Raw genomic sequence first — 502,490 nt, 5'->3', positions numbered from 1 at the left:
AAAGGAGCTCAATAAATGCCTTTGCCCTTCACCTGTCGTCTCTCCCACATTCAAGGTCAGGGGAGACCCGCTGTCTTTGCTCTAGGGCTGAGCACAGCTGAGGCAGGCATCACTCTCGTATGGTGACTCACACTCGTCTTACTCGAGCCTGGAGGAGCACGTTCATCTCCATCCTTTTATCATTCTGGATAGTCCACAAATTAGCCTGTCTCCCCTCACTGTTAAACTAGATTAAACAAAATTGTCACACTAAAGTGCTCTTGAAATGGCATAATCCAAACAAACATTTACCTAGAAACCTCTAGAAATGCCTCCTAGATTGCTCATGACCAGATGTAGGATGGGTGTTTTCACATTTTCAGTTCCAGTTTGGACACAGGTGCCAGCCCTGATCTGTGACCTGTGCCCACTCTGCCCGTGGCAAGGAACACAGGGGTGTGGTGAGAGAGAAGCACTTTGCCAACTCAAAGGCAATATACAAATGATGGGGGCTCTCAAGCCCATCTTCCTCAAAACCATCACTGAATCCCCCAAATCAACATTAAAGTCCAAGCTGCGCTAACTTGGCACTTACAAAACCAATCTGCAGCCCATGGAGGGCTGGGCGTACACAGTGGCTGATGGTGCTGTTGGGGTCCATGCTGCAGGGGTGGGTGAAGACCCTCGGAGGGCAGAGGTGGCGGGCAATGTGTGAGGTGGGGCTAGCAGAGAGAACAGGCTGGATTTGATCTCCTTAAACAAGTTACGTAATTGCTCTGAGACTCTGTTTTCTCATCTGTAGAATGGGGATCATAATTTATTAATATCCACTGCATAAGGTTGTTTGAGTGTTTGACTGTGTAAAACATTACACCCTTGACCTCTTTCCTGACGCAACTGGAGTTCTCCCCGCCCCGCCATGTCTCAGGTAGCCGGGCCGGGGCTGGAAATGCAAAAAAGGAAACCTAGTGAGGGAATGATGGAAAACCATAGAGGACAGTAGTGTCCTCACACTCATTTTGACCAAGACACAGAGCACGCGCTCTGCTGTCAGACCGTCCTGTGTGCACTCCGGTTGTCATTGGCCCAAACATAAGGCCCCATCTCATCACCGTCCCAAAGGAGGTGGTTGACCTGAACTTTGACACGATTGACTGGGGTAGTTAATCATTTGTAAACAAGCAGAAAATTACATTTCAAGAAAGCTCTGTGTCTTCTCTCATGTCTGCCTGCATTTAGGAGAAACCAAATCCTTACGAGATAAGGAAGGCTCCTCTCCTACCTCCTCAGCCCGATGTACTCAAGGAGGAACCCGCAAACCTTACAGGGGGCAGTTACAGGAATGAACCACATGCTCTCTGCCCTCCAGATTATTGTGCATGATGTTCCCTCTCCCGGGACAGGCACCACTTGGTTAAAAACAACTCATTATTTAGGTTTTATACTGAAGTCACTTGCTCAAGAAAGCCTTCCCGATTGCCTCCCCTGGGTTCTTTGGTGCCAGGCTCCAACAGGCCTCCTGAAATTCCAACCTCATAGCGCCTCCTAGTGTTTCAGGTGCTGCTCACCTGAAGCCAGGCCAGGAGCATGGCAGCCTCAGACTGCAGTGAGAATAATACACATATTTTTCATGGTCATTTCTTAGTAATTTAGCAATTTTCCCATTCATCGTCTTGCTTGATCTTGACAATAAGCCACCAAACTAAGTATCATCCTCCGTGCCTCTGAGATGGGGTTGCACAGGTGGTCCCACGGCCGGTCACAAGCAAATCTATGGTTAGATACAAGTTTTTTTTTTTTTTCTGCCTTCCAAACTCTGCTTTTTCTAATTTTGAAGATTGGCCCTGCCCTTCGGAAATGCCAGCACTAATTTAGGTCTAGAATGATTATTACAGCTCATCACTCCTCTGGCGTAGCGGCTCTGATCGCTCTTGTCTCTGACCATGAGAGAGGTTTTTAAACTGATTATAGGTCTCTAGGCCTTTAAACCATATGTAGGAATTTGTAACTTTAGGTCTATAGATCACTAACAGTTTTTTGTTTTTCCAACATTTGATGACTGATTTTCCAGCCTCCACCTGGTTCCACAGCCAATGCCAGGGTTTAGGTTTGGACTAGAGCAGCACTCCACTCCTAGCACCTATTTTTGTATTAGTTAGATTTTGCTGCATAACAAATAATCCCAAGATGTGGTAGCTTAAAACAATAATTATTTAGCAGCTCATAATCCTTTGGGTCATCAAATAGGTCTAGGCTAAGCTGGGTGGTTCTGCTGATCTTGCCTGGGTTCGGTCAGTGGGTAGTCAGCCGGGGCCTGGTTGATCGAGGATGGCCTTACTCACTTGTTTGATGATCCATTCTGTCAGTTGGGCTGGCTGTTGGCTGAAGTGATGAGGTGACTGGGGTACATGTCCCCAAGTAGACAAACTCAGGCTTGATCTCACAGTGAACTCATGGTTTTAAAAAGCAGCAAGAAAGGGCAAGCCTCAATGCACAAGTGCTTTCCAAGCCTCTCTTGCATTATGTTTCTTGATGTCCCATTGGCCGAAGCAATGCCATGCCTGTATTCGAAAGACGGAGAAATAGCTTATTCCCGTTGATGGGAGGACCACCAGCGTCACATTACAAAGAGCATACGTACAGGGTTGGAAGGAATTTGTAGACACTTTGCAATTTACCACAGACATGCATCAACTTCACACTGAGGCAGTTAAGAGCCAGTGTGCCTTCTCCATTTCCCTCTTCTCTGTCCTGTTGATTTGGAAGCATGTGTTGAGATAACACTGTCTTATGGTGGAAGGAGTCTCTACCCTGAGTCACAGGTGGAGGAGAGCTTCTACTGACCCACAAAGGGCTTTATCAAGTGAGAATTAAACATCTGTTGTGCTTGTCATTGAGATCTTGTGGTTCGTGTGTTACTGCAGCAATAGTTACCATATCATGACAAATATACTCCCACATTGCAGACAAAATTTGGTGTGTGTGTACATTTTTCTGGTGAAAAAACCAATAGCTTTCCTCGGGTTCTCAAAAGGATCTGTGATTCAAAAGAAGTAAAAACAAAACGAAATATTTCCCCAAGAGAAATAAACTTTTCAGCTCACGGAATTACCTGTTGTCCCTTTGAAGGGAGTGTGGTGTAGTCTGAAGTATTTGGGGAGTAAGAAAGACCTAGATTAGCATCTCATTTCTCTTATTTATTAGTTTATATTCTGAACAAATCCCTTAACCCCTCTGAACAGTAGTCTTCTGGGTTTAAAATCCAGGCTTGTTGAAATAATGCTTCAACAATCATTTATTGAGCATCTACTGGATGCCAGGTATAATACTAAGTGACGAATGTGTAATAAGCCTTCCCTATGAGAGCTGACAGCTTAATGAGAGGACAGGCACAGTAATACATAATGGTGTGCAGTGTGATAAGTACAGTGAGAGAGGTGTGAACAGCGACATGTGTGTGTGTGTGCATGTGATCACTAGGAAAGCTTTTTCAGGAGTCAGCTGACTCTTACAAGTTAAAGAGAAGTTAGCAAACTAAAGGGAGGGCATCCAGCATTACAGGGAGAGGGGTTAGCAAAATCAAGATACAAAGGTGAGAAATTTCACAGGGTCGATGGAAGCCATACGCCATTCCGTGTTGCTGGGACACAGCGTTCAGCATGAGCAATAGAGAGAAATGAAACGGGAGAGGCAGGCAGGAACCAAACCAGGTAGGCAATGCTAAAGATGTGGATTTTATCCTAAGTGGGAGGGGGGCTACTGAGGGTTGTTAGGAGGGAAAAAAAGCAGACTGCTTTCTTTGTGCGAGAGATTACTCTTGCTGCAGTGTAGATTAGAGGGAGGCAAATTGGAGGAGAGAGACCTGTTAGGAAGCTGGTCTAATGGTCCACTGAGAGATGCTGAAGGCCTGAATTAGCGCGGTGGTAGCAGAGAAGAGACGGAGAGGAGGCATAAACATAATATCTGTCTTACATTGTTGAGAGAAGCGAATAATACACTATCTGTGAAGGGCTTTGCAAACTATGCAGCTCTGCACAAAGGTGGGATTATTATGACTGAGATTAGGGTTCTCTGTTAAGGAAAGCATACGAAGTCCCCTGGGCTGAGCTTGGCAGCTGTTCAGAGCAACCCCGCCCTGCACAGCACCCATGTCCTTCTGTGTCACCCACAGTCCTGTGGATTATAGCACGGGCTCTTCCACATTCAGGTGAGCGCCTTGTCTTCCCCTGGATCCTGGGGGGCAGCATCTACTCCTCTCCTATTATCCCAGAGTCTTAATCAGTGTCTCAGAACCCCTGATCTCTACTGTTTTCACTGTAGGTTTTTCCTCATAGCCTGGGGAACCTGATTTAAAAGAGCCCTTAAAAGACTGCTGTGATAACTACATCACAAAAGGTGGTTCTGAATATTAGAATGTCTTATCCATGGCATGGTTATTATCACCCTGGTGGTTCAAAATTGTCCCAGAAAGAAATGTGGGTTGGCTGAATGGGCAGTGAGGTCGCTGGAGGACTATCTGGGGAAAATAAGACCCAAATGAGAAAACGAGGTAGCTCTATTCCCAACTGGAAAAATAAGACAGAAAAAAAATTAAAGGAAAAATAACGATAGCCAGTAAAATTAATGCAGAATCTCATCTTCCTGTGGGAAAGAGAGTGGCTGTTTGTGGAGCCCACATCCCCTGCCTGTTAGGCTGCACTATATGCGCCAACTTCCCTTGCCATTATACTTAGCCGTGCAACTAAAGTCTGGCTGATGGACTACAGGGAGAAGCCATGTGTGCTGTTTTACGCCTGGCCCACATAAACCTTCCCACGTGCAATCCTACACCTTTTCTTCTCCCCTCTGCCAGCTAGATGTGTATATGCAGGGCGACCTTGGAAGCTAGTGGTGAAGAGGGAAGAGCCTCTGGCAGCCCGGGTTCCTGCGAGACTGCGTGGAGCAGCACTTTCCCCACCCCCTGCTGCTGAGGCTGTGTTAAGGCACTGAGATTGCAGTGTCTTTCTGTTATAGTCCATAGCATCCCCTAAACGGATACATCCTCCTTCCCACAGTTCTCATTCCCCACCTCACAGAAGTGGCAAGCACTGACTGAAAAGGAGTCATGGGTTGAAAACAGCATCTAAGTGGCCAATGTCTATGACACTGCTCTGGTGGTGACAGAAAGGCAGCATCTATTTAGCAGAGGAGGCTCACCGTCTATTCCAGGGTTTTGTTTGCCCTTTGTGTTGATATATGGGAATTCTGTGTCCTCTGTTGTGTATATCTCTGTGTATAAAGAATGGCTATCTATTTCTCTGTAGACATGCACAGGCGCCCTGTTTCTTCTATGTGCATGGTCTACAGGGTATAGGTAAGTATATCTTTCTGGCTGTATGTAGGGAGGGATGGACATAGGACACTGTGTGTGAGCCACATAGCTCGGGAAACAATAGGAAGCATGCCAAGAACAGTTGAACAGCAATGATGATGATGATGGGCCCCATAATAACCAGGTAGACACAAAGGCCAACAGCATGTTCCAAGGCAAGGGGTTCCCCAGGTGCTGAGAGGAGAGATGACTTTGCGGCCATCATTTGAGATGCGCTTGCCAAATACAATTGGGAAGACTGGGGAGATAGCCCTTTAGTCACAGTTTGATTTGGTGCTAGTGACTTAGGGCCTGGAGTGGGCACACTCCTTGGATCCTCATCATTGGCCAGAGTGCAAATCATTGGCCAGAGAGGACTCAACAGTACATATGAGGAGAAAGGGTCAAGAAGAAACACCAGAAGAAGACAGACGGGCCCTGACAGTGATGACAATTATGTTTTCAGGGGAGCCCGTAAAGCAACGTAAGCCCATAGACATTGGTCATGGAGCAGTAGTGTCTCCAGGGTTCACATATGGATATTGGAAGGCTCATAAGTCACCCAGTGGTTCTCAGTGTCTGTGTATAATTGCGTGCTTAATACTGGAGGTGTAGTACATCATATTTTCTATTAAACACTTCTTTTTGCTCCCCCAAATCTTTGAATATTTTACTGACCTCAGGAAAAATGAGGCATTGATACCATTGGCATAGACAATGAAATATCTCAAGTTCAACTAGGGAAACTCATTTTTTTAAAAATTTCTTTATATGTAAGTACAGACAATTGGGTTTTAAAAAATTAAATAGTGAGAGTACTAATTTTTTATTTCAGATATTTCCAGGAATAATAGAGATGTGTAAGGAGAGAAAATGGGATTCTACCTGGCAATGTGCCATGCAACTAATTACCTGGAGGACTCTAAACAATTGGATGGATTATGTGGTTGTATCGATTTTGTGAATTAACGGTGGCAAATGGTGAAATTTAAGCCATCTTGTTCATCTGTTCATTCACTCACTACAGGGTCCAGTTCAAACTTTTAGCATAGCAAATGAATGAGTTCTCAATCTGTTTGCTATTCCGAACTTCACACCAATCTGAACTTCACACCAATTCATTTATTCACTCAAAATATATATTTGCAATGTCCACTGTGCACTGGACCCTGTGCTAAGTGGAGGATTCAGCAGCAAATATCACTGTTGGTTCCCTGCCCTCATGGAGCTTCCAGTTTCATAGAGGAAATAAACTCAAGTCACTGCATCCATCTATCATTATAATTTGGGTAACTGTAAGTAGAGAGCCATATACTTTCCTGATTTCACTGGAGGGGGTGGCTGGGTAGGGAAGTTGGGGAAACTTATCTGTGCTTGTGAAGCCCCAAACCAAAGAGCAAAGCAGTTGAATAGTCAGGCTTTTGAATTAAGCGATTACCGATGTTGTATAATGTCACACAGGGTTTCTGTTATCTGGTATTGCCATAAGAAACTACCCCAAGGCTTAGTGGCTTAAAACATCAATTATGTTACTATTACTCACAGTCCTGCAAGTCAGGAATTCAGGCTAGCACAGCAGGAATGGTCATTTCTGTTCAGTGTGATGTCTGTCCAGGTGGTTTCTCCATTCCCAGGTCTGCTGACTCAGCTCAGATGCTCAGTGGCTGAGGGCTGGCTGGGACAGCTCAGCTGGGGCTTGGGTTCTCCCCGGGCAACTATTCCTCTCCGGGTGACCACTCCACAAGCCTCTCCAAAGGGGAGCTGGACTTCTTACATGGCAGCTCAGGGATCCCAAAAGCAAAAGTTGCCAGATCTTCCTAAGGCTAACCTAGAACTGGCATAGAGTTGCTTCTACCATGCTCTAATGGTTAAAGTGAGCCATGAGGCCAGCCCAGACTCTATGTTTGCGAGAGTAACGCAGCACAGGGTGGTGTGGTTCATTGGGAGCAATCCTTGAAGTTCAGTGACCACATGCAGGAAGTGGAATTGCTTAGTGAGGGATTTTTCATAAAAAAAATAGGCCTTAATCAAAAGAACCTTTTTCTCCCCAAGAGAGCCCAAAGGTTCCTTTCCTTAGCTGCTGTTGATAGAGAATATGTCTCACAGAAGGAGGCCGAACTTTTTGATTAGAGACAAGCAGGCCACTGCAGCACCCACCCACAGGGAAACATTCCCAGACTCACAACTGAAGCAATTCTCTGATCAGGACTCAAGACTTACAATGAACGGACTTTGAGAATTGGCAGATATAAAGACCAAGATATTTCTTCAAGAGATTTTAAGACTCTCAATGCATGGAACTGATGTAATCCAGGGACAGAGCATGACAGAGAAGAGCAGGGACCCTCCTAAGACAATCAGCAGATCTCACAAGCAAACCAAAACAAGGACAACCTCATCCTGCCTGATCAGAGGCCATTCCCTTAGCTAAAGACAACAAATCTGACATCAGAACTCCAGTGTAGCATTTCCGTGGTTTGTTGTATGTTTCTGCTTAAGTGTGCAGTAAATCAGACATATGAAATCAGGAAAGCATTGCATACACGTTAAGAGAGCAGGCTCTGCAGTCAGAACTTCTGGCTGTAAAGCCTTCTCTGCTACTTGTTGGATGTGTGACCTTGTGTCAAGTTACTTTTCTGTTCAGGATTGTGAAAGTGCTTAGCATAGTGCCATACGTGGCAAAATTTCAATAAATGCTAACTATTAATATCATCATGTGGTGATGTTCTGGTTGTTAATTTCATAATGTCCAACAGCCCTTCAGTTAAACATCCAACTCAATGAGCTCCTGTGTATATCCAAGGATGTGAAAAGTTTAGTGACCAGAGTGGCCAAAGCCAGAATAGCAGCCTTCTTTTCAGAAGGGAACATTAATATCTGTCTAGATGCAGCCAGCATCCAACTGTGCAGAATTTTCTAGAGAGGAAAAGCTTGGCTACTTGCACATCATTGACAAATAGCAAAGTCAAAGTCAAATTCAAGGGTGAATCTGGGACACCTAAATCACACTGACTGACGAACGTAAGTAATTTTGTTGTTGTTTGATGATATCAAAATATTTTAGGAGTCTTCTATGAATATAAACATGATTTTAATTTTTATTCAAAATACTACTTTGCAAGTTTCTATTTACCCTGAATGCATTAGTCTATTAACTGTGGATCCATGTTTGGATAACTGCATTTGTCAGGGAGCAGCTGCTCTTCCTCAGAAGCTCTCTCTACCCTGGCAATTGACGTCGGAGTCCCCATATGTGAGCCAGGGTGGGCGAATGCCCTGTCTCCTTGAGGGGTGACGTGGGAGAGGCTGCATGAGCAGACTCTGCACCCTGCTGCATGGTGCAGAGGTGGGCTGCTGCACATACCTGCCTGAAAAATGAAGCTAATCGTCCCCATGTCATAGGGCTCCTGTGAGGATTAAATGAGTTGCCACACACAAAGGTTTAGAACAACTCATGGCACACGATGAGCACATTATAAAAGCACTAGCTACTATCATTAATCAGCTTCTACCTCAGATGTGGGAGTTTGGCCCTGTCCTCAGGCCACCCTTGTCTGCACTCTGATTCCGACCCCCAAGGACTTCCTTAAACAAGTGTGGAAAAGAGGCAGCGAGGTGGCCCTCCCAGCAGCAGAGTTCTGCCCGATACCTAGAACCTGCCCCAGATTTTAGATTCTTCTGTGAGGCAGAAGAGAATGGGAGAAAAGGCCCTGAGGCTCACACCAGAAAACAGGGTTCAGGCCCATTTCTGCCGCTTGGATATCACCTGTGCGTGTCCTTGGGCACGTTGCATCTCCTTTCTGAATCTTGGGTTCTCACCTGCACAATAAGATGGCTCCTGCAGGAAGGAGCACCTGGGCATTTCAGATCCAGGCAGACTCGCTGAGGCAGGGCAAGCCTAACGGCCCAGGCATCCAAGCCAGAGTCACCTGGATTCCCTTAGGGACTGGAAAGTAGATGAGGACCAGAGCCCTGCTGCTAGAAATGGGGCACAAGGACCGAAAGAGCCAGGCAGCTGAGCTGCCTTGTGTTCCGATGCTTGCAGGGCAAGTGGCTAGCACCCCCAGCACCTCCCGACCTGTGCCCTAAGAGGCTGGGAGGACAGCCCGTGAATGGGCTCTGAGGGCACCACATGCCCCTGAGGCTGGCTCGTGCTTCCCACACACGCCCATGCTGGCTTCTTCTCGAGCCCTCTAGAAGGATCCAGGCCTCTCCAGTCTGGCCCAGCGTCTGCTCTGACCCTCTGCTCCTTTAGGTACCTTCTCCTGTTGCTCCCACCATCTGTGAGTTCAGACATTTGGCTGTCCCTTGGCAGGAGGGCAGTTCCACCATATGTTCATGACCCAGTCGCGGCACCTGCTTCTTGTTTGGGGCTGTGTCCTTTTGAGAGGCAGTGCCAATGGAGGACGGAGTGTGAAGATCAAAGGAACAACGGGCTGCGTTTGAATCTAAGTTCTGCCATTCTTTAGCTACAAATGACTTTGGGCAAGTTACTTTGCCTCTCCAATTCTCAGTTTATCCACTATAAAATAGAGAGTATAGTTCTTGTATGGGAGTTATAAAGATTAGAGGCAATGGATGTAAATTTCCTGTGCAGTCTTGACACAAAGCAGGTGTCACTATGTGGCAGCTGCTGCTTCTATTGTAACTATTACTGTTACTGTCTCTGATGCCCATCCATGTCTAGGACTGCAGGAGGAGGGTCAGGAGATACAGAATCAGGCAACCATGAAGGTTAATGCAAAGGTCATTTTATCTTACCATACTCTAGGGTCAAATTTTAATTTCTCATCTAGCCAAATCTCAGAATTTTGACCTAAAAGCCTGACCAGAACCCTCACCAGAATTCTGCCCTCCTCTGAGATCTCCAAGTGTCCCTTTCAGATAGGTGGGAAAAATGAACTCTCTGAGCCGAACTCACTGCTCTGAGTCTTCAGCCTCGGCTACCAATCCTACAAGTGTTCACGAAGATAGCTGGCATTTTCTAAATACTTAATAATTTTCAACGACAGTGATAATGACCATCATAGCATAAGGATAATAACAGCAGGTGTTTTTAAAAGGACCTCATATTGACCACAAATAGGTGTAATCACAAACTCTCCATGGTGCTGTGCAGACTGTCATTTTTCCCAAAGCAGCTCTGACCCAATTACAGGAACAGAAATTCTCCAGAACTTTGAGAGAATGAAAAGCGCCCCTCTCCTGGGCTTCCTCCCTTTTCTGAGCTCTCAGAATATGAGCTCTGCTCTCGAGGAGGGCACTGGGGTGCGGGAAGCAGTGGCCCAGCCTCTGCCATGGCTGCCTTGCCAGGTTTCTTGTCAATACCTGTTGACATTTCCCTGAGTAATCATTCCAGGCACTTCAGTATATTTCTTCATATCACCAGATAGATTACGGGGGCTCTATTGATTTTGTGGTTTCATGTGTGAAAGATCTAATCTTAATCCTCGGTTGTTCATTTCCCTTAACCTTTTAATAACATGATAGGAAAGAAACCTGTCAGAATGAAAATTGTTTCTGAGGCATGTTGTCATAAATATATGCCACAGACTGTTTTGTTTTATGGGAACAGCTGTATTTTTTGAAATAATAATAATGATAAAATTTGGATGGTGTAGTGCAGTTTACAAAGCACTTTTCCTTATCAACTCATTTAATCCCGATGGCAATCCTGACAGGTAGGAGTTATTTTATTTATTTTGATTTATTTATTTTCTGAGTCTTTTCACAACATGAATTTTTATTATTCTTCTCTGTGTCACGGATGAGAAACCTGCATTGCCCAAGGTCACGGAACTCTTAAAAATAAGGTTTGGAGTCAGGGAGATCTGCACTCACCTCCTGACGCTGCCAGGGTGTCATCCTATAACCTTGAACGTGGGACTTAGACTCTCCATGATTCATTTCTTTATCTACAAAGCAGGGATGATGCCACCTTTCAGCGATTTTGTAAGGATTAAAGATGAGGTGGGTAAACCACCTGTACCATATCTAGCACCTAGGAGAGGATTGAGAAAAGTTAGCTATTAAAATTGAAATAATAATAATAATTTGATAAAGGTAGGATTTGGGCCAAGGACTTAATGCCAAACCTGTTCTTTATTCTCTTTGTTGGAGAGAAATTAGAATCTGGTCTCTCTGTCTCTTTCTCTCTCTTTTCCTTCGTTAATTTGTAAAACCCCAGTGAATGACAATAAACAAAGGAGTGGACACATGGACGTCTCTGCTGATGCTGGGGGTGAAGTGCAAGGTCCACCTGGCTCAGCAGTACGCTCCAGTCTTCCTCTCTGGGGCGGGGCTCCAGCCGCTGGTCTGGAAATCGGCAGGCAGAGGTGCAGCTCCCAGCCCTGGAGGCAGGATGTCTGCAGCTGTGCCCTGCACTGAGAAAGGCTGATGGGGACATGTGGATGTTCTCACCATAGCTTAAAGAACTTACATACAGAAAAGTTACAGTGATTGAGTACTTGAGCCAAAACAAACAGGAGGAACTGGGGCTTTATTCCCAGCCTGAGGCTTTGAGAAAGTCATTTCCTTCCCCTAAGCCTCCACTTGCACATCTTTAAAATGAGCAAGTTCACCTGTAATTTGTGCTTCCCTGCCAAAATTTAGCTGGAGACCAAAAGACTATTAATATTAATATTTAAATCCACTCCCACCCCACCCCACCCAATTTCTAGTCCCAGCAAGGAGGGTGGAGAAGAAAAAGAGGTGGGAGGATAGGAATGTATAAAAGAAGAAAGAAGTGTTCCTGTTAGGAAACTTGAGCTTGGATGACTTCTCAATTTCTTTTGGGACTCACATTCTATGGCTTTAGCTTTCCAGAATTAAAGCCCATTGCCATGCGACCTGTTTCCCAGCTTTCTCTGTTAGCTCTTGAATATTACTCACCAATGTAGATAAGATGGAAACAAACGTATCCCTCACAGTAAATGGCATTTTCTTCCTCTTTCATCCCCTCTTCTCCCCTCCCCTCCCCCTCCGCCTCTCCTTTCCTTTCCTTGCCTTCTCTTCTGAGTTAAATCCTGGGTTTCCATTGATAAAGCCCAAATTTCCCGACTTGTGCAACTTGTATGTGTTGTTCTCCGTGTCGGGGGGACTTTCTACTGAGACTCCCGTTCTCCATTTGGTGAACTCACGCTCATCTTCTCAAGATCTGTCTCAAATGTCATCTCTCGTCTGAGAAGCCTCCCCTGACTATCCCAAGGAAAGGAATGTCCTGTTTTGGCCCCGCACTGTCTCTAGGACAGTATTTGCTAGTATTTGTGACTCTGCATTGTGATTCCATGGCCCCCTGTCCTTCCTTCCCCCTCCCCCTGTGCGCTCCTTCAAGGAGAGAACCACGTCCTCCTCCGTCTTGATATCCCTAGGCCTTGTGGGGATGTCCTATTGTGCTCCTGCTTTGCTAGGAGGAATGTTAATAACCCTATGAGCATGGCTTTTATTATTCACGGACTCATTTACTCCTAGACTCAGAGTATTTATAACATTGCAAAGGGCATTGCATTTCTCACCCGAGCTTTTCATTATTTAAAAATTGAGGCTCAGAGAGGTAAAGTGACTTACGCAGGGCTGCCCAGCTATGCAGACGCGGAGCTGCAAGTCAACTGCAGGAACTTTTATTCCTCCCAGTGTCTTTTTCCCAGTCTCACACGTTCAGTAACCCTTTGTAGCTTACCTACTATGTTCCAGGCACTGTGCTACATGTAGGAAAATGGAATTAATATGATATGGTTCCTGCTCACGAGGGGTCTACAGTCTAGTAGGGAAGCAGAAGGCTTTATCCACATACTCTAAACCACCTGTGAAGATTTATGCCCAACGATCCACTGAGATACTGTCTCATAAGAGTGGGTCGCAGATGCCAGCTGATGTCCTTTCAGAAACTCTGCTCTGCCTCTCTTGCCCCGAGCTGCCTCATGTCCCTGGCTCTGAACCCTTCCGTCTGTATCTGACTTTAACAGCTGCTTCTGTCCACATTCTGCCCCCTGCTTGGCTCTGTTTTGGGGTTTATCTGACTCTTCCTCTTGGCATTTTAGACCCAGCCTCTCTTTCATGACCTTGAGTCTCTTCTCAAAGTCCTGAAAGGCTCCCTGCTCCAGTTTCCAGCCCCACAAAACCCCACTGCCACCCTCCCCACCATCCCTCAGGCTAGTCCCAGCACCCACCGTGAATTGAACTCGAACCTGGCACAACTATAGAGATACTTCCATGGGCCAACATTCTTTGTGCCTCTGGCACGTCGGTTTTCTTTCAGTGGAGAATGAATCTGCTAAAGCACATCTTTCTTGAGATGACGGTTTCCTGTGCTGCACAATTGTAGCATCATTCACAAGATCCAATTCTTCCTCTACCTAAAATGCCATTAGCACAAAGCATGGATGGCTTTGTAGATTGTTATTTTTTGAGTAAATTCATGTGTAGTTTGATAAAACCTCTTCCCCAGGATCCATAAACCAGATGTTTCTACTGAGATAACACAGTATTATTAGTAGTGAATCTCAGCCATTAACATAATAGATATTAGCTAAGCTTTTTCTGTCCTCTGGTCAGGTAAATCTGGAAAGAGCTGGGGAAAGATATCATAGCAGACCATGACTCAGGAGCTTCCGAAAGCCTGGTGGATCCCAGGTGGAAATGGGAGGACAGTTTCCTCGCCTTTACTTTTTTTTTTTTTTTTTACACAGACACAGTCTTGCTCTTTCACCCAGGCTGGAGTGCAGTGGTGCAGTCATAGCTCACTGCCGCAACCCTGAAATCCTGGGCTCAAGTGATCCTCCTGGCTCAGCCTCAAGAGTAGCTGAGACTATAGGGGTGCTCCACCGTGCCCAATTAATTTTTTTTTTGTACAGACAGGGTCTCATTGTGTTGCCCAGGCTGGTCTTGAACTCCTGGCCTCAAGTGATCTTCCTTCCTCAGCCTCCCAAAGTGCTGGGACAACAGGTGTGAGCCACCACGCCTGGCCTTTACCCTCACTTTCTCCAGGAAGCATGGAATAATGAAATAGCAGGGAATTTGGAACCTGGGAGTTAGGGTTCAAATGCTGGCTATCCCATTTACCTGGAGGGAATTTAACTGCTCTGAAGTTTCAGTTTCTTCCTTTATACAATGGAGATGAGAGGAACCATATCATGGGGCTGCTGTGAGAAGAAAAAAAAAAAAACAAGAATATAGATATGCTACCAGTACCATTGTCTATTAAAAGAGTCCAGTGAGAGGAGGAAGTGGAAAGGAGAGGCCTGGAGGGAGAGGAAATGTGAGTGGCAGAGATAACGCTGCACTGGCCATGTGGCAGACTCCTGGACAGCTGTGTGGGGATCAGGACGTAGAAGGTGCTGGTGACAGACCAAATAACCATGGCTAAGGGGACAACTAGGACTAGCTCATACAGCAAGGAGTTAGGGTTGATTTATGGGACTCTAAGAACTGATTTGGAGCAAGACTGTCACCTGATAAGACAGGGAGATGATGCAGTTTTCCAGAGAGGAGCGGCTTGGCCCAAGAAAGCTTGCCAGAACCCCACATAGACATGTTGGCACCCTGGGGAGGACTCCAGTCTCCTGCAGCACTGGAATGGACATCGTATATTGGAATTAAAACCTGATTACTGGGAATGGGCTGTCATGGCCAGGATCCAAAGAGAAGGCTGTGGTTCCATGCAGAGACCCGTTCTGAGCTGGGATAACAAAGCTATCTCCAAACCCACCCACTGATGGGGATGGGATTGGTAATAAGCACCTCCGTGGTGAGACCTGGCTCAGCACTGCACAGGGTAGTGTTGTTGCTGCTGAACACAGGGTGGGGAAGAAGAGACTTATAAAGTGTCCTCAAACCCCTCTATAACTACCAGTTTGGATGAGAAGAGAGCCCATCAAGGCCTCTGGGACAGCTTTTTTTTTTTTCTAGCATATTACAGGGGTACAAATGTTTAGGTTACATATGTTGCCTCTGCCCCACCTGAGTCAGAGCTTCAAGCATGTCCATCCCCTAGATGGTGCGCACCGCACCCATTACATGTGAATATACCCATCCCCCCCATTTGCCTGACACCCGATGAATGTTAACTACTAAATGTGCACATAAGTGTTGAGCAGTTAATATCAATTTGATAGTGAGTACATGTGGTGCTTGTTTTTGCATTCTTGGAATACTTAGTAGAATGGGCTCCAGCTCTATCCAGGATAATACAAGAGGTGCTAAATCACCATTGTTTTTTGTGGCTAAGTAGAACTCCATGGTATCCAAAAACCACATTTTATTAATCCACTCATGTATTGATGGGCACTTGGGTTGTTTCCACATCTTTGCAATTGTGAATTGTGCTGCTATAAACATTCTAGTGCAGACGTCTTTTTTATAGAATATCTTTTTCCCTTTGTGTAGATGCCCAGTGATGGGATTGCTGGATCAAATGGTAGTTCTACGTGCGGCTCTTTGAGGTATCCCCATATTGCTTTCTACAGTTTGCAGTCCCACCAGCAGTGTATGAGTGTTCCTATCTCTCTGCATCCATGCCAATATTTTTTGTTTTGGGACTTTTTGATAAAAGCCATTCTCACTGGAGTTAAGTGATATCTCATTGTGGTTTTGATTTGCATTTCCCTGATGATTAGAGATGTTGAGCATTTTTTCATATATTTGTTGGCCATTAGTCTGTCTTCTTTTGAAAAGTATCTGTTCATGTCCTTTTCCCACTTTTTAATGGGGTTGTTTGATTTTTTCTTGCTGATTTTCCTGAGTTCTTTGTAGATTGTAGTTATCAGCCCTTTATCAGATGTGTAGCATGCAAATATTTTCTCCCATTCTGTAGGTTGTCTGTTTGCTCTCATGATAGTTTCCTTGGCTGTGCAGAAGCTTTTTACTTTGATCAGGTCCCATTTATTTCTTTTTGCTGTTGCTGTGATTGCCTTTGGGGTCTTCTTCATAAATTCTTTCCCTAGGCCAATGTCTATAAGAGTTTTTCCAAAATTTTCTTCTAGAATTCTTATAGTTCCATGCCTCAGATTTAAGTCTGTTATCCACCATGAGTTGATTTTTGTGAGAAGAGGTGTAGATCCTGTTTCAGTCTTCTACATGTGGCTATCCAATTTTCTCAGCACCATTTATTGAATAGGGATTCTCTTCCCCAGTGTATGTTTTCGTCTGCTTTGTCAAAGATGAGATGGCTATATGAGGATGGTTTTATATCTGGGTTCTCTGTCCTGTTCCATTGGTCTATTTCTCTGTTCTTGTGCCAGTACCATGCTGTTTTAGTTACTATAGCCTTGTAGTATAGCTTGAAGTCTGGTTGGTCAATTAATTAATGCCTCCTAGTTTGTTCTTTTTGCTTAAGTTTGCTTTTGCTATTTTTGCTATACAGGAATCTTCTCTGGTTCCATAGGAAGAGTAGAATTATTTTTTCTAGATCTGTGAAAAAAGATGTTGGTATTTTAATAGGGATTGCATTGAATCTGAAGATCACTTTTTGGGTAGTATGGACATTTGAACAATGTTGATTCTGCTGACCCATGAGCATGGTATGGTTTTCCACCTGTTTACTTCCTCTGCTATTTCCTTCCTCAGTGTTTCATAATTCTCCCTATAGAGGTCTTTCACCTCCTTATTGAAATATATGCCTAGGTATTTCATTTTCTTTGTTGCTATTGTGAAGGGTATTGAGTCTTTGATTTGGTTCTCAGTTTGACAGTTGTTGGCACATAGGAATGCTACTGATTTGTGCACATTGATTTTGTAACCTGAGACTTTGCTGAATTTGTTTATCAATTCCAGTAGTCTCATGGCAGAATCTTTGGGGTTTGCTAGATAGATATAAGATCATATCATCAGCAAACAGTGATAGTTTGACCTCTTCTGCCCCCATGTGGATGCCTTTGGTTTCCTTCCCTTGTCTGATTGCTCTGGCTAGGACTTCCAGCACTATGTTGAACAGAAGTGGTGATAGAGGGCAACCTTGTCTGGTTCCAGTTCTAAGTGGGAATGCTTTCAATTTTTCCCCATTCAGTATGATTTTGGCTGTGGGTTTGTTCTATATGGCTTGTATCATTTTTTAGGTAAGTCCCATCTATGCCTATTTTGTTAAGCATTCTTATCATAAAAGGGTGTTAAATTTTGTTGAATGCTTTTTCTGCATCTATTGAGAGGATCATATGGTCTTTGTTTTTGCTTATAGTATTTATGTGGTGAATTACATTTTTGGATTTGCATATGTTGAACCATCCCTGTATCTCTGGGATGAGGCCCACTTGGTTATGATGGATTATTTTTTTGATAAGCACCTGAATTTGGTTTGCTAGGATTTTCTTGAGAGTTTTTGCATCTATATTCATAAGGGATATTGGTCCATAGTTTTGTTTTTTTGTTGTATCCTTTCCTGGTTTTGATATCAGGGTGATGTTGGCTTCATAAAACATGTTGGGGAGGATTCCTTGTTTTTCAATGTTGTGGAATAATTTCTGCAGGATAGGCACCAATTCTTCTTTCCAGGTATGGTAAAATTCGGGTGTGAAACCATCTGGTCCGGGACTTTTCTTTTTAGAAAGGTTTCTTGTTGCTGCTTCAATTTTGGTACTTGATATTGGTCTATTCAGGAATTTTATTTCTTACTGACTGAGCCGAGGGAGGTTGCGTGTTTCTAAGAATTTGTCCATTTCCTCCATATTTTCAAGTTTATGTATAGAGACTTTTTTATAGTATTCATAGATGATATTTTATATTTCTGTGGTATCAGTTGTAATTTTTCCTTTTTCATTCCTGATTGAACTTATTAGAGTCCTTTCTTTTCTGCTTCTTGTTAATCTAACAACAGGCAGGTCAATTTTTTTTTAAATTTTTTCAAAGAACCAACTTTTGGTTTCATTAATCTTTGTACAGTTTTTTTATTATATATTTCATTTAGTTCTGCTCTGATCTTTGTTAATTCTTTTTTTCCTGCTGGGTTTGGGGTTGTTTTGCTCATCCTTTTACAGTTATTTCAGATGATTCATCAGATTGTTTATTTGTAATCTTTCTGTCTTTTGAATGTAGGCATTTATGGATATAAATTTTCCTCTCAGGACTGCTTTATCTGTGTCCCACAGATTTTGATAATTTATGTCTCTTTTATGATTTAGTTCAAAGAATCTTTTTATTTCCATCTTAATTTCCTCCTTAACCCAATAATCATTCAGCAGAAGATTGTTTAGTTTCCATGACTTTGTGTAGAGATGAGACTTTCTGTTGGAGTTGATTTCTAGTTTTATTCCACTGTGGTCTGAGAAGATACATGGTATAATTTCTACTCTTTTAAATTTGTTAAGACATGCTTTGTGGCCTAGGATATGGTCAATCTTAGAGAATGTCCCATAAGCTGATGAGAAAAATGTATATTCAGTGGTTTTTGGGTAGAATGTTCTGTAAATGTCAGTCAGACCCATTTGTTCTAAAGTTCTGTTTGAGTCCATTGTTTCTTGGTTTATTTTCTGTTTGGAGGATCTGTCCTCTTCCGTCAGAGGGATGTTGAAGTCCCCTGCTATTACAGTGCTGCTTTTGATAATTTTGTTTACATCAAGTAGGATTTGCTTTATGAATCTGGGTGCACCTGAGTCAGGTGCATAAATATTTAGAATTGTTATGTCTTCTTGTTGAATTGTACCCTTCACCATTATATAATGACCATCTTTTTCTTTCATTACTTGTGTTGATTTGAAGACTAAGTTATCTGAAATCAAAAACGCTAAGCCAGCTTTCTTTTGGCTTCCATTTGCATGAAACATTTTTTTCCTTACCTTCACCTTGAGTCTGAATGCATCCCTGTGGGTTAGATGTGTTTCCTGAAGACAGCATATGCTTGGCTTGTGTATATTTATCCATTCAGCCAGCCTATGTCTCTTTAGTGGGCAGTTCAAGCCATTCACATTTATTGAAAGAATTTATAAGTGGGGCAGATTTCTGTTCATCCTGTTGAGTTGAACTTTGTTGCTTTGTTTTCTCTCTTGAGCCATTGTGGTATCTGGCCTTTGATGTTTAGCTTTTGGGTGACTCTACATTGGTGAGTCTTTATTGTGCTGATCTGTGTGTAACACTTTTTTGAATATTTCCTGGAGGGCAGGTCTTGTCTTGATGAATTCCCTCAGTCTTTGCTTGTCTGACAAGGTCTTTATTTATCCTTCATATACAAAACTTAATTTTGCAGGATACAAGATTCTAGGCTGGGCATTATTCTGTTTGAGAAGAGTGAGAATGGGGCCCCAGTCTCTTCTGGCTTGTAATGTCTCAGTTGAGAAGTCTGCAGTTACTCTGATGGGTTTTCTTTTGTAAGTTACCTGCTTCTTTCACCTTACATCGTGTAGGACGGCCTCTTTCATGTTTATTTTGGCCAGTCTGATGACTATGTGTCATGGTGTCTTCCTGTTTGTGATGAATCTCCCAGTAGTCCTTTGAGCTTCTTGTACCTGGATATCTAGATTTCTAGCAAGGCTAGTGAAATATTCCTCCATTATATCCTTAAATAGCTTATCCAACCCTGGTATATTTTCTTCTTTACCTTTAGGGCTGACTATGATTCTCACATTAGACCTCTTCACATAATCCCACATTTCTTGTAGGCTTTGCTCTTTTCTCTTATTTCTCTGCTCCATCTCTGTGACTGACTTGTTTAATTGAAAGGTGTTATCTTCAATCCCTGAAATGATTTCTTTTGTTTCATCTACCCTATTTTTGAGTCTTTCCACTGTGTTTTGTAATTCCTTGAATAAATTCTTCATTTCCAGAAGTTCTGTTTGATTTTTCTTTAATATTTCAACTTCTTTCATGAATTTTTCTTCCAAGTCCTGGATTTATTTTTTTGTGGTTTGTGTTGGGTATCCATTTTCTTTTGCATATCATTGGGTTTTCTTACAATCCATGTTCAAAATTCTTCTTCTGTCATTTCAGTGTTCTGAATTTTGTTGAAATCCATTGCTAGAGAGCTGGTGTTTCCCTTCAGGGGTGTCCTTTCAGTTTGATTCTTCATATTTCCAGAGTTCTTTTGCTGATTCCTTCCCATCTGGAGCAGCTGTTGCTTCTTACTTTTGGATTTTTGTTTAGATAGTGATATGCCCAGTTTTGTCTCTTAGCCAGTAGGTGTGCCTGTAGGTGAGATTCGACCACACCGTATGTGATGAGTCAGTAAATGCAGTAAACGGGTGTGCAAATTGACCTCCCTGTCAATAGGAGGCACTTGCTGGGAGGAGCAGGCTGTAGTGTTGTTTTGGGGTCCTATAACCAGATCTTATTTCTCTGGAGAGGCACTCTAGTGCCTCAGGTGGTGGGTGGGGCCCTGGGACTTCCAGGTGTGTCCTTATTCTCTACCTCAGCAGGTGCAGGTAGGTGAGTGAGGCTGGGCAGGGCTGGGTGGCGTGAGCCTGCCCTCAAGCTCCACAAACGCTGTTAGCAGGAGACAAAGGTTGTTCTCTGCTTCTGGGCAAAGCTGCCAGGGAGGGGCTGGAATGGCCCCACTCAGCCCAAAAGTCTGCATGTGGAGGTGGGGTTGCCTGAGATCCACAGCCTGTAGCAGGCTTCACTCCTTTCCACCTTCCTGTATTGCATGGTTTCTTCTGGGCCTCTGCTGGCAGGCAGGACCTCAAGCCAGCATAGCTCCCCTGACTATGATGTGAGCCAGGAGGTTCCATGCCCAGGATCACGGCCTCAGCTGGGAGCATGGCCCTCCCATGAAGGGGGCATTGGCCCTCGAACACGCTGCAGCTAGGACCCACTTTGATCTGCCCCTGAAGGCATACACACCTCAGTAGACTAGTTCACAAATATCCCTTCTGTGTCCCCTGGCAATGCAATTGAGACCTGGGTGTACGGGATCTGGCCTGAAGACCTGTACCCTGGGCCCTGGAGATCAAACCCTGATTCTGCCAGGGAGGGGAATGCTGGTCTCAAGTCACCCATGGGGTGCCCAAGCTGGATCAATGTCTCTCTGTCTCAGGGTTTGCACCGCTCTGCTGGAGTCACCAGGCAAGCGGCACCTGGGAGGGCCGGCGAATAGGGAGCTCACAGTCCAAGTACCCCTCAGTCCACTGCAGGGCTGCCTCTGGGACATCTAGGGAGGAGAATCAATAACTGCTCAGAGTATAACTTTATGATGAAATTCCAGAAACTTTGCTACTTGTGTAATGTTAATTCCTCCTTGTCTGTTTGAAGACCGGGGTAGAGATATCAGACTGGTAGACTCAGTTATGCAGGTAACATGGAGGCAGGGAAGGTCTTAGAAGAGCAGATTAAACGAGCAAGCTGTGTGCAGGAATATTTACCAGACATTGTTTAAGATGGATTTCTAAGGGGAAAGGCTAAGTGACCATTTTGGAGGCTGGCCCTGCAGTGGCAGTGGGGATGGAGAAGCGAGGCTGGCTGGACAAGCAGGCTCAAGGTAGAATCGACAGAATGCACCTGTAAAAGCTGAGGGAGGAGGCTCGCCTGCTGAGGGGCCCATCAGAAGAGAACTCGCTGGAGGGCAGACCCTGTCTTCACAGGAAGAAGGCTGGAGCGCTTCACCCACCTTCTCTCCCTTGCAACGGAGAAGCCCAGAGACTTTGGGAGTGTGAGAAAGGGTGAGGACTGAGAATCCAGCCATGTGGGGTGGCCCAGACAGAGCCTTGTAAAGGAGGGGAGGAGAGAGTCACAGCAGCTCATGCCGTACCTACATTTCCAGTCAATTCTGCGCTGCGCCCCTGCTTCCCCATGTGAAGGGTGGGATCAGTGATCACTGCTGCTTCTGAGCGAGGATCCCAGTGGAATGGAAGGTGCGCCGGCAGCTGGGTGGGCCAGAGTGGGAGCAAGTCTACCCTGCTCCCCACCACCTGTGGAGGCACTTTATTAATATTGAACAAACACAAATGTAGAGTTTACCACACGCTAGGCAGTTTACAAATGCTAGCTCATTTATTCCTCATTTCCATGCTATCCTGTCTCTGTTTTATAGAGGAGGCTATGGTAGCTCAGAGAAGTAAACTCACCCACTGTCACAGAGCAACTAAGTGACGGAAGTGAGGAGGTAGGATTTGCATTGTACACTTAAGATCTGTGGACTTTACTGTAGGAACTCTGTACCTCAATTTTATATGCACGCATGTGCACATACATTTATCTTTGCTGATCAATGTTTACGTGAAAGACATTCCTCTAAATCTATGGTTCAGTGAAAAAAGCCAAGTATGTATTGCATGATAATATTTACCTATTTTTTAAAAAGAAAACACCTGTAAAATAAAATGATGTATTTCTGTGGTAAACATTTGTGACTGTAAACACCTAGAAGAAGCTGGAAAGGCAGGCTGAAGGGGTAACTGGTTTTCTCTGGGAAAAGAAGTAGATGGAAGAGCATAGTCAAGAGTTAGCTTTCTGTGTAATATTAAGATTATTGTTATATTAAGAATGTATTTAGAATTACCGTGTAATTAAAAATACCTTTTAAAAAAATGAATGAAAAATAGGCAGTAAGGCTGGGGCAGACTTATGAAAGTTTTAGATTTATACATTTTATATTTTCTAAATTTTTATATTTACTAAAATAAACAAAGGGTGCATGCTAAATAAAGATAATGCTGTTGTGCTTTTATGAGCTGTAAATTATAAACAATACGTGTCCAAGATGGACCTAGATAGGTTCCTTTGATCACAGCAAGGCTTTCTGAGGTGAGGGGTGGCTGGCGGTGATGGTGCTATGGTGGTGGGGAGAGGAAAGGCAGACTGAGCCGTGGGAGTAGGAACCTCTGGGCCCTTTTCCTTCTCCAGCTCACTGATGGCCATGATCTCTGAAATGCCTTTGGTCTTCAGAGTTGAGTTTTGTGCCTGCTGAGTTAGCAGATTCATTGGCTGGGCAAGGTATATAATAGTCCAGAATTCCCCAAACCGTTTTCTTACCTCTTTCGAAGAATGCATGAACTGCAGGGTGCTTTGTCTTTTTTTGTGGTCTCTTTGTACTTGTTTGAGGCTGACAGTAAGTCATTCAAGCCTTGTCCAAAGATCAAGCTTCCTTTGAGGAGGGGATTGATGCATTTCCATTGACTGCTATTTGGGTGGTTTCAAGCTTAGAGTGAGAAATTGCTTAAGTGTTGGTTTTCTTTTTGATCCCAAATCCTCTTCTTTTCCTTTAGCATATATTGCCCACCATCACCAAACAACCTCTTCTAGTTTAGTGGCTACTTTCTGTCCTGGTCCTAATCAAGGAATCAATCTGGAGTATTTATTAAGAACATGAGTTCTGGAGTCAGACTCTGAGTGTGAATTGCAGCCCTTCCAGCTGCTACTCCTGTGACCTGGGTACTTTAAGTCTCGGTGTCATTTTTTTTTTTTTTTTGAGACAGAGTCTCACTCTGTTGCCCGGGCTAGAGTGAGTGCCATGGCATCAGCCTACCTCACAGCAACCTCAAACTCCTGGGCTTAAGCGATCCTACTGCCTCAGCCTCCCGGGTAGCTGGGACTACAGGCATGAGCCACCATGCCCGGCTAATTTTTTCTATATGTATTTTTAGCTGTCCAAATCATTTCTTTCTATTTTTAGTAGAGACGGGGTCTCGCTCTTGCTCAGGCTGGTCTCGAACTCCTGAGCTCAAACGATCCGCCCGCCTCGGCCTCCCATAGTGCTAGGATTACAGGCGTGAGCCACCGCGCCCGGCCCTTGGTGTCATTTTTTATAAAGTGGAAACAATAATAGTTTAAACCTTGCAGGACTATTGTGAGGATGAACTGAGATAATCTAAGTAAGCATTTCACACAGTGTCTGGCACAAATTAAAATATCAACAAATATTAATATTACCTATTATTAAGATATCTGCATAGTATTTAACAGCTTTGTCTCATAGGTCCTTCCTTTTTAAAATAATGTTTATTTTTTCTGATAAAAGTGATAGATATTCATTATAGGGAAATGGGAAAACAAAACAAAAAATTTCAGCACAAAGAATAAAATGGGAGTCATATGTAATCCTACTACCTAGATTTTTGCATTTTTTCCTATGCGTATATGTGAATACATACATTTACACAATCAAATTAGGATCACAATGTATACATGATTTTACACTCTGCTACACTGAATGATTACTAAAAAAGTGGCATGGGAAACAATGGGATAAAATATAGGTTCTACAACATGACTTTAATGGCTGCACAGTCCACACCCATAAACTTCTACTGATTGATGCAGAAGATAAATGTAAGAGACATGGTCCCTGTCCTATATTAAGAATCATGAAATTATAGCATCCTATTCTATGGATATAACATTTAGCCAGTCTCATATTATCAGAAATTTAGATTTCTAGTTTTTCTCTATTATACATAACAAGTGAAGGACATCTTAATATGTATTTGTTCACTACCACAGAAACTCCCATGTTTTAAATTCCAGTCTTATATATGGAATTGCTATGTTGAAGATTATGTACCTTTTTAAGTATTTTGATTAAAAAAAAAAAATCTTTGCATGCTGTCTGGGGGATGGGCACGCTTGTAGCTTTGACTCTGGTTGTGCTAAAGCAATTTATGTAACCAAAGCGTTTGTAGCCCCGTAATACTCTGAAATAAAAGGAAAAAAATCTTTGAATCAAATACTCAAAGTGTTTGAATGTCTGTTTCCTCATATCCTCACCAACATAGATAATCACCTTTTTAATTACTGTTAATCTGATGGGCAAAGGCTATCTTGTTTTAACTTGAATTTCTTTGATAATAAAAATTTGTGCACTTATAAAAATGCTTTGGGGCCATTAAAAATATTAGAAACATAAAGTATGTAGTACCATAAAATTTCAAATAGTATAATAATGAGAAGTTTGTTTTCTCCCACCCAAGGCTCCCAAACCCCATTTCTGGGGTTGAGCTCTCTAGGGTTAGCATTTGCTTAACATTACTGCATGAGAGTGAGAGTTTTGTTTTCCCAGCATATGGAACAAGCCTGGCACACAGCAGGCACTCAATAGATACTTATTAAATGAATAAGCAGTTTCCTGAATATCATAATAAAAAATTTCTATGCATATACAAACACATGCATATTTTTATATTAATATAAACGGGAACTTACAAACCCATTATTCTTAAATACCCTTGACATTGTTTTATATAAGCAAAATTAGACTCATTTCATTTTTTATAAAATGCTACATAGTATCATAATTTAGCTAATGTGCTCTCTATTGGTGGAACATTTAGCTGCTTTCCATCTCTAGCTATTATTTATGGACCTTTTGTATTTCTTCTTTGGGACTTGTTTGTTCATGTCTTTCACCAAATTTTTAAAAACTTTTTGTATAAACTTTCAGGAACTTTCTGTACATTCAGGATAATAAAGCCCTGTTTATACTGTATCCTTTAAATATTTTCCTAATTTTCCATGGCCTTTTAATGTTGCTTATGACATTTTTGACATAAATTTTTGTGAAGTCTACCCATATTTTTATAAATGCATATTTTCTGCATTTGGTGTTATGAGTCTTTTTTAGCCATATACATTAATATTTTTTCATATACTTTCATGTTTACATATATTTAATATTTAATTTATATGAAATTTAATTAACTATATGGTTTGAGGTAGGGATCTAACATTTTCTAATAGTTTTTATTATCCCAATTCCATTTATTGAATAGTCTATTTTATCCCTACTGATTTGAATATTCAATCATACATTAATTTCTTAGGCTTATTTCTGTATTCTGTTTCACTGATCATTCTATTCTTTGTCCTATGCCCAAATTTTTAAATTATTTTGGCTTTATTTTTGAGATCTAGTAGTGTAGGCTTATTCTCATGACATTAAATTTTTTCCCAAATATTCTCACATGCTCTTCCATTTCAGATATGCTTTAGAATATGACTGCATATGAATAGATGATTGAAGATATAAAACAGATTATAACTGGAATTGCACTAAATTATAAATTGATTAGGGAGAATTGACATTTTTATAATGTTGGGACTTCTTCTCCGTTTGTTCTGTTATGTTATTCCCTTTGAAAAGGTTTTGTAGTTTTGTTTTGTTGGGTTTTCTTCATCTACATCTCACATTGTCAGTATTAAGTTTATTCTTGGGTATTTTATTTTTGTTGCTATCATTAGTAGACTCTATTTTCCCAGTAAGTTTTTTAAAAGGCTTTTTCTAGCAATAGAGAAAATATTGATTTTTATATATTTAAACTAACCACCTACTTCTCTTATTAGTTCTTATAGCTTCTGATAGATATTTCCTATTAGAAAATATTATCCGCAAACATTGATAATGTTCTCTACACTGAAACACCTGATTTCTTTTTCTTATGTTAATACATTCCATTGCCTCAGATTTCAGAGCAATGTTAAATGATGGAGGGAACAGGTGGCAGTCTCGATCTCCATCTGATTTTAGTGGGGCTACCGTCAAGTTTCACTGCTAAATTTCATATTGGCTATTGGTTTGAGATATATGTGTTTTTTTTTTTTATCATGTGAAGGGACTATTACTAAAATTCTAGTTTCCCATTTTTTTCTTGGAGAAGATAATGAATTTCAGGCCGGGCACAGTGGCTCATGCCTGTAATCCTAGCACTCTGGGAGGCCAAGGTGGGTGGATTGCTTGAGGTCAGGAGTTCGAGACCAGGCTGAGCAAGAGTGAGACCCCCGTCTCTACTAAAAATAGAAAGAAATGCTCTAGACAGCTAAAAATATATATAGAAAAAAAATTAGCTGGGCATGGTGGCACATGCCTGTAGTCCCAACTACTCGGGAGGCTGAGGCAGGAGGATTGCTTGAGCCCAGGAGTTTGAGGTTGCTGTGAGTGAGGCTGACACCATGGCACTCTAGCCCGGGGAACAGAGTGAGACTCTGTCTCAAAAAAAAAAAAAAAAAAAAAAAAAGAAGATAATGAATTTCATCAGGTGCCTTTTTGGCATCCACTAAGACAAGACAGTATCTCTTGACCTATTAATTACATGACAAGAATCAATCTTATTTAGTCATGGTTTACAGCTATGTTTGATTTGCTAATATTTAATTTAGGCATTTCTGATTATCCATTAGAAAGATTAGGCTATACTTTTTGCTATTTTTTGATGTTTCATTATCCTAGTTGTGAAGTATGAATTGAGAAATTGGCTTCTCTGTGTCATTCAACAACTTAAACAGTGCATCATTCTCTGCCTTCTTTTACAGCCACTCTAGGCTGCCACACTCACTGGTCATCCCAGTTCCCCTAGTGCTCTGCCCTTCACTGCCACCACCTCACGGTGCACTGCTACTCATGTCTTAACTCCCAGTTCAACCATCAAGGCTTCTACGTAGCCTTCTCCCACCACTCTCATAGTATCAGCATGTGCAGCAGTAATCCTACTCTAGTTCACTTGTCTATTCATCTGTTTTCCCCACTAAAAGCTGAGCTTCTTGAAGTGGGGACAGTCATGTATGCATTTAAAAAATTTCTGGATCGCCAGTGCTTGTCAGAAGACCTGGTACATATATGTTTAATAACTCTTTGTTACATGACTAAATCTGTGATGCATTCTTGCTTTAAACTTTGCCAGTGAAAAACATTTCAAAGATGGCCAGCCACAGTGGCTCATGCCTATAATCCAACACTTTGGGAGGCTGAGACAGAAGGATTGCTTGAGGCTAAGAGTTCGAGACCAGCCTGGGCAACATAAGTGAGATCCCTGTCTCTACAAAAATTTTTTAAAGAAAATTAGCCAGGCATGGTGGCACATGCCTATAGCTACCGGGGAGGCTGAGGCAGGAGGATCACTTGAGCCCAGGAGTTCCAGGTTGCAGTGAAATGTGATTGGGCCACTGTATGCTAGTCGGGGTGACAGAGCGAGATCCTGTCTCAAAAATTTCTTTTTCAAAGATATGTATACTTTGCCTTTCTTTGACCACAAAACAGAGATAATAATCATTCATTGCCATTCTGTACACTTCATACTGAGCTGGGATAATAGATGTGTAAGGATAAAGTGTAAAATGAAAGAATTAAGTACAAAAATACATAAGTATCAGACTTTCTTTGATATTAACAATAGTTAATGTGCATTGAGTATTTAGTATGCTCCAGGTATGGAATTATCAAATTTATTACTCTGAGGGCTGTTAAGCGCTCAATTTTACATGTGAGTAAGGTGAATTTCAGAAAGCCCAAGTGACCTGTCTGAGGTCAGACGACTGGCAAGACAACCAAGACTTTCTAAATTCAGAGTCCACCATCTGGAAATGACTCTCTATTGATGGCCCCATAAAGACAGTGTGCTCCACTTACATGAGAAAAGAGACAAATGATAAGCAGAGGGTGAAGCTTTCGTCAAATACTTTACTTCCCAGGTTTTGCCTATGTTGGGTGCCCAACAGGAAGAAACAACAGTATCTAACTACCTCTTTGACTTTTGCACCATTTGTCTTTCTCCCCATTAAAGTGTGACTAATCATTGCATAAGACCTCCTTTATTTTCAGTTCAGGCTGTGATGTTGCTTTATCCCAGAAGGATGAACATGGGCCATGCGATGTCTGGCCACATTTCTTGGTCCTTCTATGGAGTTCTGAAAGGGCACAAGAGAGGTGCAAGGAAACAACTTTCCTTTAGTAACTAAATTCCTAGATTACTGAGCCCGTGGCCCTGATCTACGGTTGAGTGACCTTGACCTGTATTCTGCAATGAGACAGACTTCAGGGTTCTCCCCACCTCTACCCCAAAGCTGAGATGCAGTGGAATTGCTGAAAGTACAGCACGAAGGACACTTTGGCATTTTACTCTTGACAATATGCCAGCTCTAAGACTTGCTTTTTCCACCTTCAACTATTCCTGCCTGTGCCCCACTCCAGGCTATGACCCCAGAGTGAGTGATAGAAGTGGCAAGAGGTTGTTCAGAAGATTAAAGACCCAAGTCACCAGAGGCTGCCATCTCTCACGAATATTTAGACATTTTCCGCTTGATGGCCATTAATATTCTTCAACTAAGAGTCAACAGAAAGCCTGTTCAAAAAGGCTCCCTCTTCAGATCTCTGTACCTTGGAAGATAGAGTGAATGTGAAGGTTTTGTTTTGAAATTAAATATTCATTGGATTGGGTTAGAACTATTACTGTTCCTGAGAATAAAACTGGATTTTTTTCCCCTTTGTTTTAAAATAACTACAGCCATTTTACTTAAGAATCAATTTCTGCACTGAATCAGTCAGGGTAACACGTGGAGTGATTTTTCTAATATAATAGACACAATGTGGAATTGAATATAGAGGGGCTCAAAATATTTTTTAAGAGGGTGCATGAGCAATCTGACATCACAGAAACCCTGTCAGAGAGAAGCAGGTGGAATGGAGGAGAGGCTTGGGAATCAGAGCCTAGGAACTCCGACATCCTCTGGGTGAGCTCTTTGGCTCTGTTATGTCTCTGAGTTTCCCTTTCCTAAGCTGTAAAATGGGGAGCATATTTCCTTCCTCTCAGGGTTTGCATAAGGATCTGGAAATGAGGAAGCAGGAGCACAACAGTGGCAGCTACTATTCATATTTTAACATACATCCTGAGACTGGCCACTAAATGGCTTGAAAGCCATTTACATCTGTTTACTCTCTCTCTCTCTCTCTCTTTTTAATCTTCCAGGCACCACTGCTCACATTTCCCTTGAATTTAAACATCTTTTAAAAGCTTTCAAAGCTTTGAAGGTTGATTTCAATGAAACCTGTTTTTATTCTAGGCATTTTTTCCTACTGTCATGCTGAGTAAAACAAAAAACATTTACTGTCAAAACAACAAGGGTTTGCTCTCGAGCACAAAATGAAAGCAGATATGTCTGCCTGATTTATTTTGGCATCCGCCTAGCAGTTAAATAGGACACCTTTTAATTTGTCACTTCTTTAAGATTCATTTAGGTTGGCAAAGTAAATCCCCATTTCTTGGTTTCTGCTAAACTTCAACTAGTTGGGCAAAAAGGTTTATCCTTTATCACTCGGACACACACCTTTTCAAAGTTACCAATTAAAGAAGTAACTATATTCAGCAACATAAAATAGTAACATCTCATGGATTTTTATTTTAAACTGAAGGAACTTATAAATCTAATATATTACCGAAGATCAACTAAAAGTTTGGGAAGAGGCATAGGAAGCCAAAGCTTTTCAACAAACCTATGTAGAACTATTTAAAACAGTGAATATTCAACTATTTTTAAAATTAGAATTGACCATGAGTAAAGACACTAATAATTCAAATCTCAACTCTGCCATTTGCTAGGTGGAGAAGTTATTTAATCTCTCTCAATCTCACTTTCTTTATCTATAAATTGGGGATAATATCTACCCTTCTCCAGGTTGTTTAGAAAATTATCTGAAGCAATGGACACAAAGCACCTAGCACCTATCTGGCACAAACTAGCTGTTCAACAAGTGAGACCCACTGACATTAAAAGCTTCTGTAACATCTCCTAACAATTCAATTCAGGATGTAGCATTTCCTCCTGTATAGAAGTTGTTTCTTCTACCTGCTCCAAATTTATTTTGTTGGAATCTAAGCTGGTTCTCTTGTCTTCTCAAAGTTGACGATAACATCTGTTTAACACCTCCTCTGCAACAAGGCGTATTGAGGGCTTGTATTTATGCAATCATTAACAAAACTATTCTTAAACAGAGGTGACTTTGGCATCTCAATGGCCTGATTGTACTCTATAAGCCGGCTATATCATTTAGTTACAAAAGGAAATAAAAATGACACACACACACGCATATGCATACACACACACATACACACGTATACATTTTTTCTTTAGTACATACAGAAATCAAAATCTTGTATGGCAGTTTAAAATCTTTTTTATTTTGGTGTGGTGTGTGAGGGGAATATGAAGAGAAGAAAGATAAATGCTTCCTTCTTTGAGTTCCTTAAAACGGATGACCTTAAAATGAAGGAAGGGGAACTCTTTGACAGTCTAGATTAATCTTGGCTTTCCAATCAATAGTTTAGCAGGTTTCTTTTATTTTTTTTTTGGAGAAGACGTACTCCACAGGGCTAGTCCCAGGGTCTTCCTCATTTTTGAAAGTTCCATCCTGTGTGTGGTCCAAATACCACAACCACACAGGGTTTCCTTTTCCTGACATCCTCCTCACTGTGCCTGTTTTTCCAAGCATAGCATGCACTGGATTCAAGTGCGGACTGTGGACCAACTGTCCTAACTCTTCCATGAAGCCTGCTCTTTCTAGCCCAAAGCCAGGAAAGCAGAGGCTGTCACTGGTCAGACGGAGGCATAGATAGAAGCGTTTTCCTCTTCCAGTGCACCAGCTGTTGATCTATCCAGCAGAAACTTGTGGAATAAAGCCAGGCTAAGGTGTTGTTCTCAAACATGTTTATTTGTAACAGTTTTACATGGTGTGTTACAGAAATTAATGGAAAATTTCTAAAAATTTCGCTGTTCTGTTGAATGCATTGTACATAAAGTTAAAAATAATGTGTCCATATATGTTAACAAACTGGCATCTGAGGTAAAGTTAAAGTAGGTCTAGAAATGTACTGCAACAGTCATTTTCTCTTTCTCATCTTTATTAAAAAAATATGTGTCAGAACGCAGAAATTGAAATGAACCAAACCCACAGAGTAAACATTTTTTGAAAAGAAGGTGCCCGGTACATTACATGATGGGGTTTCAGCAGACACTGGGATGAGTACGAGCTATCAAAAAAGTCTTGCGGCATGTGAAGATTGAAGAGCTACGGAGAATGGGGACAGAATGACAGGTGGCGTTTCCCTGGTTTCAAAATTTAAAGTGACAAATTTAGTGCTAGTGAAGGATGAGGAATTAACAGTTGTACACATAGATTTTTCTATTGATCTAACCAGAACTGTGCAGATTCCCCCATGGTCTTTTGGTATTGGCACCTCAGCTCTTGCTTGGAAATGTCACTGTATTCCTGGGGTAGGATACGGTGGTTCTTTCTGGGCTCACCAAACAGTGCTTGGAAAAAAAAATCACAATTCTGCCAATGGGAACATGGATGGCAGTTTAAAATCTTGACTTTAGTTCTCTCACTTGGGCAACTTCTTCAGAGCCAGTTACATTTTCAATCATATTCAATGAAGGACCAGTCCCCTGGGCTGTCACCTTCTGCTATGAAATTTACTTCAGACCGTGTACCTGAAACAGCAACATCGGCCAGAGTTCACTCCGAATGTGTCAGAAGCAACCCAAAGAATCGGCATAACGGTGTGATACTGCAAGACAAACTCAAGACAGCCGTGTTGAGGGAGAAGATAGCACCACTTGTTTTGAATCAGAATCATGGACAACAGAACCAGTTAAGCAAGTTCCCCATGGGAATTGCCTATCTTGCCAAATACCCAGAAAACATAATTGAGCTGGTTTCAGGACAACTCTCATGGTCATCACACCCTTCCCTGCTTCCCCTTCATGGCAAAGGGTTCCCTAATCTTAACCTGTTTGCATATTCCTGCAGAAATCATGTGGACCCACAGGTGATAGCCACAGAGGGAGGTAAATGGCCCTTCTCACTTTTCTGGTTCTTCAGACCTTCCACATCGGGATGACATTTACATATATTCTCTAATAGACATTTGGCCAGTTTCTCCAACTGGAAAAAAATCAGATTTCAGTGACCTGATAGTGTAAAATGTGGGCTTTAAATGAGAACAGTCACCTCGATGTATCACTTTTCTCTTTGTCAACAAGTATACGATCATTTTAAAATCAGTCTTTCAAATCACTTTAGTTTCTATTGATATCAAGAACCCAATCCAGGCCTGTTAAAATCAATCATATCAATGTAAATTCTAATTTTTCAAATTTTAAAACCAAGTCATAATAACTACCCCCAAATCCAATGAACCACATGAATCCTCAAAGTCTTCTTCTTAGTGTTAAAACACTAAATTCAACATACTGCAACTGCATAGGAACATCAGGAAAACACATTTGGCCTGTATAACAATTCTCTGTAGGGCAAAAATATATAGATTCTTTATGAAAATCATGTGCTAAACATACGAACTGAAACTGCACTTTTTGTCTCATAAATGTAAAAAAAAGGAAGCTTAAACTCTTCTGTTCCACATCCAGACAGTCCAGTGAGTTATAGGGGGGGTAGGTAGGAGTGGAGAGGTGAAAGAGTTTCAGGTCTGAAGGACAGGCCTCCAAAACATGAACTGTCTTTTTCTTACTTTACGCATAGGGTGAGTGCTCTCGTGGGGAGGCCAGACTGTGGACTCCCGCACTCCCTTCCTGTTCACTAGCTGCCGACCGGCCAACTGCTCCGCCAGCTGTCCCTGAACTCCAGCTTCCTACCATACGCTCCAGAATAACATCTGGAAAGTGAGCCCCATCCATCAATTTGTCACACCTTGCACTCAATCTGCTACCTTCTCTACAGTGTAATGGCATTATTAAAAAGCATTTTCATTAACATTTATATTTACAAAAAAAAAAAAACTGACATTTTTTTTTTTCATTAGAACTCCTTAAAGCCATTTCCCTTAAATATTTAAAGAGTTTAATGGTAAGGTTTTTTTTTTTTTCAAGTTATAAAATAAAAATCCCATTTGAATTTTTCTGATGTACAAAAAGGGATAGAGATGAACCATTTTGACTGTGAAATCAGTTTGTTATTCCGAATATTTATGTCACCATTGTTCCATTGGAAAGTCGGTTTTTAAGATCCAAAAACACATTACCAGAAGTGTACCAGAATTATTTGGCAAATGACTTTTCTTTGAAAATGGCACGTGGAGAAGACACTTGTCTGCATAGCATCACAGCAGCAAGATATCGGAAAAATAAAAAATATCATTTTATTGTACTTAGAGTTTCTTAGGAAATCAGATGCATTTTCCATCTTTCTCATCAAGGGGATGCGATGTCCTTTCCTACTCACAGAATGAAGGTTCAAACTGTCTTTCTTCACCGGGATGCAGAATAGCTAAAGGGTTGTTTTGGCAACATTCTTGATCATAACCAATAATCAACTAATTATTTGTCTTGTGATTTCAAGTTAATTCATTTCATAGGAGGCTTTTTTCCCCCCAGTTAGATCTCTTCATCCATATCTAAAAAAAGTCAAAAGCAATACAAAAATTTGTACACTCATTAATTTTCAAACATGACAAAGAAAGGAAAGGGGGAGAAAATGGCAAACCAGGCCCTGTGGAGTGACGAAAAAACATCATCCCATGTCAAAAGGCATATGGATGATGATATTGTGGTCACAGAGGACCCCTTGCCTTTTGCCTAAAAGAAGTCAGTGCCAATCCTGTTGTAATTCTCTGATGCTTGTCACTCCAAATCTGATGTCTCTACAGTGGTCAACAGGTTGAGAAATAAAAAGAGAATTATGATTTTGCACACTGGGTCATACACCCAGTGAAGAGAGCTCATAATATTTGTCAGGAAAGCATTTGTTTAATTGGTGGTTTAATGTTGGGCTTTTTTTTTATACTTTTTTTTTTTTTTTTTGTGCTGCTATAGGTATCTGCCATTGGTTGCCAAAAACGTTTAGTTCCCTCTTCTGAACGAGTTCCACGGGGCAATCATGAATTTCTTTGTGGGATGAGGTGAAAGAATACAAGAGAGCCTGTCGTGATGCTGATGTCCATGTCAGTCCTGAAGCACCCACCACGAGCTCGCATCGAAGCTATTTCTTAGGTCTGTTGATCTGCGCATAGAGAGGCTCCGGCTCCTATGGATAGAGGGACAAAGTGAGACCTGGCCTTGCCCACATGGGATTTTCTGAGATGGCTTTGGGAAGGAGGGTTTGGGATTAAAACAGAAAAGTGACAGTTTATGATGGATGACCTTAGATCTTTTTTGGATTATTTGATCAGGATGCATATCATTTTGGCAACATACTTATCATCAAAAAGAACTACACACCCAGTTCTGTCCTTGGTTTTCAAGCTGAGACTGATTTCCCTGTTAGGAAATAGCATGGTATGGTAGGCAGAGCTGGACAAACTGTGAGATGTAGGCAAGAGACTTATCCTATCTGAGTCTTGGTTTCTCCAACCACAAAATGGGAACATACTATTTATCCTGCAGGCTTCTTGAGGGCATTAGAGATAACGTATATAAAGTATCTAGCACAATGCTTGGTAGTAGTAGGTCTTCAGAAAATGATAACAATTATTATGAGTCAAGTGGACATTTTTCCGACACAGTTTCACAAATGTCCACTTGAGACCCCTGAAATACCATTTCAAATTGCTCTTTGGTTTCCACAAGGAATGATGACTGGGGGAACTGTTGAGTAAGAGAAACAACTGTGCCTTTATCTCTCAATTAAATCTTCTGGAACTTGTTTCCATTCAATCTGCTGCTTGAAGTCTGGCCATTCATTTGCCTGCACCCACGGGGCTGTCCTGAGACACACACAGATTTTCACCAGCATATGACACAGCAAAGCTTCAGTCTAAACGTGGATAGGAAATGGTGTGCGGCCCTGTTTAAACCACTTCCGGTTTCAGTTCATGTCGAGGTGGCTCAGTGTGCACTGGCTAAGCAGACTAGATGGATACTCTAGTCTTAAGCACGCACAGCCCCTTCTGTTAAAATTGATCTCTATGCCATCGCTCTTGGATGTTTGTGCCAGAATTAAATGGACACAATGACATCTTAATTCTGCCATATTTATATATTAGCTTGCCTCCTGCCATGTGAGGATAGGTCCTTTCTATTTGCTTATTTTCTTGAATCTTCAGAATGAATTGGCATTCTGTGTGCCCCTCCTATGTGTCTGGCACCACACTAGGTATTTTCAAGTACATTATCTTTTTAACTCATCACAACAGCCTTGTAAGAGATGCTTTATCTCTTTTGCAAATGTGAAATCAAGTACAGAAAAGTTAAGTAATTTGCCTATGGTCACACAACTATTAAGTCTGAATACATGAGAACTGAAAACAGGGTCTAGTGCTTTGTCTATTTCTGGTCTTTTACAACGGTTGCCATTAAGGAGAGGGACAGTGCGTGCACAACCCCTCCATTTGTAGAGTGCTTCAGAGTTTACAAAACACCTCCTGTCTTATTTTATCTGCCTAACAGTCCTGGGAGTGGCTTTTGTTCTTTCCATCCTCATTTTGCAGATAAAAGCTGAAGTTCAGAGAGGTTGTGTGATCTCAGCGTCACTGCGCTGCCTCTCATGTGTAATGTATCATTTTGCTTGCCTTCTACTGTAAAGTGGGAATGGCCTTAGAAGTTAAGGTTGTCCAGGCCCATCCTTTTACAGATGAAGAATCTGAAGCCCAGTAAGGAGAGCTTTTGTTTCCCCAGAGTCACAGTTACCTAGTAACCATGCCAAGAACAGAACCCAGGACTCCTGCCAACAGATGCTGGAACTTGTCATGTTTGTATTTTTCCAGGGAGAAGGAACTTCCTATCCTTGGAGGCACCCTAGTCTTTAATGCAACACAGTGCCAATTTGTCCCTCCACGTTTTCCACCCATAGACTTCGTACTGCCCCTGGAAACATAAAAGAGTAAGTGTGATCCTTCTTCCAAACATCTGATGACAGAAAGTATGGAAGCCCCTTCTTCCATGCCCTACCTCCAGGTCCGCCTGCTAGTTCCTTCTGCCATTTAGATATATGAACCTAGCACGGTAGGTCCTCAACGAGGGTCTGTTGAATTAATGAATGATGGTGATGCTGTTTCTAGTTTCTTCACTGTTCTGATCCCTTTGTCCTAAATATACCTCAGTTTGGCTTTATTCTCTCAAAATCAAATATAGCAAAATCTATATAGCAAGATGATTTACTAAGCACCTAATCTATGCTCAGCCAATTTCCTGAACTATTTCAAATATCTGTTGTAAGGCTAAGCATGTAACTTTACTGCATGTGTGTTCTGTGGGTGCAGTAGGTGGAGTAACACAGGTGGAGTGGACAAGAGTTAAGTACAACTCCTGGAAAGAACCATTTTCTTTTGCCTGTGCTGGGCTTCAAGGATGCATCTTAATGCTTCCTGGGTAGACCTTCTCAGCCCATTCTTTTTTGGATGCCCCAAGAAGTCAGGCTGCCTTGATCTCACCCTACAATTTGTTCTATTCTAATTTTGGAAACTAATTTATCCAACTGAGAATGACACCTAAAAACAGAAGACGACAGCAGGCTCAGACAGGGTAATTAATGCCACACTGCATTAACTTGCTGCAGCTGAGATAAATATTCACACATCTCTTGCTTGCCGGAATTTAGCTTCAAATACCCATCACAACAGCGGTAACGACTGCAGTCAACTCTCAATTATCCCCACTAATGAAGGGGAGCAGCGGTGTGGAAAACCCCAAGCAGCAGATAATCCCAAAGCCTGACACTGTGATGCATTATACGTTTTGGCAACAGCTTTACCTTCTTTGTTACAGAATCTTAGACTGTCAGAGTTAGAGGGGAGCTAAGAAATCATTTGATCCAGAAATTTCTGACCTGCCTTCTGGCAAGGTCATGATAGGAGTCTTCAAGCTATTTTCAAAATTCCAAAAAGTCTACGTGGAATCAAACATTAACATAAGCACGCTGTTGATGTTTTCTTGTTTACTTTTGGCGGATTTGACTATCTCTCTGCCCTGCTTCAAATCCTTCAAAAGGTCCCCATCACCCACAGGGGAGGTCAAAGCTTCTTAGCTGAGCACACAAGGCCCATTAGTCTCGTAGTCCATTTGAGCTAATGAATACCCCTTCTAGACCATGAATCAAAACTCTACCTTCAGGTCACGTAAATCATGTTTTAAAAAAAATAAAATCTCTTTCTTTATGCATCTGCCAGAATGATCTTTCTGAAATGGATCTGGTCGTGCCAGTCTCCTGCGTAAAACAGCCCTCCTGACTTCTTACTACCCAGAGGAAAATGCTGACTCCTCAGGACGCCCAATACAAGGCCCTCCCCATGTGGCCTCACCTTCCTGAACAGCCCCAGCCACTTCTACCCTCTTCTGTGTCCTGCCTTCTAAACCCTACTTCCAGTTCACCCTAACATGCAGAGACTTCTCCATCTCTGAGACTTTGCTCAGGCAGTTCTTCCTGCCACCAGGCCTTCTTTGTTCTGCACCTTGGAGTTTGCACTTTAAGACCCAGCTCAAACACAAAGGCTTCCTGGACTCTTCAGGTGACGTGAGCCACTGCACTCCTGGACACTCCAGGGCCTGTGCAGACTTCTGTCTTGACTCCTATTACAGCAACTCCTAGTGTGCTCTGCACTGAACTCCACTGTAACTTGCACGTCAGTATCCCAAATTTTGAGTGAGAGCTTAGAACGCTGGAGATGCACCCACTAACAACATGGATAATGAAGATATGAATGAGTAAATGAATGGGTCTTTTCTGAATGGGAGCTGGAAAATACCTATGAACTTTGAGCTCATCTGTGATTCTGACATATTACTATCTTTATTTTTAGACAACTTTCACAAAGTAGATAGTAAACCATACAGTAAAAACTAAACCAAAATCAACCCTCCGATGTATGCTGAACACCCTATTTTCTTGGAGGAGCAGTGGAAGAGTGGAGATCCAGGACTGTGAAGTCAGGCAGGTCTAGACCACAGGGAACACACCTGTGGCTGAACAAGTTGGGTTTCTTCCTCACTGCAGAGAGAGGAACTCTGGGGCACCTTCGTATGGGGATATTTAAAAGGACTTACCATAGGATCTGGGCTTATGTTTGATGATTTGGGGGAAGGTCAACAAAGCAGGGTTTTTCTCTGAATTGGACGCTGTCATGAAGCAGGGGTAATATTTTACGATTATCTTAACAGTTCTTATCTGGAAGGCAGGAAGAACTGAACTAGGCTAAAACCAGGATAGAGGAATGTGTGATCATCTTTATAATTTGGACAATGTTCACGTCTTGCCTGGGCTCAGCCATGACTACCTAGTGGTCTTGATTTTTGTCTCGACCCATTACGGGGTCACTGAGCAGCCCTGTCTGACACTGATGGTGTGTGAAATGTCAATGTCCAACAGCAGAACACCAAGGCCCAGCTGTGAGGGCCAGACCAGCAGCTGGTCGTCAGAGGCTGCTGTTCTCTTTCTGACGGTCTCCAACTGGGGACCCTAGGACTCCATGGGGAGACTTAACCCCTCTGAGCACCAGTTCTTCATCTGTAAAATGAGCCTAGAAATCCCCTCTGTGAAGGAGAAAACACACGTTGCTTTCTAGCACAGAGCCTGGAACGTAGGAGATACTCCAAAAAAAGTTAGGCTGCTTATGCCTGGGTGTGGTTGTATCCTTTCTTTACAGATGATGGTTTGAAGCTTAATAATCACCTGTGGGTGTCCTTCCAAACTGCTGCTCCTTCATAGCGCATAGGTGCAACTGCAAATGGACTCGCAGTTAAGAATACAATAATGGCGCTTGATCAGCCCAGGAAAATCATGCAGAATGAATGTGGCATTAATCCAAACCACCTGGCTACAGGGCCCTGTGCATAACAGAGCCTTCCGCTGTTTGCAGACTACTCCACAAGTTCTTTAAGTGTGACTTACGTGCAGCAGCCCAGTAGACTCCCAGAATTGGAATAATAATGGCTTATACTTATGGAGACTTTTACAGTCTGCAAAGATCTTTCCTTTGCCATAGGATCTCAATGGAGCACCACATGCCCTGGGTGTTCCTGTCTCTATTTTACAGCAAAGCACCCAAGGCTGCCACAGTCTGATGACTTACCCAAAGTCACTCAGCCAGCACAGGGCAGAGCTGGGACAAACCAGATTATATTTTTGGATGGTTTTATTGTGATAAAGTATAAATAACCTAATTTTTGCCATTTTAACCATGTTTAAATGTACAATTCAGCAGCATTAGTAACATTCACAACGTTGTGCAACCATCACCACTATTTCCGAAATTCTTTCATCACCCCAAGCAGATTAGGCAGGAACTCCCTAGTCACCCCATTCCCAGCCCCTGGTAACCTCTAACCTACCGTCCAGCTCTGTGAATTTCCCTATTCTTCTTATTTTTAAATCAATTTTTTCAAGGCAAAGTTTACATGCAATGAAATGTACCTGTTTGAAGGTACAGTTCAATGAGTTTTGACACATGTACACACGCATGTGAGCTGCAGAATATTTCTTCGCTCTACAAAGTTCCCCTGCACCCATCCCAGTCAACCTGCCCTCCCAGTGCCAGCACTGATTGGCTTTTGATCACTGCAGACCAGACTTATTTTGTCTAGAGTTTTGTGTAAACACATCCAGGTCTTTTTAAGCCTACTGTCCTCTCCGCTCCATGTGTTGCTCTCGTAGAATGTCAATGCTGGAAGGGTCCTCAGACTGACAGCTCCTTTCCTGCATGAAGAAACTGAAGCCCCAGACACGAGGGCATGTTCCCACAGCCACACGGACACAGCAGAGAGCCAAGGGAGCCGCCCAGGGTTCCGACTCCTGTTTCTGTGCCCATTTCCATTCTCTTCCACCTGCGGCTCTTTGGCATGAAGCTTAGGGGCCACGAGTTTCCTATATCACATGATGACGAAACCCTCTTGGAAGCTACCTAAGTTGTGATTATCACTTTGCACCCATTTCATGTTGATTATATTTGTTTTGGGGAAGCTTGGCCACATCCAGCAAAAGTATGTCAAAAGAAATGTATCTTTAGTGGCAGAGAGAAGACACTGCAAGCCGAGAAAGGCGGTCTCAGACGTGAGGTCAGCGGTGTGCCATGCAATCTGCTTGCTCAGCGAGCTCCACCCTGGGAGCCTGGGGTGAGAGTAGCGCCAAGCCAAGCGAGGGGTCCGGCTGGAGCTGGGAGGGGAGCCAAAGCTTGAGTCCTGCAGCATCGCTCTGCCCAGGCAGCAACTTCAGCCTCACGGTTTTTTTTAGTCCCAACACCCGAGCTAGCTCTGTAGGCGTTTTAAATTTCCTGGCTTGGCATACAAGAAAGGCAGTGGTAGCCAGAGCGGAAATAGGCTAAAATAACTCAGAGTTCTATCTGAATTCATGTCAAGAAAAATACAAGGGTTAAGGGAGCTGGAAACACCCCAGCAATCCTCTTAACTACCTGTGTGAACTTAGGCAAGCATCTCACCCATGTGGGCCTCAGTTGCTTCATCCGTAAAATGAAGTCCGTAACATCTACCTCCTGGGATTGTGAGAAGTAATAAGTGAACTCATGTAACATGAAAGGTCTTAAGTACTCAGAATCTTCCTTTCCTTTTTATTCAAAGAAAAGGGAAAACAAAGCTTTCTGGCCACTTTCAGCCAGGAAGTCTGGCCATGAGGGCGTAAAGGTCTTCAGAACACAGAATAGGTTTGATGAATAATACCTTAGAGACTGATGCTGCCAAATGCACTAGCTTTGCAGGGTCTTGGGTGCTGAAACCCACTTGGCGAATACAGAGATACACCACCTGAGTCCCCGGGAGGTGGCAGGGTCCTGTGCATGCCCTGATGGACAGTGCATGTCCCCATCAGTAACAACAACGATGGGGACTCTGAGGTTGTCGACACCACTTCTCTGCCATAGCAGGAAGGGATTTTCTGAGCCAGGTCCTGGATCTAGGGCTGATCTCTGGGGATCCTAATGAAATTAGTACATTTTAGGGATTTCTGTCTTTTTCTGTGTTAGCTGGGAATATGAACAGCCTACAGGAGAGATGCTATTGGAAGATCTCCTTTGAGGATTAGTTCCACGCTATAGTTGGGTGACCTTGGGCAAGTTAGAGGGTCCCAGAATGTCAGAGCTAGAAGAGCTGTGGGAACTGATTTTCAGAAGAGGCAACCAAGGGTCAGAAATGAAGCCATCTGCCTCACATCATGCATCTGAGTCGAAGGGACGTTGCTAAAACCAGGTGTCCCAGTTCTGTTTGAGTGCTCCTGAATTATCTAATTTGGGTCTAGATTCAAATCCTAGCCCTCTTACATGTGAATGTCAGGATTTTAGCAAGTTATTAACCTCTCTACCTTATCATATTTGTGACATGGGAATAATAAAAATACTTAAGAGTATTACAATGAGGATTGAATTGAGTAACTTTTAAATATGTTTTATTAGTAGTATTAAATGAAAACCATTGAGATTACCTTCTGCAGAGTGAGTCTAGAGATAGGGAGTGTGATCTAACTCAGGGCTTAGCAAACTATGGTCTGTTAGCCAATTCTGGCATCTGCCTATTTTTGCAAATAAAGTATTATCGGAACACAGCTATACCCATTCATTTGTGCATTGTCTTTTGCTGCTTTCCTGTTTCCAATGGTAGAATAGTTGTAAGTATTTACAGAGAGTTTGCTGCATATTCTACTTGAACCCATTACTCCAATGGCTGAAAACCATGTTGAAATCTTCATGTCAAGGCATAATTTCTTTTTTTGACCTCCAGAGGTTGTAACTAGAAGCCTGCTGGCATCTCTACTTGGGTGTGTTATGGGCACCTCAAGTTCAATTGGTCCCAGAGTAAATGTGCTTTCTCTCTGCTCAAGCATGCTTCTCTGCCTTCCTTAGCACAGGGATTGGTATGACCTAGATCCCTATGTTATCCTAGCTTATGTCCTCTTCCTCCCCTCCCATGTCCCTCCAGCCTTAACTTCCTGCTGATTTTGTCTTTTAAATATCTCTTGCAGCTAGCCTGCCTCTCCATCTTGGCCAGCACTGCCCCTAGCCAGACCCTGGCATCTTCTGCCTGACTGACTCCAACAGCTTTCCAGCTGGAGGACCCCAATAGGGTGTCTCTTCATGAATGTTTGAGGAAATGGTTCCCTCTAAAAGCCTACGTTTAAGGCTTTGAGTCATTGAGTTCTATGGTCACAACACAGGCAGATTATTTTCTGTTTTTTTCTGGTTCTTTATTTGAAGGCTCTGTTGTTTGGTTGTGTTTTCCAACAGAATAGTAATAATAGTCCCAAACACATGTATTTTACTTCCAGAGCTTACAAAGCACTTTCATATTCATGATATCATTTGATTCTTGGACAGCCTGGGGAGAGAGCTATTGCAATTATCTGTATTTATCCCTATGAAGGGATAAATGCTTGCCTAAGGTCACCTGCTTTGGAACCATAATTCAGACCCAATCCCCTGACTGTGTGTTTCTTTCTTTTCCTTTCTCTCTCTCTCTTTCTTTTGGATTCCTCCTTCTCAAAGCATTTGAAGCTCAGCTTTCTTTTCCCTTGAGCACTAGAAATCCACCAGGTAATACTTTATATGTCCTGCATTCCCACAACAAAGATCAGTATTAAGAAAATGACAGCACCTTATTATTTATGGCAATATCTATCGTTACTAAGGGAGACAGACCAAACAATTCCCCATTGTTACAGATGCTATTTTAACTTGACAGCTGGGAAAGTCTGATAGGCAGTTTATTTACTTAGCCATTTAACCAAATAAATGTTTTCATTTTTCTTTCATCTCCTCAAAAGCTAACATTTCGCCCTTAAAATTGCTCCAGCAACACATCAGTGAAGTATAAATTACCTGCCATTCCCATACCAGCCATTATAATATTATTTTGGTTCTTTTTTGCCCCTGTTGACCCAATCTTTCAAAGACACGTGATGCTCCCAGATGGGAGGGTAGGGGGAAAAAGTGAAATAATTGAAGATCTTTTCCTTTATTACTAAAACAGAAATGCTGCTTTTGAGATCTGCCCTGAAGCTTCCACCTGTGGGGATTGAGTCTGTCTATTTCCCCTTACTACGGTATCATACGGCTTTAACTTATCAACAGATGTCATCCCTACTTACTCAGAACTGTGCGGGTATTTCTAATAAAAAACAGCTGGAGAAAATGGTTGCAAGGGCGATAAGAGAGACAGGACTCTTGCTTTCCAAGTGTATGAAAGCAGAGGGGAAGATAAAGCTGGGGGCATAACTATCCCTGCATGGAATCCCTTCTCCAAATATCTGGAAAGGCACTAAGAAATTGCAGTCAGTAAACTTCCACTGGGGTGGATGGGGGAATGGGACAGAGACAGAAAGATCCAATGTGGCTCGTGTTGCTGTTGATGGAAGGATCCAGAATGTCTCATCTGGACTCCTCCCTGGGTGTCATAGGGGATAAGTCTGCAAGGCTGGCATCAGCCCCTTGGCATGTGATTCTGGATAGGGAATTGTGGAGTCTGCAGGCTAAGCCATCCAAGGGAGAAGACTGCTTCACTGAAGATTACAGGCCAGCCCTCCTCTGGAGCCGGGAGGTATTTATGATTTACATGTGAACCTAAGACTGCTCATTTTTGTAAAGTGACAGGCGGCCTATGAGGTCCAAACCAGAGTCATTGTGATTGTGGGTCAGGAGAAGCCAGAGAGTTAAGAAGCAGGCTTTTTCTTTCTTTTTCCTTTCCAAAGCTGTTTTAGTGACTATTGAAAACTAACTATCTGAAGATATAAAGTACAAAGCAAAACCTCCCAGCCAATGGCCTTATTCAACAACATAAGGGCTAAATGTATAAAATCCAAGGTAGTTGGGAGCCAACATTTCTTGAACATGTATGATAATGATAATGACAGTGGTGGTAATGACAGCAGTTAGCATCTATCTGGTGCTTTCTATGTGCCAGGCACTGTGCTAAAAGCTCCAAATATATCACCTTATTTAGACCGCACAATAACCCTGTGAGGCAGACACTATTTTTACCCCTATTTTTCATATGAAGAAAATAAGATAGAGAATGATTATGAAATCTCAGCAGGGTCATATAGCCAGGAAGTGGTGGAGCCAGATTCTGAACTCAGATGATTTTACTCCAAAACGCACGTTTTTTAAAGCTCAGTTTTAAGCCCAGTACTCAGTGTCTACATTAGAGACTCAACATGAATTATCTCAGGTAACATCATGGATAATATTAGCTCCTCCTAGCAGATGAAGAACTCAGGACTCAAAAGAAATTATGGTTCTTGCCCAAGGTTTCCTGCTATCAAGAAACTGAGCTAGGATTTGAACTCAAAAGTTCCAAACCCTGAGCACTTCCCACTATACCATGCTATGTCCATTCACAACTCAGCCACGACTTGGGGTGCCAGAGAGAGCCTTAAACGAGGAAGACACCGAAACCCCATGGAACAGTTCAGCTTGCATGATTGTCTCAAGCTGAATGGGCTCATAAAGATGAGGGTTTGATACATTGATCTGCAAATGGTGTAAGTCATCTTTGTTTTCTAGAAGAACTTCAATTTTAGGATGATGTTTGCTGTTATCCTGATGAATGGCTCTTGTCACCTCTAGCTCATTCATCAAATTTTTCAAGGCGAGTTTGAGCACATGAAATACAACACACGCAACGGGTAAAAAACCTCTTGGGGAATCATCCCAAGGAGTCTGCCCATAATCCCCAACTTTTCTTTTTCCTGGAGCAATGACTTTGCCTTTAATAGACCAGCTCCCAAAATAGCTTTGCAAGACTGAGTTTTTAAATGAGTCTGAGGTGGTTTTGCATGGCATGATATATTATTATGTGCTATTGTACTGATATAAAATGTGGCAACACGTACAGAATGTTAGGTTCTTTAATCATAAAATCTATTAACAAAATGTGCTTTCAAAACTCTGTATTAGCTTTCAATAACCATCAAAATAACTTACAGGTGGACTGAGAACGATTCTGAGGTAGTCTCAGAATCCATTTATGAGTGGTGAGAACTGTTTACCATTTTAATGGTTCTGACCATGCTGTTCAAGACTTAAAAAGAAAAAAAAAGGAGCTCTTTGGGAATGGCCTTGCTGTCCTATATGTTTATGGAAAACCAGGAAAGTATCTGAAAATTGAACACATTTGTCAAGGAGTGACCTTCGAAATCATGTCTGGGTAACAAGGTGTACTTCTGTCTCCCAAGGAGGTTTGCTTCATCAGCTCCTCTTTCTTTCGATCGAATCAGAGGTATTGAAATTCAAGTGGCAAAAGCCACTTCTAGTAAACGTAAGTACACCTCTCTCAAAGCAGCTGCTGATGGAATCTGAAGTGACTCGGTGGCAAGCCACACACTGCAGAACAGGTGCAAGCAGCAGAGCCTCAGAAGTGAATGCTACACGTCTCTGCGGCTTTGAATTTCACATTGGAAGGGGTGCAGGGCCCTTTCTGTCTAGACAGAAAGGGCCGACATAATCTTACATCTCGATCAATCTCATTTCAAGCACTGCTTGTTTTTGCTTCTTAGTTGGGCTTCTGAGTGTGTTTGATTGGTGACCTCTTTAGATCTGCAGAGTGTAGGCAAATGCAGTGACATTTTGCTTCAAAGATTAAAGCATCTGGACCACGGCTCCCCGAGAAATTACCAGGGTGGGCAGAGTGTGTCCATCTCAGAAACGAAATCCATATTCAGTAGCACTGACCGTGCCTCATTCTATCACCACTGCCCACTCAGAACATATTAATAAAGTAATATGACCGTTCCCCGTTTCTCACCCCTGCCCCTACCTCCCAGTATATGTCAAAGGTCATGCATCCATGAGGAAAAACAAAGTGGAAAGCAGACACGAGGCAAGGGGAGATGGAGCAGGCAGGACAGCCCAGGCATGGAGAGACGCTGCAGGCATCGGGAAGAGAGCTCAAGCAAGGACAGAGGGTGCAGACAGTGGGGATGTGACTTCAGAAGTCAAGAGCAAGCAAAGGGGAAAGCAGATACCTTAAGGATAAAAGAGATAAAAAGGACAGATACCTACCCAGACCTGCGCTATCTAGCTACCAGCCTGTGGACTTATATTATCACCACTGGGCTCCCCACTGGGCTCCCCAAATGGATCACTGTTGGATGAGGCCTGTGATCCATCAGGCTAGAACAAAAGAAGAAAATACTTTTTTTTTTTCTCTTTTCAACAACTGAAAACATAAGACAACTGGAAATATTTTCATGCAGCGCATACAGTTATTTTATAGGAGGGTGCAATTGTAGTTAGAGAATGCCACACCACAAAGACAGACTTGTAGTAGCAACTTAATAAAAGGACAGCCTTTTCCAGCTGACTCATTTGGAACACGAAAGCAAGCCCCTTTAGCCACCCCTGGAGAACGTATGGGTCTGAGCCAGCGTTCTTTTCTACGTAGGCTTCCTCGTTCATTGTCCGTTTCGGTTATGGAAGTTTTACTTTTAAGGAAAAACGAAAACAGAAATAAACTGGTCACTTACAGCTTCTTGCTCTTCGCTTTTGCTGGGACTTTCAAAGCCCTCTTCGAAGATGTCATCTGTGGTAGGATCACTGGCGTGGGACGCAGACGATTTGGACGGAGAGCTCTGTCTAGGGGCTGGGGTTGGAGCTGCACGGAGACCATGCAAAAAGAGGAGACATCTTAAGGCCCGGTCACAGTGATTTATATCTCACAGAAACCTCAGGAATCTGCTTCTATTCAAGTCCAATCACAGGATCCTCTTCCCATCCCAAGCCAAATCAGTAGACCATCTGAATTCTTCCTTGTCGGTATTGATCTTGTCCTTACACAGACTAGACCACACTGACAGGGAAGGCAGCGGTTCTCAAGGGACGGCGCCTGGACCATTAGCAGAAGCAGCATCTAGGGATTTGTTGGATATACAAATTCTCAGACCCTAGCCCCGGTCTACCGAATTAGAAACTGTGTTTTAACAACCCCCTACAGATTATTCTGATGCACACTCAAGCCGAGAACTACTGGGCTACGACTTACTTTCTTCTTTCTTTCTTTCATCAGAGGGCACATTTATGGAGTGCCCTCTTTGTGTCAGACACTGTGAGAGATTTTACAGACAGTATCTCTAATCCTCAGAAAGCCTCTTAAAGATGGAGGTCATCCCAATTTGACAGAGAAGGAAAGTGAAGGTTGCCAGTTTGCTCGTGGCAACTGGCAGAACCAGGCTCTGGATCCCTGCACGTAGTGTGTATTCCGTAAACACATGTTGAACAAAAAGTGTCTCAGCGATCTGGCAAAACGATGTCCTGATGGCAACTTCACAGCTGGTACTTTTTTTTATAAGGGTAAAAGAAATACGCTGGGCTGACCTCCCGTATTTCCTCTCATTTGTTCCACAGGTTTACAACAAATATGCCATTTGATACTGCTCTTCCTTCACTCATTTCTAATATGGCTTTGAAAATACCAGTCACGGGCTCAGCCCCCAGCGAGGGGGTGGCATGGCTTGGTTTAGCAGCTGAATTTCAAATGCCCTTGATAAGGCCTTCCTGTTGTAATGTTCCAGAACTTAGAAATCAGATAGTGAATGACTGTAAAACTTAGTAGTGTGTACTTTTTACCCTGATGAAACTATATTTAGAACAATGATGCTATTTCCTCCTTTGTTATTTATAACGTGCCAGTGAGTGAAGACACTGTGCTAGGCACTTTTCATTCATTATACTCCCTAATACAAACAACAACAAGGTGTTCTTATACCTTTTTTTCCCCGATGAAGAAACTACACAGTTCAGAGGGGTGAGGCGACGTGCTAAGGGTGGGCACGGCTCTAAAACAGCAGCACTGGCATCTAACCCAGATCTGTCTCACACTGTCCAGACCAGCTGTGCTTTTCTGTTTCTATCTGAGGTTTACTTTTGGTCCAACTGATTCTCCACTCAAAACTTTCCAAAGGGGATACTGATGGATAAGAGGCTAGGAAGACTGGTTTTGCTCATTTTATTTAAAATAAAACATTAAATTAAAAAAATTGAAATGAAGTCTGTTTTGTTTCATAAGATGATTAGGAAACAGACTAGTTATAGTGGGTTTAAAGCCATACGAAAACACCATGATGGGTAGGTAGATGTCTAATAAATATTAGCTTAATCGGATCCTGCATTGTGTTTGAGGTGGTTTATTGCTTACTAAAGTCTGAGAACCCAGTCTGAGCTGCCAATTCTGACAGGTATACTGCTCATAGTTATCTGATCAAACCACTGAGAAGCATAACTAGAAGTTTATTTATACAAGTGTCTTAGGCTTTAGAAGGTTTTATAGAATGCTTCTGATACTCTAAAACAGTGGTTCTCAGTCTGGAGCGATTTCACCCCTAGGGCACATTTGGCAATGCCTGGAGTCATTTTTGATTCTCATGAGTAAAAAAGGGGATGCATGTTGCTCCCACCTAGTGAGTAGAGGCCAGGGGTGTTGCTAAACATCCTGCAATGCACAGGACAGTCCCTCACAGCAAAGAATGATCTGGCACCAAATGTCAATAGTGTCAAGGTTGCAAAATCCTGCTCTAAAACACAATAGTGGCTAAATGGCCTCTATTTTGTTCATTTCATTCTCAACAACTATTCCCAAATGCCTCCCATGTCCTAGACACTATGAGAGGTGTAGGAATGATGAAGACCTATTCCCTGTCCTCAAAGAACTTAAGCTTCCCTCTTTTATTTAGGGCTGACACATAAGTTCTTTGAAAGAGAGATATTTGTTTTAAAAGATGCTTGTTTATGCATGGCTGTCATTTCTTTAGCAGTTCATTTTTTATTTTATTATTCTTCATTGAAACCCTGTGAGTTAAAGTTAATAGAGATGCCCCTTACTAGGTAGATCACACAGCCTGAATGCAAGTAGGTTGTTTACATACATGCAAGGCATTCATTTTCAGAACAACATACTAAACCTGGCTGAAACGACACAATCTAATTGTATTATAATGATTTTTTTTTGACAATTCACAGTATTGGCCATGCAATGATCCTTATCACCCGTGATTGTAACAAAACTGCCAGGCTCACTGTACCATGAGCCCTTTCTTCCCTCTTGTCAACTGTCGAGGTGCAGACTGAGTCACCAGAACACCTTCCCTGAATCGTGTCAAACAAGCCAACGTGTGCTCAGGTGTATCTGGTTCTGATGTGGCTGCATGGTCAGTGTTTTCTAGATGTTTGCAGTAGGACAGCGAGCTGGGGCAGAGTCAGTGAAAGCTGGAACCACAAGGAAGTGCGCTGCTCACCAAGCCAGTGCACTTGTTTCACCGATGACAAAACAGAGTCTCAGAGAAGTCACATGCTTATGGTGGGGAAGCCAACACCAGGACCCTGCTCCAAGACTCTGCACAAAACCACTACAACTGTTAGGAGGTATATATTATTTTAGTATATATACCATTGAATCCTTTCCACAACCCTTAGACAGGTAAGGAGATTGAGGCTTACAGAAATAAAGTGACTTGCCCAAAGGCACAAAAGTAGTAATACACCTGTTCTCCAGGTTCCCAGTCTAGAACTTTCTGCTGCACCATCCTTTTCTTTTTTTTTTTTCTCTTTAACTACCAGAAGCTTCGAGCCACTATCTGATTTCAATTGTAACAGCTGTATAAGAGCTTATGGCTGCTACATCTTTCTCCTCAGTTTTCTCTTGATCTTAATTTTCTATTCTAATTTTTAAACCTCGTCCTAAAATTTTTCACACTGATAGTCACCATTCATTTTATTTCAATAAGCCACACCAAAGTCTGTGTGTCATAGGCTGGGATATCCATGAATGCATCAATGACTGAGCAAACTAACAAAATCACGAGGCAGACTGACATGATGGAGAAATACCAGGCTTGTATTCGACTCTGCCACTTTGTCTACTGTCTCTGAACCTCACTTTCATTACCTGTCAAACAGGTCTAACAAAACTCATCATAAGCACTGTTATGAGTCTAAAAATAAACATAGAGCATATGGAAAAGGTGTGGATAATTGGCACCTAAATTGTTAGCGCTTATTATTAGTGGTAGTAATATAAACAGAGAGGCCTGATGAATGCAACTGAGATGAGCCCTCTGACTCCAGGACCCCCATCTGCAGAAAAGAGGCGTCACCCCCACTGGGGTTTACGTCTTCAGCGAAGGGCACTCACGTGAGTTGGTCGATGGCGTGGTAGAAGTCACAGGGGTCAAATTCAACTGGGAGATGTCAAAGTCATCACAGTCGTCTGTATCCTGTGCCACCCCGACTTTGTTGAAGTAACTGGAGAAGGCCTCTGAGGTACAGGTGAGGGAGGGCTGGTCGGGCTTGCGGGAGGGCACGGGCGGAGGCTGCGCCATCTGGAAATCCTTAAACATTTCCTTCCCCATTTTCTGCCGGGGCTTGTCGGTCTGGGGACTTGACCTGGTGGAGTCACTCGTGCCTGGGACGGTGGCAAGGGGGGTGAGGGGACCTTGGAACATGGCAGCTGGCAAAGGCATAACAGTTTGTGTGGGCATGAAGGCGGCTGGCGGAAACTGCCCGGCCACAGCGGGCCAGGGCTGCTGAGTGGCAGGAAAGAGACCCGGCTGGCCCCATGCGATGGGCTGAGCCCCCGGCATCACCTGAGCGACTGGTGGCTGAGCACCCATGGCCATCTGCTGTTGGACGAGGGGCTGCTGGCCCCAGAAGGATGGGAGGACGGCGCCCATTGCAACATAACCTGCGAGGGCAAAAAAGGAGGGTCAGGCGTCCTGGAAAGAAGGATTCAGGGATCCAAGTAACTGACAAAAACATGTGGAGCACCTAGTAAGTCCCAGGCTGCATGCCGGGACCTGGGGATGGCAACGTGAATAAGACAAAAGTCCCTGCTCTCATGGGAAGCGGTCAGGGAAAATACTCTCCAAAGAAGTGATTTGTAAGAAGCTATTAATAGAATGCAGGGAGGGAGGAAGTCATGCAGATATCTGGCGGATAATGATGGTAACATTTCTACAGTTGTTAAAGGTTTCTGCAGATCTCATGGCCTCGGGAGCCGTGTGTCCAAGGGCAGAAGACCGGGAGGCAGGCAGGCCTGGCTCTTCACCCTGCCTCCTCATCCTCCCACACTTGGGACCTTCTCGATTGCTTAAGCTCTCTAAGACTCAGTCTCCTTGCTATAAAGCCAGGTTATAATAATAGCTTCCTTCTCAGCATTGAGGCAGTGTGCAAAGTGAGTAAGAATCTTAATGTGGGGGTTGGTTTTAGAGGCCCAGGTTAAAAACTCGAACTGCCACTTCTTATCTACATAATTTGGGGAGTCCCTCTTAACCTCTCCATGGCTCTATCTGTAAAATGGGCACAAAATAATAACTTGTTTCATTGGGTTGGTTTGAAGATTGAGGTTACACATTTAAGGTGTAGAGTACTGCACTTGACATAGAGTGAATATTTAGTAAATGTTAGCTACTATTAATAGCATGATTTGGATCAGACAGAACCTACAGAGTTCTTAATACCTTGCTTGGTATATAACAAACATGTAATACATGGTAGCTAGAGATTTTATTATGCATTACTTCTGCATTGTTATTATTCTGATTTTAGAGAATTAAAAAAAATGAAGGTTATTGTCCACTCAGGGGCACCCCGTATAGTGGTACAGGTTGGGCACTATAAAACCGCAGGGCATGTACTTACATATATTACCATGATACTTGTTTACTTTATTGTCCTTTTCAGGCAAGATATATACATTTTACCAGGAGCACAGGTGACATTTGTTACAATAATAATCGTTCCAATGCCTATTTATTATTAAATGCCTACAACATGCCAGGTACACTATTAGGTTTTACACCTTTACAAAATCCCTGCAGGGTAGGTATTATTACTTCCATTTTAGGGATGAGGAAATTGGTATTCAGAGAAGAAAAGCAACTTGCTTAGGGTCACACAGGTTGCATGAGGTACGATCAGGAACAAACTGAGGTTATCTGTCCCTAAAGCCAGTGTTCTTTCCTTTGTGCCACACACTGCTTCACTCAGATGGCCAAGACCAATTTCTGATCTTTGCAGTTGATGGATCTTGCCTAGCATGAAATGTTTGAGCACGCTGCAGGCCCGCAGGAAACTTCCATGTGTTTCAAGGTGCACGGTGACCACCTGCATGTGCAGTTGAGCCTGAGAGACAAGTTACCAGTCCAGACAGAGAACAGAGGAGCTAGCTTTGCCTGGCCTCTCAAAACAAGCATCTGCACGGCTGTCAGTAGGAACTTGCAGGTGCAGTGCAGTGAGACCAGGAAAAAAGGAGGAATGGATACAGAGTATCCCAGCAACTCCAAGGGGATGATGCGTGGACACTGTGGCACTGATCACACCATGGGTCATCTCAGTGACTCTGGTGAGCCCAGAGAAATGGGGTGGAGGGTGTCTCACTCCAAGCTCTAGTCACAGACTCGCCTGCCTTCAACTGACTGATGATGATGAGGGCTAGAGCCGACATTCAAGGCCTGGCCATTTCCTTGCAAGGTATGTAGACTGTCCCCCATGCCCTGCTGCCCTGAGAGGAGGCTCAGAAGGGGCACAGACAGGACACATGGGCTCTTGCTGAATAATCCAGCAATATTATATGCGTTTATGGAAAAAGGCAGCCATGTCAACAAACAACATAGAGAATATATTGACAGATCACTTAGCCAGCAGTCCCAACCTTTGGGCACCAGGGACCAGTTTCATGGAAGACAATTTTTCCATGGACCAGGGTTGGGGGGGATGGGGAGTGATGGGGAGCAGCTGTAAACACAGATGAAGCTTTGCTTGCTCGCCCACCACTCACCTCCTGCTGTGTGGCCCAGTTCCTAACAGGCCGCAGACCGGTACCGGTCATCAGCCCAGAGGTTGGGGACCACAGACTTAGCCCACCTGCTCCGAAAAAAGAGGGGTGAGGAGGCACTGGACTGATACTTCATACCTGAAACTTGCTTACCTTGCCTTGTCTATCACAGAACAATGTAGTGACTAATCCATCAACAGGTGGAGGATCCTGCAACTCTGTTTTCCTTATTTTCTGATTTATATTGATATGGCTCAGAGCATCATATTAATTTGTTAAAAACTGTGTAGGTAGGCTATGTCATCTAGGCATTTCAAAATATTAAAGGGGACAATGAAAATAGTTGTGATAAGAAGGAGTCCCTGGCTCTGACAGGTGGAAACCGATCCACGTATCTTTCAACCACCCATCCTGATGGCCACTTTGGTGAATGGTGGGTGGCTTCACTCTCCACCGGCCTATCCTTCGCTTTGCTTCCATTCCACCCTCCTCATTGACACTGAGGACTGCTTTAACATGCAAATATGCTGCTTCCTAGTCTTGAGCATAAGGCTCAGATGCCTCAGCTTGGCTCGCATGCGCTTGGGGGTCAGCCCCTCCCACCTCCCTATCACCATCTGCAACTGGCACCCTCACTGGCACCGTGGCCTCCAGAAGTTGCTAACAATAACACCCAACCTGCCATCTCTTGTCTCTGCTGCGCCATCTGCCTGGAAAGCCACCTCCTGCTTCTTCACGTGGCTGGACCTTATTTGCTCTTTGGGACTCAGTTTACCATCACCTCTGCTGGATGCTTTCCCTGCTCTATGGGCTCCACTGGTCCTTCTCTGGGCCTCCACAGTCTCCTGTGCTCATCTCTAGCATGACACTTGTCACACTGCTTTGTAATTGCCTGCTTATTCTGTCTTCCCTCACGAGACTAGAAAGCACCTGCTGGTAAAAACTCTTGATTTTCTCTCTCTCCCCTCTGCCTAGCACTGGTTTTGGCACACATCAGCAGCTCCGTAGATGCCTGGGCCCCAGCAAGGCCCTACCCCAAGGTGAATAAGTCAGAGAAATCAATGCCTTTGCTGCATTCTTCCAAGAGTACAATTAAACTCCAAGATCCATAAGTGCTGTGATCTCTGATGATTATACTGTTGGTGGCAGGTTTTCTTTCCCCTCCCATCATTTTTTTTTTTTTTTTCACAAGGCACTAACAGATGGGCTGTGCACACTTTTCTGGAGAGAGCTATTAGCATGTCTCGCTGGCTTCATGCCATCTGCTCCAGACCAAAGTACAATATTCAAAAGGAAAAGAAGGTAGCACAGGGTAATTGGGTGTCATGTTTGAGAGCTTGCAGGTCTCACTCCCTGTGCCTAGGAGGTCCCTGCAGCCTGGGCTCTCCCTAGCCTGTGAGCGAAGTCTCTGACCATGCGGCCTGTGCATGCCTGAAGGGGCACCTCAGTGGCAGGACTGCGGTTGCACCGGACACAGAGAGCTGTCTGGTGGCTGCCACTGCAGCCACTTAACAGCTTATTAACTGTTTGCTATTAATGTTCTGCAGTAGAGGGAGGAGGTGCCGAGGAGCATCTGTTGACGCCACGGCGTTCAGATCAATCATACATCCCCTGGCTGCGAGGTGAAAGGGAACACCTGCATTGCTGCCTTGCAGTTAGATTTTTTTTTTTTTTTTAGTGATGAAAACTGTCATTTATAACCAGATGCTGGCACCTGGGGATACCCCTCTTATTTGAAAAAAAGAAAACAAAAACTGGACTAAAATAGAAGAAAAACAGTGAAAACTACAGGACGCCTCCAACATGTATATAAAACTTGTATGGTAGCTCTTGTCCATATCATCTCTCGTTTGATTGATTCATTCATTCAAAAATATCCCTACTACGTGCCAATCACTGTTCCAGCCTCTGGAGCTGCAACAAAGAACAAGACAGTTAAAAAAAAAATAATCTTACCCTAGTGGAGCTGACATTTTTGTGAAGCTGATGCTTGCAGCAAGCCTCTGAGGGTGCCATGATTGCTCTCTCTTTAATGTGTGCGTGAGAACTTGCAGCTCCGTGAGGGGAAGACTTGACACAGCAGCACAGTGTATGAGCAGCAGATCTGGGGCTACTGATGAACTGCGTAGCTACCGTCTACTGAGTGCTTACTTATGCAAACACTGCCAGATACCCTTACAAATGTCTTACTGAATGGATTTACTAACGCAATCCTCAGCACAGCTCTACGAGGTAGAATTGTGATCATCCCCACTTCATAGGCAAGTTCCCTGAGGCCTAGAAGAGATTTGGCTGAATACTATGCAGCTGGTTGGTAGCAGAGCCTGTATTTACACATAGTAGATTCTCCAGGCCACCCAGGCTACTCTGCCACGAGCTGTCAAGAGACCGAAGACCTGAGCTTTATTACATGCATTTAAAAAAATGGAAAATAAAGAAAAAAAATAGGTAGGATAGGACATATTTTCTTCTACTTTAGAAATCAGAATAATAAAATAATAATAATAGCAGCATTTTCTACAAGTATCTATGATGTGCCAGCATTTTTCAAGGCACTTTATTTTCTCATTTAATTCTCATGATATTGTTGCAAGGTAAGTACTATTTTCTACCCAGTTATAAAGATGGAGAAACTCTGGCTCTGACAGGTTAAGTAATTTGCCCAAGAGTCCAAAGCTCATAGATAAATGGCTGAATCAGGATTCAAACTCAGCCCGTTAAATCCCAAAGCCCCCAGCAGGCAGCCTACCCATCGTACTGCACGCTCCGGTTCATTTCCCTGACTCTCACTGGCTGGACAATTAGTGATACAGAGATGGAGATTCAACAGCTGCAGAGATTTTTAAGACCAGTTAAAGGAGGAAAAGGGCACATGGTTTAACACCAACTGAAGCCTACTTTTGTTATCCTTGGTAGAGTAAGAAAGCAAAACTATGCTAATTGAAATTAATTTTAGACTCACATTCTGAAATTTGAAATCTTGGAGGTAATCTATCCATTTTTTTTTTTTTAACAGCTGAGGAAAGCAAATCTGGATGTGTGAAAGTGGCTTGTCTACCATTTGTAACGGGGCTGGATAAGCAGCAGGAATAAAACCCGGGTCTTTCAAGCCCCTAATCTGGCACAGGCTTGGAAGAAGGCCCAGAGCAGAGCTGGGCCTGGCCCGGGAAGGTCCTCAGGGTGCTTTGAATGAAAAGTTAGAGCTGAGAGAGATGCGAAATTGCATCTAGTTCCATCTTCTTGTTTATAGAGAAGGGGTGGAGACGAGGGCTGGGTCATTCCTCGGCCTGAAAACCCTGAACTCTGACGTCTGCTGTGACTTCCTGCCCCTCCCTCCAGTCTGCTCGCTCCTCGCCTGGCCAGAGCCTCTCCTGACCACAGCCCGCACTTGCACCTGGCCCCCGCCTGCCCTCTGGTGCTCCACACCCTGCTCTGCTCTGCATTTCCTTTTGTCCAAGCTACTTACTGTTTCCTCACATACTACACAAGTTACTTATTTTCCTGTCTCGCTGATAGCCGGTAAGTTCTCTGCCTGCTGCATTCAGTGACACACCTCAAGCACCTAGAACAGGACGTGGCACACAGTAGGCACCCAGTGAATACTGTGGAATGAACATGGTTGCAAATCAGTCAGTGTGGGCCTTAAGTTCCCATGATCTTTACAGATGAAACAGTGGGGACAAAGCGTGGGTATTTTGAACAAGACTAAAGCATAGGAGAGTGGTGAATTCCTGATGGAAAACCGTTATTCTTACTTAAAATGACATATTCTATCACACCATTCCCAAGGAGATTTTAATACCTACTTCAGGTAAAGAAAATTAGTCATGGACACTATCCCATTTTAGAGGCAGGTAAAACAGATTAGATTGAGAAGCTTAGCAATTGAATACATTCCTAGACTACCTGCACAGTCTAAACTATAAGTTAGATCAGGGGTCCCCAAACTTTTTGGCACCAGGGACCAGTTTCATGGAAGACAATTTTTCCATGGACTGGGGGTCGGGGGGTGGGGCAGGTATGACATGGAGCTCAGGCGGTGATGCCTGGCCCATTTCCTAACAGGCCACAGACTGTACCGGGCCACAGCCCGGGGCTTGGGGACCACAGAGTTAGAGTCAGTGGCCACCAACATTTGTTGCTTCTAGAAGTTCAGGATGATTCCTTGGTTCATGAGGAATAGCTGTAACTATTTTAGAACAGGGTATGAATTTTTAATTTACTTTAAATAAAAAGCAAGATTTATATTTGGTGGCAAGAATTTGCTTCTAACACTATGCAATTAGAAGTAATTATTTATAGAAGAAAAGGCAGGAAGATTTGTATTGTAAAATGTTCAAACTCCATTTGCCATTTATGAGAATAAAGTTGAGAAAGATAAAGCCACAGATTTCAAATATGTAGTTAAAGGAAAACACAAAACTCTTTAAGGCTCACATGTATGTGAAAAACAGAACAAATACTACCTTTGGTTCTTTCCAAATAGAGTAGCCCGGGTACACGGAGCGCCCAATGCCATGGAAACAAGGTAAGATCCCTGGGCCCCACCTATCTGTAATTCACTTGCAGTGCTGTAACTATATACATTTTGTCCCTGTTGTAAAAGTAGTATTTACATTTTAAAGAATATCTGAAACACAGAACAAATACTTTCAAATCACTAAGAGTCCTGTCACCCTCCCAATTCACTGTTAGCAGTTTGCTCTCATCCCACAGGGTTTTCCCCCCTTGTCTGGGGAACCTCCTCTTCCTCAAGTCCGCACCAAATGAGGCAGATCCCTTCTACCCAGCGGGTCTCAAGACGTCTGTGGAGAGCTGACTCCATCTCCTCCCCTGCTCACCGCTTTCTCTCCTCCTGGCTGAGGTGCATGGGAGGAAACGGATCTGCATGGCTGTTGTAGGCCATGCTCCCCAAAGCTACACTCCCGAGTAACCTGGAATCCTGAACCCTCCAGGCGAAAGACCCCACTGAATTCCAGCCAGCAGCAGACCGCAGCTTTGGACCCTACCTCCCCCACCCCACCAGATGGCAGCTTCTCAATGTCACTCGAAGAGTCGCAGGAGGGAATGGCGGCTCCACAGGTGTTCTGGCATAATTTGGCAGCTGGTTCAGTAAACCCTTTCTCTCTCTCCATGCATGGAGGCTGAAGGAAGGGAAATGGGTGGCAGAGGGCTTACCTGAGGGTACAGCAGCAGTGCCGAAAGGTACAGAGCCAAACACGTCTGCACTCGCCGGAAGTGTCTGAGATGAAGATGGGATAAAGGCATCACCTGGAGTTGCAGGAGTCTGCCAGAGAGAGAGAGGCAGAGGACACATGAGACCTGGTTCTGCAGTCATTAATGACACAAGGCACCAGGTGCAGGAATTAAGTGGGGAGGGGCTGTAGAAGGAGGCCACGGTCCAGGCTACTTATGTGATGTGCAGACTAGGGGCTTGTTACATAGACTTTCTCTATAAAATGGGGGAAATGATACCTCCAGAGCTGCTGTGAAGATTAAGCGAAATCACGTATTTTAATGATTATATTTTATATTGCTTAAATTATTTAGCACCACGCATAGGCACATAGTAGGTGCTCAGCAAACAATGGCCAGTATCATAAAGATTTAGTTTGAGCCCCTACCCCCTGGGAGGTTGTTTTTAGGCTATCAAATTTTCCACAATAGCTGGCTTTCAGTCATTAGAAGCAGTCAATTCAAATTGAAATACACTCACTCAAGACCTACTGTGTGCCCAGCTCAGGGCCTGTCACTTGATACGCAGTGAATAAACAGTTGTTGACTAATGAGCAAATGAAGCTTAGCAAGTGGAGCACTGATCTTTGTAGCCTGGGGCCTCCCAGAATTTTGCCCAAATCTTCATTTGCAAAAAGATGTAAATATTTTCAAGAAGACAACAAAACACAATGCCTGCACAGCTGAAAACTCTGCAGTGCCTGGCTCATGCTAGAATTCCAGAAGGCTCTGTGCATGAATGGGAGGGGAAGGTGGGGGTCCTATATGCATCATCTTTTTAACATCCATACCCGTGTACAACAGGCTTTTGCCTACAGAGTGTAAGTCTATTCAATGCCATAATATCCTTTTTTTTTTTTTCCCTCCTTGGAATAGGCTGGGGCAAGCAATTAATCCTGAAACCATGGCAATTAGACAAGGCCATTTTTAGACTAGCAGCTTGCGGGACGAATGGCATTGTTCTGAGGATTATTAAATACCCATTTGGACTGTGCTGGGGTTCAGGGCCAGAAACACAGCCATGAGCTGCTGCGTTAAGCACTTTTAAACACAGTCAGTGCTGTTCTCTTTTGCCCTGTGTGACCTTGGGTGAGTCATGCATCCTCTCTGGGACTCAGTTTGCTCATCTGTAAAATGAAGGGGACAAGGTTAGAAGATCTCTCCAGCTCTTTCTAGCTGCACAGCCCTGCAGTTCTGCAACTGTGAGTTCCCAGGGTAAAGCTGTTATCACCAGGGTGCAGGAGAGAATGCAAATTACTAGGGCTGTCCGGCTTCCCTGGGGACAGAAGCTGTAGCCCGTCCCTCAAGGCTGCTCTGAACATCAGGTGTTGGGAGCAGGGCAGCTATGCCTAGGTCCCCCCGCAGCAGCTGTGGGCAGCAGGGTCTCATGCCATCTGTCCTCAGTGGTGAGGTCAAGCCTTTTCTCTGTGAGGCACATCTTGCCAATGAACCATAGCCCCATCCCGTGGTTCGCACAACTGTGCAGTGCCCACAGGAGCTGTCCCCTCCCAGACGCTTCAGCTGGTACAGCTGCAGCTGACTGCGCTCTGACCACCTCTGGGAATGGGCAGGGAGGCATGGAGGGGCCATCTCGGTACTTTTCTTTGTAGTGGCTGCAGGGTTGCTTTGGGATGCATCCAGAACTGGGATTCTATTTTGCTTCGGTTTTAATTGTTTTCTTCATTTCATTTTCAAATTAGAGCCCCCTGCAATCTCTGCCCTCTCGCAAGCCTTGACCGAGATGCCCTGGGTGAAGCTGTGGCTGGGAATCCAGAGCTTCTCAAGAAGCTCAGCGAGGCCCAGGTCACAGTCTGCCAAGCTAAAGGCAGGTTGGAAGGGAGGGAGGACACAAAACGGGGGACAGAGAGAGGAAGCAAAGAAGGAGAGAGGGAAGGGCAGAGGGGGCACAGGGGCAGATGCTTCCTTTCCTGAGCTGATCATCTACGCTGTGCCGGGCTCGGGATAGGTATTGGCAGATGCCCCAGCATGTGTGCTGTCCCGTTGAGCTTCTTGCCCATATTCCCAACAAGACCACGTGAGCTCCGTGTAGGCAGGAGCCACATCTCATTCAAGTCTCTTCTCAGAGCCCAGCAGGACAGCAAGCGCCTGGGCAAGGTCCTGCAATTGCTGAATGCATGATCTCGCTTATTTCTCAAAACAGAGGCATGTATCATAATTCCTTTTTTTATACTAGCAGAGAACATTAAAAGTCAGAATTCCTAGTTAGCTCACCCAAGTCACACAGCTTAAAAGAGCCCCCGAGTTGAAATCCACCAGCAGGCCTCTTCCACCCAAAGCCCATACTCTGGCCGCGTGTGGGGTAAGGACAGAAAGGGAAGGGTGACAGGGATCAGAGGGTGGTGCATACTTACGGGGGGAGAGGTTATATCAGGGGGGGTGGACATGTCCCCAAAAAGTTCTAATTGGGTCACAGCCTGGAAAGACAAAAAGACAATCACATAACCACAAGGAAAGCTAATGCTGCTGGGCACTGCTTAACAAACAGTCTGATACGGGGATAAGCATTTCTCTTTTTCATCATGACTAACAAACCACACACTGGGTTGGTCACTGCTGTACCTCGTGATCCCAAAGGCAGCATCTTGAATGCGGCCAGAATCAGTTACTGCTCCATTGTGTCTGGCTGTTTATCCAGGCTTGGTTTAGCTACCTCCCATAAGCAATGATAACACTGCTGCACACTTATTTACCATCGGATGCCAGCACTGTCTCTCTCCCCCAGGAGGAAAGGCGGGAAGCTATCTCATCACTGGGTTTTCTGCGTAAGTGCACCCACACATACGAGACACCTTCCACGTGCAAGTACATCAAGCCATGACTTCACGGTCACTGCTCAGTCAGGGCTCCCAGTAACGCCAACCCCGAGAGGGGGGTCGCCACGCCCATCTCTGCAGATGAATAAACCGAGTCTCATAAAGGTGACATCAAGGTCACCCAGGCCAGGATTTGAATTTTCTTAATATAGAGAATGCAGTCACATGGCAGTCTCTGAAAGAGTCCATCCTTAGGATAAAAAAATGTAATTGGAGGAAAAGAAAACATTTAATACCAGGAAGGGCATCCAAAACAGCCCAGCGTATACACTATTAATCACTCCAGGAACTCCATCACGGCAGACACTGCATCATCTCTCTCCCCATCCATCATACAGGACTGTCTGAGCAAGACCAGTCACAGCGGCTAAGGAAACCCTTAAGATACACTTAGAAATTAATCTGCATACACTGCCAGCTCCAGAGACTGCAGGGAGCTTATGGCTTGACTGAATTACGAAAAGTATGCAATTGCATGCTTTGTGCAAACCTGCCCATGGGGGAAAAACACTTTTCCCTCATCTTCAGATCTTAAGTGATAGCTTTGAATTGGGGAAACCTAAAAACACCACTTAACAGAAGGGACAGGGAGAGTCCCACTGCCCTACTGTGCAGGCCCCCTGCACTCAAACTCTGATCCAACCAAGTCATGGCTGGACCTCCAGGAATCACACGATGAAAGGAAAGTTCTTTCCTACGACAAGTGAGTGAGCTTCAGGCTCCGGGCAAGTTGCCACACCTGGGGATGTATTTGGGTTCTACCACTTCCAATATCTATCTGTACCTCCTTAGAGCTGCAGTGCCCTTACCTGGACAGTGGAGATGATAATATCTCCTCTGCAGATTTATTGATGATATTAACAGCAGCACTTTCTTTGAAGTTTGGTTAAGCCTGGTTAAAAACGCACGAAAGCCTCTTTTTGCTGAATGGAAAGTAGCTTAGCCTTGTTAACTCACTTTCATTTCTTCCTTCCCATTGAACTTGCAGATAGAATAATCATGCCCAGCACATAGTAAGGCCCTGAAAGTATTAATTTCCTTCCCAACTACATGATATTTTTTCCATTAACATTGAAGAACTGTTGGGTGCTGGGCACTGTTCTATGCACTGGGAGCATCATAATGAGAAATGCCAAGACCCAGCCTGTAGGGAGTTTATGGCCTGGTGGGTTTGACAATCCAATCCATAGATGCAGATAATTTTAAGGCAATGCATCAAGAATATCAACAGAGGACTCTTTGGGGTACTGTGGGAGCACTGGAAGGGGACCAGGAGTCTGGAACGGTGTGGACAGGTGGGAATGGAAGCAGTGGTGTTACCAACACAAAGGGAGGACGGAGGAGGCTGTCAGGGTGGACGGGGGCAAGGTTGCAGTGGGACTTATGTGCATTTCACAGTCTTTTCCACCAACTCTTAACTAACTTGATTCTCTCTCTTAGGACAACAGTCCAGCAGCCCACGGGGACGGGGTGGCCAGCAGGCAGGGGCTCTCCCACATCTGGCTGGACTTGAAATGCTTCTCTATGGTAAGGTATCTTTAGCATGCTAGCAGTATTTTATATTACTTGGTGGAACTATGCCAGTCCTTTAGACCCTCTCCAAAATTCATAAAAGGAATAATTCTATTTAATCAATGCAAACGAAGCTTCTGGGCTTCCTCGGGATTGGAACCAGACGCTTTTAAAATGGCCCACAACCATTTTCAGTGTTAGGAAAATATTAAAATGAAGTTAATAATTAAGTCGCACAATTTACATTTCAAATGTGTTGAACTCATGGCATGCTTTTACTAACATCATAAATATAATTTATTGGCTAATTTTCTCCTTAAGCACAACTTTTAAAATAACCTTCATTCTTGAGATATAGACTTTCCTTTTGCCAGATGATTTTCACTCAAGGATTAAACGAGAAAAACATGCAGAGGCATAAAACATAGATTGTTATTTCATTCCATTGGACTTGCTGTTTAAATAGAACTTTTGAGTTAATTAAATTTTATAGAAAAAGAGGATTCTTGGGCCATAAAATTAAAAATAATACTAATAACCATATGTGATTGAGAGTCTGGAATAGTAGCTATTTTCACAGGCCTCCTCCCCAGGTTAACCCCAGTGCTTTTATTTGTAACCTAATAAACCATGTTCCATTTGATCATATTGTCCTAATAAATCATTTTAAGGGCCCCAAGAGAATAAAACTAACAATTCACATTTGCAAAACACTTTATAGTTTGCAATACATTTTCAAATAGCTTATCATCGCGCCTGATACTCATCAAGCCCCACAAAGTTGGCAGCACGGGCATGGCTGTCACTCCATATATTTTACAGGTGGCTAACCGAGGCCGAGGTCAAATGACTTGCCTATGATCAGTCAGCTAAAAGCAGCTAGGATGGACTGACCCACACACCCACCAACATCTTGTTTATCTATCTATCACTTTACCAAACCCATGTTAGCTTTGCTAAATGGTGGAATTCTGGCTCTATGATATTCTCTAACCAGGAGCCAGGGTTCCTAAGAGGTCTGCCATGACTTAAGTCATTTGGAATGTCAGCTCGAGATGCCAACTCACCACAGAGAAAGGCCATTCCACCACTGGCATTTCAAATGTCTTCAAGTAGGGAGAGGTAGAACTGGAGATGGCAGATTTTGCCCCTTCTTTAGGCCCATGGGCATTTTTAGGGATAAGAAGAGTGACACCGGAAGCTGCCAAGGCCAGTGACGGAGGTAAGAAGTACCTTAGATATTCAGGGGGTAGCCCCTCAGTAACTCCATCAGGCCTGCCCCCTCCCCCACCATTCTTTGATGTGAACAAGTGATGGTTTCCCAGTAATATCTGGTTCAAGATTAGTCCCCTGGTCATTCTTTCAACTACACCCCCAGGCCCTTCCTAGAGAGAGAGATTCTGAAGGTCCCACTGTGCATCAGCTACTGTGCCAAGAGCAGAGGACAGAGACGAGTAAGGCACACTCCTGTTCCTATTGTCACGAGCTGGCTGTTTTATGGAAAGACAGACCTACCGACACAATTCAATGCAGTGTTATGGAGGAGAATAGCACAAGGGGTTATGAAAGAAGAGGCCACCTCAGGGCCTTTGCACATGCTCCTCCTCCTACCAAGAATACTTGTTCCTTCCCCCACTACCATTCCCACCCATCCTTCAGGACACACAGTAGAAGATTTTTTGTTTGTTTCTTCCTTCTGGGAAGTGTTTTCGAACTCAGTTCGTCCCCCATCCCATTGCCCATGATCCTCCCAGATCAGTGGTTCCCAACCTTGGATGCACACTGAAATCACGTGGGGAAAAAATACTGGTGCCTTGTTCTTACCCCTAAAAATTCTGAATTAATTGGTGTGAGGTATAGCCTCGTCACCAGAACTTGGAAAGCTCTCCTAGTGATTCTAATTTGCTGCCAAGGTTGAGGACCCTTGACCTTGAGGCTTCCCAGCACCCTGTATTCAGGGGTGATAACAGTCATTGTCCTGGCATCAATAATTTGAACATGGGCTGCAACCGGCACATCCATACCAGGGTATGCTGACTGAATAGCAGTCTTGTCTCTTTTATTAATCCCAGGGGTGTACTTGGCACATACTGTTTACGCATCTGAATTCCTACTATATCTTGTTATACTGCACTCTGCTAGGCTAGGTGAGGCAATCCTGTTGCATCTTATCCCATGCAATGTTGCACTATGTTATTACTACGAGCTTCCTCAGGGCAGGGGCTGTGTCGTACCGCATCTCTGGCATCCATCAGAATGCCTGGGATATGTTAGAGGCTTGGAAAATATCTGTCAAATGAAAAGATAGGGAGTCACCTCTTCTCCAACCAGACTCTCATCCACCCACACCCACACACATATGTACATACACACTCACATGGCAGGGCCACCGATTGCCTTCCTGGGAATATCAGAACGGGCATGGACTGGAGCAGAGAGCTCACCATTCATCCGAGCAGCATGAGGATAGTATGGAAGGCATGAGAATGAGCAGAACAACCCTGTTTAACAAGAACCTCAAGGTCTTACCTCTGTTGCCTCAAAAATCTCATCAAAGTCCACAGGCAGGTTTCTATTCTGTAACCACAAGGCACGACGGATGAGTATGAAATGAACGATGGCACAGTGACATGAAACAGTTAACCAGACAGAGCCCTCTCCTCTCACTCTTACCGGGGTGGCTGCAGCAAATCGCTCCTCAAAATCCTCAAACGAAGGGCCATTCTGAAACGGGATGATGGATGAGGATGAGGTGAATGACACACAAATGACATGGATTTATGAGTTTAATGATGATGGTATCTACGATTCACACTCCCACGGTCTTGGTTGTCTGTGAAAATCCTGGAATATGTTTCCAGCAGAAGCAGATGATAAAACATGGGTCTGATTAGGAAATGCAGCTGTGGTGACTTTGTAAGTTTAATGTCCATCTTCCTGCAATTACAGACATTACCCTGCAGTCACAGACATCAGCAGTGGCTGTAGATAAGAGCATGATGTTTACACTTGAGATTTTTCTTTTAGAAGGGGAAATTTGTTATCATATGCTTTGGCCAGACTTTACTGTCTGGAGTAGCCTGTGCACAGCTAGTTTTGTACATACCTTTGTTCAGGTCGTCCTCTCTGCTTGAAATGCTCATCCTCTCACCTCTGCAAGTGCAGTGCTCACCAAACTCCTCTAAATCAGCTAAAAAGCCACCTCCTCCATGAAGCATTCCTTGATCCTCTGAGCTGAAAATCCTCCCCAGGATTTTCTGGGACCCTGCAGCCTTCATTACTGAATCCCCGGCAGCTCACAGAGCAGCTGGCACATAGCAGTGCTCACAAATACATGAACAAATGCATGCTTTCAAAGTAGCTGGCAGCAGGCCACATCTGTTTGGTAAACTTTCTATTTTATAGTTTGTATTACATATTGTAGGTAATATATATCTATATCTAACGTACACACATATTTTAATGACCATGTTTTGGTCTGTATGTACAAGCTAATTTGGATGATTTCCAAGTAGATTAACATTAATATAAATCTGCTAAAATGGACATTAAAATGGAGTTATTATGCATGAACAGGAATGATTGCATCATTTCCTAATTTGGAGGACAGCTTCGTGTTGGCAAAGGAGGAGTGGAGAAACTATCACCCATAGCCCCATAATACTGCTCATTTGCCAGAAATCACTTTCACCCGGTCTGTAGAAAATGTGACTATTATATCCCTTATCCCCAGTTATAGGATGCAGAGCAGAGCAAGAGAACCAATGTGCCCCCGTCCACTACGGCAGGGCTTTCAGGCCAACCACCAACCACCTGTTTCCACGAGGCACTGGCTCACCATGACTCAACTGTGGCTACAAAAAGAGGAAAAACTGCCACATCAAATAACCACATAAATTATTACTATTATTAGTATTTGGCCAGAGGTGGGGAGAGGTGGGGAGACAGTATTAGTCTTAGTGATCCTGTAATGTATGGCGTGGCCTAAAAGGTTAAGGTTATATCGCTACATCCTTTATAAATTCACACACTCCTAGGGATTTATGGCAGAGCCCCTACCAACTAGCTCAGGGTCATAACTTTTAATAAAAACATTTTTTAGTGTCCAAAATCTCATTACATCTGTCCAATATAAAAAAGCAAATGGCTTCAGAGCATGATGGATGAATTAAATAAATTTGAAAAACAGCCCGTGGTAGAATCTCATAAAAACCCCCACCATGTCCCATATAATGAAAATGTGGGAGGATAACCAGGGTCAGCGTGAGCGTGTTGTCACCTTCCTGCTGACAGAAGAGGTGGCCTTTGGTGCAGTGTGGAGCTGAGGTGTGATGAGTTGATTTCCGTAAATTCGGATGAAGCTTGGTCTGCACAGGTGAACAAATATATCTCCTTGGAGTCACATAGAGATGCCCCAAGTCCTGGCCATGCCAGGCCAAGGACGGCTGACCACGTGACCCTAGACACGTTGATTAGCCTCAGTTTTCTCAACTTTAAAGTGGGATTGGTAACAATGGCATCATGGCAGGTTTATTGAGAAGATTAACTGAGATGTGAGCAAGAAGTCTGTTTGGTGTTCAGCAAATAGCAGATGCTCAAGAAATAGTAGCTACTATTAGTATCTTCTCATTCTTTTTTTGGCTCATTGTAGCAATACACATGCACACATTTTTTAATGTTAGGAAATTGTTATTACATGATATTGGAAATGGAAAGAGGAAGAAGAAACAATAATCTTGCCAGAGACCCCTCTTTGGAAACCACCTCCACCCAAGCCAGAGCCCGTGCAAAGGGATAATCGGCACTTCCTAGACTTCCCAGCCTTGCTCCTGAACCCCTCAGTCCATTCCTGATTCCATCTTCTTCCTTTCACCTGGGTCCTGGCTGCAGTCTTGCTTGGCCATCTTCTTCCCATCCATATCTTTTGCATATGGTACTGTGGTTCCCTTATTTTTCTGGCCCTGGCTGGGTCATTGATCAGAGCTCCTTCCTCTTGTCTGGGACAATCTTTGGTGACACCCAGTGCACTTTCTCCAGCCAGTGGAGAAAGTGGCTGGAGTGTGTACATGTTTCTAGCCAAGTGAGTACATGTTTCCCCAGTGGAGTCTTATGGGTGGGCTCTGATGAACCACTCCCTAGTCTCCCCACATCCCCAAGTTTTGCTTTACCCACAATTACCACTAGAGTTTTAATTCATTTATCTTAAAAGTCTTTTTGTTTTGCTTCTTACAGCTATATTCTTTCATACTTCCTATCATAGCATGTATGCAGCTTTGTATTCTGCCTTTAAAAACTCAACATGATGTCCATTTCACTCACAACTTAAGCTTCCAGTAAGAGAATTTAAAAGAAGATATTTTCTTGCATTGTTTCAATACAGTTCGAGCCTGAATCTTCATTAAGACATTGAAATAAAGTTCCCACAGGGATTTTATCTTCCCCAAATCTCTTTTTGGAGCAGTGTGGACTCAGTTCCACAACTGAGTAAAGTAACTAGTAAGAACCAGATTCATGTGACTCTCGCAGCCAAAAATGACAGTGGATGAGAAGGAACTTGGGGTGAAAATAAGGATTAAACTCATCTGTGGCTGCCAAATCAGAAACCTCCTGGGGTTCTCACCCCTGGCTGCACAATGTCATCCTCCGGGGGAGCTTTTACAGAACCACTGCTGCCAGCGCCACATCATCAGATGTTTGGCTTCTGTTGGTCTAGGGTGGAGCCCTGGCACCAGGAGGTTTTGAAAGCTCCCCAGATGACGCTAATGTGCAGAGAGGTTTGCACATCACCGTGCCGGGGAATAAAGGCGCAGTAGGAATAACTAGTGAAAGTCTTCCTGGGAAAACTGAAGCCATCTTGATTGAGTACTTAACTGATTAATTGATTTCTCTGACAAACACTCACTGAGTGCTTTCCACACGCCATGCGGGTGGGCGTTGGAGACGCTGCAACGAATACCACCCGGTCTTTGCTCTCAGCCGCTCAGAGCAGGGTCATGACGTATAATCATCATACCTTGCGGGTGGATACGAGTGGGCCTGGGACCCCCGCAAGGCCTCTAGATCTAAACTCAGAACTCAGACCATGCCTGCAAAAGAATGAATTATCCCTTTAGAAGGTTCAGGAGAAATGGATTCATGTAAGCGATTTGTAACTGCACTAAGGTGGGCCCTCTGAAGGACGCCTGGTGAGTCCAGGCATCTGAATACACGTTACCTTTCCCTGGTGAATGGTTTAACAAGGGAGACATATGCTAATGAGGACTAATTCCCTCTGGGGCACCTAGGAGTTTATGTCCTCTATCACCCTCTGCCAAGAGTAAACAGACTTTCCTACTTCTTGGCAGAGAGAGATGGGAAAACTCTATCTGGCAACTGAAGAACAAGGGTGGGTGATTTGAGATGGGGAATGGAGGCTATACTGTTAATAAATGATCTCTAGAGCAGCCCTGGCCAATAGAACTTCCCAGGATGATGCAAAGTCCTATATCTGTGCTGTCTGCTACAGGAGTCAGCAGTCACATGTGCTACCTAAAACTTCAAATATGGCTAGTCTTACAGCACAGGTGTAAAAAAATGGCTAGTGTGTGATGCATGAGCTGAATTTTAAATTTTATTTAGTTTTAATTAATTTCAATCTAAATAGCCATGTGTGCCCAGTGACTACTCTATTGTACAACACAACTCTAGGTAAAATATATTGAAAAAACAAAAAAACGAACTTCTGGTTGACTGGGTGCTTTCTAAATACTAGACGTATTCCTTCCTTCTATATTCTCTTCTATTCTTTTAAAAAAATACCCTACATTTGCATTAAATGTCAGATTGGAAAATTGCTATGGGAGAATTGAATTCTTTGCTATGTCTAGACAATACCATGAAGTCAAATTCAGTTTGCAAAAACAGTAGCCTTCTTCTGCATATAAAAGGGTTTTTCATTGCTTGGGCCAGATAGCTGTGGGTTTTTTTTAAAAAAGAAGTTAAGATTCATGTTTCAAGGGGAAATCTATGAAGCTTCATCTTCACTCAAACAAAGTAGAATCCCATTAATGCCAAAATGTGCCAGGCCTACTGAGATTTGGGGATCTACGATCTTGCTGGACTTAATACCTTGATCTAATAGAGGAATTGGTACTGCTTTGAGATTTTGTCTCTAACGTTTGAAAAGCTGCCTCTAATTACTCAAATTTGGGCTTCATTTCAGCAGCTAATAGCCCTCGTTCCCTTAGCTTCCAATTCAGGAGGGTCCCAAAGGTTGTCCAGAAGGTTGGAGGGTGGAGGGAAATGCTTAAATCTTATAATGAAAATTATTTTTTCTCTTGAAGTGCCCACATATGTAATATATCAGCAAATCCTTGGACAACAAAATATTTATATTTGGCTTCTGAAAAATTAAGATGGCCTTTGAAATGGCCTTTCTTAACGTGCAAGAGGAAAGTCAGGATGGAGACTGTTGCTACAAGGAATTTGCTGGCACCTTATCTAAGCATTGCAAGAAAGGCAGACAAAGTTCAAGGTGCTAAGCTGACCTAAATGGGCTCATGTGAATGAACAGGACATCGGTGTGGCTAAAAACTCTCTCTCTGGATTCTTGACCTTTCCAACTTTCATTTCATCTCAAGAAAACCGATTTGCTTGCATTTGAAAACTCTAGATACTTTAAAAGTGAAAAATGTGATGGTTTTAGGAGAGGCAGGGTCGGGGAGTGGAAAGAGAGATGGTGTCATCCTGCCCAGATGTCCTAAAACATACCCAATATTTTTTTGAAAATATACATGAAGGTGGGGTTGGTGGCACTATTTGCAGGCAGAGGATGATATGTGATAAGATGCTAATAGCTAAGTAAGTCTGATCTCAGTAACAGTGGCAAAGGGAAAGCGATGTTGATTGTGATGGCTGAGAAATGATGATGCTAGTGTTCGGGAAGAAGGTGGTAGGGACAGCGATGTCTAAGACTGGTAATCAGTCACTCATTCCCTCTACATCTATGTATGCAGCATCTGTGATTTACCAAGCATCTGTGGACACAGTCTTGTCCTTCTATCACATGAGGGAGATAGAAAAGAAAACAGGCAAGTATCCTACAGTTGGTGTTCTCAATAAGATAATTCACGTACAGTTGTTAGTATATAGTGCTTGGCTCAGAGTAACGATGTGATTCATGCTAGTAGTTACTAGCACTTTGGTCCTTAGAATTAAACACAGAGTGCCCAACCCAGTCTTGTGTGGTTGGGGAAGCTGGGAGCAGCAGATATTTTGAGATGGTGGCAGTAGTGGTAGGTGGATTTGATAGTGGCAATGCTGTTGTCATAGGATGGTGGGCAGGATTATGAAAAGAGAGATGATGACACAGCTCTTTCTATAGCGGTAGCTAAGATGCAGCCAGGGATGGGAATTGAGAAGAAACACTGAAAACACCATCATAGTTCCTCTCTAGGAACACCAGGAATGATAATTTATACTCATAGAAGCCTCTCAGTCCTAATCCATGAGCTTATCCCAAAGACGTGACATTTGACAAGGAGGATTTTAGGACCTCGTGCCCCCTTTCTTGCTGTGGCTCCGTTGTTGGGGGAAGGGGCAGGCTGCAAGATGGCTTTGCTGCTTTAATGGCTCTTGATGGAACAAACATCTGCACAGGTATAAATGTACACAGAAAGCTAGAAACCAAAGGGGAATGATTTTCCAAAGCTTGCAATTATTTGTATTTAATGATCTCCTCCTTTCTCTTTTCCTTTTAAAAATCTATTATTCTAGTCCCACATTAGCAAAAATGCAAGGATTTTGCAAAAACTCCTAACAAGATTTGGCATCAGTTCAGTACTCTCAAAAGGGAGTGAATGAGAATCACAGTAATGTGAAATTGGCTCCTGTCAACAGGATGACAGGATCTTAACACGCTTTTGGGGAGGAGGGCAGGGGAACTTCTCAGAGAGTCAGTCATCTCTCTTTGCTGGTGTGCCTCTCGTGGAGAGGCTACCACCGCGGGCCAGATGGCATCCAAACGGTAACAAGAAATATTGGACAGAGTTGAAATCAAGCAAGAGTAGCAGAGGCTCAGGCTGAATGTAGAGCAAATCAGAGGAAATCACAAATGCAGAGATGTCACAGCAAAGGAAAAAATAGTTAGGAGGGCTTTGCCTGCTGCTCTGACAGCCGTTCCATGCAAAATGTTTTTGCTTTTCTTCTCCAGAGGAATGCAGATTTTACATACTTAGCAATTCATTTCCTTATTTACTTCTTCATTCCTGGATTTGATTCTCAAGGCATTAATTTAATGATTAACAAACTTTTCCTGAATGCCCCCTGTGAACAAGGCGTTGTGCCAATACTGTGAGGACTCAGAGGCTGTCCCTTCTCTGAGTTGTAATAGTCAAGTTAGGGGAAACTGGAGAATACGAATTCAAGTCGGGTGCGAGGAGTTGTACAACAAGGGAGCCATGCTGAGCGTTTTCATGGTGGCAGTGCCATTCACAGGACTAAACCCAGCTCCACGCTGCATGACCAAAACAAGAATTCTGTTTTTATGTGAATGGAATTTAACTAGTTTATCCATCCCTTGGATTTTTCTTTGTTGTGACATTAGGGGAATATTCATCTCACAAGACTGTTGAAAGATTACCCAGGGTAAGACTTAAGGTTCTAGCTGAACACAGTGTCTGACACATAGTAAGACCTCGATTGGTGTCTGCTGATTTGGGTATGTTAAGCCGACAATTCAACAGAGTATCCTTTAGGAATATGATGATTTTGTAGCATCTACTTGGTGGCCTTTGAACCATTTTATAAATTGCAGAAGAGAATTAGAAGAGAACATAGAAATCTCTAACCCAACTCAACTCTGTATTTATTTCAAATGAGGAAACAGGCTTCCACCTTTTCAAGAACATGATACTATCAGTGGAAGAATTGAGATGACATGCCAAGTTCCCAACTCTCAGTTTAGTTCCTTTCCACCACATCATGATTCCTCTCACAGTTGTGTAGAGTAAGAGGAGACAATATTAAGTCAGAGCAGAGAAGCCTGGCTCACGTTTTATAACAAGGAAACTAAGGCTTCAAGGAAACCTTGGCTTACTCAACTGTAAAACTGAGGGAAATGGCTACTTCCTATAGCTGCGAGGATCAAATTGAGGCAATATTCACTAATAGACAAAACTTGGAAGAGAGTTGAAAGGTTTTTAAGTCCGGAGAATATCTGGAAGAGCACTATCTTCAACTGTCTCTGATTGACTGTACAACTTACAAATAGTTTGTAATTTTGTTTCATAATATGTGCCCTCTGAACACATCTCTAAGTATATTCTTTACCCTCCCAGGACTTGGCATGAGATAGTCCCTCTGACTGGTTGCCATTTCCACCCTCATTCATCCAGAGAACTATAACACATCTCTAGAGACTTGAGTCTAGTCTCCTCTTCAAAGCCTTCCTCCATGACTCTCAGGACATATCAGATGATCCTCCTCTGGGCATCACACATGTCAGGGTACAGTGATTATCTTCTCTCTTCTCTTCTACAAACTAGGACCTTGTAAGAGATTCTAGTTCCTTGTACGGGAAACTGTCTTAGTCATCTTTGTTTTGCTAATACCTAGATAGCTTAGTGGCTGGCACACAGAGGGAAATTATATTGAACTGATATATTTCAAAAAACAGAATTAATAAATGGATGAACTTGCTTATACAATAGAATAGAAAACTGAACAGAAAGAAACTTGGCAATAGCATGACTTATTATATAGAGGGTATGGTAGTCCATATGGTGTTTGCAAGTGCTCAGCATGTATGTGCACGTGTGCACACATACATATACACACACACACACACACAAAACCACAGAGACTTGGCATTTGCTATTACAAACTCCAGAAAGAATGTCATATCCAGTCTGCCATTTGACCAAATAGGGCTTTATAATTACGGTAAATGATTCTCATTCTAATTTCAAAGAAATACTAGGGAGAGGTTTCAGAAAAAGTTGTAAGAACACATGTATGCTGCCCTTCTTGCCTTCTAATATCTGGATGGCGTTTTCATCTGACTCTTCAAGCTTGTCCCATGGGAGCCATAGGTGGCTCCAGGGTGGCAGTAATTAGAGATACTCTTTGCTATTGGAAGTCTTGTTGATAGCTGATCTCATCACCTCTTTGGTTTCCAGCAATTGGATCCCATACTCTTCAGCCTCTCAAATTCAACACGCCCAAAGAACTTTTGATCTTCCCACACCCATTCTTCCCTTGTCTTTTGGTTTCTGTAAAGGCTACCAACTCACACCTAGATGCTCAAGCCCCCACTGTGCAAGTTATTCTACATTCCTCTCTCCCACCATATGACATCCAATCATTCATGAAGAGATACTGATTCTCTCTCTAGAACATATCCCAAATCTGGCTCACTCTCTCCATTCCCTCTGTGGCATTCTCTTTTGCCTAGACTCCCATGTCCCTTCTTGCCCCCTTAAATTCATCTGTCAAAGAGCAGTCAAGGCAATCTTAAAAACATAGCAGATAAGGTCTTCCATTGCACCAGGCATAACATCCAACCTCCTTACCTTTGCCGATGAGACTGTCTGTGCTCGGCTGCTGCCTATTTCAGAACTCACCTCCACCAACCCCTCTTTCCCACTGTGCTCCATTCATGATGGACCGCTGGCTCGTTCCTGCCTCAAGGCCTTTGCCCTGGCCTTTCCCTGTTCCCGGCCCACTCTTCATCTGGTTGGCTCCTTCTCCTAATTCAGATTTAGGCCCAGGTGTCACCTCTTCGGGGAGACCTTCTCCAACTGCACCTGATACGGAGCAGCCCCCAGCTCTTGCACTCACTGCTTTGTCCGTTTACTTGCTTGTTGGTGGGCCTCCCTTGTGGGAAGTGACCTGGGTGTGGGATGGGACCTGGTCTGAGTTGTATAGCACCTGTGCCTAACACAGCGCTTGACACACAGCGACATTGCCAATATTTGAAGAATGAGTGTAGGAATGAATGCTTAAACAGAACGATGCTTAAGTGACCAGAGAGTGGTTATAGGAGGTACCTTCCAGTATTGCATAAACTATAAAATTATAAGAAAAAGACATGGTGCGCATGCTATAGGGACAAGGGAACTCCATGTTTGTTATTTTGATGTCTGTGCTCTGGTCTCTGGCTTCTTTTCCTGCTTATTTCTGGCACTGGACACCTTATCTCTGAGGACCATATAGCTAGGGGATGAAGACAGCACAATTGACGAGATCTTACCACAGACACCAAAAGCAGAGACCTTCTCTACCCACATATTTGCCTTATCTATTCTATGAAAAGACCCTTTTAATGAAAAGTATCTCCTTGGTTAGGTCACAAGTGGCTGAGATCATTATTTCTAGTTTTGACAAAACCATAAATAGGACAAAAATAGTCCATTCTGGACTGAAGATGAAGGAATAGGTCAAATAGTAATATTAAGACCTTTTCTCTTCTTGTCCAGACAGAGGTCATGAAGGACAATAATAATTGCTGCTAATGCTTAGATGGAACTTCTCTGTATGTATCGGATGTGATTCTAAGTGCTTTCATGCGTTCGCTCATTTCATTGTCACAACCAGTGTAGATGCTATCACTATCCTCATTTTCAGAGGAGGAAATGGAGGCACAGAAAGGTTAATTAACTTGCCCACGGTCACACAGCTAGCAAATGGCAGAGCTAGGATTTTTACCAAAGTCGGTGAGCTTTGGAATATGTGCTCATCATAACCATTATGAGAGGAATGAAAGGTATAAGATGACCTGCGATTTAAGACCAGGGTGAGTGGTGAGGGTTTGGGAAGGAACAGCTGTGGTGGGCTGCTTAGGAGCCTGCCCTGCCACAGTCCAACCCAATCCTCTCTGGAGGACCACGGCCAGGTCATACTGCAAGGGTCGTTCCTGCAATGGCGACAGAAGGAAGGGGACTAGAGCTTCCCGGGTGACTGTGGAAACCAGAAAGAAATAGCCAAAGAGAAAAGGTTATGAGATTTAAAAACAAAGAAGGGTGAGGGGGAACCTGAGTATTGGGCTGACAGTATGCAATGGTGGAAAAGAAGAATACTAGAGATAAAGACAGCAATGCTGCTAACCTGCTGGAGAGGAACATAATGACATGCTGACGGAACTCTGTGACAGGCAGGGAAATGGGAGGTGGAGAAGGGGAAAGTGTAAAAAGTGAGAGTGAATGTCACCTTAACAGGAGCTATTCTTTCTGCATAAGTACAGATGCAAGGGATTTACCCTTCGCAATTAGACTTTATTTCCCTGTCTCCTTAGCATCTCAACCTCAATCTTCTTATCTATAAAATGGAGAAAATAACAGTTGTCATGTTAATTAAACTAGATAAATTTCGTTGAGGAGGAGACTCAGTTGGGGGGGTTTGTAAATCTCCCTTTATAGACAACTTGATGCAAGTCTTACGAAAGCAGATCTATAGGGTCGGGGCCCAGGAAGTTGTGTTTTCAAAAGTGTCACAAATGACTGTTATGCAACACTGTCTTTGCAATCACTGAATGAGATACAGCTTGCCAAGCACCCAGCATGCTACCTGGCCCCTAGCAAGTGCTCGGCAATGTTAGTTTCTTGCCTCTTTTCTAAATTGCTGCAAAAACAAGTTTTGGATCCTTCAGGTTGGGACTGTCACCAATGTATATTTTCTTATTCCCCATGACTATTCATTTAGCTCTTGGTTTTTTTTTTTTTTTTAACTAGACTTTGTTCATTATTCTTCTGCAACTACTAATAATGGCAGTTAGGGAGAAAGAAAAAAACCTCAACATGATGATTTATCCAGAAAAGCTGACTTACTGTACCAAGAGAGAATGAGTGTCAGCATCAATGGATATTTATGGGGAAAGTGTATATTATAGTTCTGCTCATTAGAGACGCTGTAGTTAAGGTTCTGTGAATGTTAATGATCTGTATTACAGGAATAATGACAGACTCATAGTGGCAGCAGTTAATAGATACCCCAAATCACATTTTCTTACCATGTAACAGATCTCCAAGTAATCTGACAGACGCCCATTGAAGGAGCAAGCATGCATAAGGACACCTGTATCTTGGAGGTAGTACCAGGACTGCTTCAGCACAGGTAGCACTACTGGCAAAGAATTTCAGGGACAAGATAGATAGAAGATAGAAACCTCTTGTCTTTGTTTGAAATCTCACATGTTCGGGTCTTAGAGGCAGCTTGGCCCAGCAGGAAGAGCATTCACTGGCTTTGAGTAGGGTGATCCTAGTGCCTGGTTTGCCTAGGACTGCTCCTATTTATGGTTATTGTCCTGATATAATTGTTAATAGCAAATCCCCTTTTCACTTTCAAAAGTGCCCCAGTTTGGATGATAAACTAGGTCACCCTAGTTTTAGGGTCAGAGAGAGGTGGATTAGATTCTTAGTCATCCTCTTCTAGCTGTATTGATTTAACTTCCTGGTCTTCAATATCTCTTACGGTAGAGAAGAGACCTACTTTTCATAGTAGTTTGGGAGAATCTCAAAATAGCACATTATTAACTGTCCAGTGCAGTCTCTTACTTGGTGGGGTGCTCGATGTTTTGTGGTTACAACTGTTTGTTATCCCTGCCTGTTAAGGACTGAATGCTTGTGTCTTCCCAAAATTCATATGTTAAAGCCCTAACTCCCAATGTGATGGTACCTGGAGATGGGGCCTTTGGGAGGTAATTAGGGTTAGATTACATCCTAAGAATGGGGCCCTCATGATGGGATTAGTGGCCTTCCAAGAAGCAGAGTCTCACTCTCCCACACCCCCACCCCCTGCATGCACATACTGAGGAAGGGTCGTGTGAGAATATAGTGAGAAGTTGATAGTCGACAACCCCAGCAGAGAGTTTTCACCAGGAATGGAGTCAGTCAACACCTTAATCTTGGACTTCACAGCCTCCAGAACTGTGAGAAAATTAATTTCTGTTGTTTAAGCCATCAGTCTGTCTTTTAATGCTGTTGTTATGGCAGCCCAAGAGGATTAAGACATGGTCCCACAGCTGTGGTGTACCAGCTGCGGGTCAAGCCCCATCTCAGGCTCAAGTTAAACATGAGCTTGTCGACATTGCTGCTTGGCCATGGAGGACTGAGAGATTCCAGCCACAGCTCCATATACCAGTCTTAGTCCCACCGGTAACTAAAATCACCTTCGTTACTCATCCTCCTATCTCTTGAAGCACTTGGTATGGTCTTTTGTGCATATACATGATAGTTCATGATAATGATTATGGCTAACATTTACTGAGCACTTACTATGTGCTAGGTGCTTTTATAAATGTCTTACATATATTACCTTCTCTGGTCCTCAAAGTAACTCTATAAGGTAGGTACCACGGTTGTTATCCTCATTACACAGGTGAACACACCGGAGTGTAAAGAGTTTAACCCACCCAGGGATACACAGCTGGTAACGGAGGAAGAAAAATTTCAAGTCCAATTAGCCAGGCTGCACAGCTCACACTCAGCTGAATACCCTGTTGCCTGCCCATTACTGAGCACCTACTTTATGCCAGATGCCATAGCAATTGCATCTCTTCTCTTATTTAATCTGTACAATAACCCGGGGAAGTAGCTCTCCCCATCTTGTTAGCTGGTCACTAAGAATATAAAACATAAAACAATTTGCTTCGAGTAAAAAAACCAGGATATATAAGGTTCCAACTTTAAATTTCATGCTCTTTCTGTTGTTTTACAGCCTCCCAAAGAACAGACTCCCAGTCTGTGTTCATGAATTACATTATAGCATAACAAATTCTCAGACGGGAAATAAGCTGCAGGATGCCCTAAAGTGACCACCTCAATTCTCCCACCCATGTCATTAACTAGTGGGGTCCTTTGGCCAGTGGTTTCCATACTATCCTCTCTTGATCTCTTCCCTTCCAGAACCTTCTGTCCTTTAGTGAATAGTAGGGAGGACTTCCTGGTGGGCAGGTCTTGAGGCTCCAACCCAGCTTCAACCACATGTCCACTTTTATCTGTTTATATAGCAGGCTACCAGGCACGCTTCATTTGAATAAAGGATCCTGGGTTTTAGAAAGAATTTGAAGAGCGTACCGCCAGGGACCAGTGGCCTACATTTTAGCAGAGGAATGGAGTGGTCATTGTTTTATCCAGACATGCTTTTATCCAACACACAACTGAGCAAGCGAGACACCAGGCACCTGCATATGCAACCACTTGTCCCCGTCCCCATGTGCATTCACGAAAAACAAGTTTCCGGAATGATTTAACAGCGAGCCTTCTACAGCTCTGCTTCACTCCATTAATGGCAGTCCAGTTTTTCAACCTTGGAAGGAAGAGCCAGATATCATTCTGTGTGATAATGTGACACAACCCAAATGTGAATTCTGGACGGAGAACAGAGAAGAAGGTGAAAGGGATTATTGCTGTCCTTGGCGAGAACAGCAGGTGGAAAGGCTGAGGCACAAACACTTTTAGAAGTTAGAGACATAAAGGTGCATCTATGTAAATGACAGAGCCCACAGGGAGGAGACAGGGCTCTTGGTCCACGCCACCTGACCTCCCACGCTTGTCACCTCGGAGGGAGCTCAGGCTCCAGGTTTGTCTCATCTGCCCCAGCTGTCCACTCACACTGGCCTCACTCTTTCATCTGCATCAGCCCTGGTCCGTGTCATCCTCACTTGCTGTAAGGCAGGGGCTGGCCACTGTCAGCTACACTGCCCGGGCTTCCTTGCCAACACACACTTCCACGCAGGGCTGCTCAGCAGGAGGCAGTGGTTGGAGACTGGATGGTGGCCGGAAGAGAGAAGCTGTGAATTTCTTCCCAGCTCTCTTCAGATGATATTTCTAGCAGTGGCTCAGTCTCCTGTGTGGGTTGAGCTTCCACCCAACGGCCCCTCTCTCTGTGGTCCTGAGCCTGCTGGGCATCCCAGCTCCAGGGCTCTGCTAACACCACCTCCTTCCTCGCTTCTTGCAGCCCCAGGGACAGTAGCTGCTTCTGACTATGACTAACCTGGCCCCACTGTGCCCTGTCAGGCTTTCCTGCTCTTTTAGCACATTTCTAACTTGTTCTTCACATTAATTCCCTCTATTAAACTACCTGGCGTAGGCTCTGTTTTCCTGACTCTATCTTGATGGATACACTTAGATAATTCCATTAGATTCTTAATGGTCTCCGCACCTGCCCAGCCACCTGTCACAGGCTACCAGAGGGGCACAGAGAAATGCCACTCTAATAGTGTCACTCTGCCACCTGAAAGGCTCCGTGCCTTCCTCACAGCTCCAGCTTCTCAGCACCATATTGCAGGCCCCTTGCTCGCTGGGGCCAGCTTCCCTCGCACCCTTACCTCCTGTCCCCAGTGGGGCATCCTGTGGTCCTGCCACTGCAGGCCACTCATCAGCCCCTGGGATGTATCAGCCTTTTCATGCCTCTAAATATTTGTCTTCCTCTTCCAGAATACCATTCCAGTCTTTCTCCAGTGACAAACTCCCACCATCTTTTAAGACTCTAACTGTATCCCCTGGGTGAAGACCTCACTAGACTCCTTCAGGCAAAGTTTACCACCTTCCCTCTGTGCTCCCATAGCGTCTTGTTTACAGCCTTCCACAGCCTTGATTATACAAATTATAATTCCTTTCATTCATCTGTCTGTCTTCCCCTTAGACCATGATTTCTCAAGCATCCTATCTTATTCATCTTTATATCCCTATGAACACTGTCTGATAGGAGGTTCTTAGTAAATGTTTGCCCAGTGGATGGATGGATGAATGAATGAATGAATGAATAGAAATCATAAGGGAACTCAAAGAAAAGAAGGAGCTCCAAAAAAGAATTGCTCTAGCAATTGGAGTTCTGGGACTACCTGTTGTTTGCAGGTATGTGGGCTGAAGCCCAATAGTCAGGTACCTTCATCCACGCCTTTCAGAAATGTTCTTGAGGAACTCTTGCATGGAGGGTGGGGCAAAATCCGATGACCTCTTTTTAATGTTCCTATTAATTCTAAGACTTTAGGAATTCAGGATCCTACCTCAGGATAATTCTTGTTAAGTACAGCTAAAAGAAAGCCCACCTAAGAAACACCAAAAGGGGCAAATTTTTATTTCATTTGTGGGAACACATAGATTCAGATTCCCTTCCCTCACTTCTGTACGACCTCCTCTTGTATGACATCTATGTTAACTGCATTGCAATAATTATAATTTCTGTACAATGTGGTGCTTAATGAGGAAGTGAAACTGACAAATGTTCAGACTAGATTTAATCCAATTATACATCTTGATCCAGATTTCAAACTGAAGGAAAAACCAACTGCTGAATTGTGAATGAAAATTTATTTGCCATAAAAGATGGGAGTTGCAGGGGGGTAGGGGGGAAGTAGGGAACAGTTGTCCAGAGAATTCTTGCAATTCTTCACATTAATGGATTGACTCTTCCTGCATTTGCGGCAGAGAAACGGAATTAAATCTAAGGCAAGGACAGTCAACCAAGTACTGACTGTTGAGGGACAGGGGTCTCATACAGAAACCCACAGGGTGTGTGGAGGATGGGAAGCAGAGAGGCAAAGAGACAATCTTTCTGAGCTTCAGAGGTGGCTGGCTTTCATGGAGGTTTGTTCTTTGAGGTTCACAAACATCTCTTCAACATCCAGGATGAAGAAAGAAGTGTGCCAGGCAGAGTGAAGCTTCAGGAATGACTGAGACATGGGCATGCCTCTTGGAACTCGGCCTAAATGAGGGAGGTGTTCACAGCCAACCAAGGATAGTGCTGGGCCTCCTGGGGTGCTGGTACAAAGACTCTAGAAACAGTGAGCAGGGGAAGATGGGACCCGAGGCCCGAGTGTTGATTGGGATTAGAGTGAGGGTGAGGAGATGCAGGGCTTTGCATTCTCTTTAATCATAAAGGCAGTACATTTTAGGGGAAGTTGTGTGGGTGCCTGAGTCCGAACCACCTAGGGTTCAAATTCTGGCTCTGCTGGCCACTAGCTTTGTGATTGTGGGTGAGTTATAGGACCTCTCAAGGCCTCAGTTCCTTTATATGTAAATGGCACCTACATCCTAGAGTCATGATTACTACAAAAGAGATAAGCTGAATCCAGAGCCTAGGCTGTCCATGGCATACAGCAGATGCTCAATAAATCCAACTACTTTTTCCATAGCTAAATTAGCTTTAGATTCTTCACACATATGGTTAGTGGCTTGGCACGACCAAACAAAGAAACCGAATCGAAAGCTGAGACATCCTATCCAATCATCGGGATTTGTCTCAGTTTCTCCCAGTGTGGTCCCTTTTTGGGACACCTCAGAGAGATCTAGAGCTCCGATTTCAAGCTCTCCAGAAGGAAACTAGGAAGGAACAGATTTTTTAGGTACCTACTCTGTATCCAGTGCTTGCTCAGTGAGGTGACTTAATAATTATACTTGACAAACTTCTTTGCATCCAAAGCACCGAGTTCACAAGGCAGCACCAGAACTTATTGCTTGCTGTGCATTTCAGAGTGGGCTACTTAGAAGTCATGGTGAAAATGGGCCTCTGGGGTATCTGACGCAGCAGATGAGATACTGGGAGCAAGAGGACGAGGTAAATACTGACTTATAATAATGAACACGGGGCAAACAGAATGTGAGAGTAGATGAAAAATTCCGAGGTCCACTAGGGCAGTCCCCTTCACAATATGGGAATCCCTTATGGAACCGTTCATCTGTTGCCTGAATACGCTTAGTGTCACAGAGCTCACTACAATGAGGGGCTGTCCTTTCCTCTGAACATCAGCCCAGATGATCTGAAATTTCTTTCTTATACTGAGCCCAGATCTCCTCTCTCCTCTCACGTAACTGTGACTTTTCTCTTAATCATAAAACAGCCCACAAAATAACGGAAGGAAATGAATCCATACCATCCCTAGGCCTTCTCTTCCTCAGGGTTTCTAGAAGCAAGCCCCCCCCCCAACTTTGGAGAAAGTGCTTTCCACACACACTGCCTTGTGAGCCCCACAACGGCTCCAGGTGTCGGCAGAGGAAGGTCGTCGTTTCTTTCCATTGTGCAGATGAGGAAAATGAGTCTTAGAAAGTTGAAGTGATCAACAAAGATCACACCCCAAGTGAGGAAAGAAACTTGGCGGGGGCGGGAGTAGCAGTCTGATCATTGCTGTCAGTTTCCGAATCCATGTTTCATCGAAAGGAAACTGCTGTGGAATCCAACTTTCCAATTTGACTATCTGCTTCCTTTCTATTTACTACTGCGCCATACTTTTAAGAATCTCTATTTCAAAGGCCAAAAACATTTCTGCTACAATCCACTGATGAGTTATTACCCATAACTACAAAGTCGTCTATGCCTAATACAACTGTATAAAAGGATTTTACACTGGGCAATTATAAGGTGAAGGATGAAAGATCTTTTTCAGCCACAAGATGATTACACGGGGGACTGAGGAGAGGGGAAGAAAAGCACTTAGTGTCTCTCATGTGAGGAGGACATGCATCGTGCCACGGCTAAGGACTGAGCTGTTGAAACAGTTGTCTGTGAAGGTCAAGTTCCACCATGGCTAGTGTTGTGGGGCACTCGTGGTAGGGTATAAAATAGGCGCTTGAGCAGCCTGTGAGAACACTGCTCTACTCGAGGTCCCACTGCGGGACTAGAATCATGTTCAAAGGCTAATAGAGTGCAAAAAGCACTAAATAATGAAAGCGGCAATGGGATGCTGAGCAGACACCTTCCTCTCTGCTCAGGAATGGGCATTTTTGACAGTCACGAGAAGCTAGGATGTATGCCTGAAGAACATGCCTAACATTAGCAGCTGGCAGAAACAAACACCACCTGTATTTTCCCCTCTCCTTGAGATGGAAATTGATGGTAAATTAACCAGCTCTGAGTGCTGCTGAGAGGACTCAGGAGTGAGAAAGACCTCAACGATCTACCTAGACGGTGATTCCATTTCTCCTTTGCTTGTTCAAATCCTGCTCATCCTTCAAAGCTTTGCTCAAGTTATACCATCCTTTCTAAAACCTCCCTGTCTTTCCAGCCAGTTAACGTGTCCTGTCAGCAAGCATCTGTGCCGTTGGCTTTCAGAGACCCTGACACAAAAATGAACCCATGTATTTAAGATCACAAGAGAAATTAGCCCTGTGCCAAGCTTCCAGCTGCACTGACCAGGAAGAGAGATGAAATGAGTATTTCTAGGAGTGAGTGAGATTAAGCCTAATCTTGGCTCATAGTTCCTAAGAAAGGGTGGAGGGGAGCATAGCACGACCCTGGGGACACATCTGCTAGAAGGAGGATTCAAGTAAGCAAAAAAGAGCATCCAAATGTGTTATCGGAGAAAGAAGAACAAGAAAGGGATCATAAGCACAGCTGAGTACCCTGAGTTGATGCGCCAAGGAGGGTTAAAGCCAGGGCAAGGATGAGTGAATACGAGGAAGGTGAGTAAAGAGAGGGAGCCAGGTTTCCTTCCTTACCTTGGCCTTGATTAATCAAAACAAAACTGTTCTCCCACAAGTTGAAGCACTGATGTGGAGAGACCATTAACAAATGCGATTAATTCTAACTTCTGCTGCCCTGAAACTCAGCAATCGCCCGATAGTTCACACTTGCCACATACTGAGGGTATCTCTGCCAATGGAAGAGTGTCGATGAGCCACTAACTGAGGCCCTAGGACACAGGTCGAGGGATCCCACGGGCTTTCAGGCTGACAAAAATGTATACCTGCATACGTGGTCCCCCCAGCCTGCCCCAGGGAGAGCGTCCACCATCAAAATCTCAGAGATTGGAAACCCCCAGAAGAGTGACCCCAGTGACAGTGATGATTAAAAGTGAATCCTGTCCTCTAGGAGCTCACAGAAAAGTAGAGAAAAGAAACAAAATAATAGCCCACAGCTTTTGAATTCTCACTGCCCTAAGCACTAGCTAATTCACATATTTTAGCTAATTTAGTACTTACACAAAACTGCAAGGTAGGTGCTACCATTAACTCCAGTGTCCAGATGAGGAAACTGAGACTTACAGAGACTAAGTGAAGTAACAGCCACAAAGCTAGGAAATGGTGAAGCTGGGACTCAAGTTCAAAATGTTCTGATGCCAAAGCCTGTACTTTCAGCCACTAGAAAAATACTGGTCCCTGATAACCACAATAAAATGTGCTAGAAGTTCAGTGGAAGTATATTCAAAAGAGCAATGTCCCTCGGAGTCAAGGAAAGCTAAAGAGAGAAATTAACATTTTAAATGGATCTTGAACGTCGAACCAAGGAAAAGTTCAGCGTGAGTATTGGAGTGGGAGGGAAGGATGGAGAGAGTGGGTGGTGACAGAAACGAGGGGCACCTGAGGGTCTGATGTCACCAAGGCTATTCCCAGGGAAAAGATTCAAGGGATGAAGGTCATGGAATTGGGAGTCCAGGTGACCACAAGGGCTGTCCAATAGAATGGTGACATCTCCCCAGATAATGGCCAAAAGTAGGGAAGGCAACAAAAAAGAAAACAATGGGGTCAAAGAAGAAAGTGTATTTTATATTTCAACACTTGATTACCATAATTCAGTAGTGATTTATGCACAGACTGCAGCAGACTGACTGCACGATGGATCCCAGTTCATCACCTCTCCATATATTCACGTCCTTCTGCAATGAAACTTTGCAGCAATTCCCACCAAGGGGTAGACTTTCTTCCTCACCTCCTGAAACTGGGGCAGCCTTATGAATTGCTTTGGCTAAAGAATGTGGCAGATGTGATGAACCTAGGCCTCCCAGAGGTTTTGTGTGCCTCTGGAAACCTGGCCACTGCTCTGTGACCAAGATCAGGTTAACCTGCTAGAGGAGGAGACACTACGTGGAAGAAAATCCTCTTGCACCATCTGAAGCCTTGCTGGACCACTCCACAGCCAGCCAACACCAAGCACAGGAGCGAGCAGAATGAATACTAGCAGAGTCACCTGCCTGACCCCCAGCTGATCACACACATGTAAGTCACAGAGCCCAGGGAAAAGCAAAGCTACTAGAAGAACCATGCAGCTGACCCTTAGACTTGTGAGCATTAACAAATGCTATTGTTTTAAGTCACTGAGTTTTGGAGTGGATTGTTTTGCATCACAGCACACACGTGCATGCACACAGGTGCGTACACACATCTCTTTTTTTAACAAGTCTCTAACAGAATAATTCTCAAACTGAGATGTGTAAGTAGTATGAAAAGAGTTTTTAGATCAAAGAAAATTGAGAAATATTCAATTTATACAATATATTCGTATACTCACAATATAATCGTGTATATTCATATATAATATACAGTATAGTCATAGTATATGTTAATGTATTAAAGGATCTGAGAGTCTTAAAGAATTAATTTTCGGATTCACCTGTGACCATCTGGTTAGCCAATATTCCTCGAAAGGTCAGTTTGAGGGCAGGTGCTATGTTTTTGTTTCTTACTGCTCCCGACAGAGAAGCTGCAGGAGCCGCCACGGGGCAAGTATGATGGTGATGAGACAGAGTTGTAGGACCACTCTGTGCTCTTTTATCTCTATTATCTATTACATCGCTATTGAAAGTTTTGATTTTTATAAAGAAAGTCTGCAGCTGAATGTAGTTTGAGAAGTGGACTATGTAATTGCTGTCTCCAATTTTATGCTGAGACAAGGCAAGAGGTAGAACTGATCACACTCTTAAAATCCAAAAATTATAGTGGTTTTCAGACAAATAGCTGGCAAAGTCATCGGGCCCAAATCCTTTCCCCACCCTTCTGTGTGACATACAAATAGTTCTAGGGGTTTCTGGGTGGAAGAACTATGCTGATTCTTAATTCTGTCAGATTGTGTCCCCAATATGTTATAGTGTACAGCCCCCACTTCAGGAAAATTAAGGAACTTTCATGACTCTGAACTCTATTCACAGGGCCCCAGCAGGAAAGTTCGACCCAAGGGAGGAAAAAAAGAATCCCCAAATCCAAAATAACCTTGCCAAGCAAGCAAAATGTTTTGGCTTTGACCAATGCAATTCCTGATGTGGGAGGGGAGTGAACACAGGTGTGTGCTGTGTGTGTTTGCATTTAGAAGGCCACCTGTCAGCTTGGTGAGCCAAACTATGGAGGAAAAAACAACACATATTTATGGAGATTGGAGGAGGAATAGGGCAAAGTGCAAGAAGGGGCCAGATAAGGAGCCTTCTTTGAAAACAAAGACTCTCAGTTTGACATAATGTCTTTGGCTCCAGAAGGAAAAAGAACTTAATTGTCTAATAACAGATGAGCTTTTGGTCTAAGGGCCTTCATTTGTTTCTTTATTCTTCATGCACTCATTCACTTGGTCATTTATTTTTTGTGCATTCATCCGCTCATTCATTCATTTACTACTTGAGCAGCTACTCTGTACCAGTGCTCACTGGTGATCAGGACATGAATGTGATAGGACTCCTGACCTCAATGGACTCAGTGCAGGAGATATGGGATAGAAGTGACCACTCCTGGTGAGCAAGTCAATGCAACAAACATCATTAAGTGTCTATTAACTGCTAATGCATACTACTGAGTGATTACTGTTATTAATCTAGTTAAACTCTTAGAACTCATTGAATTTGGTTTTCATATTGCCATTATATAGCAGAGAAGACTAAAGGTTGAATAGGGCAAAGGATTCACTCAAGGTCATATGGCCAGTAATGAAGTTAGGATTTGAACTCAGATCTCTTTCACAACATGGATTACTACTTCAGTCCTCAATGACAACTATGTTTTAGGTACCGGCTATGTGCTAAGATTACAAAGTGGCATGAGATATGATTTCAGCCAAGGTGTTTGAGGAACTCAAAGTCAATGGGTCACATGGATACATTAAGAGACAACGACAATCCATTGTGATAATTGCAAAGACAAGGAGGAAGGTACTCAGAGAGATTATTACCCTGTTTGGGGTAAGGAAGGCTTTTCAGAGGGGGTATGTAATCACCTAGAATAGTGGACAATCCTCAGCTCAGTGATAACTATCTGCTGGAGCTCTGCTTGTAACAGCAACACATGCAAATGTTCTCGTGTAATCTAATTCGCATCCTCTGTTAAGGCTTTTGCATAAATGTCTCTAATCCTCCAAACAAAGTTATATTACTTTCTTTTTACTTTATATTACTTTCTTTTTACAGATAACAACACAGAGGATCAGATATGCAAAAATTGCTCAGGGAACTCCTGGAAGTGGCCAGGTGATAGCTATGCCCAGATCTGACTCTCAACATCAGGCCACTTTTATCTGTGGCAGGGGTGGGGGTGTGTGTGTGTCTGTCTGTGTGCCGATGGACGATTTCTCCAAGGACAGGCTGAGTCTCTTCCCTGGGCTCTCACAGACCTGGACCCAAGGGAGAAGGAACTAGCTGGAACCTAGACCCACAAGCCACTGGGCAGTTCCCTTCTTGTGGGAAACTTGTGGAAGCCCCACAACTTCCTGGAAGCTGCTTAACATGAATTCATTGGGTTATCTCTGGTTTATTTGTCTTCCCGAGTAAGGGGGAGGTGGTGAAGGAGCAAATAGTGTGATCATGGCAAGAATTTCAGAGCACAGAGGCACCCTAGGGCATGTGCACATTCTACAGGGGGAAGCCTGGAGGGCAGGAATATCCCAGAGCGCGGAGGGATGTGGGGTATTCACCGCACCCCATGGTGGGAGGTTTGGGCAAGTGGGATCAACCTGGCAATACATACACTATTTTTTCCCTCAAGATAGGTTCAATGATCCCTCTTGTTAGACGAGAACACTAAGACTCAGGGGCAAGAAAACTTATTTAAAAAATCCCACAGGTAGAAAGAGAAGGAACTCAGATTCCAACCGCACCCACCTATCTCTACACTGTAGCCTGAGCTTCTTACTTTCTGCTTCTCTTAGGCTTTTACAACTGTTGAAAATAGCTCATGGAAAAGTTGTCCAAACCATCAGTGGTTCTAGGACTCTGAGGGAACAGCTGCCTGCAATTCAGGCAGCCTAGATATTTTCCAAGCAAAACTTCCAGTGTGTTAAGTTCATGACTATTTTGGAATCAGAAAAACAGGAATTCCCTTTAAAAGAAACTACCAGTGATTTTCATAAATTCCTTCTACGAGACAGAGTCATTCACATTTCTTAAGCATTCCTAGAGCAGCCGTGTCATTCCTGGCTTCCACACACCAGCCCTGAGTTTGCTTCCAGAAACACAAGGGCCTCAGGAAGCCGACAGGGGTGATGGGGAAGACGTCCTGTTAAAAGAGGCATAATGGGGCTTGGGGACACCAAGGCAGGGGTGCTCTGCTGATGCCACTCAGAGCAGAAGTTCAGAAAGTCTCCCTGAGAACACAAAGCATGAAGCACAGGTGGGATGTTGGGGAAGGGCTGCCCAGGGAGTAGGAAGAGGGTGACTCCCTCAGGACAGTAGCACTCGGTGGGCCTGGACAAGGGGGTAGATTAGACACATCGGCTATGGGGGGACATTCAGGCAGCCTGCTATGTATTTTAAGCTAGGGAGCTCAGATTTTTTTTTCCCCCGGAGCTATTAAGCATAGAGATGGTGTGGCCAGAATAGCTAATAAATTCACAAAAACCAAGGCAGCAAATGGAGCATGTTTCCTCACATATCTCAACCTGTTAGGGCCAAGTGAGGCAATTCAGGCACAAATTGAATTGTAGGGAACAGTGTCATGGGGGCTGGGCTGAATCGAAACGCGAAGAGCAGGCCAGCGTCTCAGTGACAAGGGAGCGTGATGAGATGCAGAGGCCTTAGGGAGAAAAATTACTTTTTCCCTGAGCAGCGCCACACTGACTACGGTCCCCAGACTAGGGTTTTTGAAAAGGGACCTGCATTTGGTTACGCTTTCCCATTAAAACTGATACGCACGGGGCTTCAGAAGTGCTATTTAGGTGGAGGGTGGTGGTTTTAAGATACTGGCAGAGTGGGTTAGAGAAATGGACATAGATCAGAGAGAAGGTTCGCTAGGGAAAAAGGGAGGAGGGTGCATGGAAGGGTGAGAATGGACCCGAAAGACTCTCAGCTTGGAGAATACAGACTCTCAAGTTTGGAAGAGACTTTAAGAGCTCCCCTGTCCAGCTCTGCACTCATTGTCTAAATCGCCCTGGTTGTCTTTCTGACAAGTGGTGTGCAAGGCTTTGCTCGCACAACTCCAGTGGAGGTGAGCACACTCTCCTAGGGGCCAGCAGTTCCACCCTTGAATAACTCTGATGGTCAGGAAGGTCACTCTCACTGTGAGCTGGAATTGGCTTTCTTATAGTGCCACCCACTGGTCTCAGTTCCAGGATTTGGCTAACACAGAACAATATAATCCCTCTTCCATGCAGCGTCCTTTGGAGTCCCATCTCACATTTATGGATTCTTTTCTCCAGGCCAAACATTTCTGGGTCCTTTAGCTGCTTCTCATGAGACAGGGTTTCAAGTGCCTTTATTAATCTTACCTTGCAACAAGCAAGCATGTCTTTATGTCTCCCAGAGTGTGGCATCCAGAACTGATAACAATGTCCCAGCAAGAATTATTTTAGCCTCACAACGGCTCTACCAGGGACAGAGCTGGGATTCTTGAAGGCCTGGATGATGTCAAAGCCTATTCTCTTTCCACACATTGTTGACATGAATGAGATCAATAGTGGCTAAGCACCCTTCTACATCAGCTATAGCAAACTCACATATATGTGCCCCTTGCTCAAGAGCCTTCACTGGCTCCCCAGTGCTGCCTGAATTGTGTGTAGAGGTTACTTTCTGAGTGCCAGTTGGAGGTCTTAAATATGAGTTCTGGGCCTGGCAGTGGGTTGGGGCAATAGCACAAAACTGAGGATTTTCCATCCTGTCTCAGATTCCCAGGAGTCCCACTAGCCCCTGGGGCCGAGACGCATTGGACCTTGCTCTCCTTAATGCAGCATGCCTCCTGGGTTCTCTGCAAGCACACTGCACATGGCCTTTTCCATATGCCCTTCCCATTGGCTGAACTTACACACCCCAACGGCCTGGGCAAGCCCTTCTCCTGTCATCCCCTTGAAACTTCTCGATCCATTTAAAATTGGATGGGCAGCTCTTGTCCTAGAAAAAAGACACTGTACTCTACTTGACCAGGTATAATAAAACCTTGGCTGGAGATCTTTGCCATGGAACACCTGAGGCTTCAAGTCCCTTGGACAGAGTAATTTGCACGATTCAACTCACTCCCACTCATGGGAGCAGCTCTTGATCCAGACTGGCACACCTAACTCACCCCTACCATTTCTGCCTTATGCCCCTGCCCTCTGGCCCCCTGAGGAGTCCCCAGCATGCAGTCCCCAGCAGAGTCATACACATCATGACATTCATTCCAGGATAGGGGTTCCCTTTTGCAGGTTGCAGACACAATCTCAGCGTGAATACAGGCCACAGAAACCTGGCAGCAGAGTAGAGATGTACTTACACTTACAGGTTGACTTTTTGGCACATCATAAACACCTTCCTTCTTTTGGCTGGTGGGAACCTATGGAAAAATCAAATTCAGCACCGTCAAAACACTCTGGTATGCCACTTTTAAAGAACAAACCAACCAGACTTCAACTCCAAGCTGGCTAAGGGTACGTGAGAATGGACCCTGGGACAAGTCCACGGGGACCTGCTCTAAGTGTGAAAGCATCTGGCCAGGCTCCTTCCATTAGGACAATCGGATGAGCAGACGGGTTGGTCATCACTTAACAAATGTTTACAGGGGCTCTCTGTCATTGAGCTCCTCACAGAATCACAGAACAGAAAGCTGCAGAGACTTCAGGGACTGTGTGGTGAACAAAATAATCCTCATTTCACTAAAGACAAAAATGAACCCCCAGGGAGGTGTCATGCTTTGCCCAAAGTGAATAAAACCAGTTTGTAGCTGAGCTTAAACTGCTCAATACTAAGTCTGAGATTCAGGCTATTTAAAATATAGCAAATATCAAGATCCTAGTACAAAGCACAGCTTCTGCTGGGGTCATGTATAAGCCATCTGATAATTACCAAAGGTTTCCATTCAAGAATCGGGCCCACAGTGGCAGGGGAAGCATGTGGCTAGACTCCAGAAGGTCTTGGTTGCTTTTAACATTTATCTGCACTTTCCTCCCTTCCCTTACTCGTCCACCTGGTCTTCCTGGGCCACGTGCTAACTGTAACACCCTGAGCAGGTCACCCAGCTCCTCCAAGCTTCACTAGTATCAGCTCTGCCTCTTGCTTTGGTTATGGTGAGAATCAGATGAGAAAATGGGTATTAGATAAACAAAAACTATTAGGTACAATACTGTAATGTGCTCGAACAATAACTTTTTAGTCACTGATACATTATATAAATATGTACATGAACACATTTTAGGATACTAACCATAGTGGATATGTTGAATAGTTTTGTAATGAGTCAACCAAAGGCTTTTTGCACTGAAATAATCTAGATTGGAAGCACTCCTTAGTGGTTCCTTCCCCAGCAACTGTCACAGCTTAGCTCACGCTTCCACTGCAGGGACCAGCCAGCACTGGTTTTATAACAGTCTGATGACATGTCTTTCTTTCCATCAGACTGGGAGCTCCTTAAGAGCAGGCATAGTGCCTAACACCCTGTAGGCATTAAGTAAATGTCTGCTAGGTAAATGTACCATAAAGGAATGTTGGGAATAATAAAGAAAAAGAAAAAGTGTATGTTATGTTTGGAGCGGCTAACCATATCGTTCTTCTATGAGAAGTAAGAATTTGAGCATATCCTTTGAGTTCCTATGTCATTTTCATTCTCGTCTAACTTCAAATCCTTATAATAACCCTAAGAAGTTGTTCCTGGCTCTCCATCTTAAATATTAGAAAGTGAGGCTCAGAGATGCCAGGGACTTTGCCCAGAGTTTCAAAGCTGGTAAGTGATCAGGTTCAAACTTAGCTTTTTCTGGCTATCAAACAAGACATTTATCATTAACAGCATAAGCTATCCTGGACCAGGTACTTTCTACATGCCAGGCTTTGTTCTAAACAGTTGTGTTTTACATACATTCTCATGCAATCCCCAGGACAGCCCTAACAGGTAAGAACTACAATTGTCCTCATGTTGCAGAGGAGAAAAATGAAGCTTGGAGAGGGTCCTGGAGTGAGTGGGAAAGCCACAAATCTGAGCCTGGGACAGTATGGCATTTGACTGCTACACTATACAGAGAGCTGTTTCAGGTGTGCCTTTTTCTTTGACATCACATCCTATGTTCCCAGAAGCTCAGGCACACTCTTGCAGAAAACAGGACTATGAGTTGCTCTTGCAAGCCTCAGTGTGCAGGTAGCCAGTGAAGAATGTCATTTCTTTGCTCCTGACAACCAAGCTCCATCTAAAAGGAATCTGAGGATGCCGACAGAGTCCTTCGTAATGAGGGCCAATAAATTACCAGTCCTCACTTTTGTTTTTACTAGCTCACCCTTTACTGAGCAAAATGAAGAGCATTCTGTTCCCCGTAATTCACTGCTCACTACGGGCACTTAGCACAGTTGAACCGCAGCTGCCTCAATTATCCCCGCAAACGCAGGAGGAGCGCTGGAATGGATAAACCTAAACTGTGCGTAATTGAAAACGCTTTTCTACCGGGCTCTCCCATGGGTGAGATATCAACCTGCCTGTTTGTCCGTTAAGATTTATCTCAGCTTGGGACATCTTCTTGGACGCCTTGCCCAACTCTCTAGGTCGGGTTTGGAGCCTTCGTCTGTATTCTAGTAGCCACCGATGCATCCTTTCATTAAAAAATATAAGTTACCAAGTACCTATTATGCACCGTGCATCATGCTTTTTCTGGGACAATGATGGTGAACAAGCTTGATACGGCCCCTGACTTAACAGAGCTCCTTGTCTTACTGGGGGAGATGGCAAAGTAATCAGGCTTCTTAAACACAGTTGAAATGTGCTTTGTCTTATCGTGGGAGTGATCGCATCACATTTAGGTCTGTAGTCCCACGGCTCTAAGGTTGCAGAGGGTAGGGTGGGTATTTTATTATCATTGTGCACCCATCTGTAAATATTGTGAAACAAAAAAATGTCTAGTCATCAAACATTCCCTGCATGAATGCAAAGGTCCGTGGTCCTGACGCTCATCTCTGCCTAGCTGGTTCACTCCACCTAAACAGACTATTTCAGTAACACAATGTTGGAAAGAGAGAAAAGTTTCTCAAAGGAACTGGTTCCTAATCCTGGCTCTGCCACAGGCTGCGACTGAAAGAGATCACTTTACGCTCTGAACCTCAGTTTCCTCATCTGGATGTCCTGAGCAGCTAGGGGGTTGTCTATAAAGTCCTGAGGGTGGGGACCATGCCACTGTCACTATTACATTCCCATGTGCAGGGCACATGTGAGGTGCTCTATAAATATTTAATAATTTTTGAATGAGCAGGCTAATAGATGCTAAATTACTCTAAAAGCTATACATTCAGTACTGTACATACAGAAGACACTACTATTTCTGCACCATGCTAATTAATAGTGTGGAGAGGCAGTTCAAGGGTGTGTTGGGTGACACAGTTCTAGTGACTAATCATTTTAAACTAATGATACTTGACACATGTAGAGTGCTTAACAATGATTTTAGAATGAAGTTGGAAAATGCCCACTTAGAAAGCCAAAATCTTGTTTATGTAAGAAGCTTGTTAAGGTATTAATACTAGATTTTGAATCAGAGGTTCTGATCTCTGACTCAGCACTTCAATTTAGGGAACTTGATTTTCTTATGTTTAAAATAACAGACATTGTAGCTGTTCTTCCTATCTCAATGAATTACTGGAAGGGTCACAATTAAGTGATGTATAAAAACACTTTATACTGTAGGCTCTGTGTTGTTTTAAAAAGACAGCTGATCACTTTTTCTGAGGCACGCAAAGCGAAAGCTAATTATTATTATTAATGCAGTTGGGAAAGTGAAACTACTGGTCCTCAAAAAGAGGTTAGGTTTACTCAAGAGGCTCTGCCTCCCTTCTGCTGGAGTTAGAAATAGGAAAGTGAAGTGAGCTTGAAGATTTCTTAGGCTCTCTAACAAGATGGGGTAGGCAAGTTATATTCTGCTTCAGTTAAAACGTCATCATAAGACATCTTGGATGGCATCTGAAATTGATGACACAAGGAAGTAAAGGAAACTCACTTTTACATAGAACCTACTATGCACCAACTGCTCTCCTAGATGCTTCACATTTTCACAGCACTTCTAGGAGCAGAGAATAGATTATCCTCATTTCATCACCCAGGACATTGAGATACAAAAATTATGTACTTCACCAGGTCTATTTGCCTCATTCCAGAAAACAAAGCAGGGAATAAAAGCTGATACCACCCCAGGCCAAGACGAAGTTAACAAACATTGCAAACCACTCAGGAGAAATAGCTATGGAACACGTGTAGGGCCTTAAAAAGAAAAAAGAAAAAAAAGAATGAGGCTCCTAAAAGCAGCTCCTTAAAAGCCCAGCCTTATCTTTAGGCCCAAGAGCTTATCTCTTATTAAGTAAATTGAGCCCCAGCAGACTGGCAATGCAGGGGAAGAAAATGACCAGAGAGGCCTTTCCAACGGCAGCCAATAAAATATTCATTCCCCTAAATGGCAGCTTCCTGTTAATGATGGACAGATGGGAAGATCCGAGGTCAGACCTGTTAAAACGAGTGTGATTTGTAGATAGCGATTTGAAACGGGCACAGAATCTAATTGTGACACTCAGAATCGGGGGAACTCTGAGCCGAGAAGAGCCTCAGGATTTATTTATTTATTTACAGAGCTAGGGTTCTACTTCTTGCTAGCTCTGTGACCCTGGGCAACATAACCTTATCTTGGGGTGCCTCACTATCCTTATCTGTAAGGTGGGAATAATGATTCAAGCCACCTGGGGCTGCTGTGAGAGATAGTAAGATGTTGCATGCAAACCCCATTCACAGAGCCAGCCCGCAACCAGCGCATGCGCACACATGCATGCACGCACACGCCCCCCGTTTCGGAGTCCCGTTGCCCTAGAAAGTAAGCCAGTGTGCTGCTCTAAAGAATCAGAGTCCTGTGCTAAGGCATTAGTTGCAAAGAGCTGAAAGGAACCTTGCCTGGGAGATTCTTGAGTCTTACTTGCTCATTTTACAAATGAGGCCCAGAGAGGAAAAGGAAGTTGGTTGAGTTAATGGCTGAGCTGGTACTTGAGCTATGACACTGAATCCACACAGCCAGACTGCACGTTCTGGGACGCGGATGACGCCTCTTCTTTACATGCTACACATGAGCTTGTTTCATTATCACGACAGGCACGTTAGGAAGAAATTATTCCCCCATTTTATCACTGGGGAAACGGAGTCTCAGAGAGGGCAAGTGCTTTGCCCACTATCACACAGCTTGGTGAGGGAGCCAGAACTACAACCCAGCTCTCCACCAGCCTAAACCAGTTCTTTCTAGTGCGCTAGGACGCCTCCCTCCGCCCTCCCCCTCCCCCACAGCAGTCCCACAGGGCTCAAAGGGAGCTCTGCCAACTTTAGCTAAGCCTGGATTCAGAAACCTCTAATACTGCAAAGCTTCCTTTTATTTAAAAGGTGCTTTCTCTTCCTAGGATGACTGGTTAATGGTTCCTTTGGCCTCATATTCAGACACAGCAAGGTTGTACATACTTTAAAATCTGACACCAGGGACAAAAGCAACTTTTCTTTTTAAAGATACTTTGTAAGTGATGACTTTAAACAAAGCCTCAAAGCACAACCTCACATTTGAATCGAATCCAGATGGATCCGGTGGAGAGAAATACTTAGATTATTATTCCACAAGGCTGGTTTAAACCAAGTTATTGATAGAACTAACGTTATATTTTGGTCATTTAGCATTCTATGCATTTGATAGAATTTGAAACTATGTTTTACTTTTATTACACAAGTAATACACACCCAAGGCAGGATAATAGACCACACAACGAAAAAAAATTAAGAAAATTAAAATCACGTATTAAATACATTCAATTTTTTCCTTCTCTCATAATATTTACATTTCAGATTAGGACTAAAATTCTAATGAGAGAAAAACTGCAGGTCGCTATATATGTGTGATGGGCTACTATGTTGCAATTACTCAATGCTTTGATGGGAAACCATGGTAGAAGCTGCCTGAGCCTGTGTTTGAATTTTGGCTCTCAATAGTGGTGCAACCCTGAGGAAGTTACTCAACTCCTCTGAGTCTCAGTTTTCCCTTGTGAAAATGGGATTAAAATACTTAACTGTGTAGCATATTTGTGAGAATTAAATGAGTTAAAAAGGATGTTCAGTATTCTTCACATGGACGTTTAAGAAAAATAATTTACTTTTGCTTTAGGAGGGGCAAAACCTTTAGCTGTACTTTCTTTTATTGTTAACGTTCCCAGTGTTGTTTTCAAATAGCATTTTTGAATCTCTACTTTATTTTTAGTAGTAGAGTTGGCTTTTTAAAGAAATGTGATGAGCACATTCTTTTGAGGAACGAAAGACCCTATTGTATGCTGGACAATAACTTTCCAATGGATTACTTTAGTAAAATGGAATGTTTGATTTTTGCTTCTACTTAGAAAGAGTTAAGATCTATTCAAGAGGAAAATATGGTCTCCAACTGTCCATTAAACATTTCAAAAACAAGGCATGGAAACCACTGGTAAATTACAGGGGAACTAGAAGCCAATTCCCTGGCAGGTATTTTAACAAAGCCAGCAATGACCAAAGCCCCCTTGGTTCTTCAGCCCCTTCAGTGCCTTTGTGCGTTTACCAGTAGTGGTGCAATGGGAAGAGAGGCAAGCAATTTTATACCTGATAAATGTTTTCTTCCGTTTCGGGATCACGGATTGGCTCGTGTCCAGCCTCAAACACAATGTACTATTGCAGGAGCGGCCAGAAAGGAAAGGTCAGAGGTGAAAAAGAAAGAGAGAAAAAAAAGCATTTGGAATTTAAGATACAAATCACAGTGAGCATTTAAGAAACAGGCACAAGAGAAAATGCCTTAAAGACACAACTGGATTACTGAAATAAAAATGTGCCTTGCACATTCCTGCCTTTTCTAAGGAAAACTGCAAAGGTCCGTTGGTCAGTCCTTTAGCAGTGTTTGCTTCGGGCCTCTGCAGATCTTTCTGGAGATATAAACTCTTCGTTCAATGAATGGCCTTTTGTCTCAGTAATGTCTGAGTCTGCTGGTATTACTGAGGGAGAGTGCTATCTTGTGGGAGTACCTGGGATCCCAAACTTTGTCAACTGTGGGTTACAGTTGAGTTCCTCCCTTTGCTCCCTAAAGCTCAAGATCCTAAATCAACTCTGAAGCACTCAGAAGCCCCCAAAATCCTCATTCCATAACTACCACCTTATTTTACATTCTCATTTTTACATATTGAAAATCAATTTTTCCATGTGCATGTTATAGACGCGAAAGGTCTGGGACATTTCAAAAGGGATACTTTTTTTCTGTAAGCAAGTTAGCCAGGGGCTGAAGCTTGTATTATTACATATAAACAAACCCTCACCCCTTAGCATTCTAAAGCAAGGCATGTCATTAAGCGCATCTTTGACTTATGTTTGCCACGTACGCTAGATATTTCTTCTACTTCAAGTTATCTATATTATTTTACTTTTAACATAGCAGTACCAGCATTCCATGTGAAAATATGCATTAATATAAAATGCATATGTGACACACACATATATATTAATAATACTTATGCATCCTGGTTAGAAATATAAGTTCCAGGTTTTCTTTTGTGTTTAAGAAGTCAGTTTTTTTGGGCTTCCTTCTCTCCTTGGGAATAAGTACAGGGAAGGGAGAGGCCCTCTCTTCGCTTTTTTCTACATCTCTGAACAGAGCACATACTTGAACCCAAGAGAGGTCGTCTCTTTACCCACCCCTGGGCTACAGACTTTGAAGCAGAGTCCAGAGAAAGCTACAGGCAGAGATGTCTCTGGGATCATTCTTGCCTTTCTCACAACAGCCCCTGTGGCACGATCCAGGTAATCTGAGGGTCAGGCTGTCCCACTGGGGGTCAGAAAGACTTCTCATAGCCTTTCTCAAGCTTACAAACTATCCTTTGGGTTTGTGCTCAAATGTTACCAAAATGTCAGTCCCCACCTCTGGCTCATAACTTGTAAAAGCCAACCTCATTATTCATACTGTCTCTAATGAACTCAGAATATTCAAGAGACTCTTGAAAACATTCAGCTCTAGGATCAAACTTTTACAGATTGTGGAGGGGGCTGCGGCAGGGGCAGGAAGGGAGACGCGGATCTGTGAATCCCATGATGCCAATGCTGGCCAAACTTCTGAGTCTTTATGGAAATTCGCTGCTGGAGAGGCTGGCCGCCCTCGCCCTCGGAAATAATCCTGGTTCCTCTCTGGGTTCTGCAGTTAGTGGATTCTCCCGGTTTCTGACAAAATGGCTGTGCCACAGGCCTTGCCACGCCTGAATCTAAAACCCCGGCTAGTTTCAGAAATTACCTGGTACACAGGATCTTCAACATCCTCTTCCAAAATTGTCTATCGCAGAGTGAGGGGAGGGAGGGTGAAAAGCAGAGGACATAAAGGAAGAGATGTGAGACTGTATTCAGAAATTACAGGACAGGCAAGAAACCAGCCCTGGGCAGAAGATGCTGGTGAGTCATTAAGGTAGAAAACACAGAAAAGCCAAAACCCTTGTAGCTACCCCTCCCCCAACCCCCACTGTTAGCAACAGCAAAAGCAATTGTATATATCTTTAGTCCTCCTCCCCTGAAATCTTCCTCTGAATTAAAGATTTCACTTTCTTTAACATGTCAAGAGTTTCAGAGAATAAGGGATCATTTCTAATGGCTGGCTCTGGGTGCCTGTAATTTACACAGCAACCTTTCATCTTTGTTTATTTCCATTTGGCGGCAGGAAGAGAAGCCCGACTGTCAGTTTTCACATCTGCTTATTTGAAGCCCCCAATCTTCTCTGGTATGAGGATAAATTCACAGGTATACCTGGTACACAGCTTGTTCACACTGCTTATCCTTTTGTGCCTTTTTTTCTAATTCTTCTCTTTGCTTCAATTCATAAATGAGTTGAAAGAGATCTCTCAAGTCCAGAATAACAGGTTCAGCCTGGAGTGAAAGGTGACAAAGAGCATTAATAAGGGAATAGTGCTGGGATGCAAACGGCCGATTTTTGTTTTTGTGGCTACAACCCGCAGCCCTTCCTTTTTCTATTAAACTGAAAGCGTTCCATTCTTAATTAATTTCACCTTGTTTATATTGGTTTAGCAAATTGCATCTAGGCTAAAGTTCATTTCTTCAACTAATTATATTTGCAAATTCATAATAATCATAAGCATAAAAGGCATTGCTTTTATTTATTAGTGATTTCGAATACAATAAAATTAGGGCAGGCCTTATGCAAAACAGCTATTTGTTTCCTCTTATTTTCTTTTTAAATGAGGCTATGAGTACAGGGAAACTTATTTGTATACTGTGCCTCCATCCAGCTTAATCAGAAAGGAAAATAATTAGTCATTAGGAAGTACCCATTAGAAAAACAAACAAAAAACCGGATGGGTCCTATGAGCATGTTTCCTTGCTCCAAGGCTGTTTTTCTTTTCTAGATGGGAACCTGAGCCACGGCTTGGTCCTATGGCAGAGGGGGCCTTCGGAGACCAACAGAGCCACTGTGCTGTCCCCCACCATTACCAGTAAAGGTGCCCTCCCTTCGACAGGGATACTTACTGCCTGGGCTGTTTTTATGGCCACGAATCTGTGATTCCCTTCCTTCCCACAAACGTATCCAAAGGCCCGGTGATCTGTGATGTCCTTTGCAATGTAGGAGATTTCGTGAACAGCATGATGGTGCTGAAGGGCCTATCAGAGACAAAAGGAAGACATATTTCAGGGGACTTTCCCTTCAAGCTGTTGATCAATACAAGATGTATTTCAGCTACGTGCGAACAGGCCCGAAGGGCTTTGGAAAAGCTGCTGGGTCCAGATGGAAGGAAAAAAAGCTGCGCTTGCCCCTGAGAAATGGAGGCTTCCCTCCATGGTCTTGATGCCATGACCACAGAGAAACACAGGACTGTCCGTATGCGGAATGAGCATGTGTGGCGTAGCTGCATTCAGCCTGCTGGAGCTGGTCAGTTGAATTCAGGCGGCAGGCTTCTGTTCGATTTTTTTTTTTTTCCCACGACAGGACTTAGTTCAACTTTTGGCTTGATATTTAATACATTTACATACCCAGGGCTTCTATGTGCTGTGGTGAACGGTGTACACTGCACAATTTCAGGGGTACCATTAACATTCATAGAACCATGGAGTTATATAATGACAACACTTTTCCAGCAGGTGGTAACAGAGTTTGTTGGGGAACAAATGCCTTTCTCTGTTTTGCCCTAAGTCACCATTTGGGGTAGAGGTGGGGCCTCACATATCTCTGAGGCTTTTCATGGGTTGGTCCCTCTGTCTTCAATGTCACCTCTTTCATCCGCTTGTCCAAATCCTATTTCTCTTTCCACGGCCATTTGAAATAGCACCACCTCTGTGAAACTTCCCCTGAGCAAGCCTTGCTTTCCCTCTCTCTCTGCAGAAATAATTCCTCCCACTTTTATGTTTTCATAGAACGTGAGTCTCTAGTGATACTGAAACTCCCGATGGATTCCTCACATAGCGCTCCCTGGGCTTCCCCATTTTGTGGGCCTTCCCTCTCCGATATATTTGCATGATGTCTTGTCTGTCTTTTCCACCAGGCTCTGTCTTCCTCGTCTCTGTCATCCTAGCACCTTGCACTGTGCCTGGCCCACAACTGTTGAACTATCGTACATTGAGATTGATGGTCAGTAATTTGAAAACCTTTTAAAATTGACCTTTTTGCCTTTATTATCTGAGCGTCAATAAATAATGTTCACCATCCTATTAGGTGATAGTGATCTTTATGGTTATTTTCCTATACTAAACCTACTTAAAGCAAATCCTCATTCAACAGTGCTCTGTAAAGGCATATATATGCATCTGGGTGTTTATGGTGTGTTCAAAGTCCTTATAAAGGGCCTTTTTGTTATACCGGGTATCAGGAGGTTTGAATTCCAGCCACTGTGTAAACACAAGGCACCTACTTTACCTACCTCTCTGTACCTAAATTCATTCCTCCAATAAATGGGAGGCAGTATCAGATCAATGGCTCTTAACCCAAAGCCCTGGATCTATCGGGGTCATTAAAGGTAATAAAAAGAAGCTTTAAGCAATTTTCAAAATCTCAAAAAGCTAAACAGAAATCTATAATTATTCCTCATAAGTCTGCATATTTATTATGCTTGCAAATGAAAATGGCAAGTTTACTGGGAATTATATCAGGTTAGTGTTTTTATATTCCTTAGCTCATATTTGAGTATATTCTCTTATTGACAATGAGTTATAGTTTAAATAGTACAAATAGGAAAATGAATGATTATAAATACAGTTTATTTGGTGGACAAAATCTTCTCCATGACTGAGTCCATGGAGAGGAAGAAATGTAATACAGGGGAAGTTGGTTATGAAAACATTGGGAACCACTAGAGTAGATATTCTCTAAGCTCTTCTTCCATCCCTCGTATCTTTTAAGCCATTAGGATCTCCTACTACAAAACCAGCCTCCAGGAACAGTGGGCCTCTACCTTTCATGATGGTCATCTCCCTAGCTCTAGACCACTGACTTTCCAAAATATCCATTCCTCAGCCCATTGCAATCTTTCTAGGCTTCTGACCTTAGGAATCATTTGCTGCAGTAGAATATTCTGCCTCTCCTTAACCCTCTAGGGTCTGATCACGCGCTAACCTCTCAGCTTACTCTTAGAACTCCTCCTTTGCTTTCACATCCTGTCTAGGTTGTCCACTGGGCCAGTCATCCTGGGCACCGTGCTTGCAGGGTAGTGTCAATGCCCACTCATCCTGGTCCCTCAAGTGGCAAAAAGTTGACTGTATAATTCTGATGGATTTGACACAAATAAAGTTGGTGAAGAAGGAAGTGTTTGTTAGTAAAATAATCAGAACCTACTCATTTTTGTTTTATTAGGAGGACATATTTAGCTAGCAGAGGAAAATTGCTCAAAGAGCAGTAGCTTTTTCATGGTGTTAATGATGTAAAATTGATGAGATTTATATTCACACAACACGAGGACATTGATTTATAGGCTTTTGTGCGCTAAAATGGTGTGCAGGAAGGGGAAAATGGGAGACAAAGACGTTTCTTCCCCTTCTCTCCCTTTCCTGAAAATATTTCTCTCTCTGCATAATGTGGAGAATGTCATCCACGTCTCCTATTAAATCAAAGTTTGACGACAGTGCCTTATTGATTGCCAAGTAGAATATTGCTCTAAAATTAAACTGCGATTAGAAGTCTTCCTGGTGGAATTAGATTTGGAGATGATTGTGCAATGGTAAAATATCACCTACCATGCAAGACAGCAGATGGAGATGTTTTAATTTATCTGGGAATCCTCATTAAGTGTTTTAAAATCAAAACATTTTTAACGCCTGATGATACCTAACATTGCCTCGCAAAGTGTAGCTGTGTGTGTGCGCATGAAGTGCTTAAAGATATTTGTAACATTATCCTTTTCCACAGTTAGTTTTATGACATGTTAAAAAGGATTGCTCTGAAAGTAGCTCATTCGTTTGGAAACTAACAGTCATTGAGGGGATATGTCTCCACTTTTTCTGAGCTCAACCATGAAGACATAATATAGATGCTTAGAAATACAAATACATTAGAATTCTGCTAATCCCACAGTTGTATTATCACATTCATTTTAGCAACCTGGAGCATCATGCAAATACTTGTTCACTGAGCCTCAAAATTGCCCATGTCTTCAAGTAGATTTTATCAGCACAACCCAAGACAGCTGGAGCCAAGAGGGACCTTAAACATCACATAGTGCAACTCTGAGTTTGTTTATGAAAGGACTGAGGCCAGAGACTGTACTAGCAGGACTAGTACTAAACCCAGGCCTTGTCTTTCCTACTAAGGATGACAAAGCATTGAAGAAAGGAAACAAGATTATTTAGAATCAAGATCTCCTTTCCTTAGACTTCTGGCTCCCTAGCCCAACAACAAAGATGACCCCCTGGACCCCCTGATGAGCTGGGATGAGGAAGGCAAGAAAAGGGTAAGAGACAGAGCTGAGAATGTTCTGAATTCTGGCAAGTATCCGAGATCAGGGAGAGTTGTACATCAGAAGGTTTGGGGTAAAGGCCAGCTACAAGGATTTCAAAGAAAAAGGTCAAGGCAGCACAACCTGGACGTTTACTCTCAGGAACTGGCTGTCTTGGTGTCTGTTGATCAGTCAAGGCCAGGAGGATGAGGCGAGGCCCTTGGTTACGGAGGTAGGACCACTGCATCCGGGGAATGTTTCTGTGGCATCACGGGTTGTTCTGGAGGCGGCAGTGAGAGCAACCAGAGAATACTGGGCTAGCGTGGGAGGAGGGGCATAGGGGAAAGGCAAATACTGGTCACCCCTCTTCCATATTTCCTTTGGAAAACAGTTAGTGTCTTGGTGAAACTTAGTCTAAATATTAAAGTACTGCCAACATCAAAGCAGGTATTTGGTCTTAAAAGTAGAGCCTTCAGGAACCCCCCATCCCTCTGCCATAGCTTCATTTACTTCATTTATTCCTCTCATTCTGAACTCTTCTTTGCATTGTGGATAAAAGTTGTCAGTAAGAAATTCCAAGGACAATTCAGGCATCAACATCCTCAGTCCAGTCTGACCTTCCTCCCACGAGTAAAGTTCAGGTAACCTGTGCTGCAAATAATCTGAGGAGCTCATCCCGCCCCCTTTGGGTTTTACCCTTTCCCACTTCTGTGCCATTGCTCACATGGCTTTCTCTGTGGACACCCTGACCCTCACTTTGTTAACTCTCAAGTCATAGCTCCAACATCTTGCCCATCCAAGGAAGCGTCCCTGACACCCCATCTCCCTTAGTAATAATTCCCACCCCTAGATCCCACTGCACCATATCTGTCTTTCTATATAGGATGCTTTGCACTTCTTAATTTTGTTCCACACTTACCATTGATCCAGTTATTCACAGCACATATGTTTATTGAGTGCCTATTATGCTGCAGGTCTCCTGCTATGTGCTACTGCTACACGGATGATGAAAACACAATCCCTTCCCTCAAGGAGCTCACAATCTCATAAAACAGACACACAAAGAAACTAACAATCATGATATAATGTGACAAGCTTTCTATTAAAGGTGTGTACAGTATATCACACAGGCCCGGAGCAGGAATGGGGGAAGGGCATCAGGGCAGACTTGACAAAGGAGGTGACCTTGAACTGAGTCTCAAAGGATAAATAGGAAGATCCCAGAAAATAAGGGGGAAAGGGAATTCTAGCCAGAAAGAACTGAGTGTGCAAAGGCATATAGGTCTTGAGAACAGAACATTGTGGGGAATATCTGTGTACATGTTTTCTCTCCACTTTGGGAATGTTAGACCCTTCAGAGAAAGACCCATGTCTGGTTCTTCTTGATGCTACCCCAGCTCCTAATACTGTTCCTCTTGAACAGTATGTGCTACATAATGTTTGAGGAAGACAGGGAGGGAGTGAGGAGTAGCAGAAGGGAGGAAGAAAGGACCAAGCCATCTACAGATATGTGCTGTACAAGGTAGGTGCTCAATAAATGTTCAATAAATGAATGAATCAGGTTAATTCACAACATTTCACATAGGATGCAGTCTGCAAACAGAGAGTTTCTTATCTGATCATCATTAAATCTCTTTTTTCTTTGTATTTCCATGAGCCATTTACCAATGTTTAAATGAAGTATCAAATTGTTTGGAGGGTTACCGTCTGACAGAATAAATTACAGAGAAGACTTAATTTGTAGTATGGTTCAATACAGCCAATTAAATACAGTATGGATTAGAAAGTCATCCGCTGCAGATTCTACCATTAGCTTTTTTAAAGAATAAATTCTACCCTATTTAGCCTTCATGTTATTATTGCGTGTCTCTCTCTGTGTGTATGTGTGTATGAAATTGTGTACTTTCCTGAGGCAATATTAGTAACAGGAAAAATACCCACCAGGATTCAAGGGAGTTAACAAAAAATAAAACACAAAAGCAGATAAACAGATAGACACAGAACAAAAATAGATACATGAAAAATACACTACTTCACACCACAAGCAATTACAGTAGTTAAAACCTCACAAGACAAAGGGAGGCCCAGGCTCATTATAAAGGCCTTTCTCTATTCTAGCACATTTTTGGATGCAGTTGCTGCGCTGCAGTGCCAACGAGGCTGGGAGGCAACTTCTGTACCAGCCCCCCAGCCACCCCGTTATCAAATGCTAAATGAAGCAGGTCACAGTGAATTGTTCCCTGGGTTGGCATCCTCAAATCTTCTAGAAGGTTTTACTCAAGGACAAGACCAAATTTCCAAATAACCTAGTCTCTAGCTGAAGAGGCAGTGTGATAATAGAGGAAGGATATGGATTCTGGAGGCAGACAGAATGCAATTCACATCTAAGCTCTGCATATCACTGTAACTTTCTGAGACTTCTTTTCTCTTTTCGTATAACACAAATAATGATATGGAACCCAAAATGTTGTTTGAAATAGTGATTCATATAAAATACATCAGGTAGATATGAGATGCCATTTTCTCCCACTGGGATAAAAAATATATATATAACACCCAGTGTTGAGAGATATTTTCCTGGGCTACTGGTTTGTTACATGTAACATATAAATAACAATAGTCTCTCTCTCATGGTGCTGTTATGAAGATTAATAAATTAGTATATGTAAAGTGCTTGAAACAGTGCAAAGGCACCTGGTAAGACCTGGTAAGTGTCAGCCATTAGGAGTATTTTTGTTATTGGTGGAAATGTGATTTGGTGCCATGTTTCTGGAGGGCTGATTGACTATATGTTCCAAGCCTTTAAGATATGCATAAAATGACCCTATGGTTCCTCTTAAATTATTTATCCAGAGATAATGTAACATGTGGGCAAAGGCTTGGATACAAAATATTCTCTACAGTGCTGTTAGAATAGTAAAAAGTTAGAAATGTCCAAAATGTTGAGCATTAGCTGCCTGGTTGAAGAAAATACATTTTGCCATAAGACGAAACAGTATGCAGTACTGAAAAATCACCTTGTAGAAGTATGCATGTTTTGCTATGAAAATATATTCACAACATGCTGCTGAGTGAAAAAAAGCATATCATAGAATACTATGTTCACTATGATCCTGTTTTTGAAAAAAATATGCATATCTGTATATATGTGTATAACAAGGGTTCTCTCTTCAGCAGTGAAATTACTAGTGATTTTTAAAGTCTGACTTTTTGCTTACTTATGCTATTTTTTGCTACAATAAATATTTTATGTAATAAAGAAAACCATAAGATGCTTTTTCTTTCATATTTGACTCTAATAGCGCTAGCTATTTATGCAAGCCATCCTTGAGCCCAGTTGGTCTTCCTCATTCTCATCCCCCATAACCAAGTATTGTCAATTTCACCCGCCAAGTCTCTTTCACTTTGTTCATCCCTCTCCATCTGACACCAGGTCCCATAGCTGTCATTCCTGCCTGGATTACTGCAGTTGCCTCAGTCCCTACTTATCCACTTGCGCTGGCCTCTGCTCTGATAGTTGCACCACAGTGTGAAGAGATTGAGAAAAAATCTGGCAAATTTGCTTAAAACATATCCAAGCCTTCCCATTGCTCTTAGGATGAAAACCAAAATCCTTGCTGAAAGGATGGCTTCATTAATAAACTAGCTAACAGAGAAAGATAAGCTATCAAACAGGAAGAGGAATAAACTCACAACACAACTGCCCCCTTTGTTTTATTCGATTAAACAGCTGTCGCTCAACTTGTTGTCTTTAAGCCTAAACTCGTATCTTTAAGAGTTTGTTTTCATAGCCTTGAAGAGCCCTAAGCAGACAGCGAGGGTGTGAGCTTCCTGCTCTAGCTCTCGCCAGACCACATTTCAAAGACCCTGATAAGCCGGCCTCATGGAGAAAGAAAAAAAAAAGAAAATGAAAAAGCAGACATAGCAGCTTCACAGCCATTTTTGCTATCAGTTGGTAACAATCACGTTTCATTCTCTTTACCCCCGATAAAAACCCCAAACCTTCTATACTCCTCGCCAACACTTCTCCTTCCCTTCTTTCGTGTCCTGCCCTTCTCACCTTTCTTTTCCAAAACTATTCTAATCTTTGTGTGAGAATTCTTTCTCATGCTGCGACATGAGTCCCCACCCTTACACTTTCGAGGGGCTGCAAAGCCCCCTGTGTGATCGGGCCACCTCCCTGGCCTCTCTCACCACAGGCACAGGGGCTGACTTCTAGTCCCTCAAATGCACAGGCCTTCTGACTCCAGTTTTTGCACATGCTGTTCCATCTTCCTAGAAAGCTCAACTCCTCCCCATTCAGACCTCAGCAGAGATGTCTCTGCTCCTTGAAAGCTTCCCTCACTTTCCAGCAGAGACCAGTTTCCATGCCACAAGTCCTCTCAGCCTCCTGGACTTTCCCTGGGGCCGGGGCAGGGGAACTCCCTCAGTTTGTCATTATGTATAAAAGGAGCGGTTGATCAGTATCTATCTCCACCACTAGAGGCAGCTCCATCCAGGAAGGCAGCAACATTTTCTTTTTCTCATCTTATTTTCACTGTGATCCATGGTAGATACATTTTCATCATTATTATTTTTTACTTCAATTTTTCATTTCAAAATATTAAGGGAATGTAAGTGTTTTTATTACATGGATGAACTGAATAATGCTGAAGTCAGGGCTTTTAGTGTAACTGTCACTAGAGTAGCATACACTGTACTGAATACGAAGGTTTTTGTCCCTCACCTCTCCCGCAGCCTGCCCCCTTCTTAGTTTCCAATGTCCTTTATACCACTATATGATCATGTATACTCATCATTTAGCTCCCACTTAGTGCAGAAATGTGCTGTTTGTTTTTCCATTCCTGGGATACTTCACGTAGGATAATGTTCTCCAGTTTCATCAAAGTTGCTGAAAAAGGTAGTATTTCATTCCTTTTTGTATGTGTGTGTGTGTGTGTGTGTGTGTGTGTGTGTACACACCACATTTTCTTTATTCATTCATCAAGTGATGGACATTTAGGTTGGTTACATATCTTTGCAATTGTGAATTGTGCTGTGGTAAATATTCAGATGCAGGTGTCTTTTTGATATGATGATTTATTTTCCTGTGGGTGGATACGCAGTAGTGGGATTGCTGGATTGAATGGTAGGTCTACTTTTAGTTCTCTGAGGAATCTCCACACTGTTTTCCATCCTGAGCACCAAGTACAGTGCCTGACATATAGTGAAGATTCAGTACATATAGGTTTTTATTGTTGTAGTAAAATATACATAACATACAATATTCCATTTTAACCATTTTTAAAGTATTCAATTCTGTGGCATTAAGCACATTCACACTGTTCTGCAAACATCACCACTATCTGTACTATTAAATGACAACTACTCATTTCCCCCTCCCCCCAGTCTTTGACAAGTGCCATTCCACTTTCTGTCTCTATGAATTTTTAAGTACTTATTTTTAAATGAATAATTTGAATGAATGAATCTGTCAACGGGATCTTAGGTCCAGGTCTGTCACCGACTCCTCCTCAACCTCACTGGCTCTATATCTGTTTCCTTCTCTAAGCTTTTTTGCCTCAGCAATTAAAATGAGAAAGTGGGATTCAGCAAATACTCATGTCCTTTTTTGATCTCAACATCTCTTTAATTCCTTTTAAAAGTATACAATAAGACAACAGCTATAAAAGACAGCTTCTTCTTAGCAGCCCTCTAAACATATGTTATACACACCCAGATCTGAGAAGATGTGCATGACATCCTTGCCTAAAAATAGGGAGCGACACTAGTTAACTAGCTGAGAACATCCTAGACCTGTGATTTGGGCTTAAATTTGTCTAACAGGCTAAGTGGAGCCAGGTGTGCTTAATCAATTGGCAATCACCAAAGTGACAACGAAGCAGATTTCTGCTCAGGAGAAGTAAAAAAAAACCACCCTACACAAGGAAACTGGCATCAGTGCTAGTTTTCTAATGCTGAGTTCAATCAGAGTCCATGTCCCACTATCCAGGATGTGGCTATAGGCTAAGTACAGTCGGTAGTAGGTTAGACTAGCTGTCCTCTCTCACTCAGCTCACACTCATTCCCCAAAGCCCTAGGCCTTGGGGATACTAAGAGGAGTAGGATGAAGTCCTGGCTCTCTAAAGGGGGGTGGGTGGAGAGAGAGAGAGAGAGAGAGAGTGAGTAAGGGAGGGGGGGGTCCTCCTTATTTGGTTAAACACTGAGAATAGTTTGTATGTTGTCCTGTCCCAACTTCCAGAACGCATGTAGTATAATAGAAGGATTTGAATTTTTCCATGGCTTTGTGGCCATGGGCAAGTTATCTTATCTCACTGAGCCTCAGTTTCTTCATCTGTAAAATGGGAATGATTCCTTCTTCACAGGGATGTAAGGAAGACCACTAAACTTAACATCTCTAGCAGAGTATCTGTTAGATGGTAGGCTTTTAATGCTTTGGATCTTTTCCCAGGCAACTGAGTTTAAGGTTGTGAATCTAACGACTACACTGTGTAGTGTTCAAGCACCAAGAGTGGTTTCCTCAGGTGAGGCCTTCCTTGGAGCTGATAGGATAATAGTCTTGGAGTGGCCAAAGGGTAGTGAGAGAGAAAGCCACTGGGAAGTCAAGCTGCCGGAAAAAGAAAAGACCTGGGAGTTGGAGTTTCAAACTTTACGATGTCATGTAAGAACCTGGATCCTGCCATTCTTGGAAATTTAACCCTGTAGTTGTATAAATCAGTCAATTCCCTTTGTTGCTTAAGACTTTTTGAGTTTTCTATCACTTGCAATCAAGAGATTTCTGAGCAATAGTAATCATCAGTATCTCTATCTTAGGAGGAAATAGGCTGAGAAAGAAGTGACCTGCCCAAGTAGCAGGAGGCTGACAGGGGCTTTCAGCAAGTCTCACTGACACTCAAGTGTATGCCTACTCTATTGGTAGTGGTGGTTAATATTGGAATTGGAATTTTGAAATTGCTCTTGGTATACATTTGGATAAAGCAAATACATAAATACATTTTTATTAGAAAGATTTTCAGTGAAAGAAAAATGAGACACAAATATTTAAAAAGTTAAGAAATAACCCTGTCATGTTAAATTTGAATCGGAAATATCAATACGAACTTGTAATTTAAAAAATATATTCCTAGCACCATTCCCTGAAAAAGCCTAGAAGCAACGAAGCTCCAGTAGCTTTGAGCACACATAATGTAGCTATTTATTATCCACCTATCTATTGATCTATTGATCCCTTAACCTAGCCAGAGAGTCAGAGAAAGCAAATATTGTAAAAGGTTAAGTTTTAGAATTATTCTTTGAAATTTTCTGTGTGTTTGAACATTTTCCTGATAAGTAGGAAAAAAAAATTAAATCTTAGCATGCTCTTTTCTCTACCTCCCTCTGCCTTTCTCTGAGAACAGGGGAAACCAAGACACTGAACACTTCAATGACTTAATTGAAAGTAGGCTCAGACAAAGGGCCTTTATCACTTCCACCGCAGTCAACCATTCCTCCAAAACAGAAGGGACCTTTAAGACACATGTGCTTAGAAGCACTTAGAGGTGCCGGTTTCGTTTGTTCGGGCTTGCATTCCCATGGCCAGCATGCATAAACATCAGTCAGTACCTTTCTATTTTCAACAACATTTTTAGAAGTTCAAGCTGAATAAATAGGGGAACAATTTATACTACCGAATCTCTGGGAAAAAGAAAGAATCCCAAACTTGGAAGAGTCTCCAAACATATATAAGGATTCAGACTTTATTTTCATCATATTAAAAAAAGAGGGTGCTATTTGGAGAGTTCCCACTATGTGCTAGGCATTGTGTTACGTACTCTTTATATATAGCACTCACTTTCACTCACCCAACCTTACATATTATGTCCCTTACTTTTACTGCTGAGGTAACGGAGACACAGGAGGGTTAAGTAACTTGCCCTGGGTCACACAGCTGATAAGGTAGACCCTGGATTGCTGCCAGGTATGGCTGCTTCTGGACTCGAGGCGGCCTCTATGCACTTGAATACAATTTCAAATGTACTTTAATGACCCATATTTTCATTCTCCTAAAATTCTTATTTTTATTTCTGTTTCTTTCTGCATGAAGAATCCTAATAACCATTGTAGGTATTTAGTAATATAACCAATGATTTCAACGTTTTAGCTCATGGTGTAAAATTTTTGTAGCAAGTAGGTAAATGAGTGTGGTTGAATGGAAATGAAGCAGCATGTTTTGCCACAGTCACTGCAGAAACGAGGTCATTATATTTAATGGAAAATGACTTTTTTGTGTTGCAACCAGTCTGAAATTAACCTCTGCCTTGGTCACATGCGAGACGGAAACTTATAAAAAAAAAAAAAAAAGGAACTGACAAAAAAGCAGCCAGTGCAAAGAATGCTGGGTCAGGAGTGAGAAGGCTGGGATTCCAAGTCCTGCTGCCTTCATTTATAAAATGAGGTGGATGGCAGGTGGCGGTCCTGGTGAATACTGGCTTCTAAGGGTGCTGAGAAAAGACACGATTTTGGCTAGACACAGGTCAGCACCTGACATCCAGATCTGTTATGTGCTACTTTGGACAAATCCCCTAACTTCTTTGCACCTTAGCGTCCTCATCAATAACTTCATTAAAGTGGGATGAGAATTAAATATGATCATGCTGGTACAGTTCTTCGTGTTCTGCCTAGAGCATAGGGGTGCTTACTAAATGGTAGTTGCTCTCCAGCTCAAAGATTGTTATACAAATTTGTCATGGTTATGTGTTGAATTATGCCTCCACCGGCATGTTGAAGTCCTAAACCCCAGTACTTCACAGAATGACCTCATCTGGAAACAGAGTTATTATGGGTGTATTTGGTTAAGACGAGGTCATAATGGAGTAGGGTGGGCCCCTAATCCAATATGACTGGTGTTCTCATAAAAGAGGGCAATTTGGACCCAGACACGTGTACAGAGAGAATGCCATATGAAGATGAAGGCAGAGAAACATGGTGACGTGTCCACCAGCCAAGAAATGCTAAGATTGCCAGCAAACCCCTGGAAGCCAGGGGTGAGGCCTGGAACAGATTCTCCTCCACAGCCCTCAGAAGATACCATCCCTGCAGAAACCTTGATCTGGGACTTTGAGGCTCTAGAACTGTGAGAATATATTTCTGTGGTTTCAGCGGCCCAGTTTGTGGTGCTTTGGTGAAGTGGCCCTTGGAAACTCATACAGTCATCTTCCTACTTTCGTTGCCAAGACAATACAGTAGTGAGACAATTGTCAAAGGAAACCAACGCTAAACTAAATCCTACCTAGTATCCTGTCCCATCAGTGAGCCTCAATTTTCCCATCTGTAAAATGAAGGAGCAGCCTGGGCACAGTGGCTCACGCCTGTAGTCCTAGCACTCTGGGTGGGAGGATCACTTGAGGTCAGGAGTTTGAGACCAGCCTGAGCAAGAGCGAGACCCGTCTCTACTAAAAATACAAAAATTAGCCAGGCATCATGGTGCACACCCGTGGTCCCAGCTACTAGGGAGGCTGAGGCAGGAGGATTGGTTGAGCCCAGGAGTTTGAAGTTGCTGTGAGGTATGATGACGCCACAGCACTCTACCCAGGGTGACTGTCTCACACACACACACAAAAAAAAAAAAAAAAAAGAAAAAAAAAGAGAGAGAGGGAGCAACACTGGTCCCTTCCAGCTTTGCTCTATTTTTCAATGTAGAACAGGAAACACTTTTGTTTTCCTATTACGGACAGATCTTGCTACTTAAATCAGATGCTTGGAGTGTAGTGCGGCGCCATGCAATTTATAGCTGCATCTATCCAATTATTTCTCATTTAATGCTGTGCAGCACTCCCCAAATATACCACCAAACCACTGAGGTGGTGGGCTGAGCTCTCTGAGTACAAGGATCAATTGTTTCTTTTACACTAATTGGCCTCGTGATTGTTAGGCTGTTGCTTGGAAAATGAACTGTCAGTAAAAGAAATCAGCACACAATTTCCCTCTTTTAAAAAAATGGGCCAAATACCACCTTGTAGCCATCCCCTTCAACTCTCCTTAAGGTCTCAGAGGGCAAAATTGGTATGAATTAAATTCTTGCTCTCAATTCTACCATTTTCCTGTTAGAGATGAGAAAACTGAGGCTCAGAGGGGTTAAGCCACTGGTCCAGTTTTCAGTCAATGGTGAAGTTCAGCACTGAGGCCAAGCTTCATGCCCATTTTGCTACATTGGGTCATCCCCTCAGGGCTGTGATCATCAGGCTCTGCCCGGCTGTCTGCCCTCCTGGCATCTATCTTCATCTCTGTGCCAGACTCAGAGACAGCCGCACCCACGGGAGGGCAGATGGAAGGAAGCTGGGCTAAGTCACTCGGTGTCTTCTGCATCAAATACTGTTTGCTGCTGGCCCAGCTCTCATTTGACCCCAGGACTCAATTCTAGTAACAGGGCATCTGCCTATCTGTGTCAGGCACTGTGCTGGGTGCCGGGGATACCAAGACAGAGCCAGCAAGACCCTTGCCTTGAGGAGCTCACATGCTGCGGTGGAGAAGGGAGGTGAGGTGCCTTTGGTAATGCTTTCAAAGAAACCCATTCCTTTCCTTCCTAGTGAAAATCACAGTCTGTAATTATCCCTTCACTGCATGACTTCCTGGTTAATATCTGCCTCCTCCACTAGACTGCGGAGACCAAGCAAGTAGTCCTGTGTTGGGTTCTGGCTCCACCACTGCATCCCAGCACCTAGCACAAGTGTCCGACACCTTGGGGTGGTAGTGATCAGTAATGATTTGTTGAGTGAATAAATGAACATTGTGCTCATGCAGTAATAAAGGTAAGAACAGGGCATGGATGGAGGCCTGAAGTGACTAGATTCGAAGGCACTGACTAGATAAAAATTAGTGACCGTGGGAGTGGTGGGAACCAAGATGTTCTATCCAGAGGGATAACAAAGACTTGTGGGGCCATAAAACAGCGTGCTACATGGGGAATTGCAATCAGTATGGGATTATTAGACCATAAAATGCTAGGCAGAGAGTGGCAGTCTTTGAAGGTGACGAGCTAGGCAGGGGCCAGGGGATGCAGGATTTTGAAGGCCAGGTTAAAAAACTGGGGTGGTTGAAACTGTCAGCTCCTTTCTAATCGACTCTGCTGTGAATCAGCGCTGCAGTGGAGCCTTCCTGAGCAGGTTGGAGGGTGGGGAGCTGAGCAGCCCCTCCCAGCTGGGGGTGCCCGAGGGGATGGGAATCACGTCCTAGGTCTCTAACAGCCCTGGGGACACTCAGCTAAAGTGTCAGACGGGGTGGTTCACAGGCAAACAGATGGTTACAGATGAACTTGGATTTCCTGCTGGAACAGAGAGTCCAAGGGCCCTGGCCAGGCTGCCGTTGCACTTTGGCAGCTGCTCTTTTGCCCTGGGTTAAAAAAGCAGCAGACTGTCTGGTCTGGGGACAGTCTGGCAAAATATTTGTGAACTGAGGATGAATCCTGCCTTTCCTCTCCACCTAACCCCTGCTTCCTGGCCCGCGATATGTGACCTGCAGAGGTTCATTTAAGTTCTTTAGCAACAGATGATAGAGGTCCATTGTATGGAAAGATCTGAATGGGGTGATGGTAGTGGCAGGCGTGATGGCAGTGTTTCTCTTTGTTTACTTAGCTGCACTGGCAGTCTTTGGAGACAACTGGCTGCATTTTCCTACCTCACAGCATAAGGCTTTATGTTGCTTCATGGTGAAATCGATGAGCGACCATGTGTGTCAGTGTTCGATGGGTTTGCATCGTTCCCTGGGTCTGCCACTTTCTTCTCTACCTATGACCCAGGGGGAGTCACAGACCTGCTCCGTGCCCTGGCTCCCCGTTTGTGAGATGCTGTCCCAGAGCACCACCTTGAAGACTGCATGCTAAGCTCAGGTGTTTGGCAGACGTAAGTGACTGAGAGTAATTTAAAAGAGCCAGAAAGAACTCTTGGCACAGAGCTAAATAATCTGGTTCTCTCATTCATTGTCCTTTTAGAAAACAATCCCTGAAGGCCCACTGTGGGTTGGATGCCATGGAGGCACAGGGCATAGAAAAGACATGTCCCTGCTGTCTAGAAGCAGACAGTCTGCAGGAAACAGGTGCCTGGACAACTGCAACAGGGTATGGTAGGTTCTCAGAGAGGTGGAGCTGCATAAACTGGGCGGAGGGAGCATGTGCTCTGGGGCGGGCTGCTGGAAGAGGCGGCATTCAGGCTCATTCTCAGAAGACAAGAAGTTCTGAAGGTAGAAAGGAAGAGAAGTACATGGCAAGACACGGGCAGCAGCAGGTGCACAGGCCAGGGCAGAATGAGGTGGCTTCAGGGAATTCTGATGGGCCTTAGGGTTGGGTGTCGAGAGGGCATCAGTGTGAGGTTGTCCAGGGCAACTTCCCATTGCAATCCAAAGGGGAGATAGGCCAGGGCTGAAATGTGGGAGCCTGTGCATGTCATTTTGTGGATTCTACCTAGATAGCAGGGGTGATCCCCTGAAGGACTGGCACTCCTCGAAGGGTTTCCATCCCCTGCTGGGTCAGCTGCCCCCACTCTGTGCTCCCTGAGCCTCTTCTTCTCTGACTTCCCTTTGCTCAGAAGACCTGCCATTCCAATCTGCAATGACCTATTGTCTGCACACCTGTCTTTAACCCATCTGGGCTTCCGTTCACGAGTCCACGTAAGAACATCGGTGGCTTGCCTGCTTGGCAGAGCTGGTGCAACGACCACAATGGACAGCAGTGGAAAGTAGAGCACACTGTTGACAAAGACTCTCTCCTTGACCAAACTCTGCTCAGACTTCTCTGAGCCCTCTTCTCAACTAAGCCTTAACTTTGGCCTAGAAAGGCGTGAACAAACAGGAACAGAGTTTCTAACAGATCAAGGCCACACCCCTGGGATGACCCCAGGCTCCCTTAAGAAAAGTCAGGGTTGCTGAAAGAATTTACTGTTTGAGCCATCACCTGGAGATAGGGCCCCTGTCTCCCAGCCTCCTTGGGAGGGTGGGGTTCCTAAGTGCGGTAAGTGCCAGTTAGCAAAGCCACATGGGTTTCATGTGGACCAGCCCCATCCTCAGCTTTTTGGAATTTTTCACTTCTCTGACTCTGTTCAAGCCCCCACCTTACACCCCCCCCTTCCTCATTCGCCCTTTAAAATCCCAGTCATCTCTGCACAAATTGGAATAGAGCTCAGCTCTTTGCCCTACTGTCAGTTGTTACTGAATACAATCTGTTTCATGGCTTTAACTAACGTCCACCTGTGTCTACCTTTGACACCACACAGGCTGCAACGACCTCCACCTACAGCTCAAGGCCCAGGCCCTGGGCTTAGGTGCCTTACGCACTATCTCAATTACTGTGACCCTGGAATTTGAGGCAGGCGGGCTGGCTGGAGGACAGGGACAGTGAAGCACAGTGGTTAAGAACACAGGCCCTAAGAAACGTTAAATGCCTGAGGTGACAGATACCCCAGTTATCCTGATTTGATTAATTCACATTGTATGTTTGTATCAAAACATCACATGTACCCTATAAATATATACTACTATTATGTACCCATAATAATTGAAAACAAAAAAATAAATAAATAAAAAGAACACAGGCCCCAAAGCTAGAGGTCAAAGCTTGGCCTTTCTACTCACACGCTGTGTACACTTGCTCTAGGCACTTACCCATTTTGTGACTTTGCTTTCTCACCTGCATAATAGGAATAACTGTTTCCACCTTACAGAATTGTTATGAGACTTATATGAATTAACACATGTGACATGCTTAGCATGGTGCCCAGAATAAAGTATTTAATAAATGCTATTTCAAAGTTATTCAAAAAGTATCCCATGAGGGAATAACTTCTCTGTTTATGCAAAATACATCCCCTCACTTAGCACATACCCTGGTGCATAGTCAATGCTTAAATGTTTGTTGAGTAAATGACTTAACGTGAGAAATGCTTATCTGTGCTCTGTTATTTCTACATGCTCTTCAGTCTTGTCCCAGAACTGTACTGTGACTGCTGATTTGTGTACACACAGGAGCATCTGCCGCACCCTTCCGTGTATCTGTGCACAATATGTAATTGCACACTGCATAATACTGGGCAGATGAGGGTACGAGTGAGCCCTTGTGACACAGCAGAAACCCAGTGGGGGACCACCAGGGGACATGGCCAAAATAAACACTTGCAGCTCTGGGCTCCACTGAGCAGAAGCAAAGCTTGGCTTGAGACTGCTATAATGCGTTCTTCCTTTGTGTATCAGAATGGAATGAGGGACAAAGTGTTAGGAGTTGTCAAGTTTTGAAATGAATAATAAGATGTCTTCAGAGTGAGGCATAAAAAAGAGACGAGCTAAAAATATAGCCGGCTCCAAGAGCATCTGGGAAGCAGAAGGATTAGCTAGGCGCCTTTAATTGCAGCAGAACAAAGACCCCTGCTGAAGGGAATGTTCTCTCACCAGTTGCACCTGCAAGCAGGTAAGCACAAGGATGAAAACGCAGGGTATTTATTCTGAATGCCCTTTCCCCACTTCAGGAAATTAATTCCAAAAAGTAGTCATCCAGCAATTTCCTATCATTTGGACATAATGGGAAACATAAAGGGACTCGGTCAGTTTGGGGAGGGGGAGTCGACGTTTTTGGAGTACCTCCTACATGCCTGATGCTTTTCTTATAGATTAGATCTAATTCTCATTACAAGCCAATGAGGCAGGTTTCATTATTATTTATTTGACAGAGAGGGAAACTGAGGCTCAGAGAGGTGAAGCTGCAACAGCTAGAAAGTGGAAGTCCTGGGATTAGACCCCCACTTCCACCCCCCCAACTATCTAATTCCCTAATTCAAGAACATGACAATATATTGCTTCCTATACATTTCCTTTGTTAACTGTCCTTGTAATTGAAGTATGTCTTCTATAATACTGACAAACTATCTCTACAGCCATCCTTCCACCCACCCACCCTCCCACTCATCCATCCTTCCCTGTTGTGATAAAAAAACTTCCCATGGCTTCTGTAGGGCCACAGCATATAACATAAGCACCTCATGGTACTATTCAAAGCTCTTTGGTATCTAACAGTTAACAACCACTTCTTGGTTATATTTGCAAAGTGCTTTATAGCTTTTAAAGCTCTCTCTAACTCATCTCGTTCATTATCTCATTTTATTATCCCCATGATAAAATTACGACATTATTTAGCTCAGAGAGGCTAAGTAATCTGCCCAAAGTCACATCTAGTAAGCAGCAGATCAGACATAAGCACCCTCGGGGACCTTCTGATTTCTAAGTTCAAGTTCTTTCTATATCACCTTGATAGAAAGAGTAAGAACAGAAGTTAAGAATATGGACACTGGAACCAGACTGCCTGGGTTCAAATTCTGGCCTTGCCACTTACCAGCTATGTGACCTTGCGTAAATATTCATCCTCTATGTGCCTCAGTTTGCCCATCTGTAGAAGAAGGATGTTGACAGTACCTACATTATGGTGTTGTAGTGATTAAATAGCTGCCAGTATTCAGTACACTTAAAATAATCCCTGACAACTAATAAGCATCACCTAAGTGTTAAGTTTTTGTTTACTTGTTTTTACTTTTGTTTCTTTTTGAATATGCACCTTCCCTATGGTGGGAAATCTTCCTACAGTTGAGAGGACACAGTTAAGAAGTAGGAGAGTGAAGATTTGAATCCAGACCTGTCTGACTCTTTCAGATGTGTCACTGAGACTCTTCCTTGCATTCCTTTCCCCTTGGCACACCGGATTAGATGCAGAAAAGGACTTGGGCTGAGTTTCCCTGTTCCAGACCAGAAAAAAGAAGTGCACCTTCTGGGGGAACCAAGCCACTAGATGGACACCCTCTCCCTTGGGGGACACTGGTTTTCATCACTGTATATATGTATTTGCTCATTTAACAAGCTTATTTATTGAGTATCTCCTGTGTTGCAAGCACGGTATTGGACACTAGGGATACAATGTGGAAACAGACATGGCCTCTTCCCCTGAGGGGGGAAGCACGAGGTGACAGGGAACCCACGGGTGATGCTTTTGATGGATAGAGGGGTGCAGGCAAGTCCTAAGTACTTGCATTCTGAGAAACATTTGGAAACTATAAAATTTAGTTTCCTATCCTCAAAAAATAAAAATCAAAAAATTAAAAATCCTTCCCAGGCCTTCTTTACCCAGGCACAAAATGTAGTCCATATTTTATGCCCGAGACAGGTGAGAGTGACAATCTGGACCTGGGATCAGGTAGAGGTGCAGGCAGAGGGAGGCGGCTGCACATCGCCTCCCCTTTTGTATTATGGAGGTATATGCCCAAGGTTGAGAGTGCAGGCACCTTGTGCAGAGTGGGAAGAGATGTTCCCCTGGTCAGAGGGTGTTGCCCTGTTGGTTCTGAGCTTTCTCCACATCGGGAATAAGAAACCTTACCATGTAAGGCAATAATGCTGATGCTTAGTGAACCCACTTCCAGCCCGATGCTGGGATCCAGGCCTTGAAAATCATCTTGCTTGTCCCAGCCCCGGAGTATCTCTACTTATCTAATCTGCAATGTGAGACCCAGAAGCCTTAATTTCTTATTTAAAAAATGGGAATAATAAAATACTCTCCTTTGGGGTGACTGTGAAGAACAAAAGTGATAATGCACTTAAAACACATCACCAGGCTCACGATAAGCTTCCCACAAATGGTGGTGGTGAGTGAGTATCAGTCTGCAAGCAACCAGTCTGACTGTAGGCACTGCTTTCACTCCTAGAATGATCAGTTTCAGGATCTGTAAAATGGGCATAAGAAACTACACATCATAAAGTTGTGAGTTAAATGAGATGACTTCTGTATGTGCCCAGAAGAGAGTCTAGCATGTCAGATGAGCTCAAGTGCTTAACAATCTTGGAGTTGATATCTTACACTTCTATTTTTCCTTTTTATTTTTCTGTTTAACTGAGTGTCATTCCTTTTACTTTTCCATTAATTTTTCATGTACTGAGTCCCTGCGACCAGCCAGGGGCATAGCAGGGTGGCTGTGGCTGTCCGTGTCTCCTCTTTACAGCTCACTTTCAAGAGAAAGGGAAGAGCCCAAACTCAGCTTGCAAACCTTACAACATTTTCTTCTTCACGAGTCCCAGCAAGTCTAGCCGCAAAATCAAACTCCTTCTTTGCTTTCCCACACATACATGGAGATCAGGTTCCTAAAACCATCCTCTACTTGGCCACCTACGGAGGTCAGAGGCCTGAGGTCAGAGTGGTCATAGGTAGGAGAAGAACGGGGAAACTTTGGATGCAGCAATGCTGGACTTGGCCAATTCCACCCTGAAATCACCATTACACATTTACTTTCTTGGGATGGGAAGGATTTCAGTTGGATGATGTCTATGTCTATGTCTCCTAAAATTATTCTGGAACTGGCATCAGAGAGTGTGTCCTGCGGGTGGATGTCCTTGACCACCCCCCTGAAGGATCACATCACTGCACTCTGCTCGACCTTGGCTCTCGTTCCCAGGTCACACCAGGATGGCAGGATGCAGAGTCCCCCCAGGCCGGGTAGTAGGAAGTCAGGAGGTAGGGCTTTGTGGATCTAAACTTACGGGATGGTTAAAGGACCTGGCTTTGCCCTAACTGCGCCACAGCAAAGTAAGCGTCCCACATACCGCAGTCTCTTGCCCTGAATAATCTGCGCTCTGCATCCTCATTGACACTGACTTTCCTTGCTTTTGACCTGTTGTTGACTTCCTGTTAAGAGCCCCTCTTTGCCTACTGCTTTTTAAGACTGACCTACGACTTCCCCATCTACTGAAATTCAGATTCTCCTTCCAGCTGGGTTGACTCAGTTGCTTCTGAGAAAACTCTTGCACCCCTGCATGAGTGTACCCTGGACATTCCAGCAAGGGCATAGGACAGAATTCCATCTAGAGCAGGTCATTCAGAAATCTGGCGCTGCCTCTTCGCAGTCGGTGGGGCTCACTAAGAGAGGCAAGAGCTCAATGCCTTGCTGGTCTGTCCCTCTGCCCTCAGTTCACCGGAAGGTTCTGTGTTCCTGGACGGAGGCCCAGTGAGCCTGTGGGCCCCTCACCTCGGATCAGAAAGCAGGAGGAAGTAGTGCCAGTCCTCTCCGGCAGGACTGGAGGATTTGCACAGACACCACTGAACCTCCTCCACCACTTTCTGGCTGTCTGGGTTCGGCAGGAAATTTCACTGTTCCGAGTCTCAGCTGCTTCTTTGGGGTGAGGATTAACAGGGTCATGTGTATGAAGTGCCCACCCTGATGGCTGGCACAGAGTAGGGACTCAACACACTTCATTACAGTCAAGGAGGAGGACATTCTAGGATGGGTGGGAACCACCTTGAATAAAAGTTTGGTGGCTGGGTATGAGGAGGGAACTTGGGTGTGGAGGGGGCGAGTTAATAATGGGGGGAAGTGAGGTGCAACCATTTTGGATAAAAACAAATCAAAGAGGGCCTTGAATGTCAGAATGAGAATTTGGGAGTTAGTGTACCAGGGACAGCAGCTTATATATAATTTGTTGAATAAGAGATAGCAAAGGCCTCAGAAAAATTATTACAAATACAGGAAAGAGTAATGCTTCCTATCACAATAGATGCAGTGATGACAATGACAATAAAGATAAAGATGAGAATGATACTAATCATACTAGTGACAGCTGATGCTGTTGACTGCGTCGTTTCTTCCTGCCAATCACCACGCTAAGAATGTGGATGCATTATAACACTTTAGCCTCGTAGCAAGCCTAGGCATAGGTGCTATTATTATCTGCAGTTAACTGATGAGGAAATCGAGGCAGAGAGAAGTTGTCTTTGTCCTTTGTTCAAGATCAGCTGGAAAAGTAGTGGAGCTGAGATTTACACTTGGGCCTTCCTAACTCCAGAGCCAGTGGTTTTTCCAAATCCACAAAGCACACCAATTTCCTATTTCCAACCTCTTTGCTTAAACGCTTACTGCCCATTCTATCCTGGCTCCTTTTGGAGTACTGCTTTCTGAAATGCCTAAAATAAAAACACACGAGGCCAATAATAGACACCTCCAACGCAAGAGATATAATTAAACTCCCCATTTCAAGCAAAGGAACTTGAAGAAAAATTAAATTCAGCAAAAGGAAAACTGAGTATCCCAGCCACAACTGACATGAAAATGAAGCCTATGTGTTTCTGCTCTGCAGCCCCATCTTCCTGAGAGCGTCATTTTCTACCACGCCTCCCCAGGGGCTGGGAGTCACCGGTCACCTCTTCACAGGTGCCTTCCCTGACCACCCAGCTGATGTCACTCCCCTCAGTTAATCCCTATCATGTCAACCTTTCTCATCTGCTTCATCATACTTATTACTCTCTTACTTATTTACGTGTGTCCTTATTTATCGTCTTGGCTGCTGTGTTCACTCTTATATCCACCGTGCCTTGAATCCTTACCTGACACATAGTAGCTGATCAGTAAGTATCTGATGAATAAATAAAACCCCTATTCATCCACCAAGGCTAAGCTTAAGGGCCCCCCAAGCTGGAATCCCTTTTTCTGAGCTCCCATAATACTCTCTTTACCTACCTCATCCCTTATCCCATTGTATTGTGATTATAGATTTTTTCTCATCTGTTTCTCCAGCTAGGTCCTGGGCCCAAGAAGGCAGGGGTCATGGGGCCTTATTATATCCCCAAGTACCCAGACTAGTATCAATATCTGGCATGAGTAAGTGTTAGACAAATGTTTGTTGAATACATAGGTAGGTGAACACATGGATGGATGAATTAATAAAAGGAATAAAGAATGAATGAACAGTGGTATTTTTCCAGTTGTGGAAAGTAAAATTTATAAACGCTGATACATTGTACCCTTGAAGACCTACAGCTTAATATATTAAGATAGGCTGGGTTAACCATGAAATGTCAATGACTTGTTACAACAGATGTTCATCTTTCACGCAAGCTACATGTCCAATCTGGGTTGGCAGAGGCGCATGTGCACAAAGTCGCACCAGGCCCAGGCTGATGGATGTTTCTACATTACAACCCACGGCCGTGCAGTTGTCCAGACAGGAGGAGGAGGAGCTGGAGGGTTTCATCTGATGCTCATATGCTTTGGCCTGGAAGTGACAGCTGTCACTTAAGTTCATAGTCAGATACAGTCACATAGTTCCTGATTGTAAGAGCTGGAAATATGGAAGACCATGGCTTTGAGGTAGGTAGCAAATGTCTCTTCCATACTTGGAGATTACAGCACTCCTAAGGGCCAAGGCAGCACTAATGCTTCTGCATGCTCCAGGTCTTAAGAAATGTCACTCAAACCACTTTAAGGATTAACTCATCATTGCCTAATTTTCATTTATTTATCAAAGACATGGTTCACTACCAACTGGAGCTGTCGAGTGTGATTTCACAGAGTTGACGGTAACTCCAATCTAAGGTGAGAAAAATTCCCATTTTCATTATTCTTTATAACTTTATTAAGGGTAAGTATGGTATCTTTCAGTTTTTTGAAATAATAACATTTATGTATTGTCTACTTGGCACCAGTGTGAGTGGCTCTTTATTTATGTAATATCTAATTTCCAAATTATTTATGTATTTATCTAGTATCTTCACAACGCTGTGATAATATTACAATTATAAGTTTACAAATGTGGAAACTGAGACTCAGAGGGATTAAGATATTTGCCCAAGGTCACACGACTCATAAGGGTTCAACTGGAATTGGTACTGAAGACTGTATGAAGACAGCTCACAGACCCTACTACCATCTAATCGGAGCCCAGCGTGTTTGAAGGGCAGAGAAGTGAATTGCTGGACCGACTCTTTCTGTTGTCCCCTTGACCTCTAACATCCTATGAATGCATTTTATAAGCTGTAGTGGAAATAAGAAATCAAACTGCACCCATATAAAAGTGTCTGATTTATCATGCATAAATTATGGCTTATTCCTTATTTAAAGATATGAGAAGAAAAATGGAGGATTGCAACTTAACGATTAATGTTCTGCCAGACTATGAAGTAATGATGGGGCCCAGTTAGAAACCAAAATAATCATCAAAAAAATTGGGATAGTTCTTAGACTTATACACCAAACATACCTAATCTTGACTGCCCTGGGGATCATATCATTTGAGAAAGAAAGAAAAACTTTACCTCATAGATAATTCACATAGTATGATTACATTTGGGCTAAAAATCCTTTTACCAGGATAGTCAGATAGAACTGGGTATCTACTGACCTCTGTTATTTTTTAGTTGCATGAATGGGGACACAATTACTTTCTTTCTCAGAGTCTCAGTGTTTTCATCTGTAAAACTGGGTTGAGAAAGCCAACGTAGCAGAACGGTTAATACTGGGGGCCCTGCAGCCAATTTTAAAAATGGCCTCATTGGTCTATTCATTTGTTCAATCAGTAATATTTACTGAGGACCTAGTAAGGGTTAGAAACTGTTGGGTGCTGAGGATACAAAGATGAGGAAAAACAAACACAGTTGTGCTTATGGTGTTTATAAGACAAAATATGTGATATCTCCAAGCCTTGGTTTCATCATTTGTAAACTGAGGAGATAATAGGGTATGGATTTAATGAAATGCTGCACATGGTGCTTAGCACAACATCTGGGCAAAAGTAAGTGCTCAATAAATGTCAGCTGCTATTAGCAGCATTAACAGTAGCTGTAGGGAAAATAGTAAGGAGCTCAGTTCCAAGAACAGCGTGGGCACTCAATAAATGTTTGTTGAATAATAAAAAATAAAATGTTTATGTTGTAGGTGGTATAATAAAGATGTGGTTTCTCACAAAGAATCAACTGATGAACACCTTATTTATTTAATCCTTAATACTTCTTGGACTCTGGAATAGGAAGAGTTTTGGGGAAACTCACTTCTATTTAAGACCTGACTCTATCTTCAGTTAGGTGGCAGTCTAAGGTGGAACAGGGTTAGAAAAGGTGAACACAAAACAAACTCTGACACAGGAGCACTACATATGCATAAATTGGCACATATATAATTTTCAAAGGTTACTATAGATGGAGTTAGAAGGAAGGGAGCTTCCCTTTGGGATGAGTGGGCTCCAAAGACACCATGGGAGGTTGGATTGGGAAGGGCTTTGGAGCTAGTTCTATATTTGAATTGCTAGTACAGAAAAGGCAGGTACAATTCCAGGTTAAGGAACGATACGAGCCAAGTATGGAGGCCTGCGCTTCTCTTAACTGGGTGTTTGAGAATAGGGTACATTGGCCAGAGTACACAGGTTGTCCAGGCTGATGGTAGGTGATAGAGTAGGAAAGATTTTGATGCCTGATTAAAGAGTATTAAATCAATCTATTCACAAGCAATAAAAATCAGTGATTAAGAGACAGATTTGTAGGCTCTTTGGCCAGATTACCTGGGTTTAAATCCTAGCTCCCTCATCACTAGCTATAGCATCTTGGGCACGTTGCTTAACCTCTCTGAATCTTAGTTTCCCCAATGAAGATATGAAAAAAATGAAGTTAAAGTAGAATCTACTTTATTAGGTTATTGTGAAGATGAAGTGAGTAGATTAATTACTATACATAAGTGTTTTGAATGGTGCCTGGGATAGAGTAAGTGCTATATAGTTGCTGTTATTGTTATTTTTTAGATGTTAGAGTATATCCAAAGAGACTGCACTATCTAACAAACTCAGATACCTCGTGGTGGTGTTTGCTCACTTATTCTAGATTTGTTTAGCAGCCCTGACTGAGTGCTTTGTCTAGGCACTGGCTAACAGACAGTCTCTGTCCTCAAGTTGCAAAGACACACAAATAAGATATTCACTGTGGAATGGGCTATAATGGACATACCATACTGTATTACATCTAAGATGTTTCAAACTGTAAGGCAAATCCTGATTGCAGATATGTTAAAATGTGATAAAAATATCTTAAAATCATGGAAACCCAATATATTCAAGGGACAAAGGGGCAGAGGGGAAGAACTACCCAATTCTGCCTGGCAGAGGCAGGAGAGGCTTCCAAGATGAAGATTCAGTTAGGCTAAGGTTTGAAGGATGAATGGGAGCTTGCCAGGCTGGGTGGGGCTGGGGGAAGGGGGATGAAGCTGAGATCTAGGGAGCAGCATGAACAGGCATGGGTCCTCAGGGCTGTGGGTGGTCCACCCCATACCCCGGTGATCCACAGTGGAGGCTGGAGAGAAAAGCAGAAGGCAGATCATGAATAATAATAATAATAAAGATGTTTCAGTCCATATAATATCCCAGACACTGTTTAAGCACTTTAATACTTCCAACTTCGCCATGAGGCAGATACTATTAGCAGCACCATTTCCAGAGACGGGCACCATAAACACTGCTAGTCAGCAGCAGAGTCAGGACTGGAACCCAGACGGCCTGACCCCACAGCCCTCCACACCTACTCACCACGGAGACACGCCACCTTCTTACCCTGGCCACGACACTGGGTCTGACTTCTTTCTACCTGGGACTTGTGAACTGCTCCCAAGTGAGACCAAAACACAAGGCTACACCGAAACAGGACTGAGAACCAACAGAACCAACGCTTTCCAAATCTCTTTTGTAGACTGACTTTCTAGCAACTGTCCTTTTTAGTGATATAATTACTTTGGTATTTGGAAACCAGTAACAAATTAAGGGAGCTATGTAATCAACTGTTACATTAATTAGTCACCCTTTGTTGCAAGGCAAACATCCTGTTAAATGTGTGAGTTAATAATGACTTCTGCATCAATTCTCAGTTTTGCACATTCGCAAAGGCTCAACGTCAGTCCCTGATGTGCAAACCTCTTTGTCTCTCCCGATAGCTATCTGAACCAAGTCCAATCCTCTCTAGGCAGCTTCAAGTTCCAACAAAGGAGAGGCCTGGATTCTGGCAGAGCCATTGACACACAAAAAAAGCTATAGATTCAGATAAGCAATGCATGCTGTTTACTTATTCATCCATCCATTCATCTTTCTACCCCTCACACACTGGTCGTCTCCTGTACACCACACACTATACTAGGCACTGGGGTACAGAAATGAGAATAATAGCTGGCATTCCATGAGCATATCCTGTGTGCCAGGCATCTTTCTAGGGCTCTACTTACTTAATCCCAACAACTCTAACTCTGTGAGATAGGCATTACAACTCTCTTGAGATAGGCATTATTACTATCAAGTTATCTTAGTTTACAGATGAGGAAACTGAGACACAGAGAAGTTAATTACCTACCCACAGCCACTGAGCTAGTATGTTGGCGGAGCAGAGAGGTGAGGCCAGGCCATCTGGCTCCAGAGCCTGTGTTCAAAATCCCTACGCCACGTCACCTACTATTTCAGAGATGGCTCCTGCTCTCAATGAGGTCTCACACTAGTGAGGCAACAGATGTGTAATCAATCAAATGCCAATGCAGTGCGATCTTTGCGGCGAGAGCAACATGTACATAGAAAAAGGTCGCCAGAGAATTTTCCCTTCAGGGATGCATACTCTTCTCTCTCTCTCTCCGAGACATCACAAACAATTACCACACACCTTGCTAACAGCAGAACCCAATCCACATTCTTTCAGTAACAAAGCTCAAATGATGTTAAGATGGCTTGAAATAAGCTAAAACTCTTTAGAAGGGCTCTAGCAACCATCTTGCGGTGATGTTTTAAGGATGTTATACTGAAATAGGCTACTCTACTGTCTTCATTATATTAATGCACTGTAATGATTCCATTCTGTAAATAGTGTTTGGAATTGACTGACATGACACCAAATTTGCACTTGCATGCATAATTCCAGTATTTTATTATTAAACTGAGCTCACAGATTGAGTGCCAGGATTTAAAACAAACAAAAAATCTATAATTACAGCATATGAATTTTTCTCATTGCCAGGGCCTGTTCAACCATTTTCATCAAGAAGGCTTTTATTCTCCTCTCTTTTCATAGCTTTTCTTGCTTCCAGTGGAGGCCAATGACACAAAGTATAGGATATCACGAAGTTGCAAGGTTCAGGGGATTCTCTTTCTCCTGTTTTAAATGGGGGAAAAAATGTTTTTCATCTCTTGAATAGTTCATTTATTCACGTAAATGGATTTCCAACTGCATATTCACATGTTTTAAGAGGCCAGAATATGCTTGGGGCCTCCGAGAAATTGTCAGCTCAGTAGCTTTCTACCTGGCGCCAGGTTCAAGGAAGCTGAAAATGACCAAGACAAGGAATAAAGCAGCTCTCTCCTCAAAATGGAGATGGGGGGCAATTGAGGTGCTGAAGACCATCGCAATTATAACTGGGTCTCGGAAATCCGCACGCCCAGGCCTTTCCAGAGAAAATGGACAAAATGGGGCTATTTTAACTTGCTTTTCTGGCTCTGGCTAATGCTGAATCCCCGGGTGCTAACAGCTGGACGTGCACATTATCTGGTAAATGAGACGCACTGTGCACAGGAAAGAGGGGTCAGCTGGAGGGGGTGGTGGTTAGAAGCCAAACACAGGGACGTGTGGGAAGGGAAGGTGTCACTCTGGTGAGGGGGGCAGACGAGACGGCCCTCCAACCCCTCCGTACCAGTGCAGATGCACCCTCCTCAGGCCCAACCCTGGCTGAGGCAGCAGCAGGCTCAGGCCCCAGAACCCAGATCCAAGCCCAGGCTGGGTTTGGAGCTCACCAATTAGCTGTTTATCTGACCCCGGGCAAGTCACTTAACCTGCCTGAGCTTTGGTTTTCTGATTTTGAAAGTAGAGCTAATTATATACTGTGGATGTGAGGTTTACATGAGAACATACTTGGCAAATTACCTACAGCAGATCCTGGGAGCAGAGCAGCCCTGTGTACTGGGGGTGGGGGGAGAATGTTCTGATCAAGAGGAACAACGGGAGCAAAGGCCCCAAGAAGGGTCTGAAGGTGTGTGTCGTGTGGTGGGGGTAGAGGCAGAGGACTTTTGAGAAGCCGCAGGAAGGCTGGGCACGCTGGGGAGGAGACAGTGGGGTAAGGTGACACAGGGAAGCAGACAGGTGCCATGTCAAGTGCTTTGATCTTAGCCTAAGAGCAAAAGGAGCCACCAAAGTAGAAGAGAAGAGAAATATGTTCCATGTAACATTTTAAGGAGATCACTGTGGCTTGATTCTGCAGAATGGATTGAAATGGGTTCAGAACAGCTGCAGTCGGCAGCTAGACAAGCAGGAGGCCCTGCAGCAGTTCAAGGGTGCAGAGATGGAAGCTTAGATGACAGCGATGACAGCAGAGATGAGGAAAGGTGGGTGGGTTTGAGAGAGAGGTAATATGGACCTCTCATGGTCAGGCAAGGAGAGAGATCAAGTGTCTGGCCTGGGCTAATGGATGAATTGTAGTTCTCGAGACAAGGGGCCCTGGAGGGTTCTGGGCCTCATCCACTGCATGGCAGTACCTGTCATGGAAGTGAGAAGCCAAGAACGTCCTGAATACACATTATGCAGTCTGCAGACTGGTACTGACTTGCAGACAGGTACTGACCTGTGACAAGAGATGTGGGAGAACAGTAGTTGAGAAACTTCTACGGCAGTTGTGCTGCCGCATCCCGGTGTGTGCTCACGGGGCCTGTCTCACTGCACAGGGCACAGATGACCTTGGTGACCGTCGAACTCACATGGCAAGTCACGTGGGGCCCACAGCAGGCATCGAGGGACCACGTCTTGGTCCTCGATGGATTGGAAAAGAAAATTACTAGTCCTTCACCATGGATCATTTAAAGAGGAATACTACTATAACCCATACCAGACAATTTAAATTTTTTCAATTAACTTTTGCTGATTTTTAAAGTGGGTTGACATTAAGAGAAGGTGTTCTGGGAATTAGGGCAGGAGGGCTTAAATTAGCTTAAGTCATGGCCTATTGTTGCAATCTATGCTCTGTGGCTGGAGGAAGCTATATTTCGGGGGAACTGTGTAGTTTGGGCTTGAATTTTATGGAAAGGATTCCTTGACAAGAACCGAGAGAAAATGTGTTGCCCCCACCGATAAGACGGGGCTGGTGATGGCTGCACCGAGACAGCCTGGACTCGATGGCATTTGGTTGAGGCAGAAGTTAGGAAACGAGAGGAGGAGAGGATTGAGATAATGAGATCATGAACACATGTTACAGAAATAGCCGGATGGGGCCAGGGAGTGGGCAATCTGGGATGACCATAACCAGAGAGTGAATCCTGCCAAGAGGTATAGGCTGGGACTTTGGGATGCCGGGTCAGAGAGATGACTGGGTTCCACCTTCCTGCCCTAAACTGCTTCACTGCCTGCCGCATAAAATCTGTCCTTGAGTCCTAAGCCATTTCTCCCAGGGGCTGTCTCTAGGTCAAGTACCCTTGCAATAAATGCCAACATTTTTACACACATGAAAATGATCACAGCTATGCAGAGATGGAGGGGAACCCTGGGGTGGAGGTATGTGTATGAGATTTCCACCTAACTCATCAATTTGGCTTTAGACCATCAACATACTTGGGGTCTTTGTAGGCAAATCCGGATATTTTACAAATCCTTTTCCTTCTATCCAATATACAACAAACAACCTAACTGATACAAAATACCTTTATAGCAAGAACATGCTGGGACTGGGGTGAGATGGTGTGGATTAATTGGACCCTGGAGCGAACAGGGGAAAATGCATTTTTCAAAAAAAGCAAACCTCAAAGAGCCTGGAAAAGAACAAAGCCCTTTCAAGTGCTTCTCTGTGTGTGTGTGTGTGTATGTGTGTGTGTGTGTGTGTGTGTGTGTGTGTGTGTGTGTATGTGCGTGTGTGTTTTCCATCCCCCTGTTGTTTGCTGCTCCAAGGAAAGGTGGGAGCAGCTGCAGTCCCCCTCAGTAGGTGCCTGTCACATTGTGTTATTATAATTCTATATTTCAATTAAAGCAATGTAGCCAATTTAAAAGTTCTACCATGAGCCATTCACAATACAGAGATCTAAGGATTCAACTCACATATTTTAATACCCCAGTTTCTTCTCTTCTTCTCATTTTCATGTAAATCAGGTCGAACACTGTCTTTTTTCTTCTTCCTCTAATCTAACCCTCAAAATATAATGCCAATTAAACAGTCTGTGCAAAGACAGCCTCCAGAACCCAGCATGATTTTGCTATGCCACTTTGATTTTCCTTAAAGTTTCCTTTTTTTTTTTTAATTTCCTTTTCCTTTTCCATTTTCATGTTCTAATTTTATGAGTGATGTGGTTTTATTCTAGGACATACATGGAGTTTGGGGTGAAGCATGCCCAGGTCCTCTTCCTACTCCTCCTTTTTGTCTGGTCTGGGGAGAAGAGCATGAAGCTGGAGCTGGGAACCCAGAGGCTGAACTCAGCCTCAGATGCTCCCTGTATCTGGGGTGGCCCCAGACAGGTCTTTTAACCTCTGTGAGCCTCAGGATCCTGATCTGTCAAATGCAAGGACTAAAACCTACCTTGCTGGATTGTCATGTCTTGTGAGGCCCCTAGTAAGTGCTCAATTCCTAGTAGTTTCTTTCTTCTTCTGTTAGGTGACAATAATCACACTGGGTTAACCTTTTCTAAAATAGAAAGATTTTAAATGGCACATAGAGCTCCTGCTATTTTATTTGATGTTTTGAAATCTCTCTTCCTGTTCATTTATTCCCCTAATATCTATACACCGCCCCCTCCCCACCGTATTATCTCTTTGCACTGTATGTTTGGGGAGAATTTTTAGTTCCTTTAATCTCAACAAGACACAGGCTCATTAAGTCCATCTCTGCACAGGGGGTGGGAGGAGTGGGTGGTCTGTTTGCCCAATTTAAATGCTTCATTGCAAATTTTAGGTCATTTCCCAAGTTCGGCGGGGTGCACAGCTCTTTTATAAACAATAAGCATAATCCATCTTTGATGGATGTGGGTCTGGGTCAGTCCCAAAGGGATCCAGTTGATGGGATGGAGCTTCTTCTCTGTTTCTTGTGTAACCAGGACCTTGCAGGATTGGAAATCATAAAAAATTTAAATTTTCACTCATATATGATAAGCCCTTCAAAGATGTAAAAATGCCTGTCATTCAGTGTCAGCTTTGGGTATATATTGTTTTCCTATTTCTTTTTGAATTCTAATATATGGTCCTTGTAAACAATGATTTCATGACAACCCCTCCAATCAAGACTATAGGATAAAAATGCAAAATGTCGCAGCACAATAACTTATCCCCAAATGAACCTATTGGTAGCCTCTCAGCAAAGGACTCTAAGGACTCACCGAGGGAGCAGTTATTTGTTAAATTCGATAAGTAGACATGATCAACCCAAACGAATTCTTATAAGCCAATTCCAGGCACGTTGTATGACTAGCGCCTTACCCGCCTGCACTCAGCTGTCTGGAACACTCTTTCTCTACTCTGAGATCTCACCTGGCACACCCTTCCCCGCAGGCCTAACTAGGTGGGCTTCATCCTACTCACCCCCACACCACTGTTCTCTGCATTGCCCACCACTCATCACTCTTTTAACCCTTTATTTCATGTCCTATCTCCTTTGCTCAAATGTAAGCTCCTTTAGGGCAGGGCATCGTCTTGCTCAAGACTGCATTCCCAATGTCTAGCCCAGTGCTCAGCACCGAATAGGAATGTGAACTCCTTAAGTCCAGTCTGAGGGTCAAGAGAGTGGACCATGGAGTCAGACTGCTTGGTCTTGACTCTTGACTTCACCAACTGCTGTCTGGGTGAAGTGAGGCAAGCTATTTAAGCTCCTACAGCGTCTTCAACTGTAAAAGACAAATTACAATAGCACCATCCTCAATGTGATCCTGGGAGGACTAAATATGATGACTCATGTTTGGCTTCAGTACACTGGCTTGTCACATCCTGACTCCTGCCCCCTGACTGGTCATGGCCACACAAATTGTACCAAGGCTGGTACTGGCAATCACATGGGATTTGTCTCAGCTCATCCTTGATGTATTGTCACTCTGAATATAATCTCTGACTACCTCTGGTTTTTCGGCTTAGTCACTGGGATTTCTATCCTGCGTATGGACATTTGGATTTGGTGTCTATATCAGGCATTTGAATTTGGCTCTTCTTGATGGATTGAAATTGGCTACTCCCTTTTCTTTCCCCCACTGCTTCTAGGGGACCTCTTCTAAAAAGCAAGTACCCAGCCAGACCCAGACCTCTCATCCTGGGTCTAGCCACCAAGAGCCTTCTAACCTCTGAACTCCAACCCTGACTTTTTTTTGTCATCTTTTCCTCTGGTGCATGTTGGGGTTCTACCATGCCCTGTGCCTGGCACCCAAGTTATGACATGAGTTCCCAAGAATCTTCCCCATTTCATGTATACATCCCTGTTAAGAGAAGTGCATGGCAGACCCTTGGCATAACCTCTTGGTCTGACCACCTGGAAAACAAACACAATTCTCTTCCAGGATGGCTGAACTTTTCCCAACAGTCTGTTATGGACAGAACTTGGCGTATGAGTTAAGAAAGGAAGGAAGAGAAGCAAGTTTGCAGTGTGAGGACTCAAGGTATGCTGTAATAACTGTGCTTTTTTCTCATCATCGCAATTGTTATCACGATTTTATGAACGCATATATTTTATACAAACTAGCTAATATTCTGAGCAATTCCCACGTGCCTGCCTTGTGCTTAGTGACCCATGGGCACTGTCTACCCAACCCCTCTCACAGCAACCCTACGAGGGTGGCACTGTTCTTTTTCCGATGTTCCTGATGAGGATAGGAAAAAGTACCTGGCACATAACAGGTGCTCCTAACTATTCGTTGAACGATTATATAAATCTTAGCCCATTAAATGGTTTCTAAATACAATCTGCTGTGCTTCTGAAATCAATAACCCCTGGTGTCATTTAAATGCTCACAAGGCTTCAAATCTTAGATGGATCAATGCATGTTACCTCCCAGGGAGGCAGAAATTTACCACTTTCCTTATCAGAGAGGCCATGGGGACAGGACAAGGCTGAGATCACAAAAGGCTCTCTGTGACACAGAAAACACAACTAGATCAACCTCGAGATTAGTCTGCACATCTACACTTTACGTTAATGAGCTATAAGCAAGATGGCCACATGTGTCTGCTCATCCATCACACGTTTATAGAGCATCTGTTCTGTCCAAGGGTCTGCTCTCTGCTACACATAAAAAGATGAACAAGACCAGCCTCTGCCACCATTTCCAAACAAAAACTAGGCCACATATTCAAGAGAAGTGAGTGTTCCAATGGGAAAAAAAATTCTAAATTCAGGCTCATCTTGGAGAATTGGAGCCCTGTTACCCTCAGAGCTGGCTATAACCTACTTTTATGTACACTGCTGTTCTGAGAGCAACTATGCACTGTTTTCAGATCTGCCACAAATTGGGGTTTGTCACTTTGGGCTTAACTCTTTCATCTCTGCTGGCCTCAGTTTCCTTTTGTTTAAATTAAGGAGTTGAATTCATTCAGTGACAGTAAGGTCCCTTCTAGTTCTGAAATTCTATAATGTTGCAGCGTTTACAACTATAGGGAAAAGAAATATTTCATTCATTCACTCAAAATATTTATTGAGCACTACTTATATTCCAGGAATGGGCCCAGGGAATGCAGATATAAATGGTGATGATACACAGTTCCTACTCTCAGCTTAATAAAGGTGAGTGAGCAATCTGCTGTGAGGCATACGGTAATAGGAACTACAGCAATTACTTCTATCTATTGAGTGCTTACTATGAACTAAGCACTTTATGGGCATTATTTCATTTTCACTTCAGAATAACCCTATGCTACAGGCACTATAATTACGCCACTTAGGGATGACAAAGTTGAGACCTAAAGAGATCAATCAACTTGCCTGAAATCAGAAAGTTGGGACTCAGACCTAGAGCCTGCCTAACTCTAGCACCATGGTCTTGATTACTACACTATACTCCAGTCTTGATGAATGGACAGAAATACATATAACAGAGAATAACAAAAGTGGAGTGCAGATAAAGGGCTTGGGGAAGGGAAGACTACTTATTGGGGCTAGAGCCATGGCGGGTTTCTGGGAGAGAAGCCGTCTGAGTCAGGCCTGCAGGATGGGTGGGGGCAGATGGGAAGAAATGCAATTGTCAACAAGAGGAAGGAAAGACTAACACACCTGTACCCTGAGCCCCTCCTGAGCTGATGGACATAGTCCTTGTTATACCATCAGGGGTGGGACATACCCACCCACAAAAAAAAAAAAAAAGGTACCACCTGTCTCACCTATATCAGTTTCCACCTGTGAGCACAGGCACCTGGTAGCACTTGTCCACCTGCCATACCCTTCTTTCCAATCTTTTCATTCATGCCTTCTTCTGGAATTTAAGTGTCAGCTTACGTGTCCCCTTGTTAGAGATACCTTCCCTGACCCATCCCATCTAATTTTTCTGTCCCTCCAGGTCACACTGTATCCTATTGCCCTGAATTAAAAAAGTTCACAGAACTTATCAGTATATGAAATTATTTATCTACATGGTTATTGCCTGACTCTTTCAATATATTAGAAGGTAATAAGGGTTGTGGCCTTGTCTGTCTTGTTCACTCAGTGCTGAATCCTCCAGTGCTTATTATAGGTGATCAATAAATAGTCACTGAATAGATAAACGACTCAATAATCTCTGCCCTGAATCTAGGCTGCATTTGTGGTGAGGCAGGGTTAGGTGGTGGTGAGGAGTCAAAAACTTAAATTCTGTTCCAGGCTCTGAAATGCTCTACACGTGTAATCTCTAGCTCTGAAACCTTAGTTTCAATGTCTTCCAACTAAGAATAATAATATTCCCAATAAACACTCACGGATATGTTAAAAATATCTGACACATAAAAGTGTGCAATGTCATTATGACATTATTGCTGTCATACTTTCTTTTACTCTAGGGTTTAGAGAAAGAAAAGAAACATGGAAAGAAAAAGTGCCTGTTTCATTTTAATATTCCTTTATGTCCATCTAGAAGTTTGCTTCTAATCTAGGAGACCAAGAGTATAGAATAGCCCCAGGGATCTGTGTTCAGACTGAGAGTCAAAGACATATTTCAGATTAAATGCTGTGGTTCCCCCACTGTGAGTCTGCTGGGCAAACCACCTTGAGGTCAGTGCACAAGGTGGCTTGTTGTGGTCTCCATTAATCTCCACGAAGGTCTTCTGTACCAGCCCAGCGGGTGAATCATCACTAAGATGGGGTGGTCCAATTCCTGACCCAGTGGGCCCTTATGCTGTCTTCTACATGAGAAATCCACCTGGCTTTTCAAAGAGCAACTATGATTGAAGTTGCCAAGCAGAGGTAGAGGGCAAGCTGAAAATGTCTCTTTCACCTAGGAGGCTAATGTGATTTTTCAAGCTTCTTGGAAGCTCAAGGGACCAGTCAATACAGGAATGCTACTGAGTAACAGTTTCTTTGCACATGAGCTCTTAAGCCAGCTATACACCAAATGTTTTATAACAATATATATCACCCAAAGAAGTCCAATTGAATTAATGTTAGAAGATATACAAACAGTATCAACAAGTTCATTTTTTGTTCATTCATTCATTTAGACAATTAGCAAACACTAACTCTGCACCAACAGTGGGCCAGGTAGCATGCTACACAGTAGGGGTACAAAGATGAAAGAAATGGTTCCTGAGCTCAAGAAAACCATATTCTAGAAATGATGACAAATCCATATGCAGGCAATTATAATACAATTCTAAATGAATGCTTGAGACATAAACATGAAGCACTAGCTAGTGGAAGGACTGTGGCAAACATAGGCATGAGGAATGTACCACTGTGAGAGCAAAGGGGAGAAAGAAGGAAATGGCTAGACTCACGCCCCCAGGCCACGGACCGCACAGTAGGAGGTGAGTGATGGGTGAAGGAGTGAAGTTCATCTGTATTTACAGCTGCTCCCCATCACTTGCCTCACCGCCTGAGCTCTGTCTCTTGGAAGATCAGGAGTAGCATTAGATCCTCATAGGAGCGTGAGCTCCACTATAAACTACACAGGTAAGGGATCTAGGTTGCACGCTCCTTGTGAGAATCTAATGCCTGATGATCCGAGGTGGAGCTGAGGTGGTGATGCTGGTGCTCGGGAGCAGCTGCAAATACAGATTACCATTAGCAGAGAAATTTGACTGTGCAGAGACCATAATAAATCAATTGCTTGCAGACTCATATGAAGACCCTATCAGTGAGTGGCAAGTGACAATTAAGCTGCATCTGGTGGCAGGCTTTATAGCGGCACCCCCAGATGGGACCATCTAGTTGCAGGAAAACAAGCTTAGGGACCCCACTGATTCTGCATTATGGTGAGCTGTATAATTATTTCATTACATATTACAACGTAATAATAATAGAAATCAAGTGCGCCATTAATGTAACACACTTGAATCATCCCCAAACCGCTCCCCCTGCCCCAGTCCGTGGAAAAACTGTCTTCCATGAAACCATGTCTTTCCCTGGTGCCAAAAAGGTTCGGGATCGCTGGCCTAGAGGAGGACACTGTAGTTTTGTCAACTCCAGCTTTAGATCCAGAATATGAATCTATACAGTTTGATTCCAAAGCCTGTTCTCTTAGCCCCTAGGTATATAGCACAGACTCAAATCCAGACTCTCTCATGCCAAAGCACACGATCTGTCTCGTAAATGCTACTACTCCTGTGGCATATTTGAGGAGGATGACCTAAGAATTCAAAGTGCACACACTCTTAGAGTGGAATTTAACTCTAGGCTGGAACACTTCCCTGCTGTTTTTGGTGATGCCTTAGAGTCACTGTAAGAAGTAGTTTCTATGGAAACTGACCCGGTCTCCCCGCATTGGTGATCCTTGTTTAAATTCTCTTCCCTGACCAAAATATGAATGTAGAACTGGGGACCACTCACTATGTTCTCATCCAATCTGCCAAGTCATTTTGTATTTGGGGTTTCAGATACAACAACTTTACAGGTAGAATTTATTTGTTAATAGTCCACTACAGATATATGAGAAAATGGAATAAACACTGTTTATGTAGGTTCATCTCTTTTATTAGGCTCAGAGTTCTTAATAAATGAAAATGGAATGCAGATGGTGCTATTTTCTTCTTTGCTGTATTTTCAGGTTCAGTTACTATAATTTAATAGATTAACTTAAAAGGAGGTTAGCAAAGAAACCTCCTTGGATATGTATCTGAATCAACCAGAAAAGCTTTTGCTCTTTTTTGAAGAGAAATTCCATTTATGTTAAAAAAAAAAAAAAAAAAAAGCAAACCTGGATCGGAGGTCTGTAATCAGTTTTCAAATTACAGAAGATGTTGTCCATTGTTGCGAAATAGGGCTCTGACAAGAAGTCAATTGGGTGTGTTTGCTGCATCGATTAGCACTTCAGTGTGGAGGGAAAGGGTGAGCCTTTACCTACGGCCATCTCTCCAGGGACCAGATAAGCTCCTATACTCACAAGCGTCCACTCCTCTCAGATATTTTGTTATGTTTACTTCCCCAAAGTGAGGAGAAAATTCACCAAAGGCCTCCATATTGAGAAGAAGCTGAGAACCCTTCTGTTGGGATGAAAATCCGACTGCGATGAGTTGAAGCAGCCAGACCGAGTGGTCATGACAAGGACTTCTCAGGTCAGACTGTCTGGGTTCCCTTTCAGACTCTGCCACTTAACCAACCACCATGCAGCTTAACTTTTTAATCTGTGATTTTTTTTCTTTTCCATCTATAGAGTGGAGATAATAATAATATCTATGTGATGGGGTTACTAGGACAATTACGCAGGATAAATGCATGTGAAGTGCTCAACATGGCACCTACCAAATGGACGGCCAGTGTCATCCTCAACACACCCTAGTGCCAGCATCGGCCTAATCGCATCCTGCAGTTCCACCTTCATCTAACAGAAGACGCTAAATAGAAACAAACACAGGAGGTAACAGCATTTACTGCTACATGGATGCCTCCAGTCAGTGGAGTATTGAGGATTAGAGGGTAGACTTCAGGGAGGACAGACCCAGGGTCTAGTACCAGTTCTGCTACTTACCAGCTATGTATCCTTAGACAAGTTACTTAATACCCCTAAGCCTCAGTTTTCTCATGGGTTAAATCACACCTTATTTTAAGGACATTTTGGGGATTATAAAGTGCTTAGCACAGGGCTGGGCTGGAGTAAGACCTCAGTAATAGGCAGCCATTTTCATCACAGGGCAGAATGAGACATCCTCTAGAACAGCCCGGTCCGACAGAACTTGGTAGGATGAGGGAAATGTTCTATGTCTGCACTGTCTGCTAAGGTAGTCACTAGCCAGATGTTGCATTTGAAGTGGGCCCAATGTGACTGAGGAACTGAGTTCTTAAATTTTACTTCATTTTAATTAATTAAAATTTAAATCTAAATATATGTGGCTAGGGGCTACTATATTGGACAGCACAGTTCTAGAAGCATGGCCTGAGGCTTCCTGGGTATTCGGGAAGGAAAGGCTGAGGAAGGAGAGACAACATGGGCTGGGGGCTTCTCTGAGCGGGCTTCTTAAAGGTGAACAGACACTGACTTGCGAAGGTCTGGCCGTGCTTTGGGTGACAAGGGAATGGGCCATTTCTCAAAAGGACAGGGTTCTTGTAAGGAAGAGATATGAAGTTGGGCTGGGTTGGAACCTCTCTTCAAAGGGCATGATTACCAGCTAATGAGGTAATTTAGCTCAGGCCATGGGGAAAGTTGTTCCGCAAGGATAAGGTGACATGAAACAGCAGTTCCCACCTGAATAGCTCCGCTGTTCCATGGTGATGTTAGTCCATCCGCCCTCACCCATCTACAATCTAATGTATCATGAACAAGGCAGGGACCTGGGTGGCTTCTGTTTCCAAAGCTCAGCAGACTGTGTTCCAGAACTGCTGGGGACATACTTCTCATTTTGGAGTGCTGGGCGCTTTCACATAGATTAGCTCGGAAGGGAAGAGGGGACCCTCTCAGAGTCCTTCAATCATGTTGCAAACACGAATGACAAGCTTCTTGAGAAGCTATTCCAGTGTTCTCCAAACCGTATCCAGTCACAAGATACACTGTCTCCATTTTACAAGTGGCCAAGTGGAGACCAGCAGGACCCAAGTGGACAACCCAGTGTCTCCCCACTCATACAAGGATGGGGGAGCCCAAGGACAAAATGGTTCTTGGAGCCAATATTGTCTCTTGCAGACCAAGCTGATGATTATAAGATGGGGAAGAAAAAGAAGATTATAGCCCGATGGCTTTAATACCAGATTTACCTTGAATCTACCAGGATACCTGCCATCCCTGAAATATACAGCAGGAGGAAGAAGTAATTAGGTGGCTTTTTACAGCTCTCTGTAACTGCTATGAATTAACAGGAGCACCATGGAGAGAATTCTTTTTATATCCTGGCATATATCTTTTAGTACAAAGCAGAACTAGCATTTATCCTGAATAGAGATTTTAGTTACTTCATCTCAGCACTGTGCAAACATCGTCCAGCAGACAGCAAAATGAGAGGCAAAGACAGTCAAAGATCTTCTAATTTGTACCTACATGGAAAAAGCCTGATGACTCCTGGCTTTGACTTCTGTTTCCTCCCTGTTCTCTCTCCAATTAAGATACAGAATCGGTGAGAAGAGTCATTTGGCTGAGAAAGCTGGAAATCTTGCAGTGAAGATAGGTTTTTTTTTTTACATTGGAAAATTTAGCACACATTCTAAGGTGTCCTTTGGAATTGCAAGGACAAATCCACTGGAGGGCCATCCCTGTATTAAACATAGGGATTAACATTTGCAGGTGCCTTAGAGTTAACCTTTTAAGCAAACTCTTTCATTTATATCATATTAGAGTCTCATAACCACGCTGCAAAGCAAGTATGGAGTATGAAGATCATTTTGCCCATTTTACAGATTAAGAAAATGAGATTCATAGAGACTAAGTCCTCAAGATCACACAGCTAGTCAGCTGTAGTGCCATCCCATGAACTTCTATCTTTGGCTCTAAATGCTGCCCTTTTCCCATTTTCATGGCAACTAACGTTTATAGGACATTTTGCAGTTTTCAAGGCATTTCTGACACGTATAGTATTAATATAACTCAAATTCCAGTGCAGTATATATTATTTACAAATAACAAGTTGAGCTCCAGAACATTTGTATAACCTGCCAAGACAATGCAGCTCACAAGTAGAACCAGGACTGAATTTATATCTTCTCTACTCATCCTTTATTGGTCCAAGCACTGTTCTGTTTCTAAGCTCAGTTTATTTGTGCCTTCACGCTGAAAATATTTCTAAAATGTTGAAGTACAATTTCCTTCTCACCCAAGTTATAAAAGGCTCATGAAGATGGTGGGATTTTTGAGGGTGCTGGGAGGTTTGGTGGTGAGCCACTCTGAGACAGCCTCAGTGCATCACTCTGTGACCTGCGGTTCTGCTGGCTCGGTGGGTCTGGAGCCAGAGGCTGAGGATATGGCCTGGCACAACTGAGCAAACAGCTGAATGACTCAGATAGTCAGAGGAAGAGTTGGCGTGTGGATTTTGGTACAATGTATATAGATGTAAGCATATGGGGTGGCCTATATCTTGGATCTGATTCCTTCTCTAGCATTTTTTTCCATCTTACATGATCAGTCTAATTGCAAAACAGCTGGAGAAGAAAAACATACAGCCATGGCAGGTGCCAACAATGATTAGTCATCATTCAAACAGACTCTCTAGTGAGCTGCTGTAACAACATCCCACAGATTTTCATGGGGAGAAAAGAAGTGTAGATCATACTGCAAAACTGACTGGAAGTCTGATGGAGCCACATTAACTCACATTTGGACAAGACACAACATGTACTAAGCTACTAGCCGATCCCAGTTGAAGAGGAAAGATTCTACCCAGGAAGATTATTCTATCAGCTTAGAACAGGCTGTGAGACCAACAGGGATGTAGATGTAGTTCCTGCCTTCCATGCTTAAAATTCAGAATAAGGACCAATGTGTGAAGTGAACACAGAGAACATGTAGCAGACAGGCAGAGATGGCAGAATGGATTTAAATTTTGTAACTTAAAACACCCAGGTTCAAATCCTCCATTGGCCACTTTGGATGAGTTTCTAAACCTCTCTGTGAATTGTTTCCTCATCTGTAAAGTGGAAATGATGATCAGTGTCAGCTTATTCTTTTTGAGTACCTACTATGTGCCAGGCACTGTTCTAGGCACTTTACATATATTACCTCATTTAATCTTCTCAAGGATACTATGATTTCACACTGTAATTATTTCTATTTCCAGATGAATAATCTGAGGTACAAAGAAGCTAAGTAATATGCCCCAGACAATATAGCTCGTAATATAATACTTTCTATGTAGGGGTGCTTTGAGGATAAAATGCTAGTATACACAGGTGGGTGCCATGGAGTAGAAGCCTAGTAAGTAATAGTATCAGTTACTGTTGTTATTATTATTACTACAATGGCCAGCTATAATTCACCTACAAAGATGAATTACTGATCCTACCACTGCTTTCAATATTTAAACTGAGGCTGAAAGGCTGCCGGTGGACCCTTTGTCTTAACTGGATCTACGTCTTTTCCAGCAATTTGATTCTGTTAAACTATTTACACACAGGCGTGGTCCCCTCCCTGACTTCTTCCAGCACCAACACGTGCTTAATCCAAACAATACAAGATTTATGGCCTTCTTTTATTTGAGTTGATTCCAATGTGTCAGCAGATATGAATTGCAACATAAAATAATTACACTTGAAAGTGAAATGTAGGCCTAAGGATTCTGGTTGGCTATTTTTTTTTTAAATGCCAGTGATTCTGAAAGACTGGATTTATTTAGTGCCTTTCCCCCCTCCTCTTGAGCACTTAGAGACCTGAGCTTCTAGAAATGCCATTCCAGCTACCTTTATTACAGACTACTTTATCAATTACCCTGACAGTTATTCATACTCTACATGAATGTACTTTATAGCTGTCGCATGTGCTCTGTAGACAAGGTAATAAAACATATAATGCATCTTTCTTATCGGTAAATCCTAATGGGTGGTACAAGCCATGGACTCTTGAATGGGAACCTATCAGAAGTGTGACAGAACTGAAGTAGCTTGAATTTATACATAAACAAATTAATGGAGTCTTTAATGCAGCACGAGAAGGGGTTTCCCACAAGGAAGATTAGCAATTAGGACAGGAAGAGGCCTATTAAATCATCTTGTCCTTCCCCAACCATGTGGGCTGTTCCCTACAGCAAAACCCCCTTCCAGGTTAAATTACCTGAGAGACTGGGATTCCGTTACAGCCCTTGGGAAACAACTGATTGCCCAATCAATCTCTCCATTTCAATTCTTTTGGTTACATCGCAAGAGATTGGAAAAAATAAAAAGCAAATGAAAAAGTGACTGTATCCCAGGGAAAGTTCTTTATCAGCCTCCTTTTTTTCCCCTTCCGGTTCCAACCTCTTTTCAGTCTTCTAAAGTCATTTTTAATGTAAGATATGGCATTTCAGGTTCATGTCTCTGCATCTATTTTCTCTGGTCCCAGCTCTGGGTAGAAAGTGACAAAAATAAAGGCCAGCACTAATGGAAAGAATATGTTTTACTGGACTTGACAACACCTGGGTTTCAATCCTGACTTTAACATTTACAACCTGTGTGATCTCGGCAAAGTCACTACTCATCCCTGAGTCTGAATTTCCCTATCTTTAATATAAGGAATTTATTAGTCTGACATAGTAATAATAGATCATTTCTATATTCATTCATTTAACTTATTTTTAAAGAGCACCTTCTATCTGCAAGGTGTGTGTTTAGCACTGTGAATACACTGGTGAAAATCCTTGGTTCCTGCTTTCAAGGGAGGATAAATTACAGGAAAACATGCTGTCACTAAACACCCAATTATAACACATTTTTAGAGTGGTAAAATAATACATAAGATTTATCATTTTTACCATTTTTAATTGTATGGTTCAGTGGCATTAAATACATTCACATTGTGCAACCATCACCACCATCTGTCCACTGAACTTTCCCATCTTCCCATATTGAAACTCTGTGCCCATTAAACACTAAGTCCCCGTTCCCTTCTACCCTCTGGCCCTGACAACCATCATTCTACTTTCCGTCTCTCTGAATTTGACTACTCTAGGAACCTCACATAAGAATAACCATACAATATTTGTCCTTTTTGTGACTGGTGTATTTCACTTAGCACAATGTCTTCAAGGTTCATCCGTGTTGAAGCATGTGTCAGAATTTCCTTCCTTTTTAAGGCTGAATAGGATTCCACTGCATGTATACATCACATTTTACCTATTCACTCATCCATGGACCCCTGGGTTGCTTCTACCTTGTATAACAGATTTTAAAATAAGTACTATAAGAGAAATGGCTGCTGTATGGAAGGACAAAAGAGGTATCTAACCTAGGTTTGTGATCAGGGAAGAATTCCTGAGGAAATGGTGCCTGAGCACTGAGAGCCCTGTAGGATACGCTGAAGTTGAGACAGATAATGGAAGGAACAAAGAGAGAGTCGGAAGGGGGATATAGGGGAAGAATGTCCTAGGCATAAAAAGGGGGGAAAAAAACTAAGAAAGAAACACACATGCAAAGGCCAAGAAAACCTGGCACACTTATAACTGAAAGTGGTTCTCTTGGTTGTGGGGGTCAGCTGGAGATGAGGCTCAGATGATTTCACAACCCCTCTCTCTGATAGCTTTGGTTCTGTGATTCTGCTCTCTGCACAGTGTCTCTGTAGTATATTGCTACTTCACTAACACTGCCTGTACAGATCAATTAAATATCATCTGCTTGTTTAATGAGACTGATTCCCTGTGCTTTGCTTGTCAGGTCATTAGCAGAGAAGCACATGTGTACAAACTTGAACTTAGGCACAGCACCACCATGTTGCTTATCACAGTTGTATAACTGGTTGTCTACTTGGCTGCTAGATTATGAGTCCTGCAGAGGAAGGGGTTTCTTTGATCCATCCTAGTATTCCAGTGCCTGGTACACAGTGGGTGCGCAGTAAATGTTTGCTAGAAGAAGTTGATTTTTACTGATGAATGCATCAGCAAAAGAATATCAAATGACTTCTTCATGGGGCTGATGGGAGCTCTGGTTTTTAAGGACGGAATTTTACACCCTGTGGAATATTTAACCTTACCTCTCCTAATGATGTTCATATAGTTTCATAAAAAGAAATAAAGGCAAAGGCAGATTTGTGCAGAAAATACTCTGAGCCAGGAGAAATGGCCTCAAGCGTTCTAAGGTGTGTTCAGTTCTCTGGAAGACCTCATCCACATGGCAGGAATAGAGGCATTATGGGTGGGAAACCAAATTGATGAGCACCATGGGGATACTGGAGTTATCCTGAAAGAGGCTACAGTAAACTCTCATCATTTCAGGTCCCACTAATTCTGAATTTGGACAGAACCTGGGCTGCATTCCCTTTGCTCAATAAATCTGTTCTCTACAAATTATACTAAGTTATTAGAATGAAGAACAACAAAGGGAGAGTTTATTCATTCATAAATATTTGTGAAATGCCAACGTTATTCTTCTCTTATGACAAAAGAATGTACATCATCACAGGGAATTTTATAATTTGCAAAGAACTTTAACATGCATTCTGTCTTCCTAAAGTTTTGTAACAGACTACCAAAGAAGGCTTGGGTCACCTCCCTCTCCATAATGAAGAAAACTTAGGCCCAAAGAGGAGAAATCACTTGCCCAAGATCATATGCAGTTTTAAATGATGAAATGAATATATAAATACATTTTATTCTGGTTAAAAGTCAAAGAGCAGAAATCTTAAATCTTTAATGACGATTGTCATTTTCTCCTTTTGATGCCATTTATGCAAACATGGAGAATGAACAATATTGTCCTAAACATAGGACAGAGGAAGGATATGACCAAGGATAAAAAGGTAGTCCAACAGTTAACACCCTGGGACTGATAAGCCAAGTCCTAGGAGATATCCAAGTTCAGTCAATTCTTAATGTCCTTTGGCATCATTCAGATCTGTAGGCAAAGCCAAAGAACCATCAGTCTCATCAATATAAAAGACTCTATAATTATCTTGCTGCCCTATAACCACCATTATGAGCAGATACTTAAATTAAGACAGAGGCATTAAAACTAAAGTTTAATATCAAAAAATTAAAAATTTATTTTTAAAAAATAAATGGTAATACTCCATGCCGACAAATACGTAGTGAAACAGACAGTATCATACATCTGGTAGCACAACTTTTTAGAACGTAATTTGACCAAAAGCCCTAAAAATACAATGTTGACCCAGGAATTCTGGAATTTAACTGAAGGAAATAATGACAGATATGTGCAAAGATGTGCTCAAAATACAGATACAACCTGCATGGCTAACAACATGGTGTTTATGAAATTATGGTCCACTCATGTGCTAGAATGCTTTTACAGTGAATGCTTTACAAATGATGTTGCAGAAAGCTATTTAATAAAAGGAAAAATGTGGACAAGTAAAAAAGTAGGTTACAAAGCAGCATGTATAATTTCAACTTCAAGAAAAAATTATATTCATGTAAAGAAGACATGGTAAATACACCAAAATATTGGCTTATGTCTAAGTGGGTGGGAGTTCAGATAATTTATATTTTCTTCTTTATGGCTTTTCTATATTTTGTACATTCTGTACAATAAATACATGCCACTTTTATAAACAGAAAAGGCATTAGACATAAACAAGGATCAGGCTCCATCAATTATCACTGTGTGACTTTGGGCCAGCAATTAACCACTCCATCATCAGTAAAATTGCATGTGTAATGTGTACCTTGTAAGATTAATGTGAAGATCAGTTGAAAGGAATAAAGTGAAAGTGTTTTGAAAACTAAAAAAAGATCCTCAAACATAAGAGATTTTTTTTTACCATTGTATCAGATGAAGAAGTTTTTGTTAAGTGCTGGGGTGGCTGTACTCTAGGAAACAGATAAGGGAGAAAAAATATAGGCACAGACTTTGACAGCGCAGAAATAAACATGAAAGAGTATGCGTGTCTATTCGCATGGGCGAATATATCACACTGTACCGTCAGAGTCATGAGATGATGCATCTCCGCATCTCAGAGTCTCAGATACTCTCGTCGGAGCCATTTATATAGAAGATGAACTATCTTCTCCTCAAAAGTGAGGTTATGAGTGTCTTGAGTTTAGACAATTGCCAGTAAAATCTTTATTTTCAAAATTTTAAATACATAACTTCAAAATAGTCTGTACATCTCTTAGACATCATGGAAAATTCAGACCTCAGTCTTGGGAGGTGCCAGCAGTCTTAGATTTAAATGTTGAGGCCATACTTCCTTGGTAATTTCTTGCAGATTTAAAATCTCCTGATTTTTTAAAAATTGTTTAAGAAGTCAGATTTATTCTGGCAGGCAAATCTCTGAGCTAGGCAAATGAGGCAGCTAGAGATGAGGGTGCGTCCTGGGGTGATCCCAATAGAAATATTTGGCTGAAGCCACAATACAGGGGCTGCCTATGGCTGAAATGGCTGCACCTGACCTTGGGACTGTCAGACAGGCTGTGAGGCTGCAGGCTTGAATTACAACTGTCCAGTCACTGGCTTTTGTCCTCAGTGCCTAGAGCGTCTCTGTTTCCCCATCCCTCACGTTCATGGCTTCTTTCAGTACGATGGCTGTAGTAATATCTATAGCTCATTGTGCGATTGCGAGGACAGGATGAGTCACTGTGCATCATTTCCTCAACGCAGTCACCTGCAGCACAGAAACTACACTCCCAGGTCATCCCTCGCCACCTCGCCGGCTCTGCTAGGCTAACCTTCTCCCTCTCATTCCTCAGATTGAAACGTGCTTACACATGCTCCAGGGCCTAGGGTGCACAGGCATCAAAATCTGGAGGTGCAGACCCCACAGGTCCCTGAAGGGACTCTCGCCCTTGGGGAGGGCTCCCGGCTCAGGCAGGACACAGAGTGGGTAGAAGAGGCAGGACTCACATGCTGCATAGATAATAAGGCAGAGTTTCTGTCCTCCAGCGTATTATACTTTTTACAGCAGGTTATGTTTTATAGCTTATACATGGCAGGTACTCCATAATTTCTTTGGAAAAATATATACGGCAATAGAAAAAAGGTGAGTATATCTACATGCACATGAAAATAGGAGACAAAGGATGGGGAAGAAGATGAAAGCAAGTTATATGGATGAGCAAACAGGAAGAAAAACAGGGGAGACCAAGTTGCCTGTGCATTAATGGCATTAATAACACTGGAAGTTGAGATTTAATCTGTTATATCCAAGTTTTAATACATTTTATACAACCTGTTACTCATCTAGAAATTAAAGGAGCCCTGGCAAGGACAGAGATGGCTGGAAGAAAGTGGGGTGCATCACTGAAGCCCATAGGAAGAGGGATGGAGCTGCCATTTTCTGTCCCAGGGAGATCACAGTTGACGGAGTTCCGATGCCACATACAATGATCAAAGCTTTATGGAGGCAGCTAGAGAAGGAGGTAAATCTGAGGCTTTTTTACTTCTACCATGAGGAATTTAGTGCAATTCCACAAATATCAACTGGGAGCTGACCACATGCTAGGAGGCGAGAGATACAAGAATGACCAAATCATGGACCCTGCCCTCAAGTCACACACAGTCTAGCACTTTGGTTTTTCTTTGTTTATAATTCTCCCCGCTTTTCATATTGCAAATAGCAGGGGATGCAAATACTTTGTCAGCGTAGCATGGTTATTCCTATTCTATGGAAAAGCAGTGAAAAGGCCAAGGAAGAAGCAGTGACTGAGTATATGATACACAAATGTGAGGGCATTACATTTGTTTCACTGAGAATTCTAGAATTTAAAAAATTATGCATAGTCAGTAACCATAGCACAAAACAACAAAGTATGAAAAAGGAAACCAGCAAATCAGTGAAGTGTTCTGTTCTAGGTAACATCTAACCATCAATGTAAGATAACGCTGACACTCTGGTTTCCTTGTCTTGGCAGGCACACGGGGATGATATGAAAGGATGCGGCAGACAGGGCCCCCCTTACTAGCTGAGGCATCTTGGCAATCCACGACACCTCTCTGAACCTCAATGTCATAGTCTATAAAAAAGATATAATACCTCTATTTTTCAAGATCGTTGGCTAGTTAATTACTGCCTTCATATTCCAAAAGAGAGCACTGAGCTGCTTAGAGGTTCAGTGTTTCAGAAAGTATGAAGTGACATGTATGGAAAGCTCTTACAAGATCTGGCAAGACAGTAAGTGTTATAATTATTATTATCACCATCATTATTATTATTGCTTTTATCATTACAGTTTAACCTGCATATTTGTAATTAGGTGACTTGCTAAGGGCAAACCCAGCCCTTCCACAATACTGGTCACCAGCCCCCAGGCTCCACCTTGGTCACCTGGTCCCCAGACCCCAGCCTGCACATTTCCTCAGACAGAACTCTCTCCCAGGACGTGGACTTCACCAGGCCCTTCTCACCTTGACCACGTCCCTTGCTTTCCATGACATCACATTCCTTTATTGTAACCAAAACTATTAATGCTTCTCCTCCTCTGGCCCTCACTGCAAAGCGGGGGAGAGAAGCACAAAGAATCATCGTATCAGCACTGCACCTAATTATAGTATCACCATCTCATACAAACAGCTCCTGTAAGCACTGTCTTGGTAAAAACAGAAGCGCCTATTAAATAACCAAGGCACAGTCATGGAAAAATGAGTTTTAAATTAAAATTTAGAATAAATGGGGGAGATAGAAAAATGATAAACAGTAGACCCCATAGAAAACAATCAGCCATCTAAATAAAGGCAGAGACACCCAAATGGACAGCTCTGATTTATCAAGTGAAATGGCCTCTGGAATTTGGATGAGAATTTTCAGAAATTTCTTTCTCCATTACTCAGTTGACCCTCAAAGCTACAGGAGGCTCCCAGAGCACGTTAATATCTGTGATTTACAAGGCACACATGTCACGGACCCTTTTGCGAGGACAAAGAAAGTACAGTGGGAAAATGCCCTGACCTTGCCTTACTTTTTTCCTTTTCCATAACACTGATTATTTCCTAACAGAGTAAATTATTTATGTATGTCTGTTGTTTCTTTTCTGTCTCTCCATATTAGAATGTAAACTCCACAAGTTAGGGACCCTCTTTTTGTTCACTAATGTATCTAAATCTCTGAGAACACTCCCTGGCCTATAGTAGGTGCTCAGTAAATAGCTTTTGAATGAATAAATGGATAAAAATTTAAGACTTGCCCTGTTCAAGTGATCTAACCTTCCTGCATCTTAGTCACCTCATCTGTAAAATGGGGATAATAATATGTAATTAATAGATGCGTTTCAAGAATTCAAAGAGAAAAATGTATAGAAAGTACTTAGTACTGTGTCTGGCAATTAGTACTTAACCAATGGTAGCAATAAATAATACAATTCCTCAGAGATAAATACTTCTCTTTAAAGTTTATAAAAAGCTCTTCTACACCTATCCTAAAAGTCAGCCACAAAAGAGCAGTGAACAAAGGACCCAGAAATAAAGAACCAGAGACCTTCACCTGGTCCTCATCCTGCTATCTCAAAGGGCTCATAGGCCTATCACAGGATCAGAATGAGAAAATTAGAAAAATTCTTAATAATCAACCGGAATAGAGTAAGCAGAGAATAGCTCATGGGCCAGTCACCTATTTTTACAAATAAAATTTTATTGGAACGTAGCCATGGTCATTTGTTTAGATATTGTGTGTGCTAACTTTCACACTACCTACTCGTGCAAAATTAAGTAGTTGTGACAGAGACAATAGAGTCCCCGGAGCCTAAAATACTTACTATCTGGCCCTTTAAGAAAAAGATTGCCACATGACCCCTTGGTTTTCAGATAAGAAAAGGAGGCCCAAATAGTAGCCAATAAACCTTCAGTCACAGGGCCTGTCTGCATGAGGACAACTCTAAGAGCAGTTTGACTTCTCCCCCACTGAGCAGATGAATGGTCACTGGCTTGCAAGAGGCCCCTATGCCCTGGAAGGGGAGAGATGCCACCATCTGGAATCAGGAAGAATATGGACCTTAGCACCATACCATGCTAGGGTCAATTTCTGGCTCCACAATTTGCTGAATATTCATTCTTGTGTAAGCTGCTTAACCTTTCAGGTCTCAGTTTCCTCATCTGTCTAATGGGAATAATATAGTACCTTCTTAGTTGAGCTCTTAGAGGTGTGACTTCCACGAGACCAAGCACATAAAAGCAGCTAGCACAGAAAATATTATCTTCTTACCTCTTGAAAGATCAAGATTGATAAGAAGATTCATTAAGGGAAAGATAATGCATTTCTGAGTTTACCAAATCTGCTTGAAAACATTCATGGTTTCACTTTCCAGGGTATCATGAACATCCTTTTTCCCCTGTCATGAATTATAGACTCGGTCCTATAAATTATCTCATGGAGGCAGCTTCCTGACAATGCCAATTTCTAAAAATATGCTGATTTTGAGCTATGAATTGATTTTTTTATTGTGATAAATTAAAATCCAATATCATCCAACAAGACGCTAAACATACAGAGACCCCATTCTTCCCCGTAGAGGTTCGGTCTCTTTGATATTAAAATAGATCTAGGCCAGCTGTAGTGCCAGTGGGAGCTCTGAACATTGAGAAGAATAAGCAAAGAGTGTGGGGGTGGTCTAGAGAGAAGAGGCTGCGGAGAAAAGAAAGGCAAAATAAAGAAACGTGGAGTGAGAGAAAAGGGCACTTCCTGCTTCCTGTTTTGTGAGCATCAGAGAGTGACTCCAATCAGTGCAGAGGGATGTTCCAGTCTAGGCTTTTGCAGATAATTTCCTGGGAGGTTTCAGGGGTTGCTCCTTCTTTCTGGGTTCTAGGTCTGTTTCTTTGTAAACGAGTGGGTTAGTTCCTGCCTAAGGGACCTTCCATCCCTGACATCCTATGACTGGATAATCCTGATTCATGTACATTATTCTTTCTGCACTTACTGCTTATATGGTAAAACTAGCATCTTTGGCATATAGCCTCTTGGGCTCTAATATCTGGCTGAGACAATTAGCATTTTATTTTAAGTTGACTTAGTCATTATTTTCTTTCCTTGCTCCCTTCCTCTTTCTCTGTCATTCTATCCCTCCCTGAATGCCTTCCCTTCTTCCTTTAATGACCAGTTAGCATCTCTGTCAAATGCCAGGGCCTCTAATGCTAGGGTCTGCAGATACGGCAAAGAGTGAGACAAGGTGCTTCACATGGAGCTTGTAATCTGATGGGGGCTGGAGTCAACTCAGTATGATGCAGATGGTCATGCACTAGGATAAAGGTAGGCAGAGAGTGCTGTAGGAGCATTATGAAGGGATTTCTTAATTCTGCTTGGAGGACACAGAAAGACTATATAGTAGATGAGACAATATAGCCAATAATGTAATATTGGGCTTCTTAGTATACTAGGCATTATTCTAAGTCTAGAGGATTAAATTAATTTTGCACCAACCCCAAGACATAGGTATTTTTATTATCCCCATCTTACAGATGAGTAAACAGAGGCACAAAGACATTAGGAAAATTGCCTTAAACTACCATTTGACCCAGCAGTCCCACTACTGGGTATATATCCAAAGGAAATAAAATCAGTCTGTCAAAGAGATATCTGTACTCCTATGTTCATTGTGACATTATTCACAATAGCCAAGACACTGAATCAACCTAAGTGTTTGTCAGTAGATGAATGGACAAACAAACTGGTATACGTTCACAATGGAATACTATTGAGCCTTAAAAAAGAAAATCCTATTATCTGTGAGACCATGGATGATCCTGGAAAACATTATGTTAAGTGAAATATACCAGGAAAAGAGACAAATACCACATGGTCTTATTTATATATGGAATCTAAAACAGTGGAACTCACAGAAACAGAGCATAGAATGATGGTTACCAGGGACACGGTGGGGTTTGGGGGGACTGGGGAGATGTTAGTCAAAAGATACAAAATTTCAGTTAATAGGAGGAATAAGTTCATATTTCCCTTAGTTTAGTTGCTCTTCTGGATAATTCAGCATTATAATATGCATATGGGTAAAAATACATTGTTTATATGTAAAATGAATGAGGTTTCAAATTCAGATCATGACAGACCACCACCTACATGAATGTTTAGAGAAACATACGAAAGTCATATAGCACAGGAAAATAGCTTTTGCTGTATGAGTCTGCCCTGTGCATTGCAGGTTGTTTAACATTCTTGGCCCTTAACGATTAAATTCCTGCATTATTGCTCTCTCCTGAAAGTTGTAACCACCAAAAATGCCTATGTGAGTTTCCTCAGCACCCATTACAGAGACAGAACCAGGCCAGTGGAGAGTCTATGGAGCAAAAGAAAGAAAATTAGCTTAGGTGTTGAAAATTTGAATTTAATTTCTGCTACATACAGTAACCTTGGGCAAGTCACCTCACCTACCTATACCTTAGTTAACTTATTTGTAAAAGGGCGATAATAAAAAACCTCCAAGAATGGTTGGATGTCAAATGAGATAAGAGCCACAAAAGCCTGCTATAAACCACATGATCGTGTTTACAGGCTAGTCATTGTCACCAGTCTGTGACAGTCCTGTGCACTGGCTCATGGGCCAAGATGACAGGAATATCCTAGAGACTCATAGGTGCCAGCGACCACCAGGTCCCAGTGTGCTGGTCCACAGCCTCCTCCACTTCCTTCTTGCCTCCTTCCCAGAGATGTTGCTCTTCCGATTTCAGCTGCTCTTCCCAAACCTTGATCAAAAAAATCTGGTTTGAATTGAAGGGAGAATAGACCTGTTTTTGATGAGACACAAATAAGGTGACATCTGGTTTTCACTGAGAAATAAATTATTAAGTAGTCCTGAAATTTAAGTGCACCCACTGTATTTAGAACACAATTACCTGTCTATCATGAAAGGTAATACTGAATCCTTGGCCACTCTCCTGCTCTCAACTGGCATATGCTAGATATTCTATGTAACATTTGCTGGTTCTTCTTCACCACGTCATTTTATTTTCTACGCAGTAAGCGTGACTGGGCACCTACTATGTGTGAGTCACTCTGCTAACTAGATAGACAACGGTGATGACAAAAAGATAGGGCCTTATTCATCTATGTGTTTACAGAGACACCCGATAAATAATCCCTGAAGAATGAATGCACACACACATCTTTCTCTTTCAGATGTGTGTGCCTCCAGAAATACTGTCTTCTCTTTCCTGACTTAATTACCCGATCCTCTCTTACTCACTCCTCCATTGCCAAGTCAGTGTACCCTTTTCTGTAGAAATTTTCAGAAATATTCTAGGCAAAGTGAGGCCTCGATCCCTGAGCATGGATGACTCAGTTCACACCTGTGTCTTGGCAGGTGTCAGTCCACTTTGTGAGTCTGGTTTTGCCACTGGACTATGAATACCTCAGGGGCAAGGACCACTGTGCCCTTCCCGAGGAGGAAACAGAGCTGCAATGGCAGAGAACAGGCATCCGGTATGTTACAGTTACAGTGTGTTCTGAAATCTGAAATGCTCCCAAATCCAAACTCTTTGAGCCCTGACATGATGAGCAAAGAAAATGCTTATTGGAGCATTTCAGATCTTGGATTTTTTGGATTTGGGATGTTCAGTGGGTCAATATATACAAAATGCAAATATTCTAAAATCCAAAAAACTCTGAAATTTGAAATGCTTCTGGTCCCAAGCATTTTGGATAAAGGATACTCAACCTGTACTGCCTAAACATATATGAGTTATACTGTCAACATTCTGTCTACGCAAGACAAACTACGAATGGAGCAGTCCCCCATTGTAACTCCACCCCTTTTATCTTCACTCAGGACAGCTCATCAGAATGAAAGTGAAAAATGGTGACAATAAGACAGACAATACTGAATCTGCCTTAATACAGATAAAGGGAAATCATTTATAAAATTTGCTATGTTATCATTAATAACACCTTATTAGTATCAAGGATTCTGGACCAGGCTGCCTGGGTTTGAATCCCAGCTCTGCCAATGATTAGGTGTGTGACTTAAATTATTTAAATTTTAGTTTTTGCATCTGTAAAATGGTGATAATAATAACATCTACTTCATAGAATTTGTGATAGTGTACTTAGAATGGTGCACATAGTTATGCTAAGTATGTGTTGGCTCATTAAAATGAATGAGCAAAATTCCTGTGATTGTGGCAACAAGGATGTTGCAATGTGTGAAGTTGATAGAGACCATTGCCCTCTCTCCTAAAGATCAGACTTATCTTTAGGGTGCTGAAATATTTATTATTTTTATGGCATAATATTGTAATAATTCTATGGAATAAAATTGTAAATGAGGAGATAAGAGAGTCAGTGTGGTTCACATGAAAGATACAGGTCTTAGAGCTGGAAGGTCTGTTCTAAGCCTACAGCCAGGACAGCCAGGTTAGGGACACTCCCAGAATTTCAGTTTCCTTATCTGTGAAATAAAGATGACATCATTCCTGCCTTGGTATCTACCAGTCTGGTCTGAGGACCTGGTAAGATATTAATGTGAAAACCATTTCCACTCCTGATTTGCTACTGTTCCTATTATTACTAATAACAAGTTTATGTGTGACATTTTCTGCATTCTTACTAATCCCTTTGATAAATCAGCAATATCTAGGTATCTGAAAACAGGAACAGCTTTCAATATTGATTTACTCCCTGCAACATGCTAATTTATTAAAAAATTTACTCATACACAGATTGAGATCAGGAGTTCTTTGAAATTCAAGATAGGGTGTAAATTGCTGCAAAGGGTCTCTTTAATTGGGAGCAAAACATTTTTGACAGCTTTTGGATTTCAGCTATTGTCACATTCTGCAAATGTTTCTTTTCTTGGTTTTAAAAAAAAGTGCAGGCAAGCTTGAGCAAAAATACCTTAGACAAGATAAACAACTAAGATTTATCACTCTAAATAATAAAGACCCAGTTTTCCATTTCTTTGATATGTAGGGCAAAATACTTCACTTAGAATCCCATCCTGCACAATTCAGTCAGTCCCCTGCTGGGCCATGACAAAGGTTTAGTAAACTATTCCTGCTCATCATCTCCAGTGGGAGTTTTTCAAATAAAAAGCATCAATAGACATGACTTTAAGGGCAAACAGCAGCTTAAAATTAGTCTCAGAAATCTACTTAGATGCTATTTTGTTCATCACCTCGTCCTCTACCTGACTTCCTTCAACGATATCTCACCGTGTGGTTGTTGCTTCAACACCCCCAGCAAGGATGAACTCACTTGCACAGAAGGCAGCCTATTTAATTGCTGACTGATGGAAAAGTTTTCTTACTAATAAACTGAAAATGTTTCCTAGAAACTTCTATCTATTTGTCCTGGTTCCATTCCCTGAGGTCACCAGAACAAGTCAGTTCCTTCCTCTACCAGACAATTCTTTGGAGATATGAAGACTACGAACACGGGGCACCCTGTGCCCTGTCATCTCTACTTCAGATTCAAACATACCCGATCCTTTTAGGAATGTTTCCAGGACTTGTGCTGGGGCACATTAACAAGCTAAGGTTGCAGAAGCTGAGGCTACAGAGGTCTAATGTTAATCAAACACAACTGGAGTAGACTAAGCCAGAGAGAAAACAATGAACTCCGCCTCCTTCCTGATTGTTCACGAGGGATCTGACATTTTCCCCACAAAGCCAAGCAGCTTTGGGCTGAAATAATGATTTTACTGTTGTTCTCTTTGTGTGTAGCTGAAGAATCAAAAATAGTGTTATAAAGTTTGGTGGTAGCTTTCTTCGGGGCCAGTTTAGCCACCTTTGAGTAAAATGCAGATATGAGGTAGAAAGAATGGAAACTACCTCTCTTCATTAGTTAACATCAAGGTAACTGGGACTTTAATTATCTGGGAACAGCCTATTTGATTGGAGGTGGGGAAGGTACATTACAAAATCACAAAGCCAGAAACTTGGCCCCCAGATAAGATACACCAGATACCTTTCTCCCCTGCCCCCGTGCCTTAGGTTATGCCAGTTGTCACGGTGGTGGACAGGGGTGGAATTGGGAAGAGACTAGAGATGACATCCTGACATCGGGGCATATAAATCATTGTGAAAGTCTCTCTCAATCAGGCTTGATCTACATTATTAGCTACCGTAAGGGATGGTAAAGAACCAATGATTTTCTCCAAGTTTGTATTACATAAGCCCCAAGTTCTCTACCTCCCACGTGTTACCTAGGATCCCTTGATCCCTGTTTGTGTCAAGAGCTGTTGGCTCAGCACAGTTTCTAGTCTCCCAACTTCCCTGCTCCTCCTCATCAGAATAGACTTTGATTTGCATAGATCCATTCTAAACTGAGCACAGGGCTCCAAACTATAGTCTTTCCAGGAAAGAGAAAAACCTCCCTGGTTTCTGAAACCATACATATTTTTATGAAGGCGAGAGAGGCTTACATTAGGCTCTAATCCTGCTGAACTCAAGTGCTTTGACTCCCAGTGCTTGTGCCCTCATTCTAAACCGGCTTCTACCCAGGCAGCCCCAGGTAGGCCCGCCTTTCTCTATAAAGTAGAGGTAAATTGCATTGATTTTTTGATTCGGGTCAACTCAAGGTTAAATCCCAGTTCTGCTTCCTACATACTGGGTTATATCGTAAATATTTTTAAATTTTCTATATATTATGATGTTTTGACATCTTAAAAAAACCTTTCTGGCAGCGGAGAGATGGTTTCTTCCACGGCCAGTCAATCCTTAGATACAGCAAAGGGCCCAGCCAGGAGCAGGTCTTTGATGCAAACTAACCAACCTGGCACACCTCCTCTATCTGGCACACGTACTCCAGGAGGCAATGTGCCTCTGTCTTCATTATCCCAAGACAGGTGTCAGGCAACTGGGGACCACCCCTGCAGCTTAGGGCCAGACAAAATGATTCACACTCGCCAATCATTCACCCTGCCTTGCCTTGCGTTTCCAGAGGAAACCCCAATAAAAGCTGTGGCCTTAAGGCTCCCTGTCTTTTGTCTCCTGACCACCCTGGTGTCTTTCCCCTGTGACTTTTTTGTGGGCTGTGCTCCTGTCTCAAGGACTTGTGAGTATAATAAAATTATATCTGATTATCTCATCAAAGAATACAAAACATGGGTGAACTTAAGAAAGTCACTTATGCTCAGAGCTAACAGGCATGCGGTTAAGCAAAAGGACTCAGAAGCCAGACTGCCTGGGTTTTAATCCTGCCTCTGCTACCATGTACTTACAGAAAGTCACATGAACTTTTCTGTCCTTGATGTTTTCAACTGTAAAATAGGTATAATACCATCTATTTCATAGGGTTGTTGTGAGGATTAAATGACCCAATACTTAAAAAGACTTACAACAATGCCTGGCATATAACACGTACCTGATGAAGTAGCTGTCATTGTCATCATCACATAGGAATGTTGTGAGCATGAAACTAAATAATGTATGTAAAATCACTAACATGTACCTAGTTTATAGGAGGTACTCAACAAATGGGAGTTATTATTACTAGTTATCATTTTTTTATTGTGGTAAAATGTATATGTATATACGAATTACTATTTGAACTATTTTTGAACTGGCATTAAGGATATTCATATTTTTGTGCAACCATCACCACCAGCCATCTCCAGAACATTTTCATCTTCCAAAACTGAAACTTTATACCCATTAATAATAACTCCCCACTGTTCTTTCTCCCAAGACCCTGGAAATCACCATTCTATTAACACTTTCTATCTCTATGATTTTGACTACTCTAAGGACCTCACATAAGTGGAATTATTAATATTTGTCTTTTTGTGTCTGGCTTGTTTCATTCAGCATAACGTCTTTGAAGTTCAGCCATGTGATAGCACATGTCAGAATTTTCTTTCACTTTAAGGCTCTTACAGTATCCCATTGTATGTACATGTTACATTTTATTTATCTCTTCATCCATCAATGTACACTTGGGTTGCTTCCACCTTTTGGCTATTGAGAATAATGCTGTTATGATCATGAGTGTATAAATACCTGTTCTGTTACTAGTTATTTAGGAATAATTTTTCTAAAACTCTTCATTCTTCAAGAAAAGAAGAGACTTTTTATTTTGAAATTATCATCCTGCTAACCCTTACGTTATCCTCCTAACAGTCAGAACAAGAAGAAAATAATAATGCAAAATGACCAAGATCAAGTAACTTGGCTAGTTGAATATTGTTTACAAAGTGCTTGATAAATCATCTTTGTAAAGTTCAAAGGAGGTGATATACATGGAGGTATTTTACAACCTTCAAAACACTGAATGAATAAAAGGAAAAACACATCTGTTTGATTCTTGCTCTCGCAGAAAATGGATCATAGAACGTTTTTCTGTTTTTTCCTTACCATCAATGAACAGGACCGACAGTGTCAGGTGAGCTCTGGGGACGAGGCTGGGAGTTAATTGCAGCTGTGAGGTTGATGAAAACATAATCCCCTTCTTTGGTGGGTTCAACAAACATATCAGCCCTTCTATTTCCTGGTTGTGCAGTGATAGATTTTTTTTAAGATTGAGAACTCTATTTATTCTTTTTGATTACAGCAATTGCAAGGTGCTACAGGTTAAACTCAAGAGAGTCTGGATGCTTTGACCGAGTCAAAACACCTACATGTGTCTCCCTCTAGGATGCATGTCATTAAAGTCGCCAACACACAAAGAAATGTAACTTAAACTGTCACATTACCCATTGATCTTCAAAGCTCATCAATCTCCCATTAGAGTACCAGGATGGGGTGACACTTTTATCACAATTACACTATAAGAAACCCGGTGCAGTCACACTGTGGCCAAGTCAGCAAAGAGACTTGCTTTGATGGACGATCACAGTTGATCAACTTTGTCAGTTGCTTTATGTGTTTTTATGCTTGTTTTATATTCCTGCCCAGAGAGTAGAGGCTTTTAAGGGCACATCTGTCAATGGATTCAATTTCACAATGCCATGTGATTCTTTTACTTACCCCTGTCTTCTCATCAAAGATTTTGATTCCTCCAAAGGAGATGGTTAAAAAGATTTTCTGTTTGTGTTCTCCTTTGGAACGAGCGCCAGCAACAATGCCCTGTTGAAAGGAAGGACATGGTTTTTACTTTAGTGTTTTCATTTAAAAATTCCCTCTGGTCCCAAAGGCACGTCAGATACCATCAGCCGATGCCACCAATCATGCGCACTCTTTTTACTTCACCCTCCCACGTTTCTCTACACAGCGTGCTCATATCTTCTTGATGCTTTAGCATGATGCTTGCCCGAGCTGTTCTAACACTGTATAAATAGATATTTGAACATGCACTCGTTTAACTAATCAAGATTTATCAGATGCCTACTTGGCACCTAGATACCACCCGGCTCAGAATCAAGGAAACCAAGGTAGACACAATATGGTCCTCATATTAATATCTTTCCTGGATTTGGCACTGGATATGGTTTTAATCTTTTAAATAAAGGTGAGTGTCAAAATATATTCCCCTAAATGTGATTTTGCTTTTATATTTCTCGAAAAGGCTTTCAGATTGATATGAATCAGCGTTAGAGATTTGAATGGAAATAAAAGAAAAACTAGTGCTAGACCGTATCTCTCAATTTTGTTTGTAAAAACGTGATCATCCTAGTTAGAGGCTTATTATTTGCAATTTTTATTCAAAAAATTTTGCATTTTCCACTCCCCTTTTTCCCCTCATTGCTATGTTTTAAGGTAAAGATCTACCAAACGCATTCCATTTATCAAGACATCTGTTCTCTACTCTCTTAAACTTTTTATAAGCCAAAGATTATATATATATATATTAAGCCAAAGGTTTTATATATATAATATATATATGAGTCAATGAGACGATAACTTCCCAAGTAAAGATGTTACGTTACTTACTATCCCTGGTGCTTAGGACACCCCTGGAGGGAGGAGGTGCCCAGCAAATAACTGTTAAATGAATGTATCATATATAGAGGCCCCCCCAAAGTTGATATGACTCAAGTTAAGAGGAAAAAAACTTGCTTTTTAAATTAGATTCTGTGGTGGCCAATTACAGGTAAGCACCGGCTTCATCTAGGGCACAACTCAGAGGATGAAGACATTCCAAGGGATCTACACCCAAGGGCTGCCGCTGACTCTGCGTTAGGTGCCTTGAGGCTTCCAACCCCTTGTCACTGGTAGCCCCCACTGACAGCAAGATTAAGTCCAACTCTGAGCAGTTATGATTCTAGGCTTTTAGGGGTAGAAAAGTCTAAAATAATATTGACTTCCTATTTCCAGGAGACAAAAGTAGTTTGTGCTGCTCTTAGAACAATACGTTCCCAGCATCAGTTTGGGGGATTGACGGGTGTTAGAGAGCAGCAGCTACGAGGAAGGCAGGTTCCCTTGAGGCTGCTGGATTATCCTCACTTCGGGTGCTGTGGAATCAGAATATCTGAATTATACTCATGGTTCGGTGTGAACTTGGACAAATTATTATTATTTTTTTAATTTTGTAAAACCAGCTAATTTCTATTTTTAGTAGAGATGGGGTCTCACTCTTGCTCAGGCTGGTCTCAGCATTCCTGACCTTGAGTGATCCTCCTGCCTCGGCCTCCCAGAGTGCTAGGATCACAGGTGTCCCGGCCTGGACAAATTATTTAACCTCTTAGCTCTACTTCCTCAAGTGTAAATACTGTTTTTTGCACAGTTGAGTGAATTAAATGAACATTTAATTTGTGTAAAATTCCTAGTACAATGCCTGGTACACTGCAGAGATGTGACAAAAATTAATTTCTTCTAGTAAATAAATGAATGTCCATTAAAGTTTGCAGTCCAGTTCCTGTTTCGATACCTACTAATAGGAAATTACTCTTTCTTAAGTCATCCATTCATTCCCCAGAACATCTTACAGATAAACAGAATGTTAGAGCCAGACAGAATCTTAAAAACTAATCTGTCCATGTTTCCCAACTGACAGATGAGAAAAATGATGTTCTGAAAGATGATGGACAGTCCTGAGATGGCACAGAGAATTGGTGAAAAACGTGAGAACACAGCTCAGCTCTCTGAGCTCTTGGTGCTGGGGCCGATTATCATTCTTCACATGTGTCTTCCTTCTAGGGAGTGGAATCTCTCTCCTCACAGCCCCTCCCAGCATTCCTCTCTCAGCCCCTCAGAAACCCTACATGTAAGGTTCCCTCCTCCAATGACTGCCCTATAAATGGTTAGAGAGTGACTCGCATCCAAAGCAAAGTCCTTTGTCTCTTGAACACTGCCCCTCCCCCCACCATTCAGTGGTTTCTAGATTCCTCAATGTGCTGCTTGCTTTCCCACGAATTCACCGCAGGATATTTTCAAGGAACACGGGGGAACGGTGAAAGTATGTCTTTGGAATCCCAGAGGTAATTCTTACTTCTGTTCAATGCCGCCCTCTCTGATGATCCCCTTAGCCACAGAGCACACGCGTCATGCCAGATCACATCTCATTCATTTTCCCTCCTTCACTTTCCTCATGACAGTCACCACCATCTAACGTATCACATATTCCTTTGCTGATTGTCTTCCTTTGCCCAGTAGAATGGAGGCTCAATTGTACATGCAACTTTGTTTTATTTGTTCTATGTGCTTGGTAGAGAGAATGGAGCCCACATAAAGCAGGCACTCGGCAGGGAGCAAAGTGACCTTCCTTCCTTTGGGTAGTAACTAGTGGACAAGCCAGATACTGCACCTAGGAAAACTTTGAAATCTGTGGCCTTGGCTAGATTTGGAGTAACATAACATATGTTATTACTACCTCTCCTCATGCCAACCTTCAACCTCAGGTATCCAGGATACACAAAAGACAGAACAATAATTAGCCCCCTACTATAGTCTGAATGTGTTCCCCCAAATTCACATATTGAAATTTGCCAGTGTGATAGTATTAAGAGGTGGGGCTTTTAGGAGGTGATTAAGTCATAAGGGCCTCAGAGCCTTCTTAAAGATGATTAGGGCCCTTACAAAAGGCTTGAGGGAGTGGGTTTGTTTCCCTTTTTCCCATTCTGTTGCGAGGACACAGCATTCCTCTTCTCAGGAGGCTACAGTGTCAAGGTACCATCTTGGAAGCTGAGAGACTGGGCCCTCACCAGACACTGAACCTGCCAGCACCTTGATCTTCAACTTCCCAGCATCCGGACTATAAGAAAATAAATTTCTGTTCTTTATAAATTACCCAGTCTCAGGGACTTTTTTGCAGCAGCACAAACGGACTAAGCCACCCCCTCATAAAGGAAAGCATTGGAAGGACTGTGAGAGGGGAGGCGAGGCCCTCCTCTGGCCGTATTCTTTCCTAGGTGAGAGCATCACAGGACAGGTGGGGAGAGGGCTGCACCTTTGGTCAGGAAGAGCAGCTTCACTGCCTCCATGTCCAAGACAGTCCTCACAGTCCCAGCTGACAGAACTCCTGGAACACCACACAGCAATAATTCCTAGAACACAGTAGTGCTGATTAGATACTAAGGTCCGTTTTGCTTACTGGTTCCAAGAAGCTATCCAAGAACTCTGCGGTAGAATATGGCTGCACATAAAACAGGATGGAGACAGCCAACATGCATGTTCCAGGAGCATTTCTGCTTGGAGCTGCTGCTTCACATGACAAATGAAAGAGAGGACTATCCACAAGGTACTATCTTTGGGGAAATAAAAATCCAATTTTTTCGAGCACATTTTTCTTGTGAGACAGGACTCTGAGTCAAGCTCTGAAAAACTGCACTGTGTCCAGGCGAGCCTGCCACCAGACAGTACCCACAGGGGCTCATCTACAGCAGTACTCCTTGCCACAACGTGGAACTAACTGAGGTCCAGGAGATAGCTCTGGTTAGGGAGTCAGAAGGTGTGGATGTAGTAGGTCTTGCTCTGGGCTTTGTGCCTAATAGTAGCCACCTGACCTATTAAATCACCACTGGAAACCTGGAAACTGGGAGTCAAACATTTTTCTTGGGTGCCTACTATATTCCAAACGTTCTGGTACATGTCATATAATTTAGCTCACACCGCAATCCTGGGAAGTAAGAATTACCTCCTTCATTTTGCAGATGAGGAAACATAAGGCCAGGGGGTCAAAAGAACCTTCCAGAACCCAAAGAAGCTAGTAAGTCATAGAAATGGAGTTCAAACAGTGATCTTTCTGATTCTAAAATAGGGTTCTTTCTACTATAACCCTCTCCTCTCTAGGACCCTTTTTGAGAAACAGATTTTAAAAAAAAGACCATGCCATACTACAAACATGTCCAAAAGTTCCTGAGAATAGCTAAGTAGAACTACCAGCTTCCACACTTAGTGGTGAAGAGGAACTCTAAAATGAGAACAGTCACATTTCTTACTTCATGGGAGTGCTGGGACCTTAAATGAACTATGCACTTGGCACAGTGTTCGGGGAGCTCTCAGTAAGTAACAGTTATTTTTCTTACTAATACTAATATTGGTATTTTTAAGCAACACCATTGCTAGGCACTGAGGGAGGGGCTGACACAGGCATCCCTAAGGGAGTCACAGGTAGGCAGTGGCTTGAGGGAGGAACCTGCACAGAGAGAAGAGGTCAGGCGTGCCAGGCAAGATTGACAGGCTGCCCCGTCCCACTCAGGGGTTCCTGTGAGAATCAGATGGTTGACGTACATGAAAGGGCTTTGAGAATACACACACAGCATGACACATACACATAATATAGGACCGTGCTCTCTATGGAACACACAAGCACATGTGTAAACACAACAGGTTTCAGGCATGAATGCTAAAAACTTTAGAATGCTATTCCAGAAAGTGCATGCAATAACCTGGTCTCTATGCTCAGTCCTGCTAGTCATCATCTGTATGATCTTAGGGGAAAAATGCAGCATAAGTTTCACTTTTCCCAGTAAAAAAGGGAATTCAAATATATTTCTCTGTCCTGCTTTGTCCTCAGTGACTGACCCCTCAGATCTCCTGAGCTTCCTTTCCTGTGGCTTCCAGCTGAGGTCAGGGCATTTCTCCCCATTCCCTTCTCAGCCTCGATCTGCACCTCTTGCAGTAGCCATGTTTTCCCTTGGTGAGGGAGGCGGGCTTTCTTATCAATCCTGCTTTCCCTGTGTCCCAAAATAAATACATGTCTTCCTAGGGTGGTAACAGCTTCCCACTGTCACTATACTCTGCGTGCCTCACCAACCCTTGTTTGGTACCCTAACCTGGCCTGCCCTTTGCAAGTAGCTTCTTCATAAGTGTCTTCATCTGATCTGTCCAGGGTAGATTTTGTTTCTCTCAGTGCCCTGTTGGCCATACTCAGGGTTCTGTACTTAGCTCTCCAGGCACTGTCTTTGGGAGACCCCATCCCTTGTAATAGCTTCAACCACCACCATCTTGTCTAATGTCTCTGAAAGCTGAATACTCTAGAAGTCAACGGATGTGTGGCTGTTGGGTAGTAGTTACTGGCAGGAGCTTAAAATCTGGTTTGGGAACCCAAATAAATTAAATGCAAACACAAAAAGGAATACAATTAAGTGCTAAACTATGTCTTGTCAAACACCAAGCCTCTGGAGATCTGGGTCTAACTTCTGGGCTTATTAGATTAAATAAAGGTTGTGAGACAAATACTTTAACTTTTCTGAACTTCTTATTTATAAAACAAGGAGGCTAATATCTATCTCATAAGATCAAAAGAGGTAATATATGTGAAACTGCTTTGTTGACTATAAATTAAAATAAGAAGATGTCAACAATGATGATGATGATGATACTTTGCTGGTAGGCAATGGGCCACTCATACTCACAATACAAATCCCCTCTCAAACCTCTATAATACAAGAGAAAACTCTCTAAAGCAAGAAATGCACCAGCTTCAGAGAGTCTAGCAAAAAAAAAAAAAAAAAAAAAAGATTTTTTTTTTTTTAATTTCTCATATGGCCTAACATGAGCAAATGGGCCTTTTTGGAAAGCTAAGAGGCATTTTGTGCTTCTCTGCCTCTTATTTTCCTGGGCAGGTGGCCAAATGGAGAATCGATCATTTATGTTTCTGTGTTTCCTAAAGAAAAACTACTGGGAGCTGAAATGTCAACATTCTTCTCAGCAACTTACAAATAATGAAACACAATTGTCTGGGAACCAAGAAACCCTCCACAAGTTCAGTGCATTTGACAAGAGTGTTTTATGGTCGGACAAACTCTCAGAGCTTCGGGGACCTTATGGTTATGAGAGGTGACAGATGGAGCACTTCAATGCAGGTAACACACGTGCACACAAGGTTGGCAACGAATGCCAGCCCTGGTCCACTAGCTTGGACCAATGCTAATTCAGAGTGAGAACATTCTGGGAGCAGAGGCCAACTCCTGATTCACATCCACTGAGGCCTCAGTCCTTCCATGAAGGCAGCTGGCGGATGAGGTGACAGATACCTGGTAAAGGAAGATGCACAAGCTCCTTTCTCCTCATCAGCAGACTTGTAGCTCAGGGTGAGAACCAGGTCTTTGCTGATGAAAGGTTAAGTAATGACATTTTCTTGATGTCTTTTAATTAAGATTTGTCTGGAGCAAATCTCCATTTGTCTGACTTCATATTCAGTAAGAAGGGACTTCAGCAAGACCAAGATCCTACCCTTTATCCTCATGCTTGGGATGACAGGTGTGGCTCTATCTGATTAGAGAGTTTAAAGTTGAACACACAAAACTCAATCTCTCCTGGGGCTCTCTGTGAACCTGCCTGCTGGTGGACGGGTTGTGTTCTGGTCTGATCTCACATACGAATCACAGGTCCTTTTCTGGGGCAGGGCAGGAAGTAGGGGAACAGGGAGGGCTGTAGTCATCCAAGATCTCACAAACCAAATGGAATAGCCAGTCTCACTCAAGGATGCTGCTGTAGTTGTGTATCTAGGTCACATCCTCCAACCCAGCCTTTATCAATCACAAAGCTGGAATTTGGAATTCTTCCGCTCAACTCCTTCCTTCATCTATTTTGAGCATTCAGATTTGAACTTAGGAGATGAAGACAGTTCATTATCGGATGGCCCTAAAATCTCATAGCATTGCTTAATTATAAAAAAAAAAAGATGCATTAACCTTGTCCAAGGGGATTATCTGTGAAATCATGATTTTGATGTCTTTTATGCCTTTTTTCTAGTGACCTTATACTAAATACACAGCTATTAAAATAAAGTTTGTTTGTATAACAGCTCAAAAAAATAAAAAGAAGCTATAGGAATGGATATACAGATAGAAAATTAAGAGTTTTTAAAATCATGGTATCTAGGAGCCATACTATAGGGAAACTTAGCATCTGATAAACATGTTAAACTGCTAAGAAAACTTGTATAGCATACACAAAAATAACATTAGTAGCTGTGATTTATTAAGCATCTGTGAAAGAAAAGGGGATACAGAAGGTAATTTACAGATTTTATCTCGCTTAATATTTTTAGGTACTTGGCAAGGCTTGCTTTTTCTTTTCTTCCTTTTTTTTTATACTTAAAAATATTTCACTGTCAAAGACTATTTGAACGTATTAAAAAAAACACAATGCTCATATATATTAGATGAGGAAAAAAACTCAGGATATGGAACCATATAACTTGTAATTCTAATTTTATTACATATATGTGTATACTTCATATATTATATATGTAAAAACAGATTGTAAATTTACACAAAACTGTTGACACTGATATTGAGAGATTGTAGATTACTTCAATTTTCTTCCTCATACTTTCTATACTTTCAAAATATTTTGTAACATATGTGGGCCGGGTGTGGTGGCTCACGCCTGTAATCCTAGCACTCTGGGAGGCCGAGGAGGGTGGATCACTCGAGGTCAGGAGCTCGAGACCAGCCTGAGCAAGAGCGAGATCCCGTCTCTACTAAAAAAATAGAAAGAAATTAGGGGGCCAACTAAAAATATACAGAAAAAATTAGCTGGGCACAGTGGCTCATGCCTGTAGTCCCAGCTAGTTGGGAGGCTGAGGCAGGATTGCTTGAGCCCAGGAGTTTGAGTTTGCTGTGAGCTGGGCTGACGCCACGGCATTCTAGCCCAGGCAACAGAGTGAGACCCTGTCTCAAAAAAAAAAAAAAATGTGAACTCTATAATCAGAAAAATAATTCAATTATATATGCTTTAAATGCATAAAATATTTGTAGACTTCTTGCTACATTATTTATTTCTCCAATATTTTATAATACGTTTTCTTAAAAAAAGAAACAGAATATATGGAGATAAGAATCTGGGAACAGCATTATTTCTTATATATTTTTAAAGGCTTTTTAATAAAATAATTTGCTTGTTTTGTATATTTAAAAGTTTTCCAATTTATTTCTTAGATTTCACAGAGAAAAGCCCTCTTTATGGCCTTTAAAATCAGAAACCTCTTTGTAATATCTCCAAATCTCAGTATCTAGTTATATATTATGTTTAAAAATATTATTTTTCCTTTTACTATAAAATATTAATATTGGGATACATTAGTAGAAATTATAAGAATGAATAAAATCAGCTTTTACCTTAACATCTTTTGCTACATGGCAAAATATATAAAATTTATTCAAAAATAAAGTAGATAAAACTCATAAAATGTGAGGGACTAAACAATTTGATAATTTTGTACTTTTATTTTTGCAGGGGTTGCACAATGAAGATAAAATTGAATAAAATGTGATACACTCAAAAATGATAAAACAGGGCCTCGTAAAATACCTCCCCATAGTAGGTACTTACTCAACATTTGCTCAGTGATTGAAATTTCTTCCCAGAGAGTAAATATGATAATTCATCAGTGAACCAAGTAGTTTACCAATAAATGAATAAAGTTATTTGCCATAATGATGGTAATAATTTCTTTCTCTCAGTCATGTCAAACCCAAGATATTGAAAATAAAATGTTTGCACAGCACCTTGAGTTTCATCATGGAATCTTGACATAACTTGTCTCCCCGAGCTGCGGAAACTTCATCAATCCCGATCAATTTGGCTTTGTACCGGACCCCTTCACCTTTAAACCTCTTTATCAAAGTGGCTTCACTGCGATCCTGACCTAGAGACAGAAAAAGCAGATTCAGATGTATAGTTGTACAGATCCCGTTGGCTTTACCCCCAACGCCATGTTTCACTGTCTGGTTTCACCTCCATTCTGGGAAAGTCAACTTACTGGACAGAGGAGAAAAGAAGGGTAATATTCCTAGACGCATATTCTGGCTGAATCCATTTAAATCCTGAGAGAAATAACTTCTTTTTTGTGAGCCTCGGTGTTCTCAGGTAGGGGAAAAAAAGTTAAAAATAACCACCCCAATAGAGCATTAAGATAAACAAATCAGATAAGATGTGTAAGGCATCTACTTCAGTATTTGACGCACAGTAGCTACTTAACAAATGATAATCACCCACTAAGAGTTCATGTCCGGAATTGCTGTTAGAATAGCATTAGTGCTGAGTCTCTGGCATTTCCAACATGTAATAATACTTTGGCCAGGGTCCAAGACCCTCCTTACACCCAATTCCAGGGGTTGTTTTATAGTGAAACTCCAGAGTAATTGCTTTGTATCAAGTAATGACCCTGGGACAATGATCAAGAAATGGTTTTATGATATCTCTTCTGGTAACTCAGGTGTGCAGGGAAATAGGCTTCCACGCTATGTGGGATTATGTGTCCATACCTTGCAACAGGCTCTCTCGATAATTAACGACATCATATTTTGCTAAGACACATCAACCAGGAGTTCAAACATATCTACATAAAGTGAGGACCAAGTGCATGCTTCCTGCAATATGTTTTGTAAACTTTATCCCCACTCTTCACAACAACCAAACCATTTCCATTTTCTAGATGATGAAGATGAAGGTTTAGGGGTGGGGAACCTGTGGCCTGAAGGCCACATGTGGCCCTCCGGATCCCCGAGTGCAGCCCCTGGACTGAATCCAAACTTCATAGAACAAATGCCTTTCTTAAAAGGATTTGTTCTGTAAAATTTGGACTCGGTCAAAAGGCTGCACTCAAGGATCCAGAAGGCCACATGTGGACCCAAGGCCGCAGGTTCCCCACCCTGCACAGAGTTCTGGGCATCACACATGTGCTTTTTAACACCTGGAGTGCCCTAGCTCTCGGATAGTCATTCCCCAGAACATCACTAACTTCAATGCCTGATTCCTCCCCCCTCCTGCCTTCCCTCATTGGTCAGAAACTTAGAGCTGAGGACTTTTGAGATAATTCAGCCTATTTCCTTCCATCTACACGATGTGCAGATGAAGTCCTTTCTATATTGTAGGGTTGAGAATTATTGGAAGACATGCTTAAAACAGAAAAAAAAAAAACCCAGCAATAGCTAACCATCATATGGTACTTTTCTATTGACAAAATACAACTTTCATTTCACTCATTTATCCATTCATCCCTTACTGAGCATCTCCTCTGTGCCAGATGCTATTACTCACTGGCAGCAGATGAATGAATCAAAGTCTGTGTCCCTAGAAGCTCAAGTTTTTGGTGACTGCAAATAAAAACGTATAGTGCATTATGCTAGGTTTAAGAAGGCTCACTCTTCAGAGTCAGATATCCTCATGTGGAATCGTGGCTCCCTCCCTTGTAAGTCAACAAACTGAGCCTCAGTCCCTTACCTGTTGAAGGAGGATAAAATATCTACCTTACAGTGTTTGTATGGACAGTAACTTCAAGGAGATGGTATGTGCGAAGCATGTGTTCACATGGTACGTTTTCTATAAATGGTAGCTGCCACTGTTAATATCAGCCCAGTAAAAGTAGCAAGTAGAAGACACCCTAAGAGGAGGGGAGGCAGAGAGGAGGGATGTCTGTCCAGCCAGGCCTGGACCTGTGGTCCCCAACTCCCGGTTGTCTTCTTGTTCCACTACACTCCTGTTGACTCCTAGTATATTAAAGCCTTAGAATAATATTCCATAAAGCAAATACAATACACGGATGATTAGTCTGAAACTATAATCAATATAAGAATTAATCCCCAGGGATCTGTGAGGACAGATACGAGAAACTAGAGCAAAGAACAAACGGGCCATTTGCCATAATACACTTTATATCAACACCTTGCTAAACAACAGGGCCCGTGGGACTACTGGTCACCCTTCCCTGCTTTTGATTATGCAATGTGTGCCAAGCATGACCTATGATTTTTTGGGAAAGTTATCTTACTCTATAAAAACCCCATCTGTCCTCTTCAATACAGGACAATATTTCAGTCACTAATAACATCCCTTTCATCATGGAGATTTCTCCCAAATGTTAATTATCATAACAAATGCCGGTAGCTTTTATCACAAAGCACATTATATGCATCAACCTGTTTAGCACCCCAAATAATCCCTGAGGTAGGTACTGTCATTCTGGTTATATAGATGAAGCTCTAAACTGAAGGCGGGAAAGGCTATGTAACTTGTCCAAACTCACTGAGTGGGAAATGAACCCAGATTTGCCTGATGCCAAAGTCCAAGCTTGTAGTTTGCTTATGTTCTGTGTTTTCAAGCCTGTTCTACTAACCACTAAGTACTTCTCATCTACTCGACTTTCCTATAAAGCTCCATCTTCACCTTGTACCAAAACTCACCTGGCCCAGATCTGTTGATATGCAATACACTGGCAGCATTAAAACTCCATTAGAGGATGGAGAGACAGCTTGAAAGGCAATAAACACCTTGCAGCCACCTGTCACATCCACAAAAAGGTCCACGAGTCAGATACAAAGACAGCCTTAAGAAACATTTGTCAGGGCACAGAACTCTGCTGAGGAGGAAGATTCATAAGAGAAGGCAGAGCCAGATCAGGTGAACAAGGGCAGAGATTAATAAGAAAATATTAGGCCATTTAGAGGAAAGTAGGGAGCCCAATTTAGATTAGGACCTAGGGCCAACCTAATTTGTATGAAGGGCACTTATGCAGTAGATAATCCAGTTTCTCATTAAATGCTTCACCATTAAAAGGGTAATTTTTCATGAGCACATCTTGAGCAAGGTCTCAGTTATATTAGTTAAGAAATAAATAACAGATATCAGAGCCATAAGGCTGTAATTCTATCAGAGACACATACAATTTGAGGATGTTAGGGACAGGGTCAGTCTTCATGCCTCCTAAGTCATCATGAATCCTAGCCTATGTTGCTGAAAGAACCACTGACCCTCTGCTTCAGGATGGACAAGAGAAAGGCCAGTGTTTAAGGAAAATCATTCATATAGCCACTGTCTATTACTATACCAGTTACTATGGCAAGAGTTTCACACGCAATTTCTCATTTAATCTCACACCTGCTCTTTGAGCTAGGCTCCATAAGGAGCGCTATTTTATAGAAGACAACACCAACACCCAAAGTCAACAGCAGATCTTGAATTTTTAAATAACAGCTATACAAAGATATAATACACATACCATAAAATTCACCCTTTTAAAATATACAATTCAGTGGTTTCAGTATATTCAGAGACTTGTGTACAACCATCACCACTAGCTTCAGAACATTTTCATCACCCCCAAAAGAAGCCCCATATCTATTAGCTGCCACTCCCCAACCCCCTACTCCCCCTGGCACAAAGCAACTACTAATCTTTTTCTCTTAGATTTGCCTATTCTAGATATTTTATATAAATGGAATCTTATAATATATAGTCTTTTGTGAGTGGCTTCTCAGCAACATGTTCTCAAGTTCCATTGATGTTATGGCATGCATCAGTAATGTCTTTTTTTTTTCCTTAATATTACTTCATTGTGTAGTTATACCACATCAGTTGATGGACATGCAAGATTGTTTCTGCTTTTGGGCTATTAGGACTAACATTGCTACCAACATTTACATACAAGTTTTTGTGTGGATGCATGTTTTCAATTCTCTTAATATTATACCTAAGGGAGAAATTTCTGGATCATATGGTAACTCTATGTTTAGCTTCCTTAGGACCTATCAAACTGTTCTCCCAAAGTGGCTGTACCATTTTACAATCCCACTAGTAAGGTAAAGGGTTCTAGTTTCTCGACCAGATGTTTTTCCCAACATCTGTTACTGTCTTTTTTCTTTAGTCATCCTAGTGTGTGTTAAGTGATATTTCATTGCAATTGTGATTTGCATTTCCCTAAGGTATAATGGTGTTGAGCATCTTTAGATGAGCCTATTGTCCATTTGCGTATCTTCTTTGGAGAAATGTCTTCTGAAATTCCACAGCTTCAATTTGAACTCAGGTCTTCTGCAAAATTTCACGGTTTTAACCATTAGGCTATTAGGCCTCCTGAGACTTCCCTCCATATACTGTTATAGTATTTAGCCCTTTATACTTTGTGTAACAGCTATTTGGGAAGATGTCCTATGGAGCCTGTAGTAAACTGGCAGACAGCTCATTCCTAAGACAAGTGGTTCACAAGTATAAATGCCCGGATCCTCTCATACCTTATCTCATTTAATCCTGCAAGGTTATTGGAAATTGGCATTGTTATTATTCTATGGATGAAGAAACTAAAGCCAGAGAGATAACTAAAGTTACTTCAAGTTGAGCTGGAAACAGAATCGCACCCTCTTCTTCTCCAAGGCTTGAGTTCTCCCACTGGGAGGTAAAAAGGCTTACTGACCTAGAACATAGGCTCTGGGTTCAGATGACCTGAGTTCAAGTTCCAGCCCTTTCTTAGTTGTGTTACTGTAAGTTCCTTTCCATGTCTGCCACACAGTGTCCTTATCAGTTAAGTGCAGATAATAGTATGTGCTCCCACACAGGGTTACTGTGGAGGTTAAAGAAAAGACATATAGACAGCATCCAGGATAGTGACTCACAAACAGGAAGTGCTCAGTCAGCTCTGGCCATTGTTATTGGGTGATCATTCTCCCAGTTTATACCTTTTGTCTTTCATTCTTGTGACTAGCACCCCTCACGACTCTCCAAAGTACCCCAGCTTGGATAATAAACTATGTTACTGCCCTAGTTATATGATCATCATTCGTATGCAATACTGCCTCACAGTGTTCTTTGTGCGAGGCACTCTGCTGGATTCCAGTGGTACCTAGGTGAGCAAAATGTGTCTTCTTTCCTGTCTGGAGAGTCACACTTCAACAGGGGACACACAAAGGAAAACACACAGCTTAACAAAATGTGACCAAGGCTATGGGTGTCATATAGCACTAAGGGAAGAAGAAATGGTTTCTGTTTGGTAGGGAGAGGATTAGGAAGAGCTACAGAAGGGAGATGACATTTGAGAAAGCCCTCGTGAGAAAGTGAGGCTTCAGCAGGCAGACAAGGAGGGGAGAAGATTTCCAGAAGAACAAAAAGTACGGTGAGATCTGGACAACAGTGAGTACTGTCTGTCAACCCAAGCTATGTTTTAGAATCACCTTGGGAGCTTTTAAAAATACCGCCCCATAGATTTTGATTAGACGAGTCTGGGGTGAGATGGACGGGGCTAGAGCACGTGGGTAGAGTGATTCTGTCAAAGTCAGGAGGGATGTGGAAGCCAAAGCTGCTGGGCTTTGTGCTTTAGGCCATGGGAGCCACTAACCACCCAGGTTTGTTGTGAGCATTCGATTAAAAACAACACCGCAGCAACATCAGGAGAAGCATAAGGTTCTCATCAATTGGCTGATTCACTCATTCCCTTATTCAAAATTTATTGAGTGCCTACTGTATATATGTTCTAAGGTTCTAGAGATACTGCAGTGATCAAAACATATACATATCCCTGTACTCGTGGAGCTTACATTCTAGTAGACAAGTTAATGGACTTTTGCTGTAATTTTCTAATTTTAGTGTGATGGAGAATCATCTGTAAAAACAAAACAGCAGAACAGATCCCTCAACCCCACCCACGGAGATTGTGTACCAGTGGGAGAAAGCCAGCAGAGACGATTCAGATGTAAGTAATCCTCAAAGATCCCCAGAGCACAGCAACTTCCTTACGTAGAAAATCCTTCCTTAGATGATATTTCTCAAACTGGGGTCCTCAGGATGAACATTTCCAATGTTTGTTTTCATTTGGGGTTTTCAAACTGACAATCATCTTTTAAACATTTTACCAGAAATGAAGGAAAAAAATCTATTAGTAACAATATGCCTCAAATATATTTTCATAGATTTCGACTCTGGTTTTTTAAAAGTCTGATCATTTCTTTTTTAACGTTTAAAAGGAATCTCCTTAAGTTTGAGAAATACTATTTGGTACCATGTGTGGCTGGCTAAGTGTGTCTGCCCAGGGGATGGTGAGTGTGGTAGGGGAGGGTGCACCACCTGATTAATGCCTTCCTACTTAGACAAGAGGAAAAGAGCTACACTGAATGGCTTGAAGATTTCTGCTCTGATACACCTGTTTCACTTGGTTCCACAAACAACTGTAACTAAAAACAAACAGTGGATGCTTTATCAGGGATCTCAATCCAAAACTCTCTAAGTAATCTGAGAATTGAATTTTCAATAGCCCATTGATTTGAATTCCAAAGGAGGAAGATATGGGGGTTACACAGCATCAAGGCCCCTGAAAGAAAACCAGAAATCGGCCTGAAAGAGAGTGAGGAGGCCTGGATTTAGGTGTAGTCTCTGTTACTATGTCTCCACCTATATGATTGTACATGTCATTTGCCTTTTTTGGCATTCACTCTCCCCATGTGCCCAGTGAGTCTTCAGAGAGAAAAGATGGTGTCTGAAGTGTCTCTGAGTGATAACCGTGTATGAAGATATTTATAACTGACATCTAGAGAGTCTGAACCCTGAGACAGAACTATATGATGCACTTTGTATATTTCAGTTTATTGCTATGGCAATCTCCTGTGGTCACTGTCCACATATTTTAGATCTAGAAACAGAACTAAGTTGTTATATCTAGGTATGGGCCAGAGCCAGAATTTAAAACCAGTTCTCCTAAATCCACAGAATTCAGGTCTCCAGTTTTAATCACATATCTCTATCAGTAAAATATTTTTGAGCATGTAACTCTAAAGCAGGTATATTTCTGTATAAATTACATACACATATTACTGATAATCCACCTATTAATATTATTAAAACTTACTTTTTCTTAAAACTTTTAAAAGCCAAACATAAATAGTTATATATATGCTTCTCATGTCCTGCCAGATTATCTTGCATATCCTGGAGGTTGCTTGCATCTCACAATGTTTCCTTGCAGATCTGACTGAGAAACAATAACCTGAAAAATCCTCAGGAATTCCAAACAAACCTATAATCATAATAAGACATTTGGGTTTCCAGGAATCATCCGTTTTGAGTTTCACGGAGGAGCACCCGGAACCCCAGGGGCTGCTGTCGTTACTGCACCGCAGGGGTGGGGCGGGGGGCGCATACATCACTCAGTCATGTCTGGAGGCGTCCAGGAGTCGCAGATGTGCTTCCACCTTCACCCTCTAATCCATGCCCCACACTGCCTCCAGCAGGGTCCACCCCAGATGCCACCTCGTCACACACTACCTGACCAGAAATGTCATCCCTTCTGGCCAGCTGCCACGGGCTGTCTTCCCTCTCATTCTCCCACCTCATTTCTGCCCCCTCACCCTCAACACCTGAAACTCTGACCCTGTGGGCCAGGTGTCTCCATGCCTGTTTCTCTTCTCTAACTTGTCTTCTCTCCTTGACAAACATTTTAAGACTCAGACCAAGTATCCCCTCTGCTACAAGGGTGGTGTTTTTCAAAGCACTCCTCCCTCCTTTCCCCCACTCTCCACCAACTATCAACAACCTCCTTAACATATCTTACTCAGCCCTCGAGATGGAGTCCCTGCCTAAGTGACCAGTCCCATTCTGGACCACTCCCTGCCTTTTTTCACATGCACCCCACAGCGGCCTCAATCAGATCTCCTGACCAAGACACACTCTGTGCAGTGCATATTGTTGTGCTCTGCAATTCTGCACCTGGTGTCCTTTGGGCCTAGAAGACACTCCCTCCCCATTCTTGTCTTCCCCCCTCCCTCTATCCTCTCACCCCCCTCCCCACACACCTGAGATCTCAACATAACACCATGTGCCCTGGGCTTCTCTCCTATCTGGTAGGTCCCCTCTGAGATGCTCCCATCGTAGTCTGGTAATTCCTCTGCACTTTTGCAATGAATTAATCTCACTGGTAATAATCCGCCTACTCTCTGCCCTTCTCATTAACCCATCAACTCCATAAAGGCAAAAACTATGTTGAATTAGTTGAATACTGTATCCTCAGTGCCTAGCATTTTCCTAATACATATTTTTATTGTCTGTGAACTTCACTGTTTTCTGGTCTCTTTCTCCACACTTGAGTTCCACAAGGGTTGAAACTGGGATTGATTCAATTGTGTTCCTTGAACCTAGTATGTTACCTGGAACAGAGTGGACCCACAGTGCCCAGATCTGCTGAATAATTGAATAAAGGATTGAATTTATTTATTTATTCCAAAGTGACAAGTGGACTCCGGGAATCAGGATCGAGGTGGGGAAGCACCTAAGGAGCCATTAAAAGCCCCTTCTATACAGACCTTATTTTATACATTCCACGAGTGTGACTCACTTAGTCTTTAAGGAATAAAATTCCTAATGGGATAAAGTAAATGTCACACCTATAGTCATTTTAACGTTGGCTTTGCTTTTTGCCATTAGGGAAGAGCGTATCACAACCTGCTCACCTCCTAACCAGCGCAGGACTCTCCTCTGAATTTAAATCAGGCCAATTTCAGGGCATTGAGTAAATTCTCCATTTGAACGGGCCTCAAAGATGCTGTCAGGAGGAATACCAAGTCTCTGTCTCGGAGCAGAAGACACTGCCGATGTTGAGGTCCCACTCTGGGAGTCACCTTGCAGAAGCTTCAACAAAGCACGTGCCTCTGTCAAGAGTGAGGATCCGAAGGAGGAAGGCAATTAGCAGTTTTTACGACACTGAAGTGGGGAGCCCACAGGGTCCACGGGAGTCCTAAACGGCCTCCCACTCCAGGCCGCTCGCTAAAGACCGATAATGGCCAAATAAAAGATATTCCACATCCAAAGATTGTTCTCTCTTTATCTCCCCCACTCCTCATAGATTATAAGAAGCACGGCCACAGAAACCCATATAAGAGCCAAGATAAGTATTTTTTTTTTCTAATGTGGTTATTCTGGCTGTGAATTCTTTTAACTTTTGACAGTTACAGTATTTCCCCATCTAGTAGAGGTCAACTCCAATGCATTTCTTATATCTAGCTGAGTATTCACTTCTGTGTTTAGATACTTAAACATCTAAGGGGATGTCCTGTCAGCTCAGGCTGCTAGACCAAAATACCATAGACTGGGTGGCTTATTATGGACATCTATTTCTCACGGTGCTGCAAGCTGGGGAGTCCAAGATCAAGGTGCTGGCAGACTAGGTTCTTGGTGAGGGTCCCCTTCCTGGCTTGCAGATGGCCACTGTCTCACTGCGTGCTCCCAAGACCTCTTTCTGTGCGTGCTCTGAGGGAAGAAGAGAGAGAGGGAGAGCTTGTCTCCCTTCCTTTTCTTATAAGACCACTAATCCACCCTGAGTACCTCACCTTCATGACCTCATTTAAAGCTAATTATTTCCCAAAGGCCCCACCTCCAAATACCATTACACTGGGAGTCAGGGACCCCACATATGAATACTGGGTGGAGGCTAAGCACAAATATTCTTTTCATAATAGGGGAACCAGAATTAGGAAGGAGGAGTAAAAAGCTGGAGGATACCTGAAAATGAGCATTTCTGTCCCATTTTTATAAACTGTCTTATTTAAGCTTCACAACAACCTTGGAGGCAAGAACTACAACATATTGAGAGGAAGAGGGAACTGAGGCACAGGGAAGTGAAGTCATTGGTGCAAGGACACGCCGTTAGTGAGGGGCATGACTGGCTAACCCTTTGGAGTCAGGAGGCATTGCACTGAAATCATGGTATGCTACTTCCTGCGTGTGAAATACTGGGAAAGCCAGTTAACGTGTCTGAGTGTTGGGGTTTTTGTCTGTAAAACATTCAGGTTATCTGTACCCCTCTCTAGTGTAGTTAGAAGGATCATAGGAGATAATATATGTTATGCTCTTAGCACACTGCCCGGCACATGGAAGTCATTCAGTGAATATGTACTGCATTTTCCTCCCTGAATAATATAGTTCACATTAAGCACCAGTGGCCCAAAGCTAACCACAACAAAGTTGTACTGCATTGGAAGTAATGGTCCCAGCTGTTTGGGAATTTTTTTGGTTGCCTGGGAATAAGGATGCAATTAAGAACAGGATGTTCCTTCCTGAAGGCAAATAGGGAGATCACCTTATAAATTATTAACACAGAAAGATCCTCCCTCCTTCTGCATATCTATCTGAATCACAGGCCATCCATCTTGATAAGACAATTTCAAAGGGTTGCTTTTTTTTTCCTCCCTTCCCTAGCCTGTCCAACATCATTCTGTCTATTGCTGAAAGAGCCCTATTGTCTGTCAGGTTGTCCAATTTCAGAACAGATTGTGGGGGAATTTCAGGGCCCAGCAGCAGAGGCAACTTATTTTACTTCAAATCCTATCTTGCAATTATCCAGGTGTTGATCTGCAACGGACAAATAATTACGTATGCTGGCTGTGTAGGAGAGAATGCTGATTTTGTGTAATTAACTAGCTGGGTAGTGAGCAGAACAAGGGGAAAAACACACTTAGGGGGCTGTTAAAATGTGTTTTTATGAACATGGCTGCTGTCATTATTGCTAAAAGGTAAACTAATTAAAGAGCTAAAATAATATTCAGCCCATGACTCACGTGCACATTTTCCTTAAAAATCGTCTTCTCTGGTACTCCTGACAAGTGCTCTGTAGAAAGGGCATCTGGAGTCCACTTACACCTTTTTGTACAAAGTGAAGTGCTAAGATTTCAGGCCTTACTTACAGAGACTCTCAATGGAGAGCCTGGGAATCTGCATTTTTAAAGCTTAGCAGATGATTCTGAAGCAGAGTCAGATTAGGAACTACTGAATTACAAGTGACCCAATTCTTCTGCTCTAATAGTTGGTCCTTTTTGCATTTCCCTGATAAGGATCTACCAGCATTTATTTCTGGTTTTTTTCCTTCCTGCTGGGTCTTTTAAAATTTGATTTTGAAAAATCTATTATAAAAACTGCATGACATTATTAATAACCTCTTAATAACAAAACAATCACCAGCCATGTCCTGTCACTCCAACAAATCCGTAGACCAACCATTTCCTAGTAGTGTCTGTCTAAGCACCGTTTTTAACACATTGAATGCCACACTAGAAAAAAATTTTTTTTCCCTTGGGGCTGCAGTGTTTTATTACAAAAATAGAATAAAACTCGAAAACAAAATGATCTTTTCTAATTTAATGAAAAACTTGTTATTTTTTATCATTTTCTGTATGCGATGCGAGTTATATACAATTAATTTGTCAGTATTAATTGTAACAATAAGAACATCAACAAGTAAGATTTTCAGGAACCAACTGCAGAGCTTTGCCCAGGGGGCCACCCATCACGTAACACGTATGCTACAGCACGGCAGCGTGAGTTGCCTGCGCACCACGTGGCTCCCAAGGTAAATAGACGTGTGAGTTACACATGCTTCACAGGGCCCCGAGCTCAAACTAGCGTGAGTTAAATACACCTCACATGGCAGTTAATGTGTTAGATTTCTCTAAAGAAAAACTGAAGAGATCTTCATGTCCAATAAGTCTGGGACCTGCTTCCCACCCCTGGCGGTGGTTTTCCATGAGCAGCGGTACATCACAGCAGGAGGAAGGGAGGCCTTACAGTGTCCCCTGGGTAGACCTTGGGCTCCTGAGGGCTGACGTTTCCTTCTGATTTGCTCTCTATCCCAAACAACTAGGACAAGGCCTGGCGTATAATGAATTCTCAGTGTTCACTGAATGAATAAGTATATTTAATAAGGGAAATGGCTCTTTCTTTAACAAGAGTTTCCAACCCTGCCCCTCAACCCCAACACAACTGTCCATGGTGTTTTGTAACTTTGGAAAACCAAGTTTCGGTTCCAGTCGTAGGGCCCAAAGTCTCAGGTGCTGTTATGAACCAGGCTCAGACCATTTTTCAGACAAATGGAAGGCAGGAGTAGCAGACAGATGGCCAATCATGTCTTCATGTACGAGGAAGCACAGAAAGATGGAAAAATGGAGAAACGTCTTGGTTTTAAGATGGTGTAAAGACAGCTATTATCCTCTTTTGCTGAGTCCTTCTGAAGTCTTTCCACGAAGGCCATGGAACTCAGCATATGCTGCTCATTTGGGCCAATAAAAGGCTGACCGGTCTGGCTTCAAACCTGCAGATTTTTACACTCTGGCTTACTGAGAGCCTGAGGATGGCATGACACCAATTCACTCCTCAAGTCTTCTTATCGGTGGATTTGTGTTTTTTTCCTCATGGCCAAGAGGCAGAGCGGGTAAAAACCAGTGTGTGTTGCTGTTAAGTGTAAGGTATTGCACCAGGTATGTAACACTTCATCTCATATTGATGCCACGCTGCAAGGCATGGGACAGGCTTTCAACAATATGTAAGTCCTTCTTCACTGCCCTTTTATTCCTCACAACAACCTGGCATGACATGCATTATTAATCCTTTCTTATGGATGAGGAAATTGGGACTCCAGGAGGTAAAGACTGGCACAAGATCACAGAGCAGAGAAAGGCAGAGGCAGGAGAGTCAAGAAAGAAATGCTGTTAATCAAAAGAAGTCTTAAAGGAAGAGAGTCTGAAGCTCGAGGCCGGGTAAGAAATAGGGCTGCAGAGGCAGGGCAAGGCCAGGTCTGGACCCGCAGTCATTACGTTTATTTTTGTTTCTGTGCTTTGTAACAAAAGGGCCCCATTATGGTTGTGCTGCACGGCTGCAGGCAAGGCTGAGACACATGTGAAACACAACAGGACAGTTGGATCTGGCGTGCAGGGGGAGGGTCACGAACGAGAAGAACAGAGTCCAGGAGAAACCTCAGTTCTCAGCGGCTTTGCCACTCTCAGGAGATTCTTGGCTAGGAGCGAATCACTTTGTTTGTCTGCAATGGAAGATAACGATGCTCACCTTGCAGGATTACTGTCGGAGCTGCATGCAGTCCTGTGTGTGAAGCACCCAACACAGCAGTGCGGCTCTTGGCCAACATTATTTGTTCACAGTATTTTGGCTTCCTCTCCCGTGAACTGCTGGCTACATGTGGTCCACCACCCAGATCCAGTTTTGGAACTGAGGACTCATCGACTCAGTTGGTGTGCTGGCCCCTGCAGGCCCTCCGATGAGTTGCTCTCAGGGAACTGCCCACAGCCAAGGTCATGCCTCCCTTACCCCACTTGTCCCTCCTCCCAGTAGCTGCACCCGATCAATAACTGGTTGATTAGATGGGGCTGGGTATAAAGGCCCAGACACATGCCTTGGCTTGAGACAATTCTGAAGGACAACTCAAGTGTGCCCCGTGGGGTAGAGCACCCAGCAGAGGCCTCTGCTGCAACTGCATCACAGTTCAGCTGCCTTTGCCCAATCTTATCACCCTCTGCCCCATCGGTGTTGATTCTGAGGACACGCCTCACTAAAGCCTCCCACAGCAAATCTTTGTCTCAGCCATTGTTTTCCTGGGAACTTGATCAAAGACAGTACAAATGCATTTGAGAGAGAGTGTTCTGAAAGAGAGAGGGTGTTGCTATGGACAGACAAGCCAGCAAGTTCCTGCAACAATCCAAGAACTATGGGAAGAGGGCTCAGAGGCAGCACTGAGTGCTCAAGTAAGATGAGCTGACATTGATGTTCCATGAGGCTAAGCCGAATCAAGAAGGTAAATCCAGAGCTAAAATCTTGCCACCAAAGGCAACTCAAAGGGCCCTGACAAACCTGTTGAGTATTCATTTACCAGCTGTCCTGGGCAGCGGAGCCTGTTCTGAAAGAGTGAGCACAGTGATCACCCAACCAAAGGCAGCTTCCCTGCCCCCAGAGCTGGGAGATGCAGTAGGGCTGCCTTTCCTAAGTCTACAACTTGTCTCCCTTTGGCTAATGCACATGATAGCAAAGACCAGGTCCCTACAAAACCCCAAGAGCTGATTATGAGTGAATATGAAATGAAAAAGAACAGATGTACTTTTAAACTTTTTATATTTCAATTTTTTAAAACAATGGCTTTTTTAAATACTTCCTAATTACAAAGTGAAATGTGCTCAAGAATTAAAATTTGGAAAATGCAGAAGAGGGGCAAAAACGGGGAAACCCACCCATAACACCACCCAGGTATATTTATGGTCGCATTTGAGTAGATGCTCTTCCAAACTTTTCCCCAAGTGCACAAATATTCATTTTCCAAAAAAAAAAAAAATTTTCAGACTGTAAAGCTGTGGTTTGCTTTTTTCATTTGGCAGTATATTGTATATTTTCTCCCATATCAATATTTTTTACAACATGATTCTTGTTGGCCGCATAATATCCCATCCTATAGATGTATCATACGTTATTTAACCAATCCCCTATTATTGGACAGTTAAGATGTTTCCAATTAAAACAGTGCGAAGAAATACAATATTGAGAATTACTCTTCCAGACAGCGTAAAAATGCATTTTCCCCGTGCGAACGCCTCCGTGGAGCCTTTCACACTCATCAGAGTTGATGCTTCATTATCTTCCCCTCCCTCCTCCTGCTCCAGAAAGGAGAAGGCTCAAAATAGACAAATGTGTGAAAACAAATGTAAAATTTACCTCTCCCAGAGTCTTTCTTTTGGAGAAACACATAAGGGCAAAGGAAAGATGTTTGCATGATTTGGATTACAAAAGAGTCCCAGCAAGGTTTGGAAGCCAGAGGGACTGACAGTGGCAAAGGAAGAAGAGCGGGAGAGTAGGCTCTACTCAGTGAGTCTGAGGTCACAGGCGCTGCGGAACAGCTCAACCTTCAGCGTGGCGTGGCATTCTCACCCAGTGTGCGTTCACACTAGGCATTTGGAAGCTTGCTCCTGGGCCTAGACAGAGGTTAATTAAACTACAAATGAACAAGTTTCTATTTTCACGCGCGGCCTACAATTGGCCAACAACTTTCTTCTGCAGCAGCTACAACTTTCATGGGGTCATCTCCATTAGGAAAAAAGAGAAAAAAAAAAGCACAAAAAACAAGGGGATTTAATTGGGTATCTGTGCCACCAAGTTGTTTGCACAGTATTTTTTTTAAGTGAGATTATTTTTGTCTTAGTATATTCTGGTGTGAACAAGACTTACGCTTTATCTTCCATCTGCCTTCTAAACAAGAGGGCTCTGTGTACTATTGACTGATTAAATTATTTCTTTAGAGTACAAAGAGGTATTTGTGATGAAGACAACAGAGAGGGCAAATCAATTATTTACTGAGGAGGCTGAAATATAAATTACATTTGATTAAACTCAGAGATAAATCTCAGTGATCGAGGGATTTAAGTGGAAGGTGCTGGAATAGACAGTGACTAAGTGCCCCACCCGACAGTTGCTCTTAATGAATGCAAGGACACAGGCCAGGCCCCACTCCCTGGATTCCTAGCGTGGCCAGCCTATGTCCATTCGTTCCGCAAACACGTGCGGGATGCCCACTACACGCCAAGCACTGGCCCAGGTCCCAGGGCTCAGCTGTGAACCAGAGAGAGGAAGCCCCGCTCTCCTGGAATGGCTGACGTGGAAGGGGAAGGAAGATAATGAGTAATGAGCAAGTAAATAAATAATGAACGAGATCACTGCAGATAGGGATGAGTGTTATGAAGAAGATGAAACAGCTTGATGAAACAAAGAGCGACTGGGACAGGGTGGGGAACAATTAATTTAGACAGGCTGGTCCACAAAGGCATTTCTGTAGGAATGACATTTGAAAGGAGATGTGAACAACAAGAAAAGGGCAGTCGTGCCAGGAGGGAACGCGTGTGGCCTGTTTATGAAACGGAAAGAAGCCAGTATGATCAGAGCGGGGCCATCCCGGGAGTGGTGGGGAGGAGGTTGAGGTGAAGCGGGAGGCCGGGCAAGGAGGGCGGACTGGGTTCTAAGTGCAGTGGACAGCCACAGGCCAGGGGGACAGCTATGCAGGGGCATGACTCACATTTTATAAAGAGTTTTCTTAGTGCTCTGTCTAGAGCAAAAGGAGTAGAAGCAGGGGCTGATCATCCTGATGAGAGATGAGACGAGGATGATGATGGCAGCAGATGTAGAAAGTGGACTGATCCAAAAAATATGCCGGGAGGGGGAAAGCAGATTGGGTTTATTCATAGATTTCAAAAGAGACAGGAAAAGGGAGGAGCAACCATGACTCCTGGGTTTCGGCTTAGGCACCCTGGTGGATGGCAGGGCCACTTCCCAATACGAAGTCATCCTAATCAGTGACGGGGACAAAGCCAAGAGAGGCTGGTGGCTTAATGCTCCACTCAGAGATGATCAAATTCCAGCTGCGTGGAGAGTGTGCAGGATTCACCAGCAGAGAGAGAGAGAGTCTCGATTAAGTCAGTGTCCAGGATGGTAACCTTGGACAGCTGCATTTTCTGGGACCCCTGTTTCCTCATCTATAACAGGGAATAGATGAGATCTGCCTTGAGGTTTAGGAATGAAATAAGGATGTGAAAAAGTGACTGGCCTGTCTGGCATACAGGTACTCCATAAATATGATTGCCTTTCCTTTCATTTAAAATTTAGCACCAGATTTCAGATTGAACTATGTCAATGCTAAAAACCTGGCTGTTTCTTAGCATGGACATCATCATATAAAAGCACCACAGAGTTTTGGGGTTCTTTTTCTTCACTTCTAAAATTGCTTCTCTATCATGGACTGCATAAGAGCTGGGATTCATCTCACTCATCAAGGGTGGACACCTTTTGAGACACCCATCCAGATCTCAATGACCGAAGCACCACCTGACTGCCACCTCTAACCCAGCAGTAGGGCCACAGAGCCGTGTTTATACAGTGTGAACTCACCCTCTAGCTCCTCCTGAATGAACCAGATGGATAACTCATCCAAGCTATGTTGATTAAAAAGAACACTATCCTTGGAATTGAGTATTTAAGCGGAGAGAAAGGAGTTGATCACCCTTTGAGATGGGAATTGTAACATGGAAATGCAGAATTCTGGGTGGTCTTTTCCTGCCATTGGTCTGGCTAAGAGGAAGCCAATTTTTTTTTTTTTTTCCCCACAGAATAGTACAGGGATACAAACGTTTGGGTTACATGAATTGCTTTTGCACATTATGAGTCAAAGTTATAAGTGTGTCCATCCCACAGACGTGTGCACTGTATGTGTTAGGTATGAATTTATCTATCCCCTCCTCCACCTCCCCACCTGCTTCATTTCCATTGACTTTTACTACCATATGTGCACATGAGTGTTGATCAATTAGTTCCAATTTAGTAGTGAGTACATGTGGTGTTTGTTTTTCCATTCGTGTGATACTTCACTTAAAAGGATGGTCTCCAGTTCCATCCAGATTGTTACAAAAGGTATAATTCACCATTTTTTAATGGCTGAGTAATAATTCATGGTATACATATACCACATTTGATTAATCCACTCATGTATTGATGGGCACACATGGGTTGTTTCCACATCTTTGTGCTTGTAAATTGTGCTGCTATAAACATTCAAGTGCAGATGTCTTTTTAATAAAATGTCTTTTTTTCCCTTGGGTAAATACGCGGGAGAAAGCCAATCTTACGAAAAGGCAAAGAGAAAAAATGTTCTGGAAAAGAAGTGACCAGAGGGAGAAAGCATGGTTGGGGTTCTTACTGATTCCAAATCCCTGGGTCAACTTTCCAGAGGTACTGCCCACACATGCCCTTCCTCGGGTTCCTAAGAGACCCAGAAATGTCCTTTACGAAATGCCTCCCTGTTATATTCAAGTCCACACAAGTTGATTTCTGTTACTTGCAACTAGAAACCTTTTACTAATCACAGTCATAGATTTCTGTGTGTCTGGTAGCAGAGAGACAGTCACTGGATGCTTGCTGCAGGGAAGGGGTGTGGACAAGCCGCAGCCCCCCCTCCACCCCCCCCCAGTTCACTGCCCCAGGGGCTTTTGCTTAATCCCTGATTCTCCCTCCTTAGTTTCCCACCTGCTAGTAGCATCACAAAAAGAGAAAGAATTCAGGTGAGATGATCTTTCCTCTGCTTTCATCCCAAGACCTCAAACCTCAGGACTGTCTAATGTTTATCCCCTCCGTGGCTTAGTTTTCAATGAATTTAATATATTACAGCCAATTATCACTTAAACACCTTCGTTTTGTCCCCTTTCTGCAAACAAGGAAAAAAAATAGGTCTTTTTGATCAGATAACAAAAACACGGATACCTACACACAGCCTTGCTGATTTCAACAAAGCACCTCCCTTCCAAACAGCTCGATGTGGTCTGCAAGCATGATCTTAACACTGTTTACACCACAGCAGTAAACTGCCCAGGAGAAAAATGTGACAAATTTTGATAATGAGCAATAATCGGATAAAGCAATCAATGGAAAACAGAAATAAGTATTAAATCCCTTTTAGGTTAATTTGGTCAACGTTTTGTGAACATCTTCCACATGACTGATACTGTGTGAGGGGTTGGGGCTTTCCTTTATTAAGCATGTACGGTGTTCCAGGTACAGCGATAGACATTTTCACATGTTACTTTTCATTTAGTCTGAAAAAAACTTTCAACTGCCCTAGGAAGTGTCACCATGCCACTTGGTGCTGAGGAGGAAACCGGCTTTCTGAGGTCAAGAAACCTGCCTGAGTTCACACAGCCAAGAACAAGATGTTTTTGTTATCTGATCATTCAGGATTCATCCCAGCTGTGTTTGTCTCCACATCCAGTTTTCCCACTTTGCCTGTGCCGTCTCCTTATGGGGACAAGCAAGATGGAATCACACCCTTTAAGAAGTCCCCAGTTCAGTGGAAGAAGCGAAGTTTAGAATGAAATGTAATAAATGGAGGTGCCCCAATGTGCACAGGGAGCATGGGGGAGGGGTTAGACATTCTGATGCATGATTAGGGTTGGCCCATGAATGAGGCAGCACTTCAGTGGAGAACTGAAAGGATGTAACGGATTTCAGAGCAAATCTTTTAAAGGAATCCTAACAAATGGAAATAATCATCATTGCACATTCACTCAGCAAGGCCCAGGGCAGTGTGGATTAACATCACTATTGAGAACCGATTATGCCAATGTTTATGGCATCAATGACCCTATGAGGTAGGTATTATTTTCAATTTTACAGATGAGGAAAATAGAACTCCTAGTGGATGGGTAATTTCTTCCACATCACACAACACTCATGTGGATGCCAGTTAATTCAAATCCAGGTCTCTTTGACTCCAAATAATGTATTCTCCCTGCTAGACCATGTCTCCCAAAGAATTAAAAGACAAAGCAAGAGGAGAAGACAAAGAAAAAAGAGAGAGCTACAAATTACAGGTTCAGTAAATTATAAGGCCTTTGTGTAAACTCAAGGAATTTACAACCAAGTCTGGGTAGTAATACATAAACCTTTGAAAACTGAAACAAGAAATCAAGATACAAAAACAAGTTTCAGAACAATAGAAGCCATGGCCCAGGTCGGCCCAGGAATAACTACTAGCATATATATTGTACTGAGCAGTATCACAGAGATTGGGAGGAAGAAAAGGTGACTTCGAGCCAGGGTCCTCTGAGACAGTTTTGAGGGAAAGGTGAAATCACAGTCAGAACTCAAATAAAATGCACAATCTACCTTAAGTGAGGGGCCTGGGCAGACCACCTTATACCTGACTGCACAGTAGTATCTACTGCACCTCACTGGCCACCCCCAGTACTATTGCCCACATGCAAAAAAGAAACTCAGAGAGGAGCACGGATTGTCCAAGTTAGATAGCCTGGAAGCAGGGAGTGGCATCCAAGTGTGCCTGACTCCAGAGTTTATGGTCTTCTCACTATGCTCCACCACCTGTGCAGTTTGGGCACCGATTTGGGAGGAATCTGAATGTCAGATCAGATTTCTCTGTGGTTGTTGAGGATGGCTTTGTTCAGGGACATTACATTATGACATGGTCAGAGCTGTACTATGGAGAAAGTGAGTTAAGTGTGGTTGAAGGAAAGGGGACTGGAGCTGGGAATGCCAGGCTTTTACCCCTTCTTTTGAGAAAAGCGTCAATGAGAGGTGAAGAATCTCAAGGTGACCAGGACCTTGACAGTCTCTAAAATAAATAGTCTGGTGCCATAATCACTAAAAATGAGACAGCCAAAGCAAAAGGCCACTGAGGAGAGCTGGAAATATGGGATATGCTTGCAGGAAAGTAAAGTCATCAGGGAATTATTTACCCCAATAGTCCTTTCTTTATGCTCACTCTCCTTGGTCTCTCCATGCAACTGGACACCTTACTGCCCCTTCCTTCTTGAAAAAGTCACCCCTCAATACCCTTCTGTGACTACCCTGGTTCTCTCTCTTTCCTGACTTACCCTTTGTGCATCCTTTCTTCCAGACCCTTCAGGGAGTATTCTCTCACGATCTGTCCAGGCTCTTCTTTTCCCACTTGACAATCTCATTCTCTCTTAGATGATGCCGAAGTCAACATATTTATCCCTAACACCTCTCTTGAGCTCCACATCCACATTGCCATCTGCCTTCCCTAAATGCTAACATCTGAATTCCTTACAATGACCAAAACTTAGTATGTACAGAACTGAAATTACCATATTTTCCCTTACTGAGACTGGCACGTCCCACTCAAGGCTCAGTTCCACTGTCACCTCCCCTGCACAACCTCACCCAGCCAAGTTCAAGTGTAGTCACAGCAATCGAGTAACTCATCTGCAGCAACATTAGCAACAGCACTCGGCACGCTGTGCAGGTATTTGCAGGTCTGGCCTCCCAGTTGTGATTCTTACACATCACTGGGTGCTCTGTGTCCAGGAAAGAGCCCAGCACACTGCAGGTAACATCTGTCCAGTGCAGGAATGCCACAGGCGGTCTACTCTCCATCCAGTTTAGAAACTTTGGAGGGACTTCTGATTTCCTCTTTTCCTTACAATATTTGTCACATAGATTCTAAGAGTTGTAAACAATATTTCCTAAAATGCCCTCAGAGTCACCACACTTATTCTGGTCCTCATATCTCACCTAGATAATTCCACGGTCTACCTGTTTATAATTCCTCCCTCCTCCAATCCATTTAATAGAGAACTACAAGATTTCTCTTCAGAGAGTACATTTTTATGTCATTCCATTATTTAAAAGTTGTCAGTGGTTTCTTGCTTCCCTCCAAACTCAATAAAACAGGAATTTCTGATGTACTTTTCTAATATTTCATCACACATTTATTATACTTCTACTTGCTAAGCAATATGGAGGCTAGAGGTGAACCCAACAGACACATTCCCTGCTCTTGTGGACACTGCAGTCTTTCCCACTGGAGTGACACTTAATTTCTTTATCCTCACTACCACTGTCCCCAGCTATGCTCTTCGCTCCAGCCAAGTGAAGCCCAATGAAACCCAGGTCCCAGAATACATCCCCCCTGTCCGCACAGCTGTGCATTTTTTTGTACCATTTTCTCTGTTGGGAACAAGAGCCTCCCTTACCCCATCTGCCAAGTCACCTCTGTACCTGTCACCTTCCTGACCCCAGTCCTGATTTGTGGTCGTCTTGCCTCCCAGTTCTCTTATGTAATAAATGAGTTCTCTTCCAAAACATTATTTTTCCCTTAATCTCTCTCCGACAACCTATTAATTCCCAGGCATTACCAAATGTCTCTTTCTCTTCAGTTCACATTGAAAAGTTTCTTAAGAAACAGAGACAAATAATTAGACTGAAATAGAAACACATTAAACAACAGAAATTGACTAATTTACAAACCAGCTTTTTCTAACATGACTAAAATCTAGTCACAGACTGAGGTTTTTGATAACCTTAACAGGTCGATGTATCTCTTCAGAAGTTATAGAGAAACTCACTCTTCAAGAAGCTCTTATTAATACTTTTACTAATATCTACAGAACACTTACTAAGTGCCAGGCTTTGTGCTAAATACTTTGAAAGCATCATCTCACTTATTTCTCTTGATCCCACAATGTAGACACTGTTGGGCCGGGCATGGTGGCTTACACCTGTAATCCCAGCACTCTGGGAGGCCGAGGTGGGAGGATTGTTTGAGCTCAGGAGTTTAAGACCAGCCTCAGCAAAAGCGACAACCCGTCTCTACTAAAAAAATAGAAATAAATTAGCTAGACAACTAAAAAACATATATACATATAAAAAAAATTAGCCGGGCATGGTGGCACATGACTGCAGTCCCAGCTACTCGGGAGACTGAGGCAGGAGGATCACTTGAGCCCAGGAGTTTGAGGTTGCTGTGAGCTAGGCTGACGCCATGGCACTCTAGACCAGGCAACAGGAGTGATAGTCTGTCTCAAAAAAAAAAGCAACAACAAAAAAAACAAGTAGATACTGTTACTGTCCCCACTCTACAGATTAGAAAACCAAGGCTTACAGAGGCAAAGAGACTCCATCAGGGTTACACAGCCAACTGGAATTTATTTGAACCCAAGGAATGTGATTTTTAGCCATTAATGAGATGCTGCTGACAAAAATTCTTGGCTTGGGCACACTTTAGTCAGGCTTCTGAATCTTCTCTTAGCCCCATTTGTGCACTTCTGTGCAAAACCCACTTTTAGCAGAAAAACCCTGCAGAGTCTGTTTACCCAGAATCTCCCAACTTCGATCTTTTATCATCCTCGATAATTGATCAGGTTCTCATATCCACCATCCCCCAAGCGATGTCTGTCCACCCTGGTCTGTTTTCCACAAGAATCCTGTTAGTTTGGTTGAGTCAGAAGCCTCCCTAGCCCCTGGTGCTTCCTCTAAGTAATTTTCCATCCACTTGCCCCTACACTGCTCCTGGGCAATACATTCCCAGTTTTCCATGCTATGTTCAGAGTTGAGCCCTATCTCCCTCCCCCACTGCAAGACCCCACTGTAGTTGTCCCTGTACCCATAGGTCCTGAATGGTCCTGAATGAAGTCTGTCTTGCTGTACTTTAAAAAGTATCACTGAATAATTATTTCTTTAACATTGCCTCAAGTTATGTAATTAATAAACATTATATACTTAGCAAAGTGCTTGGCACATAGTAATCACTCAATAAATGTGAAACATGCTAGACAGGGAGAGAAAACAAGCTGACAGACACACAATGTAAGGCATATCCAAATACACTAATGCACATAATTCTGTCACATACTTATTAATAACTTGTTTGACATATAAAGAATCTGAGATTCAGGGAGGTGCAGGGGGTGTGAGAAGGTTTCCCAGTTAGAAACTTGGCAGGTGCAAGACTGGAACGCAGGTCTCTGAGTCCAGCTCCAGTGCGCTCTGTTAAGACCCTACTGCCTCTTTTCTCTCCCAATCCTACATACACCTCACGTTCTTTGTGTTTCTGCAATGTCTGGGAAAACAAAAGAGCTCATTCTCTTCCCTGAAAGGCTGGTATAGATGTGAGTTTTGGAGGGGTCAGGGGTTGGCTACTCTTGCTCTCAGTCTCTGCATGGAAATCACCCACAGGTGTGAAGCTTTTGATACTTCAAAAATCTTCCCTCTGCTGGAATTTTGCAGCCTGCAGGCGGCTTGCTCTGCAGGGTCCTGGCTCCCTCACTGCTGCCTGGAACACTTGAAGGAGCTGAGATCCTAGGTCCTCAGATCAAGGCAAAGAGTTCAATACGGCTTGGTAGAAAAGAGAAAACTGTATTTTGCATTGTTGCCGGAAGAATCTCCCCAGAGTCCATGGATGCCGTGCTGCTGGTTCCCACAGTCGGAATTTCTTTGCAAAAAAGCTGCTGACAGTAGCGATACTGATGCTATTGTCCAGCCAGGCAGAGGTTTTCCCAGGTAACATCGATTGAAAGCAAAGCTATACCAAACAGAGCCAATTTCAAGGAAACGCCAGTGAAGCACTGGGACACAGTCTTGATCGCAAACCTCAAAGGAACACCATTTTAAATTTTAAAATTGCTCAATTAATATGAATGACTAAGTGAGGTGGTTTGTGCTCACTTAACACAATGCAAATCACTCAGGATGTTTTCAAGGAAGTTGCTCCCCTTGTTACCTCCTGCTGTTTCCATAACACCTGCAAATATCTTTCCCTTCCAGAGGAGAAACAGGAGGCCTAGCAGAAAAGAACTCTTCTTTTCCTAACTCAGAGATGCTTTAAAAAATGTTGTTTCAAAATGACAAGAATGGCGACATGTTTATATCTGCTGATCCTTTTCAGGTTGTCCTCACGAGGCAGTTCTTATTGTAAAATCTTCTGCAGCAGGGTGTGTGCGCAGAACGTTACTGCAGGCACTACCCAGAGGATTAAAAATACATACTACATACCATAGGAAAAGAGGACGACCCTTCGATGTGCTCTCTGGAGGATCAGAAATGGCATGCGCTGCACATCTAGGTTTGTGTCCCCACAGAAAGGTCCCGCAGCACACTCATTTCAGTATATTTAAAGGAAGCCAGAAGGAAGTACATGGTGGAAGAAAGGCAAGAAATAAAATTAAGTGACAGGTGTGTATTAGTTTCTAGGGCTGCTATAACAAGGTACCACAAACTGAGTGGCTTAAAACATCAGAGATGTATTGCCACACAGTTCCGGAGGCCGGAAGTCCGAGATCAAGGTGTTGGCAGGGTTGGTTCCTTGGGAGGGCCGTGAGGGAGACTGTTCTGTGCCTTTACCACTAGCTTCTGATGGCTTGCTGACCATCTTTGGCATTCCCTGGTTTGTAGACACATCCCCCCATCTCTGCTGTTATTGTCACATGACATTCTCCCTGTGTGTTGGTCTCTGTGTCCAAATTTCCTTTATTTATGAGGACACTGGTCACACTGAATGAGGGCCCACCCTAATGACCTCATCTGAACCAATTATATTTGCAATGACCCCATTTCCATATAAGCTCACATTCTGAGGGATTGGGAGTTAGGACTTCAACATACAAACTGGGGCGTGGGGGGTGGCAAAACTCAACTCATAACGCAAGTGCTTTATCCATGTTAGCTCATTTAATCTCCAAAACAATTCCATAAAAAAGACTTTAGGTTTCCCTTCCTACTGATGAGGAAGTGGAGACTCAGTAAGGTGAGATTTGGCCAAATCACATAGATGGCAAAGATAGAGCTAACATCTGAACCTGTATCTAATCACCCTATCTGCACCCTTCTACCTCACAGTGTCTGCCTTAACTTAAGGGCACAGCAAAACACTCAGGTGCTTAGTCCACCTGCTGCCGCTGACAGCTGGTCCTAAGCATTAGCCCTTCATAAGAGCCCCAAGCATCAGAAAAGCAGGACTGTATGGCACAGGCATAGTGATCAGAGGCATCATAGCCCCTGGTACTTGCTACTCACCCCCACAGCAATGTGAATGCTAAGTCAGGGGTTGGTAAAGCCAGAAACAGCCCATACGTCAACAGAGTCTAATTGCCAAAGAAAGCAGCAGACGAAAGAGGAAAATACAGGTTGGGCATCTCTAATCTGGAAATCCGAACTGCTCCAAATTCCAAAACTTTTTGAGCACCGACATGTGGCCACAAGTGGAAAATTCCACACCTCATGTGATGGGTTGCAATCAGAATGAAGTCAAAACTTTGTTTCATGCACAGAATTGTTAAAAATATTGCAAAATTACCTGAAGCCTGTATGTACAGAGTACATATAAAACAAATTCTGTGTTTAGACTTGGGTGTCATCCCAAGATATCTCATTATGTATATGCTAATTTTCGAAAATTAAAAAAAATCTGAAACCCAAAACACTTCTAGCCTTAAGCATTCCGGATAAGGGGTATTATACAAAACCTGTATGTTGTGTGGCTAGCACTAGAGAGCATTCTCAAACTAAGGCAGGCCACAGCAAAAATGGTCTTCCTTTCAGTGTTTCATATAGGCCATTTCATTTCTTTTGTTACTTGGCATTGGGCCCAAACAACATTTCACTGTTTTAGACGTGGTTTAGATAAAGAGGATTGGATCTTATTAACAGGGTTACCAGCAATTAGAGAGTACATGTTTTTCATCAAGAAGGAAAAATTGCTATAATTTCAATCCATGCAGGGGACTGTGGTGTCTTAATTGTTTGAGATTTGAAAGTCTGGAATTTCATGGGCTTTCCAAATTAAATCACTAATTTGTCTTTTCCTCCAGATACATCTATAAATGAGTGAGATATGGTCACTGCCCTTAAGAAGTCCCCAGGATTGGAATCATATCTGTTCCTTCTGCAAGCATCTTCTTGCCTGGTAGCAAACGGCTGCATAAAAAAAAAAAGGTTTGATAAACTGATCTCAACTGGCTGTAGGATAGAAGGAAACAAAGAAGAAGGAAATTCTAAGAGGGGTGCTTTAAAAATCGGTCTGATTTAGAACTTTTGGCCCCACAATCCCCATCATGAGTCCATCACTGGCCTTTTAGACTTGGTATCTGTATCGGTATTTCCAGACTTAACCGCAGCCTCTCTGCGTACCATCCCCTAATACCTGCTCTGGGCATTCCAACCCCAGACACAGGCCTCTGGGCCAGGACGCTGCTGCTCTCTCCTAAGAGTTATCCCCTAAGAGTTTGACTGCAATGAATTAAAGTACATTTTTAGGAGGCCTACTAGGTGCTAAGCAATAAAGAAGAGAGAACAAGATGACTCTAATATTCCTTTATCCCCAGCAGGCTCAGAATCTAGTAGAAAAGCTGGAGATTTAAACCAAGAATAACAATCCAATAAAAATGTATCCATTGGATTGACAGAAGTGAAAAAAGAGGAAAAATTTAAGTTACAATTTTCTGAGATCCTACTACATACTCATTGCTTTTTTGTGTGTTAGTGACGTTATTTATATGCCTTACTGTAGTCTATGGTGAATCCTCTGAACGCCTGTATGTGGGAGGTACAGGAGCAGGTCTGTCAAGCTAACTGATGCTTTGCACTGGCCACTGCTCTGCTTTCTTACTCCTGGTGCCGGCTCCACTCTGAACACTAATGCCAGATAGGCTACTTCATTTCTATGCAATTCAGAGACAGATGGTAGATGCTTACCAAAAATCCCATACACTAGCTCCCAAACCTGTTTATGGCTGGTACTTGTTAAAGTAGTACATGATTATTTAAATATGTCATAAATCAGTGAAATGTCAGTACAACAAGAAAAGGAGCTGTTATTTCTATGAATATCAAGTTTCAATGTTTAGAAACAATCAAAAAGGGCAAGTTGCTAAAAGAAAGGGCTACTCAAAAAAAATTAAATGAAAAAGCATACGGACCCAGAAGGATTCTACATTTGGCTTACTTTCCACATGTTTTAAAATCCTCAGCTCACTTTAAAGAAACCCAAACTGGAAATCATAGAAGATATGTTTTATGGATGTATAGTTCATTAAAACGAGGACACAGCATTCCAATTAGCAAAACTGTATTCCAAGGTCAAGGAAAGTCCTTATACTGACTTGAGATCAAAAGATCAGTAACTTTATGTACACTTATTACATATTTTCAGTTGAAATAAAATGTAAAGACACAAATCTTTTTTTTATGATTTCAGACTTTAAATTATTTTTTTGGATTACCTGACAAACTACAGATTTCAATCTTCTCTGATAAGTGCTATTAGCAGGAAGATTTCTCTGTTGGGTTAACATACTATTAGCTAAGGAACTCTGGGGGAGTCTTCCTGCAAAGTAGGTCAATTCTTTGCCATATAATTCTGATTATGTCAAAGAATTTATTCATGAGTTTTCAAATTCAACCCACTTCAAATAGAGCCATATTTATATTACCACCAAAAATTACATCCAAATTATAACTATAGCATTTAGCTCCTTCGTGAACACTAGAAAAATATTAACCATTTACATAGCCTATCTGCTCTGAAATAATAGGGCTCTAAAATAGCATAACAATGTTCCAACTTGGAGACTTTCTTAGAAAGATAATAGTTTTCCTGCACAAATTCCAGATGATTAAGGTGCTTGCTAATCTGTTAACAGAAGTCTTATAAATGCTCTTAGCCAATACAGAGAGTACCAAATACTAGGCACTTTGTTCACATCCTATCAGAATGGCAGCCCAAGAAAGCCATATTTTTAGGAATGTCAGCTTCCAGGCTGATATTCTGAAAAGGCTGGATTTTCCTGCTTGAATTTTTCCTTTATGATTATAAGCATTATGACATAGCAGTTAAGACTAATATAGACAGACCTGGATTCAAATGCAGATATATTCTAGCGGTGTTATTCTAAGCAAGGTACTTAACCTTTCCAAAGCAAAGTTTCCCCAGCTATAATGTGGTTATGGTATTATCTACTTCATGGGATTATTGGGAGGGTCAAACAAGAGGCTGTAGACAAGTGTCCTTCTACATTAGACAAAACCCCTCCATCAGAAACTGAATCTTGTTTTAGAGTATTACACCATTTTAGGGGTATGTGACATGTAAAATCTATATTACTAGGACTATTTGGCTTATTTACTTAATTAACATGGGGAAGGATTGATTGCTAAAGGTCTAGAACATTTTGAATCCTGCTGGTTATCAGCAAAGAATTGCAATGCAGCTCACCCGGAGGAGATAGGAGACGTCCTGGGGAAACCATCTCCAAATAACAAGATCTTAGGAGCAGGGTGAGGAAGGAGGTTTATCTTTCTAATGTGAACTTTGTCCATGAAGGGTAGCAGAATATGCCACCCCCAAGTATCCCACTTTTGCATAAGGATTATTTTGAGCTAAAGGCAATTGAGAAGCAGATACAAAAAAAGCTCTCTGCTCTACCCCTAATTTCCTAAAAAAAGCAGGACATGAATGTGTAAAGTAAGAAGTTCATCACCAAGACCTCAGCCCCTTAGCAGCCCTAAGATGGCATCAGAGGAATCTACATAACCGACTTTACGAGGGAGCCCATATATTCCATTAGTTTCTCTTTATATTTACCTCTCTGCAATTTGCTGCCCTAGAAAATCAAAGTCCTTTTCCTTTATCTTGTTGCTATTCTAAAAAGTTTTTGTTGTTAAGAAGCTGTATATGCCCAAGTTCTACCCACCCCTTTGAGTTACTCATCTCAGCGCTCCCATCTATATGCAGGATGCACATGTTAATACACTTCTGTTTTTCTCTTGCTAATCTGTCTTTTGTCAGCCTAATTTACAAGGCTCCAGCAGGCAAAACTTCATGGGTAGTGTGAAAAAGATTTCTCCTTTATCCACCATGTCCACTTAGAACTGGGCAGTAGACATCCAGGCCCTGAAGCAATGGTAAAAGCTCCCAAGACCCCGCAAACCAAAGCAGTCTTGGCTTTCTCTCTTATTTCACTCAAGAACTCCAAAGCATGCAGCCCAGGAAAAGAACACTGGTAACAGGTTATAGAAACCGCTCAGTCCAGTATCCAGGCAGAATCAGGATTCCATAAAAGGTCAGGGGAAGGTTCTCATTATTATTTTCATTTTGCTTTGGTTTTGTTTTTCACTGTTTATTTTCTTATCCTGATCGAAGTACGGGCCATTCCACGATTTTTTTTTTCTTCCAAAAGCTGTTCCCCTCCAAAGCAATAAAATACAAGATACATCAGATCTTCGAGTGCCACGAATACTCTTCTAAATCACAATACAGGTATGAAGTAAACTTTAGGTCACTCACATTCCTTGACTATTAAGTTACTCAGTCCTTTTCAAGTTTCTTTCAGGTTTTCTTTGTTTTAATGCATGTTTTCCAAAAGCTGAGAAAATGGTTTTCTCATCTGTAAAATGGTGCTATGACTACTCACTTTATAAGAGTACTACAGAAATATGGTCATGGGTAAAAAAAAAATATGTGAAAGTCCAAAAGTACTTTTATTGATAAGGTACAAGTACTGATAAAGGTAGGAACCAACATGAACTCACTATAAGATGAAAAACTGAAATAATCACTTTGGAAAAATTGGTAATATATAATGAAGCTGAAACTATACATACTCCATTTAAAACTAAGCATATACACTCCCTCTGACCTAGCAATTCCATCCTACCTAGTCGCAAGCTTATGTGTACCAAGATAGATGTAAAAAAAAAAAAAAAAAAGGTCATAGCATAAAGCTCCAAATTGTGGCATAGATTTTTTAAATTGTGGCATATTCATATAATGGTCACTACATATCAATAAAAATAAATGAACTACAAATATATGATTTGTATTTATAAATCATAAAGACATAAGTTGTGCAAAAGCACAATAGGATATACCTTGTGTGCTTACATTTATAGGAAATTCAAAATCTGGCAAATAAAATTATTAATGAATTTATTTATTTATGGATAAAATATAAGGAAATGCAAGGAAGTAAGCACTATAAAAGACAGGAGACTTTCCGTTAGAGGGGAAGAAGTAATTAGAATTGGGAAGAGACACAGGGCAAGCCTGTGGTGCTGGTTATGGGATAATGTCTTGATTTGGGTGGGCATCTTATGGGTGTTTGCTTTACAGTCATTCATTAGGCTATCCACTTATGTTTTATTCAATTTTAATATTTTCTATTTTCATTATATGATTAAAAAGATATACAATCACATTTATAATGTACCTAAGATAGTGTGTGGTACCTATTAGGTACTACAAAAGAAAGGCTAGCAATTTCCAACTCCCCTTTCCACCTTTTGGAGATTAAAGGATAGCTGAGAAGGAGATACAAAATAGCACATTTTAAAGGTTTCAACTAAATGCAATGAACTTACCTAGGTTTCCTTTAATGAAGGAAAAATGAAATTTATTTATTTGGGAAGGAGGATCTACGAGAACCCACTACTTCGGGAAATTCAGCACGAGTGTCATCATCAGATTCCAAACAGACCTTCGAGCTAATTTATAAATTTTGAAGTTAACTATTCTGACTCCACGCAGCAAATAGGCACCTGGGGTTTGGGGCGGATTAGGAGAGCGGCCTGGACACCCTGTTTAATGATACAGGGATGCTATTCCAGGCTGTGGCGCTCCAAGAGGCCCCTGCTGCTGGTATTTAAAGGAGATTCTAGCGCAGCGAGGTGAACAGTGCATCAGCGCCTAAAGCAGCAATCTGCTAAGCATCTCCGTGACTGGGGAAACCCCAAAGGGCTACATCCCACCTTTGTACGTGCAACCATTAATGACTTCTAGAGGAGCAGAGCTTGGGGAGGGACAACAATAGGTGAGAAGTCAATTTAATTTTCATTCCCTGCCTGACCGTATTCTTAACACAACCTGATGAGAATTTATGTCAGATGCAAATTGTGTATCTGTCCCTGATTTAAATGGCAGATCTAGTCTCCATTTCAGATTCATTCTTGGGCCTTTAGCTGCATTTAATGAAAAGTGGCTGTATTCACTATGAACCAATTTCCACCTTGGGTTTTATTACTGAAATCATCAAAATAAATCACCTTGAATCCTCAATCCTAAATGGTTTGAAAGCCAAGGGGGAAATGGCGAAATCCTTTTTAAAAAAATGCACATTGGAAACATTTTTGTGCACTTGAGACAATGATTAGCTATTAAATTGAAATTTTTTTCTATGTAGTAAGGAAAAGTACTATTTAAACAAGGGCAGCGTTGGAAAGACGGTGGCCACCCATCCTTGGGATATTAACCTGTGAACCAGAGGATTACAGCAGCACACCAATTTTCACAAACTAGTTCTAGTGCTTGGAACATGCCTTTCTTTTCCATGTTCATTTTGTCCTGGTTGGGAGGAGGGGAAGGAAAAAGAAAGGCTACCCTGCAAGAGCCCCTTTGTTAACACACACTGTTCACACCCTGGCTGAAGTGTGAATTCTCCTATCAAGCTGTAAATCTTCACTTTTGCTTTTCTAGAAACTCCAGTAACAACTTTGTTTGCAAACCTGATTCAGAAATGATAAGGCCAGCCTTGGTAACAGGGCGCAGCACTGGGGAGGGATAGATCATCAGTGCCTTTGCCCTCCTACCCCTGACCCCCACCTTCATCTGTCCTCCAACCAAAGACCTTCTCACTCAGTTTTCTCCATTAGTTTTAACCATGATTTTTTTGCTAATAACAATTTTCATATCACAACACCCCCCCAATTCTGATATGTCCCTAGTGGTATATGCTTTCACAGTTAAAACAGCTGCACTAATCACATTAAGTGTTAATGTTTGATGTTTTCATGTGTCAGCAACACAGGACTTTTTGTTTTTCAGCTGGGAGCAAAGGCTCAGATCAAAAAAGCAGCTCTGATGGAGAGGTTTTATGACTTATGGACAGGTGGGTGAAGATTTTCTGAAGCCATTTTGTGGGGCCCTGAAATCATTTCACATAGGACAGAGTCTTTTATGGTAACTTTGGTCCTAGATAGCAATGACAAAATATATCACTTAGCTCCCTGCCCTTCCAGTGAAATGCAAGTAATGGATTCTCTCTCTTTCTCCCTCCCTTCTTCTCTCTCTCTCTCTCTCTCTCTCTCCCCCTGCTGAGTACCTACAACCCCCTGTGCATGATCCAGATTTATTTCTATGAAAGAAACAAAGCTGGCCCTATTCTCTGCATGGCTAACTAATGTTCCTATTTTAATGCACAGTTCAAATGCCAACTCCTCTTAACACCTTCCCTCTCCCCTGCTCCACTCTCCTGCAGAAGAATTAACCTTTCTTTCACTTCTTCATTTGCATCATCCTAACACTTGATCCATTCTTTTCTCACGGTAGCCACGCGCAAACCCTGGCTGGCCACATAAATCATTTGGAGACTTTTAAGAAAGCATACCATTTTCAGGGCCCTCTATTGAGGATTCAGCCTCAGCAAGCTGAGGGTGACTTGCTGCAGCGGTGTTTGTTACAAAGCTTCTTGGGGAATTTCACACAGACTAGTTTGGGAACCACCCATACCACTTATCCCATGTGACTCTATATTTTAATCACCTGTATGATAATTGAGAGGTAGAATATAACTGGTTATGAACAAAGACTCTAAAACCATGAGGCCTGGATTTGAATTCTAGCTCTAACACCTACTAGCTATGTGAGCTTAGGCAAGTTACATAATCTCTCCCTGTCTGTTTTCTCAATTATAAAATGGGGATATTAATACCTAATGCATAGGGTTGTGGTGAGAATTAAATAAATTACTATAAGTAAGGTTCCTGATATAGGGCAAATGCTAATTACCATAGCTGATAGCGACCATCGTGTGTGGGCATCATTATCTGTCCCCTACTCAAATGCCAAATGTCTCGCCCTATCTCAGTGAGCACTGTTCTTTCCAGAGCAAGTCACCCCAATACTCTGCATATAGTAGACACTCAATAAAAGGGCAGGAAAGAGAAGTGATGTTCAGAAAACAAAAAGCAGCTCTAGGGCAAGGAATCCAGGGGTATTAATAAACAGTTCCAGAACCCAGGTTCCAGTAGAGTCTCTACAAAATCAAGGCTCACGGTACAGATGAGGAAAGCGAGGCTTCAGACTTGATGGCCCTATGAGCTGCCTTCAACAACTGAAGTTTTGAGTCCTCCAAGGATAAGATCCCAGCAGTCTCTCTGCTGACCTGATAATCAATGGGACTTCTGAGAAGCAGCTGATCAATGTACTTCACAACACTGTCATTGAACACTTATCCTGAAAACGCCCATGACAATCTATTACACAACCTAATTGAGAGAATGGATTAAATGTTTCCTTATCTCTTTATCCAAAAAACTGCAAACAGGCAATGGAAATACTGTGCAAAGAATGCAATATGCAGTCTCCCAAACCAACTAGTTCAGGAGAATTCTGCTGGCTGTGTGCAAATTATTTTCCCTGGTGGTTCGCTTTGTTAATTGAACATGTGCTGCTGCTACCTGGAATTAAGTGTAAACACGTGTGAAAACAGGCGTGAGGAAGTCTGCCATGGCCTTGGAAGTCAGGCAGACCTGGGATTGAGTCTAAGCCACTTTGTAACTGTGGAGTAGAACTCCAAATATCCAATGGAGATACTCATAACGGCCTTATTAGCATTGTCATAAAAAGTAAATGCTACATTGCAAATCAAGCATTTAACACACTGACTGAGCACTCAAGTACTTGAGGAATTGTAACAGAGGCTCAAACATTTACAGAACATCTAACGATAGCAGCTATCAATGACCAAGTGCCTACTGTGTCCCAGGTACCTGTACGATCTCTTGAACAATGAAGGAATTACAATGCCCCATCCACAAGTGAAAAAACTTAGGCATAGTCAAGGGACTTCGCTGAAGCTGCAGAAAAAAAAAAAAAAAATTGGTAGGTAGCGGAAAGGGGGCTGGAGCTCAGAACTGTCTGCCAACTTTAAACTGTATCCTAAGGCCACTTGCTGGGTACACGCCAGGCATCTCTGTGCTGTATGTATTCTTGAGATACCAGGAAGGGGATTTAGTCCCTGCCTTAGAGAACCTCACTTTCTAATGGGGGTGCTAAAAGTTAAAGGCAGTGGCAACAGATGGCACAATGAAACTATAAAATGTACGTTAGTTTCACAGCACAGGGGAACACAGGGCTAAACTAGCACCAAGTTCAGTCTCAGGGTCAGCAAAGGTGTTCTAGGGGTGAAGAGTGGCTGACTTGATTTTTTATCGAACCAGTAGGAATGTTCTTGGGAAAGGATACAGAAATGAACATTTCAGAAAGAGAGAAATGCTTGAGCTCAGGTATAGAGGCATAAGATAGCATGAAATTTCCAGAGTCTAGAACTACCAGGAACTAGCAGATGTGGCTATTTAAATTTAAGTTAATTAAAATTAGATAAAACTTAAAAAATTGATTATTCAGTCACCTCAAATGCATTTCAACTGCTCAAGAGGCATACATGGCTAATAGCTACCATATCGGACAGCACTGACATAGAACATTTCTATCAACACAGAAAGTTCTTGGACAGCGCTGGAGGTGTTTAATTTTGCATGATAAAATGCAAAGTGTGCGGGAACAAACAGAAGAGGCTGGAGAGGGAGCAAGGGGCCTGAGCAAGAAGAACCCAAAGATGACAGCGCTGCTGAGCAGTCTAAGCAGAAGGGGGACATGAGCGGCGCTGGGTTTAGAAAGGTCACCCGGACTTCAGGCTGGAGACCACATTGCAAGGCAGGGAAAGGCTTAGCTACTATGGGAAATAAAGACAGTTAAAATGGGACAAAACCTTATAGAGGCGGAGAGGAAGGAACATGTGGAGAAATACACAGAAGAGGAAACCAGAGGACCAATATTGCGTGTGATGAGAGAGGGAAGAATCAACAATCCCCCGGATAATGGGCTATGAAAATGCACGTGGTACCATCTCCTGGGATATAAAACAGAGAAGGAAGGAGGTGATTTGAAAGGGGGTGGGAGGGCTGATGAATTCATTCCTGGGCATGTTCATCTTTTTCCTGTGGTGTACCCCGATGCAGATGTCCACTAGCAAATTGGATGCAGGCATCCCAAGACCACATCATCAAGCCATAGCTGTTAGAAATAACTGGCAAGCTATACATTAGCTCACCTGGAGCAATAAACCTTCTATGCACCAAGTGCTTTACTATATAGGAAAAGAATTTTTAAAATGAGTAATCCCTCTCCTCATAATTCCCAGGAGAGCTGGGTAGTGCTCTATATTACAGCCAAACCAGGATTAGGAATGTAAGACGAGGTCAACCCCAGGCTGGGAGAAGGTAGATGAGGGAGGGGGAGAGAGAATCCAGGTTTCCTGGAGGAGGTGTCATTGGCTCACAGCCTGAAAAGGATGCAAGGGACATCATGAGATAAGACCGATGGTGGGGAGGGGATCTAATAATGACTTGATTTTTCTAATAACCTGTGAGCTATAAAACCACTGCTCTCCATTTTTCCCTACCATTATTACAAGACAATTTTTCCAAAAATTTTTGCCCATTATATAAATAGAGGCAAAGGAAGTGCCAGAAACCCTATTTCCCCACATCTGGGCACATTGTTAGGGTAACAGGAGGGGCTCAGTACCAGAAAAGCTTGGCCCCTCCAATCCAAGTCATGAGAATGTGGGAAAAAGCCCTTTGCTAACCACAGGTGCTTCAGGCCAGGGCAAATTACAATCGTCTGATTCAGGTAGAGGCATATAATATATTTTGGAGAAAAAGAATTCCTCTAATTAAATGGGAGAGATAACAGATTAGAGGTTATACTGCATTCATTTTTGCCCTTTTCTGAGTCATCCTCCCCTCTGCAGCTAGAATATCACCTTGAAATGCCTCTCTGATAACACCACCGCTACTCCATCCTGACCCTCTGCTTAAAATCCATCTATGGCTTCCCATAGGATAAAGCCACAAATCCTTAGCCTTGCAAACCCTCGTAAGCATAGACTTCATAGTAAAGAAGACAAGATTACCAAAAATATGCTAGGGTGGGCCAGCCTATTCTGCGTGGTGAGGGCATTTCCATCTCTCCCCACCTATTTGGAAGTCCTCCTCCCTCATATATGGTCTATGCCTCAGCCTTGCAGGAGCACACATGGGTCACGTGCTCCACTGGGCCTGTGCTCCTGGATGCACATGGGCTTGTGACGTGCTTTCTTTACCTGGCTCCACACCCCAACACACACGCACACTCTCTCTCACTCACACACACCTGTACTCATAAAAATCCCACCCACCCTTCTTCATGATTCATTTCAAATACCACCCACTCAAGGACGGCCGCTTCTGTGCAACTCACAGCTATGCTCACACCCACTAAACCCCAGGAGTGCAATGACCCAACAAATGTAACCGAGCACATGGACTCTGCTGGCACCACGGGCACAGAGACAGATCAGCAGGGGTCACAGATAAGCCAGGGACAATCGCTGGCTCTCCTTCAGAGACTGTCCTGGCATTGCATCCCGCCCCCGAACCTTGCCTTCCTGATCCTCTCGAGCGCACCAAGCTCTTGTTCAGCCCTGGAACTCATACTGTTCCTCTGCCCCAAACACGCCTCCCCCTCTCTGCGCCAGGCGAACCCCACCGAGATGGCATGTCTTCCAGGAAGGCTTCTGAAATTCAGCGCACCCCTTCTTCACCCCTAACATGTTAGGGCTTTTCTCAGGTTTCCCATGGGATCCCATAGCACCCTGGGCATTCCCACTCCTGAAACTTCTCATGCTCCTTGTAACTGCATTTTAGAACTACCACACTGGCTGCAGAAGGAGAACCAGGACAGGCAGTCTGAAGTCCTGAAGACCAGTTACACGCCGGCAATGGTGGCAATGAACACAGGAAGACAGAAAGTGCAGACAGTTAAGATTAACATGCTTCTGACTTGGATACCTGGGGACAGAGAAGGGAGCGTTTAGGGGACATCTTCTCGGAGAATGCAGGAACTCCAAGAGTTATATGAGAAGGAGGTAAGAAAGAAAGATGAGAGGTAGGAATTCTAGGGGACCAAGACACGAAAATGGGAACAAACCTTATGGATGACCTGCCACATAAAGGGTGCTTTATGCTGTAATCTTATTTAAATCTTCAAACAGCCTTGAGAAGTAAAAACTGACATCCTCTTTTTAGCACCTCAGGCTCAGTAATATTAATACAGCCAGAAGGTGGTACTCCAGCACTGAGCTCATCATAATGCTGTCTCCCGAGTAAGAAATTCCAGATTCATAATAAAGCAAGGTTTCTAATTTTTCTCCAGAGAGTGAGGTAGATTTTCTCGGGTCTCACAGCTGGGAAGTACCAAGACACCTGTATTTCATAGACCCCAAGTTGAAACCTTTCCCCTGTGCCATGAATGCCTTAATAGACTCTCCAAGTATGAGATTCCAGAAGCAGAACCATGGAAGATTTTTATCCGCAGAAAGCCTGGTGTGGAGCTGGGACTCACAGCTCCAAGGCATGAAATCACTGCCCATTAACTGTCTGCTCTCCCGAGAGCAGAGATCAGTGACCCTCAGTCTCGCCTGCATATCGGTATCACCCGGGGCATTTTAAAAGATACCGAGTCCATCCTAGAGCTGTTGAATTAACATTTCTGGGGGTTGGGCCCAGATAATGGTATTTTAAGTATTCTGTGTAAGTTTAAGGTGCAACCAAGTGGTCAGAATCACTAAACTAAATCAAACGTCCACACTGAGAGGTAACATTGCAATAGAAATTCTCTCCAATATATGTCAGCACTGTTCCAAAAACAGCCCCAACTCTTGAATCCAGGGTTAATATAGGAAAGACAAACTCATGAAGACCCACACACAGTGTCCAGCTCTTGGCTTTGACAGAAGCACTGTCCCCAGCTGAACAGCACGAGAGGGGCTTATTTATCGTCATGTCTCAGGCAGATAAGGATTATAGGGATATAAAAGCAGAGTGCACTGTAAAACATTATTTATTAGTGGGCCAATGGATGTTCATGTGAATCAGGTTTTTACACGTTCCATTTTCCATTGAAACAATGGAATGTTACGTAGCTAATAATAAGGCGCAAGCCTTGATTAAATACCCAATCCATAATTCAATAAAGAGGTTGTGCTGACATAATCAGCAAAGAGGGACCCTTATGAATATCCAAATAAGCCAAAACCTGAAATGCACAAGTCAGCATTCACCCCACCGAGGCACATTATTTGCAAAGTGTGCAACGCATTTTTCTTCCAGTATTCAACTTCAAGAATTTTATAATTAGCAAAGTTTTGTTAGCGGAGTAGGACACTTTGTATTCTAAGGGAAGACCTGCCAGGAGTCTTAGGGTGCTTTGCTGGGAAATTATCCTGTGGCAATTACTTAAGAAGGAATATATGCTCTTTAATTGAATACCAGACTGTCAATGGGGGAGGTCTTAAAAATACCTAGAAGCTCAGCTCAAGGCTGATTCATTTCCACTTTGAAGTGGACTGCCAAATTTTGATGGCTGTTGTTGCCCCCAAAAAAGATGGGATCTAAAAGATCCCAGGATGTCAAGTTTCCACTTTTTAGATTAGAGTACTAGTAAAACTTCATATTGCACATAAAATTCCAAAATATGGACATACTTTAAATGAAGTGCATGCCTTCTGTGATTCCCCAGACCATTGTTTATTAAAATAGGTTGTGTTTGTCTTTTTTTTTTCCCTTTGACCACTAGGAAGCTCAGACTCAAATCTGTAACCCAAACCAACCAACAGGACCTTATTGCATGATGTTATCCACCACCTATTTTCCTGTTTCCATATGAGTTATCTAGCATGTCTTAAAATGGAGACATCTCTATAAAGCCTCACATCATCTATGTAACAAAGCAGGATGTAAAAAATAAAAAAGCACAGTATCTCACTGTACAGCACCGCACCCTATGTAGCAATTTGCAGATGATTTTGGAAGGGGTATACACCCAAGGTGTATATGTGCTGTGGGCTCCTATAGGACACTGAAAACAACTTCCAAAAAACTGGGGCACGTGCCCATTGCTCAGACAGTGCACCTCCCTGGTGGCTGACGAAGTTATCTTGTTCTTTGCATCTCTAAGGGAAGAATTGGTTACCTTGCGGTGGTAGGCGTAAAGGTTTCTTCTTTACCTTATATGTACTTTCTGATGCTCTATATTAAACACTTTTTTTTCATATGCACATAAGAGAACAATTTGAGTTAAAGGATAGGAAATGTGGGTGTCATATTTTATAACAATTCAATACCACCAGTTCAAATCCACTTATTCAGAATTAACATAAAGCAAATGTTGCTCAAGAAATACCAATAAATTCCCCTGAGCCAACAAAGTTCAATTTTCAAACAATAAACTTCCTCAGATAAGAAAATGAAAAAAAAAAAAAAGAATTTGAAAATATATGGTACTTTTGTATAAATGCTCTTATCTCTACTTTAAAACAAAGGCTAAAAAAAGGGGTCAAGAAACTTGCCAAAAATTACTTGTCTCAGAAATGGTACAGCTGGTATTCTACCTGCTGTCTGTCTGGCTCCTTATCATAAGGAGGGGGAAAAAGAGCCACTTAGACCTGTTTATAAAAATATCTAATGTCCCTTCATTTTTCAGGCTAGTTTGTATCCAGGTAAGAAGTTCTAAACTGCTCAGGTGATCCCAGCTGGTCTCTCAGCACCGACTGGATCACTGAGAGACAGAGACAGAGGGGGAAAGAGAGACAGAGGCAGAGAGAGACTTCACGCGGAGAGAAAGGTCCTCCTCAGATGCAACAACCTCCTCCTTGCTGTCCACGCAGGCAGGTGCCATTTCTGCCAATGCCTTTCTGCACCGTGTCCCTGCACCATGCCTGAGTAGGGTGCTGAGAATCCCCCAGGCAAGCTGTCTCACTGATGGTCCTCGTCACAATGAACTTACATCTCCCATCCAGTTAAATGAATTAATCATTTCTGCTCTGAATTGGAAATTTTCATCATGAGTCCATCATGATATATGATAGTGGCTCAATGTGTGAGATCTATAGGAGAAGGCAGGAAAAAAAAAAAAAAAAGAAGAAGAAATTTTAAATGGAGCAGTGGGGAGAAAAAGTATCCTGTGAAAGTAAAGCAAGACCTAATGAAAATAAGCAAGACCAGAATTTGGCTCACAGTTAATTGCAACGTGTTTCATAATGATTCTGAGAAAATGAGAGCTGTCACTGGGATATTCCCACACCTCATTTATCTGACATCATCATCAAAGATAAAGGGGTATGTGTGTGTCTGTGATCTCCAGAAAAACAAGTTGAAGCCCCAGTGCCTTTCCATTGCATCTACATTGCCTCTCCTTGGCATTTTCTGGTCTTGGGGCTTTCTTCCAGTTTATTTCTCTCATTACCAAAAACTGTTCCATTAACTGGTGACTCGAGAAAGAAACTTGAGACACAGTCCTAGATTTTATTCTTTGCTGCACCCACCATGTTAACTCACTACCACAACTTCAGTAATTAGAGCTAACATTTGTTGAATCTTTCCTATGTACCAGGCACTTTGCTAAAATAGATCATCTTAAAACAATTTCTCACTTACTATGTCATAATGCTGTCACAGGGGTAGTTATTTATTTTCCTCAGTCTAGAAATCAGCAATCTTAAGAAAGTTAAGTAATTTGCCCAAAGTCTGACAGCTTGGAGGAGGGGGGAAGTGCAGAGATCAGAAATTCCAGTCCAGGCCTGGTGGCCTCTACTTGACACTCCACTGTCTCCATCAACACCCTCGTTTCTTCTTGTCCCCACAATCAAAACAGCTTGTCTCTTTCCTCCTCTCCTACCCTTTTCAATCTGCTTTTTCCACCCTAAGAACTTAGAAGCTGATGCCACAGAAGCATCATCCTCCAAGTGGTTCCACTGCAAGAGATAATAATTGACATTTGGAAGATCATATAAATGCAGTCTTTTATCAACATTTATCAGAGAAAAACAAGTACATGGTTTCCTTTCAATCAAAGTTGCTGAAACCTTGGTCTCAGAGATCCTTTTTTCCCCAGGGATTGTAGCAACCTAGTTACCTACTTAAATTATTCTGACCTTCCAAGGCCAAGTCCTGTTAGCCCTTCGTAATATAAAAATAATTAGTGGATAACAGACCCGGGCTTGCTTGAGACAGAGAGCTATTTGCAGGGAATTTCTTGTCCGGAGCAAATGGTTTTGCAGAAATCACTAACCCTAATAGATTGTCCCAAGCTCTTGCCACCTGCTTTCCTGAGCCCCTTATCATCTCTGACAGTGAAAGGGCAGGCAGGTCACAGTGTCGAGCCTGGAGATACAAAGTTGCCACCATGTCGTCACTGATGAGCAGAAATTAAGTCCATGCCCCAACCAGCTGGAGAGGAGACAGGACGGATGGTCACAGACAGTCCAAGGAGGTAAACAGGCGTATACATTAGGGTACTTGGCCTGGCTTTGAAAAGCTTTTCAACATTTGTTGGCAGAGAATTGCAAAGGGGAAAAAATAAACAAGAGAAAACAGCCATTATGGTCTGTTATTGCCCAAGGGACCCTGCAGACCACCCCGGGGTGTGTGGCAGCTGAGGCTAGGACTGAACAGAATTCCCTATTTGGGGCAGGGTTGGGAGCCTGAGGCACAGTGTTCGTCAAGTCAATGTTTGTCCCTGCTCAGTATCTGGAAACAGGAGCAGAGACCAAAAGAGAAGTTACCTTAGAGCAGTGGTTCTCAAATTTGAGTGTATATTAGAATCACCCGGAGGGCTTGTTAAAGAAAAGCATTCTCAATGCAGTAGGTCTGGGGTGGGGGCCTCAGAATTTGAGTTTCTAACCAGCTTCCAGGTAAGGTTGTTCTGCTGGTCCAGGGAGAACCTCTGCTTTAGAAAAGAGAGTTCACAAAGACAGGAAAGGCAAGTAGGGAAGAAGCCAACATCCGCTGTAACCAATACATGTGAAGTGCTTCCCACTCCATAAGGATGGTCACATTCAATACGCCTAGTAAGCGAGAAAGCAGCCTTATAAACCTCATTCTGTAGATGAGGAAACAGGCACAGAGAGGTCAAGTGACTTGGTCAAGATCACACAGCTAAGAAGGGGCAGAGCCATGATCAGAAGTCCTCAAGACCTTAAAACTAAGGTCTTGTTCTCAAGAAAACAGCTCCAGTCTCTCCAGGTAAATCTCAGGAAGACCCACCAAGTCCTGAGTCTACTCTGTCTTCAGTAAAATGCCTATTCAGACCTTTCTCCAATATGTAATAATTCAATCCACGTCCTCATATCTTTATTGCTCAAATCCAATAAATCTAAGATGAAATGCACAGAAAAACACAGACACCCCCCCCCACCGAGGTCATCCCAAGGGCAGTATGGAGAGGCAGAACCCCATGTGATCCAAAGTTGGACTCTGTTGAGGGTCTCGAGGGGTGATGTGCTACATTGTTGACCTATAGGCTCTAATAATTCAATCGTCTAAAATGCAGATTTGGGAATACTTTAGAATTTCAAGTCATTTTCGTACAAAGGACTTATGATCTAAAGATGACTCTTCAGGTCCAGAGATAACTACTTCTGTGCCAGAGGTAAGGGCAAGTCCCACAACTTACCTGAATTTCAGCCTCCTTATCTGGAAAACCCAGCTATGCATGTCAGCTATAGTACCGCACAGGGTTCATGAGAGCACAGAGTGAAATAACGCAACTGTGCCCATGTCTCGGTGAGCTGTTGGCTGCCACAACAATGAAAGGGAATATAGAATCATGAGTGATGGGAATACAGGCTAATGAGACAGGAACTTGAAAATAGGTGTCTTCATTAAGGACTCAACCCTGACTTCTCCACTTTGTGATTTTTGCATTTTATCATAAGCCGTTAGAGGAGCTGAGATACGGAGATGCCCACGCCTGAGAGACCTCACAGTATGGTGCTTGTGACACATTTTCAGTTGTTAGAATTTGTAGGGTATATTTCAATGAACTTAAAGAATCAAATCAGCAATAATTAAGCCTAAACACAGCCTGTATCAGGGTCTAGATATATTACACATTATCGGGGTCTTGTTGTTCATCAGCCTTCCCTGTACCACTGTCTCATTTCTTGAGCCCCACCATGACTATGGCCTCTTTGACACTCCTGGGGTGACACTCCAAGACCCACATGCTCCTCTGTTGATGGCTCACCTCATCCTCTCCATCCCTTCCTTGTCATAGGAAGTTAAAGTGTCCTATGACATCATTCAATTGACTCTACTCAAAGTTCTGTGCCACAGACACCTCCACAACAGTGGTGCCTCAAGGTGGAAAATTAATTTTCCATCTTGATCACAAGGTGGGAGCACACCAGTGAAAAGTTGACAGTGTGCCACGGTGCCTGCACCACTGGTGCAGAGGTGGGAGATAGGACATTTGGTCCTCATGGGACAGTGACTCACTCTGCTTGGGTCACTGAGCCCCAGGTTCCTAATCTGTAATATGTGGATGATAATGCCTACCCCAACTGATCTTCCAGGGTTGTTGTGACAAAGACATCAAAAGACAGGACAGATGTGAAATTGAAGAGAGGACCATACTATAACAACATGGCATGGCAAGAGCTAATACCATGCATATAACAACTGCTCTTAGGGTCACACAAGCAGCACAATACAATGGTTAGGAGTGTAGTGGTTAAAAATTGGCCACTGGACCTATACGTGTAGTTTCAAATCTAAGCTCTTCCACTTACTAGATGTGCGCCTTTGGTAAGTGACTTAACCTCTCTGGGCCTCAGGTTTCTCATCCATGAAAGAGGAATGAATGAGTTAACACAGGGAAAGCACTGAGAACAGTGCCCGGCACGTAGTACGGGCTCAATGAGGGTGAGCTGCTGCCACCATCATCATTACCATCAACAGCATCTTACTCCTCTTTGGCCACATTTCTTTCTCATTATAGCACTACAGTCCCTCTGTTCCCTGTTCTCCACCTGCACCATGACCATCCCTCACGGGTACCTCCCTGTCCTCCTCCACTGAGGGTCACAGCAACACTGATGATGTGCAGTGGGCAGGCTAGCCCTCCCGTGATAAAATCCTTACAATTCCATTATCATATGTATTTTTAAATTGAGGTTTAATTCACATATCATGAAATTTACCCTTTTAAAGTGTGCAATTCGGTGGTTCCTAGAATACTCATAATGTTGGCAACCATCAATATCTCATATCTAATATTTCCTTTTTTTCTTTGTACATTTTTAAAATTTATTTTTAATTGACAGATAAAAATTGCATATGTTTATGGTGCGCAACATGATGGTTTGAAATATGTATACATTTGGAATGGCTAAACTGAGCTAATCAACATAGGCATTGCTTCACATTTTTTGTGTGGTCACAACACTTAAACTCTACTCTTAGTGATTTTCAAGCAATACATTGTTATTAACTATAGTCACCATGCTGTCCAATAGATCTCGAGCTTATTCTGAAACTGTGTACCCTTTGACCAACATCTCCCCAACCCTCTCCAGCTCCACCCCCAGCCCCTGGGAACCACCATTCTGCTCTCTGCTTCGTGAGTTTGGCTTTTCTAGATCTCACGTATAAGTAGAACCACACTGCACTTGTCTTTTTCTGCCTGGCTTATTTCACTTAATCTAGTATCTTCCAGGTTCATCCACAGCATGCATATTTTTTAAAGCACCAACAACTTTTTTCTATGCAGTCTTTAGAAAGATTTCCAGATTTCCTCTTTTAATTAATTATTTAATCATTTGTTTTCACGAACAAATGCCTTTGAATGAGAAACAGCACAGTGTAACGAATATGGTCACTTGAGCCAGACTCTGGTTCTACTCCTGGATCCAGCAGTTATCAGTGATATGGCTCAATTACTCGACTTCTCTGTGCCCCCATTTCTGCATCTGCAAAATGGGTTTAATAGTGATTCTTAGTTCACAGGGTTATAGTGAGGGCTACAGGAGTGATTTCTTGTAAAGTGCTTAGAACAACCCCTGGTACATGGTAGGCACTCAATAAGTACTAGATTATTTTACTATTAGATGTTTTTCCTGATGCCTCAAGACCGTGATCAAAGAAAAGGCCTTGCTGGCTGTTGCAGAAGGAAAGAGCAGAAGGACTGTTGCAGAAGGAGGGCCAGAGATGGCTCTTCCTCTGACATGCTGCGCCACTGTGGAAAAGCCCTTTCCTTCTCTGGGTCTTTGTTAAGGAACAAAATCCATGAACACCTTAGTTTTCCTCTCCCTGAGCCAGCCCCCTGAGCACATCTCCAAGTCTCTGTGCCCAGTTCAAATTCTCCTATTCTCTGGAACGTGCTAGCCTGGTGCTAGTGGCAGCTGCGTGCCATGCAGAGAACCGGGCTGCAGGGCAAATGCGGTAGGAGCACATCCCCAGCCAGCCCTCGGGAAACCGTGGCACACAGCCACACCCACTGCTGGCCCCAGCAACCAGACATGTAGGACGCAACCAACACAGCATCCTGAGGCTTTGCTTACAGATGGATGGCAGGACAAGGGGCTCATTCTCATCTATGTGACTATTTGTACATACGGTAATCAGTAACAGTGGAAAGCGTAATACCTTTGGGTCTTAGGTCTTGGTGTAATGAACAGAAAACGTCTTTCCAAGTTCTACCATCCATGGGATGTGTGGACATAATATACCCTTGCCTGATGTGGGCTTCTCTGTCTCTCTGAATCATGTTGGTGCTACTGTTGACACAGCATGCTTATTCCTTCATCCATCCGTCATATAGTCATCAAACATTTATTGAGTCTAGTAGGAGCCAGGCAACGATCTGCTGGCTCAGAACTGCAATGTAAGTTTCAACGTGACTTTCCATTCTCTTCTCTTGCTCTCACGCTCCTCACCACAAGGCTGTCTGTTTAATACTAAAGGGGACTTTTTCTGCCTTTGTTCACATATATTTATTGAGGAACCACAGTACATGATATCTAACTTTCACAGAGTACTTCAAATATACAAAGCTGGGCACTTAAATGCGCTTTTTATTTCTCTCCAGAACACGATGCCCCAGACCACCATATTCCCATCACACAGCGAGGAAACTAAGATGGAAAGTAGTTAAGTGACTTGTGTCAGATCTCACTGCTGGAGGTGCTTCAGCCCAGGGCTGAACCCAGTTCTCTCTGAAATCGGAGTCAGGCTCCTTCCCAGAGCCTGAATGTCCAGCCACTAGAGAGGTGGAAAGAACACAGGCCTGCAGTTAGATCAGCTGCATTAGAACATCACCAGTTATGTGACTTTGGGCCACCACCCTCAGCTTCAGTTTCCTTGGCCATGAAGTGGCCATAAAGAAGAGAGCTGTGTGAGGATTTAAAGAACCCCCCTCCCCCAGTAGCGCACATGCTCCACAACTGGCAGCTCTCACTAGAAACGGTCTAAGTACGTAACTTTGTAGGTGGGCAGTGTGGCTTCAAATTTCCCTTAAAAAGATAAGTATGCCAAGTTAAATAAGCCAGAGAAAAAATAGTGCGTGTTATGTGCAATCATAGATATAAAACTCTGGAGAAGGAAAACTAACGAACAGTAAGAGAAAGCAGATCAGTGTTGTAAGAGTGGGGCGGGGGTGGGAGGGACAGATGGGGGCAAGAGGATGAGACATCCCTTGGAGGTGATGGGTGTTTTGTTACCTTAACTGTGGTAATGGGTTCATAGGTATGCACATATGTCAGAAGGTTTCAAACTGTAGATTTTAAATATGTACAATTTATTGCATATCAATTCTACCTCCATAAAGCTGTTTTTAAGAAAGCATTTCTGGCCCATGGGTGCGTACTCTCTCTGTAAGGAGCGGCTGGTTTTACCCACACTAGCTCACAGCAGCCATCCTCACCACGCTACAATAGCCAGAGGGGAGCTGGGGTTGCTGAGCTCAGTTTCTCAGCAAATCTCTCTCTTCTCTCCTAGTTCATCACGTAGCAGGAGAGGATGACCAGGCAGGGACTGCGGGAGGCGGGTGAGCGCTTGGCAAGCCCGGGAGCTTAGCAAACATAATTTGGTCATTTGACGAAGTCCTGGACCACATAATGAGGGGAAGCTTTTGTTAATGAAAGGGCTTTAATAATTTTTGGTCTTAGCCCAACACTGGTCTAGACAATTCTGTTTAATTAAGGTAATTTTTGTCACTTGAGTCATTGGGCACCTTTCAAAAGGGTCAACCAAGCTAAGTGGCAATGGAGACTCCAGACCATTACAGTTACCACAACAAAGGCAATTGTTAAAATAAATCAGAAATGAAAAATATTTCTGACTTGCAGCTACGTTACATAAAGTGAAGAATCAATAATGTCTGATACAGTCCTTTTGCTTGAGTATTTCAAAACTTAGCCTTTATGTAGTCTGAAAAGTTACTTTTATTTTGTGTTTGAAAGCAGGGGGCAACCATACGTGACAATAACTGATATTACTAATAACATAATAATAGATGCTACCATTTGCTAAGGATTTATCAGTAGGCACTGTGGCACTTCCTAAGCACGTCATGGCTTAAGTTGAGCCACACAACAAACCTCTTTGGCGGACTGCCATCATTACCCCATTTGGGAGGTGAGGATATGAAGGCACAAAAAGTTCAATAACTTGATTGAAGCCATATGGTAACACACAGCATTTTAACTATTAGCAGCAGTAACTATTATTTCTTTAGCACCTACTACGTGCTAGAACTTTGTCAAGCATTATCTACATTTTCTATTTAAAAACTGACATTAAAACCACAACATGTACAGAGCACTTGAACTAGGGACAATTACCCTCATCTTACAAATGGGGGAAACTGAAGCTTTAAAATATTAAGTAATTTGCCCAAGGTCTTACAGTTATTAGTAGTAGAGCCAGATTTTAGTACCAGATTCATCTTATTCCAAGACTACTCAGTAGAGCACGTGGTTTTAAGTCCCCTTTGAGTATGTTCCTCTTCTCACCTCACATCAGTAAGTTCCATTACTCGCATATGACAGACAGACACACAGACACCAAGAAGGCTGAAGAGGACAAAAAATTTGTTTAATTTCACTTGCATGTTTTAGAGTCAGTTATTTTTAAAACCCAGGGAATGTAATCTTACTCATAGGAAATGCTTTGGAAAGCAATAAAGTAGATTAAATTAAAGTATGGTTTGACGGTGATGATTTAGCAAACTGCAGTAGTGTTAGTAAAAATGAAATAGAAGATCTCTTTGCATATTATCTCCCAAAAGAGTATCACATAAGAAACACTCTTTGCACATAAAATAATGAGAATATATACATATAATAAACATAAACTATCATAAATGAAAATTTGCTTTTTCCATAAACTCTGCCTGCCAAACCTCCACCAATAAGGTGAAAGGATATTAAAACAGGAGCTGGAAGAAATGAGAAGGGATGTAAGCAACTTTAGCTTGGGTTTGGAAACAAAACTAGCTCATTAACATATCTCTCCTTCCCTTCCTTGTGTCTATTCATTGTCTGTTTAGGAATCATCCACCCTGTGACAGAGTAAGGGAGGCAGAGTCGAAGGATGGTGCCACCCTCAAGGAATTAACAGTCTAGCAGGGAAGAGAAACATGGCACTAAAAGCAAGAGAATTAAACAGAATGTAATGACGTCTCTCAACACCTTCCTACCATATTTAGAATAAAAGCCAAAATCCTGAGCATGGCCCCCAGCCCGTCTAAATGTAGAGACTCATCTCTTACCACTCTCCCTACATACCAGGAACTGTCCTTCTCTCAACTCCCCAGCACAGCAAACTCTTTCCCCTTGCATTAGCTGTTCCCTCCACCCAGCATGCCTCCCATCCACATCCTGGCTCAATTCTGTCTGTCTCTCCCTCTCTCTCTTTCTCTCTGTCTCTCACACACGCACCCCTCTATCAACTGGGGGAATGAAGGAAGAATTCCAGAGGATTCCACGTACGCTGGAATCTGAAGGAGAGGATGAGGGTTATCAGAGGAGACAAGGAGGAAAGGTGAGACAGAGAGAGGATACAGTGGGTGCAAAAGCAGAGTGTGTTAGGAGAGTGGAGAGAAGTGTGGGCACTGGAGTGTACTGGGTGTGGAATAAGACAAGGGCATAAATAATTGGGGCCCAGTTCCCAAGGTCAAGGTCAGTGGCCTGCAACAAGATGTATCTACCAAGCGAGTCATAAGAACATTTGTTTGTAAAGACAAAGCCTCTGGCAACTGCACAGATGAGAGACTAGAATTTTCCAGATAAGGAAACTGAGGCTCAGGAAACTGAAAGGACTTGTGCAAGGTCACAATTAGTGAGTACTGGTGCCTGGACCTAGAACCACCATGCTGTGTGGCTGTACATGCACACATCAAAGCCTCCAGTTAGCATCTCTGTTATCTTGTTTTGAAGTCCTCTGTGAAATGGAATTAAAAGAAGAAGAGGGTTCTTGTAGCTTTTGATAACTTCTCTGATTAAAGTAAAAATTCCAACTAATAACATATTTTAAAAAGGAGAATTAACTAATAGACACCTTATAAAAACCCACACAGGGACCTGAGCAAAACACAGGGCAGCAGGGCTGCCTCTCCCAGAGGCAGAGGCCACACAGAGGCCATCGGGGAGAGAGCAAACACCTGGGGGGAAGCAGTGCTTTGTCCCAAGGGCTTGGCAGGAAGCAGGGGCTGGCCTGCCTTCTGATGGCCCAGCAGCCAACATTATGGAAAACTGTGTCACACTGGGAGAAATGTAACCACAGTCATGACAACTGTGAGTAAGAAAGAGGACTTTGGGCTATGCATGGGTCATTGCCTCTGAGTCTTTTGGTACAAGAACAGCTCTGACTACAGTGAAACCACAGATAGGCAGCACAACTGCAGATGTTTGGAGGAAAAGAACTGTTGCTACCAAAGATTCAGCAGTCTGAAGAGAAGATGGGAGTTGGAGTCAGAAGTCTGGGGCCCAGCTGCAGCTCAGTGACCAGTTCTGAGACCTTGAGTCAATCATTCTCACCTGTCTGAGCCCAGGTTTCCTTGGCTGTCAAATGAGGAGAATGGGCAGGACTTTATCAGGATGGTTTTAAGGAATACATGACATAAATGCACATGCAAAGTATCTAGCCCAGGACGAAGCAATCCTAAGAAATGGCAGCATATGGAAGGGGCCAGATTAGCCCAAACTGCACACCTGCAGTATACAAGCATGGGGGCCAAGTGATCTCAGTTCCTCAAAGACCGTCACTGTCCATGCCATGGTTCTAAGAGAACTGTGCGACTCAAACCAATATTCCATTGAATCAAGTCCTTATTACAAATTAGATCATCAGAATGAATTAAGGCAAAAAACCTTACTTCTTTCTGAATACTGTCCCTGGACAGATCTGAAATTACTGGTGACCAGGCCCCTCTCTCTCCTTTACCATCTTGTGCCCTTTCAGATATACAGTTCTGTTGCCCTTCAGTCTGAAGTCAGTCTGGTTGTATCAACCAGTGTGTTTAAGCTGTTAGAAAGTATTCATTCAACATTTATTGAGCACATACTATATGCCAGGCACTGTTCTAGACACAGTGGGTAAAAATCAGCATGTTCTCAGCCCTTTTGCATGGAGCATACAATTTAATCTGTAAAGGATTACAGATTCAACCTGTAAGGGAGGAAGGGAGGGGAAGCAAACAATGATTAATCTCACAAAGAAATAAAAATTCAGTCTTGGTGCTATGTGTTATGTAGGATAGTGGTTACAAGCACAAGGTCTGGAGGCAGATAGCCTGGGTTCAAAATCTGAATCTGTTGCTTCCCATTCTATATTTTAGGAGAAGTGCTTTAATCTTTCTGGGCCTCAGTTTCCTCATGGGGCTGTGATAAGGTTGAAATGAGTTAATGCATGTACAGTCCTTAAGATAGTGCCTAGAACTTAATAAGAACTAAAATTAAGTGCTAGCTAAAATTTTTATAATCGTATTTGACCAGCCCCACAAGTGATTTCACTTTTAATTTTGTAAATGCTCGAAGATGAGGATCAATAAATTGGCAAGATTAACAAACACAACCCGTATATTACTTTCCAATTGAAAAAACATTTTCATACATATTCTCAATTGATAATCAAAACAAGCTACCTGAAGTGAGCAGACATGTAATTTTTCTTAGTATTTTAATTCATTGCTGGGTCCTTATTACTTATCCTAGGGTCAGGTACGTACTAGCCCTGCAAGAAATGTTTGTTGAGTGAATAAATGCAGATGAGAGAATTGATGCAGAATTTATTATGAGACAACCACTGTGCTTGATGCATTACACACATTTAATTCAGAGAGCTTAGGTGACTCTCTCTCCCACAGCTAAATGATGGCAAGGACTGGGTGTTCAGAAGCCACTGCTGCTTCTGCAAAGCCACTGAAAAACACTGCAAGGAGTCTACATACTACAGAGTTTCTGTACCTTTGTCAATGACACCCCCTTTCTTCCTGGCACACACAGTAGGCATGAATAAGCATTCACAATGCGCCTACCATACTCTTCTGGAACTTAAATATGTCTATAGTCTTTATCAGATGACAGCATCGATCAACATCCAAATCGTTCCCAGGCACCAGGACTTTAAGAGCCAGCACATGCTTCTTCCAAGCTCTAGCCTTCTTTCAGTGCCTCAACGGCACAGTTTCTCTGTCCCCATCACTTTCGGTGTTTACCCTTAATCAATTTATTCTTAGCCTCTGCTTAAATGTCATCCCTGCAGAAGCCCACTTTCCTGACTTCACTAACTATGTTGGGGCTCTCTCTACTGCCTAAGAGTAAACCCTATGTTTCAAAATTCATGCAAAGATACATTCCAAGACTGTTCTAGCAACTGTGGATTCAGCAGGAACAAAACAGACAAAACTGCCTGCCCTTACGGAGCTTTCCTTCCAGTGGAACGTAGTATTTTCTCCCAGAGACTTTATAATTGTCATAAATTATATGAATGATCATTAGCTGGCTGTCTTTCATAGTGAATCAGAAAATCTAGCACAATAGGGACCAGTCCTTGCGCTCCTTACTAAATCCTCAGAGCCTAGTAAGTAGCCTGAAACCTAGCAGGTGCTAAGTAAGTTAATTCTATGAGTTTGGATGAAAGATGAATGAATGCATGCATGTGTAAAGGAATTTTAAATTCCCACATCATCTGACACAGACGAAGTAATTTAAAAAATAGGTAAAGGAAAAGAAAAGTATTCAAGTTTTCATCCTGAGAAGTTCAAGTGATTCACTGTCTTTAAGGATTCCCTTCAATCTCTGATGTGCGGCATACATATTTCTACCAAGCAGAGGTATTTCAGAACAAGTCACAAGATAGCAATTATCTCCCCCAATATTCCTATAAATAGTTTTAGGCAGCCCTCCACCTCATCCGTGTTTCATTACTAGATTTCTGGGCTGAATTTGAAAAGCAGATTTTTTTTTAAACCCTTGGCAATTGGGAGGATATAGTTGGCTTATAGAGATTGTGCTTGCAGGTGCAAAAAACCCCCCATTTTGCATACATAAAAAATACAAGGGGGCTGGGTTGAATTCCTTTGAAATGTGGCCTTACATCTTTTTATTTTCCTGAATTTTTGATGAGGACAGGTTTTGTTGGTATGCTGCCCATTTTAATAGCACACAGGAATTTGGCAGTTCCACTTGGGAACCCATTGAAATGCAAAGAGAGGCCAGGTCTGTAACTAAGATCCCTTTACCTGCATTCACTCTGGGAGAAATGGTAAAGTGGAATTAATCATTAAATTTCTAGTTGAATCATAATTAGACATTGTGGGGGTAGGCGATTCACTCACTGAAGTACTAATTCTGAACAGTAGGCTTCAAAAAAGAAGAGATAGTAGCTGTGCCCTCCATTTGGATAAGCACTTTACAGTTTAGAAAAGCATTTTTACATCCATCCATTATTTCATTTCAACCTCTCTGAAACTCTATAATTAAGTTATCACACTGGTACCAATTATCTTTTTCTGTACAAATCAGATCATGTAATTTTCCTACTTTAGTAAGTTCACAGGGGTCTTGTTATTCCCAGGATGAAGTCCAAACTCAAGGCTCACCGTATCTGAATTTATCCCACCTTTGCAGCTACGTCTCCCACAATTCATTGATTCTCTGGTAATGAACATATAGGCATAGTCCTTGCTTACCAGGATTTTCCAGTCCAACAAAGGAAGACAGACAATCACTGCACATGAATGCATGCTAGGATGTCCCATACCAGGGATTCCTGAAGGAAATGGGGTGTAAGTTGAAGTCCATTAGTTGGGATCTGAGTTAGGCAGATGAAAGAAGACTGGGGTGGTAATGCAGAGATGATTCAGACAGAGGAAACAGCAGGGACAATGGAACACAAGAAAGAGCATCATTTCCCTTTGTCGCAGCCACACAGAATAATTGCCCCACAATCTTTCACACCTTCAAGTTCTGGATAATCTAACGAAAAGATCCCCTGGTTCTTTCTCCATTAGACAAATTTGTTAATACATTAAGTCCCCTCTCACTTGTCATTTCCCTCTCTGCTTCCTCAGCTTCTTCGTTAAGCTTTGCTTGTACATCTATCTCTTCCTACTGCACTGCGAGCTCCCTAAGGACACGGAGAGTGGAGTGTGAGCCTTGACACACAGTAGGTGAGCAGAGCAGGGACCCAGTGCTGGTCCCTGGTGAGCTGGGAACCAATGGCTCACAGATTGGCTGCAATGATGCTGCCCACCCACTCTGCTGCTCTCAGAAATGGAATGTGTGACAGTGGCAGCCAGCTGGAAGACCACCCAGGCTAGCCTTTAAGCTAAAGTGACCAAGAACAAATTGGCCAGTGAGGATCCTTGTGCCATCCCACCCCAGCTTGATAGCAGAGAATGGGCTTCTGTGTGATCCATGGGTGGCAGGCAGGGCTAATTGCTTCTGTGATCTCTGCACTGGACTGCACTGTCTCCATTCCAGCCCAAGCCCACACCCAGGCATTTTTCAACTTCTCTGTTTCTCAATGCCTATTTGCTTGAAGGACATTATGCAACCTGTTCTGGTTTTGGACAACTGACCTAGACAAGGAGGTAAGTCTTGCTTAGTGTGGCTTGACCTCTTCCTAGAACAATGCTCGTTTAAAAAAAATGCCAACAGATTTTTGTTTTTCCCAAATGAAATAGTATCTAGAAGCTGGTTTTGTTTCACAGTTTAGGTCACTTGGAAACCCAAATGAGATCGAAAGCAGTCCTTTTGAATTGGGAGCAGTAGGGTAAGGGCCCTACTTATGCAGCCTTTTCCCATACCTGCTCAGATGCCAAGGCACCTCCACAGACCTCAGTTTCCACAGAACACAAAATCAAAACATTGGTCTAGAAGAACTCTAAGTGTTGATTGATATCAGCTACTCTAGCGGGTAAGCTCTTAGTTTGGTTCTGAAACTTCAGGGGAAAGACCTAGATTTAGTATCAGCTGAGTTTGATTCCTGACCTGGGCACTTATTTGACAGCATGATCTTGGAGTCATCTCAGCTTCTCAGAGCCTCAGTTTCCTTATATGTCTGGTGGGATCGAAATAAAGACTGAGGATGAGATAAAAATGTATGTTAAGTATTTCATATAATAGGCAAACAACTACTATAACCTGAATTAGCAATGGTGATTGAGGTTGAAGTGCTAGTTATTACTGCCATTTACTTTGACCAAAGTAGTCTTTCACTGCTTGTGATGGGATGTAGGCCTACAGGCTCTTAGGAACGGCAATAATTCTTCAACCCCCACCTCCCTTTAAAATACAAACGGCCCCCCTCATTTGAAAGAACTTGTAACACAGAGCTAAAGGACAGCTGAAACAATTTCTCATATGAGACTCTCACCTTTGGAAAATAAGGCTGTTTTGTGGGAAATTGAAGCCCACCCATTTGAGGGTGTTAATGGAATTTCAGTGAAAAGGGCTGTTCTCTGAAGGCACCAGGCCCTCTGTGTGTTCCTCGTATTATTGCAGTATTCCTCAGGTACCGAAAGCATACAGGGAGGTCCAGCTGCACTCCACACAAAGGAGAACTGGTGAGACCAATCTGATGAGGGGCAGGTCCCTAGGAGCCTTGCAAGTCAAAACTTCCCAGGAAATGTGGTTTCCTAAAAGTCTACCTCAGTAGTAGCTGCACGATTCGGTCTAAAGTCACTCATTCTTTCATACACATACACACACAACCCCAAACACTTACTGAGCCCCTGCAATGTGCTAGGCATTGAGTAGAGAGCAGTGAACAAAACAGGCATAGTATCTTGCCCTCTGAGTGCTCAGCCTGGGCAGGCAGGGAATGGGTCAGAAAGGTTCTCCCAACCAGAGTCCCAACATGTAGACAGAGGATAGCAGAATCATAATTACTAAGGAGAAAACTATGGTTTTATTAAAATTGGGCTATGAGATCAGCAGCTTTACTTATTTGGAAAAATAATTAAGAGTGACTTATCAACTACTATATGTCAGAGGCTTTGCAGGATGCATAAATGTCACAACAACCACATGGGTTAGGTATTATTTCTCTTGTCTTACAGGTGAAAAAACTGAGGCTCCAATAAGGCAAAGTCCCTTGTTCAAGGTCACATAGCGAGTAAGTAGCAGATCTGAGACTGTCTGATCTCAAAGTCAAAACTTTTTCACGAGGACCTGCGTTTCTAGCACACTGGCTTAACAAACCTCATTTCATTAATGTGTACAATGTCTCCAAGTACATTCCAACAGTATAGACCAAATGACTGCCACAAAGAGAAATCAGCGGATCTACATTTAGAAACCACATGCCTTTATTGGCTCTTCTCTTTCTCTCACTTGTTAATGCTCTCTCCCATACCAATTCACTTTATTCTTTTCAATGAGCATTTATCCAATTTAAAGTCAATGAAAAATAATGTACATTTTTCAACACGTTTACATTAAGCACTGCAGAAGTGCTTATGTGCTATTTAGTGCTGAGGGCGCTGCGGCAGGGAACACATTTGAATATGTCTGTAATTGAAGTCCAAAGGGGTTAGCAGGAAGCTGGCTTTGTTCTGTAATTTAGCTAACTAAGAGCTTGTTAGGAATGGTTTGCAGAGAAAGGAAGGGTGAGGGTGGAGGCAGGGGTAAAAGTAGGAAGAGGATAGGAAGGAAAGCTTAGTAAGTGAGATGGTTTCTCCATCTACCAGACAGGGCTGCACTTGGCAGTCAAAAGATCTAGGTTCTATTTCCGGCTCCACAAATTCCCAGCCCCCACCGCCTCATGGGTAAGATCTGTCATGCGGGAAACAGTCTATGAGTCTACTAAAAAAGGCAGCAGCAACATCAACACCAATGGGCTTGTTTTTAATCCCTCTCCTTTAAGTTAAAAATCTCAGGCCTGCGTGCCTCCTCCCTGTCTCTTTCCATTTGTTATTCTTCTTATTGAACAAATCAGTGCCATTTTGAGCCAGGATGTGGCTCTTGGTTCTTTCTCCACCCCCACCCCCCACCCAAAATAGAAAAAAAAAAAATTCAACTTAAGTCTTAGTTTCACACTGTTTCTCTGGCTTCTAAAACCACATGTTCAAGTACAGATCCTTTTGGTTCCTTTGCTGGGCAGTGTGTATAAACTATAACCAAGTCCCAAGCAAGGGGCTTTATCGAGATGCAGTATGTAGAAATAGAAAAAGACACAGATGTTGTAAAGTCAGGAGAACCTGGGTTTAAACCTAGCTTTAGCCCCTTTGAATCTCCTATATGAAATGAGGGTGTTTGTAAGAAGCAAATGTTATTCTGTAAGATGTGTGACACATCCCAGGAACTCAAATGACACATACATTCATTTTCATTATTAACGAATAGCGTTTGCTCTAGACATCATGAAAATGCAGATAAAACTTTGAACCCTTCAGTTCACAAGTTCCCCTAAAGCAAGAGTAGAAAAAACTTTTATATTCATTTACAAAAATAATAAATTAATGTAACGTATACCCTATTTCTTTCCAAAAAGAACTAAACCACCTTTGCTAGATATTAATTTCTTCTGGCAAGGAGTCAAGTCCTGGGAGGGGCTATGTATTCGTATCTTAAAGGACTTGATTCTTGTAAGTTTAAAAAAGGCACAGTTCAAAACAAGCTGATGGCTGATTTGTTAGATCACACAGAAAGTGCCTATGAAGATCAAAGACCTTGAAACAGGCACAGGATCTTGCTGGAAACCAAGCTGGGATGATATTTCCTGTCTTAGTTTGAGTTGCCCTAAAGCACACCCTGAAATTAGGATTCCAGTGCAAGTGACTGACTTGGGAGATGCAAGGAACGCTGTCAGGGGAGAGAGGAAGTGACACAAGGAAGGGAAGGCAGCCAATAAAAGGTGCGTTCTTAAGCCAGATGCCAGGATACTCTGCCAAGCAGCATAAGACACACTTCTTATAAGTATTATACTCAAAGGGTAAGGGAGGGCTGGGGTATTTATACACTAATTCCTAAAATTCACCCATCAAGGGCTGCCCCCAGGGCTGTCAACAACCCTAAATTTCTGACTTGTGTCCTGATCAGCAGTGACTTTCCTTGGTTTTGGAGAAGTCAGCTCAGAAATGCAATTATGGGCAGTCAGTCCTGAAATGACCGGGACCAGGAGCTAGTGGGTTAGAAGCATTTGCTCCCCTTCCAAATGAGGTTTCCTGTCTAGGTACCGTGGATCACACTGTTCCCTTTGTCAGGAACAACACCCTTCCTGACCTTCTTACCTGGCCTACTCCTCCTTATCCTTCAGCACCTGTCTCCTCAGGTGTAGCTTCCCTACCACCACATATTTATTGCATTCTACTAAAACCATCTGCACCTCAACCATCTCTGTAGTGGAAGCACCTAAAATAGTGTCTAGCACATGGTAAATGCTCAGCACATGTCTATTAAAATGAGTCCATTCTTACTCAAGTGTTCTTTAAGGGCCAAGTACTATGACAAGTGATTTATTAATTAATCCTATTTATTAATTTTCACCCCCATTTTGTAGATGAGGAAACTGAGTCCTAAAGAATTTCAGAGCTAAGGCCGTGGCACAACTGAGATTCAAATCTAAGGTTTTGATTCCAAAGCCACTCTTACCTATGCAAGACTGTGAAACAGAAACCTTGAGGGTTACAGAGGGTGCATTCAGGCCAAGTCACAAGGAATTTTGAGTCTATTGTAGGCTTTGGAGACAAATGTGTTGTGTCACAAGGTGTTGCTGAGGACACACAAGGCATACAATTGACTCCTTGAGAAAGGAGCTGTAGATGGCACAGCCCTTTTCAGATCCGCCTTCTATGCCCAGCACCTGGCACAGGGCCCAGCACAGGGAGTGTCTGATAGGGGCTTACAGAATAGGGCAAGCCATTGAGTAAGTGACTGGGGAATAAATGGAAGAATGAACTGAGGAGATGTGAGGGGTGAGAGGGGTCAGGAGTGATGCCGATTCTGCAGGGAAGTGGCATTATTGCACTTCGTGTCTCTGGCTTGGGTTTCTATTCATTCCCGTAGCATTTATGAACACTACCATGTTTACAGCAAAGTGTGGAAAGCCCAAACCATATGCTTTAAACACATTGCTTTTTCTGCTTAAAAACACGTTCTTCCACTGCTGCAAAGGCAGTTAAATGAATGGGGGGACGTTTGTACTTTGTGTTGCAAACTGGGTACTTGCAGGAATGAAAGCTTCCACTGAAAACTGTCCCTTGACTGTAAGGTGTGCTTGTTGCTGTCAATAATGCCCTTTACCTAATCACAAGGAAAGATGGATGCCTGGTGGCCAGCTTCAATTCTACTCCAAACCTTTGTTTTTCCAGCTAAGTGGACCACCCTGTAATATAACTCACATCTCCCGTCATTGAGTTGAGCAGAACTGACAGCTAACATTTTGCTGCTTTATTTGACCTTAATCTGCTCTTGAACTTTGTCTAGTGTTACTGGATAACCAGCAACTGCAAAGTGGGAGAAACTGATGTGCGTAATGCCTAGTTCATAACACCATTGCCCTCTGACTATTGTTTAATTCAATGGCTCTCAGTTGTTCCTCTCCTAGTTGCAAGACCTGCGTCCTCTCTTCCCCTCACATACACATCAGTCACTCTCTCAACCTACCTGGTTCTATTGTAATATGAACATAACAAAATTTTATAGGAAAAGGCATTTATGTGATTATAGAAAAGCTGCATAGCTTAGACTAAAGAGACCTAAACTGAAATCTCAGTTTGGCTTCTAATAAACAGTGTGACCTTAGCCAAATGACTTAACCTCTTTAAGCCTGCGTTTCCTCATTAATAAAATTGAGATAATAAATGCCTAACTCCAGGATTATTGAAGATTAAATGGGCAGGTAGAAAAAAATGACCAAAACAGTGCTTAAAAACTTGACCTATGGTAGCTGCTCTCATCAGCACTGATGTTAATATTAATAAGCATTGTGTTGCTAGAGTCATCATTATTGGGTGATTGAAGGATATAAAATTTCCATTAGTATTTTAGAGAGAATAGTATCTATTGCAATGATTTTAAAAAAATAACCAAAACCATACTTGGAAGGGACAGTAACATAGGATGGTCATTTGAAATCTTTCCTGTCATAAAACTCTTAAAAACCAACTGTTCTGCTGAATAATGATAAAACTCAAAAATAGTACATAAAACATTTCAGCCTGTGTCCTGGTAGGTAAAGTCAGCGGGAGCTTACATATCCCAGTTGTTGGGGAGCAGGAAGATTGAGGCACAGTGATTTCTCAGTAAATGTTATAAAAGCCCCGTGTCTCCCAGACTGCTGGGTCTCATTAGTGGTATACCAAAGGCTTCATTCATCAACCTGCCATCTTAAACAATAATCTGCATTTCAAGCAACACTACAAAAAAAGGTACCTAAACACACACATGCAGATATATGTTCAGCTTATCAGTAAATCTGATGAAAAAAAGTCATGTGGCTGTAATCAAGTTCATTTGGTTTCAAAAGGAAGGCAAAAGAAAGAGTATTTACATTTTAACAAGTATTGAGTCTAATTACCAATAGAAAATATTAAAAATTTTAAAATGAGGCCACATGAAATAGTTTTCACTGTCTGTGGATGTATATGCATGTATATGAATACATGAATATACAAATGATACATTTTACTACCAACCCATTAAAGTTAAAACATCAATCTTCATCATATCAATTTCAAAATATTAGGCTCTGCCATTCTAATCTGGTATTGATAAGAATGAACAAGGCCTGGAATTTTACACCTGGGTGCATTTCATTTTGTTTCTCTTCAGTGACAGAATTCAATATGACACAGCTCAGTGTGACAGCATCAGGCTGGGACTGTCACCTTAGGGGCTTATACATCTTTAAAATTCTCACAAAAGTGAAATTGACTGACAGCAAAGCAAAATGATGCTTTTAACTTGACTTGGAAGATGAGAAAAGTCAATGAAAACACTCAAGAGTTCGTTTAGCTCTTCAGTGAGGGATCTTTTGGAGGAAACTGCTGTAACCTTTCAAGAACTAAACTGCTGCAATCTGGTGGGATCCCACAGATAATCTCGGAGAAGCCTCCTCGAAGAGGCCATGGTGTTAAAAGTGGTGCAAGTTACACAGCAACTACTCATCAAAGGGAGTTTTTTCTCTTCTCATTAGATCAGAGGTATAACATGACATGCAGGGACGAGTACAGGGCTGGGAGTGACAGGTGCCACATTCGATCCCTGCTTCCCACCTTACCGACACATGACCAAAGAGACATCACTTAACCATTGGGTGTCTCCAATTATTTACCTGCAAACTAGGGGTGTGGATATGCTTACTTAAAAGTGTTGTGAAACATCAAATCAAAATGTCCTATGTCAAAACTTAACCCCAAAGGACTGTATAAGGTTGAGATTTGATTGTGTAGAGTTGGCCCTCCGTATCCACAGGTACTAACTACATCCATGGATTCAACCACTGCAGATCAAAAATATTTAGGGGGGGCGACCAACAAAAAATAACAATACAACAATGAAAAACAATACAAATAAAAAATACAGTATGACAAGTATTTACATAGCATTTACATCATATTAGGTATTGTAAGTAATCTAGAATATATAGGAGGATGAGCATAGGTTATAAGCAAACACTATGCTATTTTATATCAGGAACTTAAACATCAGGGAATTTTGGTGTCTGTAGAAATCCTGGAACCAGTCCCCCAAGGATATTGAGGGATGACTCTATGTTTTTATGTAATTCTGTTTTTATAAACACAGTGACCATGACTGTTGCTATAATGAGTCCCCCACACAGGTGGGGCCAGAGAATGTGCACATGGGCAAGTGAGATTCAACACTAAGTGCTCTACCTCCCAAACTTACATTCTCTACATGACAGCATTACGCATCCCGCCATAAAATCGCAGAGCTGAGGGATGCCCAGCCCCCTGCTTTACGAACAACCGACACCCAGTGAGGAGAAGCAAATGGTCCAAGATCAGGTGGCTGGAGGCAGGGATTGGGTTATGGCAATGATTATGATAGAAAAACTAAAGCATAGTTACTGGTAATGTTACAGGCATGTGTCATTTTGTTATGTACAAAGCACATTCATAGGCATTAACTCATTTTGGTTTTCATCCTGACAACATCCTGTGAGATAGGTATGGCATTAGTATCACCCCCATTTTTAAACAAAGGGAAGCCGGCATTCAAAGAGGTGCCCTGACTTTCCCAAGGTTAAGTGGCTAATAATCAGTGTCAGAGTTTACACTCAAGGCTGGATCTGACCCCAATCTCAGGTCCCTTCTGCCATCCTGCACTGAGCCATCAGGTACAGAAAAGGTAGCACTGAGGGCCTGAGGATCTGGCCAGTGAAGAGGGGCAGGAGAGGGGCTGGTTAGGGCCTTGCCACGGCACCCAGGGCTAAGGGCAACAGAGGTAGGAGGCAGGAGACGAGTTCCAGTCCTGGGTGGGCTGTGCTGCCAGGAGTCCGGCTGGATGACACAGAGCACCGCTGCCCGAAAGAAACACAATCCGAGAAACAGGTGTAATTACAAATGTTCTAGCAGCCACGTTTAAAAAGGTAAATTGAAAATTTTTACCATTTGTTTAGTACTAAGTCATTGAAAGCTGGTATTTTACACTTACAGCACATCTCAATGTGTAGCCACGTATCTGGTGCTCGTTAGCCACATGTGGCTAGTGGCCACCACAGTGAACAGGGCAGATCTAGAGCGAGGGTCAGGGCGAACAGGGTCCTGACCTCTGGACCCTGCACAGATCCAGAAAAAGGAGGAGGCAGAAAACACTTTCCCCACAACCAACCTGGGGCACAGTCATATAGCATTCAGGCTCTACTCAGGCCCCAAAGGAAGCCTGCCAAATGACCACAGCGTCCTCTTTCCACCCCCATTTTTATCTCCTTAGGTAAAGAATTATGAAGAAACAAAAAGCATTAAAACTTCACAGCAGGGCTTGAGTTGCATTACCTTATTGGCAGGTAACCTGTTTCAGATCCTGTTGCTTTACTATCAAATCAGGTAGTTTGACCAATCCAGAAACACTTTCAATATTTCACCATTTTTTTCCTTTTGTTTATTTCCTCTCTTCCCCTCCCAATCGCTTTCTCTCCATTCCCCTTTTCTCTCTGGTCTTTTTTTCTCTATAAACTTCCATCCCTCACTGAGTGTGAACTTAGGCAAGCCCTGTGCCAGGCACTGGGGTCTTATGGATGAATCACACTTAGCCTTTGTCCTCCGCAGTGACAGTGTTGTGGGGGAAACAGATGCACAAAAAGGGAACTGCAATGCAGATGTATCTATAATACTAAGGATAATGAGGTCACCGAGGAAGAGTGCTTATCTTAGTCCTTTCTGTGCTGCTACAACAAAATATTCAAGACTGGGCAATTTTTAAAGAACAGAAATTTATTTCTCACAGCTCTGGAGGCTGAGAAGTCCAAGAGCAAGGGGCCAGCGGATCCGGTACCTGGTGAGGGCTTCCTTGCAGCGTCCTCACATGGCAGAAGGGGTAAAGGTGGGGATTAATGAGGGAACAGCCCTCATGGCCCAGTCACCTCTTAAACGCCCCACCTCTTAATACTATCACATTGGCAGCACCTGAATTTTGGTGGGACGCACTCAAATAACAGCAACGCTCAACTGCCCTTTGGCTTGGGAGTTGGGGCGAGATCAGGAATAGCTTCACAGAGGAGACATTTTGTCTGTCACACTGCAGTTACTAAGTCATCATTTCTTTTTCCATTTTTTTTTCTTTTTACCGGTATAAGCAAGAGCCCTCCAGTGTAATCACAATTAGTTGATAAATTCCAACCCAAAGCAAAGAAACTTGATTTTTTTTTATTTTTGTTGCTCTATCCAGCCTAAGAGGGAGGAGTCATGATTTCTGTTTCAGATTGGAAAAAAGAAAAAAGAAACAAAACCCATAGTGAAAATTGTTCAAGGATTCATTAGATGTGAGCATCAAGAGAAAGGCAGGATTCCAGGCTGGGAGACAATGAACTAAATAATCACTTGAGTATCGCTGACATCCAGGACCTAACAACAAGCTCTTTCATAACTCAGATTCACCCTGTGCGAGTCCAGTTATCCCAGGGAGACTGTTGTATTTGGGATTTGATCCTGAGCTGCAATCTCACAGCTTCCCACACTGTGATGAATGCATAATGCTAGCTTGATGTGAAAAGTGTAGGGGAAAAGCAATGTTTTCCAAATCAGATGGAGAGTAAGGGCAAGCAGGGAAGAATTTGCAAGTAGCAGCTTAATAAAAGAAACATTTGTTCCCCCTGACGACTTGCTAAAGCAAACCAACTGTTTCCATTATGTGACGCTGCACTCAGAAAGTGGGAGAAGAGGAAACAAAAGTACCACCCAAGAATGCCAGCCTTAGCTTTGACAGCTTCACCTGAACATCCTGTACCCTGAATTGTGTCCAATATTAGCTTCCTGAAGCCAGAAACTTTCTGAGGACTCAGTCTTTGAGGTTTGAAAAAAATGTCTTTGTGTTGGCGCATGAATTTTGCGTTCAAGCGCTCTTTATAGAAATCTACCAAATCCCCATTAATCCAGTGTCTAGTCAGCTCTGACGATCTCTAATAACGATTCTATAACCTTTCTGAGAAGGTCATCCCACTTCTAATGGAAACACAGTGATCACTGAAAGTAAAAAATTGCCTCCTTCCATCTCTCTTGTTCCTCCCCAGCTAGACCTAGGCGGGCACTTGGCTTCTTATCTACTTTTTTCCTTCTACACGAATTCAGACTGGTGCCGTGGAATGTCTGTGCATTTCAGAAAGTCCCCCCTGTGTGTGATCAGCATGTCCACAGAGGGCTCCAAGGGAGACCCCACTGGGATCTGAAGAGCAGGCCCAAACTCAGTGGAGAACCACAGAAGTCAGACCAGAGCAGGTGGACAGGAAGGAACTAATCAGAATTAATTCTGGAAATAGGCGTCCTTGATATGCTCTGTGCTTTTTACACATTCACCTTGTAGTTTGCATGGCTGCAGTGTGGCCACTTAAATTTGATGGTAGGAGATGAATTATAGCCTTTAAAAATCTAATATGTGGGCTTACGTTTTAGCCCTCAGTTTACTAGCTGTGTGGCTTTGGGAAGGTCACTTACCCTCTCTGATCCCTTCAGATTCCTCACCTATAAAGTGGAATGAATATTCCCTTTCTGTAGGATTGCTGCAAGGGTACATGTATGTAAGGTCTTCAGCATAGGACCTAGAGCAAACCAGGTAGTCAAGAAAAGTGACTGCTTTACATAATCCTATATAGATCTAACTCTGCCAATACTCATTAAGCTTATGGCACTAGCCCACACCCTATAGGGTATGGGAAGGGTTACAGGTGTGCCCTGGATATCCCAGGATGGTGTCATTTTCAAATATTCTCTTTGGTTTCCCTGTAAGTAAAACTTGTTCTTATCAGATGACACATTGCCAGTTTTGGCTCTGGATAAGACTGTTATTGTAGGTGGAGGTGATCAAGCTCCTTGTCCTTAAGGAATTTTCAATCTAGTTTAGGGGAAAGGCATATTCAGAAAGACTTATAATAAAGTACAAGATAATCACAGTCAATATATTTACAATCATCTCTTTTATTTATATGCCACTTCATCGTTGAAAAGGTACATAAATTTTCTTGCAAGGTAACCTTGCAAGATATTTTATTATCCTCATTCTTCCAGGTGAGAAAACATGGAACCTGAAAGGGTTTAGAAACTGACCCACAGACCCACAGTACTAGACACAAGGCAGAACTGGGATTTCTATTCAGATTCTCTTCATTCTAAAACCAGCGCCTCTTCCAATTTCCTCAGAGAGACTCCAGTAGAAATTCAGCCTGTGTAAATTTCATTCATTCATTCATTCAACAGATATTTACTAGGCTTCCAGGGACTTCATGTCCTAATGTGGAGAGATTCCCATTCTACCACCTGCTGAGCCCTACCCCTTGGGTGGATTTGCTCAGGTTCATGGCCTATAAAACTGGCCTTCTCAGGATGGCATGGATGACAAACACTGGGAAAAAATGCTTAAGAAAAGAAACCACATTTCAAATGAGAAGGCATCACTCTAGTTTCCTCCTGAAATAGCTATTATTTCTATCACAATGCTTAAATGGCCTAATATGTTAATCAGCTCCTTAAAGCTCTTTGAAGATAGCAATATTTAAATTAAAAAAGGTGTTATTTAAGTTCTACACTGAAGTAGATGATAAGGTCTGATTTTAACTCCATGATTGTTTGGTCAACTTCAGGGGGGCTGTGTGAAAGTCAGCCTGCTAGAATGAATTGGGAAAGGTGGGGACCCCAAATAACAGGTCCCCATTGGTTCAAAAATGACACTGAGCTAACTCCAATTTATGTCATCAAAGTCTTTAACCTCAGGAACCCAAGAAAGGAAAAGAACACAAATAAATACTCTGAAAAAAAGAGAAGCATGGCACTGAAACATACCCCTGTCCTTTGCACAAAATAGGCCAAGTAAGTGGAGCAAGGTGACAGAAAGAGATCTCAGAAGACAGCTGGCACACCTCCAGCCTAGGTGCATGGAACCACAGGGATGCAGAGTATGCAAGCTGGTACTTGTTTTTCACTTTACTGATAAAATTTCTGATGCTAAGCCACAGTTCTAATGGTGTCACTGTCTTATTCAGGGACATCCAATGACCCAATTTGCATTCAAACTCTTCTAAGATCTGATCACATCAACCAATCCCTCCCCCACCCCCATCCCCCATATCCAGTTATGCCTCCTTGTATATCTTACATTCAAGTTGCAGGGACCTAATTGCCTTTATTATTCATTCATCTAAACATGGGTACAGGCATCAGACTCTGCTAGGTATTGGGGATGAAAACACCACTAATAATTGCTGGCCTCCAGGAGCTCACAGTCTAGAGAGGGAGACCCATAATTATAGAAATGTGACAAGTACCACAGTACTGTAGTACACCATGCTACAGGAATGCAGAGAAGGACTTCCTGAAGAGCTGTCTGAGCTGTGTCTTGAAAGTCAGTTATGGTCTCCACCACTGGGACAAGGTTGGGGACAGGCACTGAAGGCAGAAGATACAGCATATGCAAAGGCACAGAGGAGAGAAAGAGCATTCCCTGGCTTTGTGCCCTTGGTTAAAAGCCTTTATCTACCCACCATGTCTTCAGTACATCTACCTCTTAAAATCCCATCCATTCCGTAAGCCCCAGCTCAAACAACATCTCTTGTAAATAATCTTCTTTGTTTACTGCCCTGGGCAGAATTATCTTTCCTTCCTAAGGCCTCCACGCTCCCATAACCCTCATTTTAGCACATTACACACTCTGATCTATGTACACAGTGACTCGAAAACAAAGTAACTAAGTGCACTGGAGAGAGTCGGGCACAAAAATAGGTGGCAGAGGAGGAACAGAAATTTTGACAAAGCAGCTTTGGCAAGATAAAAGATGCTGGAGCCTTAGACCCCATTTCTCTATGTCAAGGTGAGAGCAGCCAGCAGAGACATGGGGAGGGGCTTATTGAGCCAGGTCAGAGCATCCTGTGTTGGCCTGGAATTAGTCAGGATGAAGGTAGAGTTTTGCATGCTGGGGAAAGGCACTGACAAAAACACTCCCGGCCTGAAAATAATCTAAGCAAATCACATTAAACTGCCCTCATTCTAGTATACTGATATAAGATAGTCTGTGTCTCTAAAGTGATTGGTGATTGGGAACTAATATACTTTAAACTAGTAGTTCTAGACTATAGGATTTTCACAAGTGAGTAAAATTTTGGGGAAAAAAAAAACACAAAACCTCACAGGGACCATTGTTACAGGGTTGCTACCTTTATATTTTGCCAACCAAAAAGACTGTTTTAAAATGTCGTCTATTACTATCATTTCATTTTAAAAAAAAAGGCATTTCAACACTAAAAAAAATAAAAGGATCATCTCAGAATAAAAGATAGCCTTTCCATTCAATCAATATGGCTTTATGAGAAACCCATGATATTGTTCTTATGGCTCTCATTTCAAATTTCTCTCATTTCAAATTAGGCCAGTTCAGATTAGGCAAACTGGTGCTTCAACATCTATTTATTTAGAGTCCCTATCCCGTACCACGTGTGGCAGATTTCACCCTAAGGTGACCCACTGAGTCACACCTTTGCATTAATATTATCCTTCTGGAAAGCCAGGGGGATCTTCCCAAGGACACTAGTGAAATAGTGTCCACAGAGTGTGTGCTCTGAGCTGCAAATCAGATATTCAGCTGCTCTGTTTAATCCTGTGATCTAAAAATTCCTAAGGGAGCTGCGTGGGGTGAGGTTTGAAATGGAGACCCGGATGGTAACAACCATAATCACAGTTAATACTAGTAATAGTGCAACATACGGATTTCACAAAAGATTTCCTAGCATTGTCACATGAGATCCTTTTAATAATCTTCCAACAGCAGGTATTATTAGCATATCCATTGTACAACCAGGGAAACAGAGCCTTAGAGAAGTTATAAGACATGCTCAAGGTCATCCGATCAATAACAGGACGGATATTTCTTTGACTCAAATCTCTTTTCACAAACTTTTACAAAACAGCACTTTCACAAAATGATGAAAACTGCCCAGCACACTTGGGGCTTAGATGCATGACTTATAGAAGTCATAATCCTTATGTCCTTTCCCTCCTGAGCTAGTAAATGTGACATAAGTCCTTTGAGAATGATGGCATGAAGATACTCAGTCTGTCCTTTCAGTAGTCATACCCTGCCTACTTTGGCCTTGAGAAATAGAGACATCATTTGTGGTGAATTTTCTCAGAGAAGGATAAATGAAAAAATAATGCATCTTTTCTGTTTCTGTCCAAAAAATGCCCCAAGACATCATCTCCTAACTGCAATATTACCCTCTGCTTCATATTTAAACAACAGAAAATTTCTACCCTATAATGCCCAGTAGTTAAATGTCAATTTTTTGGCTTTATAGATTATTTTTCCCAGTTCCTTTCATATGTTTTTTGTTTTTTATTTTTCTTTAACCAAAGTGTTCATTTAGGAGAAACACACCAGGAACTAGTGTGTTTATTTATTTATTGCTTTCCAAGGGCCAGGCACTGTTAGGCTCTTTACAAATGTTTTCTCATTAGATCCTTGCAACAATTCACCAAAGAAAGTATTATTATTAGTGTCATTCCTTTTATTTTCTAGCAGAAGAAACAAAGGGTCAAGAGGTGAAGAAACTTGCTTCAGATGATTCAGAAAAGCTACAAATGGAACCCAAGTGCATATGACTCTTCAGTCTATCTGCCCTTTGGTCCTTCCTTCCTTTCTCTTTCCTCCCTCCTTCCAAATACATGAACAGATTTCTGTCACCTGGGATAGAAAGTTCTGGTCCTATCCTAAGGAGTGTCAACATGGTGGAAAATATAAAAATCCTTAGTGCTGTGATGGAGGAAAACACAGGAGTTGTGGAAGCCTGGAGATGTTCATGGGGTCAGCTGCCAGGGAAGGCTCAGCTCTGCTCAGTTCTCCAAGAGAGTAGGTGACAGCAGGCAGAAGGCATTCTGGGTGACACAGTGCAGATGCTGAGCTGAGTAGTCTTGGGGCACTGTCTGTTCAGTGGTCAGTTTCCTGGGCTGCAGAATGGGAAGAAAGTACGGGCATGGACACACCTAGAGGGGGCCACCCAGACTGGGCCTTTTCATGCAATGCTAAGGAACTCGGATTTAAATCACTACAGCCCAGGCTCACACAGGTTGTTTTCCTACAGACTCACAAGACAGAAGACATACACATACACAACCAATTCTCAAACGTGGAAATAAAATTGTGCTCAATTCCCTGTATAATTGTAACTCTATTCCTTATTTCCCCCACTTATGAAATGAAAAAATCAAGTCTCATGAGAGTTATGATAGGAATAACCCTATAACTAGTCTAAATTTTCTCTTAGGAAGTAATTTGTAATTATTTGTACTTTACTATTAATAACAATGACTGGTAACACACTGAGTCTGGACACAGCTGCCCCACACCCCACACCGTACGCCTCTCTGGGGCATAAGGCATCTTGCCTGGCTTCCCCGTGGAACCCTGCAGAGATCCTTCTAGCAAGCAAAACTCTCCCCTGTGCTTTTTCTGAATCTCCTGCAGAAGATCTCTAACAGTTCACATGTATAGAAAAGTAGAGGTTTCCAGAAGCACATTTGGTGACCACCTAGTGAATCAATTTTATTTTTAAAAGAGAGGAAAAATAGATAAAAGTAGAGAGTTCAAAACAGTAGGTGGTTATAGAAGAGGGTGCTTTGCACGGTAAAGGCAACGCTTTGGTCCACAACAATACCTGCCAAGGCCACGTGGCCCAAGTCCTTCCCCAGAAGTTGGAAACTCGCCTTGCTGGCTTAGAAACTGACAGCAAGTCATTGTCATTCCATGTCTGTCACCTCCCTTTCAAGCTCCCAGTGTCCAGACTGGAGCAGTGCCTCTGGTCCTTATGCTCAGCGGAGCTATGCATGTCATTAGGTAGCAAGAGGAAACAGTCTATCACGGCATCCGCCTCCTTGTTAGCGGAGAGATGGAAGCCAAGCCCATCCCAGGACGTGCTGCCTCGGCGGGTGCTGGGCAGAGGCAGGCAGGTGCTGTGGCAACACCTGAAGGGTTGTGGCAGAACCGCAGTAACTAAGCAGAAACCAAATGTCTTCAGTGGATTCTCAGAGGGCAGCTCTAACTTAGCAGCCAACACAGGGGCTCTTCAAGGAACAGCCCCAGCCTCAGGCAGTCGACATTCCAATCATGACCACCAGTTCTGCTGCCATAGCCCAGGGGTGGTGAGCCGTGCCCCATACCCACTTTTTCTCCCTGCCACTATGCATCTCCAGGCTGGACAGTGTGATACTAAAGGAAAAACTGGCTTTGGAGTCAGAAAAAGCTGGGTTCGGTTCCTGGATCCACTCCTCACTAGTTATGTGACTTTATGTAAGCCAACCCCTCTCTGATTCCTTCCATGCACTTCCAAAGCACCCTGCCTTGAACTGAGAACACTGCACTGTGGCTGCTAGTTTGTAATTATTCTCAAGTAGACTAAAAGTTCCTTAAATGGCAGGCTCCACATCAGGCTTACTCAATCTTATCCCCCGTGCCTAATACAGTACCTGTTATACAGCAGTAGCTCAACAAGTGTATGTGGACGGATACCGAATCACTCACTACCCCAAAGGATTTCATGGAATGTGTAAAGAACCTGGCACAGTGTGCCATGAGTTGAGCCCTTAAAAAAGATTTTCTTTAATCTCACCTGACCTCTCCCCTGATCACTGCCTGAGTTCTGTTGGAATTACCACCATCCCTGACTAAAGACACATCTTATCAACCTCCTCGGTCTGGAGAACAGGGTCAGCCTGTGCCCCATCCCCTTCTGACACTGGTGGAAGGCTTTCTCCCAAGGGATGAACCATCCTGAGCCAAGATCCTGCCTGCTAACTAGTCCGTCCTATTTCCCTGCCCCACCCAACAGCCAGGGCCACCCTGGTTGGTCATCAGTGCCAGCCAGGGTCACATCAAAGTGCCTGCATTTGAGAACAGCATCTCTCTCTGGGGAAGGCATGGAGCACAATCGTTTTCCCTGGTCCTGTTTAACGTGATCAATGTCGTATAATTTTTAAAAACCTGATTTATTCTTAATTTCAAAATATTATGGGGATATACACGTTTTCGTTACATAATTTGCTTTTGTACAGTTTGAGTCAAAGTTATAAGTTAAAAACTTGATTTTTGTCCCTGTGGCACAGACCACCAAAATCTCTTGGGATTGCCCCAGTGATAGGAGTGCCTTTGTTATGCTAATGAGATGACTCTTGGCAGGGTCCCAAGAGAGCTTCAGGATGGGGGCTGGTCACCAAAAAGACCAACTAGGTGATTAAGGGGTGGGAACACTCAGCCAGGGCCCTAGGCCTCGGGGAGATTCAGTTCAATCACATGGTCAGTGATTTAATCAATCATGCCTACATAATGAAATCTCCATTAAAAAAACTCAGAACGATAAGGTCCAGGGAGCTTCCTGGTTGCTTAACATATCCATGTACCAAGGGACACACAAAGACAGAATAGGTTCCTGCGGCCCTCCCACCCCAGATCTGCGTATCTCTTCATTGGCTGTTCACTTGTATCTTTTATGACAACAGGGTAATCACAAGTGCAGCACTTCCCTGAGTTCTGTGAGGCATTCTAGACAATTATCCAATCTGAGTGGGGTCATGGGAACTCCTGAATGTTGTAGTCATCTGGGCAGAAGTGCATGTAGCTTGGGGATAACCCAACTCTTGTCACTGGTGTCTGACGTGGGGACAGTCTTGTAGGACTAAACCCTTAACTTGTGGGGTCTGCATTTAATCTGGGTAGTTAGCGTCACAATTGAATTGAATTGTAGGACACAATTCAGTAGTGTTGGAGAATTAATGTGTTGGAGAATGGTGCTGGAGAACTGGTGTTGAAACATAATCAGATTCCACCTTTCCCCACCCACCCCTGCCACCAAGGACATGGCATGGCACACTTTACAACCTGGCCTATCTGACTTCAGTTCGGTTCAGCAAAGCCTTCTTGAGGTGCCACAGCAGGCTCTTTGGAAGCATGCAGCAAATAAAAGGATTTTATCAGCCACACCTTCCTGCCCTCGAGGCCCTCATTATCTAGGGTGAGAGGGGACAAGAGATAATTTCAATATAAATAAAATCATAAGGGTTAGAAGAGTGCAATTTATTATGAAGATGGGGCCATAGAGATACATTCCTACAAAGCACAGCTAATTGACAGTTAATTCAGTTGTGTCCAGCTGTGAATCAATCTCTACGAAAAGCATAATTCATTAACATTCTAGAGATTAATGTGGAGGTGATGTTGTTTCCGGTTTTGCTTTTTTATAAAAAGGTTGTTCAGAGGTTCACAGGGTCAAGCTCCACTACACCACTTATCTCTAATACCAGGTGCACAATTATTTACATTTAAAGTAACCTTGTTCAAATCTTAGTTGTCATCTTACTTGACAGACCCATAGCAATGGCCACAGCTGATTGCTACCACCTGGGTTTCTTCTCCCTCAATGGCCACTCCTTCTCAGTCTCCTCCACTAGTTCATCTCAACTTACAAATGTTGAGACATTCCATAACTCAGACCTCAAAATTCTTCTCTTCTCTGCCCAAACTCCTTATTTATCTAATCTATTCTAATGGGTTTTAATACCATCTATATGATAAAATTGCTCCAATGTCTATCCCTAGCAGAGACCTTTCCTCCAAACTCCAGGTTCCTTTACTGACCTGCCTACTCAACAATTAAGCTTGGACAGGTAATCCACATCTCAAACTTAATGTCTAAATGAACAGTCCCCTAACCTTCTCTTCCTTCCATGTTTCCCATCTCAGTAAATGGCAACTCCATCCTTCACAGTTTCTCAGCCCCAAACCCATAGAGACAGTCTCGATTACTCTTCTTTCATATGCCAAATCCATGCTCCTGGTCAACTCAGTAGGACTTATCTGTAAGACCCATGCAGAATTTGATCGCTTCTCAACCCCTCCACCACTTCCTCTTTGGTCTGAGACCTACTCCTCTCCTGCATTCTCTCCTGGTTTCCACCTGCATCCCCACCCCTCAAATGATCCTCAACATAACTACCAGAGTGAGCCTTTAAAAAGTCAGTCCGATCTTATCACTCAAGAGTGGTAATACACGTCAATGTTTACAACAGAGGAAACAGGCCTGCAAAGGGTAAGTCAGTCATACCACTAGTAAGTGGTAATTAGTGGCAAAAGGATGATTTAAGATTTAAAGCCAACTCCATCTGAGTCCAAAGCCCATACTCTTAATCATAACCCATATTGCCAAAAAAATTTCATTCTTTAAATACAATAAACATTTATATCTTAAGCCTTAGTGGAATTGAAATATACCATTTTTTAAAGTATAGTACAGATTCATCCATGCAATTTGCCCATTCAACAAATACTGTTTGAGAATCTATTATATGCCTGTCAGTATTCTAGGGCTATGGATTCAGCAATGAACACTAAAGACTGTCATCATAGAGCTTATAGTCTAATGAGGGAGATAGACAAAAAAACACAATAGATAATGTCCAGAGGTGATGATCCATAAAGAGTAATAAAGCTGGGTAAAGAGAAAGGGAGCAACAGAGAACAACCAGAGCAAATAAGTGGCGGCAGAATGTTTTTAGTGCACAAAAACAACAGCAAGAGACCAGCTGCACTGGAAGAGAGTAACTGAAGGTGAGTGGAAGAAGTAAACGTATCTGATGGTGACCAGTTAGGTTACAGGCATTCGGCATGACCTGCTATGTAACCTGAAACAGATGCAGCAGAAGTTCTTATTCCTGAAGCGTTAAAGGGAACGTTTCAAACCTTTCACCATATTCTAACCTTTTATTATATGAACAGATTGATGTATCTTTAATAGTGGCTGGCACATAGTACACGCTCAATAAGGCTTAATATTGGGGAGCATAAAATCTGCAACTTTGTTCTCCTTCAAAATAGTCTCCACTATTCTTGGGGATTGCATTTTGATATACATTGTAGAATCCGTCAAGTTATACACACAAACGAACCCACACATGTTAGAATTTTGAACTGAATTGCACAGAAGCTATTATTTCATCTGCAAAAACAACATTTAAAATGACACCAAAAAAGATTTGTATGTAGAATACATGAAAAACTATATATCAATAAGAAAAAGGAAAACCTTCAATATAAAAATAGGATATGAACATCAAATTTAGAAGAGAAAATTGAATGGCCAATAAACATATGCAAATAACCTAACCTCAGATGTATTTAGGGAAATGCAAATTAAAACAAAGATGAGGAATCATTCTTTACCCATCAGATTGGCAAAAACTAAAATGCCTGACAGTACAAAATGATTTAACTATTGCTTTTTACAGGGAGTGTAGGAAACACTCACAGCCTGCTGGTGGGTATACAAATTGGAAAACCCACTTTAAAATATAATTTGGCAACATCTAGCAAAACTGAAGATGCATATATAGTAAGATCTAGCAATCTGTTCCCAGATATCCACCTTGCAGTATCCTCTCATATGAGGCCAAAAGATAGATAAAAGAATATTTATTAAAGTTTTTTTTTTTGTTACAACACCATACTGTAAACTACCTAAATTCCCATCATCAGAAGACTAGGTAGATAATATACTACTCTGTCACATACATGTAGCTGACTACTATGTAGCAGTTAAAATGAATAAACTAGAACTACTTATATCACCATGTATAAATCTCGAAGGCAGTGGTAAGCCAAAAAAGTAGAGAAATATGTCTGTGCTCAGTATGAATCTGGTTTTGTAAAGTTCTAAAATAAATATCACCTAAAGTACATTTTGTTTTAGGTATATATTATAATATGCAATGAGAGAGTTTTAAAAGCCCTCTACAAAATGTTAAACACCAAACCAAAATACTGGTTTCCACTTACGGGAGGATGGAATGGGTCAGAGGGGGAAAACCACAGAGGGCTTTACTGGTGTCTTAATATTTTAATTCTTAAAGAAAAATAATCTGAAGCAAGTTAAGGCAAAATTTTAAGCTTTGCTAAATCTGGACAGTGGGTTTGCTGGTGTTTATTATATTCTTCTCTGTAATTATCTGTATGTGTAAACTATTCATAATTAAAAAGGCAACAATAAAACATCAGGATGGTTTTATGGGGTTGCAAGTGAGATTTTTTCAACATTCTGATTGGCCATCTGCAGAGCTACACGGCCATTTGAATCTTCCCAAAATTATGTTTTTTGCTTCCAAGCAAAATGAAACATGTTGTATTATTTTCACTGTCAGAAGAATTAAATTTGCCTCTTTTCCATGTGGGGTCACTTTGTGTTAAAGAAAAGTCTTTCAATTAGCCTCTGTCTGAAATGAGGATCCCCAACATGATGCTCTAAATGTTTCTCCAATCATCCGTAGGAAATGTGCAAGACACTGGCTACTGTTTGATTTATGCAGTTCTCACCTTCCTTATTTGGTCTTTGTAATCAAGATTTGTTTATTGAAGCATACAGTTCCCCTTCCTAACACATAAAAAATATATGGCTATTGCATAGCCCTTCGTATTTCGGTTCTGAACTCAATCAATGAACACCCAAGTAATCTTTCCTGTGATTGCAGCTGATTTCTCCAGCAACTTAAAATTGAGCTCTTTAACTCTCATTCTGACTTTTTATGCAAGCTAACAACTCCTCTGAAATTATGTAAGATACTACTCAGAGACTGCTTTAACCATTTGTTTTGTTTTCAACATTGAAGATGTGTTTTTAAAAAAGTAAAAACTTTCCTAAAGATGGCAACTACCACTCCTTTGGAAAAAATAAAACAGTTGCTAAAGATGTTAAGTGGATTAAATGACAACAAAGATATCAAGTATACTTATCACATCTTCAAAAAGAATGTCATCTTGTTAAGGAAATGGAATTACTAAAATTAAGTGATTATATAGAAATGAACAAATATCATTTCTAATTTTCTGTTTTGGATTTGCTGCTGACAAACCCTCAACCATGCTATTTCTCCTTTCTAAAAAAAAGGGACTTCTGGAGGCAACATAATGTTCTCATACAGAACATGAGCTTTGAAGCCAGACAGACCTGGGTTCAAGTTACAACTATGCAAATTAACCGGTAACTTTGTGGAGTTACTTAACATCTCTGAAATCCAGTTTACATTCTGTCGTAAAGTGAGGATAATAAAAATATCTATGTTAAGAGAATCTGGAAAGGATTAGCTGAGACGATGAATGAAAATGCTTAGAAAAATGCACATATTAAAGATGAATAATTATTATTTTTAGTTGCCATAAATGTTAGCTATTATCATCAGGTGACACACCCAATTGACACATATGAAACCATACTGCTATTTTCAATAGATCACCAACCAAGCATTCCTGAGTCCTATATCTCACATGTAAAATTGAAATATTAATAAAGGAAAGTACACACATACAAAATATCAGAGAACATTTTCTTTCCCCAAATTGGGTTCAATATAAGCATCTCCAAAACATTTGAGCTGGAGTACACTGGGTGCCTTCCCTGACTCTCCAAGACAGAGTTGGACTTTCTTCTGGACACCCATGGTTCGTGTGTTCGTATTTCTAACATAGATATAACCATACTAGATTGTCTTACTGTTTTTCTGTCTGCTACCTATCTACTTCTTCTATTCCTTTCTGAGTTTCATGAGACTGTCTCTTTCATGTCTGTATCCCCTACATCAAGCACAGTGCCTATCAAACTCTGGGCACTCAATAAATATTTAATGAATGACTAGGAATAAGAAAGAGAAAATAAAACAAGTGCTTACTGATTACCTGCTGTGTGCCAGACCCAGAGCTAGGCGCTTCACATACATCACCTGATCCAGTCCTCATAACACTGGGAAGTAGCCACTGTTATTAACTGCATGTTAAAGATGGAGCAACCAAGATCAGAGATAAATCATCATTCAAAAGTATATAACTAGTACATGATGACACCAGCCTTCAAAATCACTTTGTTCTGATTCTAAAACCCTTATTATTCTCTCTACTAATCTGTATCACCCACCTTGCGGTGGGAACTCTATTTGGGGAAAGGGTACGCAAATGGGCACTTGTAAGATGAAGACTCTAATGCATGGGACTCTAGAAGCGAAGCATGTCTGTTTCTGATTCATCCAGCCTCCTTTCTGACACTAGATTCCCAGCCCACCATCTCTTTGCTGCTTCTCCTGGGTGTCTGATTCAGTGGCTCATCGCCCATCTGCGGAGTCTCTCCGCTCTGCCTAAGCCGACCTCCCCAGATTTCAACCCTTGGCAGCTTACACTTGAGGTATGAGGTAAGCCTCCAGGTTCTGAGCTCTCTGAACACCCTTGGGTGACCCCATTATGGGTCTTGTGTGTTATATAAAAATCTGGAGCATAGGCCAGTCCCTAAATCAGGACGTGTGATTTAGGGACTGGCCTATGCTCCAGATTTTTATATAACACACAAGACCCATAATGAGACAAACTGTCTAGGGGCCTAATGAACCCAAGAACAACAAACCCACTATTACTCCCATAACACTGTATCACTTTTCAAAGGCAGTGGCCACACTTGTTTTTTGCACAAACCCCAACAAAATGGGCATAAAAGACAATACTACATGGCGATGACCTCTTCATAATAAATGATAGACATTCATTTATTTATTCATTCAATCATCCATTTATTCAACAAATATTTACTACACAACTGCTACCTGCAGGGCATCGTGCTAGACAGTGGGAGCACAACAGAGAGCAAGACAGACGGCTCCCCTGTCTCAGGAAGCTGACACTCTTACTAGACTTTTGAGCACTAACAGATTAAATGCACCTTAGAGATCATCTAAACATACTTTCCCAGGTTCAGGGAGAAAACTGAGCCCCAGAAGTCAAACAGCTAGTACATGGCAGTTTCCCTCCCATCTCCCAATTGAAAGCTTTTCCCAGTACACCAGATGGCGCCCATCTGAAGAGCAACATGTGAGCTGACATTTATTAGGCGCCATGAAAGCGGAGACATTTCAAAAGGCTTGGCATTTGGGGAATGGAGATTTTTAGTCCTCAATTCCATTGTCAGCAGCTCCACCAGTAGCACTGGAAACTAATTTGACAGTGCAGTGCAATTCCTTTAGAAAGACAGCAGGAGCCATATAAATTTTTTAGAATGGGACTGTCATTAGCATGACCATGTCCAGTAAAATGTTCAGCAGGCAGCCAACGCTTCTGAGGGATTTCAGATGCCTTCCTTTTTCTCCTTGGAGGTTTTCATTGCATGATATGTTATTAGCAGAACTGTGTAGGCTATCTGGAGAAGGGGAAACTGTTTTTGGCTTTTTTTTTTTTAATTTCAGCTTATTATGGGGGTACAAAAGTTCAGATTATATATATTGCCCATGTCCCGCCCCTCCCCCTGAGTCAGAGCTTCAAGCGTGTCCATTCCCCAGACAGTACGCAACGCACTCATCATGTAGTTATACCCCCATCCCCTCCGCCCACCCCTATCCCCCCGAGACAGAACATTCAAGCGTGTCCATTTCCCAGACGGTGTGCAACACACTCATGGGAAACTGTTTTAAAAATAAAGTAGGAAAACCAAAAAGACACTGGCATCCACTCCTGAGACTAAGAAGGAAAACCAAGGGCCAACAGTCCAGGTTGGGATCCCACTCTGAGTTACCAGGCACCCTCTGCACACTGTGTTTTATCTGCCTTTCTCTGGCAGTTCCGCCCATTCAGGAAGCATGCACTCATCTCAACAATGCAGCTTCGAGTTGCTGCTCCCATTCTTTTCAAACTTATAGGGAAGCACGTCCACCGGCAACCACCTAGCACAGAGTTATAGCCGACAAAATGAGTGAGAGCAGTCTCAGAGTTTTAGTTGTATTACTGGGTCAGATTCCCACTCCACCATCTATGCTCTGTGTGCTTCTAGGCAAGTTACTTCACCTCTCTGGCCTCTCTATCATCGTAAGTAAAATAGAGAACATTGTCAACTAGTGCAGAGGGTTTTGTGAGGATTTATGAAAGTCATACCTATGAAACTGACTAGTATGATGTCTGATACCTACTAGGTGATCAGAAACTGATAGTTGGGTCTGACACAGCAGACGTTCTTTGTAGTAATGACAACATTCGCCCATTGAGGATTGTGATGGGGATTAAACAAGGTAACATACTTAATGAGCCTAGCACAGGGCCTGATTTATACAAGGTACCGGATATATATTAGCTCCTTCTTCCCTGGCATGTTTATGGTTTAAATGGTTGTATGTCCTCTCATTTAAGCATCATATCATCCACATGAGGTAGATAAGAGTTGTGTTATCTGCATTTTACAGATAAAAACTTAAGGTTCGAGTAACTTACTGAATGTTCCTCGCTAAGGGAGAGCAGAGTCAAAGCTTGAACCTAAATTTCAGTCCCTGGTCCAGTGTTTTCCATCCAAGAGTTTCAAAGAAACAAGCTCCCTGTACACGGCTGCCTCATGGCCACTGCATCTGCCACAGTAAGCATTATTTAATGGCCTGCATTTTAATCCCCTTAACACTAAACTTGCAGAATAATGTAGACTCATCACAACGCGAGCATCCCACCTTGCTGCAGAGTGCATAGCTTGGAATTTATAGCCCACTCATTAGGAGTACACACGGAGCCTGTTAGCAACATCTGTCTAAATAGAGGCCAGTATCTCCTTATCTCCTGACCTACGTTATTCTGAAAATGATTAACTCATACGTGGGTGCAGTGCCCTGGTATGGGGGTTAACATCTTGAGTCCAAAAGTGTTTGTCTCTGAACGCTGAGTGATCTCCCAGGGTTTTACAGAAAGAAGCGGAGAACAGAATTGGCGTAAGGACCCAAAGGTTTCTGCAAAGCTCATTAACACTCATCTGGCCTTGGGACACTAGTTTGCTCATCATTCGTTCATTCATTCATGTGCACATCAATTCATTCACTAATGAGGAATCCACTTATTCTACCCATATCTTTCAGCTTCCTCCTTTGCCAGAAACAGGAGATTCCAAGGTGACTAAGTCAAGTTCTAGCCCCCAAGGAGCTCACGGTTGAGTAGGAGAAGAGACAGCTTGGTATAGCAGTGTCCCAGGAGAGTCACAGGGCACAGGGAAGAAAGGGGCCACTTTGAGCAGATGGTTAACCAGGGCCTTGAAGGACAAGCACAAGGAATGCTGGCAGGAGGGAAGGGGGTGGAGTAGGGGATGCATTCTCACCAAACGGCTAGAAACATGGACCTTCACAGCAAGACTGAAAAATGGTGAATTCAGTACAGCAGAAGCACACATGGGATGTGGGACATGGGACAGGGATGGTCCAGGAGCAGCAAATAAGGAATGGCGTTCTACACCATGGTAAGGAATTTATCGTTTCTTCTCAGGGGTATAAGAAGCCAATAACTGATTTTCTTCTAGAATGGGAAATCTTGATATTTGAGAGTACAGAACACATCACTCTGATTCCACGTAGAGGGAGTCAGGCTGAAGGGGCAGAGAGCTGGTAGGAGACTGGTGTCATCGGCCCTGCCAGTCTCTTGGGTTCTTAATAGAGAATGCATTCAGGAGCTGCCCCACAGGACTCTCTGTCCAAGCGGAAACATTCCCTGCTGTCTAATAGGGCAGCCACTGGCCACACAGGGCTTTTCAGTACCTGAAATATGGCTAGTGCAACTGAAGAACTGGATATTTAAATAAATTTAATTTAAATGGCCACCTGTGGCTGGTAGCTACTGTATTAGAGAACACAGAGCTAGCATCCCCTTGGATGCTTCAGTCCCCATGTTCTCCTCTCAAGTGCTCCGGTCCGCCAGTCTTCTGGGATGAGAAAAATTGTCTCTTCCGGGGGCATTTCTGAGACTCTTTTTACTCATTGGATCTGAATTCTTTGAGGGCAGGGACTGTGATCTGAGTAAGCCTGTAGTGCCCAGCATGGGCCCTAAAGAGGTACATTGCTAAGAGGAAGCAGGCAATGTCCCCATGAAAGGCAGCTTCCCTTTCGGGAGACAATTCATCTTTTCCTAGGGAAGCTTTACAATTAAACACAAACCACTTCCTAGACTGCTCCAACAGCCTGGAGGTAAGCCAGATCAGAAAATAAATTATCCCTGCTACCTTTATCATTCATCCAAAGGAATCTGTTTACTTCTTTTCAGTAGCAGGGCTCTATGCAGGGAAGTAGACAGATTTTCTTTCTCTCTCAGAATGTCACTCCCATTTTCTACTGCCAACTAGCTAAGCAAAGACATTAATTATAAATTTTTCTAATATCCCTGATTATAAGAAATACCCCAAGCAAAAATATAATAGTCCAAATAACTAGAGTTCAATACAACTTCATGGTCTATGAAATATTTGCTCATGCTCTAATGGGTTTGATCCCAGCAATAGGCTTGTACGTTTGAAGTCGTCATTCCCATTTTACAGAAGAGGAAGTAAAGACTCAAAGAGATTATCCAAATTGTTCAAAGACAGGAAGCCTCTAAGAGACAGAGTTACATTTGAAAACCAGATTTACCTAAAAAGCCTCCTATTGTGTGTAAGCAAAACACTTTGGGCCAATGTGAAGATGAAATATACATAGATCTTGAAGAGGGGATTCCATTTGGACGTAAGAAGATTAATGGAAATGAAGACATTTCAGGCAAAGGGTGAGAAAAGACAAATTGGTGGCAAATCATGAGGACAAGCAGACAGGCAATTGCATAGCTCAGGGTGGGTGGGTAAGAGGAGCCGGGGACACATACAAGTCCAGTCTTGACGGAAAGAGGGTGCTGAGTACAGGTGAAGGAGCTTGGCCTTAGCTCTGTGGTCTGCAGAAACCAAGGGGGGTTTGGAGCAAGGAGATGTGTTCCTAGACCAGGAAACCAAGGCCACAGCTTAGAGCTGGGGTTCTGAGTGTGGCTCATGTGCCAGCAGCCTCAGCATCCCCTGGAAGGTGTTAGAAATGCAGGTTCTCTGCCCTAACTCAGACCTCCTGAATGAGAAATTCCAGGATAGAACCAGCACTCCGTTTTAGCAAGCACTCCAGGGGACTCTGATGCCCAGAAAACCAGTGGGTTAGAGGAATGTGGCAAGAGGCTACAGGGTCAGTTTCTGAATTAATTTAAACAAAGCCATCTGCCTGTGCCACAGCAGCCTAGGAGGGAGATGCAGAGAATGCAGGAGAAAGAAGGAACCTACGAAGTCATCAATGTGAAGATCGCAGCAACTTCTGTTCCTAGATGCTGGTATCTCTTCTGTCCGGTGAAGATTCACTCTCCAGCTCCCTTCCGTTGGAGGGTTTTTAGGGATGAATTCAGTAATGTCTTGTGGAGAAGCAGGAGCTTCATGAATGAGGTCACCTATGTTCTCCCCTGGTGGGGGGGGGGAGGCATCCTTAGTGTCACAGCCTCCCTGCCTGCCTCCCAGGAGGAACTTCAGATTAAGCCCTAGCCAGTCCCCTTCCCCAGGGTCCCTTGGATTCACTGCCAGTCTCAGCAATAAGGAGAAATGTAACTGAGCAATGACCCATGTCCAATGATCAGAAATAGTTCTGGAGTACTGGGTGGGAAGTAAAGGTGAGCAAAGGAAAAATACATACCTCCCCCCAACACACACCTGTAATGGTTTTCTTAGCTATAAAGGTGAGTCCCTAATTATGTCCCAGAAATTGAGATTTAATTTTTTATGGCCTAATAAGATTTTTGTCTGTACATCCATTCACCAACTATAGAAGAAAACAAATTCTTTCACTCCATGTCCTCAGTTTTGGTTTGGAAACTATGCCCTGCACAGAAGTCCAGGACACACTCTTTCCTTCTGTTGCTCAAGCCCACCAAGCTGAATGCCCTTTGACCCTTTGGCACCAACCAGCCTTGTGGCCCAGACAGACTGTCACCCAGATCGTCACACACACCAAGCCTCCACTCAGACGTCATCTCCCCAGAAATGCCTGTCCTGTCTCGTCCATCTAAAAGAGTTCACCATCTGCCGCAGTCATCTTTTATCACATTACTGCTCGATTTTCTTCCCCGTACTAACTACCATACACAACCATCTTGTTATTGATTTGTTTTACTGCCTAGTGTTCACCTCCCCGCTAGACTGTGAGCTCCATGGAGGCAAGGAAGATGTGTCTCCAGTGCCTAGAACGGGCCTGGCAAACAGCAGATGGTCACAGATATATAAATAAGCCGTGTCTAGCTGACTTGGGCACCTGCCTACCTTCCAGCCCTGTAGCAGCCTCGCGCATCCCACGCTCTGGCTCAGCCAGATAGAGCCCTCTCCACCAGTCCTGGAAACAACAGCACACTTCCACCTCCAGTTTCCCTGTTCTGTTTGTCCTGTCCAGAGAAACTGCCTCCTATTTGTTTTTTCTTTCTATTTACCCAAAAGATTATTTCATCCTGAGAGAACCCAGATCCATCAAGTAGGTTGCTCTTAAGAACAAAAAGAAAACCAAAATTTTCCATTCCACTAATAAATTCTCTGCTTTCTGATTTTCAAAGACTTTCAGTATCTGTCAGGTCATTTGTCAACTAACTAATTAATTTATCCGTCCATCCAACCAACAAACTTTTAAGAAGCCCCTGGTGTGAGTCAGTCCCTTCCCCAGGAATTCATAGATGAAAAAGGAAACAGCCTTGATCCTCCAGAAGCTTCCTTATCTCTTGACCCAGATTATTTGAATTGAACCGTTACTCCTTTTTAATTTCATTTGTCCAGAGCACAACTCAACCCTCCAACCACACTAAGCTTAGAAATAATGTCTTTATGCATACCAATGACAAATATTTATTAATTGGTGATAGAAAAGAAATAAGGAAAAATATATTACTATTTGCTGAGCATTTCTTAAATCCTCTAGTACCAAGATAAGACCTAGGGCAGGAGAAAAGGAAGAAGACAAAATAAATACAAGAAAAAGGCATTTCCCTAAGAAGTTAAGAATCTGATTAGGGAGATGAAACATTTAAAAACACACATTTAAATTTAAAAAACAAATAATACATTAAATAATGGCTTTCTTGCATGCATTGATTGATCATCTACAATGGCCACACACTGTGTTTAGTGTTTGGGAAAAAAAGCTGAAGTATTAAGCAATTTTCACACATCATCTAACTGGACACACCAATTCTAAAATGCCAGAATTATCATCCCCACATTATATATGAGGATAACTAAGGCTCAGAAAATGTTAACTTTACCAAAGTCACAAATAATTAGAGGCACCAAAACTCAAACTCGGGTCTTCTGACTGCCTGCCCAATGTCACCTGCATTATCTGACACTGTCTCCATTTTCATGATTTAACTAATGGAAGACAAGAATGATGAACATGGGCCAGAATGAGCGGAGGAGGCTGGGCTTTGAAAATGAGGGATGGATATGATACTACTACGGAAATTAAAATTTTAGTCATTAAATTGAGGTTACTAGTGCAGATTCAACTTACAATGATTAAACCACAAGGAACACCCTTACTATCAATGCTTGGTTAATTATATCAATCTTCCCTCTGGGATTTACCCCTGTTCTGGGAAGGGCCCTATTTAAGATAAATGCAGACCTCTCCACTTCTTGCATTCCCTGGTAGGATTCTTCCAGCTATGCACATCTGCTTACATGAAATAATGGACAACAGTTACAATTGCATGTATCTGCACCACATATGCACCCACCAGCAGGGTAGATATGCTATGAAAGAAAAGTAGGAGTGGGATGCAGAAATCTGGTGGAGAGTATCTTACTCATCATAGTATCTCCAACACTTAGAAGGTTCCTGGCACCGATTAGGTGCTCAATAAATGTGTATTCAGTATCAAGCTCAGCTGCTTTTTTTTCTCTTGTCAACTACCAATCAGCACAATTTTAACCTCTGCTGCACAGCAGGATATATGAATATCCAGTGAAACTGGGGGAAGGAGGAAGAACAGCAATAAGGAACTGAGAAATGCACTTGCTATGTGTTGTTATAACCTTTGTCATCCTGTCCTTTCCTGTCCCGGTCCCTCTCTAATTGAGATATTATGACTGTGGTATGAAACACCCAGGTTCCAGCCTATCAAATATCAAGCCTACCTACCAGAGGAGGAAGTAGGTTAGCCTCATTAGCAAGTAGGGCCTGGTCATGTTGCCACAGACTCAATGCCTGTTGAGCTGAGAGTGTGGTCTTGGGCATCCAGGTAATAACTGAGCTGGTGTTCTTCCTCAGGTGTTCCTCACCTGGAATTGGAATGCTACCCACTGAAGTGTAGTCTAGCCCTTCTCAGTCTGGCCTTTGCCAGACCCCGTTCTGGGAGTAAGGGCCTTATCTCCCTTATTATGAGCTCTTGGCTGAGTTCTTTCATGGAAGGGACGCTATGAGGTTTGTTCCTCCAACCTGCTGGGCTTCAAACACCCATGCTTATCCCTCCTGCTACTAGGCCCCATCAGCCCCCTTGCATCTGATGCCAGCTACAGAAGAGCCTCAGTTTCCAGTAGCTCTATGGATACTATTCTTAATGCCTCAGTCACAGTCACTTCCCTTACTCTTATATTTCTCAATCTTATATTAATGTAAGTCTTAGAATATCATGGAAAAGTCTGCTTGGGTGATGAAAACCAAACGGCTTTAGGTTTGAGGGAGCTGGGTTATCTTTTCCTAGGTACTATATAAGAAAAGAGATCGCAGGTAAATGGTTATAGGCTTATGGCTGAAATTGTTAAAAGTGGTACAGCATATCTTACAAGCTAACTCCAAGGTCCTAGAAAAAAGCAACCTTCAACTTACCCTGAACTTTTCCTAAGAGTTAAAAATATCTTTACAGTTTTCTCCTTTTGGGGATTCAGAGCATGTTGGTGACAAAAGCATTTGCAGATACTTTTCTTCTGCCTTTAATCTTTTAACTCTGGGCTGAGGGGTCATGGAGGTCTTTCCTTGGGAAAAGAGGAAAAGAGACAAAGAGACTTTTCCAGAGGGGAAAAAAGTATCACGACTTTTTCCTGGTGGTGGTGGGTGTGGATTGGAGGGTACTTAAAAAAAATACACACACACACATACACACACACCCCAGGGTCACCTGTATTTCTAAAGGAGGTACGCAGAATCAGAACATGTGCTATATCAGAACCTATTGGTCTTCCTGATTTCCTTATTTTCATTTCTCAAAGAAAAAGTAGACGTAAGAGGAGGAAAAAAAACCGAACACATGCACAATACTACCAACATCCACATAACTCCTTAGGTCTGCATATAACTCTTTGCTTGTTGCTTTATAATTTGTAAGTTTTCTTCTACCCGAGATTTTTTTCCACATCTTCTGACACTTTTAGAAGTCACTTACTATTAAGAATCCTAATATTTATCAGTGAATACCAAAGATCATAATCTATTGACCACTGTTTAAGCAGCTTTCGAACCTGCTTTTCATTTATAAAAGAGCCGAAGCCCTTTCTCCCTAAGCATTTCAAAACGCATTTAAACAGAACTCTGTTTCTAGACAGTCTCCATTTGTCATTCCCCAGAGCCACGCTTCTAAACACAATCAACCAACTGGAAAAATTTCAAGGAGGGCAATTTTAGATCAGTATCCTTTCATCATTGTTATTCTGGCAGCACAATTCGTGTATTTAGTAGATACTCAATAAATACTTGTTGAATTGACTTGAAATGGGTTGTTACCAGCGCTAAAGAATTCAAAGCTGGTGCTCTGAAGTTCCTGCCGATTTACTCCAGTTTATGTGTGAGTCATCAAGCCTGTTAACAGCACTAATTATCCACCAGGCTAAATGGGAAAGATATGATTGATCAGCCACGACGGATCAATACCTATGTGTTTATTAGAACCATTTTTATTTTAATCATTCTTGAGAGCTGCCTCACTGGGTGTAATTATGAGTGGTCTTTGAAATCACTGTGAATAAGAAAACAGCTGAGACGCACTTGAAATCCACAGAGCATTAGTGGTTAGTGGTGCATCTCTCCCAGACTCACACAGGGACCTATGCAACTGTGGCTTTTCCCAATACCTTTTGCCCCCCGACTCTGTTTCTCTTTTCTTCTCCTGACTAAGCTAACCAGATATGAAACATTCAGCAAGCTCCTAATAAACAGTATGTGTGTGTTTGTGTGTGTGCATGTGTTGGGGAGGGAGAAAGTGTGCTAGCCACGGGAAAGGGAGAGTCACCCATGCTGGAAGCCAAACCCCAGCTCCCTAACCCCATTATCCCACCCTGCTGTTCACTCTCTGCTGTTCTTGCGTCTATCCTGTATCTGACTCTGGAAGTCCCATTCCACATTTCAGGCCTGCCTGCAGGGCCAGGCAGTCAGCACACTGAAGTTTACTCCCTGATCAGTTCCCTTCCTCTCTTGGGTCTCCGGAGAAGTCCATCGGGGCTGAAGCAGTGTTGGTGGTCACCTCCCTCACACTAAGGGCACAGACCGACCCCGACAACCACATAGGAAACCCAGTTATCATGGAGGCAAATTAAAATGACATCAGCCTTTGGATTTTTCTTTCCAAATATTTTCAATCCACAGCTTGTTGAATCCTCAGATGCAGAACCCACGGATACGGTGGACATATGGGAGCATATGCATAGGTTATATGCAAATACTGCACCATTTTATAAATGAGACGTAAGCATCTGATGATTTTGATATCTACGAGGATCTTGGAACCAATCCCTGTGGGTATAGAGGGATGACTACCCTTAAAATCATCTCTAGAGTACTTATAATACCTAACACATGTAAATGCTGTACAAATAGTTGTTATACTGTATTTTTAAAATTTGTATTATTTTTATTGTTATTTTTTATTGTTTTTTTTTTTCTCCCAAATATTTTCGATTGGAGGTTGGTTGAACCCGGTATGTGGGACCTGCAGATGCAGAGGGCAGACTATGCATTTCTGATGAGAGTGGCTGGGATTACCTGAACTAATACAACTGCATGCTCCTTTAAGGCAGATGCAGAGGGCAGACTATGCATTTCTGATGAGAGTGGCTGGGATTACCTGAACTAATACAACTGCATGCTCCTTTAAGGCAGAATCCATAGTAATAAATCCACCACAGAACTAGATCAGTGCTTAGCAAATAGTAAATACTCATTAAATGTTTCTAAAGGAATTTTAAAAAATGAACATACATATGACTGTATCAGCTAGCAAGTTGCAGTGCTGAAAACGTGTCCTTGGATTTGAATTCATGGACTTTTTGAAAATTGACTATAAAAACAGTGTTCAAAGTATTATAGTTCCTGGCTTTCCTGCCATGTAATTCTCAGCACATATTGATTTTGAAGCTCAAATCTTTGCAATTCCCTGATAATGCCATTCCTCAGAATAATGAAGCAGGAAGGTCCCCTACGCCCACAATTGTGCTGGATGTGTAGGAACTGTGATTTTCTTTAACCACAGGTATCTGCATTTCCTCAGGCCCTCATTACAATATATGGGATGTCATTTAATCTCCAGTGAATCTTTCCCTAACATTTTTTGCTCCTTCTTGTAAGACCCAGTTGACTTCTTCACAGCTGCTGTGCTAGCTTCACCATCATACTTTTCAGGATAATTACCAGAATTAAGCCACCTGATTTTTACTGCCCCTTAAGCAAGGGAGACGTGTCAAGTTCATGATCCCTAGATGTGGGCAGTGTCAAGTCAGACTACCTATAAAGGTTTCACACAGTGCTTCAGGCTTGAGTCAATTATTCAATTGTCAAGTGTCTACTGAAGGCTTTTCAAGTGCTGTTTGCCAGTGAGGAACTTATGATCTAGTCAGGCAAATAAAACAAACAATCAAAGTAGCACAGCAACAGAATTTTGATGTGGACCTTGGATATATAGGAAAAACATCCACATTTTGCATTATGTCTGTTTATTTAGTCCATCGTTCATTGGTTTGCTGAGTGTCACGTCCCAGATCTTATTGTAGGAGAAAGAGATTTATCAGTGAATAAACCAGTGTCCCACCCTCATGAAGCTCTCAACCTAATACTCATAATCTGGTGGGGACACACCATGCCGTTTTCTGTCTTTGCACATGTTATTCTTCTTCCTAGAATGCCCCAGTGCTCTTCCCACTATCCTATCCAACCAATTCAGCTTTGTACGTCTGACAACTATTAATATTATCTCCATGCAAACTTCTGCTGGACATTCTCTCTTCTAGGATGCTGCTCTGATCATCAATTTTTGCAGACTAAAATATGTCCTACCCTGTGTTCCTTGCATTAATTTTCTTTTTGCATTTGTCATGTTATAATTAGGAATATGCAGGTCTATATCCACTCTTAAAAGATGGTTTTGGAAGGCAAGCCCTATGTCTTATCCAGGTGTCTGGATTCAGGACTGGCACACACTAATTCAGCAAACTTTTGCTATACTAAACTCAACTGCAGAGGAGGAAATCAAAGCTCAAAGAAATAATAGTGTTTATACAAGACCATAGGACTAGTTAGTAGCAGAACTGAAACCAGATCAATGCCCTTGCCCAGATGAATCAAATTCATTGCCATGGAGCATGTGGCTTGCAGGAGTTTGCATGGAGACAAATGTTAGTTTTTCACCTCAATTGGCAGGATGCTGTACACCAATCTGTCTGTGTTTGGTAGTATAATTATTTATGTCACTAATGTTTCAATATCTTTATATGTATTCAAGCTACAACTATTGAGAATAAAATTATGTAAAACTAAAGTACTGTAGTACCCATGCAAGAAGGTCATAATGTAGGGGGAGATCAGCAAACAGACTAAAAACTGTAATAGTTATCTGCCTCCCTCCATCGCATTATAAAATATTTAAGGGCAGACTTAGTTCCTTTAGAGACGTTCCTATTGCTTTATAGGTCTCAATAAAATGTATTTAAAATAAACTCATTCCAGCAAATCATTCCAAAATTTTCCATTTCCAGTAAAAATCTACAGCTTTTCATCATTTGTACAGGCCTATCAGTACAGAATACTGAGCCCACACCTAGGATTCATTCACCAGCCAACACCTCTTTCCTAATTTATAATTTTCATAAATGCACTTATTTGGTTAGTTTTTACTTTGATAAATTATTAAATCCTTTATATGCATAATTTCATGTAATCTTTTTAGGGGGCTACTTTTATTCCTCATTGTATAGACGAGAAATCTGAGACCCACAGAGGTAATGTAACTTGACTAACATCATCCAGACAGCATTTTTCAGAGCCAAGATCTGGACTTGGGTCTTTCTGGATTCTAAGTTCATGTTCTCGTTACTGTATCAGAGTTCAAAGGCTGTGTGTGAGGAGAAGCTGTATGGCCGAAGGTGACAGTGTATGTGGGGGAGTATAGCATTAATTGACTGGAAGAAAAAAATGTGGTATCACTGAATTTATAGAAAAACCATATATTATTATAAATGAAGACCTTGAGGTGTGTAGGTGTCCAGATATCACTCCAGGCCACCAAAATAGCCACCAGATCTTACCCATCAACATGAAAGAACATTGCTTGAATGTCTTAGCTTAAATGGTCAACTGTCTGTGTAAACGTGAAGTATTTTTTTTTGAAGTGAAAGGTCTTACTGCAAGAAGAAAAAGAATGGCTTTGGGGTTGCCAACTTACAGGGCCGTTTCTGAAAATCCAGTCATTATATTGCCTTGATATTACTGTTAATCATAAGTGTCCTTAAAATGTACTGAAATACTGAGATTTATGGAATGTTTTGTGAGCATGTACACAGCTTCATCTTATACCCAGATAGCTCCTTTAGAGACCAACCTTTTAAAACTGTCTAGCCTAATAAAGCTGAATAATTTTGCAAAAGAAGTATGTAAAGGTTTAGCGTTTTATATAGCCAATCACCTCGAGTACACTGGAACAGCCAGTAAGAAGCTTAAATACACTCTTGAGGAGACAAAAAGAGACATCATTAGACAAGTGCTTATAACTGCTGCCCCCTTGATTTTCTCATTTCAGGACTTTTATTAGCTCAGTTTCAACAGAAAGCAAAGAAAAAAAATATCTTCCCTTTTAACTTGCTTACTGAAATAAAGTTTTTGTTTCTTTTTCCCTTGCTGGTTTCTGAAACCCTTTCCTTCCAAACAAAACCTGCTGGGAGAAGTTTTTATTCTTTGTTTAGAGACAGTAATTTTGGAAACAGAAAACTGGACTTTCTGTGTGATCAGAGGATTTGGGATGGGCACACGGTGCCCTAATGTAGAGACACTAATAGGGAAAGATCTCAGCCGTGGAAGCCCCCCCAGCACACATGGGCTAGAGAAACTGCCTAGACCACAGGCCCGTGAATTCATGAATAAAGTCACAGGGCAAGATGAAAGTGAAACACACCTCGAGCTGTCTTCCTTTTCCTTTGAGTCTTTAAGGATAAATCACAGCCATTGTTACCCCAGTATTTAGTGAGTCAAAGACTTCAAAGAAGAGTTCTCTGTAACTTAAAAGAGATTTCATAATAGGGAGAAATTCCATTTATATCCAATGTAAAGATACATTCATTTGCCTTTCCCTTAGACTTAAAAACTTTCATCCATCGCTGACTAATTATCAGCACAAATCTGGCCCACAGCCCAATTCTATTTGATTCTGTAGCAGGTGGATACAATATCAGCTAAGGTATAATAAAACCCATCCCTGCAATCTAAGTACTGGATTAAGAACTTAACTGTAGCTTACCCTGAGGACCCTAGACGTAGGTAAGGGTTCTTACTCTGTTTGTTTCCACTGATAATAACAATAAACTTCAGGACCATTTTAAGGAGACTGTTAAAGGAATGAATTTAATATGAAAATTTAAAGATGATCAGTTTGATCATCTCCTTTAAGATGGCTTCAACATATGTTTTATTGCTCTTTTTAAGAAAAGGTCCGTTTACGTACTCAACAATTAATTAATGAGTACGGGGTGTGTGCCAAATATGAGGTCTCATGCAGATATCTAGTTGGAGAGATGGAAAAATTCACCAACAATGAAAATACGCTGTGGTAAGTACTACAACAGATGTAAAGTAAATACAGATGATTGGTCACTGAGAGGAAGGACACCCGGTCTGGGAGAATGGGGTCGTGTACGACAGGCAGAGCTTCTGAGCTGAGAGAGAACAGGCTCCCCTTAAAGCCCCATCAACAGCCGGGCATGGCTGGAGCACAGCTCCGACACGGACATGGCAGCCAGATCAGGAAGGAGCTTAAGAGCACGCTAACCTGCAAGACTAGAAAGCAGGAGAGGTGCTACCAGTCTTGCATTGCAGACAGATGATTTGAGACAGCCAAGGCCCAGGCAGATGAATGGGACGGATCAGGACTGATGGGAGAAAGAGGCCTGCAGCCCCTACAACAGAGAGACCCTCGCCCTCTTCCAGTTAACAGGAAGGTGGCGTCAGCTCTTTCGTCCCACCCTACTGCTCTGTCCTGTACGAGGGGTGAGTTATCTGACAGCCGTGAGGAGTGGAGCTCAGCCCATTCGGGGCCCTTCTGCTTTGGGGTCTGCATGAGGGCATGGAGCACACTGGTATCAGGCTGACCAAGACAAGCCCTGCCCCTGCATGTGCACTGGGGGGCGGCCATGGGAGGAAATAAGGGTAGCACCATCCTCATCCCAGTGACCAGCTGAGTGCTAGTTTTGCAGACCTCATTTTAACTCAGGTAGGTCTCCAGGTATAGACTTGGGAGGGATCTAAGTCACATGCTCCAGCCCAGCTTTGCCAGCAACGTGAAGGATATTTTTATCTCTATTTTGGCTCCTGTGTCTGGTTTGCAGATGGCTCAAAATGCAGGGGGAGCGGGGCATGATTAACCAACCAGCCCAAAGATTCCCTCCCCAGCCAGGGCTCAAATCACACAATGGCAGTGGGGGTGGGAAGAAGGAAAGAGATTCCAGAGATAATGAAGGTTGGATTTAGTGATTCCCCAGGATGTGGTAGCATCAGAAAAGAGCAAACTATCTCTCAAAACAAAACAGCTAAAACACCCTTTAAATTAAAAAAGAGGAAACCTTGTAGCTTAGCAGTCTTATTTCTATATTTCTCAATATTGTTAGTATATCTATTTTTCTTATACAACTCTGTGTTGAGAAACATATTAAGGCCATCTTCTACTGCTCATATATTTTGGTCCCTCTGATGAAAAATAATTGGTGTGAAGGGGGAGGGGCACCATGTTTGGACACCTTTAATCAGAGCATTACCTGATAGGACATTTATTAAGGATAAAACATTTCTTTTATCCCAATAGCTGCCTCAGCAGTTGTTAAGATGAGGAGGGGGAGGGGAAAGAAAGCCTTTATCATTTCCTGATCTCTCTAGCAAATTGCCAATTTATGCACAGAATATTACAAATACTGCTGAATTATTTGAGCCTGGAATTAATTTAGAGAATCTTCCCCTTCTTTGAGTGCCCAGGGATTTGGCTTATCTTTATTTGCTGAAGGAACCATGTCACTGAAAGCAGTCCCGGGATTATTCCAAGTGAATGAATAATGAAATCGTGGAGCTTCCTAATGGTTTCCAAATTCCATGACTACCTCAGTACGCTCTCGTGGGCTAGTTCATCAGCTGGGCTCCTCTCATGGTGGGGACAGCACACCAGGCTCGGAGGCAAGAACTTCTGCATTGAGTAATTAAGGCCAGTGAGGAAAACCCAATGTCACCAGGGGTTACTGAAGGCTGCTTTGGAAAATGGAGAAAAGATATTTCATCCTTCAGACAGCATCATTAGGGTAACACACAAAATAATCAATTACCAAAAGCAGCTATTTTTTAATAATCCTTCACTAGTGTGAAATCTTTTAATCATATCAGAAATCATTGCTCTTGCTGGAAGTAAGTATACACCAAACAAGAGAGTGGACTTCTTGGCTTTAAAACAAGGGCAAATGCAGAATGGTAAAGAATCCAAATAAATCACTGTTTTACACTAAGTTGTCTATGTTCCATAGCTAACCTCCTAAAAACACTCACTCATGCTGGTCAGCTATATAACCAGTAACCACAACCATCTTGGTTACTTATTTCATTTTCTTTTCTTGCTAGGCAATGAATATTTACTGAGGAAAACCTGAGACATATAAATACGAGGGTGAAAACAAAATGCATGCTTACTCTGCAAAATTAGAGATAGGCGCATTTAATATTTAGAGTATTTCCCTCAAATAATAAATGTTTCTACTCATTCTCAAACACACAGAGATAAAATTAAAAATGCAGACTTCCATTCTACTTTTTTTACTTAGATCATAAGTATCTTATCAAGTCCTTAACCATTAAAAAAATATATATGGCCTACAATACTCTATTTTATATCCAAAACATCAAATGTAAGAGACTACTATTTTTTCTTAATGTTAAATCCCCAACACACAAAACAGTGCCTGGCAAATAGTAGGTGCTCAATAAACATATCATGAATGGATAAATGAATGAAAAAATGAATTAATGAGCAGTTTTCCCTCTGAAAACCATCAAACATAAAGCTGGATAATTACACCACTTCTTCAAGAAACCAGTATGTCAGAAACATTGTAATTTCTGGAGTTTATAAAGTCTGAGTCAAGTCTGGTTATGAAATTATCTTAATTCACTTTATGATATCTTTTATCTTCTACGAAATCCACACATCTCCTCTAGCGTGACAACTAACATGCACCTCTTCTATATTGTTAAAAATCAAACAAAACAAAATCAAGTCTTTTCTTTAAGACAATTTTAGTCTATTTCCAACTCTACTGACTAAATCAGAAAGTTACTCCAGCATCCTTAAAGGCCCCTCTTATAATATTTCTGATAATTCTGTTGAACTGCCATTTCAAGGCATTAAAATAAACAGCTGTAAATATCTACTGATTAAGCATTAAACCTAAGGCATCATAAAATTACTGTGTTCAAGGGGCTGCCATTTCCTGACTATTCAGCTCTTTAGGTGCAATTTGGATACACTTGCTTTAATGTGCCATTTATTAAATGTATATCTTAAATCAGCAGTGAAATGAAACCAACATCATTAATTCCACAAAAATCAGGGAACTGACACATGTATTATCCTGCCCTGTGCATTGTTATCAGCATGTTCCTTCCCATGCTGGGTATTACAGTTGCTTGATATTATCCCTTATTACTTTAAAGGCAATTTTACATTTCACATCCAAATTAATGGCTAATCTCAAAAGACTTATTATGTTTAATTACTTTTTGTTCCCGAATCCTCCCTTTCGCCCTGTGCATTCTCTCCTTAAATGATGCTCAAAAAATGTGAGGTGTAATCAGAGATCACAAAAGTTGTTAAATTGTGGATGCTAATTAGGATAGAGGCAGGATCTGTAAAATAATCTCTCTAAATTCAAGAGCAAAGCGTCTCTGAGGCCCATAAAAAGGTCATATTTGACCAGTATAAAGATCTGGCAAAGGACAAAGGTTCTAGGTCCAGCTCTGACCCTCCCATGCCATGTCCTTGGGCAAGTTGCTCCATCTCTCTGGTCTTCGTTTTCCACATTTACTGACCAGAGGCTTCCCTGTGCCACAGCCAGCACCACACTCGTCGTATACACAAAGGGTCGGCTGAGCCCTGCCTCTGTCCACAGCTCTAGCCTGGAACTGCTTGCTCTAATGCATCTGACACTCAACTTTGTGATTTTTTCAGAGTTTGACCTCATACCTCACTTCGTTTCACTACCTCGCCTTGGTCTTTAGACTCCAACTCTTGAATAATGTTGCCAGTTCTGTATTCTCAATTTCGTTCTTGATCCAGATCTGCGCTTGCTGCTCTGCTGGCCTGTTCCCCAAAGCGGGACAAACCCTGACCTTCTGCAGAAGCCCCTCAGACTCTGAAGTCCAACTCACACTTCTGTGACTCGGTTGCCTCCACATTCCAGAGCAGCCCCCAGGGAGCCCTGCCAGTCTAGCAGCCACGGATCCTGCACTGCACCCACTGCAGCCCCTAGGCCTGTTCTGATTGAGGCAGGATTTATACCAGTGGCTGTCAAATCTTAGGGCTTGGCATTGAAGTTGTTGTTAGAAATCTGCGATCTAGCCTCAGATGTCTTTAATGAGTTACTCTCACTCCCAATCAGACCTGGGATTGAGGTGCTCAGGATGACTGCTTTGCCAGAATGCTGTTTCCCTACCACTGCCATGGTCCTCACCCTTGGGCGTTGCTGGACTGCCTTCCCTGCCACCCAGAGCTTCTCTAGGACACAAGCCGGGCATAAGCCCCAACTTGGTGGCCACAGTTCTGCCTCCTGCAAACAAATTGTCCAGATGTCTTCGACACTCCCAGCTGCCTCCACAACACTGACTGTCACCTCTAGTCTCCAGAAGTGTGTTCTGTGAGGGTCTCTGGCATTCTGAGTGCTGACTAAATGCTGCCTATTTATAAATGTAAAACTATGCCTAGCATTTTTTTCTAACGTGTCTATGATGGATAAGGTGCACGCATTATCTCTTTTACGACCTCCCAATAATTCATATAAGTAATATCTTATTATCCCACTTTAAAGGTGAAGAAACTGAAGTCAAGACAAGTGGCTCAGGGGTCCACAGAAGTGAGTATCAGAACCTGGACTTGCTCAACTATGGGTCAGATGCTCTTCCTACTTGCAGTTGTGCTCCTACGTCACTGCAAAAAAATTACCCTGGACTTGGTGACTTAAAACAACAGACATTGATTCTCTCAAGGTTTTGGAGGCCAGAAGTCTGAAATCAGTTTCTCTGGGCTAAAATCAAGGTACTGGCAGGGCCGCACTCCCTCCCTCCCGGGAGGTTTGGGAGAAAATCCGATCCTTGCCTCTCCCAGCTGCCGTTGGCTGCAGGTGCTCCTTGGCTTGTGGCCACGTCACTCCAATCTCTGCCTTATGGTCACATTACTTTCTTCTTCTATGTCAAATCTCTCTTGGCATCCCTCTTAAAATGACACACACAATTTTATTTACCTCCCACCCAGATAATCTCCCTACCTCAGGGTCCTTAATTAATCACACCTGCAAAATCCTCTATGTGGTAACATGCACAGGTCTGAGGATTAGAATGTGACTATTTGGAAGGTCCAATTTTCAATTTATGACACTAGGAAACAACCCATTTCCAAGTTCCATTAACTGAAAGCACTGGTTTTTTTTTTTTGGCATTGAAATATAAAATTATACTCAGAAGAGTGAATTTTCTGGGTTTTCATAGCAAGTTGCTAGTATTTCTCATGTCCATTATCTCATAAATACTTCAAAGCAGCAGGAAGTAGGCACTGGCATGCTCATATTACGGCAGAGGAAACTGAGGGTCAGGAGAAAGGGATTGTCACCTAGGGTCCCACGGTAAGAAGGAAGCAGTGGACATATGAACCCAGTAATGCCTGACTTCCAAGTGACCATGACCATTTTTCTGCCTGATCATTCACCATCCTCCCTGGGACCCTTTTCCGCCCCAACCATGTCCCTCCTGTCTTCCAAAAGACAGACATGTCCTCTCTTTCCCACCAGCCCGGGAGTCACTTGGGCTACTCTGTATCCACTTTGCCTCTGCCAACCAGAGCTGTGCTGTTTGTCCTTCTCGTCGAACACATCCAGATTTCAATGAGCTTTTCTCCCAAATCACTTTCCTCATCCATAAATTGCGTTACTTTCTCCCCTTGTAATTATTCTACATTTTTGTACTTTGAACTACATTTACCATCTGCTAGCCCAATTACGCAAATGATCCAAATCCTTTTGAATCTGGTTAAATTGTTCAACAGGATTTGCTCGCTCCCCCACTTCTAAAATCATCTGTGAACCTGGATGTGACACATCAAGTCATAAATAGATGGGAGGAGGAAGGTAGGAGGTGGGGGTAGGGGTGGGAGCCACATGTCAGGTGATGTCAGGGAGAGAATGGGAGGCACAGGATTCGTGAGGGGGGTGAATTCTGCACCCACGTCCCCAGGAGCTGGGGAGCTAATTGTATCAACCTCCGAATGTGCAGGTTCAGCACCTTTGAAGTCTCATTTTCTCATGTGCTACAGAAAAAAAAAAAAAGAATTCTTTTTTACTTTCATGCCTGCTTGGAAGATTTTTGTGAGGATTAATGAGATGGTTTTGATTAAGCGCCTTGGAGAGAAACACTACATAGATCACTGGCATCTGGCTAATGTTACACATTTAGTTGTTGTGAAATAGAAGCTCCAGAAGTCAAAACTTCCTGCACCAGCATTCTGTCCTTCGGCCTCTGCCTTCCCCGGATAGGGTACTCTTCACACGTAGGCCTGTTTCACCTCTTTTGGTTCCTAATCATTGAGTTTCAAACCACAGTAAGCACCAGCCGGGGTGACAGAGAGCCCAGGTGCAGCCCTTGTCCCCAGAAGAGGCACAGTTTAGACGGGAGGCAGACCCGTAAAGAGGTGATCGAAACACAATGAGGTTAGGCCTGCATGGAGGGGAGCAGAAGATGCCAGAAGAGTACAGGAGGGTTTCCTAATTCGGACCGGGCTGGCCCATCAGGGGACAGGATTCCAGAACAAGGAATAGCTCAGTGAAGGAAGCCTAACCAGCCAGGAGCTGGCCTAGAGAGGGAGAAGAGTATTCCAAGGCTGAGTGAACCACATGTGCAAAGACCTAAAGAACAAGGGGCAGGGAACATTCCGGAAGGTTTGAGGCCCTGCTGCTTCCTGGTAAGCAAAAGCCACGCAAAGCAACAGTGAGAGAACGTAAAACACAGAGCAAACGACACACAGAGGAAGGGAACATAATTTGTCATTTACGTGGGTCACAATGAAACTGGTGTACAACAAGCAATAACGAGGTTATGAATCAGTTTTAAGAGGAGCTCTTCCCTCTGCCAATTGCTGCCAGTGATTTCTGAGCTTATGAAGCCTGCCGCGAGTACTAAATGATTAAAAATAGGCCAAGACGTCACGCACTGTCTTAGAGGGTCTTCACAGCTCTCCAGGTGATTGTTTTTTGTTGTTTTTATATCAACCTCTGTCTCTGCTCCTCCACCACATGAGTACTCACCAAGGCCTGCAACACACCAGGGCTTGTGCTCAGTGCTTAGACACAGGAAAGAGCGTGAGACAGTCCCCACCTTCCTTCAAGGTGATCATACACTTTAGTGTGGGTGACCCAAAGAGTCCACCTAAAGGTACAAGTGGACAGAGCCACCACCCACTGGGTGCCTACTGAGCACCTTAGTAGAGTAAACATACTGTACATATTATCTCATTTTGTCTTCAAAATAACCTGTGGAAGGGAATCTCTTGGCACACCCACTGGACAGATGATGAAACTGAGGCTCCATTTGCCCAACTTAAGCTACTTATCCACGCCCCTACCCTCAGCAGTGAAACGTAGAACCACAGTTCAAACTTAAAGCACTTTGAATTCAAAGCCTGGGACCTTAACCACTGAGAACTAGACAGACTGTCCAGAGTCAACGAACGCTGGGAGTGGTGGCTCACGCCTGTAATCCTAGCACTCTGGGAGGCTGAGGCAGGAGTTCGACACCAGCCTGAGCGAGAGCAAGACTCCATTCTCTACAAAATTAGAAAAAATTAGCAGGACGATCCCTTGAGCCCAGGAGTTTGAGGTTGCAGTGAGCTGTGATGATGCCACTGCACTCTAGCCCAGGCCACAGAGCAAGACAATGTCAAAAAAAAAAAAAAAGAAAGAAAAAAAAGAAAAGAAAGAAAGAAAGAAAAAAGAGTCAATGAATAAACCTGACAGATCCTGAGGCTACACACAGCACAGCAAAGGGCCTTTATGAGATCCTCTAAGCCAACCCTCCACGGTACAGAGTGAGGTCACCATGCATGCATCTGTCCCCACCACTACATGTCAGCAGGACCCAGGCAGTTCTCAGGACTCACTGTGCCAGCTCCTTCCATCAGAGGGGAATGTTTACTACCCCACAGCATGAAAGCATTGTTGAAACGGCTAACTCTGAAGACAACCAGCCTGGGTTCACATTCAGATAGCTCTGCCATCTTCTGCTGTGTGACCTTGGGCAAGTGATGAACCTCTCTGTGCCTCCAGTTTCTTTCTCCATTAAATGATAATAGCTATTATATCAGGTTGTGTGGATTAAATGAGTTATAGCATGTATAAGGGGCTTAGATCAGTGCCTGGACAACAGCAAACACTCACGAACAGCTAGCTACTTTTATGATTACCACTCCTGCCCTCCTAATTTGTTCATGCACACTGGCAAATTCCAACCCTCCGGGAGCTTGCAGAATCCCTGTCTGCCACCTCAGCTTTTGCAAGAAACCTGGGCAGCCTGCATTTAATTCTTCACACCTTGAAACGAATCTCCTTGGCATCTGACATGTATTTTCTCAGACAAACCTATACAGTATCCCTATCTACCCTATGTCTAAATAATATTTGTCTTAGAATGAAAGACACTAGAAGCTAAAAAGTCCTTTCAGAGGTCTGAAAGCACTTTCTCCATGCCCCCACCATCACCACAATAGGCATCACCTTTTAACATTTTCTGAAATTTACTTATTTAACGAGTTTGTTGTTTATCTCTGCTCTCACTGACGGAATGTAAGCTCCATGAAGGTAATAATCTGTGTCTATTTTGGCACATCCCAAGCAACTAAAATTGATAATATAAGTGTTGGTCTCAGCAAGAATCAGACTTACTTCCCCATGGAAAACTATAAAGGAGGGAAAAAATAACAAAAGTATCACTTAGCTCAGCCCCTGGCACATAGGAAGTGCTCAATACACCTGCTGACTAGTGAATGAAGTATCAGGCATGCCACGTGCCAGCGGAGTGACGACAGACAAGTGTCACTTCCACCTGAGTCAACATCAACTGTATGACCCATAAAATGATAATCATACCATTTGCCTCACAGATTGTTATGCAGATTAAATAATATTAAGTGAGCATTAAAAATGCTTTTCCAAACTGAAGTGTGGTATGTAAATGTTATTATTGCTATTATGTATGGAATGACAGGAACATCGATAGTCATTCATTTTTTCACTGTTCATCATTCACCTATACAGTACCTGCTCTGGGCTAATGAAAATAACAGAGACACAGCCACTGTCCTCATGGAGTTCACTGGTTATGGAAGGGAGAAGAAAAGATTTGGGAGGTAGGGGTTGGGGGAGGATTTCCAGCCAGTTAACAGGGAAAACAATGCTGTCAAACAGAATCTAGGATTGCAAGTCAAAGAGGAAGGAAGGGATGCACCTGACATGGATTGAAAAGCTTCTCAACTTCTTAGGGAATTTGAATCTGTTAATACTTAAAACTGCTCTTGTCACTAGGCATTGTTTTTCCCATTGCACCAATGAGGAAACTGAGGCTCAGACAGATTAAATGACTACTCAATGTCACATAGCTTTATGTGACAGAGGCCACATTTGAGCCAGCCTTGCTGGCATGGAATCCCATCAAATACAAGCATTAAGCAAAAAAGGTCAAAGAGAAGTTCTGCTTCTCTGGAGAGCTCTCAGCGATGCTGGGTGCCATGGTTAGGTTAATACTGTGAGTTGGAACTCAGGGCCCAGGGCCTGTGATCCTGGCCCAGGTGCTTCTTACCCACAAGGATGAAGGGGGAGCACCAAACCCACAGGTGTGCTCATATCTGCAGCCTAAGCAGAAACCCACATCCTCCCGCATTGCTTAGTAGCTGGCAAGTCCCCAAAGGAATTTTTTTTTTCCAGTGGGTGGTTTCAGTCACACCTCCTTTCAGCATTTACCCAGAACTCTTTGTAGGGAAGTCATTTGCATCTGTAAGAGACTCATTTGCATACAGTCTTTGTAGGGTATTGAACCCATAATGCGAAATGTGATCAAGAGCATCCCATAGTCTCTTCCTCTGGGTGCAATGAGAAGCACACCATCCCCACAACTCCGCTCCCAGCCAGATGCTAAGAGAGAAGGTCTTTTGGAAGTGCTCTCTGATGCTGGAAATACAGGTCCCATGCTCCAGGAGTACCAAGTGAAGGCCCACCTCCCAACTATCTCAGAACATAGCAGATTTTAGAATAGTGTGTCAGCCAGGCAGGAAGTATTGCATAAGCCCCACACATGTGCCAGGTGTGTGCCAGGTGTCAGGGGTGTGGTGGTGCAAGAGTTTCTCTTTCCTCAAGGAGCCCATGGACTCTGAGTAACTGGCGTCCCTCCCTTAAGAGCAGTGTGACCTGAGACAACTTAGTTAACTGCTTTGAGTCTAAGTTTCATCATCTGTAGAATAAGAAGATGCTACTTTTTTTACTGAGTTGTGTGAAGATTAAATGAGATGATGTATATATAAAATGCTTCATGGAATACCTGGACCTAGTGAGGGTTCATTAATGTAGCTGATGATACTAGCAATGGCAGGGACCAGTGGCAGCAGTGGTAGGAGTGGCAGTAGTGCAGTAGGAGAAGTAGCAGCAGAGATAGCAGCCACAGCAGCAGAGTAATAGGATGCTGTCCCTCTTGAGTGCCATAAGCGACTGAGAGAAGATTTATATCTCAAAGTACCTGAACAAGCTGCAATTCTGTTAGAGTGAGAGAGGAAAGCAAAGGAATGGTGGCTGGAGTGGATGTCATTCACTGGGTGCCAGTTTTTGTGCCAGTAAGTTTTAATATATTTGTTTTTGCATTAAATCTTGACAAAGCTTTTCAAAAGAAGAAATAGGCACTCAAAGTAGTTAGGTGACTCACTCAAGGTCACAGCTGCTTGAAGGTGGAGTCTGGATTCGAGCCCAGGGTACCTCATTCCATCACACTCTTTACCCTACGCCACAAGGAGCAAATTGCAGATATCGGGAATACACGCTCCCTGAGAGCTCCTAGACCCCTGGCCTGGGAGGAGAGCTTCTTTTATGCTTCCTAACTCTTTTGTGTACATATATCTTCTGTATATATCATGTTGTACTCTTGGTATTTTGCATTAGACCCAATTGTTAATACGTCTCCCCTGTAGTCCCCCAAACTGTGAATTCTTTGAAGAAAATAGTCTCTTTTTCTTTTCTGTACCTCATCATATCTCTGCCTCCCATCATAGTGCCTAAACTATAACAGACATAATTCGCTAAATATTAATAGTTATTTCTCATCTACTAGATATTGAGAATTCTTCCAAGCATTTAAAACACTTCAATGAACAAAACACACAAAAACATGCTGCCTTCGTAGAACTTACATTCTATCACGGGAGACAGATACTCAATGGAAAACATAATAAGTAAATTAAACTTATGATTATTGAATAAGGTGAATGAATGAATGATAGAACAGAGAATGGGTATCTGGCCTTCCTCTGACCCCTCTGATGTGATCATGATCGTATTTTCAGTCACATATTTCACACTGGTCCACATGCATATCCCTGATGATATTTGATCTCACATCTGTCCTGCAGAGAAGACAATTATCTCATGTGCCTCATTTTGTGGGGAGGGACACCTTGGGTCAGAGATGTCATGTTGAACTCCTAGAGAGTGAGGACCCCTGAGCATGGGGCCCAGACATTGAGAGCAGGTCTCATGACCTCCCCCCAGCCCTCCCCCCAACCCCCATCCTCCCGGGCTCATTTCCTTACTATCAAAGGCGGGGAAAGTTCAGTTTTACTATCTGGCATTTCTCTTTGATTCCCTGAGGTCTTGATCTTAACATCCTTCCTGATCACTTACTCTTGTCTGTTCCTGGTGCATATATAAATATCCTAGCTGTCAATATCAACAACAGTAGTAATCTTAGGAATAAAAAATCAACTGCTTACATAGGTTGTCTTTTTCCAATTCCAAGGAGTTTCACCACAATAACCTCATTTGATCCTTCTGACAAACAACACTGAGAAGTAGGAATAACCGGGATTTCACCTAATTTCCCTTAATTTCCCTTTGTAGCTGGGGAAACAGACCTTGGGAGGTAAGGAAATAGCCGGAGTCATATGGGTGAGTAGTGACAGAACAGGATGGGTGGCATGCCCTTCTAGGGCACCCGTGGGCTCCTCTCCTCCCCTGTGCCCCACGCCAGGCCCCCAGGCACGAGGGATTTGCTCCTAGCCTCTCATTCAACACCTCCAACCCTTTCTCCCTTCCCGTGAGTCAGCCGCTGCCATCCATGTTTCTCATTTTTATGCAGCTGAGATGTGCAGGATGTGCGTTCTTGTGTGGAAGCCTGTAAAATCTATTTATGGACCTAATTGTCAGTTTTCATGAGTGACAGACATACAGTGCTTTGACTACCCAACCTAACGTGTCTGTATCTGACATTTTAAATAGAACTCTCCCCCCACCCAACCTGTTCTTTTAGGAAGTAATTTGAGATAGCAGGTATTTTTATATTCATATATCTTTAATTATATCTACACAACTGTCAGAGATTAATGATTTCCTCAACCTGGCTCTTCTTAAAGGAGAATTCGGAACTTACCAAATACTAAAAAGAGCTCAAACGGATGCCGTCAGTAACAAAGACATTCCCAAGCAAGGGGGTTTGGCTTGAGTCAAGTTTGAGTTCTCGTTGTAGATTAATTTTGTGCGACGTTTCTATGAATTATTGAAAAAGCAGCACTCATGTGGACGGCAAATATAAATAGATCTATACGTGTAAACCAATAAAAAAGCATGTGACAGACGGAGAGCAGGCTCAGAGTGGAAATACGCCCCTGCCCCCAGAGAAATAAGTAACAACTGGTCCCAGTGGTATCTATGTATTTTGACCCCCAAAGAAAATCTCACCTTCCCATGTAAGCAAACTCAATCTAGAAGGCTGAGGTCAGAGTGGACTTCAGAAAGAATTTCGTCCAGCTCTCCTGCTTGATGCCAGAATTCCTGCTGCCATAAAACTCTCTTTACAATGGTTGTTGGGTGCCGCATGCAAGGCAGGCTAGGAGCCCCTGCCACGTGCAAGTCATGGCCCGTTACAATCAAGGGTCTCCCAGTAAAGAGGGATTAAAAACAAGCAAAGAACCACCTGCATGCCATGGAAGAAAGGCACTGAGGGGTACCTGTATGCAGCTATCAGAAAGAGGGAGAGGCAGGAACCCGGGCACAAGTCTCTTGCTAACCAGGGATGTGATGCTGGGCAAATTAATTCCTCTTTCTTCCCCAGTAAAATGGGATTAATAATATTTCCCCTTTGTGAGCATCAGATGAAATCTGGCTTTTGTTCGCTGTGGCTGTCTCACTTCTACTGCTTCCCTATAAGAACCCTGTGCCTCAGCATCCTGAATTCCTCATTACTCCTCCAAAACTCTACAATTCCTGATGCCTCAACACATGGAATGGCCCACGCACATTTTCCTTTTGTTCAGTAAACTCCTAATCAACTCTCATGATCTAGCTCCAGTGCCACCTCCCCTGTGATGTCTTCTACAATCTCCCAGGTACATTTATCATTCCTTTAATCCCTGGTAAATACCTCCATGAAGGTGCTTATCACACTGCACTATAGTAGTTGTCTATCCTCACAACCAGATTGTGTTGCAAGAAATGGTGTTTTACGTTGTATGCTCTCAGGGCTTGGCTAGTGATTGTCCTGGGGCAGACAGGTACCCATTCAATTGTTATTTCAATGAATGAACAGTGAATGAATAGATATACGGTCAGATAAATGATGAGCAATATGTGTAAATTCTTAGTAAACTGTAATAAAAGAAGGTACCACTTAATGACTGCTACCCTATCCCAGATTACATTCATGTAATTTCTATCATTCACTGCAACTCCACAAAGCAGACGTTCTCTGACTAAAACCGCATGGCTGCTGACCAATCTGAGCTAATGTCAGTGACAGACAGAGCAGTCAGTCCCTTACATGCTGTAGTGGGCTCAATGGCAGCCCCCAAAAGATACTGTCACGTCCTGAGCTGCAGATCCTGTGAATGTGACCGTATTCTGACAAAAAGGTCTTTGTAGCTCTAATTGTTAATAAGAATCTTGAGATGAAAAGATCACCTTGGATTTTGATGGGCACTAAATCCAATGACAAGTCCTTATAAGGGACACACAGAGCAGAAGGATGTGTGAAGACAGAGCAGAAACATTGATGCTGCTACGAGCCAAGGAACGAAGGCAGCCACTAAATGCAGGAAGAGACAAGGGGTAGATTCTCCTCTAGAGCTTCCATAGGAAATGCAGCCCTGCCAACTCCTGATTTGGACTTCTGGCTTCCAGAACTGTGAAAAATTAAATTTTTATTTTTAAGAGACGGGGTCTCACTCTATCATCCAGGCTGGAGTGCAGTGGCACAATCATAGCTCACTGCAGCCTTAAACTCTTGGGATCAAGTGATCCTCCTGCCTCAGCCTCCCGAGTAGCTAGGACTATAGGCATGCACGACCATGTCTGGCTGAATTTCTGTTTTAAGCCACTAAGTTTATGACAATTTGTTACAGCACCCTCAGGAAACCAATACAGAGAGATACTTCCAATCTCTGTCATAAACATAAGAAAGCTAAAGTTGAGAGAGGGAGAGTTTTCTCTAAGGTACGCAGCAATTCTCCAGCAGAGATGAGATGCAGATCTGGACCCATCTTCTTCCACAGACTTTGTGCTCTCTGTGGTGGCACGATCCCTCCCATCAACAGCCTCTGCAGAGAGACACCTCCAGCCTTTGCAGTCTGAGCTTCTGACGTGCAGATGTCCAGGTCCTACCTCTGGGGAGGCCCACTTACTGAGTCTGGGGACACCTGTGTTTTGTTTTCACAGATGCTTCAAGTGCTCATACTCCCACCGTGGGGCTGAGAACCACAGCACTGACGGGTGTGGTTTTTATTCTTACAGGATTGGAAGAACACCCACTCCCAAACACATACAACACAACACAGGAGGGAAAATCAGAAGAATGAACCAAACCCCAGCTTAACAGCTGAGCTCTGTGTTTTCCGCGTGCGTCCCAAGCTCCCTTGTGCTAGAGATCGGGGGTTGAGGAAATAATTAAACATAAGAGTCGGTTCTAAACCAAAGCCACTCCAACTCCCCATCGGGTTTATTAAATCATTTATAATTCCAGGAAGCTGAAGTAAATATTTAATATTTGATTCCTAATCTATAAATATTTACATGTAGAGATTTCTCCATGTTCGACAAGCCCACCAGAGGTTTTATGCTTTTAGCAAGTGTGACTAATGAAACCTTACAATTTCCTACCCCACAGCAAGGAACATCTGGCCACTCCTGCAAGAGTTCTGGTGCAGCGGACAGCCCGTGTGCACCCAGGGTGTAGCCACAATCATTGAGAACTGCCACAGGATTCAGCTTTGAACAACTACTCGGGGGAAGAGGAAGAATAATAGTGACAGGAAAAACAAAAAACAAAAAAACTGATGATGCTACTGCAGTAAGTACCTTCTAAAGGTTGCTGTGGTATTTCCTGTCTGTTAACCTTATGGCAATTAACATTTAAAATGGGCTTCCAGCATGGAAATGTTGATATAATGGCACTAGAAAATCCAGAAAACTCTTTGGAATCCTCCTTTAGAAGTCTTGGAAAGATGCTGCCAGAATCTCTCAATTCACCCAACCAGTTCCAGTGACATATATTTTATTTATCAAGTTTATTTACTTTATTAATCATGTGACATCCTGCTAGGAGTTGAGAAATAAAAAGACCAGGTTCCTTCCTTGAGAGGCCCTTACTATCTTCCTACATGACTTGTAATAAAATAACAGCTGTCATTCATTAAACACCTACTATGTGCCAAGCCCTCTGTTATCCATACATATTTAATCTCTACTACTAGAATCCTGATTTTATGGGTGAATAAAAGACTCTATAGGTAAAGTAGCTTGTCCAAGGTTATATTTCAAACAGAGATGACCCATCAAGGGCCAGTCAGGCAAAAGGAGCCCTTGACAGCTATTGACAGGGGGAATTTAACACGAGAAACTTTTGCAATGGTGTTGGAAAAGCTGAAAAGCCAGGGGACAAGGAAGTGACCCAGGGATTAGCAAGAGCAGGAAGCTGCTAGCAGCCCTGGGATTATACCAACAAAAGGAGGAGGTGCTGTGACCAGAGTCCAGGAGATGGGGAAGTTGGGAGGCGGCTAGAGCTATTGTGGCATTACTGCAGGGAGACAGAGAGAGAGCCATCTGCAGGAGGAGACACAGCTACTGTCAGAGTGGCAACCAGAAGTCTCCAGACTCTGCCTTTGCACCACCCTGCAATCTCCCACTAGCGCCTCCCACTGGTGGAGCCTAGCCCCAATCCCCAAGCTCGGCAGGAGAGCACAGAGAAGTGGAGTTTGAGTCTCACTCCCCGGGATACACAGAATGCCCTGCCTTGCACAGGTGGAGAATGAATCGGAGTGACCAGCATCCCAGACCTGTCTTGCTTCCTAGCCCTCGCACTTGCTGAGAGAAGAACTCTGCCCAATCAGAACTCAGGATCCAGTCATAAAGATGCCATATGCTCACCCTGCCGTCTCAACAGGCCAAACATACCCTGTGCCTGTTTTGTAAGTGCGCTCTGCAGCCTGGCTGCTCACGGACGGACATGAGGGGCAGGCAGGATGGCACAGGCGGTGGCAGCGCTTTGTTCACCATGAGGCCCTATGTAGACATGTCCATGGTGCTTCTGCTTGCCTTGAACCCACAGACAGATTTTCTTTAACAATATAAGATACCTAGATTCATCCCCCATCCACTCCTTCCAGAACACTCCCTTCAGCCTCTCCTCCTGAGATGCTCTTTGCTCCACCCCCGCTACCCTTAATTCCTTGCTTAGCTCTTCTCTCTCCAAGGGTATTTTCCAGAGACCAGAGACATGAGGAAGGTTTCGCAGTAGGGAGTGACTGGCAGGTGGGGAGAGAAAGGTTAGAGAGGGACTGAGGTTGCTGCCTGGTAATCCCTTCTAAATCATGTATGGCAAGAGGTAGCAGACAATCATTTCTTGTGACTGAGACAAGATCAAAGGCTTAAGGGGTTTTGGCAAAAAAGGAGTGGTGTTTGGTCATGAGAATTATAAAAGTATATCTGCTGAAAAGAACAGCTTGCTAGGTGAAAGTCTGATAATACAGCCCAGGAGCCCTTTTAAAAAGCGAGACTTCTTTCAGGGGGAAAGGCAAAGCAAAGCCCAGCATGGAATGCCTGCCCACGGGAGCCTCCGCTACACACCAGAGCTACACACAAACCCCTTTCCGCACCCGCCCCCTTCCTCCTGCACGCCTCTCCTGCACATGGGGGTTACTGCCTGAGCCCTCCAAGTCATCTACCAACAGAGGTGACATCACCCACTGTTTACTGAGCCCTGAGGCCCATGCTAGATATTCAAATGCCCCGTATACCATCCTGCACCATTCCTCCTAAGAACCCCGCAGAGCAGACACCAGTATTTTCACTTTGTAAACAAAGAGACTGAGATGTGGGTATCGAGCAATTTATTTAAAGTTACTCCATAATAATAAAAGTTACTAAGAATAGCACTTACTATGTGGCAGACACCATGCTAAGTGCTTTATAGTTACTCCCAACACCACGAGAGGCGTCGGTCTTCCTATCACAGATGAGAAAGCAGAGTGTGAGAGAGATGAAGTCAGTTGCCCACATTCGCCACATGCAGAAATGGCCGAAACAAGATTCAAATGCAGGGCTCTCTCCTGCTAGAGCCCTTAATTGCTACTCAACATTTGTTCATTCATTCATTCATTCATTCATTCAATAAATATTTACTGGGCACCTACTAGGTGCCAGGCACCAGTGCAGGTGCTGGTGGCACCGGAATGAGCACAGCAGCGTCCTCGTGGAGTGGAAGCCTCATCTGTGACACTGCCGTGTGCTGGGGGAGCCTCCCCCACCGATACTCATTGAGTGCCTATTAGTGCAGGCACCGCTTGGCCCCCTCACACGGCTCCTACGTGGGGAGTCTAGCATTCGGACTCAGGCCTGTTGGAAACGTCACACCTGAGCCATCACCATGACTCAGACCATCAGCCCTAACAGGCAGGGTGTGGAGTGGGTGAGGGAGTGTGCGTATGGTGTGAGCTCAGGCTTCGCAAGACTTTCCCTCCAAAATCTTTACGTCAGTCACACAAAGTAAACTGAAAGTTGGAAAAAGCTAAAGCAAAAATGCCTCCGTAAGCCTTTCCCCAGCAAAGTTAAACCTGACACCATCCAGTGGGTTTAAGCAGCTCAAAAGATGTGGGCTGAAGTGCTGAGTGAACAGGTGCCAACTCAGCTCATTAAGTCCCTGAAGTTTTCATCTTTCCCAAGCTAATTGGCATTAATGCACGGGGTGCCGGATGGCTATTAAGTAGGTAGCTGCAGCAGGCTCTTTAAGATTCAAAACCCAGAGGAGGTTGGGATCAAAGACAGGAACATGATTGTACATGAAAAGCTGTGTCGGAACTCCACCTCTGTCCTCGCCAATGTTTACTGCACTTTGCAGGGAGGGAAACAACTGGCGTTTGGCAGGATCACTGTTTCATGTTGCCACTGGGAAGTACTTCTCACTGCGCAGTGTGACTAACCTCTCCCTGACCACACTTCTGTAAATATTTACTGAGCATCTACTTTGTGGTAGGCATTGGGCTATAGGCGTGCACAGTCTGGAGGAGACAAATGCAGGGATAAGGAAAGTACAGCATCCTGTGGAAGCCACTGTATCAGAGGCCAGGGCCCAGAAGCCGAGTCACCCAGGGGAAGGCCTAACTGTGTGTTTGGCAGGGTCCAGGAAGGCTTCCTGGAAGAAGTGACATCTAGGCTGAATATTTTTGGTAGTTATGCCTGTTCAGTTCATGCCTCACTACTTTGCATACTATCCCCCTGCCCCACCACCAATCATCTACAGGGGGGCTGTAATAACTACTGCCACATCGTATGTCCCTAACTCCTGAACAGACTATAGGACTACAGGTGGCCACCATCAGAGCCGAGCTGAGCTTTACAGAAATTCATTCCTCTCTGGAATCTGGAATTGGGACCCTGTGACTCGGCCTCAACTGGGATCTTGAATGCAGGAGGCCAGGAAAGCTGGCCATGAGCACAGTGACAAAGGCAAGTCTGACTACACAGAGGAAGCAGCATGATGCAGGTGCCTGGAGAAAAGCAAAGAGAAACAGCTCCGGAGACACTAACGGAGGGAGATGTGTCAGTGTCTGGTGTTCTAGGGTCGGGCTCCAGCTCTCTGTGTGCCCGGCTTTCCAGATTGCTTCTGTCCTAAGTGGGCTCTATTCCAAGCAACTGCATGATTCCAGAGGAGGCCAGTGTGAGGCTGAGCAGAGAGCCCTACAGTAGCACAGCGTGCTTGATGACCCACAGGGCCGAGCTGTCACCTCCTAGGAGACAGGAAAGCTGCAGGGGCGTCTCTCGCCACTGGCACCTCCAGCATAGAGCCAGGCAGGATGGACGCATGTACACAGGCTCTCACAAACCTTAGGGTCTCAAGACTCAGACACTGGCACAGGCTTTGGTTTTCTCATGGAAACAACAGCAGTAAACTAGTATTTCACTGTATGTATGCCAAACCCTGTGCAGAGGCGCTTACATATACGATTTCATCTGGCTCAGTTCTCTCTCTGAAAGATGGGTCCTATCACTCCCATTTTATATGTTAGCAAATGGAGGATTTGAGGACTTACAAGCTGCCCAAGGTCACAGCTTAATAAATAAATGGCAGAGCTGTGACTGATCAACTTGCAATTCTGAAAGCAGTAATGCAATCGCTAGGCTATATGCTACGTTAGTTATTATGACTTCAACAGAGTGCATTTAAATAAGGTCCCTATGTACACTGGCCACCAGAAAGATGTTCGGGAATCATGACCCCCAGCCTTCCTGGCATGGGGGAGGGCAGTGGCGGGACACGCACACTCCTTTTGCTCGTGCTAAGGAGAGAGCTGTGGGAAGAACACCAGGGCTTCTTCCTTCTTGGGCTGTGAACACAATAGCTGCCTGCTGTCCCCTTTTAAGCTCTTGCAGACTATGAAAGGTCAAAATGTTCTGGAAATTACTGGACTAACTGGCCAGAGAATGTGGGCCCCCGACTTCTATTTGTACCACCCTGCACCCCAAATTTGCCCACCTTTGCCTGTGTGGCATGAGCTGGCATGAGGAGGGGAATCTGAATTGCCAGTGTGCATCCGATGGTAGCAAGCTGAGGAAGTTAGAGGGGATGTCTCATGGCACCTTGTGATATTTAGGAATTTGGAGTATCGGTTTGTTGTGATGTGGGGGCCATGAGAATGCACCTGGCCAAGCTCCCAGTGCAGGAGTGAAACTGACCAAGTGCCCCCCCTGGTCTGCTGCATCCAGACACCCACCTCCCACATCTGCCCTGTGTTTCCCACAGGCCATTCCCAGCCAGTGATGCAGCAGGGCGGGAGTCCCAGGCCCCTTCCCAGGAGACAGGGGACTCCTCTGATGAGCGACATTGGCTCAAGAACTTCTCAACAGCTTCGCTGAAGTTTTTTTAGGACAGCACTGAAGTCTAAGATGCTTCCACCCAAACTCCCTTCCTTCCCTCTCTTTTCACTGGGTCAAACCTGCACTGTGGTCTGATGGCTTCCCTAGCTGCACCCCACTCCCTCCCCGTGTTTTCTCACAGGCATGAGAAAGTCTTCTTATTCCCCCAGTCCTCACCTCCTGTGTCTGGTGGGAATCTCACCAGCCCGTGATTGCACCATCTACTGTTGACATCGGAGCCAGGTGAGTAGAGACTGAACAGAAGACCCTCAAGCTCCTGTTGGAAACGGAAAAGTCTGCCTCGGGGCCTGCAGTGGGACCACCCATGAAAGACAGGCCTCCCAGATGCAAACTCTACACTATTAATGTTCACCCCTGATGTAACTGGGTACCACAGGCATTTTCTGAAATGTACCAACCTCTGCAGCCGGCTTCAGAAGGATTTTAGAGATGATTTCACCCATCGAGATGGATAATCCTTCAACTTTGAAATGGAAGATCATAATGCTTTGCCAATCTACTCTGATCTCAGAGAAAATGGACCGATAAAAGAAGATGATTTCAAGGTTTAAAGCTACCTCTTCTAACCCAATCTGCTAAAAATTAAAACCCAGCAAGGCATAGTGAAAAGACTTTTCAACTTGTCATTCTTATAAAACAGAGATACTAAATAGGCCCCAAATTCTCTCACTGAAAATAAAATAGAGGCTAGAGCAGTGGACACTGTTCTAAGTCAGAGGCCGGAGCTTCATCACTTGCTTGGCTTTGGGCTTCCCACGAATTTCAGTTTCCTCTTTCAGAAATCAAGATGATTATTACCTTAAATGACATGGGACAAAAACACATAGAACAGTGTCAAGTGCACTCTAAGTACTCAATACATATTAGCCATCATGATAGTAGTCTACTTTTATTGTTTTTTCACATAGATTAACTGAGATAAGGTCATCTGGCATAGGTACCATTAGTGAAAGTTTATTTTTTCTGAATCTAAACCATGGGCTTAAACACTTAAAAAAAGGGATTTTCCTCTTTAAGAGGCAAGGGAGGGTGAGGAGGAGAAAGAGACTAATATGTAAGTAAGGTGTAGGATAGGTGTTTGTCTTCATTTCCTTTCAAGACCTTTACTGCATTTTTTGTTTGATTGCAAGCAGTTCTAATCCTTCTGATGGATATGTGCACTGTGCTCTCAAGAAGATAAAGAAAAAGAGAGAGAGAGAGAGAGAATATAAAACTATATACTCACAAGCAATGATGTATGCCAAGGACAAAAAATTTCCAGTAGACCTGGTCTATAAATTGTCATTTAAATTTGCAATTTAAAAACACTGTCTGACTTTTTGATTTAGCTGACTGTATAGGAGAGACAAATAATGGAATCCTAATAAGCAATGTTTAAATGACATCTCCAGTCTCCCAGACAGAGAGGGCAGCAGTAGAATTCTAAGAAGAGAAAATAAATCTACCAAGAATAGGAAAGACGACCAGAACTAAATAGTTGCACTAATCACTTGATGATAGATACCAGGAAAATGTATTTTTGGCTGTTTAAAATTCGGATCCTTAGCAGATGAAGGGTAGGTTATCAGCTAAAAAACCCCTAAAGTCATTGCGAGGGGACAAAACTAAGCTCTGCATTTCATCACATTAAAACAGATGAACTAAAAAATCAAGACACCGGGACAACATATTAGAGCTGATAAGCTGAGGTTAAAAGATTTAAACTGGAAAAACAAAACAAAACAAAACAAAAACACCCACACTCACAGCCATCTACTGGCAGATCTTAATCTCAGTGCTTTACTAGAGCAGCGGTCACCAGTGGTGACACACCCACAAAGGGGAGTCTACCCCTAGATCTCAGTTTCTTCTCGCTGCAGGAGAAAGTGTTAGCATCTTCCCCTGGCCACAAAATACAGAAGATAAACACTGCATCCGTTCAAGGATGAAAACAGAAATGAACCATTGGCTACTAAAAGCAGTTCTGTAAAACACATCTTAAGCAAGACTTGGCAAATTTGAAAATGCACCAGTGAAAATGGCAACAATGACAGAAGGGTTGGGAGAGAGGTTTTGTGAGAAAAAGCTAAAGAAAATTAGATCACTTAGCATTTTTAAAAATGATGACTGCAGAAAGTTTAAGATATGGGCATATCTTCAATTCTGAGGTTTAGTGAAAACGTAATGCAGAATGAAAACAGTAGGATCAGACTAGATTGCATATGTTTACATGCTTGTATACACATAGTTATGTGCAGGAAAAAAAAAGATTGGAAAAAATATATACCTAAGCGTTAACTGCTCTCACTCAAGGCCAGGACACAATTTCAGAATCCTCTACAGAGTGCTCAAGGCAGCCATTAAAATCGACCAGCATTGGCAAATTACACAAAATCTATTTGCAATCTATAACTTTGAGAGCAGAGGAGGAGGAGAAATCACTACAATCATTATTTCAAAACATCAAAGAAAAACTAATGGACTATAAATTACAGATTCTAGGAAAACGTAGGCCAAAGGTCAAAGAATTACCTATCTAATATAGGCCGTTCTATTGTTCAACAAATACTTCATAAGCACATACTATGTACCTGGCCCTATGCATAATACAAAAACCCTGTAATCATCATATAGCCCTTAATAAAATCAACATGTTGACAATTCACGATTCAACGAGCATCTCTTAAACACCTAGTATGTGCCTAAGGCTGCAATGGGTACCTTCACACACACAATCAGTTGTTTCATTTTCCCCTATTTGAACTCCAGCTAGGTGATTAGTCATGAAAAGCTGCTACGGTAAACAAAACATAGATTTTGAAATCAGATTGCTCAGGTTCAAATCCTAACTTCGCTAGTTTCTAGCTATGTGCAAGACAGTGAATCTCTATGAATCTAGGTTTCAATATATGCGTGTGAAAATGAAATGAGAGTAAATACTTAAAATGTCTGGTGTATTAGTCTTCTTCTCCATAGGGAAATGGTTTTATTTCCTGCAAACTTAAATATCACATACCTTCTACTATTTAATCATAGCCTCAACCTGACCAAAAGTCACTGGGTACTGCCTAAGATAGCAGAAACAAGTCTTTTCAGGGCCTCATGAAACAAGGGCTAGAAGAGATCTTCGTGAGTCACACATTTCCCACCTGCTATCAAGCATCGAGCTACCTTTCCTAAGTCCAACCTGACTTTAGCTCTCGTGACTATCCATCATTGCTTCAGTACGACATCCAATGTCTTTAGCACACGCTTCTGTATCGCTGTTAATAAGGGATACGGGGATGATCATTTTCCCAATGATAGGGGTCCTGATCTTTTTTAGGATCACATAATAAGAACATTTTTCATTGTTGGAGATAATTCCCCTTCCCGTGCACATTTGTCAAAGGCAGTTTCCAACAGTCCCGTACATCATCCTGAAATACATGATAAGATTCAGGTCTGCTATTCATCATCTGCTGGGCTTCTTCCAATGCAAGTTCCTGCATAGCTTTTCTTGCCTCTGGTTTAACAATTAGAATGCAAGTTCTCCCCAGAGCAGTATCACCAGCCAGGGAAGGTTGAAATATTCAAGTGATGGTGGTCCCAAATTTAAGGGATGTGAATCTGCAGTGATGACATAGAAATCCTTTCTAAAGGTAAACTGCATCTGTAGCTACCCGTTTGCAACAGGAACAAGATTCCTAAGAATTGAGCTTTCACTGAGGTTTTATCTGATGGGCACTGTTGGGAAACAGCATGGTGTAGTGGAAAGATCTGTGCTTTGGATCATTTAGACCTGAGTTTAAAATTTCTGTTATTCCATTTACATGATGAGTGACCTTAACGCATCTGAGTATGTTCCCCCATCTGTAAAATGGGAGTATTATCAAACTCATAATTCTCTTTGTAAAGATTTTAAAAGGTATTGTATTCTTTGCCTGGGATTTAGGAGTCACAAAATTAATATCATTTCCCACTTTCCCCACTGGTAACACTTTAATTTTCTTCCTCCCAGCTTTAAGAGGATATAATATGAATCAAAAGACATAGTCTCTGCTATCAAGTCTCATCTCAACACACAAGGTAGAAAGGAACAAACGGGTATAAAGTGGAATCCTAATTTATAGAAGAAAGAAATAAGAGCTTCATTTGGAGTGAAACCAGTAAACTGAGAATCACAAGGGAAGGCAGGCTTAATTCCCTGGAAGGAGAGAAATGCTAAGGAAGAGCTTTATGGCATTATCATCTGAGCCGTGTCTCAGAGGATCAGCTGGACCCCGAGAGGCAGAAAAGAGAGGGGGGGACTTCTTCCAGGTTCACAGGAGAGTGGAAACAAACTCGTGCATGCTCAAGGAGGGCTGAGCAGGGTGATGCGCTCAGAATGTGCCAGGTGCATATAAGGCACACACACACTTGCTGTATTGATTAGTGAGACAGAACCGCAAGGCCATTCAGAACATAGGTTCTGGCTTACAGCACAGGCTTTGTCTCGTCTCTCCAAATTCTTACATTCATCATTTGTAAACTTGAGATTCTTAAAAAGCAGCTACCTCAAAAGGATGTCCTGGGTCAACACATGTAAAGGTTTGACTACGTTGCCTGATATTTTGTAACTGCTGACAGATATTAGCTACTTTCATCACTGGCATCATTATTATTATTTCTGGTTTGGGAATGCCCACTGGAAGGTGAATTGGGTTGACAATATAATATTCAAATATTGGGGGAATTTGCAAAATTTCCTGGTCTGCTCTTTTAGAGTGTTTATTCCAAATTAATATCTAGAAATGATGCTTTCCTTTAGTGTAATATTATATAGTAGGCCCTCTATATCCACCTGTGATTGGTTTCAGGATCCCCACAGGCAGTCAAACCTGAGGATGCTCAAGTCCCTTACATAAAATGCTATAGTATTGGCATATCACCTACACACATCCTCCTATACACTTCAAACCATCTCTAGATTACTTATAATTCCTAATGCATTATAAATACTATATGAGAGCTGTTATACTATATCATTTTTATTCTTATTTATTTTTTTCTCAAATATTTTCAATCCATGGTTGGCTGAATCCACAAATGCAGAATCTCAGATATGGAGGGCCAACTGTATATCCAAAAGAACTGAAAGCAGGGTCTCTAAGAGATATTTGTATACCCATGTTCATAGCGGCATTATTCACAATAGCCAAGAGGTAGAAGCAACCCAAATGTCTGCTGATGGATGAATGGATAAACCGTGGAAGGAAAATACGTGCAGTCAGTCCCCTGCAGGATCTGCAACTGGTTGAATCTGCAGATGTGAAACCTGCAGATACAAAGGGCCGACTGTGCGTTTTGACTCACATGCAGTCAAAATCCTTCAAGTTCACGTAGCTTTACCTTTTCATATTTGGAAAATGTAGAGTAACCGACCCCCTCCTTAGAAGGGAAATGTACCTTTCTCAATCATGTGGAGCCTTCTGAGTAGCAACCTTCTGCAGGCCACAGATGAGAGAGAAGTGAAGTGCTAGGACTTCCCCTGCCTTTTTAATTCCCGTTCTAACTACACAACGCATTCTGCCATCATTCCTTTCTCTTGCTGAGGCCATCTCAACCTTACAGTGCTACTACTGGAATCTGCAGGAAGATGTCTTTCAGTGCAAGCATGACTAGGTATTTGGTAAGAGGACACATCATTCCACAGGGAGCAGTTTAGTCCAATGTAAAGCATGTGGACAGGCTCTGAGGTCAGAGAATCTATGTGAAAATGGGTCCCTTTACTTACAAGTTGTGTGAGCTTGGGCATGCTTTTGACCTCTCTGAGCTTCCTCTGCCTCTTATGTAAAATGGGAATACTTGATTAAAGGCTGTTTTCAGGCTTAAATGAGAAAACATTGACACATAGGCACATAAACAACAGACATTGGTTCCTCCTTCACCTGCACTCCCACCTCTCCTCTGCCTTTGATCTATGCATGTTCTCTTGGTGGACTATGCAGAAACACTCAGCCTTGCAACATATGTACTCTGACCATACTATGTGTGCCATAATAGGAGGGGACTGCTGACATCCCAGCACATCCTGGAACACCATTTGCTTAGCAAACTCATGCTGACAGTTAAACCATATGCTCTGGGTCATTTACTGATTATCTGTAAAGACAAAGGCTCTCCAAGAAAAAAACGTATACTTAACCTGACTCACAGGGACATCAAGGACTTGGAGGGATAATGTGAAGGGCTTTATTCTTCCAAACATCAAAATTCAGGCCCAGCCACTGCCAGAGGCAGCACACTGAGCTTAATGAAGCAGTGGGATGAACTAATATGGCAAATCTTATAGCTCTTACTACCAATATGGCCCACATCACGCTAAATTACAGCACCAGACATGATTGGACACACATCACAAAAGGAGAAGTAGCTCTCTGAATTGTAGGAATTTTGAACACCACATAATAAGATTCTCAAGAGCCAGCTCTTAGGGGAGATAGGGTTTTCTTTTTAACTTTCTTTCTCCTTGTGCAAATCATTCTCCCTGACAGTTTATGATAATTAATTCAACAAACGTTTACCGGGTATCTACCATGTGCCAACTACTATGCTAGGAACTCATAGCTAAAGAAACATAGAAATAAGCAAAAAATTATAGAAAAATATGTGGTAAGTGTGATGATTTAGGTACAGGGTGCTATAGGACTCCCCCAAAATCCAGGGGAGTCAGGTGAGGTTTTCTTAGCCATAAGTTCATTCATTCACTCACTTATTTATTCAACATATATTGTCGCACATCTTTATCTTTCAACAAGGTGCTTAGTGGCAGAAGTAAAGTGGCTAACAAAACAGTCCCTGCTCTTACAGATCTTCCAGCCTAGTGAGCAATAAAGAGCAGTAAAATGACAATTAAAATAATAGATTAAGATGGAGAAAACATGAGGAGCTTGAGAACCCACAGGGCAATCATGACCCACAACTGGGGGGCACGTGAGTGGGTTGCAATGGGTCACTAAACTATTTTAGAAGCAAACGATATCTAACTTGAAACTAAAGGATACATGGAGTTAGCTTTGAAAGGGATAAAGAAAAATGTACTCCTGGGAGAAGAAAAAGCATGTGCACAACTCCAAATATGAAAAACAATGTGGTAGGGTCAGGGAACTGAAATTAATTGAGCTGAGCCACCAAGTGGAATATGATTAGGAAAAGTGGAAAGGGGTGTTCCTGGGAAAATATGAAGGGGTCAGCCCAGACAGAGCCTCTCTGAAGCCATGATCAGCACTGTGGACTTTATGCTGGGGCAGGAGGACGCTCCTGATCAAATCTCCATGTCAGTGAGCAGTGCCAAGGACCGCTTGGAGGTGGATAGTGATGGAAACCTCAAGCCATTTAGGAGGTTGCTAGGATAACCCAGATGAGAGCTGAGGGCAGCCTGGACTACTTTCAGGTGGGGATAGTGAGGAGAGAAACCGTGAATGGATTTGAAAGGTATGCAGAAGGTCACGAGATTGATGATCAGTGATGAATTAAATGAGGATGCTAGGAAGCTCAGAATGTTAAGAATCATGGCCCAATCCAGTGGTCTCTGAGCATGGAAGGATGGCCAGGAATAGCAAGCAAAGAGGTGAGAGATGATCCAGGTGGAAAGACTGGTTGGCACAAAAGTCACAAAGGTATGTGTCCTGGGAACTGAAGCTTAGCGGCTCAGAGTACAAGGAGGTAAAGGGACACAAAAGCAGGAGGAGAACGGGCCATGTTTCAAAGGGCTTGATGGCTTGATGTGTCGTCCTACAGAGTATGAGAGTGGGAGTACTGAACAAGCGCGAGGAGAAAAGGAAGTGGGAAGACAGATTTGCAGAAAGCCTGATCCAACAAGGGAACCGGTTAGAATGAGGTCCTGAACCAAGTCATCAATTAAACTTGAAACAAGTTTGTCTTCATGGAATGACCACCCTGAGTGAAGTGTCCTGCCATAAATTCAAGGCCCTGTGACCACAGAGAACACAAAAGTCTCTTTCCAATGCAGCACGTGGTATGATCCATACATCCCATAAAGAACTGAACTTACTGGCCCCCCAAAATTACTCCCTCTCTCCAAACTCTTCAGCCCAAGAGCTTTACCAATCAACCTCAGAGAAATTTATGTTTTCTTATAATTAAATCCTTGATTTTGAATTTTGAAAGCCTGCAAATCACAGAGTTTGTAGAGAACGATTAGATCACCAAGACTGAAAACCCTGCCAAGACAAGTGGCATCGTCAATTTACATGGTGTGGCTAATCAGTTCCTATGGCCATCCCAAAAAAGAGCGACACCCCTGTAATTTCTTCACATCCTCCAACACTCCAGCCTCAAGCCACAGGGCAAAGCCACAGCATGCATTCAGGGAAGAGAGTAGAAAGACTTTAGTGTCGGGCAGACCTAGTCTAGTATATGACAACTCACACAGACAAGCCACATGACCTGGGGCAAGTCTCTTGACCTTTCTGAACATTATTTTCTTACATATTCAATGGCATAATGTAAGAGTTGGGCTCTTTAGGGACAATTTATCTAAAAAGGTTAGCATGCAGGAAGCATAAATGATGGCTACTCATAAATGTTTGTAGTTTGACAACATGGTCCATGTTGCTTTGTATTTCCTGTTCATGCTCTTATTCTTGGAACAGCATCCATTTGAAGACAGATGCTTCCTTTTTCTCACTATCCCCGATACTTCTAGAGAAAAAGGCCCTTCTTCCTCTCTGAATGCCCTATACCACTAAAAGAAGTGCTGCCTCTAGGGGTGGTGGGAGTTGGGGGCCACAGGGGTAGGGAAAGGTTTTTTTAAAAATTTCAGAATATTAGGGATTAATAAAATGTGGCATATGTATATCATGGAGTACTACTCAGCCATAAAAAAGTGGTGAACTGATATCTTTTGGAATAAACCTGGATGGAACTGGAGACCATTCTTCTGAGTGAAGTATCACAAGAATGGGAAAAAAAACACCACACACATGCACGCACTACTAAATTGGAACTAATGGATCAACACTTATGTGCACATATGGAAGTAAATTTAATGGGAATGTTTCTTTATCTTGATGTGTATAGAGTTCTGTGCTAGTTGTTTTTACTTGTGAAGTTATGTAATCCTCACTGCAATGCACTCAGATAGGCACTACTGTTAGCCCAATTTTACAGATGAAGAAGATGAGGCTTAGAAAGATTAAGCAGCCGGCCCAAGATAGACAAGGAGAAAATGTGCTGAGCCTTGATTCAAACTTAAGATCATCTAATTCTAAAGCCTGGGCTCTTTTCAGGAGTCTTTGTCATAAGGAAGGTTAATGTGGTTAATCCTAAGAATGTAAGTAGGTTTGGAACCCATCGAGCTGAAGGAGCTCCAGCCAGGAGTCATTCCCGGGTTGTGACCCTGGCTCTGCCACTGGGCAACTGAGTGACCACTGGCAGGTCATCTTCCTCTTGAGATCTCAACTGTGAGGACCAGGCTCTGGCCTGCCCCCAAATGATGAATTCCCTATAACCTTTCATAGGCGTCAACTCCTAGAAAATGTATTCACATTTTAATGCATATGAATTTTCAGGGTATTATGTGCCTTGTGTTTATTAAGATAAAAATTCACTTGCTTTTGGTCAGGAAGGCAATAAAAAGCGGTTTAATAAGAATTTTCCTCATGATGATAAATATGCAATATTTTAATTAAGAAAAATAAGCTTGGAATAAAGTAAAATTTACATGTTTTATGAACAGTAATAGATTGGAGATGAATAAAAGCAGCAAAGTAGAGGAACAACGTATTTTTCACGGGAGGATGAGCCGTATGAAAATCCGAAGGGCCTCCCCTCAGCCAGCAGTTCCTGGACCACAGCGTAGAGCAGCTGGCGCCGGGATCTCCTTCCCAGGGGTTTCTCTCTTCCTCAGAACACAAGCACAGCCTGGGCTCGTGGCTGGGGCTGGATAAACGTTTGTGGACAAAAGAACTGATGAACTAATTAATTATGCCTCTCCTACGTCTCAAATTTGGCTGAGCAGATAATATTTCTACATCCATTTGGTGACTGAGGAAACCGAAACTCCAAAGTGAAGGATGGGCTTGAGGTATGAACCCAAATGTCCAGTGTCTCGACTGACCCTCCGCGGCCTTCCCCGCAGGACAGCAGCAGCAGACAGAAGCGATGATAAGTAAGCCTGATGAAAAGATTTTTTCTTAAAAAATTAATCTCCCAGGGTCCTGAGGATCCAATGAGATAATCAATACGACAGCACTTTAAAAGCTCCTAAGCGGTAAGCCGACATTAGCAGAGGTTATTTCCTGGGACTACCTGGCCAGCTATGCACTCAGGATCCCCGAGTATGGCATTACTGAAACCATTCCTTAACCTAAATTGACCAGAATTTTCTAAGAATTCTCCAAAAGTTAGCACGGCTGCTGAGGTACAGAGCCAGGGCTCAATTCGGTTTGCTGTGACTCCAAAGCTGAGGCACCTGCCGCGTGACCATCACCTTCTCCTGGAATCTATGACAGCCTGGATTCCCAGGGCCAAAATCCTCCTGGTAGGAAATAATATGGTAGCTTGTTGTTGTTGTTGTTATTGTTAACTGATGATCCTGGTGTATAGCTCTAACATAAATGTAAGGAAAGTAAATAGGTTTAACTATTTCCAGGTGTTTTTAGAAAATAAGGAGATAACGCTCAACTGCGATCTCAGAAGGACAAGGACAGAAACACTAACACTGACTAAGCCAGACCATGTTGCGGACCCTGAGCTGGGGGCTGGTTACCCATAATATCTCCCTTACCCTTCTGAGGACAAGTGGAAGTACTATTAACACACACACACACACACACACACCTTTAAATGTAAGTGAAACCAGGTTCAAAGAGGCTAAATAACATTTCTCTAATTACACAACGGATAAAGAGTAAGAACTGAAACCAGGTCTGCTGGGCACCAAAGTCAGGACTGTTTCCACTACACTAAGCTGCCAGATGGTGCTGACTGCAAACCCCAGGCACTGCCTCCTAGAAATATCTGTGTCTGTTCATCAGGAGACCCATTCCTCTACCACACTCTGCCACTGGGTGCCCTCATACGAGGGTTACAAATAACAAGAATTGTGTCAACTGATTCTCCTCCTTTGATGATAGGTAACGAACCTGAAAATACACATTCTCTTCCTCTGGCCCTCCATCCAATTCCACTCTGGGAACAGGCACCATTTGACAAGTTGTATGTGCAGTGACACCATCCAATAAAAATAAAATGAAGCAAACAACTTTATTTTTCACAACATCCATCCCTTATTTGAATTGTGAATACTCCAGTTACGTTTCATACAGGGCCTGCCTAGAAACTCATTTTGTGCTGAAATATGCCCCTGTGTGACTTGTATTTGAAACCATCTGGCTTGCTTGCAGCAGCCTGGGTTAAAGACCCAGGGTGATACATTTCTAAGAAACTCTTCAAGAGCCTCTTAACTTTCTCCATGCCTGTCTTTCTTACTACAGATGACCCACGTTGTCAGGTATTCTTTTTCAGGAAATAAAATATCTGCCCCAGGAACCATCTAAATCTTGCCTGGGGTAAAAATGCTTCCATTTTACAATATTATTACGTAATATGGGACGTGTACTTATGATATAATGTAAAATAACAAAATAAGAGGTCAAATTGAAGAATATGATTTCAGTCACATACTATCCTGGAAAATCAGTCTCAAAAAAGTAACTTAAAATGTTAATAGTAGTTACTGTTTTGAGGTTATGCATGATTACTCTGTCTTTTCTAACTTTGGTAATATGCACATACAGCCTTTAAAAAGTTAAATGAAATTACTTAAAAAGGAAAATGATAATTTTTTTCCAGAAAGAGGCCTTAATATTATTCAGTGCTTCCTTTCCACCAAATTCATTATATAAAGATATTATTTTAACTAATACTAGACACAAAGATTGTCTAAGGAAAGAAAGTGACACACCAGTGTTGCTGATAAATACAGATACAAAAACTATTCCTTAACCTCAAAAATCAAAAACAGCATGGTGTAGAAAATAATACATTATGACCAAGTAAGGTCTACCCCAGATATGACGATTAGAATATCTATCAGTCAAATTCACAATGATGTAAATTATAAGTATATATATATATATATATATATATATATATATATAAAATCATAGAAATAAATACAAAAAAGTATACAGTAAAATTCAACATGCAAACTCAGGATTAAAAAATACCTTCTAGAAAATAATAAAGGGTAGAATTAATAAATTATCTTTAGTAAAAACTTAAATGTCACATTTAAATGTAATCTAGAAGCATTTCCATTAGTTCAGGAACAAGACAAGAATACCTACTATCACTAAATATCGTACTGACAGATCCAGCCAATGCAATAAGAAAGGAAAAAGAAACAAGTATTTAAGGATTACACAGGAAGGCAGAAACCTATTTGCAGGTTTTATGTTGTTGCCATAGAAAGCTAAGCAGAGTTGGAGAAAGTATTAGTAAAAGAGCTTAAAAACATTATTATACTCAAGATTCAAGATCAATATATAAATTGTTTATTCCTTTTAAACTTGTATTTATTTTGGCCAAGTTAACAAGATTTAATAGAATACTTATTATTCCACAGTCAAAATGGAAGAACAAGAAATGAATTAGTGCTGTTGCTAGCACATTCTTTCTCTCTCTCTGGAATGTATATGCTTTCGTGGTACCTTAGTCCAGACAAGTATGCTGAGAATAAAGACTGTTTATCACTGTTGCAGAATTACAAGCAATTGCAAAATATCGCTCTGGGATAAATTAGCTATATACTTTCCAAGAACCCCTTGGGTATAAAATGGGATGAGAGAAAACAATGTAATCACGATAATGATGATGAAGATAAAGAAGAAGAGGAGGAGGGGGAAGAGAAGGAGAGAGGAGGAAGAGGAGGGTGTTATGGACTGATTATTTTTCTCCCACCAAAATTCACATGTTGAAACCCCAGTGTGATGGTCTTGGAGATGGGACCTCTGGGAGGTAATCAGGGTGAGGTGACATCATGAAGGTGGGGCTCTTATGATGGGATTAGCAGCCACATAAGGGAAGGAGAGAGAAAGTTTATTCTCTTTCTCTACCATGTGAGGACACAGTGAGAAAGCCACCATCTACAAGCCAGGAAGAGAGTCTTCACCTTACTGTGTTTGGACTGTTAGACAAATGCCTCACTGAACTGGCTGGCACCTTGATCTTAGACTTCGGGCCTCTAGATCTCTCAGAAATATGCTTCTATTGTTTAAGCCACCTGGTCTATGGCATTGTGTTATGGCAGCTCTAGCTGATTAAAATAGGATGGATGATGGGAGAAGAGAAAAAGAAAAGAGGGAGAGGGGGGAAATGGTGAAAGATGACAAGGAAGAAAGGGGAAGAGAAGGGATGAGGAGAGGGAAGGAGAGAAGGAGGAGGAGGGGAAAGGGAAAGAAAAGAAGAAGAGGAAGACAGCTAAGCTTTGTGGAGCACTTAATACACACCAAGTAATATGCTAAGTACTTTATTTGCCTTATTTCAATTGATCTCCATAATGAGCCTGTCAGGTTTACACTATCATGTCTTCATTTTACAGATGAGGAAAATGAGGCTCAGAAAGGTTAAATAACTTTCTAAGGTCACACAGTGAGCAGGTGGTAGATCCAGAATTTGAACCCAGCTCTGCCTGCCAAGACTCCACGGTATTAGCACGGACTTACTAGAGGACACTTCTCACATACGTATTACGCTGATCTTAGAACCTCTTAGGACATGAAGTGCGGCTCTAAAAGGGTCACCTTCACACCCCCTTCCCAATTCCCCAACTAAGCAATGTCCTGAAAACCTGAATCCTCTCTTCTGAATGCTTCTTGTTTTGCATGTTAAAATTAAGAATGAAAAAATACGCACTAAGATACCATTTTTCAATGCCTTAAGCATTCAAGAGCGCAAGTTTGGTGGAAAGGTTAAATTTGAAGCAAAAATATAACTTGTCAGTTTCCACTACAAAAGCATTTGAATTCTAATACATACTGGGCTCCACAATCTTTTTCCATAGAACAGTTCTTCCAAGACCTGTTCTCTCACCCACTTGCTTTCCTTTTACTATTCTTAGACCATGATGCATAAAAAACAAGGTTTACATTAATTTTTAGGGAACAAAATAGACTGCCTCCAAAATATTTGTGTTTCAAATAGACATCAAAAACAAAAGCAAAATTTATAGTCCTTCCTGAGGTTTTGGCTGTCCAAGAGCTGCATATGTATTATGTTTACATCCCTTGATTCATATAGGATGTCAGACAAATGCCATCACAAAACATAACTGGGCAGGCACAGTGATGTTTCCAGCAAATCTCTGCCTCTGCAGAGCAGCCAAGGGCTTCCTGGTTTGCAATCCTACATTGACAGATTTCGAGACCTGAAAGAGAGCTCTGTTCATTTCCTTGCATGCAGCAGAGAAAACAAGGAAGGGAAAGAACCGAAACCACAGAACACATACACACACAGAGTAAAAAGTTGCTTATATTTAATCACAACAGGGGGACGAACTTAGAACCATGAAAGGCATGGTCCTAAGCTATGGGACCAAATTCTTCAGAAAAAATGAAAAGTCACAGAATTACTTCATTATCACACTGTGCATGCCGGTCTTCGTCGCCAGACATCTCTGTGTCCCGTCTCTGTCAAGCACTTTCTAAGTGTTAAGAATTTGAAGGTGAACAAGATGGCCAGCTCTGAAGGAGTTTACACAGGACATTTTTAATAAAGTGAAATGCTAACAAAGTGCTAAGGAAACAAACAAGGTCACATAGTGACCCCAATTTGAGAATAAGGAAAGGCTCTACTACACTCAAACCTGGTGAGTAGCAGGAGTCAGTCTAGAAAAAAGTGAAGAACAAAAGGATTTCAGGAAGGATTAATAGTCCAGTGGTTCTCAAAGTGTGGTCTCCAGACCAGTAGGATCAGCAACACCTGGGAACTTGTTATAAATGCAAAGTCCAGCGTCCCAGCCCAGACATACTGAATCAGAAACTCCAGGGACTGGGCTCAGCAATCTGTGCTTCAGCAAGCCCTCCAGGTGCTCCTGGTGCTGCTGGGTTTGAGAACCAATGGTACATGCAAAGATGAACTACAACAGGCAGAACGCCTGGAGCAGCCGCTCCCAACATTTTGGGCACCAGGGACCGGTTTCATGGAAGACAATTTTTCCATGGACAGGGACAGGAGATTGGGGGGTGGGAGGTGGAGCTCAGGTGGTGATGCAAGTGATGGGGAGCAGCTGTAAATATAGATGAAGCTTCACCTGCTTGCCACCACCCACTCACCTCCTGCTGTGCACTGTGCACCTCCCCGCTGCTGCCTCCCGCCGCCCGCCCCCCCCCCCCATTTCCTAAGTTTCATTGAACACAATTTTTCTATGGACCGTGACCAATATTGGTCTGTGGCTCGAGGGTTGGGGACTATAGGCCTGGAGGGTAAATTGGAAGGGAGAGACGTTGCTGGAGGGAGGGTAGAAGGCATATCCAGAAGGGCTTTGTATATTATGAGAAGAATTTTGGATTTTACCTGGAGAATAATGGAGAGCCATTAAAATATTATGAGTATTTAAAAAACCACCAAATAACTATTAAAAAAATACATGCACTCATCAAGATACTTCTTGACATCCCAGAGATCTAAAAAACTTATTCCTATACAGAAAAGTAGGTGTTGAGAGGGAAGAGATTCAGCCCTACCTTTCTTTCTGGAGTCTTTCTTGGCGCTGGTTTTCACAGCTACTTGAAGTTCTGTCTCAGTTGACATCCTACTTAATCCTTAGTCCACTTCACACAGATCCCGGGCCGCGGCCAGGCTCATTGAGGACTCCTCTCCGAGAGAAAGACTCCTCCCTTCAGAAATGACACCCCCAGCTGCACATTTCATTCACTCTTTTTGAGTGCTGTAAATCAAGGCAAGAGAACATTTAGAATTATCACCCTTATGAAATTAAACAGAAATTAGCAAAAAAAAAAAAAATGAACTGGCAAACATACAAAAACAAGAAAATCTTGGTCCTTGTGTACAAGCCATTCATATGATTTCATGAAGCCATTGACAGGGTTTATACAGCAAAGGGAATAAGAAGCTTATCTGCAAAACTGTTTCTCAAAATAGATAACTCAAAATAGATCTTTTAAAGTCTGGATTTTCAAGAGAGGCAAAACCCAAGTCTTTGTTTTCTAATGTTTCTTATTTTCAAGCACTAGATGCCACCCAGAAAATACAGCAAAGACATATCCTGAATAGCCCCATGGAGACATTTCCAACAACAGGGCACCCATCCATCAGCCGAGCTTGATCAGAGCCTTGGCAGATAAAGCAGATCATAGGGAAGTGACCTGTGGTCTGTCCCTCACTGGCAGGCAACACAGGGGACATGGAGTTGACATACAATTGGGCTCCAAGGGTAAGGTGACAAATGGGGCTGAGAACTTTCCAGCAAGCCAATTTTTATGTCAGCTTTTCCTCCAGCTATAAGAGCAGACAGGCATTTAATGTGGGGAGAGAAAGAAAAGAAACAGGCAGACACACATTTCATTCATTCATTCTCTAATAAATATGCATTGCACAGTACCAGGTACTATTAAATTCAGACACTGTGCTAGGAAGAGAATAATGATAATAATGATAACAGAAGCACCTCAATTACAGCAAGTATTTACTATGCATTTACCATATACTATACCCTCAGCTACTGCTTCACATACATTATCTCACTGGATCTCATTTAAATTGAATTAATGTACGATATTCCCTTTGTCAGGTCAACAGTCTTTCCCAGTGACTATCTATCATTATCTGATAGTTATATCTGAGAGTTCCATTAAAAGTAAACATTTCACCCGTCATCCACATTTAAAGAATATTAAGAAAAAGCTACTCAAAATGAATCTTCAAATTATGCGGCCAATTCTTAGCTCATCTCACATATCTAGAACTGTTTAATTTAAAAGGACTGACCTCACATGCCAGTTTCAGCTCAGAAAGAATAACAACTCAAACCTTTTAATCGTGACAATTTAGTTAATCTTAAACTAGAAAGTCTAATATAAAAACCACATAAAATTATAGTAGGGCTTAAATATAGGGAAATTCCCACCTTATCCAAAGGTATTTGACTTTTGGTTTTGTACATATAAGCTAGCTATTTTTTTTTTTTAAAGACACTGGCTCTGAATGAAAGTATTTGAGCTACAGGATCTAAGGCTACAACTAAGGAAAACAGAAAATTTTATTTATAGAATGGGGTCCACTAAACCATACGTAGAAAATGAGAACTTCTCCTGCTACCTCTGCCCCCTCTATCTGCACCATGCCACCAGCCCCCACCACCCTTCTCAACCCCTCAGCCAAGGACAACATTCCATGGAAGATGACAGAGTCACAAAACCTGCTCATGCATAAGTAATTTTATTAATAGTATTTATAATTTTATTCCAACAAATATTTACTAACAACCTACTATGGGCCAGGAAGAATATTTGTGTCAGATATTTACTGCGTAACCATGCTGTCCAGCAGTACACAGTCAGAGCCTGATTCCTATCCTCAAAGAAGCTCAGTCCAGCACAGGTATCAGTCACATAAGGGACTGCAATACATGTATGTGGCCAAAACTAAAATAGGCATAAATACTAGCATACCAGGCACAAAGGAACAATCCATCTTTGCTTGGAAGAGTCAATAAAGCTTCACAGAGGATAAGCCCTACTCTGTGGCATCTTGAAGAATGATGCTTCTGTCAAATGGATGATAAGGGAAAGGACCAACAGGTTCTCAATAAATATACGTTGAATGAATGAATGGTTGTTTCCAGCAGAAGGATCAGCATGAGCAAAAACAAGTTAGCTTGAAATAGAGAACCAAACCAAGAAAAGGAAGCACAGCTATAGTAGGGAGGTGATGCACTTCTCCATATACCCATTTTTCCTTGTGCTAACATCTTTCTATGGAATCTCCCTTCTCAAGTCGACCTTGACATTCTACTACTCTTCAAGGTTCAGTTCAAAGATATCTGAGGCACAAATATTTTCTGATCTCTCCAGTAAAACAGAATCTCTCCCTATACTTATGATTTGATTTTTAGCCACTTACAAGCCGGTGATATTCAGAAAGTTACTAATCAACCTCTCTTTGCCTCAGTTTCTTCAATTGTACAATGGAGATAATAATGCCAACTTCATGTTGCTACCGTGGAGATTAAGTGTGATCATACATGTAATGTGATTAGAAGAGGGGCACACATCCTGGCAAGCACTTAGTAAATATTAGGCACATAGTTTCCTGTGTTAACTTGCACAAGGACACATGGTTAGTATGGACCACAAGTCCACATTACTATCTTCCCTTGACAGAAGAGAAAATTGAGACAGGTTAAGTCTGCTCTCTGAGGACAAACTGCAGGAAGTGGTGGAATCTAAGATCTTTCCACCACGCTGGCCTTGCACACGGTAGGTACCTCATCCATAACTAGAGAAAGCAGCTGAAACATACGGATTTTATGCATTTGCAAGGATTCTTAAAAGTCAGTGTATAAGACTGGATCAGATTTGGGCCCTTTTCTGCCCTTTAACTTTACAAACCACAATATAGTACCTCTCCTTATTCCTATCTCCAAAGTCACTTGTTCACCAAAATGTGACTGTGTTCAAGTATTACAAGCATCACTTGTGAATTTCTGAAGTACATCCCTATATCAGTAATGAAAGGAAATGAGCATCATTTTGAATAAAAACTTAAACAAGGAAGCTGCAGTACAGAGAGAATGTGTAATACCGCGGTGTGGACCCCGGCATCCCCTTTAATTTTCCAAAAGCCAGAGGTTGACTAAAAGCTGTGAAGTAACTCCAAATTATTTAGGAAATTCATTTCTTTGTAATTAAGGAGATTAAAGTCCTCCAGGGCCAGAAACCATGTGACAACTCAAATCATTTTCCCCAGTAAAAGCTGTGAAACCCTATCAGTTAAATTCAGGCTTGCCTAGAATTTTGAAATGCTTCAATAATGTTTCTTTGCTCCACACAATCTGCAGTAATTTAATATTCCTGAAGTGTGTCAGGTTTTTTATAATGAGCTCTTCAAATCTAAATGTGAATTATGTAACATTCCACTACAGACATTCTGTGTAGTGAATTGCTTCTAAAATGTGAAATTCCATGTTCAGGGATGGGGTGGGGGGAGTAAAAACACCAAACCACAAAGCAGAGAAAAGAGATATGCCTTTTTTTTTTAAAAAAAAAAAAAAAAAGCATGAAGGTTTGAGCAGTTACAACAGAACAAACACATACTAAAACACATACTTTAACACACATTTGTATTCTCTCTCCCTCCCCAATCCCTTCTCCTCATACAGTCCTCCAGTAGAATAGCTATAGATCATCAAGGGCCCACTATTTGCCAGGTATTACACTATGAGCTTTTCATACACTATCTCATTCAACGCTTTTAACCACTTGAAGAGTTAGGTATTATTATTATCTTCATTTAACAAAGGAGGAAACTGAAACAAAAGCCAGTCTAGAAGCTTGTCCAAGGTCACATGGCTAAGGAACAGCACAGCACAGGACAGATTACAAACCACTCTTGTCCCCACCTTCACTCAAAAACCTCCCAGATGTCCATCAGTGGACAAATGGATTAAAAAAGTGGTATATCCACTGGCATATTATTCACCTATAAAAGGAATGCAGTACTGATACATGCTACAACGTGGATGAGCCTTGAAAATATCAGGCCAAGTAAAAGCCGTTAGACAAAGTTGTATATTGTATTGTTTCATTTATATGAAATATCCAAAATAGATAAACCCATGAAGACAGAAAGTAGATCAGTGGTTGCTAGGGGAGGGGAGGTGAGTTGAGTGACTACTTAATGGGTACAGGGTCTCCTTTGGAGATAATGAAAATGTTTTGGAACTAGATAGAGCTGGAGGTTTGTATAACATCATGAATGTAATAAGTACCTCTTTAAAATCATTAATTTTATGTTATATGAATTTTACCCATATTAGGAAACCAAAACAAAACCCCTCCCAGACTGCTACAAACCTTGTGTGATACACTAAAGGACGGCACAAATTCTAGTCTAAAAAGACAATGTAGCCCTAAAAACCAGATGAAAAGGTAGTCTTCCCAGAGCCAGGATTTTGGGTTTATATGGCAGTAATTGCATGTATTAAAAACTGTACACCACTATCTGCACGTTTTGTGATTTGGTACATCTTACTCAGTTTCATTCAAGCTATAAGGCACAGAAAACAGGCCATTTATCAGTAAGATATTAGTTGCAACAGTATAAATGAGAAGCCTCAGTTTCTTCATCAGTAAAATGGGAACACTACCACCAAGTATGTGAGATTCGGAAGGTTAAGTGTGATTTAGGCACTTAAAAAGCCTAGCTCAATCTATAGCATGCTACCTTTTCTGTAAGAAAGGAAGAGTCATAAATCTGCTTATCTATACAAAAATAAACACAGGATGAACTGACCAGACAAGGAAGTTGTTTTTTCTATATAGGGAGGTACTGGGTGGTAGAATGACCAAGTGTCAGGGTAGAAGGGATAAGACAGAGGGTGATACTTCTCAGAGTATAACTTTTTGCATAATTTCCACATTTGGAAACATATTAATGTTCTACATATAAGAAAAAGTAAAATTTAGAGGGATGGGAAGGGAGAGCCGAAAACTGAGAGCAGACAGAAGCAAATCAACTCAACTGGACGTTAAATGAACATAAGCACATTTGCTGGAGGAGCAAGGGAGAAAAAGTAATCAGATAACATATGCAGCACACAGAATTCGACAGCGTACACTCGGTTTTGCACAGGGTTGGGGCAGGAGGAGCAGCAAACAAATCTCAAGCTCTTTTTGGCAGGCTTGTTTTCTGTAGTGTTACAGGCAAAGCAATCCTGAACCTCTTTGAGATGTATTAGAGGACTGAGCAACGGAGTAAATGCCTAGATGTTCTTGGGAGCCAAGGTTCTCCCTCTGGAAGAAATACGGAAAGGAAGAAGGCAGGAAAGAAAACTTTGGTGATAGATTGGAAATCGGAGGTTTCAAGGTAAACTCATGATTAATAAAATACACACACATCTGCAAATGAATGTGCACATGTGAATGTATGTATGTGTCAATATGTAAATCTTACCCAGCACTGTCCACTAAAAGGGCCTAGAAGCAAAAATACACTAGTAACATCAAGATACCTAATACTTAGATTTTGGGTTTCTATTACCATTTTCCAGCAAAAGAAAAAAGGACTTCTTGGAGAAATGAGTGATTCCAGAGCTGGGGCAGGGCAGGTACAAGATAAGCCTGAAATATCTTGTTATTCCAGAAAGTCAGGAAGTGCTCAGAACAAACAAAAAATCATGAGAGAATGTCATGAAGGACACAGAAGCCATCATGACAGAGCTCCTATTGACCTAATAAGGAACAACTTAAAAACACCAGTATAATTAAGGATGGTAATAAATAATAAACCACTGAAAACACAGGAATTCATGAATCCACACTGATGACAGGCAGACGAATGGGGAAAGAAGGGAAGGCTGTCCGGCTCACAGCAGAACAGGTGCGTGCAGGCGAATGCTGAGGGAGTGCTGGAGTTACGAAATCCACATTTCGCAGCCGTCAGAGTAAGACTGACCAGCCAAGAATCATCAGCCAAAGCTAAATCCAGGGAAAATTTTTTATAAGAAGCAGGATATCTGCAGGTCTTAAACTGTCTTCCCACTTAGTGTCAGTTCCAAGGGAAACTTTGCAATCATACAGTGGGGAAATTGCACAATATCTCAATTGGGTTATGGAAATTAACATCAACAAAGAGGGGCAGATGGGCAGCATGTGATAGCCTGAGAAGCATCACTCTGCAGTATTATGTAGTGTTCTGGCCAGGGATCTAATCAGATTAGGCATTTAAAATGGGAGGCAGAGGGCTGTATTCTTCAAAAATGTAAGAAAAGGCAAAGGCTGTGGAAATATTTTAGATGAAAAGAAATGAAAACGATATAACACCTAAATCCTATATCTATACAGAGAAAAGAAACATTACAAAGGGAATTACTGGGCCAAATGGCAAATCTCAACATGAATGGTAAATTAGGTAAAAATAGGGTGTCAATGTTAAATTTATTGAACTTGAAAACTTTCTTGTGGTTATATAAGAGGATATATCTGTTTTTAGGAAATATACACAAATATTTAGGAGTAAATGGATAAGACATGTGTACCATACATTCAAATGATTCCAAAAAAATCATATATGTATATGCATTCATATATGTGTAAGTATATATATGTATACATGAGAAAACACAAATGATAAATTAAATGGGATAAAACATTAGCAATAGGTGAATCTAAGTAAAGGACATTGGGTGTTCTTTGCATATTCTTATTCCTATACTTTTTCCTGGAATTTTGAGATTATTTCCAAATACATTTTTTAAAGGAAAGCCAAGCTCAGATCCTAGCATACAGAAGTAATGCAACTAAGCCAATTCTGGCCTCTCTTTTCTTCTAAGTTCAGACCCATTCCAGCTCCTTAGACATCATGCTTTCTAATTCCCAAAGCTAGCTGAGTTTAAAATTAGTTTACGGCTGTCAGTTCTGATTACAGACTCCAGCTCCACCCCTGCCCCTACCGCCTGACTTGGCAGAAGTCTCTGGACCAAGGCTGTGTGGAGCAGGTCTTTTTGTTCCCAAGCTCTGAACTTTCTCTCTAGACTACACTCTACGCCCCCAAGACGTTCCATCCCTCTGCCTCTGGACCACTGTAGGCTCCTTCAACACTCAGCCCAAGTAGCTGGGCCTTTTGGAGATTATCTGGCTGTCCACTCCTGGGACTATGTCATTAACCCTCAATCTTTTTTTTTTAATATGTCAAGGGCTATCTGATCTGATCCAGACAATTTGGAAAAGGCTAAAATTCCCCCACTCTGCACATTTGTTTTGTTTTTTTTTTTTTTTCCTTATACAAGAAAACAGAAAATCGTGAGGCTTTGCTGGAACCCAATGGAAGCATTTCTTACACGCTGCTGTGGGTGTGAGAGGTAACACTGTAGACGCTCTTGGCAGAATGAATGATATTCAGAGATGCTACATCTCTCTGCTAATGAAGGACCACCATCCTTGCAGCAAACGTACAGCCATCATCTGCTTTGACCAAACCCTTCAAAAAATATATTAATAATACATTGATGGAATGTATCCTTGTATTTAAAACTTTGAAGGCCACAAAACTGATAGATTTACAACCTCAGTGTAGACCTAATCAAGGCTCTGTTACCATAAACATAGTAAGAAAGGGGAGAAAAATCACAAAGATGGGAGACATCTCTTGGCCTAAGAGCTCATCTTTATTATGTTGCATTGTTGATGTGTTTAGCCCACATTATGGAAAAAAAACAACTAAGAACTCCAAATAGGTTACAGAAAACCTTACAGAAATCCATTCTCTATAACAGAATAAACTAAATGAAAAAACTGGAGCAAAAAGACACAATGGATTGGGAATGAAGATAAAGGCAGAAGCAATGACAGGACACCAAAAAAAAAAAAAAAAGAAAAGAAAAGAAAACTATACAATTGCAGAAGACAGGTGCTAAGTTGGTCTATGAGAATCCTAGAAGCCAAAGCAACAAGGGAAATATGATCAGTTACAGTTTCACAAAGTCTATACTTGCAACATTTTTTTCCCTTTGGATCAGAAGTAGAGAAGGAAAACTATAAGGCCTTCATAAAATCACCACTGTGTAGCATCACAGATGTTAACAGAAACAATATCTCTACAAAATTTCAACAGAGAATGTTCCATGTCCCTTAATGTATTAAAACTGAAAGCTTAATACTAATAGTAATAATTTCAAATAGGGTCAAAACAATGTGGCCCAAATCCTTTTAAATTGCTTATAAACAATGCATATTTTCTTTAACTCGAAAGAAAACATGGTTTGGTGGTTTGACTTTTCTAAAGTAAAATCCAGAATTAAACAAATTATATCTGTTTATCAGATTTTACTCATCTGTAAAATGGGATAATAATGGGATAATCTCATGGGTTTTATGTGAAAGTATTTTTGGAAAAAGTAAAATGTTATATTCCAGAAGGAGGCACATTTATTATTCAGATATCAGTCAACCTGCAGCAAGGCAATAACGGTAGGAACAAAATGTGTTTCTTTAATCAAACTCAAAGCTAACAAAAGTCAGAAGTAGGTTTTAGCAATATTAAAGGAATTTATGTGACAGCAACATGGCATACTTAGGAACATTTCATTTAACTAATGGATCACACAGTTTCATTAAGTATTTATAGCACCATAAAAATTCATTACATAAACTCTTAGGGTACCAGAAAAAAACAAATGTATAAACCTAAAATAATTCCATTAGTGTTTTAAATACTTAGAACCCCAGTTCCACTCAACCTTCTAAAACCCTCACCTCTACTTTAACAAAAATCTACCAGTTGGATGCAGAATCTAAAGCAGCAAGCTGTCCAGGGGTGGGGAGGTAATCCTGCCTGACTCCTCCACTGCTGCCCATGTAAGTGAGGCACTTAAGCTATTTAACCATTCTAAGGCTCAATTTCTTCATCTGTAGAATAGACATACCTTTCTATCTTGCTGGGTTTAGGGGAGACCAACATGGACAAAGCTATATAAAATGGCACAGCTGCTTGCCAGCTCACACCCCCTCCCACCTCCGCTTCCCTCCTCACACCCTTACCCAGTGTCCCACAGCACAGCGGTGTGTCTGTTTCCCCAGCGAGGCCTTACCCTACCCCGACCCTGAGCAGGAATGCACCCCCCCATCCACCTTTGCCTCCCACCCGCCTCTTACACAGGTTCTTACGTGTTGGAGCACTGGCAATAAATATTTAAGTAAGGAAGCAAATGCACTTATTCATGAACAAGTGGTTATTAAATACCTATTCTCTGGTGGACCACTGTTCTAAATGCTCAGAAAGAGATAGATAAGATACAGTCTCAACCTTAAGGAGCACAAATTATTGTTGAGGGGGCAAAATAGGACAGTTATGCACATGTGATAAAGGTAAGACAGAAATCACAGGATTCTTCAGGGATGCAGGAGATAGATACCTGCCTCCACCTGGGGCCAAATGCTAGCAGGTGGGGTGAGGTGGAGTTAACAACGGGGATACAGGTAAGATTCTTAGAAAAGGAGATCCTTAAACCGAGTTCTGAAAGACTAGTAAATGTTAGTTGCATTAAGGAGAAAAGCTGTGGATGATAGCATCGAAGAGAGAGAAGACACAGCCAATCCTGGGAACTCAAACAGTTCATCATGGCTGGGGAATAACATGCAGATAGAGGCAGAGGCCAGACTGCAGGGGGAAGGGGGTGGAGGGTGGGGTGGGGGCCTCTGGGCCCTGCTGGTCAGGAGCTTGAAAGGGGTCCTATACGCCCAGGGGCCATGCCACCCAGCAAGGGCCCACGAACATCCACTGGGGTGAAGAAATCAAACTCTGCCATATCTATCACTATTTTTACCTAAAAAAACCCCATGCAATAGTTTATTCCTTTAATATTCAGATTAACAGTAACACACATATGTAAATTTAAATACAAAAATTCATACACCAGTGCAGACCTCAAAAATTATTCACTGCTGCGGGGTTACTACTCACAGGTGACAAGAGGCTACCACAGTGACATAACGGGAAGACTGATATGGTTTTGGGTCTTTCAAGATGGTGCTAGCCCAGAAGTCACCCAGGGAGTGGAGGCCGAGTGGGAGACGGCTGCATTAATGGAGTTACTAAATTTGAAAGCTCATGCGCTTCAATTTTTCTTTCCAAAGAGGTCCTGGATAAATGAATCTTCAAAAAAAAAAAAAAAAAAGCAAAAAGCAAACATCCCCAACTCCTTCTGAACATAGCCATTAAATCACAGGTTCTGTCAATCAGAGCAGTTCAACACACATTTCCAGACACCCACTCTGTGCAAAGCAGACCCTGTGGATGTCAGAGGGGCCCAGAGAGATGAACCAAGGCCTAGCCGCTGCTGCAGCCTCCCAGGGCAGGGTCTGGCCTCAGGCAGCCATCACACCTGTTTCCCACCACGCCAATCCTAAAGGGTCACCTCCCTCATAGGCCATTTTAGCCGCAATTCTGTTCCTCACTGTAACCCCACTCCCGGCTGGCCAGGGGAAGTGGCGGGTACAGAGTTTATTTGCTCTTCCAGACTGAACACCTCCTGCTACCGTCCCTGTTTCCTCCACACACTGTTTGAGTAACACCGAACTATTGTTATTCCCTGGGGTCTTGCAGGAAGAAAAGACAAGTATTTAATGAGGCCCTCCCTGTGAAGGAGATTTTAAATAAACAAATGCCGCATTTGGCAGCTTCACCTGCTGATTTACCTAAAATATATACCGCCATTATTTACTCTCTTCCACAAGCTGCATTTCATTATCTTCAAAGTTGACAATGGGAAGGAGAACAAACAAGCCAGCACCTGTAAGTAGCAAGCCTGGTGAGTGTGCAACAGATGTCCCCAAGCCGCCTGGCTGCCAGGGTGGCCCTGGGCAGGGACTCATCCTGAAGCTGTCCACATTCCATACAGGAGCCCTGCCCATCAGCCCCACTCGAGGTCACTGCTAATAGACGCCGCCTTCTCCCCTCCTGGAGAACAGAGAGATGACACGGTTTCTCCCATCACTGACGTCCTATTTTTCTTCTTTCTCCTCAAACTTCAAATTTTTAGCACCTTCCTTTTGCAAGAAAAAAAAAAAAGGAGGGGGGGGGCGCATCATCTTCCTTTAGTTAGCTAATGATTTGCTAGTCCAATCTCGATTACTGTAAAATGGGATACAGGGAGGGCTCAGATTTTCTCCACAAAAGGATCTGCATTTGATGGGAAGCAACCCAATTTCCACAATTATCTCCCCGACAAAAAGCATATGCAACAGCAGGAAGGGGGGGCGTGCTTCCCTGAGGCCAGAAGTGAGAATGGATGCTCCGACAAAGGATGTCTTTTTTGTTGTTGTTTCCCCGATTTGTGAATGCATTTATTCAAACCACCTCACAAACATACAAATTCAATCACACTTGGAAAACAATGAGCCAATCAGCAACAGGGAAAGCGTTTCCTCTCTATGAAAATTCTGCTCACTGTTTCACCCAGCAACCCCCCAGGAATCTCACCTCGAGCTCCCCTCCTCTGGGAAGCCCTCCCTGACTACTGCCGACACTATGCGTTTGCACCTCATGCCTCTACTGGTGAGTAAGACAGCGTGGACTCTTGGGCTTTGCGGTACATTGGCATCACCTGAGGAGCTGCCACCTGCCTCTTGGATTCTCACGTACCTGGTCTGAGGTGCAACCTGGGTACTGGGGTGTTTCACAGCTTCCCAGGTGATTCTAAAATGCAGTCACGTTTGGGAAACACAGGGATAAAGATTAAGAGAACTCGCGTGGGCCTCATGCCAGCAAGACCCCACTCAGCAGTCGAGAAGGGTTGGGCACCTCATTTAACTCCCCTGGGCCTGAATGTGCTCACAGCAAAATGCGAGGGCTCAGCATACGTACCACACAGGAAGATGGTATTAAATGACGTAATCTATACAAAATGTTTATCACATAGTAGCAAGTGCTAGGAGTAGGTAGAAAAATGCTCCCCCCGTGTTTACACCCCAATCACTGGGATATGATGTAGATGACTGAGATAATAAAAATTTGGACTTCTGAACTCATGAAATTTAGATGAGATTAGAGGTTTTTGAATTGGTGAGACCAAGAGAGACCTTGGGATAGGTGAATGCATTTTGCATATAGGATAGACTTGGGTCTTTGGAGCTGGAGGACAGATGATGGTGGACAAACTGGTGACCTCCACAGCCCCCTGGAGCCTGTGACATGCTGTGTCACGTGGCAAAGGACCTGCGTGTGCTGCCTGCTCTGCCCATCACCCAAGTCCCAGCTGGCTGGACCTGGGGCAGATCCTTTCCCCAAGGACCACAGACTGTCAGAGCAGCAGCGACAGCTCAGCCTAGCAGGAAGAGCTATGTCCAAATTGGATACATAAGAGGATCTGCATATCTCCTCTCTCGAGAATTTGAACTCGTCAATCCAGACTGTCCACTGACAGAGGGACCTGAGGTGGAAAGATACACAGGGAGACGCCAGGAGGCAGCAAGGCCACAGCTCGGCAGAAGTTATGAGTTAGCAGAAGTGAGGACTAGCAGAAGCCCTAGGTAGAGAAAAAAATAGACAGGGACGGGGGTGGGGGGGGGATCATTTTTAGTATTAGTAGGAACTGAAGGCACCCAATGGCAAGGAGTAAACAAAATCCTGTGCAATGGGAACAACATGATAGCCTAGTCCCATGAGAGATCCGGGGTCCCTCCTGTTAGCAAGTCATACCCCAGCATCCACAAGGCCAGGCTGTGTAGCTATTCCTCCGTGCCCTACTGCTGTGCATGGCCTTACGATGCCACACTCCTCCCTACTGGGGAGGCCTGCAACAGTCTGAAGCTCATGCTCCAGGGCACGTACCTCTATACCTGTCACCTGAACCCTTAAATATATCACTATTCACATCTTGTGGCCGGCAGAGAGAAAAAAACATGAGCATCACAGTCTCAGGGACTTGCCTTGAGATTTCAAATTGTGGCTTCACTGTTTCCCAGATATGTGCCCTTCGGCAAGTCTCTTGAAGTCTTTGAGCCCCAATTTCTACCTCTGTAAAGCTGGGAAATTGGTGCCTTACCCATAATCGTTGCTGAGTAGAATAAGGTAATATATGCAAATTGCCTAGTACTAAAGGAGGTATTCATCACATACTGTTTGCCTTCCCTTCCCTCTATTTCGTTTGCATATAACTCTTTGGAATGAAAAGGGAGACGTTTCCAATATTTATTTCCTATACCATATACCTATTCAGTGCACACTTGTCAAAATGAATTAGGAAACAATTGCCAAAAATTTCTGCTATGATATGAGTTATGGTATGTTAATTTAGCATGGCCTTCAGGCTGCACTCCAGCGTATCTCCCCAAACTCATAACTCCGTGTTCCTCATCCTCACCTGAAATACATACTGCAGCCAGCCCAGGTTGGTCACAGACCCCAGAGCACACGCTGGCCATCCAATGTCGCACCCCTACACCCATTCAAACTCCGCTCATCCTTGGAGGTCCCAGCCAGAGACAGATGACAAACTCACATTAAGATTATTCCAGAAGACTTAATGAAGGGATTATTTACATCACAAGAATAGGCTGGGGTGAAGGGAAACCCCAAAGGACGGTGCGGTATCCCAGAGATAGAACAGCAGTGTGGTTACAGGAGGGAGGGGCTACCAGAACCAGGAGGGAACCCCGGTAGCGACAGATGTCTTAAAAGGAGCAGTGGCCCTCAGTCTAGGAAACAGCAAGTCCAAGGCAGGCCAGCAGGGAGAGAGCTTATAGGGGGATCAGAAACACAGACTTCACTCTTCTTTCCTGTCTTCAGCCCCCTGTGGGGACTCAGCATTGGCTAATCCACATGGTCAAGGGGCCCGGAGGCCCACAGATGGACAATGCATGGATGCAGTCCACACAGGACAGCTTGGAGCCAGCAGAGTGGGGCGGAGATGGGCAGAGTGTGCCCTGGACAGGCAAGCGGAAGGCAGCCAAAGATCCAAGTGAAGACCCTCCCCCTCCATAAAGAATTTTCTGTCACAGTCTATATTCTCCAAAATTCCTAAAGACGCGCATGACTATATGTTTCCTGTGACAGAGCATAAAACAGAAGGGAGAAACAAAGAAAGGAAAACAGAATGACATTTATGAGATGACATTTATGACATTTATGAGACCCACTAGGCACTGCATTCTGTGGTTAAGCATTGAACACACTCTCCATCTCATTAAATCTTTGCAATCTGGGAAGGTCAGTAGTATTACTCCCATTTTGTAGCACTGAAAACTGAGGCACAGAACTGATGAAATCTCAAGCCTCAGGTCCCATTTCTATGGTGAATCTGGATCTAGAACCCAAGTGTATCTGACTCCAAATATCACAATGTGTCCATAAAACCATCCTGCCAGGCATAAATTGTCATTTTTTTATCTACCTATATGTTGTCTCTGATGAGCCTGAAGGCCACCCGAGGGCACAGATGGTCTTCTATTTTTCTGCATCCTCCTTTCCCCCTGTGCTCATAAGATGCAAGAAAGCCCCACAAATATATTAGCTGAATAAATAAATTCACAAAATCTTTGAAATCCCCACAATCCTATTTTTTCTCAGTTTAAAAATAGTCTGTTTTGCCAAACACTCAGAAGCTTCTTTTCCCTCTTAGAACAGACTAATTTTTTTTTTTTTTTTTTTTACTCACATCTTATATTGGGATTCACAACTCATCACTCCCACAAGAAATACCCTCGGGCTCCTTGTCTATTCAGGCAAGCACTTGGTAAATTCGGAAAACAGTTTAGATTAATTTCTGACTGCCTCGTATGAGGATTCTGGGCAGCCTCTTCTTATGCAAAGTTTTAAAAGAAATATTATGCTCCTTTACTTAGGCATACCCAACATTTTTTAAAATAGACTCTTTGGATGAAGTATCACCGATAACAAAAACAATAAAATGATTAATAATACAACCATGGCAGCTCTATATATGTGACATTATGTGTGTGCAAAATTACCTGGTGAGTATTTCTAAAAGCCCCCAAGTATCTTTCTGACATTTCATCATTAACTCCTTTTGCCTTCTCTGCAGGGCAGCAAAGGTGAGCTGGTGGAGGCTCCAAGTGGAGTTGAGGCCTGAGGCCCAAACAACAGCTTTCTCCATTCCACACTCACCTCCCGTCTTCACTTAATGGGAAGACAAGAGGCCTTGTCAGAATCCAGCCACAGTGAAGGGAAAGGATCTCACAGTTTTCTTAGGAGGGTCCCCTCGGGTCTCCTTTCATCTGTGTACTCATTTGATGTTTCCTTTCTAAGGACAACTATCACAGTTTGTCAAGTACTTTCCCTTTTGCACTCTAATTTCATCTTCACGATAACGCAGGAGGTAGACTCTGCTGTCCCCATTTTACCATGGTTGGAGAAGAGATGACCCAAAGGTTTCTCAGCTTTCAAGTATTAAAAAATAGGACTGAAATCCATGCCTCTGGACCCTAAGATCTTTTTTTCCTTTTTGGGGGGCCAGGGGGAGATAGTCTCACTCTGTCACCCTGGCTAGAGTGCAGTGGCATCGTCATAGCTCACTGCAACCTCCACCTCTTGGGCTCAGGCGATCCTCCTGGCTCAGCCCCAGCTGTGACTACAGGCACGTGCCACCACTCCCAGCTAATTTTTGTACTTTTTTTGTAGAGATGGGGTCTCGCTCTTGCTCAGGCTGCTCGTGAACTCCTGAGCTCCACTGATCCCCCCACCCTGCCTGAGCCTCCCAGAGTGCTAGGATTATAGGCATGAGCCACCACAAGATTGTCTTTGTACCCTGTAAATACCACCTGACTCCTGGGCCTGGATTATGCTTCCTCAATTAGACTATCAGCTCTAAAGTTAAAACTAATACCACGGGGATATGGGGGTGGGTGGGGAGGGGAGCAGGGAGGAGTGTGGGTACTGCCTCCCTGAATGGTGGTGAGAGGCAAGATCTGTAGCCAGCAGGTGTAGAATGTGAGTTGCCCACAACCCTCCCCACTCATCCCCAGGTAGTGAGACCACACCTCCTCCCCTATCTGCTGAATCTAGACCACACCTCCTAGAACACACCTGCTTCCCCATCTGCTGACTCTAGACCACACCTCCTTCCCCTTCCCTGTCTGTCAAATCTCTCTACACCTTTGCCCAGCCACCCGAACCAAGACCTGTAGGGCCACTAACCTGAATAATGAAGCCTTTTCCCTCTCTTGAGGGAACTTCAACCTTTCTTTGCTCATTAAAATTTACAGTCTAAATTAGAAGTATTCTTTAGGGATAAAAAGATCAAAATAAAGATAACAGAATTAATGCTAAATGACTTCCAAGAGCCAAACTAGTAAATTAATTACTCCAATTTTTTAATTGGGTTATCTCTAAAAACTGAGCCAGTCTTGATTAGGTGCCCATTAACTGGCAGTTTCCAGAAAGCAGCTAGCTAGTCCTGCAAAAAGTCATTCTCTCGACATTTTTGATTCTCTAGGTATCACTAGTTAATGTCTATCCAAGGAGGAATGGATGTATGATCAGAAGCGGCATGAAAAGATCTCCTCCCTTCAGGAATTCCAACGGGAAACACCCACAGAAAAATCACAGGGTTGAAAAATGGGGATATCAAATACTTCTTTGAAAAATTTCATGAAAGCTATGAACCCTTTCCCCAAGCTGAAGTCAAGAACTTAAGATGTAAAGTGGGGATTTAAAAGAAAATTCAAAAGGGAGATATAAACCCAATATACTTTAAAAGCACAATTTAAAAATTGTCAGTATGATGTGCAATGACTTTTCATCTTCTAACTTTTATATCACCATTTTGGTGGCACATTGCCAAAAAAACCCCACAATAAAATAAGAAGTTGCTTCTAACAGTAATAGGATTGCACAGCTAGAAAGTACTTTTCACATCTGTGTTACCAAATAAAATTCTCTCAATACCCTTGGAAAAATATAAAATCAAACTCTCGGTCCACATTCTAAAGACTGAGCAATTAAGGTGCTGGGAAGGAAGGTAACTCAGCTAGAGCTCCAGTCCTAGTAAGTGGCTGTAACCAAGTTAAGATCAAAGTCTTTAGGCTTCTAGTCTAGGATTTTAAAGCTGGGAAGAACCTTGGATATCATCTGAACCAACAGCCTAGAGTCTTCATTTTGCTGATGAAGAACTGTGTCTTAGAGAGATAGAATGGTTTGCCCAAAGTCACCCAATGAGTAAATTGCACAGAACAATTAGCCAGGTCATCTGATTCCATTTCTGACACCACTGTAGTCCAATGAGCTTATCACAGCAGCCACAGAAAGTACTTTCATATGATTTCATATTATTAGACAATTCCTAACTTCATTCTCATTTATAGGATTCCTGCTCTAAGAGTAAGATATTTTTAAACATTTCAAAAAGCACAAAAGAGACCTTTAAAAGAACTAAAGGCCAGTAAGACTTTTTGCCCACATTGTAGAAGGAGCCCTCCATTCAGAACATAATTTACCAAAACTCAGCTTCACAGAGAGGCATTCTAGAAAATATTTCCCTAGAATTTCAGGCACAGGCAAGAAAGAGCTCATTTTTGCACAGGGGAAATACCTCGACATGCTAAAAGCAAACAAAAGGCAACAGCCTGGGCAAATTAATTTCTAATAAAGAGCTCTACTCAGAGATAAAAGAAAATTATATTAAATCCTACATCACCCACGTTGATCATGCTGCAGAGAGAAGCTCCTGAACAGACAGCTGTCCTAGGCCAGAGCCACTCCACAAAGAAGGAAGGGCAAAGTGCACAGCTGAGATCACTGCGAGTTAGTGAGTTTCAGTGATCACCGGAGGGGTCTGGCAAAGGGTGATCACGTGGGGAGCGGCAGGTGAATGTTCTAGCACAAACACTGTCAGGGCAAGGGGCATTCACTCACAGACCCCCGCCACTCCTAACATGGTTATTTACTCAATCAACACATGGCTTACTGTAGTGACCGCGGGCTGTTTGCCATACATTGTTCAGTTCTGCGGATGCAGCTTATGTTCTAATGAAGGTAGGTGGACAATAAATAAATAAATAAATCAAGCATACGGTAGGTAAGACGTTGGTAAGTGCTATGAAAAAAAATAAGGATGGAGAGGGCTATAAGAAGTGCTGGAGAGGGGGAATTTTTTTTAAAGAGCAGTCAGGGAAGGCCACACTAAGATGTCAATGGAACAAAACTTTTAAGAAGAGGAAGGTGCATGCCATGCAGAGATGGGGAGTGGGGGGAAGAGCATTTCAGGCAGAGGGAACAGCAAACTCAAAACCCTGAGGCATAAACCGGCCAAGCATTTTCAAAGAACAGTGGGGGTGCTCCTGTGAAACAGAGGGCAGAGGGAGAAAGACGGAAAGGACTGGGGAGGCCACAGCCAGGCCCTGGGGACAGAGAGCATGGCTGGGTCCTCGCTCTTAAGGGGCTCACAGTCTGGCAATAAGCAGAAGGCTGGATTTTTCAGAGCTGGCTTCACTACTCACTAGCCACGGGACCCTGGAAAAGGAAGACTTTGGTGAGGCTCCTCTTCCTCATTTGTTTAAAAAGAAAAAAAAATAATAATAATCTCATTTCATCTATCCCACTAACCTTGCTCCCATCACTGTAGGGACAGGACTTCAAAATGCTACTGTCATCTTTCCTACTCTGCAGAACCACCACATGCATTTAATAGTTTCATCTCCGTGACACAGATAAGAAACTTAGTCACAGAGTTAGAGTTCTTGGTCAAGAAGATACAGACAGTATCTTCACACACGTCTTTGTGACTCCAAAAGCCAACTGAGCTGAGTTGCTTGTGTGATGGCCCCAGGAAAAGGATGGCTGTAAGTGACACACAGTATGTGAAGGGCAACATTGCCGCATGATGGCTGTCTCTGTCCTAGTGACACGGGGAGGGGGGTGTTTATGTAGGATGATGGAATGAAGTGTTCTTTCCCAACATAAGAGCTGAGCAGTCCCATGTGGGGTTGTGCCCCAAGCCAAGGGTGGCAAGATGACACTTGTCCTGCTTTTCCAGGTGTCTCCACAGACCCGGTGTGTCTGGATTTCTGAAGCCTGAGCACACTGGGAAACCGAGGCAGCCATCTGGGTCATCAAATCCCCCAGGCTTTGAAAGTCAAGCTTTATTGGGGAAAAAAATAGTCAGACATCTAACTCTCCATAGCTTAGAATGACAGGGGTTATTCCTTCTACTTCCTGCAAAAATGTTTCCTGCCTCCAACCTCCCTGAAGGAGAGAAAAGAAAATCAGTTATGTTGATGAGCACGTATTTATGGCATTGGACCTTGCTCCCAATAAATGAATATTCAGTTTAACTCATCAGGAGAAGATAACATTTGCTAGATGCTTTACTACCTGGAATGTCCCACACCCTTTATTTCCAAGACAGTTTATATCCAGGCAAAGGTCTTCTGTGGACACCTCAACTCAAGCCAATTTCACTTGATATTGACTGAGTGCTGCTGTCCACATGAACGTATCTTTCTTCTCAATTTGACTGTAAAACAATGGCAGCAAATAGGATGGTGATGATGATAAAAATAATGAAGGCACAAGGTCAAGTTAACCTTGAACTTAATTCCTGGCTATAAACTTGATGGTTTTTGACCTCTTAAGCCTAACTTCCTCATCTCTGAACTGTGAATACTAATATTTACCTTGTAATATTAGTACTGGGGGGAAGTATATAAAGCCCCTGGCTCCACAGCTGTTCCTCTGTAACAGTTGTCATTCTCCATCAAAAGAAAAGTGAATAAGATTTACATGTCCTTGTTCTGTCCATGATCTTATTTAATCTCATGTCTCCAGCCCTTAACTTGTGGTCTTTCTCACTTAGTAGTTGCTCAAAAAATAAAATCCAGAGCTCCATACTGTAACAGTATTATATACAAAAAGGCACATACCTTAATTAAAAATTACTTAATTATTAAAAATGCAAAAACAATATCCAGAGCTAGAAGAGATTTTAGAAATAATCTGTCTTTCATTTTACCACTGAGGCTCAAAGAGGGGACATATAATTTTATCCAAGCAGATGCCTTCTACAATAATTCAGAAACCTCTTCTTGATGATAAACCCAGCCAAACATAGTGTGGCATCACAAGCGAAATGCCACTGGGAACATGGCCAGGGCACGGACTAATGCATCCAGGATCGGATGTAGTTGTTGTGATACCCAGAATCAGAGTCACACGGAGGCTTTATTAAAACTCCATCTTACACTGGAGACTGGAGGAAAGTGCCCCATGCCTTGAATGTAAACAGCCTCCATCCACACTGACCTCTAGTACAGGGAAACCAAGGCCAGACTTCCCAGGGGTTCTCATTTACAGAAGTGGCTGGTGGGAAGCAGCGGGGTATGCAGACTCCAGCCCCATCGCATCCCACCTGTTTCTCTGCTTGCTCATTGTCCCAGAGCTCCAGGGACACTTCTGCGCTCAGCCTAACGGAACAGGGAGGGACATTTCTGCCAAGCTGAACTGTCCACTTCAACAAGGTCAGGGCCCACAGGGTCTCCCTCCGGATGGCACTCTTACAAGGGCCCTGGGTGAGTCTGCACACTTGCTCAGGAAGGTTTTGTGCATTTCTGTCTGTCGTTATCCAGGAGCAGATGGGGCGCTAAAATTAAGGATGCAGTGCCCCAGTTTTTAGGCACTTACTGTTTCTGTGGAAATGACGCTTAGGCTGAAAGTTAGAGAGCGTGGGGTGAAACCAATTGGGAGTGAGGTCTCAAGGTATGTCAGGGAAATAACACAATTTTGGGTCTGTTTCTATATAGCTGTGTCCATCTACTCTGCATGGTTTTGAACGAGCTGCAGCCTCCCTGAGCCCTCACCTGGTCCCCACTGTGAGACTGTCAGGCATCCCAGGCACTTCTTCCTTCATAGACCCCTTCCTCCATAAAACTGTTAGACATCATATTCTTTGAGTGTGTTCGTATGATGACGAACATAATCAGCAGCCCTAAAAGTTTGTTTCCTTCTTCTGATTTTCAAAGAAATGACAACACTTTTGTGGGACCCTAAAAATACTGTGGGATCCAAGGCACTGTGCCCACTGTGCCCCAGGGGTAAGTCTTCCCTGGTCTGAACTGCAGTTTCCTTAACAAGATGTTGTGAGGATTAGTAGTTTAATATACAATTAGTCTACCACCATGTCTGGTATCCAGCAGATGTGCAATTGATGGTTGTCAATATTATATTGTTACCCAGAAAATATAATTTAGCCATTGCTAAATACTGAATGTTTGTCCTGCCCCCAAAATTCCTATGTTGAAATCTAATCCCCAACGTGATTGTATTTGGAAGTGGGGCCTTTGGGAATGATGGGATTAGTGCCCTTAAAAGCCAAGTCCCTCACCCCTTCAGCCAGGTAAGGTTACAGTGAGAAAGCACCACCTAGGAATGAGGAAGTGGACCCTCAAACACCAACTCTGCCGGTGCCTTGATCTTGGAATTCCCAGCCTCCAGAACTGTGAGCAATTCCTGTTGTGTATAAACCAGCTCATCCCTGGTATTCTGTTAGAGCAGTCCAAAGGACCAAGACAGCCACTCTTCAGAGAAAACAGGATTACGAGTCTTTTGGAAGGGGAGGTAGGAGTTTGTTCTCTATGCAACTTACTTATCAGCTCCTCAAAATATCCCAAAAGCTGTGAGAACATGGCTGTTACTCCATAGCTGCACATATTGAATAATGACAATGAGCTTAAAAGGAAACATTTTCCCAAAGAGAAATTTTATCAAAACTATCTTTGTTATTAATTTTTTTAAATATCAAAATATCAGAGCACTTAAAAAAAAAAATCAGGGTCCGGGGTTCTGTCAGCGGCAGCTGAAGCTACAGCAGGGAGTTCTGGGGAAAGCACCTGACCCGAAGTCTCAGAGACTCACATGTGACTTTGCAGACCTGGCTCAACTCCCATCAGAGGCTTGGCAGATGCTTTGTACTCCAAGCCCCCGTTCTCTTTTCTGTAGAATGGAGATGCCAGTTCCTACTTACATTAGGGATGTGGGGAGGCTTCTAGGGTCTAATGAATGTTCGCTATGTGATTTACCACTATCCCTTAAGGTATGAATAGAGGGAAGGAAGGACAGATGGACAGATAGACAGATGGAAGGAAGGGAAGGAGGGAGAGAATTAAAGAGAGAATGGACTCATGGTTAAATAGTTCTAAAAACACTTCATAATGTAATAGTCCTTGATCCCTTGAAAAATCATAATAAGTATTAGCTTATTCACAACTTCAAAATGGCCTTTGTTAAAGAACCCTGCTTTACATTTCTGACCAGGAATTCCATAATTTGTTTAAGCAAATTTTCCCCTGGCTTAACTACAAATAACTCATTTGATCTGGGAAAGGTCCACCACCCTGGCTTCTTTCCGTCCTTTACGTTTCAGGGTCTTTGTCATCACGTTCTCTCAGCTCCCTCTCATCTTACAGGTCTCCACTCAAATGTCACATCTTTATATGGCTTTCCCAGGTCACCCGACCTAAAGTAGCCTCCCTGCATCCTCCCTACCAGTTACTCTCTATCGTTTCAAACTCTATTTTACAGTACTTATTTTATCTAAAATCTATTAATAATGCATTTACTCATTGTCTAGCTTAACCCCTTGAGAGCAGGCAGTTTACCTGGCTTGTTCATCTCTATAATCACTGCAATGAGAAGAGCATTGTCAGAGAGCACACCTCAACAAAAATGTGCTGGACTGGCGGATGATTAGATGGGTGGGTGGGCGGATGGGTGGGTGAACAGATGGATGAGTAGATAGAAAAAGAGCTTAACTAATATATGGTCTTTAAGAAACACCTTAAACCTTCTGGGAATAAGTTTTCCCTTTTAGGAATAAGTTTTCCTATCTATGTTAGAAAACTTTAAACCTCTCACCATTGCGATTACAAGTACAGGTATAGCAGCTACAAACACACCATTTATTAAGTTATCTCTACTACATGGGCAAGGAACTTTTTCTGGTGTTACTTTAACTTAATCTTTAAAACAACTTTATGAGAGACCTATTACTATGCCAATTTAAAGATCAGAAAACCGTAGAGAAAAAGTTAAATCCCCTCTTAGTAAGTGATCGAGCCTACTGTCCAGTCCTAAGCCTGGGCTGTTTCTACATTATAAACCTATAAGGCAGAAGGAAACAGTGGCTCTGACGGTTGCAAAAGGAATATGACTTCAAAAGAACAGGGGAGAGGAAACAGGTGAGGCATTTTGCACGTAATTCAATTTACTGTATATCATTCTATGCCTAGAAAACAAGCAGCCCTGCCTGAGTCAGTGAATTTTAAAAGAGACAAATCTTAGATCTATACAAATGTCTTCTATTTTTTAATAAAATCGTGCGCATTTTACTTGCAGCACTTGTTCTAAATCATCCCTGCGCTTGACAGTCAGGCGCCATCCACCTTCCCCCTCGCACGAAGAGTTTATTTTCTCTTGGAGAGCAATTACCGGACAAGCGCCAGGCTGCAGAAGGTGTTTCTCCAGCAGCAGCATCTGTCTCCTTGGCAGGCTCCTCAGGCAATTTCACTGGCAGCACTAAAATGGCCAGGGGGTCAGTCAGAGCTCCGCTGCCCACCAGCTCTCAGGTGGCCTACCAGCCTCTGCTCCAATGTCTCAAAAAGAAGAAACAGGCTTGGACCCACCGCCAAAGTTGAAGACTGGCCAAAGCGAACTTAGTTCAGTCAGAACCGTTTGGCCCAATGCTGGCATCTGCTGGGAGCCAAAAAATTCCCATGATCCTCTTTGCTAAACCACCAACAGTGACAGCCGCCCACATAATGCCACTAGACACCCAGGTTTTGAGATAATAGGCAAATATACGTCGTGGTAGGCAGCCTTGAAAATGGCCCTCAGTGGTCCCTGCTCATGGCATTCAAGCCTGTGGTAATCCCCTCCCCCAGAACATGGGCTGGACCGAGTGACTCATTTCTAAAACACAGAATGTGGCAAACGTAACAGGATGGCACTTGACAAATAAGGTTGTGGAAAGACTCTGACTTCCTTCTTGTTCTCTATCCCTTGCCCTCCCGTCTGCCCCCTCTGATGGAAGCCAGCTGCTGTCCTTGCGAGCTGCCCTGTGGGGATGTCCACATGGCAGAGAACTGAGGGTGGCCTCTGGCCAACAGCTTGGGGAGAACTGAGACCCTCATTCCAGCAGCTTGGGAGGAACTGAGGCCTGCCAACGGCCATGCGAGTGAGCTTGGAAACAGATCCTTCCCAGGCGAGCCTCGGGATGGCAGCAACAGCCCTGGCGAGTGCCTCCATTGCAGCCACATGAGAGACCCTGAGCAGGGGACCTGGCTCAGCCGACCCACTGAAACCGAGGGGCAATAAATATTTGTTGCTTCAAGCTGCTACATTTTGGAGAAATTTGTTAGGCAGCAATAGTTAATGTGTTCTTAAAACAGAAAATAATTTTTTAATCACATAAATAGAATTACCTCTTTCAAGCCTGCTCAAATGTTCCCTCCCTGGACCTACCTTAATCATCCTACTGAAAACCACAACTCACTTCCACCCCGCTCCCACACCACCTTATGCTGTACCACCTTCATATACTTCCTGAATCCTTAAACAAAGTGTGGATTTGGAATCAGCAACATCATCAATTGGGAGCTTGTTAGAACTGAAACCTCAAGGACCAATGTACTGAGTCAAAATCTACATGTGAAAGATCCTCAGGTGATGTACAGGTATATCAGTGTTTGAGAAACACTGGTCTAACATTCTATAACATTTTCTTATTTATTAAATGTTATTGCTTTTTCGGTCTCCCACCCTCCCTCAACCTCAAGGAGAAGTGAGCCACGGAAGTCATTGTTGATTCTGATCACCACCTTTTGGAAGTACCTAGTCTGCTTTTGTGAAGATGAACACAGACATGAGAGACAGCAGGACTATACTTTCATGAATTCCACTTTGATCTAAGCTCATTGAAACTGGGTTTCTATCTCCTGTAGTCAGGGGTATTTCCAAATGGCAGGGTCAGAGCCTTCAATAAATCCCACACAGTAACTGTCACACTTTGTGACCAGCAATGGGCTGATTGAAATCTCTCTCCCAGCTGCAGCTCGGAAAAAATCCCAGGGAAGACTTTGATTGGTCCAGACACAGGCATTTGCATATTCCTAAACCAGTCAATCGTGCCCATGCGGGTGGAGCTGAATGGTAGCTCTAATCCAACCATACAACACAGGCGGTAAAGAAGCTTCTCCAGAAGAAAATGGGTTGCTTTGTTCCTGAAGGGGAGTAAAGTGCTGAGTAAACAAAATGTCAGATGCTCACCACATTTTACAACTTGATGCCTTTTCTTGTTCCTCCACCTGAAATACCCAGGGTAGAATCCCTGACACCTCCAACCACCTCTGTTTACCCCCGTAAGCCTGGCAAGTTTCTACACAGCCTTCAAACAGATCAAGAGTTACCTCCTCTGTGAGATGCTCCCTAATTCCCAGGGGACATAAAGAAATATCTTCTTCACTAATATTATATTCTTCCAGTCTCTATTAGAGAAAATAATTACAGGGCACTCTGACTCAGTATGATCAATGCATTATTAAACTTTCAACCTTTTATTTGCCAATTAATTTGCAAAACAATGAATGTTCATCCAATTCTCTGGCCTCTGGATTGAAGATAGAAGAGGTGGATCAAGGCATGGGCTTCTTACACAGTGTTCTCATATTTTGCATGTTCATTCTGACATGACTGCACCATCACAGTTCTATGGATTCCCAGCCTAACCTTTAGGATAGCACAATTTGCCAAGATCATGATAAAAATAGGCTCTTCCGTCAACAACAGACATGCAGCCTCTGTGTCCACCTGTTTTGCTTTTGTCTCTCATCTCCCAACCCATGCCCTCTAACAACTGTGGGTGAAAGGCCTCCGCATCATTAGCATTGGAGATCTCCACCTGTCTCTCCATCTGGGAAACACTCAGGGGTCGTGACAGATTTTATTGAATCACCTTGTCTTTTTAGAAATGTTGCAAGGCTCCAGGGCTGCTGCTAATTACTAGACCTGTTACTACTGTGTGTGTTGCTCCCCTTCTCAGGAAGCAGCTTGCTCAGAGATGGTGGGGGTGGGGAGAGCTACTGAGATGGGCACCTTTACCCTGGCAGAGCTCATGGTCCAGCTCCCAAAAGGATGCAATGGTACCAGCAGCTGAGGATTGGGGGAAGGCATATTTGGGTCAGAGTCAGCAGCTGCAAACAAGAGCAATTGGCTGCCTCTTCCGTGACAGTTTTTCTACACACATATTTGGAATCCAGGCGCTTCCTCTGCATGAGTCACTGATGAATGATGCCTGTTTAGGGTAAGGCATCTTGAAGGCTCTTGAAACCCTCCCTAATTCCCATGCTCCTTTCTCTGGATGTCTGTTTCTTACCAAAAAACACTCCCCCCTGCCCCTGCATTCAGGTATTTTGTGCAGCATCTCTTATGCATGGCATGTAAGCGCTCACATTTTCATTAGTGCATTGCTTATAGGAAACTTCTCCCCTTACACTGCCTTTTCTTACCCAGCTCCCTTAGAGATGCTAAAAAAGCCAGACACTTGCTTTCTCAGCCTTCCTTCTGGCTAGAAGTGGAGCTATGATCCAGTTCTGGCAAATGAAGAATGAGCAGGGGGGTAGGAGTATGTCTTGCTTTGTGGGAGTTTCATCTGCGAAAGATTTTTTTAACCTCTGATAAAATAAAGGAGACAAAAAGGGAAGCTCTATCTTACCATCCTGGCTGGCCTAGCTCCTTTCTGTTTTCAATGAAGTTCTATGAGGGTGTGATACTTGGATCTATGGCAGCTATCCTGGGATCATGAAGCAATTAATATAAGGATGACACAGAGCTGAAAGCCCTCGAGCCCCTGATAACATCTCTGAATGACTGCACCTAATCCTGGGAGTAGACTCTGACTGTTATATCAGATAACAAAATGACTTCATTCCTTAAGTCACTGTTAGCAAGATTTTTGGTTTTCATTTACTAACAGTCTCATGTTCATCTGTAAGATTCTCATGCATGCTAACATTTTTTTTTTTTAATTTTGTAAGGTCACAGAGCGATTAATGAAATAAAATACATCTCCCTATGCATTCCCCAACTCTCATCTACTATCTCAGGAACAAAGATTCTCTATAAGTCTATCCATGCAGACATCGCAACACATGAATCTCTTCCTCATAGAGAAACCTGTCTATAAACCATGTTCACACATTTTGGGATGATACAGCCAATACTTACAATAAGGACCACAAGTTCCTTTCTTATATAGAATGTTTTATATATGGAATATATATGTCATCATCATCATTTGTTGACTGCTATGTTGAAACTCCCTAGGCACTGTTTTAAGTACACTACACATATAATCTCATTTAATGTCAAACCCCTATGAGGTAGGTATTATTTCTATCTCCACTTTATACAAAAGAAACTGAGGCTTCAGAGACTAAGTAAATTGCTCTTGTCACAGGGTTAGTAAATAATGAAATTTGAACCCAGGCAGTTTGACTACACAGTCCTTCTTTTAACACTTCTACTTTTTGCTGCCTCAATTGTACATATTAAATAGTGTACTATGTGTTATAGCAAGTAAGGGGATTAATACAGTTTGAAAACTGCAACAAAATGGATTGATACATTAGGCTAAAATGCTTAACAGTTATCAGTTGTGCATTTTTATTTTTTAAAAAATGTAAGCTGCATTCTTATGGAATGGCTGGATCTAATAAAGTAGACAAAATGTTTTAAGAAAACTTCCATTTGTACCACTTTAGTGTTTAGATTTAATAATCTGAATATAAACACCAACATGTGTCAGTCACTGTTTAAATATCCTATGTGGATTATTTTACCTACACCTCATGATAATCCAAGGGGTGGGTAGTGTTATCCCCATTTTACAGATGATGAAGCTGAGGAATACAAAGGTCATGTGTCAAAGTGCACTCAGCTAGGGAGTAGCAGTGCCCAGGTCTCAACTCACTCAGAGTCTTTACGTTTAGCCACTATGTTATACTGACTCCAATTACAGCACTTGAATTTGCCCAGTCTCAATCTAGAATCCAAAACATTTATAGAAGCATTCATACTTTCCTGAGGTTAAAAACCCACCCTCCAGTACGCAGTAACAGCTCACTCCTTGCTACTCAGAAAGCAGGACTCACAGCTCTTCCCATGGCTTTGGATTTCCAACAGCACACATGAAGGAGTCAGCCCACAATGACCTTTTCCCTCTGCAGTCACTACCTTGGGGGTCTTACCAACCCAATGGCATCCCTCCTTACCTCTCAGCAGAGGATGCTCAAGTCTACATCTGCCATCCTGCCCAGTCTCTCAACTCCCAAGCCTTCATGTCCAGCTCTCTATAGGACCTTTTCCATACAGATATCTAAATGTCACTTCAAATCCAGCACCTGAATACCCCTGAAATCATAGGATCTTAGAGATGGAAGGGATATCATAAAAGGCAGGTGGTAGAGTTAAAAGATTATGGGTTTTGAGTAATAAAACCCAGGGTTCAAATCCTAGCCCTGAGTCTATTTCTTCTATAGAATGGGAGTAGTAATTCTCACTTTCATTAGGGCTGTAAAAGGATGAAAGGTGATGAACACAAACTTGCCTGGCACGGTACCTGGCACTTCATAGGCACTCAGTATATGGTACTCACATTTACTACTATCATCATCAACAAAATTTTGTTCATCCACTGAATGCATGAATCTTTCCATAATACCCACGACAGATGGCTATCCAGTCTCCGCTAGAACATTTCCAAAGATAGAGCGCTCGCTCGCTCGCACCATCTCCCCAGGCAGCCGGTTCTATTATTGGACGGCTCTCACTGGCACAAAGTCTTTCCTACATTGAGCCAAAATCTGCCTCCATGAATCCCACTGGCCCTCGCTATGTCCTGGGGAGCAGCACAGCACAATTCTGCTCTCTCTTTTCATACAACAGTCAGCCCTTCTGAAAAAAAGCAATCATGTCCTTGCCACATCCTCTCTTCTTCAGGCATTCATTTGCATATACACTCCCCCCCCAACATGATTTCTACATTATCCTCAATGTGCACTTCACTACATCCTCAAAGCATGGCAGCCACAGGAGATACAGCAGTCTAGTACCTACTACAAACCAACACTGCACTTCCATTAATGCATTCGGAAATCACACTGTGATTTTCTTAGAGGCCAGATAATTATCACTGTTGCATCATCTGGGGCTCAAAGTGAACTAAACCTTTAAGTCTCCCCTTCTCCTATTAAAACATCAAGCTGAGCCTTCCCCCACCCATCCCATCCCATGAAATCTGGGCACCAACAACTTGATTTAATCCTGTAGAATTTGACTTTGGCCAACCAAGAACCTTTTGAACCATTTTGCTGCCATTTATATAACTTAGTTCTTCATTCAAGCTCTTGATGGTATTTTTCAGTAAGTTTGCTCCAATGTCATCATCAAAATCAGCATTAAAGGCCCTCACCCAGGTTGATTTCCATTCACCTTATGAAACAATGATGCAGTGAGAGATACTATATTGAAGTCTCAGGACACGAAAATACAGCAGTGTACAGAGAATACATAAATGAAGATGTCAACACAGCAGGGCAAGTGCAATGACAGGGGACAGCATTTAGGAAACACCAGCCTAGACGCGGGGCTCATCACCCTAGCTGCACTTTAGGGGCACCTGAAAACATTTTTTTTTTTTTTTTGAGAAGGAAAGAGAAGTTTATTAATTTGCCAGCAAACAAGGAGATTGGCAGACTCAAGTCTCAAAATACTAATGTTCCGCCTCTGAGTAGAAGTACAGAGCTTCTAAAGGTTCTGATTAATCCCATAGTCTCATTTTTGGTTAAAAGAATCTTGTGACCTCCACCTGGGCAATTCCCTGGAGTCATCTCCTGTGGCTTGATGAACAAAGGACACTCTCCTGCCCCTCCCAACCACTGCCCTGAGCAGGGATATAGGTTTTAGTTCTCAAAAAGGGTGAGGGGTTTTTGAAGAGACAAAACATTTTTACCCCTTTTCAAGCCATTTTCTCTGTTACATATCCCCCACTGTCAATTTTTACCCTTCCCTATCTATGGGAGAAGGGGTGACATAGTCAACAAGCTACTTCCTGCTGAATTGAGGTGATGCTTTAGATGGAAGATTTATACTTACATCATTGCAAAGTTTTAGCAGTAGATCTACAACAGATTACCAGGCAAAAAGGGGCATAAGCAACAACTACAACCATGAGGACTGACAAGGGGAGATGGAAGATACCTGACGAGAGGTTTTACCCTGCTTGCTAAGACACCAGTAGGACTGTGGGTCCTTCCTCTTGCCCTGTCCGACACAGGGCTGGATTAGAAAAGAAACATGGGACCTCTGAGGGCAGAGCTATTAGTTGTACCCTGTAGGTGATCTGAGAGACCAGCTTCTGCAAATTCAGAAGTCATGTACAGAAATATTTGTACCAAACCAGGTTTAGGATAAAACACCCAGCAGCAAGACAGATGAACATAAGAGGCGATAGTCCTGGGAAATCCTCACTGAGGAGTTGTCCCTCTGTGCTATAGACAGAGCCAGAAAAGATTAGTAAAAATATCAAAATTTTCATTTTTTTTCCCTTTTTCTCAAACATACTTCAGATCGCCTAAGGCTGGCCCCTCCACTGGGGGCTACACCTCATTACTTTGGTATGATGGACCCAAGGTTTCACTTCTGACAATTTTAATGAGATTCTTCCTTGATGCTATTAGCGAAAAAAGAAAAAAATTTTAATGAGGTGTGAGTTGTTAGAGGCACTTCATAGGGTCCCTTCCACTTCTCTGTTTCCAGCTGGGGCAGAGACCTGAAAGAGGCAAACTCATGCATAGTGGTAGCACCTCACCCACTCGTTTGACATGTTGTCTTATTCTATTCTCTTTTACTTATGGTTATATGGCCATACTTACCTCAGGGTACCAGGAAAGGTCTCTCATAAAGTACTTTTTTAGGGGATTAACGTAAGCCTGCTTCTAAAGGGCTACCCTTACCCAGAGGAGGGCAAGCGGCACCATCCTATCTTACTTTAGATGGGCTTCTTGTAACAATTCCAAGATGCGTGTGATTTCTAGTCTAGGTGTAGGGCTTTGCTTACGTGTTGGGTTATCTCCACTATAAAAGAGAGTCCATTATCACTCTTGTGAAATGTCCAGGGCTCTAGAGTGTGCTCCTGGGTCCTGTTGACGATGGGGTGCCTGCTGACATCCTTGCTGTAGGTGGAGGAGCTGCTGAGCTGTCTCTGTAGCGGTGTGGCCAAGGCGCCCCTCACCAGCATGCCATTCTCTATGTGCTTGGACTCTTTCCCTGGATGGAACAACGTGCAGGCTTGCTGAGGCCCGAGCTTCAAAGTGCAATGGCAGTCTCCTGTATACTTCAGCAGGCCCTGGGATTCATCCAGCAGGAGCTTGGCAGTGCCCCCCACCCCCTAGAGGTGAGCTTCTGTCGCTTCTGAAACAGCCCCCAGTGCTCCTGCTGCTCGCCCAGGTCTGCCTCCTGGGCCCACTGTGATGAGCGCCAGGGGTGGCAGCCCAGGGGAAGGGGCCCCCTGGATGGCTTCTGCCCACACGGCTAGTGCCAACTGAATCCCCACTGTCAATTTTGCCCAAGACTCTTGTGGGGATATCTGGAGGCAGGGGGCTCCGGGCCCCCTCCTTCATCATCTGAGTCTTGATCTTAAAAAAAAAAAAAAAAAAAATTGCTTTCCTGGAGGTTTCCTGCCACTCGGAGTCCTTTACAGTTTTGGGCAATGTTCTTTTCAAGGTCTTTCTTCTTTATAAAAAGTTAGTCTGGGGCAGCTTTTTCACCCATTCCTTTTGACTGTTGCAAAGGACCCCTCGGCTGTTCTTGAACATTCAAGCCTCCCTGTCTGATACTGCCACAAATTGCCCACCTCAGCTACAGGTTCCCTCTGGCCCAAATTGAGTTTGCTGCCAGGAGAGACCATTCCAAACCCCAAGTCATAATTTACCCAGTGTGGGCCTTAAGAGTTAGTTCAGGCGGGTCCTCCCCAGCCCTCCTCAGCCCCTCCCATGGTGCCAAGATGGTGGCAGCGGGAAGCCTTCCTTCCCCCTTGCTGTGTTCTGGTCCTCCCTCCTGCCAGCTCCACTTCTGGGCTTTGGCCCTACCTGGCACCTCACTCCAGCCCGCTGAGGGTTCTGGCAGGGGTGGGAGGACCTTATTTATCAAAAATCTTACAAACACAGATCATTTCATATACCATAAACAGTGGGTTTATCTCAAGCAGAGAGCTTGAGACTCAACATTTTAACTCTGTAGTGGCAGGTCGATCATTTGAGTTCTGAATTTTCCTTAATATAATTTTCCCTTTAATAAAAACTTGTGCACAAGAATTGGTCATCCTAGAAAACCTGGCATGCCTTTGAACCTTATGCAAATACTTGCAAGTAGAGGCGCCATAAACCAACTGGGGTGCCCGAAGTGGGTGGTTTTCCTTGTCTTTATTTTTAAGAGATTTAAGAAGCAATGAAGAAGATTCTTTAGAATGCACCTCCAAATCAAAACTGGGATTCAAACAACAAATTCCTGGGAATAGAAACAACAGCTCAGAATAAACCCAAGAACCATCAACCACCACTTTTTCCCACACTCCACACAAGCGATACCACAATACAAAAACTGCCCAAGAAAGTGGCACAAAAATTCAAACACAAGCAATATAGGGAATTCCCAACACAAACAATCTAAAATGCCATGGCCTATCAATCAAATGGGAACTTTCATTTAACAGCTACTTCTCACACTCCAGCACATACACTGGATTACAATAACACCATTCTCTTTACACACAGGCTGTAAGTTCTCCCTTACGTTACAAAAAAAACTCACAAAAAACAGACAATATAGGGAATCTTCAACACAAAAATGCCAGGGCCTATCAAACAAATGGGAATCCAAAGGGGACAAATGCCACCCCAATTAGAAGGTTCAAAACCTTCCCCAATGGGTGGCCTAATCCTGTTCCCTGGGAAACCCTCCCCAAATGGTGGCCTAGTCCTCCCGTTCCCTGGAAGCCACAAATAAACTCTGAATTCAAACTAGGTTCCCTAGTTCCACTCAATCTCGTGACTTCTACTGCAAAAGGCACTTCAAAACAAACCAAGCCAACAGGAAGGTCTGGAAACCTCCCATATGGGGGGGTTCAGGGTCTTGGCATAGATGCTGGGGAACTTACCCAACAAATGGCCTGGCATCTGGATACTTCCTAAATCCATTTCCTTCTCAACTTAGTTCAAGTTGTGAGGCGCTATGTCTACCTCAGGGAGACAGAGACAGGAATTCCCTGGAGCTAAAACAGGCTCCGGCAGCTGCTGGGGCCATCCCTTGCTCTCTCACCTTGAAAAGAAGTTGTTCCTACCCATGAAGACCCACGGCATTGACCCAGGGCTGCTCCCTGCCTCTTCCAGCAGCTGTGGGGTGCCAATGGCCCACCCAGGAGTGCCAAGTTCTATTACCAAAAGCTTGGCACTTGTTCCCAAGGAGGCATCAGAAGAACAAGAACAAATGGCTTGAGAATGAAAAAGAAGGTTGTTAATCTGCTGGCAAATGAAGAAGTTAGCAGCCTCCCCTCTCAACATACCAACGTCCTTACCTGGAAGCTTTTAACTGGCCACACGGAACCCAATCAGAATGTCTGTGGGCGGGACCCAGGCATCAGGCCTGTATAAAGACCCTCAGGTGACTGCAATGCTAGACCAGCTCACTGCGTCTCAAACTCTAATGTGCATATGAATCACCTGAGGTCCGTTAAAGTCCAGACTCAGTAGGTCTCAGGTGGGGCATGAGAGTGTGCATTTCTAACTCACTGCCTGGTGATGCTAATGCTGCTGGTCCGTGGACCACAGGCTGAGTAGCAAGGGTTCGGGAGCTACCACCTAATTCTCCTGAAATTCTCTCTCTGGTCTTGCCTACCTATGTGTTGCTAATTGAACTCTTCACTCAGCTGACTGAAAGAATCAAGAAAATTGTAAAATAAATACAATATTGGCCTATGACAGGCATTCCGAGAGCCCAGAAGAGGGCACCTAATCAAACTGGGGGTGGTGGTGGCCAAGGAAGCCTTTCCAGAACGAGTTAGGATTTCACTGAGTTACAGAGAGACAGGTTATTTCAGACCCAGGCAAGAACTGGGCATAGCCTCAGAATCCAGAGTCAGGAGGGGAAAATGCAAAATCAAAACACGGCACATTCAGGAACATCAAGTATTTCTTATTCCACACGGATTCCATCAATCATTGAACCATTAATCACATTTGGACTGGAATTTCCCCTTTTAATGTTGATTTGCATCACTATCTTTTCATACATTTAAACTGTATCACCAGAACCAGACTGTTGAACCCAAGGGCAGGTTCAACCATGTTGTATGCCCTTGGTACCTACCTAGCAGGGTGTGTAGATCACAGTGTATGTTTGTAACATAATTAAGAATTATATCCATTAAGAAAATAGATTTTTCAAATCCAGTTTGTTTTTTTGTTTGAAACAGAGACTAGTGTAAGGAGTTATTTACCAAGCTTTCGAAAATGATGCAAACCAGGGAGACTGGGGTGGAGAAATGTGACCAAGGGTAATTAGCAGAGAGGAACGTTTCTGAGAGAGCTGTCAAGGGTGTCGAGCAGTGTAGACATGGTGAGGATGGTAGGGATTTGTGTTTGCAGAAGGTTGTTGGGGTCTCTCTCTAAGCCAAGAGCAACACAGCCCAGCCTGCTCAGATGACAGGCACGGAGGGGGAAAAAAAGTTACACGTATTTGGGGCAAATGAAACTGCAAAGGGCTAAGATAGAGAAAACTCAGCCTAATTCAATCAGACATTCAAGTCAGACCTGGTTAATGTGAGACAATTAATACAATCCATTTTTATGTAGATTAAAACATTTCAAATTAACAGGTCAATACCACTCATATGTTCTGAATTTGGGCTCTACCAGTGCCAGGTGAACCGTTAAGTGAACCAATCTAAACTTTATTACGGAGGAGAACTTGGATTCTCAGGAATTCACACTAAACTCAATTTGGAGTTAATCACTCACATTTTTCTCTCATCTACCAGATATCCTAATTTAAGACAGACCTGCTAGGCTTTCTCCTAGGACAAAAGACAAAGAGGACATGAATTATTCATCAGCAGTAAAGGTATCATTTTATCTGTTTATTTTCCAATTAGTTGAAGTCAGATAAAGAAGCAGTCAATAAAACCAAGAGGTTTTTCCCCACTGTGTGGAATTAAAAGTAGACAATGTTAATGTGGGTCTTTCAGTCCATAAAAAAACATTCAATTAGCAGTGTGCATTAGCCAGGTGGGCGAAGAGAACCCAAATAGCTAACAGTCCAAAGCCTCAGTGTGGTGGTGGCTCTGAAGGTCCTGCATCCCTCTAGCTACAGGACCCCACCAGCCCTCCCCTCCTTCATCACGAGCCACCCCCACCCTGACAACCATCTTCCTTCCCAGCCTCTAAGCCTTTGCTCAAGCCCCTCCTGCGTTCAGCCTTTCTCTTCTCCCTGCTGCCCAGCAACCTTCCATTTCTTCTGTCAGACTCTGCTCTACTGTCCACATCTGGCCCCCTCCTCCTCCCTCCCGCTACCCTCACCTCCTGCAAAGCACAGAGCAGACTCCCTCCTCAATGCCCCAGCCACTCTGTGTGTAGCGCTCTCTGGGTTTCAGATGTTTCCTTGAGAATGGCTCAAGAGCCAGGATGGGGGCTTTTTCCTTTTCGTATCTTCTATGCCCTGCACAGAGTAGATGCTCAAGAAATGTTTGCCCCACCATCCCCAAATAAGCCACATCTATCCTGTAGATCCTGGAGCCTGCCCAGGCAGTCTCCTGCCTGCATTTTTACTTTCACTTTCCAATGAAGCCACTATGAAGCGACCCTGGCTACCCTTCACTTCCAAGTGCCTTTCGGGCTAGCCTGGGGTAGAAAGTGGCAGACCAGAGGGAGAAAGAGCAGCACACACTCCCTTGGCCCACCTCTGCACACCTCGCTCCATCCCCAGAACAAAACACCTGCCCCCTCCTCTGAGCTCTTAGCCCCAGCCAGTGGGGTGGCCCTGCTTGGTAAGCAGGCCTCACACACGGAGCAGAGAGCAAAACCCAGCCCTGCCACTGTCAGCAAATCACCCAGCCTTTCCGAACACCGGTTCCTCCATCTGTAAAAAGGGGATAAACCTCACTTACCTCTACGTTTGGTGAGAGGACTAAAGGAACCGCTGGGTATAAAGTACGTAACATGGTGCAGAGTAGGTGCTGTTATTAACTGGATGTTTACCCAGCTACTTGTTTACGTATTATAACTGCATGTTTGCATATGTTAGTATCTACTAGACTGTGAGCTCCTGAAGGTTGCAGACCATGCTTATTTATCACGTCTCCCCCGGCAGCTCTGGAGCCAAGCCAGTCATTGTAAGTAGGTGACAATACTTGTTGAAGTGAATTATTAGTTAAACTGGGCCAAAGGGCAAACTCCATGAAGTTGGAAATGTCTTTGGCTTCCCTCACCTTCCCATCCCCACAGAGAGTGCACTCCCTCTCCAGAACAGCTCATAAAATCAGGAACTGCTTGAAATCTCATCATTCATTTTCAAATCTGCAACATCAGGGCCATTTCACCCGTCCATTACTGAACTTCAGCAGATATTCCTTCTCTCTGAATCTTGCCTTCCTTGTTTCTGAAATGAATTTAGACTAATTATTTGACTTCTTTCCAGTATTAAAGGTTTATGAGGCCAGGCACGGTGGCTCAGGCCTGTAATCCTATCACTCTAGGAGGCCAAGGCAGAAGGATCGCTTGAAGCCAGGAGTTCCAGACCAGCTTGAGTAAGAGCGAGACCCTGTCTCTACCAAAAATAGAAAAAGTAGGCAGGCCTAGTGGAAATTATCTAGAAAGAAATTATCTGGCCAACTAAAAATATATATAGAAAAAATTAGCCGGGCATGGTGGCACATGCCTGTAGTCCCAGCTACTCAGGAGGCTGAGGCAGGAGGATTGCTTGAGCCCAGGAGTTTGAGGTTGCAGTGAGCTGTGATGACACCTCTACACTCTAGCCAGGGCAACAGAGCAAGACTCTGTCTCACAAAAAACAAACAAACAAAAAAAAAAAACAAACATTGATGAATCTATGAATCTATTGAGAAACGCACAAAAAATTTCATTTATCCAACAAACACTAAGACTGCTCTGGGTTCTGCACTTTTGCTAGGCATGCTCGTAATAAACAGGGCATACTCCCTGCCCTCAGTAGGGAAATGTATGGGAATAATTAAAACTATACAATAGATCCACAGCTCTGTCCTTTCCATAATTTCCCTTTATATTCAAAATCTCAGTCCACCTTGTTTTCTCAGCCTTCAAATCATCCATGGACACCTGGACCCAAGATCAAACAAAAAGGAAATGCTCACATTCGGCCTGAGCCAGTCATATTTTCTAACGATGGCAGGAGCAAAGGAGGGCAAACTATGACTCAATCCAGATTTTCCAAAAGTAACTTTTGCAGAAAACTAGTCAGTGGAGGTGCTTTGAAAATGGGTTCTGTGGACCGGTGAGTAAAAGCAGCACTGTACTAAACATGCTGTCCACTGCAGGACTTCTCAGAGCCTTTGATGTGACCATACTCACTGTGACTCTCCAAGAGGAAAACAGAGTAGGCAGCATCTTGGTCAGCTCAGGCTGCCACAACAAAATACTATAGACTGGGTGGCTTAGACAACAGACATTTATTTCTCACTGATCTGGAGGCTGGGAAGTCCAAGATCAAGGTGCCAGCATATTTGGTTCCTAGTAAGGGTGGCCTTCATGTTACAGCCAGCCACCTTCTCCCTGTGTCCTCACACAGTGGAGAAACAGAGCTCTAGTCTCTCTTCCTTTCTTTATGAGGACACTAATCTCATCATGGGGGGCCCACCCTCATGGCCTCATCTAAACCTAATCACCTCCCAATGGCCCCGCCTCCAAATACCATCCCACTGGAGGTTAGGGCTTCAACTTGGGAATCTGGCGGAGACAAAACAGGCAGCACTGCCCAGTCTTTTCCCACAAAGAGCCATCTTCACAAGAAACACCACATGGGCTACAGGCCCAGGATCCCGCTGGGAGAACTGCTGAGGTATCTAGAGGATGAGCTGTCTGAGGACAGAGAGATGCATCAGTCCCCGCTGGGTCCACGCCACACGCCACCATTCTGCAGCACCAGATGCCTTTCACGCAGGACTCTGCTGATAATTTTCCAGAGCGTGTAAATTCGTCTCTATGTGACCTGCAGGAAAACAATCTAGTCCTCTGGAGCTGCAGATGGGGCCTCTTCAGACCTGCTGCTGAACCTGGCAGCCACGTGCCCCAAAAAGGTTAGCTCTGCCACGGGAAATGGAAGGCAAGAAGGAAGGTTAAGAGATCACCAAAATGATACCAGGTGTCAAAACACCTCCTGTGCCTTGGCAGGAGAGGGGAAGTTTAAATGCTAAGACAAATCACATTAAGCTAAGCTCGCCAGAGAACTTAACTCAAACGAGAAGGAAAGGGTTGCTGCCATGTGGGCTGGGTAGCTCCCAGCGGCCCCCTGAGATGTGTGGCCAAATTGCTTCCTTTGCCAAAATTACTTATCCTCAAAGATTGAGAGATTAAAAGGTTAAAAAAAAACAACCCACAAACATGGAGCTATGACCGACCTGGAATTCAGGTCTCAGGCACCTTTATGATGTTTAAAAGCAACCTTCAGCGATACTCTTTTAACGGGGGTCTCCACTTTAAGGACCACAGCAAGCAGGTCATGTTTAGGGGGAGGAATCTAATGATCACAGAGCACCCAGAATTGAATCTACTGGGCCTAAAAATACACATGTCTTGGCCTCTTCGGGTTGTTTGCTGCCCACGACAGTGTTGCATCCTGCAGGGTGACATTTCTCCCAGCTGCCACCTAACTGGCAGCATAGAGCACATCCACCTAGCGCTCCTGAGAGGTGGGTGGGCTTGTGAGTTTTCTGGGTCAGATCACAGGAATTAGAGGCAAAGAGAAAAGTCTGCCTCTGAGGAGAAGGGGAATAGCTAAGGGCAGATCCTGAGCCCAGATCTGGGCTAGGGTCAGGATGGCACCTGCATTTTCATCTTCCTTGCCAGATTTGACCAACTGGTAAGTGACAACCTCGGGTGCTGTACTGAAAAGAATTCTGAGATGGTGCATCGGCTCATGGAAAAGAATGCCACAATGGATTAGGGATGTCCACTCTGGAGGTGGACTGTGGTCTCCCAGGTGGCAGGTACTAGGCTAGAAGGACCCCACACACGTGCACTATATTGTGCAGTGGAGAAATCCTTTCATGTACCCTGTTAAACTATACGCCTATATCATTTTCTTGGTCACATTTATTTCAAACGCTTTTAAAATATGGACAGTTAAGAATCTCATGAAGTTTAAACGATTTGAAAAAGGTCACAAAACTAATAACTGCAAGTGCAATGATTCAATGCTAAGCCTTCTGACTACCAGCACTCTTTCCACGCCACCAGTTTCCACACCTGACAGCCAAGATAGGATTCCTGTTCCCTCACTGACTTCAAGTTACTGGGGGGAAACTTTGAGGTCAGACACCTGCCTGAAATAATGTCCGCCTGTGTGGGGTAGGAGAGCTGAAACAATGTATCTAAACATTACTTTGTGAATTACTAGTCACTAGATAAACTCTATTATTAGTATAATTATTCATAGCAATATTAACGTATGGAGAATGCTAACATGCTGACACGAAATTAGGGCCTTAGAAAAAATGATTAATGCGGACAACACTTTGAGAAACAAATTCCAACCTGTTCTTCCTGCCTTAGAACGTACCTGTCATCCCAATATGCCACCTTTCTATAACTCTATAATTCATATGCTGTATTCATTTTATGATCATCACACAGCCTAGAACAATGTCCCACAAAGTAGCTGGAGTCCAGCACAAGGAGTACTGGACTCTGGTCAAGAGATTTGTCTTGGCAGGCCAATTAATTCCAAGGTCACAAAACTAATTGGCGTCACAAGAAAAGCAGACCCCAGACAGCGCACCTTCCAGCCTCATCCTCTTTCCTCCTTGAACAGCCCATGGGAAGCCCTGGAGGACACTGTACTGTGCCCCATAACACAAGCTACGTGGATACAATCCCACATTGCTTTCCAGTTCTTGGTTGCTTCCATAGGCCATAGCTCCATGTTTTGTATCAGCACTAGGTTTGCAACCCATTCTCCTTTCCAGGGTTGTCTTTCTGCTTTTTGCATATTTAAGTAGCAATTTTAATTGTGCAGGCTTGATTATCTGTCTCTTTGAAATCTTTCTTCAGTGTCATCAGCAGTTCGATTCTTTGTTATGCTTTGATTTACCAAAGCTATTTATGCATCACACTCATTAACTCCAAGATGCTCTGCAATTGGTCTCTCCCAAATAAAAAAACTCATAGATACACATACACCCCTATATTTGCAAGTGGGGCCCCAGCTCAGTAGACACTCATGACTGAAAAAGAAGGTGCCTGAGTGCTCAGCATTCAATCTTCTGAATAGTGAAAAATCTACTATTAAATAATCTGGAAGGGATCAATCAATAAAAATAACTAAATAATTGATGGTGTTATATTAGGTTAAAATATAGCATATGATATTCATCAACCCGTCAAGAAATACCATTTGAGTTAAACCACATCTCTCCAATGAGTATTTCTGGTGTTACTTCAAAAAGCAATAGCAGTCACCCAAAGGATGTTTTTAATGTTTTATGCTTTCGTTGTGGTGGTGTTTCTAGAGGGGTTAGCAGGGCAATAAGGATCATATTTAGGAAGGCAGCTCAGTGACAGCTAAGGCACTGAACTACAATCAAGTCATCTTCCTTCACTTAAGCAACCTGGACAGCTCCACTCCAGCTAATCAGCCTGGCTGAGACGGAATTGACAAGCTTGTGGAAATTTACTGTCGTGGTAAAGGAGGGGGCTTGCCTTGTTCTTCAGAAATAAATAAATAAACCCCAGCACTTGGCGTTTCTATTGCATTTGGTTCTGAAGTGCTCTCAGATGCTGTTTCATTTTACCACTGGGATGGTGCCTATGTGTGTACTACCCAGGCTTCTGGAAGCAGCATGTGCAGGACACAAAGGTTGTGGAGTCCGAGAAAGCTGGTCTGAACCCTTGGTGTACCACGCACTAGCTGAGTAACCCTGGATAGCTCCTTTCATCTTACTGAGTCTCGGTTTCCTCACCTGTAATAGGAAGAGAATAGAGAATAAACTGACTCCTTGAAGTTCAACGAGACTACATCCCCAAACCATCTAGACCTGAATCAGCAACAGAGGAGATAATTAAGGCTTATTTCATTTTCATTTTCCTATCTGGAAAATGAGAAAACTGAGTCTCAACGTGATGTGCTTTCTGAGAGCAGGGGTCACACCTCACTCGTCACTGTGTCCCTAGAGCAAGGACAGTGCCTGGCATAAAGGAGCACCGAGGAAATCTTGCTTGCGTCTACCTGGCAGGTCTTGAACCCCACACTACTGTGAAGCCTCCTGGAAATACCCACAGCTCCCCAGGAGGCTGTGCGGTCTGACCCTTCTGTGGCTTAACATGTGCTTAGCATACGCTGTTCCTTCTGTTAGGAATACCCTTCCCTCTCCTCTTCCTAGTGAGCCCTGTCTCATTTCTCTAGAGCCATCTAAAGAGCATCGCCTCTCTGTAAACACCACACTTCCATCCCTGGCCCTGTCTCTCCCAGTTCACCCCAAGGGACCTCGACCCTCCCTACTCTATCCCGCTGCCACCCCATGCTCCATAACATTGTAAATTACTATCTATGTTCAAGTCTGAAAGGGTGAGCGCCGAAAAAGCAGAGGCTGTGTTGTATTTTGTTTGGCTCTCTGTATCCATAAATGTTGGCAAACAAACTATCTGCTAACAATAAGAACAATAACAATATGACAGTAAGAACAGCTAACATGTATTTAGTATGCATTTACCCTATGCCAGGGACTCTATGGTGACCTCTGAGGACTACCTTGTTTTATTCTCCCAAGAACCTATTATGTAAGTACTCTACTTATTCCCATTTTACAAAAAAAAAAAAAAAAGTTGGTATAAAGAGGTTAGAAAATTTGTCTAAGATCCCTGAGCCTCACCCTGAAAGGGAGACACTACTGCACTATGGCTAAGGATGTGACTTCCAGATTGCAAATGACTGAGTTGAAATGCCTTGTTTTATCATTCACAAACAGTGTGACTGGGGCAAATGCTGTAGGCTGGCTCACCCAACACTCCTTCTAACACCCTCTTTTTAACTTTTACCTACACTAGAGACTAGAAAGTGAAATACTACAGGATTCTGCTTCCATTTTAGCCAGGGTTTGTCATGTGCCCCAGTTAGAGGAAAAGGAGACGTGGATGAATGGTCTTGGGAAAGGCTTTCTTCCTCAAAAAGACAAAGCCTCACAACTTGAAGCCTTTTACCTTTCCCACAATTGCTCTTCTCCTTTTGGCTCTCCCCTTCCTTCTGACTTGGCAGTGAGATGAGAAAACTGGAGCTATGGCAGCTACTTTGATGTCATGAGGAACAACAACAACAAAAAAAAAACGACACATTAAGGATGGTGTAGCAGAAAGGCAGAAGAGTCATGGATAACTTTTGTGAGCAGCTTTACTAGCACTAGCTTGCTTTCACTCCGGGATTCTTTTTACGTAATAAAAATAAACATCTTGCTCACTCAAGCTGCTCTGAGTTTTCTGTTATTCACAACCAAAGACATGGATACAGAGACTCAACCTCACTATGCCTTGGTCCCTCGAATAGAGGTAACACTAGTATCTGTGTCCTTTGTAGTGCTGTGAGGATTAAATCATAACACATTTAAAGACCTTAGCTCAGTTTCTGGCATGATAAACACTTACTGAATATTTATTATTATTATTGTTAGTAGTCAATGAGAGACTTAACACTCAAAATTTCAAATTCAGCTTCCGTTTTTCTACATTCAGTCTTCCAAAAGACTCCCCTTTTTCACACAGATAAATGCATCAGGTAAATTAGCCATCTTTCTCTGTGGCCTTTAAAGAAAGTCTCCAGATTTCCTTATGTCACTTGGTTTTTAAACAATCCCTGAGATGTACGTAAGGCAGGGATTATTGCCCACATCTAACAGATAAAAAGCCGGAGACTCAGAGCTATAAAGGATTGTTCAAGGTCACACAGCTGATTTTATTCTAAGTTTTATGGAAGTTGGAGTAAAGTCCAGACTTTCTACCCTGTTCTGCAATACCTGCTCCATCTGACCTCCGCCTGCTCCCTACCAGCCACCCGGCCCTCCTCCTGTTCCTCAGATATCCCAGGCCTCCTTTTGCTTCAAGACTTTTGGTCTGTCTGGTTCCTATCCTGTCTTCCTGGAATTTCCTTTGCCTTGCTCTTTGCATCGCGGTTTCCTTCCTACCCTCGGACCACAAAGAGGGCGTTCCCAAGCACCCTGGCAACGTAAGCCTCCTGAAGGCCAGAACCTCGTCTGTGTGTTCACCACCAGTCCTAAAGCTACAGGGAGGGAAAGAGGGAGGAACATCAACCTCGCAAAAGTCTGAGCTTCACGCTTAGACAGATCTGGGTTCAAATCCCAGCTTTGCCAGGTAACAACGTAAGACAAAGCAATTCACCTAATGGCTCAGCTTCTCAGTGTCTTTGTCTCTGGCAGGAGAGTGGGCACATGTCATCACAACACACAATAACATAGGAAAAGGATGCAGCCTCACACCGGGCACAGAAGTGCCAAAGAGATGGTCGTTTCCTTCTGCTTCTGACTGCACCACCTCGCTGGCACTGCCTGCAGTAGCACGGTGCTGGGCGAGTGGTGTGCGACCAACCAACTGACAGGGAGAAGAAGAAAGGAGTGGAATGAAACTCTCAGGGACCAGCCAGCTCACCCCTCTCAAAGCCACCCCAGCTCCCCACAGACTGTGGTCTGTTGATTTATCTGTAGACTACAGACAGTACTAGCACCTACTGCACAGGGCTGCTGTGAGGATAAAATAAATTAATATGTATTAACTGCTTAGAACAGTTCTGGCACATATTAAACTCTCAATAACTGTTTGTTATTATTATAATCTATGTCTGCGTGGACCAATCTAAATAAACGTGATATTTTCCATTATCAGCGAATGTCTACTCCAAAACAAACCAGAATCCATCACTGTCATCATCATTATCCTAATACCTGGTGCTGGCAAAGCACATCGGATTGGGAATAAGAGGGCAGAGACAGGGTTGGAGGAGGTAGGGAAGGAGTGACATGGTTGGAGAAGGTATTTGGGGGGTGGGAAAGGGAAACAGAAACAGGCCCCTGGCCTTGGACTCCCACTGTCTCGCAGTAAGGAAACCAGGCCAAGTGGAAGCTGTCTCAGTGGGTGTGGGTAGGGAAGTGTGGTCCCGCTAAAGTCACTGCGGTGAATTTGGAGGCCAGACTAAGGTCGTACAGCCCAGTGTGGGAGGGAAGAGGACAGGGCCGGACGCTGCACAGAGCATGGCAGCTCAGGACTCCAAGGCCTGAGCATGGGACTGAGGAAGTACAGGTGTCAAAGGGCATCAGCTGCGGGGTCAGGCTGCCCTAGGTTCCAGTCCTGACTCTGCCACCCGTTCAGCACGTTCCCTTGGGCGAGTGGCTCAACTACCCAGAGCCTTTTTCCCCTTTGGTAAGTAATGCTAGTAACTCTTCCCTCACAAGTTGCTGTAAGGATTCCTGACAGAACACCTTACATGCACCAAGCTCTTCATAAATAGTAGATAACTAATAATAATCACAACAGCAAACACTTACAGGACTTACTACGTGCTAGAGTTTGTTGTAAGTACTTTGCAAATACAAATTGACTTGGTCCACACAACAGCCCTGTGAGGAATGTCCTATTAATGATGACGATGATACAATTGCAAACATAAATAGTACTTCCCATATGATGGGCATTGTTTTAAGCTTTAAGTATAGTAACTCTTACTCATGACAACTCTGTGAAGTAAGTACTATTATTGTCCCCACCACACATGTGAGGAAACTGAGGCAGGGACTGGTGAACCTGTCTGAGGTCATCTGGTTTGTGACAGTGGAGCTGGGCTACTACAGTGCTTCTCAAAGAATAAAACCTCATGAAAATCCTAAAGAGATTTAAGGGACATTATTGGCCTTCCTGTTTAAATAAGGAAACTGAGGCTCAGAGAATGAGGTGCCACGTAGCCAGAAACCAGAAAACTAAGTGTTCGTTTCTTGCTGGGAATGATAATCAAACCGTAGCATTTTGATTTGTGGTCCAGCACTATGTCCCTCCCACCACAGTCCTTTCAACAGTAAGTTAGTAGAAATATGTCCTGACTGTTCTTCTAAGCTGGGCTGAAATCTGTAAGTGTGTAAACTTGAGGATTTAAGAGCTTCTTGGCTTTCTTCTGGAGACAAGCAAATATAGCTATGTGGGGCCTGGACAATTAAAAAAAAAAAAAAAAAAAGCACAATGTTAAAGAGGAACTTTATGTGCCCTGATAATTAAAAAGAACAAAATACATTTGACCCAAAACGGGACGTAGTTTGAACAAAAATGGGTCTTCAATCATTTGGAAATGCTAACATGCCGGCTGCCTGATTAAACACAATTTGTATTGTCAATAAAAAATGCAAATGACTGTTTTACTGGCAAATAGAGCATTAGACTTTGCTTGATATGAGGATTAAATTGCATTTCAAGAACAATTCAGGAGGTCACATTATAAATGAACATCCCCTTCCATTGTCCTTAGGTTCTGAGGCCAGGATAGGAAATACAATAACAAAAATAATTGCCTGCCACTGTGTGCCATTTCAGTTAAAATAAAATCCATGCCAGTTTTATGTAGTGGAGAGTAATATTTAAGCCCCCACATAGGTCCTGTAATTTAGTGCATCATTTCTTGAAATTTACATGGCATACCCCCACTCATCTGAATCAACTGATAAACCCTCTTTTATTTGTATTAAAGGAAATGGGGATTAAAAGGTCGGGAACCCACGTAGTGTAGATACTAAAAGCGTGGGGCACCATTTTAAAACCTTTTAGTCAATCTGGCCCAGAGCTAAATCAAGTACACGGGAATTATGTTTGACTGCAAATATTCCCTGGTTACAAATAGGAGTAAGACATGTATTTTGAATCCCACGGAAAAATATGGAACCACAGATGTTGCTTTTGAGCATCTTTATTTCTGAAATTACAAATAATCATTGTTGGCATCTGCAAGTAGAAAAACTAAAAAAGCAAAGAAATACCTCATCACCGCATTATGATGTGATAAAACCTCAGGATGGCAGGCAGCCGGCAAGGCATTAATGCAGTTGTGCATTTACATTCAGAGATGCACATGTCATTTTGGTTAAACATCATTGCCCAATTTTCCAAATTTCCCCTTGTTATTCTTCCTCCACATTTTTCACATTAACTCCAAGTAAGACAAGTTTATACAACCTCTAATACCTTGTTATAGCTATTGTCATTTTCTTTCTGAAGGCTGAAATGTATTTTTAGAGCTGTTGGTAAACATGACTAATCCAAGAAGAAATTAAAGAGACATCTGATTGCATGGGATGAATAAACAGAGAACCAAATAAAAGGATTTTGTTTAATTGAAATTGTTTGACCATTTAGGCAAAATTTGGATTCAGAAAACGCTGAAATAAAGAAGTGCTCTGGAAATAAGTATAATGTCGCTGAACTATGCTAAAGGTGTCAGGATATTCTAAACAACTTCCATGGAACTCACAACATGGGAGGAGTTTTGATGATTGTATGTCAGGCATCATTCTACATGCTTGCATACTAACTCAGTTAGTCCATACAGCGACCTTAGTAGGTGGGTACCATCACAATTTCCTTTTCACAAATGAGTCTTGGAGGGGTTAAGTAATTTGTCTATGATTACACAGGAGATCTGGCTTCTGACATCATAACATTATTTTGCAACTTACAAGTCTCCAGATGTTACCTCTGTCTACCCTTATGGTAGAGGTCCCCAACCTACGGTGAGTTGTATAATTATTTCATTATACTATATTACAATGCAAGAATAATAGAAATAAAGTACACAATAAATGTAATACGATTGAATCATCCCCAAACCATCCCCCCCCTTCCCCAGTCCGTGTAAAAATTGTCTTCCATGAAAATGGTCCCTGGTGCCAAAAAGGTTGGGGACCGGTGCTTACAGTAACTGCTCCAAGCAATTTGTATTTGTTATTAATATGTGCAGTAAGTATGCAAATAGATATGACTTTCCCATTTTACAGATAAAGAAGTAGACTCAGAGGTTAAATGACTGCTGCTCAAAGTCCCTCTCCCAGCAGTGGCAGGACAGGATTGGAACTCTAAAGGCAGTCTCCTTCTACACAGCCTCTCCCTCCCAGGCATCAGTCCCTCTAGCAGTCCTCACCAGCAGAGAGAGTGTTATTCACTCACTCTCAAATAACACAGATTCTCTAACCATTCAGTGTCCTGGGTCTCCTGCCTGGCACCTAAGCAGGTGCCTATGCAACTCCAGAGCACCTGAATGTCCCTACCTAGAATCCGTGCTTCTCACCAACTGCACAGCCAAACCCTCCTGTAGGCCACCATCCCCTTTCCCGTGGACTACTGCAACAGCCTCCTAACTGCACTGCTTCTGCTCAGACTCTCCTTCCACTGTATTTCCAGTAAAGCAGCCAGATTCTTTTATGATATTATACAGCTCTCTCTGGACTTCCCACCTGAACCCCTCTGTTTCTCTGACCACCATTCTCCCTCTCCCTTGCCCTGTTCCAGGTACACTGGCCTCCCTCCCATTCTTCAAATACACATGGCAAGCCTGTGCCTTCACTTTTGCTGTTCCCTTTACCTCAGCGATCACAATAGCAGGTGACTGCTACCTCCTTCAAGGCTTTGCTCAGATGCCACTTTCTTAAGGAAGACTTCTCTAATTTCCCTATTTACAGCTACAACTCCCACCCTCTGCACTCCCAATCTGTCTCCCCAGCTATGTTTTTCTCCATAACACTTTCTAATGTGCCCTGTCATTTACATATTTATTTTGTACATTGTGCAACTCTCCCAACTATAACGTAAACCCCGTGATGGCAGCGACGGTTTGGTTTACTGCTATGTCAGTAACTAAAGCCGCGCCTGGCAAGTGAGCAGGTGCTTAGGAATGTGTGTGAGTGTGAATGAATAAAGAACGAAGCACATCCTCGCACCGCTGGGCTTCTGTATCCGCACAGGCCAGTGACACCCAGGTGCCCCCAGAAACTTCCAGGACTCTAAGGTCTTTCTATTCATGCTTTCTCCTTCTCTCCTCTCCCTCTCTCTCCAACCCCCTTCCCTACTTCTATTTCATGTGTTCCAATCTGAAAAGGCAGAGTTTTCACTGAAAAATCTAAATCCTGTAATACAATTGGGGACACACAGATTCTTGTTCCTTTTCAATAGTAGCTATGGGTATGTAAAAAACATAGGTGTATTTGTCCTTCTTCACCATCTCAGTTCTCTTCTTGCACTGGCCATCCTCAATATCTATCTGATAGCCTGCACCCAAGAATAGAAGGCTCAGGGTTTTTTTTTTTTTAAGTTTCTGTTCAAAATGTGGAAGTAAGCTGACATCAAATATAACCTTACAGAAGCAAACAGACCTGGTTAAACACATTCCTGGTACCTATTTCTGGGCAGTAAGGTGGAGCCCCATCCAAGTCCGTTACTCTTTTTATAATGACAGCTCAGGATGTTGTAACAGAAAATCCACAGTCTTTGGGGTCCACAGTCTTGTGTACTAGTCCATGACCCTGCCCTTGGCAGGTGCAGGAGCCGACAAGTCATTTCGGCTCTGTTATCTCAACTATGAAGAATCCTCCCTTCCTAAGTTTACTGAAAAGAACAAATGAGATAATGTAGGTGCAAGAACTTTGCAAATCTTAAATATTTAAAAGGTGTATTATCGTGGCCAGGTTACTTACCTTTTTCAAGCCTCTACTCCCTTATCTATGTAACAAGAATAATGACTATTTTACTGATGAGTGAAGGTCAAACAAGAGAAGGTGCACACGAAAGCCTGACACACTGTCCCTCCTCAGGACATGCCCGTTACCATAATGTTTCTGCTCACTGCCTTCCTACTGACATAGGAAAAAACAGGACTTCTTTCCTTAAAGGCTTAATAAACTGTTTTCAAAGCCTTTAACAAAGCAATCTGTTATATTCTTATTACTAAATTGCTATTTCTAAGGGTACACTTAAGAAAGTAAAGTGGGAATGAGAAGTGATTACAGACCAATGATTTCAGGCTGACACATTAATTGAGCTGCTATGTTTAAGGTCTGAACAGTCTCGTTTTTAAAAGTCACCTTTTAATCAAAATCCAACCAGTATTTGCTGAACATACACAAGGTGCACACTACCGTATTAGATGCTATAGGGGTTTTCAAGGATTATAATTAGAAATATGTGTTGAATTAAAAAAATTAAGATACGGTCCCTTATCATTGCCCTCACTATCTAGTTATGACAAAATGACATTTAGTACTGAAAAATGAAGCCTCAACAAAAATCCCTAATGTTTAAGCAATAGATATGTTATTCTGAAGCAGCGCTTTAATTTTCAAGTCAGTGCCAGGGAAGCAGAGCTCGGGAGCTTTGTTGAGATGGTAGAGACTGCACAGGTCTAGGATTCCTTCAAAGGATTTTTCTGTGATGGAAATTTCTGACGCTGGTCACTTGGACCTGTTTCAAAGATGCCAAAGAGCAGAAGAAAAATCCCAGTGCCCCTCAAGTTAGCACAAGTAGAAAAAACTTTAAAAGACAGGATTCTGGCAAACTCATTTGCAAATGGGAAGGAAAGTAACACACCGGTTAGAGGATGTAAACTCCTCTCCAGAAAGAGGAAACACAGAATAAAAACACAGATCACTAAACTTGGGAAATCTTAACACTGAACAAAGGCAAATGAATGCTTGTCCACAAGTTCATTCTTCTTGATCACATTTAAAAGCATGTGCCTATTGTCAATTTGCGTGTGTTCTGCATTGGAAAATAAGCACCCTGGATCTAATGAGGAGAAAACAGTGAAAAAAATCCATCCCACTGCACAGCTGGGGAAACCTCTGCGTCGGTGTGTCATGGCCTGTAAAGACTGTCTATCAGATACACTGTACTTGAATTGATCGGGCAGCCATCTGTATTGATTCTTGCAGCCACCGTGGAAACTCAGTCACTGTGACCATTTGCTAGGCCACCTGGAGACACAATCTACATTTGCTTCAAGTCTTTTGGAGGATGCAGTGTGCAAGGTATATCTGGCCTGTGCGGCTCAGCATGTAACAATAGGTAACCTTTATTGAGTGTCAGTCTTGCGCCTGGCCTCAAATTGCTATATGCACTCACTGCATCATGTACTCCTCACAACTAACCCCCACAGGTGTGTGCCCTAGGAGGAAACAGAAGTGCAGAGTCTGAATGGGTGAGGAAGGATTCGTAGCTAGTAAACAGCCACCTGACACCAGCATCTGAGCTCTGCACTCAAAGCAGAGCCCTCCTGCCCAAGTCCTGCACTGAGCACCCACTCACTCTACCACTTTTAGTCTTCCCAGCAGTTATGGAGGGTGGGCACAATGTTCAAAGGGAACATTTGCCCAGGAGGTGTTAGAGCTGGGTTTCCACTGGCAGCCAGCACTGAGTCCTGATTGTGCCCAGATGCTGTTCTAAGAGCAGCTGCATGAGGTGACCACTGCTCCTTGACCCACTTCACAGATGAGGACGTTGGAACCCATGGAAATCATCACTTACCCATGGTTACCGGGCTGGTAGGTGGCAGGCAGTCTGATCTCAGAGTCTTCGCTCTCAAGCCCCACGCACTATTGCTAATCCAGGGTTTCTTATGTCCAAACCTCCCCCTTCCCTTCCACCTAAGCTTTTCCCTACACTCAGACCCAATTCAGTCTGCCTGGATCAATTTCTATCACACAGCTGGGAAGAGCTGAGAGATCACCTGGTACCAAACCTTGGTTTTAGCATGAAGCAAACCAACTACAGGATTATTTCTGTGCATGTGAATTTTTCATTTGTTCACCCCATGCCCATGAACACCTGTTACAATAAAATGATGCATTAGACATGAATATCAGAAACCCTAAACAAAAAAAAAGAGAGAGAAAATGCTCGATTTTCTCTTTCTTTCTTTTTTTTTTTTGAGCTGTTAGACTCTCAACTAGGTAAACTCTTTTAGAGCCAGAAACAGATCTCATTTCCTGTATCTGTCCATGGCATTTTCCAAACATGAAGTGTACAAGGTCCTAAAAAAACAAAAGATTATTAACAATAATTCACTAAAAAAAGTTCCCTATTCATCTAATAGTCAAACAGGCTTAGGGAACTGCTACATGTAAGATACAGATTGCTGGCTGCATGATGAAAGCCCGGAGATGCTCTTGGGGAATGCCATCTGTCAAACATTGTTCAACACTAGCCAGTGTCACCTGATGACACTCTCTGATACTCTGTGCCAGGCATTATTCCAAGTGCATTCCTTGACTTCACCTCATTTTATCCTGACCATGGTCCTATAAGACAGGTACTATTATTATGCCCATTTTACAGGTAAGGGAATTTTGGCAGGGTTAAGTTAGTTACTAGCTTATACATAGTTTGCTCCAACCTTTCAGAACAACCCAGAAGTTCCCAGAATGAACCTCACTCTTTCTCACCTCTTTGCTTTTGTTGTAGTTTGTTTCCCCTGCCTGGAATTTCCTTCCCACCCTTCTCACCTGGCTGACTCCCACAGAGCCTCTGAGTCTCTCCTCCCCGAGGCCTTTTATTACCGCTCCCTCCCCAGGAGGAGCAGAAGCCTCTTTCTCCACCCCACCCTCTGCCCACCCTTACCGTGCTATAGTATACAGATGCTTTCATTGCCTGCCTCTGCACTGAGAAGGGAGCATGTCTCGTTCTCTCTTTATATCCTGTGCCAGCACTTGCCAAACTGTGGAGGCTCCATAAATGCTTGCTAAGAACCAACAACTCCCTGTCTACAACAGTGAATACTGTTTGCACAAAGTTCAAGGGTGATGCTAATAACAATAGCTTTGATTGACTGAGATTCTTCGATGTGCCAACCACTGTGTAGGCACATCACACAGAGTGTATCATTTCATCCTCACCAGAAACCTTTCAGACATTTGAAAATAGTATCTCTATCTTACAATGAGGCCAACTGAGGCTTAAAAATAATAATTAACCTGTCCCCATTCACACAACTAGTAAACAGCAGAGCCAAGAGACAAACCCAAGACCATCAAATTCCAAAGTTTTGCTCTTCACACACGCTGTTCCATGCTGTCATTGTGCAACAGTTTGCACACCTGATTCTTTCTGTAACCAGAGCGCTGACATCTCTTCTAGAATATCATTCTCCTAAAAACACCGGCTCTGCCCAGCTCTTTTTCTTACTGTTAAAAGAAATGAGCTAAGATAGCCTTCAGCTATGCCATCGTGGTAGTGCTTGGAAAAATTAATCCTGTGCCGTTTTGCATTTGCTGCTTGTGAATCAAACTGTGAAAGCTAATTTAAAAACTTTCACACTTGGTTTGAATGAGGACTGTCGGCGCTTGGGGAATGCTAAATTGTACACAATTAGTTCAAATGGTGCCACTCTGGCTGCCCAGCAGCCTCCCAGACAACAAGGCCCTCACGGTCACCCCAGTGAGCCACGGAGAAGGTTATTGAGAAGGTTCAGGCAAAACGAAGTATAGCGAAGTGTAAGCAGCTCACGATGGGATTTTTGCACTGATGGATCTGTCCTGACGCGTAATTCTATTAAGATGGAGTCCCTCCCACCCTCCCAGGAACGACTGTGCTTCGTTGAGATCACAGACTTTGGAGCACACAGACCTGGGCTCAATTCCCAGCTGCAAGGTACACGGCCTGGGGTGAGTTACCTGAGCCACCGAAGCCTTCGTTTCATCATCTGTGAAATGGGGATAACAGGACGATCACCGTAAGGCTTTGTGAGGGTTTTACAGCGAGCGTGGAACACCTTGCCTCAGTGCCTCTGCGTATCAGAAGCCAGTCCACATTTACTGCTGTTACTACACCTGTCACGTGCTTCTCTGATAGGACCTGCACGTCCGGAGAGCAGAGACCCAGACAGTCTTGTTTACCTCGATGTTCCCAAAACATCTGTATTATCTTAGAGCCCCATCTTCAAGATAGTATCATGATTATTACGAACAGTATTAGTAATACAGTTTGGTCTCCAAGACGGGTCATAAGTCTTGCCTGCTGCTTTGGCAGAGTGTAAGCGAAGGAGCACCGTCCTGGACCTGAGGACCTGGTCCCCATCCTGGATGTGCCCTTTACTATGGGCCAGCTGGGCCTTCCCAGGCCATTTGCTCTCCTGGCACAGCACTGAGCAAACACCACACCGCTGGCAAATGGTTTGGGATGAACAAATAACTTACCATATAGAAGCCTAGATTTTCCCATCTGAACAATGGAAATAATAACAACTGCCGTAGAGAAAACAGACATGAGAGTAGTCTATAAAGACAAAACAAGGCAAACATCAGGGTAAAGGCGATGAGAAACAAGTGAGAGCCAGCAGGGATGACAGAAGAGCCACTGCTTCCTCTCCAGGCTCCGGTGTCACCAGCAAGTCCGTGTTTCAGCAACGTCACCTGTTTCGGACCCTTCCTGCATCTAAATCATAAAAGCTTATATCTACACGGTATCTAGTGCTCAGTCACTTGACTAGGAAATTCTACAATCTTTCATAACTACCAAAGGAAAAAAAAGATTTAATAAAAGAATTTTAATAACGGCAGTTCAATTTTAAGGCAAAAATAACTGTAATTACTTGGAGCCTCCCTAACATCTAAAATCTGATTAAAATGTACCATCGTTTATGAGCTGAGATAGTCATCGTGTTTCACGGCCCCCGCAGTTACTGCCGCTGCCTGTGCATGCAAGGAACTCTGGATTGCTTCTTTTTCACACTTGCATTGTACTCTAATCCCTCAAGATCAAGGGCAATTTCAATGCATGACAGATACAAAAGAGAGAAAGGAATTAACCCTGGAGTGACTGCTGCGCATCAGGAATTTAGGCACTTTAGAAATGTGGCTAACATCAGTATTATTATCATCATTAAAAGACTAAAACCCTGAGGCTGAGAGAAGTAACTGGCCCAAGGTCACAGAGCTAGAAAACGGAAGAGGTGAGTGAGATTGGAACCTAAAGCTATTTGGTTGTGGAGGCTGTGCTGCGCTTCCACTAAGCCACAAAACGGCTTCACAGGGCTGAATAATGTCTAAATCACGGCTTCACTGTCATCAGCTCCCATGTGGCAGGCAGTTCTTACCAAACTCAGAGGAGAAGGGAGAGAGTCAGAGGGAGAAGACGGAGAAGAAATCCACGTGCCAGTTAATAGTTTAGCTTCAACTTGACTTCACAGGTCGGAGCTTGAGAGCCTTCTACACAGTTTGCTTGAAGAATGTTACTCAGATATTTTTGATGTGAAAACAACTAGTATTTTAAAACATTCATCCTTTCAACAAACATTTAATGACTAAGTATTCATTCATTCATCAAATATTGAAATGGCAGTTGTCAAGGGGACTTTCCAGGCCACCCCATGTAGAACTGAACCTTGATATTTCTTATCTCTGCTTTGCTCTTCTCCTTATATCTTACTTTGGTATAAAACACACTGATGCAAATTTATAAACTTGTTTATAAATTTCCTTTACTTAATATACTTAACTGTCACTTCAATATACCAAAAATGGAAGCTCTCCTTTGACAGGGATTTCTGTTTTGTCGCTGCTGTTCCCTAGTACCTGGAACAGTGTCTAGTTTACAGGAGGCTCTCTAAAATATTTGTTCAATGAATGAACTAAATAAAAGCTGAGGTTACAGCAGTATAAACAGATGGACTAATTTTCAGACCCATATGTCAAGTTATCAAGATAGGATGAGGGTTTTTTTTTTAAGTCTATTTCCTGCAGACTATCTGAATTTGGCATCTACCTCCTTTGATTAGTCATTCAATAATTTAACAAGCATTTTATTGGGTACCTGTGGTATGCCAGACACTGTTCCAGGTGCTTGGATTCCAGTTGTGAACAAAACAGGTGAAATCCATGATGCTTACACACTAGTGGAAAAAACCAACAAATAAAACAAATTATACCTTCTATAATGTTAGGTAGTCATAAGAGCTAAGACATCAATGAGGGTAAAGAGAGAGAGTGATTGGGTAGAGACAGGAAGGGGAGGGGCTAATTCAGCCCAGGGTCAGGGAAGGCCCCCCTAAGACGGTGAAGTTGTCAACAAATATGTTTATTCAAACCAGGGGAGGACCTGAGGTCAGCAGGGCAGTGGCAAAGTTCTGCCCCACTGTATCCAAATGGCCCAAACATTTCTCATTTGCAATCCTCAGCTTCCTTACTGGGTGCAGTGGGAATAATGACACGTGCCCTGCCTACCCTGCTGTGACCATCGGTGAAATATCCCATTTCTCTTACCCAGAAGATGAAGGGGTTATATTACATGATTTGTATGATCCCTTACCATTCTAATTTGCTAAGATTTTATTGATATGAAAGAGCCTTATAAACTCTAATTTGCTGCACAAGTGTATGAGTTAATGGTCAGCACAATGGTGACTTTTATCATCATTCCAACAATCCACTTGGGTGTCAGAGTTCACAGCCCTCAGCATCAAAGCACCCTTCAGCCTCATTCTGATTTAAGTGATTTCAAGATCTCATTGAAAATGTAAGTTGAATGGTAATTTCATTCCTAGAGATGTTTTGTTGTCTAAGCCATAATTTAAATGCCCATCCTCAATTCTGCTAATTATCACCACTAATGAAAGACTAAAATGGCATGGCTAATCCAAAGGCCTGTTCTAATTTGGTTTTAGGCTGTATTTCAGGATTTTTTTAAAGCAGCAGATTTGCCTTCCCAATCATCTTGTCCCTCAGTTACTACTGAAAACAGCAAGTGCCCAGTAGGCAAGAGACGTCAGGGAAGATGAGGGGGATTACAACATTGCTGCCCATGGGTGAGCTCTGGGGTTCCAGCACCTCACTGAAACTGTAAGAAAACTTATTTGTTTCCATTCTAACCTCAAGGAGATGAATTAAACTTGAAAATTTTCCAGGTTCCTTTATAGATGGCACATTTGACTCTTTGATCACCATGACCTGAAACAATCAGTGAGGGTATTTGAGGTACATGGGAATATAAATTCAGCTCAAATAACATATCAGCATGAGCCTGAAGGAGAAAAGTTGATGTATTTAAACGTGCCAAGTGTTTCCCATACACCAGGCCAGCTGCTGAGAGACAGGAGTCCAGAGAGGAGCAAAGACTTGTCCCTGTGCCCCCGAAGGTCACTATCTGCTGCTGTAGCAGTCAGATCACTGATGAATTAAGAAGTCCCCTAAACCACTACAGGGGCTACTATAGAGATATGAACAGGATACAGGGCAGGCCAAAGGACAGGGGATGGTTTTGTCTGGGTGTAGAAGGCAAAAGGCAAGTCTTCATGTTAGAGGTGACCCTTGAGCTATAATAAATAAATGATTGCAAAATACTTTTAAGGCAGGTGAAAAGACAGCAGTGATACGCAGTGTCAGGCCCAGTACTATATGCTAACTGTGCCTCATTTAATCTCTAAAGTACTCAGTAAACTTTTTCACCCCATTGTATAGGTATGAATAAAATAATTGAGGCATAGAAACATAACATAACTTCCTTTACTTTGTTTACCTTGCCAGAGTCAAGAATGAAAAGCAATCTACCCTCAAGGAAGCCAACTAGAATGCCTTCCCCTCCCCCTACAGGTACCTCCATGATGCTGTCTCAGTATCTGACCTGCAGCCAACTCCTGCCTGACTTCAACCACTTACGCAAAGTCTGAGCCATGTCACTTGGCTCTACTGGAAATGCCCTCGTGATTAGCCCATGTGCTTTGGGCTCTTTTTTCTCTCCAATGACATTCCAACATACTCCAAGGAAGAGGCTATATGTGCCCTTGGCCTAAACCCTTTGCTCTGCCCAAATGCTGTGGTTCTCCCATAGAGATAAGAGATGGGTCCAGCCATCTGTAGAAGAGGCACTAAGAGCCAACATAAAATTCAAATCTATTTCCTTCCCATGGGTAATGGAAGAGAAAACCTTTGGCCTCTCGTTCTAAACATCCCTGAAAATTCATTTCCTGCACTGAACATAAGTTCTAGGCGAATAATGCTGACAGCCCCTACCATTCTAGGTGAAGAAGGTAGAAACTTCTTCATCCTGCCTATACCAACCTGTCCCGTGACCCTGGGTCCTTCAACACAGCACATTATTGCTTCATTTTTCTTCTCTTTCATCTCTCCTTCATGCTTGAATTAGGGTATTTTCCCTACCAAACCATCAGGCAATGGTAGTAATTTCTAAGCATTTCTCTTCTCTTTAACCTTACTTTTGGAAAATACTCACCACATTCTGGGTCAGAAAAGATCGTGTTGGTGGCAGGACTGTGGCCTGGGCTCAGTAGCACTAACACTGACTGAGCATCACGCATCTAGCCTTTCATTTTCTCACAGTAAGCTTCCTCCACTAGACTTGTAGCTGTATTTCTACAACACGGAAAGCTGTGGTACCTTTTCTCTAAATGGGGAAGGAAAAGAAAATAAAGGAAGCTCCCTGAAGAAGGTCTTCAGGGTTTTGAAATGTTTGAAAATAATCTCTTTTGCATTAATGCACAGACTAACATATTTCCCCTGCTGTTGAATGATGCCTTTCAGGACTCCTGATTAACATACAGTCATACCACTTAGGCACCTTCCAGGAAAAAGCACCATGAATTATTTCATTATCTGTGAAGAAATTCTGCATCAGGTACACACATCCTGGTGAGGATTTTCCCTCCTAGAAGGGAAAAATAAAATAAAGATGTGGACAAAAACTAATTATACTCATCTGTACTTTGTCCAAGGGTCACTACAAAAGAATTATGTGACTAAAGTACTAATTGTAGCCTCTTCACTTCAATAATTATGTTTGCAGAATTTCACCATCATGTGGCTATGCTGACATAGACACATTTATTCATGGGAAAGAAATGGGAAGTACAGAATACTTCCTCTGTATAGTGGTGAGCCATTGCAGTTGGCACAGATATTTATAAATGGATCTGGCTGCCACAAGCCCAGTGCTCTTCCTACTAGCCCACGCAGGCACATCACCCTGAATAGCTGTCCTGATCAACTATCCCTAATTGAGTATTTATCACATGCAGAGCCCTGTGATAAATTAAACAAGTATCAAGTCATTTAATCTTCATAGGATTTATGAGGTAGACACTATTTTTATCCTCATTTTTTGTTCTCTCTCCTTTTTTTAATGAGGACATTGAAGTACAAAGAGCTTAAAGAACTGGTTTTAGGTCTACCAGCTTTGAAATGGTGTAGTTAGGATTTGAACACAGATCTGTCTGATTCCATCCCTGTTTACTACCTCTTTACTTGCCATTATCATCCACCAATAAGAGGTGACCACCCTTGTAGGTTCAAAGCTGTGTAATAACAAACCACATGCTAATATCTATTCGTGGTAAATACTTAGTGACAGGAACACAGGAAAAGCACATGCAGCTCCCGCTTGGCCCTTGGAGCTGAACAGAATGAGCTTCTTCTGCATTTAGATCAACTTTGCAGGATGCTACTCAGGGAGAGAGGCAGTAATTACAAGTTCCTGACTGGCTAACCCAATCAAAAGCCTGCCTGTACCTCTGACTGGCACTAAAAAGAGACAATGACCTTGGCGATGAAGGAGAGGTAAATCCCAGATTCCAGGTGGCTCCACACAAAGTCAAAACATCTGGCTTTAAGTGTCTTCAAAGAAAAATAGCTATTCAAGTCACATGGTCAACACTAAGATAAAAATGAATGTCAGCTTAAATGAAAGATTACGGTGAACTTTGCGAACCACAGCCCGTGGGTTTGTAAAATGAGTCCACGGATTTGGCACACATAGAATTTACTTGCAAAATACTGAGCACCCCGTGCAAGGAGCTAGAAATTTAGAAATAAATAGGACAAGGACTCTGACCTCAAAGAGTTCGAACGAAACAGAAGAGACAGGTATGTTGAGGTAGTCACACCAACAGCCCTTCCTCTTGTACCCTTGCCATGTGTTGGGCACTGTGCCAGCTGCTTCCTGTTCATTATCTCCTTAATGCAATGAAGAGATGCACTATTGCCTGCAGTCTACAAATGAGAAAACTGTGGCTCAGAAAGGCCGAGTCACTTGTTCAAGTTTCAAAAACTAGCAAGCGGCAGAACTGAGACTCAGGGTTTTCAGACTTCAAAGACTTCAATCTTAACCACAAAGTTATACTGACTGCATGCTCAGAAATAATCATACTGCATCACAGCATCGCAAAGACAGCAACAGAGATATGTACAAGTCCCAGAGGAGCCACCAAAGAAAATGGAATTCATTTGGGGATATGAAGGAAAGATAGGGCTTCAACCTTCACAGGGCTGAATAAGGTTTTGAAGCATACCCAGGAGTTCGTCAGGCAGATAAAGGAAGGGAGTTGAACATTCAAGTCAAGAAGAACTCAGCAGCACAGAGGCACAAAAAAGCACAGCCCACTAAGGAGTTGCAAGCAATTCGGTACAGCAATTATCTAAAGTGATACTAAGGATGAGGATAACAAGTTGGTTGCAGATGTAGGCAGGAAAGAAGCTAAAAGGTCATATGTATACGTGTGTATGAACATTACACACACTCATGCATGCATGCACAAACATCTTTTCATATGATTTTCACAGAGCAGGGACTAACTTGAGTTTTACCGGACCCCTGGTGTGAGTGCAAACAAGCAGAAATCAGCTAAGGCCATCATTGACTTTCATGCGACCATTCAGCTGCAAACAGCCCAGTCTACTGACACTGAGTTTGTGTAAAACACCCACACGTGCTTACTTCTCATTCCTTCCTGCTCAGAAATAACTACCCAACTACTCAGCATGTAAAATGTGGCATGTTTTGCACCTGTCATTTTCTAGCAGGCCTAGCTACAGTCGCAAAGGAAATAAAGCAAAGTAGAGAAAGAATCAAAACTAAACGTAAAACATGCGTACCTACAATCCCTTTACAGGAAGGAAAAAGCTATTAAATTTGAACCCCCCAAGTGACTGTATTTCCAAATTCAAGGAGGCAGAAAACTTACACCTGGCTGACTTTGCTCCAGCCAACAACACAAAGGCATGGCAAGACGGCAAATGAATCAAATGAGGAGTTACAGAATTCTGACTGAGACCCCTTCTCAGCTGCTGAGTCACTGTATGACCTGGAGTACCTCATTTAACCTTTCTAAGCCTCAGTTTATCATCTGGAAATGGGCACAATAATATACCTAATGCCATGTTTGCAATAAGGATTAAATGTAAAAATGCATATAAAGTACTTAAGCACAGGAGATGACAAATGATACTTATTCCAGCCACTTGAACATTTGTTCATATCATCTAAAACTACTTTTGTCTAAAATATGCTTTTTTTTAAATGTAAGAAGAGTTTAGGCTTGAAGAGCATGTGCCTAAAGTTAAAAGCCTGTATATGTCTAATGCTGCCGATACTAGCAGCTCAAGTTTATTGAGCACTTGCTATAGTGCTTTGCACTGTCTCACTTAAACTTCACAACCAATCTGAGGCCTAGTAGGCACTATTATCACCCCCATTTCACAGACAAAGAAACCAAGGCAAAGAAATTAAATAATTTGCCTACAGATAAAACAGAAAGAAATGGAAAGAATAAGATTTGAACCCAGACATTCTAGTAATTTAGAGCCTTTCCTGATGTATCTGTTTAAAATTAGTTACTTCTAGGTTGTGACACTTAATTTTATGTGTCAATGGGGAGGTGTTTGGGGATGATATTAATACTTAAATCAATAGACTTTGAATAAAGTAGATTACCCTCCATAAGGTGGGAGGGCCTCCTCAAATCTGCTTAAGGCCTCAACAGAACAAAAAGAGCAGCTTCCCTGAACAAGACAGAATCCTCCAGAAGACAGCCTTCAGAATTCATCTGCACCATCCACTCTCCTGTGTCTCAAGCCCGTGGCCTCAAATGGCAGATTTTGGACTTGCCAGCCTCCATCATTGCATGAGCCCATTTCTTATAATAAATCTCTTTCCTTATATGTATACATCATATCGGTTGTGTTTCTCTGGAGAAGACTGACTAATGCATAGGGCTTTTCAATGTTCCCTTCCACCCTTTTTCTTTATCTTTTCAACTCAGTTTATTCAGCAGATATTTACTGTGTGCTTCCCATGAACCAGACATTGTGCTAGACCCGATCCTACAGCTTGAAAGATGCCCTCTCTGTCCACAAGGATGATACAGCTGTTCCATCCTATTCTGCTCATGGGTTTCCATTCCCTCTTAGACCATCTGTGTCATCTCTGGATTACAAGATCCTTGAGGTAGATGGTGAGTCTTTTCTGTGCAACATCAAGTACAGAGCTTCCAACAGACAACAGAGTAAATGCCCACTGGCGTTGGTAATGCCATGGCCATTTACTGTGTGTGCAAGGCCCCGTGCTATATGCTCAGCATTCATTTCTATCTCATTTTGTCCCAATTGTAAGCCACAGAAAGGGAGACGCCAGGAGGTCAGGTAAGCTGCCAGAGAGCACACGGAGTTATTCACACTCAGGGCCGTCTGAGTGCAAAGCCAGCAGACTTCTCACCACTGCTTCTGCTACAGCCCCCCCGCTTCTCCCCCTTCCCAACTGCGAATAACAGATGAGGCCTGGGATGAATGAGCAGCCCCAGAGCTCCAGGGCCTTCAGCCAAACTTCACAAACGTACAACTTCATAGCTTACATGAGGCGAAGTATAAAAATGAAGGTAGCCGGATATTATCTATAAACACCTCAAAGCTTCTTTTCCTTTCACTTAAAAATTCTCTAGTAATTGTTTTTACTGCAGTTAATCATAAAAATGAATCACCTCAAACTTTTGAAAGAAATTCTCCTTCAAAACCTGTCAACTTTGTGCTGTGAATTCATTTATTATGAGACCACATGATGCCTCCAAGTACTGCATTTTATTTAAACGTGACATTTTTTTCACTCTGTTTTGATTCCACATCTGAAAATCGCTTCTATCAATCTTTCATCGGAGCCAAACAGAACTGTTTTGCTCACTGAAACATTACATACAGACTCAGGGTCCTAGAATCAAATTAAAAATAAAGTAGTATCCAGCTGATATTCATAGCATCATATCCAGAGAGACCATAGATTTGAGAACTGCCTTGAACCTACTTCCAAGATAAAAAAATCAATCAATTCTAATCCTTTTGGACATTAGATCATTTCAAAAACCCAAAGACTTACGTGGGCTGATTTTTCTTTTTGCGATTCAATTTTGGAAATTGTTTACTACTCTGATTCTGAAAGGGGTATGACATCTTCAATGAAACTGCCAGGCTCATCTGGGACATCGATTGTGAGCCATGATTTTCCACATCACTTGCTGTTGGGTTGAGGGTGGGGGGCTGGGATGTGTGCTATATATTTGCATTCTCCACAATGCATCATTCTCTGTCTCACGCAGGCAGCAAACAGGCACATCCAGTACTGCATTGCATTCTTCTTTCATTCATGACTGTGTTCCACATGGGCCCCGACAGTCTGAAAAAGGAAGTATTTCCCAGGTTCTAAGGATGAAGGGAACCCTGACCAATCCATCATGCTTTGTCTACTAATGATAGACTCATGCATAAGACCTACCATAGCTAGAGAAAGCAGCAGGCATGAAAAGGACTGAATCAACTGTCAAAGGCTGGGATCTGAAGGACTGCAAGCTATGATCAGAATTTTCAATCAGGGCTTCCCCGATTCATCACGCTATTGGGGAAGGGGCTGCGGTGAGAGAAGTTTGTACAGGCATATTCCTCCCTCAGCCCTCTCTTCTCCATGTCCAGTGGAATTAAGTCCTGCAGGCCATGGAAAACAGACCCAAAGAATGAAACTTTGAAAGATCTGCAAAAGTGGGGCAAATGCATGCCAGGATGAAACAACTGCATGTTCTCCCACACAACATTCAAATTAATGTCACTAAGATACAATCCTGAGCAAAAGCCTCTGAGTTCTTCCTTCCTTCTTTCCCTCCTTCTTCTTTTTTCCTTCTCTTTTGCTCCTTTTCTTCCTTCCTCCCTTCCTTCTTTCCTTTCTTCCTAACTTCCTTCCTGGCTTCTCTGCTTTTCTTTCCAGCCTTCTTTCTTACCTACCTACTTACCTATCTACCTTCCTTCCTTCCACATTTATTAGTCACTTACAGAGAAAATAGTTCCTTGGTTGAAGAATTCACAGTCTACTGGTGGAGGGTCATCCACTACACACAACCCAATAGAGAGTGAAATGCAACACGGGTGCTATGAGGATGCAGTGGAGTCGGGAGGGGGGTGCACATGCAAACAAAGTTTAGAGAAGCTCCCTAGGTGAGGAAGAAGCCTGTCACCAGCAGAGCAAATAGCACAGGCAAAGGCACAAAGACAAAAGGACGTGGTATTTTCAAGGAAATGCAGTCAGATCCGTGGAGCTAGAGCATAGTTTATGGGGGAGTGATATGATATGGCTCTGGAGAGGTACACAATCCCGTGTTATGAAAAGCTTTGTACATAAGGGTTTTACGAAGGCAATGGAGAGAAATAATAGGCTTTAAGCAGAAGTGGCAGTGTTGACTAGCTTTTTAATTAAACCTCAATAAACATACACACACGTCCTCTCTGAGCATGTCATTTAAAATTGCAACCTAACTCACTGGTTACTTCTCTTCCCTACTTTATTATTCTCTGCCACACTTCCCACATTTAGTCCCAGATTTAAGTATTGATTTTATTTATTGTCTCTCTGCCTCCACTGAAATATAAGCTCTATGAGAACAGGGATGTTGGTTTGGTTCACTGTCTTCCCTGCACCTAGAACAATATTTAGCACATAGGACATAATCGATGAATACTGATGCATAAATACAGTCTTTTCAAAGACAGTAAAATTCAATTGCCTCAGTATTTTATTAGTATTTAGAGAAAAGCTCTTGTGTTTAAGTTTAAAGTGGACATAGCACCTAAACTTGCTCAATCCAGTCTTCTGATCTGTAGAAGGCAGGCAAAATGCCTACTTTAAGCAGATAAAATGAAAAGTTCTATAAAGAATTTAGAACAGTAACTGACATACAGTAAGTCCTCAAGAAACCTCAACGATTGTTTTATATTTTTGTTGGTATCACATTTGTTCCCACTCCCTGAGAAGCTCCTAAGAACAAGAACTAGGTCTTAGTCACCCAATACTTATCAGGAGCTCAATGAGTGGCTTCCGACTCATGGAATCTGAACCATCAACCCAGTGGATTCTCTTCTCACTGGAGCAGCAGTACTGGGTAGTGGTTAAGACCTTGGGATGTAGTGCCCAACCCCTGGGTTTGAATCTCAACTGTGCCACTTTCTAGCCATATGACATTTAGAGAGTTACTTAATCTCTTTCTGCCTCAACTATGCATTGGGAACAATAATGACCCAGCCTTATACGGTCACTGTGTGGATTAACTGAGTCCATCCTCTAACCAGAACAGTGCCTAGCACACAGTACATGTTCAAAAATATGTTATATTTTTATCATCACTACATCTTAGCACATAACAAATAGGTGCCCAAGCAGTGCTTATTGAATTGACAATTTAATATAAACACATCTGAATTTCCTTTTAGTTGACGGCTGAAAATGATAGAAAAGGGGCTGCTACCCAACTCAAGCCCTATCTCTGCTCAGAGAAATATTTTAAAGGAAACACTGACAAGTCAAAAGGTTCTGCCCCTTCCTGGTTGTATGATGTAGGGCACAACCTCAATGTCTTCACCTGTAAAACTCACCTGTCTCCCAGGTTTGCTCTGTGGCTTGATCAGGTAATGTCTGATCTGGCGCTTTATCAGCCCTAAAGCACCCAAATACTAGGTGGCTTCTTCAATTTCTTCCATCAATGTTTTATAGTTTTCAAAGTAAAGGTCTTTACCTTATTGGATATATTTGTTCCTGGGTTTTTTGTTTTTACTTTTTGTAGGTATTGTAAATGGGCTTGCTTTCTTTTTCAGATAGTTCACTATTAGTGTAGAAAAACTACTGATTTTTGTATGTTGATTTTGTATCCTGTAACTTTACCAAAATTGTTTATTGCTTCTAACAGTTTTTTTTTTTTTGTGGAGTCTTTAGGGTTTTCTATATATAAGATCTTGTCATCTGCCGACAGAGACAATTTAACTTCCTCCTTTCCAACTTGGATCCCTTTTATTTTCTTTCTCTTGACTAACTGCTCTTTCTAGGACTTCCAGTTGTATGTTGAACAGACATGGTGAAAATGGGCATCCTTGTCTTGCTCTAGATCTTAGAGGAAAAGCTTTCAACTTTTCCCCACTCGGTATGTTAGCTGTGAGTTTGTCACATATGGCCTTTACTGTGTGGGGGTACAATCCTTCCATACCTAATTTGTTGAGAATTTTTATCATGAAGTGATGTTGAATTTTGTCAAATGCTTTTTCTGCATTTACTGAAACCATCATATGGTTTTTATCTTTCACTCTGTTAAAGCGCTGTATCATGTTTATTGGTTTGTGTGATGAAAGAAATTGAAAAAGATACAAATAAATGGAAAGATATCTGTGTTCATGGATTGAAATAATAAATATCATTGAAATGACCATACTACTAACCCAAATGACCTGCAGATTCAATGCAATCCCTATCAAAATACCAACAGCATTCTTTACAGAAATAGAAAAAAACAACCCTAAAATTCATACGGAACAACAAAAGACCCTGAATTGACAAAGCAATCTTGAGTGAAAAAGAACAAAGCTAGAGGCATCACACTACCTGACTTCAAAATACACTACAAAACTATAGTAACCCAAACAGCATGGCTCTGGCTTAAAAACAGAAACATAGACCAACAGAATGGAATAAAGATTACAGAAATAAATCCATATATTTATAGCCAACTGATTTTCGACAAAAGAGCTAAAAACACACAATGGGGAAAGGATAGTCTCTTCAATAAATGGTGCTGGAAAAACTGGATATCCACAAGCAGAAAAATAAAATTAGACCTTTATCTCTCATCATATACAAAATAAACTTAAAATGAATTAAAGACTTAAATATAGGATTAAAACTATGAAACTACTAGAAGAAAACACAGGAGGAAAAGCTCCATGACATTGGTCTGGGCAAGGATTTTTTGGATAAGATCTCAAAAGCACAGGCAACAAAAGTAAAAGCAGACAAATACTAAAAAGCTACTGCACAACAAAGGAACTAATCAACAGAACTAAGAAACAACCTACAGAATAGGACAACATATCACAAACTATACACCTACTAAAGGGCTAATATCCAAAATATAATATATAGGGAATTCAAACAATTCAATAACAAAAAAACAAACCCGACTAACAAATGGGTAAAAGACCTGAATAGACATTTCACGAAAGAAGACATACAAATGTCTTCATATAGCCAACAGCTATATGAAAAATTGTTCAACATTATCAATCATCAGAGAAACGCAAGTCAAAACCACAACGAGATCTCACCTCACCCCAGTTAGGATGGCTATTATCACAAAGAAAAAAGTAACAAGCATTGGCAAGGATGTGGAGAAAAGGGAATCCTTACTCAGGTGGAGATGTGAATTAGTACAGCCATTATAGAAAACAGCATGGAGGTTACTAAAAATTAAATAGAACCACCACATGATCCAGTAATCCTACTGCTCAATATATGCCCAAAGGAAATGAAATCAACATACCAAAGGGATACCTGCACTCCCATGGTTATTGTGGCACTATTCACAATAGCCAAGATATGGAATCAACCTAAGTGTCCATCAGTGGATGAATGGATAAAGACAATGGGCATACATACACAATGGGATATTATTTAGCCACAAAAAATGAAATCCAGTAATTTGTGACAACATGGGTGACCATGGAGGACGTTATGTTAAGTGACATAAGCCAGACACAGAAAGAAAAAATATCATACAGTTTCACTTATATGTAGAATCTAAAAACATTGATCTCATAGAAGTAGAGATTATAATGGTGGTTACTAGAGGCTGGCATGCTCGGAGGGGAGAAAGGTTGGGGAGACTTTGGTCAAAGGATACATAAATACAGTGGAGGAATAAATTGTAAGAGATTTATGTACACCAAGGTGACTATAGATAATGATAATAAATAATCTTCTTGAAAAATGCAAAGAGAATGCTCTCACCACAAAAACAACTATGTGATGTATTGCATTTGTTAATTAGCTAGACTTCACCAGTCCACGATGTATATATACTTCAAAACAACATGTTGTACATGATAAAAAATACAATGTTATTTGTTAATTTTAAATGATTAAATTTTGAAAAATATTAAAATAATATCAACTCAAAAAAAAAAATACCAGCTGGTATTACAAACAGAAAAGCCCCAGTCACTCGGCAGAAGAGAGGGTTAAAAAAACCTGCACAACAAACTACTTTGTCTTCTTACATTTGTGCAAAATTAAAATGACTCTTTGCAGAATCCAATTTGGATAAGCCCATGTCAATACTACTAATACAAGCCATCACTAATGACAAGATTGATAGCTCAGGAGCGCGAGTCATTTCATGTTTGCTGTGCATCATGTTTAATTCGCCAAAAGGAATTTCTGTGTATAATTAATGCGCTTTTCTTCCTGCCTTCATTTGAAAACATGTAAAGGGTCTCTAGGGAATTCTGTAAGTTAGAAACAATTAATAAAATAAAACCACTTAATTAAAGAGAATAATTGGAGCCTATTTTATACCAGAAAATAGAGGGATAAAAATCACTTTGGAAACACATTGTACAAAAATTGCTGAGTTTTAAAAGAAAGAACAATCTGCAGACAGAACACATGTAAGTCATGATACTGGACTGATTTCCCAGGCCCTTTGTTCTAAAATGATTGAAATCCAACTGACTTAACATGTATATGAAATGCGTGAGTACTGGCCCTCCAATGACAAGTCTCATTCTTATGTCGAAAAACTGCAAGCATTCATTATTGCGATGCACACTTACAGCACCTTTTATATGCCATGTATGTAGGAACCCACAAGTAAAAATCAGCCCCTCCCACTGCCTTCCAGAAACTCTTAGTTAGGGGCACAGAGAAGTACACACACACACACACACACACACACACACATAATTAAAATGCAGAGGGATGTGCACTGTGAGGGAACAGAGGACACCAGAGCATGGAGGGAGGGCTCCCATTCCAGCCTAGGAGAAACAAATAATGCTTTCAGATGCCCTAAGTTTTCAGAAAAAAAGAAATGAGCAGCTAGCAGCACTGAAAGGGGAAAATGCAATGACAGATGTAACATCATATACTGAGTCACAGACACACGAATGCACACATTGCTTTGGTGATTTACATAAAACTCCGTATGTCCCAAAAAGAGAGTATATGTTTCAGAGCAGAAAGAGATGAAGATGGAAATCAGATGGGGAAGGAGCATGGACATGAAATCAGATAAGCAGTTCAAATCACATAATTGTGTGACCCTATATGTATGTAACCCCAGGCTTCAGTTTCCTCTTGAATAAAAATGCAGGTCTAGAACAACCAGATGGTAGCACACTGAATTATGGTTCCTAATATCTGTGTCCTTCAAATAAAAAGATTATTCACCCCTATCCTTTGTCATGTGACTGCCATCACCTCAAGGTAGATGGAGAATATTCCCTGACCTGTTGTCAGGTTTGGCCATGTGACTTGCTTTGGTGAATGGAATGTGAGTGGACATAACGTACACCAAAACTGACCAGAAACTGTAAACACACTGTGTCATTCAGTTGAGACTTTTGCATTTCGGCCCTCTGAGATGAGAACCGCATAGCCCAGATGGGGCTTTTCTCTGAGCCTGAATTCCTGGAATGAAAAGACTTTTTGGAATAGAGCTGATGAGAACTGCAGCAAACCTACAGAACTACTGAAATACTGGCATGGCTTGTTACTACCATGGCAAAATATCACCAATACATAGACAAATGATTAGCTCATTGTCCAAGAGGAAAACAAACAGGCAATGATACAACAATTAGAAAACTGTCCTGATAAATATATGCATAGGGTAGTATTGAAGAACCAATAACTTATCTAAAGACACTTATCCCATATTAGGCATTTAATCAATGTTTGATTCCTTCACCTTGGACCTTCCAGGAAGAGGCAAAAGTCTCAGAGTTAAGCAATTACAAAGAAGGTCATGCCAAAGCAAGAATATATTACTTTGGTCCATATTCGATACCTGCCATCAGATTTAATTAGACATATTCCAGCCTGGCCCTCATACTTTGGGCAAGTCCTTAAGCTATTTATGCCTCAATGTTCTCATCTGTAAATGGACAAAGCAACACTATCTGCTTCAAACAGCAGTTCTGAAAATTAGATTAGTTAAACCATGGTGAGTACTTAAAAGAGAGCCTAACACACAACACTTGCTCAATAAATGTAAGCCATTGTTAGTATTTGTTACTATTATTCAATAACTATAAACTTGCTGCAATTTACTTCTCAATGACACCAACTGTAAAACATTTTTTTTAATGTTTAACTATAAACTGATCACCCACTGCTATGATCTGAATGTTTGTGTCCCCCTAAAATTCACATGTTGAAACTTACTAGTGTGATGGCATTGGGCAGGTGGGGACTTCTTGAAGTGATCAGGTCACGTGGGCTGAGCCCCAGTGATTGGGATTAGTCCGCTATAAAAGAGGCCTTAAAGAGCTGCCCTCCCCCTTCCAGCATGCGAGGATGAAACTTGAGGTGCCATCTATGAACCAGAAAGTAGGCCCTCCTCACCAAATCTGTCAGCACCATGATCTTTATAAGTTACCCAGTGTACAGCATTTTTTATAGTAGCCTGAATAGACTAAGACACCCACCTGAAATATAGTATGCATAAGCACACACGCACACAAACACACACATGCACTCGCTACCAATACAAAATCCTTTATCTTTTACTGTTAGCTCTCTGTCGCCATCTTTGAATAAATAATAAGGAAATTTGTTTTCAAGTCCTTTGAAACCTTTTAGTGAAAAGACACGGTGATGAAATATTTGGGCTGTGTATAGTACACCTCACAAGACAGTTACTACTTTTCATTTCTTAGATAAATTCCTTACAATGAGTTTCCATTGTAATTTCACAACTCCAAAATACTTGCTCAGATCATTAAAAAGCAACCTTTGAAAATTTACTCATTCATTAGCAAAATGGATCTATTTGTCTTCAAACAGCTGGTCTGTTATCTTAGTGACTTTAATATCTAAGTCAGTGGGTCTTAAACTTTGAGCATTACAGACCCTTCTCACGGTGACAAAAACAGTGGACACCCTTTACAGACAAACACACTTCAAGAATTCAGAATCCTGGCCTCATTCTCCTCCGAAGTTCCACAGCCGAGAGATGGTAGGATGGCCAGGCCTCTGATGACAGAGGTGTGTGGGTGAAGGACTCCCATGACGTAGAATACTTCCCAACTGCAGTGTGTGGGGGACGGAGGCCCAAACAGATCTCACCCAGAACAAGCGTCCAGAACATGGGGTCAGGTGAGCCGAGCATTCCTCAATTCCTGTGCTCAATTTCCTCATTGCAAAATGGGGATGATAACAGTTCTCACCTGATAGCGTTGCCGTGTAAACTAAATGAGGTAAGATATGGAAAGTGCTGGGCACAGTGCCTGGCCCATCGTAAGCTCTTCATAAATATGAGCTACTGCTCCCACCCATAGGCTGCAGGACCCTGAGGCCATAAAGGGGAATAACTGCCCAAACTTGAACAGCTAGTCATCAGTAGGGCGGGATGAAGTGCTGAGGGGCTCCGTGAAGACAGCTTACGAGGGAGCCAAGTGCTGCAGCGAGCAAACCAAGGCTCTAGAATAAGAAGTGCTAAAATCAGCTGATATTTGTTTGTAGCTCAGCTGTTCCACTGCACCAGCTGCTCGGAACTTTCAGACATGTCCTAGCACAGCACAGAATCACCCCATCCTATATTCATTCCATCAGCCTCAAATCTAATTTCAGTCTTACAGAGATTTTTTTGAAAGGGACCTAAAATTGAATATCTATTCCTATTTATAGTAAAGGGACATTTCCTAAGAAAGAGCCTTGTGAGGAAGGATTCAGATCTCTTTCCTCAGCAGTTTTCCCCCTTGGCCATTTTGGGTCTATTTTGATTTCTTCCCTCACTGAAGCATGTCTGAGGCTCTCACTGCTGATGGAGTAGCAGCTTATCGACATGTTCGTGGCTATGGGGTGTGCCTAGGGCTGGCATTAATGGGACCAGGCCCAGGAGAAGTCATCAGTGCCCCAACTTTGGGGATGGGAAGAAAATGATCTCAAGAGCAAATGCCACGCATATTTCTAGGGGAGTACTGAAGAACCAGCCCATATGAAAATTTTACAATTATAGTATCAGTAGCATGGGAAATTATTTAAAATTAAAAGACAAACTGTCAGACATGTGGTCTGGTCACAAAGATGAGCCAAACTGGGACAAGAGGCCTGGGTTACTGGCCCCACACTGCCATTCACTGTTTGGGAAACCTTGGGAATCACCCTCCTGTGCACCCAGGCAGAGGCAAGATACCAAATGGTCTATGAAGACCTTTTCAATTTAAGAATATAACTTGAAAATTATATTCAGCTTATATAATTATATTCAGCTTACAGGTAGCTTGTATGTAATAAGGGACAGAAGGATACTTATAGCAATGTATTTCCTAACAGCCAAAAACTGGAAACTAGCCAAACATCCCCCATTACTGGATCAGAAAATAAAGGGATACTTATAATGGAATATTATATAGCAGTGAAAATTAATGAACCATATCGATACACATCAATATCAAGAAATCTTGAAACTACAATGAGAACCAAAGCCACAAGAACATTCACAATATGATTCCATTTATATAAAGTTCAACAGCAGGCAAAATGAAATGAAATAATGAATTGTTTTAGGGATACATATGAAATGACCTCAAGGAAATGATTAATACAAAATTCAGGCTAGAGACCGGCACAGTGGCTCCTGCCTGTAACCCCGGCTACTCGGGAGGCTGAGGTAGAAGGACTACTTCAAGCCAGGAGTTCGAGACCAGCCTGGGCAACATCACAAGACCTTATTTATCTCTAAAAAAAATTTTAAATGAAATTTTAAAAATTCAAGCTAGAAGTTACCTGGGGAGGCAAGGAGCAGGATGCTATCAAGCAAGGGCCTTTAGGTGGCTTCTGAAGACTCATGACATTCTACTTCTTGGCCTGAGGAATGGGCAACTGGGTTTTTATTATTATTGTTCATTAAATCATCCTCATATATTATCATAGACTCTTTTGTATATATTCTGTACTTGATAATACAAAACAGGTTATATTAGAAAAAATAAAGAGTCTAAAGGGCCCCAATATTTTAAAAAGAAGGACTATAATAATATATTCCAACCAAATACAAAATACAATATTAAACCCCACAACGGTTTGAAGACACAGGTAGTATTAATAATATCTTTAATGTGCAGACGAGGAAACCATGGTTCTCAGCAGTTCAGTAAAGTGGAGAGACCACAATTCAGGTGACATCTCTCTGACTGCAAAATCCATGTGCTATATACACCACGCCAGGCTTTTGGTACACAGGGTAAGTATAGTATAATCACTCTCCCCATGCTACAGAGAAGGAAAAAGTCTCAGAAAGATGTTGTATCTTGCTGGAGGTTGCCTGGGAATTTATAATTATAAGGGCAGAAGTGAATAATCTGACCCTAAAAGTCCAGGCTCCTTCCAGTGTGCCTTGCTGAGTCCTGTAAACTGTAGGCAAGGAGAAACTGGTATTTACATGATAGTTGCAAAAGACAGAAAATACACTAAGCATCTCCAATTTATCCCCTTTTGAACTGGTTTACTTGAGGTCAGACACTTTATCTTCTGATTCATGCAGCAGTAGAAAGATGGCAGAAAGTCAGGACAGTGCAAACCGCTGGTCAGAATATAATTTTCATATCCAAATGTGCCCTGCTCTTTGCAGGACGAGCTTTCACCAAGGACACTATGTGCAAATATGTGCCTGCCCTCCTCCTCCCAGACCAAAATAGCAAAATGGCTTTACTCCATATTCAGATACCTATGGATTTTCCATTTAAATAGGGCCATTATCTTTCCTGTTTATGAGTTTGTTTCTCATCTCAGGAAATTTCAACCCACACATAAGCTACAAATACGCTTCCTTCCATTTTTTGTTCCTTACTCTTAATTAGGTAGTAAAATGCAACCCACCTATGTGAACAAGACGAGTAAAAGAAAGTAATAGCTAAATGCATTTTTCACTTTCCACAGAACGGTTTGTTAAGCGGAGAGGCAGGAAGTCCCCTCCAGCAAACCACGCAGTGCTTCCCCCGAGATGGAGGGTTGGGTTGCTTACACCCATCACTAAATGTCAGAGCTGAAAGAGACACCAGGAATCCGCCCCATTTTCTAGCACAGCATTTGGCACATGGCAGTGGGTTATAAAATGTCTGAAAAGTAAATAAAAGCTCATAATTACAGTAGTTAATGCATATAGAAAAAGCTTATCGCATGTCAGATACTATTCTAAGCATCATACCTACATAAATTAACTAATTTTTACAATAATCTCAAAAGTTGTGCTATTATTATCCTCACCTTAAAGACAAGGAAACAGAGGTTGAAAATGATTAAGCAACTTGCCCCACATCAGCGAGTGACCACCAGTGAGTGACAGCGCCAAGATCCAGGCTGTCGGCTGCAGAGTCTGTGTTCTTAACCCTCAAGCTGTTCTGAATATTTCTTAGCAGAGATGGGAAGAATGAAGCCCAGGAATGCAAAATGACCATGTAAGTCACACAAAATGGTACTCCGGGAAAAAGCAAGAGTGTTGAAAGTGTTGAAGCCTAAATGACAGTTTCCCATCAGAGCTAGGTGCCTTACTTATTTGGGGACCCGAGCGACACACATTTCCAAAGACCTACTAGGGTTTGAGCACCAGTGATTCAAAGATTGAAGAACTGGTATCAGTCTAATATTTTGCATGTTTCCATTTCTTCCTCTGCAAAAATGAAGTCAGTAACACCTACCTCAGCAGACTGCAGTGAGAATCAAATCAGTAAAAGAGCAAATCCTCCCTAAATGGCAGCTATCAAAAGAAACCATGTAAGTTCATGTCTAACCATCGTGCCATACACTTGCCCTCCCACTGAATATGGGTAAATATACCAAAGTGATATTTTCACTTCCCATCTCCCAGAACTAGCAGAAGACTCACTCTGGAAACACACTAAAAAGGTCACAAGTCAAGGTCGGGGTCAGTGGGTGGAGACTAAAAGGATTAGCTCAGGATTCTAGGTGGGTAACCACTACATTTGCTTCATCACAATGCCAGAAAATGCCCAAAGGAATTAACCCAAATCAAAGGGATATGCAATGGCACTTAATGGTTACAGCTGAACTGCTGGAGCTAGATAGGTTCAGTGTTGCGCCCTGACTCCTCCACCTGCTAGCAGCGGGTCGGGCAAGTTCTCCAGGACTTGGTCCCCATTCCTGCAATGGACGCTGTGAGGATTCATGACCATGGCTAGCACAAAGGAAGAGCTTCATCAGTGAGAGTAAAAATCCTACAACCCATAGGGTAAGGGAGACACAGGAAAGAGAACCAACTCTCCCTCAGGGGCAGATGCCCAAGTAGTATCAAGGTGATATAAATTCAAAGGATTATTTAAGAAGAAGAAATTAAAAAGTCAAAAAACTATATTTTTCCCCTGTAAGCCTAAGTGCCTAATATTCTTAATAAACATTTTTCTTTTTTCACATTTTGCCCATCTACCACAGATAGAAAAGTAGCAGATAAGAAATATGAGTGATGCACGTATCTGTCCCCAAGCATCGGTCTACAAAGTGGATATAGAGGACATTTTATTATGTTGAACAAACAATTAACATTCACAGAATGTATACTTCTATGGAATCATATCAGCTCACTGAATCCTAAACAGTCTTGTACTCCCAGAGGTGACACAGCTTCCGCGGTTGGGCTCTGGATTTAGGCTTGGGATGAAATCAAGGCTCTGCTAGGAACCTACGAGGAAAACTCCTCCTCTAGAACATGGGGGTCACGTTAATACCCACGCACTTAACACAGGGCCAGAGCCCTAGTGCAGGGGGAGCAGGGGCTGGAGGGGGAGAAGGTCTATGTGAGTATATGGAAAGTTAAGTGTTACCGTAATGATCATATTGATTTTTGCTGCATGAGGGTAAGAATATTACTGAGTTACTGAACCAACATCACCCAGCCACACAGTCCTGGCACTAAGTCTTAAACGAAGCCGTGTGTCCTCCCATGCATTACACTAACATTCTTTCTGGGTTTCCTTCCTGGCTCAGCGTTTCTTTTCAGCCCTTGTGATAAACAACACTCTGCCTGCAATGACCATCACATTCCCCGGTTTCACCTGCAACAAGAGCCTCCACTGACACCTCCCCCCACCCCCAGGACACCATCTTCTTACCTCTAATTCTGGGCTCTCCAGGCACCATCTGCTTGTTTCTCAGCCTCCTCATTAAAAGGTGAGCTCCTGAGGTCAGGGGCCATGTCTTGCTGAGTGCTGTGTCTTATCACCCAACACTGAGCAGCAGCTCAGGAAATATTTGCTAATGAATGAATGATTGCAACAAGGAGGGTGCAAAATAAAATAACAAGCTGGATGCCTTAGTGAAAGGGAACAGACCTGGATTCAAGTTGCAGCTTTACCAGTAACTGGCTTGTTTTTTTAAAAATTTCAACAGAACAATTCCCATTTTCTAGACCCCTGTTTATTCGTAAAGTAAAAGGAAAGAGTTGCACTTGACTAAGTTATTCTATTTAGCTCCAATGTTTTAGCAGTTTAGTAAAACCACTGTTTATCTTTACATGTGAATCTGATGTCTAATTTTATTGGGGTAAGGGAGAGTGAGAAAGAGAGAAAGAAAAATCGCGATTTAAAAGACAAACAGCAAAACAAAACCTATGACCTTGGACAAGTCATTTCAACTCCCAGCAACTTAGTTTCCTCATCTGTAAACAGAGAAGGTTGAACTAGATCACTTCTTCCCTCCTTTCTGATGTTTCACTGAAGTGCCTTTAATTCCACTTTCCTTCTCCAGCCTTGAGTCCTGACCTAGAAATCCACTGTACCTTGTAAATATTTTTTACGGTCATTTTAAAATTCATACCATTGTAATGGTCAAAGCCTAGAAAATGAATTTTAATCTACAGTGTAAAAGTGATTTCAAATACTTTTCAGTTAACACTAAACTTTTGTGCCATTTCAGCGTAAGTCTTGGGAATGGCTGCTGTACTCCGACTTTTTTATAATTTTAAATGCAGACCTTCAACATAGAGCCATCACCCTAAGTTTAGTCGTAGCTCTGGCACGACTTTTTTATAATTTTAAATGCAGACCTTCAACATAGAGCCATCACCCTAAGTTTAGTCGTAGCTCTGGCAGGACAGGCCAGAGGAGTTATGGGAATAAGAAGCAGCTATATGCACACTGTGGCCATCTGGGGCTATAAAATAATCATCCTCTACTGCACAAGAATGTTCTCCCTCTCGCCAGTATATATTCAAAAAGACCAGACAGGCCTCCTTAGACCTGGACACCATAGGCATTGGGTATGAATTTCAAAGGAGGCAAAGTAAACAGACCTTGCAGGGTGGCCACTGTGGACAATCCCATATCCAACTCATAGTCAGTTGCAGTCGCCACAAAAACACATCTCTGTGGCACATGGCCACAGATGTCCTGTTAATTCACTATTTTATTTTTATTTATTTATTTTTTTTTTGAGACAGAGTCTCACTCTGTTGCCCTGGCTAGAGTGCTGTGGAATCAGTCTACCTCACAGCAACCTCAAACTCCTGGGCTCAAGCAATCCTCCTGCCTCAGCCTCCCGAGTAGCTGGGACTACAGGCATGTGCCACCATGCCCGGCTAATTTTTTCTACTTTTAGTTGTTTGGATAATTTCTTTCTATTTTTAGTAGAGACGAGGTCTCACTTTTGCTCAGGCTGGTCTCGAACTCCTGAGTTCAAACGATCCGCCTGCCTCGGCCTCCCAGAGTGCTAGGATTACAGGCATGAGCCAAGGAGCCCGGCCTTATTTTGTTTTTTATTTAGGCATATTATGGGAGTACAAATGTTTAGGTTACCTATATTGCCCTTACCCCACCAGAGTCAGAGCTTCAAGCATGTCCATCCCCCAGACGGTGTGCCCCACACCCATTATGTGTGTATAGACCCATCCCCTCCTCCCCTCTCCCATCTGCCCGACACCCGATGAATGTTACTGCTATGTGTGCACTTAAGTGTTGCTCAGTTAAAACCAGTTTGATGGTGAGTACATGTGGTGCTTGTTTTTCCATTCTTGGAATACTTCATTATTTTAATGTACTTTTTACATGCCAGGTAGCCGTTCAACCAACATCTACTTAACGTCTGCTATGTGCCCACTGCTGTTTAGACACTGGGATAGGAAAGAATGATAAAGACTCTGTAAACAGTTTTTTCATGGAAATATAAATACTGTTTTATATATACATATACACACACACATAAAAATACACATTTTTAGAAGCATCCAATGGCAGGTAATTGGTTTCCCTTATTCATTTGACCAATATTTCCTGGGGGTCCATTACTTGCCAGGCAGCACTAGGCCATGGGGATACAGAACACTCACAGCCCCACCCTCTGGACTCAGATCTTAGGAGGGAAAAAGTCAATATAGAAACAAGTATCTTCGGTGCTGAGGTTTGCATCTGCATCTTGTTTTAAACTCTGAGTCACTTCATTTTGGATATAGAATGCTGAGGAGCTTTGGACCCAACTGTAAAACAGTCATTCTCAACCCAGGGCTATTTTACCCTCCAGGAGATAATGTTTGAAGACATTTTTGATCGTCTCAAGCGGTGGGAGGAGGTGCTGCTGGCATCCACTGGGTAGAGGCCAGGGATGCTGCTAAACATCCTGCAACTCACGAGCTAAGAATTATCTGGCACAAAATGTTAATAGTACTGAGACTGAGAAATTCTGCTTAAGGTATGTCTGACCATTCTAAAAGTATCAGGGTCAAACTTTAAAACTCAAGGATATTTACAGAATTAGAAAATTTAGCAGCAAAGAGGCCTATGGTTAAGTTTAAAAAAAAAAATCTAAAGAATTGAAAAAAAACTATTCAATTGCATTTGCATGGAAATAACAAACATTCACAGGAATGCATTAATATTTGCCTTACCCAAGAGGAAACTCACGGACGTTCACAAATTATAACAATTTCTTTATATATGCTATAAAACAGTGTGTTTAATACCTCTGAATTCACACAGGGGAGAGCAGTGCCCAAGTCTGCCTTCGGATTTGCACCTTGTGGGGCCCGCTATTTAAGACCTTACATCTCCCGGTTACAAGAAGAACTTATCTCCAGAAAGACACACGGGCCCTGAGGCCCAATTCAAGATTTGAGGACGGCTGTAACTCAGGCATCAGACAATCAATATTCCAATTTGGAATTTAGCACTTTGGAGCTCGAACATTCAGAAACACACATAAAGGATCTGCTTATGATTGAGGCCCAACTCATATTTATAATATAATCACCTAATAAAACCGGTAATGACCTCCGGCTGACTTTACATAGCATGCTGTGGCACACAAGCTCCATAAAAGGATTTTCACAGAACCTGCCTTCAAGAAATACATCTAAAGCCCCTGTTTTTTTTCTATCAAGGCTGAAGAGTTTTGAAAAAAAAAAAATATCGTTTTGCTTTCAGAGTGCCTACATACACAATATGTACAGTAGATTATCTTGTAATAATATGATATTGTCCTCAAGAACTCTTTCTGCTTATACGCATGGCCTTTAAGATGAATATATAATACACTTCACTTCTTGGAGCATCCCGTATGCAAGCAAAACCGACCTCTCCTTCCATGCCTACCTTAAAGAAAGAAATCAAGATGTCGACTGATTTAAATACCGGGCTGCTGGTCTGTGGGCTCCATCCCTCTGCTTCCTCAGTTCCATGATCCCTAAAGATGTTGAGCAGTGATTAAACTTTTAACACATAACAGGGCTGGTAAACAAGGTGAGCAGAGAGTGGAAGAGAGAAGAAAGAAGAGAGAGAAAGAGAGAGTGTGTGTGTGTGTGTGTGTGGTGTTTAACAGAAGCAGTACTTGTACAAGCCCCTGTTCACCCCCTCAAAGGCCCAGTTGGAAAGCATTTGTATTTAATGGGAAATAAAAGAGAATAATGTATGGCAGCCACAAGCGCAAAGCAGAGAGGAGTGGTATAAAGAGATCTCAACTATATAAGTTTATCTGCCTCCCAAATTGCCTATGCTCTACTTTTATTATCTATGATCTACTGTTTCCACATCTGAAAATTACTTCCTGAATCTATTAGCAAAAGTGGATGAAAAGAAATCAGCAGTCGCAAATTCTGGTCCAAGCAGAATAAATCAGGGAGGGTGGCTCCCCCTCTTCCCCTCGCCACTGGCATAGGCATGAATATATTTCAAGAACATAATAGCTAGGTTCTTATAAAATCCAAGTTCATCTTTTTCCCACTGCAAATTATATATCTGTGGCGCCATTCTGAAACACACATCAGAAGATACTTAAAGGATTATTAAAGAATTGGATCCAATTTTTCCAGCCTTATTTCAGACCCCTCCAGAAAGCATAGCCCAAAGGGGATAAAGAAGTATATGCATTTTTTTTGAGGCCAGTGAAATTGTTGATTGCAAAGCCTTTCTATGGTAGACCCAGGGAGACAGGTTCCTTTGCTGGAATTTGAATTTGCTGATACAGGCATGCTAAATTTACCCTGACAAATTCAAACAAACAAACAAAAAATCCTTTCTGTTTTAATAGTAAACATTTGTTGAATAAATGAACAAATGGATCATTTTATGATTGATGATAAGGCTAAATGCTTTGGCAGCAAACAAGAAAAAAATAAACAAAAAAGTCTTAAGAATGGATAAGGATTTTTGTCAGAAGCTACTATAATATAGATCACCCAACAGAACAAAGTTTTGTAATTTCAATGCCTTATTCACTCATAAATCAAGAACATGTAAACCTTTATTAATTTCTTTTAAACTTTTATATTAAGAAAAGTATTGTTTCTGGCCTGGAAAGTAAGCTGTTTATGAAAGTGAATGATCTTTCAAATTATTACCATTCCATTAATATTTGACATAAAAAGAAATTTATCCCAGAGTAAATCATACCTTTCCAACTATGCTGCATAAATTCAGGGTTGCATTATTTGAAAATAAAAATTAAGTGATTAAGTTTCGAAGAGCCTTAACACTCCAAGAGACCTAGCCAATTCTTTCCTCATCCCCTGCCCTCTCTTGTCATTTTAGCTTCTCCTCACAAACAAGACAACTTGGTTCAGCCTGGGTGGCTCTCACACCCTGGCCCCACATTATAGCCATTTAGGGATCTTTTATAAAATACCTGGGTCACGCCCCCAGAGACAATGATGTAATTGGTCTGGAATTGGCCTGTACATCAGAACTTTTTAGAGCAGATTTAATGTGCAACCAGGGCTGGGGGCTCTGCCTCACCCGGGAGCGTCGCTGAAGCCCACCCTTTCAAGCAGCAAGGCGGAAGGTGCCTCCTAAATCCTCACAAGGCACAAGCAGCATCCCACTGCTCATGGCTGCTCCTGCTATGACCTGCTACCCTGTCCCAGGATACAGGCTTCTGCCCAGCTCCAGAAACACTCATGATAGCAATAGTACCTTCATTTAGTGCTTGTTCCGCCACTCTTATTTACAAGGTCCTGACTCTTCTGTTTCTGACTGTGTCACAGAATGGCATATGCAACAACTGATGGGGACAAAGGGACTCTTATTGCCCTAGGATTGAACTTAACCTAAAAGAAGCCCTCCGCACAAGCAGGTGGCTGTCTCTTCTCCCACTCATTTTGTCCACCACAGCTAAGCACACTCAGTGATGAGAAGTCCTTAGTATTATGCTAAGTGTTCAATCTACAGGATCTCATTGAATCTTCACGACAATCCTCTAAGGCAGACAACGTTATCAGATCACTTAAGCAGTGGCAGAAACTGAGGAGAAGTCACTTGCCTCAGGTCACAGAGGGGAAAGTAGCAGAGATGGAACTTGAATCCAGCTCTGGTGACAAAGGCCATGCTTCAAGCCACCCTTTGTTTATTAACCACCACAAGAGCCACCAGTTATATGGTACTTGCTATATCCCAGGCTCTAACCTCTTTACACAGATTAACACAGGTTGGTCAGACAAGGAGACTGGGACACAGAAAGATATGCACCATGCCCAAGGTCAAAGAGCTACTAAATGTTAGATCCAGCATTTGAATCCAGCCAGTCTGACAAAAGGTCTAAACTCTGGACCACTGTGCCCCACTCTCTTCTCAACCACCGCCCCGGAACCTGGGTAACAGTGGCTGCCATGACCCTCTGTTGTTCCTCTGGGCACACAACACAGGAGCCCCATGTGTGCTTGTCTGCTTCCACCACAGACTGAAAGTACCTGAAGGAAAGAGCGAGTCATCTCACTTCCATCTCCTTACAATCTGATACAACACCTGACATACAGTATACAGTAGGCATTTCACAAAGAGCTGTTCATCTGTGTATGCATTCTTCCATTCCACAAACATTTCTGAGTATTGCCTTCTGTGAGGGATAGAAGGATGAACTGAGCATGGTCCCTGTCTTTAGGGAGTTTATGATATATCTGCAGAGACACGGACACAGACAACCATAAGAGTTCATGATGAGTGCACTCACAGAGGTACAGAGTGTTGGGACGTGCTGCCAGAGAGCCAGTCGTAACACAGAAAGCCTGAGGTTCTCTTTCATTATGGCTCCACGATCTCGTCTTCTGTATACACAAAGCAATCTGGTACTTTTCTTAACATTTTTCCCCAAATTGACCGCTCTGCCAGACTGACTCCAAAATACTGCAGTTTTGAGATAGGCAGCTCTTGGTTGAACCCTTTCCACTTCCAGTCCCTGGTTTCTCTAATCTGCCCACGTATATTTGCCCTGATCATCAATGGGCAGGGATCCGGGCCATTCAGTCTAGACTTGGTGTTGCACAATGCTGGGGACTGTCACAGCGAAGCTGGTGCTGCCTGGTGGGAGAATGCCTACCATACTCACATAAGCAAAAAGTCCATCATTTCTTTCTAATGATACTATTTACTACTAGAATTATAATAACATGATAATTTAAGCAGTGTGAATGCAGGGATATCTGGTTATTTTATTCACTACTATGTATCCTCAGTGCCTAGAACATTCCCTTGGCGGATACTGGGTACTCAATAAATATTTGTTTAATAAGTGAACAAACACCTATTGCTTCATATTTACTTCCAGCTACCTGTCAACGCCCTGAAGACATGGAAGGCTTTGTATATCTAATACTTAGCAAAGTGCCTGGCACACAGTAGGTGCTAAATAAATGTTTCATGAATGAGTGCACAAATGGACAGAATGGAGGAAAAGACAGGAAACTTCAAAGATAAAAGGACTCATCAAAATGAGGAAACTACTAAGCAACTACCACCTTCAACTAGTTTTATTAAGGGAAAGACACAGCACCATCTTGCTTAACAGTTATTTTCAACAAAATTTCCCTTGTTAAACATGTACACGTATACACACAGAACCTCAATCAGTTACGTTAAGTCTACTTGGAAAATATAAATTTGATTATGGAGTTTGACAGAAAAAGCAGTCTATTGGCATGAAGAACTGCTTCTCAAATGTGGTCCACGGTATACACCCACATCAAATTTAACCAGGACCTTGTCAAAAATGCAGACACCTGAGCCCCACTCCTTGTCTACAGAATCAGAATCTTTGGGGAGAGGAACCCAGAAATTGGTAATTTTGACAAGCTCCCAAGGGAATCCTATGCACATAAAAATTGAAAATCATAGGCATATGTGTATAGTCCTATATATATAAAAGACTATATATATATGTGTGTATGTATGTGTGTGTGCGTGTGTGTGTGTGTGTATATATATATATGCTTATAAATATAGGCTTCAGCTGCTATAGCCAAGGTCATATTTGAAAGTCAAAGAGAACTACCAATTAGGCAATGCAGAGGACTGTTTCCAGTAAGACTTCCTTTTACTATCTGGAAGGCTCAAAATGTAAGGCATTATAGTTTAGTATGCATTCCCTAAGACACTTCTATCAATCAATCAGGGCCCCAGCAAGACACAGATGGCATCCTCAAACTGGGTAACCTTAGAAGGGTTTGGTAAAGAGACTATTCACAAAGATGCGGGTAGGTCATGGGGAAGCTGCAGGAGACAGTGCAGTACTGCAGGCTAGGAACCTTGGGGAGCTGTTACCTCCCCCAAGCCTGAAGAGACAGGGAAGGAGCGGTCACTAGAATCTAAAGGGATTCTTCTGGGTGGGAAGGGCCATTCTACAGGACTGTGACCACTGGTAGAGAAAAGCAGCCAGAATATAGCGATCCTGATGTGTGGAAGATGGGAAATAAATTCTCCAACTTCACTCGTGCCCTTCCAGAGCCCCCTGAAAATGTTCCCCACTGGCCAAAGGAACCAGAAGGCTGAGGGCAAGGATGCTGATGGCATCATATGGGGCAGTCTCCCAGGGCACAGAGCAGGAGGGAGGCAGAAACTGGAAGGACAAAGGAAAGATATTCAACACAAACCTCCACATCTCTCAGGAGAATTCAATACGAGCACTCCATACTTGTGACTCCTTTGCCAAAGGGACATTGTCTCCAAAAACTGGAATAGTGATATATGATCACCCACAGACTCAAAGTTAGTTAAGCAATAACAACCAAACCTGCTAATATTCTGCCTCTGTCTAAAAATAAGAGGCAGGCAATCTGCAAAGAAATAAGAGGGGTTTTAAAGTTGAAGGCTTAGTTTTAAATCCTATGGAGCTACGGCCTCAAATTTGAATTTCTTTCTCAATTATGAAATAGGCATAAATAAAGCCACCCATTCTGCCTACCTTAATATATCTCCCATAATCATCACATGAGATATTGGGTATTAAGTGTCTTTGTGAAACTGCCAAGCCCTATATGATGTAAGATATAACTCCCCCAGTCAGGGCAGTACAGATGTGCAAATTTGTGCATTAGGAGGATGGAGCAACCAATTTTGTTTTCACACTTGGATGATCTGTGCCCAAATCAAAGACAAACCACGACATATGCTTTTGTGTGAGTTTTCTTATTTTTAGCAATGCATTAGGGAGAAGAAGGAGTCACTGGAATGTACAAAATTTGGCAATGCAGCACAGAATTCTGCCTCAGCGACTTGGAGGTGGGTTAAGAACATATGTTTAACAGTCTTTTTCATGAACCCAAAAGGAGAATAGTGAGGCTGTCACTGCTTACTAAAATTGTTGCTACTTTAAACATTTCCTACCTTTGATTAGCTTATCGTCTAAAGTAAATTAATTGTAGTGGAGTGAAAAGAGCATTGGAACAAATGTCACAAGACCCAGCTTCCAGATGCTGCCTCTGGCTGCAGCTGAGCTGTACACCTTGGAGTTGAAGCTAACCTGAAGTTTCTAAACTGTGCTGTGGGTGGGCATAGGGTGGTTCCTTACACTTGTCTCACAGTCTAACATGAGGGCCCCTGGAGATGAGGAAGAGGAAGTAGGAAGGAAGAGCTACCAGCTAAGAACCCTCCCCCACCAAGTCTTTTCTTTCCTATTTCGTAAGTGGAGTCACATGTGAAATCTCATTATTAAACAGGTTCTCACTGCTGAAAAAACAATACAAACAAAAAATACTCTGCAGGCTGGGTGCGGTGGCTCAAGCCTGTAATCCTAGCACTCTGGGAGGCGGAGGCAGGAGGATGGCTCAAGGTCAGTAGTTCGAGACCAGCCTGAGCAAGAGCGAGACCCTGTCGCTACTAAAAAATAGAAGGAAATGATTTGGACAGCTAAGAATATAGACAGAAAAAATTAGCTGAGCATGGTGGCGCATGCCTGTAGTCCCAGCTACTCAGGAGGCTGAGGCATTAGGATCGCTTGAGCCCAGGAGTTTGAGGTTGTTGTGAGCTAGGCTGATGCCAAGGCTCTCTAGCCCGGGCAACAGAGTGAGACCTTGTCTCAAAAAAAAAAAAAAAAAAAAAAAAAAAAAAAAAAACACTCTGCAATACATGATCTCTAAGAGTCCTTAAAACATAATATCAGAATGTTTTATGAACTTAGTTCCATCCCATCGCATCTAGAACGGTGAAGCCAAGAGTATTTGCTCAAGTCTACATTCCAGCAGACTAAGGCATGAACCATCATCATACTTAATGAAGTTACAAAGTAAGAATCACCTATCCAGAGACAAATTCATACTGCGCCTCACAGGCAGGTTTGCTATAAATATTTGTTAGAATGAAGGTAAATTGGGTCTTTTCCCCCTTTTGCTATGGTTTAGGTGCTATAGTAATAGTTTGATCATTTCACGGTAACAACTCCCTATGGCTGCAACAAGCAGGCCAGGCCCCAACATTCAACCAAGCAAGTGTCCCCAGGTAACACAAACAATGCTGTTTGCTTGTTCACTAGCTATAGCAACTTCCTTCCAAATCATGCAAACAAGGTCAGATTTAGTATTGCTCATTGGATAAAGTCTGATCTCCAAGCCACCTATAGAATATGATTTACCACTCTCAGCATTTTGCAAAGATGTAGTAGTAGAAAGATATCCAGCCTTCACGCGGAAGGCCGAGAACTTGCCTTCAAACTCTACCACTCACTAAAACCATGACTTTGGGTGAGTTATTCACCATTCTGATGCCAGCTTTTCCATCAGCCAAATGAAAATGGTGATATTAGCCCATATGTGAATCTATGTGAGGCTCTTAGCAGTGCTTGACACATAGTAAACTGTGAATTAATAATAATTATTGTATTTGTCAATAAGCTAATATGTCCCAAGCACACTGCAAAGTTTTACCATTCACTAAATATTTACTGAGCACCTACTAAGTGCCAGACACTGTTCATTATTTCATTTAATCCCACAACAACCCTCTGAAGTATTATTATTTCTATTAATAATGTAGATATGAAAATAGAGACAGAGAGAAATGCATAACAATAATCTGAAAATTCAAACTTTCTGACCCTAAGCTACTAGGCTTTATATCTCCTTGAGGCTGCTATAAAGCTTATGTGGTGTTATGTAAATAAAGCACCTGGCCTAGTGTAGGTTCTAATAAATAGTGGCTACCATTGTTAACATAATTGTTTGTTACAACACTGTTTGGTACCCTGTTTCCCAAATACTGGTCAATCAGATACCATCTTGTAGCTTTTACCATAGCTAACATCTGTTAGCTACTTACTAAAAAATTTTTCTTAAAGGGACAATCAATTTAGATAATTCAGCTTAGTACAAAGCCTTGAACATAGTGACAACAGTGGTGATGATGATGAAAACAGTAATGATGATAACGTGTTTATTAGTAGTAGTATTATTGTTGCATGCCAACACTAGGAACACAAAGGTGAAACGGCATAGTCCTCTAGGCTCTTACAGGGCTAATTCTAGTGGGGAGACACAGAAAGCAGTGCCAAGCACGCTAATGAACATGTTACAGCAGGAGCCAAGGCCTGGATCTGTCTAAAAGGAATCAAGAGAGGCTCCGCAAAGGAGGTAGTCTTTGACTTATAACCTGCAGGATGAAGAGGAGTTTGCTGAACATACAATAAAAGGATATTCCCAACATAGAGGTGGTGTCCAAGTCCTCCTCAAACCCCCAGCCCCAGCACATGCATAGCAGCACCTCAATCCATTTGCTGACCACATTGGAAATGTGAGAGTTGATGATCACGGCTTCCCTATACCTCCTCCAAGCTTACTCTCCACCCCCCCCCCATAAAATATCAGTAAGACTTCCAGAGAGGAGGGGGGGTGAGGGGAGAGAAGTTCTCCTGAGTAACCTGATTATTGTAAAGAAATACAACCTCATGTTTCTTTGTCATTCCCAAAGGGATGCTTCTACACGACAGACTAATCACCTGCAAAATTACCGTGAGGAGCTAGTTCTTAGTTATGTACAAGCAGAACAGCATTCAAAGCATCTTCACATGGCTGGTTTTATAACTCAAGAAAGACTGCTCTGATTTAGCTTATTTTTCCCATTCAAACGTACAAGATAATAGAACAAATGGATACCGGTACTTGTCAAATGAGAGGGAAACAGAAATGCAGGAAACAAGCCTTAGGTAATCAGTTCAAGCTTCTTACATCTAGTCATGGAGATAGTGTAATTATTCTGGAGTCCAGAGCACAAAGCATGAGGCTTTTGAGGGTTTTTATATAGAAGATGTTACTCTTAAAATACTGATGATGTGCCAATGTCTATAGATTCAATAATGCCTGCACCTCAGAGCTGTATGCATCACCCAGGCAGATTGCTCACAGTGTTCTCTGTTTTCATATGGCTGATCTCCATTTTGTTAGGTCCAGGAAGCATCCACATCACATTCTAGTAAAACGTTCAATGGAAAATTTTTATTAGGAAACCAGTCTCCTCACCGTTTTCTCCTGCTTACATCAACTGCCTTGGCTAGACTGCCACGCACAAAAGCTCCAGAATCCACTGAAACAAATCTGTGGGGTCTGTATAATCAATTCTCTAAGAATATGACTTCATAGGTCCTCTGCCCACATCCATCCCTTATTATTATAACAATTAGGCACTAGTTTCAAGATTTATCTCAGAACTAACTGATGGTATGAAATTAAACTTGGAGCTCACTTCTTTCCCAGACCTAGACGGCCCTTGGTCCTAGGGTGAACTGAACCTGGTGAGCTTCCCCACCCTGGCTCAGACGTCCAGATGCTGAAGGCAGATGTGGCAGCTTCCTGTTGGTCACAAAAAAGGAGATGCTGGATGGCTTTGTTTGTTTGTTCACTAGTACATAAGCATGAGCATGTGCTCCGGGGTGGAGGTGGTTAATTACATCTCTAAATTGCACAGGGTGTGATAATGCTTTCATTCTCCCTCTCCTGCCTCAGGTGAGAGACACACCTGCCTTATCTGAGCATCAGCCAACATGAGACTTGCTATGTGTGGTCAGGCAGGTCAATACCAAACCATTACCCTCTCACAGAACATCAAGGGAAGAAACATAGGGAAATGGCTGAGAGTCTGACAGATTAGCAATCCTGCTCTGCTAATCACTGCCTGTAAGGCACTGGCCAAGTTACCTCAACTCACTGAGTCTGTTTCTTCTTAACGAAGATGAATCCTTACCTCCCAATGCTGATTTAAGGCTCATTCACTGATTCATTCATTTCCAACAAGTATTTACTCAGTGCTGTATTAGTTTTCTATTGCTTCCCTAAAAAATCAGCACAAACTTAGTGGCTTAAAACAGCACAACTTTATTATTTTCACTGCTATAGGTAGGCAGTCCAATAAAGGTCTCACTAGACTAAAATCAAAATATAAAGAGATGTGCGTTCCTTTCTGGAGACTCTAAAGGAGAATCTATTTCCTTGCCTTTTCCAGCTTCTAAAAGGCACTGATTCCTTGGCTTGGGGCTCTTTTCTTCCATCTACAAAACCAGCAATGGTAGGCTGAGTCCTCCTTACGCTGCCAACTCTCCGCTTCTCTGCAGCCAGGAAAGGGTCTCAGCCTGTAAAGACTCGGGTGGTTTGAATGACCGCCTAGATAATCCAAGATGATTCTGCATCTCGAGGTCCTAAATGGTAGGCAGAGTTTGTTTTGCAACTTCATAGATTCTGAGCATTAGGATGGACATCTTTTTCTTGGGGGGGTAGAGGCATTATTCAGCCTACCACAAGCACACACTCTTTAGATCAATGAATCAAAAGAAGATCCCTGCCTCAAAGAGCTAACGTTCTGGCGGGCAGGGACAGACAACAAACAGTAAACATTAAAGGATAAGCAAAGTATACAGTGTGTTAGAAGGTATGAGTTCTATGGGAAAGGAAAAGTAGAGAAGGCTAAGAGAATAGAAGTGCCAGGGTGGGGGATGGACTGTGGCATTAGATAAGATGGTAGTGTATATTAGAGAAAGTGAGCTGCTGGTCAGATGGTGGGGTACGTGGAATTGAGAAAATGGAAGAGTTGCAGCTATTGGGAAATGACAAGCTCATTAATTTTTAAAGATGTATTCAGAGGGCCTAGCACATGCTAGTTATGTCTACAGGGATGATTTTTCTATGAAGAGAACCTATTAAAGCATATACCTCTGATTTTTAGGTTCGGGTATCTTGGCCCACGATGAATCAGACTTTGTAGCATAGTGAAGAGTGCAGAGATCCAGCTCTGCAAATCACTGGCTGGGTAATCTGGATTTTTCTTCTCTGAACCTCGGTTTACATGGGTTTGTTGGCACTTTCCCCTGAAATCTCATACTATTTGGAGAATCAAGATCAGTAAGTGTAACCAAAACAGCCTGGCGCTGGCATAAAGACAGACACACAGACCAGTGGAAGAGTATCAAGAGCCCAGAAGAAAAACCTCACATACGTGATCAAATGATTTTCAACAAGGGTACCAAGACCATTCAATGGGGAAAGGACAGTGCTGGGAAAACTGGATATCCACACTTAACAGAATGAAGTTGGACCCTTACCTTATACTATATACAAAAATTACCTCAAAATAGATCAAAGACCTAAACAGGAAACCTACAACTATAAATTTCTTAAAAGAAAACCTTTTTGACATTGGATTTTGTAATGATTTCTTGGATATGACACCAAAAGCACAAGCTACAAAAGTAAAATTAGATAAATAAGACTACATTGAAATTTAAAGCTTCTATGCACCAAAGGACACAATCAACAGTGTTAAGGAATAGGAGAAAATATTTGCAAACAATTTCTCTAATAAGGGGTTAATATCCAGAATATATAAAGAACTCCTATACTCAACAACAAAAAAACAAATAACCCAATTAAAAAACAGGCAAAGGACTTGAGTAGACATTTCTGCAAAGAAGATATACAAATGGCCAACAAGCATATGAAAAGGATTAATGACCCATCATTAATCCTTAGGGAAACGCAAATCAAAAACATAATGAGATACCACCTCACACCTGTTAGGATGGGTACTATAAAAAAAGAAGACAGAAAATAATCAATGTTGGTAAGAATATGGAGAAATTGGAACCCTGCACACTACTGGTAGAAATGTAAGCTGGTGCAGCCACTATGGAAAACAATATGATGTTTCCTCAAAAAGTTACAAATAAATTTATCATACTATGTAGCACTTACACTTCTGAGTATATATCCAAAAGAACTGAAAGCATATCAAAGAGATACGCGTATTTGTATACCCATGTGCATAACAGCATTATTCACAATAGACAAAATGTAGAAGCAACTCAGATGTCCATTCATGGATAAATGAATAAACAAAATGTGATGAATACATACAATGGAATATCATTCAGCCTTAAAAAGGAAGGGAATTCTGACACATGCTACAACATCCATGAACCTTGCTAAGTGAAATGAGCCAGATAACTAGAATAGTCCAATTCATAGAAACAGAAAGTAGAATGGTGGTTGCCAGGGGGCTAGGGAGAGGGAGAAATGGACAGTTATTGTTTAAAGGGGATGGAGCTTCAGTTTTGCAAGATGAAAAAGTTCTGGAGATTGGTTGTACAGCAATGTGAATATACTTAACTCTACTGAACTATATACTTAAAATGATTAAGATGATAAATTGTATGTTATATGCATTTTATCACAATTAAAAACTTAAAAATTTTTAAAAATAATGATGTCAGGCCAGGTGTGGTGGCTCACACCTGTAATCCTAGCACTTTGGATAGCCGAGGCAGGAGGATTGCCTGAGGCCAGGAGTTCAAGACAAGCCTGAGCAATATAGTGAGACCCATCCCTACTAAAAAATACAAAAATTAGCCGAGCATGGTGGTGCACACCTTGTAGTCCCAGCTACTCGGGAGGCTGAGGCAGAAGGATCACTTGGGCGCAGGAGTTTGAGGCTGCAGTGAGTTATGATGAGACCACTGCACTCTAGCGCAGGCAACAGAGGGTGACCTTGTCTCGAAAATAAATAAATAAATAAATAAATAAATAAATAAATAAATAAATAAATAAATATAGTGTCAGATCAGTAAAAATGTACACACAGTATGCATGTAAAGCAGGATAAAAATGTGAGCACTCCATTGTGTTCTAACATGTTCTTTAGGAGAAGTGCTGGGTTACGGAGAAACATGAACACGCACCCCCACCCTCCAAACTTTGATGAATAATTACACGAAATGAAATATCTGCCCAGAGTCAATGGCTGCCACAGGACACAGCTTCCTAGGCTCTCTGTGGCAGACCATATATTCTCATCACACAGGTGAAAATTTAGAGATTAGCTATTATTTAAACATTGCAAATCGTCGCAGGTAAAATAAATTAAGTTTTGAAAACAGAGGACTAGGACAATATTCAATCTAGATGTTTCACATAAAATTCTTCCTTGAATTGTATTAGTTTCTTTTAGTGCTTCGGAATCTCTGGAAAATTCAGGGTCACAGGCATGGGTTTGTCTATGTAATACAAGAAGACATGCAGCAGAAACTAGCTCCATACAGTCTCTGTGTAGGTTCTGGGCATGAGAAAATCACCTCTTGGATCATCTATAACGCATTCATTCAGCAAACATTTACTTAGCAACTACCATACGCCAGCCCTTGGCCAGGCCTTGGTGGTGCCTAGGAAAATGAGACATGTCCCCTGCCTGCGCGGAGACACAGCTGAATTGAGGAGTCAGAGAAGAAAACCTGTAATTACATTTCAGGATGTGCAGAGTCCAGAGGCAAGAGACAGCACGACGCACTCAGAGAAAAAGTAAATAGTTCAGTAAGGGTAAAATATGGGCTTCAAGGCAGGGAACTAGAAAGAGAAGGGCCTAAAAATTTACTGGGTTAGAACAAAATGCAATTTAACTCTAGCCATATGGCAGTGTTTCTCATTAAAGTGTCCCCAGAATGGCAAAGTGCCATGGAGCCTACCAAATGGCGCTGCACTTCATCACTGATTTCATTTTGCTTACAAAGGAATGGATGGTTCATTGATCACTCCCCTTGGGAGGTATTTAAATGTGTCCTCAGCCGCCTCTTGTAAGAGGCACAGTCGAGTGAGTTAAGAGCACGGGTTATAGAGTTAGCAACAGCAAAGGTTTTGATCCCAACTGTATCACTTTCTAGCTGTGCAGCCCTGGGTGAATGTCATCAGACATTGGAAAGGCACTGTTCTAAACCCTAAGTATTCCAAGACAAATAAGGCAGAGTCTTTATCCCTCAAGAAACCTCCACGCTGGTGGTCAGACAAACATATACCAGGTCAATTTCTTTCCCCCGCCATCCCCTACGTATCCCCTTGAAAGAAGGGGCCTGTCTTGTTTATCTCTGTAAGAAGTAGGGACAGAATCCCCATCAGCTGTAGTGGGGCCCATAGGAAGGCAAGGCCGGGGACCTGGTACCAAAAGAACCAGAGACTGAACAGAACCTGTTATGGGTTCTACATTCTATATTCTATATTCAGTAGAGCCTGTCAGAACCAGAAAGGCCCCTAGAGATCAAATGGATCAACTCCTTCACTTAGCAGATGAACAAACCAAGATTCAAAAGATCACAAGATTCACCTAAGTTCACTCCATTGAGTGAATGGCCCTCTTTCTCCCCCTCACACAGGGCAGCCTCATTCCTCATTATCTCTTGTTTTTAGATATATTAATAAATATACATTTTTTTTCATGGCAGAACATGCTCTTCACAGCAGATTCTTCAAACAGGGAAGGGAAATCAAAAAACATCCACTAGTTCTATCCCTTTTGGCCTTGTGAAAACTGAGTCCTGCAGCATGAAGCTGTGCAATGACTCTGCTTTATCTTCCCTCAGGGGCACATCTGTGGGCTGCTTTCTGGTCACCACAGCTCTTTGGTCCACGAGGCCACATAAAACTGCCCACGTGAGGAGGCACGTGGGGCTACCTCACTGACTCTTGGCGGCAGGATCGGCAGGATCACTCTAACCCTATTTTCTACAGGTGTTTCTAGCTCTCCACCTGTTCCCCACTCTGAGGTGCAGAGTAAGGCTCCGGATTTAGTCAGACAAGGGTCTGGATCCGGCTCCTCCGCATACTAGGTAGGAGAACTCACACAAGTCACTAAACCTCTCCAAGCCTCTGTTTCTTCAAGTGGAAAATGGGTACAAGGCCACCCACCTCTGTAAATTACTGTGAGGACAGTACAGAGTCAGCACAGACCTGGGAAAAGGGTAAACCCTCAATAACGGTAGTGAGGAGGAGGAGGAGGAAGAGGAGCATTAGCAGTAGTGTCAGAATTATCTTTGCCAAAACAGACAAAGGGAATTCTCACTGTTCTTTGACCTTTCAATTTTATACCTTTTATATTTAGTAATAAGATGTATTACTACCAAATCATATGTTTTGTGTGTGTACATACACACACACACCCCAACCCTCTTCTAATCATCATAGTAACATTGCAAACCCATAAGGAAACAGGTTCAGAGGTCAAAATGCCTGGTACCAGGACACTCCACGAGAAAGCCAAGAAACAGAGCTGAAGTCAGGAGTCTGACTAAGCCATGACCTGTCTGCTATACCCACACCCTCTCCCACGTCTTCTTCCTCAGGTCTTACAACAGACTCTAAATATAAGCTTCAAGGGTTGCCTTCGTCTCCATTTCCAGGGACTTGCGTGAACTGCTGGAATCCCCTGCCAGTAACTACCCTTTGCACTCACGCAGCCAAGGCCCCACTTCCTTGCATACATTTTTCCTTACATGCTTCTCCTTGTGGGGCATGTGTGCTTGCAAATGTAATGATTTCCCCTTTGAATAAATAAACATTGAGATCATACATCTTTCGACAAAGATTTCCTTTCACACATCCACCCAATGTTTGTTAAACAGCAACCCTGCCCCTGTGTGCTTCTCCGAGTGCCCAGCCTGCAGTCCCTATGCACCCAGAGCGCTTCCATCATCCTAGACAGCCTTGTTCCTCCTGTCTCCTCCCCCACAGCCCCAGGGGCCTTCGGTATTTTCTGCTCCTGGAGCTTCCAGGTCCTCGTGTAGGTGGTCCTGTCCCACACTGATGTGATCTCATTCGACTCTGCAAGGCTCCTCGGTGCCCTCTGCCCTCTCCAGACGCTGACTGCTGGCCAATTGTGTCACTGCTGTTGTCTCCTCCTCTCTTCCGGGCCTTTCCACCTTCTGCAGCTCGGGTTCCACCTGCAGTTGGCCTGTCATCGTCACCTGCTTTAGTCTCTGCCTGTTTCTTTCTGTGAAAGCTCTTCCCTCCTCTCTCCTCCTCTGCGCACTTCAGACGACGACAGACCTTTCGGAAGTGAGTGCAGCTTCCCTTTCTGGTTTTCTCCTTACACCTTTTGTTTGCCACTCACTGTTCCCTTCTCCGTGAGCCTAAATCTCTCTTCTTCACTAAATACCGCGCCCTCTCACAAACTCCTCTCCGTGCCGCGCTGAAGCCTCAACCCCGCTATTTCAAAACATGTCACCGGCTCTGTATCGCCTCTTCTTGCATTCAGGGCCCTCGACACTGGTTCTGCTGTATCTGCCTCCTTTTTATGTTATTCTTTCAGAAAAAAATTTTCAAAGATACTCTCTTTCACACCACAAGAGTAACTGACAATTCATGCCTCAGCTCCCCCTTATTATAAACAAGAGACATAGCTGGAACCTCATTTAGCGCACCTCTAGACGCATCCACCCTCCATTCACCACTCCTGTTGCCATCATCTTGGCTGTGGTCCTAATTATTTTCTCTTCTACTCCCCTTAACCCACAGCCCTGACTTATCTCTTGTCAATTTCCATCTGTGCTTCACACCCTCTACCCTAGACTGATTCCAAAAAGCAAATTTGATCAATTAATTCTCCAGCTTACAAGGTTCCAATGGCTCCCCATGACTTTAAGTATAAAGTCAAAACTCACCGGTGTGGCAGGCAAGGCTCTTCACGATCTGGCCCTTGCCTACCCCTGCGGCTCCATCCCTCTACTTGGCACCACCCAAGCTCACTGGGGCACAGTAATATGGGACTGCTTTGCACCCACGTGGGTACAACTAAAGGAAACACACCATGGTAGTGCACGTCACCGTGCCTGGAATATGATGTTTTCTCTGTTGGGAATGCACTTCCCACAGCCACTGCATATATGAGGAACTCCTTTCTTCCTTTATCCTATTTTCCTATCATCCTTCTAGCCTCAACTCAACCAAAGAAATGGGGAATAGATGGCTGGAAGAAAGTGGGCAGAGTGACAGGGAGGAAGGGAAGGAGGGTACAAGCTGGGATACTGGGATGATTTCTTGACTAATAGCTCTTTCCATAGTTATTATAACTAAATTGTTTCCCAAATGAAGTATACCTGGCAGCTAACTAGCCCTATACTTCCCTTGACTCAGTCCATTTGGATAACTAGACACCCTGGTATAAACGAACACAGTAATAGCAACAGTAAAGGTAATAGCTAATACAGAATACTCCAGAAAACTTCTCCATTCTCTACCTATATTAACTCATTTATTCCTTAGTAAATGGTGAGGAAACACAAACATATTAAGTAATTTGCTCAGAGCCACACAGCTTTTAATAGAGGGCCAGGGTGCAAACTGGGCCATGTGACCCCCAAACCAGCGCTATTAATCTCTACACCAATAAGGCATCCGTGGTCTGCTACTGTAAGTGGTCCTACTAACACACACCAAACTTTTTAAAACAAGTGCTCAGTATGTCCCATGCACACTGTCTTATCACAGACAGTGATGGTTTGGGCCCTCTTAAGTAGACTGTAACATTCTTCCCGAAGCCCATGACGATGAAAAGAACACAGAGTTTGAATCAGAAGACCTGGTGGGATTCAAGTTCTATCTATATTATTCATTAGCTGTGTGGCCTTAGGCAAATCATTTAACTTGGACCTCAATTTCTGCCTATAATGGAGATATTAACACCTACCCTCAAAGGGATGCTCTAAAGTATAAATGAGATCATGTCTATGAAAATACTTTGCAAATGGTATCATTTCAATTCTGGCAGTTCCGTTCAGACACAAAAATAGCCACGATTATTGTCCTGACATGAAGATCACCTGTAGCTCCTTAATTCATGGAAACTAAAATTCTGCAAGCATGCACCCCCAGTGTATTCCATAGATAATCAGAGCCCGGGCATATAAGCTTTTTCTGGAGACTAACTCTTGTCCTGTACAAAAGTACTCCTCCTTTCAAATCTTCCCTTGAAGGAGACCTGCAGAGATGATTTCAGCTTTCCCCAGGGATGAGACAAGGAGAAATCAAGGAGAAAGAGAGAGAAAAGCCAGCTTTAACTCCTTTTCATTTCATTTTTTAACCAATCATGATCTTCCTAATTTTTATTTCATTATTTGCTTTTTTCTCTCTTTTCCAACTTAAATGTTAGCCATGCTTACTATCGTCCCAGCTGATGCTGAGAGAAACATCTGCTTTTGGAACACCCAAATTCTTAGATGTCCTCCTCCAGCTGTAGCTACTTTTCCTTTTCCAACTACATCTCTACGCAGCTGTGGGTCAGGGACCTGGGTTCAAATCCCAGTGCTGCCCCCTGGCCAGCTGTGATAAGAATCAATTAAGCTTCTCCTGTTCAGCCGGAGAGAAAACATGGCCACCAGGAACAAGGTCGAAGGACTCAAACTTTTTGTAGGAAACGATCGTGTCAATCAAGAGGCTGGAAAGACACCAGTGGAATGCCAGTGTGAACTACAAGGTTTCTTACAACCTAAGAGCTCAAGGACCTTAAACCAATAAACTGAATTTCAGTAAATGAAGTTGGAACACAAAGAAGAGAGGAATTAAGTCTACCCAGTCTTAGAAAAACAGAAGAGGAAATATTTTTGGCAGGTCTTGAGGTTAAAGTTGCCCAGGTGACAAGGGCAGGGAAAATGCAATCCCATTAGACGGAACAGCATGTCCAAACCCTGGTTTGTGGGAGGGGCTGCCATGTGCAGGAAATAGCCAGAAGATCAATGTGGTTCACACATAATGATGTGTGGGACTGGAGACATGAGACGGAGAGAATGTCTGTGAAGTTGCAAAGCACCACACAAGAGCATGCTGAGCTACCCTATAAGCCACAGAGATCTGTTTTTACCAAAATTCCCTTAAGAGACAGTATCGTGTTGGGAGAAGAGTGTAGGCCCCGGTGCCAGACTGCCTGGGATCCGCATTCAGGATTGACCACCTCCACACCGTATGACTTTTCTTTTTATTTAACAAGTAAAAACTGTATATATTTATGGTGTACAACATGATGCTTTGATGTATCTATGCATCATGGAATGGCTAAATCAAGCTATCCTTGGCCTTAGTTTCTTATGCAAAATGGGGATGGTATTAACAGGACCTAACTCAGAGGCTTACTGTGACAGCTCAGTGAACATTTAGAATAATGCAAGATCATCATGATCTGTCTGTCGCAAAGTCATGACTGTCAGTGATTCATTGAAAGAATCTTTGGTTTTTCTCAAAGGCCCATGTCAACAAAGGGATCAGATTCATGTAACCATTTCAGGAACTGCCCATAACTGGTATTTATAACTATTATCAAAGAAATAGATCAGGGGTCAGCAAACTACAGCCAGTGGGCTAAAGCTGGCTCAACACCTGTTTTCCTAAGTGAAGTTATATCAGAACACACTCATTAGCGTATTATCTGTGGCTGCTTTTGAGCTGCAACACCTGAGTTGAGTAGTTGCAACAGAAACTATATAGCCTGCCAAGCCAAAAATATTTACTCTCTGGTCCTTTCCAAAAAAAGTTTGCTGATCCCTAAGATAGATAACTGAATGCGACAGAGTGAGACAGGTGACACTCATATACATATCCATGTGTATCCATAGAATGTTGATTCAAGAATTTGCTCCTTATCCTTTCCTGATCATTAAACTAGTAGTTCTCAGTGTGGCATTATTCTGTCACTATTTATATGAGTGAGTTTCTCCCCCCTTATCATATGCGGTGCAGTGGAAGAACAAAGTTGAAACCATTATCTTAGATCTTCCCAGATTATTATTAGAGCCAACACAGGTGGTGTTTTATTCAAACCAATCTTTTCCCTAACACAGGTTGAATCACATTCCCCTTCTTCCATCAGACAAACATCAGACCCAATGGGCTTTGTGTTGCAAAGACAAACTGCTGAAGGCAGAGAGATTCAAAAATTGCTGGCCTTCTAAAAGAAACACACGGTTACCTTAGCCTCTAGTCTTGAGGTTCAAAAACCGCCTTTGTGGTTGTCTAAAATACAAGAGATCTCAATCGCTGTTTACTGAACCTTAAACCTTGACAAAATAGATTACCTTCAGGTCCTGAACTAGCTTCAGATTTATCCTTTCCTTAAGGAACTACAAAAGAAAGTGAGCTATGTGCACCACATCCCTTTTGTTAAGTTAGAATTAGGGGTTAGCACAGAAGGAAAGGCTTTTCAGTGAACCTTCCCTGCAGATGCCTCTGGAAAACATTGGTTGACCATGCTTTTTGAGCAGGATGTTCTAAAATGGTTTCTGTGAACATGATTTTGATAGGATTCTTATGAGAACAGAGAGGTTTCATGTCCATAAAAGCTCAAAACCAAATTATAAAATAAATGTCAAGCATATTGTTTCTAGCAGGACTTCTCAGAGCCTATAACTTGTGCACTGTGAATCTCCTAGAAGCATAAAGCATGCAGAGTTTCCCAAGCTTATTTGACCAAAGAAAGCCTTTATGAGTCTGATTTTTCTTAGAACGTGGTTTGGGAAATGTCTTTAGATTATTAAAAAAAAGTTTCCCGATGGATGCAACCTACTTTACACACCCTCTTGGAAAGGATCTACTCATTAAAAATTGGTTGTTTTTGCCATTCTTTTCACCAAAGGAGCAACAATTACTAATGTAAATGCTAAATCCTTCATTATCACTTGGCACTGAGGGAGACAACTTATATAGAGGCCCAGTTTTGCAAACCTCAGCCTTACAAACTGGATCTACCAAATCAGGCGTCACACATCACAGTAAACTTAAGGAATGAATGTGGCTTGAGCCACCACTGCAAGCCAAGAACTGTTTTACCCATAACATCATCTCTTTACATCTTCAAAACAACCCTGCAAAGTAGTTATTATTCCCATTTTGCAGATGAGGATACTGCGGGCCAGAGAGTAACTTTCCTAACTACAGCATCACCAGCATTTAACCTGTGTCTGTCTGGTTCAATAATACAAAGTTATTCCAAAGCACTTTAACAGCGCTGTTCCAGAGAACTCTCCATGATGATGGAAATGGTCTGTATCTGTGCTGTCCCCTAGCTCTACCATGGTAGCCACTAGCCACGTGGGGCTACCGAACACCCAAAATGTGCCTGGTGTGACTAAGGAATTGGATTTTTATTTTAATGAATTTAAGTGTGAATAGCTACAGGTATCCCATGACTACCAGGTTAGAGAACCTAGCTCTATAGCATTCTTTCTTAAGTACAGAGGCTATTTGCCTCAATTTTACCAAAACTCCAAGTTATTAGTTTCCCATTAGTGAGCTCCAATTTTACTTTATATTACTAATCAAGGAGATCCCAAGGACTGTCAAATACGGTGGAGAAAAGAAGTAACAGCAGAAAATATGGCTAAGACTGAACATGATCTAAAGGAACATAGCAGGCTAGGGGCATTTCTTGTGGGGCCAGACCATCCGATGTATTTTAATAAGTGATCAGGTGAGACAGGGAAAGGCACAGCACGAGCAGAAGCACCGGTCAGCCTGGGGGACTAAGAAAATACCCAGTGCACGGCAGTGGGCTCTGACACACCATGTAAAGCTTCCCCTGTTTTATGTGCTAGCACTGAGCACATGAAAGGTTTGAATGTTCTGCTCAAAACATTAGACTACAAGATTTGGAAAAACCCATCTAACCCAGCATCTCCATACCCAACAAGCCCAATGAATGATGGGTAACTGTGATGAAGTATGTTTAGGTGTAAATGGCCAGATTTTCTGAATCCCTTTTGGGAAGTTGTATTATTATTTTTTTTCAACTCTTCTTGCTAACCTTTAACACAGATCCCAGGATTCCACCTTTGGGGGGAAAAAAGTACCTTAAGTTGTTAATGTTGTACCTTGATAATTTGGGAGATGACAAAAGTAAATCGTGGGTTGTTCTTCGATTTTACCAGTTTAGCAATCCATCCGCTGATTACAGATAGTATGCCAGCACAGAGGTTAACAATTCGAGTTCTGCAATCACAGTCTGGTTCAAACACTGGTTCTGCCACTTAACAGCTATGTGATCCTGCCCATGTACTAGTGCTTAACTTCTCTGTGCCTCAGTCTCCTCATCTGTAAAATGGGAACAAGAATGGAACCCACCCCTCAGGGATGTTCTCACATGCTAAGATAGAGCCAGAGTGTGAGCACTTGTTATTGAGGACTCAGCTCCTTTAAGGATACTGAACAAGTCACTTGTTCATACTAAATCAGGGTTTTTTTTAATATATAGAATGATAACAATGTTTCCTGTATATGTGTGTGTCTTTCTTATATAGTCTATAATGTAAATCAACATGCATTCACAAATGCAAAGCAATATAATAACAACATTTTCTCTTATATTAGCATACTACATTTTTTTCCTGGCATCAAAACGGACCTTGTTTCTCTAGACAGGGTGACAGAGTGAGACCCTGCCTCCAAAAAAAAGAGGAACTGTTTATTCAACAGAAATCATAAAAGATGAGAATTAGAAGGATCCTTAGAAATCATTTTATTCGATCCCCAATCCAATGTGGGATTCCCTACATTGCCCCTTTCCCTCAATTTTCCCAGCTTGTAAACTTTGGGAAAATAAGCACATTATATAAACCATTTCACACTCAGACACTTCCATAAGCCAAAATCTGCCTCCTCTAACCTCCACACCTTTGATGGTGAACAGAAGAATTCTAACTCCCATTCCACACTTCCACATGGCAGTTTCCTAAATAGCTGAAGATAGTGAACCTGCTCCACACTTCCCCCACCCCTACCGACACACACATTTTACAGTATAAATATTTCTGGTTGCTTCTATTACTTTCCTAATTCTGATTGGCCCTCCAGAGGCAGAGACAGGAATCCACGATCATCTTTTTCTTTGTGTACAGAACACTTCTATTGGTATACCCAAGAGTGACTGGGCACCTTGAGTAGCCTACTGGCACATAACTTAAATCAACTACCTCCCATCCCCTTCAGAAGGGCCAGATATTCATCACATCCTATTTTGCTATTAATATTAATGGTTTGCACCTAAGTGCAAGTTCAATGCTACCCTGTTTGACCCAGTCCACCCTTCTCATGTGTAAAGATCAGCTTTTTAGCCTGCTACTTTGGCTCTCTTGTCTGTGTTATCTGCCAATCAGGTAGGCATACTTTGTTCACTTTCTCCCAATCCCCGATAAAATTGTGAACAATCAAAACGACTTCCAGTAGACTGCCCAAGTTTACCAGAGATACTAGACATTTAAGGCTTTTCCATTCAAACATTTGCTCATTCATTCAGTGGACACTATTGACTGCACCCTTTGAGGAAGGCCCATGGGCAGGGGAGAGAATTACGAAGTGAAAGAGGCACTGTCACTGTGCTTGGGACACTCACAGTCTTAGGCAGGGATGTACCGGATTAAGCAGAATGCAGGTTCTCATGCGGGTGCCCTGGAGCATGGAGGGACAGCCATTCATTCTGAACGGATCTAGGAGGGCCTGAGAGAGGGAAAGCGACAGAGCAGGGTGTTGATGGATAAGGAGGGGATGCAGGCAGTGATACTGAAAACGGAGATAATAGACCCTTGTACGAAAATGGGATTTTAAATGATGCAAGAGACATAACTATTTTTTGTTTGTTCCTTTTGGAATATTTTTCTCCTTTCTGGGAACCTTGCTGAGAAGTAGTATGTCAACTGTTATCTCACAATCCTCTCCTTGTCCAGAAATGGTTCATTCCACTTCCATCTTCTGATTTGGGAGTTGATAATAAAGTTTATTTTTTAACTTAAAATGCAAAGCAAAAATACCCCATGTGTACAAATCAGGGGCAAACTCTTCCAGCCTGTGCTTCACAACTCTGAATGCTTAACAACATGCATGCATGCTTGCTACTGTCTGGAAGCTGGAGATGTTGGCTCCATGCTTGGAGACCGGCTTACGCTGAGGCTTTATAGTGCTTCCTGGGTTTTGTCCAGTTCCTCGCAGGGTGCCCAATTACATTTCATTTTCTGTGTGGCCTTTCCTTCCTTTGAACACCGACTTGAGGGCAGGGTTAGGGTTTGAATGTGTGTTCTTCTGATATTGAAGTCCTTCATCAGGGGAAATGCAGTCTGACTCCTGGCTGGGCTTTTGTTTAAAATGGGCTTTTCACAGTTCTTCCTTCCAATTCAGTCTCTAGTTGAAGCTTGAAATGATTAAAGATGTTTGCAGGAGCCAGAGTTGAGGAACTGTTTTTTTATTCTTTTCTATTGGAGGTTACCAACTCAGCATCAACATCATTGCAACCACACAGAAACAAAAGGCAGTGCCATTAAGAGTGATTGGTTTTTAGCAGAAGGGTCTTTTTTCCTTGTGGAGGATGAGGAGAGATTGGTGGACAGGACTGTATCTTATTCTTCTTTGTTTCCTCAGCACTGTGCACAGTACCAAGCATACAGCAGGTTCTTAATATTAGTAAATACTGAATAAGGGGATAGTATGATGGATGGGTGGGTGGATGGATAACATAGTTTCCTGATCTCAAAATGAGATTGTCCTAATTAAATATAATTTTAATATTAATTCGAATCTGCGATTCTAGGCTTAAATCACTTTTTGAAGTAAATTAGGACATTGATAGGCATACTTACTTGTATAATATGCATATGCTGTAGAAGGTAGGCCACGGTGAAGAATCCCAGTCGTCTGTAGAGTGCATATGACCCAAATTCCTCTCATTAGCTCACTGGTTAGTGAGCACAGTAGTAAGAACCAGAATCCTATCTATTAACATCTATCCCAGAATGTTACAGATAAGAAAAATGAGGCTGGTAGAAGTAAAGTGACTTGCCCAAGGTCACATAGCTAGAAGGTGCATAGCTTGGACTGAATTTATTGTTGCTTTCCCAGGGAACCAGATCATTCCTATTCAAGACAGAAAAATAATATGCAGCAGCTCAAGCCATAATAGACCTAATGGACTCAATTAACTCCAAGATTCCTTCCTTGTAATGAAGACCCAGCAAGTCTAAGACATCGGGAGCCAGAGTGAAAATGATAATTGCTCTAAATGCATAGCGCTGGATTATAATAGCCTGTCTTACCTTCCCAAAGCATGGGGTACTCACGGATGGAATGGCTGTCTCTGCCTAGCATTCACTGAATTGAAATTATGGGTAGTTTCAAAAGGATTAGGAGATAAGAGGGCCTTTGGAATTATCATGTAAATGTCTTTCAAACTTGTAATAGCATTAGTATTTGACAGCTCCAAGGACTCATCCACGTTAGAGAGAGCTCACCTCCCAGTGTAAACTGCTGGAGATCTGAAACACCATTACTGTCTGCGAGTCCGTGAGAAATGTAAAATGTACAGTACATCGGTATTGGAGCAGTTATTTTTAAGGTTAATTTTTAATATAAACTGCTGGAGACATGGAACACCATTACTGAGTGTCTGCAAGTCGATGTAAGAGATTACAGTGCATCAGTATTGCAGCAGTTATTTCTAAGGTTAATTTTTAACTTCTAAGGTGGAGAAAACACAAAAAACAATAGGCTCCGTCTGTGAAGCTGCTCCTATCTAAAGACTCCCAACACCCACTGCTAAAATTGTGCTTGGCACATAAGCCACTTGGCTAACTTCAGGTGGCTGAACGAACAAAGGTTAAGGACAGTCACCTGACCTGCCCATGAACTCCTAAGTACCAAGCTGGTGGTTCTTTCCACTACTCCAACGTGATGGACCAACATATGACGCTATATAAGGCAAGGTTATTCGAGCACTGCATGCCAATAGCAGGGTTTTTTTTAAACAAGCCAAAAAGAGTGTTTTCCATATTTTATCTGGTTAACAGTAACATCTTACGCTGTTCCATGGAGACTTACCCAGTGTGGGCCCTAAATTATCTCATGTAGCCTGGGCTGTTTATTTGAGCCACTTCTCACACGAAGCTACAGCATTACCATTTAGTAATGCTGAGGACAGAGAAGCAATCATAGCTTGCGCCCATCTAGACACATTACACAATTCATACGCAGTGCAATCATGACATGGGATTTATTCAGTCTCAGACACTGACGCTGATGTGGCTCAAACCTAATTTTCTAGCGGACAGCACAATTCTCATTGATTTGGGGAGATATATTCACATTGTCTTGCTTTGCAGACTACCTCGCCCAGAAACCATGCAAAAACAAATCTCTAAACATCAAAATACCAAGTGGGGATGGTGGAAGAAAATTCTTTCCTTTTTTAAAGCACTGGAGTGAACTTATCACCAAAAAGACCACATTTTGACATGATGGGAAGTAACATGGCATTGTCCTACCATAAGGTGCTGAATAATCAGAAATGTACAAAAGAATTCCATTATGTGCATAAAATGATTTGCCTATCCACTCAACTGAAAACATTTGGCATTTCATATACATTAAAATGAAATTTCCTGGAGAAACTATTGAATTTACTTTACATGGTGTAAGTACCTAAGCAATTTTATAACTATTAATACACAGGAGTCCCCTTTCAGACATGTTTGTATCTGGTGTTGTTTTTTTCTCTCCCTGTAAGATCTCTAAAAATTAAGGTAGCTTACTCATGTAGTTGCCAAATATTTACTGAGTGCCTCATTCAAAAGAATTTTCATTTATGGAAAAACGTATATGAAAAGACAACTGCCTTCAAGGAGTTCACAACCTGGTCAGGAAGACAAGACACAAAGATGCCCGCTCTGATATACCACGTCATTTGTGAAAAGTACAGTAAAAAGGAGAAAGAGAAATCTTAGGTCAGGGGACCCTGGGAAGGCTTCTGAGAGAGCGAGTGTGCATGCAGCCCTGAACTATGCACTAGTCATCAGGCATTATTGCAGAGATAGGAACAAAGCAGTGCGGCGTGCATAAAATCACAAAGTGTAACGACAGGCAGGGATCTTAGAGATCATCCACCCAAACCCTTGTTTCTCAGTTGAGAATATTCAGGTCCAGAGAGGTCATGTAAGTAGCTCAAAGACAAAGAGATCTTCTCAATGACCTGAGACTATAACACATCCATTCTATCCTACCCTAGCTCTGCTACACGGCCTGTCAGGGCTTCCTTTCTTTTACCTGCACACAGGTAACTCAATTCAGCATAAGTGACTCAGTAGAAGTGACCACAGAGATTTGTCAAGACTGAGCATCATCGTTTAGGTCCCTTTTAAATATGGAAAGCCTATCCATGATTCCAGTTGGAATAAAACATACTAAAAAGTAAGCTGTGTTCATAACATTGTATAATGACATCATTACACAATAGTGACTTACTAGGTAAAAGTTGATAATACATTAGCACTCTTGCCACAATAAAAATGAAGTAAAAAAAATAGAGAGAGAAATAAAGAAAAAGACCCCTAATTTCATGGTACAATAGATGTCAGAACAAGAAATGAACTTATACCTATGAGGTCAATCTCATCTTGTAGTCAGGAAATATTAATTTGCAGATATGCTTTATGCTAGAGAGTTTAAAAGAAAATTGCCATAAATGGTGCTACAAAATTTCAACATCTCTTATGAGGCTGAGCAAGAACAGTAAAAAGGAAACTGTTTTAGTTACCATATTTTATTACACAAAGGGCTGAATCAGAAAATTGGAATATTAATAAAATATTTTCTACATGGACCTTGCTGATTAAATAAATAGCTTCATGCTTTTACAAAGATCTAATATGTTACAGTCATGTTTAAGGGCAGTGAGTCCTTTTTTGTAATTACTAATAGGGATGGTTTAATTACACTCATAAGTCCCAAGATACTGCCACAATACACCAGCTGGGGACTAAAGTGCCCACTCTCTACCTGATTCCTAGATTATCTGGAGTCTGACATGCAAATCCCATCAGCTTTGATTCATATCCTTCTAAGAAGGAGCTCAGGCAATATATCTTTGCCTTATTCATAAAGAAAAATAATCACAATAGATGCATCGATTTGCTTACATTGTTAACTCTCTGGGGCATAGTTACCTACTTCCTAGAGAAGAGGAATTAGCTCATGAGTATACTGTCATAAGCACAGACACAGCGAGATCAGACAGAACTCAAACATCCCAACACTCTGGTAAGTGGAAGATGCATCTCAGGATCCTTCTTTGGATAAGGGAATGGTTCCATTAAATAAATGATAAAAGCACACTATGTGAATTGACAGCAATTCACAGGATAGAAAATCCATCCCCCCTCACTCCGGGCCCAAAAAACTGACTTTCCTAAGAAGAGAAATGGGGGAACCAAGAAGCCTTCAAAGATACAGGTCAGTTAAAACTGTTTTAAACATGTATTTCCCACCTTGATTTTCCTTGGGAGGATTATCCTCTCATCCCAGTTGTAGTCCATGCAGTTGGGTGGGGCTGACCTCATTCTCTGGCTGCAGAGGCAGGCCTGAGGTCCAGTCCTGGCCAATGAGCATGAATTCTACCACCTCAACCCTAACTGTAGTGACTGGTTCAGGAATGAGAACAAGTCCCCTGAGAGCCAGCCTGAGGCCATTCTGTGGATCTACTGAGAAAAAGCCCTCTTTCAGACTAAGATTTTTTTCATTAACAACCTAAAGAGTCCACATATACTCAACATTCTAAATTCAAACTTCTAACTTAACATGGTAGCAGGTGTGTGAGGGACCCTCTACCAACCTTCCGTCAAAATTAAAAGAATGTATAGAAAGGAAAATGCAGTATCTTGAGACTGCACCAGAGGTTAGGAGAATCTTATATCTAGAAAACCCCAGGGACTCCACCAAAAGACTCCTAGAGCTGATAAAGTCAGCAAAGTCTCAGGTTACAAAATCAGTGTACACAAATCAGTAGCATTCCTATACACCAGTAACGGTCAAGCTGAGAGTCAAATCAAAGACTCAACACCATTCACAATAGCCACAAAGAAAATAAAATACCTAGAAATATACTTAACAAGGAGGTGAAAGATCTCTACAAAGAGAACTATGAAACACTGAGGAAAGAAATCGCAGATAACACAAACAAATGGAAAAACATATCATGCTCATGGATCGGTAGAATCAACATTGTTAAAATGTCTGCCTGTGCTACCCAAAATGATTTACAGATTCAATGCAATCCCCGTCAAAATAATGTCACATTTCGAAGATTTAAAAAAAATACTTCTATGCTTCGTTTGGAACCAGAAAAGAGCCCACATAGCCAAAGCAATCTTAAACAAAAAGAACAAATCTGGGGCATCACATTACCAGACTTCAAACTATACTACAAGACTACAGTAACCAAAACAGCATGTATTGGCACAAAAATAGAGATGTAGACCAATGGAAAAGAACAGGGAACCCAGATATAAAACCATCCACATACAGCCAACTGATCTTTGACAAAGCAGACAACAATATACACTGGGGAAACGAAGTCCTATTCAGTAAATGATGCTGGGAAAATTGGATAGCCACATGCAGAAGAATGAAACAGGATCCATATCTCTCAGCACTCACAGAGATTAATTCAAGATGGATAAAAGACTTAAATGTAAGGCATGAAGCCATAAGAATTCTAGAAGAAAATGTTAGAAAAACTGCTAGATATCAGCCTGGCAAAGAATTTATGCAGAAGACCCCAAGGACAATCACAGCAACAACAAAAATAAATAAAGGGAACTTGATTAAATTAATTAATTAAATTAAAAAGAAAATAATTGTAGGTAAATTTACTAGGAGATTTTGAATATAAATTTTAATTGGCTTAGTTATGTTTCTACTCATTATTATGTGACTTAAAAATTATACTGTACCTTGCTGATTTTTAAAAAGCTATTATTAATATGATTTATTTAGAAAAGAAAGTGAGAAAACTGTACTGCAAATCCTTAGGATTCAGTCATAAATCTCTACTGTTTTGTAATAAAACAGATTTCCGATAATACTGGAAACTCCCCCATCCCCCCAAAAAAATAAAAACAAAAAAGAAAAGACCAGAGGAGAAAAACTAAATGTTTTATGAGTATGTCAGTATGAAACATAAAATCTATGCCTAAGTCCACTCTACTCTTTGATCCAGAATAATATAAGCCCATGCTGTCTACTATGGTAGCCACCAGCCAACTGGGGGCTACTTAAAATTAAGTAAAATTCAATTTTTTAAAAAATTTCAGTTTCTTAATCATACCAGCTACATTTCAAATACTCAATAGCTGTGTGTGCCCAGTGGCTGCCATAGGGGACAGCACAGATACAGAACATTTCCATCATCACTAAAAGTTCCAATGGAGAGTGCTGATAATAATGCTGCCCATGCTAGATGTGGAATGCAGTCACAATACTAACCTGAAAATCAAGTTGCCACAAAAGATTAATGAATGAAAATATTCATCCATATGTTAAGATAGTCATCAAAGCATTATTAATTTTAAAAAGAGAATTAGCAGCAACTTAAATGTATAAAGGGAAGGGTTAAATTATGATATAGGTATATTAAAAATATTATATAACTGCTAACAGGACATTTAAAAGTGTTTTTTAAAGAGATATGGGAATAATGTGAAGTTTTTTTAACAAAAAATAAATAAATAATGTATTAACAGGATGAACTCCACAAAGTGAAGTGTTATAGCAAAGAGAATTAAAAAAATCACAATAGCTAATTTTTAACATGTTTTCTACGTGCCAAGTAACATGCTTAAATGCATTATCTGGTTTAGTAATAAAAACAGCACACACGATAGATGACATCTTTATTTCCATTTCACAGATGAGAAAAACAAGACTTGGCAAGATTAAGTAAATGAAGGAGACTGGACTAAAACTCATGTTGGTCTGACCTCATACCCTAGCCTTTTTATCTCTAGAACTGAAAACATCAACAGTAATTGCCGCTGGGTAGAAATATAAGTGACTTTTTTCTCTTGTATGCTTTTTGTTGTGTGTTTTCCAAGTTCAATAAACAAGGGAGAAAACATTTCTTGAGAAAAAAATTTCTGAAAGAAAATTTTATTAAACATGACTGTAGCTACAACATGGTTAAAAACAGGCTGCTGTATGCAATGGATTCTTGCTTAAAACGGGTTAATTGTGAACACTAGGAGTTTTCATATTCTGCTAAAGCTTCTGTTCAAATCTAATTTCTCAAAGTATACTGCTAGACATTAATGAAAACCAAAAGAGACACACACGCATTCAGGAGATGTATAGCCAATGAATTCTCTGTTGTTTTTATAGTGAACAACTTTTTTATATCCTAACATTTTTATGCCAGCTATGAAAAAGATAAATAAATATTTATGACATTCACTCAATTCCACAGTAACTACTAAGTTGCTCATGTTTTCACTCTGGTTTGAAATGTGCATATTTTAGTGGCTGGGAGTTTCAACCCTAAATGTGAAAGCCACAGAATGCTGTCATTACAGACCCTAAAACTACCCATTTGACTTACTACAAGGATAAGCCCTCAGTAGCAGCACATAATAAGCTTAATTAAAGCAGCTGTAGACTTAGATGCAAACTTCATTGCCTCAGAACTCCTGTGGACAGTGGTTTCATTGAAGCTTTTACCATCAAACAGAAGAGTCTGATGAAGAAAAACAAGAGAATTGAGCAAACACATAGAAATAAATGAGGGCCAATTTCCACAATTCAACCGTCTTGCAGAAATTTTTTCCTTTACCAAATATGGCCCAATTTACCCCTTGGTATATTGACTAAACTTCCACTTGAAGAAGATTTATGTAGTCATAACATACTAATTATAAAGAATAGGCCAGAATTCACCAGTGTGTGGTTCATAAGCTATAAACAGCCCTTAGACCAGTTATCTTTAACCCATGAAATGTTTTTTGTTTTAATTAATTTAGCGCCAAATTTTTAAACAGAGGGACTTCACATTAAAAACAAGATTTTTACCTTTTCTCAAAGCCAAAGACCTGCTACGTGGGTCCAGCATTCTGATACTGTAAACCATCAATTTGTTGGAGATCAACATTGACCCTCCCAGTCCCCGGCTAGACTGTTTCTCTCACTAATGCCTGGCCCTGTAGGCATTTGAGCTTGCAGTTCTAACAGGAGACACCTGAGAGACCATTAAACTATACCACACCTGATACACACACATCCTCACTTCACTTAAATAAACATAACTGTATTTCTTCGTAGACTGTTCTCAGACTCCAGACAATAGGAGAATCAAGTTAACTGCAGAGAAGGCTACACAAAGGAAAGGCTATTGCACATCCAGACACATAACCGCAATCTCACAGCTAACACTTGGCGACAAGGTGCTCCACAAACTGGCCCTGACAACCTTTCCAGCTCCTGCCACCCCACCACTTCATCATCCACTCATGTCAAATTACCAAGGACTCCTATGCATGATGGTGCCTTTGTTATGGTCCCTTGATGGAGAATGCTGATTTTGTGTCTTCAGGAGGGTAACTATAGTTTCCATCATGCCTTACCCTGTAAGCACGGAGCCCAGCACAGTACCCAGAACATACTTATACAGGAAACACTCACCAGCAAATTCCAAGTCACTCTCAAAATGCTTAGCATAGATGCTGATCTTTTGCTACCATGGCAAAAATCATCGTGCCATCTTATTTTTTGCTTCAGCAAAGACCTTTTTGGTTGTACTTAGCCACCATTACCTGTTTATGTGTGCCTCCCTGACTATTCCTGGATCGTGAGGGATAAAGTGTGTGTCTTTTACAGGGCAATATCCATGGATTCCACCATTGTGCCCAGTACCCTGGAGCAGCTCACTAAGCACTGAGTAAATGGATGAAGTGATAGAGCGCAGAGCCCTTTCACATAAATGGTCACTCCTTGTAGGGGACACTTAGGTAGCCGTTACCTCTTCATCCCCACCACACCATCACCGTCCTCGTCATCACATCATCACTGCCACCAGCACCACCACCATTTGACAGATCGCGGAGACCCAGTACATACAGCTCCTATGCCGAGAAGCCAGAGTCCAAACACAGGCTTTTCTGGCAAACGTAGCTGAAATGCAGCCAAGGGGATGGGAAGGATCAGGATCCTGTGGACTGTTATTATTCCATATGCTCCTACCTGCTCCTTCACACCCTCCCAACTTAAAAAAAAATAATCATAACTGCTTGTTTAGATCATGTAAAAGACAAAGTCACCACTACTATATCAGCAACTTATAATGCACCTAGAAGAGAGCTTGCTTAACAATGTATGCAGAATTCAGTTCTAACAGTGACATGCCTGATGTCTTTACTTACAGAACATATCTCACATCTCCTTCCTCTGGAGTTTTCTATAAGTTATGGATTAATAAACTTTTCCTAAGAATGCAGCTTTATTAATCTTGCAAAATATTCAGAGAAAGAAAAAATATTTTATTATTCCCATCAAAAGTGAATTATGATAAAGTCCCATGTGGGCTCACAAGACATAAAGTTGTTTTCTACAGCAAATTGTGTTTGTGGCACTTGTTTTCCCTCTCCAGCAGGATATGGAGTAAACAAAATGTCAAACTGTCTCCTAAACTGTGAAGACAATAGGGACCCGCCAAGGTCACAGCAAATCATGACCCTGTTTTTGAAGGGAGAAAGAGAAAGTCAGCACAGAGGGGTGGGGGTGTTAGTTCAAGCCCCTCCTCTTAAAGCTGAAAAAACGGAGGCACAGAGAGAGGGAATCTGTCATCATTCAACTACTGAATTCTCTTTATTATCCTGAAGCATGTCCTTTTCAGCGGGAAGAGCTGCATGACATTGTGCAATGCTTTCATTTGCTGCAGGTGGAGGAGGGAGGGAGAGAGGAACTACCTTTTGTGGCATGTCAGTGTACACCAGGCACAGTTCAATTGTGTCACATGTATTACTTCTTTTGATTTACAAAATAACTCTATAATGACTCATTTTTTGACTGAGGCTCAGAAAGTTTAGGGTCTTGCCCATGGTCCCAGAGCTAGTTAGGAGGCACACCTTGGTATGACCATCTGTAAAGTGGGGATTGTAATGCCCATCCTGTCTATCTGATAGGACTGTTCTGAAGATCGAAGGAGGAGATATCTAAAGAGCAAGAGTGTGCGTGTGTGTGTATGTGTGCATGTGCACATATGAAATACTACACAAACGTAAGATTACTGTAGCTAGTGTGTGGATTTACCTAGATAGTCACCCATTGGCATCCTTTATTACCTCTAAATGTCAAACATTTAAATGTTTGAATGGAACCAAAGAATCAGACCTAAAACAAACATTACTCACTGCGAGGGGAAAATAAATGGTTCTAGCCCCACTACCAACCCCTTGGTGACCTTACAACACGTATGCCATGTGTCCTCCCTATGTAAAATCTGCTCCTCTATAAAACGAGTGGGCTGTTCTGCCAGGCTACAGGCTACCCAGGGAACAACAGAATGCCAGAGGTGTGATGTTTACACAAGCACTGCCTGACGCCTGCAAGCTAGCAACCACATTTCCATTCTTTTCTCCTCTGTCCTCTTGAAGTACAGGTTCACAATCCCTTATCCAAATTCCCCGGGGTCTGATATATTCAGAATGCAAATTTTATATTGCATTTTAGAAATGTAGCATATACTATACCATACACTTACCTTTTATTTGTAATATCCCCACTCAGATTTGGAATATCTAGTAATCAAACTCATTAATGCTTCTGGAGCACATGGATGACTATTGCCACCAAGAGGGGTCAATAAAGATTCTAAGTAGCCTCATGTCAGTTCAGATCAGGTCAGGTTTTACCATTAAATGAGTTGCCAAAATAACTTTAACTTTTCAGAGCCTGTTAGATTCTGGGATTGCAGAAAAGGGTAGGGACCGTGTGGTCCTACTGCTGCTGTTCTACTCCCTGGGGCACCCAGCACTCACACGGCCCACCTTGCCAGGACAGAGTCCACTGCCAACACAGTCACTCTCAATTCTCTGCAAGGGTGGATGGACGGGGGGGGGGGGGGGGGGGGGGCAGGGTCAGGAAAAAGGAAGAAGGGGTAGCTGATCCCAAACAGTGTTCCACTGCATTGTTTTCTTTTTAGTTCTGCAAAATTCACTAACAGATCTATTTCCTGCTATGTGAATAGGTTCTTTGCCTGTTTCTCTCAGATCCACTCCTAGTCCCTTCCCCTGCTCTGTTGGATGTTGCACAAAGTTGACCCTAACTACATGTCTCAGGCTCCCCTGGCTGTTGACTTCCAGTTAGGGTCACTTAGTGGGAAAGAGCCGCAGGAGAGAGGAGAAGGGGAGAAGGGACAAGCTAGGGTATTTCTCTCCCTTTCTCTCTTTTTCTGCTTCAAGGTAGTATCCCCAGAAGTGGCCGAGTTTCCTCCAGGGTTCCAGCCCATCCCTGTGTGGTGCCTACTCCCCCCATATGTATCTGCTATGTTTCCAGCAGCCCCAACTCCTGGTACTTTTCCCAGAGTGGCCTGTCCTCCAAAGTTCTACCTGCCCCCTGGTGGGCCCACCTCCTGGCCTCTGATGACACCATATCCTCCCTTGGTGCCTGCAGATCTACAGTCACTTGGCTCCCTGCTGCTGCTAATATCTGTTCTTTGCTTCTTTATCACACTTTCAGCTCTTCCAACACCTTTGTAACTAGCTTTCTATATTAAATTCTTCTTAATAACCTCCCTGGTATGGACCTCCTGGTTGTCACTGATACAGCATATGTCATTAAAATTATTAAATTGTGCTTGGAGTAGTGGTAGTGTGGTTGTTGCTGTTTTGGGTGCAGAGAGAGCACAGAGAGGCACGTTTACCCTGACACATACTGATTGGCAGGGTTTTGATCTTTAGGCTAATTTTAAACCAGCATCGGATAATCTACCAAGTGAACAATCACATATAAAAAATACTTATGTTACTCTGGGACTTGACAAGGAACTAGAAAGTCCACTTCTCAGCTATGCTCAAAATACTTCCTCCCCCACTGTCAAATGCCCGTGAGAAAGAGAGGGAGCAAAGCACATTCTATGAATTGTGGAAAGTCACACTACAAACCTTTAGGTTAACTAGCCTTTGTTTGTTGTTGATTTCATGCAATTCCTTTGGAGGGAAAAGGGAAGGAAAGAAAAGAAGAGATGGAGGGAAGGAGGATCAAACAGAAAAGGACAAGAAAGGAAAGAAAAAGCAGAGTCTGGGAATAATAAAAACATGTCTCAAAGGAAATGTGTAAAAAAAAGCCCTTATTTTGTTTTCATGGACTCAAGATAGTTCACTACAGGGACATCTTCCCTTCTATTGCAAAGGAACTATGCTAGATTTTAAAAATTAAAGGTAGCAAGTATTTATAGTGCCTTTCTTTGAAAAGGCACTTTAGAAACGCTCAATCTTTAGAAGTATCCAGATTAACAGGTGTGGAACAGAAGAATTGAAGACATAATGAAGTGTGCTCTTTCAGATCCAGTGCCCCAGAGGCCTACCAAAGAGACACACACCTTGCAAAGGCAGGCAGAGGGAGGTATCAAACTTGGATTGAGCCTACATTGTACGACCTTTATTTTTTTTAAGAAAAAAACAATAGTCCAATCCCCCAAGTCCCCTACCTCTTGGCCCCTCTTACTCCCAGACATGTTGATTTATGGCTACTCAAACAAACCAAGACTTCCTTTCTCCACTGATGCATTTGGAACAGTCAAATATACACAGAATGATATCTGGCCTGAACCCCCAGACAGCAAATAGAAAATATATAGTGTTATCAGGGCAGCTAAGTGGTCAGCTCTCCTTTTCCTTAACCTTCTTTTGTATGAGACATCCTCTTTTATATCAACCTAAACTAGTACTGTGTGTATTATCTTCATTCCAAAAAATACAATGAAGCATGTACTGATGACAGATGTGAGAGAAAGGGACAAGAGGTGCAGCCTTTGCCAAGGGGAAAAAAGGAATCTGACATTAGCAATACTGATGTCATAAGAGTAACTTGTAGGGAGAAATGAATATTAGCTCCTAAAAAATGAATATTATTTGAATGGGGAGAAAAGAGCAGGAGTGGACTTGTGAAAAGATTAATGGCACAAGGGATAATGGGGAAGGGGTATAATTGGCAGGTAATAGTCACCACATGGGCCGTAGTCAGACATCTCTCCCATTATCCCCCTTTTTATAGATGTAATATAAATCACAATTCCCATACATAATGGTACTTCCTCCAATAGAAAAACCCTGCCAGTTATTTCACTACATCATCCTCATAGCATGCTTGAGGATCTTTAGTCAACCTATGGGATGGAAAGAGCCCGGTATGGTGCAAGGAGAGCTGGGCCTCTATTCCAGATCAGGCTGGTGACCCGGACACATCGCTTCATTCCCCTACACCTGTGGCTCCCCATCTGGAAGTGGGAATAATATTCACTGACCCGAGACACCAGCCAAAACCCTCCCTCAGGCAACCAAATAACTATGGTCTTCCTGAAATGCCAGACCAGCCCCAGCACACTGGACAGGGCATTTAACCAGCAGGGGACAGTGCCTACCTTCGTGCATCCCCTCTCTCTCTGTGGGAAACCCAGAGATAGCTTTCAAAAAACCTCTGCCACCTCAACAAAGGGACTGGCCGCTGCTCTGGTTGATCACCCCATTGCTAGCCCCATTCCTTAGCCTGCCCTCCCACTGGCCCATTGGGATGAAGGACAACCTCTTATGCCCCCTGCACTGTCAGTCTGCAAAGGAGGGAAATGACCCTGTCAATAGTGGTGCTAAGCTATCCACAGCCCTTTCCCTAAAGCTGTTCTGGGTATCAAATGAGAGCGTGGAAAGCACCTGGTAGAGGCACACCTAGTTTTATTGCACTCGCTTTATTGCACTTCACAGTTACTGAGTTTTTTACAAACTAAAGGTTTGTGGGCGGCAACCCTGTGATGAGCAAGTCTAATGGTGCCATTTTCCAGCAGCATGTGCTGGTTTCCTGTCTCTGTGTCACATTTTGATAATTCTCTCAAACTCTCTCATCATTACTGTTTCTGTTATGGTGATCTGTGATCAGCGATCTCTGACGTTACTATTGTAATTATTTTAGGGCATCACAAACCAGGCCCATATAAGATAACAAAGTTAATAAATGTTGTGAGTGTTCTGAATGCTCTACCCAATGGCTGTCCCCCATCTCTCTCCCTCTCCTCGGGCCTCCCTATTCCCTGAAACACAACATTGAAATTAGGCCAACTCATAACCCTACAATGTCCTCTAAGTGTTCACATGAAAGAGTCACTCACCTCTCACTTTAAATCAAAAGCTAGAAATGGTTAAGCTTAGCAAGGAAGCCATGGTGAAAAGCTGAGACAGTCCAAAAGCTAGGCCTCTTGCGCCAGTTAGCCAAGTTGTGAATGCAAAATAATTTCCTAAAGGAAATTAAAAGTGGTACTCCAGTGAACACATGAATGATAAGAAAGTGAAACAGCCTTGTTGTCAATATGGAGTAAGTTTTCGTGGTCTGGATAGAAGACCAAACCAGCCACAACATTCTCTTAAGCCAAAGCCTAATCCAGAGCAGGGCCTAATTCTCCAATTGTATGAAGGCCGAAAGAGGTGAGAAAGCTGCAGAAGAAAAGTTGGAAGCTAGCAGAGGTTGGTGCATGAGGTTTAAGAAAAGAAGCCATCTCTATAACATAAAAGTGCAAGATGAAGCAGTAAGTGCTGATATAGAAACTGCAGCAAGTTACCCAGAAGATCTAGCTAAAATCATAGCTGAAAGTGGCTATACTAAACAACAGATTTCAATATAGACAAAATAGCCTTATATTGAAAGATGCCACCTAGGACTTTCATAGCTAGAGAGGAGAAGTCAGTGCCCGATTTCAAAGCTTCAAAGGACAGGCTGACTCTCTCGGTAGCAGCTAATACAGCTGGTGACTTTGTTTTGGAGCCAATGCTCATTTACCATTTTGAAAATCCTAGGGCCTTTAAGAATTATACTAAATCTACTCTGTCTGTGCTCTATAAATAGAACAACAAAGCCTGGATGGCATCTGTTTACAGCATAGTTTCCTAAATATTTTAAGCCCACTGTTGAGACCTACTGCTTAGAAGAAAAGATTTATTTCAAAATATTAGTGCTCACTGATAATGCATCTAGTCACTCAATAGCTCTAATAGATATGTACAAGGAAATTAATGTTGTTTTCATGTCTTCACAAAATCCATGCAGCCCATGGATCAAAAAGTAATTTAGACCTTCACATCTTATTATTTAAGAAATACATTCCGCAAGGCTAAAGCTGCCATAGTGATTCCTCTAATGGATTTGGGCAAAGTTAACTGAAAATCTTATGAAAAATATTCATTGTTCTAGAACCATTAAGAACATTCATGATTCATGGGAGAAAGGCTAAATATCAACATTAACAGGAGTTTGGAAGAAATTGATTCCAACCCTCATGGATAACTTTGAGGGGTTCACAACTTCAGTGGAGGCAGTTACTGTAGATGTGGTAGAAAAAGAGAAAGAATGTGAATTAGAAGTGGAGCCTGAAGATGTAACTGAATTGCTGCAAACTCAGGATAAAGCTTTAATGGAAGAGGAGTTGCTTCTTACAGATAAGCAAAGAAAGTGGTTTCCTGAGATGGAAGCTGTTCCTGGTGAAGATGCTATGAACACTGTTGAAATGACAACAAAAGATTTAGAATATTACATAAACTTAATTGATAAAGCAGTGGCAGAGTTTGAGAAGATTGATTCTAATTTCGAAAGAAGTTCTACTGTGGGTAAAATGCTACCAAATAGCATCACATGCTACAGAGAAATCTTTTGTGAAAGGAAGAGTCAACCGATGTGGCCAACTTCACTGCTGTCTTATTTTAAGAAATGGCCACAGGCACCCCAACCTTCAGCAACGGCCACTCTGATCAGTCAGCAGCCATCAACACCAAAGCAAGACCCTCCACCAGCAAAAAGATTACAACTTGCTCAAGGCTCAGATGATTGTTAAAATTTTTTAGTAACAAAGTATTTTAAGTAAGGTATGTACGTTGGTCTTATTTTCACAATGCTATTGCACATTTAAAATTTGACTACAATATAGTGTAAACATAACTTTTATAAACACTGGGAGACTAAAAATTCACATGACTAGCATTAGTGCAATATTTGCTTGATGGTGGTGGCCTGGAACTGAACTGGCAATTATCCCCAAGGTATGCCTGTACTTAGTAAGCACACATTAAACACCAGTGTTTTTCCTCATCTCCTGACTCCCCATCATTTAGAACAAGAAATACAGGCAGTATATGATGAAAAACTAATAAGCTAGAAAACATAATTTTTTAAAGATAGCATTCACAGTAGCAACTCCAAAAATATAAAGCACCTAAAAAGAAATCTAACAAGAGTTCATGCCCGTGTAGAGGAAATTATAAACTGTATTGAAAGACATTAAATAAGAACTAAATAAATGGAGAGAGTTACTATATTTATGGGTAGAAAGACTCAATATCATAATGATGGCATTCTCCCTGAATCAGTCTATAAATTCAATGTAACTCAAATCAAATATCAACAGTATTCCTGTGAAACCTTAAAGGATGGTAATAAAATATATATGGAAGACAGACAGCCAAGAAAAGCCAAGACACTTTTGAAGAAGGACATTTTGGGGATTTGTTCTGCCAAATACCAAGGCTTATTATAAATAAAGTTTGGTTTGGGCAAAAGAAAAATATATGCTAGGAAACTGACTCTATGGTCCAGGAAAATTACTGTTCCATATGGAAGAAAATTAGAATGCCTACCTCACACCACACACACACACACACACACACGGATTATAGAACCTAAATTTGAAAGGCAAACAAAACAATAAAGGTTTCAGAAGATAATAAAGAAGAACATGTTCATGACATCAGGGTTAAAAAAAAAAAAGGCTTTCTTAAACGATACACAAAAAGTTCTAACCATAAAGGAAAAGATTGATAAATTCAACTACATTAAAATTAAGGAGTTAGACAGCAGAAGGTTGGCAAAAATCCAACTTCTCTGTGGTCTATAAATCTATTCAGCTTCCCGAAGGCATAAATAACCTTTTTGCATTCATTGGAACTATGTTCTAAGGATACATGCCATAGCTCAAATTCAGCATGAGGCTGGCCCATCTTTGATTTTATCCACAACTGGATTACCAGCACTTCTGGTTTAACCTGAGTATATTTCAATGGTCGTGGTTTACACTTAGAAGTTTTATGAGTGTACATATGATACTGCTCAGAATAATGTGGCCTGCAATTCACGACAAGCACTACCATGAGCCATCCTCATAGGCACTACTAAGCAATCATCAAGGAATAGCATTGTACAACATCTCTTCTTTACCTCTGTGCAGTGTTTTTATCACGGTCATTCACACCACAAAGTTCACTCTTGTTCTACTAACTGCTGGAGTTTAGCTATAACTCCCAAAACTACTAGGAGAAATCTGTACCAGTGAAAGAAAAGATAGAAAACCCTAGGGGTAGATCTTCTGACATGATTAACTTCTAACCCCATGGGAGAAGCTAATCTTCTATCTCCCATATATCTATGATTCAGTATTAATATCAAAAACCTCCCCCAGTTGGCCTGTTAACTCTTCTACTTTCTTTCTCCTCTCATTCTTTCAACCATGCCTTCTTCACCAATATTCTGCCATTCACTCTACATGTTGACATACAGCAATATATGAATATGGGCTAGGATAATAAAAAAGGAAAATGTTACCCAAATATGACCTATATTTCTGATGATGTAAACTTTTTAAAGAGGATGTTCCTCCTATATACCTAGAGAAATGCTTGTGTTGGCATGAGAGTAGCTAATTATAACTCTGTTACTGACGTTGGACACCCCAAGGATAGGACCCTCATAAACCTTGGAAGTATTTAGTGTCAAGATAATGAGTAATTGATTAGCATTCTAATTTTAAAATTTCCTTTTTGGCTGATTCATTTATATTTATAATTTTTCCTGTAATAGAAGTAGATAGCTGTACTGAATCAACTATTTTAATACGACAGATTTGGATAAGTAGTTATTGTTAATGATTCTCAGAGATGTCAATAAAACATAGAAATGACTTTCAACAGATAATTATTACTATTCACTTCCAAATCCAGATTACAAAATAAAAAACTGCAACAAAAATAGAAAATAGTTTTCAAGTTCACTGATCACAAAGAATTTCCATATAGTTCATGGAAAACAATTAATTTACCCTAATCTTTTTATCCACATTAACTTAATGAACCACATAAGACTGCACACATTTAATTCAATTGAGCAGAAACTTATTGAGCATCTACTACATTTCAGATACTGGAGTTAAAAGGAGAAGCCACATTTCCTTCCCCCAAACAGGTTATAAATGTCCTTTATTCCAGAACAATTATTGGACAAAATAGTATTTCTTTCTTATCACCTATGTCGTGACTAGCTAGAAACTGAATGAGAATTCAATGGAATTCTGTTAAGATTTGTTCTTCTGAAAAACATATTCAAAAGAATCATACGGAATGATGAATATCAAATTTATGATAATGACTATGTCTGGCAGGAGGGGGTTAGATATGATCAGAGAGAGGTTAGTAGGAGGCTTCAACTATATTGGTTTGGCTTTATTTCATTAGCTGAGTGGTAGGTATGAAACTTTTTACTGTATTGTTATTTATGCTTTTTGTATGTCTTAAATATTCTATTCTACATTTAAAATTACACACATTATTTTCATGATAGAATTAACTCCTCTTAAAAATCTTCAGTGATTCCCTACAAATATTTCCCCCAATCCATTTCATAAGACACTGAGAGATGATCCTTGAAATCAAAAGTTCTACGACAAATGAGTTTAGAAAATTCTCCATGAGTTAAATGAGTGTCGTTGCTGCAGGAAATCTCTGAACCTTTCACAACACCTAGCACGGAGCCAGAGCCAGGCACAAAGTGGGTGCTCAGTAAATATTTGTTGAATGAACACAGAAGTGATGTTCATGTGCATGACCAGAATTTCCTTCCTCAATTTCCCAGATACTCTCCAACGCATAGTCCTAACTTTTCAGTCTTTATTTTCAAATGTAACACTAACAAGAATACACACAAACACATAAAGACTAACCAAGACAAAGACTGAGATATTAATAGAAACAAGGAGAGGCAGAGAGAGAAAGAGCAAAAAGCAGATGGCTAAACTGATGGACAGTAAACCAACAGATCATGAGTCCAGTCAAGCGATGGAAGAGACAGACCAACAGGGAAAATCAGAAATCCATATGAAGCTCAGAGCACATACATGGGGCTGTTAATTCTGCAAGACTCATTCTAGGTGGTCAACACTGTTGACCTGGGTTCACTCCTAACCAGTTACAACTATCTGAGAGGCCCCACCCCTCACTTTATCCCCTAAGCTAAACAGGCCGACTTTGCCACCACATAACTGTCATCCTTTTAGCTGTGAGCTCTTCTATGCAGCAGGATTTTATTTTTGTTTTCCTTTCTGTTTATGAGAATCCCCCACTGGCATTGTAGATTAGTTATATGTTGGGCTGAAATAAAATAAAATAATAATAATAAAAACAAGTTGGCAATTTCTTTCCAATAGAATATGCTACATATTTCATGAAATAGAAGCCAGAGGAGTTTTATGATTTCTGAACCAAAACCTTCCCCTATCTGCGGACTAAATGGAAGAAAAATACAAAGAGTATGTCACAGAAAAAGAAACCCGAACATTTGGTCTCCAACCTAAAAGAAACATTCAGGTAATTAATTAGATTAATGGGTTGTTTTTGTGTTTTTACATGAGTTCATACCCTGACATGCATTTCATAGACTGAGCTCAGTGCTAGTTTTCATGGCTATAAATACGGTACATATCAGAGGAGGGGTTTTCTTTTCCTACTAACACTCTTTTTTCAGTGCAGAATGTCTGGCTGGCTCGTGCTGTTAGCCTGACAACACCTTCCCTGCCAAGTTTTATTTATATTTTCAAGCCACTTCTCTATCCTGGTATAGAAGACAATCTGGTCTAGTGGAAGGAGCACTGGACAAGGAGTCCAAGAATTCTGGGTTGCAATGGTGCCTCTCAGCTGTAAAATTCTGTATCGCTGCAATTCTGATTTTTTTTTTCCAATCTGTAAATTGGGAGAGTTGACTACTCCACCGCTAGAATTCAACCAGTCAATCAAAGTCATTTATTTTCCTTAAAATAATTGCTACAAAGTACAACGGCATGCAGAGGTCAGCAAGATGCGGACTTCCAAAACTCCTTTTCACAAAGAGCAGAAATGTTCAAAGAAATATTTCCAATAAAATAAAACAAAATCTTTTCCTGAAATCCTAGAACGTGTATCTTCTTAAAGACAGACCAGATACTATTAGGATACTTAAATCTCTGGATATCAATGACAGAAAGCTTTTTTTATTATCTAGGGGAAGGATTTTTATCTCATTTAAAGGATAACAGTAATAGCTAAGTAACCTTACATGCTAAGTACTGTTCTAAGTACTTTGTGTTAATTTTTATAATCATCACAATTTTATGAGGTAGGTACTGTTATTTTATTTTAAGGAAAACAAAAGCACAGAGACGTTAGGTAAGCTGGCCAAGGCCACACCACTTCTGGAGCTGGCAGAGCTGAGGTCTGAAGCCAGGCAGCACAGCACCTAAGTCCAGACTTCTTACCACCTGCTATACCACCTTTTAGTCTCAGAATCTCTGCTTATCACATCTAGTAACCGACAAGAGCAGTAATGTGGTCTCTGCATTACTAATTGCCTAATTGATCATTTACTAATTAATTGATTACTAATTAATTACCCAATTAATAAATTTTTCACACAGTAGGTAAATATGAACCAATACAATCGATACCTGTCAGAAGCTATCACAGAGTCACAAGTGTTCAAAATGTCTACCAACAGCCTCAAGCCCTGTTGGCAACAAAGCAGCACCCATTTTGTGTTGTTGGCATGGAAAAATGGGAAAATATGTAGATTCCTACTATAAAAGTCTTGCTATTTCATTATTCCCCGTTAAATTTTACAACCACCTGGGAGATAGCTGGGATCACCTCCTCAGTCAGAGGTAGCATAACACAGTGGTTAGGACAGACCCTGGAACCAGAATGGTTGGGTTTAAATCCTGGTTCCATCTTTTATTTCCTATGTAATTGCAGGCCCGTTACCAAATCTCCCTGTGCCCCAGTTTCCTCATCTATCAAAAAGAAATGAGAATACAAGTATCTAGTTCCTAGGGTTATTTAAAGATTAAATAAGTTAATATATGTATAGTGTATATAAGTACTCCATAAAAATTATTATTTTTTATTAATACGAGAAGTGACTTGCCAAACATCACTAAGGAAGTAGCTGGATTCAATCCTGGTCTCCCAATTCCAAATGCTATCCTCCTTTAACAGCATTCCACACTGTCTATTACTAAAAGTTACTATTCTCTTGGAATCCTGCTAGGTGCCAAAGTGCTGAATGAGATGATTTTCCCCATAAAAGACCAACAAGGTAGGTAATACTGTCCCTGTTTTGCAGATGATGAAACTGAGGTTCTGAGAGGTTAAGTGATTAATCCAAAATTGCTTAACTCAACCAGTGAACATTCTTTGTCACAGTAAGTTCAAAATAACATTTCAAGTTCCTCACAACACCCTTTTATATATGCTATTTTTTAAAGTGCCATCTAAAAGGCATAAATTGTGATTTTCCTGCTTTGTTTGCTTTATTAGTTTGAGGAAAGGATTAAATCTCAGCAAAAACAAAATGTGTGACTTAAGTGAATTATCAAAATGAAATGCTGCCTCAATTAGATTCTTCATCTGCCTGCAGGGTGGCTCCAGGCATCCAAAATCCACTAAGAGCAGTTTTTCAGATGGGTGCTATCAAGTACCAAGCCAAACACCCACCCGTGTAAGAAAAATTACTTTGGAGGGCAAAGGCGAGTGAAGAAGCATATTCCTCTCTGGTGCTGGGAGAAGAAAATGAACAATAAGTGATACAATCTCTTCCCCGCAGCCTTGCACAATGGTGTGTCTTGCAAATGCAACATACTGTGAAACAGCTTGTGAGATGAGCGTCATCAACAATAAGTAATTTTTATTCAGATTTTATTGTTGAATACAATGAACATGATTAAATGTTTCAGATATGCCTATTCAGGCCTTAAGCAAACCACCACACACAAAAAAAAAAAAACCACTAAAAATCATCTTCTAAATCTGCTTTAGGAAAGAGATTTAATTGCCAACTTGATGTAGAACTGAATTCCCACTTGATAGCAGCACTGTTCCCAAGAAGATAGTAAGAAGACATTTGCACTTCCCACCTCGGCCTCTTTTCTCATCCTTGCAGATCCTCCCCGCGTTGCCAAATAGTTACAAAGTCAGTCCTTTCAAATCGCTGCATTTTGAACTTCCTAAACCGTTAAGAGGGCCTCTGTATACAGAAAAGAACAATAGCGCTTCAAAAGGCATTTCTGGGAGTTCTTCAATACTACATTTGAATGCTAGGGTTTCAATCATGGACATCAGCAGACAATTTCTGATTGCTTAGAAGTTGACTTTTATACAGCTTTGATTAGGTCGCCCTTCTCAATAGGAAATCAAGAAAATCTTTGATCCCTTTCAGTTTCCAGAATTGTCACCAAGCCTTTTCAGGATAGGGAGTGAAAGAGTTGAGGGGTGGGGGTCGCCTTCGTACTCCCTCTAACCTCCTCCCCACCCCGTCTATCTTCCCGTCAGCGCAATTCAGGATTCAATCCAGAATCACTCATAGTTCAAATAATAAAAACAATGGGTGCTAATTCAGGGGGTGGCAATGGTTTATAATTTTATGGATTTCCTGAAGACCTACAATTGACACAGAAATGTACAAACGTGAACTGGATAATTAGGGGGTTCTGAACGTAAGCCACCTTTAATTTATATGATTACTTGAAAACATGTTAAGCGTTGTGAAGTGTAGTGGAACCCCCACACGGCCTTTATTCACAACCATCAACACTGTGAACGTGCGTCTAATGCGCCCGCGGGAGCGGAGCAGGAGGGCGAGAAGCGGCGGGACCGGGGGATTCTCGCTCCCGTCCCCGCAGGCTCGCTTCAAGCCGCATTGTAAGCTTCTCGCCCGCGCGTCCAGCTCCGGGCAGAGAAAAGGGCTCTCCCTTCCGCAAGCTCTCGACTCGCCCCTCTCTCTAACAGAGCTAAACACAGGCGCCAGCATCCAAACGCGCATGCAGGCAGCGACCCACGCGGGCACGCACCCCAGCCTCGGCGACACACACCGGAGCGCACAGACGCCCGCGCCGCGGCGCTCTCTACTCCGCCCGCCGCGGCTGCCAGGCGAGCGGTCGCCAAGCGCCCCCGGCCTCCCCACCCCCACCCCATTCCTTCAGACTCTCCCAGCCCAGCGGAAATGCCCCAGCAGACCCCCAACAATGAGGACTTGTGCGATTCAGTTGGGGGTTGGGGGTAGTTTACCCGGAGTGAAATATACACAGTCTGGCGGGTCCAGGAAGAAGCAACGCAGCAGCCAAGTGGCTTTGGCCTCGCCAGACGGCTTTCCCTCGTACCCCCCGCCCCAATCCGGTCCACCAACATCACCAAAAAAAAGAGAAAAGAAAAAAGCGCCTTAAAAAGTGCAGAGAAAAGACGCGCCCTCCCAGCAGGGGTCACAATAATACACGGCAGGACGCAGCCAGCGGCGTCCCCGGCTACAGCAGCTACCCAGGTTTTGAAATTTACTTTGTACACTCACCCAATGGCCCCTTTCCGACGCCGCGACATAACCTCCCCCCATGTCGGACTCCCCGACTCCGAGTTCTCTCTGCGGCGGAGACCCCCTTTTATGGCTCCTTTATGAGCCGAACAGCGGGGACTTAAAGTTTCCCCAGTAGGAAAAAAACTGAGCTCCGCATCCAAAGCAGAGCGTCGAGCCCGGAGCAGAGAGAAGGAAGAGGGGCGGGCTGGGGAGGGGAGCAGCAGGGGGGCGGGGGACCTGGGGAGTAGAATGCAGGGGGACGCGCAGCAGAGAACAGAGTCGATGGAGGACCCGAAGTAAGGCGGGGGTCCGTGGAACGCGGAATCCAGCTCTGATGTGTCCGCGAAAGGGTTGGGGTTACTGGGGTAGAGCCGGTTTTTCGAGAGGTCCAGGCAGAACCGCAGCGCTGCCGGGGAGCAGGGACTTAAGAACCAGGTTCGGCCAAGTGGGGAAGAGGGTCTGGCCCGGGGCTGCCACCAGCGAGGCAGGGAGGTGGTTTCGCGAGCACAGGTCAGGTTCTGGAGTGGGAGAAGCAAGCCTCGGGGATGGATAGAGCCGGGACTGCAAGACGGACGGTGCAGGGGGTCTTGGAGAGAGACGAGTGTCTTGGAAACGAGCTCGCGCGTGGTCAAAAGTAGGGAGGTGAGGGGACACAAGAGGGAGAAGCAGAGGTAGTCCTTTTCCTCCCAGCAAGTGGAGAAAAAGGGCGGAAAACTGCTGCAGTCGCCATCCTCGCAGCACCCCTAGCCAAACTCCCGAGAGGCGCGCCCGGGAGCCCTCTTCCGCGCCCGGTGGCCCCAGCTTATCCCTCCGTGGGCGCCCGGCGCCGTGTCTCCGCGGGCTACCTGCCCGCGCTGAACTCCGGGGCTGCCGCGTGCCCCCGCCGCGCCTCACCTCGGCTCGCCCGGAGCATCCTCCTCCGCTGCCGCAGCCGCCCGGGAAACGGCTCCCCATGCCCGGCGGGCGGCGGCACTCAGGCGCGCTCTCCAGCCCGGGGAAGCCCAGGCGAGCGCCCAGCTGGGTCCATCCTCCCCGGGAGCCACGGGCCCCGCGTCAGAGCAGGGGGAGGAGACCGCCCCCCGCGCAGACCCGCCTCCTCCCGCGGCCCCCGCCTCGCGGTGCCGCTCACCTGCTCGCTCTCCGGCCGCCGCTGCCTGGCCGCCCGCGGCGCGCCCCTCGCCCGGGCCTCGCGCTTCCCGCTGCCGCCGGGGCGCTCTCCGCGCCGCCTGAGCGCGCTCCGACAGCTTAGCCGAGTCGCGGTGGCGACGAGGAGCAGGAAGAGCGAGCGCGCGAGCGAGCGGGGGCGCCGCGGATCGCAGTCGCGCCTCTGGAGCCCCTAAGCTCACTCCCCATCCCGGCGTGGAAGGGGGAGAGCCGAGCCGAGAGCATGGGGTCCCCGCCCCGGCTGCGCCCGCGGGGAGGGGTGAGGGACAGGAGGGGTTCACAAAGTAGCCAGTGTTTTCGCCACCATCACCGCCGCCTCCACCAGCCCCGCCCGGCCTGTCGCGTTTTTCTCTAGGGTCTACTCTTTTATCCAAGCCTCTAAACCTACGCGTACCCAAATAGAGTGCCAGTGGGCGAGACCAAGAGGGGAGGTTCCGCGAGGGCGTGTGGCCCCCGCGCCCTTTGCAGGAGGGGGCGCTCGCTCCCAGCTGCTACGGCGGCTCGCGGCTTCCGTCTTAACTGAGGTTCCCCAGGCAAAGTTGGGCCGGGGAAGGGAACGGGCTTCCACGAGTCACGTTTTCATTAGTCCCAGGGAGCTACCCGTGCCTCGGAGGGTGTGCAGACCCCCTGCTAACTGCGGCTTACTCCTCCCACCCCCGGTTCTTAGAATGCCTGGAAGTAGACAATCCCAGGAGCGGCGCGGGAGAAGGTTCCCGCGAGTACACCATCAATCGCACCCTACATAGCGTCCTCGCTTACAAAGATCCTAGGAAAACCGAATCGCAGAAAATACTGCGTCAGTCTGAAAAGTCTTCGACCTGAGACTGGATTCAGCTCCAGTCAATGCCTGTTGTGCGGCACACCTGTGTCCGGAGGCCTGCCTGCAGCTGCTGTGAATCCAATCAAGGGCTGCCCTGCTGGAGCTGTGCAGAACAGGAAAGAAAGAGGCAGGCAACAGTTCCTTAAGAAGTTTATTTTTATTCTTTTTAGGGGCCACGCTCCTGTCTTCCAGCTGTGTAATAATAAAGCTAATGTAGTGGATTTGTATTTTGTTTTTTGGTTTTTTTTTTTTTTTCTGGTAGCTTCTATCACTCACCCATGAAAATTTAATGAAGCATTTAGAGTTGTTACCTCCAGAGGCAATGGGCTAAAAATATTTAGCCTAATGCACTCCTTGTGGAGCCAATAGGTCCATGGCTGGTACATACGAAGTCATCAAGAGACCCTCCCTTTCTCTACGAAATTCACGACCCATTAAACTTATTCTGTAATAACAGCTTCTGTACAAATGGAGGCCTGAGCAAACGGAGGTTGTCATGCGCCTCCTGAAAAGATAGCAATTTACATAGAGACAAGAAAAATTTGTGAGGTCACTGGCAGGATGCAATCTTGGGAGAAAAGTTGATCAGAGGAAACTCCCAGCAAGGTGGGAGGGAGGTCCCATCCCTGATATTACTTAGTTTCTATCTACCTCTGGGTGTGACCAGAGAATCTAACGGTGGGGACCAGGGAAACTGGCTCAAGTCTCTCCAACTCTCCCAAAGTTCTAGAAAGTGGAAAAAGTTGCTACGAAACGCACTTCTGCACTCTGTGTAAGAAGTTCAGGCTCACCAGGCAACTCAATTAAGATGAATAAAACACTGTTTCCCTCATCTATAAAGGCACACCTGGGGAGTCTGAACTAAATACCAAGAAAACAGGAACAAATCTCAGAGGTCATATCTGAAATAGGGGGAGGGAGTGTAGAAAACTGTTTTGCACTTCAGGTGGCTGGACAAATGTCAAGCCTTAGGTGATGGAATAAAGGTTCAACTTTTCATTGACTCCACCAAAAACACTCCAAAGTTTCTCAGTGCTTTGAGGACAGGCTTGAAACGCCAAAACCATTTGCATTTTAAGACCCTGCATGTAAGGGCAGCTTTCACCTTCACCTGCCTTCCACCTGTTCTGTTTCTGCTTGACATTATGGTTACAGACTTTGAAGGGAATTCAGGATGCTGAGTTGGCAGAGTAATAGACATGTAAGAGGCTCATGTAAAAATCTACCTCTATTCAGTGTTGGACAAAGTCTACCATAGAAACTGGGCAAATTCTCATGAAATCCAATAGGGCAACAAGCACAACTGTTCCCAACTCTGGGCAGGAAGAAAGCATAATATGTAGATTCTAACTACACACAAACTACCCACCTAGGACCTAATGGTCTTCTGGGTTAAGCTAAACTAAATCTTAAGAAAATATTTTAACTTATTGTACTAAACATGTCATGAAACAACTCTGCTAAAAGTTAGGATTTTTTTCTTTTGCTCTTTTTTAAATAACAATGTCATTTGTATTAATTGTGGTATAAGAAAAAAATCAATAAACATTACTTTATCATCTACTCTGAGAAACATCAAAGTAATAACAACAAAGATGTCTATATTTTTTGTTATGTTCCAGGTACAGTCTGGGTACTTTCCATGTATTAACTCATTTAACCTATACAGCAGCCCAGTGAGATAGCTACTCTTACTGTAATAGGATCTGATGGGGCTGATTCATCCTTGAGAAGTTATTACCTCTCTGTATTTCAAAATCCTCAGCTCCACAAGGGTGATGGGTAATACCTTCACCTTCATAGATTAGCTTCATGAGATTGCTGTGAGCCTTAAATGAGATAATACGTTGAATGTGGGTGGCACTGAATAAATCAATGAATAAAAGAAACATTGGTTCTCTTCCAAGAATAATTCAGAAATAGTTCATTCTATAATAATTCAATAAGCATTTATGGAGTCCATTCTGTATATCAGGCACTGTGCTAGGCATTGGGAACAATGGTGATAAATCAGAAACAGATTCTGCCTTTGAGGAGCTCAGAGTTAACTGAATTAAAGACATGGGCATGAATAGCATGCAGACAGGCAAAAAGGAGTTTTATCAAATTTCACACATTCATAACAATGCACGTGATCCTCAAGATACTCAAACAGGCAGCCTATGTAAGTGCTGTTTGAAGCTGGCCCATGATCGCAATCAAAACAAAATGCCAGCAATCATAAGTCCTGCTAGTAAGAACCACTCCTCCAGAGAAAGGAAGGCAAAGTAGCCCAGTTTGTGTATTATATAATATTTAAAATTCTGTTTATTCCTACAATTGTTTCAAATATACCTCTCATTAGATGCAATGTAATAAAGCGAGTTTGTGTTACAAGCTGTGAAGTTTTCCTTTTTCTAGCTTCTGTTGACAGACATTAGGTTGATTTCATATCTTGCCTATTGTGGATAATGCTGCAATAAACATGGGTGTACAGATATTTCTTTGAGATAATAATTTTATTTCCTTTGGATATATACCCTGAAGTAGGATCACTGGAACATAAGGTAGTTCTAGTTTTATTTTATTTTTTTGAAGAACCACCATATTGCTTTCCATAATGGCTGTGCCAATTTACAATCCCACCAACAGTGTGCAGAGGTTTCCTTATCTCTGCACCCTGGCCAACACTTGTTATCTTTGTCTTTTTGATAACAGCCCTTCTAACAGGTGCAAGGTGATATCTCATTGTGATTTTCATTGCATATCCCTGATGATTAGTGATATTGAGCACTTGTTCATATACCTGCAGGTCATTTGTATGTCTCCTTTTAAAAAAAATATCTGTTTAGGTCCTTTGCCCATTTTTAAATCAGGTTATTTGTCTGTATTTTTGCTATTGAGTTATATGAGTTCCTTATATGTTTTGGATACTAACCCCTTACCAGATATATGGTTTGCAAATATTTTCTCCCATTCCATAGGTTACCTTTTCATTTTGTTGATTGTTTCCTCTGCTATGAAGAGGCTTTTAGTTTGATGTGGTCCCACTTGGCTTTTGTTGCCTGTGATTTTGGTGTCTTGTCAAAAAAATCATTGCCAAGACTAGTGCCAAGGAGTTTTCCCCTGTGTTTTTTTTTTTCTAGGATTCTCATAGTTTCAGATTGTACATTTAAGTGTTTAGTCCATTTTGAATTGATTTTTGTGGTATAGTGTAAGATAAGACTCCAATTTCATTCTTTTGCATGTGGATATCCAGATTTGCCAACATGACTTATTGAAGAGACTATCCTTTCCCCTTTGTATTCTTGGTGCCTTTGCTGAAGATCAGTTGACTGTATATGTGTAGATTTATTTCTGGGCTCTCTATTCTGTTCCATTGATCTATGTATCAGTTATTATGTACCTATGATAACTATAGCTTTGTCATATACTTTGAAATCAGGTAGTGTGATGCCTCTGGGTTTCTTCTTTTTTCTAAAGATTGCTTTAAGTATTTAGTCTTTTGAGATTCCATATGAATTTAAGAAATATTTTTCTATTTCTTTGAATAATGTCATTAGAATCTTATAGGGATTGTACTAAATCTGTAGGTTGCTTTGGGTAGTGGACACTTTAATAATATTAATTTTTCCAATCCATGAACATGGGATAGCTTTCTATTTATTTGTATCTTGTTCAATTTCTTTCAGTGTTTTATAGTTTTCAGTGTACAGATTTTTCCCATCCTTAGTTAAACTTATTCCCAAGTATTTTATTCTTTTTGATGCTATTCTTAATGGAATTAGAGTCTTCAAAGACAAATTATTACATAGCCACTATTTATTAGTCTGTAGGGCTTGAACATGCCAGGAATATGGTAATATATATACATAAAGCTCTCAGACTAATACAATTTTTAATAATGTGCAGTAGGAACACACCTACCAAGCTTATTAGAGTCATTATATGCTCAAAATATACTAACAGATAGAATGCAAAAAATTTCAAAGGTTAAACACAAAGGTATATATAATCCTCTCACTATCCCTCTTCATTCAAGTTCGTATTCATATTCAGATTCTGTATTTTAAGAAGAAAGTTATATTCTTTATTCAAAAAATATGTTTACTGATTGCTTACTTTATACTAGGCACAATGTTAGGCATTGGCAGAGAAAGAAAACTAAAAAGAAACAAATAAAAAAAAAAACTTACCCTCAAACAACTCATAGCCAAGTGAAGGAAACACATCATTCTATCACACTGAGACAAACACTGTGATACTGCCAAGTACAGGGTGCTAAGGGAGCATCAAATAGGGCATTTAACCCAGGGTAGCAGGTTAAGAGGACTTCGTGAAGGAAGTTATATCATCCTGGAGGATAACTGGGTAATCAGGTGAAGCAGGAAAAGATTTTCAAGCAAAAAAATAGAGAGAGAGAGAGAGAGAACGTAAAAGTGGCATAGAAGAGATTCCTCTCTGGAGGTGGCTGTAGTTGACTTTAGAGAAACAAACATGAACAAATTACAAAAAGTCTTATTTACCATGTTCAGGGCTTTGGAATTTAGTGAGAAAATAAAGGGATCCACTTAAAACAAAAACATAGCAGAAAACAATTACTTTACAAATCTTACATTAACTTCATTTCAAATACTTGTATGCCCTGGACAAAAGTAAAATTACCAATTGCTGATTTTCTTCTGAAATAAAAACAAACAAAAAAAGCAAATGAAAAAAATATTTCTGTATGGTATCATCAAAACAGAACATTCCTTTTTTCGATGCTGGCCTTGCTTGATTCCAGCGAAAGGTTGTGTGGCAGCATTGCTAAACTTGACTCTGGTTTACAATAGCTATAAATAGCATTCCTTTCATTTGTCGGGGGGGGGGGGGGGGGGGGGGGGGGGGGGTGGCTGAAGGAGAACAGCAATACTGGCAATCGTATTTATGCCACCAATCTGCTTTTTTTTTTTTTTAGGTAAATACACAGTAGAAATAAAGTGGAGAGCTAAAGTGATTGTCAAAGGGCTCTTATGTTCCAATACAAACCCCTAATTTTTTTCACTCATAAAGTGAAGCTTAAGGTGATGTTAGTGCCTGAAAATAGGAGTAGACTAAAAGCCGTTAGAAAATGGCAGAGTTTCTGATGCCTGCAGAGTATCAGAAGCACAGGAGAACCGGCATGACATAGCTGCCACATATTGTGGCCTCTGTGTTAAAGGTATGACAGATAGTGGTGTTTGCCTTTCTGGGGCCATTCCTCCTTCTTCTGAAACAACCTCTAGATTTTGGTGGGGAACCATTCCCCCACCCAATAATTTTTTTCTTTTATTTGGTTTTGGCAGACCTGAACCCTCCCCCCAGCTCCAGGGACAGACAGGTGACTCAGTGAAACACATTTCTTGACCACAATTCAGGGCTGGTCAAATGGGTAAACTGTGTATCAGAAGATGAAGCAACTGGGAAAAATGCTTTTTCTTTATTACTGGACTAGAAACTGGAAAGTTCTTAAGCCTACAGCTATAAAAACCCATTCCATGATAAAAGGATTCGGAAAAAAGAAGGTAACAGAAAAGAAAAAAGGTCTAAGGGTTTGGAAAATAGAAACTTATGAGGACATTGTTGAAGGATTTTGGTTTATCTGTGCTTGAAGCCAACTACCATCTCCTCCCAGGTTTTTCTGTTATATGAGCCAACATAGCCCCTCTATTATTAATACTTAAGGCAATTTGAGTTACTGGGGTATTTTTTTCACTTTCAGCCAAAAGAATTCTGTCTAAATATACCAGGTATTGTATTATACACTTTTTATACATTATCCAATTTAATACTTAGAGCATTTCAGAAAGGTATTTATATATATTTATACTTGGCCTGTTCTAAGAAGAGCATGAACTTACATTTTATAGGTTAGAAATAAACTCAGAGAGGTTAAGTTATTTACCCAAAGCCACACAGCTAGCCAGATAGTTGAAAAATGGAAACTTAAAATGCCATTTATAATAGCATAACACAAAATACTTAGAAATAGATTGAACAGAATTTGTGCAAAGTTTCAGCACAACAACTTACAAAATGTTGATGAAAATAATTAGAGAAGATCCAAATAAATGGAGAGGCATACCACATTCATGGTTTGGAAAACTCAATATTGATAAAATGTTGCTTTCCCCCAAATTGAAGTATACATTTAGCACAATCCCAATAAAAATCCTAGTATACTTTTTCAAGAAATTTACAAGCTAATTCTATAACATATATGGCAATGCAAAGGGACATGGATTAGCCAAAACAGTCCTGAGAAAGAAGAGCAAAGTTAGAGAACCTATCCTACCTGATTTCAAGAGTTACTATAAAGCTACAGTAATCAGGACAGTATGGTATTGGCATTAAATAGAGATAAATTGGCCAATAGAATAGAATAGAAAATCCAGAAATAAACCAACACACATATAATCACTTGATTTTTTTCCCAAAGGTGACAATGCAGTTCATTGAGGAAAGGAAAGTCTTTAAAACATGGTACTGAAACAACTGAATAAACATTTGGAAAAAAAAAAAAATCTCAAGCTCTTCCTCACACCATATATAGAACAAAATGTAATAGCTAAAATGGTAGGAGTTCTAGAAGAGAACCTTAAAGAATGTCTTAATGATTTGGAAGTATGCATAAGTTTCTTAGAAAGGACACAAAAATCACTGAGCACAAAAAAATTGATAAATTGGACTTTATCACAATATAAAACTTTTGCTGATTAAAAGAAAATATTAAGAAAAGAAATGGCAAACCACAAACTTGGAGAAAATATTCACAATACATATATCTGACAAATGACTTCAATCTAGAAAATATAAGGAAATTGTACTAATTAATAGCAGAAAGACAAACAACCTAAATAAAATGGGCAGAAAACTTGAATAGACAGTTCAAAAAAAAGATATATAAATGGGCACATGAAAAGGTATACAACGTCATTGAGCATAGGAATATGCAAATAAAACTGTAATGAGATACCACTTCACACCCACTGAAATAGCTAAAATTTAAACATCACCTGACAACATCACCTCATAATTGGTGAGGATGTGGAGCTTCCATACATTGCTGGTGACAGTGCAAAGTCATGTCACCCTTTGGAAAACTATCTGGCACTTTATTATCAAGTTAAACATATACCTACTCTATGAGTACTTGCAGGTATTCTACTGTTAGGTATTTACCCAAGAGAAATAAAACAAGGACATTCTCTCTCTCTCTCACTTTCTCTCTCTCTCTCTCTCTCTGTAACACACACACATGAAAGTTCATTGCAGCTTTATTCATAATAGGTCAAACTGGAAACAGTCCAAATGTCTACGCACAGTAAAATGGATAAACAAATGTAGAATATTCACACAGTGGAATACTACTAAACAAGAAATAAAGTATACTACCAACATATGCGGCAGTATGGATGAATCTTAAAAAATATGTTGAGTGACAGAAAAGAAGTCAGAGCCCAAAGAGGACATTATTATGATTCCATCTATATGAGCATCAAGAACAAGCAAACGAAATATGCAATGACAAAAATTAAAATAGTAGTTGTCTCAGTAGAGGATGGTTGCCTGGAAAGGGATGTGAGGAAATTCCTAGGATAACGAAATATACTCTATCTTTAATGTAGTGTTGATTATATAGGCAAATATGGTCATGCATCGCTTAATGACAAGGATACATTCTGAGAAATGCATTGTTAGGTGATTTCATCATTGTGAGAACATCAGAGAGTACTTACACAAACCCAGATGGTGTAGCCTACTACACACCTAGGCTATCTAGTATAACCTATTGCTCCTAGGCTATGAATCTGTACAGCACATTATTGTGCTGAACACTGTAGGCCAGAGGTCCCCAACCTTTTGGGCACCGGGGACTGGTTTCATGGAAGACAATTTTTCCACGGATTGGGGTGAGTGGTGGAGCTCTGTGGCCCTGGGTTTGGGTTGGGAACCACAGCTGTAGGCGACTGTAACACAATAGTAAGGGTTTGTATATCTAAACACAACTCAACATAGAAAAGGTATAGTAAAAATACACTATAAAAGATTAAAAATGATACACCTGTATAGGGCACTTAACGCAAATGGAGCTTGCAGGACTGGAAGTGGCTCTGGGTACATCAGTGCATGAGTGGGGAGTGAATATGAAGGCCTAGGGCATTCCTGAGCACCACTGTGGATTTTATAACCACCTAGGCCACGCTGTGTTTATAACACATTTTTCTGTCTTCAATAATAAATTAACCTTAGCTTAATATAACTTTTAAAATTTTTCAATAAAACTTTTTGATTCTTATAATACTTAGCTTAAAACACAAACATGTACAGCTGTACACTTTCTCTATATCTTTATTCTATAAGCTTTTTTCCATTTTTAACTTTTTTTTTTTTATTCTTTAAACTTTTTTGTTAAAAACAAAGACACAAACACACACATTAGCCTAGGCCTACACCGCGTCAGGAACCTCAGTATCACTGTCTTCCACCTCCATATCTCGTCCCACTAGAAGGTCTTCAGGGCAGTAAGGCATAGACACACATGGAGCTGTTATCTCCTCTAACAATGCCTTCTTCTAGAACACCTCCTGAAAGACCTGCCTGAGGCTATTTTACAGTTAACTTTTTTTTTATAAGCAGAAGAAGTACACTCCAAAATAATGATTAAACGTATAGTGAATACATAAATCAGGAACAGTTATTATCATTATCAAATATTATGTGCTGTACATAAGTGTATGTGCTATACTTTTATAGGGCTGACAGCTCAGTAGGTTTGTTTATACCAGCATCACCACAGACATAGGAGTAACGCATTGCCCTATGACATACAATGGCTATGACAACGTCACTAGGCAACAGGAATTTTTCAGCTCCCTTACACCCTTATAATACCACCATTGTTTGACTGATCAAACTACTCTTAAGATCTGCTTATTTCAATATATGTCTATTTTACCTTAGTTTTAAGAGTTTTACAAAAAGCAGGCACCAGAGAAAGTGGAGCAGCTGACCAGGCCCATAACCTTTGTGGGCATTACTCTATTACGGCTCCACCCAGATGTTTGTGCTAATAGTGCAAGTCCTGAATAAAATGTTATACTTTCCGTATAAAGAGTGCTCTGTGTTGTGCATGGCACTGCCATAGCAATACACATGTTAAAAATATCCTTTAAAATATATTAATGCAAGAATGGTTAGACCAAGAAGAGGCATAGGCCAGTGATGAAGTGTGTGTGATCAGAAGGTAGAGAATTTCCTGGTATACGAGTTAATCAACTAGAGGTTGGATGATGGCTTGGTAGGAGTTGCATAAAGAAATTCAAGCTTCAAGTGGTGAAAGTGAATGGAGAAAGAGGTCTTGAGCAATAAGACTTTTAAGTTCTCTTTCCAAACCCCGATATGCCTTGAATAGTTCTTATCCAAAAGCTCTGAAGCCAGAGTCACATTTCAAATGATTTTCTTCTCTTCTGTCTCCCCAAAGCCAACAAAGAGGTCACAACTCTCTACGGAAAGTATAGGTTTCAGGGTTGATTTGTATGAAAACCTCACAAAGAAAAAGCCACCACTCTTTCCTCGAAACACATGGATGCAAATCACACTTTATAAAATATTTTTTTAAATAAAAAAGAATGTAATTGCTCATTGAATTGTAATATGAATGCAAATTAACTTACTGTAATTATACTGTGCAATTTTCTACTTTAAAAACTTAGAAAATGGAAGAGACCTGATAAGTAATTTGAACTGTAATTCTTCATTGTGTTCCTTCATTATGCAATGGTTACCATAAGCAATTTGCTGTTTTAATGTAAAATGTTTTGAGTTCATACCTTTACATTGGCAGAACTCAAATGAGACCATTCAATATGTACATATACCCATCCCCCCCACAAGTGCACTATAGAAATAATCAAGATAAAATTAATACAGCACAAGGGAATTGTGAAGGATTCTTAATATATTTTCATTTTGGAAACTTCATCATATTGTCTTTTTATCCCATGCTCTCAATATGTTTTAAACAATCAGGGAGTTCCTAAACAAATAGGAGTCGGATAATCAGCATTCATGGCTTAATGGCAAGACTCTGGCATAGATGTAAAGAAAATGGGCTCTAGTCACAGCTTTACCACTAATTAATTGTGCGACCTTCCCCATTCGGCCCTCATTTCCCTCATCTGAAAATTATAAGGTTGGGCTAGGTGATTTCCAGCTTCCATCCCAGCCCCTACGGATTGTTCTGTAGTCACCCTTTGCTTTGCATTGTTTAAGCAACATGAGTGACAGGAAATGAATTTATTATTTAGAATTAATGACCATCTGAATGAACTGCAAACCCTTTCAGTTCAGTCATTCATTGCATAAGAATATCTAGCACAAAGATCATCTGAGATGATGCAAATGTAAAAAAAATAATAATTACCCGTTTTCATGCTCATAATAATTTGCACGTAGTTTCTTCAATGTGGACCCTGTTAACTGCAGGGCATTGACACAGACAGCTGGGAATGTCATTAAGTGCACAGTGCAGTGGAGAGTGGGGAAGACCTGGAATCCTGCAACTTCGGTTTGGTCTTTCCTGTGACCAATAACCATACGAGGCCTTGGGAACTTCATCTTCCCCAATGGTGTGAGGATTAAGCACACGACGAATGGAAAGGCATTTGGTCACTTATATTTGTAAATGTCTAAAGCTCTGAAGAAGGTGCCACTGGTATCACTATTTCCCAGCAAGAAGAAGAAGAAAAGTTAAATAACTTGCTCAGGGTCACAACTTGTGACACTTGTGTGTCCTGCCTATCCAGGGGGAATAGTAACATCCCTTCATCTTCTGAATAACATTTAGTTAATTTTTTTTTCTCTTGACATATACGAATTTTGTAGAAAAAGGGAACTATTTCTAACTTTGCACAACTAACGGTACCATGAACCTCCATTTCCTCAGCTGTGAAATGGAAATAAAAGCACCTATGCTTCTACATACATAGGATATTCTTCAGTTCCTCTTTACTTTAGCATTCAACCCACGCATCCATCGCCACCCCATTTCTCCCTGCCTGAAAACCTCAATTCACGTCTGGGGAAGTTAATGATTTCTCAGAGGCTGACTCCACCCTGGGCTCTGGATTGGACCCATGACATGAGGTACATCAGCCAACGCATTCCATCTCCTTGGCCACAGGGGTTGATTCAGGGGTTGGCAGAGAATTTAACCTTGTCCAATTAGACTGAGTCTCAGCACTTCTGCTGGAAATAATGAGACAAAAATGCCTTCTTTGCCAGATTTGAATGAGGAAGAATGTAAATAGCATGGAGCCCAGAAAGCAACAGCTTAGGCTCTGAGAGGGAACAGGTCTTAAGATAAAGCTGGCCCCAAGGAAGTTAACGCAGAGAGACCAAAAGAAATCATGTCCCTGTCACATCACTGAGTCATTGCCTAAGGACAGCATTACCTTAACAATAATTTGAGTGAATATATCCCTTTTATCATTTAAACCAGCATTAGTTGTAGTTTTTGCAACTTTCTACCAAAGCTATGCCATCAACTCAGTAAAGAGGTTTTAAAGATGTAATGAAGTCATGAATGAGAAATTGTAAGGGGCTCCAAAAGCATAAGGTTTAATAATGGTGATTATAATAACAACGACAATGATCATGGAGGGGGAGGGAGAAATGAGTGCCTTTCTGCAAACATGGCACTGGAATTTCATATGGATCAGACGTTTTCTTCAGTGAAAAGCAAAATGTCCCCAATTCATCTTGTATCTTTCTTCAGCAGCAAACTCTTCCATACCCCTGACCAAACCACACCAGACCACAGATCTTTTCCTGACCACATCTTCTACTTGTTTGCCTCCACTCCTTCATTATGCTCTTTCCTTCTCCATAATTATTTTTCCTTATTCCCACTTATTGACATTCTTCCCAATCTGCAAAACCTGGTTTAAACGAAACCTCCTCTGATCATTCTTTCTTCTTTGCTTCCTTTATCTGTTGTGCCTACTTTATCTGCAATGCCTGCCATTTTTTCACATGTCTGGATCCCCCACTGAAATGGTAATCTCTTAAAGTAGATGCTAAGCTCCTTATAAACTGCAGAGAGACGAGCTGCATGCAACATCTGCAACTGCACTGATGTCCGGGGTGAATCAGCTGATGTGGTCATAATTCCACCTTGAGCAGTCATCAATCAAAAGTACATGAGGGGTACCTTAGGGAGAGATGTGGACTCCTTGCAATTGGGAATACCCAGACCACAATCCAGGTGGAGCTTGTGAAGAAAGACAGGTGAGTGCTGATAAAGTAAAGAAGAAAGAAATGAAGGAAGAAAGGAAGGGGGGAAGAAAAAAAGGAGGGAGGAAGGAGTATGGTTTAGGGAATGTTATCAAGATGCTAAGGCAAAATTCTCCATAGCTCTTGTCTATCATCCTATGCTCTAGGGAAATAAGACATGGTCAGAGGGTCCTGTTAGACATTGCTCTTCTCCAAGGGTTATCTGCAGGATAATTAGAAGTATAGAGCCTCTCTTATATGTGTCCCAGTTAGCAGTATTATTGTATGTTTATACATATAGAAAAAAGCATCAATAATGATTGAGTATACAATTTAAAACTATAGCCTAATTTCTAATCTACACACGCCCCTCTGAAACTATGGGGGTATGAATTTGGGTACACTCTTTAACTCTCAGCAAATAATAATGGGGGTAATAATATCTACAAAATGGGGATAATAATAGCTGACTTCAGTGTCTATTTTAATTATTAAATCAAATAATATTTGTAAAGATTTGTAATACTACTTGGTATATAATATAATAAATAATAAATCAGTAGCTGTCAGTGATAGAGATTTCAATAACAATCATTAATTTGCAAATGGATTTCTCTCTTTGATTCACTCGGCTGTCTCTAGAAAACTGACCCTTAGGATAACAAGCACCCATATTTCAAAGTAAAGCCATGAAAAAGTTAGGCAACACTGCTGACAATCCTGGTATTCCAACTTCCTAAAATCATGACATTAGCTGTGCTAGATAAGCGTTAAGACATTGATACTCATTGTATTGGAGCGAGTGTCTTTTCCCTACAATCAATAGTTGCTAATCATAAAATTTCCTGTGTGTGCAAACATTTACTAGGGTAGCATATTGTAGCAGATTAGATTCAAGGTTATTCCTATGAAGATATTATTCTCAGGCTCTTCATTTCTCGTATGTTTTCCTGAGAGAAAGGGCAGAGTGAGAGAGCTGGCATGCCCAGAAGTGTCAATGACCCCGGGCCTTACCCATGGAGGAGTGCAAATGACAATGTGAGTGTCATTTGCCACACGTGTGTCAAAGGAAACTATTTTAGAAACTGCTAATGCAGGTGATCAGAAATTATCGAAGGGTTTTGAACATTTGAGAGACACATAAAATTTCTGTAGTAGACACATCATTCTGATAGCAGAAAGAAGGTTTTGGAATGTATCCAGCCCACCCTTACTTCAGGGATTTCCTTCCACTCTTTCTCCCACTACCTGGGCAGCACACTCCTACCCAACCAGCACTACCCACAAGCCCTGAGAATAGAAGAGCTTAAAATCTTGTGTATTCATTTTAAAATTCAATTAAACAAGTCTATCATGGGTACATAATGTTACTTCCAGAAATAAGCTAACATGTCCTTCCAAATTCTAAAAAAAGGACACAATCATTGGGAATCGTCCATATCTGGATTTACTCAATCATAATGTTTAGGCAGTTTAGGGACATATGAGTCTGTAGTTCCTGGTTGTGTGGCATGATCTGAGATGGTCTTACCTGGTTCTCATGGGTTTGCAGTAGGGAGGCCCAGGTTGTAGGAAAGATTGAGATACTACTATAAACAAAGGGCCATAATAAACAGGGGCGTTACAAAGAGATGTTGTTGGAAACACAAATATTCACACGTGTCTTTCTCTTCAAGGGGTTCTCCTTGCTCCCTGAATATGCCATGCACTTTCATATCTCCGGATGCTTTTCCTTATCCCTGTCCTTCTGTATGAAATGCCCTTCTCTGCCATTTTACCTAATTATTAATAACATTATTCAAAGCCAAACTCAAATGTAGCTTCTTTGGCACTCTACCAACCCTATTCCAACTCTGTTCTTCCAGGCACTATCATTTTGCTCTGTCATCTGTACTACTTAATTACAAGAATCACCCTGTCACGGTCATTTCTGAAATACCTGTCCTCTGACAGACTGGAAGGCATCCTTGGAGCCTCCCTCTGCCTCCTTGCCCTATAGCAGTCGTTGTGAATTACCAGGCCATGTGAAACCTACCTCCAACGTGGAACTCAAACCCATTCCCTTTCATCATCTCTCTTGCCATCAGCCTGGACCAAGCCACAGCCATCTCTTGCCTAGCTTAGAATGGTCTCCCCACACTCCTCCCACAGCTGCCCCCAGGCCCCAGCCCCTACATAGTCATGATGCTCAGCTTCGATGTCACTTGCTCAGAGAGGTCTGACCTGACCCCTGTCCTCAGCGAGGTCCCTTTGCTATAATCTTTCAAAGCAGCCCATGATTTCCTTTCATAGACATAATTATAGTTTATAACTATGTATTTATAACTATATACAAAGTATACTTATATTTTATAATTATGTCTTGGCTTAATGTTTATTTTCCCCGATAGACTATAGGTTCCATGAGGACAAAGGAATGTTTATGTTTGCTTGTTGTTATTGTGCTTGTTTGGTCACTATTGTGAGTTGAATGATGGTGCCTCAAAATATATCTTCATGTCCTAATCCCTGGAATCTGTGAATGTTACCTTATTTAGAAAAAGAGTCTTTGCAGACCTCATTAAGTTACGATCTTAAGATGAGGAGATAATCCTGGATTATACAGGTGTGCCTTAAATTCAAATACAAGTGTCCTTAAAAGACTCACCAGAGAGACACAGAGAAGAGGAGGTGGCATACAGGCAGAGACTGGAGTGATGTCACCACAAGACAAAGAACTTTTCCTCTGGAAGAGGAAAGGGATGGGTTCTCTCCCAGAGCTTTCAGGAGAAGCACAGCTGTGCCAACACCTTGATTTTGGAATTCTGTCTTACAGGACTATGAGAGAATAAATATCTGTTGTTTTATGTCACCAAGTTTGTGGTGATTCGTTACAGCAGCCTTGGAATCTAATACTGTCACCTATATATTCCTAGGGCTGGTCAGTAATGAGCTGTTGAATGAATGAACAAATAAATGAGTGTTCATTGAAGAAAAGTCATACAGATTCACCATTATACATCAGAATTTACCACAATGAGTAGAAAACAGTAGGTGCTCAAATTATTTCTCAACTTGTATTAAACTGGAGGTCATTTGACAAAAATATAGGCATATAATGTTTTTAGAGAAGACATATGGAAAGGCAACTTCAAGATTAAAGTAGGCAAACTCCTTCCCTTGTAAATGAGAACAGTAGAATTGAGAAAGGTTATCTGACTAACCAAAGGTCTCACAGAAAGCCCAAGCTGCAGAACATTGCATTTTATTCATATAATTCCCATACCAGCAACTACTAGGGCATCTTCCCCAAGTACAATCACGCTAATCATTCTAATTAAAATCATCTGCTGTGTTGCTGCTCTCTATAGTCTCTAGCACTCATTGTCATTAAACTAGTTAGTATGTGTAGGTCTGCACTGATAATGAAATAAATATTGAACCAAATCCCAAGAATTGTAAGATAAAAACTTTATCCATTCAAATTCCAAGGAATCCAAGAGGGAATATCAACATGAGATAGACATTTACTATATTACATTTTACTTGATTTAATTATGATTTCATTTCTGGTATTCAAATATTTAAGCAGCTTATCAGGTATCATCTCTTCATTTAAGAATTTACCCCCAAATATATGAAAATGGATAGAATCAACCAACTCACTTCAGAACTAAAGCCTTTCCCACTAATTTCTGACTTAGGGATAACTCCACTTGAGGAGTCTCTAATAATTGTGGTTTAGGTTTAATGCTTTCCTGCATATTACACGGTGCATGGCAGAAAACACAGCATCTGTTTCCATTGGTACAAAAGGAGTTTCTTGAATCAATATTTCTTTCCTTCTTCTTTCTCTGTATGGGAATGAACAGTATAGCTCCGGGAATCAGAATATCTGATTTCACCTGTCTAATTTTATAATTTTAGGCAAGTCACTTGACCAGTTTGCCACTCACCCATCTACTTATTCAGAAATTCAAACATGAATTTAATAAGTATTCATTCCAACCTACCTCATCTGCTTACAGAACTCATGTTCTTTTTGTCATTGTGTCCCCAGTAGTTCCACCTTCAGCATAGATGCACCATTAACCTATATTAATACTTGTCTATAAAATGGACTATATGATAATTGCTAAAATTTGCCATATTATTTCCTTTAAATTTATTACATATGACTACATTTGGATAATCCAGTTGTAGCTGGAGGAATTCAGAAGGTCATTTAGCCAAGTTCCCAGCTGTAGATCAATGTTTAATTACCCACACCCATGTAAGCTTACCCATTCTATCCTTAAGTATCCTCGGGAACGGTGCACTCAAATTGCCCTTAGAACCTATTTCTCTGAACAACTATGTCCAGTTCTATTTATGAAGTCCACATTTTTATCATTCATATGTTCATTTATCAAAAAAATTTCCCGAGTGCCTTCCGCGGGAATGAGACACTGTGCTAGGCAAGGGTAATAAAGAAATGAAAGACTAGTTCTGTTCTGAGCAACTCACAGAATAATGGGAGAGAAAAACAGACAGTTTTGCAAAATAATGTCCCGAGTACTAAAATAGAGATAGCTACTGAGTGCTTTGAATACCTGCCCCTTAAAGGCAGATATGGGGCTGGGACAGCGCTCAGCAAGTCAAGAGAAGGAGCCTCTGTGAGCCTATTGGAACCAAGGTCACCCCTTAGCCACTGGACCACTGTACTTCACTAGTCAGTAGAGTCTCTCCAACCAATTCCTTTCAAGTGACACTGGTCACCCTGTTAAAATTCTCAAAGAAATTCCAAGGAGAGAAATCCTGTGAAGATTTATCTCTCTCTGAGCAACCATGAGGCTACTGCCCAGAGGAGATAAAACCACGTACCTTTATTTGTGCTCACATTTGCACTCTGTGTCTGCCTCAATCTATTTCATTCATTTTTTGAAGATTTACTCCTTCTATGGGCTTGTTTCCAGAATGGTCAATGAAGATCCAGAGTCCCAGAGAAAAATATGATATGATGGTTATATAATGTGAAACCCAAATCTGATTATACCATGCCCTTAATTAAAATCACATCCTGGCTCCCCAGTGCCTACAGGATACAACCCAGTCCCTTTAATCCGGCTCACGCGCGCTCCGTGGTGAGTCCTTCCTCCCTCTGTGGCAGTGTCTCTTATCAAGATCCCCTCACGCATCAGAGGCCGGCCAGGCAGAGCCCCTCTGGGCTGTGGGCAGGGGACAGTCACTGAGGGCTCTTAGTGGAGAATTGATAAGATGTGATCTTCATTTTAGGGTTCTTGTTCTACATTCCCTGAATGAAGCAACTCTGGCAGGAAAATCCATATATAACTCAACTTGCTTCCTCACAACCCTCTGGAATGAGGCATGCCATAAACAAGTAAGCAAAGAAGAAAGACGGGAAATAAGGAACTAGTGTTCCTATAACCCTTCCCTAAACATATAACACAACAAAGGAGTCCCAGTGTATTTCCTATACTTTTGTAAAAATGTCAGTCTAAAGGTTTGCAGACAGCCTCCTCGAGTCACCACAGTGATTATTCTCATTAATTATTCTCAGATAACTGGGAATCTCAACAAATCTTAAATTTCCCAATAACCTAATCGTTTGTAAAAATAGAAATCTCTATGTTCCATCCAGTGTGGTCAGGTGCATGAGGGTGCATATGTGAATCATGGTAAGTGCTCAGGTGTTGTCATACTGTTCTGCACCCATTTATGAAGTGTGCCTTGAATTCAGATATTGATTTTATTTTTATGTCCTTTGTGAAAAAAAAAATACAAAGCATAAAGCACTTAAACCAGTTAAGCAACTATACCAACTACTCTTCCCGACTGGCAATAAGCTAGTTACATGAAAAAATAACCCTCCAGCAACTTCAAGAGTTAGATTCAAAATAATTCAATCTGTAACTAACAATATTTGAGTGTTATTATTAATAAATATATTGAAGAAATAATTACCAGATTTGTCTCCTTTGATGTATTTATTAATTCAATAAGTATTTGTTCAGCGTCTTTTAGACATGACAAATAGCAAACTGTTGGCCAAGACATTGCCCTTGCCTTCAAGAAGCAGAGTATGCCCATTTATTTTGAGGTCTCACTAGCATGAAATAAAAACCAAAACAGGACACAATTTTATCTGCCCTATTCCTTCATGCTGTCAAACCAACCCCTACACATACGCACACACAACTACACCACTGATAACATTGATTAAGAATAGGCCTCGCACTGTGATCAACCTCAGTACTAAATCACCTTTTCTCATCTATTTTTGTGCTCCAAATGTTGGTTATGTCTTTATTTTCCCAAATCTGACCTTAAGGCTCATTTTTCCATAGTCACACTGTTTTCTCTGTGTTCAGCTTGTGACATGGATTTTGATTCCTCCTGAGCAACGTCACTTCAACTTGTCTTGGATAAACATTTCACTCCATCTGATCTGGGGTTCAAAGCCTATGTGTCAGGAGAGGAGGGACAACTCACCCCCCCCCACCACAGTACAACATGCTCCCATCTAATAGCCCACATTTCAAAGGAGAAATGTATAAATCTAAGAAATATGGTAGAACATGAAACACAAATCAGGAGTCTACTTGTTCTGTGGCATTTTAAAAATCACACACATAGTCCATTTAAAGTAGTGACTAAAAACAAAGGGACTGGATGTGTGTTGTCTTAGGATACCACCTCATCAGTTGCCACCACATCAGCTGGAGTCCCCATTCCCTTCTTTATCATTTTAGTCTCTTTTTGACCTAATTTCATAGGTGATTCCCAGGCAGATGGTACATTATTCAGGTGCCTTTTGAGACCTTTTTCCAGTTTTACCCATGACTGGGAAACTCTTCTTGAATATGTCACTTAGTGTCTATTTTTTTAACTAAGTTTATGAAAATGTGGCATTTGTTAGATTGGTTTTATTGATTCTAGAATTAGAGTGTTAAATATATGACAGGCTCTCTATACCATCGCTGGTGATATAATAGCAAGGCAGCTGTGATCCCTTCCCGGAGAAAGCTTACTATCTGGTTGTAAAAGACATTTTACATATTAGGTTCCTAGATGTATCCCAGATTGTATTTCACTAGGGGCTTTTAGAAGAGGCCCCTAAAACAATATTCTTAAAGCTTTTTATGCTTCTGAAATTCTCTTAGTAGGGCACAAAGCCTTGCGATTATTGAACTGAAAGCTAATGATTGTAATGTGAAAGACTATAGGAGAGAACCATACCGGCTTGAATTCACACTACAGTGAACGACTGACACTGGATATGATTTTATGAATGAAGCTCTTGATGAGGGAGGGGAAAGAGGAGGACACACTGAACTCTGAATCAGGGGACTCGTGGTAGACAGAAACTTGATGTTACGGGAAAAGAAATTGTCCACTGAACAATTTAGCTTACAGTGGGCCCTTTGCAGTATCATTTGCTAAAAAGACTAGTTGGTCTGGAATGGGAATTCTGGGTTCTTGTGTGGGCTTGGCTCTACTCCTTCATTGTGCAGCTCTGAATAAGTCACCTAATCTCTTAAAGAGAGAATTGAATTACTTGTTTATAAAAAGGGTAACAAATCCTGCCCTACTCCCTCACAAATGTGTAAGCAAGACAGTGTTATTGATTATAATCTACACGAATGCAAGGTTAACGAGGCAGAGCCACTGTTATACCATGGTGAATACCTCAAATTATCCTCAAAACATGAGCGAAACACGTGTAATCTAGGGAACTGATTTAAAATTAATTATACACACATAAATCTTTGTTGATCCAATTACAAATGTTCTAATCTCAATCTTTTAAAACAATGAACTTCAAACTTACTTAAAGGTATGCTTTCAGGTGACAATGAACAGATGATTCCTGTACGTCCTTCAAAAGAGTTATTGTGTCACAGAGCTTATCTCACACTTGTGAGATGAATGTGTTCCAGTAGGATCGGCTGGTTTCTGTTATCTAATCATCCTGTAGTTAACACATGTGATAGACATTTCACATAAAATACCTTTTATGCTTTGAAAATAGTTATGTTTTCTGAAGAAGGTTGTTTCTTGTTTCATGATAGCCATGATTTAATTGCAGGTCATGAAACTCAATGGGCTTGTTAAGTCCTTCATGCCAGCAGGTGTTACATGGCTCCTCCTCGCTATGGATGTGTCAGCTCATTCTAGGACCCAGACCCCACCAGGATCACCAGCTTTGACATGCCCCTGTGTTTGCCCCACATCAGTAACTCTCCCCACGTGCCCTCTTGTCTTTAGCTCCGGGAGTCCTTGCTGTGAGGTTGACTTACTGAGGTTCAAAGAAGTTAATCTTCTGCCCACAGACAGATGGAAAAAGGTGAGCCTTTAAGACTTGAACTTAGGTTTCTAAGACACCAAAGCCCACGCTTTTTTTTTTCTATCACATCCTGCTGGTCTGTAAAGCATCCGATTTCTCCACAGTGAGAACTCCTTTTAGTGGGAGAAACCTGGGTTATAGTATTTTATTAAAAATAATTACCTGTGTTAAAAGATGTTTTGTGATGTGTAGGACAAAGAGGGCTATTTAAATTGAAATCATTTTCCTAGTATCCGAGATCTCTAAATCTCATGCACATTAAGTTTGAATTAACACTAACAAGGGTCTAACAGCTTTGATGCTGTGTTCTTAGATAATTAAATTCTTAGAAAATCATTCCACATTTGAGGGAGAAGCGAAGGACACAGAGAGTTCAGTCTTAATTCAAAGTCACTTACACATTGTTACCTGCTGTTTCCAGGCCTTCATGGAACCAGCAGGGAGGATTTGAATATTAAAAATGAGTTTTCTCTTTCTTTTTGGGGGGAGGGGTGAGCAAATCCTTGGGGGGGGGAGTGTAATTGTCAACTGGAACTCTTCCTAAGCTATCACTTTACCTTGGCATCTCATCATATACTGGAAGATACAGTCCATTTTGCATCCTAAAGCTGAGGCTTATGCCAGCAATGTTCCTTCACAGCCATGCCCTACTCTACATATATAAAGTGCTTTTTAGTTTACAGAGCCCCTTTTCCACTTATTATCACATGAAACCCTCAGAGCCCCCACAGAAGTTTGGAAGATGGCACATCCTTCCAGGGTGTCATCCAAAGAAAGTTTGACTGGTTGTCGATAGACCCCACCACATGGCACTTACCTTGGATAAATCATCCTAAGCTAATATCTTACCATGAGACTTAGAGTCACAAAATAAACCCTGTCATGTCTTAGAAGGAGCAGGCTTGGAATACTGACTCACAATAACAAACCTCACAAGAGACTGATGAATATATTTGAATTCCAGCTTAAGATTTGGATGAGAAATAGAATGGTAAGTGGGTGATAATAGTTAAATCAACATGACCAGGGCATTTTGTTTCAGGACAGCTAAGTTATCAGAAGGTTGTTTGATTTTAAAGATGAGAAAGCTGGAGCCCAGAGGGTTGAAATAACTTGCCATAAGTCACCCAGCTGGTAAATGGAGAAAACAACTTGAACATTTCATCTTCACCCCAGGGATAGAATTGTCACTGGAATTGGAGTGGGGGTGGGGTGGGGGTGGGGGTTGGTCCTTGAGCTAGGCTCCCCTGCCCCTCCTGCTTAGTGCTGGGATAGGCACCCTAAATGCTTACCTTCATTTCTCTGTTTTTGTTGCCTTTCTTTGACTAACCCCCTCCTCCACACATCTCCTTTGGATAGCAAGGCATAACTTCAGCTTTGTCAACACTGTCAACACATACTCAAGTGTTGCTGGTTTGGAAGGGGATCTTGTTACCTTCAGGTGACTTTACACATCTCTGCTTTGATGTGGTATGTGTTGGTTTAGAGTTGGACCCTCAGATAAGAACCTTACCTCCTAGGCTAAGGTGATACCATCCAACCGGCTCTGTTCACCAGGACACAACTCTTTCCAGCAGGTGGAATAGCAATTACCATCCCCATTTTCCATATATGAGAAACCTGAGGTCGAGAGAAGTTATGTAAACATCTTGTAAGCAGAGGTTCCAGACCTGAGTCCACACTTTGGGCTTCAGGTGCTCTGCTCCTTGCACTATGCCACAATGTCTGTGGGTAAAAATAATCATAATATTCACTGAGCGATCGCTGTGTGCCAGATAGTGTTCTAAATATTCAAGATGTATTATATTAATGTATTTGATCATCACAGCAACCCTATAAAGCAGTTTCATTATTAGTATTAAACTCTATTCCCATTTTACAGATGAGGAAATTGAGGCACAGAGAAAAAAACTCATTAGGTCAAGATGACACAGTATATAAGTGGTAGAGCCAGGATTTAAATTCAGTGAGGCCCCAGAGTCTGTGCTCTTAACAGGCCCTCACAAGTAGAAGAGAGAAGACATCCCAGTGGGGGGTTTCAGGGAATGCCAGTGGGGCTTGATGTGGGTGTGGCCAACCTCTTTTCCTCATCTATTGGCCAAGGCTCAGATTTTAACACTGGGCCTCAGTCTGGTTTATAGAAGGGTTTTATAGCCCCTAAAAATGCAAATTGTCACTCTTATCAATTACTCACATAACAGTATAGTTGAAACATCTGAGAAGATGAAGGTTTTTGTGTATTGGGGATTGTACCACAGGGAGACTCTGGAAAAAGAGAGAGGACGCTCAACTGAACCTAAAGATTCCAAACAAGAAGGAACACACATCTACCTTCTGTAAATCTCACATCCATCCAGCGTGCTAGTTATTCTTAATTCAGAGAGTGAAATAACATTCACAACACTCCATAGCTTGTACTGGAGAAGTCAGAATTCAATCCCTGATCTGCCTACCTCCCAACCCGAGGGTCTTTCTAACATAGCACGATTGCTCCGAGGACATAAACATTCTACTGATGTCACAACCCTCCCTCCAACCCCACCACCCAACTTCCTCCTTCTAAAGGCTTCACTTTCCTAGATGTAAAATCTTTAAGTCTATAATTGAACGAGACTTTTAAAGGCCAAGATACTCCATCTTTAGCAAACAGAATATGGGGAACATTTCAAGAAAGAGTTTTCTGACTGTTTGTTTTTGAAATGCTATGCCCGTGAAGCCCTTAATTCAATGACTCCCAGTCACAACATCAAACTGACAGCTCAGGAGCCAGTGCGGCCAGTTGCTGTTAATAGAAGAAACCAGAATAGGAAACGATCAACTTCCAGGAAGAGGAAGGGAAAAGAGTGTCAGGATGAAACAAGTCTTGGGCCTCTATGATGGACCAAGCACCACAGTTCATAATGCCCTATAATCCTCGCAACAACCCTGCATGGCAGGCACTACTGTCTCTTTCTACAGACGAGGAAATTGAAGTTTAGAAAAGTTAAGCAATCAACCCCAAAATGCAACATTATAAATGCTGAAGCTAGATCCTCAGGGCAACACCACCCTCCTCCATGACCCCAGCAGCCATCCCCCCACCTGCCTCCTTGAGTTAGCTTATTTGACTTGTTCATGTCCATATTAAGAATAGCTACAATTCCTATAAAGGTCAGGAAGTTGCATTTATGTAGCTGCTATTTCTAGCCAGTCTTGTTTCTGCTCTTGGACTCTTGTTATCCTATGTGCCAGTCTCCACCTGGTACAATGTGGACAGTTCATTGCATTTCTGAAGAAAATACAACATTGAAAGGACAATATAAGTGTCTTGTGAAGAGAGAGCATATCTTGCCTATTTGATGCATTGTTGTATTTTTGGTGGGAAGAAGGAAGAAGGAAGGAAGGGAGGAAAGAAAATAGAAGGGAAGAAAAGGGAGAGAGTGCAGGAAAGAAGGAAGGACAAACATTGTAGTAGCAAACTGGGAGAATTTAGGAGTTGATTACGTGGGGAGGGGATAGAGAGAAGAGAGAGAAACTAAGAAGATGCAGACATGGGCCATCAAGAATCTTATTGTCTAGGTCTAGGAGATGAAAGTTATGTCTGTGAATATTTATCATCATTTTACAGGGTGTGTTCTTTTAATAAATGAGAGTTCCAATTATTTTTCTATTCCAAAGTTTATATTCAGGTCTACCACTAGAATTACAAACAAGGATTTAACCATATATGTAATTTCTGAAGTCATATCTGAGGAAACCTGCTGAAATGCTTTTAAATAAGACTCAAGAAAATGTTCCTGACCGATAAACCATAAAAAAAATGCATTCTGGTTAGTCAGTAAATCATCCATTGTTCGTATTTTGGTGCTACAAGAGCCACATGCTGTTTTAGTGAAACTTGTCCCTCCGTGTGTTATCAGAAAGCATAATGCAGTTCTGTAGATTCACTAATCTGTAAGGAGAGGGTCAAAGCATAGAATAAACACCTTGAACCACAGCTCCAGCTTTGTCATCCGATTTCTTTGAGTCCTAAGATATGTTCTCAATGAAAACATAAGCCCCCAAAAAATAGGATAATGATAGAAATCAATTTTCTCATTTAATCAGTTTCTTTGTTACTTCAACCATAAATTATGTGGTAGAGAAGTCTAATCACATTGTATATGAATTTTGCATAATTTGCATTAATTACAACATAAGATTTAAGTACATTCATTATGTAGTATTGTATGTATTTTTAGTTTATCTCATAAAAAAAGTTATAGCTACTGATGGTAGACATGACTTCTTTATTTCCCCAAACACATAAAAGAAGAAAAACAAAATCCCACTGATTCGTTTAGGAAATGGTGTCTCTTGGAAAAAGATAATCTTGTTTACTAGTTCTTGAATCCTAATTGAAGCAGCTGCTCCCCGACTCTTGCACAAGTCGTCCCTGTATCTAGTCTCCCTTGCAACCTGGAAGAGAGGACCGGGCATGGTTTCTCTACCCAAGATAACATAACCAGCTAAATTGGGTGTAGGAAGAAGGGCCTGGACTCAACTTCACCACACTGCACTCTTCATGATCCAGTTAAATATGGAATTAAGAGAAAAGACCATCTCTCCTAATCTGCAGTTGGTGCCCAGAGTCACAGAACTTGAAGTTGAAAGAAACCTTAGGGTGATTCAGTACACCTGTCATTTCTAGTCAGGGATTCCTTACACAGCACCACCATCAGTGATGCTCCATTCTCTGCCTGAATTCATTACCACAAAATGTCTTTCAAATGATCAACATTTACTCAATAAACATTTATCGAATATCCACTGTGGTTATGGCACTGTGTTTGATGCTATGAATATAATGAACAAGAGCCAACAGGATCCTTTAGGAACATGCAAGGTAACATCAGGACTCATTTCTCTGTAACATCCACCTACTGTCACCAGTTCTGTTTCCTGGAATTATGCGGAGTAAACTTATTCTCTTACGCATGTCAGCATTTCAAATACTAAAAGATCAGCTCTCAGGTGTTTCATTTTTCTCTTTTCCAAGCTAAACATTCAGTTTCTTCAACAGATTTTTACATAAGGTATTCAAAGCTGCCAATGGCTACTCAGTTTTCAATGAAGAAATTGCTGAAAATTACCAAAAAAAAAAAAAAAAAAAAAAACAACACAGCATCTTTCACCATTAACACAGACTAATACTGGCACAGAAATCAAATCAGCCATGACCAGAAAAATTGCAGATGGTGGTGGCTTTGAGGTATCCAGTCACCAGGAGCAGGCTCCATATTAGAATTCAAAGTTTAGAGTAAATTTAAAATAAAAATGCTCAGATGGGTTTGCATGTATATTCAATATTAAAACAAAGTTACTAATACATTTTAATAATCAGACGACAGTGGTTTAAAATAGTATTAGAAAAGTAGTTGGAAGAAGTTTCTCTCAACCTTCTATTAAAGATAGAAAATCCAAAAACTCATAAAAATACACCAATAACCATTCTCAAGATAACAACAAAATATTCAAGATTTGCTCATTAACTACGAGCATTGAACACTTTGAAGATACGATGCTACAACTGTGTGATGCCGTTCTGAGCCTCAGAAAGATGCCTCCTCAGCCCTTCTTAGCCGTCTCCTCTTTGCTTCCAAAATTGCAGATGTGTTTCAACTTAAAAACTGGGCAGGTATCCTGCTAAATGGGTTCCACTTTTGAAAGAAAAAAGTTAGAACCTAGAGTGCCACTCCTAAGCTTCCAGACCAGAATTCTCTTTTATAAGCTCTGCAAACCGTAACTCCCAGAATTAAAAAGACAAATAAATAAAATTAGAATCCGGAAGAAAAATAAAGTGTTAATGGCAGTGCAATGAATCCTTGGAGGTATGATTTTCCCACGTAAAATTGTAAAATTGCTGGTGGTGATAGAGGAGGAAACAAGGAGTCTTATAGCAGCCAATCCTGAGGACTGTTGTTCACACACATTTCATCTGATCAGAGTGGCAGGGGTCTTTGAGAGGAGGGAGAAGAGGGAAGAGCCTGTCCCAGTTCAGCGTGTAACAAATGTGTGGTAGACATGATAATTGGACCAAGAACTCTGTGCATGAATCTGCCATCTAGGCATAGATCGGTTATAGGAATTTGACCAACATGTCAGTGGACAGAAATTGGGGTCAAGAGCAAGCCACATATCACATTTGTTAGCAAATGCTAGGTCTGGATGGATCTCTTCTGTTAAAGGATGAGTACATGGGCAAACATAATCAACACAGGAGTGAAAAATGCTATAGAATAGGGGAAAAGGAATTATATACTCAGCAGACTAAGGAAAATTATCTCTAGTAGGAACTCTAGAAGAAATTATTTTGCATATTTATTTGACATACTCAATGTATGCAAAAAGGCATGTTCTCCAAGAAACTGGAGTAAAAAAGCCACAAGAAGAGAGGAAGGATGGAGATAAACCAAAAATGAAACGGTAAAATGAGTCTACAAAGGAAGTAGTAGAGATCAGAATTGACACTGAGAAAAATGGGATTTGTGTTGGAAAGAAGAGATTTGGAAGGCTCCCAGAGGGACAAAAAGGACAAAAAGAGTTCAAAATAAGGAGAAAGAAGATGATAAAGATGAAGGACAGTGGAGAAAAGTCCAGCCAATGAATTACAAGATTGCTCAAGGAGCCAAGGAGAATGCTTGCCACAGAGCAATCATCAAAGATATAATTGAGGAAAACTTTGCTGAGAGAAAAAACAAAAAAGAAAAATGACAACCAATTTGGGCCTATGAATTAGAAAATCTTGCTGTATTTTAGGTAAACTCAGTAACCACAGGCTCACACCTATGTGGTGCCGGGAAAGAACAGTGGTTTACATTTCATCACTAATAAATTGTGGTGAATATTTTGGTGTTTCTGTGTATGTATTCTCCTTCCAGTAAGATATTTCATACATAAGTTTATTTACATACATTTATGTACTGTACATATGTATTTTATCCATATTCTTTCATAGCTTTCTTTTTTCAATTAACAACATGTCAGAAACATTTTGTAGTGCTGCTAAATATTCTAAAACATTTTAAGTGGTAGTCTGTTGTATCATGAGTTGTTTAACTAATGCTTTGTTGTTGGTCATTTAAATCATTCCTTTTTATGATTATAAATATAAATTTATCATAAACTTTACGATAAACAACCAATATCTCTGTTTATTCCTATAAGGCAATAGGTCCAACTTAAATTGCTGGATGTGTGAAGGTAACAGAAAGGTGGGCAAGAGCTCAAAACATATGCCACCCAGGTACCCCTATTTGAGAAACAAAAAATTCCCAGAAGAGTAACCCTTACTAACTTGAAAATTCATGGACTAGAAGGCTCAGGAATATAAAGCTTTGATTTAAAAGAAAAGGCATTTACTCCCCATTCTAGGACTCAGTCATAAGCAAATAATCTAAAATTTGGACAATGATTTATACACTATAAAGACCATGTTAGGATTGTTTAGCAAAATGTCGGAAATAATTTCAATAGCTAAAAGAGTTGGAATTCAGTGATGGATTAAATGGTCCATTATGTGTATATAAACCTTTTTAATGACATAGAAAAATATGACATAAAATCAAATAATAAAAAAGCTAAGCAGGAGCCAGGCATGGTGGCTCACACCTGTAATCCCAGCAACTCAAGAGGCCAAGGCCGGAGGAACGCTTGAGCCCAGGATAGTGAAAAGAAAAGAAAAAAGAGAAAAAAAAACCCACAAAAAACTAAACTGGATTCAGATTTCATAGAGAGAATGACCTACCTATGCAAAGGAAAACCAAAATCAATGTTTAAAGACAAGAAAAAGACAAAAATCTTAAAATAATTTGTATCCTATGAGTGGAATTTGAATGTTTTCTTCCTCTTTATACTTCTTTTGAATTTTTAAAATTTATATAATGAGCATTACCTTTATACTCACAAGAGAAATATATGAGTCAAAAAGTTCTGATGAAAACCTTTAACTGATCAAAGTGATAATGCGCCTTAAAAGTTATAAAATTAGTTTTTCTAAGCTACTCATGAACTTATTAGCAAACTAAACTTTTATGATTTTTCTTTCAGTCTGTAAAAGGTTTCTATACTTGCGATACAGTTTATGCCCAATTTTAAACTCTATGACTTCCACTTAATTTTATTTCATAAACATTTACACATATTTATACTTAAAGAAGTATCACATTTGGAATGTCTTGATGGCAAACCATCCTGTCACATATATTGCTATAATTTATATAACCATTCTATTGTGGGGCATTTGAGTGTTTGCAGTTTGTCATGATGACAAATGCCACTACTTTTTACTCAGAGCTCTCTTCTTGTTTTTTTATAATTTCCTTGGAATGTTCTCCGGAATTGTAATTATTGTGTATAAGGGTATGCATAAGCATTTTTATGGTTTTTGGTATGTGTTGTCACATTTCCCTCAGAATTTATGGAGTTCATGTAGTCTTAATATTCTCTCATAAAAAAAAATGAACCAAAGGAAAAGCCCATTGGATGAACTTCTTGGACATTAAACAGGAAGGGATTTTGGAGATCAGCCATAGAAAGCAGCTCTAAATTTACAGAGGAGGAAACAGAATCATAGTAGCCACTGGCTCCAGGACCCAAAATGAAGATCAGACTTAGATGTCTTGACTACTGAGCCCCTGCTCCTCTCAGGCCAACATGTCAATATTCTCTCTCTCCTTTCCAATTCCTCTTCCGGGAGCTAGAGTTGAAGAGAAGAAAACCATGTTTATTTTAGTTGAAGGCATTGGGGCAGTGGAATTTGCTTCAGCATTTGATCAAACCCTTGCTCTGCCATGAGTAACTCGCATCATGTTGGTTATCTTTCTGGCTCTCGGTTTTCCAATCCGTAGAACGGGGATCCTAACACTATGCCTACAGTACAGGGTTGTAAGGATGAGAGATAATACTTGTAGGGCTACCACCAGCCCAGAGGGCACTTTTGTGAGGAATAGAAAAAGGCGCTCTGTCTGGAAATGTGTGAAGGCTGGAGGGCACCCTCAGTTGAGCAGACAGTACCCTTGTGCCACTTAGAAAAAGGTGTTCCTTCCTGCAGGAGATCCACATAGGGTGGATTTCAGCCCCCGTGCACCCCTTTGTCTGCAGCCTTCTTGTGCAGGGAAAATCCTGAACTACACAGTAAGGCTCAGTTCATGAGAGCCATTGTTCTTATTCTATTCTCATTATTATTTGTGAGGGCAGCAGTAGACCATTTCCACGGGGCACTCACCCCATCTGTCCTAGCCCCACAAAAGTGAAGGCAGAGAGAGCTTCTTGGCAAGTAAGAGTTAAACGGGGGGCCAAATCCCATTGCCGTGAAGGCCATCAAGGCCAAATGTGAGCTCCGACCTTCATTAATTCAAGCTTTGTACTTTTGCTGTGGGACTGTCGTTTGCCTGATGCATCTGCTCTTCCTAATTTGGCCTGTTTGGGTAACAAAGCTCCCAGTGATCATCTAAACCTCATTTGATGCACCTGTGAACAATTCATTATATTAATATAACAGCAGGGGAGGAGCAGAGACACTAATAAATAGACTTTAGCTGCCAGGACTCCTTGTCACAGCCACGGCAGCCCCTTCCTTCTCTCTCCCCAGCCCTTGGCCACAGTGGACGAGGTCCTGCAGCCCCCAGGACCAATGTTTCTCAAACGGGGGGTTCCCACCTCTGGCCAGAGTTAAGCACATCAGTTGTTTCTTCTCAAGCTCTGCAGAATTTTCACCTCATCTGGTCTGAAAAATTTGGTCTTAGGTAGAAGTGGAGCACAAGTGCTTCTAACTAAGGTGGCTTTGAACAGTATTTGGTAACTGTCCTCATGGCCAAACCTCCATGCATCAAAGCAGATCTATACCACTGCAACCCACAGAGTTATCGGTCAATGCCTTTATTTTGTTGACTCTCAGCATTTCTGCACTGGCCTGATGTTGGAAGAATTATCCTTTCCCATCACTTCAGAAGATACTAACATACATGTTTGGTGGTGCTCTGTTTTAATGCTCCTTTAAAAACATGCGTTGTTTTCCTTTTTTCTCCTCAATCATAAACCTGTTCAACTGCAAACTAAAATACATAGTTCTGGAAACTACAACCAATCCACAGGTGTTCCAGCCTGGCCTACACACCCCTCTTCCCCCACCGGACCCCTACCATGTGACCCCTGGCTTTCTTGCCAGCCCTTTTTCTCTTCACTTCTTGTCTTGCACATCATGTTCTTGAAGGAAAAGAAAACTATTCACAGTTTCTCGAAAATGCCATGCTATTCCCTGACCCTGTGAGTTTTCCCAATCTGTGCCCTCTGCCAGGAATGCCCCCAGCTGCTCAATTTGCCTCGTTAACTCCTACTCATTCTTTCACATTTTGCTGAAGGCTGGATTAATTATCCCTCATCCTCTCTCCTTGTGCATACTTCTATCATTGCACCAATTTTCTTCCATCGTAATCGTCTGTTACATTTCTCTCTCCCCCCTGCTAAGAGTGTGAGCCCCATAAATGCAGGGTCTAGTCTTAGTCATATATATCTCTTCAGTTTATTGGAAGGAAACCATGCAGGGCTTTTTGCTGGTGGGGAGGTGGGAGTGGAAGGAAAAGAAATACTTAAAGGATAAGACAGTCTTTTGTAAGTGGCCTAAGGTCAGACCTCCCTGCCTGTTATTGGCTCTGTGAGTTTAGAGAAGTCACTTCACTTCTCTGGGCCTTTATTTTTTACATCCATAAAGAACGCTGGGTGAATCAGTGGTTTTTAAACTATGCTCTCTGGAGCTCCAGGTATTCTGGTGGGGTTAGGGGTACTCACAAAGGAAGTGGATAAAACTGACCGAACTCCAGCACCTTCCTTCCTTGGATCCAGCTTTCTTTGGGGAATGAGTTCTATCTTTAACCATTGGCCTAAGAAAATAGCTAACAATTGCTGAAAACTGCCATATGCTTTGTGTATATTAACTCATCTCCCTCTTACAACAATGCTATGAGAGAAGAGTATTGTTCTCATGTTTAAAATGAAGACATTGAAGCACAGAGAACGTAATGTGCACATGGAGACACAGCTAGGGAATGGCAGAGCTAAGATTTGAACTGAGGGGCTTTCCAGGCCTAATACTTGGTGGTTTTACTATTGAACTGAGGGTCTAGCATGTGAATAAAAAGATATCTATGTATAGGACATATGTTTGCAAAGCACTAAGCCAGGGATGCAAACATGATGGCCTAACGAGAGCTCGGAGGAGGCTGTAATCAGTCTGGCTTGGCATATTCAAGGAAGGCTCTTTGGAAGAGGTAAAACAAGCAGAACCCTAAACAAGAGTGAGATCCAGATAAATGGATGAGTAGGGGAGTACAGTATATCTAGGAGAAAGGAAATACAATATAATGATATAATATATAAAAAGAATATGTTTACCATATCCACAGCTATCAAGGGCTTCATATTTTACCTTTAAAAAGCACCCATTCCCTCTTGTCACAGCATACATGGGACCCAGTCAACGTATGAGGACCAACGACTGTACCACTTACCAACTGCACTACTCTGGACAGCTTCCATGGCTTTGTTGAGCCTCAATCTCCCCGTCTTTAGAACATAATTAATGACAGTGAATTGTATTGTATATGATAGTCTGTGCATTTTAGAATAAAGTGCAAAGGCACCAAAATTATTGCTGTGTTTGGGCATTTTAAAATATTTTCAAAAATACCCATATTGTTAAAAGTGTGTACCTATTCTTGAATCACACTATAATAAGGATTTATTTAATATATTTTGGAGGTCTTAGTTTTTTTACTATCATGTATCACAGTATAGCTGCACATTTTGCCTTTAGGGGGGCATAGAGATGAAATTCAACACCCAAAGTTTATTCTCTGAGGTCAAAGGGAAGATCCCTAAGATGAGTGCGCTTTTCACTGTCCTGCTGTTCCAAGCCTTTGGCAGCCTGGGGCAGCAGAATTTTCTATCAGCCCTTGAACAGTAAGTATCTCAGGGACTGAATTAAAGAGCTACTTGTCTTTGGATTTCCTGTATGTAGCACTTAGCACCAACATTCAACAGGATTCTATTGGATTCTACTCTATTTTTTCCTCATTCTCTTCTATTTACTCATTCATCCATGAAGCATATATTCAGAAACCATTTTGTGCCATGTACTACATTATGTGAGTGAACACAAAAATAAGTAAGATATAGCCCTTGTCTACAGAGCCGATAATTTTGAGTCAAACGCAAACATATAGACGACAAATGTTTGCCGCACTTATACATTGGAGAGCTTCTTGCATACAACATACCCTAGTGTATAAAATTGGGATAAAACACCAGGAAGCTCAGCCACACTGATCTTGAATTTTTCTTAGATCCTCAATAAATGAATAAATACTAGCTAACATTTCGTGAGTGCTTCCTAACAATGAACTAAATGTTTTACATAAACTATCAAATTATTTCTGACACCACTATCATACAGATTTTTTATCCTTATTCCCAGTTGAGAGATGAGAAAACTGAGGCTTACAAAAGTTACACAACTTGTCCAAGGTTATTTGCTATGCCTTCTTTCACCTTTGAAGCTTTTTATATGTTGTGTTCTCTGCTTGGGACATGATGCCTCCTTATTTTTCACTGTGTCCCTCCCCTCCCCATTCCCCGGATAAGTTCTAACTGCCACCTACCCGACGAGTAGTTTCAGTTTAAAAACCACTTTCTCAAAATAGCTGTCTTTGATCTCCTACTGTACTACCTCTCATAGCATGTGTACTCTGCAATCTCAGCCTATCATCGTGTACTGGAATTGGCTGTAGAATCTCTCTCTCCTTCACCAGACATAATCTCCACGAGGACATTTTGTCTTGGGTTTGTTTCAATCATTAGTATGTTCTAAGAGGCCAGCAAAGGGCTTGGCACACAGAAGGTTTCAATAAATATTTCTCAAATGAAAGGGGAAAGGTATATTAAACACTTCAAACAGCCATCAAATTCAAAAGATCTCCAAGCACTTAATAAGAAATTCTTCCTGCGGTCTTATCATACTGTTTCCACAGATGGGAAAAAGACAGTCAATTGGTGAATTGCACCAGTTATCTCAGGCAAGTTGACATTTGTTGTACTGCAGGGAATTTCTCTTAGCACAATATTTCCTGGGAGGAGCAGGTAAATATTGAGACAAGATACACATCAAGTTTTTTCTGTGAACCACTGTACAATAATCAATTCCAGAGATAACAAAGGCGTTTGTTAACAGCTCCATCTCCTTTTTCAAAGCTTGGTTCTCAGTCTGGCAACGTTACAAAGCTCAAGAAAAGAAGTGTTGTTAGCAGATGCCAACCACTTGTCAGAGGAAAAATCCAAAAGGCACGATGCAATACTTCAGCTTTTTTACATACAGATAGGCTTTCTGTCCTCTGGTTCATCAAAATTCCTCATGGAGTAGCTGCAGAAATGGAAAGTGAAGGTTTTACAAGCAGATTAAATAAGAAAAAAATTCAGCCCAGCAGAAAACTACTTGCGCATGTCCTCTGGTTTTCGGGCGATACTTCTGCAAACAAGAATTTGTGGCTGGGGACATAGCTTTCCCTTTATCAGAGTACTTTGTACACTAAATGTGTTATTATTACTAATGTATTTTGGTCACCTGAGCTAGATTTTGCAGGCAAAAACTTTGTTTCATTCACCTTTGTACCTTTGGCCCCCTCAGTAGCACACAGAAAGTGCCCAGCACAAGTGAATGAATGACACAAATAAAATGAATGAAGGACATGAATAAACATCCATTAGTGAAGCCATTGCAGTCCCTAGTTGAAAGAGCTAAATGAATTATTCTTGGATGGCTTTCTATAGAATTGCTATTACATGCTTTTGGAACTTTCTCATGCAAACAGATTAATATCATTCAAAATTCTTTTCAAAATATGGTATCAGAATTGGGGCTAGATTTTAATTTTTGCTCTTTCTTAAGAGAAGATGCATTTTATTTTGTGCCAAAACTGTGATCTGATGAAGCCTGGTTGCTTCCGTATCCCACCGTGCACACTAGCAGGAGCCTAATAATAATACATATGTAGGCAGAATGGATAAATGAATGAATGAATGGATCTTCCTGTTGTTTTGGCTTCCCTAGTCAGTATCTGAGAAAACAGAGAAAAACTGAATGAGAAGACCAGGTTAAGCAAGCCTGCATCACACTTTGTATCTTTTGCAGGACTGACTATTCCTGACTCAGTAGCTTCATTGAGTTTCAATGTTTTATATCCCAGCTGACATCACTACGCATTCAGTTCTGCTCTTGGAGGCCGGTGAAGCACCATCAAAGTCTTACCTTCCTAAATGTTTTCTTTATCTCTAGTGAGCCAGGAGGATGCAGGACCCTGGTTGAGGAGCAAGCCCAGCCTTTGGTCCCTGGCCTCCTGACATACTTCAGAGCCACTGCCAAGGAATCTGACTGCGCAGTCACCTCCAATCCATGAATCGTGGCTACGTTAAGCCAGAAAGAACATCTCAACCCTCCCTTATCTGCTCAGCCCATTCGACAATCTTACCTACAGAGCGTATTGAAGTTTGCAATTTCTGTGGCCACATCAAAGAAACAGGACTCGTTTTCTCAATGTCTGCTGACTCTAGTCTTTCTTCTTTGGCTTCACCCTGTCTCCCTGTTTACGCTTGTACTCTTGACCTTTCTCCTTGTTTGGTTTTCTTGTTGTTGTTGGTTTTTGTCTTTTTTTTTTTTTTTTTTTTTTTTGAGAATTAGGAAACTTTGAAGAAAGAAAAAGAGATCTCAATTCAAATTATAGTTCTGCCATTAGGTGTGAGACTGTGGGAAAACACACAAGCCATCTGAGTCCTACTTGATCATCTGTAACACGAGGATAAGAATGCCAAGGTATTAGATCTTGGGGGAGGATTGTATGACTTAATGTAGTCATTGCCAATCCTAAAGATGCACACGTTAGTTTTCTATCGCTGCATAACAAATTACCACAAATTTACCAGTTTAAGACAACATTCTCTCACAGTTCTGCAACTCAGAAGTCTGAGCAGTCTTAACTGGGTTTTCTGTTTAGGGTCACATAGGGTCAAAGTCAAGGTGTCAGCTGGGATCTTATCTGGAGGCTCTTGGGAATAATCAGCTTACAAACTCATTTACATTGTTGGCAGAATTCGGTTCCGTGCAGTTGTAGGACTGAGGTCCTGTGTCCTTGCTGGGTGTCAGCCAGGGACCACGGTGGGTCCCTAAGGCCACCTGTGCTCATTCTCACCTGACCCTCCCCACCTTCAAGTCAGCAACAGGGTGCATCGGGTCCTTTTTAAACTTGAAACCTCTCCAACTTTTTCGTCTGCTGTAAGCTAGAGAAAATTCTGCTTTTAAAAGGCTCATGTAATTAGATTGGACCTACCCAGAAAATCTCCCTTTTGCCACTTGATGTGACATAATCACCAGAGTGACACCTCATCATATGCACAGGTCCCATCCACAGTCCAGGCCAGGAAATCTTACAAGGGCAAGGATCATTCTTAGAATTCTGACAACATAGTGTATCAGATTGACCTTGGAGCTTTTTAAAAATACTGATTTTTCTGTCTCTCCCCCAGGCCATCTGAATCAGAATCTTTAAGAGTGGGTTCTGAGATTTGTATATTTAAAAATTTCCTTAGATAATCTGCATATAATCAATACATGAATCTAATGTGAAGATTATTGAGTTAATGTATTCAAGAGCCTTGTACAGTGCTTGATATGTAATATGAACTCAATGAGTATCATTTTTCTGTCCCCCTTTCCTCTAGCACCTTGCTGTTCAAGCTGTGGTCCAAGAACTAGCAGTCTCATTCAGTATCATCACCACTTAGGAGGATCCTAGAAATATAGAATCTCAAGAGCTACCCCAGAGAGCCAGAATCTGTATTGTAACAAGACGTGCAGGTCATTGGTAACATTAAAGTTTGATTACCACTGCTTTAGAAAGCTCTCCAAGAATGGACCCATATCATCCACCCTCACATGCTATATAAACTTACCACTACCAGATGGATGTGTCTACACAAATATTTCAATTCTATTAGATTCAGTTCAACTGAATCCCACATCATTTCCCCACATTTGCTGTCTACCCAGCACAGTGCTATATGGTAGAAGGAAAGAAAGAATAGCAAGCCATAATTTAAGTTTATTAGATGCTTTCACCATTACTGGGTGCATAAAATAGAGAACTATTCGAAGCTGCATGTTTGAGAGAACACTGGTAGAACTATAAGAACATTTTATTTCAGAGTAGGCAGAGAGAAGAACTTGAGCTGCGCTTGAAGGATACGGACATTCTTTAGAACCTAGTTTAAATGTTATCTCATTTATTCATTCACTCAATAAATATTTATCGAGCTCCCACTATGTGCTGGGCACTTGGAATAGACACTCTTCCTGAACTCGTGGGGCTGCCAGGCCCTGGCTGTCCACCCCCCTGACCTCATGGCCTTACTACTATACTCAGCACACGGCATTATATATTCTTGCTTAATGTGTCAGGTTCCGGTGAAGGACTGTGCATTTCTCAGAGACCAAGCTACATTTTTCTTGGTATGTGCTTCAGTACGATAGTGCTTAGCATATATGTGAGTGAATTAATGAATAAATGAATAAGGACAAGAAAGAGAAAGGGCACTGTAGGGGTGAGGAACATTCATGGATCGGGTGAGCACAGCAACTTGGGGAGACAATTCCAGCCAGATCTTACATGAGAGTTCACTCTAAACAGTCGATGGTGTAAGGTTTGATGGAGCTAGAGTATAGAAAGATTGGAATATTAGGATGGAAGATGTACTTTTCAAGTAAATTCAACAGATATGTATTAAGCTAATGAGCAATAGGGAGCTACTATAAGATGTTGAAGAAAGCAGAAGGGATCTGGTCTGTGATTTGGTAATCCTTGGTATCTTAAAAAGATTAATCTTATAGATCTGGTAGGTCTTAACCAAACGGTTGGCATGGCAGAGTTGGAGGCAGCAGGACAACGTATGGGTGTGACATGTGTGTGTTTAATGTGTATATTTGGGGGTGTAAGGAGAGAGGTATCACAGCCATCCAAGAAAAAAATAAATCATGAGCAGATGCTCAATATGGAAGAGTTCCCATTTCAAACAAGCCAGAACATTTAAAAATAGATTGATAGGCCAATTCTGTCCCAACAGAGCTCTGGTGAAACCTCCTTGGAATGCTGATTTACAGTCCACTTTCTGATGCATTCGTTCTTGCATTTATTCATTCATTCAACAAATATTAAGTCAGTGCTGAGTACGGTGGTAAGGTCTGGGGTTATAGAGATGAGTAAAATAAGGTCTCCTGCTCCTGCAGGGGAAAAAAAACCCTTCAAATTAAACTTATTCACTTGTTAGAGGATTAATTGTGTTAGTGATAAGACGAAATTGAAGATGAACTACTCCGTCTGCAAGTTCTTTAAGCTTTTGTCAAAGGTCTGATATTTTCTGGCTCAGCAATGTGGTAAAATGGAAGGCAGACAGCTGTGCCCAAGGCTGAATCTATCCCTTGCTAGCTACGTCAGCTTGTGTCTGCTTCCTCACTCGTAAATGGGCATGATTCCCACATCATAAGATTATATGAAATTTAAGGAACAAACATGTGCAAGTACCTAGGTGAGTGCATAGTGCACCTCTGGGTTTCAGGGGCTGAACCTATTATAAAATCTGCATGACCTGGGCTCCGTGGCCAGCTGGCTTCCAGCTGCACTTGGATCAGACGGGAAAAAGAGAAAGAAGTTGGAATATTTCTTTATTATTTCTTCCCTATTCTCTCCCTTCTTTATCACTATGTCCCTGGAAGAAGCCACATCCTTCTGAGATCCACCAATAGCTCCAGCTTCACTCTGGAGCTTGCACTGGAGTCTTCTCCTTGTTCCTTCAGTAAGGAGGGTAATGCTTCTCCCACTGTTCCCTCCTGGGTACTTCAACATCCTTTGTTGGTTTCCTAACTCTGACCAGATCTCTGTACGTAGTTTCTTTAATAGCCCTGTCATTTGAACCATCTAGGCTGAATTATAATTCCTGCCCGTACCTTGACTGGCCCAAAGAGGTTAAGTTCTGCCAGCAAGGCCAGAACTTCACAAAGTGTCTTCTATGACAAAGAGTTATGCTGTAAAAAGGAAGTTTCTATGGTCAAATAAGTTTGGAAAATGCTGTATATTTGATTTCCTTCTTGGAGAGTCGTAATATATATTAACATATTAAAGGTTCAGAGAAGCCTGAAATGAAGAAATGTGTTTAATTTTATTTAACATCATTTTCTATTTTCATTTGACCATGAAACTATTATTTCATGTAACACCTATTAACATCCCACACTTGAGGAAATGCTGAACTATGCTAAGCTAATAAGATAATTTGTCACATTTATAGCAGTTTGAGGGCAAAAGAACATTGGACTTGGACTCAAGATTTGCTGCTTCTTATTCTGAATCTTCCACCAGCTCATGGAAGACCTTGAGCAGGCATCTCACCACACCAGGGCTCAGTCTTCACTGATGAGCTAGAGAAATGATCTGTTTCACTCATACAAATCCGACTCCAGTGCACGCTCATAATACTCTTACCAGCATGAGCAATCCTGGCAGTTTGGGTAGAAGGATCTCAGCAATGTTTTGCCTTGTTTCTTTTGCAACTGCAGCTTCTCACCCCCAGCATTTTACTTCTTCACAGTTTTTATTTCAGTCAAGACTCCAGGATTTCAAAAGCACTTTTATTGAACCTCACAGAAATGTTTGTAGAGCAAAATCCCACCAATTTTAATGTTCTCTCCACTATCCCACACTCCAGTTTCTGCAGTAGTAAAGTGATAGTACCAAAGGCATTTCCAATTCTAAGGCTTTACGATAGGTTCAATATGGTACTTTTCATTTGGTTATCATGAATCAGGGAGGGGAATAGCCCCTCCTCAAAAGTTAGGAAAAACTGGAGTTGTAGTGTATTGGGTCAGAATTCCCCATTCTCAGCAGGCTTAATCCATAAAAGCAAAGTCTGAGCACATTTAGACCCTGATGATTAGGATATAATATTTGATGAATAGCCATCAAATATCATTCTCAACCCTAAAAAAAGAAAATCGCAAAAAAGAGCGATGTCTACAGCCATCAGAGCAATATCGCAGACATGTGACTCTGCCCGGTGTCTGCTATTCCATACATAAAACTCAGTCCAGATATTTCTCCCAACAAGGCAAATTGTGGCTCACAGGAAATGGAATTGAATACAGATTTCAGTTCTCAGTTTTAGATAAAAATGTAAATGAGGAGCAAGACAATAATTAAACAAATCATTCACAGGAATTTTTATGGCCTACTTAACAACCATCAGCACAATTCAAGACACAGCAAGAAATTCTGAGTCCTCAAAATAATTGATCTGCAACAAGACAAATACACATTTAATCACCATACTGGAGTCGAATTTAAGGGGCAGATAGTTGGCATCAAATTCTTACTTTTTCATACTTTATTTTTTCCCAGATACTTGACAAGAAAGTGATTAACCAAATTCTGAACAAAGATCAGTAAGATAGTCTAATATTATCTGGTCATACAACCTTTCACCCAACTTCAAACCTATCTGAGATAGGATGATTAAAATTACTCACAAAACAAATCTGCCCCTTCCAAATGGGGACAAGGAGAGGGAGGCACTTTGTGAAATGACTGTTCTCTGTGTAATCTTTTTTTAAATGTTTTAAGCAAAATGAAATTAAAATTTCTTTAATGTAGAAGTCAAAATGTCCAGTGCACTTCATGATTGTTGGATAATATTAGAGTTAGAATTGTGATGCATGTGTTGACTGGTCCCCTCCAAAATGGCCACACAGCTAAAAGCCATTTTAGATGAGTTTAATGTAAATGTAGGCATTTGTCAAGGTGTATAAGAAGTGTTACAAAACTAGAAGGGGTCTTGAATGTAGGCTTGAGAAATCAGTCATGCAGAAGAGAAAATCTGGAATTGCAGAGGGGGAGAAAGGTTGATACCAGTTAAAACCAGAGGAAGCAGGAATTAGGGAAAATATTTTTTCCTTTCTACAAGTGAGAAAAATAAAGTCCACAGACACATTGTCATCTCAGTCACACAGTGAATAAGTGGGACAGCCAGGATCACAATTTAGGAATGGACTCCAAGGCTGCATATGTTGTTCTTTTCTCTGCATATGTTGTTGGTCACCTAGTCTGTGCAGTTTTAGAACAGGTCACCTACAGGGAAAATGGAATTTGCCATCTTAACTTCTAAGACCCATAGAAGGTCATTCCTGTTACCACCTTGATTTAATTAGGCACTTTTTTTTAAAACTTAGAAATGGTACTCTACTCTTACCATTTCACTTTGCATGTTCATACCTTTATATTTATGGTACACAAAGGAATTGGATTCTGCAGCAAAAAGTACACTAAAATCTTTCTTCTTTGCCTTTATGACTTTGGATTTTAAGGGCATAGCTGGATCCTATTTAATGCATAGAGTAGGGAGGGTTTGCTTTATTTCTTCAGGTAGCACTGAGTGCCTTCACCTCTCTAGAAAGTTCATCCACCTCTCCTCTGTGTCACCTCTGGACTCTGTACATGACTTCAGCTTAGAAGTGCTCCCATGATTGTATTTATAGTAAAGGCAGTGTGGTGAAGAGTTTGTAGTCAGACAGATCTGGGTTCAAATCCCAATTTACTAAAAGTTAACTCTGGGCAAGTTAAGCTCTTTGTGCCTTAGTTCCTCATTTAAAAGTTAATGACAGTGCTAGCTACCTCACATGGTGTGTTATAGAGGCTGTGGGTGTGTAGGCTGGGCACCCATCTCCCAGCTGCCCTGTGTGTTGACTGTCCCCCTTCTGTGTAGAATTGCCCTGCTCGCTCGGGATTCCCTTCACCTGGGAGGTTCCCCCTGCAGTCACTGACTCAGGGCGAGGCACACTCTGGAGTACTAGCTCCAGAGCCCACATCATCCCTTAGTCCTTTCGCCTCCCCTGTCTTGCTTCCCTCAGTTAACCTGCCCCCAATAAATCTTTTGCATATGAATTCCTTCTTGGGCTCTGATTCCAGGGGATCAACTTAATGTAGAGTTGTGAGATTAAATGATAAATCAGTTTGCAAGTTGCCTGGCATACATGAAGAGTTCCCAAATGGTAGCTATAATCATGTCATTAGCCATTTCTGGTACCTTTAGCACAATTCCTGGCACCTAGAGCTGCTCCATCCATTGAACAAAATGAGGCTACACAAAACCACATCTTGTCATCTATGCGTCAAATCTGTGCACCCTGATTACCCTTTGGGGTGTCTGCGATTTATCTCTCTGTCATCTCCATTCTACTAACACTTCCACCTCTACTTATTTCTGTATGTTTTTCCTTTAATCCCAATAACCATAACCATGTCTATTGCATTCCTAAAGACAAGATACCCATAGAGGAGAGAGAAAAACAGTTTATCTTTTCAAGAAATACAAACGTGTTCTCAGATTTATGATCAACATAAAATAAAAGAGCAATGCATATCGTTAGATTTCAGGAAGTATTTAGGGGAAAACTATGAGTTTATGGTTTTATACATAACCACATTAATGATACATTGACATATTTAAAGTAGTTACTTGCTTTTCCTCCTCTTTAAAATACTAAGGTAATGATAATACTGAGTATATGATCTCAGGAATTCAAATAGCTGGTGAGCTTGTCCTTTTTATTTATTTATTTATTTATTTATTTATTTTTGAGACAGAGTGTCACTTTGTTGCCCTGGCTAGAGTGAGCGCCGTGGCATCAGCCTAGCTCACAGCAACCTCAAACTCCTGGGCTTAAGCGATCCTACTGCCTCAGCCTCCCGAGTAGCTGGGACTACAGGCATGCGCCACCATGCCCGGCTAATTTTTTCTATATATATTTTAGTTGGCCAGATAATTTCTTTCTATTTTTAGTAGAGACGGGGTCTCGCTCTTGCTCAGGCTGGTCTCAAACTCCTGACCTCGAGCAATCCACCTGCCTTGGCCTCCCAGAGTGCTAGGATTACAGGCTTGAGGCACCGTGCCCGGCCCGTACTTTTTAAATTTACAACAGCAAGGCTATTGTAAATACATACTGAAATAAAAACAAGAGCCTAATACTTGATGTTTCAGGTATCATGACTCATCAGATACTCGTGCTAGGAAAATAAATTGTACTTCTGTGTTGCTTTTGACTACCATGAAAACAAATCCAATCCCCTCATTTCATTGCCCACCCCATTTATGTTGGCTGAATAGAACAAACCTTATTTCATTCAAAAAGAGAAAATCACAAGGAGTTAATGTGATGCAAATGGGTTCAATTTGGGCTTCCATTAGGAAGTATCCTCATACCTGTAATCCTAGCACTCTGGGAGGCAGAGGCGGGTGGATCGTTTGAGCTCAGGAGTTCGAGACCAGCCTGAGCAAGAGTGAGACCCCTCCCCCATCTCTACTAAAAATAGAAAGAAATTATATGGACAACTAAAAATATATAGAAAAAATTAGCCGGGCATAGTGGTACATGCCTGTAGTCCCAGCTACTTGGGAGGCTGAGGCAGGAGGATCGCTTGAGCCCAGGAGTTTGAAGTTGCTGTGAGCTGGGCTGACGCCATGGCACTCTAGCCCAGGCAAGAGAGTGAGACTCTGTCTCAAAAAAAAAAAAGAAAGTATGAACTTACATCTCCTGTAGTTTGTCCCAGAGAGCATTACAGGGGTTCAGCTTCACGGCTCTGCAGGAAAATATTTAACCAAAAAGAAATGTCCTATTATGAGAGATAAAAAGTGTCCATCTTATACTTATAAAGAAGTTCCACAGTTGGGCGAAAGAAGGGTACTCTTCATAAAAAGAAGGGCACAGTCTAAAGAATTAGTTTTCTGTCAGAAACTTCAGTGTTTGAAGTAGATGAAACATAGGATATATTTGAGGATGTCAGCTAAGAAGCATTATGACGTAAGTATTTATTATAATGGTGTCAGATGCTCTGAAAAAAATATAAAATAGGAACCTGGAAGTGTTAGAGAACTAAGAGAGGAAGTATTGGGTTTAGGAGAGGAGAGGTTGTAGCCTGCACTCAGTAAAGGAGATGAAAGATAAGCAAGGATGACATTGGCTTGGACCCCAGACTCAGGAAGCAAACAGGTGTTGAAAGATATAGAGCCGACCTCTCCTGCCAGCCAGGTATAAGTGTTTAGTGAGCTCATAAATGGACCAGGTTAGCACAATGCCTGCCCAGGTCAATGTCTGATACCTGCAGGGTGGCTGATGAATAGTAATTAGCATTTGGATCCCTAGGCCTGTTATTTGGATAAAGAAATCAAGGCAGAGAGAGGAGTGTCAAGTAACTTGCCCGAGGTCATGCACATAAAAATGTTGTTGATGATCATCAACCCGTCATCTCTATTTATAGATGCCAGTGCCAGGCTCTGTGCTGGGTGCTTTATGCACATCATCTGAGGGCAGCCCTGTGAGGTGAGGAAATGGAGAATGGAAGTGCTCGAGGTTTTACAGGTTCTCCGTGGCAGAGCCCAGCCTCGAGCTCAAGACCGTCTGATTCCTAAACCCAGGCCCTTCACACCATATTCTAATTTCCTATGTATTCACTTGGCTCCGTTATAGACCGTGAGCTCTTAGAGGGGAGAAACTGCATCTCATTATCCCCATTTTCCAGGACAAACCACAGGGCTTGACTCAAAAATATTTGTTCAATGAATGAATGAATGAATTGGTGCTTAGGCATGTCTATAAACAGTGTTGTCATGAATGGAAATGAACAAAAAGGAAATTTGATATTATGTGTAACATTTCCCAGACTGTCTTTTTCTGTCAATGAAATTTCTCATACCTCTGTGAAGGTCTCCCTGATTTTCTCGACCCCTTCTACTAAACTTCGTTAATAAGTTTATTAAAATAGAAGGAGGCCAAAATGAGCAACGGGGCTACCTTCTTCTTGGACAAATCTGTTTCTTCATCTGTAAAATGGTGATAATTCCTCACACTGGCACCCAATGCGAAGGTGGTATGAATAACATTCATTTAGTATTTATCATTCTTTCAGCATGCCACATATATATGTGCAAGATCCCAAAGCAAAAGAGAGGGAAAGGACACAGTTCTTGTCTTCACAGATGTTATAACTTACTGTGGGAGACAGACATATAAACGGATAATTACAACAGTGTAAAAAGTGCCATTTTGAAGACTCTGAGTGTCCAGGGAGCACAGAAGAAAAAGTGCTGGGCTCAGCCTGGGAGTGTTAGAGAGGGGCTGTCCAATTTAACAGCTAGGAGCACAGGCTCTGGATTCCAAGGCCTTGGGTTCAAATCCCAGTTTGACCACTTATCACTATCACTTATCACCTGTGTGACCTTAAGCAATTGACTCAATGCATCTGTCACCTTCTGCTTCCCTGTCGAGAAAATGAGGATAATAATAGTTCCAACCTGGTAAGTTTGTTGTGTAGCTGAAAGTGGCATATAACATCTAAAGCAGTTAGCACCACCCCTGACACACAGTAAAAGCCTGATCAAGGCTTCACGGAAGAAGCTGTTTCATTTGTGGGAGAGACAAAGAGAGGTATTGCACGTGGAAGGCCTTAGAGGTGGAGTGAAAATGGTTCAGTGGTGTGAGGTTTTTGATGTTTTGATTTTATGACCCACTGTAAAAAATACACTTTATATCACAATTTGGCGCGCACACACACACGCACACACACACCCCTAAAAGCAAAGTTTAATAAGACAATACTTACCTTCACTGTGTGTAATATTCTCTGATCTATTATATTCTATCCTATTCCATTCCATTCTGTTCTACTCCATTCTAATTTTTTAAAAATGATTGTTGAAAAGTCCATTAAATTGATTTCATTACCCCTTAGTGGGGAGAGGCCCACAGTTTGGAAACCACTTATTTCAGGACACTGTGAAGGCTGCAGTTTTACAATAGCTGAAGTGCAGTTAGGTATTACCTGATTATGCTACATACTGTGGGGTCCTGGGCTCTAATGTCAGTGGGGGTGATTAGAGATGGGGCTGACAAGAAAGTCAGGGTCTTTATCATAAAGACCTTCATAAACTATGGTGCAGAGGGCCAGACTTGATCCCGTAGGTGTGAGGAACCACTGTTGCATTCTGATGTGATTGGTTTTAAGGGTTAGAGTGATTGCTCTGGTGGTGAGGTACAGGGCGGCTCAGCAAAACCCCGGCCGGAGGGATGTCACAGAGTTATGCTTTGATGAAAGCTCTGAATAACTGCTAGATTCTATTATGATAAACTTTACAGTAAATTACACACCTCATCCAAAAATGCAGTGCCTTTCCCAGAATGTTGGAGTCTATCCTATTTATGGCTGCACAAAGATTTGGCTGGTCTTAGTTCTCAGGGTCTTAGGGCTGCACCAGTAGATTTTCTTTCTAACTGTAAGTGCATTCAGTAGTTACAGTATTAGAGAGGCTTGTCATAATGTATTTTATTTTTAACAACTGATTTGAAAATATTATGCACCTGATCTGAACTCTAACCCATGGGAAATGGTTTTCCATAAATAGGAATGTAATACATTTTCTGAAATAATATGAAATTTAGATGGTTATCAAAGGCTACTTTGTTAATAAAATTCTTCAGCTGGTATTTGGTGGCAGGGACTATTTGAAAGCAGATTTTTTGGCAAATTAGGATTTAGTGGTTAGAGGAACTAACATTTTAATGAATGTCTACTATATGCAAGTGATTTTATACATGTTATGATAGGCACTCTCATGACCGGCCTTCAGTTGACTAACTTGATTAACAAGATTCCCATTCTTTTAATAAATCCATTGACTAGTATCTGTAAAAAACTAGTATCTTAAAAAACATAAATGGCTAGTAGACTTCTCTTTAGAACACCTGTATACTTCTGCTCACATCAGCTCACCATATAATTGCTAATTCACATTGTACTCATTATTTTTATCCTGTGATTAATCAACATGTACATTGATGTGATAATATTTACAAAAAGAAACTTTTCCTTTTATGAACTCCAAGTTGAATGCTTTGGAAAGTCTTGATAAAATAAATGAACTGACTAATAAAATGTTGAATTAAGTTTGACATTTATAGCTCTCCTTTACAGCTGGGGTCCCCAACCCCTCGGCCACAGACCGGTACTAGTCCATGGTCTGTTAGGGGCTGGGCCACACAGCAGAAAGTGAGTGGCAGACAGGCGAGCAAAGCTTCATCAGTGTTTACAGCCGCTCCCCATCCCTTGTATCTGTGCATAAGCTCTGCCTCCTGTTAGATTAGCCAGGGCATTAGATTCTCATAGGAGCGCGAACCCTATTATAAACTGTATGTGTGAGGGATCTAGGTTTCCCGCTCCTTATGAAAATCTAATGCCTGATGATCTGAAGTGGAGCTGCGGTGGTGAAGCTAGCACTGGGGAGCGGCTGCAAATACAGATTATCATTAGCAGAGAGGTTTGACTGCACAATAAATGTAACGCACTTGAATCATCTGGAAACCATCCCCTCCCCACCCTAGTGTGTGGAAAAATTGTCTTCCATGAAACTCGTCCCTGGTGCCAAAAAGGTGGGGACCTCTGCCTTACAGGACAACCTTAAAGGATAGGAAGAAGTGGTAAAGATTTTCTTAAGTGTTTTTAAGAACACATTCTACTTTAAAGACACTGACACTGGAAATCACACGCACATACACACACAAAAATGCTTCATGGGTAGGGTTCATGCCAGGATGCTGGTCAATGGGCTACAATCTACAAGAAAAGATCTTAGCTCTTGATCAGAAGGTTGCTAAGTAAAAGAACTAATTGGTGTTTTAATTCAAAATAAGCTATTTAATGTCTATCTATCTATATATGTATGTATCACTTTTTATTACTACCTGGTGCTCTGGTTGTCTAATGCAGTGTATCGTAGCACCCAAAAGTTAGTGGCTAAAAGTAGCAATAACATTTATTTTGCTCATGAATCTGTATTTTGGGCAGTGCTGACTGGGAGCAGCTTGTCTCTGCTTTACTCCATGTCAGCTGGGGCAGCTTGAAGGTCAGGACTTAGGATCATCTGAAGGCTGCTGTATTCACATTTCTGGCAGGTGAGGCTGAGAAGGTTCAAACAGTTGGGGTCTGGCATGAAAGAAGATCCCTGGGCACCCTCCTCTGTCTCTCTGGCTTCTCCATGTGGTCTTTCTAGCATGGCAGTCCCAGGGTAGCCATACTTCATATAAGTTAGCTCAGGGCTTTCAAGACACATGTTGAGAGAGAGAGAAAGAGAGAGAATGACATAGAAAGAGAAACACACAGAGAGAGAGGTGGAATCGCTATTGCCTTTTGTGATCTAACCTCCTAAATCACACAGTGTCCTTTTTGTCATAATCTGCTGGTCAGGGGATTTACAAATGGGCACCCAGGTGCAAGAGGAAGACACAGGAACTCTATACCTTGGATGGGTGAGCAGCAATGTCACATTTTAAGAAGAGCATATGGGATGCGATATGTTTTAGTCATCTTTGGAAAATACTATCTGCTACACCAGCTTGGACTTAGTATTTCTTTTCAATGAACTGACCAAAGATTCTGAATCACTAGGAGAAATTTCACTGTAATTAATTTAATTCTTACAACAAAAGTACTGGATAGGCATGATAATAGCCATTCTGGGGACAAGGAAGCAGAGGCTCAGAGCAGGTAAAAAGCTTACCCTCTTCTCATCGAAGCTCACTGCCTATCTTCTTCTGAAAGGGATTTGGGACCTGCACTTTCTATTTGTAAGCATTAAGTCCATTCCGACAAGGCCTATACACCGGGACAACCCACTGGAACATCAAGAATCCATGACGGACAAAATGGAGTCTTTTAGTTTCATTACACATGCTAGTCCAGGCACCACCCAGATCAGTGTCTCCCTAACTTTGTTGCATACTAGAATCATCTAGACAGTTTAAAAAATAAATCCTGCGGCCCAGGTTGCATCCTGTACCAATTAAATCACGATGTCTAGAAGTGAGAACCAGGTATCAGCCATTTTTAAAGATCCCCAGGTGATCCAAGTGTGAAGCTCCCTACAACCTAGATCCTCCCCAGTCTAATCTCATCCCTCTCCATTGCAAGTTTCCATTAGGCCTCCTCGCTCTCTTTCTTGCCACTGTACTTGGTTTCTCGAGTTTTGCCCCATACTGTTTACCCCAAGGATTCCACTCATGTAGATTCTTCTATCAAACCTCACACCCTGAACTGGAGCAGAGAGCCAGCTAATTGGTCTCTTTACTGCTCTCTCAGTTTTCTCATCCATAATATAGCGGTGATGATGATGATGATGATAATGATAATGACAATAATAATACCCCCATTGCCACGTTATTACAAGAATGAGAAGAGATAATGTAGGAGGTACTCAATAAGCTTGTTAAAATATTTGTTGAGCAAATGAAAGAATCTGAATCATTTTATGTTTCCTTTATGACCAAAGAAATTAAGCCAACATGAATCTGGCTTCAGGTATTAAACACAGATTAAATATTCATTTTTAGGATACATTTGTTTTAAATTTAACACATGAGTTCATGAACAACGCTATAAAGAACCCATTCTTTAAAATATTAATATAAATATCTATGCACAAGGGGGAAATAATTGAGGAATTTTATCTCCTCTGACAAAGGGGGAAAAAAGGCCATTTAAAAATATTACTCTCTCCCCTTCAGACAGAGAGTGGAGGTGAGCCACAAGACATTCAAGTTCACATGAAAGGGACATGATAAAAAATGCAGGTGCTGTGAAACATTTATATGGGCTGAGCGTAAGACAGTATGTAGGCTTGAATTTGAAATGACATTTTGGCATAAAACAGATCTCCCACAGGCAGATTTGAAACTTCCAGAAAAGTCTTAAAATGACATCTTTCAAAATGAACAATCATCAAATATGCCCAAGTCATTACCTCAAAGTACTTTGCTAATGAGACAGGCTGAAGAAATAGCTAAAAATAATTGACCCCGGTTTTACAGCTGAAAATTGTAAAAAAAAAAAAAAAAAAAAATCCAAAAAAGCTATTGCAGGGTGTGAACCTAGAATTAGGCATTGGCAACTGTTTAGCATATTAAATACAAACATTAGGACATGTCTCACTCAGCACAGAAAAGTTGCCAATAGCTCTTTATTCATGAATTTCAAATTGCTTTACAAATTACTTGTTATCATATTCCCTCCTGTAAGTCTTAGTCCACTTGTACAATGCTATGGTTTTAAAAAAATGACATTTGCCCCAATATCTAATGAGATGTTTGCCACAATACCTCACTGGATCCTTACACAAGCCTGTAAATTAAGCAAGACGGGTTTTATTGTCCCCATTTTGTAGATAGAGACATTGAGGTCTAGAGAGGTTAATAACTTGGTCACATTTACAGTCTTTCAAATGTACCACGCTGTCTTACTTTAACACAAAACACAGCCTAGGGAGGGTGCTGTACTTGTGTAAGTGTTTTTCAGGAAGGAACTCAAGATAGGAAGAAGAAAATTCACATCAGTTTGGTCACATGTGAAACATCAGGACACAATGTGGAGATTGCTCATGATATGTGAAATAAAAAAGCAGACTATAAATTGAATGTACCCAATAATCTCAATTTTAAAACATGCATAGGAAAAAGATGAGAAGGAAATGCATCAAAATGTGAATTCCTTTTTTAGACCATTATTTCCCAGTCTGTCATAACCATATATTATTTTTATCATCAAAAAGAATAGTTAATTTATTAATTCAACTTTTCTATTGAGTACCTCCTATATACTAGGCATTCTTCTAGATTCTGGTTCTGGACAGTGGAGAAGACGGATGAAATCCCTGCCCTTGTGCAGCATACTTTCTAGAAGTAAAATGGACAATAAATAGAAAAATCGATCAATCAATCAATAAACAAAACCATGCCCAGTGGTCATAGGTGCTATGGGGGCTGAGGGGCCGCGGTGGTGCAAATTCACACGATGGAAGTGGGGATAGGTGGGCAGACCTAAGCTTACCCCTAAAGGGTGTGAGACAGCACACTGCACAGGTCCCGGAAAGAAGCATTCCTGGGCAGAAAACATGGAGGATAAAACCTGAGATGGGAAGGGGCTTCCAGTTCTGGGGGCACAGCCTAAAAGCCAGTGTCGTGGAGTAGGGGGAGAGATGGGAACTGTGGATGTGTGATGAGGGGCCAGATAGCATTGGGCCTCGGGGGTCGTGTAAGTCACCTGGACTTCGTTTAAATTTTATGAGTACCATTGGAGGTTTTCGAAAATGTGTGTTTTGGGGTGGGGGTAGCATGAATTATTTGACTTTTATGTTGTAAATACTCCTCTGGTTGATGTGTAGAAAACTGCTTGTGGGAGCAGGAAAGGAATCAAAGAGGCCAGATAGAAGCGGATGGCAATGGACCGAATTGTCCAGTCCAAGTAAGAAAAGACAGTGGCTCGGTGACTGCAGCAGATGTACATCTCACCTAGAGCAGGTGAGAAATACTTTGATTCAGGATTTATTTATTTATTTATTTTTTGGCCTGAGTTCAAATAATGCTGCTGTTGACCAGGTGGGGAAGACTAGGGAGGGGCATGTTGGGAGAACACGGAGGAGCTGGGCTGGGGACCTGTCGGCTTCCAAGTTCCCACGTGGAGACATGGATGGAGTAGGCAGGCTGGAGCTTGTGGTTGGGAGAGGTCAGAGCTGGGGGTATGGAGGTCAGCTTGGGAGTCACAGGCATATAAATGATGTCTAAATCCATGAAGCTGGCTAAGATCACCCAGAGAGAAAGAGAGAGAGTAATTGGAAAAGAGGTCTCAGAACTGGGAGTTTAATTCTAAGTTTTACTTAAAAATGAGAGAGAGAGAGAGAGAGAGAGGATATTGGTTTTAAGGGTTGATGTCATGTATGCAAAATGCCTATATGATGCTGGTGAACAAACTATCTCAAAAACTTTTTAAAAACATTTTCTGGAAAATCACCAGATAGTATAAGAAAGGGGATATTGACTATCAGGGCAGAGAGACTGAACTTGGTATAAAGTCCCACATTGACTCTTACGACGTCTGTCAATTTCAACTTATCCAAAACTATAGGTAACTTGGGTTCTTATCTATAAAACAGGGATGACAGCAACCAGCCTCAAAACCTGCAGGCTCAGCCAAGCCACTCTCCTCTGTGTTCCTGCATACCCTGAGGTGATTCTTCCCACACCACCTTGGATTGAAATGTGCCGCTTCCAGGTCTGACTCCACTTCTAGCAGGTTAAGTCCATGAGGACAACGACACTATTTTAAACACCCTGGCTCCCAAGCGTCTTAGCAAGAGGACTGGTGCATGGATAGAGGAGTAGTTAAGATATTGCCCTTTGGAATCAGACCCTCTAACATTTTCACTAGCAGTGTAACTCTGGAAATATTACTTACCCTCTCTGATCTTCTGTTTCTTGACAAAGTGGGAATTAACACCTATATTGGAAGGTTATTGGGATGAATAAATGAGATGATGTAAGTAAAATGCTTAGCATAGTTTTGCATCGGATAATATAGAATGAGTTATCAGTATGATATTTGTGCTGATGTATTTTGTGATCCACTGCCCAGCCCTCTCTGTCCTGGTCTGAGCCCCAGAGCATATGACTAGAACCACAAAGTCAGAGACCTGAATTCAGATCTTCGCTATTCTGTTTACCAGCTGACTTACACACAACACTTGTGACTTTAAGCACCTTGAGCCTTAGTTTCCTCCTCTTTGAAAAGGTGATACTGACACCAAACCTAATGGGTGTTGGTAGGATGACTGTGACAATGTGTTAAAGCACTTAGCACTGCTGTATAGTATTCCTCATTGTCATCATCATCACTGTGAAGTGCAAGAAAGCCCTTTGCAGACTGGAACCAGTGTGCACCCAAAAGAAATGTTTCAATTGTTATTCACAGGAAGATTCATGGCTTCCAAGATATGAGGCTGCCCTTCACTGAAGCTTGCTGCATTCCTTTTGTTAATCCTTTACAGGATCTGTGATCATTGTCACCTATAAGATCTGGCCCTGGCTCACCCCCTCCAGGAAGACTTCCCTAATTAATTGTACTTTGTCTATGTTTTTATTCTCCAAACACTCAATCCTTAGGAGTAAATTCAGATTTACAAAACAGATGAATTAAGTTAATTAGTTGTAGCACCAGAGGATTCCTCGGGGTTGCTTTAAATCATGCTCTCCCAAAGCACAGTTAAATGACATGCAATTTACAAACATTTGATTAACACTCAGGGGCTCTGGGACATCGATATAGCCCAAATCGAGGCCTGGCTTTGGTTTCGTTTATTTTAGTGCACATATGTTAAACTTACTTTGCTAGTCTTCACAGCGGCTTTGCCTCTTGTAGGATTTACCCTTAAATTCCCAAAAGCGAGGACCCTGACTTTAATTTCCGTTACCTTCAGGGAGGAAATACACAGAAGTGCTGCCCTAGGTGGGACTCAGAGGAGGGGAGACTGCCAGTCTAGTGTGTGACAAGCAACGTAGTTCAAACTTGTTGTATTGCCTTAACTGCCTCTCCACAGTGGGAAGTGGAAACTTCTTGGAATGGTAGTAAAATGTGCAAAAATAGTGAGGTCCTGAGGGGAACTTTACACAGAGAAACAAGGGATTGTGGAACCAAAGATGAAGATAATAGTTTTAGAGAATTTTCTCTTCTTAGTTTGCTTCCTGTGTTACCCTGTCTTCAAATGATGATAAAACCCTTCCATGGGATGGGCCAGTGGGCTGAGCTTCAGAGACAACAGTAAAATGGGATGCAGAGGAGAATGTCCTACTCCTCACAGGCTTGGGAGGGGGAGAGTTTAAGAGACAGAGATGGTAAATCTTCATGTGATAGCATTAAACAAAAATATAAGGCAGGCTAAGTCCCAGCTCCTTATGGGAAGGAAGAAAAAAAGAGAAGACAGGGATCTCTGCACTTTGGAGTTCCATAAATGTTGGGAACAGATCCCCAAGGTGGGTGCAGAGGGCTGAGCAGCCAGAAGGCTCCAAGAAATCAAACACAGATTTCCTGTGGGCACAGAAGAGCTCTTCAGAAGAGCAAGCTGGATGGTGGCCCAGAGCAAGTCTAGACACTCAGCTTTTAGGAACAATGGGGCAGACACAGACTTTGGAGGTGGGAAAATCACCGGTAGGGTGCAGACGCAGTTCCTCTTCAGCGCTCTGGAGGCTCACAGTGAACCCTTGTTAGCAGTCTCCTGCTTTAGGTGACCTTCCTGGTGTGGAGTGACCTTGACATCTGCCTCCATACAGCAGGTTTACACCAGGCACCCCCTGGCCCGAGAGAGCTGCTGTGAACTGCCGGCGGGGGCCACAGCAAGCACCCCAGACCTCTCCACCACTTCCTGTCCCACTCTTGCTCTGTGCCAACCCTCACCTGGCTCCAGGCCTTGTCTCTGTCTCTGGATGAAGATCTGCTCCAATTCTGGAACCTAGCCTTCGTATTTGGTCTCCTGAGTGCTCATTTCCTGATTAGACATGTAAAGATTCAGGCCTGGCCATGTTCTCCCCCATCCAGTCCTACCCACTGTGTGAGCAATGGAAACAATCTGCTATTAACACTGTCCTTCCACCTTTTCATCTCTCCTCATTTGAACTTATAGAGACATGTGTATGTGTGTATGTGTGTGTGTATTGTGCATATATACACACAAACTTTTTTTTTTTTTACAAAAAAAGAGATAGAAACATATTCGTTACTCTGCAACTTGTTCTTTTTCCATTTTAACAGTATACTATGAACATTTCTCTAGATCAATATATAGTCATGTGCCATATCATAATGTTTTGGTCAATGACAGATAAAATATATGATCATGATTCCTTAAGATTATAATACCATATTTTTACTCTACCTTTTCTATGTTTAGATATGTTAAGATGCACATATATTTACCATTGTGTTACAACTGCCTACAGTATTCAGTAACATGCTGCCTAGGTTTGTAGCCCAAGAGCAATAGGCTATACCATATAGTAGGCTATACCATATAGTAGGCTATATCATCCAGGTTTGTATAAGTATGTTTATGTAAGTATTGTATAACTATGATGTTTGTACAATGAAAAAAGTCACCTATTGACACATTCTCAGAACATATTTCCATCATTAAGGGATGCATGGCTATATAGAGAATCAATACATTCTTTCAATGGCTGAATAATATTCCATAGTGTGGGTTGCTATAATGTAGTTAACCATTACCAAACTGAGGGACATTGAGGTTGTTTCCTTTAAAAATAATATTGTAATAAACATCCTCATCCACATGAACTCACAAGCCAAATCTTGCATTGCTGTTGAGTATTTCTAGTTATCTCAGTTGGTCTGTGGGTGCATAGGTATAATTAGGCTGACTTAAAATGGAATTGCTGGGTCAATGGGTATGCACATTAAAAAATTTTATAGGTGCTGCACTGCCAGATAACATGAGAGTAAAATTTATAGCTAGACTCATTTGCCACTCACTAGCTATTGACTTTAGGCAAGTTTATGTAGGTTTCTGAAATTCAATTTCCTCATCTATGAAATGAAAATAATAATATCTATTTTGAAACATGAAGGTAATAAATATATGCCATCTGGCACAAACTAGAAGCTTAATAATTTACGTCCCCTTTATTATTCTGCTGTTATTAAAAGACAAATCCTAAACGTACAGTTAGCAGAAAGTGTAAAACCAAGGGCACATAGATGGAACAGCCACATGTAATCCCAGCTCTACCACTATTTGGTATCAGTCTGAGCAAATCCTTTGAATCTCTGGGCCTCCAAATCCACAATTATTGAAAGCAGGGGTCAGAATAAGCTGCCTCTCAGTTCTTTTGCAGCTCTACGATCTCTGTAATTGCCTACTTTATTTCTAGGCCATCATTGGGAGGAAGCTATAAGCATTTCAGATGCGCACAAATTATTTGCGCTGAGACAGAGGCAAAATTGCAAAATAAACAAACCAGTATCCCAGGCCAGGCCCTTAAATACACACATGAGAAATGCAGTTGGCCCCTAAAGAAAACACTTCGCTCTTTCTGATCTCAGCTGTTGGCAGATCGTAGCTGCGGCACTACATCCACTAGGTTCTCAAACTGTCTCATTACAAAGAGGGGCATTAAGACCATCTCTGTGGGGAACGGGGGTAGGAAACAGACTGGTCTCCAAAACTTTCTTCAAAATCTCCAGTCCCAATGCCCTGACTTTCCAGACTGACTCCATCTCTCCCCACCATGCTCACAAAGCCTCCATCAACAATGATCCCAGTCTGTTGTGTCGTCCAGTAACCTGTATGTCTAAATTTACCTCTCAGCTCTTATGTTTAACTGACTATTGTGTCCCCAAAGCGTCTAACTCAGGGCCTAGCAGAAAGCCAAGAAACTTTTGCTGAATGGAATATTATCATGTAATTGCTCATTTTATATAGGGAAACTGATTCAATAGTATAATGATACAAGCCTCTTCCCTTTCTCAAAATACTTTTCTTGTAAATGCAGCTAAATTTAAGGTATGACTCATAAACTATTAGTGTAGAAGAAACTTCAGAGAATATCTCACCGAACATGCTAATGTTTGAATGTCTGTTTCCCTGCCCCAAAATCCATATGTTGAAACCTAATCACCAGGGTGATAGACTTAGGAGGAGGTACCCTTGGGGTGTGATTAGGTCATAAAGGTGGGCCCTCATGAATGGGATTAGTGCCCTTATGAAAGTGGCCCCAAAGATCTGCCTTGTCCCTTTCACCATGTGAGGACACAACAAGAAGTTGTCATCTATGAACCAGGGAGTAGCCCTCACCTGACACTAAATCTGCTGACATTTTCATCTTGGACTTCCCAGCCTCCAGAACTGCAAGAAAGAAATTTCTGTTGTTAATAAGTCACCCGTTTATGGTATTTTATTATAGCACCCTGAATGGACTAAGACATTAGACCTTTATTTATTAATTTACTCATTTACTTAACTAAAATTACTGTGTTCTAGAAGAGGGAACTGGGCTCTAGGAAAGTTAAGTAACAATTTCAAGATTAGCTAGTAGAAAGTCTAAAATCAGGACTTAGCCTTTCTGATTCTTGACTGAGGGCTCACTTCATTATTTACTACATTGCAGCAATAATTAGAATTTAGTGATCATAATTCTATACACCAATTTTCCATGTTTTCATTTTAATATATGGAAATGCTTGAGCTTATTGAACTTTTTAGTTCTCTAGGATTTTTATGAAATTAAAAAAAAAATCCATAAATTGCCCAAGTGATTGTTTTCTGCAATCTAACCCCTCATGGTATGTAGTAGAGCATTTATTTTTGTTTCAGCTTTCAAACTAGAGAATCCATTAATAATGACTGGAGAAGTCACCAAGGTTCTGATAGAAAATGTTATTCAACAAAAAGTTAAGTTCCATAAGCACTGCTATTTGGCTGGTGTCTAAGCGATGAGTTATGGACTTTCAAAGCAAGTCCAGGGCTTTGACATGTATACAACCTTCATATTATCTGAAATCTGATGCCATATCCAAGGTGGAAAGTTGATATAAGTGGAACTTGCAGAGTTTTGTAGTAACAACCACGATAGATTTTTATTTAGTATACGTTGAGTATAATATACAGCTAAGAATTTTCTAGAGCTGAGAAGGACACAGCTTCCGCACACTCACTTTAATAACTTGAACTGTCTCACCACGTGCAGAGAGACTTGTACTGCAACAAACAGAACAGCATAGGCTTTGAGTCCAGTTAGATTCGGGTTGAATTTTTGACTCTGTTACTTCATATCTCTGTGAATTTGTAACTCATCTATCTTCACTGAGCCCCAGTTACTCCCTGGGTAAAGTAGGGATAATAATATCCTTTTTATAGGGTTGGTGGAGGACAAAAAATGAAACAAAAAGTAAATGTGCCCGATATAATGGCTGTCACATAACAGGGGGAGCTGAAGTCAAGTAAAATGTGGATAAAGTGAATTCAACAGGTCATAGCAGCAGAGCTGAGCACAGCTACCAAGGAGTGTCTATACCAGCACCAGTGGCTCACCAAGATGAAGAACATGGTCTATGTGAGATTCCACTTGGGCGATGCCAAGGGTTTTTACTAGTACAAGGAGAAGAGCAGCCTCTGTAGAAGCAGAGGAGTGGTTTCCCATGCAGTATAGGAGCTGCATCCTGGCTTCTAGGAAAGACAGGTAAAGCAGCTCTTTACATCCCAGATTGGTCAAAGAAGACTTTCTAGATAGGTGGGTCATGAACCAGAACTTGAAAGTTAAGTGAGATTCCAGTAGGCACAAAGGAGGGGGATAGCAGTCCTGGAAGAGGCATCAGGGACAGTTCAGAATGTGACTGATACATTCTGCCCCCAGAGCAGAGAATGAGTGTTGGAAAACATAGGGGAAGAAGAAGAAACTGCAAAGTGTATTTAATATTTATTCCAATTTGTGGAAAGCCTTGGTTGTCAAACTAAGGGATCCATGTTTTCTCCATCTGATGAAGAAAAGCCATGTTCATAATCTGCTGAAAAGTGATCTTTTAGGAAGAATAATATGAATGTAGAGCAGGAGCAAAGAAGAGGTTGAAGGCGGGGGAGGCTGTGGATTGATGAAGAGTGAACTGAATCTGGATTCAGAGGGCTTGGGGAATGTGTGTTCAAGCATCACTGCTTAATAGCTGTGAAACTATCAGCAAGTTACTCAGATTTTCTAAGCTGCAGTTTCCTTTTCTACAAAATGGGAATAATAATGTCAGGATTTTGTGTGATTCTCAAATAGACAAATAGATTTATAGCAAGAGAATTACTCTGCAAACTCTAGAACAGACCTGTTCAATAGAACTTGCCATGATGATGGAAATATTCTATATTTGAGCTGTCCATATGGGTAGTCACTAGCCACACTTGAAATGTGGCTAGTGCAACTGAGGAACTAAATTATTAATTTTATTTAATTTGAATGAATTAGATTTAAATTTAAATAGCCAACATATTTGACAGCAGAGCTCTAGAGACTAGGGTCACGAAAAAAGAATGAATTTTTAAAACAGAAAGATCCAGGTTTCAAATATGGCTTTGACTCTAGTGGGCAAACTTGACCCTACTTGAACTCTCTGGGCAGAATATTAGCTAGATGTCCTTGAGCTCTGGGCTCCAGCCACAAGAGACTTCTTGCATCTCCTTAACCACACCATGCTTTCTCAAACCTCACTATTTCTGCACTCGCAGCTCTCTTTGTGTGAAATAAGTATCCACCTTTGTCCTTCAACTTTGCTTGCAGAAATTCAAATTTCTTTTTTTCCTTTTCTTTTTTTTTTTTTTTTTTGAGACACGTTTCCACTCCGTTGCCTGGGTTAGAGTGCAATGGCGTCATCATAACTCACTGCAACCTCAAACTCCCAGGCTCAAGCCATCCTTCTGCCTCTGCCTCCCCCCAAAATTTAATTTCTTGTAGACTTAATTCAGGCATCTGCCGTGCGTGTAGGCTGGGCTGTGAGCTCTTTTCTATGCCCTGAGCTCCCTGGGATTCCACTCTCAGAGCATACGTCATGCTGGAGCCCACCTCCCCTTTTCCCCCTGCACTCACTAAAGAGAAAGTCTCAAATTTATTTTTTTGTGGTAAAATATACGTTACACAAATTTATCATTTTAACCATTTTTAAGTGTACAGCTTAGTGGCATTAAGTATATTCACATTGTTGTGCAACCATCACCACCATCCTCTCCAGAACCTTTTCATCTTCCCAAAACTGAAACTCTGCCTCCATGAAACACTAACTCCACATTTTCTCCTCCCCCAGCCCCTGGCAACCCCCATTCCACTTCCTGTCTCTATGAATTTACTACTCTAGGTACCTCATGTAAGTGGAACTTAGCATAATGTCTTCAAGCTTCCTCTACGTTGTGCCATGTGTCAAAATCTCCTTCCTCTTTAAGGGTGAATAGTATTCCGTTGTCTGCATGGACCACATTTTGTTTACCCAGCCATCCATCCATGAACACTTAGGTGGCTTCCATCTTTTGGCTATTGTGAATAATGCTGCTATGAACACGGGTGCACAGGATAGAATTAGGTGTCGTATTTTCCTGTGCATTCCCAATACCAAGTACCATTCTTGGAAATACAGGCGATATTTAGTAAAAGTGTTCCATGGAAGGAAGGGCAAGAGTGAAAGATGAAGAAAAGAAGAAAGTGAGGGAGGAAGGGGAGGAGGAGGCAGTGGGCAGGCTGAGGTGTCCACAGCTGGGACACACACACTGGTTGACTCTGCTCTCCCATGGGGATGTCCACCACACTGGGAAAGCCAATTTCAAACTGCACCTTAAAGGTATCCTCATTTATTTGTTTAATTTTGGTTTTCCCACTGGCAAGAAGCTAGTCTTGTGATCAGAGGCCTTGTGTATATTTCTGTCATTTCACTTAGATAAGTCACAGACTCTGTAGCATGGGTTCTTCATCTTTAATATAAGACAACAGTTTCTTCTCTTCAGGGCTGGGTGCACACGTGTCTGGAGTAAGGATTAAACACCAGTAACCTTCGTGAACTCTGACGAACTATACGAACTATAGACATTTCAGTTATTCTCCAGAACTTTCCTTTCTTCAATATTTCAATTATAAGTCAATTAAAATCCATACTATCCATAGTGGAAAAAGAGACTAGTGACTTAAGGAGAGTTTCCTTTTAAATTTCATTTCTAAACCTAGAGGCATCAAATTTTTAATTAATTAATTTATTTTTTTACATTCTAATCACTTTCTGATTCTATTGATGTTTAGGGTGTTCTGTTTGGGCTTGACACACAATCAGTGAAAATATGAAGCCTTTATAACACCAAAAAGTGCTAACACACAACTGCAGTAATTCTTCAGCCATGGGCAACATTTAAAGAATCCCCAGCCACACAATCACATTAACATTTAATGTGCCCAAGTTCAGCTGAAAGATGTTTCCTCTCTTCTGCATTTCCTTTCTGGAGCAAACAGTGCCAGTGGAACTGGAGAATCCCATTTGTGTCCTGTGATGAGTCCCCACAGAAGCGAGAGTTCTTCAGACCCCTTTCCCACACAGGCTGCTCCTTGAGGTAAACACAGCTTGCACATGTGGGCAAACATCTTTTATCATTTTGCACCCTTTATAGGTCAGCCCATTTGAGTTGGAGACACAAGAGAATTCCCAGAGAAATTCATTACTGCCACTCACTCTGGTTTTCCGTCTCAATATAATTAAGCTTGGCTAATTGTCTATCATGATTAAAATCATGCCAATAACAACCTTGTTCTCGAGTTTGGCCATGCTCCAAACTTGTTAATCGCTCTTGGTTTAGAGCAGGTCATTCTGTACCTTGCTTCAGCTGTGAAATTCCTTATAAATAACATGCTTAGATAATAAGATCATCCTTGGATGACCAAGAATCGTCAACACAGATGACACAAGCTATGGCTAATATATGGGATCACTGAATCACAATTTGAGTCATTCTTAACAGCCTGAAACATTGAGCTGAGTTTAACACAGTGCCATTTCTCTAGGAAGGAAAGGTAAGGTCCAGAATCCACAGCAGAAGGACACAATGGCAAGAGTTCACAAAACCGGCTTGGCTGATATAAAGTGGGCCCCAAACTCAAGGTGAGTTAATGTAGCTTCTAAAAATAAATTGAAATTCAACATCTTGCCTAACCTAAGAGGCATCAGTTATAAGGTGTACTATTATTTTATGTACCACTAGGAAAAAAAGATGCTGCCAATTAAAAGTTATGACAATACTTTCTTGTCACTTAGAATTTTTATTTTGTACTTAGTGAGAAATCTTAGATGCATTTGTGTCCTAATATCATGCTGCTATGTTTCCATGCTTTTCTGCACACACATAACTTTTCATTTCAAAGCTGAATCACAGCATAATCTTTCGGAAGATCCTTTAACTGTCACTCAAACTTAGCACTTGGAGTAACAGCAAGGTTCATAACTCAGTGGAAGTGATGGCGGTATGTGCAGCTCTGACCAAGTGTGTGAGCAGAGGTCACTGGCCAACAGTGATTATAAGATGTCAACAATTCTGAATGCATGCCCATTTCTCAGATATTAAAACGTGGGATAAATACGCATGTTAGGGTTTACGAAATGTGGTATAGGGTCTAAAGCAAGAGAGATAATAACCCTGCTTTCCTGGTGTCAGTGAGTCCATATCTTAAGTATGAATCTGAACTCCAAGCAACATTTCTTGTGCAAGGCCCTTCCTGATTTATGCACCTTGTCCTCAGTGCTCACTGCACACTGCATTTGATCTGCTTATACCAATTGTCTTAGTGCCATATCATCTTTGTCCCCATCTTTGCTTTTTTTTTTTTTTTTTTTGAGACAGAGTCTCACTTTGTTGCCCGCACTAGGGTGAGTGCCATGGCGTCAGCCTAGCTCACAGCAACCTCAAACTCCTGGGCTTAAGCGATCCTACTGCCTCAGCCTCCCGAGTAGCTGGGACTACAGGCATGCGCCACCATGCCCAGCTAATTTTTTCTATATATATTTTTAGTTGGCCAGATAATTTGTTTCTATTTTTAGTAGAGACGAGGTCTCGCTCTTACTCAGGCTGGTCTTGAACTCCTGACCTCGAGCGATCCACCTGCCTCGGCCTCCCAGAGTGCTAGGATTACAGGCGTGAGCCACCGCGCCCAGCCCAGATAATTTTTATTTCTATTTTTAGTAGAGACGGGGTCTCGCTCAGGCTGGTCTTGAACTCCTGACCTCGAGCGATCCACCTGCCTCGGCCTCCCAGAGGGCTAGGATTACAAGCGTGAGCCACCGCGCCCAGCCCCCATGTTTGCTTTTGAAACTTTATGAACCTTGAGATCAAAAGAGTCTTTTATGTTTCTGTCTCTGTCTGTGTTCAGGACCTGGCACGTAGTAGGAGTCAATAGATGAGCGAACAGAGGTGAGAAGGAATGACTGCTATACTATGATGGACTCTGTGCCATGCATTTTTATGTCTTTCATAAGAATTTGATAAAAATGTCATCATGATGTAGATGATGTTCAAGCAGTTTTATTTATAGACACAAATATCACATTGTTGTTAGGTAAATTTCTTTTATATCAACAGTGCCCCTGGGACTGGGATTTCAAACCACTCCTCCCTGCCCCTCTCTGCACTCACACACATACATAGACTTCGTGTTCTAATGAGGAGCCTTCAAGCCTTGAAGCCAACCGGATCTGGATGCAAAACTAACTCTGCCATTTGACTACATCTCTCTGCCAAGAGACTTTTGCTCTCTCTTGGTCTGAATTAAGTAAATTTACCTCCTAAGATTGCTGTGAGGATGAACTTACACATACACAGAATCTACAACAGTGCCTAGTGTACTACAAATTCTCAATAAGGTTTAGCTACAGGTTTATAAAGCATATTACAATTTATATTAATAAAGCGCTTCTATGGCCATCATATCTTCCGATTGGCATGCCCATCCTGAGAGGAGGCTCCTCTATTAATTACTATTTTTCAAACACTAAAATAGACTCAGAGAGAAAAAAGTAGCTTGCACAAAATCACAGTTGCAGACTAGGACCTTTAATCCAGTTCTTCTTATCAAATCACGTTCATATAAAAATGAATTTTAGACCTGGAAAGAACATTAGAGACAATCTAGTGTCAAACTCTCACTTATCATGGAAGGAAACTGAGGAACAGAGAGAGAAAGTGATTTGCTTTCAGCACACTCAGCTGCTGGTGGCAGAACTGGGATTGGAGCCCAGAGATCCGGACGCTGAAAAAAAACACGTTTCAGTATTTTTCCCATGACATGGTGTCCAGCTCCGAAGTGTGAGTCCTCACGTGGTCCTGCATGGTCTGCTCCTGCCCTCCTCTCTACCCTCTTCTACTGGCATGATTCCCCTCTCAGTCCACATGGACCTTTTAGCTGCCCCTTAAACATGCCAGACTCATTCCCCTATGTGCTTGGCTTCACTGTCCAGAAAGCTGTTCTCCCAATTCTTCCCTCGTCTGCTTTCTCACCTAGTTCAAGTCTCTACTCAAATGTCACTCCCTCAAAAAGCCCTTCTTTATCCAAAATAGCCCTTTAGACCCTAAATAAAAAGGCCTCAATGCACCACTGTCTAACGTTTCCAATTCCCTTGCTCTGCTATTTTCTTTAGAGCACTTGTTACTTCCTAATATTATATATCTTTATTTACTTGTTTAATTTGATTTCCTTTCCACTATGATGCAGGTTTCATGGAGACAGTGACCGGGTTTGTTCTGTTTATTATTGTGTTGGCACCAGAACAGTGCCTAGTGCGTAGTTAAGTGCTCAATGAGAATATCTGTGAAATGTTTACTATGTTCCCAGCACTGGGACAGCACTGAGAAAACAACAGTGAGTGAAAAAGACATTCTCCTCCACCCTTATGGAGTTTCTAGTCTAGGGATGGATATAGACATTGATCACATAATCACAGAAGTATATGGTGCCATAGAGTGTGTCATCAGCAGAATTGAACTAGTCTTGAGACTCCGGGAAGATTCCCCTGAGGAAGTAAATTTCTGTGACACATCTGGTGGACAAGAGGGTGGAAATTAGGTAAATAGTAAGAAGACAAGTATCCCAATGAGGAAACACGAGCATACATTCTTATGGCAAGAAGGGGTTATGACAGAGGACAGGTGTCAGAGGGATGGGAAACAGGGCACAAATCAGACCATGGAAGGCTTTTTAGGACATGTAAAGATGCGCCCTTTATTCTGTGGGCCATGTGAAGCCATTGGAGGATTTTGTCAGAGAGGTGATACAACCGAGTCTATATTTTAAAATGATCACTTTGGCTATCATATGGAGAATGACCTGGGAGAGGGTACGGGAGAATCAGAATAACCAGTCAGGAGGCCATGGCAATAGTCCCAGAGGGGAAGTGACAGCAGCCTGTACTAGGGAGGAGACAGTGTAAATGGAAAGACATGGACAGATCAGGTGATCTTAGAGTCAGAATTCACAGGATGTGGTTAGGGATTGGATGGGGATTGAGGAAGAAAATGTGCCAAGGATAACTTCTAGATTTTTTTTAACTTTTACAATTGGAGAGAGACGGAAACTCCTGGAAGAGGAGCAGATCATCAATCCTATGTCGGATATGCTGGATTTGAGATGCTTTTGAACTATCTAGGTAGAGGTTATGAAAGAGACAGCAAGAAATATGGGTCTGGAGAGCTCTGCCCTGGAGATTATATCTGCGCAGTCTTCAATGGTCCTCAAAGTCGTAGGCATGGAAAATCTGAAGAGGGAGTGGATGGTGAGAAGGGGTGCATGATGGAAACTTAAGAAACCATATAATTTAATGGCTGGGTAGAAAAAGATGGGCACAAAAGGGCACAGAGGAATGGCAGAAGTAAATGAGCAAACCAGGAGAAAAGTGTCCACTTGAGGTGGAGGAGGGGGAGAGATTTTTCCGGAGAAGGGAGTGGTCAACAATGCCAACCATCGCAGGGCACTCAAGGCAGATGGGTACTGAGACTGGCACCTGAGCTTGAGGACATCAGGATCACATGGTGACTCCAGCGCAGGCTGTTCAAGTGGAATTATGCAAAAAGAAACCAGATTAGAAGAGGCCAAGGTGCTGAATAACAAGAATTGTGATTGGGGACAGCAATAAAAGACAGACCTTTTAAAAATAGCTATGTAGTTAGGAAAGATAAAGAAGAAATGTTATAGCTGGTGGGGGATGTGGGGGATCTCTGGAAGGTTATTTAGTTATTGATTCAAGACTGCAGTGACTCGGGCATGTTTAATGATGACAGAAGGAAGATAGTTTCAAAGGACACGTTTCAAAGCCTAAGCAAAGGATCTGGCCTTGGCAAAGGAACTAGGACCACTCTCTCCTGTTGTAAGAGGGGTAAAAAGGGACAGATACACTCGGGTTTATATCTTTAATGGGAGTAATGTGAAGGGGTTCTTAGCTCACAGACTTACTTAGCATGTAAAATAGGAGGCAGAATCATGTGCTGAAAGTCAGAGGTAAGGGAGGGAGGATGGGAAGGAGTCGGGGGTTTGAGGAGAATGGACAAAGTTGGAAACATTTATTGCAGAGAGTGAGACAGTAAGTTGAATGGAGGGGCTGAGTGGAATTTGGGTGCTTTTGAGATTGGTGGTCATGCCAATCTGCCCACTGAAGTGACCCTACCATAAACACCAAGGAAAAGATTGACCGGATTGATTCAGGATTGATGTTTTCCTAGATACATGCAATGAAAAACTAGGGAGGCAATGGATTTAAAGGTTATGGCAAATGTGTTACTAAAATGAAGGCCTCTTGGGTACTTCTAGACTAACTGAGGGACAATATGTTGAATAAAGAATGTATTTTTCATTATGCTTACTGGTTGGATGGAAGACATTTTCTCTTTCATTCATTCTTAATTCAAGTACTTTTCCAGGTGAGATACTGGGAATTTTATGCTCACCTGGGTCAGTTTGTTCATGTCCACCTTCCATTCTTGATTGTGAGCTGTTTTGAAGGAAGGGACCATAACTAATCCATATCTGCATTGCCAATGCCTAGCTTGGTGTTTTTCACACTACAGATGCCTGATAAATGGTAAATATATACATTGTATACACTGATGTATGCGGAGGACATTTAGACAGGGCAATTACCAGTAAGATATTTATCCATTCCATCTCTAATAATAAAAATAATAATCACCACCATCCTTGATGCAGATTTATATTTTGCTCCTCAGAACAGAACAGAGTGAGCTGAAAGCCAGACTAATTTCTGAATGAGAGATGTGGTCATTATTTTTTAGTTCTCTTTGCTATTTCTGCCCCTTACGGAGAAACGAGAAAAAGAGGAATGAACCAGACAAGATCATTTTAAAATTCTTCATTAGCATCCACACTGAATAAATTTCAATGGCAGGAGCCTTAACACAGCTTTCACTGTATCTGATGCACAGAAGACGAAGCCTGCCAATCTTGCAACATGTCTGGAGATGAAGAAGGTCAACATATCAGAAAATAAAATCAGTAGCAGAGATTTCAAAGAAATTCATCCCAAGAGTTCTTCTCAATGAATGCAGTGCAAGATTGAAGAATTCAATTACATGAAAAAGAGGCCTTTTTTTAATACCATGCCCAGCTATTAGTTTTTTTGTCGTTGCTAACATGAAGGCATATTGTTAGCCATCAAGAAATCTCAACAAATTCATACATTCAAATCACAAGGGATTTGTTTGGTAGATGGATCTGAAATCTGGTCTGCCTCCAACTCCTCACTCAAGATTTCATTTATGCCAAGGAGAACGTTATTCTTAATCAGACATAGAAAAACCCAACACATTGCCGCTGAGCTGCTATATACCTTTAGGAAACAAAAAATCCTGCTTTTAATTCTAATAGGACATTAGAACTAACTTTTTTATTTGGTGTTGGCCAATTGAATTTCCTCTGTCTTAGAAAGCAGGGATGGTGAGGGGGTCATCTAAGAACATTCTGGAAAGCAAGAGCCTTTGCATTAATATCCAGAGCATTCAAAATGCATCTTATCTTTTTGCCTGGTAAATCAAATTCTAGGGATTATAAAGCTCAAGTTATGGTAATGTTCATTGCAGCATATTATATAGTAACCCCTTGTGGTTGACTGACAGCTCCAGAGCCCACACATCCTGGCAGGGAGGCATGTCCCTTCCTAATGTGACTTTGATGCTCCTGCTATCCACAGGTAAAGTCTGTTTCTTATCCCTTGATGTTGGACTGGTCTCGTGACTTGTTTTGACCAAAAGAATGTGGCGGGAGTGACGTTTTACTAGTTTTAGAGCCTAGACTTCAAGCGGTCTTGGAGCTTTTGTGGCTATCCTGGAATCTGTCTTGAGACCTCTCTGTGAGAAACCCAGTCCAGCTTACCGGAGGATGAAAGGTATCAGGGAAAGCAGATCCTCTCCCACCAACCCCTGGGGCAGTCAGCACCCACTGCCAGAAAAGTAAATGTGGCCATCGCAGACCTTCCAACTCGGCTGACCCTGCAGCTGAAAACACCTGCTTGAGTGAGCCCAGGTTACATAAGCAAAACCCCCTCCCTGCAACTACACACCAGAAGCTTGAGGAATAAATAAATGTTGTTTTAAGCCATTTAGATACAGCAGTAGATGCCTGATATACCAAAAGATTAGAAACAACCTGATATTAAACAATAGTAAAATGGTAAAGTGAATGATGCCATAGTCATACAATAAAATATAATAGAAATATTACAAATCATCTTTGAAGAGAGTTTTGGGTGACATGGGAATGTGCTTGTGTTATAATGCTTAGTGAAAGCCGTTTGAAAATTTTTATATAAAATAAGTTCTCATTAAGTGACAGAGAAAATGACCGGAGAAATGACACCAAAACATTTCAAAGGCCATTAATGATGGAATCAGTTATGTCTTTTAACTTGTTTTCCCCCTAGTTTGTTCCTTGTAATTGTATTTTAGCCTCCTCTCTTCACCCAAGCCAACAACCATAACTGATTTTTAGAGCATTAGGGCCCCACATGGTGACAAAAATTCTGTTAGTGTTTTTAGGAAAGATTGTTGCCTGTATTTGTACTGTTCTACCTAACTGCCTATCCTGACAGCTCTTCTCTGTCCACAGTACTAGTGGAGAACACAAGTATTAAAATGAAAGAAACTCAATACAATAGGACAGTCAATTGTGGGAAATTTAATCTGGGCAAAATAGTTGATAAAGAATATGTTGCAGATTAGGCACATTCCAGCTTAATTTTTTTCATATCACTTAGCCATCTCCAATATCACATTTTACATTTATCTATTTGTTTGTATATCTCTCCAACTAGAATGTTAAGTCCATGAGGTGGGAGCTGTGTCTATTTGGGTCCTGCTATATCCTAACCATACATAATAATGTTTGGTATAGAATAGCACTGTAAATAAGTATTTGTTAAATGAATAAACAAACTAATTGATCGAGGACTAGCTTCATATTTAACAAGTCTCTGTCTGATGAAAATGTAGTAGAGAGATTCTGGTCTTGGAGTCCAAAAACCTGCTCTGGGAACTCTTAAATTTGGGGCAAATTCTTTCATTTCTCTGTGCCTAAGTTTGTTTCTGTGAAGAGGGAATGTTAAAATTTGCCCTTATAAGGTAGCTGAGAGATTAAGTGAAATTTATGAGAAAGTAAACAACAAAACTCTGGAAATTTGAAAGTAATAATAATAGGTGGCACATACCTATGTGTCCAAAGCATCACATGCATTAATTGTTGTCCTCATAACAACCTTGAGAGGTTGCTATTACCAGTTTTTCCCACTTTACGAATGAGGAATCTCAGACTCAGAGAGACTTAGGCAAGATAATCCAGCTAAGTAGAGGAGGCAGAATTCAACTCTGGTTGGCTTGACTTCAAACTGCATTTGTTTACTCTTGCAGACGAATGATGCTACAATTACACTGCATGTTAGGGTTCTCCTATCTTTACTCCTTTTCTGGCAAACTCAGGCTCCCAAGGTTCACATCATAGGATGCTGTAGTCATATTTATGAACTTCTCCTTAGAATATTCTCCTTAAATCCCTTCTCTTTTATTGCGCCTGGGACTCAGACTGTACATTCTAGAAAGCAAAGAAATGCAATAGCCTTGTTGTTTCTCAATTTTCATGTCCTGCCAATTTAATACACATGAATTTCTCTAATTTGAACTGCTTCTGCCCTAGTTTAAGCCTCTAAAATCTCTCCCCTGGACCTTAGCTATTCCCCGATAACTAGTCTTATGGCCTCATCTTATACGTCCCATCTGTCATCTGCACTGTGTCAGAATGATCTGTCTATAACTCAGATTTCAGAACATTACTCCCTCTTCCCCTGTCATTTACAAGGAGGCCTAAGGTTCCTAGCAGAACAGACACATACTCTAAGCCTGAGCCCCTCGTCTTCCTTATCAACCTCAATTTTCCTCATTCCCTGCCTGACAATATCTCACTGCTTACCTGGTAGGTGATTTCACTTTTGGGTGTATTTACTCAAGGTCTTTTTTTCTTCCTGTAATGCTGCCCCATACATTCTGCTCATAATTCCCTTTCATCCTCCAGGATTCAGCTCAGATGCCACCTCATCCAGGAAGTCCTCCCTAAGCCCACCACTGAATTGGGTTCCTCTCTTTCCTGCTCTTAGTACCCTCTGCTTGTCTATTTTGCCTATGAAAAGGTGAGCTCCTTGGTGGCAGGGAGATCCTGTCATAGCGGTCTATAAAATGAGAATGATAATAGGATCTTGCCTCAGAACTGTTAAACGAGTTAATGTAACGTGCTTAGAATAGTGCATATAGGAAGCTATAATAAATGTCCCGTATCGTCTTAATATCTTTGGAAGCCTACAGTACATCTGGCACATAGGAGGTGTTAAAAGTAAATATTTGCTTACTTTGAGACACCAAATTGTCTATACTGTCAACGTTTAACAAATCCATAATGAATTCCTAGCATCTTCATTATGGGTCCTTAAAGGGGGGAAAGTGACATTAAAAAATTTCCATTTGAATAACAAGGAACCAGGATTCCTTGGAGAAATGGCTAATTCTAAGTCTGGGGCATGCAATATACAAGACAAGCCTGGGGCATCTTATAGTGCTAGAAAGTAAGGAGGTGCTAAAACAAAACAAAGTAAAACACACACACAATGATGGGATATGTCAAAGGGAGATAGAAGCCAACTTAAAAAGCTTCCAATGGTAACTATTGCAACAATTTGAGACCAAAATAAATAAAATAGTATTAGATTATAACACAAAGTATAAAATAAATATCCATGAGTTTATACTGATATAAATAAGTGATTAAATACATAAATAAATGAAGGAAACTAGACAAATTTCCTATGCAGAAGAATATCAAATAATTTATGTAAATACTTTACTCTCAAAGAAGTAGAGCAAAACTCCCTACTCCTTAAGTGTGGGCTGGGCAGGGTGACATCCTTCCAAAGTATACAATGTGGAAAGGGGATGGACACAGTTACGTTAGAGTGGAGAAACTTGACAAACACTACCTTTGTCAGGTGATCAAGGTCAACATCAAAAGTGAGAACTCATTAAAATCGTTCTTTACTTTTGTGGACTTCCTCCCCCAAACCTATAACCCCGATCTTATCAGGATGAAAATTATCAGGAAAATCCCAGTTGAGGGATATTCCACAAAATATCTGCCTAGAACTCCTCTAAACTATTAAGAACATCAAAAACAAGGAATATATGAGACACTGTCCCAGCCAAGAAGAGCTTAAGGAGACACAATGATTAAATGCAACATGCTCTGGATAGGATCCTAAGACAGAAAAATGACACAGGTAAAAACTAAGGAAATCCAAGTAAAGTATGGACTTTAGTTAATAAGAATGCATCAATACTGGTTTGTTGTGACAAAAGTACCATACTAATATAAAATATTAATATTAGGGAAAACTGGGTGTGGATGATATGGGAGCCCTCTGTATATTCTTTGCAATTTTTCTGTAAATATAAAACTATTCTAAAATAAAAAGTTTATTACTTTTTCTAAAGGTATCCATTGCATACCAGGCACTGTGCAGGGTGCTTTCCACTCATTACCTAATTTAATTCTCACAGCAACAGATGAGAATATTGAGTCTCAAGGAAATTAAGAGATTTGCCTAAAGTCACATAGCTAATAAATCTCAGAACCAGGATTCAAACCTGGGAGTAACTGCCTTCAAAATCTGCGATCATGTGATAACATACTGCACTCTAAGACAGGAAGGATTCTCTGTGGGATCAACTGGTGAGAGAAGGCAGCTGGTGTCCCTGTGGAAGATGGGGGTGGGGGAGGTAAGTGTTTAGATATTAGATATTCACATACTTTTGATTTCCTTCCATAATTCTTACACTTCTAGATTTCTTGACTAATATCCTCATTTCAAAGTTTTTGTTTTAAAATGATGACTTAATTTCTTAAACAACTTCCTCTTCCACTCTAAGAAATAAGCCTTAGAACAATATTTCATTTTCCACTCCGTCTTTGCTGAAGAGAAGCCTTTCACTGCATTTTTGGCTTGGTAACTTTTCCTTAGGTGAAGCCCTTCTTGATGTGCCAGAGTCCCCCTGAGCCCAGCAGGGCAGTTGAAATGGTTTGATTTTGCATTGCATTGTTAAGAAATAAAAGAAAAAAGAAAGAAAGGGGAAAAATTTTTACATCAATATCTAGCTTTATTTATACTCTCCATTGATGAATTGATTATTATTTTTTTTATTTAAAAATGAAACTTGGAAAAGAAATCAGTTTCCTAATCAGTTTTGCTTATTCTTCTTTGGTAGATTCACACTGTTTTATCATCAGGGTGGGTTTTTTTTTTCTTTCATATTTTCTGGACTTTTGGCAGGAGTTTTACCACATGGGGTGAAGTGAAAAAACTAGACTCTACACATATATAACCCAAGATTTTGTTTCCAGTGTTATGTTTATTGAATCAGTGTATGAGTCTGTGCATGCAGGGAGGAAGAATAAAAGCATGTGAATGACTACACTGGGTCCAATCAGTGGTCCGTGTGGCCTTGAGCTTGGCCACAAAGGATGGGAACGCCTGCATCTGCCCACTCTGCCACGGTTGACCTCCTGGAGTTCCTGCCATTTTAACCACCCGCTCAGCGGTCCCTATTGCATTTCAAACCAACAGGCTCCACACCTTTTCCCACTTATCCATCCTTGTTCTCCCAATTTCTGCAAATTGCTCCAATGTCTCTGTGGTTATACAGGTGGGAAACTTCAGATTCGTCTTGGACTCATCCCTTTGAAACACTCCATTTCTTTATTCAATTGCCAACTCCTGTAGATTTGATCTGTTTTTTCTCAAAACCTCCTTCCTTCTCCTCTCCATTCCCACTGCTTCTACCTTATTCAGGTCCTCATTATTTCTCACTTGGGCCTTTTCAACGATCTCCTAATTAGTCTCCTCACCTCCAGTCTCTCTCATCTATAATCTATCTTCCATCCTTCCACTGGTTTAATTTCCCTGAAGTGCAGCTGTAATCATGTAACCCCACTGCTAAAAAACTTAAATGGCTCCCCACTGCCTCCAGGATAAACGCCAAGGTCCTTAGCTTAGCGTTCAAGGCCCTTCACCATCTGGCCCTAAACAACCTTTCCAGACTCATCTCCTATTACTACGCTACATGAATTTCCTATTCCAGCCAAATTGGGTTACTTATTACTGCACAATTGTGCCGTCTCTGATTATGGGCCTCTGCTCAAGTGGTTTCTTTGGCTTGGATATACAGATTTACTCCTCTCTGTTGGCCATTAAAGGTGATGTCCCACCTAACCACAAGGTTATTCCTAGCCACTCAGCCCCACCTAATTACCTCTACTGTTAATTTTGCCTTTTATTTACACCATTTCAGTGCATGTTCTATGTTTCCCCTTCAACTCTCTTAACTATAGAGCTCTCAAAGATACTAATGGTGCTTACACATATAGGGAATGGGCTCTATTGGTCTGTACTTGAAAATGAGGGCATGAGGACCTGAGCCGTGAGTCACATCTGACAGCTCTCTTTGAAATACACCTGGCATTGTCCTTCCTTTTGACAAGGGGGCGTCTGTATCAGCCCAGTCTGCCTTCTTCCTTTTGTCCTGCAGGTTGAGCTCTCTGCTAGGAGGCTTCGTAGTCTCTTTTGTAAATGGGCTTCCATGTTTACAAATGGCCTCATCTGCTGGTTTCTCAGAAGTGCCCAGAGAAGTCCAAATTCCACTGGTGGATTCTAAGTTGTCTTAAATGTGGGGTCTTCACTCCCTTTTTTCCTGCCTCCTTCCCTCTGCTGACACTGCCGCCTCCCACACAAACATTTTTAAATCTGATTCCAGTAAACTTCTGCCATAATGATTCAAGAATACGGTAAGCATAAGAATCATCCAAAGAATTTGTTAAATATGGAAGATTCCTGTGTCCCACCTACAAAGACTTGGAATTGGTAAGTCTGGGCTGTGGCCCCAGAATATGTGCTTTTAAAACAAGCTTCCTGGGTGACTCTGATGGTGGCCTGGGGACCACACTTTGAAAATCACTATGGTGGAGTCTGGTCCTCCATCACTGTGCTCCTCACATCCTGTGGGGCAACCTGGACTATTTCCTATTTCCAAAACTCTCCCTGAACGTTCCAACCGCTGTGCGTTGGCTCCAGTTCTGCCTCAACGGCAGCAATTTTTCTTCCATTTCCACCTCTCAAAATGCCCCTCCCCATGAGGGCAGAGACTTCTATCTATGCTGTTCATGGTTGTACCCCCAGCACCTAGAATAGTGCCTGACACATAGGAGATGCTAAAAAATATTTGTTGAGTGAAGAAATGAATTTGTCAAGAAGGAATTCAAATGTCACTGCTTCTTTGAAGCAGTCTTTGATCACCACCCAGAGAAATAGCTCCATCTTCTCAATCTTAGCACCTTCCTCTTTCTACTTTATACTATGGCTTGGCAATCTTTTTCTAGAAAGGGGCCAGATAAATATTGTAGGCTTTGAGAGACACACAAACTCTGTTGCAACTACTCAGCTCTGCTGTTGTAGTCCAAAAGCAGCCAAAGACAATATGTAAACCAATGGGCATGGCTGTGTTCTGATTAAACTTCATTTATAAAAAACAGGCAGGTAGTGGGCAAGACTTGGCCCACAGAGTGTAGTTTGCTGATGTCTGCTCCCCTCATTTGTATGTGAAGTATATCTCCTTGGCTAGATTGCCAGATTATAAATTCCTTGAGACAGGGATGGAATCTTATTAAAGTATAAATGTGTGTGTATGAATATTTATATATGTATATGTGCATTTATATATGCACATACATATAAAACACATTTCTATATGTATGCACATATATAAAACACATTTCTATATGTATGCACATATATAAAACACATTTGTATATGTATGTACATATATAAAACACATTTCTATATGTATGCACATAGATAAAACACATATACACATACATATATACACATACACACTGAGTGGCTGTGGACAAATTATTTAGACTCTTTGATCCTCAGCTTTCTCATCGTTGAAACCACATCATAAGATACTGTAGATGAAGTGCCTGGCACAGTGCCTAGCCTATGACACATGCTCCATAAGACTCCTTTTCCTCTTTCTATTTCCTTAAAATAGCATGGCCACCCCATCCCCCGCACCCTACGATCACTTAGCAAACTTCACTGCGGACCTATGATGTCAAAGGACCACGCTTGGAACACGATGAACTTCTGAGGTGAACAAGAAGAATGTGGTTGAAGAGAAGCCATTCTAGGTCAGGAGTCAGAAATGCACCTTCTAGTCCCAACTCCATTCCCCGCGTCCCTGGTCTGCGAACTTCCTCACTCTTGGAGACGACCACTCAGGCCGTCTGCCTTCTCCTCACATCTCCCATACACCCACTTGCACTTTCACCCCATTCGCCGATGACCTCACCTCATACTTCACTGAAAACAGAAGTCACCCCAATCGTTTGCTTACCTTCCCACAACAATTCCACAAAACTGTTCTCAACTCTCCATACCCGAACTTGCCGCCTTTCCTGCTGCTCCCAAGGGTGCGGTGTCCCCACGCCTATCAAAGGCAAACGCCACCCTTCACCCTCTGGGTCCCCTCCGTTCTCCCTTGCCAAGGACTTCAGTTCTTTACACATAATCTTTCTCTTTTGCATCATCAATCATCCATCAAACATGCTCTCATATCTCCCACTTAAAAGCAAAAACAACAAACACATGACAAAAGCCTCCCCTGACTCCCACATCAACTCCCTTCTACTGCTCCATAACTCTGCAAATTTTATAGCCAAATTTCTCCAACAATCGTCTCATTGCTTTCATATTCTCACTTCCATTACTCTTTCTGTTTTTCAGAAAATAAAGTCAAAAGGAACAGAAATGTAAAGAGACAAACATTCATGTACCCATCTTTATAATTCACAGATGATAATATTTTGTCTTTTTAGCTTCTGAGTTTTTAAAACAAGCCCTACGGACATAACTGCAGTTCCTGTCCCCATTCACATCATTAACCCAGCCCAAGTGGCTTCCACCTGCACCACTCCCAAGGTCACCCGAGCCTTCCTCGCCGCCAAGTCCAACCGACACCTCCTTGCCCTCATTTTACCTCTCAGTGGGTGTCCGGAGCTGACCACTGCCTCCTTGCATTGCTCTCTTCTCTTGCCTTACACAATCGCATTCTTCCTGGTTCCCCTCTTACTTCACTGGCCTCTCCTCCTTTGTCTCCTTGGCTGGCTCCTCCTCCTGTTCTGAACCCTTGGGCTCTGGGCTCTTGTTTCTTCTCTACCTACAGGTTCTCCCCGAGTGAGCTCACCAGGGCTTTAAGTACTATCTAAATGCGAATGAT

The 502,490-nt window shown here is 42.1% G+C and overlaps 1 protein-coding gene across 8 annotated transcripts; it reads right to left on the bottom strand.

Annotated features, from left to right (window-relative positions):
* Positions 1–31,633: 31,633 nt before the first annotated feature.
* Positions 31,634–426,176, bottom strand: DAB1 (DAB adaptor protein 1). Of its 8 annotated transcripts, XM_045546431.1 has the most exons (16): positions 424,489–424,581; positions 298,209–298,411; positions 169,881–170,020; positions 161,011–161,109; positions 100,827–100,958; positions 100,089–100,208; positions 99,586–99,624; positions 97,917–97,982; positions 91,581–91,640; positions 65,908–65,958; positions 65,764–65,811; positions 61,261–61,323; positions 58,832–58,940; positions 51,014–51,562; positions 47,355–47,482; positions 46,891–47,001 (listed from the first exon to the last, which is right to left on the bottom strand). In XM_045546431.1, the coding sequence occupies exons 2-16, from the start codon at positions 298,273–298,275 to the stop codon at positions 46,906–46,908; spliced, it is 1,767 nt and encodes a 588-aa protein (XP_045402387.1). In that variant the 5' UTR covers positions 298,276–298,411; positions 424,489–424,581; the 3' UTR covers positions 46,891–46,905. The 8 variants fall into 8 exon arrangements, with proteins under 8 accessions (XP_045402389.1, XP_045402390.1, XP_045402391.1 ...); XM_045546433.1 differs by lacking the exons at positions 65,764–65,811; positions 65,908–65,958; positions 424,489–424,581 and adding exons at positions 31,634–34,985; positions 426,050–426,176; XM_045546434.1 differs by lacking the exons at positions 65,764–65,811; positions 65,908–65,958; positions 424,489–424,581 and adding exons at positions 31,634–34,985; positions 425,621–425,746.
* Positions 426,177–502,490: the final 76,314 nt, after the last annotated feature.

Source organism: Lemur catta, chromosome 3, assembly GCF_020740605.2.
Source record: "Lemur catta isolate mLemCat1 chromosome 3, mLemCat1.pri, whole genome shotgun sequence".
Taxonomy (NCBI): Eukaryota; Metazoa; Chordata; class Mammalia; order Primates; family Lemuridae; genus Lemur; species Lemur catta.
This window is presented reverse-complemented; position numbering and strand designations above follow the sequence as displayed.

What these genes read in the sequence shown, in the direction of transcription:
- DAB1 (XM_045546431.1), bottom strand. Translation starts at nt 298,275, where the DNA reads ATGTCAACTGAGACAGAACTTCAAGTAGCTGTGAAAACCAGCGCCAAG. An exon ending in ATTCCATGATGAAACTCAAG is followed by an intron (nt 161,110 to 169,880) that starts GTGCTGTGCAAA and finishes TCCTTTCAACAG; the next exon opens with GGCATTGTTGCTGGCGCTCG. An exon ending in GTGAACAAGCTGTGTACCAG is followed by an intron (nt 99,625 to 100,088) that starts GTATACCTGTGA and finishes ACTCTGCGATAG; the next exon opens with ACAATTTTGGAAGAGGATGT.